This window comes from Rhinolophus ferrumequinum, chromosome 17 (genome assembly GCF_004115265.2).
Source record: "Rhinolophus ferrumequinum isolate MPI-CBG mRhiFer1 chromosome 17, mRhiFer1_v1.p, whole genome shotgun sequence".
Lineage (NCBI taxonomy): Eukaryota > Metazoa > Chordata > Mammalia > Chiroptera > Rhinolophidae > Rhinolophus > Rhinolophus ferrumequinum.
In genome coordinates, this window is record NC_046300.1 from 27,925,704 (window position 1) to 28,502,419 (window position 576,716).

At 36.8% G+C, this 576,716-nt stretch overlaps 1 protein-coding gene, 2 non-coding genes and 1 pseudogene across 3 annotated transcripts; 2 read left to right on the plus strand and 2 right to left on the minus strand.

Annotated features, from left to right (window-relative positions):
• Positions 1-45,215: 45,215 nt before the first annotated feature.
• LOC117037341 (U6 spliceosomal RNA) lies at positions 45,216-45,322 on the minus strand. Its single transcript, XR_004425491.1, has one exon. It is a non-coding gene; the product is annotated as a U6 spliceosomal RNA (small nuclear RNA).
• Positions 45,323-62,707: 17,385 nt separating this feature from the next.
• Positions 62,708-374,890, minus strand: KCNH8 (potassium voltage-gated channel subfamily H member 8). The gene is made up of 16 exons (XM_033131443.1): positions 374,574-374,890; positions 270,703-270,936; positions 248,456-248,587; positions 207,043-207,170; positions 201,751-201,991; positions 181,008-181,165; positions 175,745-175,952; positions 140,823-141,020; positions 128,610-128,809; positions 127,489-127,738; positions 121,798-122,012; positions 99,728-99,766; positions 94,817-95,172; positions 92,706-92,812; positions 89,900-89,976; positions 62,708-65,014 (listed from the first exon to the last, which is right to left on the minus strand). The coding sequence occupies exons 1-16, from the start codon at positions 374,647-374,649 to the stop codon at positions 64,307-64,309; spliced, it is 3,327 nt and encodes a 1,108-aa protein (XP_032987334.1). The 5' UTR covers positions 374,650-374,890; the 3' UTR covers positions 62,708-64,306.
• Positions 374,891-498,470: 123,580 nt separating this feature from the next.
• On the plus strand, positions 498,471-498,577 carry LOC117037358 (U6 spliceosomal RNA). Its single transcript, XR_004425506.1, has one exon. It is a non-coding gene; the product is annotated as a U6 spliceosomal RNA (small nuclear RNA).
• Positions 498,578-508,118: 9,541 nt separating this feature from the next.
• LOC117036689 (60S ribosomal protein L36a-like) lies at positions 508,119-508,489 on the plus strand (annotated as a pseudogene).
• The last annotated feature ends 68,227 nt before the right edge of the window (positions 508,490-576,716 follow it).

The following is a 576,716-nucleotide window of genomic DNA, read 5'->3' on the forward strand; positions in this document are numbered from 1 at the left end:
ACCCCTTGCCTTTAGGTGACCTAGAGTATTTGCCAAAAATCACTATTCCTTCTCTAAGTGTGTGGTGCTCAAACTTTGGTATTCAGCAGAATCTCCTGGTGAGCTGGACCTAGTGGTTCAAATTCGCTTTATCAGTTGGCTACTTAGTTTGTTTTATGCCCTCTTCTTTTGGCCTTCTCTTATATTTCCCAGATGCTCCAGTTTTACTAAACTTGTGCTTCCCTGAAGGAATCACTTTTTTCCACCCTTTTGGGTCTTGTCCCTGTTGCTATTTCTCTGCCTTGATGTCCCTTTCTCTTCCTTCCTAACTACTGTGTTTCCCCGAAAATAAGACCTAGCTGGACCATCAACAATAATGCATCTTTTGGAGCAATAATTAATATAAGACCTGGTCTTATATTATAAAATAAGACCGGGTCTTTTTGCTCCAAAAGATTCATTAGAGCTGACGGTCCTGCTAGGTCTTATTTTTGGGGAAATATGGTAGCTAGCTTTTACCCATCCTTCCACACTCATCTTGACTATCATCTCTTTCAGAAGTCTTCCTGGACTGGGGTAGTTGTCTCACCTTCATTTCACAGAGTCCCTTACTTTGAGTAAAAAATAAATTTATTATACAAGGAGAGGAAAATATATTGTATTTGAGGTCAAAATTGAATATGTTAAGTCAGTGAATTCTTGACTGTCATTTGGAAAAACAAAGATGACGAGGGTAAGATTACTACATGCTTACAGTTTTGTGGCCATGCGCGTCAGATGAGTGAAGGGCAGCTCAACCTGACGAAGCAGAGAATCTGGTGAGGACTGAAAGCCTCTGGTGAGCCTAGAGGCTCTGGTCCCTCCTCATTTTAATGATGTTATACGGAGAAAACCCAAATGTAAACAGCTCTAATAAGAGGCTGAAAAAACAATGATCTAATTGGCTCTATCTAATTAAAGGGAGTAGTTTTAAAGGACCCTGTGATATGTACAAAGCATGAGTCAAAGAGAGATGTTCATGGGTGTTAAGTAAATGGTTGAATGGAGCATGTGATCTGGGAACTTTTAGCAATACTGCAGATCTGTTGTCTTTTCTGCTGCTGATGTTATAACCAGGGTAAATAAATTAAATGTTTTTGAATTTGCATTGCCTATGTTTTTCTAATGGGTGCCATGCTAGATGGGAGAAAGCCCAAGGACAGGAAAAGAATGGAGTCCACTGTCTTAATTATATTTTTTACCCCTTGCTGCAGCTGACGAGGGGTTAGTCTCTCTCAAGGAGTTAGGACAAGCAGAAGGGCTAGTCACTATTTTTGCTTTTTAAAAGTGCTTTTCATCCTCTATTATACTTGTTGATTTATTTCTTTTGTCTCCTACCCTGGATATAATTCCTTCATGTATGTACATGGCCTTAACTTGATCTTGCTCACTTGCTCCAAAAACTAGCACATAGAGGCACTTAGAAATGTACATTGGTCAGTGGGTTCCTACTTCTACAGTGTTCATTAAAAGTTTTGCCATTTTGAAATATCTTGAGCAAAGTTAGAAGAACACTAGGATAATTCATAAACCTAAGCTTAGTTCCTTTGTCACTACTTCTTAAAACTTTATTTTTAACCTCTGGAGACCAACTTCTACATGTCTTTATGATGTATGCCTTGCTATTACTCAGGGACTTCCTGATTTTGGGGAGAAAACTATTCTTAGGCTGCTGTTCAGTGCCTGAGAGAGGTCCCTCATGTTTTTCAAAAGACAAGTGTAGGTGAATTTCCACCCTGGAGAGGAAGTGGATGGTGGTGTAATAAGCAAGCTGCCATTTCCTTCTTTGAACATATTTGGCGCTGTGAGGGGTATGGGGAATCATAACAGTGAGGTGCTTCTCAAAAGACTTAGAAATAAGGGGAATAACATGTAGACCCTGGAGAGTGAGATAGTAACTTTGGATTGTAGCACAATTGATTCAGAAGTACATGACGTCAATTTAATAAGATTGAATGGCCCCTAGGGTACAAGCCTTGACTGAAGATATTTGCATACGAGTATATAGGGAAAAAAGATAATAAAGAGAAGTGGCTGGTCACTTTGGTTAATGGAGGAAAGAAAGGTCAAAGAAATAGGGACTCTATAAATAAATGCAAACAATCTCTAGGGACTAATATATGTGTGTGTGTGTGTGTGTGTGTGTGTGTGTGTGTTATATAATATCTTGTCAACTAACATGAGCTCTTGATACCAAATGCCTGTTCTTCCTGTTGTTAAAATGGATATTTTGGGCTATGATTTGTTGTCTGGTAATAGCCAAAGCAAAAATCATACAATGTATCTCTACTTTAGTCCCAAGCTCGCCATTCAATCTTTTCTATAACTTGCCTTTGCACGAAGCTCTGCATATTGGAAGAGAATGTGCTTATCACAATAGGATGGATAGTCTAAGCTGAGTAAAAATAGCCCAACTTATTGTAAATATAATAATTGGTATTCTGTTTGTTCTTCATTTTCTTTGGTTAATGCAAGCTAGGCTCTCCTGGTGGTCCCTCTACTTTGATATTTATCTTCCTTCACATTCTGGTTTGTGTACAATGTGCCAAGAAAATGTTTAACATGTTAATTCATGAAAATGAACTAAAACACTGCTGCAAAAACAAGCATGATTGCCGTATATCTAGTCCAGATTTTTACAGTAGATCATCCTGTGGTTTGTGTATCTTCTCATGGATCTCCATATTTTAAAAGATAAAGGATAGGCTTTAGTTGTGCCTCCCAGTTTATAAAGCTCTTATGCATTTATTATTTCATCTGCTCCTCACCCCAGCCCAGTAATGTAGCTGGAACTAATTCTATTTTTACATAAGATTCTAGGGTGGTGATGTTTGTTCAAGGTCATAGGTCTGCGTACTGGTATAAGTAGAACTTGAAAGCAAATTTCTATATCAAAGACCAATAAAATGTCCACATGTGAAATGGCATTTCAGATTGGGGAAGGCATAAAAATTTCTTCACAAGTCTTAATAAGGAATCCCACTGAATACTCTCTGTGGCCATTCTTCTAACCTTTGAAGAATCATTCCCCCATTACAGTACACTCTGTTCCTGGCTTTATTTTGTTTATTTGGTTCCCTTTCCAGTTACTTCTTTATATACTTGTGTAGCAAGAAGAAATCACTATTAAAAGTTAAATATTTTTAGAAGAGAAGATCCTGCCAGAGGAAACCTTAGGTTTTTGCTGGTCTTCTGTGTTGTCAAGAGAATAGACAGATTGCTTATCATGTTTAACACATGATCAGTTGAGGACTCACCCAACATAAGGTGGATTTGACACTGAATTTAAAAATAATAGCTAGAGAGGACTCATTACACTGATAAATGGTCAGAAAAATTGTTAGACTTTAGGGACATTTCAAGAGAGTAGAGAGAGAGAACTAGGAGAGAAGTATTAAGAAATTGGCTAGAGTCTGGGACATAAACTGGAGCACAGAAGAGGGTGAATGATATGTAGTGACAGAGGCAACAAAAGACCTTCAGAAAGATTAGTCTCATAATCAATTTTAACATTTTTTTGTGGGGTTTTATTGTGATGCTTAAACATTCCCATTTTTCCCTCCTGCTCTCCAAACCTTCAGTAAAGTCAGCTTTGTACACAAATGCTTTTTGTGTCGTGTTTTATCTTTATAGAAATCAAGAGAAGAGTCCTGGCAAGAACATGATCCAAATGAGACTGTTTTAACAAAACTATATCACTTGGCATATATTTAAAAAAATGACTCCATTCTGCCGACTTCTATTATTTGAAATATAAATCTACTTAGGAAATATAATCACTACCAACAACTTAGGCTTAGGAAAGCTGCTTATCTTAAAAGAAAATAGATTTCCTTTTTCCACCTCTCATGTTCTATGAACCCTAAAATACATGTATACCACTATTCCAAGTGTATGTTCCTAGAAATTCGATCAGATTTGATAATTCTCTGGCCACCTTAACTGCTTAAACCTTTCCTTATCTTTCTCCCAGTTTGTTTACTCACTTTGATTTCCTACATCTTGTTCTCTAAACTTTTCTTATTAATCAACAAATAGGTATTGAGAGGCTATTAAATGCACTGGAGGTGATAATAAAGAAGTATAAAATTTTTGATGTAGGTCCAGAAGTTTGAGTAGAACGAGCAATAAAAAGAAAGAAGATAGGAAGGGATAAGATAGGATGTGAAATGAAGGGAATAATTGAAAGTGGTGCCTACCATAACCTAACAATAAGACCTAACAGGATGTTTGTTGAGTGAATAAATTAATACATGAATAAGTAGTCAAGTGAATGGATAGATAAATGAATGAATGGATATATGGATGAATGGATGGATGGAATAAATTGACTTGAGAAAGATGGGTTTGGAAAGATGAATACCACAAAATTATATATTGACTATATGGACTGGGTCCTTTTATGGAGAATATGCTAAAAATTTTGGCAGTGGTTCCAATCATCTTAAAAGGGAACAAATGACAGATCCTGCTCATGCTCTTCCCTATTGTCTAAGTATAAACAAGTCAGAAGATACCTGGGGACTAGAAGGTGGAATAAACAGACTCTTCAGTGGTGTTACCTAGCAGGAAAGGATATAGAGATAAACAAATGAAATTAGTTTTCAATTTGATATAAACAACTTAGGTTTTTAATTAAATTCTAAATATCACATATACTCTGATATTAGGAAAAAAATTGCTGAATAGAAAGAATGTTTACACAAAAGCTCTGATGATACCAAATGAGAGAATGGGGTGAAGATAAATAAACAGCTTAGCATGGAACAAGTTTATGGTTTTGGAGCCCAAAACACAGCACAATGCCAGGCTGTGTCTTGCCTCTGCAGCACCAGCACTTTGCATCTCCATCAGTAACAGAAGATTATCCCCTAGGGTGCTCTGCAATCTGGTGGGCCAGAGAAGTATGCAGAGTTTTTTTTCTTTTCTTTTCTTTTCTTTTTCTTTTCTTTTCTTTTCTTTTCTTTTCTTTTCTTTTCTTTTCTTTTCTTTTCTTTTCTTTTCTTTTCTTTTCTCTTTCCTTTTCTTTCCTTTTCTTTCCTTTTTCTTTTTCTTGTTTCTAAAGATTGCTGCACCAGTTTTAGAATGAATATTGCCTGTAACCATACCGATGCAGATTGTTGAAATATGGTTCTTTTTTATGTTGTTGTCTGACTTTGGACAACCACTGCTAATATGAATATTGATTAAATACCATATGTTGTAATGGAAAGAGATTTTTGTGACCTTTGGCAAGTTACCGAGCCTCAGTTTTCTTACCTGTAGAATGAAGGTGATGAGGCAAACTCATAATGTTCTTCTAAGAATTTTATCAGGTAACCTTTGTGGAAAATTTTCTAGACTTATTGTGACCCCTTCCATGAAATTCTGCGGTCCTATACAATTATACATACATTAAATCCTATGTCTTAGAAGCTCAGCTTATTAAATAGAAGTGCCTACTATTTCACTGTATAGATGGAGACAGCAAATCATTTGCCAGAAAATTTTCTTTGTTTTGTGAAGGATGAAGCATTCCCTTTTAGATATGTAATTATAAAGTTAGTAGGTCCCATTTGTAATAGGTCTAAGGCCGGAGGAGGTCACAGTGCTAAGATTATGGAGTGCCTGTTAGCCAAAGTTTCAAGGCCAAGACCATCCCTTTTATGAGAACCTATCTAATGGATTTAGAGGATCTTTACTGAAGACCTTTGATAGAACAAAGTACACAACGGGAAGAGGGTATCAGTAATGGAGACCTAATTTCAGTGCTAAGACTTTTGAGAGGTTGAGATTGGCATAGGTGTGGACAGATGTTAAACTGAAGGTAGAGATGGCTTAGAGTTTGGGACAGATGATCCTTCCTCACAGCAGATGAGGGTGTGACAACCAGGGTGTGTCTGTGCTTTCCAAAGTCTTTTGGAAAATTTAGAGGTGGAGCAGACATTCAAAATAAGCAAAATGATTCTGATAATATGGAACATAAAGCCCAGATGTTTCCCTTGGATATTAAAAAGAGAAAACTTGCCAAAAAAAAAAAAAAAAGAAAAGAAAAAGGAAAAGAAAAAAAAATCAAGCCCGAATCTGATCGGGTCTTTTGATTTATAGGAAAAATAGAAATTAATATAAATTTACAGGAAATATAGAGCCATAGAAACATGTTAAATGACAACACGAAGTTGTGATGTAAAATGCAGATAGGGAGGAACTCTGCAAGATGAACTACCTGGTTTCTGTAATAAGTAAATTGAAAAGAGAGTGAAAAAGAGAGATTCAAAGAGACTAAAGGAACATAGCAACCTGTTGTTGACCTAATGTAATATATGAACCTTTAGGTCCTAATTTGAAGACAAACTAAAAATGGAGAGAGAGTGAGAGAGAGAGAAATCTAAATAGTGATTGGATAGTCAATGATATTAAGAAATTAATATTAATTTTTTCTTAACATACTATTGCAATTTTTGGAAGGAGTCCTTATCATTTCATCCATAAATACTTGAAACTTAACATATTTAAATATTTGTGAGTGAAATGATGAGAGATCAAGTGAGATTGTGCCTCATTGGCACCACAAGCTAGTGGATTAGGTCCTGCGTATGACACTGAGAGAGCGCTAGAGAGAACTGTAGTTCCTTCCTCCAGATGGACCGAAGCAGATCCTCCTTGGTTCCTTTCCTCAAAACCTCTTTCTTTAGCAATATCAAAGAGTTTATTTGCAATGCATGGTTTTGTGTTTCATCCAGAATTAGTTAGGGTTAGAAGAAACAAATACCGTTGTTTACCATTATGTAGCAGGCGGGATATATTAGTTGCTAATGACATACTTGTCATTATGAGTATTTATTTGTACCACAGGAAGCTTTGCAGTGGCTTTTTGCATTCTTTACAGTGTTTCTGCCAAAGCATGAGATGGGCTGGTGGAATGCAGCTGGGATAATTTAGGATTTGGTAAAAGATCCATTCCTAATAGTAGTGGTTCATGGGTTCTCATTTTCTGGTGAGCCTAGCCTGGTAAAGATTGTATCAGGCTCCCTATTTCAGCTCTAAAGCATAGAAGAAATGTTAAACTCTCAGTCTCTCCCAGATAATGCACTCTAAATGAGACTTTGGCCTTTGGCCTAATGGAAAAAGCAGTCCATCTCAGATTCACTGAATTCATCCATTCATCTACTTATTTGTTGAATCCGTCCAACCACCCATCCATCCATATTTATTATGTATTTGCTTCTTACCTATATATCTTCTATGTAATTTCTTTGAGCATTTTATATAACAAATAGATTTTTATATGATATTTGTCACAATTATCAATCACCAATATCAACATTATGGAGGGGAATCTTCATATTTCAGTGGGAAAGTTAGGTCAGGAGGAGTCAGAATAATCTTAAATATTAGCTTACTATATAGCCTCAGAAAATTATAATTTTTCTGTGCTTAAGAGCCCGCATCTATAAATTGTCAATAAAATATCTTTCTCTGAGTAGAAAATATTGTCCCAGAAAAGAATCACTAGTGATTTATATTTCAAAGACTATTTAAAGAGATGGGATATCAATATCATATGTTGAAAGAAAAGAATGCAATACTCTTTTAGCATAATCTCAAGTTTTTACTATACAGGTAAAAATTGCTGAATGCAAATACATAAGCATTGTTATGTTTCTTTAATACCCAGCTTTCTATAACTAAAATACGTTCATTTATGGTTGGGAAAAATATGCTAGGAAAGAAATCTGTAAAGATAAAATGAAGTAACAAGTGTGAAAGCCTAAAGAGCTAATACATGATGTAATTGTTTGCAAGTGCTATTTTGTTTAGCAAGTTGCTGAAGATCAGAGAAGGATAATCCAGTGAGTAGATAAAATAGATAAAGAATGATATCCTAGTGTAGTCTTTCTAATTATGTTAAATTCAGCAATCATCTGTTAAATGTTTTCTATTCACAAGACACTAGGCTAAATGCAATAAATGCTATTTAAATGAAAAGTTAAATCAAAGGAATGAATCTGGTAGTTATTTAACCTGGATTGAACAGGGATTGATTGAGACAGATACTTTGATAAGAAAAATCCAAATGTGGAATGTTAGCCCCTAACGAGATTTAGAGGACATTTAATCTAGCCCCCACAATTAACATAAAGGAAAGTGAAAGCAGAGTATATACACGCTTCCTTAAACTCCTACAGATAATATCAGAGTTAGGACTAAAACACAGGTTTTAAAGACAGAATTGTGTTCAATGGCATTTTACAGAACTCTACATGCATTTAAGAGTGAGAGGTATAATTAAAAATAATTATTTTTTTCCCCTAACAATAAATGCTGAGACAAGTGATCTATGGCTGGTAATGAGGCTCCCTGCTACAATCAGAAAAACAGGTCCCTTCTGTCCTTCTGCCCCACCATCTGTAGGGACAGCTCTTGTTGGTATTCTAGACTACAGAACAAAGCAGAAGAGGTAACACACTTTAGTCTGCATTTCATTGGCCAACAACGAGTCAAAATGGCCCCCTTTATCCACAAGAGAGTCTGGCAAGGTGAGCTGCTTGCCTTCCATCTACTGTCGTTGTGAGTCGAATCGGAACAGGGTATGGAAGTGATGCTGAGTGAGCCAACCTGAAGTATCAGCTTTTATGATTCTGAAAGCAGATCTCTTCCTTACTCTCTTATCCCTGCTACTGAGGACGGGTTAACAAACAACAAACAAACAAACAAACAAAAAAACTGTAGTCTAAAAACTATTTAGAACTGGAGAGAAGAAGGGCTTGGTCATTTTCTTCAAATACTCAAAGTTGTGCCACATGAAAGATCGATCGAACTGTAAACCTTCAGGAGAGCTCTAGAATCAGCAAGTGGAACGCTGGGAAACAGATACCAATTCAGATTAATTAGGAACTTTCTTCTCCTCAGGGGTATGCAATGGTAGTATGGGCCTAACAGGTAAAGCAGTGTGTGTTCCTCACTGCTTAGGGAATTGAGGGATAGGCAAGCGGACCACTAGGCATTTACACAAATATCTGAATTTTCAGTATAAATGACTTCCTGCAGACTTTTCCTCAGACGGCATGAGATGGTCTTCAATCATTGTACTACAGAGAGATAATTAAAAAAAATAAAATAAAATAAAGCATCTCAGGATGCATTTCAAATGTAGATAGCAATCATAATATTTATTGAGGGCTTTCTATGTGCCAGATATTTCACTAAGCCATTTTACGTGCTTTATATCACTTATATCTGGAAACAACACTATGAGCAAGGTACTATCTCCTGTTCACAGATGAAGAAAATAAAGCACAGAGAGGAGAAACACTAGTTACACAGCTAAGCGATGAACATAAATCCAAAGATTTGGATGCCTAAGCTTTCTTTATAACCACTATACTCTTCATAAGTAAATGAATTTCACTGTTCACCACCCCCACTGCTAACCCCCTAGTCTCCGCCACCATCATCTCTTGCCCGGAGTGTCTCAGTAGCCTCCTACATCTTTCTGTCTCCAACCCTACCCCCTACAATCAATTCTCAATCCAGTAGCCAGAGTGATGCTAATAAAGTTTAAATCAGACTATGTCATTCCTCAACTTGAAAACCTTTGAATCACTTCAGAATGAAAAACAAGGTCTTTACAGTGTCCTAAAAGGGCCTATCCCATCACTTCCCCTTTACACTCTGACCTTTGCCGCAATTCCTCTCCCCCTTGATTCATTCTGTTCTGGTCACACTGGCCTCTGGGCCGTGCCTCAGACAGGCCAGGCACTCTCCCCTTTGTGCTTTCTTTTCTAGCTGGATGCTCTTCCCTAGATGCCTGATAATATGCTTCGCTCCTTCACCCCCTTCATGCCTTTGTTCTCATACCACTGTTTCAACCAGGTCTCCCTTGACCATCCTATTTAAATTTCAATTTCTCTCCTCTACTCCTAGCTCTCTGTGTGACTCTATCAGGTTTATTTTTCTCCGTAGCACTTAGTGTGGTTTACTGTGTCTCCTCTGACTGGAATGTCACATCCATGATAGCAGCAAGCTTTGTTCACCCCTGAATCCCCAGTTCCCCGGCAAGAGAGCAGTGGGCGGGAGGAAGATAATTATTGCTGGGTTGCTGGTGCCCACCCAATGGGATGGCCACCAGCTAGCTGTGTATCCTAGAGTCACTGCTTCTCTGAAGGCAGACCTCTAATATCGAACTCTCTCCTTTTAACTTCTAGTAGCTCTGCCTTCCCTTTTGTACCTGTGGATTTAGGGTACCTGTCCACACTTTTGTAATGACTCCCTACTAAAATCATCCTAATTTGAGTATGCCATCTGTTTCCTGCTGAGGCTCTGACTAATACAGTGCTCAGTAAATATTTTTGAATGAATGATTAAAAGACAGATTTTTAAGGGCAAAGGGGGCTTTTGCAGGTTTATACTAAATTTTACACATATCTTCACATCATGTCTAATGAATGGGATTGTAGTAATTGTAATTCCTAAAGAGGATTCAGTGAATGTTCACATTATGCAGAATTTAGAATATTTCAGATGCATGTAATGAATTTAAATATAAAATTCTCAGCTACTTGGCATGCAAAAATAGCTTTCTCATTTTTTAATCTTCTAACCATAGTTTACATTCATAAAGATTTAATTTCTTAATAAGCTGCGCAGAGCTGAGTCTATAATAATTAATTTAAAATGAAGCAAGCAAATGCCACCTTTTCAATAGTTTTTGACACTCAATAATTAATTGAAAGTACCTTGTTAGTGGATAACAGACTTATAATTTGATTTAATTTAAATCAATATTTTTACATTATTTGTTAGCATGAGACTTGTGGTATGGTTTCATTTCAGTCTGGACAAGAACAAGAAAAGAAATAGAAATTAGCATTAATGAAGCTATGCCCTTTCATGAGATTTTAGGAGCCTGAGAAGTTCTTGCTGATTAATGCTAATGACTGGCTTATAGAAATAATTAGAAAAGGCGGAATATAGATGTTGGCTAGTCTTTCTCCTACTGAATCTTTGTTTAGGTAGTGACCACATTAAGATGGTACTTACGTAAACTGCTAAAAGTAGCTGTCCAGTTTCTTCCACTGTATCTATACCCCCTGTTCAATTGGAACATAATACAGAGATGGGTTGTCTCTTCCTAACTTGGAGTGCTGTGGAATGGTTGGTGAGGTGAACAAAGTCTTCCTTTGAAAATTTGTAGGATGGGCCAAGGCTATTAGTAAGTGATAAATCTGCCCATTTGGCTAGGGTGTAATTCGGCTCAGAGTTCCACCATTGGATAAATGGATTGTCATTACATCTTGATTTCTATTTTTCCTTATCTCTGTCTTGTCACTTAGATTTATTTGTGTGTGTGTGTGTGTGTGTGTGTGTGTGTGGGTTCTCACACTCACCTGCCTTTAACAATATATAGTAAAAAATACATTGAATCATTCTATCATGCCTTGGTTTGAAAGTCCAATGTTTTGCTTCTATCTGGCAACTTTAATTTCAAAAGTAGTTAGAATTTAGCTTCTCCAAAGGAATACATTTACAAATGGAATCAGTTAATATTTTAAAAGCTTATACATTTTATTAATTGGACTGTATTGGTTACCTATTACTAAATAACAGACAACTACAAAATCTTAGTGGCTTACAACAATCAGCGTTATTTTTTTCATGCACTTGCGGGTCAGCCGATCTAGACAGGGATTGGCTGGCACCTTTGTTGATCTGGACGGGACTCACTCATGTGTCAGTGGATGGGCTGGCTGATTGAAATGGCTTGGCTGGGTGGCTCTCCTCCCCGTGGTCTTCATGTTTGCTTGGGGTAGGCAAGTCCAGGCATGAACTTCTCCCAGAGATGGCAGAAGCACAGAGTTGCAAACAGAAACCTCAAAACCTTTTAAGGCCTAGGTTGGAACTGGCACGGTTTTATTTCCATCCCATTCTTCCATTGGCCAAAGCAAGTCATGCATTTGAATGTGAATAACTGTAAAGTCACTTGGCAGAAGATGTGGATACGGGGAGGTGGGTGTGAAGCATTGGGGCTAATGAGGCGGTTTACCACAAAGGCCGTCTGACCCAACGTCATTTAATGTAATTAATTTTCTCACTTTCCTATTTAAACCCAATGTTAGTATTTGTTTGCAAGGTACCAGAACTGGTTTCCTCTACAAGTTTCTTTAGAATTCGATTTTCCCACTGTATTCTAAAAATCTATCCACTTCATCTTGAGCAAGTTAGGGAATAGTCTTCAAGAGTATTTTTACCCCTTTGCAAAGAATACTAATCAAAAGGCTCACTGTTTTTGTTCTTGCTTTGGTAGGAGCAGTTCTTACAAAGTAGCAGTCCAGAATTTAGGCCTAAATGCATGAAAGGTATTTTCCTAGCTGACGTTATGTCAGCTCTGAAAGTAACCAGAGCCACTTTCCTGGTGAAAGCGGATACGGGGTTGCATATACCAGCGCAGGTTTCCATTTTCATGCAGTCTTTGGCCCCCAAAGCTTTGGTTATTTGTTTTATGGCAGGCAACTTTTTGACAGATATGAGGTCATACATCTGCCTGGGGCAATGTAAATAGTGTGGTAAGGGGGGCAGAAAGGTAAATATGGTGACTGCAAAGGTCAGCAAGAACTAGTTTATGATGGATCTTGATTTTGCAGCAGAACCATGTTGTCCTTGCCCTAGATTGAGGAGTGGTGAGACCTGTCTGGAGGCTGGAGGGGTGGGCTTACCAGGAATCTGTTTTTATGGATGGTAGACCTCTTGGGAAAAACTTTTTCTGAAAAGACAGAGAATGTACGCTGGCACAATCACAGCCCCCCAAGCATTGGCAGGGAGAAAGTGATTTTAAATAATAGGTTCAGATCATTCTGTTACTGCCTGCATGGGCTGGCTTGAGTTTTAGAGGGGATAGAGGGGTTACCAACAAAACAAAGTCAAGTTTCTTCAAAATTCTTCTAAGTGATATGGAAGGCCTAGGTATTCACTCTTTTAAAATCTGTAGGGAGAAACATGTGTGCCTTTTTCCTCAAGTTTCTGTCTCGGAACATAATGGGCTTGAGGGTTGAATGAATTTGTGTTCCTTATGCCCCCTCAGGGGGTGTGAACACTTCTGGTTTCTCTTACTCTTGCTAAGGGAGGTGGCGGAGCTAATCTTACTGGGCAGAACTCGTTTCACTGGCACTTAGCTACTGGTGAGCAGTGTGCTCACATGTGACATACCTTCTCCATTCTTGTACTTCCTGGCCTTTCTGTCTCTATGTGCTTAGCCTGGGAAGGGCCCACAGCCCGTATTCTAAAGAAGATCTTGTGAGTTAGACCAGACACAAAAGGTATTCCTAGAATTAGGAGTAGCAGGGATGATTAGTTAGTTCAAAGTTAACATTACTTTTCTTCACTATAGTCTTAGTTTGCAAGCAATGGAAAAGATAACTGATGACATGAAGGATGCCTGGTGGTCACATCGAGACAGCTCCCTATTGCCTCTTTGATTCTCATGGAAGCACACCAGAAGTTTTATCTCAGCAGCCCATGCAAAGCAAAGAACCCTCCAGGTCAGAGGAACACAAAGTGGGAGGAAGGTGGGCAAGTTAAATTACCTGAAATGAATGTTTTGATGTGCTATATATACATTCATATTTTCTTAGTTTATCTCGTTTCATCTTTTTAAAAAATTTTACTGGGGAATATTGGGGAACAGTGTGTTTCTCCAGGGCCCATCAGCTCCAAATCGGTATCCTTCAATCTAGTGGTGGAGGGCACAGCTCAGCTCCAAGCCGTAGCTGTTTTCAATCTTAGTTGCAGGGGGCACAGCCCACCATCCCATGCGGGAATTGAACTGGCAACCTTGTTGTTGAGAGCTCCTGCTCTAACCAACTGAGCCATCCGGATGCCCCTTATTTTATCTTTGGTGCAAGGCTTCTACACAGCAGTCCTGATCATGAATGGCTTTAGTTTATCATTCTCCAAGGTCTCTCTGTTCTGTGTGTAACTGGCTGTATAAAGCAGAACTGTTTCTGTAAGTGATATGGAGTCACGTGTGTATCACCTGTTATGCCTCTGCATGCATGTCTAAGCATATAGGCACTAAGATCTGGGTTGAGAATGGGAAGTACTCTACCTCCCATTTTCAACTCCTCAGCTTTGGTAGCCAATCTGTGATCTCCAACATCGTTATCCAAAAACCCAGCATTTTGGAAATTCCCATATAAATAAATGGGTACTTCATTTCTTATTTGTTTTCTGTGTGTTGTGGCATTCTGAACTGCTAACAAGGTATATTTAGTGGGGAGTACCAAAGGTGAGGCTGTCTGTTTTAAGGACTGCAGCAGAGAACATAGAATGCCACTGCTCTGTGGAGGGCACTTGGCAGTCAGCAGGGGAGGGCACCAGCCATATTGGAGATTTGACAGCTTCAGCAAAGCACAGCATGAGCACAGCATGACTTCAAACCACATTGATAAAAGATGTCATCAGAGGCAGCATCAGTGAAATCTCACACTCACCAGGCTTCACAGAGATTGGAAGCTTGCTGATATTGCCACATAGAGCCAGGACTGAAGCCAGAGTAAAAGAGGAAGTGGTATGGAGAGGCCTTGCTTTTCAATACCAGTGGGGCATTTCCAGAGGGTATGCAGGAATGCTTGGGAGAGCTTTTCAGGTGATCTGGAAAGCATTCAATAATAGGTGAGGGAAGACTCTGAAAACTACTGTGTTTCTATAAATATGGCTTTCTGTCACGCCCAAACTGGGAGGAGTTGGGGAAACACAGGTGCTAAGAAGTTTGAACAAGTATTTGGCATACTTTTTTTTTATTCTAGTCATGCCTAATCTGATAGGCAACTTAAGTGCTTAAAATAAACTCTTTGATTAATTTGATGATCTTAAATCTTCTATTTTATTTTGTGGTTGTTGACTATGAAGTTTAACATCTATTTTTTTTTAACATTTTGACAGCTTCTGCATCATTGATTCCTGAATCTATCAATTAAAATGATGTTGGTTTCTATGTCCTGTGTATATGTGACAGGAGAGGATAATGTATACAGGGGAAAGTGATGAAGGGACAACTGAAGGGAAGATTTAGCAATAACATAAGGATATCAAGTTTTAATCCATATTAGATTATAAATCCCAAAAAGACTAATTTTTTTGGTTAACATAGTAGTATTTTCAATTTCTAGCACAGTGTATGAATATAATAGAAACTCAACATTTCTGAAGAATAACTATTTTTTACATCTGTGTATTATTATCTATACAACCTTTAAAAGAAACAATCTACAATAAGTTGTGCTTGGAAGAAGGACTGACAGAGAGGAAGTAGAATGAGGTAAAGGCAAAGAAACATTGGTTTGAAGACAAAAGATTTTGAAGAGGGAGAGTGACATGAATCTGTCACTTTAAACTCTAAAGCCACCATCAATCAATTTAGCTGCTTTTCTTGGGTTTTGCTCTTTGTTTAGCATTGCCTCTTCAAACAGTAAGGAACTGTGCATGCATTTTCTGGGAATGTTGATTGAAGAAAAGTAATTCAGAGTATAAGACAGAAAAGACTCTTGGCTGCATATGAACAATTTGTTCCAAAAAATCCGATTTCACTTCTATTGTACTGATAACATGAAGATGTTTTTAAGATCTGCCTTACTGAGACTCTGGCCTCTTATGCAAACTCATGTCCCTTTATCACGGTAATAGCCTTGTCTCCTTTGAAGGGCCATGGGAACTGGGGTTGGGGTGGGGAGAAGTGCTAAAATGGCACCTACCCATTGTTTTTCCCATGCAGTCCCCTCAGAACAGCAGAGAATAGCCAACAGGTGCTATCAGAGTCATTGTAAGAATTCTGAATATCAAAAAAACTCCACATCTTTTCAGAATGCATAGCAGCATAAGCCCTCCAAAGGGAACAGAGCTAAAGGCAGCCTGATGTGCATTTTCAAGCTGAAAAGTGGTAGTGCTTTTTCTTCCTTAAATATAAACCTTTGCTATGAAATAAAATGCCACAATCCACTGTTGGATTTCACTATTGTAACTTGCTCAGTTCTTTTAAAGTGTAATTAAAACTGGAAATACACTTTTTTTTTTTTTAAAAGATGAAAGTAAAAGGTTGGTGAGGAGAAGAAAGAAGTTATGAATCTCCCAGTCGTTCCTATCCGACATCAATAATGATGACCATGCATTTCCAAGAAATGATAAGGCATATTTTGTCATCTTCATATGCTCAAAAGACAGCTTTTCTTTTCTTTTTTTTTTTAATATTTTTTTAAAATTTATTGGGGTGACAATTGTTAGTAAAATTACATAGATTTCAGGTGTGCAATTCTGTATCACATCATCCATAAATCACACTGTGTGTTCACCACCCAGAGTCAGCTCCCCTTCCATCACCATACATTTGATCCCCCTCACCCTCATCCCTCACCCCCCAAAGACAGCTTTTCAATCTTATTTTCTGTGATGTGTTTATTTCTTACAAATTCTCGCCATAGTGTTTTTTCCTTTGAATGTATATGTGTATTATGAAATTGCTGCAGTAAACATATGTTTATTCTTCTACTTGAATTATTTTATTGATGGTTTCCTGCTATTTTCTCAAATCTTTTTTTCTGGACCTGTTGGATGGATTGATGCTTTAATTTTTTCTCCTTTGTCCCCTATTTCCTACTTCTTTGTCTTTTCCCCCTCTCTCTCACACACCCATATATATCTTTGACCATATTTTCCAATCCTTCTCATGATTTCTCTATTTCTGCTATCATGTCTTGCATTCCTACACTTTTTTTTTCTTATTCCTGGACTGCTCCTTTTTTATAGCACTCTGTTCTTATTCCATGGGTGCAATGTATTCCATTATCTCCCTGAGAATATTGGTGTGGGTTTGTGTGAGAAGTTTTCTTCTCCCAGCAGTGTCGTTGTCTTCCAATTCATTTTTGTTTTCTATTTATTCATTTTGGTCCCTATCTTTTGGGTTAGAGAATTTGCTTAGATGGCTGACAGTCCTTGTTTGTCAACTTTTTTTAAGAGTCAGGGACAAAATAGCTGATTTAGAAGCTCTGAGAACATACATAGAGCTTGTTGACTATGAACTGCAATATAGGATGATCAGGTTGGAAGTTTGTTGGAAAGCCCATGTTAACCAATATCTTTGGTCCTTTCCCTTGAGCTGCTAAGATTCCATAGACAAAATTCTTTAGTTTCCTGCCTGAGAGCCTGGTGGGGAAAGAAGTTGATTTTTTTGTCACTCACCATGATTCTCTTGAGCTTCACCAATGTCATGATGTGTATCATCAGTAGGTAGTATAAATGAAGTCATGCTGTATGTAACCTTTTGAGATTGGCTTTTATCACTCAGCATAATTCCTTTGAGTTCCACCAAATTGGTTGCATGTATCAACAGTTCATTGATTTTTTGGGGGGGGGGGAAGGGAAACAGGACTTTACTGGGGAACAGTGTGTACTTCCAGGACTTTTTTTTTTTTCCAAGTCAAGTTGTCCTTTCAATCCTAGTTGTGGAGGGTGCCATTCAGCTTCAAGTTGTTGTCCTTTCAGTCTTATTTGTGGAGGGTGCAGCTCAGCTCCAGGTCCAGTTGCTGTTGCTAGTTGCAGGGGGCGTAGCCCACCACCCTTGCAGGACTCGAGGAATTGAATCGGCAACCTTGTGGTTCGGAGGACACGCTCCAACCAACTGAGCCATCTGGGAGCTCAGCAGCAGCTCAGTTCAAGGTGCTGTGTTCAATCTTAATTGCAGGGGCCGCTGCCCACCATCCCTTGCGGGACTCGAGGAATCGAGCTGGCAACCTTGTGGGTGAGAGTCCACTGGCCCATGTGGGAATCGAACCGGCAGCCTTCAGAGTTAGGAGCATGGAGCTCTAACCGCCTGAGCCACTGGGCCGACCCAATAGTTCATTGATTTTTATTGCTTAGTAGTATTTTGTGGTATGGATGTACTACTGCATTTTGTTTAACCATTCACCCACTGAAGAACGTTTGGGTTGTTTCTAGGTTTGAGCTAATATGAATAAAGCTGCTGTGAGCTTTAATGTATAGCTTTTTCTGTGAACGTAAATTTCATTTCCTTGGGAATGCCCAGGAATATGATTGCTGGGTAATAGTTGTGCATATTTAGCTTCAAAAAGAACTGCCAAACTATTTTCCAGTGTGGTGCCATTTTGCATTCCCACCAGTATGTATGAATGATCCAGTTTCTCCACATATCTTCCAGCACTTGACATTTGTTTATTTTTAATAAGGTTATTATTATTTTATTATTTTAATAAAGTTTTTAATAAGGTTATTTTCTTATTGTTGAGTTTTGAGAGTTTTTTTTATTCTGGATAAAAACTCTTTATCAGATACATTTTGCAAATATTTTCTCTCAGTCTGACTTGTTTTTTTATTCTCTTAACAGTATCTTTTATTGAGCAAATGTTTTGTATTTTGATGAAGTCCAGTTTATCAGTGTTTTCACTTGTTGACTGTACTTTTGTTGTCTTCTCTGTGAATAACTAGTTTGATCCAAATTTACAAAGATTTTTGTCCTGTTTTCTTCCAGAAGTTTTAGAGCTTTAGGTTTTTATTTTCTTATTTTTTACATGTATGGCTTTGACCCATTTTGAGTTAGTTTTTATATATATAGTACAAGGTACGGATCAAGATTCCTTTTTTGCATGTAGATATTGAATTGCTTCAGCACCATATGTTGAAAATGCTCTTCTTTCTTTGTAGAATTGCCTTGCATCTGTCAAAAATTAATTGGCCATATTTTTTGAGGGTTTATTTGTAGATTGTCTATTTCACTCTATTGAACTATGCATGCTTTTGCCAATGCCACAGTTTATAGTGAGACTTAAAATCAGGTAGTGTGAGTCTTCCAAATTTGTGCTTTAAAAAAAAGTTGTATACGATTCTAGTTCCTTTACCTTTCCATATACATTTAAGGACCAGCTTGTTACTAGCTACCAAAAATCCTGCTAAGATTTTAAATGGGATTATAATGAATTTATAGGCCAATTGGAGAGAATTGACATCTTTACCATACTGAGTCTTCCAATCCACAAGTAATGATTCTGTTTGGTTAGGTCTTTTATAATTTCTTTCATCAGTATTTTGTAGTTTTCAGCACACAGATCTTGTACATAGTTTGAGAGATTTACACCTAAGTATTTTATATTTTTTGGTGGTATTATAAGTGGTTGTGCCAATCATCAATTTGTTTTCTATACCCCAGGTGATACTTTTCAGCTTTTAACCCTCAGAGGCTAGGACATTGTCCAGCCTAGACTAAGCACTCGATACATATTTGTTGACTATTGACCTTAATGTAAGAAAATTTGGATTGTATTCCTGGCTCTACTCTACTCACTGCGATTTATTGGGTAAGACAGAAGGCCGCCCCCGCCCCAGCGTCATTTTACTCATCTGACAATAATGCTGGGTCTAGATGATATGTAAGCATGATCTGAGTCCTACTTTTTGCGTGAGTCTAAGACTGAACCAATTTGACATGAATTACTAAAGGATATCTTTTCTTCCTCCTATTCTGAATGAATTACCAGAGCTAAGCAGAAGAACTGGGGGGAAAATAAACTCACCAAGTTCTTCTTGACTCACTCCATTGTCCAACTGAATTGAATACTCTTAGCATTAAAAGCTTGAAACTTTAAAAATGTGCATTTATTGGGATTAATGGATGTAGGTGGAAGGAGAAGAAAGGCATGGTGGTACCTGCTTATTTCCACTTTTTATTTCATAACCCCAAGGCAAGAATTTAGGGTGGAATATTTCATAGTCTGGGCATTCTTCAAGATGAATGTGCCTTGCATTTAGTTCTCTGATGATGATTCTCCTAGGTGATCAACTTGATTATAAACGGTATTCTTTAAAATTGAATCTAATTCTTCTAAAATTGAATCTAATTCTTCTAAAAGGAATCAGGTTGGTCTTATGGAATCTTGCAAAAGACAAAGTTGTGGCAACCAAAGCAGTTTCACTTATCTTCTCCCCTCCCCTCATCCATCAGAAATATTGCCTGTTTTATTACTCACTGGTCACTCTGTCTCCGGTTGTTACAGCAGAAGAAGAGATTTAATTGCATTGGCAATTTACTCCTAAGACTAGTTCAAAGAAGTGGTGGCCTAATTATTATGGGCTTAAACATTTTATCTTACTTAGGGAGAAGAAAATTAATAATACTGGAGTTTAAACAGTTCTGTGGTCAGGTCTCGCTGACCAGTATGAAAAGTTATCTTCTTTCATTTACCCAAATTACTGCATTCTAAGTTAAAACTTTGAGTATGACTCTCACGATTTTTCAAAGTGAAGATAATTGCAATCACATTTTTTAGAAAACAGCATTTTAAAAAAAATTGTCACATTCGCCACTAAGTATTCCTTCTCGACCTTTGCAATTAGGGTTGTATATCTACCACTCAAAGGAAACTGTTCTTGCAAAAGTTATCAGTAGCTCCATTTTGGTCTTCCTTTACTCTTAGAGTTGTCTGAGTTACTTAAAGGGTTTGGCCATGATATTTCTTAGCATTTTATTCTCCCTTGGCTCACATAACTCATCTTGATGTTAGTTCTTTTACCTCTCTGGTTGCTTTTTTTCCCTTTTTCTTTGCAAGTTTTGCCAGACCTGGAGAAGCTTTGCAGTTGTGACAAGGAGGATGGAGCAGTGACCTGGAGGGACTGACAATCAGGGACCAGTTGGGGGTGGTGTGGGGACAGTCCCATGGAGCAGTTTCCAGGCTCTTGGCCTCACGTGGAAAGGTGCTGGCTCGGGTAGTAGATGGCCATCAGCTGTGACTAGTTGGCCGTCAGCTGTTACCAGTTAGCCATTAGCCACTGATATTACTGCCGTGGCTACGCTGCTTGGTTGGTTGGCAGAGAAGTGGCTGGTGGATTGCGGATCGTGTGGCTCCTGCTTCCTGTTTCTCCAACCCGGCCGCCAGTGAGAATATAGTGGTATGACACCCCTATTTATGGTTCCGTTGGTGTTCCTTTTTGGCCTCATCATATCCTGTGCTCTGGTGCGGGGTGCGGGATCAGAGACCCTGCGTGACAGTGGGCAGTGGAGCATTTATGACTGATGTTGGCAGGGACAAGTGACAAATGAAGACCACCCCAAGGCCTTGGCACTATGTAGCCCTTCTGGGACTATGGGAACAAATGCAGCAGAAGTTGGAAAGATTCTGAATTGGCTAAGGTTAATTTTTCACACCTAGAAGAATGAGAGCTCAAAATAGAAATTAAATTTAATTGTAGAAATAAAGTCATTTCTTGGCAATTTCAGTTTGTGACCTGAGATTCAGGTTTATTAACATACAGCCTCCCACTTTTTAAAAAAATTTTATTGGAGAATATTGGGGAACAGTGTGTTTCTTTAGGGCCCATCAACTCCAAGTCGTTGTCCTTCAATCTAGTTGTGGAGGGCGCAGCTCACTGGCCCATGTGGGAATTGAACCGGTAACCCTGTTGTTCAGAGCTCGTGCTCTAACCAACTGAGCCAGCCTTTTTTTAATGGCTCTAACATGTCATTTGACGCTGATAACATTACGAAGAAGACAAATCAATTATGGTTGCTCTCCATTCAGAGTTAAATGACTTTCCCAATAGCCATGAAATCCAATAGCAATAAGGTAGGATTTGGATTTCAGGCCCTCTGCCCCACGACCCCATGTTCTTTCCACTAGACTACACAAACTTAGTGGTTAACCAGCTATTTAATAATTGTAGCAAAAAAACTAATGATCCAGTATCAGTGGGACTAGTGTCAAATCAAATCCAGAAGGACAGAGGTAGTTCGCGGGAGCAATAGAAACTATATTTACATGAAATAGTTTCAAGTCAAGCCAGTTGACATAGCTGTCAATAGAGCTGATTGCTTGAGACATAAACAGTCACCCTGTTTTGTCATTTTAGTGACATCTAAGAATGATTGCTGCAGGCTTCAACATAGAAGAATAGCATTTTAGAGTTGGATTTACCCTCTTGTGCAGACCCTTTCATTTTACAGATAAGACAACAGAGGTCCAGAAAGGTTATGATTTTTGCAATGTCACGAAGCTGGTTAGTGACCAAAACGGATCCAGTACCCAGGTTTAAGAGAGTGCATTTCCCCTGACACTAGTTTATCTTTGGGAAAACTGACATGTAGGATTGTTTCTATTTTGGCTGAGCTATATAAGAGACTAAAGAAGAGCAAGACATTCAAAGCGAGTCAGACTTACTCTGTTCCATGCTTCCTGGGCTAGATGTTCTTCCCTGTGTTCTGCTGCCACTATCATTGTATTTCAGGAAGTCTATTGTAGGGCATTTGTTTTATTAAAATAATAACCTTTCCTTGGAAAATATGAATATTTTTAGCTTCTGAAAATACTGGGAGTACTTGTTTAGTGTGCAGTGAGTGGTAAATATAGCTTCAGTCTATTAGCTTCCTGTTTTGATAATTTTCAAGTAGTTCTTTTAAAAGGCTTGAAGGTCATGCCAGCCCTCTAAGGCCTCCAGGTCTTAGATCCTACTGTGGGATGGTTATCTAAATTGCTGCAGTTCCTATTTGCTTATGACCGTCTTGAATTATTTTCCTTTTCCTAGTGTGTTTCATCACTTTTTATCTCAACTTCAATTATGTTTCTTCTCACCACTGCCCCCACCCCCACACAAATTGGATAGCAAGTGTAGTTCCAAACAAGGAAACCATGTGGTCAATTAATTAGCCTAAATTCTTGAACATCTGTCAAGTCTTGCTGAGTTGGCAAATTCTTCTCCTTCCTTCCTTTCATTTTATGCTTTATCTTTTTCACTAGTCATTTGGTTAAGTCCCAGTGATGAATAATGTGGTTTTGCTGCAAGTTAGAATGCTTTTAAATTGAAATCTGAGCCTAGAGTCTCTTTCTGTGCCATACCAAAACATATTTAACCACATTTAATTTATCTTTACCTAGTAATCTGTATAATTTCCCAAGACTCAGTGTCAACTATTGAAGTTTCCTTGGGGGATTCTGGCTATTATTGCTGAAGTTCAGGCACTTAGCAACTACTGCCTTAGCCTTCTAACTGGTCTTTTTAAGTTCTTATTATATCTAAGGACTATATCTTTCCCTAACCCTCCAATGTTTTTATATTCTAGCTTCATGAAGGCACCTGGTGGCCCCCAAGTCTGTCGCAGTACCTTCCGTTACCTAATCTGTCTACATGAAATGCCCGTATCATTTCCCTCTCATCGAACATTACATGCCTATGCACATAACAAGGTTCAGCTAAAAGGTCACCTCCTCATGAAGTCTTGCTAACCCCTAGTATCTTAGATTGGGTTTCTTAGAAGCAGAGCCTGAGGCAAGGATTCAGATGCACTTGATTTATGGTGGAGATGATCTTAGAAAGAACATTCAAGGTAGTGATGGAAGCAGAACAGCAAAGGAGAAAGAACAAGATTGTTATCTTAGGAAAAGTCTTGCCTTAGTCTGATCCATTGGTGGTGGGGTGGGTGCCTCTAGAGCGTCGACCACACCACAATATTTTCCCTCCATAAGACAAGAGGCCCAGTCTTTTGTATCCCCCCATTTTGATTAGTCTTTGACTATAGGCTGTCTTGGGGGTGGGTGAACATTTCTAACCATGTGTCTCCCATCAAAAGAGGACAATTTTCTTGAGAAAGGGGCATTTATGAGCTCTTCGCAGCCAACACACTACTGAGGATCCAGTAAATATGATAGGGAGGGGCCCCAACAGCATTTAAGACATCTACTGAATTAGAATTTTTTTAACCCCTTTCCTGTGCTTGTACCTTATATGATTGTTTGTGTATCTCAGAGATCAACTATTCCATGCGTTCAGAATCTTGGGAAAATCAGAAATATGCAAAGGCACCCAAAGTAGTTTACTCTCAGGTTAATATAGCATCCAATGTTTCAACTGTAAATTTGTAGCTCACATTTAAAAAAAATGCCTTTGATTGTTTCAGTTTGTAATGTGAATGTCTTTAAAAGTGGAAGAGGAAAGCAGAAGAGTCACATTCAGAGTTAGAGAAAGACTTAACTGGCCATTGCTGGCTTTGAAGATGGAAGAGTGGCTGGAAAAGGCAAGAAAATAATTCCATCCTAAATCCTCCAAAAGAAATGCAGCCCTACTGACACCTTGATTTTAACCCAGAGAAACCCACTTTTGGACTTCTGGCCACCAGAATTGTAAAATAATAAGTGTTGTTTTAAGCCAACCAAGTTTGTAGTAAATTGTTACAACAGCCATAACACACTAATATGCAAAGTGTTTTCCAATATTTTATGACCACAGAACACCTTCTGGATCTTGTGTCCTTTGGAGGGACAAAATCTTCTGGATCTTGTGTCCTGGAGGGGGACAAAAGTTGGGGGGAATGCTGGTCTTAGCCCGTTTTCCTTCTTTAGATTAGCACTATCCAGTAGAACTTTCTGCAGTCATGGAAGTGTTTTATAGCTGTGCTGTCCAATATGGTAACCATTAGCCACAAGTAACTACTGAGCACTTGAATTGTGACTGATGCAACCGAGCAACTCAAATTTAAATTTTATTTTAATTAATTTCAATTTAAATAGCCACACGTGACGAGTGGCTACCATATTGGATGACACAGCTTTAGATCAAAGTTTTTAAAATCAGTTGTTTACAGGGGCCAGGCAGGACACGTAAATATGAGAAGCAGATTGAGCAGAAACAAGATAGCAGTGGAAGGAGGATGATGAATAGCACCGATCCTTGGGCCTCAGCATTCCAAAGATTGATAAGCAGTAGTGGAGAATGGGAGGAAGGGCGTTCTTCAGCGGGTACGCCTTTGCTACAAGGGGCAGAGCTACTCCGTTCCAGGTAGTTATTACACGAGAACAAAGAGTTAGTATTATCAGAGCTAATTTTTCAGGAGAAACTGGAAATTTGGGTTTTTATCCTAATTACTCTAATTTTTCAGTTTCAGATAAAAGCGAGCGTAGTTGTGGGACACATTAGCCTAGTTTAGAAGCCCTGAACATTGATATTGCACTCATGAAGAATGTAGATACTTATTCAGATGATTTTGGGGCAGATAATAGTCTTTTGTTCTAAGAAAGTCAGCACAGCGTGACCGTGTTCCAATAGATAGAAGTAAATTGCCTTGAAGAAATAAAGTTTTTTGTTTGTATTTTATGTTGCCGTATGAGCTAGAGGCAACTTTCTTTAAGGATAGTTATGGCTTCCAAGGAGAATATCTAGGAAGGCCACAAATCAGATAAATTCAGCTTAAAAGCTAGGCTTTAATAGTATAAATGAACCCACTGTTTGTAAAGTACTGAACATTTTCTTTTTCTTTTTCTTACACACTTATTAAAAGATCTGTATCTTTCCCTAAAGGGTGCCAGGTCACTTATTCCTACTATGGTCTTCTCAGAGAGCATGCTGTTTTGTGCATCACCGCTCTTCATTGCAATGGCTTATTTAATTGATTTATCATTGAAGCCCAGTGCCTGGTAACACAGAAACCTCACAAAGAATCTGCTCAATAAATTCCTGTGGAAGGAATAGTCTTTGTATCGTTTTTACCTCTTGCCCGCTACAGGTGTCCTTTTCCTTTCTTACTCTGCTTTTTTTTTTCCTCGATACCTGTCTGTCTTTGTCACCCTGTCTACTTCTTTCTCGCTCTTTTTGCCTTCTTGCTATCTGTCCTCCTCACTTCTTCTCTGACATCATCTCTTTATCACCTTCTGAATTGCTTCCATCTCCCTCTCTTTCACTTCTTTTTCTTTTCTCTCTCTTACTTCTTACTCTTCTCATTATTTCTAGCTCTGCCTGTCTTTGATTGTCCTCCCCGGCCTTCTATAGGACTTTCGAATCCTCAAAATGGAGAGCACAAAAGGTGTGACACATCCACCTTAATTTTCCGATTGTTTCTTTATCATGCATTTTCATGCTTTTCCCTTTTTTGAAGGTGGAGATCCAGGTTGCAGAATGAGTGGCAGGTCCTTCCAAATATGAAAATTTTTCTCAAAAGCATCAGGGTGAGGCCACTTAAACAGTCATTGACCTTCAGTAGCAGGAGCTCCCAGTGGCAGCTTTCCTCTCCTTGCTCTCTTTTTTATCTTAGAAAAGAAGCCGGTAGCATCAAATGAAATTTCCTGCTTCAATTAAGAGTGAAACAACTGCTTATTTTAGTTTCCATGGAGTCCACTCTTCTTGGGTCAGAAGAAGTGGTGAGCCTCGCATTCAGGGTCATGCATCTGCAGACCTAAGGTTGTCGGGCTGCAGAGGCCTAAATGAAGAAAGGAAACTGGCTGTACCTTGCTTGCTTTCAGCCTTACATTCAGATACTCAGCTGTGAAGAAGCAGAGCTGCCATCCTGCCTGAGGCTTTAAGTTATTTTAGACTGGGTCACACAGGCCAGTCACAGGCATGCGCGTGAAAGGCTTACAAAGGTTTCTCTTTGGGCTGTTTCAGAAACAGGTTTCTTTTAGAAGTAAATTTTCTTCATTTTCCTGTAAGCACTCATCATTTTGGCAACGAATTTGTACTTGGTGGACAGATGCATGGGTGGTAAATGGCATCAATAATTAGAAGTTCCCCGAGTCCCCTTTCTTTGGTGAAGTAGGTGGAAATCAGTTAATCATAGCAACTGAACTCTAAAGAAAGTTTGTTTCCAGGAGGTGTGACATCGAGTTCTTTTGCTTTTCCATAAATTGCAAGAAGAACCAGTTTAAGGGAACTTTTATTTAAATCGTGATTAAGTTTGGTAACAGCGTCTTTCTTTGGCCACTTCAAGTTGGCCTCAATGATTTCCTTATACCCAGCCACAAGGACTTTTTTCCTCGATTAATTAACACTTTGGACTTTACTTATAGTTGATTGAGCAAAACTGGAGATTGGGGAGGTAACACCTATGCTCTCCCTCACACTTTCTGCCTTGACCCCCCTGAACTTTTTTATTCCCTTGAATTCCCCACATTTCTTCCTGCCACTACTGTTTATTTTTCATAGAATGCTTTTTCTTACCCTCTTCAGCTACTTCAGTTCTGTTCCTCCCTCAGTTCTCCTCAGGTGTCACTCCCTCAGAGAAAACCTCACTAACTTTCTGACTTTTATAGCATTGTAATAGCCTTCCAAATACAGGATTTCAGATGATATAAACCTCTCTTTCATATATCTGTCCCGCTTGTGATTTAATATTTCTTTCTGTGATTATTTGATTGATGTCTGTCTCCCTGACTAAACTATATGCTCCACAGACACAGAAGTCGGTTTTGATTATTTTGCATCTGCAATGTTTGGCACTGAGCTTAGCACCTGGTGAGCACTCAATAAGTATTTGCTGAGTGAATCAATGAATGAATGAAAAACAGGACTATAGCCCTGCAATGTCATTACAATGAATCAATTTAGCCACAATCCTTGTATTATTATTTAGTAACTGCAGGGAACAATTTAGCAAGTAGGTACAGGCCATTAGAGCCCAAAAAGAGAGATGTCCTTGAGACAGGGATACTCCAAGGGCCATTAGAGATGATTCTGAGAGAAGGAAAAGGGAAAACAACAGGGTTAAAGGAAGAAAGATAGTGACTCTGGTGAAACAATTAAATATTACATTTTACTGATTTTAAAATTACACGTGCTTTGGCAGAAAATATGGATAGAACAGAAACTTTTAATAAAAATACTACTTGAGACCCCCACTATTAATATTTTGGTATATTTTTTCTTGGAGTCTTTTATTTCAGTACTTCAAAAAAATATTGGCTCTCCCTTTTCTTAAAAATGAATTTAATCTTTAGTGGGTGTCTGCATTATTCTTGGAATCCTCAGTGACAAGCATTTGGCAAGTACTCAATGAATGAATGGATGGATGGATGGATGCATAAAGGAATGGAGTCATGAATAAATGAACAGGCATGTGAATTAAATTCATCATAGGGAAAACCGTATTTTCAAATTCAGTGCTCAATTAGCTCAGAGACCCTAATGCAAAAAAAAAAAAAAAAAAAAAGAATAAATTATGAAGGTGGGTTATGGGTGGAGTCATCTAAATTCCAAGAAATAGCAGTGCTCATTTTACACTGAAAATGTCAATCTGAAATGCAGAATTCATGCTTTGGGGGGGGAAATAGAGTGATTTTCAAATGAGTGCAAATGGCATCTGTGTTATCTTCATACATCTCAGACTGTGGAATTACAAATGACATATGTCAGCAAATATGGCTATAATTAGGGAGTTTCCCCATTCCGTGCTATTACTGTTCATTTTACATTATAAAATGACATTATTACACATAATATAAAGGACACTTGAGTTAAGCTGGGCATCTCAGATTCTGCCCCCCCCCCAGCTCCATTTAGATATAATTGTACAACATAATGATTTGAGATACGTATACACGTATATTGTAAAATGATTACCGCAAGAAATTTAGTTGATAGATTACCTCACATATTTATATATTTTTGTGTGTCTGGTAAGAACTTTTAAGATTTGCTTTCTTAGCACTTTCAAATATACAAATATACAAATAGTATTGATAACTATTGTCACTATGCTATATATTACATCCCTAGAGCTTATTCATCTCATAACTGGAAATTTGTACCCTTTGACTACCTTCACCCATTTCTTCTCCATTCTCCTTCCCTCCCCCAACCCTGGCAACCACCAATCTACTCTGTTTCTATGAGTTTGTTCTTTTATATCCCACATATAAGTGAGATTATACAGTATTTATCTTCCTCTTTCTGACTTATTTTGCTCAGCATATGCCATCAAGCTTCATCCATCCTATTGCAAATGGCAGGATTTCCTCCTTTTTTTAATGGAGGAATACTATTTTGTTGTATATATATAGCATATCATTTTTAAAAATCTACTCATCCACTGATGGACACTTAGGTTGTTTCCGTGTCTTGGCTATTGTGAATAATGAACATGGGAGTGCAGATATCGCTTAGAGATTTTATTTCCTTCTGATATATACTTAGAAGTGGAATTGCTGGATCATACGGTAGTTCTATTTTTAATTTTTTTTGAGAAACCTCCATACTGTTTTCTATAATGGTTGTAGCAACTTACATTTCTACTCACAATACACAAGTATTTTCTTTGTACAAATCCTCATCAGCATATCTTGTCTTTTTGACAGGAACCATTGTAAAAGATGTGAGGTGATATCTCATTATGGTTTTCATTTATATTTCCCCTGATAATTAATGATGTTGAGCACCATTTCACGTACTTGTTGACCATTTCAATATCTTCTTTGGAATAATCTTTTCAGGTCCTTTGCCCATTTATAAAATTAATTTTTTCCTATTGAGTTCTATAGTTCCTTATACAATATAGATATTAACCCTTTATCAAATATGTGCTTTGTAAATATTTTCTCCCATTCCATAGGTTGCCTTTTCATTTTATTGACCATTTATTTTGCCGTGTACAGCTTTTTAGTGTGATGTAGTGCCACTTGTATATGTTTGCTTTAGTTTCTTATGCTTTTGGTGCCATATCCAAAAAACCATTGCCAAGACCAATGTCAAGGAGCTTTTTCTCTATGTTTTTACTAAGATTTATAGTTTCAGGTCTTACATTTAAATCATTAATCTATTTTTAGTTATTTTTTTGTGAGTGGCATAAGATAGGGCTACATGTCATTCTCTCACAAGTGACTATCCAGTTTTCCCGACACCATTTATTGAATAGATTATTTTTTTCTCCTTTGTGTATTCTTGGCTCCTTTGTCAAATATTAGTTTACCATATGTATGCATATATTTATGTTTTTTTGGTCTATGTGTCTCTTTTTATGACAAACCATACTCTTTTGATTACTACAGCTTTGTAATATGGTTTGACATCAGAAAGTGTGATGCCTCCAGCTTTGTTCTTTGTTAGGACTGCTTTGACTATTTGAGGTCATATTTTATTCCATATCAATTTAATTTTTTTTAAATTTGTGTGAAAAATGACATTGGAATCTTGATAGAAATTGTATGGATGGCTTTGCATAATAGGGGCATTTTAGCAATATGAACTCTTCTGATCCATGAACATGGGATATATTTCCATTTGTGTGTTCTTCATTTTATTTTTTAAATCAGTGTCTTAGAATTCTCAATGTATAGAACTTTCACCTCCTCGGCATTCCTAAGTATTTTATTGTTTTTGATGCTACTGTAATGAGATTATTTTTAAGGTAATTTGTGATTAGTGTTTAGGAACACAACTGATTTTTGTATGTTGATTTTGTATCCTGAAACTACGCTGAATTCATTTATTAGTTCTAACAGTTATTTAGTGTAGTCTTTAGGATATTCTGCATTTAATATCATGTTTTCTGTGAACAAAGAAAATTTTACTTCTTTCTTTTTAATTAGAATGACTTTTATTACTTTTTTTTGCCTGATTACTCTGGGTAGGAGTTTCAGTATTATGTTGGGTGGGAATGGTAAGAGTGGGCACCCTTACCCTTGTCTTGTTCCTGATCTCAGAGAAAAAGCTTTCAACTGTTCATGATTGAGAATGATGTTAGGTATGGACTTGTCATATATGGCTTTTATTATGTTGAGGTATATTCCTTCTATATTCAATTTATGTTGAGAGGGTTTTTATAATCATGAATGGATGTTGGAATTTTGTCAGATGCTTTTGCTGCATCTATTGAGATAATCATACAATTTTTATCTTTAATTCTATTAATGTGATGTATCACAATTACTTATTTGCATATGTTGATCCAAACTTGCATTCCAGAAATAAATCCCACTTGCTCATGTTATATGATCCTTTTAATGTGCCGCTGAATCTGGTTTGCTAGTATTTTGTTGAGAATTTTTGCATCTATATTCACCAGGGATATTGGCTTGTAGTTTTCTTTTCATGCAGTGTCCTTATCTCTTTGATATCAGGGAAATATTGGCCTCTTGAAATGAGTTTGGGAGTGTTTCCTTCTCTTCAAATTTTTGGAAGACTTTGAGAAGCATTGTCATAATTCCTTCTTTAAGCGTTTGGTAGAATTCACCAGTAAAACCTTCTGGTCCTAAGGTTTTCTTTTGTGGGAGGTTTTTTGATTACCGGTTAAATCTCCTTACTTACTCTTTGTCTGCTCAGATTTTCTATTTCAGTTCTAATTTCTGCTTTAGTCCTGGTACATTGTATGTTTCTAGGAATTTATCCATTTATTCTATGTTCAGTTTGTTGACATATAGTTGTACATAGTGGTCTCTTATTAACTTTTGTATTTCTGTGGTATCAGTTATGATGTCTCCTCTGTCATTAATAATTTATTAATTTGGATTCTATCTCTTTTCCTCTTGGTCAGCCTAGATAAGATTTTGTCAATTTTGCTTATCTTCTCAAAGAACCAACTCTTAGTTTTGTTAATATTTTTTATTATTTTCCTATTCTTTTATTTATTTTTGATCTAATCTTTAATTCCTTTTTTCTGCTAACTTTGGGCTTGGCTTGTTCTTATTTTTCTAGTTTCTTGAAGTATAAAGTTAAGTTGTATATTTAAGATCATTCTTTTACCTTGATGTATGCGTTTATCACTATAAACTTCTTTCTTAGTGTTGCTTTTGCTACATGTCATAAATTTTGGTGTGCTGTGTTTTTATTTATGTTTGTCAAGATATTTAAAAAAATATTTCTACTGATTCCTTCTTTGATCTATTGGTTGTTCAGGAATGTGTTGCTTAATTTCTTTAAATCTATGCATTTGTGAATTTTATAGCTCTCTTCTTGTTATCTTTTTTAATATTATTATGTTTTATTAGTTTCAGGTGTACAAAACAATGTAATATTTAGACATTTATACTCCTCACAAAGCGATAACCCCTCTCGCCCAATCTACTACCCCTCTGACATCATATATAGCTGCTACAATTCCACTGACTCTATTCCCTATGCACTACTCTCTTCCTGTTATTAATTTCCAATTTTATACTATTGTGATCAGAAAAGATTGTTATATAATTATAATCTTCACGAATATGCTGAGATTTGTTTTGTGGCCTTACATATGTTCTATCTTAGCAAATGTTCCATGTGTGCTTGAGAAAATAGTTATTTTTAATAAAATATGTTAATTATGCCAATATGTGCTTTAAATGTTTATTTAAATATTTCAAATATTTCTCAGTTTTAATTTCTAATACTGCAAATATTGATAGATGTAACCCACATACATAAAAAATTTTGGATTTCTTTAATAATTATAAGTGTACAGAGGTTAAGAATATGCTGGGACTGCAAAATGACAGTTCCATCAACACCTCCTTTTATAACTGACTCTATTTTCCCTGACACAACCTTTTCTTGACTTTTTTTCTGTTCTTAGTATAAGATGCTACAGTTGAGATCTTGATCACTGTTAAAGCTTCACCAAGTTTTCTCCAAATGCATGAACTTCACTGTCCTGACTAAATCCCCATTGGGAAATTACAGCTTCTGCAACTGAAATTTCTTTCAGCCTCCCTTGGATGTGAAATAGTGGCTTCAGTGGCTGTTTTCCATGTGGTGTGAAATGATCCCTACAAGGGAACTCTGCTGGGAGCCATTACCAACCTGGAAATGGAAAACAAAGCCAAAAATAGGGTTCAAAAGTGTGCTACTGAGAAAAAAAAATACATGAAAACTCAAACCTTGAATTATTAAGGGATGACTGTTTTTAGAAAGACCCAAATTTAAAATGAATGCACACTGATTTCCATTAATACATTGTTTTCTTTGGGCAGGTAAATGTTTGCTTATGCTCAACCGTTAGGTAGAGAATCTTAAGTCTAATTAGTAGCAGTCACGGTTAGTTAATGAGCCATTAGAAATGGTTTTATGCTTCTAAAATTATGATGAAAGTCAAGGGGGATATTATTTGATTTAAAATAATTAGATTGATAAGAACTTTTTTTGGAAATCTCTTTACTGAGCAAAGTGATATACATGCAAGTGTAAAGTGCAAACTCTACACGATGTCTAAGCACTGAAACGATTTTAAAATGTGGATGCTCAAAATAGCTTTTCTGGCCATTGAAATGATTTCTCAAGCATTAGAAATTTCATTGAACTACAAATTATGGCGGGAATGTGATGTCTTTTTCTTGAGAAATTAATTTGAATACTCATAAATATTATTAGTGTTAATGACTGACTGGCTGAAAGTCATAGTAGTGAACCAGTGTGGCAAAGGTCTACACTTATGGTTAACATAATATCAAATTTATTTTTAATTACATGAGGTACTGCATACTGAGACTTCCTTATAAGTTACAAGCCCCCAACTTTCAAATATTGTATAGCTACAAAATAATAACAATAGGTAGCATTGAGTGCTTGCTAAATATGCAAGGTACTACTCTAAGCATTTTACGGACACTGTTTTATTTAATTCTCTCAATGAACATTACGAAGTTTGTGCTATTATTATATCCTTTTTAGAGATAAAGAAGCAGATTATTAAAGGCCCCAGAGCACAAAGCCAATAAATTACAAAGTCATGATTAGAACTCAAGCAGTCTATCTAGAGAGTCAATACTTTAATCTTGTTTGAGTAAATGCCTATGTGTCAGAATATGAGCAGGGATCTAATATGACCCATGTTTACTGTGTGTCTTGAAACTGTCTCTTTCTTTTTTCTTCCTTTACTACAATTGAAATCTTACCCATCTTCTGATTTCAAATGTCATAGCTTCGGTTTTTAATGTTGTCTCTTTCTTCCTGTGTTTCCACAGTTGATTGTTTATATTTTTGTAATGCAAAATATAACCTAAATGTGGATTTAGGTTCGTGTGCCTCTGTTTTCCCTGTAAGCTAACCTTAAGGATTTCTTTGTCTTCACCTTTCTGCTATTAGCCTCATTTACCACCAGAACATAGAAATGATAAAGTAACAATTTTTAGCGAAGATTTCATGGTATCAATGTCTGCTTTCCACTCTATAATACAAACTTCCACTGAGGCCTGGGAGCAATCCTAGAATGAAGAAAGGAAATTCATTCATTATATTTTAATATATTATCCGGCCATACTGCATAGAGTAAATGCTCAACAGCTGCTCACTGATTGGCAGAAATTTAATGGAATTAAATTGACCCTACAGATGTTTCTTTTAAAAAATCTGAGTTATTGTTTTAAAAATTACTTTAAGTAATGGTTATTATTTTTAAATTTAATTATGCCAAATGTATAAATAGATCCTCATTATAAAAATGTAAGAAAAAGGCCAACAACTCCTTTTCACCATATCTTCATTTATCCTTATACTTATTATTTCTTTTTTTTTTGCCTTATATTGGGCAGAGACTCAGCTACCATGTTAAACAGTGCCAGTGATATCTGATATCCAGTTATGGGTGCCAACTTAATGGGAATAGTTCTAAAATGTTATCATTCAGTAAAATGCTTGAAGTTTTAATTTGATCACATTTGCTAAATGTTACAATAATTAAGTGTTGTATTTTAGTAAATGCATTTTCTGTATGTATTGAGGTGATTAGTGTTTATTTTTTGTTAATATTTTAATGCAGTGAATTATAATAGATATATTTTATAATTTTATTTCTCCACATTTCTGTCTGAAATACTACCTTGTCACAGTGAATTATTCTATTATATAATTCTAATTCAGTTGTGAAATTAAAGGGTTAGGATTTTTCATCTATTTTCATAAAGTGGGAATGAACTAGATGTCTTTTCCTCTGTTCCCCTCATTTTGTTTGTGTATAATGGATAGTCTATATATCTGGTGTTAGTATCTCCTACTGTGATGGTTATTTTTTAATTTTTTAATTTCTTAATATGTTTTTATAAATTTTTGCTCTGTATGTTCTTAAACTGTATTACCATGTGCTTATAGGTTCATAGTTCTTAATGAATTGTTATTTTTAGATACATGAAATTTCTACCTTTGCTCCTTTTGATGTTTTTTGTACTTAAATTGTTTTATCTGATATTAATACCTACATACCTGTCATACCTACTTCCCTTTTGTTGTAATTTCTTGGTATATTTTTCTATATATATGTAGAACCTTCTCTCTCTCTCTGTCTTCTGCTTGAGATTTGTTTCTTCTCAATAGCATACAACTATCCAATGCCATTACCACCAATCTCAGACCATGATCTTTCAGCAGAACTATGTTGTCTTCTTTAAATTGAGAAAAAACCGAGGTCTCTGAGCTCACTAAAATGCCTTCCCTATAGCATTTCCTTCCATGAAGTGTTAATGGTAATAATCACTTTATCAACGACATGGATATATCTCTGATAGTTATTGGGAGGAGTTAAAAAAAAATCAGTTTTCAGTGTTCAAATCACATAAAGTTATATTTAATATCAAATTTCTTCCTTACTACCTACTATTTTGTATCCATGTGTTTTTTGAGGGAAGAAGCTTAAAAGATGTTTTGGGCAACTGTGTTGATGTAAATTAAGTTACAGCTGAGTTTGCTAAGAAAAGAAGAAAAGTGATAACTCTTTGAAATACTTTTTTCCCCATTTTATAGAAAACATAAGTGAAAGGAAGAGAAAAGAACATAGAAACTATCGGGATTACTTTATTCTCCTTATCTGGGTTTGGACACTTAGAGTAGCTTAGAGACTGTGAGTAACTAGGCATACTGTCCCTCATAATTCAAGGCTTGGTTTCTATCCTATACTGAGGAATGGAACATTTGTTTTGAATTTAGTGTGTTTTGCTTCCTCACCCTTTTTGGCTTATTTTGCTGCCTACGTGGCAACGGGTGTGTGAGTGATAATAACATCTACAGTAATTCTAGGAAACTGTGCAAATTGGCTGGAGAGCAGTAGGAGCCATCACGTCTCTCCCCCTGCCCTCCTACCACCTCCCCCCACCCTCCGAGTAATTTTGTTTAATCAGGTTGCAGCACCAAAGCTGTTAGGTGTTTAGGACATGGCGTGTTGTTTGGCATAAGTGTGTGGGTGTTTTCATCACGACAAGAGGCATTCATCAAGGTTTTGAAGTGTAGGAGGGGTATTCCCACAGTCTGGAAGTGCCCACTATCAAGGATGACTCCCATTACAACAAGACTGAGGAAAGAAGAGTTTTTAATTCACAAAATTTGAGCTATGAGATATGAAACTAGTGTTTATTAATATTTATATCATTTAGGAATGTACTCTGCTGAAAGCAGAAGAAAATCCCTCAAGCAATGGCTTAAACAAATAGGGTCTATTCCACCCCCCCCAAAGAAAGTCTGGAAATCATTCAGTCGGACTCAGATGCCATTGGGGATTCATGTTTCTTCCATCTTCCCACTCAACCCTCCTTGGTGTGTGGGTTCCCTCCAATGATCTCTGGATAACTTCTGCCCTTCCAAGCATCAAGTCCATATCCTAGCCCGAAAGAAAATGGGAGCAGGAGAGAAGTGGCAGCATCTATATCAAGAAAGAGAAGAAAATCAAGAAATTTGACCACATTCCCAATTATGTCTCGTTGGTCAGAACTGGTTCACAGGATCACCCATAGTTGTAAGGATGGCTGGGAAACAAAATTTTTAGTTAGGCAAATTGACACCCTGCCAAAATCAAAGTTCTGGTTAGTAAGGGAGAAGGGAAGAATGGATATTTAGTAGATAATTAGAAAGCCTTGCAAAATCCCTTTTAAAGAATAACCTTGCGCTCTCATCTGTATATTATATTCATGTATATATATACATATGTTTATATATAAAATTGTGTGTGTGTGTGTGTGTGTGTGTATTGCATGAGCATGTTTAAGAGTATGTACTTTGGTATCTGACAGAACTGAAGTTTAATTCTTTTCTACTACGTATTAGCTGTATAACATCAGAGAAGTTATTTTACCTCTCTACAGCTCATATTCCTGAGATTATAATAGTACTTATTTCATGGAATTTTTCTGAGAATAAGAAAGATATGTAAAGCACTCAGCGCAGCACTTGGAACTAGTAAGCATTCAAAGCATTTATTATTGTTTTTATTATCTTACAGTATTATCTTACTGAACTGACAGACAGTTGAGAAGCTAGGTAGGAGCCAGGATAAGGACCTGGCACATCTCCTATGAATATTAGCCAGAGGTGCATAATTCAGCTGCAGGAATGTGAAAATGTAGCAGGTCCCTATCCAAGGGAGAGAAAAAAAATCCCATGAATGTTCCTCATCCCTGTTGATAACTATAAAGTAGGCCCATTGCAAATAATGGCAAATACAGGGAGGGCACCTGTAGGAAATGTGTGGTGAGACAGGTTGCATGGCTCAAGAGACACTTCCTTAACTGTAGGAAAATCCACCCAATCCAAGTGGAGAGGAACTAGTCTAGTCTAGGGCTCATCCTGAAACCCCACTGTTTCCCAACTTGGAACCATTTCTGTAGGATTGCAGGGTAGTTGTACCAATTAAGTACAGCCTGTGATGGAAGGAGGGACATAAACATGCCTACCTGGATGCTCACCATGTTCAAAGCCTACATCTTTGAGGGCTTATACTGCAGAACTCTTGCGGGGACTACTTGGTAAATATACCTTTATGTGGACCTCTGGTTTGAGTATTTCTATAGCAACTGTAATAAAATCACTAAGGAACCAATTTTAAAAAATTAAATTTGAATGACAAGAAATGGAATATCTAGGCCATGTTCAGTCCAGCCAAGAAGTTCACATTATGCCAAGAAGGTAATGGCCATGCTTGAGTGTTTTCTATGGCATAGGTGGTGGACACCTGAAATCACCAGGTCGGTGTCTCGTTGTCTAGGCTATATTATTTGGGAACAAGTAAGGCAGTCTCACTCCAGGAAAGTCTCTTTATAGATATTCAGCCCTAGTGTCCATGAGTAGCACTGCCTGACTGAGATTCAGAGACATGTGGAGATGGCCTTAGAAGACACATATATGGAAGGGCTTCTTCCTTCACTGCCATAGCTTTGTCACTGCTACCCCAAAGTGGTATGTCTGTCCATTCAACGCTAATGTATCTCACAGAAAACTTTGATGCTCACATCCCACATGACAGCTCTAGCACTTCAAATTTCATGACTCCTAGGCTTGTGTTACAGACAAATGCAGCAGGCCAGAGGGAGCTCTGCATCCACTCTAGACGCCTTAATCCAATTGCAACTATCAGTAAATTTTATTTCATAGCCATGACATCATCCTAGAACTGGTGGACACTGACCAAGATTCTGTGCACCATTTTCTGCTTCACATTCCTCATTCAGATGAGCTACTTCCATCCTGTTTACACAAAGCATTTGTCCCATTTCAATAATGTAATTCTACAGATCGAACTTTGATTCTCAGAAAACACAGAAAGAAGTTTTGTCTTAGACTGGGTTCCAGTGCTTAATCTCCCAGCTTCACATCCTCCTGTGTATTGGTTTGAATGGTCAGACTTCGCTGAATCCTGTTTGTTTTTTATTTTCTTTGCCTCTGAATCTTTACCCCTCTTTCATTCCTTGTACTATCCCTGACAAATGAAAGTGTCTCTAAGTTATATGATGAACATGAAATATTGAGTTTACTTAGCAGCTTGAGAAAATATAATAAAATAAATGAAATCTCTACTCAATTACATGCAGTCTATTGGTATATATAGAAAATAATTCCGGCAGATAACTGCATTATAACATTTCAGACGTCATGTAAAGTCATGTTCTGATTGCTCAGCTCTCATTTTGCTGCCACATTGTCATTTTTTATCCTCATCTTTTTTGTTTTCCTAGTTCCTTTGAACAATGACAGTTATACAGAAAGTACAGAATAAAGAAAAGCTAAAAAGGTGACTATCTGTCTGAATGTCAATGACCATTTCCCACCACCAGAGAAACAGCCACTTGGACTGCCTTTGAAATTTCATATTCAGTTGGGCCTCTGGGTGATGGAATTGAGGCTGCTAATTTTTCTGCACAATAGAGGAGAAACGTTGGAACTAAGACTGTTTTTTCTAGCATCCAATTATCTGCTAGGTCCTATTGCTGTGGAAACCCAGAAAATTACATAATACATTTCACTTAACCATGCTAGAGGTAAGAGTTCCTATGATTTCAGGCCAATGAATTAATATAGAGTAAAATTTGATGGCAGAATAGTCCATAGAGTATGATATGTTTAAACCTAGTAGAAAGATTTACAAATATAGTTTAAACCATAACTAGTATTTTTATAAATATTAGTTCAATTATTTCAATCAGGAGTGTTTTAATGATAAAGAGCCCTAGAAATTAGTGTTATCACAGAGAATAATTGGAATTGATGATGTTAGCTGAAAACCACATTCTTTAGGAAAACTGATCTTGTGTCCATTCATGTAGTCACTTATTACTCTACAACCATTTCTTGCACAACCACTAAAACCTAAGTCCTATTAAATACCAGAGTCTAATGTAATGAAACACTGGAAATGCAAGCATACAAGAAACTATCTGCATAAAAGAACCCATGCCAAAATAAAAGTATACTGTGCACGGAAGTAAAAGCTAGGTTATGTTGCTCAGTTTTGGAAACTGAAAGCTTCCAAGAGTATATTTTCTATAAGACAAATGTGATTTTAGGTTTCTAACTTGATAAAATATCACAGTGCAAGAATTAAAAGGAAAAAAAACCACACTAGAATTAATTAAAATACTTGAGAAAGTGCTGAGAAATATTTTGTATGAGTATGTGTATAAATGTACTCACAGATATATGAGTATACACGCACAAATCAATTGAGTTCTAACAATGTCAACTAGATGTCTTTCAAAGTAATCATGGAAAAGATGAGTTGGTTATTTATATATCACCTTACTAATAAATATTTAAAATTTTTTAAAACAAATATGTAAAATGGTGCAGGAAAACAAAATTTAAATAGGTAAAAATGAATATTGTTCAAAGAAGTTTATTATGTAGAATTTTTAAAAATTATAAAATATTATTGACATTTAAAACAAGATTTGAATAAAGAGAAAGAGATAGCTGACAACTGAATCTCCCCTCTTTGATCTTTTACAACATATATATTTTTAAACTGTATGCAGTTTTAAGAATTCATAAAAGTGTAGAGAAGAATGATTAACATGTATAAGTACAAAGCTAACAGTTGTATTTGAATGAAGTATAGCCATTCCTTTTAAATTCAAGAACAAAATAATGATGCCCACTTTCACCTTTCCTATTTACTAATGCAATTTACATGGAGGAACAGAAAAAAGGAATGAGAAATCTTCCAAAAATTGGAAGCAAATCATTAATTATCTTTTAATTGGTGAATGAATAAACAAATACTGGTATATCCATGCAATGGCATATTGTTCATCAATAAAGCAAAATGAGCTATCAAGTCATGAAAAGGCATCAAGGAATCTTAAACACATATTGCAGTGACAGAAACTAATCTGAAACAGCTACATACTGTATGATTCCAACTACATCACATTCTGGAAAAGGCAAAATTGTAAGGATTCAAGGACAGGGAGGGAGGGAGAGATGAGTAGGGCAAGCACGGGATTTTTAGGACAGTGAAACTCTTCTGTATGATACTGTAATAGTGGAGAAGTGAAATTAGGCATTTGTCAAAACCTGTAGAACTATATACCACAAAGAGTGAGCCCTAATGTAAACTATGGACTTCAGTTAATAATACTAATATTGGTTCATTAACTGTACCAAATGTACCACACTAATGCAAAGTGTTAACAATATGGGAAACTGTGGGAGGGTGGCATGAGAGGGAGTGTATGGGAACTCCCTATATTTTCTGATCAACTTTTCTGTAAACTAAAAACTGCTCTCAAAAATAAAGACATTAATTAAAACAAAATGCAAAAGGAATGATAAATGTAGGAAAAGAATAATTTAAATGTAATTACTTAAAATAAGTATTTCTCCATTTCTCCATTTACTTTGTGATGTTCTTCCATATGGTACTATCATTTTCCTATAGTAGTTAAAATGTTTTTTTGTCTTCAGTTGGATTTATTTATTTATTTTTTACAAATCTGTTACCTTACCTGTTCTCCATTTTCTGGCATGGAGCTGGTCAAACATTTAAATATATTATTATTATTATTAATTATTTATTATTACTATTATATTTCGTCTGGGTTTTCTAAATGTTTGAGGCACAACAGTCAATTTCCACAGTAACTCAATGCACCATATTAACTATAAGTTCTCCAAGTTTTTAAATAGTGCATTCGATGGTATTTCCATTGAAATCTCAAAAGAAGTTTTAAAAATTAAGTAAAACCTTCTAAATCATTCGAGAAATGAACAGGTAAAAAAAAAAAAACAAGTCAAGTGTATTAAAAAGCAGCCACAGGGAGATAAATACCTATCAGATATTAACACTTATAATCAACAACAATATTAAAGGCATTTTGATATAGGTAGAAAAATATAAATATAAAATAACAGGATAGCATCAAGTATGAATAAATACACCTCACGGAGAAGAGTAAATGTACTAAAATGGGTAGGGATGTAAACTGCAGACCGTGGGTGATTGTGATGTGTAACTGCAGGTTCATCCATTATAACAAATGCAGCACTCAGGTAGGGGGTGTCGGTAATCGGGGAGGCTGTGTATAATGGGGCAACAGGGCATATCAATAGTCTCTATACCTTCCTCTCAGGTTTGCTGTGATCCTAAAACTACTCTAAACTAATAGTCTTTAAAATTAAAACAACTTTAAATGGATAGTGAAAGAACAATGATTAAATATGTCGTGTTGAAGTGATTATCATTTTTAAATATTAAAAAAAAATCACTTTGTACTAATCACCGAACTGTACTCCATTTGAATAAGGGGCGTGATTGTCTATAAGCGTGGGGATTGGGAGAGTGGTGATGAGGTATGGAGTGAATGTGTTCTTTGCAGAATCATTGTGCATTCTTTGCTGGGTGAAATAAACAGAAGTCTCTTTACAGCTAGATTGAGAGTGGGAATTACAATTTGTGTGTTCCTGCTTGTGTGCGGAAGAAGAATGAAATGTCTAGAAATATCAAATTAGAGGGTTAAATATAAAACATTAAATTAGAGGAGAAGAGGCAGAAAATAGAATCATTTATTTGTCTTATCTGAAGAGGAATGATAACTTTTTAGCTGCTAAGTAACAATAACAAAAATGAACTATGTTAATATATAAAAGTTCAAAAGAGCCTTATGATGAAAAAATAGTAAAGAAACAAAGTGTCACAAATATTTACATGAGATATAATACAATTTAATATCTATAAAATATTAAGGGTGCACATAAGCCTATGAGAAAAATATCTTGACTACAAAAGATAAGCAGGCAAGTGACATGGGCCAAAATTCAAAAGAGGAAATTCAATTGGAAAACAATATGAGAAATTGTACTGTCTAGTGATAAAAATATAAAGTAGAGCAACCTTAAATAGAAAATTCTAAAAAATTGATAATACTCTGTGCTGATAAAGTTGGCATAGAATTGATATGTGCATTGAAGTTGGCATAACTTGATTTGAAGGAAAAGTAACTGGGTTGGCAATAGGTATTCTCTACATCTCAAAAATATTAATACAACTTTTCTGAGAATTTAATTATTGAAAAATACATTTGTAAGTGGACAATATATGTATCATTTTTTTTGTCCTTTTGAGAGAGTGGGTTACAACTTTATGTAAAGTCTATATTATCGTGTATAAAGCTGTCACAGAACAAATGATATGATTAAACAGAAACTATATTAAAAGAAGGTGGTCATAGTGGCACATAAAAATGGTCATGTATATTTGGCATTTTTGCATATTTATTGCTGTGTATCTTTGGCAGATTAATTTCTCTGAAAATAGGGACAAGAGTTGGCTTTCTTATTACAGGAACCCGGGTAATGATCAGAGAGATCCACAGCAAATCCCAGAATCTGAGTTCTCTTATTTATGGCTGAAATTGTCCCTGCAGTCAGTTACCTGAGATCAAATCTTAACCTGCATCTCCATCTGTGAGGATACATGCTTGTGTTGTAACACCACTCTTCTTGACTTTTCTATTGACCTACATTGAAATCCCTAGGGGATAAATCTTTCCATCAACTGACAAGGGATTCAAGTGAACTTTTAAAATCCTTGGTGGGTATTTTAACAAGATGTCTAGGTAGAGATTTAGTAGAAGAAAAGCTTTATTCTGAGTTACCAAAGGTTTAGACCACAAGTGAAAGCTAATCAAAGATTCTTCCTTTCTCATGTAGCTTTCCATAGGTGACTCTGTATACTTAGAAAAACTTGAGCAATCGCTGTGGATCTGAAGAAGCTTCTTGTCTGGAATCTATCATATATTTTTAATTCTGAAAATTTATAAAAGCTATTTCTTGGGCAATTGGGAATGATATCTCTTTCTAGTGAATTATGAAATATTCCCTATATTATTTCCCTTCATCTTAGGTTAGACTATTTGTGATCTCCTTTGTTGTTCATAACTTGGAAGATGAATATTCCCTTATGCTTGGCTCAAATATCATTTGAAAAAGATCCTTCACCTCAACAACTTCTCCGACATGACTTTCTCACATATTTGCTAGTAGCGATAGAGATACTTCTAAAATGATTAACTGGAAACTTTAGGAAATAAGGATGACCAAATTTAATGGGGTTCAGCGTAGGTGTAGTCCTAGAAGATATCTATACTCCAAGCTACATATATTTTTTTGAAAATCTATTGCCCTTCATTTTGAAATAAAATGACAGAAGATGACTTTGTAACTATAGGCTGCTTTCTCCTCTCCCTAACCCATTCTTGGTGACTTTTCTCCAATAAAAAACTTTTCAAAATACAATAATAATAATAATGATAATAGTAAATCTTCTCAAAAAATCTATACCTCTTCCCATACAGTGATGGTGATACCCATCCATTACACAGTGAAGTCTCTCATCTTCATGGACAGATTTGCTGAAACAATTTTATATGTCATTAGGCTATCACAATATCACAAGGTCAAGTATAAATCATTCTTATAGATAAATATCTGTGGTCATGTGATTGAAAATACTTGTAGAATAATTTTCTAGCTGTGGAAATCTCCATCAAATTGTATATGCAACTTTAATATTTGACAGATATTGTCCAATTACCCTTTAAGAAAGTGATAATTTAGCATACTGACAACTGATGTTTTATTAGCCATGAGAACCATTTATCCTTGTCTTTTGTCAATTCTTCCAAGGCATAACTGATTTTTTATTTTAATATTTTTAACTTTTTCATATACTAAGGAAATTAGCACTTTGTCTTTGGTTGCATATACTTCCTCCAGACTGTTCACTTCGTTTGCAGTATTTATTTTGGTACTAGGTTTTGTGTCCTGATAGGAAAGGGATTCTGTACTCAAAGATTTTCACGAGGGAGGGAGGGAGGAAGGGAGGGGTAGAGACAGAGAGAGAGAGAGAGAGAGAGAGAGAGAGAGAGAGAAAGAGAGAGAGAGAGAGAAAGAGAAAGAGAAAGAGAGAGAGAGTTTCTGGTACTTTTATATTTCATTTTTTAAACTATCTCAATCTTTGAGCTTCTGGGATTTATGTCTTAGTGCAAAGGATGAATTGGAATCCAGTTTAGTTTTTAAATGCTAGTTGTTTTAGTATCATTAATTGCCCATTGATATGAAGTATGAACTTTATCAAACTTCTACCATATTTGTGTGTAATTCTGGTTTTTCTATTCTTTATCACTGAGCTCTATATTCGGTCTCCAGCACGAAGATGCTTTAATTACTGTAATGTGCTTTCATACCTAGTAAGACTCGTTCCCATTCGTTATTGATAATATGTGTGTATGTGGAGGAAAAAGTTGGGAACTTCGTGAAAACTGAGGAGAATTTTATAGTTTACTAAACTATAAATCCTGGAACCTAGTTTTTTTCTTTTCTTTTTTTAAATTTATTGGGGTGACAATTGTTAGTAAAATTACATAGACTTCAGGTGTACAATTCTGTATCACATCATCTATAAATTACATTTTGTGTTCACCACCCAGAGTCAGTTCTCCTTCCATCACCATATATTTGATCCCCCTTACCCTCATCTCCCACCCCTCACTCCCCTTACCCTCTGGTAACCATTAAATTACGTTCCCCAGATTAATTTTCAAAACCCCGTGGCCATCTTGTGGTTACTGATTGTTTTCTAATCCCCTCACCTTCCCCTTTACCCCCCCCCGCCCATCTAGCAACCCTCAGTTTTTCCTCTTTGTCTCCAAAACTGTTTCTGATTAGTTCATTCACTTATTCTTTTCTTTAGATTCCGCATATAAGTGAGATCATATGGTACTTATCTTTCTCTGTCTGACTTATTTAAAAATATGGAATGCTTCACGAATTTGCTTGTCATCCTTGCGCAGGAGCCATGCTAATCTTCTCTGTATCGTTCCAATTTTAGTATATGTGCTGCCCAAGCGAGCACCTGGAACCTAGTTTTTATTTTTCAAAATGCTGCTGTTGGTCTTAGGCTCTCAACATCTTCTGTGATGGAATACTTCAGGCATTGTTGTGTTTCTTCATTTCTTATTACAACATTGTGTGTAGATTATGCCTTTTGGACAAATAAAATTTTGAAATATTGGGACTGTTATCAACTACTAAACTTCAGATCCTTGTTCTTGGACACAGTTTTAAAAGGCTAATGCCAAGAGAAACCATATTTTTAGCATTCATCTGAGCATGAAGACTTTTCTTACAGAGGAGGAAATACTTAGAATACGTGGCCGTGGCTTATGTCAGGATACGAGAATGGCACCAAAATTATACATTTTCCATAGTGAGTGACAGCGGTACTATGATTTCTCAGTGAACTACAAGCTAGCTGTATCCACGATAGCAAGAGTTCCAAGGAAGATTAATAATGAATGAACTTGCACAAATGACTCTCAACTACATTCATGATTCCTGTCAACTTTTGCTAAAGTCTTATCAATTTTCAAGGCCAAATTTGAAAGTGGCTTTTTCCAGAAGCATTCTCTGATTCTTTGGTCATATATCATCTGTCTCTCCTCTATTTTCCCATCATCCATGGTTTGCAGCTCCATGACCCCAATCTCTGCCTCTGCCTTCACATTGCCTTCTCATATAGAAGTATCCCTTTGCCTCTCTCCTTTAAGAACTCTTATGATAGCATTTTAGATTCGATGTGGATAGTCTAGGACAAGATCCTTAACTTAATCACATCTGCAAAGATTTTTTTTCCATTTATAGTTTCTAGGGAGTAGGACTTGATATCTGTGGGGATATTATCCAGCTTACTACAGATATGTAGCATCCAATCCAATGAAATATAACTTTTTTATTTTTTTTATGTTGAGTCTGTTTCTCTATTTGAAAGTGAAGGCTAAGGTAAAAGGCAGTGTCCATGCTGACAAGGTTTTGGTACAAATGAAGACTATGTATGACTATATATAACATATTTATTGAATATAATTTACATTTAATATAATTTATATTTAATATAATTATACCATTTTAAGTGTTCTAATGAGTTTTAATAAATTTATACACCCATATAAGCACACCTACAGTCAACATACAGAACATTTTTATCAGCCTGCAAATGTCCCTTGTGTTCTTTCCATTGAGATCTGCTTTGAGTCACTATAGATTCAATTTGTCTTTTCTAGTTTCATATAAACATAATACAGTATGCTTCTCCCATTCATCATAATGCTTTTGAGATTCATCCATGTTGTTGCATGTATTAGAGATTATTCCTTTTTATTGCTGAGTAGCATTTTGCTCATCCCCTGTCGGTAGACTTTTGGGTTGTGTCCAGTTTGAAACTATTATGAATAAAGCTGCTATGAAGATTTGTGTGTAAGTCTTTGTGTATACATATGCTTGTCTGTTTATTTTCATTTTCCTTCCTTTAGAATCTTATCTTCCTATTTGATTTTCCACAGCTTTAGTGAGCCATGTCTTGAAAAGGACAAACATGGGCGAACTTAGTATAAATGCGGCGTTAGTGTTTTTAGGACTCCCCGCCTTTTCTGTCGTATTATGGAGACACAGAGAGCGGTCACTTCAAAGAAAGAATCCAACTTCTCTTTTAGTTGGGATTTAATCCTTTCACCCAACCAAGCAGACAGTAGTTCCATTGAGAAAACAAAAGAAATTGGAAGGGATGTGAGAGCTGGGAAATAGTATAAGCAAGTAATTATCTGACTCAGTCAGAGGGTGGGCCAACTTGAATGGGGTATTGCTTGCTGAATTAGACTGCAGGGGATCAAACGTGAATCTAACTTGAGATGTAACCAACTTTCTAAACTACAGAAAGTTCAGGCTCCATTAGTTTTCTTTGTTTTTCCTTGCCGTAGAATTCTTATAAGAACGAGACAGATGGTGTTAATATGGAACCATCAATCAATCATATGGTTGATTCTTTTTTCATGCTGCAAGTGATTTGATGATGTAAGGAATATCAACAGTCAATGCGTTCGCACAGATGCTTTATCCCAGGGACTGAGAGGATATCTGAGGCTAAGCCTAGCCCCGCTTCTAATGTCTTGTTCTAACCCCAAGGAAGGTACTGAATGCATTAAAGCCTCTTTGAGAGGAGAAAGGTAGAATTGAACATTTTAGCTGCTATGGCAACAGGTGCCATTTACATCTATGGTTTTGTTCTTGGAGAAAATATAGTCAATAGCAGAAATGGGGACAGGATAGGAGGGGGAAGTGGAACATGTGGTTCCGAGACCTTCTGGCCCAACCTCTATGCAGAAGATTTAACAGCAATAAAGCCAGAATTCCCAGTGTAGGGAATTTCCATTCCCAACACTAATTACATCTGCATACTGAGGTACAGCTCTGAAAATTTAACGTATTCTAAACCACAGTGTCCTTACTCAATTTCCCCTGATAGAGGAAAGATAGAAACTTATATTAAATAGAAACACTAGGTATCTTATTATGCTCCCAATAGCAACATATTGAACTATAAGAGATAATACCACTGTCTCAACAATTTATCTATTTATCAATTTTTAAAACTGAGGCTTTGAGAAATACACTATAATTCCTTGGTAATTGTGTAATGATATAACTAGTTACATATTAATAATAATTATTATTTTCCTTATTTCCAATGGTGTTAAAATAATCAGTGCTCTCTTCTGCTGCCTTTCTCCTCACACCTCCTACCATTTTTCTGTCCCTCACTTCTTTTCTCTGTGTTCAAGTGTGGCTGAATTCTAGGTTGAAAACTTCTTTCAGGTTTTGGGGAAACTGTTTGATGCGATACACATTATTTTGTGCTCTCTTTAAATTTAAATTTTCAGTTACAATTGACATACATTATATTAGTGTATAACAAAAAAACTAAAAATGGAGCTATTGTATGACCCAGCAATTCCATTCCTGGGTATTTACCTGTAGAAATCCAAAACACTAATACGGAAAGATATACGCACCCCTGTGTTCATTGCAGCATTATTTACAATAGCCAAGATATGGAAGCAACCTAAGTGTCCATTGATAGACGAATGGATAAAGATGTGGTGCATATATACAATGGAATATTACTTAGGCATCAAAAAATGAAATCTTGCCATTTGTGACAACATAGATGCACCTAGAGGGTATTATGCTAAGTGAAAGAAGTCAGACAGAGAAAGACAAATACCATATGATTTCACTTGTATGCGTAATCTAAAAAACAAAATAAGCAACATAGAAACAAACTCATAGATACAAAGAACAAATTGATAGTCGCCAGATGGGAGAGAGTTTGGGAGGATATGTGAAAAAGGTGAAAGAGATTAAGAAGTACAAATTGCCAGTTATAAAAATAGTCATGGGGATGTAAAGTACAGCATAGGAAATAGAGTCAATAATATTGTGATAACTATGTGTGGTGTCAAATGGGTACATGCTCTTCAGATAAGAAGCCTAGAAGTGCTGGATGTTAATAATGGTCCGTTAGTCCACACTGTTGGGTCCGAACGTGGGGAGTCTGAGGAAGTGAGAGATTGAGTGTGATTTTACCTAGCAGAGTAGCTACACTGCTACAGATTTCAGGTGGCCTTGCAACTCAAAGTGAGCCCTGAGTTTTACTGGAAGATCCAGAACCTTATGAGGTGGTAAACATGGCAAATATAGGGAAGACAACTGAGAGACTGGCTTGGTGTCAAGAAGATTTCTTAAGGACACAGTTTCTATAACACAAGAAATCTGATCCCATCTCTTCATTCATTTATGCATTCATTAACTCTTTCTTCACTCATTTAAACACATATTTATTAACTTCTATGTTGTTTGCTGGCATAATGATGAGCAAAATAGACAAGGTGTCTGTTCCCAAAGAGTTTCAAGTCTGATTAAGAGAGAGAGATTAATCAAATAAGTAACACACGTTTTTAATTTAAATCCTGTGATAGAAATTCTCGTAGTTCTCTGAGTATAAATCTAAAAGTAATATTTGAAGGTTAAATTGCTACACATATCTCATTGAAATTTCCTGTTTCATATTAAAACTATAGTAAACCAAGTCCAGCCTCTTCACATAGCTTGTAAAAAATAAATAATGATTTAATGAGGAAGAGAATAAAAAGGTGACATTGCCTGCCTTTTTACAGATAACATTTTAAAAGAAGGAATCCCAGCAGTCCTTATATCCCTTAAGAAAGGACTTAAAGCTTGCAACCTTGTACTGAATATAAGAAATAAATTTGTATTAGCTGAGTGAGAAATCATTGAAAAGAAATCTGGAGCCCTTGAAGATAAAGGATAAAAGTTTGTCCTAGGCTTGTTCGTGGGATGATAAATCATCAACACACTTCTAACTAGATTCCCTGAGATTCTCAGGTACGAGTAAGCCCAGCACCTCTTATGTGTTCCAGTCTACAGGCTTCAGTAAAGTGGAAAGACATCCAAACGTTAATGCTCAAAACATAGTTTTATACAGAAACTGAAGGTCTTTTCCCACTCGTACAGAGAAAAAGCAGTAACTAATCAGAAAAACGAATAAACACAATCAAGGACAAATCATTTCTTGGAACTACATATAGGGTTATTATCACACAGCTTAAAGTGGAAGGACTGAGATCAGGGCAGGTCTGTGAGGTGTCTTTCTGATTCCATATAACGTGAAATCTCATCAAGAAGGAATGGACTCTGAAGAGGGCACACACCAAGAAACAAAGTTTGTCACATATTACCTGATACATGATCTGGAATTGAAAGTCATCAGGACTTACCTGGGGATTTTGTCAGGGGTTCCAATAGTTCTTAAAGACAGGTGAACTCATGGGATTATCTACCTAGGGGCCAGTTTAGTATCATCATTACCAACACATCTCCATCCCAATAGCCTTGAAGTGATACCTGATAGCTAATGTACTGTATAGTATTAATGTATGGTGATGGTGAAAGAAACTTTGACACTAATAAAGAAATAGTACAACAGGAAGACTCAACCCTGAAGGAATGCATATGTTTTAAGCATTATAATTACATTTTCAGTTGATGTTGGGTTTTGCCAAGGTAGAGAAAAAAACCGGTTAGCCAAGAAAAAGTCTACTTCCTTTCATTACTATAGGAAAGACTATGGAGGATATAATAGAAAAGGTAACAAGTAAGAGAGAATTGAGAGTTGTTGAATATCTACAACGTGGCAGAAACCATGCTGATGTTTCATCTCTAACATCTCATTTAATTATTAAAACACACGTTTATTCCTTTTTTATTTTTTTTTTCCAGAAACTGTTAGAAAACTGAGGGCCAGAGATATTATGCAACTTTCTCAAAAGTCACATATATAATAAATGGTAGAACAAGAATTGGAACCCAGGAATGCAAAATTTCAAAATTCATGACTTTTGCAAGCCTTTCAAGAAGACTAGAGAAAATATTTGGGAAAGAATCTAAGATTTTGGATTCTAAGAATCTAGGACTCTGGGGAAGAGATCAGAATGGACTTTTGAAAGCACAAAGCTGGAGGAAGGACCATATAATCCAGGAAGTCAAGGGACTGGTATCAAGTGCCAAATATTAGCACAGAAAGAGGTAGAACAGGGAGCCATGAGCACTGTTCAGTGTGTAAGTCTTGAAATTCATTTTATATTCCCACAAATAATCAGGGAGTGGCACTGAGAACTTGAATGATCCAAGGCCCTTGAGCCTGGATTCTGTCCTTGGATCTTCCATTTACACGTCATGTGACTCCTCTCAGATTTCCCTATGCATACACTGGAGCTAATAATACTGTAGTTATTGGGATAAGATTTAGATGGAAGTTAGGAACAATCAACATAAGATGGATAGTAGAACCATCTGTACGAGACGTGGAAAACACACAAGCCAATCAGGGAGGTAAGACGGTTGCGAATTTTGAGATTCTATAGGAAGCAGAAACCTAATCAACTGAATTGTAACTGGACAGTCTGGAAAAAGGCTGTGTGGAATGACAGGGCAAAAAAATCACGAGTGCTTTCCTGTCCTGTCCAAAGGGGAAAACAGCCTTTAGAACTGCTCAACTTTGGATGAAAGACTTTTAAAATCAATGAATTCCTTTTTACCTTATGGTTTGCTCACCAAGAAACCCAATGGCCATTCCTTTTTTTTTTTTTTTATACCTACTTTTATACTGAGAAGGGCTGGAAGGGCATACTCCTCCCACTCTTATTGTATTGGTTATCTATTGCTGTATAGCAAATTCTCAAAACTTATTGGCATAAAACAACACATATTTGTTATATTACAGGATATGTGGGTCAGGATACTGAACACAGCTTAGCTGGGTCTTCAGCTGCAGGGTCTCTTACTATGCTGTTATCAAGATGTAGGCAGAGGCTGCAAGGTTCAACTCAAAGTTCAACTGGGGCAGGATCAGTTTCCAAGCGCACTCAGTAGTTGTTGGCAAGATTCAGTTGTCTGTAGGCTGTCGGGCTGAAGGGCTCAGTTCCTTGCTCGGTATTGGCCACAGGTTGTCTTTAATTCCTTGCCTTGTGGCACTTTCTGTCGTAGTAAGTAAGTGAGAAGAACCCAGAGAGACACATTACCAGCAAAAGAGAGAGGACAGTCTTTTGTTACCTAATAACGGAAGTGATCACATCACTTTTTCTCTATTTGTTAGAAGAAAGTCACTAGGTCCAGCTCACACTCAAGGCGGGGCAGGGAGGGGGGAATCAGACAAAGGTATTAACACTAGGAGACAGGGACCGTTGGGATCCATGGCAGAAGTTTCCTATCACACGTAGCGGTCTAAAAACTGTTGTAGCAAAGATATTATTGAAAATGAATATAGCTGATTTCTTAGAGGAAAAAAAAAATCTGAAATCCCCTTCACTCTCTCAAATTTCCTCTCTGCAAATAAAAAATTTAGCTGTTTGTTTTTTAATAAATGAATCGCAGCGAGCAAATCATTCCTTCTTGTATTATTTAGGGCAATAAAAAAGCAACCACACTGTAGCTTTGTTCTTAACGTGGCCTCCAGCCATAGCCCTGTTTTTGAGCAGCCTCCTTCTGGGCAGGCCCAGGTGAATAATGTAAGCCGATGTCCCTTGACATATGGTTTTCAAAGTATATTTACACTCCATGTGGGTCAATAACCTTGATATTTGGCAGCGGCCTCTCAGCAGATGATGGAAATATTTTATCTCACATTTAAGCCAACTCTCCTGCGTTGATATTTCAACTTACAGTATAGGAATGAATTAAGGGGAAGAGGGAGAGAGGGCATCAAGGAAGGGATGGGAGGAAGGGGAGGAAAGAAGGGCAGAGACTTTTTTGTTAAGCCTCAAGCTTTATAAATAATAAGGGCATTGTTCTAAAAAAACAAAACAAAACAAAACAAAAAAACCCAAAACAAACAAGCAAAAACCAAAAAACAAGGTCTAGCAGCAAGCATAAGAATTTGGGGGCCTCAATAATAAATGTTTAACCCAGAATAGTTCAAGTGGGACAAGTGTCACGTTTAACTTGTGCCTGCTTCATGAGAGGCTGAGGAGAAAGGTGTCTGCCTGTCTTGAATGTCTGTGTGTGAATGCCTTGCCATTTTGGTTTAGTTGAAGGAATGAAACCCTTTGTGTTTGTGTATATTTCTGTTCTTTTTGCCACCAGCAGCAACTGAGCTATTGATTTGGAAAATTCAGAGAATGTAAGCCGTAAGAAATGATGCCATTTCCTTTGATTTCTACTTTTTGGAAAATAAGGATGATGTTGCTAAGTATTTAGGTGATTTATTTGCTGGATAATTGATACTCTAAGGTATACAAATCCTCTCAAAGTCCCTCAAAGAGAGCTACATTAAGGAAAGAGGTTATTAATGATTAAGAAGATTGTATGGAATGTGCTGAGTGGAGGCCCTGCCCATCTGTAGGGTCCAGTTTGGAATAAAGATATTCCACTGTATTAATATCCTGTTTATATCCTGTATATTCCACTGTATTAATATCCTGTTTATATCCCACTTTTGCGTGCGCAGTTGATGGAAGCACAGGAACAGATCTTTAAGAGTGGCTAACTCAAATCTCCCCAGGTCTGCAGACATCCTGGCTGCATGTAGTGGGGCATACTCCCCAATTCTGCTACTTTGCATCTCAATTCACTAGATATTTAAAGGCTGTCTCTTACCCCAGCCTTTCTGCTGAACATTGGAGTTAAGTGAATTGACTGGCTGAGAATCCGTCTTAACATCAGAGGGAAGAAGGGATGCAATTCACTCTGGTTGTTCTAGATGCTGTGTATCTTCAAGCTTTGTAAGTTGGGGGATGAGCTCCTTGAATTACTCTTTCTCTTGACTCGCTATCTTTTCCCATGCTTCCACGGACTATCAATTATAGTTTGGGTCACATCTTAGTAGAATTTTTTTCTGAGCCTTACTTTTCTCTTCTTTCCCCATCATTGGAAGAGCTTAAACCAGAAAAGGTTTTAGCAGCCAAGGGGTCCAATTCAATTTACCTGGTACATTGCCTCCACACTGGCTTGACCAGTCGTCATTTAGCAACTCTGACCACTGTGTTACCATTTCCTTCAAAATGCCAATTGCTCTACTATGTGCCCAACTTTCAAAACAGAGTGTATGTCCCCATCCATGGCCATTTCTTCTTGTCTTTTGGTTTTTGTACACGTGAGTTGTGCTGTAACGGGAATGTATCCCTTTGATGGTCTTTGAAGCTTCATGAAGCAAGAAGGAGGAAGAAAGGATGCTCTGACCTATCAATAGACACTAAGAGACGTTGTTTTTCTATTTTTAAGAACGTTGATGGTAACTGACAGGAAATAATAAACTAATAGCCACAAGCATATTGATGGTTCAAGAGAGTAATTCATTTAGTGGGAAGGTTAATTGATTGGATATGTGTGTGTGATAAAAACATCTCAAGGTGATATTTTAATGGATAGTCCTATCACTAGTGAGAAGGATAAGAGAGAAAAGAGGATTGAAACTTGGTGTTTTGGGTGTGCTCGGTCTGACTCTGTGCTAACCAGGGTGAGAGGCGATGTGGTTTCCGGAGGGTTTTTGAGCAGAGGAAGCAGTGACATTCCAGATGCTGAGGCATAGCTTATTCACCTTGTACCCTAGACATGCTCTTCATTTCACTGCTGTCTGTCAAAATTTGCAGTAAAAGAAGTAAAGACATGCCAGAGCTCTTCCATTCCATGGATTAAAGTGGAGCTATCGCATTTGTTAATGGTAGAAGAAAGACTTGGTTCCCATTAAAGGAATTTTAGGCAACAAAAATGTATGGACACAGTAGTCAATTCATAACATGCTTACAAGAACTACAAACCCTGTTAAGAAGTCCATATGCTAAAACATTTTTAGAAAAAATAATGAATATGTAGTGTCTGCGAAAAACACATGTTTATTATAAGCAGTTATCCTGATGATGTTTTTGAATAAAAACACTCCTTTAAAAAATACTGTCAAGGAAAACTTTACAGTTTAAGAAGTAATTTTAATACATATGATTTCATTTACTTTACATAGAATGATCGTATGTAAATAGAATTACCTTGTGTCAGTTTATTGCCTTTCCACCTGGAAAATCCACCCTCCATTGCCCTGCTTCATTGCCGTTCCAGATACTGGACTGGAACTTGTAAATATTTCCCCTTTGCCAGTAGAGGGTGCTGGAGAGACACTGCAGAAAAAAGGGTCTTCTGGTTTCGGTGTGCTGCTTCTGGGTTGGCTCCAGTCGGACACAGTGACCAGTGATGTTCACCTTTAGCTTGCCAGTTCTGGCACCAGCCTTGGCTTACCTCCGCCCCAGCAGGGGTTTTTCTGTTCGCCCTGCATGCATTTCCCTGTTCTCCTGGCTCAGTCCAGAGACTGTGGCCGTTTCTGGCCCAGGCAACCCCACAAAGCTCTCTGCTCTACGGTAGGCTATGTTTGTACCTTCTCCAACAAAGTCTGGATCCTAGCTTTGGGAACGCTTCTTCCAAATTTGTTGTTCCCTTGGGGAGTCTCCCTACACCACGGGTATTCTTCAGCATTCTCTTTCATCTCTTCCTAGGAACCGATCCTCCATAAATAATGAATACTTCTTTATATTAGGTTGGTACAAAAGTAATTATGGTTTTTGCAATTATGTGTAACCTGTAAACTGCAATTACTTTTGCACCAACCTAATATTAAGTAGTTCCTCTTTAAATTGTGGGTGGTTTCCGTCTTGTGACTGGGCCTGATACATATCTCACGCAGCAGATGCACCTGGTACCCTGCCCACATCTGCTGTGCACACGCGGTTCCGCTCCATGCCCCAGGCACCATCCTGCAAGCACCTGTGACTCTGTGCTAAGGCTTTGTGCCTGCTTTTGCATGGGATAGGTCAGGTTGACTGTGCACTTAGCATCTCTGGGCGCATCCTCGGCTGTGGACAGATGGGAGCTGGAGGATGAATATGCCAGCTGCTTTCTCCTCAGGTGGGGCAACTCATGGTCATGTGTTGCGGTGTCTCCCAGAGCTCTTTAGGGCCATCGAGCCTCACTCGCTCACAGTGATTGTCTGCTCAACAACACATCGTCTGTGGGCTTCCTTCCCCTCCTTGTCTCATTTGCCTATTTCCCCACTAGTGTTTCCTGAAGTCATCTCTAAATAAACGATGTCACTAAAATTTTTATCTCGAGATAGGCTTCTAGGGGAACTCAAGTTAATATATCCCATCTCAGAGATGAGGAAATACAGAGGCTGAGAGTTTAATTGTGTTTCCAAAGTCAAATCATCAAGTAGTGGAGTTAAAAACTCAGTTCATCTCAGCCCAAGTCTCATTATTTACATTTACTCCTGCAAACATCTCTATAAAGATAATTTTAACTACATATTAGATAAATTCAGACCTATTTGTCTAGTCTAAATACATAAACCCTAGAATATAGGTGTTCCATATATAAAAATAAAATTGGCTTGTTTAAAAGTAAATCTCTATAAAGGTTTGTCATAGAATTTACATAGGTACCATGAGAATATAGGAAGTTTCTGATAACAGAAAACTTTCTGTTATTATTTTGTGTATGACAGTTTATTGTCAGTAGGTGCTAGCTCTCCACAATCAGATTATAGGTTATTAGTTATTTTCTATGAACGTGATCAAAACATCATAAAGTTGCTCTTATGGCTCATACATGCAGCTGGTTCTGTGTTGGAATATAAAACCCTGATTTCTTTTTTTTTTTTTAATTGGGGAAGGGGAACAGGACTTTATTGGGGAACAGTGTGTACTTCCAGGACTTTTTTTCCAAGTCAAGTTGTTGTCCTTTCAGTCTTAGTTGTGGAAGGCGCAGCTCAGCTCCAGGTCCAGTTGCCGTTGCTAGTTGCAGGGGGCGCAGCCCACCATCCCTTGTGGGAGTTGAACCGGCAACCTTGTGGTTGAGAGGACACACTCCAACCAACTGAGCCCTGTGGGAGGTAGCTCAGCTCAAGGTGCCATGTTCAATCTTAGTTGCAGGGGCCGCTGCCCACCATCCCTTGCGGGACTCAAGGAGCTGAACTGGCAACCTTGTGGTTGAGAGCCCACTGGCCCATGTGGGAATCAAAACGGCAACCTTCGGAGTTAGGAGCACGGAGCTCTAACAGCCTGAGCCACTGGCCGGCCTAAAACCCTGATTTCTGAACATTAAGAACAATGTGTAACTAACACTAGGAAAAGCATCAGATTGCTTTCCCTTGGGACACATTGCTTTTCCTTGGGGGAGAAGCTTTCTCCCGGGCCAAGTTTCACTAATCTTATAATTTTGACCTCCTGTTGTAACCAATGCTGTTCTTTTCCTAAGCCAGGCCTCATAAAACTGAGATGCACCAATGATATCTTAGGAATAAAATTTTTCACAAGGATATATCAGTAGGCTAAACTGTAGATATAGAAAAGATGGCAAAATAAGGAGTCTATTCTAAGAAGAAAGTGATGTGTTCATATATTAGTATGGTTTTAGAACATAGAGGAATATTGGAAATAGAAAATGATGAGTCTCCTAGAAAAAGGTTGATATTAATACATATCTTATTAAACATCTAATATATAATAATAATAATAATAATAATAATGTATTATTATAGTAAAACTCCTTCCTGCTTAAGACCTACTTCAGCCCACGCTGGTTCCTTTGTGGTCCGGACTAGAGTAGTTGTCTCAAACTTGAGTAGGCATGGGAATCACCACAGCTAACTAGGGCCACCCCCAGAGTGTCTGGCCGTGTAGACCTGGGTTGGGGCCTGAGAACTTATTCCTAATAAGCTCCTGGTGGGGTTGATGCTGTTGGTCCGGGGAATTGTAGGTTTTTTTCAACCCTGGAGTCACCTGGGGAGTTTTAAACATTATCGATACTTGTGTCCCATTTAGACAAACTAAATCAGAATCTTTGAGATCAGGGCCAGGAGTTTGAGTTTTAAAAGCTGCACAAGTGATTTTAATGGGGGTAGCCGGAGTCAAGAACCAGTGGTTTATAAAATCTCTAACATGCACACATGAGGAGCTTGTTAAAATGCAGATGGATTCAGTAGTTCTTGGATGGGGTCCGAGATTTTGCATTTTTAACGGGCTCCCAGAGGAAGCTGCTGCTGCTGCTCCACGGACCACACTTTGAGAATCAAGAGTCAGAAATGCTGTCTCCTTTATCCTTTTTCTGTAGATGTGATTTTTGTCTAAGTGAAACCATAGATATATTATGTGAGTCAGGTCCAGGACTCAAATATCTTTGGGTACTAGAAGCCAGAGCTTGATATTTTTCTACAGGTTGCCTGATTAGAGCAGGAGGAGTAATCATGACTTATTTTGGGCAATGGTTACCATGGCAACTTTCAGACATCTGCGTTTCAACCTCGTGGCTCCTGGACATCAGTGCCAATCACTGCAAGGGACCCTAAAGATACTCGATGTTAGCCATGTAGCTGCAGACACTCAGAGGGCGGTGTTCCCTGAGAGATGCAGTGGAGTTTGAGCCCCGTCCTCAGCAGCAGTTAACACTGACCCCCATGCTGAGTTTGGGAATAATTCTTCCTCAGGACAAATAAACGCTAGTGAACAATAAACTGCCAGCTGGAGTTCAGAGGTCTCAGCATTGGTAGCAAATTTACTACTGAAAGTGAGTGCAAAATGGATAGGGTACTCTTTACCCCAGAGGGAATTCTTAATTCAGAATGGTCCCTTCAAGTAAGTGTATTCGTTTCTTACAAAAATGTAAAGCACGGACACATTTTTAAGTCTCACTTCCTCCCATTTTATTCTCTGTTGTATTTAAATATATCACATATGCGTATTTTCTTTTTATCGAGCCAACGGTAAGAACAAAAACAGACACAGCTCAAAACAGAGCCTTAGATTCATTATTAAATTCCATCCCATTCTCAGCTTCTTATCTCCATAGGGGAAAAAAACCTAAGCCAGAAGGAAATAGTCTGAGAAGGCATAGTTTTGCCCATAGGATGTGTTTTGCCCACTCAGTTGTTTTCTTCTAGAAAGTACAGTTTATCTAATTCCCTGAAACAGCTGCAGGTGTGGTGGTGTGCCTCACTGGGCTGTCTGTCTTCAGGTCTTTTGCAAGCTCTTTGTTTAGGGCTGTGTTGGATGACACAACCCAAGAAACAGATTTTCTCAGGACTCAAGCTGCAGGGAGTGACATTTTAGCTATTTCTTCTGGTGGGATCTATTGTCTCAAAGGGACACCAAGGGAAAGCTTTGAAGGCATTTGTGTGAAGTAGTAGGCATTTCCTCACCTCTGCTTTCAGTCGGAGGAGCTACGGGCAAGAGGGCAAGACCACTTGCCACAGGGAAAGTTCTGAGGCTTTCGGCTGACAGTGTTCAGGTCTGTGGCCAGGGGTGGTGGGGATGGCAAAAATATGTGTGTGACTTCTGAAGCAACACCAAATTTCCAGAGAGACTTGATGAGCAAAAAAGAGGCTTGGGGGGTAGGAGCGGGGTGGGAATATGTTTATGCAATATATTCATGCCATTGAAAAAATTTCCTGGATCTTTCTGTGATTGTAAAGAGTTTAAAATAAGGCTCTAATTACTAAAGTTCAGATAAAAAAATCAGAAGCCCTGTGAGTTGGCGATAAAATGGCTGGGAACAGAGAGAGCACATTTTACCCTGGTGCTTCCTCAATGACTTTTGTTTTTTTTGAAAGGTGACTGTTGACTTGGTTGATAATACTTTGAGGAATAGGCTGCAGGGGACATAGTATAAACACTAGATTGTGACCTATGCAGAGAAGTCGTCAAATGGGACTCATTTTCCAGAAGTTAGCCTGGGACACTTAGGGGAGGGGGAGGAAAGAGGGAGTAGAAGGGGAGAGAAGGGAGAGGGAAAGAGGGATCAGCAAAAAACGAAGGAGAAAGCAGAATGAAGGAAAAGTGGAGGGAGAGCCAGGGAGGAAGTAGGGGAAGAAGAGGTGGGGGAAGGGAGGGTGGAGGACTTAGGGAGGGAGGGAGAGAGGGAGATGGGAGGAGGAGGGGGAAATGGGAGAGTCAGGGGAGCCGAGCTGACATTTGCTTAGCATTCATTATATGTCAGGCAGTGTGCTTTCACATAAATTACTTCATTAAACCTTCACGAAATACTGCAAGTTGGATATATTTTAATTCTCAATTTTTAGATGAAGACATCGAGGCTCAGAAGTGTTAAATAATTTGTCTGAGGTCACAGAGCAAAGAGAAATGGTTGGAAGCAAACACTCATTTGTGTTCCTCCTAAACTCCTGCTCCTTTCTCAACATCATACTTCTGTGGAGCATCTGCCTTTATAGAAACTGAAAGAAGTAGGAAAAGGCCAGCCTTTTGGAACAGCCTTTAGTTGAGGCAGCACATGCCCTGAGGCTGTTTTCAGGGATGATAGTGACCTAAAAGGAGATGGAGCATTGTAGAATTCGATAGTCAAGGCAACGTCTCAAAGGATGACCTTGGACGATAAACTACACACTTCATGAGAAGAAGCAGCCTTAGCAAGAACTATTTGGAACAAGCTATTTTCATTGGTCTGATACATCATAATCTTGACATTAGCAGTTCCATTCCACACAGGGGCCATCCACAGCAATTGTCATTCTCTAAATAGTTGACTTGCTTCACCTCCAATAGGATTCCTCCCTATCTGGGAAGCACTGTCCCATTTATGAGATTTCAAAAGGCATTTTCACCTTTTTTTTTTTTTCCCTTTGAGAAAATCCAAATAAAACAAGGAAACAAAGTCCTACAACAAATCAAGAGGTATTAGTGCAGGACACATTATAGGTGCTCAACCATTAGTATTGGAAGTAATGAGTAAATGCTTCAAGTTTTCTTGGAGAAAATGACCAGTTATTTTTATGAAAAAAATCATTGATGTATTAGGAACTGTACGGAAATAGTATTACACACAATTGTCGATTTTAAGTGGTTTGATTCTAGCTGGTCCACCATCCACAGAACCAACTCCTCATTGTCTAAGGGATGATTACACTGTTTAGAGTAATGTTTCTGGAGTTTGTTTCCTGGAACATCCATAGCAGAATCCCTTGGAACCCAGCCCAAACTCTACGGGTCAGAGCCCTGAAATCTCTATTTTATTACCGTCCCTTGGAAATATATTATTCAAACTAGAGCTGGAGACGACTGCTATGGGGGTTCACCAGGCCTCTCAATTACACAATCATAGGCGCAGGGCTGTTTTTAACAGAATTTCGATGCTAGTCCACGTATGTATAAATTAGCTAGGACTCCGTCCTGTTCTATGATAGATTGCAGACCACTATATTCCAGTCTTTAGTGTATGTAAGTCACCAGGGAGTTTACTAAATAGGAGATTCCCAGGCCCCACCCCAAGGGACTAGGTTAAAGCCCGATTTTCTGCCAGAAGCACACCCCATGAGGTTCTGATACAGGCATTCTGCTAAGATCGAATACAGAGCCCTTCTGGAAAACAATATTCCTATCAAACAGTTATTCAGCCTCTCAAAGGACACTTTGATTGTGATCTTATCAACTCTTAAGGCAATAAACTCCACTTGCAAGTAGCTTTAATTGCCAGAAGCTTCTTCCTATGTTGAATTAAAATAAAGTATTTTATAAGCTGTCTGCCTGGTTCTTTTAACTAGGATTATGCAGAAGACTTTAGTCCCCAACATTATTTTTAAGAAAATATACTTGATCAAAAAATAAGTGCTTCTGTTCCGTCTGAATCCCTGCTTTGCTCCTTCAGCACAGAGTGGGTAGGTGAGGAAAATGTAGGGATCCCAAAATGCACCCCTGATTAGAAGACAAGGGCCTCTGCTATTTGCATAGCAACAATGTTTAGAAAAATCAAACATCTAGAAACACTTGGAATTCTCATTTCCTAGAATAATATCACAATACGGACAAACAAACAAAAAACCCAAAACATGTCATTCTGCGTTGCCCTGGATGTGGGAAGAGTCCTGTGTGTCAGAATGATGAAAAGGCCAATAAGAGAGAAGGTGGGGCTGACTCAGGTGAGGCAGGTGCCCTCCTGGAAGAAAGCCCTGGGAGCTCTCACTTCTCTGAGGCGCTCGCTCATTCTTGCCCAGCTGCAGACGTACCCAGGCTGGGCAGTTGGTGTGTACGCCCACAAAAGTCAGCTGTTCGGAGTAGATACAGAGAAGGTGACTGGCTGAAAAATTACGGGCATGTTTCTCGGTATTTCACTGGACTTCCCAAATCTTTAGAGCTGAACTAATTTATTCCATTTGTGGGCTTACTTAAAAGAAAACAAATATTTTATTTTTTCCTGGATTTCTAAAGAAATAATTACTTAGTAAGTTTCAAAAGGCAGCAAGAATGGATTTGGATTTGGAGGGAGGCGTACCTAGAATGGCCATGGGATATTGGGTCTGTCATTTAAAACAATGTGATTGGGCAAGTTAAACAAAAGTCTGTGTCCCAATTATTTCTGTACAAAATGGGGGATAATAATAACAAGTAACGTTAAGCCTCATTCGATAATTATATGTGGAAACATAACATGTTAATTCCTAAACCTCTGTTGGTGCACAGTCAATACTCAAGAAGCAGAGCGCCTGTCATTATTCGTAGCATCAGTAATAGTAGAGCTAGTTTGCCCGAAGGATATTCACCAGCACCAACTAGTTCTTTTTGAATGGTACCTCAAATGATGACATAGGTCAAGATGAGCAAAACAGGCAATACAAACGAATACGTGGTATCTAGAATGCTGCCTTTGCCTCCATTTTTCCATTCACTTAGGGAGAGACTAAATTTTGGAGGTGGGAGAGTAGAAGGCATTGAGTCTTGAATGACCTGCCTCATAAAAATGTACTGTTTCCATTTTATTTCTTAGAGACGATTTCTTTTCTGTCTGCCACTCTAGCCAGTTTTAGGGTATCCGATTCACACATCAGAAGTCTTGCTTTTTATTTAGGTGTTTTTAATGATACAGTCCTCAGATTGTTTATCCTTGTGGTGGGAAATAAGAACAGGGGGCTCTAGAATGCGAATTTAATAAGTTTTCTAAGAATGTCAGGGAAGATTATGCCCTAAACATTCTTAAACATAAAATAAAACTTAAGTGAAGGCATTTAAGTCCTTACTGAGCCAGCATCAATTGAACTTGCACGCTGGTTGAGATGTAGGGAGCATTATGTGTCCTAGATTGTCTCCAGCATCCTTGCTGTGTAATCTCTGTGACTTTTTTTTTTCTCTGCAAAATGAGAAGGAAAACACCTGCTCCACATAACTTACAACATTATTGAGAGCTTTAAAGGAAAAAAAAAGGGCTGATCCAATGTAAGCTGGCACCTCTCTCTCAAGTCATAGCTCAGAAGTCTTGGCTGCGTTTTGAAATTTTCACTGGTTCACAACCTCTCCTGAAAGAATAGCACAGGGGAAGGCTACACCGAAGGTTTTCTTGCTCATTTTGACACCAAACTGGCTCAATGTAGTTGTGATCTCATGTGCCACAGATCACTTTTGAGTTCTTGAATAACTAAGTGTGAGGCCAGAGGGAGGACATTTATGCTGGCACAGTGGGGGCAGCCTTGATTCTGGTGGCCGACGTGAGTCAGCAGAGAGTAAGTAGGCGGCCCTCCCTACTGCCATGCCAGAGCTTGTGTCCTTGACACTCAGTCCAAGTTTTCATTTCATTAATAAAATGTGACCTCACTGTTCTTTTGTAATCCAGAAGTGTGAGGATACATTTTTGCAAACTGCATGCAGATAAAAGGGGGATTCGTTTTGAAACTACATCCACTTCATAGTAAATAATTATTTGATCTACTATACATAACATAGTGCATTTCTTGTTAAAATGGCAAGCTTTTTTTTTCCTTTACCAAAATGAAAAGAAAACATTCAATTCTTTATAAATAGTTTAAATAGTTTAAATACATATTTCATACCAAGGATATAAAAATAGCCTCTCTCTCTCTCTCTTTTTTTTTTTGATAAATAAAGACATATTCATTTACATGGCAAATAACGTGCAATAGCTAACCACTGGCCACCAGCTCTATTTGACTGATTGTCTAGGAGATGACATGCAGTGATAATTGTCCCTTTGCCTTCACAAAAAATAAAATAGATCAGCAGGAGCTGTGCACTCACTCCCGAGGCCAACAGTGCTACGGATATTGTTCAAGAGTGACAAACAGGCACTCAGGAAAAACCTTTGCTGCACTTCACAAAAGCCACCTAGGACAAAAACGAATCCACAAATTCTTTGTCTGGGACTTCTAGCTGCTCAGACCCTCAGGGTCTTTGGACTTTTACCAAAGTCTGTCAAACAGACCAGTAAGTTAATACCTGTACAGGAGAATGTTTCTATTATGTTTCTAGGATCTAGGAAGTCTTTGCTACAGTATGGAGGTGGTTATGCCTTTCCCTGGCACCTCACGCTCTCTTGGGCAGGACTCTCAACTCTGCCCAGTCTTGACACCTGCCGGAGGCAAAAAAAGGCAAACTAAAGCTGTCATGCGGTGGTGGGTCTGAAATGAGCAGCTGCCTCACGTGCACTAATGTCATACATTTATGGCTTCATTGTCTTTCACTTCTGCTGTGCTTGTGACAACTTCCAGTGGAAAGCTCTCCAAAGGTTCAGTAGAGACTGATACCATTCCTTCCCGCTCCCAAGATCCTGGCAAGTTTTCCAGACTGAAGGAACTCACGGCTCCCTGGCTGAAGCTGCCCTCCTCGGATCTGCTTGGGAGAATCAGATGCAAAGAGGTTTCTGAGGAGGAGCAGACAGAAGATGAGAGAGTCGCCGAAATGGACTGCAGGGGCGTCAGCGTGGTGGTATCTGAATGTGGAGAGATGCACCTTAAAAATTGCAAATGACCTTCTTGGACGACCTGGTAGTGGGCAGGTGAAAAATCAAGGTTTGGAGAGGGACAGAGTTCATGGTCTGTAGGTTTTTGCTCACGAGCTCCAGTTCGTTGGGGGCTGCCCTCCACAGAGGAGGGATCCACACTCCAAATATCTGAAGTGATGTTACTGTGACAAAGTTGTGCTTGAGTATAAGCAGCTCCACCCGCTTGCGAGTGTAGGCAAGGCTGGTGCGTACTCCAGGTCATCCTGGTCTGTGAGCTGTCCCATTTGGGACACACAGAGGTGGTGTGTAGAGAGCAAAACCGTGACGGCTGCGGGGGTGACAGAATGTTTTCTAGAAGCTGCATCACATTCCTCATGTCTTTACCCAATTGGGAGACCTCCTGAGTCAGAGTTGTTACCTGTTTGGATAAAGCACAGCAAAAAGCAATAGTCAGAGGTGCATGGCAGTGATTTCAGAGCAGTGAGACAGGGAAGTGAGATTTCTTAATACGAAAGTCTGAAAGGCTGCTCTACCTCCATCTCCAGTCAAGTCCAAAGGGTGAATGGGGGTCACCTGACCTAAAGCCACCCTCATTCTGAGGGAACACAGAGAGACACAAATTGCCTGGCATTCCTTCTTACTCAGTGTTGCGGGGGTTCTGGAACAAGATTAGAAGCATGGGTCCATCATCTCTTGTGGATCTTAAATACAGACAGTATCTTTTGCTTCCTCTGAGCTAGTGGATGCACAGCAGTGCACACACCCCAGACACCATGTACCCATGTGGAGCGGGGGCATTGGACCTAAGGCGCTCAGCACACTGCCTGTCCGGAGCGAACACCAGTGAATGACAGACAGCTCTCACTTCTGTCTTTTCTGCTTGAGATCTATGCACATTAGAGGTCCAGGGATAAACTGGCCTTCAGTGATGGTGAGGATGTGAGCAAGAACTCACACCAGATTTGTGGGGGGGAGAGTTGATAGAAAAAGGGAAAGCTGCAAAATGAGATGAGAAAGAAAGAAAAGACCTCTAAGGGGGGTGAGGACAGATAAGCACTATGAGGAGCTGGGTGTGCTGGGATCCATCGAGAAGCCCAGAACTCCATGGAATTACAACCCAAAATGTGTGGTATGTGCTTTATTCTCTTTTACAGGTGAAGCATTCAGGTTTTGTTAAGATTTTTAAGGAAGGCATGACCTCTAAACACTTAAGAACCACCAAAGAGTCTTCATTATTCATTTTACACTTAAAATCAATAATAAAATTCACCAGAGGATGTGGGGACAGAGCCAGGAGTGCAGTTTCCAGGCTCTCGGCCTCACATGGAAAGGTGCTGGCTCAGGTAGTAAATGGCCATCAACTGTGATTGGATGGCCATCAGCTGTGGCTAGTTGGCCATCAGCTGTAACCAGTGAGCCATTGGCCACGAATATAACTGCCGTGGCTACGCTAGCAGAAAAATGGGGGCTAGCAAGAAGGTGGTGGTTTAACTAGCAAGAGCGGATTGCAGTTAGCACGGCGGGTTGCGGATCGTGTGATTCCTGCCTCCTGTGTCTCCAACCCAGCTGCCAGCGAGACTATAGTGGTATGACTCCCCTACCTATGGCTGTGTGGGTGTTCCTTTTTGGCCTCACCATATCCTCCATTCTTATGTGGGGAGTGGGAGCTGAGACCCCACATGACACCCTGCCTGACAGGATTTATTCCTTGAACAACTACATCACTTTTTTAATTTTTTTTTTTTTTTTATTGGGGAAGGGAACAGGACTTTATTGGGGAACAGTGTGTCAATCTTTGTTGTGGAGGGTGCCATTCAGCTTCAAGTTATTGTCCTTTCAATCTTAGTTGTGGAGGATGCCGTTCAGCTTAAAGTTGTCCTTTCAGTCTTAGTTGCGGAGGGCTCCAGGTCCACTTGCCGTAGTTGCAGGGGGCGCTGCCCACCATCCTTTGCAGTCGAGGAATTGAACTGGTAACTTTATGGATGAGAGCCCACTGGCCCATGTGGGAATCGATTCGGCAGCCTTCGGAGTTAGGAGCACGGAGCTCTAACCGCCTGAGCCACCGGGCCGGCCCTACATCATTTTTTTAACCATGGAAGACCACCAGAAGTTGAATTTGACTTAAATCCAGCTTTTCTGGAACGTTGATATTCTTTAAACATAGGGGAACCTGTATTTCAGAAAGCAGGACCTGCACATATCCTGTCCAGTCTTTGGTTAGAGCCATAACACTAACCCAGGCTCTAATAATTGGCCTTCATTGCTAGAAGAGTGCATTTTAAAAAAGGAATTCCTGTGATTTAATTTTACTATCACGAACCACAAAACTTTAATATCAGCCGCTGAACCCATGGAATCAATACCGTCAGAACACAAAACAAAATGGAAAAAGGGCAGTTCAACTTCAGTGATGCCCAAACCAAGATTGTTGTTTTGGGCAGATTTTTTCAATGTTTGATTATACATTCCTGGTTTACTCAGTAACGTAATTCAGTCCACTTCCTCTGAGTGTGTTCTGAAACTAATTCTCCCTGGCAGGCCCATCAGGAGGTAGTGCCTCTCCAATCAGGCATTTTTAAAAGGCCAGAAGGAGGTTTTTCTATGGTTCAGGCAACCAACTGGTAACACCTGCCTTGAAATCTCCAGGCCAAAACTATTTCTGCCTTGCTGCTGGCAAGGAGCTCAAAGGACTCAAATACTTGTCCAGGTTTTTTAGCAGTGCTAAAACTTCTGGCGACAAAAAGATACTTCTGAGCCTCACATTTAAGAAGTGAGAGTGAATGGGAGAGTGTGTGTTTTGAAATTTTCACTGCAGGTTGTCAATTTCATAACTAGCCAGGCCTCGATTCTAAAGTGCATGGATCAGGCTGAAATCAATATCTGGATCTGAGCACTGTGGACATTCACCTATGGCTTCTATTTCGAACTGATTGGTTCTTCTATAAAAATTTGAGAAGGGTGACACTCAACGAGATATTTGAAGGGACCTATTAACCATCCATTCCTGGGGGCTGTCTAAGCTTAATTCCTGCATCAAATTCACTGGGCTACATTAGCTCAGTTCCCAATAAAAATGCTTTCAGTCAGCCTTTTATTAAGATTGAATATAGACACAGTCTTTGAAGAACAATTTGCATTTTAGGCACATCGACAATTATGTTATTCAATAAATGTTTGAGTAAGTTTATAGTACAATGTGCTTTCAGGTACATTTTCCCTATCGGATCTGCAAAGAGCACCACGATAGGTAGAGGTGCGATATTATTGCCCCACCTGTAAAATGGGGACACTAAGACCCTGTGGGGAAGGGGCCAGGAGAGCAGTTTCCAGGCTCTCAGCTTCACGTGGAAAAGGTGCTGGCTCGGTTATTAGATGTTCATCAGCTGTAACCAGTTGACCATCAGCTGTAACCAGTTGGTCATTAGCCACTATTGTTTTGTATATAACTGCCGTGGCTACGGCCGCTAGCGAGACTGTTGTGCAGGAAGGCTCCTTATTCGGGTACTGGTGGATGTTTGCTCCTTGTATCTCAACCAGCCACCATCAAGAATATGGTGGTATGACTCCCGTATCTATGGCTCCATTGGTGTTCCATTTTGGCCTCACCATATCCTGCGTTTTTGTGCGGGGAGCGGGAGCAGAGACCCTGCTTTACAGTCTCAACCAGCTGCCATCAAGAATATAGTGGTATGAAGCCCCTAACTGTGGTTCTGTTGTTGTTCTTTTTTGGCCTCACCATATCCTGTGTTCACCTGTTGGGAGCTGAGACCCTGCATTAAAACCCAGAGGTTAGATGGCATTTTTAAGGTCCCTTATATCATGAATGACAGTCTTTGGTCTAGAATTTGAGCCTTCTAAGTTTGGTGTTCTTTCTGTCATAGTATATTATCACATAGAACAAGAGATACTGCTTAAGAGTTGAGAGATTTTTGCTAATGTGGTCAGAATTTGTGAAGAGCACAGATGATACAAGAAGTAGCCTCATGTGTAACATCTGTTTGAAATGGTCATTTAATGTTAGATAAGTAAATAGTGTCACCTCTAAAAAAAATTAGGAGACTGATTAAGCACAGTAAAACCTCTTCACAGAAAATTACATGACCGCAACAACAATAAAACAGTATCTTTTTGAGCAGGTGTTACAAACCTCTTCCCCAGCGCCACCTCATTTTTCAGTGGTTCCACTTCATGCATTTTCCCCTTGCACATCATCAGACTGAATGCAGTGAGATTCTCAGCTCCCTGTTCTTGTATGTGCTGTTCTCTCTGACTGGGGTGTCTTCTTCTTGTCCCTTTTCTGCCTAAGTTTCTTTTCTCCCTTCAAGCTTCTAATCCCTCTTCCTTGCAATGCGCTCACTAAATCTCAAATGTATAAGTAAATGCCATTCCTGCCATTCTGAAAACTTGGTTCTCATAGTGCCTTCAATTTTGATCTTATTTTTGTCTCATGATTTCACCATAAATATCCTAAGGGAAAGCTGCCTATTACAAAATTATATTGGCAAATCTGTAACTGGCCCTCTTTCTCCCAAGTAAATATATTAAGAGGAGGTATTGTACCTGTTAAAGTTTTTAAAATATAAATTTCCTAAACCAAATCCTTGGTTAGACTCTAGATTTTAAGAGCAGGTCGCATTTCTACTATTAAGAATCCCTGTTATTGTTTCCTTCATAATTGTAGAAATGGATCTCCTTCGGTCAATTCTTCTGCTAGACTTCATTTCTCTTACTGTTTTGTCAACTGTCCTACCATAAATTTGATTTCCATGGGTAGTTTTAAATCACTGGGAAATTTCCCCTATTTACTGACTTGACATTATGAGTGCCAAGCAACAAATTCAATTAAGTTATCAGTTGTTTTACCAGTTGAAATTTGGCAAACATTTTACATCCTTGGTTGTGGCCATGGATGGTTATTTAGATGTGGTCTTCTGATTATTTACAAAGATGATAGATAAAAAACCATAACTTCATACGCATTATTCTCATACTTGTGTATTAAGTTACATTTTCTTTATCCATTCTTTCCTCCTCTTCCTTTTTCTTCTCCACCTTTTCATTCTTTTGTGGATAAGAATCCATCAGCCTGGAATTTAAAACTGTTGGCCAAACCAGTTCACCATCACCATCTGCATAGCCAAGTGTTCACATCCAAGATTTCTCTATCTCTTCCAAAGTCCCAACTGTTAGAAGTGATGAAAACACCATCTGTGCTTCCAAGTGGTTCAGTTTTCTATCCAAAACTTTGGATCATCTAAAGATTTTTCTCGTCTTTGTTCTCCCAGCATCAAGCATTTAACCATACAAATCATTAGGTGTTTAGCAGGTTTTCAGGCAGCGCAATTACTCTTATTTAGCAGCACCTCCTGTCAGGAATAGAAACACCCCTGTGACAACAGGCTTGTTAACTGTCCATGGTAATTCACACACTGATCTAAGAAGGGAATCTCTAACTGCCACAATTTTTCTATTTCTGCCATATGCGGAATTCCTCAGAACTTCTGTTGGCTTTGAAATAGTCGTTGTTGCCTACATTTCCAGAGTATCTGGTTTTCTCCGCTCATGTTTAACTTGCTCCATTGATGTGATGTTACTTTTCATCCTCCTTTGAGTCATATTCCACATGGGCATTCTTGTGAGAATTAAATAATATAATGGATGTGAAAGTTCAGTCTCCATATAACTGGTATTATGTCAGAATTCCAGGTGTCTAGATTTGATGATGTAACACAGGCACTAAGCTTAGTTAAAAACTTTTGCACGGTGGGGGATACTTACCAAGGAAGCATTTAGACCAAAGCAGTTATCTATATAGTTCCTCTCCAGCCTCAGAATGGAGAGAGAAACCATTCCTGTTAAAACTTTTACATAATTGATATTGGAAGAATCAGTCTCCAAGTTTTAGCATTGCCTTGCATGGATCTTTGCAGTGGTCAATAATAAGAGTAATAACCACAGTCTTTGGAAAATGTTGATTAAGATCTTGTATTTGCAGTCCAAGGTTTGAGTAATTGCAGTCAGATGGAGTGAGAATTCTCTGACGTGTCAGCCAAAATACAATGATGTGTAGTTTGATGTTGATCAGAATTGAATAAAGACCAGTGTGGGGCTGGGGTGGTGGCAGGTATGACTGGTCTTTATTGTTCTTTATAATAGCTCAAGCCCTTGCACAAATCCTGCCATCTATAAATCTTTGTTGATACACGAATAATTTAATGTTTTAATTATTACATAATAATTTAATGTAAGTTGCTTTGTTAATTTCTTAGTATGAGTTTCTGTTATTTTTCATTTGAACTTAGATAATGTTTGTCAATCTTCCCTACAGCACTACAAGACACAAAAATAAGCATCACTATACTCTGTCAGGTAAGAATATTTCATATGATCTCAGTGTCTATGGAAGCCCCCACCACTTCAAATGAGTAAGACTTTAAAACACTATGTTCATACATTATTTGAAGAATCCATATGTGGTGCTGGTGACCTATTGTCCCAATAATATTGTGCACTGCCAGCTTTCGGTAGTGAGATTGTGTGCATTTGGTGAAAGCACAGATCTGCTGTTCTGGTGTGTCTTTGGATTGTACCTTTTTGGAACAGGAGGATGCGTGTCATAATGAAGACCAGAAGGTGTCTCTGACAATACCTTTTGTTTCATGTAGAAAATACCTTCCTTGCATATTATATTATTCATGTTTTATATTTCTCGATCTTGGCTATTGGTGTGGCATGATTCATGAACTCTGAGTATAACTGGAACGTCAGTGGATAGAGAAAAAAATGTGATTTCCATTTTTGTGCATTCAGTGAGCAGATGGGGAACGCATCTGTTGATATAATCTTCTTAGCTTGAAGAGTTCTTGACCCGTCACTCAATTTTTGCCAAACATGTACACATTTTCCTGCTAGACACAATTTTCCTAAATTCGGGGGTACTAATTACACCAATCCTCTCCCTCTGCTGTGAACACATATACATTTTTTCAAGCTCTGATTCAGGTAATTAAATGGTCTTTCATTTAATCCTTTGTTATGTTGCATATTTATGATGGGATTTAGACAACTTCAATCAAACTCCATAAGCAGGCAGAACAAAAAAGACGATCGGCATAATTTCATCTTTGTGTCTTTTGCTTCACAAGCATTTAAAAACAAGTGACAGTCTTTTTATCTGTCAGCTAAAATAATAATCATACTCGGCACTCACATAAATTTTATCCAAATGGGAATCTCAATCCCATTACTAACAAAAGTTGTAAATCTCTGTCTACAGCTGGAGAGACTAGAATGTTGAGAGGTGAAGTGGCTTATCCAAGGTCACACAGGAATAGTACCAAGGGTTTGACTTATGCAGGTGCATCTGATTCCTCTTAAATTATAATAAGAGAATAATTACAAGTCTAGCATTACCAATACAAAGTGACCAATTATAGTCATGAAAGTGATTACTTCAGTAGTTTCATTGAATTTCTGCAGGCTCAGGCCTTTGGACACAACTTCATTACTTTAGCTGTACTGTGGTAATCTATTATTTATCAACCCTTTGATTGCTTTTCTCATCTATTTTCCTGCTTCCTGTGACAAAGTCTGATTAGTATCCGAATTGCTCTCTGGCTAAGGGATCCTCACTGCTATCAGTGAACTCCAAACAAAATTTGTCTCCTCTCGAATATCAACTATATTAGGGCAGTGCTTGTGAAGATTGAATGTATATAGAAATCACCTGCGGATCTTGACATACTGTATATTCAGACTCAGTAGGTGTGGGGTGGAGCCTGGAAGTTTGCATTTCTAATAAGCTCCCAGCTGATGCCAAAGCAGCTGATGCCAAAGGTTTATGCTCTATGGATCAGTGAGTAGTTCTAATGGATCTAGTCCCTTCAATTAACTCCTCATGTACTGATCATTCAGGAGGAGTCTAACAGTCTAACCAGCTTTTAAAAATTCCTTTGGCAAGTCTATAGTTGGATTTTTTCCATCTGTTTCAATCGTCTTTAATTTCTTTCAACAGTATTTGGTAGTTTTCAGTGTACAAATCTTGTACCTCTTTGGTTAAATTTGTTTCTAAGTAAATTTTTTTGGATGTTATTGTAAACGGAATTGTTTTCTTAATATCTCTTTCTGATAGTTCATTCTTAGTGGTATAGAAACACAACTGATTTTGGTATATTGATTTTATATCCTGAAACTGTACTGAATTCGTTTACTAGTGTTAATAGTCTGGGAGGGGCGTCTTGAGAGTTTAGGGTCTTTGTGATTGTTGAAGCTGCGGTCTTTGTTCTTGGGGGCTCCCAATTTTTGAGGGTGTGCCAAGACCCATCAGGGCCCCAAAACAGAGGATCTCAACGTGCATCTAGATGCAGGTTGATTAGAAGCTGGACCCTTGGGCAGCAACTGGGAAAATATGCAGTCAGACCTGCATCAGGGAGAAACTGAGAGACGGACATTTTTGCTTGCTCCCTCTGTGCTGAGCCTGGGGGTACAGCCATTGGAGTGCGTTTGCATCCACTTGAAAAATGCTTCTTTGTTACCGTTGTGTGGGACTTGTGAACGAAAGCCCCTTTGTCTTGCAAAGTTAGGTGTTCTGGGTGCCCATCCCTCAGGTAGGAGCCTTCAAAATTGGGAGCACTATCTGTGGGGTCCTAACTGTCAAGGAGAAGCTGGAAACGCCAGGGATGGGGTTTATGGCAAGAGTGTGTTTCAGCCTTTCCTATCTGTTTCCATGTGGGTATTTTCTCTTTTGTCTGGTGTGTAGGAGTCACTCAGCTAGTTTCTATATTTTTCTCAGAAGGAATTTTTCTGTGTATAGATGTACATTCAGTGTGTGCATCTGAGGAGGGAAACTCAGGAGCTTCCTATATTACCATCTTGGAGCATTTGTTATCTATTTTATATGTTTCAATCCATTGTATAGCTTATCTTTATTGAAGCTCAAATTTTCCCATCTTTGGTCAATGGGAGACTTCATATTGGCTCCTGAGTTCTTTTGACATCATCCTACCATGTTTCCCTGAAAATAAAGACTGGGTCTTATATTAAGTTTTGCTCCAAAAGATGCATTAGGGCTTATGTTCAAGGGATGTCCTCCTGAAAAATCATGCTTATTTTCCAGTTAGGTCTTATTTTCGGGGAAATAGGGTAGTAGTGTTTGGTAGATTTCTTGCTGGCTGGTATATGAACGTGTTCCAGACTCATAATGTATATTTCATGCCCCAGAAACGGAAACAGCCATTTATCCAAAAAACTCTGGTTTCTTTTAGAGGGAAATTGTATTTCAAGACCATAATCAGGCACAGAGATATTTAGTTACTGGGCTGGCCATTGCTTTTACTCCTTTTCTGTTGAAAGAGCTTGGGGATATATGTGTGTATGACACTACATAAATTCATATTAGTATTTCTAATTCTATTTCAGACTGCAAGGTTTTTACTTAACATTTTCTGTATTACATTTGTATCTCCTTTATTCTATGTTGTGAATTCTGGTTATTGAGGTACAGAGGATGATGGAATTAGGATATCCCATAATCATGCATTTCCTTTATCCCCCATTATACATACAACAGTCTCAGTATATCCATACCAATACAACCATTACAAAGTATGATTACTGAACATTTTTTTGCCTATTCTCTCATCATTCTCTCCCCACACCCCTTTTTAATGGTTTTGCTATATTTATCTTGTCATATGGCTTTGACAAGTTTTATTCTCTCCCTTTTAACTTTCATTTAGACGTAGTGGTATAAATAAGGACATATTTAATGCTAATTAATGTGTCCTATAACAATATCAAGTCATCTTGGTTTTTTGGATCTTGTTTTCTAGTACATTTTTCAAGAAATATACATGGGAACAATGTTCTTTGAGTTCTTTCATGTTGATAACAGTTTGATACTCGATGGTTTTTTTTGCTAGATATAAAATCCTTAGTTTACGTTTTCTTTCCTTAAAAATATATTTTGTATGTTACTCCATCTCTTTCATAAAGTGGTGCTGTCTGAAAGTCTAGTGATAGTCTAGATTTTTTCCTTTGCAAGTCCTTCAAAAGAACTTTTTTGGCTACATACGAAAGACTTTTTTTTTCTTACTTTAAAGTCCAGTAATTTCACTAGAGTATTCTTAGGTTTTGTTTGGGTTCCTAAATTTGGCTTTCTTTTTCAGAGACTTGTAATTTTTTGTATGTTAGATCGTCTTTGCTTATCTCAATAAATGACACTTTTCCTCATATCTTTTTTTTTTAAAAAAACATCTCTTCAGTTAGATTACATGCTTTAAATTTTCCTTTTTAGAAACCATCTGTTTTGGCATTATTCATTATTCATTTATTTGTTCTTGTGTTGCTTCTAACTTAGTCAATTTCTACAATGAAGAGAACTAATTTTTATTAATTGGTTCTCCATTATCTCTGGTTGTTATAAATTTCAATGACCCACTTTTAACTACTGCAAAGAAATATCCAACAGCAACAACAACAGCAACAACAACAAAAGGGTGGGTTCGTATTTGAATTAATACAGAGACCCTCCTTTTACTCACCAGGCAATTGAGCAATAAACACCTACTGATCCAGGGAGGTCTAGCAGAAAGCCATCATGTGACCATGGTAACCATGGTAAAGCTTGTTTCAAGGCTCTAGAAGGAGTCCTCTTTTAACCATTGGAAGACACCTTCCCCACCTCAAGCTTCTTTTGATAATAGAATTTTAAACAAAAATACATTTCTCTAATCAGCTCTTTAATAAATGCTATGTGAACAAGAACTCCTTCATCTCTAAGACCGAGAAGATTCAGTTTAGAAAGTGAGATTGCAGAGCATCATCTGAAGTCAGCACAAGACTGTGGTCACAGTATCTTGTTACCAATGATCAGATTTGATTTAAAAAGTCAGTAAATTAAAAATTAAAATGTCTGTAAATTACCAGTTGATCCCCTTCTTATCTCTCCTTAACACTCTTTATCATTTTCTTTGCTTTAAATTGTACTCTTTTTTTCTTTTTAAGGTTTGAAAATGTTAACATGTGGAAGAATCATCAATAGGAAACATGTGGGAAAACATATATTTCCCTTTGATTAATCATATAGTATATTTTATCAGGCTTTTATGAAAAGCACTTTCTAGAACTATCCTAAAATTACCATCATTAAATTAAGGTATATACCGAGAGTGGCAAAAAAAATGTGTACACATTTTAAGAGATGTTATCTATGCTTAAGCAGTAGTTCACTATAATCAGAAATGTCTGGGGGACAGCTCAGACATGTCTGGTTAGCTCAGTTGGTTAGAGCGCAGTGCTCTTAACAACAAGGTTGACGGTTCGAGTCTCCACATGAGCCACTGTGAGCTGCGCCCTCCACAACTAGATGGAAACAACTAGTTGACTTGGAGCTGATGGGTCCTGGAAATACACACTTAAAGTAAATAAAAGTTTAAATAATAATAAAAAAAAGTCTGGATGCTGATGGTAACCACTTTGAGCACCTCTTGTAATAGCAGAAGTCAAACGTGACTTGTATTCATCTTTTGTTATCGGTATATACTGAGTATTACAATTGATACAGTTTTTTTCCTTTCTTAAAATTTGTATACATTTTTTGGCACCATATATATATATACACACACACACCAAACACTCAAGTCTTCATGTGGACTTCTTATTTCAAAAGGAAATCTTTTCAATACAGACTAAGGATGATATTCTTTGAAAGCTAATCCAGTAAAAAGAAATCCTATTGAACTGGGATTTGGGCCTTCTTTCTAGGCCTTTCTGTACCACCTGCTGTATATGTGATTATCTCTGGGCCTCAGTTTACTCATAGGAGCATCTCACATGTCAGGATTTCTAATTTCTCTTCAAACTCAAAACTGAGATTCCATTTTTTTCTTCAACTCAATATCCTAATGCCTGATGGTTAAAATAGATATAATGTGTAATGCAAGCATTTTTTATTCATTCATTAACCATAAATGTGTATCTACTATATGCCAATCACCAGGCAAAGAAAAAAGCAGATAAAGATTCTTGTTCTGATAGGACTGAGATTCTAGTGGGGGGGATAAAGACAATGAAAAATGTAGATAAATACACTATGTGGTATAATAGAGGTTTGATTGGGCTATGATGGAAAACCGATTTTGAAATACATTTTGGGGAAAGGGGCTGCTATTTTTAAAAAGCTGGTCAAGGAAGACATCACTGAGAAGTTGACATTTGAACACAGACTTGAAAAAGAGAAGGGAACAGTTCATGCAAATAACTTGGGAAAGAGCTTTCTGAGCAGAGAGTACAAACACAAGACCTTGAGATGTTTTCATAAGCTAAAACGTTAGACAATAACGATAGACAATAGACAATACCCTCTGTCCTGGAAATATCTGTAGGACCCTGGGGTCAGCTATGGTTGTCTTTGAGGAAGTGGGTCAAGTGGAGGGGGCAGAGGCAAAGGAAGTTGATCAAAATGATGAAGAATCTGGATTTCATATCACATGAGTAAAATTTCACGAAAGAGAGAACATTTATAGAAAAGGAAAATATGCCTGAGTGGGAGGAAGAGAGATATTAGCTACCTTTAAAATTTATTCTCATTAAAAAAAGAACATTTATGTAGATTTGTCTATGTAACTCGAGGAATAGAAGTAGGAAAAGTGAATAGCAAGCTTTACAAAGAGTTATATCAGCTAAATGTGGAGAAGAGGTTTCTAAAAGCTCAAGTAATTGAGAGATGAGGTAGGCCACTAGTTGTCATGGTCGGCTGTCATCAAAAGCATTTGGAGAATTTTTAAAAATATAGATGCCCAGTGTAAATTCTAGCAGTTCTGAGGTTCAGTTAGTCTATTGGCCACAATAATATATTTAAATAAAGTTATTTAAATATATATTCGTTATTTTATGTAGTAATTTATAAAAAAAATTATAGCTATGTAAAAACAATATTCCCAGAGAATTTTAAAGCATAACCAGGTTTGAAAACAACTGACATAGATTCCTCTGAGGTATGGTTAGCTTCTTACTACAGAAAATATTCATACAAAATAATTTCTTGAGAGTAACCTCAGAAAGAAAATTTCTGCATTAAGTAAAAAGTCAGAATAGATGACCTCTAAGATATCTCTCAATTTTCAGATTTCATGCCTCTACCACATTATGAAACAACAATAATATCAAGCAGAGGTTGCTTATTTATTTGTTTCAGAAGAATTCTTTTACCCATTATTTATAACAATTGATTATTTAAAATTCTATCCCATCGTGTGATCGTATCAGCACAAAAAGGAAATTGGACTAATTTTGCATTGATTTATGTATATTGTGTTTATTTCTAATTGTGTACAAGTGAATGGGAAATGCCAATCCTTGTTTCTCTAGGTGTCTTATTGTTCTTTAATAAAAAGACTGAAAAAAATCCAATCCTTCTCAAATTCATGTATATTTATTTTCTAGTCTTGAACGTTGAGTTACTTGAGATACAGGCTATTGTTATTTTGAGGAAATTCACAGAATTTTTTGGGGAATATAATGCAAGTTCTCAAGAGCCTTGTGCTCTATTTGAGGAAGGAAGAAATGTACATAAAATAAATAATATAAATAAATAAAATAATGTAAAACTATAAAAGCAAATTCAGAATCGCAAAGTTAGAAAGCAGGTTTTGTAACTCAGAGGAAGGATTTGGAAATTGGAATTTGCTATGGAAGAATCCAGAAAATTCATAGGAGATTGAAGGTGGATTGATGCTAAAAGAATTGAAGACCTTTTGGAAGATATATAGGGTTCTCATTTTTAAAAAGGGGAAATTCATGCACCAGGGAGACGATAAGAAAGGAAAAAGCCTCTGCAATCCCTTCCAACGCTAAGATCCTATAAAAATAATAGCAACGTTATCATAATTGTTGGATTGGATCATTATTGAACTTAATTTTTCTACTGAATGGAAAATGGCAGAGCTGTCTATTCTTTTGAGAATATATAATCTTACAAATTATATAGGAGATGGGGGGAATACATATTTCATATTTTTAAAATAGCTATTCTGAAACTATCAGTTAGTAGTCAGTTAATAACTGGCTACCACCAACTGGCTAATTATTAGTAATAAGCAATTAATAACTAATTGTTTAAATTTAATTTGAGTTTTTCGATATTTGGTTGTATACATAGTAACTCATTTTGCAGAATACAGAGGGTGCCAAAAAAATGTATGCACATTTTAGAAGGAAAAAAAAACTATTAAAATTGTAATACTCAATATATACTGATAACAAAAGATGAATACAGGTCATGTGTATACATATTTTTGGTACCCTCGGTACCATCTCTAGAATAGATCCACTTTCCAACCAACATTGCTCCTGGGAGGCTTACTTGTATGGACTTTATCAAAAGGCTCATTGGCGCTTTGGCTTCTTGTTGGGTTTGGCTATTGCAGAACTGCAGCAGATTGGAGACAGGTAGGAGAGAGAGGTCAGAGTATGAGGCAGCTTCCCTATAAAGTTGAGGTGGGCAAAAGGTCACAGAAGGTTCCAACAAAAGATCACAGCTTCTGTCAGGTGGTCTCCTCCACTGAGCTTTCTCTGACTGAAGATTCTATAACCACTCTCTACTCTGGCACCTTCAGATCCAAGAGTTGTAGTGAACTTCTGTTGTTATTAGCCCCAGGGTTATAGAGGAGCTGTTTCATCCTTTGTGCTTTCCCTACACTATACTAACTCCTTTGTAAATACTTCTTTTATTCAGCTCTGCTCAAATTTCCATTTGGAATGTGGCATTGCTCTCCACTGGGCCCTTCCTTACTGATATACCCATTTAGTTCCTTTATTCAAAGATGAGAAAAGGCCTATAGATAAGTAACCAAAGGCAAAAAAGACAAAAACAGCTCATCTCCAAAAGTTACGTGCATTTTAAATCTACATTTCGCAGCATAAACTTTTGAGTGGCATTTTTGTCTTTTGAGACATCCTTCTTATTCTTTAGTATGTATGTATATATATGTGTATTTTTATTATCAGTAAAACTCTCCTGAGAGTTACAAATATGACTATGCATTGAGACTTGAGAACTGGAAAATAACCAAAAAGCATCCTACAAATCATGAATTTAGTTGGATATATTCCAGTTTAGAAACCTGTGTCCACAAAATGTAGCATTAATATCAATAATTTATATGTATTAAAATGAAAAAATTTTCTAGCAGTTAAATGGATTTTGTTTTTTCTATGTCAAAAGACTTAGTTTATATTTTACTTTTGAGAATTGATGGTCAAGAACGATGTATGATTATGATGAAGAAGAAAAGTGACTGTACAGTCAGATCTTGGGATGGTCTGGCAATTCTGTCAGCATGGTTCAGTTGAACTAAATGTCAATGAAAAGATATAATAGCAGTAATTCACAGGGCCAAGGAATGAACTACCATAGTCTTATTCATGTAGGTTTTCTTACGTGAATTATTGATAGAACCCTGAATTTCCATAGCTATTTAGAAAAGTAGTGAAGCAAAGTAAAGCAACTCTTAAAGAACAACCTGCGATTACTATTCACTTTCTTTGACTCAAGCAGACTTCACTGACTTGATTTAGTGACACAAATTTAAACTTATCTGCTGACTTTGTCAAGTATAACCTAGATAACAACTGAGATCCTCTCTCTCTCTTTTCTAGCAGAAGGCATTGCATTATCTGTGTCTGTTTACTTGGACATTGTATGATACATTTAATTGGTGGATATTCTGGTATTCAACTTTGAGCAAAAGAAAGAGAAAACAAAGTTTCACTATTAACTTTTGGGTGCTGTGGTGGCTAATACTAGTGTTTTCCAGTATTGATTTTCTCATTTCTGCTGGGTACCCAGAAGATTATACTTTTCTTGCCTCTTGAAATTAATTGTGCCCATGGAATTAGTTCTGCTTAATGAAATGTGGACAGAAATGATATGTATATCCTTTGAGCCACTTGATTTTTTTTATGCTCCGCTTTCAAATGGAACATAGCCTATGAGTAACATTTCATTTCAGGTGGTGATGAGCCCTTCTGCTGACCAGTGTTAGGCATTTTTGTTTGAACAAGAAATAAATTTTAAACAATAAGATTGGGAGTTTGTTACCTCAGTATAATTTACCCTATCACATTGCCTACCTGAGAATGGTGGGACTCTTGAATGTTTCAGAAACATTTGCTAGACTTTTTTTGAGGAGGTTGAAAGATGCTGATGTTACAAAACAAAATTTGAAATTTGGCTTATAATCTTGGTGACTATATAAAATGGTCTTTTAAAGCTTTATGAAAAGACTGGGTGTAACGATATGACTAGAATAGCTATGTTTAAAGGACATGACCTATCATCCTATTAAGAAATGTAATGCAAATACAGTCATTTCTGAAAAGAAGATGCTTTTCTGTTGGCCTCAATAGCAATAAGAGCTTGGCCTCTAAGATGATAGAGGCCAAGTTGATAAGAATAGGTTTTTTTCATATCTCTTATGTTAACAGTTGTGCTAATGTGTCAAATGAAACAAAGGGCTTCAGATCACTCGGTGAGACTCTCAGTAAAATAATGGGTGTCAAGAATAGAATAGGGCTCTCCCAAATTTTGGTTCTCATCACATAAATGTGTAACTTACACCATATGGAGTTGTAAAGGGTAAGACTGAAATACTTTTCTGAATTCTGGAGATTGAGAAAATGTTTTATTTTGTTCCACAAAAAGAACCATGACATGTTTGCCAAAGAGGAATATTTTTTATTTTTTTTTTTAAATGAAATCTAATCAGGAAAAGATTATTTCCAAAGCAGTTTAAACATTGAAACAGGCCAATGACTGAAACTGGAAAGAAAGCCACCGGACTGACAAACTGAAGGCATTTAATGGATGTGACTGTTAATTTTATTTGTCAATTTGTCAACTTGACTGGGCCATAGGGTACCTGAACGTATTCTGAGTGTGTCGGGGAGGCTGTTTCTGGGTGAGATTCACATTTGAATCAGTACACTGAATAAAGCAGTCCACCTCCTAATGCGGGTAAGCCTCATCCAGTCAATTGAAGACCTGAATAGAACAAAAAGGCTAAGAGGAAATTCCTCCTGTCTGACTGTGAAGCTGGGATATGGTCTTCTCCTGCTTTCAGATTCAGACCAAAACATCAGCTTTTCTTGGATTTTGAACCTACTGACTTTTGGCCTGGAACATACATTACTGGCTCTCCTTCCCAGACTTTTGGATTTGAACCGGAACTACACCATTGGCTCTCCTGCATCTCCAGCTTGTCTACTGCAGTTCTTGCGACTCCTCAGCCTCCATAAGTGTATGAGCCAATTCCTTGTACTTGAAGTAAACTTCAAGCAGTTGCAAAAGAAAAAAAAAATCAAGAAATTTTCTGGGAATATCAAAGGAACTCGAGAGAAAGTGAATAAATCCTGGTACATAAAATGGGGCAAAACCAAGTAGTGATTCTGAAGAGCATAAAGCAAAAAAGGAAGATAAGGATTTTAGGTAACATCTGAAAGAGGCTGCTTCCTTAGCCCAGTGCTTCCCGTGTTCCATAATGTGGTAAAAAAAAAAAAAAATATTAATTGCTGTTTTGTCATTAAAGTGATCCTTTAATGCATTAAAGTGATCCTTTAATGCAAATGCATTTAGTCAATGTAGGCTAAAAATAAGTTAATTGAGTTTCTTTCATGTAGGAATTCATAGTATTAGTATGCTAATCATCAATGTGCCTCTCTAAAATTATGAATTAATTTTAAACAAAATATACCTGATGTATTTAACCACAGAGGAATTATTCTTTAAGTTTTTATTTTAAATTTCCTGGAAAAGAACAAAAATGTTTAAGCATTATATATGTTTTGCAATCCTACTTTATTAAGTAACCATCATAAATATTTTGAACATATCTCTAAAAAGAATATTTGATAAAATAAGAAGTTCACAATTAGAAAATGGAACAATCAGACATGAGTTAAATAGAAAATAACAAAGCTTTACTTAGGAACAAAGAGAGAAGTCTCAAACTACTAAAATCAGTAATGAAAGAGGATATATTACTACCAAGTTTACAGAAATGAAAAGAATTGGAAGGAAATACTATGAACACTACTGTCAACAAATTAGATAACTTAGATGAATTAGACAAATTTCTACAAAATCACAAACCACCAAAACTGACTCAAGAAGAAATAGAATATCTAAATAGACCTATAACAAGTAAAGTAATCAAGTAATTTTCCACACAGAAAAAAGCCTAGGACCAGATGGCTTTTCACTGGTAAATTATACCAAACATATAAAGGAGCATTAATTAATAACAATTCTTCACAAACTCTTTTGAAACATAGAAGAAGAGGGAACACTTTCCAACTCATTCTGAGACCAATTTACCCTGATACCAAAATCAGATGAAGATATCAAAGAAAAAATACAGACCAATAACTCGTACGAATATAGATGCAGAAATCCTCAAAATATTAGCGAATTGAATCCAGCAATATATAAAAAGGATTATACCACGACCAGTGGGGTTTATCTCAGGAATGCAAGGTTAGCTTACCATCCAAAAATCAATTAATGTAATACACCATATCAACAGACTCAAGTACAACCCCTCCCCGCAAAAAAACAACAAACTCACAACACATTATTGCAATACATGCATAAAAAAGCACTTGACAAAATATAACACCTCTTAATTATGAAAAACAGTACTACCGTACAAGGGAACTTCTTCAATAAGGGAATTTATGAAAACAAAAACAAACAAACAAACAAAAACCCAAAACACAAAAACACCACAGTTAACATATGTTCAATGGTGAAAGACTGAAAAATTCTCTCCTCTCCACCCAAAAGAAGGTACAAAAAAGCTGTCTCTTTCCATTTCTATTCAGTATTGTACTAGAAGTTCTAGCAAGGGAAGTTAGGCAAGAAAAGGTAATAAATGGCATTCAAATTAAAAAGAAAGAAATAAAACTATTTTCAGATGACGTGATCTAATATAAAACATCCTAAATAACCCACTCAAAAGTTATTAGAACTATTAAATGAGTTCAGCAAAGTTGTAGGATACCAGATGATCATGCAAAAATCAGTTGTATTTCTGTACACTAACAATAAAAATCCAAAAATAAATAACACAATTCCATTTACCATAACATCAAAAATAATAGAATACTAGGTATAAATTTAACCAACAAAGTGCAAGACTTATCCCCTAGAAACTACAAAATATTGTTGAAAGAAATTAAAGAAAGATATAAACAAATGGAAAAAAAATCCCATGTTCACTAATTAGAAGACTTAATATTGTTAAGATGACAATACCTCCTAAATTGATCTATAGAGTCAACATAGTCCCTATCAGACTTCCAACTGATTTCTTTTAGAAATTGACAAGATGATTCTAAAATTCATGGAATTTTAAGGGACCCCAAACAGTCTAAACAATCTTGAAAGAGAAGGAAAATGTTAGAGGACTTAACACCTCACCATTCAAAACTTACAATAAAGGTATTGTAATCGAGATAGCGTAGACATATACAGCAATAGAATAGAATTGAGAGTCCAGAAATAAACCCTCACCTTAATGGTCAGTTTAGTTTTGACAAGAGTGTTAAGACCATTCAATGGGGAAAGTACTGTGTTTTTACATACACCATTTTTACAAATGGTGATGTGACAGCTGAATATCCACATTAATAAAATTAAATTGGACCCTTACCTCATACCACATACAAAAATTTACTCAAAATTGATAAAGACCTAAGTGTAAGAACTCAAACTAGATAACTCTTAAAAGAAAACACCGGAAGAAATTTTCATGACCTTGGGATAGGTGATGGTTTCTTAGAAGTGACCTCAAAAATCACAAGAAACAAACAAACAAAAAGATAAACTGGATATCACCAAAGGAATATTTCAAAGGAAACCATTAAGAAAATAAAGGGTAACTTAAAGAATGTGAGAAGAAAGTTATAAATTATAACTTGTATCTAGAATATAAAAAGAACTCTCACTAATAAAAAGACAACTCAGGGGGTGGCCGGTTAGCTCAGTTGGTTAAGAGTGTGGTTGCCGGTTCGATCCCTGCATGGGCCACTGTAAGCTGTGCCCTCCTTAAAAAAAAAAACACACAATTTTTAAATGGGTAAATGGTCTTAATAGACAATTCTCCAAAGATGTGCAAATGGCCAATAAATACATGAAAAGATGCTCAATATTATTAGCTATCAAGGAAATACAAATGAAAGAGAGATACCACGTCACACACACTATATGGTTATATATGGTTATAATCAAAAAGTCAGATAACAAATAAAAATTGTTGGCAAGGAAGTGGAGAGTGTGGAACCTTCATATACTGCTCTGGCGGTGTAAATACTGCTGCTCCTTCGGGAAATAGACTGGCAATTCCTAAATTTTTAAACATAGAGTTACTATATGATCCAGCAATTCCACTTAATTAGCCAAGAGAAATTAAAACATGTTCACACAAAAATTGTATCAATGTTTTATGAATATTCATAGCATTCATAAAACAGTATCTGAAAAGCATTATTCATATTAGCCCCGAAATGGTAACAACCCAAATGACAATCAACTGATGAATGGATAAACAAAATGTAGTACATCCATACAATGGAATGTTATTTGGCGATGAAAAGGAATCAAGTACTAGTATGCTACAACAGGAATGAAAGTTGAAAACATTATGCTAAGTGATAAAGTCAGTCACAAGAGACCATATTGTATAATTCCATTTATATGAAATGTTCAGAATAAGCAAATCTATAGGCACAGAATGTAGATTAATAGTTGACTAGGGCTGGGCAGGCTGGGGGTGGGGTCTCCAGGCATTAGGGGTGCTGGCTATGTGGTGCACAGTTAATTCGTGGCGTAATGAAATGTTCTAAAATTCATTATGGTGATAGATACACAACTCTATGAATATACTAAAGCCTTCAGACTGTACACTTTAAATGGATGAATTGCATAATATGTTAACTATATCTCAATAAAGTTGTTTTGAAAAGGAGTTAATAAACAGTAGGAGAAGCCAGATTTCTCCCTAAAAAATAGTCAATATAAGTTGTTTTTTCTACAAAGCTCATGTTTTATTTAGGCATGTTACACATTTAATCCTCTTTAATATATTTAAGACTCAATGTGGATTAAATGACCTAATATTAACTGGCTCTTTTATGTATATACAAAATACAGTGCTAAAAAGTGACAATCAGAGCATTTGGGCCAAAATGCACCCTGGTAAACAAGGCTGACATAACAAGCTACCTGCATTCTTTCATTTTGAAAATGAAGATTTGGCTATGATTATCTTTGGTAAGCTTGGCAGGTTCTTTTCTGCCTAGTTTTATCATCATCTCGCCATTTACATGTTTAGTGTAATATCGGATAATGGTTAAGCATTGTTAAACTAGCATACTGGGTGTCTTTGCCCTAATATCTATAAATTTTACAGAATAAGTATTTATATTAATACAGTGACACTGTGACATCAAACTACTTAGCTAAAATAAGATGTATTGAAATAGCAACAATTTGCCCTGTCTCTATTCTAATTTTATATTGCGTATCTTCATAGTAAAAGGAAAGTCTCAAGTGAAAGCAGTCATTTTCATGATCAAATATGTTTCCCTTAAACCCATTCATTTTCATTTTATTCCATAAGCATTGACTAATTCTCTCTCCTATTACTCCACACTGGGTACTGTTAGGTAACAGAGGGTGGGGAGAGGGGTGGGGGGGTGGGGGTGGGTGTAACTTGAGAGTCACCTTTTGTTGGTGGAAGCATAACCTTGAATGAGGAAGAAATGAGCATTTGACCACGTATTAAGGGAAAGCATCATGCTTGGTGCTTTACATATGGTATTAAGTTCTTACGACAATCCTGTATTACAGATTTTATGTTTACCGTTTAGTAGAGAAATCTGAATATAAAGAAGGTAAACACATTGCTGATGTCACAGAGTTAAGTTTATGAATAGGGCTCTAAATATCCGTCTCTCCAAAGCTTATTCTCTTTCTCTCTACTAGTGTGTTTTATGCCTTATGCCTGCTATGGCAGAGTACACAGCTTTGCCACAGTCTTTCTGGGTCAGCCAGATTACAGAAATAAGAAAACACTCTAACCCTTACCTACAAACCTTTTCAGAAATGGAGCATTTGACCTACACAGCCCATGGCCCCTCTAGTGATGTTTTGTTGTTATTTTTAAACAATTCCCTTAGAATTGTACTATTTTTTCTCTCTGCTGTAAAGCAATGGCTATGTTTTCAAAAGTGGTCTAATATTAGTAGCTGCCCTACATCTTTTAAACTCTCTTCACTGTACTGAGAATGTAGGTTATTACCAATATTATTTCTTTTCTGATTTTTGTCCTGTATTTAACCAACTGATTATGAAATCTACACATCAGTGAACTGTTTCTTTACATCTTAAATGATTGAGCAAATATCAGAATGGGGATTCTGTAATGCTCTCAGCTTTACACAATGTTCAACATGACTCACATACATTGGGGATTGACCTTTTGGTTGCAGAGTTGTTATCGTGTAGTACATCCCACATTTATTACCAATTCTTCTCTTGCTTACTCCTAACCAAAAAATAGAGCAATGAAAGGATCACACGTGACAGTAGAAAGTAAGTGAAATGGAAAAATTAGGCTTGGACTTTAAAAGACAGATTTTTTTATTTTTCCCTACATAAATAACATTACTTTGTAGAAGATATGAGGGAAAAACAAGTAGAAGGTTAGACGGAGAATAATTTTACAATTTGAAGCCAATTTGTATTTTCCTTCTGCCTGTCTTAGTGGGTTTTAATGCACTACCCAAAGGTCAAGACTGTGTATAAATTAAATTATGTGTAAAAGGATAAGATCTTTTTTTTTAACTTAAGGTTCAACCATGAAGAAATCAGATATTTTTCTATAAAGAAAAAGGGAAAGATAATTGGACCATTGGTACATCATCTTGCTCTTTTAATTTCAATACATGACAAGATAAAAAGATTATGCCATCTCTTTGGAAAAGCAATCAGGAATACAGAATCACACTGGGGAAATACTTTGTTTTTCAAGTGATTATCTATTTTAACACATCTACCTCTGGCTCCCATTGTCAAAGGAAAATCATATAGCACGTAGATTTACAGATGTAACTTGGAAAACTTATCTACATTCTAAAAGGTGAAGATATAAACACATACCCCCCCCGCCCCCCAGATTAATAACTAACTTCAGTGCTTGAGCTAAGATATTGGTAGTCAGTTCTTCAAACCATTAAATAATCTTATTAAATGTGAGGGAAAATAATTCAAATGGTCTTAATGTTTGATTTTAGCCGAGAACAATATCTGAAAAGAAATTGTTCAGTAGAAGGTTAATGTACAGTTCTTCAATAGGGTGTTTGTTTTGTTTTGTGGTTTTTTGGGGGTGGTGGTGGTGGTGTATTTTTAACAGGAGGTTATTTGGGTGATCCAGTGTATGGCCTTATGGTTTAAAAACTTTCAGTCCAGTTAGTTTTTCCATTTCTGTTTTGTTAGTCTGCCCTATGGCCCCCTTCTTGTTAGCAACAATCTTACTTCCAGAGAGTATAGGTTCAGAAGGAGAGGTGGCAGTAAAACATAAATCTCCATTATGCTGAAGAAATACAAGTTTAAAAAAAAAAAACTCTCAACTGTCGCTACCCAGTCTTCCATTACTACAGATAATTAGAAACTGATTATGATTATATGAATTTTGTTTTTCTCAAATCTTATCAATATCATCAATTGGTTGCATTTTCTGTCAAGATCTCATCAGATAATCTAAAACTTGAGTCCTAGAAGGGAGTCTGTGTCCTTGCCCGAGGCCCGAGGCCCACCCTGAAGGTCATCCAAGACAGGTCCAGGTCTTCCTGCACATTCCTGTCTGAGGAGTCTTTCTAGTCTCTTCTGCAGTTAGGCCTGCATGAAGGGTTAGGGAGTTAATCCCCGAGGAACCACCCTCAACCCCACTTTTCCTTGCCGCATCTTGGAACACTTTTGAGTTGCCCTTCTTGGTCTCTCAGCGGACCCCAGGAGGACTGAGCCCAGTGGCCCACTGAGTTAATTATCTCACTAACAGACCCTTATCTCATTAACACACCTTTTTGTTTTCCTTTCTTTTCTGTTTTACTTCTCTACTCCTTCATCTGGCTTCCTGGATTACCTCCCAAATAAACTATTTGCATCCAAATTATTGTGTCCAAATCAGTTTTTTTTTTTAAATTTCATTTTATTTTGGGGTGGACATAAATTAAAACAGTCATTTAGAAATTATCTTCTCTATTTATACAAAATGGCCAGAAAGTAGATAAGTGGTTGCCTAGGGCTGAATGTGGGAATAGGGATTAATGGTAAATGCGTAAGAGAGATCTGGTTGAGGGGGTAAACATATTCTAAAACTAATTTATGGTGTTAGTGAACCATTCAATAAAGTTACTAAAAGTCATTGAATTGTACACTTGAAATGGGTAAATTTTATGTTATGTAGAATATACCTTAATAAGGTTGTATAAAAAATTGCTTGATTTTAAATGGATAGATGGTAAGGTTCAGAGATAAAGTGCTTAGAGTTGCACAGCAAACGTGTGTCAGAAAAAGGAGCAGAGTTTCAGGCCATTTGATGCTCTGATTTTTAGTTTGATTCATTTGTGGACTAATGATCTTGCTTTAACTCATTAAAAATTAAAGTACATGAAAAAGCTGGAAAAGCACCAATTAAAACAAAGATCAATACACTTAATACACTAATTATAATAATTATGACATATGTTCTTACTTTATGCTAAATGATTTACCTAGATTATCTCAATTTCATGGTCTACACCAGGGGTGTCCAAACTTTTTTCAATGTTTTTCACCAAGGGCCATATGCGATAAAATACACAAACAGCCGGGCCACTCACTCGAGGTGAAGTACGTATTGCCTCACGTGGTTTATTTAAGTAAACTAAATATATTTTTGGAATTTGCTGTGGGCCAATTAACAATGGATCATGGGCCGCAGTTGGCCCGCGGGCTGCAGTTTTGACACCCCTGGTCTACACAGTAGGCATAATTACTACACCCTTCTCACACATGGGGAAATAGGGCTTGAGAGAGGATAAGTGAATTATCAAAGGTCACGCAACTCATATAAGGTTCAGTGGGAGTTCATCCATGGTGGTCTGACATCAGAAACCATACTTATTATACTGCTTCTGCTGGTAACTAGGATTTATACTCCTCTTACCACTGCAGCATGATCAAAGAAAAAGAGAGCTCTATTACCTCACTGTTGAGTTTCTTTATCTGCTGCTTGGTCTCCTCTGCTTTGATGAAGAGAACAGCAGCTCCAATCTCTGGGTCTGAAAGTGACACACACATACACAGAGAATGAGTTTTTTTGAAGAATAAACCTCATATTTGAGAACTGGGGCAACAGAATAGGGAAGGAAGCCCAAGTTACTGCCTGTAACCTTTCCTGATGTCTGTGCACTGTAGGGTCTGTCTCTCTGGGACTGGACATGTGTCTAGTACTCCTCTGGATGGCACATGACATACTCTGTGGAGCCAGGCCCACATCATGGTGGTGATGTGACCAGAATAACTAGATGTGTCCATGGCAAATCTCCCCTTCCTCTGAACACAGTCACCACCGTGTTCCAAGATGGCACCTTTTCTCTTCTTTGATGAGTCTCTAAAATATATATCCAGCCAGTGCTCAAGCCATAGAAAAAGGATGTTCTTTTCCTGTTTACTTTCTGAATATTGATTTTTGTGCCCATGAGAACATTTTTCTCCCACCTCTATTTCAGGTGCTACTCTCCACTGCAGGTTTTCTGTCTCCTCCTGTGTCATTCTAAAAGGTAATTTCTCCCATTTCCTGGTTCTCTCATCTCCAGTTTTTCTCTACCTACTCTTCCAAATGCATTTGTTTCTTTCAGGGACAAAAGTACAGATGAATCACTGCTAGCTGGAGTGGAAAGGATATATATATACTATCTTGAAATTTATGTATATATATATTTTATATAATTTATATATGTTTATATAATTTATATGTCTAAATTTATATATAAATTTCATTTATATATATAAATTTTATGTACTTTATATTTATATAATTTATGTATGTATAAATTTATGTATATATATAAATTTCAAGATAGGATCATCCTAATATCCTAATTCTGACCAATTATGGGAAGGAAACTTATTTGTGGAAGAAAAATTTACTCAAAATAATCAGAAGTGTCAAAGTAGTAAGACTTCATTTCACAGAGATATTTTGCAAAGCTAACCCATTCGTTCAATGAATGATTAGTGATCATATACAATAGGGTAGGCCTCCTTTAGGGGAGAGAGCAGTGAATACAGAAAATATAATTGACCTTCATAGAGCTTAGAGTCTAGCAGGGAAAGGAAACATTTGAAAAGTAATTATGCAATGTTTGGATTTCATACTACCATGTTTCCCCGAAAATAAGACCGGGTCTTATATTAATTTTTGCTCCAAAAGATGCATTAGGGCTTATGTTCAGGTGATACCATCCTGAAAAATCATGCGAGGGCTTATTTTCCAAATAGGTCTTATTTTCGGGTAAACAAAGTAAGGGCAATAGGAAACCCTTAAGGGTTTTAAGCATAGGAGTAGAGTAATAAGAATAAATTGATATAATTAAAAAAAGTTCACTGTTTATGGAGAGCAGTGTGAGATCAGAGAAGAGACTTTGGTGGCAATGCAGGCAAGAGGTGGCAAGAAAAAGAGTGGTGGCTGTAAGGACAGAAAATTTTAGAACTGAGAGATATTTAGGAGAATCAAGAAATGTGAATGGATGAGTGTAGGGGTAGATGTTGGGAAAAGGGAGAAGAGGAAGCTAAAAGGGTGATGGGACCAGAAATAGGTGGATGAGAATGATGAAGTTCTGGGCGTTGTCTCCAGGACCAGGTGAACCAACACACAAGACTTTTAACTGGGACCCACCACCAGCTTTCATAGCAAATACACTAGTTTGACTAGAACAATAATTTCTGTGCCCCTGGCCCTAAGCAGAGTAACATCAGCACGTGTTGATTGAATGGATGAACAAGATTGTTGACTGACATCTGATTCCTCTCCCATCCTTCCCTCCCACTGTGTGCCCATCAAGGAGTCTTACAAGAACCCTCCCATTTCCTTAGAAGATGATGAGTCCTGGGAAGGATTGTTGATTGAGATGGAATAATTGTATTCTACTAAATGAAGACATAACCCCAGAATTATACACTCAGAAGTCCTTTTTAAGCTTGGCTTCATCCATGGAGACAGTTGCTAATCAGGAAATCTTGATACAAGAATCTCAGAGCTGGGTGGGAAGGGAAGGAGAGACTTGGCGAGGGATTGCTAGCCTTGCATCTGATACTTTGCTGGTAATTGTTTTGGATAGTTTATGCCTATTTAATATCTGTTCATTATTTTATTAACTACAGCTATGTCTTCTTTATAATTTATTTGTCATTTCTGGCCTTCATCATGTTGACAGATTCCTTTATGGGCAATGAACTCAAGATCAAAGAGAGAGAGAGGGGCCTGAACTAGGTTTGGGGCTACCCTTACATGAATTCACCATCGCTAGAGGGTAGTGCTTCATAGAGTTCTCCATCATTTCTAACATTTCTACATACTTCTGAAGTTGTTTATCCTCTGACTAAATGCAAGTACATAACCTATCACCAAATAAATTGGTTAAATATAACCAATGCTCCTACAGTGCCTAACCAACACAGCATTTTTTTCTGGATAGTATTGTTTTTGTGGATTAGTTTGTATTTATAGTAGGAAAACATGATCATCCATGAATGAACAGCAGAAATTTGAGTGTCCTAATGCACCATTTACCTAGGATGGTGAATGACAGGGCATCTAGCTTAGACTATGATATTTTAATAACTTGCAGATGGCAAAGACTCAAGTCAAATTATTCCATGGCATTGGTAAAGCTCTATCACATGGAGAATATTCCAAGAATGGGAAGCTGAAAAAGTGCCTATGCCAAACGTTACAAGTTAAAAAAGAAATACTGTCTTTTGAGAGGAGGCTAAATATAGAGCTTACCTCTGAGAGGAGGAGAAATTCTGGGCTCCGGCCTGATTCGTTCAGAGCCAAACTCAAAAGTTTGGCTTTCTTCACTGCTATTTCCATCTTCAATTCCATCAACAATCCTGTTTATAATAAAGGAAGTTGGTTAGTTGTGAATTTATATTCATGGGTTCCAGTATTTCTGTAAGACTTAAAAATAGTGTGTTAAATTTCTAAATTCTAGATGCTCTAGAGCTATGCTATTCAGTATGGTAGCCATTCACTTTATAAGGCTGTCACACGCCTGAAATGTGGCTAGTTCAAATAGAGATGTGTTGTAAGTATAAAACACACATTGGATTTTTAAGATTTTAGTAAAAAAAAAAAAGGAAATTATTTCATTAGTAATTTTTTATACTGTTTACATTTGAAATGATAATATACTTGGGGCTTGTTGAGTTCAATAAAATATATTATTAAAATCAATTTCACTTTTAAAAAACGTGGCTACTAGAACATTTAAAATGACGTATGTGGTTCACACTTTTAGTTCATAATATATTCCTATTGGACAGAAATATGGTAGAATTTAGAATCTTATTTATTCTTAGATTCAAAACCTTAATCTACATAAGTCCTCTTATCCAAATTTATATTAAGTCACTATCCACAATGAAAATGTTTTAACCTAATGATTACAGCATCACAGAAAATAACTTTCATGGTATTTTCGCTCTGTTCTTGGACAAACTCTGAAGTGTGAGTTAAAGAGTTATATTTAAATTAGTATTAGGACTTTAGCTAGTCTTCTTTCTTTGGTAAATAGTATCTAACCCACTTATTATTAAAAAAAAATACAAGTCTATTGAAGAAAATTTAAACATAAAGGTAACAAAAATCAGAAAATAAAAATCACCTGTAATCTACCACCACTGTTAGCATTTTGAAGTATGTCCTCAAACTCTTTTTCGTATGTAAAAGAAAATATATTCTTTTTACATTGTAGAATCAATTGTATATAAACATTTCCTTTTGAGCTCTAATACATTTCCCTTATTTAAAATTTATTATTTTTCATTTTATTAGAAATTTAGGAAAAAGGAGAGTTAAGCAATGTTTTTAAATTGCTATCTCCAACTAAATTCCTGAACATTTAATGTTCACCTACTTTTCACTAAATCTGTTTTATTTTTTGTTAATATTTACTCTAAACGGATAACTTGTGTTCTTCAAATGAATAATTACATATGTTGTGTATCAGAGAGATCACTTACCTTACAATTTAAATCCAGATTTCAGAACTTAATCTCTGAGATTTTGGACAAAATACTTAATCTCAACGTTTCCCTTTTTACGTCTTTATAGAAGATATAATAGGAACTACTTTATAGGATTCCTGAGAAGACTAATGCAATAGTGAATGTGAATTTACCTAGCAGAATTCATGGAACATAGAAAGCCCTCAAGATTTTTTGTCTTGCTTCGATTTATTATTCAGTAGTTACGTGTTTTTTGTATTGCTTTTACGTATTATAGATTACTCCTTTCACATATTCTGAGTCAGAATTCTTCATCCTCTCAATCACCTTTAGTTGATGCTAAAGTAAAATTTTTTTTTTTTTAAACTAAAAATAGAGCCATGCCGTGTTATCTAGAACTGAGGAGGCCAGAAATAAAACTAAGCTTCAGCCATCCACAGTGATGCAGCAAATAGTATGGAAAAATAAAAATCCACACTTCATTTCCTTTATAATTTCAACTCATTGCTTCATAAAACTTTTGGTAAGATATAGGCATTGAAAGGATAACATCTATGAAGTTTGTTCCATCTCTTTTAAATTTATAAAATTACAATGTAGAAATATACATTTATAGCAATAGAGCTAAATGGATGAAGGGAGTTGAGAAGGAATCCTGACCATGTAATGGACCCTTTTGAGAATATGACTAAAATTATTTTCCTACTGCACGCACTTCCACATAGAAGTAAAAATTACACATAAAATGCAGGCAAGCTGAAGAATCCAGGCTAGGAACCTGTGTAGTAGAAAGGCCCAGAAGGCTGACTGATGTACTGGGCAGGTACTTGTCTGAATAAAAAGCATCCATTTTTACCTGGGAAAGAATGATATGATGTGAATTCTTACCTTGGACTGAGGTCAGGGGATGTAGCACTATTCAAAGTTGAAAGCTGTAATTTCAAGTTCTTTTCTTTCCTTTTACCATGGTTAGGGGGGTCAGTTTCCAGTTTTGTTTTGGGAGAATTTGAACTGGAGACTTTGATAGGTGAGTGAAATGGCACTGTTCCTGAGGCCAGCTGCTTCAGGCTTAAGCCCAGATAGCTTTTATTGCTTCCAGGCTTCTTGCTGCGCGAAGAGGACCCCCTTGTGTAGATGGGAGACAGGGAGGCTGTCTCTTCTTCCTCCCCCTCTTCTTCCTCTTCCTCGTCTTCCACAATGGATGGGAGTCTCTTGTTGATGCTACCATTTCCCTTGGGCTCTGACTAAATCAATGGATAATATAGATTAGTTCAGATTGTAAAGACCTCTTGAGAGGTATATCATTCATGCTCAAGGTCCTATCTGAACAAAGTCAAATCCCTTAGAGACTTATTTCTCATCAAAATTAAAGAATTTCAAGATTTTGTTATTAGTTATTCAGGTGTTAAAAGTCTCCCCATTTCTGATCTTTCCCAGGTTTACCCTCTCTGCTTTCCTGGTGTTAGCCCACCAACTCTTCTCTTGGAGGAGAACTATGTAGAAGGTATATTTTTTTACCAAATTTGCTTCTAGATTTTAATCAGCCTGCTACTTGTAATAGTATAAATGGCATGCTCTTAAGAAGGAAGACATTTTCAATGCTATTGGAAGGTCTTGGGCCTTGTTACTTTAAATTTATAGGGTCTTCAGTAGAACTTGATGTGGAGAGCAACCAGAAAAATTATACTGTCCTTGAGAATAAAAAATCTTTCCTATTTTGAATCACATAGATGGAGGAAGATCAGTGTCCTCAGCTACTCTGTTTTGTTTTCCCTTTTTTCCCCACAAGGCGGTTGGTAGGAAATGGAGCAAACTATTTGATCTGCTCCCCTTGAAAAGTCTTGAGAGGGCCTTCCTCTGGCTCAGGTGGTTGGAGCTCCGAGCTCCTAACTCTGAGGTCACCAGTTCAATTCACACATGGGCCAGTGAGCTGCGCCCTCTACAGCTAAGATTGTGAACAACAGCTCTCCCTGGAGTTGAGCTGCTGTGTGCTGCCAGAGGTTGGCCTGGCTGCCTTGAGCGGCCCACTGGCGACTGGGCCACTGACTGCCTTAGTTGGGGGGAGCTCAAGGCTCATAATACCAGCATGGGCCAGGGAACTGTGTCCTACACAGCTAGACTGAGAAACAATGGCTTGAACCGGAGGGCGAGGGGAGGCAAAAGGGGTGGGGGGAAGAAAAGCCTTGTTGAAAGGAAGAAAGTCTTGCGAAGCTCTATCCTAGGACCACTGGACCCTTAACTGGTGTTATTCAACCTTATAGGCTAAGAAGAAGCAGGGAGGACGGGAAAGGACATGAGGCAATGATGGAGGGGCAGGGCAGAGAGGGCAGCAAAGGCTAAGCTACTGTAGTGGGAAGCCCTCAACAGAGTCGCTGTAGGAGTATGTGTTTCTTGCTTTGCCCCAGACATGGCTTCCCTTCTCCAAAAGGTTCAATTCATTTTTCTGTGCCTTAGTTTCTTTTGAAGATAAAATCACTTATACCTGCCCATCAATAACTTTTAATAAAAATGAGATAACAAACTGAGAAGGCCTAAGAGTACTATTTAAGTCTCATGAGCTCCATTATTATTACCTCATCTTAATAAACAGTTGATTCACTGGTGTGTATGGATTTTACTATCGTATAATGATCAAGGTAGCAAAACAAATGGAATTGCACCTGTGTAACTTAAAGACGATAGCCCATTCAGTTTAGGTCCCAACTGCTAAGTGAAATGGTCAGTTTACTCATGATTTTTTTTTTTTTTTTTGTATTTTAACCTTAGTGGCTCAAAATTTCTTGAGGATATGGCATTATTAGACTCATCTTTCCAACTAGATATGATTATTTTAAATAATGGTGAAGCCATAAGTTCTGTATTAGAATAGTAATGGTATTGCTTTTATTTGTTTTTTGTTTTTCACAGCATTTAAAAATGCTGGATTTTTAACAAAAGACCCACGTGGATTGCCGGAGAACATTTGTATACTACCATGTTTCCCCAAAAATAAGACCTAGCTGGACAATCAGTTCTAATGTGTCTTTTTAGAGCAAAAATTAATATAAAAGACCCTGTATATTATATATTATATTATATTACATTATATTATTATATTATATTATATTATATTATATTATATTATATTATATTATATTATATTATATTATATTATATTACATTACATTACATTATATCATATTACATTACATTAAAGACCCGATCTTATATTATAGTAAAATAAGACCAGGTCTTATATTAATTTTTGCTCCAAAAGACGCATTAGAGCTGATTGTCCGGCTAGGTCTTATTTTCGGGGAAAAATGGTAGTATTGCATAATAGAAAAATTAGCTTACTCAGCAATAGACACAACAGGACAAACTTATCAAAGAAATGAAAAACAATGAGTGAATTCTCTATTTGCACTTCTGTTTACATTTGTATTGGCAATTTAATCATTCCTTTGTTTCAAGGAGGTTCCATTTGTTCTACTAGAATCCTCTGACTATAACGTTTGTTCTACAAGTTTGTTTAAATGTCGTACTTCCATTTTGTCATGGTGACTTGGTGCCTTGGAAAAGTTGCTTAGATACTGACTCTTATGATCAAGGCAGCCACCATTACTTATACTAATTATTAATTATCCCATCTATCATCATTGCAGACAGGACCCAAATTTATTAGTTTATTGAACACCTGGCCCCACATGCAACCTCTATGAAGGAGTACCAATTACTTTCCTCAAGCCATCTATATAGAAATACCCACTTTGCTTGTGTGGCCGGATTCACTGTGTCTACAATGTCATAAAGTTCAACCATAGATCTCTTCCTTCTCTTCTGACCCACCCCTTCATTTTCTCTTGAAAAATGCTTCCAGGAGGGCAAGAAGGTTTTTATTCTCATAGTCAAAGGAATCTCTAATTTAGCTCATGATATTTTTCTGGGATAGTCATTTTAAACAAACAAACAAAAAAAGGCTAGATTCAATTGAACCTATCTTATCTAAAGAGGAAGCAGGATAAAGTCCAGTGGTTGAATGCATGGATTTTTGGTCGCACAGTCCTAGAAGTCCTGTGAGTTACTACCTATAAACTTGGCCAAGTAATATAATTATTTAAAGCCTTGGTTTCCTCACCTGTAAATTGGGAATGAGATGAGAAAAATATTAGATATTAAATAGTGAAAGTTAAATACTTAGCAATGTGCATTGAATGTGCCTAATAAATGCTTGTCCTTGCAATGATGATGATAATCATGAAGAAAATAGAAACAACATTTACATCAGGAAAGGTTCTTCAGATAATACTGGTTTTCTCTTTTTACATTAATCTTCTCTTCTTTCTTAGCTAACAAAACTCTTAGCAATGCAGCTGGCCCAAAGATCATGTTTTTCAGTTTCCCTTGCCATTTGGTTTAGCCATAAGGATAAGTTCTAGGATGATAGCAGGTAAGTGGACAGGTTATAAGGAACTTTTAGGAAGGCTCCTAGAAAGAAGAGAGTCTCTCTTCTGCTCTTTCACATTTCTTTAGTTTCTAGTCTGGAATATTGATGAAATAAATGGATCTCCAGTGGCCATCTTAGAAAAGGAGAAAATCTTGAAGAAGGAAGACATACATTGAGGATCATGAAGCAGAAATAAGAAAGTTTGGGACCCTATTGACAAACTACTGTATTGTCCACCTCCTGCTTTTTCCATGAGAAGAAATAAACACATAGTGTCTTGAAACCCCTGTTAGTATGGTGGCTTTGATATTACAAATGAACGTCAGCCTAAATTATACAGAGCTTCTTTTTTTTTTTTTTTTTTTTGCTAAAGATGTTATGTTTTGGGGAAGGATGTTCATTTTTAGAGTGCTATGAAGGGGTGAGAAATTCAAATTGGAAAATCCAAAAGGCTAAATTTCACTGCATGAGAAATAGAATATAAGAAAGGTCTGAGGGAAAATGAGTATAGTAGTGAGAAAAGGCTGCCTATTGAATAGAAGAGTTGAAACATAATGACCATTTTGCTAGTTCCTCAGGAGGGATTTTGCAGAGATGAGAGAAAAAATACTAATGCCTGAGAGAAACTTGGTTGGATGCATTGAGATGTTTTAAGAGCTTTTAAGGAGTTTCTCAATAGTATTAAAAGTAAATCTTGTTCGTTCATCTTCAGTAAATTATCAATATCTTTGTAATGTATTATGTAATTGGATTTGTGTGCCTCTGTATATATGTGTGTGTATCGGTGTATTCATGTGTGTGAAAATTGGGTTCTGCTTCAAGGCGAGTACAGAATAAGAAAAGGAGCTGTTGATAGGGTTCTTATCACAGGATTGTTTATAATTAAAGATTGGATAATACATCTGACAAATCACTGTTTCTTGGGAAAGTTTTCTGTGAAATTAAAGGGTTCTTAAAAGTTGGGACTGTTGTAAGAGCTCAAGTGAAAGTACTTCCAAAATATCTCTGAACCATATTTTTTATATTATGGATAATCATGTTATGCCATCAATTGAATGCTTAGAAGAAACCGTTTTGACTACTAATTTTAAATACAATGAAAGTACTTCTAAGATCATTACCTCATGACTTTGCTACTTTGGGTAGGTTTTGGTAACAAACTACTTTTCAATAATAACAATAAAACCCTTAAATAGAGGTATAAGTTTCAAGACTTCTCTACTCCCAAACACAAGAAAGTCAGTCACCACGTTTCTCATTGGGAGATGTGTTAGGGAACATCAAACATAAATACATAAAACCCTCAAAGAGAAGACAGATTTATTGAATATCCTGCAGATTTTAGATATTTTGCTCTTTGGCAAAAGCCATACCTGTGAGACCGTAGATTTGTTCGATAATCTTGATATCACCTGAAGAACAAACAAACAAATAGAAGTTGTAACAATCATTTAAATCTTCCCAAGTGGTTTATGACTGAGTGAAATGTAGGAGGCAAGGGACAGAAAGTTCAGAGTGTGTGTGTGTGTGTGTGTGTGTGTGTAGCGGGTGACTGATTGACCTGCGTAGACTAGAGAAGAGAAAATACCTCCTGAAAGATGCTGTTAACACCTCCACATCCCACCCTCTAGGAGCTCTACTGACCAGTGTGTACAATAGAAAAAGGGAGCAGCAAAGTTAATGTGTATTATAGGACACCACACCTAGGAAATAATGATCAAAATAGTGGTCTTATTGGCTATATTTTCCATCTTGATGCTTCATTCACTCTTCTTTGTTTTCCATCTCCCTTATTCCAATTTACTCCCCTTTCGCCATTCTCTCATGTTTCATGATTTTTTTCTCTGGCTCTGTGGAATCAGCAACCTGTAGAATCTTTTCTTATTTAAGCTTATGTCTTACTATTTACCTCTCCTTCTTACTTGAATACAGGTGGGGGTTGATGTCTCCTTTATGTCCCATTTGTTTTACTCACTATGATGTTCCTTGTGAACTAGGATTAAGTTCACTCAGCATCCTAATCCCTTATTTAATTGAATTTAAGATCCCATTCATTGTAAAAAAAAAAAAAAGAAAAAAGAAAATGCTGCCTATCAAATTGTGACATGCCATCCATTGTAAAACAGATCCCAATTTCAGAGATGCTAAAATGTGAAAACACATGTGTAATACAGAATCACTTAAGCTTGGATCTCAGAACACATCACGTATAAAATCAAAGTATGGTACTGTGGAGGAGTGTATTAAAAAAACATGCACCTTCCATGATGTAGAAAAAAGCTCTGGAAGTTGTGACATATTTTGGAAACATGCTTCAGGTCTCATCGAAATTGCTTTTGCTCAAACGTACTTTTTTTCATTTTAAAGTGCTAATAGATGCTATATTTTAAAATCATTTTATTCACATAAAAAAACAAAACAAAACCCAAAATCTTGCACTCAAAAATGATCTGCCTAGTAAGAGACATATTTGGTAATTCTGTCGCCCTCTCACTGTTGCTTTGTTTTGTTTTGTTTTTTTCCTACATGATTGGGGAAATAAATTTGTTATTATTTATACAAATGTCAGTATCATTATTGCTGTGCAAATATATGTTTCATCAATGTTGAATTTCGTGAAAGCAGTCAACCCATTCTACATCTGGTTAGGTGCCTAAATATGCATTAATCAGAAGCATTGTAGACATATAAGTTTTGTACTAATACCCTAGATGGTGACAAATAAAAGCGGAATAATTTAAAATGTGAAAAATAAAACAAAATTGTGGTGCTGTTGCTACTGTGGTAGACATTAAAAGTGTTTTAGTTCCAGCTTGGATGAGAGAAAGAACATCCCGGTGGGATTCAGGAAGCCTGAACGGCCGCGTCAGAGATGCCCTCTGAAGTGTAAGGCACTGGTTTTAGCAGCTTGGGATTTGGGCGTGACTCCCAGCTCCCTGGTTTACTACTGGTATTGAGTTCTGTCAAATTATAAATCCCAAGGTTGTTTTTTCTATATCAGTGCACACAGATTACCTGGGATCTCATTACAGTGAGGGTTCTGCTTTAGGAGGTCTGGGGTGGGGCCTGAGATTCTGCATTTTTAAGGAGCACCTGGTGGGTAATGCTGATGCTGCTGGCTCAAAGGGCAAACTTTGGGTAGCAAGATCTCATAGCTAGCATCACTGTTATTATCTTGTCACCTATGAATTTATTTAGTATTCACTATGACATAAGCACCCTGACAAATGCTTCCCAACCATTATGTCCACTAGTTTTCATTGCAATCCTAGGATGTAAGTATACATTGTATAGCCAGCACAACTGTGATAGGCTCTCTGAATAAATCATGTCATTTAGGTATCGTATTAATCACATGTGTTTAAGAAGAGTAGTAGGATGTGTTCGTTCTGTTGATTAATCCTTCATGCTGATCGAAATGCTGTGAAGTGCAGAGAATATAATTTCATGGAAAAGCAGAACTTTAAAGCTAGAAGTGACCCTAAGGAGTATCTACTACAATGGTTTGCACACCTGGCAGATAATAGAATGTTTTGAGAAGCATTCCTAAAAAAAATCTGATTCGGGTCCACCAACTCCAGCCAGTCTCCTTCAGTGGGTAGTGAGTGGAGACCAGGTCTTTAAGTCAGGTTTGAACCACTGAATTAGCCCAATTCCCTAACTAGATATGTGGAAATTACAGCCCAGGAAAGTGAGATAGCTTGCTTGATTCATGCATCCAGTTAGTGGCAGAACCTCTACCAAAAGCCATGCATCCTGACTGTCAGTGTACATTATACAGAATCACAAGTTTTCTCAGGTACCTCCTCTGGCACTTAATACTATTACTTGGGCTAAAAGACTAAATACCTGATGTATTGTGAAATTTAATCTGGCACAGGGGTTGATGATTGCTACAAAGCAGACCCAAAATAACTCATGATACTAAGTTACTCAAGCACCTCTTTAACCTTTTCTGAGTCATAGGCCTTTTAGGAAATCTGATGAATTCTAGGCATTCTCTCCCCTGAAAAAAAAATGAATGGATACAACCTTTGGATGGAAAATGTTTATCAATCCCATGTTCTTGTTCCAGCAACTAGGATAAGACTTAAAGTTTTTGAAAGTTTTGAGGAAGGCAGTCTTATCCAATTTTGCATCCCTCCCACATAAATGTTTTATATCTTTTAAGACAATAGGAAGAGTTTCTGGTAATCTCTGATGGGGAAAGTTAAAAAAAAAAAAAGACTGAAGTTATAGAGGCTGAGAAGATAAAAGGGAAGTAAATCAGACATAAGAGAAGGAATGAGAGTCGTTGTAATTAAGTCTTAAGAGAGATAAAGCAGATTGAGGACCAGCCCACTTAGACCTCAGAATTATACTCTTCAGTTTGTCAGAACAGAAGAAGGCAAGTGTGGGCAAGAAGAACTAAGAATATTTCTTGGCACAAAGTTATCATGAATAGAGGTAAGGCTTTATAATCTTTAGACTGGGAAAGAAACACATTCTCAGCTGCGGTGAGCTGGTTTAAAAAGTTTCTACGTTGCTTTTCTTCTTTATTTTCCCTGTCCTAACAACCTAAATTACTCGATTACTCTGTGAATCCAGTGGGAACTGAGAGGGAGGACTGTTAAATTGGAAAAATACTACTCATTGGCATGAAGGACCAGAAGAGGAAAACTGTCTCTTTGTACTTATACACTCTGCTACAAGTAAGCAAAACAAATTCAGAATTAAAAAAAAATGTGTAAAGAAGGCCTCAAAATTCTGTTATTGAGCTTGAATTACAAATGGAAATCAAACATACTAAAATTAATAGTAATTTCAGATGTGAAAAATGCCACCATAAAATAAATCGATTCTGTAATGTTTATTTTACTGAATGAAGACATTTCTGTAGAGCTTTCATAGGCTCCTGCCTTACTTTGCCCATCCAGTTAATTTTTTCCTTAAGGAGTTAAATTCTTGAATAGTAATTTTCCTGCTATTAGGATTTGCATGAATTCTTTTGGTTGGCAAGGGAGCTTTTGATTTCTTTCATCTATTTCTTCTGCCCATTAAAATACTTCTGAATTCTGACGCGGTACTATGACAATAAGGTTTAGGGCCCAGCCTCTCATGGAATGCGAATGCCTCACCTCTAGAAGGAACTTGACTGGTTTTTCATTAGTAGTGAGGCATTATCAATAAACTTGCCTCACTTGCAAGTTCACTTCAAAAGGCTGAGCCACCAAGAGGTTGACTATGAAGCCGGAAGGAAGAAAATGTGCATGAAACTCGCCACATAGACCTAGGAATCCTAAACTGTAACCCACTGGGCCAGTGGCCCGGGGAAGGGAGGAGATCTATTTCCATTGTTTACCTGGTCTGCAGGTCAGAATTATAAACCCCCATGTGAGTCTGTAAATGCCCTTTCAAATTCAGAATCTCATAAGACTCTCTAAAGTGCTCTAGTAAGAATGTTCTGTACAGCTGCTTGCTCAGTTGTGAAATGAGATGGGAATTACAAGGCTCTTCTGTCTGGCTGATTCATGACACCCTCTGCTTTGTTAATAACGCCACATCGATTAAGTCACAAGGCAGACTGAAGGAAGGAACACGTGTCCTCATTCAGAAAAAGGGATTACCACATATTTTATCTTGTTCGCTGGACAGCAGCATAACCAGTACTGATGGCTGTTTGGGATACAGAGAATATGAAGGACACTCTCAGATAACCCGTAACTCACATAGTTAAAATGTCCACTCTTACAAAACCATGCATAAAATGTCATGAATACCGGCAAGTGGCAAATCAGTCAGTCTCATTTTCATTTCTGATCTGCTCTTGTAGACTCAAGTGAAGGTGCTAATCAGTAGTGAATGACACCAATGGCAGGGGCAGATGGGAGGAGTAACTGGAAACCTCTGGAGAAAGTATAGGCTTTGAACACGGGAGCATTGCTTTTCAACTATTAGACAAGTTTGAGACTTCACCACCTTCTAATCTACAGAAGAGATTTTTGAGGCTGGCCTGACTCCCTAAGTGGGTAGTACGGTTCCTATTGTTTCCTCTGCTTGTTATATAACTTAGAAAAGGAAATGAGGTTTTAAAGAAAAAAACTGATGATTTTGACATTTTCCAGTTTCACACTGAGCTTGAGGTTATGACAAACTATTAAGACCTGGAGGAGAATTCTCTTCCCCTAAATAAATACCATCACTTCTGATGCAGAAAGCCCCAGTCAAATAATTGAGTCCTGAATTTATGCTGTTAGAGCTGGAGAGTTCGCTACTGCACCTAGAGTGTAGGAAGCACCACAAAAACTCTTTATCCATGTATATTATGATAAAAGCTCTGTGGGCCAATGGATACACCCCATTTAAGAGGTAGTGTATAGCACAGTGTTTAAGAGCTGGGATTTTCCTAGTCTCATCACTTATTAGCTCTATAACCGTGGGAAGCATATTAATGGGGGTAGGATAGGTAATGCTGAGGTAACAAATAATGTGCTAAATTTTCTTGGCTTCACACAAAGAATTTTATTTATCTTTCATGTACAGCAGTTCTCCTCTAAGTGGTGATTCAGGGACATAGGCTTCTTCTATTTTGTGGTTCTGCCATCATGTCATCCCAGAATTGTCCTGTTGGGAGCATGGGACAGAGAGTATGGGGCATGTGACCACCTTAGCCGAGAAGTGACATGTCACTTTTACTGGCATTCCATTGCGTGGACCCAGTGTCACGGTCACTGCCAATGGAAATTCTGAGTTTCATTTCTTTCTCTCAAAAATGATGATGATATCTAGAGTTATTTTGAGGATTAAATTAGATATATATGTGTAAACTAAACAAATCTTGGAGGCCCAGTTGGTCACATCTGGCATTGTGTCACATGAAGAGAAATGCAGTATAGCAACCAAAAGTAATTAAAAACAGAATTCTTATCTTTTTATGTGTATCTTTCAAGACCCTTAAAATGATGTATTTGGTAACTCACAGTAAGACTGTTTAAAAAATTACCCCTCCTGTTTTTATCCCATTACCAATAACAAAGGTACCTCTCTCAGTTCTCTCATTGAAACCCCCTAGGCCTTCTGTTCACGCTTCTCTTCACTGCTTCCTTCTGGCCATAATTCTCAACATCCCTACCAGAGGTGACCACCAGGTGGTGCCATGCCTTCTGGGCCTCTGGTTTCTCCAGGGAGAGGAAGCAGTTGGAACCTGGTGGGCAGTGTGCGTCTCACCATCTAATTATCCAAAAGGAATTCTCAAATAGAGTTGATGGTGAAAAGAGTCTTCACATTGCTGCCTTTGTGAAGTACTTGGTCCAGTGCTGGCATAAAGAGTAAATTAATGTTAATAACATAATAAATTATGTTATTATTGATATCTTGATTATGAAGAAGTTTTCTTTGAATTGGGTTAGTGGTAAAGAGTGCATTATTAGCTAGGTCATGGATATCTAAACATTCACATAAATGGGTTTGTACAACTTGAAATGAAAGTATATGTAGGACTCATTAACAAGGAGGCCACAAACTTCTTACACACGAGTTTCCACCAAACTGTTCTTCTAAGCAGAAGTGCCACAAAAATACACTTTTCTTTCCACAACAACAGGTGGAATACTTCATGTAAAGTCATAGTTTGACATTCTCTTCTTTTCTCTCAACTCCTTTATCTGCTTTAGTTAAATAAAACAAAACATTACGAATTGTCCATCAGTATGAATACAGTCAACTAGACGTTGGCAACATATACAAATGAACTCAAGCACAATTTTAACTTCCTATTCTGAATTTAAATGCATGAATTACAAGGCTCGGGCATGAACAGAAAATTGAAAGGAGTCACCTCATACTTATTTAAACACTTGAAAAAGGCAGGATGGTTTTGAGGGAGACAGAGTTATTTAACTAGTATGTGGTTCATATCATTCTAGAGAGAAAAAGGAGGAAAATACCCACTATTACGCAAAGCAAATGAACTAGAATTCTCTCGGCAATGATAAACAGGTTTGAAGATTTCAGACCCAAGGAGTTATGTACCAAATCAATGATTTGGGAGTTCAGCAGGGTAATCATGCTAAAAGAACACATTAGTTTGAACTCATTACATTGAGCTGGGATCCCATGACTCCCCATGACCTGCTTCTGATTAGGGTACAATGGCTCCTGGTTAGTCTGTAAAATCAGCTACTCTGTAATCATAAGGAAACACAATAGCTGGTTTCATAAGATTTTCAGCATACATGCTGAGTACTTCGGTTCCAAACCAGGTTGGTGAAGAAAGATGCTCAATTTGGTATGAGAAATTTGTGCACTATAATCCCCGATGGCACTTTTAAAGTTAATGCAAAATGCCTAATTTGGGAACTAGAAAGCCCATTGTCAATTATACACTATAACAAAAAAGTTGAGCAACTCTATGTTGAAGTCAGTGTTTGCACCAGCAAACTGAAATGAGCTACTTTGTTTATTTGAACCATAGTGCCTCAGTTAAGCTCACTGAGCCACAGAAAATAAGAGGCCTGATATGTGACCCCAGTAGTTGGGCCATATAGGCAGCTTCTACCAAATGCATGCATTTTTTAATTAAAGAGATCTTTGAAACTTTAGCGTGAAGAACATAGTTCATCATAATGTTCATACTTTAACCAAATATTCAAAAATTTTTAAGTGAGGAAGACAGTCTCAAAGTTTGTACTGTGAGACCAAGCTTCTTAAATTGCAGTTTTGTTGTATTCAATAGTGATATGGGTAGCACCGCAAGGAAGATATTATTGAATAACTAGATAGTGACTAAAAACAAGTCTTCATAAGAATTCAGAATGGGATTGTAACCCACTGAAATTTAGGAAGAAATGTGTCTGATTTGGCATTTTTGTACCCCCCGCCCCCATGGTACTCTAGAAGTTCACAGAACAAAAACTGTCATAGGTAAAATGTCTGATATGTCTCGTTTCCTTCTCTGGATCTGTTTCCTAATAATGTTCTCACCTAAAGCTTCTCTGGGGGGAAACATATTCTCTAGTTATTTATACAGTGTGTGTATTTTCTATGTATTTTCTTACTTAAATTTGTATTTTGATCTTGCGCTTTCATCATAGAATAGAATTTTCCTTAACCTCTGAAAAAACAGTAAGGAATTTAGGCTCCCCAAATTTGGGGAGAAGTGAGTCAATGACCTCTTTCCTGAAATTGTACCATGTGGATACGCTTTTACAGTTATTACATGGCAACCTAGTCACACGGTGGTCGTTTCCAAGTTTTGGGAACATCACAGTGGTATTCATTGAGGAACTCCTCTTTGTTAAAATGTGAATAGTGAATAAGGCATAATACACTTAGAATTGGCATTACTACTTGTAGTAGGCTCATTCTGATTACAGAACTATCAACTTAGTTAATGATAGATTTTAGTTATGCATGTGAAATGTATATGCATAATTCTCTTGAGAACAAACTTTTCTCTCCAAGTTATTTCCATGATCACAAAATATGCACAAGTGACTCTACTAGAAGGATGGTGCTTTCATAACTATTAACACAAATTTATGCAAACCAATTTGGCCTTTCAATTTCCGATTTACTGGATCAAATTTTGCTTGGTAAGTTGTTTCTTTGGGAGCTGTGGGCAATTGGCAATGTTGGATTCTGGCAAGCTGTATTCATTTGCCACTTCTCACCTTTTCCTTGAAATAATAAGTAATGTCATGCATGCCAATTCTGTGTTTTCTAAAGAACATATTGTCATTTAAGGACAAAACAAAAACATAGTAAAATGAAACACAGAGCAAAAACAATGTAATTTGGCTGAACCCCTTTCTCATATTTGAAAGGTTTCTTAAAATGTAATTAAAAAAATAGTGGAAAGACAATGCTAAAAGGGCCTATGTCTCAGATTGGTTAGTTCACCAATTACTATGTTCCCCCGAAAATAAGACCTAGCTGGACAATCAGCTCTAATGTGTCTTTTGGAGCAAAACTAATATAAGATGGGTGGGAGGGGTGGGGGGGGGGGGGGGGAGGGTGAGGGGATTGGAGGGCAATCGGTGACCATAGGATGGCCACGGGCTTGAAAATTAATCTGGGGAACGTAATTTGGTGGTTACCAGAAGGTAAAGGGGTTGGGGGGTGGAGGATGAGGGTGAGGGGGATCAAATGTATGGTGATGGAAGGGGAGCTGACTCTGGGTGGTGAACACACAGTGTGATTTATGGATGATGTGATACAGAATTGCACACCTGAAATCTATGTAATTTTATTAACAATTGTCACCCCAATAAATTAAAAAAAAAACAAAAAAAAACACAAAAACTAATATAAGACCCAGTCTTATTTTACTATAAGACCTGGTATAATAATAATATAATATGATATAATATAATATCGGGTCTTATATTAATTTTTGCTACAAAAGACGCATTAGAGCTGATTGTCCAGCTAGGTCTTATTTTCAGGGAAACATGATGTGTTCTCTCAGACAGAGCTTGCTGAGATATCTCAGGCCGCTTGCACGTAGGCTGAACCATATAACTCATTCTGGCTGATGGGATGTAAGCAGAGAGATCTATGCCATTTCTAGGTATGGCTCCTGAGAGAGGCAAGGAGACCCTCCACATTCTTTCGCTTAGCTGGCTAGCTGCCCAGGTATAAAGTATCTAGAGGAGGCTTTTGAATTCCAGGAGAAACTGATGCCTAAGGGAGGATTGGACCACCAAAGAGAGAAAGTCTGGATCCCTGAATCACCTAGTGAAAAGCTAGCATCTGTCCACCATCTGTACATGGCAATATGAATGAGACAGAGCTTGTAAGTCTTTTATCTACTTACTGTATTAGGTCACTGAGACTTGGGGTCATGTGTTACAGCACTTAGCCTGACTCAAAGTTTCTTAGCAATCTCCTAGGCTAGAGATAAGGAACTGGAGATAAGGAATTGGAGGCCTGTCAAAGGAGAACAACTTGTACCAAGTCATACAACTTGCATGTGTCATGAGTTTAATATCTAGCATTCATTGCTCTTTTTGACAGAATCCTGTTTTTGTTTTGCCATATATGATGCTAACATTTTGTACCATCAAGATGGAAGGGTGACTAATAGCTTCAAAAAATATGTAAACTGTATAACTAGAATATAAATATGCTTTGTTCGCACCAGTCAGACTTGAGACTGTTTATGAATGCTGGCAAAATGCAGTGACGCAGATCGGTCACCATATGCTCTGCTTTTAAAGACCTTAAGCTTCAGGGTGGAAAATATAAGTGGGATTACCACATCATGGAAAGCTTAGCATCTTGCAGATGTCCATCTCAGAATTTTCCTTAATCATTTTCCTCAATGACATAGGAACCAAATCCTTTAAATCCTAGTTCATTTGACAGAAATGCAGCTCCCTGGGTCCCTCCACCCTTACAGAGTTTTCACTACCACACACCAGCCTTCCAGTTCATCGTTTCAAGGTAGTACTTCAGTTATCATCGTAACGTGGCCTCTTCTTGCTTCATATTCCGGACTGCTTGGCTACTGTTTCCTCCCGTCAGAGCTGCGGCTGTTTTTTGTGTCCTAGAATGCTGGGTTTCAGTGCTGAGCAAATAGACGCCTTGGATCCGATGAAAGGAAAGGCCTGCCGATGTGCCTGCCGAGCACAGTCTGCACTGCAGTGTAAGCAGACTGTCTCTGCCATATGTCACCCTCTCTGCTGTCTACACCCTTTTGGGGAACTTCACGGGAAAAGCACTATTGAAGATGTTTATCCTGGGATTTTGTAATATGTTTTCAATTTAATTTCCACCAACCTAGCTCATTTACAACAGCTTTAATCATGCCACCCACTGACTCTATACTGTTACCATTGAGTCTAGGTTTGGGATTACAGGGCTAACTGAGGAAACATCTCACATGCCCAAGGATGACCTGTGAAATACCGAGAGTGCCCCCAAAATGTATACCCATGACTTGTATTCATCTTTTGTTATCGGTATATATTGAATACTAGAATTTTAATACAGTTTTGTCCTTTCTTAAAATGTGTATACTTTTTTTTGGCATCCTTTGTATTATTAGACTAGCAGAGCCCAAATAGTGAAATATTTACTGCAGTAAAACATTCAGGATTATTCTAACAAGTCCCAGGGGACCAAATTCTGGAATAACCAAAAAAATAAAATTATGTTTAAAAAATTTTTAACTTAGCCACAGGTAAAGTATTTGGAGATGGATTGAGCAATGTGAACAAAACTCCAAGTTAAAAATGTTGCTTCTTTCACCTATATTTTCAATCTCTCTGTATAACTATGTATGTGTATGAGTGTGTGTACATACAGGAAATACCGAGAATGTATTTTTTGGAAAATGTGATATATTCACATTCCAAAGAGACTTTTATTTATTTCAATTAATAAGAAGGCCTCCAATTTCTTACAAAAATGAAACTGGGACTGGAAAGAGATTGAAATACTGTTTTGTACATTTGAAATGATGATGGAGTGGAGATTTCACAAATTTATACTTGAACACGGAGCAAGGGGCAGATGAGAAGCAATGATGTGTATAGCAGGCTGAAAAGCACATACTTGAATGGGAAGAAATTCTCCCAGAGTTAGTTTGTGACCACAAGGTTATTTAATCAATGGACGGATTTATGAGCAAATGAAAGCACTCATACTAGGGGAGAGGACAAGTTGAATAGCCAAACTACAATAAATGCCATCTTGTCATCTTGTTAATGAGACGTCTTTCCTGTAATATTTGGGAAACCTGGGTTTTTGATGACACATGACAAGTCATAGCTTTAATGTTCAGAAGATGAAAGTGAATGGTAGTCTGAAGATTCAGGCTAGCTTCTGCTGTAAATCAAATGCCTGAAGGAGCTCAGCCCCTATTAGGGGAATTATGTTTTGATTTGTGGCAGAGTACATTAGTGGACATATGTACTATGCTGGAATTCAGAATACCAGAGTCTGACTTGATTTTATACTGTTTTGATTCTTTTACTAATTCTGCAATCTTAGCAGTGGACTACTTGGACACCCAGGACACTGAGTTCCTTCATTCATAAAGTAAAAACATAATCCAAACATTCAGGGATGATGCAAAGATTAAATTTTAAATTAAATGAGGTAATGTAAGCAAATTTCCCTGCTCATAATACATCCTTAATAAACATTAGCATCCTTTCCTTGTAAGTAGATGTGCTACTAAATATTCAGTTGACAAGAGAAATTAAAACATGAGATACATTTTGATTTTTTGACTGAATCTTATTTGAAACACATGCTTGTTGTGATTGATAGAAGATGTTATCCAAAAGTGAAAGTCCACTTTGACTGTGCAAAGGGACTATTCCATCTCATTTAAGCATATAATTCACTTACATTAAATAATTAGCCCAAGACGGGATTTTCAGTTCTGTGAGTGAGTAAATTTTCATTTTCCCCTCCCCTTAAGCCATTTATAATCAAAAGAAAAACTGATGTTTTAGTGGATGGTACATAAAGTCCCTTCCAGTTGTAAGATTCTATTCTGTGGATATGGAAATATGTATTTACAAGTGAATGAATTAAATTCCAATAATTATTCATCGAGCACTTACTTTCTCCACTCATTTCACTAGAAAAAGGATTACAAAGATGGATAAAACATGGTTATTATTCTCAAGAAACTCATATGTATACAACTGAGTTTTCCCCTTATAACTTCGTTGAATTCTTATGGTTCATTTTTAAAAACTTTTTCATTAATGTATAATATGCAAGGGAAAAAGTGCACAAATCGAAAGTGTACAGCTTGATGAACTACCAAATAGTTCTGTGGTTCATTTTTTACTTAGATATTTGTCAGGTGAAGCTTACTTTCCCATGGAAACATGTTTACTGTGAATGCTTCGTTATCTTATAACATAGCTGGCTTTAGTGCTCATGGGATTAGGGAACAGAGTGAGAATTTATAACTTTATATTGACGGATTTGATAAACTTACACTAAATTTCAACTGGGTTTTGGAGTGAGGTGGTTTGGGATTGAAATTGTGCTCCCTGACTTCCCTTGCTTTCTTGCTGAGGGACTCCAGACCAGTGTTTCACCTTCCTTATTCTTGACGAGTCATTTTATCGAGTACATGAATTTATCACCAAGTTGTTGTGAGATTAAAATAAATTAATGTTTATAAAGTGTTTAGGCCACAGTTTGGCTCATAGAAGCTACTACACCATCAGCACCATCAATATCATCTTCATTTTATATAGAGCCTTTGTCATGAGGGTAGGGATCTGTCACCCAAGTCTGCAGGAGAACTTAGAGCAAACTCCGCACTTCTAAGGCTTAAATGACCATCAAGAATGGAGGACCCTGGGTCCCCCCGCCAAGTAACAGTGGGGCAGGATTGAGGATTCCTGGTAGATGTAGCAGCCAAGTAATTTTTCATTCTCAGGGAATGCACAGAAGTTGAGCTCTGCCTGTTGTGTTTGTGTGTGTTTGTGTGTGTGTGTGTGTGTGCATGTGTGTGCGCATGTGTGCATGCATATGCTAATTTGACACTTCTTATTTAAAGCTCAACATCTGCTGTTCCTGCAGGATGGAAGCAACCAGGGAAAGAGGGAAAGAAAGACATTTTTGTCTTGTTTAGGGGATGGTGGATGGCCCTTTATCCTCTGACTTTCTCAACTCAAGTGACTTCCCTCTCCCCCCAACGAGTTTAAAGATTTAACTGCTCACTGTTCAACTTGCAAACACAAGTTGAAATAGATGTCATCAAAAAGTGGCTGATCTCTTTGAAGGGCATGCTTTATGCTATTTGATGGACAAAAGGCTACACAGGAGAGAATCTAGAGGCGATGAAACATGGGCCCATTTGGGGTGGGTTAATGCTCTTTGTGTGTTCTCTATTTTATGTGCTTTTATTTTTAATATATATTTAAATGGGATTTCGTTCCTAAGAAAGTATTGCTGAGATATGATTATATATCCAACATAATGCAATTATCTGCAGTTCATACAACCACTAGCTTTGCTACATTTGTCCAGCAACTACCTCTGACCACCCACCCATTTTCTGAATCCTGTCTCTTATCTTATCTCAACTCTTTAGTTCACTGGGTAGCCATGGAAATCACCACGTTACTCTGTCCTTCCTTGAGCCCCTCTCCCCTACACACACACAGATTGATAAAACCTCAGTGAGCACTTGACTTAAGCTGAATACTCAGTCTTTCTACAATAATCTAGTCTCAGCTTAATCTGCTGCCCCCTTGAATCGGGAAGCTGCTATTTGTGGCCATTTCTTGCCACTTGGACAAGGAAAGAAAGATGGAAAGTCTACTGACAGAGAGAAGAATGGAGAGAAAAGGAAAAGTAAGAAATGCAGAGAAAATGGAGTAGGAAATGGGGCTTGAGAATCTGATTATAAGAATTCCTGGGATGCAGGTGTGCCTGTGAGTGTGTATGCATTGTGTATGTGCGTGGCTATTCTATTTATTCCCATAAGATACTTGGAATCCTCATAAGAAATCTCCTCTGCTTCTAATGCTCTATTTGAGTTGGGTTTCTATTGCCTACAGTAAATGTCCTTATTCCTAATTGCTCCCAGACTTACCAGGATTATCATGCTGGCCTTTTTGCCAATGCCCTACACTAGCTCTGTCCTAAAATAAGAATTTAGAAAAGAATCAGTGTATAGTTTGAGAAGAGGTAAGTGTAATCTCTTTCTTTTGTTTTACAACTTTTGAGCAAATCAAGTCTTCATCTCTCTCAGGCAGGAGAAACAGAACTTCAGGGTTAGAAGGGAAGATAACTTAGAATCCAGTGGAGTCCAGTCCTCTCCGAGATCTTCAAGGGGGAAGTAGATGGCAGTGAGACTGATGATAACGGAAGGAATGAAGCAGTAAGTGTAGGCAATTACTAAGAAGAAGGCACTGAAGCTCATTGTGCTGTAGTCAGAGTAATTGGACGTGTCAAGAAGTGCATGAAGTTCAACAGCAATCTCCGTTCACTCAAAGCCATGAGCACAAATGTGATACTAGGCTCTGGAGACACTGACTGAAGCACTGTCTCTTCCTTCAAGGTATCATGTTGGCCACACCTTCTGAATCCATTGAAAGGTAACAGTATGAGAAAAGTTTCAGAACCTAAAAAATGCCAGTGCAAGTAAAATGTTCAGGCTTTACTGAGGGAGAATATTTAAAAATATGCTGTGCACCTGAAATTAATATAAGGTAATATCAAATGTCAACTATAATTTAAAAAAAAATACTCACGAGATATAAAGTACAGAATGGGGAACATAGGCAATAATATTATTATGACTGTGTACAGTGTCAGATGGGTAATACACTTATTGGGCGTATTACTTTGTGAGGGATATAAATGTCTAATCACTATGTTGTTTTTGTGCACCTGAAACTAATAAAAAAATACACAAATGCCTAGAATGGGAAGGAAAGCTGACATGATAAGATGACATGCGAGTGTCTTAATAGGCAATTTTCTAAGAACAATGATCTCAGAAAGGTATAGAATTAATTCTGTTCTCTTATTACACAAGCTAGTTCTGGCAGATGCACACCTAACAGGCAGAGAGCCTCCTCTTGAAAAAACATCTGAGCCGTCAGAGATGATTTTTAAAATTATTACTACTCGGTAAATTATTTTCAAGAAAAATGGTTCCCAGAAGCCCAATCTTAGTTCAGACTGAAATGGGAACTAAATTTAAACCAAGTCCCTCCTTTGGAAATAAATCCTTTATCAGCACCATCTTGAATTCAATTGTAATATAGTAACATAGGCGGCAAGAGATGTTGGCAAATCACAGACTTCACTTGAAAGATCTATTCAGGCTTGTTTCTTTCTAAAGGAGGAAGCATGTAGTTGAAACTCATGGATATAGAACAGCTTAGTTCACAAGAAATTCTCTACTTGCCAAGGGGTGCAAGTGGACACAGCTCAATAGTGCACAAGAACTAGATGTATTTTCCAATGATATTTGCATTTGAGATAGGGGCTGCCCTTTGGAAATATAAAACTGGAAATAAATATTTATCTTTGCATATTAAAGACATGGGGTCCAGACCTAAATGCAAATACGTATAAATTCACATTCGGATACCACTGAGGCTAACGCTGATTAGAGAACATAAGAAATACTTGACCAGATTCTATCACATGTATTACAGACTCTATACCTCACAGATTACCACTAAAGGCACAATTTTATGAAGTATTTTATAACCATATAAAGTAACTACTAGACCCTCGAGTTTTTCACATGTAAATTCATTTCACCTCAGAAATTTTTAGCCTCATGTCCTGGATAATAAAAGTGAAGTGAATAACAGTTCAGAATGACTTAATGCTTAACAGTATTGATTCTCTATTTTCTGGGGGTGTTAGTGTTGGAATAGTTCTTCTATTTCTACAGAAATGTGTGTGTTAGCTTGGGTTTGAAGGTAGATCCTTTTTCATCTTAACACATCCTACTATACCAAACCACCTGGAGTAATTACACTACCTATATTGAAAAGTTGTTTTTTTTCTTCCTATTATTCAGCTTAAATTCCTTTTATGGCTTTTGACAACCTCTTGTCTGAACTTTGGGAAAGTGAAAAAGAGCCGTTTTTCAATTTAGCTGTTCTTTCACATTCTACTACTGACACACTCTTTGACTTTGGTACTTCTAAGAAATACAATACTAAATTCCCTTAAATTTTCATTTTATTCTCCGTTTACTGGCTATACAGGCTGCTGTCCTCAGCACTTTATTCATTTGCTCAAAATTTCACATAGGTACCATGTCCAAGTCAACTTTTTGATATTTATTCATTCAAGCACTGTGTGTATATATATATAGTAAATAATTGATTCTGCACTAGGAGCTGACTGAGGCACTGGTAGGAGAAAATGACCATGAACAAGAAAATGTACATATTAAAATAACTTCAGAGTTTGCTAATGCTATGAAAAAGGATAAATAAGGTGACATGACAGAGGATAACTAGGAGAGGTAAACTCCAGAACAGGTGGTCAAGTGAGGACAGAGGAATAGCGTTGCAGGAAGAAAGAATCCCAGTGCAAAGGCCCCGAAGTCTGAGAGGCAGGCAGGAGGCTGGCCCAGCAAGGAAGAGAAAGCAGGCCAGTTTGCTGCAGGGCAATGCTGCACATACGATGGCATAAGATGAGTTTGAAAGGCAGGCAGGGGTTGGAATGCACAGGATCTGGAAAGTGATGGTAAGAAGTCTGGATTTTAGCAGTCCGTGGGGATCTATTGAAATATTTTAAGCAACAGAATGACATCGAAAGATTGTTCCTGTAGCTTTGAGGAAAGAGGGCGATAAGGGAATAAGAATAGACGATAGTTTAGTGGTCTCCAGAGGGTGGGGGTGGGGAGGAGAGGTGGGGAAATAAAAGAGAATAGAGGCAGGGAGACCCATTTTATCACTTCTCATTTGTCATGGTCAGAGAGAGATGTTTCAGCACCAACCCCCCGCCCCCCACCACCACACACACCCTCCCAAGGGCTGATTATGGCAAGTTGACTCTTCTGTTAGTATAGAACTTTTACATCCAATTATGTTTATTTATATATGTGTTAACTAATGCATATGACCACTCTGGAGCTTCGGCAATTAATTTGTGTTTATATGTATTTGTTTCACTTGCGTGTCAAGACTCTGAAGTAGTCAACTTTTTAACTACACTATTCAAGCACGGTGCTTGGTATAGAGAGAGCGTGTGTGTTGGTGGTGGTGGTGGGATTGGAATATTTTGATGAATATTGAGGTATTTAGCAGCCACAAGTCAGCATCGTAAACCACTCAAGTGCCATCACAAATGTCAAAAGTGAAGAAAAGCTGCTGAAAATGAGTTGTCCTCAAGGGACCCCTTGACTCTGCTTCCGGGACTTTTTCTGAATTTCGCTGTAACCTCTTATGCTATTGGAGATGGGAGTTCAAAGACCTTCACCTAGAGGCCACCTACCCTCAGTCCACAGAAGAAATACCCCTTCCCTTACTAAAGCCATAGGGAGAGACTGAAGGAGGAGACTTCATTTTTTAATGCTAATCAGATTGTATGACAGTAATGGAAAATTGAGGGGGAATGAGGTAGTCAACATACTTAAACTGTAATAGATTTCATCATGTATTATAGAAACCCCTCAGTAAGGTAAAGCTGGAAAAGTTACCATCTTTTTTCAACAACCATTGCCATTCGTTGCTCCACAGCCGTGGAGTATCTGCCATGTGTAAACCACATAAGATGTTTATACGTAGCCATATCAATATCTGATCTTCAGTGTATTAGCATTATTAACTTTTGAAAGCAGATATTCTAGATACTCTTCAATTATTTCATTTGCTTATCACAAATTCAAAATTTTTATGTCAAGGTAAACTAAATTTCACAACCATCAACAGATGAGTTTGTCCTAAAATCAATTTTTATAGGGTTTACCGTGAGAAGCAGTGAAGCACATTTCTCCCAATTTGCATAGAGAGAAATAGCTAAATTAATCTATGTCACTTTTGGGCCACTGGGGAGATATAAATAGGGGCAAATATAGAAAATACACTGGGTGCATAAAATGCACAATTAGCATGAGGTCAAAACAGTGCTAAGTAGTCTTTTCACAAACTTAGAAAATATTTTATGCATTTTAATTAATTTTCCTATGAGAATTGGAGGGCCTGTCATTCTAAAGTTATGTAATTGATTATAGTTCTACGAGTCATATTTCACTGCTACATGCATATTTTACTTTTGACTGTTTCTTAAAATGCTTTTCTAGTTTTTATTTCAAAATGGGTTGAATATTACTCTTCTCTTTACTCAGATGTTCTGGTAATTCTCTACGTTACCTGACAGTTTATAAGCTACTTGGGGTCAAACGTGACATCTAGAAGGCAAAATTAGAAAGACACAGGACAACCAAACAGAGATAGTCAAGCTGATATGTATTAGAAATAATGAGGAATTTGAGGATGAAGGGAGAACATAGAAGAGGGGAGGAGAGAGGTGCGAGGAATAATAAGGAGTTGGACAATGTGGCAGAGTGGTCTCCTGATTTTTAAGAACAAGGATATATAGACAAGTTACATTTATATTGTTTGCATTTCTATTATGCAAATGTTAGTCCTTCTAGAATGTACTGAGCAACCTTCCACAAAGGCTTGAACCCACCCAAAATCCTGTGTGATTGGATATTTTTGTTTGTGTGTGCATGGAACTTAAGGGAAAGAGCTGGGTTCTACATTGGTCTGACACCAGAGCAGAGTTGTAGAGCATAGAGGAGGAATCCATAACTACAGGTTATCATCAGAATATAAGCTCCCCTGAAAGTCACAGTATGTTAGAAACAGGGCAAGAATTTCTCCCCAGGGCATGGAATTATGGGGGAGGGTGGTCCAAATTTATCCAACCTTTAGAAGGCATAGCATCCCAGTATCTTAGAAATATATGTGCACAGAGGTTTCAAGTGATGAAGGATTAGGAAATACGAAACAATACAGGTTTCAGAGACAAGCTCCAGTTCTATTTGCCCTTAAAAATGTAGCTCCTAGGGAGCCCTCTGTAAAGAAGCAATACTTTTGGTTCCAGCCATAATGAAATAACTGATATTGAACGAACATTCCAGTAAGAAAAGAATTACAGAGCTGGGCGAAATACATAAAATAACTGCAAGCACTGGAGAGCAAGCCACTCAGTAAGATTTGGAGGGCTGTGACCCCTGAGAAGGGGAAAGACACCAAGGTAAGCACCACATTTATTCAGCTGTTTTCCTGAGGGAATTGGCTCTTTCAGTGTGAGGCGAAATAGTGTAGACTAGAAAGGAGCAAACTTACTGGTGGAGGAGACAAAAGACGAAGTTCAGGTGTACCAAACCACCTGGGGTTTGAGGAATAAAATCCCGGAGAGGAGGTAATTGCATGAATGTGGCCCTTGAGGCACTGTCCAGCTCTGAACTTGAGCATACACAGGGCGATGCTCTAAGAAACTCAGAAGAAAACAGCAACTGGGAGGCTAAATGGGGAGCAGAGGTTTCAGCGATGCCGAAAGGAGATGGGGGCTGGAGTTCACGCCCTGCCAAATCTGGGGGCCTTGAGAAACATCCAAGGCTTTTAGCTGAGATGGTGGAAAAACTGTTTTAGGAGAGAGGGCCACACCTCCAGCATAAGGGCAAAACTGAAATAGATCAGCCTAACAAACCTACTGTGTTTCCCCGAAAATAAGACCTAGCCAGAAAATCAACTCTAGTGCGTTTTTTGGAGCAAAAATTAATATAAGACTAGGTCTTATTTTACTGTAATATTAGACTGGGTCTTATATAATATAATAATATAATATAATATAATATAATATAATATAATATAATATAATATAATATAATATAATACCGGGTCTAATCTAATCTAATCTACTATAATACCTGGTCTCATATAATATAATATGGTATAATATAAGACCAGGTCTTATATTAATTATTGCTCCAAAAGACGCATTAGAGCTGATTGTCCGGCTAGGTCTTATTCTCGAGGAAAGAGGGTAAGAGGAGAAATGGACAGAAGGAAAGTGACTTTCTGGTACTCTATCTGTCTGCCAAAACAAAACTTTATCCTATTTGCAGGAAAATGACATAAACAGTCTTTCATGAGCAACATCAGCATTTAAACAAAATTATGACATTGCCCCAAAAAAGGGACCAACTGACCAAAAAAACCCCAAAAATCAAACAAACAAACAAAAAAACCCCAGGAAGAATAATAGGTAATGAAAATAGTCCTATAAGCAATTCAGACACTGAAGTTTTGAAATCACTATGATTACTGTTTTAGCAAATAAAAAAGAAAAGAATAAAAAATTTCATCAAACATAAGGATCCTTCAAAAGTAATCAAATAAAAAGGAAGTAGGGGCCGAGATCTAGTATTTTCCATTTGTCTGTGCCAACGAATGTTGACTATTTCTCTCTTCTCTCATTTTTTCTTCCTCTGTTGGTTGCTTCTACCCCCTAGCTCACCTCCACTCTTCAAAAATAGTTGTCATATTAGGCTGTCATGGAAAGCACAAAAGGTGCCTGTAGTTTTAAATTTTGAGCTATTGAACGGGAAGGCATGAAAAGTATCTTCATGAGAAGAGACAACATAACTAATAGAAAGTGTACAGATTTAAAACTGACAGATACCTGTGCTCACACACTGTCCCTGCCACCTACAGATTTCTGTGATCACAGACAAGTTATTAAGCATTCTGCATCTGTTTTCTGTTCCATAAAAACTGATTGACACTTAACCTTAAAAACGAATTTTAAGCACTAAACGAGATGCTTTATACAAGCACAGTGCTTAGCACAAATAGATTCCCAATAAATATTGATGCCACCTTTGCTGTTTCTTATCATCAGCAGAGGAAGCACACATTCAAAACCAGTAATCTTGAACTTCGGAATGGGATACCGTCTGTGTATTGACTGGCATTTGATATCCTCAACCAAGAAGAAGTAATACACAATTTGGATTCTTTCTCTATCATTCAAAGTGGAAAATTCCAGGGGTGCCAAAAACATGCATACACGCGACTTGCATTCATCTTTTGTTATCAGTGTATATCGAGTATTACAATTTTAACACAGTTTTTTTCCTTTCTTAAAACGTGTGTACATTTTTTTGGCACCCTCTGTATTAGTGCCTAACAAAATATCTGCACATTATGGGTTAGTCAAAACAATAGCTTCTTAAACCCTTAGGAAAGAAATTGGGTAAATATCTGGGCCAAAGCTCAAGACAGCAAATCCAGGCTTTTGTTGTCACAGAATGCTATGCATGCTCTGGCTTGCCTTTCAACAATCATTCCTATTAAATCATTTGTCCCTCTGACACATCTGATGAAGTCATGTTCACGAGCAGCTTAATCACAGGACGCAGTGTAGTACATATTTTGACTAGAAAGCTGTTTGTATAAACTGAAACTTGTAACAAATATATAATTTCATAAAATGCTCATTATGCTTTCAGTGTGGCAATCTTCGGCTTGAATCTTTTTATGCATATTTAGTCATTTTATGATAGACTTTTGGGTACTGGTTAACAAAAGATTATTCTTAAGCAAAATTCATATTCTTGAGCAAGTGGAGTAGTGAACAATTACAAACACAGCAAACTCTGAACCTTATACTCTATCTGGAAATCTTTAAATACTGGAGAAATCATACATTTTTAGCTAAATATTATATCACTGAAATTGATCCTAGTTATAAGCACATGAATATAAGCAAGAAAAACACTGGGTTACAGTATTCATAAAGAATACTTTCCCAGAATGTTGATAACAAACTTCAACGTTGACTTCTATTATAGCGATTATTTTACTGCTCAACTAGTGGCTGAATAGTCATACCTTATACATTCAGAGACTTTTTAGAGTGAGGTCATGACATGTGCCTTTATCTCCAGGCCCCGTGTTATTAGGTCTCAGGCTTAATTAGAAGTGAGACTTACATCACTCTCATGACCTTCCCGAAGATTGTATGTGAGGTCATGCTGAATGTCTTCCACAAACTTGTGAGCATATTCTGGGTAAAGGTCTAGCACTTCAAAGAGTCCTTTGAGGATGATACACTGAAGATCACAGTAGGTTAAAGCCTTCACATCTGCATTGGTCTTGATCACTTGGTCCTTAATTGATAGATTTGCTCCAATTAAATCCCCTTTCCCTTGAAACAGAGAAAAAAGAGACATGCCACTTTAAAGAAAAACAAGCTTTGGACCAGTAACTTCATTTGACTTACAGTCTTCATTTCTCAAAGATTACACTGAAAAGACAAGAGGAACCTTTATCTGGTGCAGGATTTCTCAACCTCAGCCTGATAATTTTTTGTTGGGGGGAGAGGGGCTATTCTGTAAATAGTAGAATGTTTAGCAGCAGCTCACACTCTCTGTCCCCAGTGGGGAGAACCAAAATATCTTCAGACATTACCAAATGTCCCCTGGTGGGTGAAACTGCTCTCAGTCGAGAATACTGGTCTAGGTAGAAGATAAAGGCTAGGAGACCTAGAGTTAGGAAGCATAAACCATGGATAGGCTCCAGACGGGTCCCACACAGGATTCGGTAAATGAATTTAGCCAAACCATTTGATATTTGTGTCACAGTCATTTTAACAGTTGAAGGGCAGCAATAATGGCTCAGATTTGTCTGCGTGCAGAAAGGCTCTGTGAGTCTAAGGTGAGACCATCAAGAAGTGTATTTATAATTTGGATTCCAGCACTTTGGACAGTGATATAAGCATTGCCATTAGCTTTCTATCATACTCAGGTCACTTATTTTATTTCTAAACAGGTGATATGGGAGGAGGAGCCTTCCATCTCTCTTCTCAGAGTTGGGAGGCAGGATAACTATTGGACATTATGGACAATGAAATCTGCTACATAAAAAAGTAAAAGCACAAGTCACACTTCTAGTGCTCTGTGACAGTGTAAAAACCCCATTTTCTTAATTGAAAAAGAAGCTCTTCATTAGTGCCACTGGGGGGTGAGAGGATCTAATGATACTTTATCCAACTTATCTGTGCCCCATACCCCATATATGACATCTGATATTTTGCCTGCACTCAGTCTTAGGCTGGAATTCACCTGTCTGGGAACTAGTTTGTTTCCTTGAGTTTTTTGATTAGATAATATTAGGCAATTTATTTGAATCTTTAAAATGTTTAAATTGATTTGAATCAGTTTAACTTAGCAGGAAGGTGAGCATAACTGTAAGTGCTAACAAAAAGCTGATTACAGCTTCAGATTTATTTTAGACCGCCATTAATTCATTCAGCATCCATGCAAGAAATACGACAGAAAATCCATTCAATTCTCAGACAAACGTAGGTTAAAAGCTGAGGTGATATGACCAGGCATACAGAGGACGTGGTATTAGATTCATGGCCATAGCTTAGGAGTTTCTGTGTCTTTGTTCTCAAATAGTATCATACGTGGGCTTTAACTTTTTTTTTTTCTTTTATGGCCACTTTGCTCCATTTCATATGGAACCAACAACCAACAATTGACCAACCAAAAAACTCACCAAGCAAATAATATCTTTGGAATGTTATAGTACAAATTGCCCATGTCAGTCCCCTATTCAATTAAATTTTTAAACTGATAAGCTTTTATTTTTTGTTGTGTTCAGCATTTCTGGAAGCAAAGTCCCTGGAATGTAGCAGCCTTCAATAAAAGATTTATTGAATTTGATAGTACAAGGAAACATGCTAAATTAACCATGTATACCTAAGATATTAATAAATTTTTATGGCAGATAATAAATTGAGTTTTAAAATTATTGAATTATATCTAGGTATTATCTTCAAATTAATATTGGATTTAAACCTATTAGGCAGAAGGAAAAAAGACTAAAATCTATATTTATAGACACTAAGGGAAGAAATAGCCACATGATGCTGAAGAATTCCAGTTTGGTTCATTGTTGTCACCCATACCGCTACACTTGGAAATTTTGTTTCTTGCACATTTTATTAGAAATCTAAATTGTTGCTCACAAACTCAAAGTTGGGTACTGAGGCAAAATGTAAATTGAATTCAGCAAACTTTCAAATTCTGTGTATACGAGGAAAACGTATCATGATGCACTCACTGTCTCGCCACGAAGAGCATTCACACTTCCAAGCAACTGGCATTTGGAATAATTTTAGGGTCACCATACTTTCATATGTTAGGTGACCATAATATAATTCTTTCAGCCTCAATGACCCCAGCTATATAAACAGCACCAACATCCTGCCAAACTTTGCACCCTAGGGAAAACTTCCTGTTTATTTCTTCATTCAGTGAATGTTTATGGAGTACTGACATGAATGCAGGGCCTCGGCTTGAGCCCTGGCAAGCAGGCACTGGTAAATAATAACATGCTTCTCACCCTCACTAATTTTAATGCCTTGTGGATTCCTTACTCTTAGATCTAAGTCCTTTCTTAATTGCTCTGAATTTCAGTATCCTTATTTCTAAAAGAAGAGAAATATCTACGGTCCCTTACAGTCTACATTTTTCTGAATTCTATTATTGATGTTTGCTAATCAGTTATTCTCCCATTGGGGGGAAATGTTGATGAGATGCATCTGCAAACCATCCGGGTTAGAGCTACTATAGCTTATGTTTAATTATAATTAGGCAGATAATGCCATCTGTGAAGAGCACAATCATAGGTGCTTTGTCGTTTTCTTTCAAAATTAAACAACAGTGAAGAAATTGGTGAGAAAACATAGTTAACAGGACATGAAATGAAGGTGCACAAGGCAAACAAATTCTGTCCCCATAACAAATCGCCTCCTCTGAGCCAACCGTCTCCCAGGCTTTAGATTAAGAAATGCCTTCATGTATTGATTGGACAATGGAGTTGTTTGAATAAGTTATAATTTGACAGCTGTTTGGTGATACTCCTTCCCTATAACATTATATATTAATTCATTTTGTTGGCAGAATGAGCATGTATTAAATACCTACAGATCAAATATGAAGCCATGTGCCTAAGTTTATCAAAACTGATTTATTTGAATTGGCACCTATAAGACAATATTACCCATAAGAAAGTGAAATAGTTAATCGCCACTGAAATAATGTTAACCATAGAGGGAAAATATTAATAATTTATTATCTCTGTTTTGGTTTAGTCCCAATACTACATACTCATGTTTAGAATGGCCATGTGGTAATTTGCACTTCAATCACTTTTGATAGATACATGGTAGAAGCAAAGATGTGAAAATGTTAATCATGGAAATCACAGTTTATGGAGGAAATTGGGGCCAGAGCAAAAGGCAATGGATTAAATCTTTTAGCTGTAAGTAGAATTTTTTTGAAATAAGGAAATCCAGTTGAATTATGTATTTTGAATGATGGTTATTACAAGAAGTCATCAAATTTGTACCCATTGTACCTTAACGTTATGGATGATGCCTTCATATTCCATTCTGAGAATTCTTGCTAGTTACCCAATTAAAAAATCCACCGCAATTTTGGAAAAAAACTCACATATATGTTTAAAAATGGTGCATTATTTTTGCTGACATGTATATCAAATCATAGGTTCTGGAAAAATATATATACATATGTCTTTTAAAAAGCAGGCTGTGTCAATAGGCAGGCTATAAAACTTCCAGTGCTACTGAGGAAATACATGCAAAAGTATTTTATGGGTACAGTTAAGTGTCTGAAGCAAATTTAGAAATAATTGTCACTTTTAATTTAGAATCACAGAATGATAGAATGACTGGCCTTTAACTTCACAAAGTTGAGAAGTGGGCAGAATGAGTGTTAAATTTTCTCTTAAAAAAATACACCCATATCGAGTTTCACTCTAACACTGATAATGAGATGGCCAAGCTGATAATAAACTCTTTGAGTTGCTATTGTGTGTGTGTGTGTGTGTGTGTGTATGTGTGTGTGTGTGTGTATATATATATATATATATATTTTTTTTTTAATTAAGGAGTAAAACGTAAGGGGGTGAATCAATAATTGAGCCAAAATTTTGAAAGGCAAGCCCTACCTTTTCTCTGGTAAGTGGTAAACTGAAGTCAACATGAAGCAATAAGAAGCATGTGAGTATTTCACCATTCACTAGCCTCTATCACCTCACCTTTAATTGGGGAAAATCACACCAACCTCACAGGGTTGCAAGATTTAAATTGGATAATGGACATAAAACACCCGGCTCATCTTAAGGATTCAATGAGTATTAGTTTTCTTCTCTCTTCCAAATTATAACCTGTCTTGAAGCTTCCTGTCTAGAATCCAGAGATTGCAGGCTAACAATGATTATACGGAATAACATAATGATTTTTATGAGAGTTTATTCTTAATGCATAATCATTTCTACACTATTTTTAGTACAGACAAAACTTAATTTTCATGTTTTTCTGAGAATTGATTTTTCACAAAAAATACAGAAATGGCTTCTTAAAATTGACCAGCTATTTTGCCAAGAGTCAGTATACATCATGATTAATAATCTGGCCTTAGGAATCAGAAAGAATTGTATTCATTTTCTTACCACAGTGCTCCCCCCTTATTTGAGGTTTTGATTTCTGCAGTTTCAGTTACCTGCAGTCAAGTGTAGTCCGAAAAAAATAAATGGAAAATTCCAGAAATAAACAATTCATCAGCTTTAAATTGTGCACCAGTCTGAATAGCATGATGACAGCTTATCCCATCCCACCTCGGATGTGAATTATCCTTCTGTCCAGCGTGTCCACCCTGTGTGTGCTCCCTGCCTGTTAGTCATTTAGTAGCCATCTAGGTAATCAGATCAATTGTCACAGGATCACAATGCTTGTGTTCAGGCCACCCTTATTTCTCTTACTAATGTCCCCAAAGTACAAGAATAGTGATGCTGACAATTCGGATATGCCAAAGAGAAGCCATAAAGTGCTTCCCTTGAGTGAAAAAGTAAAAGTTCTCGACTTAATAATGAAAGAAAGAAATTATATGCTGAAGTTGCTAAGAATGAATCTCCTGTCCGTGAAATTATAAAAAAGGTAAAAGAAATCCATGCTAGTTTTTCTGTCGCACCTCAAAGTACAAAAGTTAAGCCACAGTGCATGATAAGTGTTTAGTTAAGATGGAAAAGGCATTAAATTTATGAGTGGAAGACATGAATAGAAATATATACAGAGGGTGCCCAAAAAGTGTATACATATTTTAAGAAAGGAAAAAACTGTATTAAAATTGTAATACTCAATATACACTGATAACAAAAGAATGCAAGTCATGTGTATGCACTTTTTTGGCACCCCCGGTATATATGGATTGATACTATATGCAGTATCAGGCATCCACTGGGGGTCTTGGAACGTATCCCCATCAGATAAGGGGAGACTACTATATGTGATTTGGGGCAAGTTAACTAAGATACAATTTATTCATTTGTAAAATGGGAATAATAGTTAAACGGCTGGATTTTTAACAAGAATCAAACAATATGTTGGATATAACACTTAGCACACTGTAAATTCAATATGAAGCACAACAATTAATAATAAAATAGTTGGCAAATTAAACCCATATGAAGAAAATTCTGAGTCCATATCTGCATCCATAATTATCCTAATCTATGGCAGTTTTTTCCCCCATTTTATCTCCTTAACTCATGCTCCAGAGGAAAATTTCACGGAGCTTTCATCTCCGACCTACCAAGAATAGCCAGCACCATGCTGTCTTTCAGAACCTCCATGGAGCCCGAGCAGACAAAGTAGATGGCCTGCAAAGCATCTCCTTGACGCAGCAGATACTCCCCGGGAGCACAGAAAGAGGTTTTGATGTGTAGAGACAGAGACCTGAGGCAGCCCCGGCTGGCACACTCAAAAAGGGACAACTGTAAGATTTCCTTGTTCAAGTGCATAGTGATGTCAGAACGCAGCTCATCTGGAAAGTCTTTCAGAAGCTGTCAAAGAAGATGAAAGAGGAAATCAAGTTGGGGTACGTCTAGTTTAATTTATTTACTTTGCAATACAACAGGGATGTTCTTCCCACTGTTTGACCAACCTGAGTACAGAAGAGGAAATATCTGTAAGAGATTGGAGAGATATGTCAATGACTGTGACCCCAGTTACGTGTTACTGAATAATTAGCCGAAAAGAAGTCTAGAGAAATAGAATCAATTAATAAGACTCTAGAATGAAAACGTACAGCTCATTGTGACTTGCTTCTCACAGACTCCTACTCAAGACAGAAGATATGGAATGTGGACCTTTCAGTGTTTCCTCTGGTGTCATGATTATATGAAGAGAGAAACCAAATAATCACTTAAGAAGTGTTGATTACTGGTTTGGTTGAAGATTTGGTGGAATGATTGCTTGATTTATATGATATCCTTTTTATAGTGGTGGTCTGGGGTGTTTCTGGAAGTCCAGAAATACCTTTGCTGAAAAACTTTTTTTTTTTTTTTTTTTTACTTTGTTGGTTTTAAAGGCAAACATTAATTTGATTAATCTAATATTCAAAAATTATGGTTTGACCATTCAATTGTCATAAGAATTGGTTCCTTTCAAAGAAGGTTCAGAAGAATGAAAATAAGTCTAATTGATTAACCAAAATAATGAGTTATGTAAATCATCGATCAATCCAAGTGGCATCGTGACAACATAAGCCAAAGCAGAAGAAAGATTGGGTTTCTCAAAGGATTAAACAACAAAGAGATAAATAAGTCGGTAGGTGTGTTCTTCGCTTCTGAGACCTACATGAGGGAACCTCGCTTTTTACCTTAGAATATGTGCTTTCTGCCTAAAGCCGTCAACATGAGAAATGAACATTACCTCATTTGAATCTATTCCATTGTTGACTGACCAGGTTGTTTGGAAATATTCGAGCATCCTCTGCTTGAGCTGCTGGGGCAAGTGATGGACACGTATGAAGTCTTTCAGATCCTTAGTTCTAGTGTGATAGAGGGACCATCTGGAGTACATCCTCTGTATGATTGCTGTCACATTTCCAAACACCAAGGCATGCATCAAGGCTGAGAAGAAAAACACAACATAGAATGGGAGAGAAATATGGTGGAGGAGTTCACCCCTTCAGTTTAGATTTATGGTTGATATATCCTAAGTCAGAGCAGAGTACGCTTATGTGGCCACGTTGATACAGCTATTTTGGTACAAGCATTTTGGTGTAGCCATTTTGTCACAGGTGCATCCTGATGCAGTCATTTTGATTCCCTATGGTTTGATCAGAGTAAAAATGTCTTTTAAAAGTACTTACTAACATGCAAAATAGGCCTCTTTGACCCAGACTTAATCTGCTAGCTGCCATTCTGGCTATGACAAACTTTTATTTTATACTTTATTTACATCTGTATTATTTTAATAGTTCTGTGCAGTTTAAGAGCTAGGATGAAATTGTTTTAATTAATAAAATTAGCCATAAAGTTAAAATTGAATAGTTACTTTTGCTGTAATAAAAACACATTAGAAAAATAAGTCTATTATAACCAGTTAGCCTTTATGGGAATATGAGTCTCTTCCCCAAAGCCATCATTTAAAATTGGTTTTAGGCTATTAAATATGACTTTTCTATTACTAAAGGTACCAAGAAAGTTGTTGGAAATGTAACTGAGGCTTTCCCAAGCAACTGAAGCTGAGCTGAATAGGGCTCCAATTCTCTACCGCACCCCAACTACACAGTCACTTTAATTTTAAGGGAGATACCAGAAAATCTGAGACCATTTGAGAAACAAATGAAGTCACAGAGGAAAACCAGGTATTCTGCTTAGAGTCCTCACTGACATCTTGAGAAGAGCCAGGTTGTATATACGCGTATAGATGTGACTCCTGTTTAGATGAGGCTTCTCAGGTCAGAGAGCATTTAACCCCCATTTCCTTGCGGACTCTTCCCCTGCCTGAAACCAATACCAGAATGTAATGAGATAGACTTTGTTCATCAGAATTTGAGGCTGGATGGGGTTGTGGATTGTGTTTTCTACCAGAAACACATAGAGTGACCAGATGGGCTTCATTTTCCAGGAGTTGCCTGCGGTAGGCAGTGGTTGGTATCACGAAGTCAGAAAAGGCATGACAGGATTTGCACTAAATTGTTAGCTGAATATAGAATGGCTTCTGCGGATACCAGCAGAAAGCCCAAGAAGGACTTGGACCCACCTGGGGCTGTGAAACTGGGGAGATGATGTACTTATATTTATGGGCAGACCAGTTCTCAGGGACATTCAGATTTCAGCCCCTATCCCGATCCTGGGATGGGATTGGCAATGAGGTAAGAAGCTCAGGGACTGGGTGAAATAATCAGTTTTAGTATTTTTTTGGTAAACAAACAAAACAAAACAAAAAACCTGAAAATTTAGTAGTTTGTCAAATTAAAGGATCTATCAATTTGTCCCTGTATCCAAATCTCAGCATCCAAGGAGCTATGTTAAAAGTTTCTTAGCATCAAAATGGATACAGTGGTACAAATGTTTCAACGTGTTATTGCATGTATACTACCAAATATTGTAGGATAACCCCCATTCAAATTCCTTGTTTCTAAATATTTATTAGAAATTAGTAACCATTGGCATACCAATTTCAATCTCATCTAACACTAGAATTAAAATTCTTTATCAGGTTATTATATGTCATCATTTTCTATGGAAAATATGATCACTATGCTTATAGTCACCCCATAGTAACAAGGAAAGATTCAATAGTTCAGAAAAGTTACTAGAATAGGGTTAAAGGTAGGGTCTATGTAAAGGAGGCAATATAATACTACAGAGAAAATATAGACTTCGGAATCAGACACGTCCAGATTTGAGTCCTGACTTTGACACTTTCTAATTGTTGTGAACTTGGCAAGATACATAATTTCCATACAGGGACTATATGTGAATGGACATAATAATATCTTACCCATAGGGTTATTTGAGTTTTAAAGGGTGAAAATTGTGACAAGGATTAAAAACGTACAAATTGCCAGTTACAAAAATAGTCACGGGAATGTAAAGTACAGCGAATGTAGTCATTAATGTTGTAATAACTACCGTACTTCTCCGAAAATAAGACCTAGCTGGACCATCAGCTCTAATGCGTCTTTTGGAGCAAAAATTAATATAAGACCCAGTCTTATTTTACTATAATATAAGACCGGGTCTTACATAATATAATATAAGACCGGGTCTTATATAGTCTAATCTAATCTAAGACTGGGTCTTTATATTAATTTTTGCTCCAAAAGATGCATTAGAGCTGATGGTCTGGCTAGGTCTTGTTTTCGGGGAAACACAGTATGTATCGTGTCAGATGGGTACTACACTTATCAGAGTGATCACTGGGTAAGGTATATAAATGTCTAATCATTATGTTGTACATCTGAAATTGATGCAATATTATATGTTAACTGCAATTGAAAAAAATAAATTTAAAAGAAGTTAATACACATATTTAAAGTGCCTAATATTTGTGTGGAAAACAGTGAGGGCTCAATTTATCTTAATTTTTCCCATGAGAGTGATGGGTTATCATGAATCTTTAACATGCTCAATGGAGTAAAATTAGGGGAAAAGAACTCAGATTTAAGATTCTCCATCAACTTCTGAAATAATTAAGAGTGGTTCTGGGGGAAATAACTTCTTGATAAGAGGAATTCAAGAAATATTTAATAAGTGCCTGCTAAATGCAAGCGTATGTAAGTATATAGTCTTCCCAAATTTTCAAAAATGAAATGTCTTCCAAGCAGAGCAAAAATGTTCCAAGAAAAATTATATTGCTTAACAATTTACTGTTGGATGGTTCTTGGTGAATTCTAAATAGAGGTTCATTCTTCTGTATGTATTTAGAAGCATAACAGTTCTGCTGTTTAAATACTATTTTATTTGGAAGAAGAGACCTCTGTTTATGATAAACACTCTGTGAAGAAAAGAGCTAATTCTGTTCCAAGTAAAAGAACTCAAACACCAATTTCAGGCTACGTTAATATACTTATGGGCTCCATGTCTGAAAGCCCTACCATCTGTAAAAATATGTAATTGTCTTTTACGGAGATTAACCTGAATACCGAGAACAATTTTATTTCATTTATTTTAACACTGCTTTCCTTAATTATGTGTATGATTTTAACTTTGCTTAATTATAATGTGTGCAAAGCATATAATGTAAGAGAAGTAATATATATGTTCAGATCATTTAGCATCTTAATTGTACACTATCAATAAAATGAATTACTGGATTAATTATAGAATTCATAAGTGTTGTTGGAAAGTACTAGTCTATGTCAGAGGCACCATAATTTTAAAATCTCCTTTCAGCATAGAAAGATACTTCTAATTTCAGTAGTTAAAAACTGAAACCCTAGCTCTCATAGTTTCTCAGTTTCCAAAGTTATCATTGCCTTTTTGTCACTGGTTATAATTTTCACATTGGCACAGAGTATGTATAAGTGTCAGTCCAAATCTTTCCATCTGCTATGAAAGTTTGACTCGAGAACTTCCATATCCAGGTCCGTTTGGAAATTATTTTCCTTTTACTCCTGGCATATTTACTCCTGGCATGTATATAATTCTTAAAGTAGCATGGTAGGCCTACTGCTGAGTCTGTGGGAGGCTCTTTTTCTCTGTGTGTAGAAGTTTCATATAAAATACATTTTGTAAAATCTCATCTTAATATCAGGTCTTTGAAGAAACCTCAACAATTGGGATCTCAGAAGAAAGTAAATAGACTCAAATGAAAATGCACTCCGATAGGATTGCCTGGCTTCTCCTTCTCCTTTCCCTTTCCTGCTTTCCTTTCCCCCTTTTCTTTCTTCTCTTCCCTTCTTCTCCCCCACACCCTCTTTCCCCACCTCTCTGGATTTGGGGCACTATTGCTCTCCTGAGGTATAGCATCATAGCTGATTTCTTTTTTCCCTCTTTACAAAGTCTTGATTGAGGCAGAGAAAGGTAACTTTGCACTGGGAAAAGCCTGGCAGACAAGTGGTCCAAGCCAACATCACCAGTAATGAAACAAGCAGGTATTATCTTGTGTTTCTGATGTTATGCATTGAAAAAGACATAACATCAGTTTTGTGGTATCCTGGCAGAAATGCACAACCTGGATTTAATTATGAGAAAACATCAGACAGACTCAAATTGAAGGACCTTCAACAAAATAACTTGTTTGCAATCTTCAAAAGTGTCCAGGTCATGGAAGTCAAGGAAACTCTAAGGACCTGATTTTCCAGATTAAAGAAACTAAATAGACAAGACAATTAAACGCAGTGCAGAAACCTGAATTGGATTGGGGTAAGAGGATAGTTATAAAGGACATGATTAAAACATACTACATGTACTATAGGTTAGATCAGGAGGTGGCAAACTATGTATGGCCCTTGTTGCTGATTTCTTTAGCTAAATACTTTGCAGTGTCTTCAGAGTCTACATAGGGACTCTACAGAGTCTACACGCTCTTTTCTTCTGTTATAAAAGGAGACCAGAGCTCAGGTTGTGTGTAATCTTAGCTGCCCTCCTTTTCTCTCCCACCTACTCATTGCCCTGGAATTTTCCACTCTTTTCTGCAAGTATACTGGGTTACGGATGGCAGATGGCAGAGAAAACAGAGAGTGAGAACAATTTGCTAAATGATGAATTCAAATGGCAGTGTAAAGATATCTTAAAAACAGCCTGAATTTGTGAACATCATGGCCCATATAGGTCCAATAAAATTATGTCAAGATAGCGTATATAGGATGAGAGGATCTAAGGAAAACCTTGACTGTTAACAGTTTCACTCTACCTTTTTCATGGCAACAATGCCTCATTTAAACTGGACTTGTCCTCAGTGATGAGTCCTCTTCACTAGGAAGCTTTATATAGCCTCGGAGGCTGAGGTGATGGTCCCATCAATTGGGGCTAACTGATTAGGGGACTATTAAGCAGCTATCACTAAGTATGATAGAAGAACTTTTAAAGACTTGGGAAAACGTTCTCAATATATTTTGTTTTATGGAAAAAATGATGTGTAGTTGATATAAATATTGCAGAAAATAGCTGTATATATGTATAAAAAGACTAAAAAGACTGTCTTTCAGTGATGGGATTATACGTAATTTTATTTTTTGTGTGTATTTTCAGGTCTTTAGAAAGTGTGCATTATAAAAGGAAAAATTAAAAGGGAAAAAGAACATTGTCTGCCTAAGTGTCTATTTCCATTACTAAACTGTGAACTTCTAGAAGGGAAGTATCAAGTCTTAGGCATCGTTGTTGTCCCAGCATCTAACCCAGTGCCTAACATAATTTAAGTATGCCATAAATATTTATGAACTGGAAATGAACTTCCGGTAATTTGATAATTTCTCTAAGAAGTTTTATAATCATAAGCAATAGCTTAGAAAAAATATTTTTCATCGAAGGCCTACATTTCTTTTTATTTTAATTAAAGTTTATTGGGGTGATCATGGTTAGTAAAGTTACATGGGTTTCAAATGTACAATTCTGTAATACATTGTATATCACATTGTGTGTTCACCACCCAGAGTCAGTTCTCCTTCCATCACCACATATATGATCCCATTTACTCTCATTTGCCACCTCCCTCCCCCCTTACTCTCTGGTAACCACTACACGATTGTCTATGTCTATCAGTTTTTATTTCTTTGTTTGTCTTGTTCCTTTGTTGTTTTCAGTTTTACATACCACATATCAGTGAAATCGGCTTTTTCTGTCTGACTTATTTCGCTTAGCATAATAATCTCAAGATCTATCCATGTTGTCTCAAATGGCACTACTTCATCTTTTCTTATGGTGGAATAGTATTCCATTGTGTATATAAACTGCATCTTCTTTATCCAATCATCTATTGAAGGACACTTTGGTTGCTTCCATGTCTTGGCCACCATAAATAAAGATACAATGAACATCGGAGCACATATATCTTTACAGTAAATGTTTTCAGATTTTTTGGGTAGATACCCAGTAGAGGGATTGCTGGGTCATATGGTAATTCTATTCTTAATTTTTTGAGGAACCTCCACACTGCCTTCCATAGCGGCTACACCAGTCTGCATTCCCACCAACAGTGTATGAGGGTTCCTTTTTCTCCACAGCCTCTCCAACACTTGTTACTATTTGTCTTGTTGATGATAGCCATTCTAACAGATATGAGGTGATATCTCATTGTGAATTTGATTTGTATTTCCCTAATTACTAGTGAATTTGAGCATCTTTTCATATGTCTATTGGCCATCTGTATATCCTCTTTGGAGAAATGTCTGTTCAGGTCCTCCACCCATTTTTTAATTGGATTGCTTGGTTTTTTGTTTTTGAGTTGTATGAGTTCCTTATATATTTTGGATATTAGCCCCTTATCGGAGGCGTTGTTTGCAAAAGTCTTCTCCCATTCAGTTGGTTGCGTCTTTATTTTGTAGCTTAGAAAATTTATGATGAACAGTTCAAACCCATCCCTTCATCCTCTTCCCAACCCCAAAGACAATCATTTAAAATTATTTATTTTAGGTCTTATTATGATTATAACCAATATTTTAGATGACATAGTTTTACTTCTATTGCTTGACTTGTCATGTTTGGACAACATCTAAAAACAACCTGACAGGAAGGGTAAAAATTCAGTTTACTGCTACCCCCCTTCTCCTTTCACACTTGATAGTTATATTCTTAGCTCATCTGTTATAATTTTACAAGGTAAAATTAATATCAAGGATACACATTGATAAAATTGGAAAAATACTAAAAGAATAGCTCACTGAGATTTCTCAAAGTAAACAGACCCATGGAATCACCCTTCCACCTCCCACCTCCCTTGTGTCCCCTTCACGTCCACTAACCAGCATCCTCATGAAAGGTAACCACAGTTATGAATTATATTGCAATCAATAAGCTTTGTCTCCTTTTGAACTTTCTCTAAGCAAAATCATACAATATACTTTTTTTGTGTCTGGCTTCTCTGTTCAGCATGGAGTTTGTAAGATTCATCCCTGTGGTTGCAAGACATAATAGTTCATTTTTTCTCATTACTGTATAGTACTCTATTGAATAATTATTCCACAATTTACTTATTTGTTCTCCTATTAATGGGCATTTCCAGTTTGAGATTTGTACAATAATGCTTCTATGGGCATCTATGTATATGTCTTTTGATGTATTTGTGTACGCATTTCCTTTGGATATACACCCAGAAGTGGAATTATTGAGTCAGAGTACAGGTGTGTTCAGATTTGGTAGATACTGACAAAACAGTTGTGCCAATCGATAATCCCATCAACACTATAAGAGAAGTCACGATGTTCCATATCCTCTCAAACACTTAGGGGTGTCAGTGTTTTCAAGTAGACCATTCTGGTGAATGTAAATGCTATCTAATTTTGATCTTAATTTGCATGTGCCTTATGAATACTGTAAAGCATCCTTTTATATGGTTACTGTCTATTTGGGTATGGAAGTCTATGTTTAAAGTTCTTTTTAAAAAAGTTTTTAATGCATTTTAGGGTTGTCTGATCTTTTTTTATTGATTTGTAAAAGTTCTTTATATACACAGGGTGCCAAAAAATGTATATACATTTTAAGAAAGGAAAATCGTATTTAAATTGTAATACTCAATATATACTGATAACAAAAGATGAATACAAGTCACGTTTGACTTCTGCAATTACAAGAGGTGCTCAAAGTGGTTGCCATCAGCGTCCAGACACTTCTGATTATGGTGAACTATTGCCTGAGCAACGTTGACCAAAGTGTCCACTTGTGTACATTTTTTTGGCACCCCTCCCTGCCTGCATAATAGATAAGAAATAAGAGTCCTTTGTCAGATGTTTGCAAATCTCTTCTCCTACCCAGTGGCTTGTCTCTTAACACTCTTAATAATGTCTTGATAAACGGAAGTTCAATTTATCAATCTTTCTTTTATGATCAGGGCTTTCTGTATCATGTTTAAGAAAACATTCTCAAATCCAAGGTCATTAAAAATATTCTCTTATATTACCTTTTAGAAGCTTTATTGTTTTCTCTTTCACATTTAGATCAAAATCCATCTGGAACTCATTTTAATGTACAGTTTTAAGAATCTAATGTACATTTGACCCAGTAACATTTATTGAGAGTATCATTTCCCTTTACACTGCAGTTTCACCTATGTCATAAATAAAGTGATCATCTGTGTGTGGCCTGTTTCTGCACTATCTTGTCTTTGGCCTATTTGTCTGTTTGAGACAACACCTTACTTTGTTAATTACTGTAACTTTATAATACGTCTTGATATCTGTGACACAAATCTTCCAATTTTGTTCTTCTTTATGATTGCTTTGACTAGTTTTGGCTCTGCATTTCTACTAATTTTTAGGAACAGCCTGTGCAAACACACACCCACACGTGTGCGCACACGTACACACACACAAACACACATCTACTGGGATTTTAATTGGCACTGCATTGACTCTTTAGATTAATTCGGGTACAACTGGTATCTTTATAATATCGAGACTTAAAACCATCAACATTGTTTTTGGTTACAAAAACACTTTTAGTGTACAAAACACTACAACTAGTGTTTTGTAGTTTTTCTATGTATTAATATTACACATTTTAAAATATGTGCTTCTACATATTTGATGTTTTTATAATATTTCTTAATATTTTATTTTCTAATTGTTTGTTACTATTAGCATCTAGAAATACAACTGATTTTTACATATTGACCTTGTATCCATCAGTCTTACTAAATCCACTTGTTAATTCTAATAGCTATGTGCGCTTTTAGGATTACTTCTTTGTTTTGGGTGTTCTCAAAGTCACATAGATTTGTCTATGTATGGGTTTTTTTCTCATTATTTTTGCTTAATCTCTGTTCGATAGTTTAAAATATTCTTCCTCTAAATCAGTGGTTTGCACACTTTATAATCACAGATGTTTATATGGAAGTTTCCCCTTGCGTCTTCCTCCTCACACAGCCTATCCGTGCCTCTGCCCCAGACAGTCACCTGGGGTTTTGGCCATCACCTGCAATATTTAATATTGCTACTGTTTTGTACCATGTTTCCCCAAAAATAAGACCTAACCGGAAAATAAGCCCTAGCATGATTTTTCAGGATGACATCCCCTGAACATAAACCCTAATGCGTGTTTTGGAGCAAAAATTAATGTAAGACCCCGTCTTATTTTCGGGGAAACACGGTGGTAAATATTGCATCCCTGTCATTAGCAATTCTATCAGCCTTGTGTGGGAATTCCTAATAAGATTTCAGTCCATGGTATAAATGCTTAATTAAAAAAAATAAACTATTGTGCAGATTTATAGAAATTAAGTGAATAAAATAAATTTACAGTATAGAATGAAATGGATATCTTTCAATAAGTTTACTAGTTTTTACTGAATCCTGGCATTTAAACTCACTGCACCTCTGCTGCCTTATATCTAAATTGGTGTGTTAATAACCTCTACCGCATAGTGTTTGACAATTAAATGAACGAAGTATTTAATATTGTGAGCTCCTATGACTAGTTCTCAAAGTTAAGCAAGTAATTAGTTAATTAGGCAATATTAAAGTGAAGGTATCATTTCTCCGACCCTAGGTAATTGCCACAATAATACAGAGTTACTTCCCACAAACAGAAATTTGGGAAGCTTTAATTAATAAATTCAAGTTTCTGAGATGCCGTTTGGCATTCAGAACCAACAGTTTCCTAAGTGCTGCTCAAGTCACTTAAATGCTTCACTGCTACTTCAAATGAGCACTGGTTTGGTACCAGGATAATTTGCTCAATATACATTTAACAAGTGACAAAGTGACATTATCTAATTATCCCCCATATCTTTTGGCCTCGTGACCAGCATAGCTTCTACTTACAGTGAACAGCAGGGAATAATTTATCCCTTAACAATTTCTGATTCAAGACCACTCACAGTATAGTAGGTGGATCATTAGAGAATAAGCTCAATTATCTAACAGATTCTTCTAATGTCAAATTAGTAGGTTAAGCCTTGAGCATTTCCCAAGATTTGCATTAGGAGTAGAAGACACATGGGCAAATATTAAATAAGTAGAGACTGTGTTTATTTGAAAAATGCTTGTCATTTCTCTAGGCCATCAAGGAGAGCGACAATTATATAAGTCATAATACTGGCTATAAAACAGCCACCCCAGGGTCTGGCACATTGCAGTGCTTTAGAAAATGAGAGTTCCTGTTCTCTACTCCCTAGGCTGTTACTGCTTTACATCAGCAAAGAGCCTGTTACAATGGCTGCAGTCCCAGCATGCTACTTCAGCAACTCTGCCACAAGCACTGCCTTTCCAAGAAATTCCGCCAGTCCTTCGCCCTCCTTCCTCACTGCTTCTGAACTTCCTCACTGATTTGGCACTTAGCATGTACTGCCTGGTCTCGTTAAAACTCTTTTCACATATTTCAGCCTCTGTCTTCCAAACTGGATCCCAAGGTCCTTGAGGGACGGTTCGGCTTTATGCTTTTCACCATAGCCTGGCTGACTCATCGCTCAAAGCCCCACATCCTCATTTCACATCTCTTGTGCAAGGCACCTGGTAGGAACCAACCCCTATTACAAAGTTCAAAACGCTAAGTGCTATTTGGGATTAAAGCCATTAAAAGAATACCATATAGTAACAGGCTTTGGAGGGAATAGTGTGCTGTGGCAAATACTAATAAAACTCTGGTCTAAGAAGAATGCTTACTTGATCCAGGCAGACATCCGTATCTCCTACATACTACTCTATGACAGCAGTCTCATATGTCAGTAAGTTTCCATTTATGTATTTAAAGATAGAAGTAAATATTTATACAGGCAAGGTTCATACCTTGCGTCTTTTACTTACAGGGTATAAAGCGTTGGGAAAGTTACTTTATTTCTCCAAGCTTTAGATGTCATCTAAAAAGTGTGGATAATAGTATTATAGTATCAATCCTGTGTCAGTTAGGGGTTTCAGAAAAGAGAATTACACTAAATATTTCAACAGGTGGTATTGACTATAGAGAGTTGGTTTCCCTGGTGTTAGAGGGCTGAATGAGCAAAAAGAGAGTATAGAGGTAACAGGGCTATAATAAATGCAGAAAGGAGCTTCCAACCTTGGAGGTGGATAAACAAAGGGAAGAGGTGGGGTTATCAGAAGGCAGAAGCCCAGAGAAAAAGCTGAGAGGAGCCACTGGGGGCCAGGGTTCGGACCTTGGATGTGGGGCTTGCGGGGATGTCTGAGAAGGCCCAGGGACCCCAGGAGTGCCTGAAGAGGTTGAAGGCTGCAACCATTTCCTGCTGTTTGAGGTGTCCTGCCACTGAAGATACATGACGCATCAAAATCAGGCAGTTCCTTCTCCCTTCCTCTTGCTTTTCAGTCTCCCTCTGGAACCCCATTGGCAGAAGTAACCGAAGCCAGGGGCAAAGAAGAATGTTTGCAGAGTCCAAACCCCAGCATACAAAGCAGAATACAGAAGGTACTTTTGGAGCTCAGAGGCAATGGTATAATAACTTGTCCATTTGATAAATGGCATAATAATAGTGCTGAACCCTTAGATTTGCCCTAAGAATTACTTAGAGTATTGTTATTGAAGCATTTAGCACAATGGAGCATAAAAACATTTCATAAACGTTAACTGTTTATTCATATTGTATTGGCGCTTTTCATTTTCGTTTTTATTTTTAACTAAGTGATCGATCAAATATCCTTAACTTACTATATTATTATTGATAAAATTTGACAAGACTGACCTGTTTGGTACTAGAAAATGTAGTTTCAAACATATACCCACAATTCAGACTCCTGTAATTCACTAACATTAGGGGCAGACAGCCTGTTGAGAAAACAAAGTGCCTGCCCTTTCACAATCAACCGTCAGGTTACTTGTTCACCTGTCCTGAAAATGGAATCCTTTGACCTCACAAACAGGCATTGCTAATCTACATGTACTTTACAGTGTTTGTCACCGAGCTCCTAAATAGTGCTTTTCGACTCCTCCAGTGGAAACCACTATATCTCTATTGTGCTTTAGGACAGAGCAACAGTTTGGCAGACACTTGTTCCTTCTGTTGGTGTAAAAGGAGAATTTCCCTTACCACCAATCAGCATGGTGCAGATGGAGAAGATCTTTTCTGCGTCTGTGTTAGCAGAGACATTCCCAAACCCAACGCTGGTGAGGCTGCTGAGGGTGAAGTACAGCGCTGCAATATAGGCACTTCGGATGGACGGGCCCCCCAAGGTATTGTTGCCATAGTATGGAGACTCCAGTCTTTTTCCCAGCTCATGGAGCCAACCTGCCGTGGAAGAAAGAAGGAGAATTTAAGCCCCAAAAGTAAACTCCCAGTATTAGCACATGGGGGTAATGATAAATGAACATTTAAGGGATGTACATATTTGCTCAGAAGAAAGAAGGAAGTTAAAGGCAAGGACTGAGTCCCCAAATGTCACTTTTATACAACTATTATATATAATATACACAGCTGAGAAATCCGCATTCAAGAGTGAATCAGTGGGCAAAGCTAAACAAACAGGTGACTTTCATGCAAGAAAGTACCTGTGGAGACTGAAATTAGCATTGCTACTCTTAGGAACTGTGTTGTATATTTCACTAGTGGTAAAGCTCATTTCTTAATTGGAATTTTAGGAAACAAAAGGGATCAAGTACATATTTTTAAACCCTACATAATGATAAATAGCAACAACCATAAGAACCTAGGCTTCAGACAGGTGAGGCGGGCTTTATTTCTATCCCGTGCAACCTTTCCTCATTCTGTTCACTTGGGCTGATTTCTGGTTGTCTTACAAGTCTTAGTTCATGTTACCTCCCAAAGGAAGACTTCTCTGCAACCTCATTCTGACATTTGGGGGTGGAGAGGGAAAATTGCACATCTAAGAGGTACCTGTAATGGAAATGGATGCCCTCCCCTTACAACAATTTTATGACACTGATGTATATACTATGTGTCAAAACTTGTCATATTAAATGATTTAAATGTGTGCAGTTTATCGCACATCAATTATATTGTCATAAATCTATAAAACAGTTATATTAATAAAGATGGAAAATAGTAAGTATAATAATAATAATAATAGAATGGAAACATAACACAAATACCACTTTAAAATCCTTTATTGGATTTTAAGATTTTAAGATCACCTTTTAAGATTTTATATTTCAAAGTACTCTCACCCTTCCTCTCTCTCTCTATGTGGGTGTGTTACAAAACACTGACAGTTCAGCTCAACCTATCGGGTTCATAAGACTCGTTCAGACGTGTTATTCACTGACCACTAATTTCTTATAAAAACTTCGTTTAATAGCTGCCCAAGAAGAGATGAAAAGTCATTACACTTTTTAAGTAGTAATAATGCTGTCATTACTAACTGAAGTTATAGATTATAGAACTGTGCTAGGTAATTAAAATGCAAATTTGGAACCAGTAGGACTTCCTGGAGACCAAGGAGAAATGCTTAGTGGCAAGTACTGTGCCTTACTCTTCCTGTGTCCCTAGAGAAGTGTTTCTCAACCTTTAGTTTAGCTTGCCTCTGAGATGTCTAGAGGGCTTGTTAAACAGAGCAGGCAAGGTCCTATCCCTGGAATTCCTGGTCCAGTGCACAGGGAGGCGGGAAGAGGGGCTGAGAATGTGCCTTTGGAATTGTTTCCCACGTCTAGGAGACCACATGTGGAAAAGCCACGGCTCTAGAACAATGGTTTTCAATGCTGGTTGCAGCTAGAAAAGCTTTTTAAAAATTCACTGCTCAAGTGCCACCTCCATGAACGGAATCAAAATTTCTGGTGCCAAGCCCAGCGATGTGTATTTTTTTAAAGTTTCCCATAAGAATCTAACATGAAGATAGACTTTAGAACCACTGTTCCGGAACTTAGCAAAGCACCTGACAATAGCAGTGTTTAGTAAATGTTATTTTAAAAGGTGAATGAATTAATGAATGTATAAATGGTTGCTGCCCTCCAGGATAGTATGAGATAATAGGAGAACATTGATGCCATATAGCAACACATGTGCATTTGTAAGTTTCTACTAGATTCATGTACGAAGTAGAATGACTAGTTTTGGATAATAGAGAATAATTATAAAGCGTAAGTTACATGTTAGGAAAGATGCTGCTATGATGCTAGCTATGGCCATTTATGCTGCCTGTAAATGTTTCGGGAAGGAATAAGCGCTCTATTCTCGCACAGACTTAAATCTGGGCTCTGCCATTTATAGGCTGTAGGGACGTCTAACTTCTTTTGGCTTCATTTGTCTCATTTGTAGAAACAGGGTAACTGTTTCATTTGTAAGGTTGTGGTGGGATTAAATGAGATGCCACATGAAGAAAATGCCAACCACTGTTACTGAGGTTCAGTGCATAATCTCTCTTTTCGCTCTCTTTCTTCTGTTACTTAAATTGGAATAGAGAAAGCACAAAATTCAGAAAGGTAAGAGAAAATATAAGACCAGCAGTGAATTATAATGGAAAAAAGAGATAGTGATTAAATATATTTGGTGGTATCTATGGGTGGCATGTGATACAATTTAGCATTTCCTAAGTAACAGAAACGAGAGGGAGAAAATCCAAGTGACAGTAGTTCTTAAAATTTGGGGAGTTATACATCCATTTGTGAATCTGAAGAAAAAAACATACTTTTCTCAGAACAAAGTACATGTGGAAACACAGGCATGATTCTGTATATATTTTCAGGTGGTTCATGGTCTCCTGCAGCCCTTTCCATGAATGCCTGGTCCAAAGACCCAGAGTAGGAAGCTCTGCCCCCAGAAATTTAAGTGAGGGGATGGAGGAAGTGATTAAAGCATGATCTGGTAACTTAGTTTAATCCTGTATGGAAAAAGATTTAGAAATAAATACAACTTATCCAAGATTAAAGAGATATCACAAAAGCAAATCAAAGGTGCATGTTAAAAATGTAACTGGTGTAATTATACGCACTGTAGGAAAAGAGTCAAGACAGGTAAAATCAAGAAGCAGAGATAACTAAACATATTGTTATGCTCAGGATGGAGATTTCTGCAGACCAGCACTCTGACAGGCATTTGACCTAAGCATTGTCAAGTATGAACAACCATGGGATTCCTAACAGCTGGCCGGCTGTTTCTCATGTGTCTTGTAAGTTGTGCTTTGAAAGGGATGTCTCATGTCAGCTCAACAAAGAAGTGATTAAGGGGCCTTGGTCCTTTGTTCCACATTGGTCACTTCTGCTAATTATTGGGAAGTGTGAGCAGCTGACAAGTGTCATTTTGCCCAGAGAGTAAATATTGCACGACCTACTTTTGTTTTAGTTGATGCATAGAGGGAAAAGAAAAACATGATGAAGCCACAGCATCCTCTTACCTGAATTGGCTATACAATTAGACCACGAATTAACAACTGGACCTATCTATTGATCTTGAATTTGAAGCATTCTTACTTATGGAACCCAAAGTTTTGTCATTAAAAAAAAAAAAGAAGAAGAAAGGAAAAGAAAAGAAACCAAACCAGTACATTTGGTTAAACTCAACTGGAACAAAAGTGGAACATTTAAGAATTTTCTGAACCACATAAGTTTTCATATAACCTGATTTCCTTAATAACATAGGATAAAAGTATGTGTTAGGACATACAGATGAGACAGTATTCGATTATATCCTCACTCAAAGCCTGTTCATTTCCATTTTGTGTGAAACTGTCTCAGAAGTGATTCAGGGAGCAAACACAGACAAACAGCATCCCACTTTTGTTATCTCTTTTCTGTCTAGCCAACTGTTCTATTTTTAGAAACATCTAGTTTTTAAGAACGGTTGCTACTAAACTCTGTTAAAGCTGATGGAACAGAAGCAATAATGATGATGGAAAACCTGGTTATGTGGAAAGGAGGTAACACCCACAAATCTGGGGATTGACTTGTGGACTAAATAAAACTTTTTCACTGAACAGCTCGTCCAAAATGAAAGCACATGCTCCACTATAACAAGACAACATGTCACTGTGCTGTACAAAAGAAGCAATTTAACCAATTTGGAAGCCAGTCTTTTTCATGCCGGAGGAACTCATCTCTAAGGGAAGGGATGTCGTAGAACAGTCTGTCTGCATCTGCTCAATTTTTTTCTAAAGAACATTATGAAGAAGAAAGCATACACAACATAAAGTAGAATCTAAATATACTGAATATACTGCCATCTGATAAAAACAAGATGTAAAATAATCCTGTCATTACTAAAATAGATTAGATGAATAAAATAGAGTATATTTGTGAAATAAATGTCAATTTCAAAGATAGAATGACTCTAAATGATCAGGCCTAGAAGAGCCTATAATTTAGCATGATAATTCAATCCATTGCACACTTATCTTGGGCTCAGTATTTTGCTTAATTACATAGTTTGAACAGGAGCTTCTTCTTATTTTACTCGTTAGATTTCCTATAATAAAATATTTTCTTTTACTGTGCATATGTGTGTATGCACAGTTTCTACAGATGCGACCTGCTTTATACAACAGATACATTTGTTTTTATTAGCATTTGGTGGATTAACGGATATTTTAGGTTTAATGAGAGGAATAGAAACAGGTTATTTAAGCAAAGTCCATGGTGAATCTCTTTGATTGTATAACATACTTCAGTAGTATGAAAAATCATACAGTAAAATGTAAGCTTATTAAATCAGATTTATATGTGTATGTAAAGCTGTGGTGGTATGAATAGAAAAAAGAGGGAGGATTAGCACATGCATAATCACACCTCTAATTCAAAATGGTGTTTAATTCGGTATGAATGAACCATGTTGTAATAGGGTCTTGCTAGAAGCAAGAATGGAGCCTACGTTACGCTTCTCTTGTGATTGGGTTGCACACAGCTTAACATTTTACTGCATGCTTCCTGTGTTCCTGACATTCTGCTAGGGCGGCACACCTTCCATCTCATTTACCTGCACTAACTCTACGGAACAGCTACAATTATCACCCATATTTTAATTCACTATTTCATTGATCATTACAACAATTTAGACATTATTATCTGCATTTTAAAGATGAGAAAACTAAGGCTCAGAGAGATTAAATAACTTGTTCAAAATGAAAGTGTCAGGATTTTAACCTAGAACTGTGTGCTGTTAGAGCCCAAGTTCTTGACCACTATACCATAATACTTCACATGCTAGATTTATAGACCCAGGAGGACGGGTGTTGCAGTATATCTGCACGCCTATATAAGCGAGGTGCCATCTTTTTATTACGGTATACCCACATAGTGGAGAAAGAAGCAGTCTTAGTTAAGGCTCCCCAGAAACAGACCCTGAGACAAGGCTTTCAGTGTATGTAATTTATTTAAGTATTGGTTCTAGTAAATATCTTTAGGAGACAGTGGAGACAGGGACACAGGGAAGAGGAAGGAACCAATGAAATATGCCTAATCCAGCAAGTTACCACTATAGCAATTTGAGTTTACTACCATTGGGGACCTCTGGAACCAGTGGAGAACACACACCCGTGTTAGAGCAGGGGAATACATGCAACAACTCTCTGTCATCAATGATTGACTACCGCTCCTAGGGAGCATTAATTTCCCACCAGTGCCATTCCTGCCAGCAGAGGAGCCTGCCACAGTTTGGGACAATCCCTCAGTCATAAATGCACATCTTAAGGATGGGAATCACACAGATTGTGGGAACATGGTAGAGCACCAATAACATTTGCAATAGCAGCCCAAACTTAGGAAACACCAAGTATTTTGCTAGGCTTTCATATAACATTATTTTCATGCAATTCTCACAATAACTCTGTTTTTTTTTTTTTTTTTTTTTTTTTTTTTAAGTGATGGAGTCCCAACAGAGAAGTTGAGTGACTTTCTCACTTCTATTAGTCTATTAGGAAGTATTAGAACTGAGAGGTAGATCCATAACTTTCTAAATTAAACATCCATAATCTTCTATTGCACTGCTTACAAAGAGGAAATCTTTTAAAATTACCATTGTAATTGTGCTTGTTGAAACCATTATTCAATAAGTTTGCTTTTCCAGTGCCCACTTTTGCTTAGAGTGGGGGAATCACAAATCATATCGGAGAAAATAGAAGAATTATCCAAACATAATCCACATAGACATGGGAAAACGTGGTATTTAGAATGTGAATATTACTTCAACAGTGATTAAGAGGTTTCTAATGTAAATGCCAAGCATAGGAAATACTACAATTAACATTTGTTTCCTCTCCTTCCATAATTCTGAAGGCCTACTTAATCCTCTTGGACTTCATTAGGGTGAGATATGGAAAAGCTCTGTGATTCTTGTGAGTCACAAGGCAGGAGGTGGCTGGCTGGAAGAGGCCCAGCAGTGGGAGATAAAGATTGCTGTGGGCACAATGTCAGAAATTCTCTGGTACCCTCAGCCTTTGTAGCAAGGAGCTGAAGCATGAACTGCTCAGTGGCAGAACTGATTGAGAGATATCAGATAAGTGTCAGAAGTCTGAGTGTGTTCATGTGTTTAAGTGTATGACAGCGGGTGGGGATGGTGAGGCAATTAAGACCGAAAGCATGTGTGAGATATTGTAGTTACTGTTACCCTCAAAAAGAGTTGTTAACCCTGAACACAATATCAAAGAAAAGCTTGAGATTTCATTTCCATTGTCTTAAAATATTTAAACTCCACAGCATTGATAAGAAACATACTTATCTCCGTTCCTTAAGGTTCACCTAGTGCCTGCCACTATAATTTTTTGTTTTGTATTGATTTTGGTTTAAAAAAACACTTTATTTTGGGATAATTTTAGATTAATACAGAAGTTGCAAAGAGTGCAAAGAATCCCTGTATATTCTTCAACCAGCTACCTCCTAATTTTAATATCTTAATATCTTTGTTGACACTGAAATTAACATTGAAACACGAGTAACTAAACAATGGACTTTCTATATTTTAATCTATGAAATAGAGTTAAGGAGAAGTTCAGAGACTTCGATTCCAAAACTTGCTCTCAATCTTCCACCTCATCCCCCTTTTTACAGGATGTGACCAAGGATAAGACCAGAAGAGCACAAGGCGATAGTAGTATTTGATACTGATTTATTGATCCTACTAAGGAAAAGGCATTACCGTGTTTTCCTGAAAATAAGACTTAGCTGGACCATCAGCTCTAATGCGTCTTTTGGAGCAAAAATTAATATAAGATCTGGTCTCATATTATATAAGACCCAGTATTATATTACATTATGTTATGTTATATTATATTATATTATGAAGATCCGGCCTTATATTATAGTAAAATAAGACTGGATGTTATATTAATTTTTGCTCTAAAAGACGCATTAGAGCTGATTATCCAGCTAGGTCTTATTTTCGGGGAAACACGGTAGTAAATTTGAGGTCCCAATCTGAACAGGAACTTCATTACTTATAGTCTCCACTAATCTCATACTTTGATTGTGATAAACTAAGAGGTTTCTTACACTTCTGAAATGCTATAACCTAGAGTCATAACTTTCACTTTTGAGGTAAAAGTCTGAAGCAAAAAGAATTAATCATAAAATAGTAGAAACTGGACTTTGAATCAGGAAATGGGAGTTCTAATCTTGGTCTTGCCACTAATTAAGTAGATACATGATCCTTTATACACCAATTAGTCTTTCTGATCTTACATTTTTCACAATTGAAAATGAAATGATTGGACTGAGTAATCTCTAGCTTCTCAAATCTTAGATTTTTATGAAATAAGATTCTATAATGTTCAGAAATGGTTGGCTTTTTGAAAGCAAAAAGCATGGCTTATTCACAAAATAACCCATGATTTTGTGAATTTATCTTTTACTTGTTTTTAATTATTTGAGTGATGATCCATCAGCAAATATTGATGGGATAAGGAAGAAAGGTTTTCACATTTGGATGTATGTATCACTTCTGCTCTTTTTCCACTGCTGAAGAATTTTTCAAAACAAGAAATATTATATGCTATTAGTACTGTAAAAAAAAAAAAATGTACCATTTGTGCTAAAACCAGTCCAAAGTTTGGCAGTTCTCTAAACTCTATTTAATTTTCAAGTTTGTATAATAGAAACTTCCTGAATATTGATTACAAAGGTATAGCACTTTACTTAAGCAATGATTAATCGAAAGATTATACACTATTATAAACTGTCCAAATAGGTCATCGTCACGTGCACCAAAAAAAACAAAAATCAAAACAAAAATACACTAGAAAGGGTAAGAAATGTGAAACAATCCAAACCCACAGTTGAGCAGCTACTGTAGAATGTTCTGATTGATCCTAAGAAAAGGCAGAACAGGCCATCTGTTTCCAGCCAACTAGGGGATTTCCAAATACCTCTCAAATCTTAGCTAAAAATAGAGGAAATTCTAACAAAGATTAGTCGTGGCTAAGTTGTCAAAACATAAACTATGAACTATGTATTTGCATTGAACCTTCATATAGTTCACAGCGTTTTCAGATCTGTGCCTCAACATAGCCTTTTTTTTCCTGAGTTATTGCTCTGGTGTTTCTCATGGCTTAGTGAGTTTGTGGGATACACATTCATGCATGAGCTCAGAGTATCGTTTACAAAGACAACTTGTCACTGAGGAAGAAATTTCTAATCCAAAGCACTCATTGCTTGGATCTACAGTAGGGCAAAAATGTGTTTCTGAAAGATAACTTGGGATAAAAATTATTGGTTCCAGTCAAATAATTTTATTTTATTGGTATGCTACAGTTTATTTTCATTATCTACTCCTGATTTCCTTCTTGTTCCCTTTTGTTCTCAAAAAGGTTGGAGGGTGGTACAAACCTAGGCAAGAAAAATGAATTGACATGTCCCAGGTTTGGAAACCACGTCTCAGCTGTTTTTAGTACTTGCCTGGCAGTCATTTAAGTGAAAAAGATAGGGCTGTGACAACCATAAAAAGGAATCTCAAGTTTCTCTTGTTTTCAGCACTTCAAAATAAAATTCTAATTACATTTCTTCCAAATACGTTAAAGGGGATACATTTTCTAACATCTCAGTTATAAAAGTAACTCTAAAATAAATTAGCCCTCATAATATGCTGGAATGTTGTATTCAAATACTCCATTAAAGAGTCCTCTGGAATTTATTTACCTTTACTTGGTATTGAAACTACTGTAAAGGCTTTTTCTTCAAGTTTCTCGGAAATGACCAAGTCTCAAACTGAAACACCAGCTTTGAAGTGTAAGCCTTTGCTCTCCTTTAGAAGAGCTGATTCTGACTCATATGTCTACAAATGCATTTAAAAACATATAACTAACTTTGTTTGATGGCTTGATAGGGCGTGAAATACAGTAAGTAGTGGAAGTTTGCATGAACATTCCAAAATATGTTTTTAGCCAGTGGCTGGCTGAGTGATTGGACTTAAAAGTAAACAAAGGGCAGTGGTGTTGTGACATTGAACCCCACTAAAGAGTGGCATGGAGATTTTTTGAAATGAGAAGTAGATAGAGTTTAGAGAGACAACAAATAGAAGAACAAGAAACAAAGGAAGAATGCACAAGAGAAACAGGATCGCAGAGAGAAGTGTGTCAGCCCAGGTAGTGTAGTAAACCTTGATAACCCAGAAGGCAAGCCATAGAACATACGGAAGCGCTACTTTATAGTGTAATGTTAGTTAAGTTACTTATCCTCTTTGTGCCATAGTCTCTTCCTTTCTAAAGTGGAGAATATTACAGTAACTCACCTCATGGGTTGTTGTGAGGTTAAGTGACACAATTCACATAAAGTGCTTTAGCAGAATGCAGTATTAAATATAGCAAATACTAGATTAAAAATCTATTATTATTATTGTTGCTGCTGTTGTTTGAAAGGAATGAAGGCTTTTTGTTTTACTGGAAATAATTGTGTATTTTTAAAATCCTTCATTCCTGAAAATCTGTATAAAATGTTAACCCAAATCTCATTTCCATCAATAGAATAATGAACACAGTAGAAATAATACACAATCGCATCATTTTTGGAAATCCAAGATCTTGCATCATTCCTACTTACAAATGCCACTTTCCATTATGAGGTATTAAAGACATGAAATGGGTAGGATATAAGCTCAGAATATTTTCTGTCATCAGTTTGCTTTGCCATTAGTTGACTCTATGGTAAGAATGTGTGTTGTAATATTCTCGTTTGTGCATTTGTGGTTAGACCCCATAAACTGATCACCCAATGTGCTGAATACTTTATGTATTATTTAATTTAATCCTATATGTATTGTGTATCTTAATTTCTTATAACTCTAAGAGCTAAGTATTATCATCTAAAGTGTTGATATTAAAATATTAATATTTAGAAAGGTTAAAGCAAAACATGACCAAGAGTAGACACCTGTTAAGGACCAGCTTTTGAATCTGAGTTTGTCTGAGTTGAAAGTCTACACTGTTTAATATGCTGTGCTGCCCTCTCAGCCTTCTTGTCAGTCAGTGTTTTGATGTTAAGTCACTCCTGATTGACTTCATTTCTTTCACAGAAATGGCTGCCCCATGGATTTGTCTCTGTAATTACTCTTCCCTTCCACCTGCAAATAGAAATTTCTCATATTGTCTTTGCTTATAGTCCCCATCATCTAGGGCATATGGTCTGGTGACCTGGCGTTATTTTTATTTTGAGCATGGAAACTTTTGTGATGTTCTTCACCACCACGTCACCACTCCCACCTGAAGCCCTAGCTATTATCCTAATGGTATTTGTGGGAATCGATGTGTTAATGGTCTGTGTGTGCAAAGATTAGGGTAACATAAGAGCTTTTTGGAACCACAGACTAAACTCTCAGAAACTTCCCAACACTTCACTTTCCAAAAATAGCATTCTTTGGTTACCATCTTGTGGACTTTACAAGAGATTTTATATAGGTCAGGCCTACGCTGTGGAGAAATTAAAGACCACACACTTTTGTTTTTCTTACAAGAACCCACTTTTCCATGTAATTTCTTGGACCTTATTAAAAATATTGATAAACTAAGCACTTTGAATCATGCTTTAACCATTCCATTTATTGACATTTGACTTTTAATTTCACCTACAGACACCAACTCCCTGCTCACAAATCCATTATTAGACAACCATAATGCCCTTTTAATGGGTTTGAAACAATGGAAAGGGCAAAAATGGTTTAGTCTCCAGCCCGGCACACAAAAGCTGGTTTAACTCACTTTGCAATCAATGTATATAGTTTATTTACGCATTTGCCTAACTCTTGCCCCAACAGTTGGGAAAAAGATTCTGTTTATGCTTTTATCAGATGGCATCCTCTGAAAACCCTTCAGTCCAGATTCTGGGAAATATGTTTCAAATTTCATGGGGGCAATTTTGATAGTTGTCATTCAGGGAGAAAGCTGTCCAATGGTGGGCACCTAGAGGGGTCAAGAGGCACCAATAATGGGAACAGGGAAGTCCAAGAACACTAGAGCATCTTGGGAATAAATGGCTGAAAACAGCAGTAGCATGATCAGGCAGGGTGGAGGGGGTAGTGGCAGAGTCTCTCAGGAAGCACCTAAGCCCCCAGGACCCTGGTGAGCCCTGACCTTGGTGGAGGGCAGGGTTTGGTTCCCAGTTCCAACTGCTGAGGGTTCAGGAACACATGATTTGCCTCTTGTGACAGCCCTGGCTCTCTCTCTAAGTCTGGTGTTGAGCCCAGTCTGCCTTTCCTGGATCTCTACCCTTTTGCCCTATTTCTACTCTCTTCTTCCATGATATGACAGCATTTCCAATGTTTATGAATACAGTCGTTAATGCCTCAGCTCCAACTCCATGCATTCTTTGAGATTATCGTTTTCAAGGTCATATGATACCACTTCCTATGCCTGATTTCCCCTTTCTGAACATCCTTGGCAAAGTCTATCTTTGATGTTCTGACTCAGAATTGAACAGTCATTTTTTTTTTTTTTGTCAGCAATTGCTCCTTAATGACAAGACTTGTTTCCTGAATGCTCTATTCTCATATCCAGTTTCCAGTCAAGTGTACAATCAGATCAGTTCCCTTTGCTTTACTTTCTACCACCCCTGAAGAAAAGATTTCTTGAGCTAAGAAATCTTGAGCTATTATCTTCATTACTTCCACCTGTCCAATAGTGTAACCATGCATAATGTTTGAGATGCTGTGTGGTATATAAAGATAAGGGAGATTGGGCTTCATTACCTTGAAGTCTATTGGGGAAACTTGAATACAGTACAAGGTTGACCAAACTAAGTGTTCCTTTCTGGAGCAATCAGAAAGCATTGAAAGGAGGAAAGGAGTATTCAAATTGCACTGTGCAGAGTGAGCAGGATTTGAAATAGCAGAGATGGCAGAAAAATACATTTTAGGAAGCTGAACGCAGAGGAATAAAAGCACTAGGCCAGGAACATATAACGCATGTATCGAGGAAAGGACTTCATGAAATTCAGCTGAAGTGAAGGGCATAGGACAGGAAGTCATGTGTAAAGTATCTTTAACCTACAAGTTTTCAAACTTAAAAATATTTTCCTTTTCTTCCAAGGATTTAAAAATCAACAACCATAAGTTGGGTGTAAAATGCTACATCAAGGACTGATGTTTAATACAATGACTAACTTCTGGCAAGAACTTTAGAATAAATTAACAAGAAAAATTGTCAAACTGTTCTCTTCCTGTGTGTGTGTGTGTGTGTGTGTTTGTGTGTGTAACAAAAAAAGCACAAATAAAATGGCGGTGGATTTAGTATAATTCTTCCTAGAGTCAGGGGATTTCCTTCAACCTCATTTTGAAAATAATCATAATGCAAAAAGTGATGGGCATTTTAAAATTCTAGAAGTAATTTTTAAATAAACAATAAGCCAACAGGTACTGAGGCTTGAGAAACTCCTGGGATTCCTCTTAGGGTCATTCAGTCAGACTACAAAGCCTGCCTAATTAATGGAGAAGCATGAGAGACACTTTGAGTCTTCAGAGAGGTTCAGACTGAAGATTTCAGGTTGCTGGCATTCAACTCTTGTGCTGGTGTTTAGATAATCATTTGTAATCTTTATGAATGATTATCACTATGATGCAACACTTATGAATATTTTTAAGAATCTTTGGATTCTTGCAAAGTTCTCTCACTTGCAGCAATTTCATTTAGAGGGTATTTTTATCCCCTCTCACTTTTCAGTAATCTATGTATTCAATTTTTCATTTCCATTGCTTAAACTGATCAATCCCTTAGCACTCTATTCTTTTATCCCCCCACTGGAGGTCTTACCATCCTTTAATCTCATCTAATTATCTGCCTGTAGCTCCCAGTAGGCTGGAGCCTTCATGAGAGTAGAGATTATGGTCTCTCTTATACACTTGATTCCCAAGCCTAGCTCAGGGTGGCTCTGCATACACATTCAGTACGTATTTGTTAAGTAGTAAAGCATATCTTTCTAAATCAAAAAGACCATGGTTCAGATACCCTTGCCAAGTATGTAAAACAGGCTTTGAGTTTGCAGAATGTCTGGGACTGCAATCCCATCACTACTTAACAATTTGACTGCAGGTAAGCTAGCCCTCTAAGTTCCAATTTCTTCAACTAAAAAATGGAACAACAAATTCCTCTTTATGGTGTCTAGGGTAGGATTACTGCTTAAAATGTTGGTTCTTTTTCACCTTTTCTGTAATCTTTTATCACTTTTCCACTAATAACTATGTTATTCAAAAATAAATTAGCTTTCTAAATTAGAAGATGAGTTGACAATTAGTCTTCCTCATATATCAGGTGTATAACTAAAAATGGACATATATCAGTGGGGAAATTTGGGTTTCAGAATAAAGTGATCCATTGATGTAGACAGAGTATGAAATATATCGTATACCTCAAAACTATCGCTATGACAGCAAAATCCTATAAATTTTACAGCACTGAGGTATCTAAAAATTTGAAGGAGGACATTTTGACCCACTGTTTTGATTGCAATGCCATTTGACCCCTATCTCTATCTAGATGCCATCATTTGTTTTATCTAATGTTCTTTGCTCTTTGTTCAAAGAAATGTATTTTAATTATTTTGTCCAATCAATAAACATGATTAGTAGAAATGAGACAAATACTGTTGATAATGTTTAAAACAGAGCATGTTAAAATTATTTAGTTTTCAAAATAAAACAACCTAATTGAAAATAAACATTCTTTAGGAACAATGAAAACAGAAAACGTTGATTGGGGGGAAATTAGACACAAAAATAATCAATAAAAAGTAAAACTCACAATATCTCAAATTGCACAAAGTAAAATTTGTTACTGGCTAAAAGTGATGGAAGAATAAAATCTTTAAAAAATTAATTCTCTAAATCTTTAACTGAGAAAATTGAACTTGGTAGAAATGTCACAAAAGAAAGCTCATCCTATCTGATGTGGGATTTTTAAAAAAGTGTTTGATGAATTACATCTTTGGTGCAACAGTTATGTAGAAAAGAACTTGTCTTGATAAAAATAATTCCAATAAAAATTTAAAAAGGAAATGGAAAAGAATTGTTTAACCCTACTACATAGGTATTTGTTCTAAAAATTAAATTAGTATAATGAAGTTCGAGCAAGCACTCTCTAGACGAGAACTTAGGAATTTTGCTATCATTCTCAGGAAGATGTCTGCATAACTAAACATACAATGAAAATGTCCTTAGGGGTCACGATAGTGAGGACTCCATGTATCCAGGGTTAATTAAAATGTGAGGTTCAAAATGGTAGGATCAAAACATGTACTCATCAAAACAAATTCAGTATATGGTCAAATAAAGATTTTTAAAAGTAGATTGATAACGCTGAATGTAATTATTGACTCACAAAATAGAAAATTTTACTAAAATAATCCATTAAGCTTACTACTCAAAGATAGAATCTTTCTCTTCTAAAGAATAAAAAGTGTTTGATTCACTAGTTTAAAAGATGCCAAATTCTGTAACTTGGCAGGGGCAATGAATGGCTGCTTCTCTCTCCTCTCCCCTACCCACACTCAACATGGCCTTGGCATTTGTAAGCAATGATTACCACACCATGACTTACTTACACCATGACTTACTTACACCATGACTTACGACCACCAAGCATGTGGTCGACAGAGAAATCACCGACTTACATGTGCTCAGTTGTCAACAAAATAATTCAGGATTATTCATTTAAAAAACCCAACTCTTCAGAATCCTATTACACCACGGTATTATTTTTTTGGATTATGGAAAACATATTTACATTGCTCTGAACAAACATTTTGTTTTATATGTATGAAACATATAAAGCGCTGTTATGAAGACTAGAATCATATACCCTCATTTGTGACATGCTCATAATATAAATCATGTGCTAATCCACTCTCTCTAAAATCATTTCATAGGTTATTCCTGAGTGGGTCAGTCAGAGTCACAGCATATTCCAAAATATATGGAATATATAAATATAAATGGAATATATTCTATTTCAGCCACGGAAACGCTTTGCAACCTATAAACTTAAGCCAGTGTATTTTAAAAATTAATGGAATTAGCTAGCACTAAAACATGATTTTATGAGATGATAAAATTAGAAACACTGCCTTCCTTCTGAGCGTCACAGTCAAAAAAGCCAACCTTGATAGAATTCCATTTCAGCCCAGAAAGATTGCTAAAAATAAGCCTGTAATCCCTGACCATCAGCCCCAGGTTTTCAGTAAAGACTGTAGACAGTTTGGGCATTGGCGTCAATACTGTCAATAAAGTACATACAGACTCTTGGGAACAAAATCCCTTGCTATAATAATGATTTTAATAGAATACTGCATGTTGGCAATAACTGTAATGATAGCTGAAACAGTAGCAGTGGCAGCAGTAGCAGTTGACATGTACTGAGCATTTATATCATTTAATTCTCAGAATTACCTGATGAAATAGCTAATCCTCTCTCTATTTTGCAGATGAGGAGAGAGTGGCTTAGCCAGGTAAGTAACACACTTAAACTGATACGGGTAGGAAACAGAGGAGCCAGACTTTGAAGTCTGAACCTAGAACTCACGTTTTTGAAAATTGTCCTATAGCATCTTATCCTATGAGACCAAATATATTAATACATTCACAGGAAGCTGTCAAGCCCAAGGTTAATTTTCAGTATCTTCATAAGAGAAAATGGATATAGATTTCAAAAGCTACATAATGATAGAGGTACATTAACTTTTATTTGTCTTTGAGATTCCAATAGAATGAATTGTCTGGTATCCAATTTCTGCCAGTCTATTTAATTTTCATGTAGAGGACAGGGGCACAGAAAAATCTGCTAGGATACAGATCCACCGGTTTTAAAAAGAGGGCCTTCATAAATCATCTTTATCTTGAATGGGGTTCTGGGCTCTGAGGAATTAACTGGGTTTTGTCTTTGTCTTTGCTGACTAATCTCAATGAAAAGAAAACAAAAACCAAAAGACTCTTACATCCAAGTAAAGGACATGCCAGCAAGGAGATTTTGGCAGTAGCCTCCACTAAGTCTTAGACTATGAAACCCATTTTAATTACTTTTTCTGTTTGTAGCTAGTTGGAGAAACCCTAAATATAAAACAAACACCCACACATCCACACATGACAAAAAAGGAGTGAAGAAGTATTGAAATTTTTAAACCAGATGTCTAATTAGTTTAGATAAAATGTTTAATTATCTTGTATTTCCTATTATAATCTATGAATTCGTTCATGCTTGTTAAAAGTCTCAAATGGGGAAAGTATTCTAGTGGAAATTCTTTATAAATTCAGTACTCCGTTATGAAAATATTCACACAATCGGGATAATAAACAGAGGGAAACTTTTCATTAGTGCAAATCTACAGAGTATGAGACCAATTTCCTACAAACAGCATGGATATACCTTTTCATGAGAATGCACAGCTGGACTAAATAGTGTGGTGAATATCACTAAGAGAAGTGTTTTCTGTATTTCTCCTTTTTGAGTTTATAATAAAATTACTATAATATTATAATATAATACTATATTAATCAGGTCACATCTTCTCTGGTTGTCTTGGGGATTATGTCTGCACATCTCAGCCATGACTCCAGCCAATTATTTTGGTTTTATCCTCCTTTTTATCACTCTGTGTCTGGGATGGTAAATCGGTGACTTGTGGGCTTTATGAGACCCACAGATACTTTGTTTGGTTTTTACACTATGCTTTTCAAGTTCTGAATTATTTGCCAATCTTGAAATATCAGAATATTTCCCAAAGAAATCTTGATTTACCAAAAAATCCTGATTCCCAAGTTCTATAGAAAAATCAGATGTGTTCTCATTTCATCTATATTGGTGACAGAGTTTGGTCGGGGTTGATTTCCTGATGTGAATTGCATTCTCCACTTTTTTCAGAACTTACTTTCATTAACCTTTACTTTAATAGTTGGCCTGCTTCACACGTTTTCTTGGCCCCTTTCTCCTCTGGGCTTTTTATTTTGTGACTCCAGCTGTTCAAGAATTTTCTACTCTAAACAAATTCTTCTCATCCACTCACTCAAGTACATTGTGAGATTTCCTACTTCATGCATTTATTCACACTGTGCTTCTCACCTAAATGTTCTCTCATGAATCCTCCTCCGAAATAGTTCTCATTTTTTGAAGCCCAGTTCAAATGCCATCTTCACAGAGATTTGGTGGGAATCACTTCTACTTCTTTCTAAACTATTAAGGAAGTTTGTGCCTGTACAAACTAATACCAAACGAATATTTAGAAAAAATAATTGCGTATTTTTGTGTCCACGTCTTGACTTTCTAACAACAGAGTATACTTCTAGAAGGAAGGCTCTAATTTATAATTCTTTGTATTACTCTCAGCTCATACCATTGCCCTTCTTAGGATCTCAATAAATATATATTTTATAGTGAATACTGGAAACCTAGTAGGGTTTAAATGCAACAATCTCAAAGGCTCAGCTCTTTTTCTGTTCTATTTTTTCTGTATCTATAGTCTCTTAGGAAAATAATCTGCAGTTCATTAAACTGTCACCTATTTTAAAAGTATTACTGTGATTAATATAGTAACTAGAAAGAATAATTGTATATTAAGCACATTTGATGATGTCGTCTTAAGACAGCAGCATAACTTATTTTCCTGGTAACAGAACAATTCTGTTTGAGAATTGATGATTTAAAGTCTTAAGTTTAAATGATTTCCCCCCAAAAAGGCATTCCAAGAGCAAATAAGGTCTTAAATAATTAACCCTTTTTCAACTGTTTTTTTGAGTTAAATTACAGCCACTCTTATATTTTAAAACACAACATACAACAAAATCACTCTGGAATTTAGGTTACATTATTTTGGGCAGAAATTAATAGTGTGATTCTGGCAAAATTATGAACTTGGCTAATATGCAAGCCTTTCTGATATAAACACCTGGAAATATATATATATATATATTCTTCGAAAAGACAAGTGAAGTCTCCATATGTAAAAATGAGGAGTAACAAGTTTGTTAGCTGACACTGTGGTGGTGCTGGTGCTGACAGGGAGACAGGGATGGGCTTCTAGTCAGAGTAATGTCTGTGGCTTGGGTTTCATGCCCATACCATGTTTCCCCGAAAATAAGACCTTCCCGGACCATCAGCTCTAAATCGTCTTTTGGAGCAAAAATTATATAAGATGCAGTCTTATGTAATATAATATAAGACCGGGTCTTATATTAAACTAAAATAAGACCCGGTCTTATATTAATTTTTGCTCCAAAAGACGCATTAGAGCTGATGGTCCGGCTAGGTCTTATTTTCAGGGAAACAGGGTACATGCACAGGAGAGGACACTTAAATCCTACAAACACTGGAAATGAAACCCTGCATCCAACTGGGATACTCAAAGTGTGACACATGTAGGGAGAAGGGCAGAAATAATTTACCACAAAGCTTAAGGGATGACAAGGAAACTTGAGTTTGAATAAAGTAGTCTCTTGAGAGAAGTTTCTGAAATTCAAGCTCTGCCTTGCATACATTGGTGTCTGAATGTACTCTATCCACGAGTCATAGGAACCTGGACACTAAGAACTTTTTACAAATTTGACCTCAGGCAAGGGATAATCCTACTGTCCTTGGCAACAGGCAAAAAACAAAACAAAAACAACAAAAAAAAACCCCTCAAAATTCTGGACAGTCACATCAGTCTGCACAGGATTTCTACAGGAAGAAGCCCTATTGAAGATAAGCTCACAATAAAAATTTAAAAAAATTACAAAATACATGAGAAAATGGCTTACCTTTCGCAAGAATTAGAGGAACAAAAAATTACCACATGATGAACTTGAATTAATAAAATAAAAATGGGGACATACAATGAGATAGTATATTTGAATATTTAAATTCAATTTAGAAGCTTGATCTAATGGACAAAAAAATAAGGAACTGGAACTATTAAAAAAACCCTCAAAGACTATGGGAAATGAGCAGAGATCTGAAAAAGCATAAAATAAATTTTTATGTATATTTGATAAAAAATAGTTAATAAGGATCTATAATATGTGTATAATTAATTCAGAAGTTTGATTTAACGGACATATGTAAAACCTGGAACTAAAAATTTTATGCAAAAAATTATATGCACATTCTATTCAAACACACAAAGAATGTATTCAAATTGAGCCTCAACCAACACTGAAAAATCAGTAATATAATTTTATAGAACTAAATTCTGAGACAACCCATGAACATAATTAGAAATCAATAACAAAGAGTTAACTTTAAAAGTCCCATAATCTGAATAACAATTTTTCAAGATTTCAACACTTAAAAAATATATATATATACATGTATATATATATATTATTTAGCAAAGAAGAGAAGTTGCAAATTAATGAGCTAAGTGTCTAACTCATCAAAGAGGAAACTAGAGTAGCCTCCTTCAAATATGAAAGTATGTTCTACTTTACTCAAGGAAATAGAAATTAAAAAAAAAAATTAGACAGTATTTCATACTCGCCAATAACCCCCCTCCCACTCAATTTTCACACGTTTAGAAACATGGGTGAGAATTGTTGGTGAAGACCTGGGGAAAGAACACAGAACACTGCCAAATAATAAATTGATATAACTGCTTTAGAGAAGAATTTGGCAATATATATTAACTTTGCAGGTGCAGAAGACCTTTGAGCAAGTACAGTTCTATGTATCTTACCCAGAGAAATTCTTGCGCATGTTCACAACAAAGCTTGGATTTGATTTCTCATTACTCACTAACTGTAGTAATGAGAGATGCAAAGCAACCAAGTAGGGAAATGGATAAATCAACCCAAAGGATGACAAACTGACTTATAATACAATAGAATTTTATTAAACAGTTTAAAATAAATATATAGGATTTACATCTATTATCGTCGATAAATGTTGAAAAGAAAAACTCAGTGAGAATGTAGAAAGCTACAAAGGAAGAATGAAATCTTAGCTTCAGTATGTACGATCTGTGTGACCTAAGACAAGTTATTTATGTGCCTCAGTTTTCTCATCGTAGAGATGATAATAGTATTGGGCTCATAGAATTATGGCAGGATTAAATGAACTAATCCATGTAATGTGCCTAGAACAGTGCCTGGCACTGAGAAAGCCTTGTGTAGGTCTGTTATTATTATTACAAAAAATAGCATCTAACAAAAATCTTATGCACCAACTTTAGAAAAGTAAGGAGGAAACGGGGAGGGAGCAAGTGGGAATTAAATTGTAGTAGGGCTTTGGCTTTCTCTGTAATAGTGTATTGATTTGAAACATAGAAATTAAGCAAATATGGCAAAATGCTACAAAAGGTACAGTTTCCAGGAGGTATCAGTTATATTCATTCTAAACATTTTTATATATAAAAAATGTCCTAATTTAAAAAGAAGTCTGCAGGAAATAAACTATTCAAGTTTTACTTTCCTTTTTGTAAAATGGGATTGAATGTATCTGCTTCATGAGATTGCAATAAAGATCAGAGATAAGGCACACAAATATATTAAGCACTGCCTCACACATGTAGTTTGTGCTTAACAAATGTAAGCTAAATATTAATTTGATATAAATCAGTTATTTAAAAAATGTAAAGCAGAAAATAAATTTACAAGTAATTCCACTACTCATTGAATTTATTTCCAGTCCTCTGTGTGTGTGTGTGTGTGTGTGTTTCCCTTTTTGTCCTAAATAAGAATCATATAATATATAGCATTCTGTTATCCTGAGTTCTTCATTTGAAATAACCTGAACTTTTCCCATGTCATTAAATATTCTTTAAAATAATGATGCTTAATGACCTATTACTTCTTACATTTCTGTTTTCTTGAGATTCTTTTTTCCTGTCCTTTTCTCTATGTTCCATGGTTTGGGTGATTTATAAGGTATATGTACTATTTTCAATTCTATTTGAAAATGTAAAATTTCAAACGCCCATTTAATCTAGTTTTCTGCTTATTTGTCAATATTGACAGTTTCCTCTAACATTTTAGTATCTTCTTTCCCTACCTGCATCTTTACGGTGGAAAATTTTGTATACTTCAAAGGTTCTGATATTTTTGGATGTGATAAAAAAGCTACTAGGCATAGTGGAGCTATTATTCTGCTTTAAAGCAATGCCTATGCAGTAGAGGGAAAATTGTTCCATTTTCTTAGGTACCTTCCCACTCAGAATCAGAGAGCATACTGTGAGTTTGGGATAAGGGGCTTCCATCAGTATGGGTCTCTCAAAACACTCAAGTTGTCTGTTGATTATATTTGAAAATCCAATCCCATTTACTTGTGTTTTAGTGGAAAATCCTTTCTTGTAATAATAGGTCAGTGATTGATCCTAATTTTCAGTGATGGTTAAGATGTCACATTATGTCTTTATCTTGGCCTTCATATAAACATCAGTGAAGGGAATGGGAGAGGCTGCATCAAGCATTGCTATTCTGAAGAACTCTTATATTGTTCCAGTATTCTTAAATTTAGTGAGGGAGGGGAATAAGTAAAAAAATGTAGCTGAAGAAAAATACTGACGTCCTGATTCTTTTCCATTGAACTCATACTTGATTTTCTATTACTTCTTTAAATATTATTTTATTCTTCAGTACTGGAAATTAAATGATACTGTATTCGGACTTGAGGAAATGAATGTGTAGATTAAAAAGTAATTTAAAAAAAGACACATATCAGGTCAACCCTACTCCAGCTTTGAAATAAGGACCAGAAGTCACAAAAAGCAGTTCACATATTTTTGGAAGTAGAACTATGTATTTCTATCTTCAGAAATACCTTAGAGTAAAATAACTCTATTAAAAGTCTTCTCTCTTCTTCACAGTTTCCCTCTTCACATAAAAATAAGAGAAGTTGATGTTCTGAAGATTCTGGAGATCATTTGTTCTTACCACCTTATTTTTCACAGAGGAAATAATGAGATTTGGAGCCAGGATTAGATTTTTAAATTCATGATTCCCAGTCCACTGTTCTTCCTAGTACATCATGATGCCCCATCAAAGAGAAGCAATTAAGTAAAACTCGAAGTTTAGAATATATTCTCTCTAGGGTTATTTCGTACACTAACATCTATGAATCAGGGTAGATTTGACTTAAAAGAGTAACTCAACTGGAACCACCTCAATTGCATAATGTCATTGAGTAAAAAGGTTGAAAAAAAAGAAATGCTGGAGTTAAAGGCTACTTGTGAAAAGGCTCACCAACTAGGCTAATTAGAACACTGTAAATGACAGAATTCTTTTTTTTTTTTAATAGGGGAATATTGAGGAACAGTGTGTTTCTCTAGGGTCTATCAGCTCCAAGTCGTTATCCTTCAGTCTAGTTGTGGAGGGCGCAGCTCACTGGCCCATGTGGGAATCAAACCGGCAACCCTGTTGTTCAGAGCTCGCATTCTAAGCAACTAAGCCATCCAGCCGCCCTGACAGAATTCTTAAGATGCTAGGAAGTCAGTTTTGCTTCTGGCAGTCCTTTAGAAAGTAAACCAGAAATGAAATTTTGAACATTTTAATCACAAGTTATTTATATACCCAATCTAGAGAGTGGTATTGCTTTTTCTCAATTTAAGAAATCATTACATTTCTTAAAAGTTGCATGTAAAGTGAAATTGTTTATTGAGTTTTCTGCATCATAACATTGGAAGTACGTGGCTGTGGTTAAAATCCTCCAATGGTTAAAAACTTTTGGAAGAAGTGGATTAAACAAGAGGGATATCATGTACGTATATTACTGTATGAAAAATAATTGCATTCTGATGGTACAAAACATGGAAAGATAAAAAAATGTTTTACTAACGAGTTAGGGCAATTCTGACTCAGTTTTCACTTATGATGAAAGACATGTAAACACACTAAGGTATTATTTCTTTAGCACACCTACATTTCAGGTGCAAGGCAGTTTTTTTAAAGGAATTATTAACTGAATCCTCTTCAATTAGAAAACAATCAAAGAGTTCATCTAGCTCCAGGGTGTTTTTGTTTGTTCCGTTTACCAGGAAACCATGAAAGAACATCATGGCATATACAAACTATCTAAAATTTCATGCAAACTATTTGCATATGGGTATATGAATTTATCATTGGAGATCTACAGCTTCCATCCTTTTCCAAGAGGGCTTATGACTCAAGAAGGATTGAGACTCAGTGAGAATCAGTCACATGCCTCATTTTCAAAGAGATAATTTGGATAGATATGGTTTGACCAAATTTCCTATGTCATAGCAGGGGCTGTGGTTAGAACAGACTTTCAAGCTAAAAACTGTTCTATTCTACCATGTTCTTTTATGAACTGTATTTTTGAGGTCCATAATTTAAAGTTTGTATGACTCTGTGGAGTACCAAGCATCAAAAATAACGTTAGTAGTTTATAAAATACCTTTTCAGTAAAATCTTCTAGTGAAATTTGAGTAAATATTTAATAAAATAAATAATTTTCTCAAACCAGGAGCCAAAAAGTATAGACATTAGATAAGTCAGGGAGAAATTTATTAATACTTCAGATTATATGATTTTCTTTCAAAGAAACTTGAATAAATTAATTAAAACTTATTAGATATATATTAGAGGTACCTATAAAATATTATTTTCAAGTCATTAGATTTTATTTTACCAATAAATGGAATAAAATTAATGGAAAATGGATCCCATTCATATACACACAATATAGAGTAGTTAGAAACAAACTTAATAAGAAATATGTACAAACTGTATGAAGGAAACTACGTAATTTCTCTTAATTATATTTTTCAAAATTTAAATAAATGGAGATTAAATACCATAGGCTTGGATGACCAAAATATCTTACTGTTATAAAAGTATTAATTTCCCCAAATTAATTTCTGAAATTAACTCCAATTAAAATGCCATTTAATATTTTTAGAGGTGAGGTTTTTTTTCTAACATTGATGTAAGTACGTGGTTACATCACAAGTAGAACTCTGTTCTACTTGTACCAAAATTTAAACAGTACAATAATTAAAATTCTGCAATATTGGTATAAAATTAGACTGTCAGTGAAGAAAAATGAAACCTAGCAATGCTCATAAGTATATGTAATAATTAAGATTAAAATGCCATATTTAATTAGTGGTAATAAATGGATTATTTAATAAATGATAGTGGGAAAATGAGCAGGTACATACATACATACAAACATACATACATACATGTATAAGTACAGGAAGTTGGATCCAAGCCTCAGTCAGCTATATCAGAGTTCTCCTGACCACCAAAAGTAAACCTTTTTTTCTCTTCTTTGGATCCTTACATTCTTTGGGTCCACCCTAAAATTAGTGTTTCCTATGTGAGATATGTCTGCAACTTTGAACTCATTTAAGAACAGAAGCATTTGGCATGCCCTGGACCAGAAACACAGTCTCCCTGATCTTAACAACCACACAAGTCAGGAAAATCAAATAGGGTAGAAAGAAAGAGGTCAGAGGTAGGCAAAATTTCCAATAACTGAAGTCATAGGATCTTCTGGGAGGAGCACAGGGAGCCAATGAATGGTCAGCAAAGCATCCCCTCAAAACAAAGGCTCCTTGCAGAAAATAGTCAAAGGAGTTCTCTCTTCCAAAGTCTAGGTCCCGAATCTGGCTCAAGATATTTAAGAGACAAGAGTATTCTTCTAGGGCTGAAAGGCCAAAATGAGACAGAGGATCAGCTCCTTGGAGGGTTTTAAATCTAGTGAGTGGTAATCAGTGTCAACCCAATTTTATCTCCAGCTAGAAGATGGTAGCAAGTCTGAGACAATCACTGAGATAGAAACACAAAAAAATAATCAGGATAGGGAGTGAAGGTGAGCCTTCTCTTGTATCCTTGTAAGACTGAAACCATTGCTTATAATTCTCTTCTATAATGCTGCCACATAGTAAGAAATTAAAAATATATTAATAATTGACTAATTCACTGCAAACATCACACAAATTCCAAGACACTGAGAAACATGGCCTCTAAAATCTACATATTTAAATAGTGAGTTTATATGATCTTGTGATTTATAATATATATTTGGTCTTTATACTCATTTCTGGCATAGAGCTTCTAAAACCCTTGGGGTTTCCCAAGAGATGAGGGTGATAAAGGTATCTTTTGTGACAGTAATGAGGTGATTTTTGGAAAACCCAGAAGGATGGGGTCTGGTTGCCAGGAAACCCAACCTCGTGATTAGAAGGTTGGACTTTCAGTCTCACCCCTTGACCCCTGTAGAGAGGACAGGGACAGACGGTTGACTCAGTTGCCAAAGGCCAATGATTTAATCAATCATGCCTCTATAATGACGTCTTTATAAAAGTCCCAAAGGACTGGGTTCTGAGAGCTTCTCCATTGGTGAATACATGCAAATTTGGGGAGAATGGCATGCCTGGAGAAGGTGTGGAGGCTCAGTGTTTGTTCCCACATACCTTGTCCTATGCATCTCTTCCATCTGGCTGTTCCTGAGTTGCATCCTTTTATAATAAATTGGAAATCTAGTGAGGAAATGGGTTTCCTGAGTTCTGTGAGCCATTCTAACAAACAAATGAAACCTAAGGAGCGGGTCATGGGAACCTCTGATTTATAGGTGGTAGATCAGAAGCACTGGTAAGAAACTAAGCTTGTGACTGGCTTCTGAAGTTGGAAAGGGGAGCAGTTTTGTAGGACTGAACCATTAACCTGTGGAATCTGACACTATCTCTGAGTAGGTAGGTGTCAGAATTGGGGTGAATTGTAGGAGACCCAGTTGGTGTCCAAGGAATTGCTTGTTGCTATGGAGACCTCCCCCGCCAACAGTGGAATGGGTCTAGAACCTAATTTAGTATAGGAGGAATTTCATGAAAGATAGTAAAAGGATGACAATATCTTATATACTAGACACTTTGACAAATTCCAGATAAAAGTTATGCACTGACCATTGTCATCTCTAGGAAATAACAGCCTCAGTCATAAAGGATTGTCTGCTCAACATTTTTTAGCCTCAGGCATATGACATTGTGGTTCTGGTTTTTACTTTCATCATCAAAATTTATTTGTGTGATTTGCTTGTTTTATTAAAAAAAATGAGTGTGACTGGAGAAAGAGCTATACTTTGCTAACAGTAATATAAATTGTTTCTGATGATGTTATTTAAAGCACTGTGTTGTATTACATCAGCATTTAGGTTAATTCCTTCTCAATGGACCTCCTTGGGCCATTAGGAATATACCATGTCTAAATAAATTTGTAGATGTGATGGAGATTAAAAAAGGATAGGAAAGTGAAAATGGATGGATACGGAAGGACCGAATAGTTGCTGGTTCGAAACTTTTTATAATGAGGAGTATTCAATTCCCCAAATGTCCTAAGACTTTTTAAAACCTTCCTACTCAAAGTGTGGTGTGGGACCAGCATCACCAACTTCTGGGGCTTGTTAAAAATGTGGGGTCTGGGGCTCCATCTCAGACTTACTAAATTAGAATCGGTATTTTAAGGCGATCCTCAGGTGATTGCAGCGCATGTTCAAGTTCAAGACCCTGTTTAAAAAAAAAAGTCCAGGAGTTCCTCACTAGGATCCATTTCAATGATTGAAAATCTTCATTTTAGACTTTTTCTCCCCTTTATTTCATGTCTTTCCAAGAATGAAAAGCTACAGATAAGGGTTACTTAAAAAATTTTTAATAATCTTTTATACAGAATCTGAAAAATTAGAGTGGTAATCAATTCTATCTTCTCGAGGAAAATTGGACACAGTTATTGAAATAATCAGCTTGCATTATCATGAGCCTGGTCGTATTTTTTTCCTTACTTGAGGCTGTAAATGCTAAGCAGTTAATAACTAAGAGCCTTTCAAATCAACGAGCTTTTATGATGTTTTATCCAACAAGGATCAGGAGATTTAGGATTAAAATTGTCAATGAAAATTTGAAATGATGTCTGACTTACTCCTTTTTTCCTATTCTAGATTTTTGGGCTTGCTTTTCTTTCGTTTTTTCTTTTTTGTTTTTCTTGTTAGTGATACAGATACACTTTTAGGCATCTACAGTGTCCGAGCATACTCCAGCCAAAGGATTAAAAGATAAAAAAGCTTTTATAAATTACTTTTAGAAATTATACTTTTATAAATTACTTTTATAAGTTATAAAGCTATTATAAATTACTCTCATCTCTATCTAATCTTTGAAGCAGACCATTTAGTTTTAAAGTTTAGCATGTTATGGCCTTAGAAATAGAGATAGCTTTGAGAAAGAATATAAGATAGCATTTTAGCTACAAAAGGGAGCTACTGACCAAGATGCAGTCAGTCTAGCTGAGGAAGCACACAGCTTGGTAAGCGGAACTCCACTATTATGTTCACGTAAGGAGCATAGACTGTTACAGTGAGAAAGGTGCATAGAGAATTACCATATCCCCACCTTTCGGCTAACTCCATTTGACATGATGATGTTTGAGAAGGACATGAGGTTTCGTAGAAGTAGTTTAATAAATATTTTTATAAATTCTACTGTTTTTATAATGTACACATAAAGATGTTATTGTAGATACTTTTTTGTTATGTTTTTTTGGTTGTTTAAAATCCTGTGTGCAGAAAGGATTCTCCATTGTGTACATATAGTAGTGGAGAGACACAGGGCCCCACTTCTCACCATGGAAGTATAAGATGGGCAGGGTCTCTCCTTGCTCCAGGAGTCAGCGTCTGAGAATGTGATTTAAGCTTGGCCAATCAGATTCTCCCTTCAGGGCCTGTGAATTAGAGATGAACAGAAGGTCTAGGCCTCAGAGAATCTACAAAGACAGAAACATGTCCAGACCATCCTTGCAAAATGTCAGCATCTGGGCTTCTTGCACTGAGGTATCTGGAGCTGCCTTGGCTCATGTTATTTTTCCGGTCTTGTTCTCTATCCTTCTAATTCTGAGTCTGCATGTTCTGCTAATAAATTCCTTTTCTGTTTTTGCTTACAATCGAGAATCATGACTGATTGAAATACCACCTCATCACTAGACTTGGATAGTATTGCTATTTCAATTCTGCACAGATCATCAATGTAAATTTGAGGAAGTGGCTGCAGTTCGAGTTATCACTCAATTAGTGATTAAGAGTAGAGGTGGTGGTGGGACTGGTAATGGTAGTTGTCAGCTGCAGAAATGTACCATGTACCAGAAACTATGGTACGTATATCAACTTGAGTACCTCTCATTCTTAAAAATGCTATGAGGGTCAGTACTATCACATCCGTTTTGCAGATGAGGAAACTGATACTGTTGTATAAAAAGTCACATGCTGAATTTACCTTGGCTACAATCACGTGCCTAATAAATCCCCAAAGCAAGATTCAAACCCAAATGTTTCTAGCTTAAATCTAGCTTATAGTCTATTCAGGATCCTAATGCAGCTCTTTAAGGACCAATTCAGTATCACTAATTGAACTTTATGAATGTCTTTCATTGAACTTTATGTGATAATAATTATATGTATGCCTACATTAATTGAGATGTAAGAAACTTTTCACACATCTTTAAGTGGTTAAGTCTTCTTATTGAAAATAAAGGCCCTCTAAAGACATTATTTTCAAACATTTCTTTGCAGCCAAAATAAAAATTAAAACTTCAAAAGCACACTTAACTCAGTTGTGATATGTCTCTTTAATACCATATTAAATTGTGCCCTTGAAGCACTATGTCTAAATTCCATAAAAGTTTTATATATCCCAACAAGCTTGTAGGGTGAATGTTAGACCTATCTTCTTTTTTAAAAAAATTAAATTTATTGGGATGACAATGGTTGGTAAAGTTACATAGGTTTCAAGTGCACAATTCTGTAATACATCATCTACCGTGTTTTCCCGAAAATAAGACCTAGCCAAACAGTCAGCTCTAATGTGTCTTTTTGAGCAAAAATTAATATAAAACTTGGTCTTATATTACAGTATATTATATTATATTATATTATATTATATTATACTATATTATATTACACCCGGTCTTATCTTAAAATGAGACCGGGTCTTATATTAATTTTTGCTCCAAAAGATGCATTAGAGCTGATGGTCTGGCTAGGTCTTATTTTCGGGGAAACACGATATCACATTGTGTGCTCACCACCCAGAGTCAGTTCTCCTTCCATCACCATATATTTGACCCCCTTTACCCTCTGCTACCATCTTCCCTCCCCCCTTACCCTCTGGTAACCACTAAACTGTTGCCTGTGTCTATGAGTTTTTGTTTCTTTATTTGTTTATCTTGTTCTTTTGTTGCTTTCAGTTTTATATCCCACATATGAGTGAAGTCATGTGGTTCTCGACTTTTTCTCTCTGACTTACTTCGCTTAGCATAATAATCTCAAGATCCATCTATGTTGTCACAAATGACAGTATTTCATTTTTCTTATGGCAGAGTACTATTCCATTGTGTACATTTTGTTTATCCTATCATCTGTCAAAGGACATTTTGGTTGTTTCCATGTCTTGGCCACCATAAATAATGCTGCAATGAACATTATTCATACATCTTTACGGATAAATGTTTTCAGGATTTTGGGGGTACATACATCTTTACGGATAAATGTTTTCAGGATTTGGGGGTAGATATCCAGGAGAGGGATTGCTGGGTCATATGGTAATTCTATTCTTGAATTTTTGAGGAACCTCCACACTGTCTTTAGCGATTACACCAATCTACATTCCCACCAACAGACATATCTTCTATATTAGCCCTTGAATGGGAAATCTCCTATATGCGTGCGATTATGAGGCTATGAGAAAATTGCTAGTTTTTCAGAGGCTGACTCAAATTAAAACGTTTGGGAATATATATTATGTTGAAGATATGCAAAAGCATATAATTTGTTGTCCAGCACTACAACTAAACCTTGAAGGCAACACTTTTAAAGCCAATTTTTAAATAACCTCCCCATAGAAAATGGTACGTATCACTAGTCATGGTACTTTCTTTTTTTAGAAGTAATTGTTATAATAAAATAGTAATGAGGGAAGGTGGTCAAATATATGGTGATGGAAAGAGAATTGACTTTGGGTAGTGACACACAATGCAATATATAGATGATGTATATAGAGTTGTAGACTTGAAACCTATATAATTTTACTAACCAGTATCACACCAATAAATTTAACCAAAATAAATAAAATTTAAAAAATAAAATGGTAATGATGATGATAATAGCTGGTTATAGTATTTGTTGAGCAGTTACTAGGTGACAGGCACAGAGCTAAATGCTTCACACAGTTTGCCTAATTTAATATTGGTGACTCCAGTGCAGTAGGCAGTAATATTACTGACACATTATAGGTGAAAATGAAGCAGAACAAAACATCTCCCCCTATTTCCTAGTGTTCTATAGGCAAAGGATCACTGCTCAAGAAAGAAATGTATGCCACACTGTAGCCTTCGGATGAAGTCCAAACTCTAAAGTTGATGAGGGTTGCTAGATGGGCTGGAGGGGTGGGGGGTGGGGGGGAGGGTGAGGGGATTGGAGGGCAATCGGTGACCATAGGATGGCCACGGGCTTGAAAATTAATCTGGGGAACGTAATTTGGTGGTTACCAGAGGGTAAGGAAGTTGGGGGGTGGGGGATGAGGGTGAGGGGGATCAAATGTATGGTGATGGAAGGGGAGCTGACTCTGGGTGGTGAACACACGGTGTGATTTATGGATGATGTGATACAGAATTGCACACCTGAAATCTATGTAATTTTACTAACAATTGTCACCCAATAAATTAAAAATAAATTAATAAAAAAAAAGTGAAGAAAAAAAAAAGATACTTAAGAATGAAACATAAAAAAAATAAATAAATAAATAAAAAATAAAGTTGATGTGAATGGTCTTTAAAGACCTGGTCCCTGACTGTCTACTCTTTAGCCTTACCACCTTACTGTCACTCCCTCCCCCAATACCACTGTATGCTTGTTCTAGTGAATTACTGCATATAGCCATGTCCCTGCTGTCACACATGCCCATTCCTTAGCATCTGTAGAAACAAGAACTATTTGTTCTTTAAAACTCAGCTCATCTAGGAAAATCCTTTGCTGATATTCTGGTTATAGTTGGGCGCCACTCCTCTATACATGTCACACTGTCATATATCCATTAAATTATTTATCTTTTTTCCTACTGGACTTTAAATTCCATAACACTAATTATGTTACTTGTTTTGGTATCTCCAGCACCTAATATAGGACCCAGCATGCGCTCAAAAAATATTTTTTAAATGAATGACCAAATCTTAAGTGACCACCCTATTTGTTCTTCTCTCAGTCTTCTTGCCAGAAAGAATTTACTAAGCAGCCATTCCCTATACTTTTATAATAGTCAAAGTTATTAGAAGGAATTCTACTAATCTAGGTTCTTGTCCCATGATTGTCATTTAGTAATTGAATAACCTTGAAGATTGATTAACTCAACATTTTTTTAAAAACGTATTTGCCATGTGCCAGAAGGGATGCAGCAGGAGACAGAGTAGACGAGAATCCCTTCCACCACAGAGCTTGTATAACCAACAGCTGGGTTTTTCACCATAAAACCAAAGAGTTGGACTAAGGTCCCAGGTCTATGAGTAAAATTCCATGAAACGATAAGTCATACCTCAAGTTCCTTAAAATATATGGTATGGAAAAACGTAAATATATGAAGTAAAATATAACACTAAGCAAATTAGTTCATTACCAGCCTCTGACATAATCTACAAGTATTATTCTTCCTTCTAAAAATAGATATAGAAAAGAGACACTATAATATTTTTTAAAGATTAACTTTGATTTGGTCTGATGCAAAGTACTGGAACTCTCTTAAGCTGTTACTAGTAAGGCTGCCCAGGACAAAAAGAGGGGAAAACAAAACATTTCAAGACAATTAAAAATTGTTAGAAAAGAAGTTCCATTTTATCCCTTGGGAAGATGAATCTGTTCAATACATCTAATGTTAGTCACAACATAAAGAACAATGTATTCTCTCATCAAACTTTATTTCTGTGATGAATTTTTTGACTCATGGTAATTCGACCAACAAAAAGGTAAAACATATCAGTGGACAAATTACATAGTAAAAACTAAATTAGCCTAGATTCTCAGCTGCCTCATTATAAAATTAGGTAGGGAAGGTCATAATTACTTAATTTGTGTCCAAACCTCAGCTGGAGAATGTTTTAAATGAACAAATAATGCAAGTAATTTGAGGGGAAGGCAAAGTCCTTCTAGCCAACCCTGTAAACTCAATATTGATAGATATAATTAGCATGCTACCTTCCTGATCATATCCTGAGAGGTGTTTGGACAGGAAATCTAATTTTCTTAGGATAAATGTTCAGTTATTTTTATAACTGAGTAAAACATATTAATTCCTTGACATGCTGTGATCACAGGATGTATTTTATGACACATCCCTTTTGACAGTGGATGGTTTCCCTGATGGCTTTTGTGGGCACCCAGCTATGATAAAAACTTGACAGAGCTACTAAGCACACACTACTGGGTGTGTTCTTCTATTAAAGTCATAAATCATGGAACCTGAAATAGACTTTCAAGTTAGAGAGTGAATTTTCTCATGCTGTAGATGAGGAAATTGATGCCCAGACTGATGAACAAAATTACTACAAATCTCACAGTTGGTGGAGCCGTGATGATAGGAAATATCCATTGCCTCCAACCCAATGTTCTCATCATTGTATTCTGTCAGTGCTCTCTTTGTAGGTTGACTTCCAGCTTACAAACTCCCATTCATAACAGAGACATAATAGCAGGACTAAGAGTAGGAGCAGAAGGGGGCAATACAGAGCAGTTCAGGTGGTTGGCTTCTTTTTTCTTGGACATTAAAAACCTATGCATGTTTGGTGGAAGAAAAACAACATCTAGTTTGTACATCTGCAGCAGGACTGGCATCTCGGAAATGAAACAAAAAGCTTTCCTCATGTAACTAAATTTGAGAGCGTGAATAAGCTGATTTTCCCCATCTGGAGACTCTCAGACTAGACAAGCCTTACAAATTAATATGAGTGTATAGGTCTGGGGCCCAAAGGCAATTAGGTCAGGTCCAAAAAGGAATCAGGTGACTGACCACAAGTCAGAATTTTAATATGGATTCAAAACAAATGGCAGAGGTCTAATGCTGTAATTCATTGAATACCATTAAGACAACACCAGAGTATGTGATGGAGAAGATTTTAGGACAAAGGTATAGAAAGGGAAACAGTACTGAAGGATGGAAAATATTTTAATCTAAGTCCAGTCCGGACTTTGGTCCACCTTTTAATCAACTTTTCTCTTGCCCCTCATCTCCCTCTCCCTCTCCCCCGCCCTCTCCTTCTCCCTCTGCCTCTCTCTCTCCCTCTTCCTCATCTCGTATTCTCTTTATGTAGGATATTTTTGCTTCTACTCTGTCATTTTATTTCCACCTTTACTTCTTTTCTGAGGTTTGAGGTCCACAGCAAGGCATAGGAAAAGTGCTTTGATAAAGAAGATAAGAGGACAATTCTGAGATGAAAATGATCAGAACACATCAGTTACTTTGTGTAGCTCAGGGACAAAATTAAGATGTGTAGGAGCGTTTTTAAACCTAGACAGGAGCTTCCCTCCCTTGAGACTGCTTTCTCTAGGTCTCCATCTCATTCTCCAAAGATGCCGTTTGAAGGCTTTGTATACATCCTGTGGTGAGAGGGGGCATTTATGAGAGCCAGCCCAGGGATGTGACAAATGCATTCTGCCACTAAGTGCTGGTATGAAAAGTCAGAACATTTTTCTCTCGGGAATCTCTTGTGGCTTTATCCCTTTGCAGAGGTCTGGGTTTCTTGCAAAAGTTCAACAATGATTTTAGGAGGAGAAGGTAAGTGAAAAATTTTCTGGCAAACCAAGAAAACAGATTCTTTTGATTAAATATTAGATTAAGGAAAAAAAATCCTACATCAGGTGTTATGACAATTCTCTAAAGAAAACGATTGTGAGAAGAATGCAGGTATTTTAGAATACATGGTTATAGCCTTCAGTTTTCATTTTTGATAAAATTCTGGTGGTTGACATAAGTTAAAAAATGTGTTCATGTGCCAAAGTTTCAGATTCATTTATGCAGAATTATGTAACACTTGGAAAATCTCCCTTAAACTACGATGTATTATGGGAACACAAAATTTTATAAATTATATTTGTAAATATCCAGTATTTACAAATTATATTTATCGAGAATAAATATCACAAATTTTCAAAGTAAACTAAATGTGGAAAATTTGTCATTATGATAGTTTTCTCTTTTTTTTAAAGAAAAAAAAATTGTACGGATATTTTTTCTATGAACTTGCCACCTGAAATACAAGTGATAATTTTCTTGATTTAAAATATTGTGATGATTAGCCATAGGCCAGTTGTCCAGTGATTTACATTTACTAGTCCTGCATTGGATATGTCAAGATCAAATCACACTTATTTAAACACTTCTACAGCCTTGCTGGTCATTTTAAAGAGTAAACCCATTGAAATCTTAATCCATTACTCTTTGAAAAAATATCAGGCTATTCCAGGAAACTTTCTCAAAAGAAATCACTTGTAGCATGGACCTCCCCCGGCCCCTACCACCACAGACATAAAAAAAGATGTGAGAAATTGACGGAGGACATGTATTTATAGACTCATCTTTCACCTCCTCCAAATTCTAGACAATCTTCCTTTTCCCTTAAAAATGGAAAATGTGACAAATGTAAGCCCTTACCAACTTCCCACTTCAGAAGGCTGTTGTCTTCCCTCTCCATTTTTCCAATGACATACCAGATACACGCCATCCAGTGTGCAAGGAGTGCAAACATGGACATGAGTAGAGTCAGGACGATTGTGCTATGCTGGGAATAACGGTCCAGCTTCTGCAGGAGACGCAAAAGACGCAGCAGCCGCACAGTCTTCAGCAGATGCACGAGAGACACCTGTGGTGGGAGACAGAGCAGTACAACTTGGCTCAGGGGGTCACTTCAATGCCACGGTGGTTGCTTTAACTTACAACCATTCTGGAAAGTTCTTGAAATTAAGTATAATCATGATTCCAGTGCTGTGATCATTTGTATGACCATTTCTATGCCATGCGTTGTCATAGATCAGGAGGTAATAGGATAAAAAGGATAAAGCAATTTAATTTCTTTAAGTAAATACTTATCTTCCTTAAATAAGATTTATCTCATTTTCTCTACCTGTCTGAATATAATTTTCTATGTTTGGATACACAACGATTGAATATAAATGTCTCCACCCCTTACACAGATTTTGTTTCAATCCCACTTTCCCCTTTCTGTGTAAGGGAATTCTTTATAACAATAATTCATATAGACTGAAGCAAAGTGGTGAAAAAAACAAACACGATGTTTTAAAATATTTAGAACTATAAAACTTGAGTAAGTTCTGCTTATGAGTACCAATAGCACCTCCTACTGCAGGTAGGACGCTAGCTTCCTTCTGACATTATTCATAAAGAAAACATTTGCCCAACACATGCACATTCTGAGTTTTCTCTCAAGTAAATGGACTTAGGGAAACAAAATCAAATGGAACAACAAATTTTTAAAAATCTACTGGGTCCTGCCTTTGCAAGCACTAAAGCAACAGACTTGTAGCACAGGTTTTTTCCTCAAGTTTTGGGCCCAACTGAAAAATGTGCACCATTGGTGTCCACCAGAATTCTCAATGTCACTATTAAAAACATATGTGATGCACTAATGTACACTCTTTTCACACCTTCCTAGAGCCTCAAAGAGCCTTCTAAAATAGAAAAGGAAAATAAAACATTAACTAATATGCAAACAGTTTGAGAAATTCTTTGAGAAATTTAAGTGTGTGAGTGGATAAATCACTAAGATACAAACACTTCAAAATTAGTGTAATAATAGACATTCAACAAGTGTTTTCAATGGTAATCTTGTGAATTATTCCATACTGAAATACAGTAATATAAGGTGAACTGAAGAACTTGCTAGAAGGCTCTGCTCTTTATTTCTTTTTGTCATTTTTCTGTGTCAGTTTACTTTCTTTTCCTTCAAGCCAAGTTCTCAACTATCACTTCTCCAGTTGATTACAGAGATGATTATATGCTACAACTTTGAATTCTTTACTTCGTTGCTTAGAGGAATTACTAGGAGTGGAAATTACTTTATAGGTAGATACATTTGATAGACAGATGATAATATTGTAAGTAAAATGAAACCTGGAAGAGAAGTCCCTAATGGAGGAAGCTATTTGCTATGGACTGAGTTGTGTTTCTCCAAATTTTATACATTGGAGCCTTAACCCTCAGTGTGATGATATTGGAGATGGGACATTTGGCAGGCAGTTTGGTTTAAATGAGGTCATGAGGATGGGGTCCGCATGATGAGAATAGTGTCCTTATAGGAAGAGACCAGAGAGCACTCTCTCATATGCTTTCACCTCTCCTCTCCTCTCCTCTCCTCTCCTCTCCTCTCCTCTCCTCTCCTCTCCTCTCCTCTCCTCTCCCCTCTTCCCGCCTCCCCTCCCCCACTCACATCCCCTCCCTCTTCCCCTCCCTTCTTCCTTCCTCCCCTCCCCCTTCCTCCCCTCCCCCCCCACCACATGAGGACATAGCAAGAAAGCAGCTGTCTACAAACCAGAAGGAGAGTCCTCACCAAGAACCAAATTGTCTGGGACCCTGATCTTGGACTTCCTAGCCTTCAGAACAATGAAAAATAAATTTCTGTTGTTTAAGCCACCCAGTTTATGATGTTTTGTTTTAGCAGCCTGGGCAGACTAAAACACCATCCAAACACATAATATCGATGTAGGCAATCTCCCATTTTTTTTTTTCCTCTCATCAAAAAGGGGATATTTGAGGAAGAATGTGGCACTTCCCTTACATGAAGACAATAGTCATTTTTAAAGACAAGGGATATGAGCCTGTGTGTCCAGGATGAGGCAGCCCTGATGATTTTGCTGGCACCTTTTAAAAAATATATACACTTATTTCCATCAGAGTCAACAACTTTCTGCTATAAATGTAAGTTTCTTCTCTTGATGAATGACAGAAGAAAGGGACATATTTGACTTAGATAGGATTACATCATTGAAAAAAAGAAAGTATTTTTTTACTTCTGGGATGCTGTACTGAATTTTACCTGATAAGAATTATAAGCTACTGCCACGGGTTTGAAAATTAATCTGGGGAACGTAATTTGGTGGTTACCAGAGGGTAAGGGGGTTGGGGGGTGGGGGATGAGTGTGAGGGGGATCAAATGTATGGTGATGGAAGGGGAGCTGACTCTGGGTGGTGAACACACAGTGTGATTTATAGATGATGTGATACAGAATTGCACACCTGAAATCTATGTAATTTTACTAACAATTGTCACCCCAATAAATTAAAAAAAAAAAAAAGAATTATAAGCTACTTGTAGACAGGTGCATGATAATGATGCATTCATCAAAAGACTCTATGAAATGGCAGTTCCTCCTATTACAAGTGGACATGGTCACCTCCTGGCTATCAGCTAGGGAGGAGAGAGAGAGAGTGAGAGAGAGATTGAGAGATTGAGAGAGAGACCTAACTAACATGCACTGAGGGCTTTTTCCAGGTATTAGATACTTAGCAAGGTATTTTAGAGAAATGTTGCCTTTTTAGGCTGCTCAGAAACCCGGTGGGAATTTCAGTGCTTATTTTAGACCCGTTTGGATAACTTCCCCAAAGAAGTCACTCAGAGGATGTGATAAAGGAGGATTTGAACTTTTGCCTTTTTTCACTCTATCACACTTACTATGTCTCATTCATAATTTTCTCTCTCATAGTGCCTTTCATAAGGACTTACACATAGTAGGTTTTAATAAATACATGCGTGAGCTATATAAAAAGCATTTGCCATCAGCAATTGTAGACAGAACTAAAGCTAAAGCGTGCAATACATTTTTGATGGTTGTAATGTATTTTTCAATGTCATCTGTGGAGATGCTCTAACTGAACACATTTTGGATCTGGAAGACGACACCTTTGTTCATTTATTTGTTTCTTCCTTTTTGTGAATCTGTGCAGTGTAACAATAGCATAACTTATAATTATTCCTCATAACTTAAGTTTCCTGAGAAGTAAATATAATACATTGAACAAGCTTTTCTGTTCAAATAGAATATTTTATCCTGACTAATTTATTTGGGGGAATAACAAATTTATGTATTAATTAGGTAATGATCATATGCTTGTTTTTATGAAAAATAAAAATATTATCACTGATAAGAGAGAAAGGTTCCTTCCTTCCAATTTTTCCTTCTCTTTGACATGGACGTTAATTTACAACTTGCATTCTTTACAAAGCATTTGTGCCAGATTTCACAAGTCAGAATGAAGAAAGGGAGCAGGAGTGCAGTGAAAGAGTACACGTACTTAAAATTCATCAAAATATGATCATTAAAATAAAAAAAAATCCTTTGTCTTAATTTCAGGTAATGAGGATGTTAATGATATATAAAAATGCTATATATTTTTAATTGTATGTATTTTATAATATAATTATATGATATATATTTAGAATTATCCTATTCAGTGTCTAAAGAAAAATGGAATACAAAAAATATTATTAATATTTACTAGCAAAGAAGCAAGATAATTTAGAGCAGTCTATTAAACACCATTTATTTAACAATTCCTCAGGAGAATTTGGAAAAATTTTCTTGGCATTTTGTGACTTACATACTTCTTTGGATTTTTTTTTTTTTTTTGCTGTCTTGTAAAAGCCCGTTTTAAGTCATTACACTTTCATTATGTACACTTATCTAGTCAAATTCAATCTTAAAAAGCACTTTAAGAAGCCTGAAGAACAATTCGACATAGCCCTGATTGATATCATATACTAAAATTTCCCCCAGAGTTTTCCTTTCAGTTGGGTTATAAACCTCTTAAAGATACTGACACCCTCAACCTCCCAAATTAAAATGAAAAAAGGAAAAGCAAAAACCCCTATTGTACAGGCAATTAACAAATGCACAAATATGTACTAACCAGTCTGGATTACAGTTCCATCTTCATTCTGTCGATGTTGACTATATTTGAAATATTGATCACTTTGTTTAATATTAAAAACTATGCTTTTAAATTCTTGATAGAGAATGTGATTTCTACAAGAGGTTGTCAACTGCGTAAGAAACATGTTTAATTGCCACTAATGTTTAGTAAATTTTTTTCCTGTTAAAATTGGTCACTCTAATAGCAAATTGCATTACTGGTCCCAAAATGCTGTTATACGTTCCTTAAACTCTCTCTGTTTATAAGGGAGCACTTAATGCTTTTAAGAATATCAATCATTAAAGAGTAAAAGTTTCTATTACTATAAGTGGTCATACTTTCATTCCTATGAAGAGACTTGAAGATAAATTCTTTAGATGAAGGAATAGAATAATAATTCAAGAGAATGCTCAAGTTTATGTTGGTCATTGGGTCATTTAAGTTTCTTCACCATCCAACATTTTTATAAGGATTCATAAGAAGTCATTAAATTCTTTTATTTTAATTTCAGCATTTTTCTCTATCTTGATTCGTCTTCTCTTTGTTTTACCAATGAATAATGAAATATTCAAGAGGTAGACAGTAAAGGTCATAGAGGTAGAAGAAATCTTCAAACTCTCCACCAAATTCTCGAGGCCTAAGAAATATAGAGTTATGCTTCTAATTCTATAGATGGTTTCCTTATCAAAGGATTTGATTAGTGTGTCAGTATTGGATTAGTGTGTCAATAAATTTAGGCCTCTTGTATATCCTCATTCTAGGTATTTAAATAACTAGACTCAGGTAATGCAAATTTCAAAAGGAAGTAACTTCCTCAAGTGGAGAATCTGGCATGTATGTCATTGAGCACCTTGGTATCCTTATTAAAAAGGACATAACATCCTGGATGCCAAATGACAACAAACATTTAAAACCTGAACTTGTGAAAAATAAACACAGGGTAAAACCACCCTTTAAGGTCATGTGGAAGGGAACGCTTTTCTTTACTCACCACTGTGACGTTGAAAGCATACAGGAGATCAAAAGGCAGGGCAGCAATTAAATCAATGATGAACCAGGTTGTGACATAGTGGATGCAAATTGATCTTGCTTCAAAGATAACTTGGCCAGACTTGCTGACATAGGTTGTTCGGAAATTTAAAATAATATCTGCTTGGGAAAAAAGACAGAGAAAGAGAAGGAAGAAAGAGAGAGAGAGAGAAGGAAAGACGAAAAAAAAGGAAGGGTGGAAGGAAGAAAGGAAAGAAGACACACAGGGAAGAAGGGAAGGAGGAAGAAAATTGTATAAAATTAGACAAATGATAACCTCTTAACATATTTCAGATTTGGTAATATCCAAAATACTCTTCTTGACAGATTCAGTTCAACTCAACAAACAGGTATTGAAGAAGGGTGAAGAAAGTGATATTTTCGGAGCACTTAATACAATGAAGACACTGGGTCACATGTTAACATAATTAAAATAAATAATAGCAATAAAAGCAATAATCCTCACTTGCTAAATGCTCATTATGTACCAGATGCTGTCCTAAGAACTTAGCTTAGGTTATTTTACTTACTTCTCAGGACATCTTCTGTAGTAGACAGATGTTAAATATGCAGAAACTAAGTCTCAGTGAGGAGAAGAAACTCATCTATGATTATATTGCTAACAGTGGCAGAGATGATTCTGAACACAGACATAACTTGTAGATTGTATTTTTTATACAATATCATACTACTTTATTCCATGTACAGAAGTTTTACTAATCGATGTGCATATGGAATTTGTCCCTGTCCGTAAGGTGTTTGTATTAACAAAGTACCAGGAGTTTCTTGTTTGGATTGTGGCTTAAATTCTCCATTGCATTTTGATGGAAGATGTAATTGCTTTCAACCTTTCCCTACATCATCCCTTTATTATATTGTATATTTATATTTATTTTCTCTTTATATTTTATCATCTATTTATTGAACTTTTTGTGATGTGTGAAGCCCTCGAGAGCACTGGTCACGGGACAAAGTCAGAGCCATGGGGATCATCTTAAGCTCACTCCTGCTCCCTGTGAATAAATATCTCTGAGTCTGCCTTTTTAGTTCCAGGGTTAAACAACATGAAAGCATTGGGAAAAGTTACCTTGTCCTTAATTTGTTTTAGAGTTGAGTACAACCAGTCTATAGGGAATTTCAGGATTGGTGCATACACCTAAGGGTAATAATGGTTGAGCATGTTATGGACTGGTGAATCCGAAAGAAACATTTCTCCACAGAATTTTGTCCTTGGGGAGTGCCATGATTCAATGACTCAGGGTCAACGGAGGGAATGTGGGAAGCGAATCCCCCCCCCTCCCCCCGCAAAGAGAATAGGAATTCAAGGAGTTAGGAAGCAAATGCTAAGCTCCGAGTTACATAACAATTAGATGAATTGGAATCCCCTTTACAGCTAATTTAAACCATTGAAAATAAGTGGAATGGTGTTATATGAGTCTAGACATTTGTTGAATAATACTGAATGTCAACTGTAATTGAAAAAAAAAATTTTAAAAATGTGATATTATCATGATGATTACTGATGAAACATACAATAATGTGCCTTTTATATTTGTCTATCATTTTTACTTTTCACTTCTTACTCACATTCGTGGAAGGCAGAGTCTAAGATGACCCCTTAAGACTCTCACTCTCATATGATCTCTTCTCCGTGAATGAGGGTGAATGGAAACCTGTGAGCATGACCCTGTTGCAGTATATGGCTAAGGGTGGCCTGACCTGATCAGGCATACCCATGATAAGCAGGGGTTTTTTAGCTGATTGAAAGGGGTCAGAAGCCAGAGAGACATGCTCTTACTTGGCCTGGAAGAAAGCAAATGCCATATTGTGGAAAGTACCCCTGGCAGAGAACAGCAGGCAGTCTCTACTTGCTGAGAACAGCCTCTCGCTGACATCAAGCAAGAAACGGGGCTCTCAGTCCTACCACCATAAGGAAATTAATTCTATCAACAGTGACATGAGATTGGAAAAGGGTTCTGAGCTCTAGAGAGAACACAGCTTAGCTAACACTTTGATTTCAGCCTGGTGAGGCCACGAGCAGCGACTTCAGCTAAGCCATACTTGGACTTCTGCCCTATAGAAACTATGAGATAATAGTTGGGTGTTGTTTTAAGATGTTAAATTTATGGTAATTTTGCTCTGCAGCAATAAAAAACTAATACAACATCTATTATGTCATTTGGTTCTCCTCATAGCCTTGTGAGGTGAGATTATATAGGGATTATAACAAAACAGATTACTATTATACTATTATAGATAACACAATGTTCTTCGCACACAGTACTGTTCTAGGCCCTTTATAATCATAAATCTCATTGACTCCTTAACAGCAATGCTAGGAGATAGGCACTTTTATTACCCTTTTTACAGATGAGGAAGCTGAGGCACACAAGATGTCAAGTGACTTGCCCAGGGCGACACAGATAATGACACAGGATTAAATCCCTTAGCTAGTTAGTGAAAGACCGAGACTCAATTCCAAGTCTCCTAAATTCTAATTCAGCACTTTGGGCTTTCGTGCCTTAAGAGGGACCAGTCACATTACAGATCTAGACGTAAATTCACATTGTCTCAAAAAGAAAACAATCATTGCTTTAGTATATTGTGACTAATGTTTTCAAATGGCATTGTCATTTTTTTGTCAAACAATAAAATTATCAAAATAATTCCATTGTTAATATTGAGAATACAAAACGATGAAGCTAGAGGATAAGCCACTCACAAAGGTATGAAAATAATCCCAAGGCAATTTCCACTGCAGACAAGATGCTACCATGGCAAGGTACCAGGGCATCATTGAAGCGTGGCCACCATGAGGGATACAGTGGAATGCCATGGGGTTGTTATGGTAGCCTGTGAACTTTTCATTCTTTCCCTTTAACTTTCTAGACTCATGTATTCCTGCATTAGCAAAGCAGCCCACCTAACAAGTCAGGCCACCAGCTGTCGAAATAAAGCAGAGATTTATTTCAACTTCATAGTTTCCAAAAGAAAGCTCATGATAGGCATTTAGGTTTCCATCTCATAAGTGAGAAATACAAAGAGTTGTTTACCAGGCTTTAGTTTCTGCCACACAAGTTAAGTCTATAAATTCATTATAAAACTGAAGGGATAAATTCCTTGCCTATTTACTAAATGATCACTAGGTCTAACATACATTTCACAGAAAACCCACGGCCACCATCAACAGACCTGGGGCACTGCCCTGAATGGAGGAATGAATGAAATGATTGGCCTTTGGTTGATTGATGCAGCAAAAGTTTTAAACCCAAGTGATTGACTAAAGAATAAAACAGAGGTGCAGACTTCTGAATGGAAAAGATATTTTCTTGAATGAGTCATTACAAAATATCAGTTTAGAAAGCTTTTAAAAATTAATTTGTTACTCAATTGAGTTAATTGGATGAAAAGAAGACATGCTAATTTTAGGTTTCAAAAAAAGTAATTACAAGACTTATAGACAAATTGTGATAAAAGTAAAAGAATAAAAGCTAATTTTTAAAATCTATGGATACAAATTCATTTTTTAAATACATGAATATCTTAGGTTTATTTCAGGCGAAAAACCTAGATATATTTTATATTCTAAGATTCCAGGACTATGATACTATTGTGCAGACTATAGTTTTATCCAATGATTAGCATTATGTTTGGACACTGATTTCACAAAAATCTAGTTTTGTCATATATCGTGTTTCCCCGAAAATAAGACCTACCCAGACAATCAGCTCCAATGCGTCTTTTGGAGCAAAAATTAATTTAAGACCCGGTCTTATTTTACTATAAGACAGGGTATAATATAATATAAGACCCCTGTCTCATATTGATTTTTGCTCCAAAAAATGAATTAGAGCTGATTGTCCAGCTAGGTCTTATTTTCGGGGAAGCAGGGTACGAAGCATAGACATAGTTCTGGTGTATTGTGATTTATAAAACTTTTTCATGTTCATTAGTTTATGTGGTTCCCGTGCCAATTCTCTTTCAGTTGTATTGTACTACTGTCATTGTCATTTTACCAATGCCCTCAGAGATTTAAAGAAATCTCCTTAAATTTATGAAGGAGACTTTAAAATTTTAAAGTCATGAGGACAGTAAGCGACAGAAACAGGGCATCTTTTGATACCTGATTCTATTTTCTTTTCATTACCTTAAAGATTTATTGCGCTTCCAAATACATTTTGTAGGGAATAGCAATATGTTTGTGCAGGAGAATGCAGTTCTGAGTGTGCTGTTAAATCAGATTCAGCATTAGCACCACCCAGGTAAAAAAAAAAAAAAACACACATTAAATCAGTGTTTCAGATTTGAATGTGGGGAAACAAGGATGTGGTAGTGGTCTTCCAGAACCAGGAGAACTCAGTGTTTGTAAATATTCCCTTAAATGAAAGGGCAGAGAAGGCTAGTACAAGTTCTTTTTTAAGACCGAAGGGAGCATAGGATCAAATGATTGTGATGAGGAAGAAAAGAGCCTTCCAGATCTGGGGTTCCTCGTGAGTGAATCACGGGGGCAAAGTGGAGCTTCCTAAACATTGGTTACAGCTGCTTCTTCCTGTAGTTGTCTCATTTCCCATAAGGTTTTGTATTTTTGGCAGATTAGATCAGCAACTGATTAAAATGTTATGGTCAGAACATGGTGTCCTCCAGGCAATCCATAATTTGCCCGAAAGGCAGAAGTGTGGTTTTGATTTTGAGACATCTCAAAAGCGTAAGTATGTTTTTCAACTTTATGTTGAAAAATACATGAAAGTGTACTCTTTAATATCCAAATTTTTGTGTGCAATTTTTCTTATTAATTATTCTCATTTTGCACAATTGTCCATAAATATACACGCATATACACATATAGAGAATGTGAATCAGGAAGAATATTCTGAAAACCATAACAAATTAATTCATAAGACTTTAACATCTAGAAACCTTAATGTCTCATGTGTTTGTATATGCATAAACAATCCTTTGTGGCACATAGTGCTAATATCATATGTAACGAGTAAACAAGCAGGGCATTAGAGTACTACTATACATACTCCATGTGATTTATAGAATTTCCAAAAAAATTAAAATATACCTCACCACATTTAGACAATAAAATTGAATTTTCTGATGATTCAGATGACACTTACTTGTTTTGACGGATAATCAATTTACCTTGTTGTATTTCAGTTTTATATAAGCTTGATTAAAATAAAGAAAAATAATAGACAACTATGTACACATTATGTTTTTATATTGTTAAAGACCTCCAAAAAAGGATGTTTCATTTCTCTCCCACACTAAATAGCAATGTATGTAGACTACAAATCAGGAAGGTTAAACCCATTTTTTCTAGTTGGATTTCCGTGACAGCTATGGGATTAGAAAGTTCCCCCGCCCCCCCCAAAAAAAAGGTTAAATTAGATATGGCATAAATTAGTAGATTTCTTTATTAGCACGCATGCCAGATGGGAAATACTTTTAAAATCATATGGCTTACTCATTAAAAAATAAATTAAGATATTACGGTGTGCATGAGAACATATGTACCACATACAAATAAATTAATTTCTTCATTTAGCCATTTCTATAAAAATAATCAATGTAGTACACCGTGGGTAGAGAGATATTTAATTAAACCTGCTGCCAGACTAATATTCTAACAACATTCTGTCTTCTTTTCATTGCCTGTGAGGCTCTCCTTTGAACACAGTATGATGTCACAGCAATTTGCGCTACAAGGTGTGGGAATAATAATTGAGAGCTGATTTATGCAGAGGCTTAAGGGACTAATAATCCTAAAAATGATTGTAATCGATTGCCAATATTAGTGGATGAGATTTTCATACCACTGACCCCTTACTCATCTTGTCAGCATTTTCCCCTCTTGCTTAACTTAAAGTGAAAGATTTATGAAAAAGAAAGGACAGCAGACAGTAAGAAACAGCATTTAAGAGCAACTGCTTTTAGAAAAGGTGAGGCCGAAAGAAGGCAACCAGATGGACCGAGGGGTGGTTGAGGCTGGTCCTGGCTTCTGTTTTGTACCAGGGTGGCCAGTGTTACCGTGATGGACTCTTGCTTTGCATTTGACGCTCAACATCACATGGACCAATAAAAAAGGGAAGAGACCTAAAGGTCCTCTATCCTAATTCTTGTCAAATGAAGGAATTCCCTCTATGTCATCCTTCATAAGGATGTGGTCCTTTGAATGCTTCCAGCAATGGTGAGTTCCTTGCTTTTTAAGAGCACTGTCTTAGTTAGAAATGTCTATCACTGTAGTTCTTACTTTCCTCCAGATTCCTTCCTCCTTGTAACTTGCTCTCCTTGGTTCTCATTTTGTCCTTGGCAACAATACACAATACATTGTCTTCTCCCTTCAAAAATCCCTTTCTATAAATACATGAGAACAGTCATCAAGTTGCCTCAGGGACCCAGGAACACACCTCCAATAGATCTCTATTAAAACCACGACTTATTATCCATACTAATTATTTTATTATTGACTTTGTACATTGCTCTCATTTTATTGTATAAGTTTACCACATCAAAAGATTTCCATTAAACATGCACATTGGTATGTAAAAAAACTACCCATTTTGGCTCCCTGTAAATTAGTCACTTTTTCAGTGATAGGCAACTCTAAATTTGATATTGAACTTTAGAATTAGTGGATCATTTTTAATAAAAATAATTTAATGATTAAACATAAACCTACTGGGAAATCATGATTTAAACCAAGAAATCTTTTGGCACAGTTATTCTGTTGATAGTTACAGTTATCAGGTGGTAAAATTTCTAAATTTAACTATAATAAAAACTATAAGGACTATCATATCTGTAATATCCAGACATGAAATTTAAAAAAAACTTAGAGTCTATTAATTTCACATGAAGTAAAATATTGATTATCCACATAACAAAACAGAATTGATGAGACTCAGATAAATAAAAAATGTTAATTAATGTTTGTCCCAATGTAAAATCCAACATATATATCCTCAAAGAAAAAAAATTTAGATGAAATGTTTTGTAGTTACATATCAGTTTATATTTTAACTAGGACTTCATGTTCCTAGGAAAATAATATCCTTAGGATCTGTTGCAGTTAGCCCTCGCCCATCCTGACTGACAGGTATTCCTAGAAGGCTATAGAGCAGAGTGGCTAACAGTGAGAATCTGGAGTCAGATTTCCTAGGATGTAAACCACTGAGCAGGTATTAGTTGTCACTGCTGTTATTTCTACTAGTAGTACTACTACTACTATTTTATGGGCTTCAAAATTGAGAAAGAGAGACAATGAAAGAGTTATCTAAGGGTGCATAACATATCAATGCTATTAGTTGTATTGTTACTTTAAAGACCTGATACACATAATATAGTAAAATGATCATAATAATGAAAACGATAGCAGGTAATATTTATTAAATTTTTGCTATGCAATAGGGATTGGGTGCTTTACACATATTAGCTATTTTGATCCTCTCTTGGTCACAATGAAGTATGTTTTATGTCCATTTAGTAATAAGTTACAGATTTAGAATGAACTTGCCTGAGGTTATCCAACTAGAAAGTGGTAGAGCTGGAATTTATACTTAGAGTTTATCTGTATGCTACCAACCAAACATTTTTTTATCATGATTCTTCCCCTTCTTCCATCCTAGGAAGGGGATTCTTATGGTGATATCAATAAATCACTTCTTGAAATTTAGGTAATTTTTAGTCAGAAAAAGACAATAGTTAGCAATTTGACTATAGGTTTCTATATACAAAATTGTTCAATGTATTTCAAAAGAACGTTATATTTTAAAATTCACATATATATTATAAAATGAACTGCTCTTAAGTAGACAGCTTGATGAAATTTCTCAAAGCTGACCATCTTTGTCATCACCAAGCGATAGATATATAACTAGAACCAGAACATGAGAAGCCTCTTTTATGATCTTACCCAGTCATTAACCTCCAAAATGTCACTGTTGTCCTGATTACCATAGATTAATTTTGTTTAATCAGTTAGAAATTTTATATAAATGGAATCATATAGTATATTACTCTTGTGTATGGATTCTTTCACTAGACATTACATATGTGATTTTCATTAATTTGGTACCATGATACTGTGTTTACTATTTTTAATTGCTGTATAGTATTTCATTGTATAAGCATACAGACATTCATTTCTTCATTTTATTATTGATGAAAATTTGGGTTGTTTACAATTTGGGCTATTGTATTTAATGTTCTTAGATGATTTTGAGAATGGTGTATTGCAGGAGTCGGGATTTGTATTTTCCCAGGTGAATATCCAATTGATCCAGTATCATTTTTAGAAATCATGATCATTTCCCCAAAGCACTTCAGTAATACTTCTGTCATAAATCAGGTGATCATATATATATATATGTATGTAGATCTGTTTCTGATCTCTATATTTTGTTCCAATGGCCTATCTGTTAGATACCAACTTTTATAGTACAGTCAGAAACAGATGTATCAAGCTCTATTTAAGAACTAGACTAGCTTTTAAAATATAACTAATGTGTTTGACCTTTCGTGCAAAGTTTATTAGTCACAAATCTGAAATGCTATGTTTTTAAAAACCTAAATGGAATAAAATAATCAGCATTTGAAATAATGGAGCCATGCTTAAGAAAAAAAATAGATTCTCCCTTAAGCACATTATGATTTTATACTTATTTTTTATGAGTGCCATAAGTAGAAATTGTACCTATATTTGTGTTATGTCAGAATTACATTTCTACTTGTGGTTTTTGTAATTTGGTCTATTTTTAGTCATATTGAACAGTAAAATCACAAAAAGATCAATATTACCAAGCCACACCCATCTGATTTCAGTATCGTATGAGTTAGGACCAGACATAATATCAAAGTTGGGGCACAAAGTAGTTCTTTGCTCTAGTTGTGTTACTGAAGACAATGCAGTCAAAAGGAAAGTTGGTAAGAAAAATTGTGTCTATTTTTCATCACTTCTCCCTCAGGGTTGTTGAGGGGGAGGGGAGGGAGAGAGAGAGAGAGAGAGAGAGAGAGAGAGAGAGAGAGAGAGAGAGAGAGAGAGAGAGAGAGAGAGAGGAGAGAATGAATGAAAGAGAGAGAGAGAGAGACAGAGAGAGACTCCCAATGACAAGTCAAGTCAATATCACCAGGCGTTGTAGAACCAAGAATTCATCATTGTAGATGGACCAAAGCCAAGATGGGAAATCGCAAGGCAAGTAGAATTAAAAGTCCAAATAATCACATGTGGAACTCAGTGAGAGAGCAGTACTAGAGTGGGACAGGAGGAATTCCAGAACCAGTGAACTTCAAGATGCACTTGGGTTATAGTCAGAGCCAGGGTGGAAGATGTACTCTAGGCGGTTAAATCTGTCTTTTGCAAATGTACAATATCGAAGAGATTATCAATTAAAGATAGAGCCTTAAAAAAAAAAACAAAGTTTCCAATTATTTTTATTTGTTCATATTTCATTTTGAAAGTTTTTAAAAGTTCCTACCAAGTTTATCCTTTAAACGTGTTGTATGATATTTCTGAAAGGAAAGGGGAAAAAACTGCTCCTGTATCTGTTTATATAAATAAAATACAGTGCCCAGAGTTTCTCAGTGACATTCCAGAGAACATAACTCTCAAAACTTATCAACCCTGTGTTTTTCTACTTATTTTAATTACTTATTTCTACGTATTCTCTATGTAGAGGGTAGTGATTGTTGAAATACAGATGAATAACTAGTATTTTACAAAAACACATCTACTTGTTCAAAATAGTCTACTCAGGAAAGGTCTTGTCTTCAAATGAACCTTTTGTTGCATAGAGAGTTTTACTGCTGTTTTTCTAGCAATATGGATAAAACTACATTGTCTTCTGCAGGGCTAGAGTCAGAAAGTGCTACAAAACTCAGGTTACTTAGGATTGAACACTGCCACAAACTGTAAGACTAAGGATTTATTTGAAGATGTTATTTTCTGAGACATCACTCAAACAACTAAGCAACACACACGTTTCATTTGTCTGTCACTAGTATGTTAGTTGACTTGCGGTAGTTTTGTTGAATTGTATTACCCAGGCTGATGCTGTTTGCTTAAATAGCATTTGAATGTCCATCAGTGCTGATGCTATTCTGAATATATTTAAATACAAGCAGGAATGTCTTCTTTGCTTCAATTTCTTTATAAACTGGGATGAATATTACCATCAAATGTAGTCCTTTATTACAATATACTATGTAAGTTCAGCCTGGGAGATATTATAAGACAGGAAAACTAGGAAGTAGGTCTTTGCAACTTCAGTCTCCTCAAAGAATTGTTGTAAGCTTCAAATGAGATAATGTAAATAATTGTACTTTAAGTATTCTAATATTTTTTATAGAAATGAAGTACAGTCATTTTTCAAATCAGACTTAACATCTGTTTTATTCAGGCCAATATCTGACTCAGCCCAAGTGAATTATAATCTTCTTTACTATCATAATCAATTCCGAGTTACACTCACTTTCAAACATTCAACATAAACTTAATGAACAGCTACTATATACCAAACACCAGGAATCTTCCTGCTCAGATGTGCTTCTAAGAGTATGATCTTTATCCAATGGCCCTGTTTATATTAGGTCTCTTCACATATTCCACTCCAGCAATGAATTTCATTTTGCCTGTAAGGCTAGGCTGAGGTAGAATTATGAATGGGTGAATAACCACAAGCATAGTTTATTTTTTGTTGCTCCCTTGATAATCTCATTCTCTTTCTAGACGTTCAGCCCTTGTGGTCTCTTATCCCACTTTCCTATCAATGTTTCTTCTCTGATACACCTTCACATTCCATGACTGGTGTGGACCAGCTCTAAATCTATTTCAAAATACACCACAGATGTCCTTCTTGCACTCATGGAATCATACTACATCTCTTGAAGCAAGGCTGCCAGTGCTCTTTTACTACCTGGAAAGACTTTTTCAAGCTTAGACAACTTTCCCCAATCGTGTATAAGCTTCTCAGACACAGGGAGATGCCGTCAATTTCGTCAGCATGCTTTTCATTATCCAAAGCATGATATCAGGTTTGTATCAGGCCTGCCTTTAAATAATCCGTATTAGTTAATTGATAAGAAAGGTTTTTAACTTCCTGGTGGTCACTATGTCTAGCTAAGTTGAGGCTACAGCATCTCCTTACATCTCTGTATGTCCTTAGGTGTCCCTTCTAGGATTGTCATTCTAACCCCTAACTTTTAGAGTTGCTGGGCTCATTCCATACTCGTCTTAATACACCATTTGGGAGGGGTTGCCAAGCTCTTTGTGTGTTTGCAAGGGGCTGGGCAAGTCGCCACAACCTGAGGGATTTCCCAAGATACTTAATGGTACTTGATTTGTTAAAGATTAATAACTCTAAAGTGGGCTACTCTGTTTAAAAGTAAAGAAAGTCACCTGTGAGATCACATGAATAAACCATGCAGGCTTGCCTTTGGAAATAAGGCTGCTGTTCAACTCAATGAGCTGCGTTTCTTATTTTGTTTTATCTGAACCATGATAGTAGTTAAACATTAGTTTACTGCCTACTATGGGTCAGATACTGTATTAGTGGGAGGAACCAGAGAAATAAATATATTTCTCCAGTCCATGTCCTATGGAATCTCATGGTTTGTTTATGGTATGTGTCTGTGGGGAGAGAAATATGCAATTATGATATAGGGTTGAAGAGTTAGTGAGGGAACTCACTTAAATAGTACATGAGTGATCTTACCCAGACTCATGGTGACGGGGTAAGAAGAGTTAAAAAGAAAACTTTGTAGAAGAGGTCAAAGATGATACTTCAGGATAAGGAGAATTTGATTGGGTTAACCTGTTGAGGAGATGTTTTGCTATTTTTTTCTGAGAGTAGAAAACAAAAAGGATATGAAAACACAAAGGATATAAGGAATAATAATACAGTTGAAGAACTGCAAGTGGTTCTGTATAGTTGCAGCCATAGAAGAAGCAAGTGGTGACAAATAAAAGGTCAGAGATAAAGAGTCCAGATCGTGAAGAGTTTTCTTTGTAATGTTGAGGAACTGCCATGTGCAATCATTTGGGTGACATTATATTGGTCCCCAACAAAGATTTAATAAACTGAATAATACATAATTCATTATGCCTAGGCCCAAGTGACCATAATGTTCTCTGTTATCTAAAGTATTTAAACAACTTTTCAATATAGTCAATATATATTTGGTTTTTAAAAATTATTTATGTATTTATTTATCTTTAAACTATTGGGGTAATAAGAGAGGAGATCATTCTAATGGCAAATGTTAAATGCATGGATTGAAATAGGAAATATAAACCACATAAATAATGCCATTTTTACTTACAGAATATGATTTTTTTATGTACTGCAAGAAAATATACTTGAAAAAGTGGAAAGAGGAGAGAATGACATAGCAGAGTTCATGTTCGGTGAGAGGAAAATGGAAAAAAAAAAACCCTCATTACTGTGCAATAAGTTTCTAAATCAAGAACTCACAATTTTCTTCTGGGTTTCTAAATTTGGTAATATTCCATTCTTAATTTCCTTGCCTAGTTCAAAACAAGTACTATTGTTTCATATTTTATGAGAACGTGCTCCTTTCCATAGTCTATTTATTGCAATATGTGAGTCTCAGGGCTGCATTATTCTCGAATGTGTGCTAAGACCTTTTTCCTCCAAATTTGCCAGCTCACAAACATTTCATATTTAAACATAATGAATTCAGGTACATTGTGAAATAAGTTTTGTGTTTGTCAGGCAAATACAACTCGATTTTCCATGTATATCTAATCTCCTAAGGAAAAAAAAAGGAATAAATAAAAATAATACAATATTGATAACATTGTTTTATCTGAATTACTCCATTGAATAAAAGGACTGTAGAGCATTAAAAAAAAGTCAGAAAGCAACATGCACCTAGAAGTTGTCACAGTAACTATTACTGTAAAAAATATTAGCACAAACAAACTGCATTTAAACTAGAACTTTTTTGACCAAAATGCTCAGGATAATTTGCTTAAAAATAACACTTTGAAAATGTTTTAAGCTGTATATATTAATATTGTTTGGCTCAATAATTGCACTCCTCAAAATAATTCTAAACGTAGGAATAGGGCCTTTTGCATTTGATGTTCTCTTTGGAATGTTCTTCATCAAGACATACAGTTGATTGTTTCCTTGCTTCCCTTCTCTCTTTATTTAAATGTCATGTTCTTATTTCTCTTCCCTGATTGCTTCATTTGAAATTGCAGCCAATTTCTTCCCACTTCTCTGCTTTACTTTTCTCCATGCAACTCCACACTAACATGCTATATATTTTACTTATTTGTTTCCTGTTTGTCTCCTATTGGAATATAAGTCCTATGGGGGCAAGTTTCTCTATTTGTTTCACTGATGTATTTCTAACAACTAAAACAGGATGGCAAACAATGGACATTGAATGTATATTTGTTCTGTTAATGAATAAATACATTCTTCCACAGTGATGTACTTTATGATTTTTTAAGTGGCAAAAAAAATCGCCCTAAATGTGTAACCAATAAGACATTAAACAGAATAGCTCATTTACATGATGGTATATTGTGCAAATATTAAATGTTTATAAATATTTTTAAAATACTTATATTAAAATGTAAAAAAATAAAAAAAGGCAAATAAATTTGCATAGACTATGATCACAACCACATGAAAAGAAACAGAGGAATCAACAACTAGAAAGATTTCACTTGGAAGAAGTGGTTGTGTTGGAATGGGTGGGACTGAAGGCCACTTGTTTTTCTCCACTGTTTCTATTTTCGTTTCTATAATTAGCATGGAATAGCCACAGAGGAGAAATTAAACAAAACAAAAGAAAATGCTTTGAGAATATTATTTGTTGGTGTGTTAGAACATTGCCATTGAGCATGATTTTCTTGGGACTCTTTCCAAAAATCTACATGTCTCTCTAATAAGAAATGATGGTGAATAAAGTACTTTTTACAATCAAACATAAACCCATTACTCTAGCGTAAGGACAATATTAATTGCTGTTTTTGAACCAATGAAAAATAGAAACACTCTGCTTCGCAGTTTCACATGGTTAAGGAAAATACAGCGGTCACATATCCTGGGTATCTGCTCAATAGCTGACTTATCATAGCACTTCATCTTCCCATGAGGAATTCTGAAAAGCCTAAAGAAGCAATAATTAAACTGATACTCTACTTGCAAAATAAATGCAATTCCAGTCTTTGCTTAAGTGCTTGAGTAGGTACTTTTTAGCCACCTTATTTGGGAGCTCTTAATAGCAATAATGAAAATATTACTTACTTTGCAATGCACTTCCGTCACCCCCAAGGAATTCTGATATACAAAATTTCTTTTGAGATAAGACCCTGGGTATGTGACACTTCTCTGGAACTCTGCAGTGGCAAGGTAGTTTTCTGTTTAATTATTGTTATGCTCAGGCTTGGACTTATTCAGCAGAAAATAGCTGGTCAGTAGCCAAGTGGACACTGATTCATTTCTAGTCAATTGTTAATTCTCAATACAACACATTCCATTTATTTGATACTCCAAATGTATTATCTGGGCATATAGACACTGGGAATACTCTCAGAGTTAGGCAAAAAATGGCCACATGGGACAGAGGTCTAATTTGAGGCATGGCTATGCATGCCTTCCTGAGTTATTACTCTTAGTAAGTGATCTTATTATTCAATCCAAGATCAGTATTGAATAGTAGGGGTACAGGTATGCAGATATGGGATTGCATGTCTGTGTGGATTTAAATTGCTATCCAATGTTTGAAAGGCAGAGAAAGACTAGGAGGGAGAATGTGATTATGTGAGAGGTAGGAAAAAAGGATGAGACTGATGGAGAAAGAGAGGAAAGGAGAGAGGGAGGGACTGAAATACTAAGATAAAAACAAATGCTAAGCAAAGCTTCCAAATGCGTAGTCTGGGAATACCAGTGTGCCCACATCATTCAGCAGTAAAATTTATTTTAATTCCTTGATCACCATGAAATTTCAACTTTATTTATTGTTAGAAGTCTTTCTGTCCAGTATCCAAGTCTGTATGCTTAATTTTAGTCATTTAACTAAGGAGGGTAATGACATATCTTTGCATTTTTCAGAAAAACGACTGTATTTTGAGTTGAGGTTTGCTTGTACAATAAAATAGCAATAAAATGTCAATATTTTTTCAGGTTCCACTGAGATTTATATATTTTACCCTAACATTAAAAAGAAAAAACAAAACAAAACAAAATACCCAAGAATGCTGAAAGAAAGTACTTCTTTTGAGCCTTGAATTTCTACTGGAGAGTAAACAAACTAGAGTTGAATGGCTAAGAACATTACTCTTCAGTTGCACGGTGAAGGCATATTTATAAAGAAGAGGGGACTTGGGGCGATGCTTTACAAAGCAAAATGTATTTAGAAATTCTATTAGAAATTGAACACAGATTCAGGAAAATTATGAAGTTGTTGAATAGAGGCAAGTCTCAGTTACTCTAAAGCTGGTGATTAAGCCTTTAGCCAATAACTTCCTTCTGGACTGTGTTATTGAAAGCCCAGGTGATGAGGTCTTTTAGACCTCTTCAGAGCTTGGAAGGAAAGAGAAGGAGATGAAATGCAGATCAGCTTACTTCCTTGTTCCTAAAGGTTGTGATGGAAGGAAGATTCGATGGGAGAAGGCACTGGAATAATTGCCTATAATATTGTTTGGGATCGTTCAATGCATACCAGATCCCAGAGCGCTGCAGATGCAGGATGCAGGGCTTAGGTAGAGGTAAGATGATGGTATTTAAGAGACCTTCTCTCGGCTTTTCTAAAAGAACACTAAGCCCAGTCTGTAGAAGTAGCTGTAAAAGTCTTAGGTTCTTTAAGTGGTGAATGAGTCCCCAGACACTTGTGTTCCTGAAAGCAAGGGATGTGGAATGTTCTAGTCGACACTATTTCCACAATTAGTTGGATTTTCAGTATGTATTAAAGAGGGCTGATTTTCTGAAAATAGTGGATATTAAAACAGACTGAAGAGATATGGGCTTGGTAGCATTATTGACAAGACTCATTACTACTGATTAAACAGTGAGTGAGCTTATTTCTTGATAAAATTACCTCACTAAATCCTTATAATAATGCTACTATTTTTCCCATTTTACAAATGAGTTTAGGGTTATAGTCCTAGCTTAGTCAGTAATTAGCTAGATCTTGGATAAATTGCTTCTTGTTTTTTTCCCTTTTCCCTCTTAAGTATAAACAGATATATCTGCCTTAATTATGTCATAAATGATATGAAGAAATAAAGATTCTGAAATAGCAAAATTCAGTGACATGTAAGTGAATAAAAGCACTGGTTAATAAAGCATTACAGACAAAAAACTAAAATAAAATAATCGGAAATGATGAAAATTTAGTTACATGCTCATAAGAAATATTGCACTTATGGCTATTCAGTTCATTAGTTGGGGTAAAATCCTTGTAAATATATAAATTGTGATCTAAAAGCACTACATAAACATCAAATTATGGTAATGCTGATGTATCAATTCAAGTCAAACTCACGTATTTCTAGAACATTTCCTACTGTGACACTGTTCTCACTGAGAACCAGGGAACTTGAGTGACCTAAATCAACACAGAGCATAACCTTAAAAATATAACATTGGGAAAAAAATGCCTTTCAAGTGTTTGCAGGTAGTTTGGGATTGTCATAACAATTGAGGAGCATTGCTGGTGGGTAGTGGGTAAGAATGCTGGATGTTCAGTCCTGGACAGAATGGCCCATACAATAGAATGGTCCATACAATGTATAATTGCCCTTTACCCCACACAACTCTCCACTGTCCTTTTATGGCTAAAGTGAAAGTAGTAAATAGGAAGTACAATTGCATACCGAGTTTCCTTTGACCACCTGCATTCTGAGGAGTTCTTAGACCAAATCAATCAGAGTTATAGGTTCATGGCATCGCCTCCAGTCTAAGCCTTTGTGGTTATAACAGCAGAAAAGAAGAATGTGCAAACCACTTCCTGAATAGCCTCAGAGTGGCATGGCAGGACAGAAGAAAGAGCATCCTGTTTCTTTAGAAAGGATACATCTTAGAACGTCGGAAATGACCCAGTGCAAGGGGTCGCAGATGCTAGGGTAGTAGTTTTTTTTTTTTTTTTAATTTTCTTTTCTTTATTAGTTTCAGGTGTACAAAGCAACGTACTAGTTAGACATTTACACCCTTCACAAAGTGATAAACCCCTCCCCTCCCGTCCACTACCCCTCTGACATCGTATATAGCTCTTATAATGGTGGTAATTTTTAAAGAAACATTTTTAGAATGATATAGCTATCAGTAACAGGATATCCAACTAAAAGTGGCTCCAATAATAGGAACATTATTACATCACCCCGTAAGGACTCTAGAGGTGCACTATGTTAACTTTCTGCTCTGCCATCTACATCTTTTCTATGACTCTCTTAATGGTTAAGGATGTCTGCAGTAGTTACACACAACATATCCTCCCATCCACATGTCCCCGGGGAAAAGAAGGAATAGGGACACAAATATATTTTCCTCACATGTGTCTCTTCTTTTTTCAGGGGAAAAATGATTTCCAAGAAACCTTCAGAAACTATTTCTTTAGATCTTACTAGACAGAACTGGGCATACACTTACCCCTACACTTGAAACTGGCTAAGGGGAGGAGAATTACCAGTGGCTTAGAATATTCATGATTCATTTCCTGGGTTTGGGCATACTACTTACTGCCAGCACAAAATTGGGTTCTTTGGGTTTTTAGCAAGGAAGTGGGGGAAGTGATTGTTGGACCTATGGGTATGCTACAGTTTTTAGCACTGAGATTTCAGAGATTTAAACTATTTATTTCTGCATTCATGCAAGAAAAAAAGGAAGTTGGCACTTATTTCTCTCATTTTTCTCCCTCATTGCTTTAAATAAAGCAAAGCAAGTTGAGTGTAACTTTTCAGAAAATGGAATCGTATTGATTATATACTCTTAGGAAACCGGATCCAATAACCAGGAGACCTCAGTTAGTTATGGGGCCTAGGGCCTATCACGAAGCCTCAGTTTCCCACCTACAAATATGAAAGATTGGATTCAGTAAATCACCAGCAGGTCACTTCTCATTTTAACTTTTCATAAGGCTTTGAATCCTCAGTTGTAAACGCTGGTTTTCAAACTAAAAGTAATTTTATAATCACTTTGTAACTGAAAGCCAAATCTTGTGCCCTATTGATCCTAAAGAACTAATGTGGTTTACAGTTTATTTTAAGAGGTGTGAGTAGTCAGGAGAAAGTCAAGCTCATCATTCATATTTCTATTTTAACTAGCATAATTACTCTCAGGTACTTTCCTTATGGAGACTCTATCAGGGAAGAATGTTTTTAAGTAAGTCTTCCCAAAAGAATGTTACTAAGTGGTCTGGGGAGGAATGAGTTCTGAGGTCAAAAATAACTTATGAAGGTGCTGGATTAATCACATTTGAACAAATTTCTTTATCACTGAATGGCTCAGAGGAATTATAATACTAACGTTCATTGTGAATCTCCAATACAGATATTACAAGTGCTGTGATACCATGGCAGTCCATCTGATAACCAACATGGCTACTAAGTGACTAGTGGGTAGGCAGTGTACACAGCCTGGATATGCTGGACAAAGGGATGATCCACATCCCAGCCAGAACGAAGAGGAATGGCGCAAGATTTCATCATGCTACTCAGAACGGCACACAATTTAAAACTTATAAATTGTTTATTTCTGGAATTTTTCATTTAATATTTTCGGACTATGGTTGACCACAGGTATCTGAAACCATGGGAAGTGAAATCATGGATAAAGGGAGACAACTGTATTGTTCACCTAGAGAAACACCTTGCTACCTGGAACACAGGAGAAATCGCAGAAAGAAAGAACACAAAAGGTTTGGGAGAATCATCAGGCGGCAAGCCAGACTCTATTGGTTTAAAAGAGGAAAGCAGCCTAAAAATATATATATATATTTATCACAGGTGGCAGTTCTGAGGGTAAACACATCATCATAATCTGCCAATGAATGTGCAGTACCAGAAGTGGCTTCTAAACCCTTGGAATTTCAAATATCTAAAAACGAGAAAGAGTAGAAAAGAAAGTCCAAGATACAATCTTTTCCCTACGACCAAGTTTAAAATAATCATATCTATTCTTATTATATGAAATACTTGTTAAGCAGATATTCAAGCTTAGACATGTTGCATGACTTCTCAAGTTCTTGAGAACTTTGGCCAGGGAGTCCTTTTGGAGTGCTATTTTACATGTGTGTCATGGGTGGGTGGAAGAAGACATCAAAGGTTAGCAAAGTAAAAGGGTATAAAACCACAATGGATTGTTATATGGACACACTCAATTTGTCTACAATTTTCATTTTAAATTCTTTTACAAACTGGAATGTTGCTATTTGCCATTTAACGATGATTTAATATCCCTTTATGGTTATACCTTTCCAATGGATAGTTCAAGTTAAAAAAAAAAAATTTCCTTGAATTTGTGTCCTTACCAAGCTACCCAACTAAGCAACATTGCCATCTAGTGGCCTAAACATACTACAGCCACCACTTTTGGGGTGGGGGCAGGAATACTAACATAGCTCTGAGGAGTGTGTATCCAGTAGGTACAATGTTAATAGTGATGCCAAAGCCACACCCAGATCATACAAACTCATCCGGAGCCAACATGTGCTCATTCAGTTAGAGGACCCACTCTGACCCCAAAGCTTTACCAGCTCCCACAGAGAAAAAAGTACCACCACCACTGAAAAAAAGATTTGCCCTGCCTCACTTACTTATTTGCTTTTCTTTGAACTTTTGAGATCCATTTCTCATTCCTTTATTCAACAACTCCTTGAAAACATTGTCCAAACATTTTCTCACCTTTACCATAAGGATGTTGCCCTATATCACCGTGGCCAGGTAAAGAAGTAGGTATCAGCTTGCGAATGATGGTCACAAATTCCACACGGGTGAATGAAAGGTACAAGGAACTCCACAGGGAGTCTACGCTTTAATGGAGATCTAGAACGTGCCTTAGAATGAGCAAGCAAGAGCTTGGCTTTGGTCTAAACAAGATGTAAATTTAAGGGACAGGAATATAGGAAAAAGCTTACAAGAGGAGAGCAGATGCAGCTTCACCTGAGGTTCCTAATATTCTAGAGATAAATACTCTCAGCAAACATCCCTGGGGGCTTTTTAGTTAAAATCAGATACTGCTTCTCCTGATTTTACTGGAGGGCTTATGTAATCTTTTGCATCTGCAACCAGGTCTCTTATGGCAACCACCATCAACATGTCGAAAAGCCATGGAAGGGGATGGAAAACCACGCCCAGGACTGGACCATTATCAAAACACCACTGATAGATTCTTGTCAAGCCCCATCTCTGACCCTGCACAGTTAAGATCATGATGGATGTGAGGGTAAAAACACAATAGCCCTTAAGTCTTTTTTCAACCCGTTTTTGACAAAACAAGGATGGAGACACAAAACATGGGTTTAGATTGGTTTGACATAAAGGAACAGGGAGAAAATGGGAAGAGGCAATTTCCCGACATCCAAATATGTGCTTCTCCAAAATTTGCATCAGAGGCTGAGTCATGCCCATGCAAATGGATCTTAGTTGAAATTTGTGTCAGAAAAATCTGGAACACAACTTACTTCCCCTATGCAAATCACCCAGGAAAGCAGCCGTTGGTTCTTACCTATAATAAAAAGAATCTCCACGGCAATGTCACTGACTGTCGTGCTCCGAGTGGTGGACAGGTCATCATTGCCAATAAAGCAAACGTTGTAAGGTACGGTCACGGCAACATAAAACGTCGCCAAAAGAATAAGCCAGTCCCAGCCAGCTTTAAAAGTGCTAAAATGCAAAAGTATGAATTTGGACTTTTTTGCATCAGAGACTTTATACTCCGGAAATGCTGGTTTATCTACAAAAACATTCTGTGGATAAAGACAAAAAGAAGAGAAGGGAGACACAACGTTAGAAACAGGGATCACAGGGCCTTAAACACGCTTCTGTGAGGAGGATCATTCCTACAGACAATGTCAGTCTATTTTACAAGTGACTTTCAGAAGCTGGCGATACAGAAAGCAGAGATGTATATACTAACATGGAGCAGAGATCTTTCTTATAAGTAACAGAAATAAGCAATTTAGTCATGAATGTTAAGTGAGTAATCCAGATTTGTTCATTAAAAATAAAAAGATTATTACCTAAAATGTCACGTAAAAACCATCCATAGTTGCAAGTACAGCCCGACACACATTCTAAACATGATATATTTATATTCCTATTGTCATGGGACCTTCCATATCTTTATAGTTTTGAGATGACAGTCATTATCTAAAGAATATATTTGACCTGAAATTCTTCTAATAACAGCAAAGCTGCCATTTTTTTCCCCTAGAAAGAATAGAGATATATGATTAACATTCTATTGTAAAGAGCTGCTTACATTTCTTTCGAAATATGAACAGGTTGTGCTACCTGCTTATATTTTTGCATTGCTGTTTTTGGTAAAGTTTCAAGTTGGGAACCCAAATCTCATAACCTTGATTGACATGGATTCCTTCTGACACGAGCTAGCTCTTGTTAAAATGGCAAAATGAGAAACAGTCGCTTGAGTTACAATTCAAGTCATGGGAGGAGAAAGGCCGTGTTCACTGTGTAGCTGATGAAACGCAGAAGAATGGCTGGAGTTTTTATAACTGCAAAAGCACTTCACTTTGAAAGCACTCCAAATTGATGAACAATTCTCCTTATTGCTATGAGACAAAGGGAGGCCCCACAATAGTGTGTGTGGAAATTTGACGAGTCTATGGCCAAATACTTGCAGACCTTGCTTTGACCTCAATTAATGAGAAATACAAGATAGGTAATGGAAACTTAAATTTGAAAGTAAGTTGAATGAACAAAACAGTTAAAAGTTGTGGAATACATGCTCCTTGCAGGTCACAGTGTGATTTCTTATTTCAGCCATTGAGGGAAGTACGAATTAATGTGGTATGTTCAGGGATTCCTGAAGCACTTGTGGATTCAAGAAAGGTTCCAAGCAATCTGAAATACTTAGCTCTTTAGTGGTGACTGTCTGTAACCAAATATTCCTGCTACCTTAATATTAAGGTCCCCCTTTTCTTGCATCTTTTCTTGGTAGGCATTCCCAACACACTTCTACTTCCTGTTAATATTTTCACTCAACCCACTCAGGAACCTCGTAAGGCCAGGATTTCATGGTGAGCAACTGCTTCACTACTTCTAGATTGTTCTTTGATGCCTATCTGCCACTACATCCACATTCCACTTAATTCTCCAATACTTGACCTGCCTCCTTCATCTCATTCTAGGAACAAATTCCAAAGATGGATTTTGGCATAGAACTGAGAAAAGGAGAGTGAAGTACAACTGTTGAACTTCTCATCAAAGCTTAGGTTGGCGCATTAGAGTTAGAGTCCATAAGTATTAATCCCCTCAAGGTTGATATGCACTTGTATTTATAATAGGACATGGTGGATTCTCATATATATATATATATATATATATATATATATATATATATATATATATTTCAAATATTTACTACAATAAGACATTATCAGAAGGCCTGGGGGAATATCTCAATTTCCATCCGAATAAGTCTCTTCCTATCATGTTACAGAAAAGAAAATTTTACCTTGTTTGAGAGAGAAGCTAGCTCTAAGAGAAGGGGTTTGGAAAAGTGAAAAAGTAAGGAATTTTCTTTGGACTATGTTTTTTATATGAAGCACTAGTGGTGCTGATGCAAAAGGTCAACAATATATTAGTTATATCTACAAATCATAAAATAAATCACACTGTTTCATTTTCTAAGCTACATAAAATATATTATTTAAAATTATTTTAAAAGATACTGAGAATCCATCCATCTCAGATTAGACTTAAATTCTGAAAGGTTTTTAACTCAAATCCTGCATATACTTTGACACAATCACCTGAGTGAAAAAAATAGATGCTCCTCTCTTTCCACCACTGTATTTATAAAGTTTTATCAAAAACATTTCAAATGGAAGACAATTTCTTATAACTGGAAAGTGTGCTTTCAGCAAAAGGGGGAAAAAGACATTATTTATAACCTTCAAACATATGGAGTCTGCCCAAAGAATAATACAAACAGCTATTCTCAATTTTTATTTATAAATTATTTATTAATTTTGATGCATGTTCTTCAGTAACAATGGTGTTTTAACTATTTAACCTCTACCCTAGGAATTATTGAGACACAATGGTTAAGACTAAAGCCTAATTAAGGTAACTTTCCTAAACTATTTTTGCAACATTTCTTTGAAACAATTTCTTTGAATGAACAAAGGAATAGAAAAATGTTTCTACTGTCACTACACAGAGTAATCCCAACAGCATAATGTGCCTTTGATGACCACTCGTACCCTGCTGGTGGTAGTCAGGTACTTTAAAGCACTCTCCTTCTAAGCGCCCAAGCCTCTCCTGTGATCTTTACATTTCTTTGTGTTGGAGACACTTGATCTCCCAATGTCATTGAACAGACAGAGTAGCAAATCAAGGAGAGCAGAAATTAAACACCTTTTCCAAGATGTACTTGGCAAAGGAAGAGCCATGACTATAAGGTATTGCATGCTGATTGGGAAGAAACCTTGCTAATAGCCTGCTTAGTTGCTTTGTCTATGGTTGAATCGTATATTCCTAGCCCACAGGACTAGATCAGAGAGGCAGCAAGGTAGAGGTGGAAGCACAGTGGCTTTGAGTCAGAGGATTCACTGCTGGGTCCCACATCTGCTGCTTTTACTTCTGAGATCTCGAATAAGTTGTTGTTTTGCATCACTAATATCACGTCTAGTACAAACTCGCTGCAAGAATCAAATAATATGATGTATGTAAATGGAATCTGTAAACAGCAAAGGGCTACAAAAATATTAAGAAGTCTTTTGTGTGTGTGTAAATGTTAATAGAGGCAGAACTCCCTAAAGATTGATTGTTTAGCCAGTAAACTCTCCAGATTATTTTTTCCTCTTCTTCCTTCTCTCTTCCTGTTGTCTTTAAGCCACTCTACCCTGTTCTCCTTTAATGAAGGGCCAGTTCTGACTCCACACTTCACTACCAGAAGTAAGAATTACCTGAACTGTTAGAGTCACTGAGTGGATTAGACATCCTTAATTACTATCTGTTATTTTAATGCTCCACCCTGATGTTTGTACTTCTTAAAGAAATGGCAATTTAGCTAATTATCTAAGCAGTGGGAATTATGATTTTTTTAAAAATCAGATTGTAAGTACTGTTGTGTACTTTGTTGACTCTAAAGGGAAAAACAGCATGTTCAGCAAATGCATTTTAAAGCTCAATAATGCTTGCTATGTCCAAGTGAGTCTCAACCAAAGGCTAGAAGAGAGTGTCAGCTTTCAGCATGGTAGACTCTCTGGCTAATATTGGTTTAGGTGCTTTACTTGTTGACTTGCATAGAATCAAGCCCAGATGTGGTTACCTTTGTTTCTACCTAGAATGTTTACTGTCACTAAGGCTGACGAGGTAACTGCAGGGAGATGTAAATAGGAACTAGTAGAAGGCTCCATAGATCAAGTGATGCTCCCTGTTTTAAGTTTATCCCTGGATTCTCAGGAAATCCATGTGACACTAGGCCCACGTATCCCTAGGAAATCTTTATATTAAGTCAGGACAAAATAGCAGTGTGTGACTCTTAACAGCAGTGCCTGGTAGACCAGCCCCAGCATGGGTGATGGCCCTGCTGTACAAATGGATCAAAACAGCTCGTTCTGGCTTCCAGAGAGAAATCACACTGAAGCAGAACCAGATTTGCAGCACTTTCATGTCAGATCTCACTCCACACCTGGGCTCCTGCATGTTCGTTTGTTCACTACAATCAGATACGCGGATACTTCGTATGTCTGATACGTGACTTTTATCAAAGCATTTGTATATCAGATTAGGGAGTCTCGAGCTTTCTATGTAAAAAGTAAGATGGCAAAGAATCCTCTGTGTCCCTAACTCCCAGAACTGCTGGATCTTAGATCGATTCCAAAATAGCTCTGGTTGTTTGCTGTGACTTTTTCTAATGTCACTGCCAAATTAGACCCTGAGTATTTATAACTGCCACCCATACTCACCCCTACCCTCCCCCGCCCCAAAGCGGTATGTGCTAAAGATTCCACAATGCCAATGAATGGCATTTCATCATTTGACAAATTGTCTTTGAATATCTACAACTAAACAGACACGGTTCTGGGTTTCTCAGTGAAGTCTCTTAGTGCTAAGAACGGATTATGAAATTAAGTGTGAAATCTGGGAGGATGTGTCATGTAAACTTCTGCAAAGAATCACCTTTTATAGGCACAGTTATTTGCTGTGGCTTTTTGAGAGATAAGCACCAGGTTTCAGAGAGTAGCTCTCCTGTCATTTACTAAGAATGCAGCTTTTTACAAAACTGTGTAATGTATGGCATGTAATTTCAAATCCAGTGTTCCACTGTGTGAAATTTCCAACTGCATGTTTGAATAAAATGTAAATTTTTAAGTGGAGTAATGACTTTGATTTGTTCATGGTCCCCCCTGGATAAAAGCATTAAATGAAATTAGATAAAGTGCAAAGTAGATGGTACTAAAATTAAATTTGAGACGTTTTAACCAATACATTATGATTGCGTTATATGACTTGCTGCATCATCTTTTTCATGTAAATATAGCCGGTCTATCCCCAATCTGAGTATCCCGAGTACCATATTGCACTGGCGGCAATAATATTCTAATCTCTATGCTGTGATAACACTATGATTAAGCACTTTTATTACAGAAATGCCTCATGACTACTGACCTTTTCCAGTTTGTTCTTCATAGGAAAGCACAAGCCAAAGTGGAAAAAAAAAATCTAGGAAAGCCAATAAAAGAGTCAATGGAGCCCTTCTTTAGCGAATCACACATTGCCACCAGGGAAAATGCTAGCATTCAGAGTGTACACACATACCACCTACATTATTTATTTTCAATTTGTTCTTTTCTCTTCTTTGCAGGTGCCCAGAGATGTGATAAAGGACCGCTCGACTCCGTCTCCGGGCTGAGTCAAAGTGAGTACCTGCTCTTGATCTTCCTCTGGCTTTGTCTAGAGGAAAATAAAATTCATTAAGCAGCAATAAATACATCATGTCATCCCAAGAGAGTCAAGTTTTGACAGTTCCTTTTCAAGAGCACATAGTACATGTTTTTCAATACCTAAAATTATCTGCCGGCGTCTACTGACATTTAATTTAATTTCAATCCTTTACAATTTATACCTGTTTATCATTATATTAACTGCATTAGATTTTTAAAGTAAAATATACATGAGCATAGAGAAACTTTAATACAGTTTAGAAAAGGATGAAATAAAAAAAAATCTTAATATTTTCCTGCTAGTCCACACTCATATACATAATTCTACTCCCCATGTTTTTTTTCTTAATTTTTTTTCAGAAAAAATATCTAATATACATCCTATATTCACATTTATGTTAATTTTTCTTTGCATGTTTGAATGTGTACAATAAAAAGTGTTTACATATTACTTTTTTCAGAACAAAATAACTTGTAAATCATTCCAGATATGCACATTGTAGTTCTTTTCACATTCTTTTCAATAGCTACGGGCATACCATGTTAAGGATATAACTTGCCTTCTTTATTTTACTATTTCCCTATCAGAAACATTTAGATTTATCCAGAATTTTAAAAAATTGTGTATTTAATCATGCAGTGAAAATTCTTAAACATATAGAGCTTTGCGTTGGTGTGTCAGCATATTCAGCAAATAAATCACTAGGTGTGGATATGTACATTTAAAATTTTTGTATACATATTCCAAATTTCATTCTAGCAATTTACATTCCCAGCAGTAGTGAAAGGATGTGGCTGCTTTACATGCACACATCAAAATTGTGAAATATTAAATGAGTGCTGACTAACACTTGGATAGTTTTAAAATGTTATTGTTTGAATTATACAGTTTAAAAATATTAATGTGGATGAGCATTCGTTTATAAACTTATTGCCTATTTACGTTTAGTTTTATAAAGCCTATTCATATTTTTGCCAATTTTGAAGTTGTTGGTACTTTTCTACTTATGCGTAACAGCTCTTTGCATACTAATCTCCGTTTTCTCGTCATGTATGCTACCAACAGTGTTTCCATTTTGTTACTTGACTTTAGATTTTAGTTACAAAGTGTAAACATTTGTATGTTGTCATACTTATCAATCTATCCATTTGTGGTGTCTGGACATTATGTCCTGCACAACAAAACAGTCTTCATTCAAAAATTATTTTTTAATTCTATGCATGCTTTCTTCCAACATCTTTATGTCTTTACTTTTTATTTTTAACGTTTAAATCTTTAATCCAATTGGACTCTCAGCAAAATTAAGTGGGGATTTGCTATTTTATTTTCTTTCAAAAGGGCTGTTTTCCAAGAGAAGTAAATACATCAATGATGTGATATTAAGAACCACTTAGTTTGTATTTGGTCAGTTGGTCAACATACACTTTCATTCTAAATAAATTGAATCTATAATACAATGATTGCAAAATATAAAAATGAAAAACTATTCCTTATCTAAGCTTCATCATCAAATCTTTACGGTACTATGAAGGCTCTTTGATTCCTCTACTTCATAAAAAGGATTTCATTTGGTTGTTACTTTGGGGAAACTCTTATAACTATCATTGATGGCTACTACGTGCCCTGCTCTGTGCTAGATCCTCAGTATTTATTTCAACTAATCCTCATGAACACTGAGATAAATACTATTATCCTCCATTTACTGATGAGGAAATTGAAAGGTCTAATATCGTGACATATGATGTCAACTAGTGAGGAGTAGAGCTAGTACATAGAGCCAGATAGGTCTAACCTCCCTACTCCTTCCTCACGCAGCACCAAGTCCCTTAATGACTTCAACCAATGTGCAGGAATGTAGCTTGGTATTCAGTGTCTCATAGACTAATGTTTATCATTGTCCCTGCCTGTCTGAGCTTGGACTCCAAGTCTTTTAAAGAATTTAACCACCCCCCGATTCCCACTCCACCTTCGGTGCTTTTAATAACCAGAAGATAGGATGTTTTATTCATTGCAAAAGTCTAATCTGATGTTACATGTTTTTTTTCATTGTTCACATTTGCTTCATACTTTGAAAGAAAGTTTAAAATAAAATATATTACTATAGGCTGGAATTACTAAAAACAGTTTAGAAAAAAATGTAAACATCAGAAGGGGCACTTTTCTGGAAACTCATGGCTGAACAAAACACATTTCATTGTATTGCTAAAAGTTAAGATCACGTCTGTATATGTTCAATTTTTGGTCTGCATAGAACTCATAAGTTGCGTCTAAAAATGTAATTGTTAAGCCATCAGAGAGGAATTTTAGATATATTTAAATTTTAAAACAGCCAGAGTTTTAAGACAGTGTCTATAGGAATGTGGTAGGAGAGGCTAGCAGGCTGCTTCAGCAATATCAGTCAGTATCAAAATGCCAGGTGGAATTACAATCATAACGATAAAATAGACCAGATTAGAAATTTCTGACATTCAATGAGCCAATTCCCTTCTCAGTGGAGCAATCTGATTAATAGCTGAGATTTTCCAAATCAAACAGCAATTTATAGTCTTAAAAAAAGAGACCAAATAGAAATGTGAAAGAACTGTATCTATCTTGATCTTGGCTCTAAAGGAAGCAAAAAAGTTTTCCTTGAAAAGTTTTAGTCACAGTTTAACTCTCATGCAAGATTGCGATTGAAAATCATTCCACTTAGGTGATCTAAAATCTCCCAAGCAGAGGAATGAATTTAAAATTGTTTGGGTTGGTGACTCCCAAATGGAAGGAAAAAAAAAAATCACAAATAGAATAGGGAGCAATTCATTTTAAAAATTATATATGTACAAAATATTTATGACAGCAATATTTTTTATTTGCACATATACATAAACATATAAATATATACACATATGTAATATACATGTATGTTCGTGTGTATAACTAGAAACCAGCCAAATGTCCATAAACAAAAGAATGCCTAAATTGTGGTATGTCATGACGTAGGATATTAAGATTGCCATTAAACTGGGCTTATGTGGGAATAAATGGAAAATGAAGAAATATTAACATAGGAAAATCTCAAAAACATAATATTGAGTACAAAAGCAAGAGATAGAAGAACACAGACAACACAGGTAACATTTTTATAATATTCACACATATGCAAAACTAAATAATGTATTGTTTAGGGGAATCTAGGCACTGTAAAAGTAATCACACAACTACAGCTAGCTACAAAGAGATTAGAAATGTAGTCTCTAGCGGGGCAACTATGTGCCTTAGTAAATGGCATTAGTAAAATTCTATTTCTTAAACTGGATTTGGGGGTGTGTGGGGATTTGTAATAATACTTTCCTATTACATATATGATTTATATGATATTTGTTAGTGTCAGAAATATTTCACAACAGCAAAAGGACAACACTAGAGTGGTATTGGACCATTTCACAGAGGAACCTGATCAAACTCTTTGGAGTCGGGGAGGGAATATGGGTGGGACATCAATTAAGTAAGATGAATGACTCAGGGTTCAAATCTGAAGATGAAATAGTTGTTAATAAGATGAGGGGTAGCAGAGGTAAAAACATTCCTGACAGAGCAAATACAAGGTGGTGAGGGCCTTGGGCAGAAAGGCGCTCAGCATCTTTAAGAACAAAGAAGTTCAGGGTTAAGGACATAGAGAATGAGAGGACCGAAGTCAAAACACAAAAATCAAACAAAAAACGGTAACTAGAAGGTAGGAAGAAGCCAGACAGCTAGTGCCCTTGAATTTTTAGAAGTAAGAATTTTGAGTTTTACTCTATTGAAATAGTAAAAGTATTAATTAGGGAATAGCCTAGCTGATCTAACAAAGACCCCAAAATATATGTATGTAGTGGTTGGAATAAGAAACACACTTTGAGTATCTTTTTCTGTCTCACTTTTCCTTTCCTGTAACAGAACAGATTAGCAATCTGAAGTGGTGGAGTAACTCTCATTGACTTTGGACATAGAGGCCTCCATCTTTGAGTCCAAGGCAACTCCCCTATGTGAAGGAGGAAGAGGAAGTTGAAGGCAAGAAGCTTCCTATGAGGGAACCAGAAATTGCATACATCACTTTTACTTACACCATAGCAACACTCAGCTACAAAGGAGACTGGGAAATATAGTCTTTAGTTGGGCAGCCATATCCACTGTTAAATTTTAGTTGTAAGTTAGAGAGGGTTCTATGCTTAATGAATGAGTTCTGGAGGATAATTAACAGTCTCTGCACATACATGAAGCCAGGTTTTAAGCTTTCAAATGAATGAAAAAAATTTGACTTTTCAAAATAACACCACTGACGTGCAGCGTGGGAAATGATTAGAAGAATCAGTAGAGGTTGTTAGGAAATCATTCAGGAGGCCATTTTAGTAGATCAGCTGAAACACGGCAGTAGCTTAACTAGAGTGGTAGCAGTAGTGGTGGAGCAAAGATGATACGTGCAAAATGCATTTTGGAATAAAGTTGCGTGGCTTTGTCACTTAACTGATTATGAAATTACCCTCTCTTATAATAGGAGGGAAGGAGGAGATTGATTATACGACGTAGGTGAACATATAGGTGTGATGGCAGAAAGATGAGCTGGCTCTTGTCTGAGAGATTTCCTTCCTTCCTATCTCTCTCTCCTCTACTCCTCTCTCTCTCTCTCTTTTTTCTTTTTCATTGACTTGGAGGTACGTCAAATGCTAAGGAGGAGGGGTAATTCATAGGAGCTGGTGGTTTGAAAACAATAAAGAATGCTTGAAATATATGTTGTAGAGGATGGGCTGTCAAGCTCTGTAGGGAACGTAATAGATTTGTTGGGGGAATTTGACTGCCCTGTTTGAAGCTGCTGATAATACATTTAGAGGGGTTCCCATCTGCCCTAGTGTAGGTTTCATTCTAGCACTTCTTAACCATTTGCGTACAGGACAGAAAAAATGGATTGCTGGTTCTTTTCAATTTACAGCTTTGCCAGATGCATACAGAGAAAATAAAGAGGTGCAAGAGTTTAGGGAATATGCAAAAGAGACTTTAACATCATGACCCATGAAAACTCAGGTAGAAGGAAAATGAAAACAGTAGTGAACTAACAGATAGGAAGAAGGTGGAGATTTCAATGAAATGGTGGTTACCATTAGGTCAAAAAAGGTAAATGAGTAACATATAAGGAGAGATGGGACTATGTCAGTAAGCAGGATGATTAAATAAGCAATTTCAGTTTTTGAATAATACTGAGTGAAGATAATTTCCAGGAAAATATTAAAAGTTATATTTATACTCTGGCGAGTTAGGACTTTTCAACAAATCATCAAGTATTAGCAATATTCCCTTAGCCCCCATCATGTTCTAGGCATGAGAACTTTGTCTTAGCTCTTATTTAATCCTTACTTTGTTAGGCATTAGTTTTTTCCATTTATTGAAAAGCAAGTAAAGGTCATAGAAATTGTGTAATTTACCAAAATTCAAAGCAGAAGGGCTGATATTTGAATTCTTAATGATTTTACTTGAAATCTCATGCTCTTTTCTACTCACCACAGCAGAATACAGACTAAGCAGTCACCTCTTATTAGGTATTTTTAGTTATCTGTATTATCCTGTTGAGTCAAAATGGATCTGTCTCCTGGATAGGAATTATTTTCTCTGCTGTCTTTTCTTCTCCCATTTTCACTCCATTCTTTGCATCAAAAGAGACATAGACTGGAAAATGCTCTCTCTCTAGTTTTTATTTTAGGTTCCATTTCCTTTCTACTCCCCTTCATATCCCCTCTTTCATATTGTAAAATACTTTTGTAATATAACATTTTCATAGTAGAGTGTGTGTTCCTATTTAAATATTAATTCAGACATCTGGTTCAAGATGACTTAAAAAAAACCTTATTAAAAATTATAAGACAATATAAAATTCATGAATTTTTATGCTATGAATTATACAGTCTTGAAAGCAAAAAATGGTTAGAAACCCAAGTGAAATTTAAATCACCAAATCACAGTGGAATAATTTAACCTGTCACAGAAATTGGTAGGTTGTGGTGGCAATAAATAAATAAAATTATAGAGAATTTTAATACGATTTATTATCTAGTAACGGACACATATCTATGATTCTGTCCAACATAGATACCCATTCTTTTCACATGCTCATGAAAAATTTAAAATAGTTGATTTAGTTCTGCAAAGACAATTTAAAAAAAAACGTAAAAAGTAGAAATCATATGGGTGAAAAACATCTTCCATCTACTTCAAAGTCTTGCTATTTGAATTGTTTCAAATTTCTATATAACTCTTGATTTTAAAGGAAATTAATAAATGAATTTATAGACTTTTGGAAATAAATGAATATTATTTTCAAAAAGAGATAACGTTACCGAGAATCTTTCATATCCTAATCCAATGGATGTGATCAAAGATAAATCAGAAGAAAATTAATGAAGTGCATGTTTTATGAAAGCTACCATATGTAAATATCTAATACATGAAACAAAATATATATTTAAAATGTAAAATATGTAGCACTTTTCAAGTCACAAAAGAATATGATCATCTATAAAGAGAAAGCCAACTAAGAGTAAACTAGAAGGATATAGAAATCAGAGTAGAACTAAATAGAAAGCAAAGGTTAAAAAATATGATCAATAGAACAAAGGAAGAGAAATTGATTAAACAACTGGCAGTTATATTCAAGGAAAAAAGATCACACAAACAACATTAAGAATTTTTAAAAGTACCATGAATTTAGAAGACCTTAAAATTATGAATTACTCTGTGCAAAATTATATCAGCACAGTCTTCTAGATTAAATGGATATGTTGGGGGAGGGGTGGCCAATTACCCAAAGAGTCCCGAAAGTAGTAATAACCTTGAGTAGGTCAAAAACTGTGGAACAAAGTTGAAAAAAGACCATTTCACCCACACTGATTATCACTCAACACTAAAACCTATTTTGGATGGTTTTAAAGGTCAATGTTATCAAGCCTTAAAGAACAAATAATTCTTTCAAAGCTTCAGAGAACAAAAAAGCCTGAAAATATCTGAATTAAGTCTAAAAGTCTACAAAACTCTGATACCAAAACTAGATGAGTATAATACAAAACTATAACTACTTTAAATATAGATCCAAAGATCCTAAATAAAACATTAGTAAACTGAATATAAAGGCATAGTAAAAGAAAATGTACCATGCTTATGTGGGACTTATGCTAAGAGTGGTTCCATCTCAGGGAATCTTTATATAATTCAGTAGAGTTATGAAGAAGGAATTATCATCTCAATATTCTTTTCTTTTTAACTTCATGATAAGCAAGCAATAGGAGAAATTCTGTAACTTAATAGAAAATATCTATCAGTAACTAACGGAAAACTTATTTAATGGGTGACATTAAAAGCTTCACACAATTTGTAATTTGTAAAAAGACCCAAATTTTCAAAAACAAAACAAAACAAAAACAAAAGAAAATAAAGGAAATGTAAATTTGTTATGAAAATTTTAAAAAATACAGAAAAATTAAAACACAGAGAATGCCTGGTTGTTTTCAATATCAGGAGTTTTATGCATTTCCTTCCAAATTTGTACTGCACTTATTTTTCATAAACTCAGTTGCAATCATAGTACATAAATATTTGTTCCTTGAATATTAAAAATAATACATGTACAGTTTACAAAATTGAGAAATGTAAAACAGCATAAAGCAGGAAACGAATGTCGATCATAATACCATCTGCCAGAAATAATTTAAAATTTGGTGAATTAATTTTTTATTTTGTTCTTGGCTTTTTTATTTTTACATCACTGACCTGTATTACATAGACTAATCTTAAGTATAACACAGGAATAATCACAGTACCTAGATGTAAAGAGGGTTAAAGGGGAAATATCTGCCAATGGACATGGGACTAGACTCAGCTTTATCCAATTAAGAAAAAAAGTCTATGGCTCAGTTCATTCAATATGAATTTACATGTATATATGTAAATCACACACACGCACACACACACACACACACACACACACACACACATATATAAAATCATTTTTAAAAGGTTTGCTATGCAAATGGTCATTTAACCACTAATTAAACCTTGCTATTGCAACAGCAAATGAAAAGACTAAATGATTCTACCTCCCAGCAAAGTTGTAATGCATGTTGTGCTATACTGCCGAGGTTCCCCCTTAGAATTAAATGGCATAAGTGTGCAGTTGCTGTGAGTGTGTCTGCCCAGAGCCCTCACCTCTTAGCCCTCAGTCCACTCTAGAATTGTCCTCAGCAGAATAAAATGATCTTGACCAGGGTAACATCCTTTTTCAAGAACAGTCTGCATTCAATGTCTGGTCAACATGGGAGTGTAATGGAAGCTTCCACCTGTCCAACTCCAAAGGCCACCCAGTTTTAGTCGGTGGTGTACTTGGGAGTCGGCAACATATCTTCTTGTAACTGCATTGCAGCCACCTTCTCCCTCTGCTTAGCCCATCCTTATCTTCCTTTTGTTCTTAAGCATTGTTCCTAAGAGGACTCCCTAATCAACTTCCTGCAATCTCCATCTCAGAGCTGCTTTCCAGAGATCTCGTACATCAACAGTGTTGCAGTTTAACCATGGTTCACGGGGTCAGAATCAACCCAATTAGCTGGTTTTTAAATAGTGTTCTGCCAGGGTAAGAGTTACCGTCTAAACAGTGGGGTAAAGGATATGCCCCAGAAACAAACATTTACTGATACATAGAAATGATTAGAAGTGATAGAAGAATAATGTAATGAATTGCTAGGGCCTGGTTTACTCCATGAACAGAAAAATCCTGGATTAATATATAACTTGTCCCAATTGGTTAATGAAAGACACAAATTGGTTAATGAAAGACACAAATTGGTTAATGAAAGACACAAATTTATAGTTTCCACATTCTTACATTTATAATTTTGAATCATTTCTATTGGCTGGAATACATCTTTGAGTAATTTTTTTTAAGAGACATCTATGAGTTGTATATTTTATGATTTTTCATATAATGAATTATACAATCCTCTATTGTGAATTTTGTTACTCTGAGCAGGTAACAAAAGCCTGCCAGTCTCTGGGTCTATTGGAGAGGAGGAATACCAAGACAGGAGAGTGGGAGCAGTCCAACCCAAGTGTAGGCAATAAGGAGAAGTGTTCTCTATAGAAAATGTAAAAACAACAATAAATTCAATGATACACATTTGGTCAGTTTTGCCACCGGGTGCTGGAAATTTAAATAATTTTAATGACAAAACGCTCTCCTCCTGCCAAAATCTTTTGTTGGTCTTGGTTCAAAACAATTGCTGTTGTTATTGTAGAATTTTAATAATTGATGTTAGTCTCGAAATTAATACATTTATAGGAAAAATTACAAGCTGGGAGAAATTATTTCCAAATCACTGATAAAAGACTCATTTATCTAGAATAAAGAGCTCTCAGAACTCAACATTAATAAAACTAAACAATCCAATTGGAAAATGAGCAAAACACATGAAGAGACATTTTGCTAAAGAGAATATAAGAATGGCAAATAACCACATGAAAAGATATTCAACATCACTAGTGATCAGGGAAATGGAAGTCAAGACAACAAAAAGATATCACTACACACCTACTAGAACAGCTGAAATGAAAAATAGTGACAATACCAAGTGCTGGTGAGGATGTGGAGAAACTGGGTATTTCACATATTGTTGATGAAATGTAATATGATACAGTCACACTGGAAAATATTTGGCAGTTTCTTGAAAAACAAAAACAATAAATACATATTTAACCATACAAACCAGCAATTATAATCCTAGACGATGGTCCCAGAGAAATGAAAACTCACATAAAACCTGTGCACAATTTTTCATAGCAGCTTTGTAATATCCAAGAACTGAAAACATTTTGAAAATAACCAAAATGTCTCTCAATCAGTGAATGGTTAAATAAATTGTGGTATATCCATACTATAAATACCACTCAGGAATAAAAAGGAACAAACTATTGATATGTGCAGCAACTTAAAAAAAGCTCATGTCAGAAGGTTATGTACTACATAATTCTATTTATATGACACTCTCTAATTGTTGGAGATGAAGGACAGATGATTTGTAGTCAGGGGTTAAGGATGGTGGGGGGGCAGGTATGACTATATAAGGGTAGTAAAGGGGAAACATTTGTAATGCTAAAATAGTTATATATCTTGATGATGGTTGTAGTCACACAATCTACCCATGTGATGAAATGGCATAGAACTATATACCCATATTATACTAATGTCAGTTTCCTGGTTTGATATTATATATAATAATGGAAGCTGTAACTATTGAGAACAAGTGGGACCTTCCTCTCTACTATCCTTGAAAATTCCCTTAAATCTATACTATTTCAAAGTTGTCAAAAAAATAATTTTCAGGTTGTATCTAGGTATTGGTCTGTTTTTACTGATTTTTGAGTGCAGCATTTGAGGTCTTTTAATTGCTTTCCACACTTGAGAATCTAAGATTAATGAAAGCTTGGAGCTGGTTTTTTATGCTCAGCGATGCTGGCCCACTCCAAAAGTTTGTGTCACTCTGCAAAAGGAGTCCTTCCTGAAAACATGTTTCTTCCATCTTTTATAAAATCGTTACACTGCCTTTTCACAAAAATGGCGCTGAAAGCGAAGAAGGAAGCCCCTGCCCCTCCCAGAGCCAAGCCAAAGCAAAGGTTTTGAAGGCAAAGAAAGTAGTGCTGAAAGGTGTCCACAGCCACAAAAAAAGAAGATCCGCATGTCACCCACCTTCCGAAGGCCCAAGACAATGCGCCTCTGAAGGCAGCCCAGGTGTCCTTGGAGGAGCGCCCCCAGGAGAAACAAGCTTGACCACCATGCCATCATCCAGTTACCCTAACTACCGAGTCAGCCATGAGGAAGAGAGAAGACAATATACACTTGTGTTCATTGTGGATGGATGTCAAGGCCAACAAGCACCAGGTTAAACAGGCTGTGAAGAAGCACTGTGACATTGACGTGGCCAAGGTGAAGACCGTCATCCGCCCTGATGGAGAGAAGAAGGCATATATGTTCGACTGGCTCCTGACTATGACTTTTTGGATGTTTTCAACAAAATTGGGATCATCTAAACTGAGTCCAGCTGGCTAATTCTAAATCTAAAATTGTTTCACGGTATTAAAAAAACAAACAAAAAACGTTGTTACACTGAACTGATGTTGTTAGACTATGACATTTTACTGTCATGTGCCAAAAAATTTATCATGGAAGTATACAAATTACACATCTACAAAGTAAATGTGTGCGTTTTTGTATGTCACTCTTACACATTTCATGAGATATACATGACTTACTGTTATATTGCTAATATTTAAAATAGAGCCTGATATTTAAATTTTTTTAGTGAACAAATGAACAAAATAAGAAAATAATCCCCCAGTAGATATTTTGTATGGCATTATGTATTTGAATGTTTATTGATTACTGGGAATTTGGCTACATGTATCAGTTAATTATTGTCACCATCATTATTTTCATCTCATCTTTTTAAGTTTTCTTTCAGAGAAATCCTCAAAAGGCTGCTGTGCATAAGACTTGATTCTATATTTTACAGTCATCTGTGGTTTATATCACTTCTGATGTAATTATTTTCAGTTTATTTATTTGTTTACACCATGAAGTAAACATTTTATTGAGTGTAACACATACACAGATAAAAGTGTAGTGTACAGGTTGATTTCTGGTTGGTACTGATCTTCAATATCTAAATCAGGAAAGGATTTTAGATAGATAGATAGATAGATAGATAGATAGATAGATAGATACAAATAAATAAATAAATCTGATATGTCTCTCTCGCCAGTTCTGTTTCTCTGTAGAACTCTGTGTCTGGTACAGTCATCACCCAGCTTCAACAAGTATGAATACATGTACAGTCTTGTTTGGTTCCACTTCACTCCTTCAGTTTTTTTGGGGTTTTTTTTTTTGAGGCAAATTCAATGCATTCTATCTATCTATATATATACATTATAGATACATATATGATAAAAAGTTTTTAAAACAGTCACAACAAATGTCACATAAATATATAACCGAGTATTTTTTAATGTTATCAAATATCCAGTCATTGAGGAACTGTGGTTTTTAATTGGGATCCTTAGATTCCCAGGGCCTAGAGAAAGTGTCATAAGGATGGAAATGTGTGAGTAAGGGACAGGAAAAAGTTATCAGGTAATGTACTAGGTCAAGAAGCCCCATGTCCATGTATCTATCTTATAAAATGAGCTTCAAAATGACATTTTCAAAGAAAGAACTCTGTCATTCAAAGAAAATGGAAATTACTAAATAGGTAATTTTGAGTCAAAGTAAGAGAGTAGTATTAGTTCTACTTTTTCCAAACTAGGAGAAAAGGGACATTTAGTAGAGAAGTGTATTGGATGATGCAGTAGGTGTTTAAGCTTTACACAATTTCTGGTTTGGACGATATATTACTTTACGGTTTAAAAAGCTTGCGCCTCATAACTTAGTACAGAGACAGAGGAAAGTCAGTTACTAACTGTTGCTGTTGTTACCTAATCATATTCTTCATTCATTTCATTAGACATGCTCTTTAGTTCCAAGTGAAGAGTTTAAGTCACTGATTGGGGGAAGTTTGGGAGGAGACTTTAGGCAAGAACTGGCTAAAAAGACTAAGGGAGAGCTCTTTTAACATTCAGTGGCAGGACTTCAATTTCTTTTGAATAGCCTTCTTACTGAGTTAGAAGAAATCAGAATAATGCCACAGGATTATTACAAGCGCAGGTAGCTATCCCCTGAGAGTGAGAAGCAAAAATATCTAAAATGATTTTTTGAAAGTCTGAGAAGTCCAAGGAGCAAAACAGCAGGAAATGAAGTGAGAGATTAAGATAAAGATTAAGAGTACACAAATTTAAAAAGTAGTATTTACGTTCTAGGTGTGAAGACCAAGTTAGTTTAAATAGCCATAAGAAGCGATCAAATCCCTGTGCATAATAATATATCAAATTACAAAATGACTCTTCAGTATATTTTACTTTGATATATGTTTGAACAAATTTATATTTATGCACTTTTATACATTGATAATCTTTCAGCTAAATAATGGATGTGTGGGGTTTTATTGTAATATCCTATTTACTTTTTTGTTTGGGTTAAAATTCTCATAATAAAAAAAATTAATACATAAAGACATCAAAGTTTGTGGTTATAAATCTATGTATGTAGCAAACCACTAGCTATTTGAATCTTAGAAATTACCACTCCCTACATCTGAAATTTAAATCTAAAGATTTTCAAATCAGAAAAAAATAAAAATCCACCAGTTAACAGAGAAGGAGAGGCAAATGGAAAAGTAAACATTTCCATTTCTATTTTTTAAAATCTGTGCTTCTAACAATACCGGTGGAAACAACTTTTCAGAAAATATAAGAGAAATGACAGTGCTTTGATGAGTTAGTCTTTGAATCTTGAATTCATGAAAGTGTGTTTCAGTGATAAATTCAAATAACTGGACCAACGCTGTGGTACTTATCTTTTAATGAACACCAGTAATTTCACTGAGAGAGTTGTATGTGTACAAATCAGAAATAACACACCAATCTGCTACAGGATCATGCATTTCTGCTTTTTACTGCATTTCTTTCAGTTAATTTGAATGTTGCCGGTTAAGTAGACAACAGACTGGGAGAAAACTTTTCATTCAGCTTGTTGGGGATCAAGCTAAATAATTTAATTTTAAAAGAAATATTGGGGTAATCTAGAAAGGGAAGATGTGATCTGATTTTTGCTTTTGGATTTAGAGGGAAGTATATACTGAAGGAGGATTTTAGAGGCAGAAAAATCAAACAAATGGTGTTTAGTCATAAAAACTAATGAATTGTTAAGAATTGTCCTCTAGTTATTTATTCTTTTAGGATATGGTTCTGACAATATTTATCAGGGACATAAATTAAAAAAGTTTCTGGTAACACAGAAAAGAAAAAAATCTGCGTATTCTGAATATAATGTGTATAATACGGTAGAAACAAAATTCACTTATTCACAATTTATTTATTTTTTAATGCTTAGTCACATATCGGTTAGGAGTTCTTTCAATGAAAATTTTAACCACACAAAATAATGCATGAATCAAACAAGATAATGTGTTTTCTTCAATTTTGTCCTCTCAAAAATTGCAATCACTCAATTGTTCCTAATCATTGCTAGCAGTTTCTCTCTCTCTCTCTCTCTCTCTCTCTCTCTCTCTCTATATATATATATATATATATATATATATATATATATATCTACAGAGAGATATATATCTATATAGATATATATGTGTATATTTATCATATACATATATACATATATATATATAGAGAGAGAAAATACATTTATATATATATTTATATCCCTCGCCCCCGCAAGATTTATCAAGACATTGAGTAAGGGAGTTTCTGAAATCTTGCATGGATGATGTGGCCTTAAAATCAAGTTTTCAGTGCTTCTTTGGTGTTCTGTGGAAGAACTCAAGTCAATATTTTCTTATTGAAAAGTTGCCAGTGGTTTAGATCTAGTTATAATGGAGTGGGTAGTTGGGGGGAATACATGATTTAAAATACCCTTAAAATCATAATGGAGCATAAAACTGATAGAAAATAAATTTAGGGACATAAAACAGATTAAAACACAAGTTGTAAATATGAAGCACCGGAACCTGAGACAATCCTTTGAGAAGAGAAAGGATTTCATGTGGATCTAAGAGCAGGCAATGAAGGTGGATTACTAGGCAAGAGGAAAGTGTGAGCCTAGGCTTAGGGGTAGCAATCGCATGGCAAATTCAGGAAAGAATAAGTCAATCAGTATGAGACAATAATAGTTGTCAAAATACTGTCTAAATCTTGAAGCATTTTTTAGAAACTATCACAAAGCATTTTTTTTTTTTTAAGAAACTATCACTTAGGACAAATGTGGCCAATTATTGTAAGCAGTGTTTAGAAGTTTTCAAAAAATTTTCTCTTCCAGAAAATGGTAACAGAGAGAAAAACTGGGAGAGGTAGAAACAAGAATAAATAGAGGAATTGACATTTATTGAGCATCTATTAAGTTTCAGTTAATCACTGAGGATGAATTAGACGAATATAATATAAACCTCATAAAGTAAGTTTTATCTGCTCTACTTTAGTAGATGAAAAAACTGAGGTAAGAGAACAGATGTACCTTGCTTGGTGTCCTATAACTAGGAATAAGTGGACGTGGCAACTATTTGCAGGTCCGTATGTACTTTCTACTAAATATATTGAATTAAAGAGAATAATGACAATCTCTCACCACTTATAAACTGAGAAACAATTGATCCCACTGATCCTGACAGGAGAAACATGAAAAAGCACTCAGGAGGAGGAGAAAGTGGAGAGTGGGGTGAAACTGAATGGTTGCCCAAAGTGTGGCAGACTGCAATATGGCCACTACTTAAATCCTCACATTCTTATTCAGACGTGCCTTTCTTCCTATCGAAATACAGAGTTGATTTCCTTTCCCTTTGAATTTGGGCTAGTCCTGTGACTTTGACGAAAAGAATATGGCAGAAGAGATAGTGTGTGACCTCTGGACTTATGTGGCTTCCATATTTTCCATTTTTGGATCCAGCCTCTGTGCAAAGTTGTAAAGGCTCAATTATTGAATAATGAGAGAGAGAGAGAGAGAGAGAATGAATAAAGGGAGAGGGAGAAGGAGAGAGAGAGAGAGAGAGAGAGAGAAACCTCGCTAACTCCCAGTCATTCCATCATCCTTAGTTAAGGCACCAGATACGTGAAGTCCTTTTGGATGTTCCAGCCCCAGCTGAGTTCCAAGCTGATAGCAGCTACATGAATGACTCCAACCAACACCATTTAGAACAGAAGAACCACGTAGCCTACCCAAAAAATCATGAGAAATAATAAACTATTGTTGTGTTCAAGTTGGGGAAAATTTGTCCTGCAGCAAAGGTTCACTGATACATCTAGTTTTGGGGTCCTGGAGTGGAGAAAACAAATCATCAGGAAAAGATAGAGTAATAAAGTAGCATCACCTTAGTCTCTATCTTCATGCAGATCCGTGAGCTTATATCTGACATGAAAGGATACCTCTATTAAAATACAAATACTCCCTGGCAGGGAAACTTAGATGCTTAGCAACAATTCATGGACAGCCAATAAAGCACCGACATATGGCACAGGATGGAGGGAAAGAATTTATTTAAACCTGACCCAGAAAGGGGAGTAAAAAAGGTACCAGAAAGACTGTATGATTGTCCGTATCTAGTCAATACCACTGCCATCACTTCCACAGTCAACACCAATCATAACCATTTTTCCTGCTTATGATTGACTTACAAGTACCTACTTTGTGAAAATGTAACCCTAGGTAACATTTAATTTATTTTTCTCTAATTCTCATAATGACACTCTGAGGTAGGCATCGGCCTATTTTAAAGGTAATGATCCTAATGCTCAGTAGGTTTAAATAACTTGTCTCAATCCTTGTAGCATATAAGAGGCTGAACGACAATTAGTACCTACTTCTGCCCATTTCCAAACTCTTTGCCCTTTGCCTTTATCATTTAGTTTCTCATCATTTATGGGCACGTTTTCTTAAGGACTGCCAACCCGAAATTAAAACAAAAAGTTTTGGTACCTGATTTTGAAAAATAAGTTCTATAAGAAATTGGTCCATATTTTAGAATTAAAGAATACATTAAAAATTACTTAAGATGAGAAACAAGTTTATAGAAATCAATTAAAAGTTAAAAAAAAGGTAATTTAAAAAGATTTGCCTTAATAATTTGTAGCAGTAACAATTTTATCACAATGACTGTATGTGCTGAAATGATTCAATATTTTTCTCACTGGCATTTCCCAATGTCCTACAATAAAATTCCTTAGTACTTTTTTTGTTCTGGGTTCTTCTGAGGTTTATAGAAGGTAAAGCAACAAAGTTTTAGCCATCCTTTGAGTCAGTGAAGGAATAGCATAGGATATCTGTGAAGAATTCAGGCCAGCAAGAAATAGCCAGGAATGAACGTATAGGGATAAAGGAGAAAAACGAAGAACAGAAGATGCTGAAAACATATGCCAACTCTTTGTCTACAAAATCAACAAATAGATTCAACCTATTCATCTTATTTTAAAGCCTCTATTTATCTTGTGCCAGCTACTGAGCTAGGGGGGCAAAGATAAATAATTCACATTTCTTGACCTTAAGGAAAAGCACGCAGTCTGATTTATCCAGACAGAAAGGTGTGCTGGGAGGATTGAAGGTGATAAGCTTGATCATGGAGGTCCCAAGATAAGGTCCAATTCACTTTGCATTCTGAGAGGTAATGCCATCATTGCTACTTTGCATGCAGTCTCTGGTTGAAGAATAGAGCACTCTTACTACAATCATAGCATGATATTGACAACATTGATAAGCAAGAGCTGGAGGAACAGAGAAAGAGCACTTCATGGAAGACTGCTTTATTTCTAAATAATGGGCTTCCTTAGAAAGATTTGCATAATAATATACCACTCACAAATACTAAGTAACACAAATGAATTCCCTTCAACACCAAAATTTAACTATTAAAGAACACTTATAGTACTGTTAATATAATCTCTCTCTAGTCCTTAATGCTATAGGTTATAGGGCAATAACTTTGGTATTTATACCAGTGCCTCTCAACCAGGGGAGATTTCAACAATGTTGTTTTGTGTGATTTTTTTAAAGATTTTATTGGGGAAGCAGAACAGGACTTTATTGGGGAACAGTGTGTACTTCCAGGACTTTTTCCAAGTCAAGTTGTTGTCCTTTCAGTCTTAGTTGTGGAGGGTCAGCTCAGCTCCAGGTCTAGTTGCTGTTGTTAGTTGCAGGGGACAGAGCCCACCATCCCTTGAGGGAATCGAGGAATCGAACCAGCAACCTTGTGGTTGAGAGCCCACTGGCCCATGTGGGAATCGAACCAGCAGCCTTCGGCATTAGAAGCACAGAGCTCCAACCACCGGAGCCACCGGGCTGGCCCCTCAACAATGTTTTGAGACAGTTTGGGTTGTCAAAACTGGGGGGGGGCGGTGAATGCTACTGGCATGTAGAGGGTAGAGTGAGACCAGGTATGCTGCTAAAATCCTACAATAGAGAGGACATCCACTCACAACACAGAATTATCAGACCCCAAAATGTCAATATGCCAAATTTGATAAAACGATCCATAAGGTAATTTTACATGAACTTAAACTTTCTCATATAATTCCATTGTAAAATGATGCAAGCCAATAATGCACAAAAGATGAGCTACTAAAGAAATTTTCAGGTGTATTCTTTTTTTCAAAATAAGGAAATAGAGTGGCACAGATGTAAAACTATTTTAAATCAATGAATGACTTAATTCCTTTTAAATTTTTGGATCTGGAATTAATACTCAGGGTGACATTAAATATTCAATTTGGGACAGTCAACTCTCCACTTGAATGTTTCTCCAGTCATGCCCATCCACTCACCAAATAATAATCTAAAGGTGTGACAACTTTAGAGAGTTTTTGTTGTGAAGAAATTCTCACATACATAACAGCAAACTATAAGATATTCTCATGATTTTTTTCTTAGTAGAAAAATGATGGCGTCTCCCTCACTTGAGTCCAAATTGTGACTCTGTAATAATCTCAGTAAAATCTAAGAAAAAAGGTCCTGGATCTCTAGCCTTGATTCTATGATTTACTAATTAAATTAAGATCATAAAGATAGTTCATGTAGGTCAGGTGACATATTTTAAATGTACAAAAAACTATTTTTGAGGCATACTAAAGCATTCCAGATGGGCAAACTACCTATGGAGTGTTATCACATATTTGTTTTTAGTCAGCAAAATAGATCCCCAAATGATTTCTGTAGTTCAACATTTTATGGCCCTGCCTCTATTTACCATGTGTTATGTATAGCCTGGAAGTGCCTAGATGCCTATAAGCTTTATGAGGCAGGATCTGGCAAAAAATGCCTTGAGTTCATTAAAAGAAACTCTTAGATAAGATAGAAGCTGACCAGGGTATATAGAGCTATCACAAAGAGTGCAAACCAGATTTCTATTTCTCATTTTCTTGGTTGTATCCACCAGTTTGTTGGACTTCTACAATACTCTGCTCATTGACTTTAGGGTCTCCTTGAACCTCCTTGCATAGACCTGACTCTCCCTATCTTGTTTCTTAAATCAGAAATTGAACCAACATTTTCTTTACCACTTGTGGTACTGACACCGCACTCCCAAGTTTTAACACTGCACAATTCTGTTATAATTCTAGAACATGACCACTTCCTGGACCATATGAAGGAGGTCTTTTCTTTCCTCCCTCTTCTCCAGACCAGAAACATGGTCCTGTTGATCTGATTCCTAACCTAACCTATATTTCTCAAAGTTACAGAAGTTCCTGTAGCCTGATAGTTAAAGTATTATATAAGATATAAAGTACAACAAGAACAATCTTATTCGATCTTAGCTAACACAAGTACTGAATATAAAGACCAAAATAAGACCCATGTCAATGAAACTTTCCAGGGCATTGTGTCTAGCAATTAGAAGAGCCATAACTCGGAGCCAGGTAAACAGGTCCCCTATTCTAATGCTATTTCCATTATAAAATGTTCTAGTATTGGAAGAAGTTGAAGGAAGAATCAGTTGTTAATCATCTAGATCAGGAACCTGCAAACCTTGGCCCACCAACCAGTCATCTGTTTTTGTAAATAAAGTTTTATTAGAACACAGCAACACTCATTTGTTTACATATTGTCTATGGCTGCTTTTCTGTTACAATGGAAGAAGTGAGTAGTTTTGATAGACACTATATGGCTCACAAAGTCCAAAATATTTCTATCAGATCTTTTACAGGAAAAATTTGCTGCTCCCTGATTGAAACCAAATGAGAAACAGCAAATGAGAATGAAAATTTGAACTAACCATTTCCCTAAATATATTCCTATTTGAGAACTAACTTGCTAGAGAAGAAGAAAGTATAATGACCCTGCTTTATCAAAACGTAAAAAAAATAAACTTCGCATAATTGATCCCAGGTTTATGTGTATAAGTAGTTTAAAGGAAAAAAAAAAGCACATCATCAAGTACATCTGAAGTTCCAATATTTCCCAGTTCTATTCATTTCACCACTATGTAATATCAAACATTTCATAAAATGTAGGGTTTATAAGAATCAAATCATTTAAGGACTGGCATTGAAATGCAAATTCCCACTAAATTCAGCATGGATTTTAAGTCTATTTTTGTCTTTCTCCTCCCCAAGTAGGACCATATGTTAACCAGGGACATTTGAGAACTTCATATGACCATCTACAATCTTAATGCATGAAGCTCCTTAAGAAATTCTTAGCTACACAAATATATTTACCAGGTTTTTCCAATGGAATCTATGGGAGTGTGAGAAAAAACAGAGTGTACACTTCAATTTCATAAATTTAGGGTAGAACAGGATTATTCTGGCTGTAATACGGCTTGTGGCAAGCCACTGAGTGTTCTCTTCCTCTGGTCAGATGGAAGATTTGGAAAATAGGGTCTTCAGTTCACAATCTATAAACATGCTGTGTGACCTAGCATACTATAAGCCTCGCTGTCAGGGAATTACAGGTCCTTGCAATGAAAGAAGCCTAAGGAATTATCTAGTCTAATTGTTTTATACTGTAGCTAGAGAAATTGCAATGAGGAGAGGCAAAATGCCTGCTTGCGAGTGGCGGAGATGGGACTTGAATGTGTAAATCCTGGGATCTTTTTACTATATCACAGAGTTAGCAAGCTCTCATGGCCAAGATAAAATTATGAAATAGAGAAAAGCTGTCTTCAGACAGCCGTAAACAATCTCGCACCCCTTCTGATTGTATGCCTGGAAGGGAGGACTCACCTACCACTGAATGAAGAATAAAGACCAAACTCCATAGCATGACTTACACTTGAAGACCTTAACTACCTATGTGTTCTCCATTAAAGGCAAGCACTCATATTCCTGGACTTCTAGAATAGCTCACAGGCCAACATACCCTCATGAAGTCTAAGTAGCCAAGGGCTGTTCTGGAGAGAAAGTGTCTTTAGGAAAACCCGGACACTAGAACTCATCCAATTCCAAAAGAACAGGTATTTAGAACAAGAGGAAAGAGGCCCCATCCTGACTACACAATGTGCTACATACTACTTATTTCAGGCCAGGATCTTATGTCTTCTCATAGGAAGGTGGGGATGAAAGGGGCCTTATGGAACATATCACCCAGTTATCCCACAATTTCGATTCTATGGCCCATAAAAGCAGTGAAGGAGCAAACTCCTTGAGTTACTTTAAACATTGCATAAAACCTAGGAGAAATAATTTTCATCATTATAATACCCATAGAACCAATTTTATACCATACTCTCCTATTCTAGACTTTATATAGAATAATATTTACTAATATCCCATGACTAGAAGCTCTGATTAACTATTGATGACATCAGGAAGATTTCTGTAATGTGATTAGTGGTGAGGAAACATGTCATATAGTCACTGTTCCCATTCTTCTAATAAGATAAATGCCAAGGAAAAGTGATGTAATCTAATATATTCAGACCATGTATGAGAAAATTTAAGCCCAAATCTGAGAGAGCATTAAAGAATTACCCACGATCATACAACTTGCCAACTTTCCTTTTTCTAAGTTAGTGTTCCTTCCACTAGAGTATGCCATTTCATAATATCTTCTACAGCTAAAGGTCAAATGAAAGGCAAACTGCAGAGAGGTTAATCATTTGGGCTATGGAACCAGACTGAATATGTTCAAAACATTACACTACCAGTTTCTAGTTGTGTAAACTTAGGCAAGTTACTTAACCTCATTGGGCTTTAACGTCTTCACCTCTAAAAACAGAGATGGTAATACTACCTACTCATTGGCATTTTGTGATAATTAAATGAAATAAAACCCATAAAGTGCTTTGAATAGTCCCTGGCATATTGTAACCACTCAATCAATGTTAACTGTCATTAACATTATTATTATTATCATTACTATTATTATTATTATTATTATTATATGCACCAAAGATGATAAGTATTGTGAAATATCAAAGGAAGGAGAGAACACTTATAAAGCGATGAAGGGTAGCATGTAAATTGTAGACCTGCATTGACCAGTGAGAAGTGGGTCCTTGTGAGAGGTAAAATGAGGAGGAGATGGCATTCTGAGTGGAAAGAGCCCAAGTCCAAGTATAATCCTGTGAAAGAGCAAAAGTCACAGTAGACCAACCAATTTGACTGAAGGGAAGAGGAAAATTGTAACAAGGTCTTAACTGCCAGGAGCTTTTCAAAAATGCAGAGCATGGGTAAATCTGCCAGGTTGAGTTTGTCCTAAAATGCAATTAAAAAAAAAAACTATTTTATTCAGCTTAGAGATATAGGTCCTTTATTGTGAAACAATGATAAATGTCCTGTTTTATTTAAGCCATTCAGTAAAAGCAATTTTTATATGAAGGCATCTTCATATGATTTTTATTACGTATTCATAAAATTACTCTATTAAGAAACAGATTGTACCAACTGACCCCTTTGAACTCAAGAACAGCACTCTATCTTGCCCATATGGATGTGTTGATCTAAGGATTATTGTTTTCATTTCAAAAGCTTCTTACCCTACTGATGGCTCTCGTGTCCTCTAGACCTGTTAACCCTTTTCTCATAGTTTCTCCTCGGAGACTCCATAAAAGCAGTGCTGTTATGATTTCTAAGTTATGAAAATCCATAAATAACACAAAAAGAAAATTGCATTCTTTATATTGACATTTCATGATATTTTATGTCCATCCGTGGATAGGATTTGGCAACATTTTTTAGAAGGTAAGAATTCTGCACCAAGTTGGATGCTTATTTCTGTGAGATGCCTTCTATTAAGGAACGCATTATTCTTTAATAAATCTTCTAACGAATCAAAATGGTACAGTTAAGTAGTTTTACAATAGTCATTTATGCAGAGTAACACTGGAATTTTACTTTGGTAACAAACACAAAGAAAATTCTCTCATCCCATGATGCCTTGGTAATGAGAATGCTGATTGCTCATAAATACCTATGCATTCCAAAATATGTTGTTGTTTTTTAAAGACATGCTTACTATATTGCAGGCACCATGCTAGGAGCTAGAAAACAAACACATAGCCCTGTCTTGTATGTATTTTAATATTTCTGGGGTACAGTGTCCCCATTCTTTTTTCCCAGGAGGTTGTTGGATATGAAGATCCAAAAAGCTACTTAAAGCAATAAGCAAACCCCAAGAGAACACAGAGATGGTAGATGAGGGGAGACACTTAACCCACCGATAAATTGAGCCCCATGCCAAAGCAAATTGCCGTAATCCATCTCTATCTATTATAGCTGTCAATGCTGGATTTCCACACAATAGCTGGATCAATTATTATGTTCAGTGGTTCCAATAATGCCATAGCTGCTCATTACAAAAATCTGATGGTTGACTTATGTTCTACTATACTATCCAAGTATTTTTCTTCTGAGACTCATTTCCTTTGAGAAGACTTCCCTTCAATTCCCCCATCATCTTCCATTCCTAGTCAGAAATAATCACATCACTTTCTTAAAACACTTTTCTACAGTTCTGCTTTACTATATAAAGCAATGTATTTTAGTTATTTGACTGTGTTACCCCAGCAGACAGTGATTTATACAAAGGCAAGGATTTCTCTTTTTCCCCCTGTGTTCCTGGATGTTTGACGACTCTTTGCTGAGTAGAGGAGTGCAGTAATGAATCTTAAGGTAGCATTTTGGATAAATCTTAGGCTTTTAAACAGTACACCTATGGGATTATGCTTTCTGACTTTATGAAGCATCATTACACCTCCAAATAATTTTTTCACTAGCAGTCAAGTTTGATATTCATTTCAGAGGGCTCTTCCTTTTCCTTCAGTAATTTACATGAAAATGGAAGTTCACTAGTATTTTGAGGGAGCATTCTTCTCTGAGCTACAGGGAAACCCCAGTGTCTTTTATACCACAGCAGATGGTGCAGTTGGGTCCTCTGAGAGAGAAAACATTAGCAGATTGAAAAGTGTTGGAAACCACTGAACTCAGATTATAATCAGAAGACAACCAAGCATGCTAAATCTAAGAGATACTGGAAAATACGCATTTGGTGACGATAAGATGGTCACATTTTGATTCCAATTGAACCCTAGGGAATTATGATTTGGTGTTATTTCCAGTTTTGACACCGTTGCTCACACTACTGATTTTTGCTTCCTAGCACAGTGGAATTTACATTAAGGCAGCTTGCCTTGCTCCCTTGAAAACTGATTTAATCCTTTGTTTTCATTGTAACAGAAGGCAGATTTGCTGTGTGTGTGTGTGTGTGTGTGTGTGTGTGTGTGAGAGAGAGAGAGAGAGAGAGAGAGAGAGAGAGAGAGAGAGAGAGAGGTTGGATTGAGTCCCCCAGGAAGCTGATTTAGGCAGAGAATTTCACACAGACGGATCTTTAGGGCAGCATCTGTTGGGGAAGGGAATATAACAGGATTGGGCAGAGGGAAAAGTAGGGTTGTGCTATAGTCTTAACAAAGGCCTCACCCAATTTCTGCTGAGTTTTTTGAGTTTTGTTCAAAATTATCCCAGGTTACAGAAAAGGATTGGGCCTTCATATCCACTCTTCCCCAACCACTGAGCAGTCATTGGATGAAGGTTGCCTGGGAAGAGATGTCACCTTGGATAGGTCCTCTGTTCAGCACAGGTAATAATCTATGTAGGACGCTAACAGCTCAAGGCTGTCAGCCAGCGACAACTTCTGGAAGCTGGAAGCGCTTCAGTCCTGACTGTAGTATCACAGCATAGTGAGTGTCCATGACAATTTAATAGCATAAAAAATATATGTATGATTTTAAATATTTTCTCCCCACATCCTGTGTTGGATTGGTGGCAGGAGGAAAGATTACTGAGCACCAGAAAATCAATAACTTGAATTTTTTATTTTTTCTCCTCTATAAAACAGAATTGTTAGTGCTGTTATTTTACATAAAGATACTTAGCTATTTTGTTTCTTTCTGTTTGATTTGATTTGATTTTCCTCAGCTACAACTATCCTTTGAAGAAAAAGATGTCTTTCCCTGCTTATTTATGAATTTAAAACTCTCATATTTTTCATAAGAAGAGGAGGTACAAATTTATTATACATAGTGTCATTTCTTCTGAAATAACTTTTCTGTCTCAGTGATCAAAGAATTAAAACTAAAACTAATCATTTATGCTTTTCCCAAAATAATTCTTAGAAGTAGAGCCTCTCCTTTGGAAATAGTGTGACTAATTTCTCCCCGAAGTTGGAAGAGATTTGAAAAAGAAGGAGAGTGGGTGATTTTAGCAGTTAGCATGGTACTTTGAGGTTTGCTGATAACTTGCCCTTGCTAGATACCCGTGAGACATGATGCTTATCACCCAAAGTCAGGACCACATCTCCCTGCTGAAATGGAAATAGAAAGCTTCATGACTCACAGTCACGCAAAAAAGTTGAGTGGCATGTGAGGCTGAAATCCAAAGTGTTTGAAATCTTGACCTACTTGTGGAAACAAAGTACTTGTGGTAACACTCATGGAATCTCCTTATGTGTCGGCTTGTTATGGACTGAATGTTTGTGTCTCCCCAAATTCTTATGATTTAAGAATTTAAATCAAGCTCTAACTCCCAACGTGATGGTATTAGGAGGTGGGGTCTTTGGAAGGTAATGAGTTTAGATGCTCTGAAGGTGAAGTCTCCATGATGGGAGCAATGCCCTTATAAGAAAAGGAAAAGACCAGACCTCTCCCATCTCGCTGCCTCCCATTTGAGGTCAAAGAGAGAGGCAGCCATATGCAAGCCAGGAAGAGGGCTCTCACCAGAACCTGGTCATTCTGGCACCTTGATCTCAGATTTTCCAGTGTCCAAAACTGTGAGAAATGAATTTCTATTGTTTACTCCACCCAGTCTATGGTATTTTGTTATAGCAGCCCAAGCAGATTGAAACAGGGTTTACTGAAAGTTTTGAAAAATATTTGGATTCTTTGAGCATTTGTATACTTCTGCTGCAGTGAAATTAAATTAAATGCAACATTCAAGACTTCACCTAAATATAAGCATTGTGATGGAATCTGCTAAAGTTTTACTTTGTTGAATTGACTGACCTTGAAATAGCCTTCTCTCCAAAAGCCACTGATTAGACTCCCATTAGGCAATGGGACTAGTCAGGACTTTAGGGGAGAAGCTGTCCATTCAAGGCTGTTATGCACAGGTGAGTTTGAGGCCATATAAATTCTAATTAGCATTTGAAAAAGAATTGAAGCAAAATTCCCTGTTTTATCTCATAGGAAGTCTATAAGCTTTACAAGATCAGTCTTCTAATATTGCAGAAGCAATATTTTTTACAGACTCAGAAAACAGAAAGTGGAGCTTTTCTTGATAATTGAATGGCATAGATGATCTAAAATATTTAATCCTCAAAATGACATCACCTCCCTGATAGCAAACTGAATTAAATGAGCCACATACATATTCACATCCGACATATTGCTTCACATCATTGGTAAGGAAGATGGGACAACAATTCTGACTCTGGGACTCCTGCTCCAGTGCTCTCTCCACTAAATCGGCCTCTGTGCCAGCCCTGATATTGCTCATTGTTTAGAAAGAAGTGTTTCCTTTCGACTTTGGAGTCAGACCTGGGAAGGAATCCTAGACAGTCACTAGCTATAGGATCTTAGAGTAGGCTTAAATGGGAGATTTCTGGTGAAATCATCCACCATTAGGCCTTTTGGCATACAGGAAAGAGTTGGCCTTAGGCTCTTTCTGTGCAGAGAACTCCTGGTTCTATTAAGACAACTGAAGCTTTCCCTTCATTTAGTCTCCTTCACATAAGAACGACTTTTAAATGTTATTCGTCCCTTTTGAGTCACATATTGTTTATCCTGATATGAAGAGCCATCTCATCAACCTGAGTTCCCGACAGAAAGTAAAGTGTCATTTTATTTTGTTTTGTTTTATGTTTTTCCTAAGATTTTAGGAAATTTCTTATCACTCATTAAAAAATTAGGGAAGGTTTGGATAAGTGCTGACGGAACTGAAGGCTGATTAATAATTTCTGAATGGATCTGGTGCAATTAATTAGACATGCATATTCTTATTTAAAAATAAATCAGTTATACATGCATGTGGCATAAATAGTCCAAAGGTTCTTAGAAAACCAGAAGTTCCCATATTCTCTCATCCCATCTTTTTCTGCACCAGAAACAAAACATTTAAAGTCTTTCGGCCATTTTTTTTTTTTAAGTAATCACTTTCTTGAAAATAACATATCTATGCTACTCTGAATTTAGCTTACTTTTATATCCCATCCCCCAACCATATACATTACACATTTCCAGTATGGTTACATTATTACTTTGGTAAGATCAGTATCTGTGTTAATAATATTGTGACAGCTGAGACATTTGGTGTAATACATATATATGGCCAAAAAAAGTATACATATTTTAAGAAAGGAAAAACCTGTATTAATATATACCAATAACAAAAGATGAACATAAGTCATGTTTGACTTCTGCAATTACAGTGCGCTCAAAGTGGTGACCATCAGTGTCCAGACACTTCGGATTACAGAGAACAGATTTGTTTGCTTTGTTTTCCATATATTTATCACCAATTAAAATCCAAATTCTTCACCAATTGTGTGAATTTTCCCTTAATAGGTTTTGATGTATCTAGTGGAATATCAACCAATCTTGAAAACTTCTCCCAGAGCCTCTGCCTGCTCTTAATCTGGGCAGGTTGGCACAGCTGTCATCCTGAGCTCACTCTTGATCGTCATCTTAAACATACCACACACTCTCTTGAATTATATTTTCATTTCCTAAATCTCATGTCTTAATTTTTCTTAGTTTACTGCCTCATCTTGGTGCACCACGACTCTAGTAGATTCCTAAGAAAAGGTGCATGGGAGGGAAGTACATTTTTAGAGAGATTTCATGTCTGAAAATATATTTTTTACCCTTGAATTTATTGGCAATAGGTGCTAGGTTGGAAGTGACATTTATTTGGAATTTAAAAAAATTATTGTGGTAAGACCACTTAAGATGAGAGCTACCTTAACAGAATATTAACTGTACAATACAGTATTATCTACAGGCACAATTGCACAGCAGATCTTTCAACTCTTTTCATCTTGCATAACGGAAATTTTATATCCATTGATTAGCAACTCCCTATTTCCTTTCCTCCAGCCCCGGGCAACCGGGGTTTTATTCTTTGCTTCTACAAGTTTGACTATTTTAGATACCTCATATAAGTGGAATCATACAGTATTTGTCTTTCTGTGACTATTTTATTTTACTTAGCTTAATGTCCTCAAGGTTCACTGTTGTTGCATATTACAGGTTTTCCTTCTTTGTTAAGGTTGAATAATATTCCATTGTATATATGTACCACATTTTTAAAATCCATTCATTTATCAATGGACATTTACGTTGTTTTTACATCTTGGCTATTATGAATAGTGTTACAGTGAACTTGGGAGTTCTAGTATATCGCTCAGATTCTGAATTCAGTTCTTTTGGATAAATATCCAGAGGTGGAAATGTTGGATCATATGATGGTTTTATTTTTAATTTTTTGAGGAACCTCCATACTGTTTTCCATATAGGTCGCACTATTTTGTATTCCCCACAGAGTACAAAGGTTCCAATTTTTGAGGCAATGCTATAGTATTTTCTAGCTTCCAGCATTCTTCTTGAGAAGTCCAAAGTCATTCTGGTTTCTGATCCTTTGTATGTTACCTTTTTTTTCCTTTATGGAAGCCAAAAGAATCATCTTTTTGTTTGCAATGTCATGAAATTTCACAGCATGGAAACTCAGGACCTTTAGTTCTAGGAACTTGTATTAGTTGATTGATGGCTTCTTCTCTTCCAACCACCACTTTCACTTTTGTTCTCTCTCTCTCTCTCTCTCTCTCTCTCTCTCTCTCTCTCTCTCTCTCATTTTGGTACACTTTTTAATTCAGTTGCTTAACCTCCTAGATCTATGCTGTTCAATATGACAGCTGCTAGACTCATGTGGATTCTCACATTTGCATTTAAATTAATTGACATTAAATCGATTTTTAAAATTCAGTACCTTGGTCCCACTAGTCACATTTCAAGTGTTCAGTGACCACATGTAGCTAGTGGATATCATTATTAGTGCAAATACAGAACATTTCCATCATCACACAGAATTCTAGGACCATGCCGTCCTAGATGGTCCTCTCATTTTCATATCATTTGATACTATTTTCCACATCTTGGTTAGTTTGCTCTAATTTTTGGAAGACTCCTCAACTTAATCTTCCAATCTTTATACTGATATTTAAAAAATACCATCATTATTTTTCATTTCCAAAGGTGTTTTTTTTTGTAGTTTAAATGTTTCTTTTTTTTAGCCACAGCATCCTATATTTATTTATCTTATGTATTTAATATCTATTCTTATCTCTCTAGAGATATTAAGTATTAAGTTTTGTTATTTCCAAAGAGTTTCTTCTTACTCAAGGTGTGTTTTCTTTTTCTCTTTATATCAATCTCTTTTATATTAGAAGCTTTCAGTAGAAGTATGGGCAGATTTTGATATCTGCTCATATTTAAGAGTGGAACAGGATAAATCTGAATAGAAAGTCTAAGCACATTAGTAGGATGAATTAAATTTGCTCTGTGTTGTAGGGTGAAATGTATGGGCCATTTCCATGAGTAATATTAACAGATTCAGGACTTTCCTCCTATACTGTCCAGAGTATTTGGAGAAGATTCTTCTGAAACCTTACCAGGAGAATATAGACTTGACTGCTAACATTCTAGGAACCAAGTTCAAGAAGAGGACTGGGGTCTCAGGACTTGGGATATAAACATGTTTCTTTCCTCTTTTTTAGTACTGTGCTTAGTATCGCCAAATGTGCCTGGTTTTCTTCAGTCCAGAGATCCTCTATGTCACCCTCACAAAAGGTAAGTCTCAAGTTTTCTACAAGGGTGGGGGTGTTTTAGACCGTGTGCTGTGCCCTCCCCAGCTGTGGGGAGTGTCCTTAGTTGAAGAGCGTCACCGTGCCCATGGTCATGTGTTATTTGTGGGGGCAGCTTGCCTACAGTGATTGGTTAGTGAGTGTCCAGGCCTCTCACTCAACTCAGGACAATTCTAGAAGATTATCTCAGATGAGAGGCCTTTGTATGTCTATATCAGAACCCAGAGTGTTTTGCTTAACCCTGCTTTCTTCCTTTCCCATACAGATGTTGATCTCACTAATACTTGCTTCCCAGGGAACTTGAAAGTTTAGGAAGGACCGTTGTCTGGTTGCACATATTAAGGGAGGAAATCTGTGTGGATCTAGCTGTTTCTTAAAAATACTTTCAAATTATCTTCCTGTTTTTAGCTTTACCGTCATTGTCACTTGCAGAGGTACTATTCTAGGGGCATCTGTTCTTGAGCTTTTGGAAGGTTTTATTGTGGAAATCTCATTGCTTAGCTTTTTCCACTACTGGTTAGTATTTAGGTGTCTGAGATCCATTAAGTTGGTTCGTACTCATCAATTTTGTTGCTAATATATTTTTGAACTGTGGGTTTTGTGTATTGAAAAAAATCTCTTTACTGTTGTTTTAACAATATTTTGGAAATGAATGCATGGACTCTTTCAGTTTCTTGATGTACACTTCACTCCGCATTTAGAACTTCTGACATTTTTATTTACAGTCCATATAGCATAGGAAACAGAAATATTCACCATTAAAGCTTTCTGGTTGCACTAATCCAGGAAAGAAGAGTAAGAAAGGAATTACATATCTTGAAATTTGATATAGTCTTAAGGAAGTAAGTGATGGGAAACTATCTGTATGGAAGGAGTTATTACTGGCTTTGCAATTATAAAATGATATAAATGATAGTGTAGAATAAAAAATATACAAAATCTCAAAGATCATGATGGCTTATGACTAGAATGATGGTCATAATTATTTTTAAAGCCATTTTGATGGGGTAGAATACATAAAATGCAGGCATTTAAAAGCTATCCTTTCGTTAAATTCAGTAATGATGAGATAAAATATGTGTTAGTATGTACTGTTCTAGATGGGAAGGAGTAGATAAATTTCCAGAGGGCTTAAAGGAAAATGTGAAATATAATTAAAGGGCTGGGATAAGGAGAACCTAACTAGTAAGCAGAAGAACACACAGTTCATTCAGAAGAGAAAGATTAGATGTGTTTCTAATGACCCTAAAGCATATAAAGTAATACTTATTCATTTTCACATTTTAAGCTCTTTTTCTAAGAAAATTTAATGGGATAATTGGTGGGAAAAGTATTTTATTGGTAGTGAGCCATTCAGTGTTAGTTTTCTTCCTTCTTAAAGGATCCAAGCATGATAAAATGGTCTTTAATTTCAAGAAGCAATGAAGTTTTACATAAGAATTCCTAGAAGTGAGGTTTATGATATGAGTAGAATAAATTTATTGCTTAAAAATTGAAGTTTACGTAGAAAAACGAATGGATGGAAATGGATCAATGGATGTGTGATAAATGGTTTTACTTGCAGAATGATCCCAGAAATGATATATTTCTTTTTCTTCATTTCCCCCCTATATTTTCCTATTTTTCTCATAATTTTTATAAAATGATCAGTTAACATTTTTACAATGGATACAAACTGACACCATTTGTATTTTAATGACAACATGATATTGTAGATATATTTCTTTATCCTGTGATGAAGAGGCCTGATAATGTAAAGCTTATAGGAGATCAAACTGAAGCTTAACAAGGTTTGTCTTCAAGTCCTGGCCTTGTCACTTACTAGATTTGTGGCCTTGGGCATGTTAATTAAGTTTAGAAAACACTTATGATAATACTGCCTACACCACAGGGATGTTGAGAGGATTAATTTAATGAATACTTTTTGTTTAGAATTTTTGCATCCACAGGCATACCTTGGAGATATTGCAGGTTCGGTTGGAGGTCACCACAATAAAGCGAATACTCATATGGCAATAAAGCAAGTCACACAGATTTTTGGTTTCCCCATGCATATAAAAGTTATGTTTACACTATACTGTAATCTATTAAGTGTGCAATAGCGTTATGGTTTAAAAATGTACAGACTTTAATTAAAAAATACTCTAGTGCTAAAAAATGCTAACCATCACCTAAGCTTTCAGCAAATCATAATCTGTTTGGTGGTGAAGTGTTTGCCTCAGTGTCGATGGCTGCTGACTGATCAGGGTGGTGGTTGCTGAAGGCTGGAGTGGCTGTGACAATTTCTTAAAATAAGACAACATCGAAGTTTGCTACTTCAATTAATTCTTCCTTTTACAGACAATTTCTCCGAACCATGCGATGCCCTGTGATAGCATTTTACCCATAGTGGAACTTCTTTAAGGTTGGAGTTAGTCCTCTCAAACCTTGCTGCTGATTAATCAACTACGTTTTATGTAATTGTCTAAATCTTTTGTTGTCCTTTCAATAATTTTCACAGTATCTTTGCTAGCAGTAGATTCTCTCTCCAGAAACCAGTTAAAAACTAGGCCTTCTCTTAATAGCTGGCATCTAAGCTCCCGGCACCCAATAGTCTGCTTTTTCACACTGGCAAAGCCCCCATAAAAAGAAAAGCAAAAAGGGAAAACTCTCCCCGCAACCATCCAATGAAGCACAAACCTATGGTGTCCTGCCAATCCTAAGCGGGCCTCTCTACAAGATGCTGACGCCAGAGACACAGTTACTTGCAGATATTTCTGTCCATGGTTTGCAGCCTGTCCCATGTGATGCTCCCATCATTCACAACAGTAGCACGGCAGCGATAATCCCTGAATTGGGAACAATCCCTAATACCAACATGTAGGTGAATTCTGACCGACACAGAGAGACACAGAGAATTTCACTAAGAATGTAGATCCAACCAAGGGGGTCAAATTATATGGCTTTTTAAACTGTTAGCCTGAACTTGCTAATCTTCTTAACACATATTTGGCTGGTGCTTCAATCAGTTGGTAATTCAATTACAAAAAGTTGTTAAATGTGAATTTCACCCAAAAAAGTGAAAAATATGTCTCCATTCTCAGAGTAATAAAACTAGACATACTTTTTTAAAATAAAAATAAGACTAATAAGGAATTCGTTTAATGAAGTTTTATCCAATGATCATAAGCTACTGACTAATAGAACAAATTCAGTCCACGGGTACATTTTGATTGGCTGCAGAATATTTACATTTCTTGTTTAAAATGGAATGACTCAGTGAAACATTCCATGTGTATTATGCCTCAAGTCCTCACAGCATTTCACGCATCACATTATCCCATAGTCCTAAAGGCAACTTAGTTTATGAACCCTGGCTTATGCTATTTATGTTTAGAAGATTCTAGGAGAAAATGATATTGGTGAATATGTAAAAAAAAACCAAACAAACAAAAACAAGAGTGTGTATGTGTTTTAAAATATAGGTAATACAATAAAATACAGATGTGATTAAAATACTTCAATCACTATCTCAGGCATCTTCAATCACTTCTTCAAGCATCTATCTAGGCTCTTCATTTCCTGTTTCATCACATATTTAACAAAGGGTTGATAAAGATCTCCTTGAAGCAGAAATCTGTCCCCTCAGATAAAGTATCAATTTTTATAGTAGTTCTTTCTTCAGGATACTGTTCCTTATTAGGATTTTTATATGTGTTTCTTTTATTATGAAAACAGAAGAAAATCAGGCAGACTACTTCAGCAGGTGAAAGGAACATTATTACTATGTTCCACATTGAAAATTAAAATATTCAAAGTACATAAAAATCATCTTAGACTTAATTAATATCTTCTCAGTGGCTTAATGTCTGTCCTTTTGGGGAATCTTTTTATTTTATTTTAACAAATAACTTCAATTATCTTAAAAAATATGACCAAATTGAAATTCTTAGAAACTGAAAGACAAACCCCAGAGTCAACAAGAACAAAAAAATTAACCAATAGCAGAGATTCTATCTGGAGTGAAAGCGCCATTCAATACCAGCCGTAAGAACACATTTTGAGAGGGAGCCAACTTTGGTAAATACGTGTCAAATTGCCTTCGACTTAAATCAAGCAGAACACAACCAAACAATGTATTCATCAGGATGTGTGCCCGGGACCTGCAGCTTTGATTATGATCTCATCATTATAAAAACGCAAGAAGGTCATCGTGTCCTACGTCTGAATAGTCAAATTTCCTAAACTGGACACCATGTATGCATTCATTTAGTCATCCATTCATCAATCAAATATTTATTATTTATTAAGTATTAAGACACTTACTCTATATGTATTGGGTTTATGATTCTGAGCAAGAGAGGCAAAGCCTGTTTGTTGATGAAGGTTACATTTTCATGAAGCGGAGAACAGTTATAAGCTAACTTTAGAAAAAAGTTGTTTCAGGTAAGCATCGACGCTATGAAGACAATGAACAAAGTGATGTGATAGAGTGGACGCAGGTGGGCAACTTCAGACTAGATGGTCAGCGAAGGCCTTTCTAAGGAGTATGTATGGTACAGGCTTCTCAAACTCCGATGAGTCTGTGAATCACCTGCAGATCTTGTTAAAATGCGGATTCTGATTCAGAGTTCTTATGTAGGACCTGAGATTCTGCATTTCTAACGAGCTCCCAGGTGAGGCCAATGTGTCAGCTCCCCCTTGGACTACAATTTCAGTAGTAAGGACTTTAAATAGAAATGAGAATGGTAAAAAGAATTGGGTCAGGAGCTATCAGTTTCAATGACAATCATGTGTAGAAGCTTGGCAAAGAATCTGAGACAAGCCCAGCCTTCTTTCCACCTCATTTCCAATTTTCTTTCATTTGTTGTCATAGGGCATGGTGCTCCAGGGAATGGTGCAAAGATATGAGCTCTGAGACCAGACAGTCCTGTGTTTCAGTCTTTACAGCACTGAGGCTTTTGGCAGTCCAAGACCTCTAAATCTCACTCTTCTATGTTGTAGATCCTTGCGTAATCATCTGGCTGGCTTATGGAAACTAATCAATAGATAATTAGACACTCTAGATTGGCTGACACAACCTTACTTCCAAACCCTTTCTCTTTGGCTATTTCTACTATAAGGGTACAAAAGCTTAAGACATAGACCCAAAGCCCTTGGCTTAATAGCCATTTTTGCAGCTAAAGATGACCATGGCTGCAGGACAGAGTCATGGTCAATGACGTATTGATGGAACTCCCCGGCAGAAGAGAGAGGCAAAAGGAAGGACATTCCTTTCTGCATCCAAAGGTGAAGCCTTGTAGGGAGAAGCCCTGGCCCTTTCCTTCGCTCTTCTTTCCATCTGCACAACAGAAATGAGTTCCAAAGTTTCAACAGCAATCTGATAGCCCCAAGATGAAAAATATGAGGATGGCAAATAGCACGTGGAGGACAGCAGCGCAGAAAGCCCAAAGGGAAAGAGTCTGAGGCCCGTGATTGTTGCGGCTGCAATCATGGACTGCTCAGCTCCAGACTCTTCAAAACGTGAGGAAAATAAACCCCTATTGTTTAAGCTGATGTGAGTTAGGTGTTCCGGTTCTTGTAGGTAAATGCAATTCTTATCTAATTATTTAGTACAGCTATTATTTCTCCTGAAAATATTTGGTAATAGGGCAAAGCAGGTCCAATATAAAACATGTATCAGTGTACTTAATAATAGCAACCTGCTGCTGCCTGCCAAAAGTTAGATGGCAGAATCTAACCTGCCAAAATTTAGATGCATTTGAATCCTGATTAGTATTACCACCGAAGGGAATCCTTCATACATCAACCTCTAAATTCTCAAGACAAATGTGAAGTGCCCACTTTTTAGAAATTGTAATTGAAATCGCCCAGTTCTGGGATAACTGATGATGCTGTTGCTGCATAATGAATACACCAGTGACAACCATCATTTCAAACGAAATCTGGGGCACCTTTTAAGAAATAAACAGAACCACTGCACTGGTCCCTGTGCCTGAAAAAACAAGGCACATATTGTTAGAGCCAAGTGGTTTAAATGGAAAACAAAATTAGCAGGATGTATGAACAGATACAAAAAAAAAAAGATTGGAAAATTGAGACACGCAACTGTGTACAGAGGAAAGGAACTTTTAAAGGAAACTAAACACTGTCACATAGGTACAGGCCCTTTCATAAAATTAATTAATCAGCAGGTTTGTAGTCGGTGTCTGCTACGTGCAGGCACTGTAAGAAACTGAATGACAAATGAAGTAGAGTGCCAGCTTCCAGGTTCTGAAGGGTTTGGGAAAGACAAGATAAGCCAGCAGTAAGACATGGAATGGCCTAAGGGAAGGACGTGCACTATGAACTACTGGTGGTTCAGGTGAAATGACAGTAAAGAAAAGAGGTGACATATTCATGCTGAATAGCAGTGTCAGAGATGACCCGGGGGGACAGAAGAAAAGAGTGTGAGTTTCATGAGCTGAGTGTGAACAGACCAGCTTAGCTCCTCCAGAGATTTCAATTAGGTTTGAAGGTGGAATGGTAGTTAGAAAGTGGATTGTGGGATGCATTATAAGCTGATTCTTAAGTAATTGGAACTTCAGACCTGCTGACATGAGCTAAGAGCACATCTCTTTAGAGTTTAAAAAAGTAAGTGCTGCCTCTTCGTGGGTGCTTCCTCCGTGCATGAGCGACCGTGGTGTCCCTCTCAGTGTCCAAGTCTCTTTTTATAAGGCCAGCAGTAGATTGGATTAGGCCCATGCTGATGGCCTCATTTTACCTTAATTAGCTCTTTAAAGGTCCTATATCCAAATATAGTCGCATTCTTCCTGCTTTGGGCTAGGGCTTCAGCATATGAATTTGGAGGGGACACAATTCACTCAATAACAGCCCCCAAAACCGAAACCTGGGGTTCATCAAGTCCTCCTTTTTCTTCCTCTCCCATTATCAAGGTTTACTTGTTCTATCTCTGAGCAATATCTCCATACCGTCTAAACTCCTTAGAAAGATGTAATAAAGTCTTGAAGATTTAAGCCCTGTCTGCCTGTCTAGCGTTGAAGTTCAACTCCCTGACGTAAATAATCGACTTCTGAACAAAAGTCAACTATTCGTTATTCTAGCTCCTGAAATTAACATCCCTTCCTTTCAGATTGTCACACCTGACTTGTCTTTCAAGATTTGCTTCACTGTTATTGTCCCTGCGAAAGTCTCCTTGACTCTGCTCCAATTCTTGCTGGCCCCATCCTCCTTTTTCCCCTTGTCTGGGAAGAATTTGCCATTTTTGCCGCTCTATCATTGAATATATGTTGCAAGTACTGGAACTGTGTCTTTCATAAAACCATGAGCAAAATAAAAATCTCGATAAATAGAATGTACACATCAGAGTTTGGCTGTATGAAAGTCCTAGTTCTACCATTTTTTACTATGCCATTCATCTTTGTAAAGTTACTTAAATTCATCAGCAAATAGGAATAGGAATAATACCTATTTCATACAGTTACAATGAGAAGTAAGTGAAGTAATCAATTAGACTGAAGCAGAGACTCAATAACAGGTAGCTCTTTTTATAAAACATATGGAATATACAAATGACCATAACTATCTTTTATTGAGCGTAGTCTGTGTGCTCTGTGCTATGTGATTTGCATGTATTACCTCTTATAAACCTTGATAAAGTTAATTCATATATCAGGACCCACAAAATGAAGCTCCCCCACCCCCACCTCAGTGGCCCGGCACATGTTACAAGTCTAAGTCAACCCGGACTTACGGGAAACACCTCTCAAGGAATCTTAATGTACACCAATCCAATCCTCCAACTAAGCTTTAACTAGTTTATCTTACCCTGAAAAATAGGACTTTCTAGACTTATAAGGAAATCCTCAGCCTCCTAGCCAATGAGGCCTTGTTTCTGGGTCGTTTCTTCTATTAATGATTCCCTGTACCATTCACCATTGCCCTAAATCCCCTGGGAACAGTGCTCCGTCGCTTGCGAGGTTCTGTCCTCCCCCCAATCCATGAATTGTTTTCCCTTGCATAAAGAACATCAAACTCATTACCAAATTGTATTATTTTTGTCATTTGACAACAGATGTAGACATGTATGATTACCCCATTTTACAGATGAGGAAACAGTCTCTGAGAGGGTAAGCAACTTGTCTAAGGCCTAATAGTCCACATATGATGGAACCAGGATTTGAGCTGAAGTTTGGATGATCCAAAGCATACTGTCTCCATTTTGACATCTCTAGATGTAATTCAATAATGAAGGCAGAGTAGGTGCTCCACAAATATTTGTTGAATTACTCAATCCATTATTAATCCACTTTTAAATTAAAATATTTCATAGTGATAGGAAAAGCAGTAAACAGGGTCTCATATCAAATAACTCAGTAATGCTAGACATAGATATAGAAGTTAGTGGCTTACAGACTATTTTTAGAATAGAAGTAAAATATATGTCAAAAAAGGAGGGTATTTTAAAAGGTGGTAAAAAAAACACCACACCAGATTTTTTGTTGACCTCTCTCTCTCTCTCTCTCTCTCTCTCTCTCTCTCTCTCTCTCTCTCTCTCTCTCACACACACACACACACACACACACACACACACACCAGATCCCCAGCTGAAAGCCTTTGAGTGTACAAATAGTACTTTGCATTTTATGCTACTCTTTCATCAATGCTGTTCAGTGATGGAAGCATAGTACCCTAGTTCTACCTTGTTAGCCTTTTCTTTAAAAGGTTTTCCCTCATTTCAAATAAAACCCAAAACAATGTAAATATCAATGATTGAAGTACTCTTAAAAAATGGAAGTATACAATTTATATCTCTTAAATGAAGTCCATCATGTGAGCTTCGGTAGAAAATTAATTTTAATTAACACAAACCTTATTTCTACAACTTAGGTGAGCTTCAGTGGTATCATTGGTCTGAGATGCAATATCGGGTCAAGTCAGGCTGCTTGCTCACTCGGTTTCCTACTTCTATGATGCAGTATTGCTCCAGTTACATAGTGACATTTGAATAATTTTTCACTTTTCTTGAAGTTCTAAAAATATTATACACTAAGGTGTGCTTTTCCTGCAAGACATGCCATCAACTGGTGAATTTTAAGGTGTTTTTCTCTAGTAAATGCAGTTAAAAAAAGGAGAGAAATATATACTTCATTATATTTTATAACCATGCTGGCTTATCATAGTTATTTTACCTCTATAAAAATATCACATAATTTTGTGGGACACATATAACAAGGTAGCAACAGAAAAAATATGTTCTTGAGTGTTCAGTATATATTTAGTTTTATATTTCTAACTACATATATATGTGAATGTATAATACATAATACACACATATATATTTAATATAGGAATAATTTTATTCAAATAATTCTTACTGTGGCATAATAAGAAATATATATTTGGTCTTTGTCCCCACCCCCAGGCCCCCCACAACACTATAACCCTTGAAAAGTGTGGAGCAAAGAGTTCTTTTAAATGTTAATAAAAAACTGGTGGCTGGGGGGTCCCTAAATAGCTTAAGAATGGAAGCTAGTTGCCAGAAAGACTAAGGCAAGATTAGAAGGTTGGGACTCTCAGCCCCACCCCCTAACCTTCCTGGGAGAGGAGAGGGGCTGGACATTGAGTTAATCACAAATTGCCAATGATCTCATCAATTGTGCCTATGTAATGAAACCTCTAGAAAAACTCCTAAACAGCAGGGTTTGGAAAGCTTCTGAGTTGGTGAACACATTGAGGTGCTGGAATGTGGCACACCCAGAGCAAAAGCCTAGCAGCTCCCCAAACCTTGTCCTATGTATCTCTTCCATTTGTCTATTCCTGAGTTGTATCCTTTGTGATAATGTAAGTAAAGTGTGTCCCTGAGTGTTGTGAGTCATTCCAGCAAATTATCACATCTGACAAGGGGGACAGGGAGAGTATGAACCCCTGGCTTTGTAGCCAAGTTGGACAGAAGTGTGTGGGTACACTGGACACCCAATGTTTGTGATGGCATCTGAAGTGAACCCTTAAACCTGTGGAGACAGACACTAACTCTGGGTTGTTAGTGTCAGAACAACACTTCATTAAATTAGAGGACACCCAGTTGGTGTGCAGCGAGTTTTGGAACTGGTTGTCGGTATGGAAAAAATCCACACATTTGGTATCAGAAGTGTTGTGAGTAAATACAGTTCCTAATGACCTTTTGTATTCCTATAACACAAAAAACAAAACAAACAAACAAACAAAAAACTGAAAATAAAAACTGCACACACTGATTTTCACATTTTCTTTTCTCTCATCGGGTAGGTATTCCACTTGCTCTAATATCCAAGTAACTTTAATTGTAAGACTGCCCTTCCCTGTGTATGTAAAATATTTAGCCATGAAAATAAACAGGAAAACAGTCCTGTATTTGCAAACGTTTCAAATAATAGAAGTAGGGGGGGGGGCGCCAAACCATGAGAGTTCTCCATTTGTTTTGTCATTTCAAGAGACAATATATTTGCAACACTCACACATTTTTATAAAGAGCTGGAGTAAAAGAACCCATTCTTAAAAACACATAGTTGTTGAAATGTCAAATAGCTGGTTCTAATAAGGAACTTAGGACACAGGACATTCCTACAATGACAATTGCTTTTTCTCTGGTCACCAAAATATCTCATTCTACTTCTGCTTAAGCAAAATAATAGCACCATTTGTTCAGTGCTAATTTTTGTCAGCTTACATAAAATGCAGGGAGTTTCTTAATAAGCTATAAACAGAAAATATAAGGTTAGAAACATAGTCTTCGAATCCTTGAAAGGTCATTGAAATGCTTGTTTTCTTAAAACAAATGATTGCCCTGTTGTATTCTATAAGATACAGACCACATTTCGTTTCAACATTCCACGCTAACAACCACTAAACTTGAATTCTTAATTTCATATATAAAATGAAATTTTGCACTTCGAAGTTCTCAGTTACTGCACTTGAGATGAAGCTGAGAGATGTATTTTTAATCACATCATTTTAACTTCACTCATCACTATCAATTTATTTTTGTCCCTAATAAAGCAAGATGGTATGAATGTTTATATTCTGATAAGTTGTTTTCCTATTCTCATTCTATTTGCATAGGAATATGAACTTCTGGTTCTTGTCGATTGAATCTCTTTTACAAAGACCAGAATGTAAATTCATGTGAGTCTCTGTGATTTTGAAATAGGTACCAAATTCTGCCTGCTTACAGTTATGAATATTTATCAGTCACTGTTGTTAAAAAAGATAATTTTTTTTGTCTCAGAATTTTTGAGTAAACAATTTCAAAATGTTACCCCATCTGTCAACGTTTTCTGAAAACAGTACAAACCTTCTTTTTTGTCTTCTGGAGTAATCTTCACTTTTGTATCTGTTATATCTTTGAATGATGCCAGAAAAAGTACCACATCTCCCTTCTCGTTCTTTATAGGAACAATATCCAGTAGGCACCAAAATGGAGACCCTGCAACAGTAATAAAAACACAGATCAACCATAGCCATGTGTTTTTTCCTGTGAAAAATCTCAATAATTAGTGGTACAGTTAATAAAGTCCTTACTGTTTTCTTCCATTCCACAAATCCCCCCAAAATCTTAAACATGTCATGTCAGTTTTCAGATTCCATAAATGTCTAGCCCATATATATATATCTCTTCATTCCCAAATGAAATGCTGTCTCAGAAAATAAGGCTGTATTTTAAACAAAATCACTTGTCTGTGCTGAGACATTCTGCTCCCATCTTTCAAATTGTATTCCTTCTTTGAACTTGTTGACCATGAAGAATTCCTCTTCATGAAGCATCTTTGCCACTTCCCAACCCCAGCACACACTGGTTCATAAATAAAGACCTTTGTAGGAATTTGCCTTTGTAAAAACCTTGGTAGGAATTTGCCAGAGGTCTGTTTAATCAATTTAAAAATCAATGACTGTTCACCAGAATGATTAAAATTAAAAAATGATGGAAAACACCGATTTTTGGGTAGTCACTTAACCTGTCCTCCGTTTGCTGTCTGGTAGCAAATTAGTACACATACTTTAAAAACGTTTGGCAGTATTAAGATATATTCTCACAACACAACATTATACAGCCATGTGAACGAGCAATGTACAATAATTGACAATGAAGTGGATGAATATCCCTAATAAAATGTTGAGCAAAAGTAGCCAGACACAAATGAATGCAGTATGAATACATTTACATTAAGCACAAAGACAGGCAAAACTAATCTACTGTGTTAGAAGTCAGGTAAGTGGTTACCTTTGGGAGACTGATTAGAAGGGTATATGGGTCAGGGAGTTCAGGGATGCCGGTCAACGTTTGCTTCATGATGTTCATGTTGTTTACGTAGAAGTGTTCAGTTTTGGAAAACTCATCAAACTCTATACTTTTGCTATGTGTATTTTTCATTATGTATGTTTTATTTCAAGAATATACTTTAAAAAGTGATAAAGTTCAATTCTAATTTTTGAGCAAAATAACTACAAGAAATATCATTAATACACTCAAGAACAAGCCTAAGGCTTATGTTTTGAAATGTTTTTATATATTTTTAAAACATATATGTTAAAAGTATATAACAATCCCTGCACTGGATTTCCTACTATAAAACACTCCTGGGCAGAAATATTTGAAAATTATGGAAAAGTTATTGCTTGAAAAGTAAACAATTAATCTATTCACACACAATGTTCCTTCATTTTTCTTTTGATGGGGAAAAAAAAATTTCAATACTATGAATTTCCATCTTACTTGGGAATTGAGCTCAAAGTTGGGTATAAAACAAAAATAATAGGTTCAGGGATATCCTTGATATTTTGACTCGTTTCATAAACACTGTATTAGATCTCACAGTTTCCCACACAGCTGATGGGTCCATCCAGCCTTGGAGTCTATCATTTTTTTCTTCAGTTGAGCACCGGATGAAGCAGTTGATTTGTATTTAGGGGGCCACCTGACAGAAAAATCGTATTTTATTATAGCTATTGGTATTGTATTTTTTGAAAAGTGTGGTTGAATTCACACGCAATAATTGATGTGCATCCACTCTACAAAGTATGCATGAAATATGTGCCTGTGCCACACATCCTTCTAATAGTTTCAAAGTCATAACTTCTTTTTTTTCTTTTGATTCAGACCTATGGTATCCTATCATTCACCTTCCTTAATATCTATGCCACAGCAATTCCATTTCAGGACTGGGTCACCAGACTCCAGGAGACCTGGGCTCCAACCACAGCTCCAACATTAACCAGCCATGTGACCATAGAGAAGTCAATTAACTTTTCTGCAACTTGGTTCCCTTGATCATAATACAGTTACATCTTTCAGTCTAGGGTGGATAGAGTCCCCCCAAAATGTGAGACAATCAATCAATTCTGTTGTCTATGACCAAGGGAGAAACCTCATAAATAAGCCATATTCTGGGCCAAATGCTGTTGTCCCCATCATCCCAGAATTGCTCTTACTTCAAATTTTTTTCTATGGCTACTACTTCAAGTTGAAAGCCTTTTCTTTCTTTTTTTCCCTTTTTACTAATTCTGTAGCTATGGTGGGAATGAAAAGAACCATCAGGCCGACCTATCAATCAGACCCTAGAGACAGTAATAACGGATGTGGAATAATGGTATGAATATGATATTTCGGTTCACAGTTTAAAGCATCTCTCTGTCAATTACCTTGTAAGAGCATCATCCAAATCAGAACAGAGGCTATTAATTTTCCTGAAAATCCATTTTATCTATGCACTCAAACCAGCATCATTATTGTCTCCACAGAGCCTTTGCACAGGTGCACCAATGTATTTTAGAGAAAGGCAAAAGCACAAAATGAGGTGAAAGCCAGGAAATAGCTACCAACACTCCAATATTCTCTAATCAGCCCCTGAGGCACACCTGTCATTTCACATCATGTTCCGGGACAGCTGAAAGATCACTTCGAGGTTCGTCTTTAAAGATACAGTGAGATGCGATCTTTGACATTCCACAAATTCAGTGAAATGTCATTAGTAGGGGTCCCTCTGAATTCAAGTTTTACAATGATTTGGCATTAACTAGGCTGATGTCTACCTTCCCATAGCATATACATTTTTTTTTTTAAAGTGTATTAGGGAAACAGTGTAAGAGACACGCAAGCCTATTTTCTTCCTCCCTCCCGCCCTTCCTTCCTTTTATCCTTCCTTCTTCCCTCCTTACCTTTTCCTTTGTTCTTTCAACTGCTCCTTCAGATATATCTAAACCAACTTCCTTACAAATATGGCTTTGGGTACCTCTGAAGTTAGAAAGCAAGGCATATAACACTTGCTTCTTCATCCAGAAACTGGATAGATGCCCAAGTCTACCAATCAGGTTCAAAACAAGACCTTTTACACAATTTGCTCATGTATTTTTTCCTTCTCTGTTCTCCTAAATCTCTTCACCAGTCCCTCTGCCCTGGCTCTGTGACAAAATCATCAACTTTATATGACTAAGACCCTTAAAAGACCCCCAGGGTCTGCCTCTTCCTCTTTTATCCATGAGCACAATGATGGTTACACAATGCCTTTCAGTTAGCAGCGATTTAGGCCTGGTACGGGAAGTCTCTCTGAGGGCTAAGGTTGGAGGAAGCAAACCCCTCAGCCTCAAATACAGAGATGTGAAGGATCCTTAAAAGCAAGGTTAGAAGGCAGAAATCTTGTGTCATTTTTAACTCCTTTTGTATGTAGCAGCCAATAATTACCATGTGGGTTGGTGAGTACTGAAACAGATGAGGCTTTTCCAGGGTTTAAGTTAATAACACCTTTAATTTCCATAAATACAATTCGTGGGGAGACAACAGGGTTTATACCCTACATGGTAAAATGTATTTTCAGAATTGCCTAAGTAATTACACAGAGCTTAAATCTGGTGGAATGTCCCATGTCTCCATTTTGGTGCTTTCTTTTTCATCACCGGGCAACAAGGTTACAGGAGAATTTGACTTGCTAATATTAATAATTGTAAAATAGATTTATATGCATACATATACCCCCCAAAATGATTATATCTGGCAATAAGTAAATACTGTGATAAGGTTTCCAGCATAAGTTCATGGTTTAATAACTTAATACAAGGAGGTACAGATATAAAGAATACTGGGTTGTGAGTTGTCCCCTTCTCTTTAATGACCAGGCTGTTTTGATGAGTTACAAGTTGCATTTCTCAATGTAACATAGTAGCACAATGTGGGAGATAAACACTTTGCATGTCCTCATGTTTCTTGTATCAAGCAGGATTTTGACTGGCTTTTTAATGATCAATACTTGTGACTTTTTGTTTTTGAAATTATGACAATAATATAATACCCTGAATGTTCCCAGCAGCAGTATCATGTGACCTAAACATTTTCAGATGCTCCTCACGTTTCACATTGAATCTGATGAGTCTTGTTCTCTACACCTGTTATCTCAGTGGTATTTACTTTATGATGTGGCGACAATTTGGCAGGTTTTTAGAAATTAGTCTAGAGGATGTACAAGTATATAGGGGTTGGGGTGGGAAAATGGGTGCAGGGAAGTCAACGAGGCCACTGAGAATGGTAGCCAAGTGATGGGACACTGCATCTGTAGCAGAAACGGTTGGGCAGCCAGGGGAGAGCTACAGCGTCACCACCAGAGCTCTTAGATGGCCCTCCTGTGTATCACATTTGCCATTGCCTTGTTCTGGCCTTAATCATCTCTTACCCACTCTGCAAAAGTAAACAAACAAACAAGTATTGGTCCTGCCACTAGTCTTCCTCCCATGTTGCTTGCAATAGCTGTAAAAATACAGGGTTCTGATGAAAAACTCCCAGTGCCTTTTCACTCTTTGCTTCAAGCATTAGGAGGACATTCCAAACTCGTATGAATATGGGAGGTCTATTTTCAAGAGACTAGAAAGGAAAACGGGAGTGGGATGGGTCGTGTGAAGAGGTGAACTAAAGGAAATGTCATATTGAAAAGGAGGGGGGAGTCCCCCGGAATCGCCAGAGCTGTGTGGAGACAAGTACCTATACCAAGGCTTGGAAGCACTGATTCTTCGGTGAAACCGCAAGAATTCTTTGGCTTCTTTGGCTTCACCTTATCGGCAGAGAACACCTCTTCCAAGGACCATCCAGCTATAGCGCAGCTCATACATGTTTTAAGTCTTTGCTCAGTCCCCACGAATTCGCCTTGAGAGGACACCCTTCCTCCAAACATCCCAGGATTCTAGTGGATCAAAGGTAAGGGCACAGGGGCCCTGACACCTTTTGTAGCAGTGAAGGGTGAAGTGGGGTTGGTGGGAGATGAAGTGAACCAGCTGGAGACCTCCCTGAACTGGGCAGTGGCTAAGCACACCTTTCGTTTCAATTTTTAATGAAGAGCTCATAAAACAATGTGTTTTCCTTTTTTTATTTTTCCTGGCAGAATGCACACACGATATTAATAATAGTGGATTGTGGGATTATAGTGTATTTTTTTCTTTTCTTCTCAGGAGCCTTCCTTATTTTCAGTTTTTCTAGAATAAGCGTGAGGGAATATATGGTGGGATTCTGGCAAGTATAGAGGTTTAGGGTAAGAAATGTAAGGAGTTCGAAATTGGGCAATAAGAGTAATGAGGTCATATTTCTGGGGAAATCAGTTTTTACATATTCTCCATTATTGAAGTTCTAATAGATATTCCATTTCAAACTTTGAGTAAAGTTTTATGTTAAGTTAGGCAATCTGCAAAAAGAGATAGAGAAAAGAAAGAAAAATGGAAGGAAGGAAGGAAAGAAGGAAGGAAGGAAGGAAGGAAGGAAAAATCAAGTGATCCTTAATTGATATGAAGGTGCCAAGTGTTTTTTATTTCCTCTATCCATTTTACTCCAAATTCCCTATGTTCTTAAATAAAATACTGTATTCCTCTCTCAGGAGCATGTGTAGCCACTTCTCAGAAATCTCTCATAATTATGCACAAGAGGAGCTTGGGAATTTGCGATCCAAAGAATATTCCCAAGATATGCTTAGTCAATAGTTCCAACATCCTTGCTCAACAAATCATTTAGTGGATTATTGACCAGTAGAGCTATTACTTGCTTAAGGAAAAGCAAACTGCTTCTGATGATAAATACAGATAATTCTTACCCACAGTTGAAAGGATTTCCCACATATGGTTTAAACACAAATTAAGCCGGGATAGGTTTTGAGGAAGAGCCAGGACACTTGGGTACAGTCTGATGAGAAACAGAAATGAAGGAGGCCTGACTATATAATGAACACAGAAAGGACCTAGTAATAGCTGCCATTTATAAAGCTTCTATTATGTACCAGCCACTGTCACATGTTTTATATGGATTAAACCTAAACTTCTCACGGATCAATATGACCAGTGTTTTACAAAAATGAACCATATTTTACAAATATGAAAATTGAGATGGGTAGTATTTTCTTCAGGGTCACATAGCTAATCTAATGAGAATTTAACCTAAGTCTGAGTTTGATTTTCTAATTTTGCTTTATCATGTATTCTAGGAATAATCCTATTCTATGAGCAACAGGTTAGGACTTGAGTTTCTTTTCCATGTCACGTCCCTTCCTACCCATGCTGTAGGGCATAATGAGGCACACAGTTCTTAAAACTTCATATTATAAAAGAACAAAATAAAGTTTTGGATAATCAACAAATTTCACTCTCAAACCCGTAACAAGAGTAGGGCCTCTATTTGAAAGAAAATTCAGCTACTTTTGTTTCAGATGGGTATACATCCTTCATTAAGGCACATACGACACTCATTCTTAATTTTCTTGAGTATCCAGTGAGACAGTGAGTTCAGAAAACCGCCAGTGGTGCTGATTCTTAGTTGTTAATGTCAGTGCTTGTGTGGTACTGGCTGTTGAGTAGTCTGTGACTCCTGGTGACCCTGTGAATGAGTGATGCCCACAAAGTCCTGTCCTCCACAGCCCTGCCCAGCTTCTGTAGACTCACACATTTGGCTTCTTCTATGGAGTCAGTCCGTCTCATATCTGCTCTTCCTCTTTTTCTACCGCCTTCTGTTTTCCCCAGCATGACTGTCTTTTCCAAAGACCCCAGCCTTCCTATGATGTGCCTGAAGTAGGACAGCTTCAGTTTCGTCATTACTGCCTCCAGTGACGAGTCAGGTTTAATTTGCTCGAAGACACACTGTTAATGAACGCCCCACCATGGTGACCTCATTCACAAAGCTTTTGCCTGATCCCTCCTCCCAGTATATTTCTGCTTCTTGCTTTCCTAGGAAGCTTCAGAAAAGGTGATCCCCAACTCTAGGTAGGACACATGGCAACCTTCTCTGGACTCATCTTTTCTAAGACTGGAAATAAAGAAAACTGAGCCCCAATCAACTCTGAACTGTGGCTCTATTTTCAATGATCCTCTGGGTGAAAGAATTCCAGATGTGAGGGACATTTGTTACTGAGCAGAAAACTGTCCTCTCCAACAGGCTTGGCTTCAGGATTGTTACTTGTAAGCCACTTCTTTCTGAGAACAAGACACGGAAACAAACTTACTCCCTTGATACGTTAAGAGAAGCAATTTAAGATTTCCTTCAATTTGCAGTTGTTCAGTGAAAAAGAACTTGCTTTAAATGAGAATTTGAGGATCAAGTTAACCCTCTGTAATTGCACAAGGTTTTAGTCGGAGGAAACTACAGTCTTTGCAGGGCAATAGGAATAATTGTGGGTGCCAATCAATATATGCCTGTATGAACTCAGTCAGCATCGTTAAGGGGGTCTAGGACACTGGTATTAGTGTGGAACCCAAAAGAAAATATTTGGAGATTACATTGCAAACAATTGGACACAAAGTTATTCATTCAACAAATATATATATACTTTGTGCCTACTATGGCTAAGAACTGTTTAAGCGCTTGGGTATATAAGTAAACTAAACAAAATGAGATTTTTGTCCTCTAAGTTCTGACAATTAAGTTTGTGAACTCATCCTAGAAAGAGTGCTACGTACCTCATTACTGAATATCACTATGGTCACCTTCGAAGTACTTCCCTTGGGAAGCTACGCACCAATGCCAGCACCTAGTCCACCCTTCAAAGCAATTTTGGAACTCTTTTTCTGGAATGGCCATCAGGGCTGTCATCATATTACCCTTGATGTCCTGAATGTCATCAAAATGTTTTCCTTTTAATATTTCCTTTATCTTTGGGTAAAGAAAGAAGTCATTGGGGGCCAGATCAGGTGTGTAGGGAGGGTGTTCCAATACAGTTATTTGTTTACTGACTAAAAACTCCCTCACAGACAGTGCCGTGTGAGCTGGTGCATTGTCGTGATGCAAGAGCCATGAATTGTTGACAAGAAGTTCAGGTCATCTAACTTTTTCATGCAACCTTTTCAGCACTTCCAAATAGTAAACTTGGTTACCTATTTGTCCAGTTGGTGCCAATTCATAATGAATGATCCCTCTGATATCAAAAAAGGTGAGCAACATCGTTGCAACAAGTTTGTGAACTTCATTGGCATACCTCATGTGCCCTGAGAGAACTTATATTCTACTTTGGAAAGAAAAACATCAATTATAAATAATTGTATAGTTTATTAGGAGGTTTTAAATGCTATAGCAGAAAGAAACAGTAGAGCAGGGTAAGGTGATACAGCATGTATGGAAAGCTGGTATAGGACTGTAGGATGACATGTCAAAGAATTATTCATGAAAGTGCTACTTAATATTGCTTTTAAATATTAATGAACTACTTGTATATTATTGCTGGTCCTCTTAGGAGCAAATGATGAGGACACCATGATGCAGGTCTGAGGTCAAGCAAATAAAAGAGGGAAGAAAGGAAAATTGAAGGACAGTGTCCTAGACTGCAGTGTTGTTCTAAGGAAAGGTCACCAAGGCCATCAGGGAGTCATGTAGCCAAGTCAACCCTCAGAGCAGTTCCGCATCTCCCAGGAACAGAATTGCCTTAGCATCCCTGCTTCATGCAGTCATTGGCTGAGAGTAGCCCAGGGAAAGTTTGGCCTCTGTGCAAACACAGTGATGTGTTTCCGAGCTCAGCAGCTGAAGCTGTCAGCCAATTAATCTCCTGTAATCAGAGCTATGAGAGGCACATTCTCATGGTTGCCACATTAGTATAGTAGACATCTCATATTTTTGGCAGAATAGCATCCATGCCCCTTCCTCTTGTGTCTGCAGCTCCATGTTCCATTGCGAACCCAAACTCCTCTGTGCATGGGGTCTTGATAGAACTATAAAACCTGGTGCTCTGACTAGCCCTCACTGGAGGGATGAGCTAACGGTCCACAGTGGACCAATCCGTCTTGTTCTTCTGATACTTTTAATCTTGAAAAGAGGGACCCAAGGTCAAAAATGGAAGAAGCAAATTCATTCAATAATGAGGGCCAGAAACATCTTTCCAGTTTTTCCTGCTGCTTAGACTTTACAGAACACTATGGCTTTCTGCCTTTTTCAAGAGCTGGTTGCTCATTACTTTCTTTGGTTCTATAATTGACAACACATGTTTTCAAAACATTATTATTTTTACCTAAGGTAACCAGAATCAATTTATGTTGCTTACGAAGAAACCTAATTACAAAATGACATATTTAGGAAAGGATAGTCAAGATGTAATGGAAGGAATACAGGGCTTAGATGACATTGCTTGTGGTCGAGTCCTGGATTCTCCACTGACTTGCTGAGTATACTCAGATATAAGTTTTTCATTTGTCTGCACCACATCTGTATACTGGGTATATGGCTACTTTCTCATGGTTAAGAGCTTTAAAGAGGTCAACATATGTAAAAGTATTTTATACATTTTGACTAGTTATACAAAGTAAGTGCTTTGCCTGTGTGTGGAAAGCTTTGACCTTTTTAATCACAAAAATAATCAGGCAAAGTATAGCTCAACATTAATATTTGTTGAAGCTAGATAATGGTATGGGGGAGATATTTGTTATAAGATTCCCTGTCTTTTGTGTACATATGAAACATTTCATGTTTTTTGTTTGTTTGTTTTTTTAAGGAAACATCCTTAAAATGTTTCCTTAAAAAAATGTCTGGAAAATGGAGAATAATTCAGCATTTACTTGAAAATCTAATATTAAGTTGTAATATGCCAAGTCATTTCAAATTGCTGGAGTTAGAAAAGATCTTAGAAAGTATGAGATGGAATGCTTTATTGTAAAGATGAAAATTCTGAGTTCCGAGTAGTTAAATAAACTGTCCAAGGTCAAATGTTCATTGTTAGAAGAGTTGGGACTAGATCTCAAGTCATATGACTCTCAGTTCCTTGGGCTTTGTGCTTAAACATAGGGCATTTCTCCAAACATTAAACAAACACACAAAAAATCACCAAATGGAAAAATTATCACATAAGTAAATAATCTAGTTTTGACATATTTAAAGGAAAAAGCGTACTATTTGTATATATTATTAATGTTACTCATTAAATAAGCCAGGACATGTAACAAATCCAGCACTGATCAAATCTTTTTTAAGCGATTAGGTTCAAAATTAGAATTTGTGTTTAAAAGGTTGGGCGAGTACGGCAAAAGGGTATAAAACATGGCTTATGGGAAAAGGCAGAAATCCTGAGATGAGAATTTGGAAACAAGGAAATAGAAATTGAAAAGACGTGGTTAAGGATCTCAGGACAATTCTCCAGTGTATAAATAGAAGATTGCAGTTTTAGGTGTCAAGTGAGCACTTTCCAAGAACATGCAGACAACAAACACACTGAACATTGCTTCCATTGTGTGAGCTCCACTCAGCAAAGACTCATGAATGCTGTGCCAGATCGCCATGAGTCATAGCTTGGCAGGCCTGGGAGACAAAACAGCTCGAGGCTTCCTCAACTTACTGCTTCTCTCCTGAAATGCAGCTGATACCTCACCAGAAACTTGAGGCCAAACCCCAGTGCCTGGGTAAGCATTACTGTACCCACCATGCTCAGGTGAGGTATTGGCAATGATATACCTTCATCAAGACAGACATTGTTAGGGAAAAATCAATCTGCATGTAGCATTTCTCACTAGCTTCCATATGATTATAGGCATAATCCTCCAACAACAAAAAAGTACATTTTGAGCCCATACATATAATTAAAACACGACAAATCAAGATTCTCCTAAACCATGTGGGCTCTGATTTATCATTCAACCTAGCAGATTTGGTACATTCATCTTCAGAGGTCAGCAAACTAGTTCTGTAAAGAGACAGATATTAAATAGTTTTAGATTTATAGCGTATATAGTCTCTGTCTCAGCTACCATATTTTGCTGTATATAACGCACATTTTTTTGTCCAAATTTGTGAGGGAAAAATAAGGATGCGCATTATACATGGGTAGTACTAATTTCGTATCTATATAAATGATTTTAATTCTTTTATTTATGCTTATGAGTTAAAAGTGTAACTCTAGAAATCAATAATGATATCATAATCAAAATAATACCCTGGAATACGATAATCAGTTTTGTTGAACTTACGACAAACTTGCAATGACGAAGAGTTCTTGGACTTCTATGATGCATGTAAATATCGTAAATTTATTACCAGTACATAAAATTTCTTGTACCTTGTATCTGTTCTTGTGTTTTGTAACTATTTGTTACATAAAATTTCTTGTATCATAATATGTTAAAAAATAAATGCCAGGGCCGGCCCAGTGGCTCAGGCAGTTGGAGCTCCATGCTCCTAACTCCGAAGGTTGCCGTTTTTGATTCCCACATGGGCCAGTGGGCTCTCAACCACAAGGTTGCCGGTTCAACTCCTCAAGTCCCGCAAGGGATGGTGGGCTCCGCCCCCTGCAACTAGCAACGGCAACTGGACCTGGAGCTGAGCTGCACCCTCCACAACTAAGACTGAAAGGACAACAACTTGAAGCTGAACGGCACCCTCTACAACTAAGATTGAAAGGACAACACTTGACTTGGAAAAAAGTCCTGGACGTACACACTGTTCCCCAGTAAAGTTCTGTTCTCCTTCCCTAATAAAATCTTTAAAAAAAAAAAAAAATCTTAAAAAAAATACTGAAAAAAAAATGCTAAAATTCCTTTATAATACAAAAACAAGTACCTAAATGTAAGCAAATAAAAACTTGAATTATAAAATTAAATTGAAAGATTTTTTTTTTCCCCCTGAAAGTTTGGGCCCAAAATGTGGGTGCACATTAGACATGGGAGAGCATTATGCACGGCAAAATACAGTTCTTAACTCTGTTATAGTTCTAAAATAGTAACAGATAATACATAAACAAATGAGCATGGCTGTTTCCAAAACACACACACACACACACACACACACACACACACACACACACACTAGGTCTGCCAATTAAGTTAGTGAACTTGTCCCAACAATGTTGCTAACTCTTTTTGATATCAGAGGGAGTATTCATTATAAATTTTACCGACTGGATAAAGAGTTAACCAAGTTTACCATTTGGAGGTGCTGAAAAGGTTGCATGAAAAAGTTAGACGAAAACAACCTGAACTTCTCATCAACAATTCATGTAAAATAGGCTGAAGTAGGGGGTGTGCTGAAATGGGAATGAGGGGAGAAGGGAAGGCGGAAAGGGAAAGGATGATTTGAAAGAGAGACTATAGAGTGGAGCCGGCTCATGAGTGGCCTCACATGTCAGACTAAAAGAAGGCAATGAGGAACCACTGAAGGCTTTGTCATAGAAGAGTGGAATGATCAGATTTGCACTGTAGGATGATGGCTTTGGAGGCAGTGAGGAGAGAAGATTAGAGGGGGCATAAATGGAGACTGGGCCACCAGTTAAGTGCAATTGTTGCACCTCAGACCCCGCATGAGGAGAGTCTGAACAAAGGCAATGTCAGGAAGAATGGCTTTCTGTATCAGGGCAAAGGGTCCAGATGGGGGCCTTAGCGATCTGAATTTCTGGTACAAGTTATGGTGTAAATTGGATAGGGGTCATGGAGTAAAAGTTCATCATTGAGCAATAAAGTACAGCTCTATTTTCAATTGTAACCAGCCAATATTATATAATTATTCATGTTGAATATACTTTAAACATGTCTGGAATGACATACGTTTTTGTTAATTTTGTAATTCTCATACAATTCAAACAGCACAGAGCCTCTTGGTTAAGACATCACAGAATCTTTATAGGATCTTTCTGAAGATGGTCCCATGCTCATGGCTTTCTAGTAAGGTGAGGAGGAACTAAAACCAGCCCACTGGCCAGGGCTCAGCGTCACCCCAGGGCCAGGTGTTAGATTCAGGTCCCTAACTGTGAGGTTCTGAGGGTCTGGCACTCTGGGAAATGCGAGTAGTCAGTTTCTTCTTGTTGGGGGAACAAATCAGGGGAGAAAGGTATATTTGCTGAATTGCTACAAGGTTCAGAACTGGCTTTACCACCATGCAACCTGTGCAGTCCAGAGGCCCCATACTCAGAAGGGCCCCAGGCTTTGGGTTCATGATCAGCTGTTGCTGTCTTGAAATTTTTAGTAAATTTTTTTTTTTTAAACAAAGAAGTCTGCATTTTCACTTTAGAATAGGCTCTATGTAACTTGCCTTGATAGTGTATGCCGAGCAATGGTTATCGTATTTGGTCCTTCATCAGACATCTATGAGGGTGGCATTGCTATCTCTGTTTTAGAGAAGATCAAAGTGAGGCTCAGACAAGCCAAGTTGCTTCACTAGGGTACATACTTAGGGAGTGGTAGAGGGCAAAGATTCCATGCCAAGTTAGAAAAGAAATAGCTCCCTTTATACTAGCTATTCAGAGCTAGTCCTCGGCCCTGGCGCAGTAAATGCAACGGGAGGACCTTTGCGAGGGTTTGATCCTCCAAGTTCAGTATCATTTCTTCCCACCATAGAGAAAGCACCTTTAAAATAATAAGCCTCACTTGTGTCAAAAAGAACTTGTTTCACTCCAAACATTCTCAAACATTGTTGGTGGTTATATTTCATTTCTAGCTCACAAAGATGGAGTAATGAATAGCCACAGGTACAAAATTGAGTAACTCAATGGGTTCTTTCCTTGTTAGTTTGCCAGTTATTCCCCGACGGGCAGGTATAGCAGCCGGGCAAGTCCACCCATTCACTCGCCTAGACCAGGGGCAGGTGAGGGAACACCACGGGCTTGCGGCGTAGGATACAGAGGTTGGCCACGTCCACGAGCATGGCCTAGTGTTTCAGAGTATGGGGGTCAGGAGTTGGACTCTCAAGACTTGGATCCCAGCCCTGCCACTTGATTTCTCTGTGAGTCAGTTTCTATAACTGTGAAATGGGGTATGAATAGGATCTGCCTCAAGGGGTCGATGAGAGGACTAAATGAAGTCAGGCACAGGCAAAGAGCAGAGCACAGAGCTTGAGCAGCAGTGAACACTCAGTAAATGTCAGCGGTCACTATTTTATGCAGTCGTGTGTGTTAGGTCAGGAAGGCTGGCCTTGAAGAAGTGAAGGTATGCAGGAAATCTAGTCAGGCAGGAACAGCGACTGCTCAATCTCGGCGGGACAGGCAGAGCTAAACAATTCCCCAGGAACGTACTGAGGCCTGATCTACACGCCTGTCTCACTTTGTTCTGATCATTCTGGCTGGAGAGCCTAGGTGAACACTTCAATAAATGGTCTGACATAAAACTCCTGCTCGTTGATTAAACAATGCAACCTTAACCGTGGGCACAGAAAAGAACAAGCTTTTTGTTAGAGCAGCTTGTTCAGACATAGGAGACTAGACCGGGAAAGCTGCCTACCTTTCCAAGTACAAAGCTTGAATACATGCAAGCGATAAGATCAACTGCAAGAGTCTCCTTCAGCATGTTCTTTCTGAGTCCTTTGCCTTCCTGCAACAATCACTTTGAAGCTGTTTACTGTATTTGCATTTCGGAGCTTCATCTCTTGAATGCAAAAGTCAGGGGACTGAAATATAGTATATTCTATTAAGACTGACAAGACATATGGAGAATCATCATAAAATCATAAAATGCTTTTTATTTTGGGGCATGCAAAGTCTCAAGTAAGGCCTCAAAGAAATCAGGCTGAGAACAGCAACGATCATCTGACCCAGAAGTCGCTAATACACTTACTTGTAGGAAGCATGGTCCCTATTTGGTGGCCCTTCAGACATTATGAAAACTGCAAAATTTTGCAAGCGTCAGAATTAAATGTTTTCTTGTCTCTTGCTACATACAGACATACATACTCAACAAATGTGTTTCTTCAAATCTACATGTGGAGTTTGTGAAATGTGGCTGCACATGTTTTTTTGGCTTTCTTCCTATCAAGAGTGGGGGTCTAGATCCCCTTCTCATAAATCTGAGCAGACTTGTGGCTGCTCCCTTCACAATCCCAATACGATATGGAAGAAGTTGTGCTAGGTGACTTCCTAAACTAGATCACAAAAGATCTTGCATCCTCTGCCTGGTTCATGGAACACTAGACTACCCAGAGGCCTCCATGCTGAAGAGGTTGTGTGTAGGCACTTCATTCGACTGTCCCAACTGATCCCAGACTTTCAAGATGCCAGACATGTGAGTGAAGCCATCTAAGATCCTCCAAGACGGTGCATCTTCCATCTGAACCCCACCTACCAACCAACCTCTGCTGACTCCAAAAGGAAGAAGAATCATTCGGCCAAGCCCAGCCTGGATTCCTGACCCACAGTATTGTAAGATATAATAGTTGCTATTTTAAGCCACTAAGGTCTGAGATAGTTGGTACACAGCATTAGATAACTATAAACGGTGTTGTGCTTCCTTGGCTCTATAAGCCTGTGAGTAAGAATATGGTTGTATCCATTTCACCGAAAAAAAGTTTCCAAGGTCCCCACCTTCATTAGCTTTTCAGGAAACTGATGCGCCATTGGGTTCTTCATAAAATCTAGAAAAAATTGTCTCCACAATTTGGTCTGCTTGGCTCCCAATAATGCAACACTGGAAGTTCCGCATTGTCTTCCAGGCCCATGTCAATGCTTTCAGTTGCTGCCGAAGGGACCATCCCATTCAAAATGAACGCCCATGGTGGGTGCTGTGGCTTTGAGAGCCTGAATAGCCCGAGGGGATCTCTATGAAAAATATTGCACTTGGCCTTTCCACTGCCTTTCTCTTGGACTGTGGTCTGCATCCTTGGGAGGGCGAGTTGGGGAAATAATCTTTCTTTGTTCAGAATTTCCTTTCCTTCTTCTCTGGGTCTCACTCAACCTTAAGATAAGGTTTCTTTCATTTTCTCCTAAGGCTGGTTTCTCTACCGTGTTTCCCCGAAAATAAGACCTAGCCGGACAATCAGCTCTAATGCATCTTTTGGAGCAAAAATTAATATAAGACACAGTCTTGTTTTACTATAAGACTGGGTCTTTATAATATAATATAATATAATATAATATAATATAATATAATATAATATAATATAATATAGGGTCTTATATTAATTTTTGCTCCAAAAGACGCCTTAGAGCTGATTGTCCTGCTAGGTCTTATTTTCAGGGAAACACGGTAGCTCTTGTTGAAATAGGTTCCTGGCTGGCTGGCTTGCCTCCTTGTTTTGTAGACGTGGTGAAAATCTAAGGCCACTACAAATGATACCCATGCTGGCAACCCACTCATTAAGACACTACACTTTGCATTAAAAAGAATCTCCTTGTGGTTCATTTATTTCCTAAATGTGCATGACACCCCTTACTCTGAAATTTGGGTCTTACCTAAAACCCTTCTATATGCAATGCTACAATCCCAATTCTTAACAGTCAAATAAGGAAGTAACTATGCTGCACATTTTAAATGTTAATTTTGAGAATAATTTGACATTCTACAACCCCAAGGCGTTGTCTTTTTTCCATATTGAGTTCCAGTTCTAAAATACCTACAGGGCATAATCAAATATTCTAAAAATCTTCTGCAGAGTCAGATTGAATAACAGCATAATAGAACTCACTAAAAATATCTTAAATATAAACTTATCGGTAGCAGGAAAATAATGTTTCTTACTATAATTGTCTGCCATGAGCAGCTCATTGTAAAAAAAAAAAGAGGATGATCATGAGGAAATCTGCTTCTTTTTGTCTTTTATCATGAGCTGACCTCATAACACCGAGTATGAACATGCCTAATTCAGTTATGTGTACGTCGGAGTGAAGACAGTGCTGTTCAGTTAGTGATATGCACACGCCTGGTAGTGCACATACATAGCTTAGATTTTAATATCTGTGTATTAGTTTTAATGTGTATTGAAACAGAAATATGCAGCGGGCACACCAAATGCAGCTAGACGTTTTGAGGGAAATAGATACCACCAGATGTCTCCCCTTTCTCTCGCGTTCTCTCCCCTTCTCTCATCTCTTCTTTTCTTTCCCAATCTCTCCTTCTCTTTTTCCACCCATCATCCCAATGCAAGTGAAGCCTCCTCAGCTTCCTGAATCCAGCTTTGTTCCCAATTCCCCACGCCACTTTTTATTTATTGAACAATTAAGTTTTTCAGCTTCTGATTTGCATTTGAATATACATCTAGCAGCTGAGTAAACAGAGGATCTCCCTTAGGAGGCATTCTCCCTAAACAAACAAACAGTAAAGTGTAAATAGTTTTTGTTGTCACATATATAACATATATGTAAGATCCATATTACAAAAAGTTGAGAATCTAACCACATTTAAAAAGAAAGAACACCAACAGATTCAGCATTGATTCTTCTAGGCATTTTTCCGTGCCACGGAAAAAGTAAATAAAGAAATGTGGAAATAAAGCTATGCAAAGTGCCTTAGAGGGTAAAGAAATAAACAAGTGGTGATTGCTGGGGCAATGACAAATGAGGACGGTCTATCACATAACACATTGACCTGTGTGCAAACCATTTTTCTGCATCACAGTTCCCTGATCTGCAAATGCAAGACAATTCATACTTACTTTAAAGCGCTATTTGGGAAAATTAAATAAAATAACATATTGCTGCTTGCCACAACATAATCAATTAGACTTATTGTTTTTTAGATTTCATGGTGTATTTTTTTAATTTTAGAAAGTTAAATAACAATGTTTTCATTGCATATTTATTTATGATTACCTTCTGTTTGAGGCTCGTGATCCTGGGTTTCCATTTACAGTAGTGATTTAGTTTTCTTTTGTTTGCATTTTGAGTATTATTTATGTTTTTTTAAAAAAGGTGACTCAACGTAAAGAAAAACATTAAGTAAAGCAATAGTTCAGTAGGTACATGGAAATAAATGGCAAATCTTGAAGGTAACATGGAAATGAATGAGTTTGTGAGCTTAAGAGTTATTCACAATCCTATCAGACTCAAGATTGCCTTTGTAACAATAATAATCAGAGAAGTCATCTCTGATAAAATAATACGCATCCCAACACGAAGTGCTCAGAGATGACTGACTACATTAGGAGATATAATAAGGCAGGTGGATAATTGAACCAATATGCAGAGTAACTAAGTGTAATGACTCAGAACCGTTGCAGATATGCTCCCTCCCTGACAGGTACTGTGAGTCGGTGACAAGATTTTCTGAAATGGTAAAATTCTGAACAAGATAAAGTTCAATCTTACCTTACTACACTATGGTTTTATGCCAGGAAATTCAGTGGGAAATTAAAGCTTTCCCCAACATACTATGTGTTAGGTTCTAAGTTCAGGTTATTAGAAACCAATGTTTTACTTCTGGGGAAGTCTGGTTGGGCATTAGAAAGTCATGCCGTGTACAATACCATAACAATAGGTACTATGTCGTATAGCTTATCTCTTCAACGTATCCATCTCGCATAACTAGACACGTTATACCCATGGAACAACAATTCTCCATTTCCTCTTCCCCTCAACTTCTGGCAACCAACGTTCTATTCTCTGATTCGGTGAGTTTTACTATGTACTTTAGATACCTCATGAGTGGAATCATACAGTATTTGTCCTTCTGTGACTGGCTTATTTCATTTAGCATAATGTTAAGAGGATAGCTCTCATGTTAAGTGTTCATACCACAAACAAACAAACAAACAAACAATACAAGAAAATTTTGGGAGGTGATGGATATGTTTAGTATTTTGATTGTGGTAATCGTATAAGTATATGTATATGTCCAAATTCCTTAAAATATACATAATTAAATGTGTGTAATTTTCTGTATATCAATTACACCCCAATAAAGCTAAAAAAAAAATGTCATGCCAGACACTGAACAATTCTTCAATTGCAAGACCATTCCATACATTACAATATGAGGACGGACAAGTAAGTTTGCGAACTTTGTTGCAACGATGTTGCTAACCTTTTTTTGATATCAGAAGGATTATTCATTATGAATTGGCACCAACTGAACAAACAGTTAACCAGGTTTACTATTTGGAAGTGCTGAAACGTCTGCCTGAAAAAGTTAGACAACCTGAACTTTTCACCAACAATTCATGGCTGTTGCATCACGACAATGCACCAGCTCACACAGCATTGCCGTGAGGGAGTTTTTAGCCAGTAAACAAGTAACTGTATTGAAACACACTCCCTACTCACTTGATCTGGCCTGCAATGACTTCTTTCTTTACCCAGAGATAAAGGAAATAGTGAAAGGAAGACATTTTGATGACATTCGGGACATCAAGGATAATATGACCACAGCTCTCATGGGCAGTCCAGAAAGAGAGTTCCATAATTGCTTTGAAGGGTGGACTAGGCACTGGCATATGTCAGTGCATAGCTTCCCAAGGCAAGTGCTTCAAAGGTGACCATAGTGATATTCAGCAATGATGTATGTATGGTAGCACTTTTTCTAGGATGAGTCGCAAACTTAATTGTCCGACCTTGTGTGTTTGTGTGTCTGTGAGTGTGTGTGTGTGTGTGTGTGTGTGTGTGTAATATTTAAAAAACAATGAGAGGATAAACATAAAATTAATAAAATGGTCACCCTTAGTTAGAGTAACCATACTTTTGTTTGTCCAGAACAGCCTTGGTTAGTGCCTTTTGCATATCAACAGAAGTAGAGGGGAATGTTTCTTGAAAAGCATCTTCATGGTACTCACATCTGATATATAGGTAGACCCTGGACTATCTAGAGGTAGGGAAATGAATAAGAAATGTTAGCTCCTGAACATAAAAATGTGAAATATTATTATCTCCATTTAGACAACCAAATGTTTGTATAATATGTTTATCTATGAAACTGTCTTCCTAATTATTGTTTAATTAAAAAAACCCCTTATTCTTTCTTGGTGTCTTTAATGATTTCCACTCAAAGGGTCCAAAGATGCAGACTTATAAAAATGGGCTTGGGAAATTCTTTTGGGTGTTGACTCCCATTTGGTGCTCCATATTTTCTATTTACCTGGCTTCCAACATCTCTATCCTTTGGACTTCCCACCTAGATTCTCCTCTTTGGCCTGTACCTTTCTCAGTGGTGCCATATTTGGATATTTTGAGTAGGTTTAAAAAGGTAGACACTCAATTGGATTTGGAGTGACTTATACAAGTAACCTTGCATTGGTCAAGTCTGCCTTCAGCGGATATTTCAGACAAAGGATATCCCTTTCTCTTTGTTTTCACCAGATGGTGGTTTTATCATTCCCTACCATTCTGCATTCTCAGTGACATCCTCCATTTCCTTTTATCTCAGGCCCTTGTTCCAATTATTATAATTAGATAGAGCTAGAATCCTTTTATTTTGTAATATTTGCTATGTAGGCCTCATCTATTGACTCTGGGAAAAACACAATGGTCTAAACTCTGTTCCTAGTGCCAAAGAATTGGGATATTCTGTCCCTCTCAGAGGGCATTCTCCAGTACTTCATGACTACTGTGTATCCAAAATTCACATGCTCAAGGAAAGTCGTCCAAGGACAAATAGCTTATAAACGGGATGAAGTTCCCATGTTCAGGCTCCCATTTCTCTTCCTGACCAAGACCCCAACGCAAGGTATTGAGAGCAAAATACAGAGGCCAACATGCTGTGAATCACTTACAATGCACAGGACAGCCTCCCACAACGCAGAATTTACCTGTCCAAATATCAATAGTAGTACCAAGATTGAGAAACTCTGAGTTAGAGTACCATTCAAATGTTGTAACAAAAAAGATCCAAAATATTATGATTCAAACAAGACAGAAATGTATTTATCTTTGTCTGGGGTGGGGAAGGTGGATATGTAACAATACACAGGTTCCTTTTGTACCGTTGCTCTGTATTCCTCTATGGTGTCATTCTTGTCAAATGGTTGAAGTTGGCCCATACATTCTGACCCATAGGTATTAGTTTGTGAGGGCTGCGATAGCAAAACATCACAGACTGGGTGGCCTAGACAACAGAAATTTATTTTCTCACAGTTCTGGAGGCAGGAAGTCTGAGATCAAGGTGTCAGCAGCGTGGGTTTCTCCTGAGGCCTCTCTCCTTGGTTCGCTGACAGCTGCCTTCTCACTGTGCCTTCACATGACCTAAGTCTGCATATCCCCGGTATCTCTTCCTTTTCTTAGAAGGACAGTAGTCATGACCCACCCTTATGACCTCATTTGACCTTCATTATCTCTTTAACATGCCCATCTCCAAATATAGTCACATTGGGTGTTAGGGCTTCAATATATGAATTCTGAGAAGACACAATTCAGGCCACAGCACCAGGGGAAAGGAGAAAAGAAATTAGAGGGCAAACAACTTCATTTTTTAGGGATTTTACCTAGAAGTTGTATACATCATTCCTTCTTATGTATCATTGGTCCCAGACTTAGTCACATACCCAACCTAACTGCAAAGAAGGCTTGGAAAGGTACTCTCTAGCTTGGCAACAATGTTCCCAGCAAAAACTCAGGAGTGTATGCTACTTTAAGGAAACCTATTAAAGAAAGAGCTAAAAACTGGAAATTAATAATTTACTATAATTTTTGATTTAGCACTTCTTTTGATTGAGCACTTGCCTCTTGGATTCACCCCACCTATCAGGGCCCACAGGATAATGATATGTATTCCCACCTAAGACCCAAGCTCTGGAGATGGCATTACCATCCCTAGATCTTTTTTCATTTAGAGGAGAGTCACAAAACTGTAGCCCCAAGGAAATACTTAGTATTTTTCCAATGGCAGTTTTGAGGCAAATTCACTCCCACTCTGAGACACCGTGTATCTTTTATGTTGTCCTTAGAATTTGAAAGAGTAGTGAGAAAGACTCTGTGGTCAGGAAACTAGAAGAAAAAAACGCTTATGCTGATGTCCTTTAAATTAACTTCCTTTTCTGCCAGCAAACACTTGAGGTTCTGTCCTTAGTGACAGAACCCCAAGTGTTTCCTGGCAGAACTTAATGAGGTTGAGATGTGGTTCTTAAAGGCATACAATTTGGAAACAAATCTCTGGGTAAAAGATCATCTGTTACTATATTACCAATGATCACATCTAATATATATTTTAGAAGGACCATATGTAATAGTAATACACTTTATTTTAACATATATTAACTTAGTTCACATATTGACAATGAAGTTATAATTCGAATGCTAAATTTTCAGGCAGTTGATGCTGCCTATGGGCTAAAACAAGGCCATCATCCAAGTCATCTGTGGAACTTCTATAACAGATCGTATTTATGTGAAATACCATTAAGCCCTAATGGGAGTTACAGAGCAATTACTGAGTTGAAAGAAGGCGACCTTTCACTACCGTCCAATGAGCACCAATCAAAGAAAGCCAACTCACCATTCTTCTTGTAGAACATAATTTCTCCTTTGAATTCTGTTTTTTCCTCCAGTGACTTGTCTATTTGAAGCATCAGTTGCTCATTGGTTTCAACGCCAAATAAGAATTTGCAGCTGCAACTCTTCTGCATGACTTCGGTTCGGGCAAATCCAGCAAGGTCACAAAAGCCATCAGAACAGTAGACTATGGGGAACCCCTTAGCCACCTGGGCATTGGCAAGGATGAAGTTGCTATCTGTAAAGCAATGAGAAGACACTTAGCAACTAAACAAGCAGAAGAAACTTCTGTCTGTAACTCAGTTTCAGTAACAAATTATGAGCATGTGCTTAGCTAACAGAACCTAAAATGCACGTCCTATGTACTGAGGAGGAAGAGACACCCCAAAACATAAAATGTTGTTGACTGGCAGGAGCTCTGACTTTGGCTTGCATTTTGAGACACTGGTGGGGGGAGCACAGAACTCATGGCCCGCTTTGAGGCTCTTACCATCTAGTTGGCAGTAAGGTATGGTGCTTGGGAGCATGGCTTCTGGTTCTTATCCTGAATCTGCTCCTTGATGTATAGATGAACTTGAACAAGTTATGTACACACTCTAAACCTTAGTTTCCTTAATTTTGACTTCCTGAGAGCAGACCCTGAGACAAGGATTGGAGTAGAAATAGTTTGGCAGGTGATTCCGAACAGTGAGTAAGTGGGGAATTGAGAAAGAGAAGGAAGTAAAGGTTATAAAGGGTGAGATTAAAAAGGGGTGTACAGTTATAGGCTACTGAGGCTCAACCCCACAGGGGCCCTAGAACTGACTGTGTTGGACAAAACTCAAAATTTTCCCATTGGGGGGAGAGAACGATGAAGTATTTATCCAATAACATCAATACGTCACTGGTTAAGGGTCACTTCCAGGGTGTCAATATGTTGGCACTTCCGCCCTATCCTCTTGGGCTAAGCACTGTTTCCAGAGGTCACTCGAGCAGCAAGATGCTGGAAACCTTTGGTGCATATGGAAACAGTGTGCTCATGATCTCAAGCGTGAGTCAAGGGGATACTGGAAGGGCAGTGACAGATAAGCTACAAGGGTAATATAATGTGATTAACTTTATAGGTGTGTTGTAGGGATTAATGAGATAATATATACAAGTGTCGTTTTTAGCAAAGTGTCTGGGACATGTAAATTCTCAATAAAAGTTACTATTAAAAGTATTATTCACATCTTTATGGCTATTACATTAACAAATGAGAATCAGAGGACAATAAAAAAATGGCAGACTATTGTTTAGTGCTTCGAGAGAACTCCTGGAGGAGAGCCTGGGAGGCCATATTCAGGGAAGTTTCCTGCAGGACAAATTCTTTGAGATTAACTTTCCAGGGTGAATATGATTTTTATAGTCCAAAAGATGTATGTTTGAGATGAGGTATAAGATAAAGCATTTATAAAACCTATTGGTGGGTGACTTTTAGGGTCAGAGTGAATTACAGCCTATTATTAAATCATTCATTCATTCACTCATGGAAAAAATGTTGAAATGTTGAATACCAGACAGTAAGAGACTGGGATTTTAAAGATAATAGAAATAAAAATGGAAAGAATTATGGCATAAGTTATTAAATGAAAAAAAAATCAAGATTCAATACAGTATGTTATTATATGAACTATCTGTCTGAAAACATATAAATACATATAAACATGTATATGTGTCCCGAAATATAAAATGTTTATCTATACCTAAAATTAAATGGAATAACTGGTAACTGTAGATGTCTCTAGAGAGAGCAACTTTGGGCAAAGGTAGTATAAACTTTTATTTTTTACCACGTACCCTGTTGTACCCTTTGGATTTTATACCATATGCTTTATGTGTTGCCTATTCAAAAATTAGTATGTTTAAAAGAGGTTTGCAGCAAACAGCCTATCTTATATGTCATGAGAAAAGAGGATTCCAGCTACTTCCTGATGGCCAGCAGGACAGGCCCTGAAACTTCAATCCCATGGACTTCCCCATCTCCTTTTAAACATCCATCGTGTGTTTCCATAGTCTATCATCAGATGGACAAACCTCATCCTCTCTACCGAGTTTTGCTCACATCAACCCCTAAGCCCAGAGTACAAGTTCTAACGTTAACATCTGCATCCCGCCTGGGACCGGCTGTCTCTTCTACCCCTCCGAGTCACCCTCACCCCGTGGAGAGAAACCAGAGCCAAAACAGTCACCTTGAGAAGCCTTCAATGGCAGTTGTTCAGAAGTCATGATGGTGAATTACATGATTCTAATATTTAATTCTCTCACTTTGCAGAAGCATTTATTAACTGTGTACAATATATGTTGGACTTTGTTCTAGGTGTGGAGGTAAAAAGTTTCTTAGATGCAGCCCCTTGCTTTTAAAGATGTCATGAATATGTGGGAGTTCCCAAGTAGGTCCAGATGGGGGCGCCCTCCTATCGAGAGATGCTTTCTTAGCTTCACCAACTCCGCACAGCTTTGGGTTAGTCACTAACCATAGTGTCTCTTCCTCTCTCCATTCAAAATAGCTAAGACTCTGGCTAAGAGACTGCTTAAAACATGTAAGTGTATCGCATTGGCAAAGTACCCAAACGTACTGAAAGAGCTTTTAATGCGCTTTCAGAAGCCATTTTTCAGTCGACCGCTGACGGGTTTATTGACTTTCTACTATATGCCAGGTGACATGGTTCTGCCATATGGCAGGTCCTAGGGTGAGGTGACAGGAGGTGTTAAAAGATGAATAAGGTATAGCCTCTAGCTCTAGGACATAATAATTTAATTAAAAAATGCGTGAATATCAATAACACTAAAACACAGCTTATAATAAGTACAGAATTAATGGTACACAGATAATAAGTACTACCAGAGGTGAGAGATTAAAAATCCTAGGCTTTGGAAATGGTTAGGTAGGAATAGGACAAAAATTTGTGGAGATGGTTTATCAAAAGTCCTGGAAGGTTGGAGCAGATGCCTGGATGAAGTCGACTCCGAGGACGAATGGAGAAACAGGAATTGGAGACAGGATAAATAACATTACATTTTGTCCTAATGTTCAGTTTTCCCATTACTAAAATAGCTACAATAGTTACCTTTTGTCAGAATTTATCTCGTATAGCTTTTCTCATATATCTACTTGCTTCAACTCTTCTAGGGACTTACACTTTAGTTGTGTCTTGCACATGGTATATATTTAAATTAAAAAAAAATACAATATGAAGATACATCATCTATAAATTTCATATTAATGTATTTACTTTTATTAATATATTACAGTGGGTTTTTTTAACCAACTTGTGCTTTCTTTTATTTTGCTTTTCCGATTTTTAAAAATTAGGAACCATACCATGTTTTAAAAAGATTTTATAACAATATGTAAAAACAACAGATACCCATGGTTCATTCATCCAGCAAAAACCCCTGTGTGTACCATACAGATTACATTTGCTTCCTTCCCAAAAGAACCCATAACTTAAATTTTCGTAATAATCATTCCTATTGATATATTTTTTTCCACTTACATATACATCATCATGCAACATATTGCCTATTTTTTTTTATTACTATGGCATATATTATGGTATATCATTCTGCATGTTTCTTTGTAACTTGATTCTTTTATTCATTTTCTTAGCATCTTTATAATTGTTCATGGACATAAGAAAAGACCAGTCTTTCAGAGCTACAATAAGCTTCTGAAAAAAGCTTTTAAAGGATTCACCAAAATGCTTGATTTCTCTCTTTCATTTAAGGATTCTAATGTATTTGGGGTAGTTATTTCTTCCTGCAAATATATTGCAAAAACAAAGCAAAAAAAAAAAAAAGTCATGTATTTGGCCTTTTCTGTTTATATTTAGCAATTGTCCTCGATATGTAATTCAATTCCAAAGAGAATTCAGTGACAGTCAGCACCTCATAAAGCTTAGTGTACTAGCTATACAAATAGTCCTCCTGTTGGGGAAATAGCTTCTCTTACCCAGTGATCTACTTGCAAACATATGCTTTCCTGACTACCATCCTTGAATCTCCAAAGAAGAAACATGACATTTACTTTAGAATTAGGTAAAACAAAGCCTCTGCCATAATGATTATGAACTCATCATGGGTGTACCACTATCCATACATATGCTAAGGGCATTTAACCTTTTAAGGAATCAATTATGCATATGTAATATGCATCTAAATGCCACACAGCTAGCTATTCTCTGCTTGTTTTTAGGCCATCCTTTTGTGTAAATTCAGTTCTGATGTGCCAATAAACAGTAGGATCTAAATGTGTTTACATTTTAGGCAGTTTATTTCTCTAAATGCTTCCTTAGCAAAAAGCTTTCACGGATTATCAAAGGGAACCTCAGAGTTGGTAAAGACCCAGGTCACTAGGCCTGATCTCCGCATATAGAACACCAGTTTCCCACTCAAATGGACATGTTCTATTCATTGTTGACTTCCCAGGCACAAAGGGAATGAGGGTAGGAATGCAAAGGCAGAGAAGGAAAAAAAAAACAGAAGCAAACATGGATCCACTGCAACCTCCTTTCATCCTAGTACTTGTCCCACTTTTCAGATGAGAACACTGAGACCTGGAGAACTGTTGTTTCCTATCCAAGGTCTGAAGCTAGAAATTAAAACCAGGTCTACGTGACAGACTATGTTTACTATATCATGCAATCTTTATGTAAAGAAGTGACTTGTTCTCTACTTGCATCAGAAATGGGTTAATTCTAGAAAATTATTTTACCTCTTTCAACCTACAAAGAGCCCAAAGCCACAGACCTTTCTCTATAGAGTTCATTTATTAAAAGTTCATTGATGACATCTTGTAAACCAGTCTAAGTCTCTCAGCAACCTCTATGCCACTTCCTCATTTCCCACAGAAAGTCAGTTATTTTAAAAATATGACAGCGAGGGGTGGTAGATTGGGGGAGTGGGGTTGTCACTTTGTGAGGGATGTAAATGTCTAACTATTACGTTGTTTTGTACACCTGAAACTAAGAATAATTTAAAAAAATATATATGACAGCAACTTTTTCAGTTCCACAATATTTTGGACAGACTCATTCCAGAGGCTTGCAAAAGGCAAAGAAATGTAGTTACCATTCAAACCATCTGACCTCTGATTTCCTCATGCCCTTTTAATGTACATCACAGTACTTGTAAAATGATCCCACGGAAACACCTTTCTACTGGCCGAAACCAATAAATGTGTTTTCCAAGGGGCCTCGAGGCATTGATGTAAACTTGATATTGTTTTGAAACCTCACATTTAACTTAAAGATCCATCAGAATTGTGCATTCTACTGCGTTGTACAGTCATGTTTGTTTGAGTATTTTTTATTTTGTTTTAATATGGGCCCACAACATGTTTAATTCAATTAAAACTTCAGGAAGACATAACATTTGTTTTCTATGACACTGTGAGTACCGTTTAGTCCACCTCTTCATAACCTAGGTTTGTGAATCACGACCCGAGCGAGAATAATGCATGCTCACAGGATTAGGGAGATCCAAATCACTGGGTCTCTGCAGCCTGATCCTGACCCTCAAGTAGTTTAAGACAACCACTCAGCACCCAGACCCCTCGAGCCATTCAAACCAAAGGAATCACTAATGGACATTAATTTGGCATCAAAGAGAAACCTGTACCCCCTTGATTCTGCCAATAACACAGAAATTGAGACTGATGGTCCAAATCTTTATTTCTGAAAAGTGCCTCTGACATTAGTTGTCCATTAAAACTAAACCTTGTGTTGTGTTAGCAATTACTGATAGAAACATACACTGCAGACAGAGTAGATGGGCAAATTTGAGTCTTCTTGCCCTCTTTTTCTCTCAGAGGGCAAGAAACAAACATGAACTTTGTATCTTGTTTTGTGAGTTGCCCCCATGCTTTCTTAATTCATTTACAGATGGGTCCAACAGAGACAACATCCATACCCCTCGTGATATTGATCATCGTTATCTCTTGAGACTACTTTATTCAGGCAGATAGAATACTGTCTATGACTAAAATATTTAAATGATCTTTGCACTTTATATTGATTCCAGGGAGCTTAATTGTACCATTTTCAAGTACAATGGCATTTTTATTAGATTAATGGTACTGGCTGCAAGCTAAAGTTCTCAGTGTGCCTTCTACCAAAATTTAGGAGGGTTCTTGGATTTGAATACTTTCTAACCTTATTATAAAAAAAAAAAAAAAGAAAATTTTGCATAGAGAATCTCATAGTTCTTGCAATTAAAGCATCACCTGGTGGCATGCTCCAAATGGTCATATTGCTAGAGTTCATCATTCATTTAAGGCTTGATTTTTAGAAACTGTATAAATTATCACTTCAGACAAACAAAGATTAGAAAAAAAAACACAGAAACTTTGGAACAAAGCAGAGCTCAAAGCTGGAACTCTAGTGATGAAGTTGTAGTAAAACAGCAGTAAGTTGTTTATGTGCATGAGAATATTTTGCTATCTTTAGTCCAATAAACAAATAAACATGGAGAGAAAGATAAACAAAAGTGCTTTGTGGCCTTTCCATTAGGAGTGTGGTCCTGGGCCTGCAACATCAGCCTCAGCTGGGAACTTAGAAATGTGAAGTCTTAAGCCTCAGCCCAGACCCCCTGAATCAGAATCTGCATTTTAACAAGACTCATATGAGTATGCACCTTAGAGTTTGAGAAGCTCCTTTAGAATATCACTGGAAGGATCTGCAAAAATCTAGTGACAGTACATGACTGAGGGAGGGTCCCTGGGTGCTGAGGATAAGACAAGAAAAGGAGATTTATTTTCATTGTATATTCTTTTTAATTCTTTAATTTTGTACCATATCTGTGTAACACCTACTCCAAAATATCTCCTTAAAGTTCATTTAACCATTTATTTGAATGGCTAAATAAAAATAATTAAAAACAAATAATAATGTTGAAGTAAAAAAGACTAGATAAACAAATTTTCAATTTTTCCATAAAGATACAAATTCATTAAGACATATTTTAAGCTAATTTAGTACATTATCACAATTTGAGATTAACAGAATCATCAGTAAGTTTTGAAAATTCCACTTTTTCAGCTGTGTGAGTTTCAGTGTTGAGTTGGACTAATTCTTTTCACATGTATTATATCTTGGAGTTCAGTAAATGAGCTTAATTTTGATAAAAGGTAATTTTTAATTATGACAGGGCGACCGTGCTCATCAAAAAGTAAAATGAATGAGGGAGAAACTTCAGAAAATTTCAAAGGCAATAATAAAATGTGTTAGGTTTTTTTATCCACAATTAATTCTCTATGAACCCATTTGAAATAACATTAAAATGTGCCCCGACTTTTCTGGTTCTTGTCCTATAAAATTAATCTTTTAGACAAAATTGTCTTTCACATCAACTCTTGACTTTTAAAAAAAATAGTATTACTATTTATCCCCTGCCATTAAAATATACATGCCAAGGGACAGGGATTGGTTTGTTTTGTTCATTAATATAGTCACAAACTCCAGAACAGTGCATGGCACATAGTAGGTACTCAACAAATATTTGTTAAGCAAGTGAGTGAAATTAAACTTGTAACCTATTGGTTTTTATTAAAGCACACCAAATGAGGGCAATATTTTTTTCCAGCTGAATCTATTGTTTAGCAGGAATCATTTATAACTTTCACCTCTGCTTCAAAAATAAAATGAGAACCTCCCTAAACAGCCCATCTCACACCTTTAGTTTTCATCCTGACAGGCTACTTTTAGTCAAGTCCTTAGTAAGCAAAAAATAGAGAATTTTATTTTCTATTAGAAAACTGATTAAGCAAAAACAGAAAGCCAGGGCCGGCCGGGTGGCTCAGGCAGTTGGAGCTCCGTGCTCCTAACTCCTAGGGCTGCCAGTTCGATTCCCACATGGGACAGTGGGCTCTCAACCACAAGGTTGCTGGTTCAATTCCTCGAGTCCCACAAGGGATGGTGGGCAGCGCCCCTGCAACTAAGATTGAGCACGGCACCTTGAGCTGAGCTGCAGCTGAGCTCCTGGATGGCTCAGTTGGTTGGAGCGCGTCCTCTCAACCACAAGGTTGCTGGTTCGACTCCCGCAGGGGATGGTGGGCTGCGCCCCCTGCAACTAACAACGGCAACTGGACCTGGAGCTGAGCTGCGCCCTCCACAACTAAGACTGAAAGGACAACAACTTGAAGCTGAACAGCACCCTCCACAACTAAGATTAAAAGGACAACAACTTGACTTGGAAACTGGAAGTACACACTGTTCCCAAATAAAGTCCTGTTCCCCTTCCGCAATGGGGGAAAAAAAAAAAAGCACTACCCTCCTGTATGAAGGAGAGGATGTTTAAAAAAAAAAACCCAGAAAGCTAAATAGTGCCAAACAAAGCCCTTTGTCCAAAATATAAAATGAAGAAACTATGAGGCACTTAAATTCAGTAAAGAAAACTACTATGTGCATAGGAATTAAGCATTTTGAATCATTAGGGAGTCTTTGGGGGTCATTAAGGGGCTACTTTGTAATTCTCTATTCCAGGACATTACATTTTAGCCACTACCCTAGTAAAGGTAGGCTAATTTGTTCCTAACAGTGTTTAGAGAAAAGAACTACATATGATGTAAATATCTCTGCATTTGTGTATTTATTATTCCCGCATCTTCATTTTTATAATTCCTGTCCTTCCTTACTCCTCCTCCTCCAAATCATATATGAACCGTAGTTTGAGCTTCCTGGGAAGCTCAAGTTTTTTTCCTGCTACTGCAGAGAGCAGACGAGGAGAAAGTTCAGTGTTTGCTATACTTTCTTCCTTTTCAATATACAGGACTGGATAATATCAAAACCCCAACTCCCGTAACCCAGAGGAAGGAATAAGATAGCAAAAGAGGTGGCAAATGACAGGGAAGGCAGTCGTGGGTTTTAGATTTTTCTGGCACAATTGTCAGTGTAATTTTATTCTCTTACATAAACATAAATTATCAAACATGTGGCCATCGGTAGTTTTAATGTTATACTTTTGCAAAACTCTTCTTAGGAGTTTATTTAATGACAAAGTAAGATCACAGTACAATATTTTTTGTGGAAAAACATAGTGGTTTGTTTTGGCATCTTATTTGTCCTATTAAAAGGCAGATTAAATGGCACCTAGTAAATGAAAGCAGCCATACTCTATGAATACCCAGATTCCCCAGATATTTAATTTATTGTGTCCCTGGTTCTCCTCCAGCACAACCTAGAGTGGGTTTGCAATTATGTTTAATTCAGTGAGTATTTCAAACCGACTGGAACAGGCTGTTTACCTCAAACATGCATAAAAATTTGAAAAGTGATTAATTCAGCCATATTTTAGTCACTATATGTATATGGGATCTAAGTATAAAATATATATGTGTATTTTATATTAATATATGTTATATTTAGACCCCTTTTAAATTTGAATTTTTGAAGACAACATATACAAATTAGTGTGCCCAGTGCCTCAGAGTGGACTGCCGTTTCTCTATTTGTTCAAGCTTTGTTTATAGTCTGTGGAAGCTAATGCAATTCAAATGTTTTTCATAATTTGGTAGCATTATCCAGAACTTCATCTGTTCACTGCATAGTCTCCTCTGCCTCACAATAGTCATGTTAGATTTAACAGTAAAGATGAGTCGTTTTACAGGAGGTAGTTGTAAGTTAAGTAAGGAAACACAAGAGTAAACTAATTTGATAGTTATAGATATTCCGTGGCTGTAATGTTCGTGTTTTTATTCTAGTGTCTTTATCATAATGCAGAGAGAACGCAAAACTTTAATTAAGGTGATAGCTGCAAAAGGCACTTCTCTGGGAATTTGTGGGGAAGGTGGAGGCAAGAGGAGGACGACAATAATTGAGAAACAAACCAACATAGGCAAATGCTGACTCTGCATTAGGAAACTGAGATCAGTAGGAGGGAGGCAGCTAAAGAAATTAGGCAGAAATAAAGCAGCTAATAGCTGCTGTCTGTTAAACAGCTGTGATAGGCCCGGCGCTCATGTCAGCATTTTGCATTTTGAATTTTTGGTCCTCATAGCAGCATCTTAGAGTAAGTGTCATTATAGATGAAGGGACTTTGGCTTAGAAAAGTGGAATAACCTAACAATACTACACAACAAGTTAAAATATCCTTAGACCTACAATACTCATGATGTCAGTGGTTGACAGCCAGAGATGAAGGAGACTAAGATCTGAATAGGGGTTCCCTGTCACCAAGTCCAGGGTTTTTCAAAGGGCAGCCCTGGCCCAACACATTCTTCTTCGGCATCTCCTAGGTTGCTTATTAGGGTTGCAGTCTCTCAGATGTCACCTCAGGTCTATTAAATTCAAATCTCCAAGGTATGGGAACCTAGGATCTCCATTTTAAACAAAATCACTAAGTGATACATATTACACAAAATGAAACCCTCTGCCCTAATGGAAAGAGGTTCAAATTATATAACTCAGCCCCCAACTTGGGGAAGGGTATCTCCTTTGTAGATAAGTATATACTCAATTTCTATTATTTGGGAGGATTCCATTCTAAATAATAACACCTTTGATTTTATGTTTTTTTCTATCATTCTTAAAGAGACTTTCAATAATTAGCTCAGTTCATAGAACTATAAAGCTCAAAGTTTAGAGAGGATTATAAAGGTCAATATATAACCGAATGCCCAATCTATAAACCTTTAATCTCCCTCTGTGATATTTTTGTCTTGTGGTTGTATGAGTACCTTAGTGATGGACACCTCACTCTTTCATGATGAATCAGTGATATCAAGCTGCGATTGTGAAGGGTGCTAACCTAGCCCACACATGAATTTAACACCTGCTCTTGGTCTTATTATAATACCGAGAATAATCTTTGCAAAAAAAATCTTGTCATCACTCTCCTGTTTTAAATTCTTTAAAGGCTTTCCATCGCAATTGGAATGAAACTCAAATACCTTCTGCCATGGCCTGTAATACCCTGCCAAAGATTGCACTTACTCCTTACCTAGTATTTGACGTTTAACAATGTTCTTCCCAGCTCTCTCCAGCTTCAGAGCTTTTGCCCATGTGGTTCCTTCTCGCTGTGTTTTACCTTTCAAGTCTCAGCTTAAATGTCCACTTTTCAGAGAGTTCATCCGTGATCATCATATCGAAATAGGTGACCCCGTGTTATTCTGTCATTATAGCCTGTTTTTGTCCCTTTAAGACTGAATATTGCAATTTTTAATGATATTTCAACACGTTTATTTATTTATGATTTCTTAGTCACTCATACCCAAGTCCACTATACACAAAACTATAAACGCACATTAAACTGTAAACTCCATAAAGAAATGGTCCATTGTTGGTCCTGTCCCATCATGAAATACATTATGTGGGTATGTGTTTTTTCTAATTAAATATTATCTCTCTCTCTCTCTCTCTCTCTCTCTCTCTCTCTCTCTCTCTCTCTCTCTCACACACACACACACACACACACACATTTTTTTCCTAAGTGAATGGTATATTTGTTATATTAATCTGATACCATGGCAACCACCTAACCTGTAACATAGAAAACTGTCTTTTCATGAAAAACTCTTTTCTGGTGATGATTAGATTTTAGGTTGAGTGCCTTTTAGATCTAAATGATGAGAGGTATAAATATGAAGTATAACATACCGAGTAGACATTTCATGCTTTGGATGAACACTGGTCTACATACCAGATATCTTAGAATTGGGTCCTGGCTCTCAAAATAACAACAGACCCAAGTCACCTTCCCTCTCTGGGCTTTGCTTGTCTTATGTATAAAGTGAGGGAGTTAGTTATATTATCTCCAAGAGCCTTTCCAGCTCAGACACATGGTGAGTCAATGAATTATGGATACAGAGGTATGTGTAAATAGTGACAGAACTTAATGACTGTAGTGAATGATGTAAAAACACTACATACAATTTTAATCTTATGAATAAAAGGAAGAACAGAAGGAAGGAAAGAAGGAAAGGAGGAAAGTAGGCAGGGAATGGAAAGGAAGAAAGGAAGGAGGAAGACAGAAAGGACAAAAGATAGACAAAAGGAAAAAGAGCTTGAATATTAGAATCCAACAGAAGGAGAATCTTAAAACAACATGGAATTTTCTCAAACTCTAAAATTCCTCTGCAGTTTCAGGAGAGGGTTTACATGAGATATTACAGTATACACTTGGGGTCACTGCCAGATTCTGCCATTTTTACCTTTGAGAAGAGGGGAAGCTATTTAACTTTCTGAACTTTAGTGTCTTTCTGTTGTAAAACAGGGGATGATCATTTCTTCACATAAAATATCTACCTAATGCCTGGCATATAAAGACATTGCTCAGTAAATCATAACTGTATAATTTCCATAATTATTGTTTCAAAATTTCCCTCTCTGGAACTCTACATTCAGATTAGTTAAAAACGGTATAAAGGTTTTTGATCCAGGAAACTGTATTGTGTTCTAATTCTACAGATGTATCATTTATTCAACAAATATTTACTGATCGCATAATATGTGCCAAACATTGTGCTAAGTACTGAGGAAGGAAGGAGGAAAGGAAGAAAGGAAGGAAATGAGAGTCAAATGATGACAAATGCTATGAAAGCAAAATAAAGCAAGGTGAGAGAATTAGGAATGATGAGCGGGCTTTTTTTTAAAAAAAAAATAGTATAATTTATATTAGCATTATCAGGAAAATCTTCTCATACAGTAACATTTGAGGAGACACCCAAGGGAAATAAAGGGTGATCCGTGTAGGTATATAAAGGAAGTATTTCCAAGCAGAGGAAAGACACTGAGGCACTGAGGTGGGAGCATGCTGGGTATGTTTGCAGAGTAGCAAGTACAGTCAATGGGGCTGAAAGATAGTGATCGAGGGGAACTTCTGTGGAGATGAGGTTCTAGAGGTTGTGTGAGGAGACTTCCATATCATGCAAGGATAGAAGCCTTGGTAAGGGCTCTAGATTTTACTCTGAGTATAATAGGATAGCCCTGGGGGTGGGTTTGAATTAAGGGGTAACTACCCTGATTTCTATAATGTAAGTCCCACTCTGGCTATTTTGTTTAGAATGGATAGTAGGAGAGCAAGAGGCAGACTGAAAAGCCCAGGTAGAGGCTATTATAATAGTCCATTTAAAAAAGTGAGGTGATTTGGACCAGGGTGGTGTTAATGGATGTGGTGAGAAGTGGTGAGATCTGGGGCTTCTTTAGTAGGAGTAGCTGAGACGGTTTGCTGATGGATTCCACTGCAGTGGGAGAGAAAAAAGGAATTGAAGGATGATAACAATGTTTTTGTGTTAGAAACTAGAAGGGTAGAGGTGCATTTTATTAGATGGAAAGAAAAAAAATAAACACCTACAAGTGTCGTGGGTTTCAAGAGTTTGATCTTAGATATGCAAAGTTTAAGACCTGTTAAGCTTCTAAGAGGAGATGTCAAGTAGGCAGTTAAATAAATGTGTCTGAAGTTTATGGGCAATATTTATGCTGCAGATATAAATGTAGACTTAGCAGGGATTAGATCATTTAGGAAGTGAGTATTAATGGAGGAAAGGTGAGGTCTGAGTACTAAGCCCAAACGACTTCCGCATTTAGAGGTTTAAAAATATCAGGAGGAGCCATCAAATGAGACTGAGAAAGAGTGGCCAGTAAAGTAGTAAGAGAACCGAGAAGGAGATCATGAAACCAGACAATACTGATCACAAAGTTTCCAGCTCAGTAATAAGTATATTTTTCATTTTCAAAATGATTTGCAGTATCTATTTTTAAATAAATCAATAGAATCACGTTTCAAGGCAGGAGACACTGGAGAAGATGTTGGCTGTGACATAGCACGTGCTCTAGTTAAAAGAACGACAATGAGGATAGCAGCATCGCCCTGCTTTGGTCAAGTAGATATGTGGGATGGCAAGTAGGATGGTGCTTGATAAATTAATGAGGCTTCTAAGCAAAAGTCTAATTATTTTGAGTTGGAATACATTTATTTTTATTATAAACACACACTTTCATCAACAAACTAATGTAGCCATATTACAAAACAATAGGAAACCAGAGACGAAATAAATACAGAGGGTGCCAAAAACATGTACACACATTTTAAGAAAGGAACAAACTATTAAAATTGTAATACTCAATATATGCCTATAATAAAAGATGAATACAAGTCACGTTTGACTTCTGAAATTACAAAAGGTGCTCAAAGCGGTTACCATCAACGTCTAGACACTTCTGATTACGGAGAACTACTGCTTGAGCAACATTGACCAAAGTGTCCACTTGTATACATTTTTCTGGCACCCCTGGTATATTGTCCGTCATTCTACCTTTCTCAGCTACTGATTTAACTAGTTTTAAAATGGTTTCTAAAACTTTTTCCCCATTCATATTTTAAGTGATTATAAGTGATAATGTAATTGTGAAACTTTTTTTTCCACTTATCATTATGTGGCTAGGTTAATAAATTATGTCCAATGAGACATTTAGATAAGTCAGTTTGAAGGTATCCAATAAGATGTTTTCATTTCTATTATAAAAGAGATATGAGAAGGCCACTGTGCCCTTCTACCTTCTCTTCCTCCTCCTCATCCCTGCCTTGGAATTAATCGTGGTTTCCAGAGCTATGGCAATCATTTTGTGACCTTTAGGAAATATGCCTAGATTTGGCAGAACTTAAGGATGGAAAAACCCTGGGTTTTTTGTTTTTTTTAATGACATCTTGAAATAGCAAGCAATGCCAGTAAAAGCTTATAGTCAGACTTTATATTACGTGAAAAAAAATAAATCCTGTTTGTTTAAACCACTGATGTTTGGGTTTTCTGGTATGTAAAGTTGAAAGCATTCCTAACTGAAATGTACAGTATCGTGACTATTTCCACATCTGTTCCTGTTTTTATAACTATAATTTGAATGGTGATATAATGATCAATACACAAAAAGCTACTTTGCTAATCCTCTATTCTGGGAATTACACGTATATGTGTTTTCTGGGAACTTTCTAGGTCTGCTCCTCAAAAGATTTTGGTGTTAGCAAAAATTAAAGTTAGTATTTTGGATATAGCTTCTGGAATAAAAAAGACTATAAGATACTTTCCTCCCATCTACTGCTATATACTTATTGATACCAAATGACCTTGAGACTGGTACCAAATTATGTATTTTCCAATAATAAAATTCTGTGGAGGGAACAAAACCTATCTCACCATGTAAATGTATTGTACGAAGTAGCATCATCTGAAATACTGAAATACTTTTTTTTTTTTTTTTTTTTTTTTTTTTTTTGCTGTTTTCTGTTAACTATAATTTTAGAGACAGAGAGGTTAGGTAATTGGTTCTTTTGCCCTTGTAAAGGTTCTTCTGGCATGGTTATGCATCACAATTGGAAAGCAAGATATATTTGTTCAGCATGAGGTTCTTAAATCACAAAAGAAAGCTATTATTCTATACAAATAAGAAATTCTCAGAAAAGGGTGCAAGTGTCTTCAAAGACAAAGATGTGGAATAGTCTGTTCTTCCTGGTTTTTTCCTTTTTCAGTTTGTTTTACGAATGTCTAGTCTACTATTTTCTCAATCTAGGCACTGAGAAATGATACCATTTCATATGTTTGTAGCATTGCCACGTAGAAGAGAGGGTGGTCTTACTCTAGGTTTGTCCAGAAAGCAGAAGCAAGGCCTATGGAGGGACATCAGAAGGAAAAAGATTTCATCTCAGCACGAATATCATTGTATAAGCTAAGGCTGCCCAAAAAGGCAGAAGCTACCTCAGATGTGATACGCTTCCTGTTACCAAGAGTACTCAAAGTGAGATGGATGATCGACACAGATGCAATAGAAAGAGGACTCAGATAAGCAGTAGACATCACTTCTAAAGGATTAAATGACTTCTAAATCCATTTGAAAAAAAGCTAAGAACCAATCTTGTCATGATTTGTCAAAGGGTTTCTTCTAACCAAGCCCTGAATTCTGGAGATCTTTATTTCTAAATGCAGAAATAAAAATACTCCAAATCCAACTGCTAAATTTCTCAATAAATTTTATAGGGTATATATAAATTATAAATTATTATAAATATATATGTGTATATTTACCCCTTAGCCAATAGTCACAAAATGGAAAAATCACATTTTCCTAAGCAATAGAGATACTGGATTTAAATTGTTTTGAAACAAAAGGTTCATAAACACACACACACACACACACACACACACACACACACACACATACACACACACACCACACACACCCTGGATCTACATTATCCCTTGATCTGTTCTGGGTCCCACAATGTTCCATGTACTTTGATCTATCAGAGCTGATATATTAACTGCACAGATTTCTCAGTCTTGCTATTTGCATTTGCTCCAAGCTCAGTCTATAAAGTACAGGCTCTTCATTGCCTGTATTTTTTTTAATTAATTAATTTTTTTTTGCCTGTATTTTTTTGACCCTAGTTATTTACTAATCTTTGCTTCTGCACAGATTTATGTAAATCACTAAACTCGAGGAATGCCCTGCTATCCAGTGCGTGTGCCGACTAGGGTTGCCCTCTAACACTCAGGTGTGTGACCCTTATGCTAATATAAAGGGCAGGATTTTATAAGCCATCATGGCTTTTGGAGAGAACAATCAGGATTGTCACATACAATTGAGCAGGTCATGTCCTAAGTAGATGTGCCTGGCTAAAGGTTATGTGGAGACTAAAATCCAGCCTGGACTCAGCTTACCAAGCCATAGCCCTGATATTGGGCTGTGTGCACTGGAGGACAGGTGCCTTTGTCTAATTCCCACAAAGGCAATGGCCTGACTGAGTAATATCTAAAGACTGATCCATTACTCAACAACAACAATTACAATATCTACAGATGCTTCCTATTACCTCCCATAAAATTGTTATTCCCAGGCAATTTATAAATGATAATATGAGAAACAAAGAAAATGACAAAAGCCTATACTGCTCTTTGTTTCATTTATATGTATTGTTTAGCTTGACTAGGAAAGATAAATTTACATCCTATAATCTCATACCATTCTATTTTACAGATAAAAAAATACTGAAATATAAATAAAGTGACTTCCAAAGGAATCGCAACTAGTCAAAGCAGAATAATAAAGTCAAGTTCAACTGGGCTTTAGAACTGATTTTTTTAAAAAATTGTGTTAAAATGTTTTTAACATAATATATGTATGGCACTTAGGATATTGAGGGCCTGTTGTAACACAGAAAGGTATGAATAATTTCTATATTTAAAAATTTACCTCTTTATCGTTTTTCTTCTTTTCTGTTTTAGATCACCAGTTAGTCAGGTTCTTTATGAACACCTATTAATAGAGACTGTGCCATTCTAAGGCTGTACTTTGGGTGTGTTCAAAGATAAACCAAGGCATATTAAACATTCTAAGAGTTTATTTGAGCAAAGTCAATTTCAATCGGGCAGTGCCAAACTGGAAGTGGTTGGAAGGGCTCGGGCTCAGCCAACAGGAGCTAGGGGAAAGATTTGTATAGAGAAGGTACAGAAGCAAAAAAAAAAAAAAAAAAAGAAAGAAAGAGAAGCAAGAAATTATTTGATTGGCTATAGCTTAAAGCCTGGCTGGAGACTCTCTTTACCTAGAACTGCCCTCCAGCGCTGTGTATTTGATTCACAAAGGATCCCAGCTACCTGGGTGATAGGGGTTGATGACCAACCTTACACCTCAGGATGCTTGCTAATAAGTCCACTTGAGGAGGTCTCTTTTTCTAATTGATCTGCCTGACAAGTGTGCCTTTTTCTAATTTTCACAAAAGCACGCTATAGGCTCCTGTAGATCATTTCTAAATTCTATGTGAGCCTGGAGAATGGAATCAAGAGATGAACGAGTATGGGAGGAGAATGGTGAGCTCGGCTTTCATAACATGTACAAATGGCAACTCTCCACTGTTAGATGTGTCCCTTGCTTTTCTCATAGCTCAAATCTTTCTACATAAAACATCCCTCTGCTGAAATTGTTCAGAGATGTTCAGCTTCAGATTCTGAGAAAGGATATGGTTAGGAAAATCAACCAGGAGTCAGATTATCTTCTTGGCAACCAAACAGAGGTGACGTATTCCAGTTACATCAGGACATTTGCAATCTATTGATTGAAGTTAATAAAACTGTAAGGTGTGTTTTGCTTGCTTATCAGGCAGGAGGTTTCTGTTTGACCATGTATTTTTCTTTAAAAAACAAAACAAAACAAAAAACTCTGCAGCACTAATTCTTCTCAACGATCCTCTTGCTAAAAGTAAATTCCAACTAAGATACAGAAGCAAACATCTCCAATGGGTAATTCAGAGATTTTAAAAGCAAGTCAGCATGGTGACTTCTGGCTTGAGCTAGGTGTCATGTGTTCTCTTTTGGTGTTAGGTCTCAATTCATTGCAATTAATCTGATGTATTGATTTACTATCTCAGGCTGAGATGTATTTACCCAGCAAGGGCATGGTGGGAGATGTTTCTAGGAGAAAAGGAATGTTTGCGAATGAAGATGAGATCTTCTGATGAAATGAAAGCCGAGAGTGACTAGCATTCATAGAATCAGACCCCAAACACTCATTACTTCTAGGCTCAATCCCCCAAATTAGAGCTAATAATGATCCAGCAATGCATTGTTGGATACTTTCATTCTGTAAAAGAATACCTTGGGGTAGAAAGGAAGCCAAGCAACAGATCTGCTCCTGTAGACTGGCCCATTAAGGCAGGGTTATTTAAACTAGAGCGAAATTACAAGGAACCATTTCAACAGTAGATATCTAGGCTACCAGCCGTTCTGGAGCAAAGGTGCCATCTCTCTTTTTTGATATATAAATTTACTATTATTTTTAAAATTGTGTATTCTGGTCATACACGTAATCAAGTACTAAATAAAATGTAAAATGTACCCAAAAATATCATAATTCTGTTACATAAAGACAACAAAGTCATGTTTTTCACCTTTCTTATTTGTTTAAAAGAAGTTACAGATTGTCTACAATATACCAAGCATTATGCATCCTACGAGGAATGCACCGAAGAAGACACAATCTTTGCCCACAAATTATGTGTCATCTAATGGGAACGTGTGTAAATAAAAAGGAAAATGCAACACAGTTTGATCAGTGTTATCATAGAGGTACAAATGCATATTTTGTATTGAGGTATCATCAAATATTTTAAAATTTGATCTCTTGCTTTCAATTAATATGTTGTATCTGTGATAGTAGATATGTATTTTTAACATCATGTTATTGATTGAAAAGTAGTTCATGCTTTGAATACACTATAATTAGTTAACCTTTTTCTTATGCTTTTATGTTCAGATTACTTAAAACGTTTCACTCCTTAACTAATGTAACAAAGGACATCTTTCACATTTATCCTAAGGCAAATTCTTAGAAGTTAAAAGTTTTATTTCAAAGGGTAAGAACATTTCTACAACTCTTGGCACAAACTGCAAACTTGCTTTCCAAAGAACAAAACTGTTGTTCCAAATTACATGCCCACCAGGAATTCAGCCTTTTAAAAGATACATACACAAGTACATACTCATAAATATTCACATTGTCATTGATTTCTCCAAAGTTTTCTCAGTGCAAGTCCAAACAATCTCTTTGTTTTTGAGCACAAGTGAATAAATGTTTGCATTACATAAAGATTCAGATATGATCATTGGATCTGTCTGATTGTAAGAAATACCGATTTCAAAATTAAAACATTTTTGAATGCAAAAGCAAGCACAATTTTTGGTATCATGTAACCCATGCCATATTATGCATTTTTTCTCTAAGCTTTTATCACAAAAAAGCTTGGCATGGTAGCTGACTTGTCTTCTCTCATCATCCTGTGTGGTATTTGTGCTGTCTGTTCCAAGTAACATGAAATGGTCCACAGTTTATTTAGTCTTTCTTAAACTTCTATGTTTACCCTTTGCTACTATAAAATTGAGATAACCACCAATCATAAGTAAAAATTAGTCACATATATAAAATTTATTGAAACTCGCAAATTATTGAAACACATTCTTTTTGGTCAACATCTTCAACTATTTTGTGTGTGTGTGTGGTGTGTGTGTGTGTGTGTGTGTGTGTGTGTGTGTGTGTTTGTGTGTTTCATGTATGACTCAATGGCTGCCTCAACTACTTTTCTACCTTTGAACACCTAATAAATAGACAGAAGTAAGAGTCAAATATGGGCAACACTTAGAAAGAGAATCCATTATCCCCCTGGATGAGTAATTCTACACTAGTTTACAAGTAGAAATGGTAAATGTTTTAGACTTTGTTTCATAAAAAGATACCAAATTTGGAGTTGAAAGACCTGGCTTGGCTTTGTCACTTACTAGCTATATGACTTCTCGTCGTTACTTTACCCTTGAATCTTGGTGCTCTTACCCATGAAATGGTATTGTAGGAGTAATATCAGTTACATCCAGTCAAGTGCATGGCACATAGTAGGTGTCTAGAATATCAGTCTTTTTCACAGCTAGGCTAATTCCTTTAGCTTCTCTCATAGGCCTTATTAGCCAAACCATTAAGTGTGCGACTTTATTCGTAATTTCCAGTTAATGTTCTGCTTTTTATATATTTTGGGAAATAACCTGATGAATACAAATGAATACAAATTAGCTAAATATATTGGTGATGTAGCACATGAATAAACTTCCATTTTATTTGTCAATAGGGATGAATTTTTCTAATGAGTCATAAAGATAGCAATGGTGAGTAGAACATTTATCATACTTTCCTACAATATAATTTCAAGTCTGTTTTATGGTTTCGCTGTATTGCTCCTAAAATTTCACATCTGTGCCACTATCATCCAAAGGGTCCCGGATGATTATTATTTTCATTTTAAAACTCTCATATAATGCAAAATTATCTAGAAATTCTAATATTACTCAATAAAAGCCTAACATGATCTAATGGAAAAAGTAGAGACTAAATGGTAAGAATGTAGATTTTAGAGTCGGAATCACCAAATGTTTTTCTGCAAAAGGCCAGAGAGTAAATATTTTAGGCTTTGAGGGCCGCCTATCTCAGAACAAATACTCAACTCGGTCCTAGCATGAAAGAGGCCATAGAAAATACGTAAACAAGTATTGTCATGAAATAATCTCCTTATTCTTTTCAATCATTTCAACCACATGTTGTTCAAAAACAGTAGGAGAGCCAGATAGGCCTTGCAGGCAGCAGTTTCCAGACCCCTGCTGCAGAATCATACTGCCTGGACTTAAATTCTGGCTTATCCATTTGTCACGTGTCATCCTGAGCAAATCAGTCTCCTCTCTCCACACAGGGTTCTAAGTTGGAACAATCACTTACACCTCCTTCACATGATTTTTATGTGGTCTGAATAGTATTAGGCATAGAGGGCTGCCCCAAATGGTAGTTCCCTTCCCATCTAGCCTCTTCATTTTCATAGGCATCATGTATAATGGAAACACAAGATCCTGGAATCCAAGCAGACTCACCCTAACACTGACCATTAATTTTGAACCTTGTTACAGCTCACTGAGATGTAACACTGAGCCTGCAAGCTTCCCTACACTCCAGGAAGGTTGTGAGAACCTGGTGCACAGCACATACCAAACGCTTCACTGAGTCTCTGGCATAAACAGCATGTTGAAAAGTTTTCGTTATTGTTATTTTATGCTAAATCCTTTTTCCTCATCTTCATAGGACGTAGGTACTTGATGTCTTATATCTCAGTACCCCTTATAACCTGTGTGCGCCTCTGTGTATCTCTTGTGAAGCTCTGTCCTGGGAATAAAGCACTCCTATTTGAATATAACTCATGGTGATTGTTGGAAATTCTTGAGTTCTCATGTATAGGCTCGTTCCCAATCTAGACAGTGAGGCACCTCTAGGAGCAAAAGTTCTCAATAAGGGAAAAGTGTAACATATTTTTATTTTCCTCCCCTTCCTCCCCACTTCTCTGTGGTATCACAAGAGAATAAAACACTGGCTCATTAGCGGTACAGATCACTAATACTCTGGAGAATAGCAACCTTGCCTGGGTAGGAAGAAATGAGTGGAAGAAGGGATCAAGGACAAGAGAGGCTAAAGAAGGAAGCACAGAGGGAGGGAGGGAGGTGTTTTAAAAATTAGTGGGGAAACCAGACTGAGGCACGCAAAGAGTGATGCTGGCTCTTTGGGCAACAATGATACTCCCCGTATTATGCCTGACTATAAGTTCCACGCAGTGATTGAGGGAGTCACTGGATCCAGAAAAAAGGAGCCCAGTGAAGAGTGCAGGTGAAGACTTGGGAGTATGGCTCCAAAACTAGAACCTAAGTTTCGTGGTCTCGTGGAAAGGTCAGGGATGAAAGAATATGATATTGTGGATCTCCAAACTGTACACAAGCTAGAGCTCATGTCTGCTGGTGTGTTTCTTGTTACTGAAAATCTTTTGGGAACAGTTTAAGATGAGTACTGTTCTTGCAGAACACCTCAGAGCTCCAGGGGCCACTATTCAGTCTGTATAGTCCAGTGGTCTCTTGTGAGTGGCACCTGCTAGAGCCCTGCAGGGCACAGCCTGCATACCCTGAACATTAGCAAGCTAACAGCTGCCTTTTCTGCTGAGTGAATTCTCCTGTGTGTGTGTGTGTGTGTGTGTGTGTGTGTGTGAGAGAGAGAGAGAGAGAGAGAGAGAGAGAGAGAGAGAGAGAGAGAGAGAGAGAGAGAGAGAGAGAAACTGAGAGAGAGGCTGAAGAAGAAACCTGAATGATAAATAAAGCATGATGCCTTCAAAGTGTAACCAGTCTTTTGGTGCCAAAGTCTTATCAAGCCAAGGACTATATAAACCATACTTTCTTTTTGGCCTTGTTCTCTACAAAATACTAAGTATGCCCCTGTAACTTTTGAAGCACAAAAGTTTCTGGGTATTCCAACTACAACTGATCAAAACTACCTTTTGCAGGACCCAGCGTGAAAAATTTTACAGTTATACCAAATATACACAAACATTTCATAACATATTGTAGAATCCTGCCAACACAGCTGATAATTGAAGCAATGCTCAAGAAAATCTGTATTCCCAACATGAAGGCTATAAGTTATTTCAAGTTATACATTACAAGATAAGCATTTGATATTTATAATATTGGAACAGCAAAGACTGGAGGAAGCTCCATATGGTCAAGAAGAATTTCAAATCAAAAGGATTAATTCGAAATATATATTGGCAGTTTTTGACAATGTGGTTTATTCATGATATCTCTTTTTACAGGCATCAAATTCATAATAAACACCTGTAAATATACAAACAGTAAGACTCACTTAAAATCACTGGCATGTATGTACACCTGACCTAACACATCAGCCAAAATATTTTATAGGAGAAAATAACATTCATCATTATTTTAAATATGAACATACAATTTTTGAGCTAACTTTAGTTCCCTGTCATGGACATAAATATTGTCCAAATCAGTCATCTATGAATGTGGGAGCACAAGAAACAAAAGGACCCCCAGAATAGATGGAAAAGCTTGTTCTAGAGGATAAGGGTTAAAAAGACCTGTCAAGTCCACACCAATAAAACACACCACTTTGCATAAGCCATGCAGTGATCCAATGAGTTTGTAAGGAGGAAAATAATGAGTTTTATACATGAAGGGAAAGTCATTACAGTGAATATACACACCGCATTCAGGAATCAGGAAGAAAGCTATCATTCTTAGAAGCCCTTAGGAGAAAAACAGATATTGAAAAACAATGACAACTAGACACCTCTACTACATATTCAAGAAGCAGTAACTGCTGAAGACTTTGACCTTGAATAGCCTAATATAGCATAATGTGATAAAAAACAAAAAAGTTTCTTAGGCTGGGAGTCAGCAGATAGGTGTTTGGCCACATTATGCTAATGCTATTTTATATGACCTCAGTCTTCTTATCTGTAAAACAATGGATTAGATTTTTACGGACCCTCCCTGCTCTAACACTCTGTAACTCTATTATGTCTCTTCAAATCTTCCTTATATTAGCATTTGATTTCAGGTACTAGGAATAAAGTCCAAACCCCTCAGGTTAGCTTTCAATTCTCCATAATCTGACTAGATAGCCTTTGTCTCCACCTTTATCTCGGTCTATTCCTGAAACCACATCAATGTCTCATTCAGATCCTCTTTTTCTCTTGCTGTTCATCATGGTTACCTCTGTTTTTCTTGTCTTTTCATCAGCCGAACTCTCTTTTACTCTATTCTATCATTTTTCTAAAACTATCTGTGTTAGAGTTCTGTTATCTGCAATTGCTTTAAGCTATAAGCCCCTCGATGTCAGGGGCTGGGCCTTACCTACGGCTGCATACATTACTACAGTACCCAGCGACACCTCGCCCAAAATATATCCGTGAGAATGACTGGTAATTCTAATTCCAGGAAAACAACAAAAGGTCTGCTTTTACTTTAATCAATGATATGTTTCGTTAAAAACATCAGAACATAGCGAGCCCTAACAAAAGGCAATTCCTCTCAGCCTTGTGGGAAAGAATGCTTTGGAAAAGAAGGAAGAATTAGATCCTTTCAGATCATTATAAAACAGTTTATTTATCTTTAAACATAGATTATCTAGAATTCATAATTTTCAAAGCAAGCATTGTTCAGGTAAACAAAATAAACATTATTAGACTAAGTTTTCACAGATTCCACAGCAGAATTTAATGAATTATGTTGTCGAGTGCTTAAAAAACCTAATAGCTGCAAGAAGGTTAAATATTTTCTAAGTTGAAACATATAATGTACTCACCAAAGAAATATGTCAGACTTTGCCTTTATTCCATGTCCAAGAAAAACTGGTCTTCTGTTTGAGTTAGGCTACTCTTTCCAATGTAAAAAAACTTTACTATGAAATCACTAAGCGAATAACGCTCTCCATGCCAATTAATCGTAACAGAAATTTCGGCACTGTATTTAAAGATATGCACATACTCTGACAGGGAAGCACAAATCAATAAAAGATGTGGCACTGTAAGTCTTAATCTGCCTTTATTAATCCCTCTGTGCATTAACAAAAGTGATTTACATGATTTCAAATAACTTTCTATACATTTTCTCCAGCCCTGACTTTCTATACCTTTTTGTTTCAGAAAAGATATTAAAGATTAAAATATTTGAGATGATATTAGAAAGTGAACTAGCAGTACAACCTTTAAAAAGGCAGAAATTATTCTTTAAAATTTCACAAATAGAAAAAAATGGCAAGTAAACGGTAAAACCCTTGTAGAAGTGAGCCAGAAGTTTGAGGTTTCATGATCCCAAGTAGTCACGTAAGACAAGGACGCAAAGATGAGTTATAAAAATGGTTCACTCATGAGTTATAAAAATGGTTCAGTCCAGTTTTGTGAGTTAATAATGAATGTCTGAGACAAACCCTTGCTATTAGCAGTAAACTTTGAGACCTCAAATGAAAAGTAGTACAGTGGAGTCTAATCCCAACTGAAGATATTTAATTTATAAAAACTTAATATAAAAGCTCAGCATGAACATATAGATAAGTAAATAAATAAGCAAATAAATTAAAAGAGGAAGAAGAAGTTAACAATTAAATAGTATAGTAAACTTGACTTCATTTGGGATGATTTCAAGATAAGTTTTTTGTTTGTTTGTTTTAGTATAATGTGGTCCCAAAATATAAGGCAGCTAATCGGAGGTTCAGTTCGAGTCAGTTACCTGTTCAAGGCCAGGGAAAATCTGACCTTGTGAGTAAAAGACAAAATGTTAATCTGCAATAGGCTTACTTCACAGGGGACAGTGGTGGGTAATTGTGACCATGTGCAAATTTAATCTTATGTAGAGATCTTAGCACAGAAGTGCTGAATAATGTGTGACTGTTCTAATGCTCTCTGTGTGGAACTGTTGATCTCAAGCTAGAATTATACTCTCCAGTAACTCTTGCCACATGTCAAGCAATAACTCAGTGGAATCTTCAGAACTCAGCAGTATCTTCCTCTTCCATAATACCTATTACACCTACAGTAATTACTAAGTATTGTAATTCTTCTTCTTTTTCTTTATGGGTCTGACCCATTTAATACATAAAGACCACAGAATATTTGTGCCAGAGCTGGAAATAGAGTTGGAGATGTGGTCCAATGCAGAGGGAACTGAGACCCAAAGAAGTTCAGGGACTTGGTCAGGGTCGCTACTTGTCTCGCATGGGGAAGTGCACACTGGAGTCACTTGGGAAACCTCTGAGGACAGGAAATACAGGTCCATCTTCATTACAAAAGCCTAATGTAGAGGCTTTCTTTTATTTTCCATAGAGCTTTATCCTAAAAAATACCGTGGGACTAATTTAATGCTAGTGATCTTGCTGCAGATCTATCTGTAGTCAAAGCAAAAGTTTCAGAGGTTTCAAAGGCTGTACGACTGGCTTACACTTTTGCTAGAAAGTTCTTCTGAACCACTTTTATCAAAGCTGAATATCACTATTTTTTTTTTTTTTGGAGTGTAATTTATTTCAAGGGTGAGCTGGTATTATTTGTCACAGGACATGCAGTTTTACAAGGCATTACTGATGTTTTCTGAAATCTTTACTGCCGTCATGTTAATGATTGGAAATGCCAAACAAAATTATCCTCTCTACACAAATGCACATGCTTTGACCTATTCTAATTAGTCAGTTCTAGTTCAAGTAGAAAATGATTAAACATTTCACTATCATCTTTTCTCTCAGAAAATTTGAGGATATTTTGGCTGTAGAAAACATTTATTTTAACTGAAGTATCTATTGTATATGGAATAAAGGCATTCAGCAAATGTGGCATTGAGCAAATCATAATATCTGCAAATAATTAGAAAAAATGTTTTCTAATGTAATTTTCTATGTAGATGAACACAACCCCACTTGGAAGGCAGATAAATAAGAACTTTGAGTAATTCATAGACGCTTTGAGGTTATGAAAATCTACTCAAGTTGCCTGATTTCACTTGTCCTATAAATATGGGATGCTAAGGCTATTTTTTCTCACACTTTGAGACTCGATAAGGACTAGTTATTTAATATCTACATATTTTCAGAAGTTGCAGAAGGCAGTGACATTATTAATATTAACTGGAAAAAATGACATTAAACTTCATTTAAAATTTTTATGCATTAGACCCCAGAGGACTTGTCAAAAATATAACAAATTAAAGAGAATTGATAAGGCAGAGGCAGAGAAGACCTGGGTTTTAGAAATCCTAAACCTTTTTAAAAATAGGAGATATTTTGTAAGGAAAAAAATATAAGTACATTAGCAGTAAAAATGAAGATTCAGTTGGGATGAGAATAATCACAAAATGACAAATTCTAAAAAGCTGACCAACACAAACATTATAAAATCCAGAAAAATAACAATGGCTTTATTAATCAACTGCCTGACATACCCTTTCTGATACTATTTACAGACCAGTTGTTGGCTTTGTCTGTTCCAGTCCTTCTTTCTCCTCCCTCGTTCACAAATTTCTGGTGCAGGGCATCATAGCAACTGCTTGCTCATCCTGAGACAAGATCTCAGGCCCTCACTGCTGTGTCTACACAACTGGTGAGTCACAGAGTGGTTGGCCCCAGTATTTCAGCAAGTCATTCATTCCTTCCCCAGGACGACTAGCAATAGCTACCCTTGGAAATTCCTGAAAAGTACATAAATACGAGTATATTGTTCAACCTAAACTAAATAAGTGCATTTTCCATTCAACTTCCACTATAGCTGGATCCCAAAATTGCCTGCAGCCAAATGAAGAAAAAAGTGTGGCAGAGGGGAAATGTGAATGGAAAGAGCCAGTACAATGAAACTATTGTGGTTAAAATATATTACTTTTGAAAATGTTAATACACAGAAATGATTAATGGGATGTGTTGAAGCCCTGACACTTAAGCTTTATTAGGTCCCGGATAAATCCTCATTTTCAGAAAGAATCCATCCCCATCAAAAAGAACTACCTCTGGAGTCAAACACACCCAGCATTTTCTTCTAGATGGATGCATGTCAATAGCATTGACAGGAAGAGGGAGAGAAAAAGAGACATTGTTCAGAAAGCATTTGCCAGGTGGCTAAACAAGGACGAAGATGGGTTTGTTATTGTGGATTGAGGGATCAAATGTGTTGCCTCAGTCAACTTCTACCTCCTGATACCCCTGCTGTTTTATGGACAGTCATGGATAATGTTGCCATCCGTGAATGCATGTGGAGGAGAAAAAAAAATCAACGGCACGCTCCCCACGTCTGTGTGGCCAGCCTTTCTCCTCTGATGTCTCATCCATTTTTGATGCCTGGTTGAGATGGTTTACCTCCTGAGCCTCGTGATGTCACAGACATCCTTCCATACTCTCCTACAAACCACCAGTCTTCCCTCTGACAGGAAAATGGCTCCAAATGGTATTTCGGCATTTATTTTTGAAGCCATTCACGAGTTCCGGAAGAAACTGAACGAGGCGAGGCTGGGCGGTGATGCAGCCTGCATGGCCTCTGTGTGTACTCTGTGTCTATACTTCAGGTGGGGTTTAAGAAGCAGTTCCTAGGCATTTGCCGTGTGCCAGCATCTATGCAGGCACCAGAACGAAAACCAACCATGGGTAAGACAGGCTTGCCCTCATTAAACTCCATGTTCTATGAGGACAGAGGCTTGTAAAAAAATAGACAATATTTATGAGGACAAAGGATCAGAACAAGTAGATAATTTTAATACAAAATGATGAATTTGAAGACCAAGACATGCGCAGTGGTTGGCTAACTCTGGCTCTGCTGGGAATGGCTCCTGACATTGGCCAGGGGCCTGTGAGAGGCCTTGATATAATTATTAAGGAAATTGGATGTGACATGTGTGGGCCATTTAAACCTCATCCACTCCAGTGAAGCCAGAGAAATGTCTCCCAGAGCACTCTGTGGTCACTTTAGGAGCTGTTTGCTTTTTGATGCTAGTAGGAAAATCACAGCAAGTCATGACGCCTGAGTTCTCCACCTGACTATCAGTTTCTTCCAGGAGCCTCAGTGATTGCTTCTCCATGTGCTAAATGACGGTGGAAACAAGTCAAGTGGGGCCTCTAACCATCTCATCAGGAGCTCTTCGGTTTCATCCCGTGTATGGAAAATGTCTTGAGCTCGCAGGAGGGAGGGTTGGCAAGCCCTGCTGGGATTTGCAGTTATCCTGAATGTGTCATTTGGCTAAAGGTCCCAGGGGTAGGATCCTATAGGAAAGCCATGCCACAGTGCTCAAGAAGATAGGTTAAGACATGTTACACTCTCCTCCCACTTGCCTCAGTCCAATGTATGAAAGGTAAGCATCTCTACAACTAACCCACAAAGAGAAATGGGAGAGCAACACACACTGTTTGACCCGCCATTGTGCTCAAATATGCTTCTTGTAGGTGTCTTTATTCTCGAACATACCAGAGAATAAAACAGACGAAGAGCTCCTCACTGGGCTTAAATTCTAGTGTCAGGGTGGGGCGAAGACAAACAAAAACAGCAAAACTAGTAAATAAGTAAATAAAATGATTCAAATAATCAAGAGCTGTATGTTAGAAGGTGGTAAATACTATGGAAAAAAAGAAAAACAATGGACAAGGGGACTTGAGGGGCATGGGAGGAGTGGAGGTGTGATTTTAAATAGGAGGATCAAGGGAGGGAGACATGTTTCAAGACAGACTTGAAAAGGGGACAGTGTGTGAGCCATGTGGACAGTTGGGGTATGGGGATGTTCCAGGCAGAGGGAATGGACAATACAAAGGCCTAAGGCAGCAGCACATCCAAAGATTCAAGGAACAGGAAAGAGGAAAATCCCACAGTGAGCAAGGAGAAGCATAGTAGTGCTATGGGGTGGACTGTGTCCTCCTAAATTCATATGCTGAAATCCTAACTCCCAGTACTTCACTATGTGCCTTTATTTGAAAATAGAGCCGTTGCAGACGTAATTAATTAAGATGAGGTCATACTAGAGTAAGGTGGGCTCCTAGTATGGTAGCACCAGTGTCTTTATGAAAAAGGAGAAATTTGGACACACAGATGAGGAGACCCCAGGTACAGATTTATTGATGCTGCGACAAGCAAAGAAACTACCAGAAGTTAGAAGACAGGCCAGGAACAGATACTTCCCTAAAGCCTTCAAAGGGAGCACAGCCCTTACTGACACCTCAATCTCAGACTCCTAGCCTCCCAAACTGTGAGACAGAACATTTCTGTTGTTCAAGTCACTCAGTTTGTGGTACTGTGTTATGGCAGCCCTAGCAAACTAATGTAATAGGCAGTTAGGACCGAAACAGAGGTAAAGATCAGATGATGATAAAGGATCTTAATGAAAGCACTTTGGATGAAGGTCCTGACAGCATTTTGAGCAGAGGAGTGATAGGATCTGACCAAAGGCTGAGTTCTGGACTACCTGACTTTATGACATCTCAGAAAAGGAGGGTGGTGGCTAAAGGGCTGAGAAAGAGCAACAGGTGACGTGGAAGGAAAACCAGGAGAATGTGCATTAAGGAAAGCTCATGGTATTTTTCAAACTGAAATCATGGTCAGATGTTATTGTCAAAGCAGACCACTGTCAGTGGATCAGGGATAATCACTGAAAAGAGAAGAGAAACAAGTCCATCTTCAAAAGCATTCATAAGCCAGTTGACGCTTACAAAAAGTCTCTTAAGTCCCTGAGGCTCATTTGGCTAGTGGAGTTTTAAATGTTCTTAAAATTAAGAAGATAAATGATAAAAATCCTGGTCTCAGCGTAGAGGTCTTCTATTTGCACAGAATAGAATTACTTTGATTTACTAAACAGAGATTGTTAAGGTGATTGAGAATGCCAAAGTTCTCAGAATCTTGTTTAGATTCATTCAGAAAACAGCGTAATTTACTCAACTCCAGTGACTCCTAATATATGTGACAGAGGTTCTTAAGAGGGAGTCCTTATCACCACTTTGTGGCAGCCCCTCCTTTCCTAACTCCCTATGTGTGTGGCCTTGTCCAAAGGGGAAATCCCTGGCTAACGCTGACTGAAGAAGGTGACTGTATGTCAACGTAGAAATCCCATACTGACAGATACAGAGAACAATTTACATAATCCCAACTCCTGACATTTAAAAGCCCCCACAACGCAAATGGGCTAGATTGGCCTAGCCTGATACCTGCGACAAGCACAGACTCTGGAGCTAACCTGCCTGGATTAGAGTCCTGGCTGGGCAGCTTACTACCTACAAAATCTTAAGCAGCTTGCTTAGTTGCCTTGTACCTCGAGGTACGTATCTGTAAGATGGGAATAATAATAGAACTGACTTCATAGCATTGAAATAAGGATGAACTGAATTAATATTTGTAAAAGACCTAGAACATACCTGGCATTCAGCAAAAATTATGCAAGTATTTGTTAAATATATAAACAAATAAGTATGTATTTTTCCTGGAAAAAAATAATTTTGATAAACAAATTAAAAAAAAATAAAAATGGCTATATAGGAAGAGACTTAATCTAGTAAAGACAAACTTTTCAAGCTCTTAAAATGTTTGCCTCCAAAAAGCACTGTGTGTGTTAATTAACTATTCACACATATGCATGCATGTTCACCTGCTCACACAAAACGGTCACCAACTTTAAACGTTTAGACTTGATAGAATTTTTATAAACTATAGAAATGTAAGGTGAAATTCCTTAAGCCATATAGCTAAACTAAAAAGAACACTTTATCAGCAAAGGCAGGTGATATCCCCTTAACCTGAAGTAGTGGCGGTGATAATTGTACCTAAGCAAAAATATTAGCCTCCTACAAGGAACTATGCTAAGATCTTACATGAATCCCTTATTTAATCTTCACAGTAACCTCATGAGGTGGGTCTGTGATCAGTCTCTATTTAAAGATGAATACATGGCCTCAGAGATGTTAAATATCTTATTTACCCTCATATAGCTACAATGTGGTAGAAAACCTAGGAAAACCTACCTCTTCACCACTCTGCTTTACTTGCATCAAAGCTATGCCTTCAGACTGCTCAACCTGCCCTTCAGTCCCTGGCCGCTTCCTCACCCTTCCCAGAGGCCTCAGTGCCCTGCACCTGGCTAGCTGCCCTGCCGCTGCAGTCCTAGGGGCCAAATGGAAAAATCAATCCTGTTGATAACTGTTTCCTTGAGAACAGCACTCAGACTGCTGGGGAAACTGCAGAGAACACAAAAGGGGTTCCTGATGTATTTATGAGTGGGCAGCACTTTGTATTTCCTTGAGGGATGTACATTTCTGTTCCACCCGGGAAAGAAAAATTACACAAAAGGGGCTAAGAGCACATAAATGAAGATGGTAGGCGAGCTGTAACACGCTTTACTGATATGGAAAATTTTTACATGACTTAAAATTTTGAAATTGCCACTGACACCTGCTCATTTTCCTGAAGTGAAAATCCACTGTGGTCAGAGGAGAGGGGATCATAGCACTCGCAATGTACTAAATAGAGGGCTCAAGAACTACCGATAGCTATTGATCACAATTGGGAAATTTCTATTGAGAATAAATATAGTACTACTTGGACTTCATCCAATGTTACCTGCATAGAATAAACACACTTCATCCCTGAAGTAGATGGAGGCCCGCCTCCCTCAGCTGATGCTAGAAGCTCTTTCTATTTTTATTTTTTTATCCCTCCATCCCCTGCCTACAATGGAGAAAATCTGCTCCAAGAGCCAGCAAGCTAAGGGAAAGGGCAAAATTTGATGGGAAAGTGATAATTCAGGTTGTTTGTGAATGACAGGTAGATCCAGAAGGTTCACTGAACACAGACAAACTTTATTAGCAAAGCTGCTGATTCCAATTACCAAAGGGACTAGGTTTCTGAACCCATAAACAGTTCACTGCAAGCTTGCCCATTATTCTAAATTCCTATTAATTTCTCAATTCCCAGTTGGATTCTGCTGCCTTCAAAAGTGCATTTTTATTTGCAGTTTGCTGACACTCTATAGGGATGGCTTATAATTTCATCTAACTGGGACAACTAAAATTGTGACTAGATTAGCTACAGCTGTACTTCATCCAGCTGCAAAGAAAATGTGGCAATGCTGGAGAGAATGGAATCATCTTTGAAATGGAATAGATTACCTCTCTGAAGAAAGGACAGCCCGCTAATAAGAACACAAGTCCTTTATTTATCAATTTGTACTTTGTTTTGAGGAAGGGAGAAATTGTGTAATTATCAGGTAAATGGAAAATCAGGCGTCACTTGGTCGACTAGGGAGAATTGACCAGCCTGAGAAATCCGCAAAGGGCTCTGTATGTGGTGGTCAAAGAACAAACCATAGAACCAAAATATATGTTGGCATCATGGAAAAGAGACAATTAAACCCAAGACTTGTTGACTTATCTGCTGAATCTTTCAGTATGTGTTAGAGCAGGGGTGTCAAAACTGCAGCCCATGGGCCAACTGCGGTCTGCAACCATTGTTAATTGGCCTGCAGCAAATTCCAAAAATATATTTAGTTTACTTAAATAAACCAGGTGAGGCAATACGTACTTCACCTCGAGTGAGTGGCCTGGCTATTTGTATATTTTACCGCATATGGCCCTTGGTAAAAAACGTTGAAAAAAGTTTTGACACCCCTGTGTTAGAGCATCTGAAAATGGAATGCAGTGGTGCAAGATGTTTTCATGCAGTGTTGGACCAATTATCTTTCAAGATTGACATATACAACCTCTGCTAAGTCTCGATCCTCCTAGCTCCCCTAGGTCCCTTAGCAGGCTTTCAACTGCCTCTCCCAACCACCCCATTAAGTGTTAGTGTGTGGTGGCAGGAGTTATAAATAAGCCTGCTGCTATGGCCCCCAATAAAAACTATTATTTACGTAAAAGGCATTCAAGTGTCAAGCTGTCATCCTAGTTTCTAAACCTTAGTGAATGCCAGTGCACAATTCCCAGGGCATGGAGAACTAGTCTACCCCAAATAAATATGACTGGGGAAGAGAAGCATGATTTAGCTAAACATACAGACTCACTTCAGGGAACTAGGAGGATAGAGCTCCAATTAGGATGTTGATCCACACTCTTTGGGGAATAGAGAGGAAGAGATAAAGGCCCAGGGCAATAAATAACAGCAGGGGGTGTGTAAGCCTCCCTGGAACAGATACTGGGCATGTGGACCTCTGGTAACAGTGGGCACAGGCCTTGGATATTGTTGAGCCAGTAATTACAAACTTCACTCTGAACCACTGACAGACTATCCTCAAGGCCAAGATGGCTTAGCATAGAAGACAAATTGGGTTAGGGAGAACGCATTGGAGGTGGGAGATTCCTTATCCATGAGAAAGTACTGGTGAAGAGCACAGGATTTGGAGTCAGATAGACCTAGTACAATCACCAGCTTCATTAGCTTCTACCTCTGTGGACTTGGCACATGTCTGAGGTCAGGTTCCTTCAATGCAGAGCCTGAGATAGGATGAGGATATACCCAATTTATTGAAGGAGTGCTCTCAGGAAAAGCCTATGAGGGAATGAAGGGTGAAGGACTGAAAAGGGCAGAGCTGAGAAAGAACAGGGTTTCTGGTAAAGTTTCACTTTGACCTAATCCACAGGGCAGCTCTGGAATGTAAATTGTATCACAGCATTGTCCCTGCCTGAAGCCAAAGGAGCTGGCTTTTGTGGGTTAGTCATTGGCTCTGGCCCACAGTCGGAAGGGGAGGGTTGGGAGGGAGTTAATCTCCTCTGCAAGACAGTTCCCATTGGCTGAGGGAGATTCTGTGAGAAAGAGGGTACCTTTCTGTGATTTAGCTGCCGGTGCTTATAGCAGCTATGGCATGGGCCTATACCCTGTTTCCCCGAAAACAAGACCTAGCCGGACCATCAGCTCTAATGCATCTCTTGGGGCAAAAATTAATACAAGACCCGGTCTTATATAATGTCATATAAGACCGGGTCTTATATTATAGTAAAATAAGGACGGGTCTTGTATTAATTTTTGCTCCAAAAGACGCATTAGAGCTGATGGTCCGGCTAGGTCTTATTTTTGGGGAAACATGGTAGTAGTCTGGATCCAGTATGGATATAGAAATCATAGTAAGTTAAAAAGGAAATTTTTTTTAATAAAAATAATGATTATGAGAAAAGAACAGCTGTATAGTGCCCTACGGCTGGCTGAGGGAGAGAATACATGGAAGGACAAAATTGAAGTAAGCCGGGGGAAGCCCGCCAGACAGCAGAGAAGTAGTATGCTGGTTTAGCCAGGCTGGCAATGGTCTGGGTTGCTGGGCAAGCAATAGGTCACCACCCTCTGGGGTGCTGAGCACAAGCAGGCGGCAGGTGATCAGCAACTGACGCTGTGGGTGTTATGTGGTGGAGGTCTGGGTGCTGCGAGGAGGGAAGGAGGGCGACAGCCGTGCTGGGGCTCAGGTTTTTGTGTCAAGAGGCCTGTGGAGAGGTTATGGCTAGGCTAAGGCTGCAGGCTTGCAGAGAAGCTATGTTTGGGGCTCCATGCTGCGGCAGGCTTCATCGGATGTCCTCGCACTCACACAGCCAACCTCCAACACCACTCTAATTTAGGCAGAAGAGACTCTTCCTTCCGCAGTGTCCCTCTAGCGCCCTCTACTGGAATTCTGTTAACAGCATATACTGAATAGCGCTTTAGGAATTGAGGCAACAAATTGACAATGACATAGTACCCCCAGGCCAGAAAAGGGGATGAGGCACCAAATGCACCTACAAATACCCACTCCTTTTCTAGAAAATAGGGGTAACACCTACTATATAAAGTTGTGCATATTAAATGAGATTTGGACAGTACCAAGCACAGTGCCTGGCATATGGTATCAACAAATAGTAGCAATTGCTATTATTATTATTTTTTATCATTGCCCTGTGATGTCAAGCTTTGGAAAGCATTCGTCGAAATGACAGATTGCTCCTCTCCACTTCTTTTTAGATGGGCCAAGCCTCAAGGTTACCTCCAGCACTGCTAAAAAGAGGGCTAACTAGAGACCAGTCTGCTCAAAGCTGTAGATAGCATTTTCTTCTTAGATTTCCTAACCGGTCATTTAATCCCAGTAGATGAGGAAAGTAAAAATTCCTAGATGAGAACAGTAAAACTGGGCTAGACTTTTAGCAGATGAGCAGAACAGACTGGTAAAACTAAGCCATCTTTCTAGAAGGTACCTCACTAACCAGTACCTTGTTACAGTCTAACAAACCTCCGGCAGTCTCTAGAGGGAATCACTGGCTATATAAATAAAGGTTTACCCTTACTTCTACATCCTTCAACACTTTTAATCAGTGGCTTCTATTAAGATGACATTATCAAATTTTCAGATTATTCAGATTGAAGTTGTGTGTGCAAGAGAGAATGATAGCCTGGATTACAATGGGAGCAATGCAGTTGGTAAGAGTTTGTTGAATTCTGGAAGTAATTTTAAAGTAGAGCCAATAGGGTAGCTGATGCATTAGGTGTACAACAAAAGAGAATAAGATACATTTAGGTTTCTGGCCTGAGTCACTGGAAAAGTAAAGTTTCACGAGATGAAAAAGACTGGGAGGTAGAAGAGAGCTTTATGGTGGGAAGGTATAATCTAGACTTTGTTTTTAGTATTAACCTGGGATGCCTACTGGATATCCAAAGGGAGACATCCAGCAGGCAGTTGTTCAAGGCTCTAGAGTTCAGAGGAGAAGGCTGGTCTAGAGATACAAATTGGAAAGTTCTCATTTTATAGATGTACTTAAAGCCTTGGGACCAATAGGATCACAGAAGGAGTGCTTGTGGATGGAAAGGAGGACAGCTTCGTAAAGGGAGCCCTGGAACACTCTGGTATTTAGAGCAACAGATATGATTATGAGGTTCTATTGGGTTCAATAGAGAAAAAGACACTCTTTAATTTGAAATGAAATAGAATGTTTCTGAAGGTAATGAGTTCCTGTTCCAGGCTCACAAACAGCATATACTGACATCAGTCGGAGATACTGCAGGGATTCCTACGTTGGGTGGGAAGAAGAACACATGACCTCTAGGCTCAAACCCATCGATATGGAAGGATAATTCACTACTAGGAATAGAGAGATCTTTCATTAAAGGCCTTAAGCACTCATGAAACCTCCGTAGTCTTCAGTTTCCTCATTGACAACAAAGGAGTTGGGTGAGATATTCTTTAAATTTCTCTTCTGAGACCTAAAAGTTCATAATTACCAGGTGTCCATTTTTGTGCTATTTCATCAAGATGTTATAAAACCTAGGTATAAATAAATTCAAAATGCTTTAACAAATCCAAAGAGTTGCAGATTTGCTCAAAGTTAATTAATTAGATTCTTGGGATTTAACAAAGGCAAAGCTTCTCCAGGTAGTTCCTGACTTATCTTCTCCAGAGCTCCTGTTCCGCTTCCACTCCAAAGAGGTGCAACTGTGCTTCTGTGATAAGCCATGGCAGAGGAAGAAAATTTAGCTCCATTCAAACAATATGAGCCTTGGCCATAAGAAAAGTACAGTGTTGGATACCTTGGAACATTTGAACAGACCTTCTATGTACTCATAGCCTAGTCAGCAGGTAGCCAGACAAACAATGCTAGTGAAGGGGACAAGAAAAGTACCACCCAGAAATGCATAGTGCTAGTGCAGAAAGGCCAAAGAGGAGATTGTGGGAAAGTTTGGCATAGATAGAAAAAGCTAGTTTTCATGTTGGGGCTTAAAGATGAGTAGGGTTTCCAGGCATGATGAAGAATAGGAGTTTGGGAATCAAACAGACCCGTGTTCCAAACTTCACTATATTACCAATTAGCTGTGTGCCCTATGTAAGATTTTTCACTCATAAACTCAGGCTAATACCTTCCTCTTAGGGTAGTTGTAATGAAAAGAGTAATAATTATATGTAAGATTCTTAATACAATACCTGACACCTGAGAAGGAAACAATAAGCCACAGTCATTAATATTTGGGTAAAAGAGGTGGTATGGAATCTCCAGAAAAGACACAACATGAATAAAGTTCATAAATTTAGTATTCCTTGATCTCCTTGATCTACTTACAATTTGTCTTTCAAATCTTATGCTGGCTACGTTCCATCATAACTCTTCTTGTTATCACATGGACCTACTTACCACCCCAAGTATAATTTATATTGTTACTCAGCATTTTCCCAAATTCATTCACATAGCACCCAAACGAAGTGTTATCTACATAACACTAGCACTATTATTTGCCTCTATTTTTCCTTAAGTTTCCCCCTTAAATACATGTATTTGGTTAAAACATTTTATGCCACAATTTTAAATGGAAATCCAGCATTATTCTCCATCAGATAAAGAGAACTAAAAAATAAATGCAATGTGAGGCACTTTTTTTGGGTCGAATTAGAGTTGTCTGCCATCTCCTTTGAGCCTGGGACCCTACTGGCTACGTGTTAAAAAGAACACGGGGAGGGAAAGAGGGATTGGTTAACTAGTAAATATGGAAAGAGATTAAAGACACTTTAGCATGAAACTGAGGTATTTTCTTTGTTCAGAATAAAAGTATTGAAAGGCAATGGAAAACAGACAACATCATCACTGTATGGTTCAATAGTACTTAATGTTCTATCTGCACATTGTGCATATCAGCAGTGGTACAGAGCTTTTAGGAAACATGGCCTTGGTCCACACCATCCTGCCTTCTCTGCCTATCACAATCCTTCAAATCTTTCAATGTTCCCTCAAGCCCCACCTCCTCCATGGAGCCTCCCCTGATTAGTCTAATCATCAGTAAGCTCCCTGACTTTAAATCAAAGCACTTGGTATATAACAAACAAACACACATTTGGAAATACATCATGCACTTCCTCCATGACAGCTGTTCTGTGATTGTCATGCTGGCATTTTGCTCTTGCATTTTTATCACTGTATGTGTTTTTCTTATCCTCTGCCCAATATAAGTCATTATGGGTGGGGACTCTGTCTTTTCTGCTCATATTATTTTGCTCATGCGTACCTTGAAAATGGTAGGCAGGTAGTAAATATATGCAGAATAAGTGACTAAAACATGTGGTCAATGAGAACATCACACATTATGGCCATTATGGAGAAATGAGATCATCTAGATAAGGGCTGAGAATAGTGATATTAACTAGGTATTATTGAAATAAAAATATTTGAATATTGGGTAGTTTTCCTGAGATAATTTTGGTTTCATATTGCTGTGAAATAGGTATCTCTCAGCACTGACACCAGAGACCACGTCTTCAGGGTCCCATAGAGATGGCTCTCTCCAGGTGGTGCTTTCTGAGGAAACTACTGTTATATTCTTGCCAACGTCCCTTATTTTTATCTCTTAATTGACTCACTAGGATATGAATAACTCCTATTTGGACATACGTGAATGCCCAGTTTTTCTTATCACTTAAAAAAAATTTTTTTTTTTACTGATGGGTATATGAAACTTAAGTTGTTACAACACTAAAACAACCATTTCACAATGTATCTGAACCCAACACAGTGAAATTTCAGAAATATAAAGGCAATCTTGAAGAAAGCAATGTTGAAAAAATTAGTATTATACAAAAGGGGGTAAAACATTAAAATGAATTCTCGTGCATCTCACACTTGCAATGAGATTGGAATGTCAAACAGAAGGCTTTATTCAACCGGGCAGCCGGGCTCGTGCATTATTTTCCACTAAGCCCTGTGTAATAATCAGGATGTTCATCATCACAGAGCTAGGCATACAGTCTGAAAGGGCATAATTTCATTTTAGGCATTTGGGTAATGTCACTTTCGAGAAAATCAGATCATGGGAAAAGAAAGCAAATAGAAGTAGAAAAGGAATCATAGCTGAGAGCCTAGTACTGATGTCCATCCTTTGCCTTTCTCTCTCCATTTTTAAATGTGATGGCAAGTCTGTTCACTCGTGGAATGTGAGAGGATTTCTTAGAACCAAATGGGAAATTCTAAATAGGCCTTTGATTAGAATCGACAGAGATCTCGGAGATTGCCTAGTTCAAACTCCATGTTGTACAAACAAGACCAGAAAAGAGTGTACGTTGTTTAAGATCACTCAGTTATTTTTGGCAAAGGGAGGTCTGCAACACAGGTCTCTTGAACCAATTCTCTATCTTCTGCCTATCCAATCCCTTCCCAAGAATTTTCTCGTTGGGGCTCAGAGCCTGAGAGGCTTTGCTTCCATTTCAGCCCAGGCTGTAGTAATAGTGAGAAAACAGGAGTATATGTAATACAGTTGGCAGATAACTCATCGATACCTGCAATTCTTCCACTAATGGTTCTGCCAGGTCTTGAGCAAGCATATGGCTCATATTAGTTATATCCGAAGCAGACCTGTGATTTCTCTCCTTGGCTATCGGAATGAATAGGCAGTACTTCTCAAACGTTTCATGCTAGAATTGATAATGCATCTTGCTATAAGCAAAGCTGCTTTTTGTTTGAAATCCAGTAGACAAAGCTGAGAGCTTTGTCTGAGCGCATATAAGAAAGCACAATCATGAGCTAACTTCTGCAAGGGAGTTTAAACTCTGGGATAATTTGAGACAGTGCACATGACTGGTTTGAATGCTTTACAGTGTAATAGCCAATCTCTGGGTAAGTGTTAAATAACCTTCCAAACTTCCATAGATTAAATTAGCTTTGCTTGCAAGGACCTACTTTATTTTAAAACGGTTCAAGTCTTTTCTTAAATTTATCAGCATTACTTTCTAGATGAATGTACTTCCTTGACATTGTGCTCAAGAAATATAAATTATTCTCCTAAATGAAAAGAAAAAGTATGTTTTAGTGATTTATTTTCATTAGTGAATGAACTTTTAAGTACAAAACAGATTAGTGGTTTGCTGGTGGTGACAATTACAATGAATCTTTTAAAGTAAAAAGGAATATTACTTTAAATACCAAAAAAAAAAAAAACTATTGCCAAAAAAGCTAAGGGAAGGAGTTGATAAAGTATATATATAAAGTTCTTTGTCTCACAAGCCACTTCCCTTAAGTCTCAAAAGACTGAGTAAAATTAGTTATATCCAAAGCAGACCTGTGCTTCCGCTTCCTGAATAAGTGTGGAAAAACACCCCTCGGGTCCAAATTGGTGAAGATCTGATGTTTTCCTGATGCTTTAATCCTGTGCTCCTCCAAATGGTAAATTCAATTCCTCTTTTCCCACCTCCCACTCATAAAGAGGATTCTAGTACAAATTGGGAAAAACAAGTTTTTCTTTGGGACTATGATCAACATCAACAAAAATAGGAAGACCACCTATGCCATGAAGCCTCCTTAGACTACATTGGAGCCCATCGTGTTCTGCCATCCTAAACACCATCTACATGGGCACAGTGCTCTAAAGTGCTCGCATGTAATTGTTCTCTTACTGATTTATACAGGGTTTCTTTTCTCCAACAGTTTTGCCAACTTCTGAGAATAAGGGTTATAATTTACACTTATCATCTGTGCCTTGTGATACCCAGCAGTGTATCAATGCAGCCAAGCATGCCAGTCATACTAACTTGATTGAGAATCACACATCACTCTTTTCAGTCTTCCAAGTCCTTGAAAACACATGTTCAGATAGAGTTAGGATGTTAACTGAACTACAAAGAGTGAATTTATTCTTTGGTAGTAGCACCCAGACAACTTCTGAACTGATCATTCACAGTATTTTATTATATACTGAAGATGCACAGTGGGAATAAAAACAATGACATTTGAGATGTTAAATGTGTAATCTCTGAGAGTAAATACAAAGGGAAACAGTCTCCTTATGAATAAAAACATAATGTAAAAATTTTCAATCTGGCAAACTTTTGTGTAGCTCCTTTCTGGAAGCATTGATAAGATGAGTAAATGAGTTAATGATTAATTTTCTTAATCAGTGATTGAACCGTGGGAAATTAATGTCCGTAGCAGTTAGCATTTTACTTTCAATGTGTGGAATAAGCAGATAAACTGCCAAAGCCTATCTATCCCTGCACTTTATTAAATTCGGCTGTACCTAGTTTCTTTTTTTAAAAAAAACACACCTTAGAATTGCTAATTTATATTAAGTGCCCTGAATACCTTGAACTCCATGTAGAAAAAATAGTCCTTAAATCCTTACCAAGTTAAAATTTTATACAAGAAAACCTACCCCCCCACCTTTGGTACCCAGAAAACATTGTGTTGGTGACAAGTATCATAGCTATTTTTTGCATCTCTGGGGAGAAAAAATCCATTAGCTACATGACATCGCTGTTCACAGCCTTCTAGACACAACTTGGCATATTTCAGGATGTACAAATGATCATTTATAAATTAAATGAGTCCAATTCCACATTGGACTTATCACTGGCAGACTTCAGCTCTCTATTTGTGCATATTGGTATGGAAAGGGACATAATAAAAATATATCCTTGAAATGTCTATTTCTGAGAGTCTAAAAAGACTTCATAGATAGTAACAGATCATTCTGTATTACCAAAAGGTTATTAAGGGAGAGGCACTAATTATTTTCATTTTCTTAGCTATGATATTTGAAATAATACTATAGTCAAAGATCATTATAATAATCTAGAAGCACAGAAGAGACCTGCTTCTATATCCTATATCCTTTATTCAGTATAATTCAATACAATTTACTTACTTATTCTTTCATTCATCCCACAAACATTTTTTGAGCACCTACTATGTGTCAGCCATCAGGTCTACAGAGCAGAAGAACACTGTCTCCACTTAGTCTTGTATTTTCCTCTTAAACTAACTGCTATGCCCAAAGTACATTTTTCATGTACTTTTTCATTTATTATCTGAATGTGCCTCTCTATAACATTGTTACTAAGACAGTTTCTTTCTGGAAAAGCTTGTTTTGGCAGACATGATATCATACTTTCCTAGTTCTTCTCTTAACCCTGACCATGTTTTCTCATTTCTCTCTAATTTTTTGTGTTTCCAAAGGTTCGATTGTTGGCCCACTTGTTTGCTTCTCTATTCACTTCCAACTCCATTTTAGCTAACAACACTCAAATCGCTCCTTCAAGGGCAAACTTCTTCAGTTTCAGGCTTGTATATTTAACTGTCTGCCGGGACCATCACCCAGATATACCGTCTTTCCCTGAAAATAAGACCAGGTCCTATACCATATTTCCCCGAAAATAAGTCTGGGTCTTATATTAATTTTTGCTCTGAAAGATGCATTAGGGCGTATTTTCAGGGTATGTCTTATTTTTTCATGTTCAACAATCTACATTTATTAAAATACAGTCATGTCATCTTCTTCTGGAACATCGTCGTAACGTACTAAGTGTGTCCGTCTGGTTGACGACCTTAACTGGGGCTTATTTTCGGGGTAGGTCTTATTTTTTTTGGAAACACGGTAAGTAAGGTGCTGTGAATCTCCACCTCCCAAACCAAACCCATGCTTTCTCCCAGCACCTCACTTCTCTTTTCCTTCCAATGTTTTCCATCCCAACATCTCCCAAGTTATCTGTTCTGATTCTACCACTTGTCTTTCCACTGAAATTTATCTTCTGGGTGATTCATCTAAAACTGAGGGTGATTTTGTCCCCCAGGGGACATTGAAAATGTTTGAAGACATTTTTGGTTGTCACAAGTGGGTAATGGTACTGGTAAACTAGAGAGTGTAGGCCATTTTTTTGCTCGAAATTCTAAAACACACAAGACAGTCTCCCACTACCCTACAGTGCCCTAAATATTATCTGCCCCAAATATTAATAGTGCTGAGGTTGAGAAACCTGATCTAAACTGAAAACTGACCATGCCACTAGCCCCGCCCCCACCACCACGTAAAATCATTTCAATGGTGTCTCAAGACTCAAGCTTCTTGAAAACCCATGAAAGTCTCTGCATGAGAGATCCCAGTCTTCCACTCCAGTTCATCTCCTGCCCATGATCCCTTTCTCCTTAACGCTTTTGCAGTACCAATTTACTTCGAATACTCTACCACACATTTTATCACCTTTGTGCCTCTGTTCATATTTGTCCTGCTTCCTGAAATACCCTTCCTTCCCTTCTTTTATAGGTTAATTTTTATTCATCCTTTAAGACCTTTCTCGGAAGTCTTCCCTGATGCCATTTCCCCTCTCCACCACTCTCAGTCAGATTAGATGCCCCTTTTCTGTACTCCCACAATATACTGAGCACATCTTGGTCCGAGCCTCAGTGGGGTAGTTTTCAAGTTATCTATGTGCCCACGAGGTCAGACAATTAAGTTTGCAAACTCATTCTAGAAAAAGTGCTACATACCTCATTGCTAATATCATTATGGTCACCTTCAAAGTACTCCCCTTTTGTGGAAGCTATGCACTGACACCAGTGCCTAGTTTACCCTTCAAAGCAATTTTGGCACTCTTTTTCTGGAATGGTCATCGGAGCTATTGTCATATTATCCTTGATGTCCTGAATGTCATCAAAATGTCTTTCTTTCAATATGTCCTTTATCTTCTGGTAAAGAAAGAAGTCATTAGGGGCAAGATCAGGTGAGTAGGGAGGGTGTTTCAACACAGTTATTTGTTTACTGGCTAAAAACTCCCTCACAGACAGTGCCGTGTGAACTGGTGCATTGTTATGATGCAAGAGCCATAAATTGTTGGCAAAAAGTTCAGGTCGTCCTACTTTTTCACGCAGCCTTTTCAGCACTTCAAATAGTAAGCTTGGTTAACTGTTTGTCCAGTTGGTACAATTCATAATGAAAAATCCATGTGATATCAAAAAAGGTTAGCAACATCATTGCAACAAGTTCACGAACTTAATTGCCCGATCTCCTATGACCTCTTTGTTCATGTGCAGGGATAATGTTTTATCAGTTTTCTCTGTACCCCTGTGTCTGGCTTATAAGCAATTATAGATATTTGTTGAAATGAACTAGAAAAGTTAAGAGGAGATTGCATTTATATCAGGATGAGACTTTTACTAGCATGAAGAGTAACTCAAATACACATATACCATTTTTCTAAGCTCTCAGAAAAGAACTCATCTACTCAAAAGTAGTACCATATAAGCAGAAATTCCCCTAGCTATACTGGAATATAATTATTAGCATTTAATCCCTGCATTAGACTATAAGCAACTTAATATCAAAGCCGGGTCTTCATATCCCATGCAAATGAAATATGTCAAAATATGCACTCATTAACTTCATTAACTACGAGTTGGATGTATGAATGACTGAGTGGATAAATAGATCGGTGGACAAGTGGGTGAGTGGATGGGTAGATGAATGGCTTCATGGATTGGTGGGTGGATGAGTGGATAAATATTTTCAACACTGTATTCTCTTAATCTCTCTTTTGGTCTCGTTTTGTGACCATCAACTAACTCACTTTAATAGGGCCAGGAAATATTCCTTGTACCTCATTATTTGGTCTCCTTGTATATATTTGTATACATGTCCTCCATTTTGACAAGACTCAGAAAGACCAAGTACAAAGACTTCTGGGACCATTTGAATAAATAGCTGAATTTTTTTGAAATTAATTGACAAGCATCTTCGTTTCTTTTTAATGAGTGAGGCTAAAATCTCTTCCAATCCCTTATTTACAATGGGGTGTAATTCTTCTCCCAATACAAATTTTTCTTCCCACTAGTTTTAAATTATTTTGGCCAAAATATGAATTTTAAAAGGAAAGAAAACCTGACAATCATTTGTGTAATAATAATTTGGTTTTCTTAAATCCTCTTCAGAACTTTGTCTCTATTTGTGAAAGAAGATGACATAGTTTTAATACCATCATTTGCAATTTCAAGTTAATGGGTAGTAGAGAATTTGGAGGGCTTGTATCCAGCCACCTCTAAAACTTGTCCATTATAGAGCCATGGTTAGCTAAGGTAATTCCATTTCCACGAATACAAATGATTATGACAAAGAAGACAGACAGAGACAAAGAATAGCACTGTCAGTTCACAGTAAAATCAAATTCCTGGAGTGCCCTTCCCTTCCTTCTTTTATTTGGTTAATTTTCATATATTCTTTAAGCATAAGCAGGGAGACCATATAATTTATCATGCAAGTCAGGATATATTTAACAGTAAACACAAGGAATAAAAGTAATTAAATTATATACTTTTAAAAATATTTAATTAGTAACTGACAATTTGGTTTTACCATATTGGTGAATGAATAAAAAGTTCTATTCAGCAACTATTTTCCAAACAAAATTCTGTCTAAAAAATAAAAATAGCACATATCTTGTGTAGTAAAACAATATTAAAAATACTTCTTCAGCTTTTCTGAACATTAAACATAAGCAATGTTCACTTCTAGATTCTGATAATTGTACTGATTTTCTCAGAGACTGTCCTAGATTTTTAGGAAATATACACTGAAATAATTAGGATAGTTTTTCAAAAAGGACCAGAAAGCCCTATAAAAATTTACCAGGAAAAATAAGTTTAGAAACAACAATTATGCACATATTTAGGTTCTTTAAACAGGTTCTTATCTGTATTTCTTTCTAGTACAAGGTCTCTAGTTGTATTTTGAAAATGCATTTTTTCAATATCATGCCACTATTTTTATTTTATTTTTGTAAAAGTACCTGTAAACTTCTTCAAAGATGCACTTTATGGACAATACATAAGAAATTGTGGACATCTCAATTGACCCTTTATTTGTATGCCATAAAATTTTGAACGGAAAAATATCTTCTCTCTAAGTGCTAAGGTACCTGACAAGCAAAACGCATATTATGGTACATGGAGTATAACCTCAATTTTAATATTTTTATATTGAAACATATTCTTATAGATATTTTTGTTTTTATTTGCCAAATATTTCTATAAGATATGATACATGAATAGGTCATTTCTATTATGATTCTTCTGAATGATTAGCCAAATTTAAATACTTTCAAATATGTAAATATATCCAATCAAAGAGAGGAGTGTCTATAAAATATTCTTTCCACCGTTCAAGATATTGCAAAGTGTAATCATAAAATTCAAATATTAAGTCTTTTACACTCATTGAGCTCTCATTTAATTTGTTTAGTTTCTGATTTTGTAAGGATCCATTTCAGTGTTTCTATTGATAGCACTGTTTGCAATAATTATAGTTTACTCTATAGTCAAAATATAAATATTTTTGCCACTCCTTTCTTTGAGTACTATAATTCTAAATTTCTAACGATTTTGAACAAAATGCAAACAGAATTTGAAGTGAACACTGGTGCTTCTTCAGTGAATTTGCATCTTCTGTTCATCACATGGTTAGTGACATGTCTACAGTCCCATAATTAGTGGTAAATAGCAACAAAATTTTTGCTCAAGTTATATGGTTCTCATCAATTCTTTTAAAACACTGTAAATTCAGTACCTAACATTTTATTAACCATTCTTTTTTACTCTACTATTTTTACCAAAAGGATTTATTCCAAAATGAAAAAGGTTTTACAACCAATGCAGTATAATTGCAGACTTAAACCATACAATGAAAGACAAAAACACTATAGACTGCTCTCTATAGAACAGGACTGCTCATCATCTATTTTCCATACACGTTTCCCATACTACAAGCAAAATTTCCCACATTTCCTACTAACCTCAAGCACTGGTGTCCTGGAAGCTTTATGCATTTGGCACAGAAGGAGTTAGCTGTTTCTAGTACCTGAGGTCTGATAACTTTTTGTTTTACCAGTAAGCACAGTGCATACAGTCTTGGGGGGGAAGTTAGAGCTGGAAAGGGCTGGGAACAGAGAGACACGCTGGCTGGTCATTGTCTTTCAGGTTTAAGCACGTGTTAAAGTGAGAAGTCTCTTCATTGCATATGGGTCTCACAAAGTACTAGACCAGACTATGGCAGAAGCCATAATGTATCAAACCCAACCCACCTCATTTTAATCAAATGAATAATAACAACATGTCCTTAAAAATGGAAAAATTTGGATAGATGCTAAACCAGAATGAATGACAGGAAAACAGGCATAAGCCAGAACTAGCCTAAGCAAACCAGAACATAGAGTCACCCTCCTCATGAGGCCTGTTTTCACTTCCAGTCCTAACTTAATAAGGACTCCCCCCTGCCACCCCCGCCACCTGTTCTAACTCACTAATATTGTGCAGGAGATATATTAATAAAGTTGATATTGTCAGTTTTTATCTTTAAAACTAGTGATGAATCTGTCAAACCCAATAAATCAACCTCTCATTTTGTTTTAGTGTTATTTTATTTACAGAATGAAAAGGAGTTTAATAAATTGGTTTTAGAATGACAAGGAATTTAATGAGGAATATAAATTGGTTTGGGTCTAAAATGTGAAAGCACTCAATGGTTTGGGTCTAAAATGTGTTTGGGTCTAAAATGTGAAAGCACTCAACTTGTTATCCCTTGGGTAACAATATAAGTGAAGTATTTAATTTGAAAATAGAATGTAACTTAGTGAAGGGAAAACATGTTTTGATGTGGGAGAATTGAGATATTGTGTACTCCTTCTGTCTTGGACTGAAGACCCAATGGATAATATTAGTGTGGATAGTTCTTCAAAGCCCCAAGAAATTGTTGAATTAAGGTGAGTGGCACAGGATTACTGATATAAAAATTCAAATTATTAACAGGGTTATTGCCTTAGCATCCACTAAGGACATAATTAAGGGAATTATACTATGAAGCAGTTGGTGGAGTGTTGTATTAAAAAATCTTATAAAGTTTATGGTCAATTATCACCTCTCTGTCACTTAGTTACAATCCTTTAACATTGCTAAGCCACAATTGTCTTATCTATAAAAAACAGACATGCTACATCCTTGGGAAGAGAATGTTGTTAGATTAAATAACATAATGGTACATAATTGGCCCTTAAAAAATATTTGTTGAATTTCGAAGGTTCAAAATTAATTAGATGGAAAGAAAGAATTGGAGAGGAACAAAATAAACACACATGATAAAATTTTGTCAGTAGCTTATACAAGTATCAAATATAATTTTTAAGAGAATAATTGGTAATTATATGTTTGCTTACATAGTTGAAAATATCCTAGTCATTTATTATGCCTAACCTGAGGGTACAGAGTTAATTAAACAGGCCAACTTTAAGGGGTAGAATGTCACTGATGAAGGCTCACTATACAAGAAATGGTTTGGGGGAACTTCATGTCTCAAATTTTTATTTTATTTTTTTCAGTTTATAGTCCCAGACTACTGTTACTATAAATTGACATTAGTACATACTCTCGGACTAAACCAAACCTATAACAAAAATTTGTTAATAAAGATAACGCTGAACTAATATTACTTTAAAATTATAAAGAACATAGATAGGTAAAATTGAAAACCATAATTAGCTAACGATCACACTGATTATACCCTAATAATAAAGCATACTTTCAGGGGAAAAAAATGAAATCCCAACTATCTAATGTAATAAAAACTCTGCAACTTTCCTTGAGTGCCATATTGTTTAGGTTTTCAGTAGATTCTAGTGATGTGCCATTTTATTAAAAGCATAAAATTTTAGTAAACTATTCATTTAATAGATTATTATCTATTATTCCTTAACATCTTTAAAAATATATATCTAAAAATAAAAATCTACAATATTTTTTGTGCTTGCTATTTGATCTGAATATATTTTTGAACTACATTTAGCAACTTCTCAAGATCATCTTTTATATCAAGATGATCCTTAGGGCTTTATCTTAATTTCTACTTTTATTTTTTTTTCTTTACTCTTATTTTCTCACCCATTTTTTGGTTTGTTTTAATTCTTATATGGAAAATCATTTTATTTTCAATCAGTTATTTAATATCACTGAAAGCTACTTCATATTAGTTTCTGGAATGATGTAGGGGATAAATTGATTAATTAGTTTTTTTTTTTAAACTAGGCCTACTAATTCATTGAACAAGATATACATTCTTCAGTTTCACAATAAAAATGTATACCAAAGTATTCATGTCACATGAAAGTTTATAGCAAAACAGTTTAAACAGAGATCTTACTCTGAACACCTTCATTATTCACTGCAGCACTGGATCATGAAATCAGCTGAATAAAAGTTCACCAGGACAGACAGGACTACTCACTTTTAAATTGAAATAGTATTATTGTATTACACACCACTTTGCTTTATTACCAAATCTGTCGTTTGTTAATTATACTCTTGGTCATTTACATATTTTACTGAATATAGTTCTTGTTTATGAAGATAAGTGGTAGTTCCTTATCATTAGAAACTGTAGGTATCTATTGCTGAGGAATTTTTAAAAATATATATCTTCATGTACATTTTTACATTTTATAAGTATATAAATATATAATATATACAAATGAATTGTTCCCAGCAACTAATGTCGTGAGCACATTTCTGCTGCATGAATTGCATGAATAATAATTTTTATCCAGCAGCTCTAAGAACTTTGAATATTACAAGCTGAGAATACATATTTACGCATTTGAGGGAGTGTTCTTTTGTTAGATGATTGAAAAGTTTGCCTCTTAGGATGTGGTGTCCTTTGTTTCTCATCATGACTTATGTAACATTAGTAAATTTCTCCTATGACAAAGGTTTGTTTGTGCTCTGACGTTTGTGGAACTTATTGTTCTAAAAGCACCCTGTCAGATATAAAGAAAGGGGTAGAATTAAGCTCAGTGTACCATGTAACATGATTTATTTCAACTCATTGATGACATTGACTATCAGACTTCATATATTAGTGGGATGATACTATACAATGAATGCAAGAACATGCAATGTGGAAAAAGTTAAATATTTGAGGGAGTAAAAACAGCTTTCAAAATGTCAAGCTATCCCTTCCTACTGCATATTTCCTATGTCATCATTTTCTTCCATAAACATGAGGCTGATAATAGGCAGATGTTGGTCAGCCAGCCAGTCTTCATTATGTGTTCACCTGCCACCAGCCAGTGCTTTGAGCTTCTGGTTACTTTGTGGCTCTTCTTGGTAGTGGCCTTGCTTGGAACCTCTCTCTCCCCATCTCTTTTCCACCCATATTTTCTGAGATGCGTCTCATTTCTGCAGATCCCTATTCTGAGATAGCTAATTCATCTCAAAAGCTATGGCATACTTAATGGGCTTCTACTTTCAAAGAGATACCCTAAAAATCAAATGTGGTGTATTTCCCTGTTAAGAAAACATTGAAAACATCAGTGGGTATTGGGAACTGGCCCTGATTGGTATTGTTGTTTGGGAAAGTCTGTGTTCTCGGTGTTGAGGGATTACTATCATACTAATTGTGCTCATGCAAAATATATCCTTATTTCTGTAATATTAAAATGAAGCATAACTTAGAATCACAATAGTTTATAAATCGTGTTCTCTTTTATTATAGAAATTGAAATCTCCACACTTTCTCTATTGGCCGTAGGAAAAAATCTAAATCTTTTTTTATGGCAGGGTGGAGCCCCGTTACTTCTCCAGTTTTGTTTTGTGACATAACCAAGCCTTACTCCACTGCAGGTCTCTTACACTGCCATGTTGGTCCTGGCATCCACAAATTAGCTCTACTTGTTTAGAGCACTCTTACACCTTTACCTCTCAATGCTTCCTGTTCAGAGCTGACTTAAGAATCACCTCCTTGGAGAAACAAACCATTTTCTGTCATTAGCTTTGTCTCCCCTTATATTCTGTGTCTATACAGGCTTCTATGATAAAGCTCAGCAATGGACTGCCCCATTCATTTACTTATACATTTTCTTGTACTAGATGTTAAGCGCTCTAAACATTGGAATGGTTACTTGTTCATTCTGAATCCCTAAGATTGGCACATAGTGAATACTCAATTTTTTTTTTGGTTGGAAAAGAATAATAAACTTTTCCATATTTGGAATCATGGCAGTAATCCTTGATCCAGCCTTCTGAATACCCTGCTGCACAGTTCTTAAACACTGCCTTTGACCCATAAAACCCTATTCAAAAGCCTTCAGTAACTCCCCTTTATCAAGTGATTAAGCATCACATTTCTGACATAACTGTACAAATGTTTAAAAATTATTTCTTTCCTCAAATAATTTAAAATTCAGGTGGGAAAATAAGCCAATAGTGGGTAAAATAGAAATAATATCAACAATAATGATAAAGTTTAATACTACATATACGTAGAACCAAATATATTTATAAGCACTTGAAATATACTAACTCATGTAAACCTCACAAGAATCCAATCAGATAGGAACTCTCATTATGCTGTCAGAGGTAAAGAAATCAAATCATTAAAAAGTTATATAACTTTTCCAAGGTTCTGAGGGAGGAATGGGCAGGGTTGAGATTTGAAGTCAGGCAGCCTGGCTCCAAAACAAGCAGCCTGGCTACTGCACCATCTTGCCTCTAGGAACACAGTACATGCCCCAGAAACAATTGCAAGATTGACTGCCAAATGGCTGGATAGATACATGCTATACCTTTAGAGGAAGGAACAAGGACCCCATGACAGATCAACTTGGGAAAACTTTATGGGAGAGGTAAAAATTGATTGAAATTGACCTTTCAGGATTTATTAAATTTTGTAAATCAGAGTGGAAGAAAGCCTAATAGTAAAGAAAACAAAATCAGATAAAACAAAAATAAATAAGTACAAGACACGTTGTTTTGAGATATCAGAAGATATTGTAGGGCAAGATGTGGCTGGGGAATTAAATTCTAAAGTTAGAAGTTTAAAACATTTCTAATTGATTATAGAAGTCATTGGGAGAAATGGCCAAAAAGAAATTAGTATTGTTTCAGAATGATAATCTGTCAGTAACTTATAAAGTAAAATAAGGGAAAAAGATACTAGAAGCAGGAAGCTTAGTAACATATTATTTTATAAGTTTGAACAGAAGTGATAGGATACCTGTTTTACTTATAACGCTGTTTTACGTTACTTTCCTGTAAAAATATAGTTAAGTTTGAGGTTGGAAAATCTGAGTTTAAGTAGTACATCTACCATTCTTTAGCTATGTTCCAGTCACTAGAAGCTAAAGTGTAATATTTCCTATTTGGTAAACTAAGATTGTTAAAGGATAATTTGTTAAAATATAAAACCTCTCATACAAATTTATAGTGTGCAGGTGTCAAAGGTTATATTTAACTTATTAATTAGTGACATACCCAGTTAGTTGTTACAACTAGTTAAAGAACCGTATACATAGGTTACGGTATGAAATGCTGAAATGATCTTACAGAAAAACTAAATGGTGGTTTCTTCCACAGTGGGGAAAGGAAATCAGTTTAACCTCACAAGACAAAATATATTTGTACATCTATAGAGACGAATAATTTGCACTGATATTAGTTATCTACAATTCAGAGTTGTAGTTAGCTCAAATACGAGGAAAGGTACAAAGACTGCCATATAATCAGATCACTAGGAAGAGTGTGTTGCTAAAGAATGCTTAGTTTTCCACTGAAGGCATTCAGTAATTTTTTTCTCCATTTCAAAGTATTTCATTGGGCAAAAGTGTCCATTTCACAACATTGATCGGAGGATATCAGTGATACCTGACCAGACAGGGATTCAAAATTCCTAATACATGTAATTAGGTAGTACTTTCCCTCTCCTCATCTCTTGAACAGCACCTAATACTTTTTTCAGTATACCTGGGAACTAGAATATTCAGGAAAAACATAGAGCTGTCTTTCATGAGGATTAGACATATGCAAGTATTCTTGGCTACTTCTGGGTGGTAGAAGAAGATAATAGCTAAACAAAGGGCAGACTAGGGAGAATCTTAGGAAGAATCTGGTACAAGAAATGTTAGTATGGCTCCATAGCCCAGACCTGGCAAAAGGGTCTTTAGTTTTGAATCAGAGTACTTTCTCACAAGAAAAGTAAATTAACTTGAGTATTCTTAATTAAAAATAAAAAGAAAACAAAGAATACCCAGGGATTTGATAGAAAGGTACCAGTCTTGGAGAATCTGCAAGAAGGCTAGAGTAAGATGCTAACTGAAAAATATAAAATAAATTACAAAACAAAACAACAAAAACCAGGACACAGAGAAGATCTGAGCTGGAGGACTAAGAAGCAGGCAAGTCAAATGATAAGATTGTGATGCTTCTGCAAGTTATGACTACTGCTAGAAGCTACTGCCATCAATGCTAACCCTTGCTAAAGTCATGGCTCCTAACTGACGCGTATTTCCTGGGTCATGTGCTCCAGAATCAAATTCTCAGGCTGCAACATCTGACTGGCCAAGCATGGGTCACATGCTATGCCCTGGGTCCTGGGGAATCATCAGGTAGATGGAGTATCTTCCCCTTTCACTTCTGTAGTGAGACACAAAACACTGCAGCACACCAATCTAAAAACAGTGGTAAATTCTGCCAAAATAGGTAATAGATGGTCTGAGTCAAACAACAGAGCAAGTGTCTAGGACTGTCTGGGTGTTGAGACCAAAGAGACGTTCTCTGTTGGGTATGGAGAAGAGATGGGATGTGAAACCATCTGATCCATCTACTCTGTCAAGCATGGATGTACCTTGAGGAAGAAGAGGACTATGGGAATAAAGGGGGAAAACCTCTACAATGCCAAAGCTAAGGAGCTCTGCTCTGGGATGCCTTCTAAAAAGGTGGATTAGGATGGGGAAAGGAAGCATTTCACAACCAGAAAGAAGAATAAACACACTGGAGTCTTGGAACTGCGGGAGGCTGGGCAGTAACCTGTGAGTGGGGACAAGGATAGGTGATGACTGTAGGGAAAAGGCATGGGGATACTCCCCAGGAGCTTCAAGCTGGCAAAAGAGGATTTAAGTGTTCTTATGGTCATAGCTGGTGAGGCTCAGGGAAACATTTGCTTATTGGAGTTACTGGTATTTTCCACTAAAGCATGTCATATCTTATTAATCACTTTCACTATCACTTTCAGTTATGACAACCATCCTCATAATGCTTTTAACCTAAAAGGGCCTTCTACTCCTTTTCATCTAACTTTTAAAAATAAGTGGACATTCCCAGCTTTTAACAAAGCATCCCCTGAGCTAAACCAATCCATATTGTTTTCTCCATTATCTAAATTGTCAAAGCTCTTACCACACAGTTTAGTATTTAAAATCAAACACTCTCTATGATCTTCCTTAATTGTTTCTGATCCATAAGATTTGTCTCTCCAATCAATTTGGGGGCCCTATGAAGAAACTGCACTCTGAGACTTTGAAAGTCCCTAACTCTATAATAAGTGCTTAATGAGAACTTCTGTTTTTAGGGGTTTAATCTTGATGGAGTAGAAAGAAAACAGAAGTGAGATACTATGTGTTAAGCTTGTCACACATCGGTTATGGGATAGTTTATTCAATTACTGATCCTTACTTCCTCGTCAATAAAAAAGGAACAATAAAGATGATGAAGATAAAAATACCATCACAACACTTTCTTCAAACAGTTCTCATGAACTAATAAAAATATGTAAAATGCTTTCAAATATTAAACCACTGCATTATACAAATACTATTTTTGAATGCATACCTAATATCAGCATCAAACAAAAGCAGTTTCCCTAGGTGAATTTCAAATGCCATAGCAGGTTGTAGACAGAAGACATTTTTGGAAATGGAATCCATCCTAGCATGCTTCAAAATAGGACATACAGGTAGTTATTATTTTGCTTAAAATTTACTCTAGTGTCTATTTCTGTCCCACTCTGGGCCATGTAAGCCCGGTTCTGCACCTTCTCCAAATTGCTCCATAGTTGCTGAGCACCACCTCCCTTCACAATAACAGCACCTTATATTTATACAGCACTTTACAGTTTACAGAACACCTTCACACGTACTGTCTCATTTGACCTTTGCAAACACATACAAAATACCTACAAAAAGGAAGTGTTAATATTAAGTTCCCCCAAATGTTCTCAGCTTTAAAGTTAAAACAAAATTTCTTCAGTGAAACAGCTCTTTCTCTGAGGAGTCTCCTTTTGCAATAATAGCATAATCATCTTCAATTTAATTCTCAGTACTTAAGAAAACAATCTGGAAGCTTTTAGGGCTAATTTTACAACTTTTTTTTTTTTTTAAATCTCTACCCCAAATTTAAATTGAATCAGTTCTGTACTTACTTTTACCTTCTATGGCACCTTATATTTATACAGCACTTTACAACATTTTCATACCTGCCATTATTGTTTGAATTTACACTCACACATCGGTCAAGACATGAGGTCAAAATTATGGATTATTTATTCATCTTTGTATCTCTTGGAGCTAACACAGTGCCTGGCACCTATAAGATACTGAAGAAATGTTTGTGAAATTAAATGTGAAGGAACAGGATGAAGAAAACATGGAGGAAAGAGAGAGAATGATGTGACTCAAAAGCAAGGAAAGATTAGTGTCCATGGAGATACAGAAGATTGTTCTTATTTTTCTCTGTGCAGAAACTTCACTAAATTACATTAATATTCAATTCTCACACATATGCTTTGTGTTGAGCACTAAATTATAGGTTCTGCAAAGAGAGGACTTATTAAATATTGGAATTAGAAGATGTTCTCTTTACTATTTTTAAAAATTGCATATGTTTAAGAATCTAAAACTTTCAGTCAAATAGGTAATGAAAATAATCCTTGCAGAAGAAAGTTTCAGTGTCTCTCCAAATGACTCTTTCTAAAATGTGATGTGGAAATTTTAAATCTTTATGACAGTCCGTGGCAATCCTGCACTTACAACAGTAAAAAAAAAAAAAAAAAAAGAAGAATAATGCTTCTAATGAGATTTAATTTGCTTAAAATTCCCGCAGGTTCACAGACCATTTCTAAATATGCCTCCTACAAGTATTTCAAACTGAAAATAAGGTAAGTAGTCCTCTCTTTTATTGGAAAAAGACTGAGTGAAAATAAATAGAATGGAACAAATTCAACCATAGACCCAGCAAACTCCATAAAAAGCTGAAAAAGAATAATTTGGAAAAAATACAATCAATTGCTCAAGGCGAATCCATCATTTGTTTAACTAGAGATATTTTATGTCAATAATAAAATAAATGTGGTCTTCTTAAATCAATATGGAGGAGAGCTAACTGAACAAATGTCTTCACTCCTCAAATCCCTTTTAAAAGGACAAATGAAAAATAAAAGTAAACAAAAAAGAGCACTGAGAATTTGGGACAATTATTAATTTCCTGGAAGATATAAAGCAGATGAGAACAAACTGACGTCAAAATCCAACCAGTTATGATTATCTCAACCAGAGAGGACCTTAAGGACCCTAACATAAAGGCAGTGTTTGAAAAAGAATTGACTCGTAGACAGTCAAGAGAAAAGTTACAGTGGGTAGTAAGTTACCAGAGAGTAACTTACTCTTAAAGTTGGTAACTATTATTTTTGCTACGTGAAAAAACCAAAAACAAAAATGAGTATATTCTATCAAAATGGGAATTCTGATATGAGTGACCCCCTCCAGCGGGCACAGATACTAGAAATACGAGACAAAATCCTAGGAAAACATTTCCTAGGACATTCAAGGAAAGCTTAAGCTAGCAGAAGGTCACTACCTTGCGCATTTTCTCCTCTGAAAAAGAACCCGAGGCAAAACTCTTGTTTTTAAAACTTGTATTTACTGCCAAAAAGCAGTTATCATCCAGTCTGTAGAAATACAATGCAACTACTGAGACTATACAATCTGAGACCTGTGGAGGAAAACAAATAACTTGAAAAGATACATCCCAAAGGGAAATTTGAATAAACCAACTTAAGAACAGCAGAAAGATTAAAAAGGAGTAGAACTAATGCCCTCAGAATTAACATCCAAGAGAATAGTGAGCATAAACAAACAATTTTTTTTAATTACACAACACACATAAATAGCTTATTATAAAAATGCTTAAATACCAAAATTAAAACTAAAACTAAATCTATAGAGGGCTAAATAGCATAGTCGACCCTGATAAAATTGGGGACACGGAAAACTGAGAATGAGAACTTCTCTGCTGGACAAAAGTTTCACAATAGAGGACAAAGAGTTGAACAGTGTAAGAGAAAAGTTACAAGACATGGTGACGAGCTACAGAAAGTCTAACATTCATCTTATAGGAGTTTTACAGAGAAGTAACAGGGAAGAACATAAAATCAAAGAAAAAGAAAAAACACAGAGAAAATTTCCCCATGCCTTAGAAAAACTCCATAAAACAAAATTAATGTTTAAAAATAAAAAGACTAAACCTGTCCATTAAAGAAATAAAAGGATAAGAAAGAACTATGATAATGAGCAATTAACGTGTGAAAGAGGTTCAACTTCATTACTAATCAGACGAATCAAAATCATAACATACCACTTTTTGTTCATGATATTAAACATTGACAAGGATGATAAAATACAATAGCAGTAAGCTTATGGGGAAATAAATAGACATTCTCACACAATTTCAGTGAGACAATAATTATATTAGTAGGAAAATTGTAGAGGGGTGTTAAAATATTAATTGTGAATATATTCTGATTCAGCAATTACACTTTTAGGACTCTATCTTATAGAAAAGCACAAGTATAGCAGAACATATAAACCTCGTTTTATTACAGTATTTTTGAACAGTTAAAATTAAAACTACCTGAATGTCAACAAAAAAGCAAAATGTGATGAAAAATATATTTTATAGAATATATTATGATATAGCAATACTACGGAATAAACTATGGTACTTTCGTTACCTAAATTATCCATGCTATAGGATATTATGCAAGTGTTTAAAATGAACCAGATATATATAATACTAGCATAAAAAGATTTATAAAATATATGAAGTGGGAAAATTTTTGCAAAATATCAAAATATGAACCCATTTATATTATGTAAATGCATAACAAAGGTGTGTAAGAATGCATACTGAAAGCTTTCACAGAGGGGAACATGATTACCAGGCAAGTGTGTGTGTGTGTGTGTGTGTGTGTGTGTAGAAGTCAGAGGAGGACTCCATGTTTTAGTCTATACATGCATGTATGTACGATCTAAATTGTATGCTCATGTTTTAATTTTGTAATTTAAAAATATTTACTTTTAAATGGACAGTTTATTACTGTTTTTTTAAAAGATAAATGTTTCTTTGAAAGTTTTAAGGTATGATCATGGCTACTCCTCAAAATAATCTAATCAACAGGTTGATGAAAATTAAGGACAATTAAAGTATTGATAACCACTTAATAATGAATATCAAAAGCATGACCCTTCTCATGAGTGGTTTGCAGGTGCTATTTGTATGTCCTCATCATTCCATTCTAATTTCTTCTAGGTTCTGGCACTACAGCCAGTTAGAAATTCCATGGTTCCTTTCACAATATATAATGGATGGTAGACTTTAGGACAGAACACACGCAGAAATACTCATTGGAAACCTCCTCTTTAAACCCTCCATTTAAAATCTCTCAAACACAAGCCTCATAAAGGTAGAGTGGCTTCTATAAGTTTTTTTCTTAGACCTTCTGTAGGTGAAAATAGAAGAAAGCATTTACTAGTTTCTGGAATCAATGAAAAACCTGTGAACACCAGTTTTAAATGTTTACTTCATTACAGGATTTCACAGAAATATTGATTCTAATGCCCAAACTTAAGCTTTCTATTCCAGGCAATCAAAGGTGTTTTCCCTCTCTTAATTGGGGCATCTCTGCTGTCTCTAGATCAATTTTGCCAAAAACCAATTAACTAAATAATCAGCAACATTTATCAAATATATCAAGTCATGTAAGTAATATGTTAATGATTTTAAAATTATGACCAATAACTGTATATTCTTTGTATGAATCTGTTTTGAGTACATCAGTCTTAATTTTGTATTTTATCAATTAAAATATAAAATTTCAGCACTTCATATGTGATGGAATTGTTTTTCACCTTTTTTTTTTTAGTTCTTTCACATTCTTTGCAATTTTATAGTTTTATATTTTTGGGCTTTAAGTAAGTTTACCATTATGTCACCAAATGTCATAATTTTGTAATTGCTAGCAAAATCATTAACATTTTAAATCAATGTATTTGCTTTGGAACATTTACAGGTAAAGTTTTGTTTATGGTCATTGTAAATCAGATTTGGGATGGTAATCTTACTCCAAGTTTTGGTGGCTGAATATGAATTACAAATTTCTAAATATTAAATATATTCATAATAAGATTAAGTCAATCTTTGACCTTTTAAAAAATTACCTTTCAACCAAATAATTCTTTAAAATATTGCTATGAAGACAAAAGAGCCAATAAGCTGAAATTTGTAGAAATATTTAAAAACGATTAGTGTACTCCTGCAATATGAATTGCTATAAAATTTATAAATTTATAAATAATTAAATAACAAGCTAAATAAATGTTACTTGAGAATTAAAAAGATCTTTTAAAAGATATAAATCAAAGTGACTTTAAAAAGAATTTAAAAGTGATTACTATACACTAAATAATTCCTACAGGAAACATTTGTTAGAGTCATCAAGAATGGTAAATAAAACAATATATTTATAAATGCATTCATAGAAATAATCAACTCAGCAATTGAATATTCATTGACTATATTGAAGAAGAAATGGTACTTTTGATAAATTCTGCAAAGCGTTCATCCAGCAAATAGATTTCTGGGGAACTAAGAAGCTTTTAAACATTCTGGTCTGTCAAAGAATGACCTACCATTGCATTTTAACATTGAAATCTCTTCATCCAAAAACCTTTGATTTGGCTGATATTCTAAAAATCCTGAGCTTGCAAAATGAGCATGAAAAAGTATGTTATATACAGTATCTAGGAATATGTTAGCAATTTATTTAGTTACTCATATATGTGCAGGGGTTATGACTGAGTAAAAAAGAAAAGCTACTCATGGTCTGTATAAATAACTTGTGAAATGCAGGCCAACTTTCTTCAAGAATGAGCTTCTTATTAAGAAAAACCAAACAAATTTGAAAATCCTAGAATTTTTCATTTTAACATAAAGTATTAGTGATGACCTAATTTTAAATTATACTTACGTAAAGGAAGAATCGTGTTGTCAAGCAAATAATGACTTTCTAAATTTATTAGTTGTAATTTATTGCACAATTTTGTTAAGATAGTGTATAATTATAGATTGATTTTTCTTAGGCTTTCGAGAATTCATCAAATGCTCTAGAGTAGGAGTTAACAAATTAAGGGCTTTGGGCTAAATTCAACACACCACTATTCTTATAAAGTTTTACTGGAACACAGCCACACTCATTCATTCACATGTGTCTATGGCTACTTTCATGCTACAACTGTCAAGTTGCACAGTTGTGATGGAGATCTTATGGCCCACAAAACCTAAAATATTTAATATCTGGCCCTTTACAAAAAGATTGCTGATTCCTTCTCTAGAATATATTTGTATACACTACAAGAAGGAGTCAAAGATCATAGTTGGACAAATGTTAATAAACATTACAGCTTAAAACATTGGCTAAAGCCCACTGAAAAATAAACACAAGTATAGAAACAAAAAATGTACAACAGTATTTGGTCATAAAGTGGGAATCCAGATAATAGACAATATGATTGTAATTTTATTAAATAATTCATAAAAAATACATATTTAAAAACCTATTGAAAGCTCATGGACCCCAAGAATATATCTGATGACCCTAGTATATTCGTGGCAGTTATAAAACACAACAATAAATGATATAAGTATATATATATATATAATAGCTAACTTTATAGCAGTTCCTAATTTATGGAATCATCAGTTTATTCAGCCAGAAGATGTATGAGGGCTGAGAAAAGTTTATTCTCAAGGATCATTTTGATTGTTTTACATGTGTAATTAAAAAAATACTTTTTTATAAAAGGAAAATACTCATATCTACAGTTCACCTTATACAGTTCAGTTTATCTCTTAAGCACTTGTTAACAATTGGGTTCTAAATTTTGCTATAGTTCCCATGTACCATGAAAAGCTATATGTCCCAAATATGTTGGGAACTCCATGTGAGTTTGTTAAAGGCAATTCTGAGAAATGATCACTTCATGATAAAGGATTTCACTTTCGAAGGCAATATTGACTTGATTAGATGAGCAATTGGGTGATAAACTGGGGAGATGTAACAAGGTATAGTAATCTTTACTTAGCCAATCATGTTTTTTCCAGCTGTTTTAACATAAGGCTTTATTGTTGTTCTTTTATTTCTCATGCTTATTTATATTTATAGATAGACGATCGATAGATTTATATTAGTATGTGTGGTAATTTATTACTGTAAAACACATGCTTTGGAAAATCCACACCAATTTTAGTTGAGTTTCTTCAGGTTATTCCCTATAGATTAGGCAGGCATGTCCAAACTTTTTTCAACATTTTTCACCAAGGGCCATATTCGGTAAAATACACAAACAGCCGGGCCACTCATTCGAGCTGAAGTACGTATTGCCTCACCTGGTTTATTTAAGTAAACTAAATATATTTTTGGAATTTGCTGCGGGCCAGTAAAAAATGGATCGCGGGCCGCAGTTAGCCCGCGGGCCGCAGTTTGGACACCCCCGGATTAGAGGTTAGCCAAATTTGGCCTGTAATCCCTATTTGGTTGGGGAAAAATAAAAATACAAAAAAGACTACTTCATGAAACATGAAAATAATATGAGATTCAAATTTCAGTGTCTATAGCTAAAGTTTTATTGAAACATAATCGTGCCCATTTGTTCATATATTGTTTATGGATGCTTTCATGTTACAGTAGCAGAGTTGAGTGGAAGACCATAAGGCCCGTAAACCCTAAAATATTTATTATCTGCACATTACAGAAAACTATTTGACAACCCTGCTTAAGATTATGCAGAAATATGGAAGAAGCAGAAAATATAATTGGATTTCTCCAATGAAATACCATGTATTGTCTCCTTCCCTCTTAGAACCTCCCATGGAAAAAGCCAGTTTTACCTCTTATAAATTCATTTCAACGTGTCTTGGCTCCATATAAATTTGATACTAATAAACATTCATTGACTTCTTTGAACTTTGTGATATCTACATAGTTCCCTTTATAATAATAGGTTAAGTAAAATCTTTAACATATTTATTTTATATCTGTATGGGAGTTAGGATTTTTCCTTTTTTTGAAAATTTATCCTTCAACAGAACAAAAGAACACATCAAAGAATATACATTATGCTCCCTGCCCAACCTCTTAAATCATGTGAGGATAGAACGCATAAAAGTGATCTGTTTATGCTCTGCCCTTTCAGTATATGAATAAAAGACAAGGCCCAGGAAAAGTGCCCTTAAGCAACACAATAATTTGTAAAATGCCAGGTGTTTATACAAGGTTTTCTTTTGGAGAGACTTTTGAAAATGAAACAAAAGGCATATTCAAGTGTAAAGGGCATTCATTTCAAGCCAGTAACTTTTTTTAAGAGGAGCACTCTGTGTAGAATAAAAATGGGAGAATGCACCCGGTGGCCTGTATCAATGCAGCAGTGTCTCCTAGAGAGTCTGAGAAGGTGACTCAGAAGAGTTACCCAGCCCAGCAAGCTTTAATGCTGATTAGTCTAGTTCCTTTAGAAGCATTTGACTTCTAGAATTGTTATTTACTGTTGTTGTTTCTAAAGCACATTTAGGAACAATTTTTATTGTTTTCTCACTATATCCCTATTTTCAGTGAGATACTAATCTTGCCAACTGGAGTTTGCCCAACTGGCAAAATATTAACTTATCTTTTTGAAGCCGAGAAAATGAATGCGAGTGAGTGTGTGTATGTACACTGTGTGCAAGGGTGTAACATTGGCTAGGAATGCAAGTCATGAGAAAACTTCAAAGAATGTTTTGAATAATGGTTATATTTTGGAATAAATGCAGAGAGTAAATATGAGATACTTACTTTGACAGAAACACTGGTAATTATAATGCATGAGTTCTAATAAGTTTCAATCAATGTCTTTTCATAAGATTCAAATCTCCTTTACAGAGAAAAATGTCAAATAAAATATAGGAGCACAAATGTGTTAACTACTTAAAGTATGAGCCACAGTGATAATGATCTTTTAACTTGTCTGCTCAGCAGTACTTTCTACCCAAATTAAGATCCTGTGAGAAACATGATACACATGAAAATAAATCCCCACTTAAAATATTTGCAAATCTTATATCTTTTCCAGACTATAACTCTTAGAAACTCAATAAACAAAAGTAATAATAATCCAATTCAAAATACACCAAAAGACTTGAATAGACATTTCACCAAAGAAGACATCAAATAGCTAGTGAATAAATGAAAAGATGTTCAAAATCATTAGTCATTGGGAAAATGCAAATATATAAATGCTAAAATACCATTACATACCCACTCGAATGGCTATACTCAAAACACAGCAAATAAGTTTTGGTGAGAATGTGGAGAAACTAGAACCCTCACATACTGTGTTTCCCCAAAAATAAGACCTAGCCTGACAATCAGCTCTAATGCCTCTTTTGGAGCAAAAATTAATATAAGACCCGGTCTTATTTTACTATAATATAATTTTACTATAATATAAGACCGGGTCTTATATAGTATAATATAAGACCGGGTATAATATAATATAATATAATACCAGGTCTTATATTAATTTTTGCTCCAAAAGATGCATTAGAGCTGATTGTCTGGCTAGGACTTATTTTCGGGGAAACACGGTATTATTGGTAGAAATGTACAGTGGTGTAATCACTCTAGAAATAATTTGGCAGCATTTTAAGAAGTTAAACATAAACATTCAATGACCCAACAATTCCACTCCTATGAATCTACCCAAGAGAAATGAAAACACATGTGTACAAAAGACTTCTACATGAATGTTCGTAGCAGCATTATTCATAGGCAAAAACTAGAAACAATTCAGAAGACCATCAATTGGTGAATGGATAAACCAAACATAGTGTATCCGTGCAATGGACAACTATTCAGCATATAAAGGAACAAAATATTTATATATGATACAACATGGATGAACCTCAAAAACATATTAAATGAAAGAAGCCAGATGCAAAAGAACTATGTATTATATGATTCCATTTCTATGAAATATGCAGAAAAGGCAAATTTATACAGACGGAAAGCAAATCACTTGTTGCTTGGGACTCATAACAGGGATTGACTACAAACAGACTAGTAGGAATTTTGTGGATGATGGAAACACTTTAAAACTGGACTGTACTGATGGTGTCATAACTCTGTACATTAACTAAAAATCATTGAATTGTACACACACAAAAAAATCATGGGATATAAATTAGACCTCAATAGAATGGCAAAAAAATCTATCAAAATATTTTAAATTTCATGGATATCTTATAGCACAAGTTTTAGTAACTTTTAGATTAAATTGACCAAAACTAAATCATAAATGACAAAGCCTCACCCATTTCAGTTAAGTATTTTGACTATAAGGCAAATGCTCATCTAGGTGCCAGGGATTTGCATTAAAAAAGAATTCCAGAGTATTGTCCATCTCTAGACTTGCATGTCTCCCATTAGTTCTACAATAATCTAGTGTCAGCATTCCCTATGTAACTTCAAAATTCATTCCCTTGTAAAATGTGTTTGAATAGCACTACATACTACATTTATCTTAAAGAGTCACAGTGCTTCCTAGCGTAGTAAAGGTTCTGAGAAGTCCTGCATTAGCAACAACACAATTTGACTTTAACATCATTTTAAAATAAAATAAATTATAGAGAAAGGCATGTCCTTGTATTCCTGAATCAGTTTTACTAAATAATAAATTTTTCATTCTTATTTTAAATTATATTAAATTAAAATACATGTATGTGTGTGTGTGTGTGTGTGTAATTTGTGTATTCAGAAGGAATCGGTCCCTAATTTTTCTATTACTATCCTTGTCCAGTTTTCTACCAAGATTTTTAAGGTAAGGAGCTTTTACTCATTCATTTTTTGCTGAAACAGTTTCCTCAGATTAGCGAATATCTGTTCCTTAAATATAGGTGCTCTAAACTTTCTGTGGTCTGTGCAAGACTACGGGCAATGAGGGAAGACTATGAACATTTTTGAAGTTAATCCATCTTTCACAGGCTATTCAGTGATTAAATTTTTCTATTGAGTTAATTTTTGAAATTTATAATTTATAAATATTCTATTTTATGTAAGTTTTTATATTGGCTTAAAGATGCTCATGGAAATCACACAGATTTAAAAAAAAAAATTATGTGCCCCTTTTTATCCAAATTTCTGTCTTTTCTCTTTTTGTCAGATCAATCTTGACAGATATTCATATATCATTAACTTCCTCAGAAAACCAAATTTAGCTTTTGCTGATTATCTCTTTTTTTGCCTTATATCGAAATGTTCTGATCTATCTTTGTTCATCCTCCTTTCTTCTTCTTCCCTTCTTTGATTCTATTCTGTGTTTCTTTTTCTAACTTATAGAGTTGAATGAAATACAGAACAAAGCAGGAGAATGGCAAGCAATATAAATGGGAGTGGACAGAGCAAAGACCAGCATACAACCCTTATAAAAATTTTCCTTTTGAAAAAGTCTATCTTTTTTTTAATTAGTTTCAGGTGTACAAAACAATGTAATAGTTAGACATTTCACCCCTCACAAAGTGATAAGCCCCCTCCCCCAGCTTATTGCCCCTCTGACATCATATATATCTATTACAGTTCCATTGACTCTATTCTCTGTGTTGTCCTCCATATCCCGTGACTATATAATATTAAGTTATATCTGATATACAATGTTATTCAGCTTCAGGTATACAGTGCAGTGGTCAGGCATTTACACTGTTCATGAAGTGGTCTCCCTAATAAGACGTGCCCATCTGATACCCTACAAAATCTTTACAATATTATTGATTATATTCCTCAAAATGTCTTTCATATTTGCATGGCAATATTATAGTTACCAATTTGTGCTTTTTAATCCCCTCATCTTCTAACTCATCCCCACCCTCTCCCATCTAGCAACCATTAGTTTTTCCTCTATATCTCTAAGTCGATTTCTGTTTACTTTGCTCATTTATTCAGTTCACATATAAGTGAGATCATATGGTATTTGTCTTTCTCCGAATGACTTATTTCACTTAGCATAATGTTCTCTAGGTCCATTATTATCGTTGCAAATGGTAAGATTTCATTCTTCTTTTCCAATATTCCATTGTATAAATATACCACAGTTTTCTTAACCCAGTCATCTGCTGATAGGCATTTCAGTTGTTTCCAAGTGAATAGCTCTGCAATAAACATAGGGGTGCATATATCTTTTTGAAATAGCGTTTTGGATTTCTCTGGATAGATACCTAAGGGTGAAATTGCTGGGTAATAAGGTAATTCTATTTCCAATTGAAAGTGTATCTTTTAAAAATAATTTTCTGAATATTAATTGGGGGTAAACTCTCTGTCTTAGTATGACTAAGAATGATTTTCTCAAAAATAGATTTCAACAAATAAAGATATATCATGTTATTGAAAAAATACATCATAAAGATGTTAATCCTCCCTAAGTTAGTTTGTATTTGTTATAATATTCTGCCCCCCCAAACTGCATATTTTTTATATTACCATGTTATATTCATGTCTCTATTGAACTAAAATAATTTAAGGCCTTTTTTATTCCATTTACCCTAACCAACATCTTTTTTCTGTGATCACTTTGTGAAATTGTATAATAGCAATCACTTATCAGCATAAGTATTAAATAGAATATATATTTTAAACTTGGTGCAACAATCTAAAAATAAGTTCTCACAGAATATTTTACAGAGTACATCTTTATAGCTTGTCAAATAGTCTTTGGGGGATAAATTTAAAAAACTAACAAAACAAAAACAATACAAACAACATGGTACTGACATTCTTTATAAGTATAGTTCTTTATAGTTGTTTCAAGCCACAATAATAATTTTGAATATTTGAAGTCTAGTTGAGAAGACATGGGAACCTTCCCAAAATGAAACTACTTTTACAAGAGACAAACTTAGTGAAACTGATAATTGCTTATTCTTGAAATGGCACTGGAAATTACTAAATTCAAAAAGTGCAATACTCCTAAGCCAAAATTAATCTTCCATTTTGATAACCTCCTGCTTGCCCAGTGATGAATATCAGGCAGTTCGACAGTGGCTTTCATAATTTTTTCATTGAGAACCATGAGTCTGTGAATACTTTGAAAAATATACTTCAAAATACCTTTTGCTCTGATTGGAAAAGCCTGCCTTGGCCCTTTGGGCAAATGTAGGTCATACCAGATCACCATTATGAAGTTCTCAAAGTGGGTAGAGATAGAGAGTAGAAGTAGTTTATTTTATTGTCTTATATTCTAGTTTGTCCTAACATATGTTCTCCAATTTTATCCGTAGAAAAAATTGATTCAGATTCACAGTGATAATTTTGACTTTTAAATGTTTTGAGTGTTCAAATTTGTACCAACTACATGAAAATTTCTTGGTGCAAAGGCTGTGTGTTTTGCCTATATACTCTCTTTCTGGTCATGTTTCAAAGCATCAATCTCATATCAAACCCAGCTCTCCTGGTTTTTATTAAACATTTTTAATAGGATGCCCATCTCAAGAAGTCTCTCTTCCTCTTACTCCTCAACTCGACTACACAACTATTAGCAATGCCATTTACATCATATCCATCATTCCGATCTTCTCTACAACGATTAGAGTTGAGAATACATGGAGTCTAATGTGTGTGGATTCAGACTTCTCCTCTATCTAGACTTTTGGTCTCTTTCAACAGTGATGTCCATTTCCCCCATTGTTTTGCCTAAATAACAATATCCTATTATTATATTTCCGTGCAATTAACAAAGAGAATGGATTTATTTTTGCTGCTGCTATTATTTAGCTCTCTTAAATTCACTGCAAATGTTGAACTTATTCAGATATTTACCTTTAGGTCTTTCTTTATGAAATTTGCCCATACACACCCATTAAATCTTCCAAAGTCCCTGAGATAAAGAAGAATGCTTCTACTTTTAAATAAAATGTATCTCAGAAAATAAATATTTTGATTGTCTCTGTTAACTTTCATCTTGGAGAGTAATAACTACAGTAAAAATAGGCAACAAAACTGAGTTCAAAAGTTGTTTTTATACTGGATAATTGAAGTAGGTAAATTACTGAGAAAGTGAATATATTACTATAAGTTCTTCCTCTGAATTTCATTAATCAGCAATGCTATATAGAAAATAGAGTATCACAATAACTATATTCTTTATTTTGAAACTAAGGTCCATGACATTAAAGTCTCTTTTGAATGACTAATAAAGATTAAATTATTACCCATCATAGTTTTAAGGTTAGGTGAAATATTTTGACCCTGTTGCTCAAAAGTGGGTAATTCATATATGGCATCTAAAACCACAGACAAGTATATCTGGCAAATCTGCAAAGAAACAAATACTAAATATTTCCCCACTCCAAGCAAAACCAGAACAACAATTTCTACAAGTCAATTCTCTATAAAAACTCAATGTTTGGGGCAAAGAATTTCTCAGCCACCTAGAAAGTATTTATTATATTAAAAACATTCTTTCTCAACAATGTCTCTCATATTCATCCCCGTCTTCCTAATTCAAATTTTCTCCTTTGGTTCAGGTCCCTTGATACCCTTAACACAATTCCTGTTTTTCCTTTGCCTCTAGTATTTCATTTCTTCTAATCCATCTAAACTCCGTTGCTAGAGGGAGTTTCTTAAAGTAAGGTTCTGACTTTACCAGCTCAGTATTTTGCAATAGCTCCCTATTGTCTATTTATTGAAGTTCAACCATATTACTTAGCTTCCAAGTCATGAACAATTACGTCCAAATTACCATTCCAGCCTTCCTAGAATTTGCTGCCCTACCATTTACTTTCAAGAATGCCCTCTTCCAGTAAAATCTGCTGAAGAACCACACTCTCCTTTTCTACCTAAGAGATTCTGCTCAGAATACAAGTCTTAGTCTAAATGCTCCCTTCTAAATTCTCCTTAAGAAACAGCCCTCCCCTCATTTATCAATTCATTGTCCTTATTGCTAGTTTTTATATACCTTTTCCATTCTACACTGTATTCTAGTGTAGAATGTGTTCATGTGTTCAGGCCAATTTTACCTCTCTCACTATAGTGTTAGTGTCTTGAGACAGGAAAGATGCATGCGTCTATTTCAGCCAAGCCCTCAACAATGTGTAACACAATAATTTGCATAGATAGTTGCTGAACTGATGTTTGCAACACTGAGTTAGAGTCTAAAGACTAGAAGATTGGCAGAACACCACCTTTTATTACCTATTCCTAGTTATTTTTTCTAAATGGACCAAACAATTAAAATGACCAAGCATTTCTGTTCTCAACATATAGCAATGAAAAATCTCTAAGTACAAAATATAATACAAACCAGTGAATTTATTTCCATGGGGGCTCAATTCTACATCTTATTAACAATCAAATACAGGTTTTCCTGGAAAAGGCCACCCAATTACTGTGCTATTCAATGTTACTAGAAGGCATATATTAATTTTGATATATGAACAAAGAATTGAATTGGTGATATACTAAGCAAATGTTCCACTGACTTTCATATTAAGAAGAAGAAAAAAAGCAAAGCAAAGCAGCACATTTCATATGTAATAACATGTTCAAATTCAGGAGCTATAAGTGTGGCAAAAACTGAATTAGCTATGTCTGAAGATGGATGACTTCCCATTAACTGCATTTTAAAATAATGTTAAGATTATATTAATTATGAAGGCTTTTCGATTTAATTGTCTATAAATAGAAGAGGTTAAGTCAATTTTATGTACTTCAAAGAATTTTTAAGCAGGCTGCTACACTAACATATGAATAATTAGGAAATTCATTACTTTTAACAATGACTTTCTTCTGTGCACCAATATGTCCTTCCTTACTCTCTTCTGTCTTTCACTTTCACTCTCTCACTTGCTCTCTCTCTCTCTCTCTCTGTATGTATATACAAATTACACACATGTATTTAAATATATATGCACTGAAATACTCAAATTTAATACACATGTATATAAAAGATAATAATAATTATACTTAGAGATATTTTCCTATAACTAACAATAAGTAGAAGCACAGAATGGGTTTGGCTATCCATCAAGTATTATGAATTAAAAGATAGAACATAACAGAGACAATTCACATCTTATACTAACCAAAACATGTCATAGATATATCCTTATGCAATCAATCTTCATAACTTGTGGATTCCTTAATTGTGAATTTGCCTACTTACTAAAATTTATTTGTAACCACTAAATCAATACTTGTGGTGCTTTCACAATCATTCAGACATGCACAGAGCATTGAAAAATTTGAGTCGCCTGACATTTCCCCACCTGAGATTGATCAAGGTGACTCGACCTCCTTGTTTCAGCTCTCATACTGTAAACAAGCATCCTTTTCTAGGTTTCTTTAGTGCTTTGTTTTTCACATTTTTGTCCTTTCAATTAGTGATTTTGCTGTTTAAATGGCCACCCAAGCATAGTGCTGTCTAGGTCTCCTAAGCACAGGAAAGCAGTGATGTACTTACAGACAAAATATGTGTGTGTGTAAGTTAAGCTTCGTTTAGGGATGAATTATAGTGCTGTTGATCATGAGTTCAATGTGAATGAATCAACAGTACATATTAAATAAGGTGTCTTTAAATGTAAACACTTGTAAAATAAAATTACGTATTGATCAGCTGACAAAAATATGACTAGAGGCTCACCGGAATCTAACCCTGTATGCACCTAGGAGCACTGGTTCAGTATTTGCTAATTCAGTGTTCAAATTTATAGAATATAACTACAGCAAATAATGATCAACTGTACCCTGTTTCCCTGTATTATATTATATTATATTATGTTATGTTATGTTATGTTATGTTATGTTATGTTATATTATGTTATATTATATTATGACCCGGTCTAATATTACAGTAAAATAAGACTGGGTCTTATATTAATTTTTGCTCCCAAAGATGCATGAGAGCTGATCGTCCAGCTAGGCCTTATTTTCAGGGAAACACGGTATATCATGCACACACACACACACAATCACACACTCACACACCAATACACATAGTATAGTGTGAAATAAAGTTATGAAACTAAATAAGTAAATGATAGGTAATGTTGAAAAATGATTTTTTTTTAAAACTATGTAACACTTTCTGCTCAAAACAGTATATTCTGGTCAAACTAAGTATGTATTATATTTCAGTAAAAGAAAAAATATTTCTGCATTAACTTCTCTGATAACTTTTAAAATAGAAACCAGTCCTAAAAGAAATTTAGGAAAGTTCTGGTCAAGATGGTGGAATAGGTAAATGCTGTTCTTACCTTCTCTCATGACCACCTCTGAATTACAACTAAACTACAAAACAACTATCATTGAGAATCACTTGAAGTCTAGCTGAACCGAAGACCTACAACTAAAGACATACAGGAGAAGCCACCTCAAGACCGGTAGGGGGAGCAGAGACATGGTCCCACACCTGCATGTGACCATTAAAAATGGGAAGGGATACCTCTACTGCGGAGTTCCCCCCTCCACCCCAGAAGGAGCAGGGGGTCCTGAGTGCAACATAAGCTCCCCAGCCCAGTGTTCCAGTTACAGGGAGAGAAGTTCCCATAATTTCTGGCTGTGAAAACCAGTGGAGATTATGGCTGAGTGCAACGGAGGGCAGCGGAAGTCCCAGGTACTCCTCTTTAAGGGCCCATGCATAGACTTACTCACCGACCGAGTCACTGGCTCAGAGCTCCCATGCTGAGGCAGCAGCTGGAAAGAAGACAGGGACATACGGTGGAGGGTAGTGGGGGAAACTAAGCTGTCTGGCTGCAGGACCAGTGCTGGAGGGGCAGCTTTCTACTGGACAGAGGAGCTGGCGGAGGCCATCCTTTTGTGTTGAGCCCTCCCCCTTCCTGGCATGCAGACACAGGTGGCCATCATATCTGTGTCTCCATCAAGCTGACTAATACCATTTATTGGCCATGGCTTGGTGATTTCTGAGACCCCACCCTATCCAACCTTCAAGCACTCCAAGCTGCTTTCAGTGGCTATTTTGTATAAACCACCTGCCTTGGATCATGCTGCAGACTTTCCTAGGGTCTCTCAAAGGTTCACAGAACCCAGACAAGCATCATCTGGCTTGAGCATGTCCTGTACCTCTGGTTGAATAGCCCTAAGCCGGCACTAGTGGCAGCCGGTCTTGTTTCACGGCTTGGCCTCTTGAGGCATTTCCAAGCATGGTGTGGGCAGTAGCCATCTGTGGATTTCTTTTTGGCTCTGCCCGCTGGCCCCAGGTGTGGCACGGGTGGCAGCTGAACTTGACTTGCAGTGGGTCTTCTCCCAAGTGGCCAGGGGCTGGCATGCCCAATGGCCAGCTTTGAAATGAGTTGGAGGATCACCAAGCCACCTCCAAGGATGACACACCTAAGGGACAAACTGTGCAGGCACCAGAGCCCTGCTGAGGCAAATCCTGCTCTGTAGGGTCAGCCCCTGTACCACAACTCCTCCACTGTAGTCACAGCCAGTCTTCACAACCAATGAAACTGAGGGTGAATACCTCCCATTGATATGCAAACAGCAACCAAGGTTCAACTATAAGAGGAGGGCACACACAACCCACACGAGGGTCACAACTGGAATGCCTGGCTCAGGTGACCAGGAAGAGTGTGCCACTGAGCCCCACAGCACACCTACTACATAAGGCCACTCACTCACTGGGAGACATAGCAGCCCTACCGGATACATAGAACCAAACACAGGGAGGCAGCCAAAATGGGTAGACAAAGAAATATGTCACAAATGAAGTAGAGAACATAGCTCCAGAAAAAGAACTAAATAAAATAGATACAAGCAATCTACCAGATGCAGAGTGCAAAATACTGGTTATAAGGATGCTCAATGATCTCAGGTAGAACTTCAACAAAGATACAGGAAACATAAAAATTGAGATAGAAAACATAAAAAAGAACCAGTTAGAAATAAAGGAAATAATAATGAAAATGAAGGTTATATTACAGGGAATCAACAGTGGATTAGATGAAGCAGTGGATCAAATCAGCAATTTACAAGATAAGATAGCAGAAAACACCCAATCAGAACAGCAAAAAGAAAAAAAATCCAAAAAAGAAAAAAAACCTTTTTTTTCTTTTTTGGACAGTTTAAGGGGCCTCTGTGACAACATCAAACATACCAATATTCGTATTATAGAGGTACCAGAAGGAAAAGAGAGAGAGCAAGGAATTGAAAACCTAATTGAAGAAATAACGATGGAAAACTTCCCTAACTTGGTGAAGGAAATAGATAGATATACAAGCTGGGGAACTGCAGAAAGTCCCAAACAAGATGAACCCAAAGAGGCCAACACCAAAACACATCACAATTAAAATGCCAAAGGTTAAAGACAAAAAGAATCTTAAAAGCAGCAAGAGAAAGGCAAATATCATATGATTTCACTTATAAATGGAATCTAAAGAACAAAATAAACAAACAAATGAGACAGAAACAAACTCATAGATACAGAGAACATGTTGATGGTTGCCAGATGGGAGGGGGGTTGGAGGTAAGGGTGAAAAAGAGGGAAGGGATTAAGAAGTACAAGTTGGTTGTTACACAGTAGTCATGGGATCTAGGGTATAGCACAAGGAATATAGCCAATAATATTGTAATAACTATGTATGGTGTCACATGGGTACTAGATCTATTGGGGTGATAGATGGGAGGGTGTTGGGGGCAAGAGGAAAATGGTGAAGGATTTAAGAAATACAAATTGGTAGTTAAAAAATAGTCATGGGGATGTAAAATAAAGCATAGGGAATATAATCAATAATATGGTAATAACTGCGTATAGTGCCAAGTCAGTACTGGTCGGGGGACAGGGGGTCACTTCATAAATCACATAAATGTCTAACCACTATACTGTACACCTGAGATGAATATAAAATAATATTGAATGTCAACTGTAATTGAACAATTAAAAAAGAGGGGAAAGATAAAGAGGATTAAGAGGGTCGAAGCTCCAGGTATAAAACAAATAAGGTTTGGGGATGTAATATACCCCATAGGAAATATAATCAGTAATATTGTGATAGTGTGGTGTGGTGTCAGATGGTTGCTGGACTTAATCATGGTGATCACTTCTTTAGCATAGGGAATCTAATCAATAATATGGTAATAATTATGTATAGTGCCTGGTGGGCACTGTTGAATAACTATGATGTGCACCTGAAACTAATCTAATATTGTGTTAGTTATATTTTAACAAAAATCTTTAGAAAAGGAAATACAAATTAGTAGTTACAAAATAGTCACGGCCATGTAAAGTACAGCATAGAGAATAGAGTCAATAAATTTGTAATAACTGTGTTTGATTCCGGGTGGGTACTAGACTAATTGAGGGAATCACTGCATAAATTACCTAAATGTCTAACCACTATGCTGTACACCTGAAACTAATGTAAAATAATACTCAATGTCAATTATGACTGGAAAAAAGATCTTTTTTAAAAATCTTCCGTCACTTTAGTCCTCAAAACATTCTCAGTCAAGTCCAAAGTCCAAACTCCATTAAAGTTAAAGCTTCTCCTGTAAAAATAAATAAATAAATAAATAAATAAATAAATAAATAAGAAAAAAAGAAATTTAGAAAAGAAAGAAATCATTTGGTTGCCACATTAAAAGTATGCTAAATGCTCTAATAAACACAATCTCAGCATTTTCAGTTCTTTCCAGCACTCTCCATCTCAACAATGTTCTTTGTTAAACTAGAGAAGTCTGTTATGTGAGAATATTCTTATCCCACTCTTGCAGAGCCCCATACTGTTTAGCTGGATAGTTCTAGCAGAGTAAGTACTCAATGTAGACAATGGCCTCCATCCTAAATAACTTCTTGAGCTTATGTTCTTAAGTTTTCTTAAAATAAATGAAATTAATTTCAACTATATGCAAAACTTTCTCTCTTAATCAATGGGATCATGGAAAAAATGCAGTTCTTAAAATTTATCATAATTTAATAAATTATCAAAATTAAGTCCTTTAATGAAGTCATAAATTAGATTTATCATAACTAAACCTTCAAAGTATTACAAGATTAATTTTGTCATTATTAATATTATTATTTGTGCCAGGCTAGAAATAGTATAAAACAATTTATAGAGAAATAGTCTTCATTCCCAGAAAATGGTTAGACTTTAAAGTTATTAGTAGTCATCATTAACTGTAGTTCTTTTGTAGGTATCTATCTCTCAATACACATGTATGTACTTCTACATACAGGGCAGATCTCTGTAAGCAGGCATCACCATTTCTATAGAGGTGATGGAATGTGGTAATCAAGCAGAGAGAGTTTATGATTAGTCAAGGCAGTGTTCAAATTCTTGGCCCGATTATTTACCAAGTCACTTAACTTCTTTAAACCTTAATTCTATCCATAGCAAAAAATCTCTTAATTCCATTTTTTTTTTTAAAGGGGAAAGTGAGAAGCTTTTTGAAAACTTAGCACAAACTCTTTTACCTGCAAACCTCATTTGAACTGCTGTGTAGCTATTTATATTCTGAATGTTTCCCATATTGTGTGAATAACAGTATGCTTGTCTGCAAAAATATTGTTTAATTATAGAGCGTCATCCCAGACTTCAATAGGGCATTAGGTAATAGCTAGCATATGTATCGTATTATCTTAACTAATGTCTGAAAAAGTCTTAATTCCAAAACATGGATAGCCCCAAGGGTTTGGATAAGGGGTCGTGGAGTAGTAGTGCCAACTTGAAATTGCTGGGAACAATACCTCACAATATATGTAAAGTACACATGTGACTACATAGTATCAGACCACATCACTCAAACCCATATCACCTTTGGCCCAACGAAAGGAAGAAAAAGGCAGAAAACATAGAAATTGATAGTGTTCATTACAGTTATCCCAAGTTGGCCTTCTACTCACTCCTATCTTAGTGAGTTCCCTGCCTGCCCCGGTCCAGATCGTCTCCTCTCCCGTTCCCTGGCCTACTGCCTGCTCCATCATGTCTGTTCAATTCCCTTTCTCAAATACAGTTTATCTTTTCCCTCAAGTCCTAGTGTTTCCTCAAGCATTAAGATCGTTTTGGACCTCATCAGTGCGACCCCAGGCCTCCCACATCTGTAACACCCCACAGATGTAGAAGAGAAGCCCAGGTCCACTCCTCCCCAAAACACACTCACGCGCAGGCACACAGAAGCACACGATCCACCAAGGGACCCACCGAGTAGATTCCTTTCCTTTGAGATCTACAGAGAATAATAAAATATGAAGAGATGGTTTCCATTCACGTCCATCTACAAAGTTTTCACCCAATATGTTCAAAGTGATAATATCACTCCATTTCTTAAAACCTTATACTCACTCACTACTTCAATTTGAACATAATCCAAACTCCTTTCTACTATGGCCTATATGGTCCTACATGATCTGGCCTCTTTTTGTCACTCAGAACTTATTTCATATCACACTCCTCCACCAGCCCTGCCTTACCTACAACCTTGTGACTTCTGCTTTGGATGTTCTCTCTCCACCAGCAATATTTCTATTGCTCGTGTCCTCTTTAAGCTTAAAGATTACTTTTAAAGAGCCTTTTTATGATCATCCTATCTAAAGAAATAATCTCTTTAACCCCAGTTACTCTTCTTCTCCCTTTTCTCTTATATTTTCTTCGTATCATGTATCTATCTCTAAACTAATGTTTATTTGTGTGTTTAGGATGCCTTCCCACCCTCACCATTAGAATGTAAGCTTCAGGAAGGAAGGGGCTTTTCCGAATTGTTCACAGCTATATATATCCCTAGTACTTAGAATAGTGCCTGGCATATAGTAAGTGCTCAATAACCATTTATTGAATGAATCATTGCTCTGACTTGGCAACAAGTTAACAAGTATCTGAATTTACCACTATAAGCTTTTTTAGAGCTTGTAGTGTCTCACCATAAGAAGATAAGTTACACATATTACAAAGTAGTACAGAATAATGTAGAATAAAGTGCTATGTGGATTGGGGAAAAGGAGGAAAAGTCTTGTGAGCTAAAGTGGTCAGGGAAGCTATCTTTCAAGAATAGAACAGTGCTCTCTCCACATTCCTATTTCTGCTCCAAAGGAATGCATTAGAATGTTGCTGGATGAACTTCTATAAGCTTATGGAAAGAAAAAAACTTTATGGCCAGAATGTGACTATCCACAAAGACAACAAATTCATGCCATATGGATCACAGATATTTAACTTAGCAGCCTTGCTTTTTTTTTATCAGTTTACTGAAACCTTAACCAAATCCCCCCAAAATTGATTCAATGAGGTACTTGTAACTTGCCAAGATTAAAAGAAAAAAGTGATTATTCTTTCCCTGTCTCATGTCTACCTTCAGCAATGGATGTTTAAAGTCACTTTTGCTACAGAGAGCAAACAAAAGATTCCAACCTAAGAGGACAGAGGTGCCCAATGGAATATGCATAACATTCAGTATAAAAGCTTTATAGTCAACCAATAATCAAAGATGTTAGTATATCATTTAAAAAAAAATCATAGGGTGTTATTGTAGGACAATTTCTACCAAGGTACTGCCTATTATGGGAAACCTGGAAGACTCAGAATCATATTTTAAACATCAATAGATCTTATCTTTTTTATTCTGTCCCCGTTACATTTTCATTTTTCTACCTTTGCCTAAGCTCAATTTTACAATGTCTACAAAACGGTCATTTCAAAGAAAATATTTTGTTAAATAAAAAGTTAGCATTATAGTAGGTGTTGTCAAAGCAAATCTCACAACTTGTAAGGTATTTATTATATTTAAGGTTAATCCCCACGGACTAAATGTCTATGTAGAAAAGAGATTTTAGAGTGTAAAAGTCAAGTAGTCTTTCTAATTTCCCTTACTCACCTGTGGAGTAAACACAACACTAGATAAGAAGCATGGGTTCTAACCAGCTGTGTGGCCCTGATGAGTCCTGCTGCCTTTCCTCATTTCCCTTACGTTCAAATAAGAAGCTGAAACAAGATAATTCTTCAGAGCTCTTTCAGAGCTTTACCAAAGAAAGCCTTCTAAATCTACTTGAGAGTGAAACCAGAGGGAAATATTAAGGGCAAGAGGTGAACAAATACTTCACCCCAAACTCAGCAGCACACGTTTGCTGAGAAAATTCTAATAAGAAGAAACAAGTCCAAAGGACGTAGTCACATCATAATTTAAATTTGTAGCATTATGTCTAAACAAGGTAATGTAGCTAAATTGATCCTAAACTCCCACACAGCTGCTGAAAAGTTATTAGTGGAAGAAAATGTCTAATGTGAGGTCTGAGTACTGTATAAGGACGTGTACTTGAGTTCAAGTGTACATATAAATAACGCATAGATATATTTTTCCCCTCTGAAATGTTATAGAGCATTAGGAGAACCAGTTTACATTCAGCCTTTACATTTAATTGGATAAATATATAAGCAACAGAAAAATCAAGGTGACAAATTATTTTAGAATTAATGGAAAGGTAATATTACAGTATTTTCAGAAGACATGTACTAGAAAGTATGTAAATTAGTCTTTACGATCTCATAGAGTTTGTATAAAATATTACATAAAATAGCATCTCAACTATTTAGAGTCACGTAAAGTATAACATATTCATTGCCATTTTATGGATGAATATGAAATAGAAGAAGGAGTACAGAAAAAAAATGTGACTGATAAAATAACAAATCAGTTATTTTGCATGTTTCAAATTAACCACATCTAGAGTACATACATTTTTGGCTAATTGTGAATAGGATATTTCTAGATTACTACATTTAGACTAACCTAATCCTTTATTGAAAGTTTGGACTGAAAAAATATTTATCCTAATGTGATAATGTCCTTTAGAGCTCATGGAACTTCATCTAGGGTGATAAAGACAGATTCACTATTTTAAAAAAGAAGAATATACCATTTTCTGACTAAGTGGTCAAAGACTCTATGAAATAAAGCATAAATGATTAGTGTCTAATTCAAAGGGTACATTGGCACATTTCTTTCTGTTGCAATACTTTTCACTAATAGGAAAAAAAACAATTATGGACAGACTCAAAAATTCATTTTCTTAAAGAAAACAGGTACAAACTTTTACTATACAGAAATCAAAGTATTCTGAATTGTATCCATTTCTCCACTATAAAATTCTCTAGACTTTACTGTTGGAAATAACACTCATATCCATTTCTTATGCTAGACATCCCCTCATGGAGAATAGTGAATATATTTTTATTAATTACATTCTAAACTATGTGATAGTTGCCAGGTAAATTGAATAAGAAACATGCTTTAAGACAACTGGGAAAATAAACTCACAAAAACAGGCAAATTCAGTGTTAATTTAGTTCTTGAGAATGTAAAAAAAAAAAATCAATATTCCTTAAAAATTTGAAGAAAGTCCAAATTAGAGCTTTTAAGGTAAATCTTTGGCCATTAACTAGCTTGCTTGACCTCATCCAAGATATTTTTCCATTCCCCTAGAGGTCTAGGAACTTGCCAAAAGAACTGTGTAAACTTAATTCTTAATGTCTGTAGAATCCTTTGGAGGCATTTTTAATACTATTTTTGAGGAAACCACTATACTGTTACTTTCTAAGTCCTAGAGCTACGTCCAGACGTAAAGATGTCAAAACGCTACTGAACAAAGGCAAGAAACCAATTTCATGTAGATATGGAGCGTAGAGGGGAGCTGCAGAAAGAGTAAGAAGGAAACATTAAAGCCATAGGGTATCTGCCCTTATGCTTTTTCTTTCGTAATTATCTTAACTTTTTTTTAGCCACAGAAGAAAGAGAATGAGATGTTGTGGAGGTGGTAGCAGGGATATGGAGGGGCCGTCGTTCCTGTGGTGTCACTGTAGTGACAGAAGGGAACAAAGTAATGTGCGTGTAACACATAGGTACTGGATACTAGAACAGATCAGAGATCAAGAAGATCACCTGTGGAAACTTTGGGATGCCAAATCTGACAAACAGTGTCGCCAAGAATTTGTGCTCACTTAGGAAGTCCTGTGCAAGCAAGAAGAATTATTTTCTTTGGGGATGAATATGAATGTATGGAACATGCAGTGATCAAGAGAATTGTAGTCATAGATATAATTCCTTTGTTCTTAGGTGAATTTATTTACATATTGGTCTAAATGTTCTGTCATTTTCTCATAAATCATGCATTGAGACTAGCTTACATTAATGATTTAGTGTGTTCTTCTGCCATGATATGTATATATATATATGTATGTGTATATATATATATATATATATATACACATATATATATATATATATCCATATATAGTTTGTGACTTTATCCCCTGCTCTGATCCCTTTTCTCTAAATCCTTTATCTCTATACAACATTCACAAATTGATCAAAGAACTGAAAAATGAGAAGCTATGTGGGGTTGTAGACAAAGTATATCTACCTCACAATTTTAATTAAAAAGAAAAATAAAACAGTACACGTGATTGCACTATTTCCTGCTTTCTCCATTTGGGGAAGGACAAGCTCTCACACATTGTCTGGCACATAGTATATACTCAGTATATACGTATTTATAGAATAAAAGATTGGGGAAAACCTGGCAGCTGTCCAGGCATCTATTACTCAACGCAACACTGTACACATTGATGGTCCACTTCTCGCGGCGGCGGGGGGGATAGATTCAAGTTCCTATATCACAGATCTAAGCCCTGATTGTCCACCCCAGCTGCACGTAAGAAACACACAATGGCATTGTATCTTTTTTAATCAGACACCTGGTTCCCACCTAAGGGATTCTGATTCAGCAGTTCTGGGACAGAGCCTGGTCATCTGCAGTTTTCAGCTGCTTAAAAGGCAATTCTGTTTTGCAGCCAGGGTTGAGACACACCTAGAAGGAAATGAATCTCCTGGGTCTGTGAATATATATACATATATATATATCTGTTGTCTTTACTCCTTCAGTTAACCTCAAACAACCTTTTTTTTCCCCCCTTTTCAGTATATAACAATACATCCAAGGAGGTAAGTAACTAAACGAATAGCAGGGGATGGATTTGGAGGAATTAAGAAACAAACAAACAAAAATCTAGTTTACAATCAAGAAGATTTGGGGTGGGGTAAGCTGAAAGTTATTTTCTACCACAGTTACATGGTGGTGCAGACCTGAAATAGGACAGACCAGAGTTTGAATCTAGACCCTGCTACTTTTTCAGCTGTGACACTGAACAAATTGCTTAACTTCGCTATATTTCAGTTTCTTCATTGTAAAATGGAAATATGGTTAATACCACATAAGGTTGTTGTCTAAATTAAATGAGTTTATGTATAAAACATGCTTAGCTGAGAGACTGGTACTTAATAACAGACCAATAAATGGGAGGTGTGATGATAACGATGATGACGGTGATAATGATTCCTGAATATATGTGATCTAGTAATTTTGAAACCCTAGGTAGTTGAATTGAAAATCACCTTCTAGCACACCTGAAATCTATGTAATTTTACTAACAATTGTCACCCCAATAAATTAAAAATAAATTAATTAAAAAAAAAAAAAGAAAATCACCTTCTATAATTCTTGTTTCACACTTACCAGGTGAAAAACTTTTAGAAAACTCTGTCAAGTTCCTGTACACATTCAAAATGAAGTTCCTTCACAACTGAGTGAGCAGAGAAAACTCACTCAGCTAACAACACTAACACACCAAACACAGTAAAATTACCTGTGAGTTATTATTCTGGATTTCAAAACACATCTCAGCTTCGCTGTTGACATAGGCAACCCAGAGCCATGTCTCACTCTCAGTTAATGGCATATTTCTTATTTTATCTGTAAACTCAGCAATGGAAGCAATTAGCACATTTCCTTGCTCACTTCAAAAAAAAAAATCACAGACACTAATTTAAAAGTATACATGAAATCATTGAAGTGAAGTTAGTAATCAGAGGAGCAGACCTGTCGTTCATGGCATCTTACTCCTGATGGGCTCATTTATTTATAGATTCAGGCTACTAACTATCTACTTGAATACTGAAGAACGGCCATGTAGCTCTATTATTTGCATCAACCCTTAACAAATGACAACTTGAAAAACATATTGCAACCAGGGATCATTCATTTTCCTCCTGAACCTTAGACTTTACCCCTTTAGTCAGTGGAAAATAAGCCGATATACAGAAATGAATGACTAGGAGAGAAAAATATGACCTGTATCCTTCAAGGGACCTAATTTAACCTAGAAAATGCTAAGCCAGTGAGAGTTTCTCAGAAAGTAAAAGACAAGTTTTCTTAAAACTTAGGCTTATTTCTATAAGGAGTTGTTCCAAAGAAGAAATTATTCAGATGGTTCACAAAAATTCATATAATTTATAAAAATGAATAACTACGGACATTAGAACAAGTAAAAATAAGAAAGAAACTATGTGGCTAAAAATACTACGTTCACTTAAAATATATTCCACAAGGACTCGTATATTTGCTAAAGGAAAGTTGGACATCCAACTTTGAGCATCTTTAAGTCTGTGCAAGAAAGAAATACTATCAGTTTCACAACATTCCCAAAATCTCTTCTCCATCTAACTCTCTGATATTGGAAACTGTTCTGAATTCCGTAAGCACGAGACACTATTATGTAAGATATTACACTTTAGGAGCAATTAAAATTTAATTAAAGTAATACTAATTCTAAGTAGGGGTGTGTGTGTGTATGAGTGTGTGAGTGTGTGTGTGTGTGTGTGTGTGTGTGTGTGTGTTGGGGCTAGAGCTTGAGCAACTATTAAAGAAGGATAACAAAGAAATAGGACGTTGAGAATATAGCAGATTAATTTTACCTAGAACAAGAATGTCTTTTCACAATATCTATGTCTGTGAAATGAAAATGATGCCATTTCTTTAACTATGTCACAAAAATTATAGAAATATTAACATAAAGTGATAGAAGGAATGAATATGGAATATATAGCTGTGAAAAATGGATATGAATCTTCTCTGTGGATCTCACATGGAAATTATCTAATTCCCTCCCAAACTTGTCAGATACTTGTGAAAAATAAGTGAGATCGTATTTATGTTTTTGTAATAAAACATTTATGTATGTGTTCATCGACATAGCATAAAACATAGAAGTTATGTTGAGTGAGGTTCTTTGACGAGAAAACAAAAGATACCTACAAATAATCTTTCAGTCATCAGAAGATTACTTATGGATTGCTGATAGGCTCCATTCCATAAAATTCCCTTTAGCTGAAGCTATCCATTCACTGAAGAACAATTATGTGCTAGGTATCTTTGTTATATAACAGGATAATAAAATATATTTACTTGCTTCCGACTTCGGTTGCTATCCTAAAATATTAGGTGTTAATGTCCACATTCCAAAAGGAAGTGAGAGACCATACACAGGGTTTTTAAATGAGGTAAACAAAAACCAGTTTGCACACTCCTAACCCTTCCTTCATCTACATGAAGGGGATATAAGGGTTGGGTTGGAAGATTAAGGACAATGGGGGGAAATGTGTTCAAGAAATAGAAGGGGCTTGGCTTTCACTTCAAGCGCAGGAAATGGGCCTTTGATAACATAGAGTATCCTCTGGAAATCTGTGGAAACCAATTTAAGAAGTGAGCGGTGATGGCTGGGCAGCTGCTCTGCTGGTATAGTGAAGGGAGACTGCTATATTGAACGTGGCCTACAAAGCACATGAGGTGTTCCCTATGGATTCCATGTAATCCAAACCTATAAGAGAAAAGGAGTAGGTTGTCCATGATCCTGTACAAGAGGGACCCCTCTATGGTGAAGTGATCCCCTTAGAAGAAGTTGGAGATGTACCCCTGGATGTCTTGGGGATGAGGAAAGAGTCATAAGCTAGGGATAAATGTGATCACTCAAGTTAAAGATAAAACAGGTAACACATCTCCTAGGATGCTGTATGGGGATGTGTATGGATGCATGTGTGTGTGAGTGTCTGTGTGTGTGTGTGTGTGCATGCATATAGGAACAAGTCTTAAAAACCCCCAAATTGCCCAATAAGAAGATCAGTTTCACCATAATCCCAAAGCATATATCATATTCCAAACATTTAACAAACAGATTGCACAACCACCAACCAATCGGAACAGTGCAGTGACCCATCCGAATCATTTCTACCGGTTTGACTAGAGCAGCACTTACCGAACTAACATCAGTTTTGTTCCAAATGCCACTGGCAATTTACAATAATATTTGTCAACTGAGAACTTTTCTGTCCCATCTCTCTCTCTCTCTCCCCTCCAAGTTCAACCCTGGAAGAGTCTCAGACAGACTAATGAATGGTGGAGGAGTAGAATCTCTAGGTAGGGAGCTTTCCCACCACAGGCTACCAGGCCAAACTGGACCTCTGCTGTGGGGTGCAAGAAGCTACCATTTTAAAAGAAGATAGGTATTGTGATTATTACATTGCACTGGGTCTTTATTAACTAAAACTATAGTAACTGCAAAATCATTTCATTACCTAACATTGACCAAAAATATCACAGAACTTGACCTAGATCTCATTGCTGTAGAAGGAAAGAACTGGCCACATAACAATGGTTTTGAACAGGCAGTGGTGTTGGGGTGGGGAAGAGGCTAATTCAGTGGAACAGTTAGAATTATAAATGTTTAGGTGACAGTTCTGATGTTTTCAAAGTTTCCGTTCAGCCACAGAACTCATTCTTCAAAGGAGAGTTGATGCAAAGCTCAATGTGTAAAATAGATGATCTCAGAGTTGTCCTATTTGGGGGATGGATGGGGAGGGCGACCAGGAAGGACAGGTATATGACAGGCCCCTAAAGGTGCTGAAGAAGACTTTAAAAGCCAATGCTGAGACAATCCCTTCAACAGATAAGTCTTTAAATTCATAATTATATTTTTAATGTTTTTTAATTAATTTGAGAGATGAGAATTTAGCATCTGCACAAGCTTTTTTGAGGAAACTTCTTAATGAGGCACCTCCTTTAATTTAGTGAAAGCTGTTACTCTTCATCCTTCAGATTTAAAAATCACTGTTATGTGACTGGGATTACACTCAAATACCTGAGGCAGCGCAGACCATCTTTCTGAGGTTTACAGCTGCTAGGTCTGTGGGCTCTTTGGAGATATTTCAGCATTTCTACAAAGCATTCGTTCAAAAAAATCATCTTCGTCTTTTGGAGTTGCAAGTCCTAATAGCCAATTCCATACAATGTACAGAGGAGAAAATTGGAGCTCAAAAATGAATGGATGGAATACATTATTCAGCAATGAAAAGTAATTAACTATTATATTTATAGATATATGTATCAACTTGGATGGATCTCAAAGAAATCATGCTGAGTGAAAAAAAATCAACCCCAAAAGTACTTACTATATTATACTACACATATAATACTCTTGAAATGACAAAATTATAGAGATGGAGAGCAGATTAGTGGTTGCTAGCTGGCAGGGAGGAAGGTGGCTGTGACTATAAAAAGGTTGCACAAGGGATCCTTGTGATGAAATTGTTTTGTATCTTGACTTTGGTTGTTGTTCCACAAATCCACACATGTGACAATATTGCATTGAACTAAACACACACACACACACACACACACACACACACACACGAGTACATGTAAAATTGATGAAATTTGAATAAGGTGGATGAATTTTATCAAAGTCAATTTTCCGGTGATACGTACTACATTAAAACAAGATGCTACCATTGGGGAAAACTGGATGAAGGGTGTTTGGAATCTCTCTGTATTATTTCTGATAACTGTATGGAAATCTATAATTATCTTTTAAAAAGTTGGAAAAAAAAGAATAGAATTGCTTTCCAATAAATTAGAACAGAAAAATATTAGAATCCTAGTACAATAACTAGATTGCCATTCACTTTTGTATCTCTCATGTTTTAAATATTTTTAATTTAATAAAAGGATATTAACTTCTTAAAAGCCCTAAAAAACAATAATTCAGAAATATCTTATTTCAAGGGGGAGAAAGAAATCATATCCTAGGTCTGAGATTTAAAAAAAAAAACGACAACATTGCATAATCTTCCCTGTTGAAGAAGGAGTAATGAAAAATCATCCAGATTTTTAAGTTTACAAAAGAATCATTTTGAATAAGCTACAATACACGTACACTAGCAGAAGGAACATTGCTTCAATGCCTGTGAGGTTTCTATCATGCAAATATTTGCACTTCTCCTATACAATATTTTCTAAAAGTAATATGATGTAAGTTAAAAACACAGGAGTCGCAATTAGGATAATTGGCCCCAGTTCAGTCTGTGCCACTCATCTGCTCAGTAATTATAAACCAATTAATACTCAATTTCTCCATGGGTAGAATGGTAGTTTTTGCCATGACTATATCATTTTGTTGTGAGTAACAAATCAAAGAGACCCTGTAACAGAGAAAATTAGGAAATCGTATACAAACATATCACAATATCTAATAAATGGAAGAGGTTGGATACAATCTCTCTGGTCGTTTACAGCTGACATTCCAGCACCACAGCTGAGCTGCAAAAAGCAGAGCTTCAACCCTCACACACTAATCATTAGTGGTCTTGTCACCTGGTGTCAAATAGCACACATTGATGACTTTGTTACACAAGCACCGTGGGAAGACCATTGAAGTCCTAAATCCATAAAACTTGCTTTAAGGATTCTAGATACTCCTGTTGCTTTTTAGTTCAGTGTAGTTTAAGGTTTTATCCCATCCCCATAACTTCTGAAGAAATCTATTGGCTTTCTTGTTATTCCCAAACTTACTGGTGGGTCCATTGTTGGATAATTTAACCAAATTTGATTCTATGTTACTAGAAAAAGTCCTTCATTTCATGAAAACTTTTAATGAGGCTGGCAGTGTTTTATACTCAGCAAGTTTATTCATTCAACACATATTTAAAATTCTAACTATTTACTAGGACGTGTGCTAGGGGCAAGGCATACACTGGTGAACAGGATAGAGGTAATCGTCATCCTCGTTTAGTTTACATTCTTATAGAAGTAAGATGACTGTGTAAAACATTATGCAAAAGTCTGTATTTTTTTATGTAGTTTCCCACTAGATTGAAATATTAAGAAACTCTCTTCTTTGTAACAGTTTTATAGGTTTCACATGCATCATAGATTTTCTATTCTAAAATACTCATTTTACATTTTAATAGCATGTGAGGAAATAAATAAGCCATTTCAAGATATTAGATTGCCATTTTACGAAGAAAATAAACATGGCTAATCTTTTAAGAACTTTTATTTTTTGAAACACGTCCCCCCCAAAAATAATATTAAGAAGGCAAATGGGATAAATTTTGTTATTGATTCCAGTTCTCCTTTGACATATAATTTTCTGTGCCCACTCATTGAGGGGCATCCTACATTCATCCATTTGATTTAGTTTAACCAATGATATGTGAGCAAATATGACACAAGCAAAGCCTTGAAAATTGTTTGTGTTGTTGGGCTGGATTTGTTGTATGTCTGACATCACCACAGGATCATGTTCAGGCCAGCAGATGACAGGAGACGTATGGGGCAGAAATGCCCCCAGTGAAGCTTACCCAGAAGAGGCTAGATAGGAGCAGAGACTGTAGATCTGCATACACATGAGTGAGGCCAACCCAGACCTCAGAGCAACCCAGCTAAGCCCAATCTGGGTCAAATGATGCCCCAGTCAACCCACCCTCACATGAGCTACAATAATTAGTAGATAGCTAATATAGCAAACAAGTTGATACTATTAACCAAAAAAAACAAAAACAAAAACAAAAACAAAAACAAACACCTATAATATGATTTTACTGTTAAAATAGTAATTTTATATTATTAATTTCAATATGTTCATTGCTAATTTTACTTGTTTCTCAAGTCTCATACACTCAATAATGTGGATCAGTACAACTAATAATATACCAGAAAAGGCTGCTCATCAAGAGATAAAAGACAGACTAGATTAAGTACAGAGTATGTGTCATTCCTAGTGTTGTAGCTATAACTTGACCCATCTCCCTACCACCTAGGAAATCATTTTTAACAGTTTTATTAAAGTGAAATCCACATACAATAAACTGTATATATTTAGATTGTGCAATTTGGTAAGTTTAACAGATGTGTATACCCAAACACAATCTCTACACTTAAGACAGTGACCATATCCATCAACCCCAAAAGTTTCCTCATGCTCTTTTGTAATTCCACTCCTCTCTACCCCACTCCCACTCCTAAGCTACCACTGCTAAGCCAGAAGCATTTTTAAGTTCAAGTTAGTGTGACACTGTTCTATAGATAGCTCTGAATCTGTCTTAATATTATCAAACTTCTCAATTTGTAGCAAAGCTTCAGGTGATCTCCATCACCAGTGGGTCATGATCCCTCAGGTAAGAAGAACCATTTTTGGTATTTATTCTAACAAAGGAGGTAAATTCCTGGATAATCCACTATATATTGTTTATAAAACCTTGCTACTTTGCAGCTGTCTAAATTGAGTTTTCCAAATGGTGTGTTCAAAAATGCATGAAAATGGTACGTAAATGTCTCAGAGTGAAGTAAACCATGACCATTAAGATCTTAGATATACAAATCTAATGCTTTACAATGTAGCTCCATTTTTTTGGTCTTTTTATTAAACACGGGCTGCTAAAGTCAAAACTATATGTATAAATTCCAGCTTCACTATTTATAAAGTATGTGACTTTTGACAATTTATTCAGCCTCTCTGGGCTTCAAGTTCTCTATCCATAAAGTAGGGGTAAAAATATCTAATTTTTAGTATTGCAGAGATTAAATAAACTAATATAGGTGAAACTATCAAACAGTACCAGGTTCATGGTTGGCTCATTAAATGTCAATTCTCTTTCCACTCCTTTTAAAGTAAAATCAGAGTAAAGTTGAAGGAAGAACATGGGTTTTGCAATTAAAGAATGAGAGTAAAAGCCCAGCCTTCTCATGTACTAGTTTTTGGAAAAAATACTGAGCCTCTCTCTCTAGGGTCCTTTGCCTCCTTTTCTCTAAAGTGAGGATAATAAAAATATTTAGGAACAATCACAGGCCAGTAGAGACCCAGGTCACTTCCATTTCAAGGTTTCTGGCATATCATAATCAAACATATATATATATACAAAGAGGGTGCCCCCCAAAAAGTATGCACATGGCTTGTATTCATCTTTTGTTATCGGTATATATTGAGTATTAGAATTTTAATACAGTTTTTTTCCTTTTTTAAAATGTGCATACATTTTTTGGCACCCTTTGTGTGTGTATAATTGAATGTTTAGTTAATATTTTATATTTATATTAACAGTGAAAATTGTGGGATAAATTTTTCCCTGAGTCCTTAGACTTCTTGCGTAATTTACTTTTGATATTGTCATCTGACTGATGATGACAGTAAAAAAAGAAACCATGTACTGCCGTGTCAAATATTTTTCTGTATTTAACATCACATACCGTGTAGTATAACTACTATACTTAAGTCTCATACATATAAATATTTGGTAATTTTGACCACTGTAGCATATAATGATTGATAGAATATTATCATTTTTTAAACACAAAGATGAATTGATAGAATATTACCATTTCTACGCACAAAAATGAATTATGCATACACCACAACCAAGTTCAAGCACATTTCTACTTCATACATTTTTAAATTTAATAAATATTATCCTTACTACGACATTGTGTTCTACAAAACTTTACATTTGTCTTAACACAAACAAAATAACTTTATCATTAATGATCTTTTTAACTGAATTTACAATAACATTTACAATAATATATAATATACCTTCTATGGAATAAACTTTGAAAAGCTTTATTTATATTCATGAATTAAATGCAAAAATTCAAACATTATTTAAATTAACTGATTTTTCATTGGAAACTCTGGTGATATTAGTACCTGCTAAGTTCTTCTGCTGTTGAAACAATACATTAATCACTGTTACTTCATTTTTTCCTACATGCACAAGAAAGTTTAAAATGAATGAATTTCTTAGTAAAATAGAACAAACTACAGATACATGCAAGACAATGAATTAATTGCAAAAGCATTATGCTAAATGAAAGAAGCCAGATTAAAAAGAAAATCTACATACTGTACGATTTCATTAATATTACATTCTAGAACAGGCAAAATCATAGGGTAGAAAAGAGATTAATTGTTGATAGGGACGATAAGTGGGGACAGGGTACTGACCTTTGAGGGTGAAGATACTGTTCTAAATCTTTATTGTGGTGGTGGTAATATGACTTTATTCACTTTGCAAAATTCATTAAAGTTTGCTTAAACGGGGTGATTTTATTGTATATCGATTATGCCATCATAAACCTTACCAAAAAATAAAAATGAATAAATCAAATTCATTTAGAAGAGCTGTTCTTTGATCTAAATGAAAAGCCACGCTGCACAAAGCAGTATGTCCAAGGCACTTTCTGCAAAATGAATCATCATTTTCAGTCATAGTCTTCATAAATCAGCTACTAATTTTTTAAGAACATGCCGATGCTTGTTCAGCGGATTTGTGTCTTCTGATTTTAATGTGGTCAGTAATATTGCCCAGTGGACAGCCATGATAGATATAAAGGTCAACATTTTCTTCCATTTATACATTTATCATCAACTTTCTTAAGAAATTGGAATTCAATACTTCATTAAACACATTTTTCACATTTATGAAGTCATTGACATTAAAAAAAATGTTCACTGTAAAAAGTTTTAATACTACCAAAAATACAGATACATTCTATATATATTTTATATATACCTAAGATATAATTTCCCATGTTTCTTACTGACTCCACTAACTTGTGGCTTGGTAACTTCATGCATCTCACAGGACATGGTGCTACTTGTTGGTGTACAATGTGTATATAGTCCTAGGGAAGGATAAATACATATATGTTATTAAATATTTTGTATCTGGAAAGGGTTGCCGTAAAATATATGTACTATTGCTGGCCATCTTTCAAATTTAAGCACACATTAAAGTCAGAATTATATTCACTCCACATTGTGTTCTAAAAAAACACAATCTGAGTTCTAAAAAAACATCTGAGACGTTTTTAGACGAGAACATAGCCAAGCTATAAGAACTAAATGGAGATGTACCAACCCATCCTGGCTTGTTTTAATGTAATGATTAATAACAATAATTAATTAAAATATGAAAAATCTAGTACAAATGCTAAACCAGATGGGATTATATTATAATGGGCATAAATATGGTTGTGTGTTTCCACCACCAAAATTCAATAGTACACACATACAAAAAAAGAAAATAAATGCCAATATCACACACATACACAACCAGTGTAAACATTTTAAATAAAACATTAACCGGTAAAGTAAGTCCTCACTTAACATTGTCAGCAGGTTCTTGGAAACTGCAACTTTAAGCAAACCGATGTATAACAAAAACCTATTTTACCATAGGCTAATTGATGTAAACAAGAATTAAGTTCTTATGGCATATTTCTGGTCACAATCACATCACCAAACTTCAAAATAAAGACCCAAAACACTTCTAATGTTAAACATTAAAATAAGTGTGAGCTCTACGTACACATAAGAAAGATGAATTAAAACAAAGATGATTATATTCCAAACTGCCTATTCTAGTTCAGGGTCACAGGTGGCCCAGAGCACAAGACTGGGAACCCACATTGGACAGACAGGATGTCCTTCCACCGCAGGGCCACTCACACACACACACACACACACACACACACACACACACACACTGTCACTCAGAGAGGGACTATTTAGAAAAGTCAATTCACCTAATGTGCACATCTTTGGGATGGGGGAAGAAACTGGAGTACCCAAAGGAAACCCACGCGGACATGGGGAAAAGATGCAAACTCCAGACAGTGGCCCTGGCCGGGAATCTCTTTTTATTTTTCTTCTCTCATCAATGCAGCAATGTTGAATGAAATGACGTTATTCAAGAACATGCTGTAAAATCCAGCAAACATGGCCAAACAACTTTTATTGAAAGAATGCAAAGAAAGTTCAATATTATGATTCTGTCAATAAAATTTCTTATATTAATTAATTCAATAAGAGACAGAATTGCTGGGATAAATGATGAAAAGGTAATTGATAAAACTGCTTAATAAAATAGGAATACATGTAAAAATCTCTGCATAAAGTGGAAATATATAATAAACTATCTTTCACCCTAAAAGCCAGAAAAATACTTATTAGAAAAACACTAAAGTAATTCCCATTAAAGTCAGGAACAAGAGGGATTTTATTTAACATCACCAATTTTTATATTATTTATGATACTAGCCAAAGCAATTAGACAATAGAAAAATCTGAAGGGATAAAAAGTAAAAGTTGCAAAACTTGGAAATAAGAAAGCAATTTTTTTAGTATTTGAGAACAATATTACTTCTTACCTGAAAACCCCAAAAAACCAACTACAAAATTATTACAAAAAATAGTAGAGACTCAAGTAGCCTGGGTAAAAAAAAAAAAAATAACACATAGGAATCAATGTTTTTAAATAAACAAACATGATTGCATTAGAAAAACAAAACAGTGGAAGAAGAGATTTCATATATATTTTATATAACAGTACAAAGATGAAATCACTGGGAATAAAATAAATAAGTGTGCAAGAGCTTTATTGAGAAACTCCTGAAAATATGTAAATGATAAAAATATATAGCAAGTTTTGGATATACATTTTCAACATCATAAAAATGTCATTTTCCCTACAGCAGATTTTATTAAAAATGCATCCGGATTTTTTTTCAGCTGGTAATATGATTCTTAACTTTATGTGGACTTCCAAATAAGTATGATTAGCTAAGTTAAATTATGGGGGAAAACAGAATGGACTGAGAGTTATAACACGTAATAAAACTATAATTAAAGCTGTGTACTAACATATAAAAAAAGATAAATGTAATAGAATTGAAAGTCAAAAATAGAAAGAATTACATATAGAAATAGAGAATATGATAAACTAGACATTTCAAATCAGCATGGACTAGATAAATTATTGAATACTGTTATTAGGAAAATAGATAAGAATCTAGGAAGAATAAGTTTTGATCCCTACATCATATTCAATAGATCAAATTACAGAACTTATTAATGGAGGGGGAAAAACTAAATATACACAATGAAACTATGGTAGAACATATAGAATGTATTTTTTAAATAATTCCAGAATACAAAACACCTCTCTAAGTATGGAACCAAACAGAAATCATAAAAGGAAAATTGATCAATTCATCTATATAAAAATCAACCAACCAACCAAAATTGGAAGAAAACGTACACAATTCTCATGACCAATGCAGTGTCCATTTTGTTACCATGTAGACAGCTTATAAAAATCAAAAACAGAATGCCAACCATCCAATTAATGAAGGGCAATCAATATGAACAAATAATGCACAGAAAAGGAATTCAAATATGTGTAGACCTTAAAAATATTAAACAATGCTCAACAAATGTACATTAAAAATGATAATAGGAAGCTACTTTTTATCTATTAGTTCAAAAGCAATTCAAGTGATAGAATATAAAATGAGTATATTAAAAAACTATGCAAATAGTTATTATTACTATCTTTCAAATAATTTTATAACTTTTGGTTTGTTCAAACCAAAAATACACTTCATGCTAGAGAGGACTGTACAGATGATAGACAGGAACTCTTGGTGATTATTAACTCTATATCCTAAATGCTGAATCTACACATTTGTTGAGAAAGAGTGCAGTCTCATTTTCAGGCAACTGAAATGTAACCTACCCAAAGGTGTACCAAATTAATACAATAAAAGGTTTAGCCCCAAGACATGCACTCTTTTCCATCATTCATGGAATCCCAGTAGAAACATTTATTTAGGTGTTAACGCCAAAAGCATGCCCAATTTTATTCGGTGCCATTGAAGGAATAGCTAGGACACCATATTTTAGGACAAGTCCAGTTCTTGTCCAACTGGTTATTTGCTATGGCAGTAACATCTGAACTTATGTGGATCCTTTTTTTTTTTTTCAGAAAATAAAATAAAACATGGAAAGACTAAGTGCTCTGATCTCAGTTTTCTCTAACTCAATAACTACTCATAGAATAAGAAACTCAGTTGGACTAATAAGAACCATAAGGAAGTCTGTCCAAAAGACTATTAATAGAACAAAAGAAAACATGAAGAAAAGAGAAACAAAAAACTTCAGATTAGATTTGAGAGTTGGAGACCTAGATACTCTTATTTCTTCTGTAAGTTCATTGTCGGGAAAAAGTAAATGATTTCTGTTAAAAGATGTCAAAAGCTCCTGCCACTGGAGAATATATTTCTCCAAATAAAAGCAGACTCAAAATAGAAGAATTTCTTCTGTCAGACACTAACAAGGTAAAAATACAAAATGATGTCATTATAATAGATATGAGAATTAGACCATTTTCCATGGAGAGATTAGCCTGACAATTAAAAAAAATATATCACAAGGAAGTTCTAAAGTCAGCAAATTCTAAGCACCAAAACTCAAAGAAAATGGATTTATTTTTTTTAAATGGACAGATATTCTTTGATGAGCAAAACTGCTTTGCACAATGAATGCATTTAATAATTCCAGATATGAGTCTTAAATACCAATTTAAAAACATTATTTAAGTAACAAGTACTTAAAGCATAAGATATCAAAAGAAAAATACAGCCTATAAACTAGAAATGGCTAAAATCTTTAAAGCAGAAATTCTTTTTTTGTAAGAGATGGAAACTAGAAATGATACCACAGATTGTCCCAGTTTGTTTATACTTAATGTAAAAAAAATCACAGTTTAGAGGTAGTGTGATATAGTAGAAAAATCTACTTTATAGGTTATAGTAAGCTAGTATAATAATGAACAAAAATTCTGAGCTTGAGTTCTGTCATCTGTAATAAAAAGGGGGGCTGCCATCCTCCTTGAGGGGTTGTTGGATTGTGATAGGAAAAGATGAAGCACCAGCATGGTACACAGTGTGTGTATAGATATGCCCCAAACGGTAGACATTATTATTATTAGAATTTTATTAAAGAGATTAGTACTTGAACTGTGTGAAAAAGAGGGGCTGGAATCCAGTCTAGAATTATGTTTCAAAACTAAATTTAATTATACAATATTGAATATGAAGAATACCAGCTATCACTGAAAGGAAATAAAGACAATTACCGGTAATATACAGCCCTGGCCTTCAAGGAATTTAAAAGTCTTTTACTCAAAGAAACATTTCTTGAGCAGACTTTGTTCCAAGCATAAGTCTAAGCAAAGGAGATACAAAATAAGTGAAGACAGGGCTTCAAAGCGTTGATAGTTGAGTGTTGAAATATGAAAGCATATAATTAGAACACATGTAGGAGCTGACTAGAGGGATGGGCAAAGAAATGTGGAAACATAGAAGAAATGTCACCTAACTCTACTTGGAGCCTCACAGAAAAAGTTCAAATAGAAGGCAACTTTTAGGATGACTTTTAAAGAAAATAAAGGCTCCTGCTCTTCAAGTCACATGCAGAGAGGTCCAGAGGCATGAATGAGTAGGGGTTTGGGAATGAGAGTGTCTGCAGCCTAGGAGGCAGTGGTTGGAGAAGATTTTGCCAAATCATCTTGGGGTCAGACAACACTAAGGACTTTGGACATTCTCCAAGAGACAGCAGGGAGCCAATGGACAGCTTTAAGTAGGAGGGTCACATGACTAAATGGTCATACTGCTTTTAATGGAAATCACTCTGGGGATAATGTAGACTGAAGGGGCAGTGTGTGAGCAGGACAAGGGCTTACAGCCACAGAAGTCTAGTTCAAGTAAGGCTGCGATTGTGCAGATGAGAAACAGAGGATCCAAACTAAAGCAGAGGCAATGACGGAGGAGCCAAGGAGCCACGTTAGGGCATTTCTAAAGTAAAATCTCAAAGACTCGATAACCAATTGGATGTGTGGGCAGTCAAGGCCGACTCAGATTTTGAGCTTGGAGAAATGGGTGGGCGGTGGTGCCAGTAATGTGGCCAGAAACATAGGAAGACAGATAGGTCTCATAGGCTAGAAGATTATTAGTTTATTTGGGGACATGTGATTTCGGAGGATTTAAGGGAGATAGATAGTCACATTAACAGTTATAAAGGAAAGCAAAATATATCTTCCAGGGAATTTATAAGCCAAGAAATATATTTGTTTAAATTACAGAGAAAGCTCTTAAATGCTCCCGTTGCTAAATATGAGCTATGCCATAGGTAAAGTTGAAGTCTCATCGTTTTTGTTTGTAGCCTCTGCTAAACCAAAACGGATTTTAAAACTTAGTATTTAGACTATATCAGCAAATATACATTGCTGGGTTGAACCCTACTAACTCTGCAGCAGTTGCAATTCTGTATCTTTTACTGTTGGCATTTCTCCAATTGACTTCACTGGGACTGGATTCTAGCACCCTCTCAATTCTTCTTCTTCTCCACAGGCGTAATTCCATAGTACAACCCTAGAGGAGAAGAGGACTCAGCTATGTGGTCAGAAATCAGTCATTCACTTTCCTAAGACAAAGTTAGCTCCCTGGACAAAGCAGGCATTCATAAGAAAATGAACACATCAATTCCACTGCATTCCACGGGACCCCTGTCCAAGCACTATTAGAAGAGATACTAAGAAGAAACATTTTAGATTTCAAGGTTGACACTTTTCCTGTATTATGCATTAAACTGTGCAATATGGGTAGGTTGGGGCTTTTATACCAGGCATAGGTGGCACCATACTTCTCTTACCAAGATACGGATCTATCTCCTCCAATGCCTTATTATGATAAAGCACTCTGGCTTTAAAGACGTTCCATGTCTGGACTAATAGACTTTGCATTGTCCTTCTGCCTCTACTTTGCCCCTTTCACATCCTCTAAAATACTTGTTATTCTTTCTAAAAAGGCTCCTCTTTTTAGCCTCAATGACAAGTGCTACACAAATTGGCAAAGTAAATAGAATATATTGTTTTCACCCTTATTATATATGAGCCAATCACTCCCACCCAGAAGTCATTTATTATATGAAACCCTCCCAGATCACTTCCTCAAAGAAATTATTCCTCCCTCATCCAAATGTGCACAGTCCTTTGCCTACACCTCCTGAATATTCTTATCTATTTCCAAACTATATTATAATAATTTGTGCACACATTTATTGTCCTCTTTGAGAGAAGGACAAGCTTGATTTATCCCAAAGATCCTAGTATAATGGCTTTGTATATATAGTCAATGTTGATTAAATATCATTGAAGAAATGATTAATGGACTGACTGAATGAATAAAGTAAAGATTTCTCCAGAGGGACTGTGCCCTCGCAGAAGTGTATTAGGTCTCGCATATCCCAGAAACTGGTAACTCAGGACCCTCTATATGTTTCTCATGCCAGAAGAGGGCTCATGCAATGGCCTTTAGCTTACAGGTGATGTCAAATGCCAGAGCCTAGAAAAAAATAAATTGTGAGCATAACTTCCATTCTTATCATATCAACTATCCATTTTCCTCTATATAATAATATCAAAACAAAATTATCTAATATTTTTGAAGAATATATAATAACTTATATATCTCATTCATCAAAAGAAACACATTTCTGGTAAAGACATAAATCCAATTGTTGAAGGGAAGTTATGAAAACCCCTGCGATAAGTCACGTGCAGAATAAAGAATGCATCTACAAAGCCATCCTTCCTCTCTACTCTGTCCTCCCTCTCCCTCTCACTTTCTTCCTTTCTAATTTTTAGTAAATCTGGAATAAAGCTTAAATAAGGAACATTATTTACTTTAAAACAGCCAACATCAATTCATCAGTGCATAGTGTGGAGTTTCTTAAATCTGAAACATGGTTAGAGGCATGAGAAAGAGATGGAAAATACTGTTTCAAAAAAGTCTACATAGTTGGCCTGGAAATGCCCTGGTTAAGAAGATTAATAACGTGGAAACAGTCCAGTCACTTCAGGCTGCAACGACCTGAGTTGGGTATCATTCTTTGCTGATGCCACATTCTTGGGCTGGTCCCCCATCCAGTACAAGCTGAAATACTTGTACACAGACTAACAGACTTCATGTCACTTTCCTTATCCGGAAAGAGAGAGCACCCTGTCAAGAGGCTGGGAGTATATTCTGAAAAATATTCCCATGTCTCTCACATTACGTCTAGATCAGAGCATAAAGAATCTGACAGCACAGCTCACTATCCATGCCCTAGGCTAGGTTTACTGACATACCATCACTAAATGTGAAGGAAAACCCTCCCTCCTGTGAGTTGGGCCTTGTAGTCACAAAGATTTCAGACGTAAATTTAGAAGAGTTTACGTGCATACAGAATTACAGAGTGTGTGTTCAGTCAAGTTGTTTCATGGATGAACAAGTGTGAGAACATCAGGCTTTGTATGACAGTACAACAACAGTGACTGCAGTAGATACCATTCTAAGATGGCACCCAAGATTCCCAACTCCTGTGTCCACACCCTATTTAATCCCTTTCCCTTGAGTGTGGAGGACATGTGATTTTGGATGAGACTTTACAGATGGAATACAGATTCATAATCAGTTGACTCTGAGTTAGTCAAAAGGGAGATTATCCTGGGTGGGACTGACTTAGGTGAGTTCTTAAAAAGACACTTTTGTTTTTCTCGAGAAAGTCAGCTGTTCTGTTGTGTGAAGGCCTATAGAAGAGGCCATGTGACAAGAACCAGAGGGCAGCCTCCAGTTGCTGAGAAAAGTCCCTGACTGACAGCTAGCAAGAAAATAGGGACCTCAATCATAAAACCACAAAGACCTAAATTGTGCCAACAACTGCGTGAGCTTGGCAGCAGGACTGGAGCCTCAGTGAGACAACAGTCCCAGCTGACAACTCGTTTGCTGCCTTCTGAATCCTGAGCAGAGGACCCAGCTCATCCTTGCCTGGATGTCTAGCCCACAGAAAATGTGATGTAATAACCACTAAGTTTGTGGTAATTTATTATACAGAGATAGAAAACTAACACAGGAACTATCTTCCTAAACATAAAGAATAGGAATAAAAGAGACTATAGAAGGATGTAAAATACAAAAATACAAAGAGCCTTTATATAAACTTCCATGTGTGGGGAGATATCTGTGGCGTGCCAGACATTTCCTTGAATGTTTTCACATAATAGCCTTTTATAGACAGACCCATACATAATGGAGCACATTTTTGTTTTATTGGCTAAATGCCTTTGATGTTATTCTCTAAACTACAACTCAGCAAAGACTTAAGAAGATCTCCACTGTCTCACCTTATTCTTCCCTCTTCCTATGGCATTTGGTACATTACCCTTCTCTCTCTGTTTCTAATATTGACAGATCTATATATCATGATGAAACCATAAAGAGGAAAAAGAAAAACTACTGAGAATTGCCTCTGTAAAGGAAGTATTTAGATTTTAACAAATTTCCTTGGACCATCTGAAGAGGCAATACAGGAGTATATAAAATATACACAAATATGAATGAGTTCTGGAGCACCATTATTCTGAATGGTGTGACTAGAATCTCCTTGTTAGAGTCTACTGAGCTACAAACTTCCTTTAAATCTTAAATTTTGTCTCACCAACCCCAAAGGGGAAGTATTCTGGCCAAATTTTGATATGACTAGAAAATGTAGGCTAATGCACCATTATGTTTGAAAATGGACATTTCCCCCTGAAAGTTTTATATTCTCAAAAAAATGTGTTTTTCTCAAATGCTACTCTGTGGCAAATATTTGTACTGAAAAACTGTTTTATAAAATACGTACTTACGTGTTCTCTTATCAGACTTTCCCTTTGTTCAGATTAATATTCATGTACTTAAAGCAAAAGTCTACTAATAAAAGACTTTTTATAAATACATTAAACATGTTTTAAAAATGGAACTTTGTAGGGATGAACTGTATGCAGGTCATAATAGTAAGATTGTGTGTGTGTGTGTGTGTGTGTGTGTGTGAGTATTTCAAGTGAGAAGTGTGGCTACCTGTAATGAGTCAAATAAATTCACTGGAGTTACTTTTTCTCCCTAAATAGGGTACACATATTCAATAATTGCAAGGTTTTTAGTTAGTTTAAGTCTCATTTACACTTCAATTGGACACGAACAAGGAGAACATATTTCAAGAGCAAATATATTTTAGAGAAGTTTTTATATAAAAATTTTTATATTTTCCAAGTTTTTAAAAAATTGTATATGAGAAAAGATAGTTTCAATTAGCTGTCCACAATTTTCTTTCAATCCTGACAAAGAGCTCACTTCTTAACTATTAAAAGAAAACATATCTTATTATATAAAGCAATAAAGTGTCACTAGGTGATAAAATATATTATTAACTTGTTTTATGTTGCCCTGATAATACCTCAACTGATACATTACTTAAATTATGTTATAGGCTTATATTGTCATTTACTTATTTTCCTGGCAAAATTTTTAGACGATGTTTTCAGTTATTTTCCATTGTAATATTAAATCAATAAAGCTAACAATAATGCTACATTGTGGTTAAGTTAGCAAAGTGGTTTGCCAGGGTTATTGTTTGCTCTCTTATTTTTTCATCAGAATTGTCCAAAATAAAATAAAATAAGAAAATAACATGACTGTAAAATACACCTAACAAATATTGCAGAAAATGTACCACATAATGTACCACATTATATTTTGAGTACACTAACATTATTCACTTTCCAATATAGTTTTTTTTAGGGAGGTGGGGGTGACAACTTTGCAAATTTAAAACTTGCAAATAGTTTTACCTTGCACAAGAAAATAAATGGCTACTATAAAAAAATCAAGGAAAAGAATGATAATCATAGGAAAAGAGCTTCAAGGATAGTAATTAAACTTATTAAAATTGTGTCAACACAGAAAATATAGCATAGTCAGATAAACTAAATATTTAACACAGGAAATGGTATGCCCATGATTCTAGATACAGCAAAATTTGTGGCTAAAAATTTGCTTCAAGTATTTGTTTTTTTTAAGTTTCAGGTTATTTAAATCCTCACACAATTCAAACAAAAAGCAAATGAGAAAATGCAATCCTCCTTCATTGACTGGTGTTTGTTGGGATAAAGGGTATTCATTAAATGGTGTAAACAAAACCTTTTATGTTACTCATCACTTTGAAATTTGCTTCACTGATTTTCAGATTGATATCATACAAAGATATCACACAAAGTCTTTCCCTGCAGGAATTCCCCAGACCCTGTGGAGCACAGACCAAGTGTGCTCTCCAACAGTTTTAGTTTTTTATTATGATTATTATTATTCTAAATGCTAATGTGTGATTGTGGTCTTCCCAAAGAAAGATTTACATTTTCTAACCTTCTATTTTATTGACATTAATGTGTAGTTAAAATAGAAAAACAGTTACTCACTTGTATACATCGCTCTCTACATGCCCTCTGCTTATCAAATGTTATAGTGAGAGAGGTATCTTCACACTAATGATCCAAAGCCCCTCTCATTAACAATTGATATCTACATATAACCCGGCAGTAATTCCCAGGACTATGCCAGGATAATTCACTAAACATTGCACTCCATTCAACTTTAAATGACAATAAGGTAAGCAGTTACCAATCACCTCATTTTCAATAGATACATTTGTGATCAACGTTGGAAGCTTTTGGGATTTAAATTTGTAACTTCAGAACCAAACATCCACATGATACTGATCAGTTCCTACGGTAGTAAATACTAGTATCCACAATCACGCATGGTTAACAACGGCAGTGGTGAGTTTGTGTGGTGGCTGGGGGGCGGAAGAATTGGCAATGGCAGGGATTTAAAGTTTTATTACAACATTTCTCTTATTATTATCTAAGGAAGACAGATACATAATAGCATTGCACTTTACTTATACTGCCTGACACACCTAGAATATGAAAGGGGACAGAGTGGCTAAGGCTAAAGATAAAAACCACTGGAACAATATCCAAACCACAAGTAGACTGGATGTCAAAACTGAAAAATGAACAGCACCAAGTAAATGCTTCATTTCTCTCTCATGTAAACTTTCCCAGCAATTCCTGAAGTGCAAAAGTCCAGGACTTTAATTCTCAGCATCATAAGAGTGTGTATCTAGACTACTGGAGTGGAAATAAGATTAAATATGCTCTCCTATATCAGCTCCAAGAAATACTGCCATAGTAAAAAAAAAAAAAATGACACTAGATGAAAAAGGCTTTAGAAAAAAAATGAGTTTCTATGAGTCTTGTGTAATAGACAGAAAAAAAGAAAAGATGGCACACAGTAGAGACATAAGCTAGGAGGAAGGTGTGGATATGCATAATGAAACAAACAGAGCATTTGCTGGAGGTGAGAGCACAGACTCCTAATTACAGGGAGAAAGCGTACTGGAAAGACCAACTAGCTCAGGAAGGAAGCTTGAGAAGCCTAGAAAGGAAAGGGGATCTGACCGTGGTCCTGAAAGGGAACACTTGGGATGATTACGCACAGGCTCCTCGCATCTACGCACCATAACCTTCGTTTTTAAAACTGTAGCTTAAACAAGCTAAACGTCCACTAATAAGTCGTCCCCCCGCAAAAAAAAAAAAAGGTGGAAACTTTCTCTGGTGATTAAATCAGGCTTTCTAATGCACAGTATTTCCTTGCCCAACAATATCTCCTCGAGTGTTAGGATAATTTCAGGATTGAGAGGTATGCTATTCTAGTTTAAAAGCAGGAATCACGATTCTGACACACTCACAACGCTTAGACTTCTACAGAAAGCGTACATTTGGCAATCCTGATTCTAGTTTGCGTTTCTTCAACTCAGATGGGAAATCATGCCTACCCGAAAGACATCACAGAATGAAGCTCTACGGACGAAAATCATTCCAAACTCTCGCTATCACCTAGGGAGACTTGAAACTGTAGAACGGTACGATGGCATTTTCCCAAGTGGACAATTCCCATTCTCATCTCATAAACTTAAGGAAAACCAGTTCCTTAAAGAGGTACCAAAATACAATGCCCACAGTGAACACGGCGTTAGTCTTTCTTCAGACTCTTTTCCCAGCCCTGACAAGCCCGAGAAGTCATCCGGGCCAACTACACAAAAGTGTTCACACGGCGCCGAACCATGGGAGGAAAAAAAAAAAAATTCTCCGCACAAAAGACATCTTGGCAAGAACAGAAGAGAATTCATTTCGCTGGTGCAAAAATGAAGGTGGGACGAAAGTAATTTATACGAGAAAAATCATCCTCAATAAATACCGTACAACTCGTCGAAGTGCTAGACTTACGTGTTCCGTCAAAACGGGTGGCGATGGTGTCGAGGAAGGTGTTCTGGGGCGCCAGCAATCCTTTCATAACCGGCATTTTTCCAGCGTGGTATGAAATTCTCCATCAAAGTTTGTCCAGAAGGATGGTTCGAGAGGAAAGTGCCAAGAAGGGAGAAGGGGAGCGTGATGACGGCGGGGAGGGGGGCCTGGCGTGGCGGTAGGGCCGATCAAGGGAAGGGGGAGGATGGAAGGAGAGAGGGAGCGAGTTCCAGCTACGGCTGCTCTGGCAGGAACAGCCCCGAGAGCGCTCTCGGAGCCCGCCCCGCACCTCCAGGTTCAGCCCAGCGCAGGCTCCCTCCCTTTCCCCCTCCACCTCTGCCGGTCGCCGACCTTCCCCCCCCCCCCCGAGGGCCTGCTCCCCCCCTTATACACAGACACTGTCCCTCCGCGGGCGGTAGTGCCCTCTAGGCCGCCGCGTGTGCCTCGCCCCCCACCCCGCCCGCCGGAAGAGCCCGCGGTGGCCCGAGTCGCAGCGCCCTGAGCTAAGGCGCTGGGGTCGGGGAGGGCAGCGCTCGACGCTCAGTGGCGCTGAGCCTCCCGGTCTCCAAGGGGCGCGGGGAAACGCAAGCGAGCACAACTCCCACCCCCCAGAAGCCAGTGAACAAAGACCCCTTTGTTCCTGCTTTGTCCCTCTCCCGGGGAGACCGGAGTCCCGTGGGAGTGGTATTGGAGAAGGGGAGGAGACAGGTCGGAGCAGGTACCAGGCCTCCGCCTAGAACTTGGGAGGGGTGAACCTCTTCCCCCCCATTGGCGTCCAACCCAGAGGAGGCAACCAGGAGTCCCAGGGGGAGGTGGCCCCCTTCCGGCGCACCTGCCATTGGGAGTTCCCGCGACCTGAGCAGGGCTGCCTGGAGTTGAATGCGTGGCCCCCTCCCCGGTGACCGGGTCTTTTAACCTGGGAACTGGTACAAAGCGCCGGGGTTTTTCCACCTATCCTTCCTGGGCTCCAAAAAGGAGTGTTTCAGCCCCTCTCCCCAAATAGTCATTGGTCTAAGCCATTCTAAACTAAACTAAAATAAGAATAGCTTTTTTTTATGTGGACAATGGATGGTTTCCCACTCTCCGGTAAAATGTGGATAAAACATTTCTAGAAAACTTTGCTGTTTTTATTGAGGGGCAAAATATAATGGTAGGAAAAACAGTAAAGTCGCCTTGTAAAAATAGCTTCTACACAAATTAGCCTAGTCCGCTCCCTCTCCCCCTGCCAACTGCGAGTCTCCCTCCAAGACTGGCACCTCCAGGCAGAAAACCTGGCCGAGTTCCAGGAACGGCGAGTGTCTTGGAAAGCGAAAGTGGTCCCTCCTGGCCTCTCTCGCCCTTGCTCACGCGGGGACTCCCTCTCTATCACGTTGAGCCAGGGAAAGCCAAGCCCAAACCTGGGGTACAGCCCAGGTGGGAGTGGAGAAAGCCACCCGGAGCGGGAATTCAACAGAGAACCCTGAAAGGGAAGGCGATGTGGTAGGAAAGTTGAGAGCCAGGTGTAGAAAAACAAACGTGAGCCCAGATGCTGCTGCACCCGGAAGGAAAGGAGGGGGGAAGCGAACAGGTGTGTACGCCGTGGCTAGGGGCAGCTTGCATCCCCGCCGCCAGGGAGCTCGGGCGTGGCTGGAGACGGTAGCGCCTGCCCCCCACTACTGCTGGGGGGAAGAGGGCTCCTTGTTTGAACTCTCCCAGCTCATGAAGCGTAGGGGTGGGCCAGGGCTTCGGGAGGGCAGGGGTGTAGGGAGGGAGGGAAGTATCCCCCTGTCCCCGCCCCAGGTCCCCCTTTCTCGTGATGCACTTCCTGCGACCGAGGATTCCCTTTGTGTTGAAATTGAAGCGGATCCGGCCACTACGCGGGGCTAGCGGGGCGGGGCTCGCCGGGCTTGGAGGGGATTCCTTAGTGGGCTGCCCTAGGCCTGGCGCTTGGCGTGGCGTCTCCTGCCCAGCTGGACTCCGCGCCTGGTTCGCAGGCCGCTCCTGTCCTCCACCCCATTCTGGCCATCCGGAACCAGCTGAGCTTTGCAGAAACCGAAATCACGGAGGTGGTGTCCCCCACGCGGCGCGCTGAGCCAACTGCGGTTGGCTCTGTTGGCTCCCTCTTGGGAAGAGCCGGGAGAGAAAGACAAGGGAGTCCCTGGTTCTGTTCGTGTGGCGCATCCAGTCCCAGAAAAGCAAGACTGCTGCTGTCAGTTGTTGAAGTTATAATATTTCTGTGAGATTAATAAAAACATGCTTTTATTGCTGCTACTATTATTTAGCTCTGTTAAATTAACTGCAGATGCTGAACTTATTCAAAGATAAGATTTATTTTTAAGTCTTTCTTATGAAATTTGCTCATGAAGCCATTAAGCCAGAAAAATGCCTCTCTTGAAGTGGCTTGAAGTTCATCATTGTGGGGACAGAGCCAGGAGTGCAGTTTCCAGGCTCTAGGCCTCATATGGAAAGGTGCTGGCTCAGGTAGTAAATGGCCATCAACTGTGATTGGATGGCCATCAGTTGTGACTAGTTGGCCATCAGCTGTAACCAGTGAGCCATTGGCCACGAATATAACTGCCGTGGCTACACTAGCAGCAATGGGGGCTAGCAAGAAGATGGTGGCTGAGCTAGCAAGAGTGGATTGCAATTAGCAAGTCGTTCGATTGGCAGAGAAGCGGGAGGCAGGTTGCAGATTCTGTGGCTCCTGCTTCCTGTGTCTCCAACCCAGCAGCCAGTGAGACTATAGTGGTATGTCTCCCCTATCTATGGCTCCATGGGTGTTCCTTTTAGGCCTAGACACATCCTGCGTTCTTATGTGGGGAGTGGGAGCAGAGACCCTGTAGGCCGCCCCAAACGACAATCATGAAATATATTAGTGAAAACTATGATTCAGGTTTTATAACATTTGCACTTTAGGGCTGTGTGTGTGTGTGTGTGTGTGTGTGTGTGTGTGTGTATAGAAACGTTTTCCTCGTGGGCTTGATCTATGTTGCCAAATGCATGAAATCACTTTCAAGAAATAAGCAACAAGAGGCTTAAGAATGACAACACCAAAGAAAGCTTAGGTGTTTTTTGTTTTTTGGTTTTTTTTTAAAGATTTTTTATTGGGATAGGGGAACAGGACTTTATTGGGGAACAGGCCAGACTTTGAGATTATTTAGTGTGTACTTCCAGGCCTGTTTTCCAAGTCAAGTTGTTGTCCTTTCAATCTTAGTTGTGGAGGGTGCCGTTCAGCTTCAAGTTGTTGTCCTTTCAGTCTTAGCTGTGGAGGGCGCAGCTCAGCTCCAGGTCCAGTTGCCGTTGCTAGTTGCAGGGGGCACAGCCCACCATCCCTTGCAGGAGTTGAACCGGCAACCTTGTGGTTGAGAGGATACACTCCAACCAACTGGGCCATCCGGGAGCTCAGAGGCAGCTCAGCTCAAGGTGCCCTGTTCAATCTTAGTTGCAGGGGGCGGAGCCCACCATCCCTTGCGGGACTTGAGGAATTGAAGTGGCAACCTTGTGGTTGAGAGCCTACTGGCCCATGTGGGAATCGAACCGGCAGCCTTCGGAGTTAGGAGCATGGAGCTCTAACCGCCTGAACCACCAGGCTGGCCCCAAAGCTTAGGTTTTATGGCAAAAAAAGAGCCCTGCATTTATCACTCACTATCTTAGTGTCCCTTCCAGCACCTACTGTGTATCAGGCAGGGTCTGTTTTATGCATGACAAAAATCTGCACTAAATTCATATTTAATGCTGGAATTTTACTGGATCCTATTGGTTTGTAGTAGGTGGATCTCACCACCTCTTTTATGTTTTTCTCTCCAAGGACTCAATGAAGACTGTCATCACCACTCTGGTCTTGGGGACCGGGCACTCTCTAAGCACTGGCTCAATCAAGAACTCAATGCTCCTCCTAAGTATTTGTGGTATGGTTTAGGCCAGACTTTGAGATTAAAACGTGATGTTAGTGAGAATTTTAGCATACTAAGTCCCCTTACGCATACTTTGGCACCTTGAAATCATAGAGGAACAAGAAAGAGGTACAATGAGAGTTGGGAATTTATCATTTGTCCCAAATTTCATTTCCTTTCCTTAAAGGAACTGTCCTCACTGTCCCTACCGATTAGCAAAAAGAACCCCAACTCTTTTCATGGAAGACCCAGTTGATCTATACAGATGTGAACTTTCTCTATGACCACAATAAGACAACACTTCATGTTGGAGAGGCTGTGGAGAAAAAGGAACCCTCATATATTGTTGGTAGGAATGCAGATTGGTGCAGTCGCTATGGAAGGGAGTGTGGAGGTTCCTCAAAAAATTAAGAATATAATTACCACATGACCCAGCAATCCCTCTCCTGGGTATCTACCCAAAAAATCTGAAAACATTTACTACAAAGATATATGTGGTCTGATGTTCATTGCACCTTTATTTACTGTGGCCAAGACATAGAAGCAACCAACGTGTCCTTCAATAGATAACTGGATAAAGAAGATGTGGTATATACACACAACGGAATACTATTCTGCCATAAGAAAAGATGACATAGTACCATTTGCAACAACATGGATGGATCTTGAGATTATTATGCTGAGCAAAATAAGTCAGACAGAAAAAGTTGAGAACCATCTGATTTCACTGATATGTGGGATATAAAACTGAAAAAAACAAAAGAACAAGACACACTAATGAAAAAAGAAAAACTCATAGACACAGACAATAGTTTAGTGGTTACCAGAGGGTAAGGTGGGAGGGGCGTGGTAGATGAGGGTAAAGGGGATCAAATATATTGTGATGGAGAGAACTGACTCTGGGTGGTGAACACACAATGGGATTTATAGATGATGTATTACAGAATTGTACACCTGAAATCTATGTAACTTTACTAACAATTGTCATCTTAATAAACTAATTTTTTAAAAAAGATAACACTGCAAGAATACAGGATAACCACACAATACTGTAAAATCAAGGGCCATTTGAAGAAATTCATGTTCTCAGAAAAGGATATCATTTATTTGTCTCTACAATGACACAAGGAAAGAAAAGACACAAAATCCCCATACTCACACCAAGGTACTCTATCATATGTACTATAGAAGGCTCATCTAGATAAAACCAATCTAGGCAAATTTCACTGATTTATAGTGTAACAAACCACCCTAAAACCCATTAACTTTAAACAACAATAATATTTTCTTCTGTTCATATATCTGCCATTTGCACAGGGCTCAATGAATAGCACATTTGTGAGTCATTTCCAATGTGGTTCATTGACATGGGTGGCAATTTAGTGCTGGCTGTCAGCTAGAAGCTCAGCAGGTGCTGGGGCATTGGGGCTTCAGTTCTTCTTCTTGTGGATCTCTCCATGGATACTTGAGTTTCCTTACAGCATGGTGGCTGGGTTTCAAGAATGAGTGTCCCAAGAGACAGGAATTAGGGACTACCAGTTTCTTAAGGTCTGGTCTAAAAACTACCAGAACTAAAGCAGCCACAGAGCCTATATTCATGGGGAGGGAACATAAAAGTCCATGTGTTAAATCTCCACATCAATTTGTTAGTATTTCAAGTTTCAAAGGAAGTGGCCTTATAATAATATGCCAAAATTTGATTAAAAGATCTATTTTTACCTATTCTACATGTTTCTATCAGAGTTTAGGATTTATAGGTGTAAGATCTGGTCTCAAGTTGATAAATCTTTATAGGGAAAATATAAGACAAATGAAGAAATATACATTCAAATCACTTGAGAACAAAAGCCACATATAATTGGCAATCGTTAACTGTTTTCTTTAATGTTGACTGTCTTCTGTTGGGGAAGGTCATTGACAGGACTTGACCACCGGTTGACGGGAGTGTGGCTCTGGGCAATTGGCGGTTTCTCACCCCCTCTCCTGTGCTTGGAATGTACACTCGGCCCACTGTTCACATAGCCGGCACCGTTTTCAAGGATGCTGTCTTGGGAGAGCAATGTATTGATGAGACTCTCTGGACCTGGCGGTATTCCTAACTGAACTCCATTATGGCCTCTGTATAAACTTTTAAGATTCCGGTAGCAAGTGGGGCGATCTATTCATCTTGTGGATCCTGGAGACAAGTCTCACATGTAAGTTCCCTTTATTTTATAAACTACCTCCTACTGATCTGGACTGATATGCCTCTTTCTTTGGTCTCTCCTCGCCCTCCGTGTATAACAGCCAGTTTCAGATTTTACCTAGGAAGCTAGATTTGACAGCTGACCATAACTTTTAATAGGAAAAGAAACTTTACATATCTCTGTTGCCTTACTCCAATATCTACTTTTCTCTTCTCACCATTTTTCATCCATGATTCACCACTAGCTCAAGCTATAATCTGGGAGACAATCTAGATTATCCTTTCTATACACTCAAATAATCTATCATTCGTTTCTGTCACCTCTAGCTCCATAAAATCATGGAATCTGTCTTTTTTACCTTTTCTGCTGTCACCCTCTTAGTTGAAGTCCTTGTTATTTCTCACCAGGACAATTTCCGCAACTACTAAACTACTTTCACTGGATCCTTTATACCGTAGCCAGCATGTTTTCCTGTAATAGAAATTAATCATACAATTTTCTGTTTAAAATCTCTGTATCTTAGAGGCCAAAGCAAAATTTCATCACCTACGTAGGGGTCATTCAAGAGCGGGCCTCTAGATAGCCCTCCAGCCCCATCTACCATACTTGTACCCATAGCGGTCTGACTCCCACATCTTCTTGTACTTACTTGATCCATGCTGATTCATTTTTTGTAGTTCCCAGAATGTGTGATTCTCTTTTAGGCCTCCATCCCTTTTAACATGCTGTTACCTCTATCTCAGATGACCACCTTATACTTCTAACTTTCCTCACCATTTGAACTCATGATCCAAGGATGACCTTCCATGTCATTTTCACGGAAACCTTTCTTTGAGTTCCCTAATCCAATTTTAAGTACTCCTTTTTTATATTCCTATAGTAAATCACCTTTGTCTCTATCATAACCCTTGCCCTAAAGGTATGGGCATGTGCCTGTTATAAACACAGAGTGACATAAACAAAGGCCCATAATATGGATGACAAACAGGTTTCACCTCACATATCAATTCTGAAAAATTGATAGTATTACCTGACTTTCTATATTGCAAGTAATTTTTAGACTCAGTGAGAGATAGTTCAAATTCAATTAGAGGTGTCACCACGAGTGTGAGAAAGAAGGCAGTGACCACATACTGGCTAAAAACATCAAGGATTAAGGTCACTGCAATATATCTGGAGCCGTGAATAGGATAGCAGATTCTGAAGAGCACATTTGTCCATCTCATCATTATAGAGGAAAGTGCAGAAAATACTTATTGGCTCTGTAATGTAGTACTATGTCTGTTATTCTGCTCATTTGTTAGTTAGTATAGGTTAGATTATGTTGATAACACTAACATTTCACCTCAAATTTAAGTGACATACCCACAAAAATTTAATTATTGCACATAGAGAAATAGAGGGGTATCTTCTCTACACAGTTACTCAGGTACCACAGAATGACAGATGTTCAGCTATCTTGTAGTTGCACATCCAGAAACTGAGGTCTGCATCATTTCCATTGAATGGAAAAGTCACCTGGAAGGGTGTACATCTGCTATTCTATGGTTCAGCTTAGAAATGATACATGTTACTTCTTCTTGGAGCTCAATGACCAGAATTATTTATATGGTCTTACTTACCTGTAAGAGGCATTTGGGAAGCACTCTGCCAACCTTCATCTATAAAAAGGAAATAATAATATTACGACCTCAGACTTTTTGTGATAGTGAAATTAGTTAATAATGTGAAACACATAGAATGGTGTCTGAATTACAGTAAAAGCTCGATAAATATAGGACATTATTATTTTAGGTTGTCCTATACATAAGCTCACCTTAGGAATTTAGGTCACTACAAAGGACCTGGGGCAATAGTTGGGTGGTAGGTTCCTACAGGTTCATGGATTCATCTGCTAGCATCCTCAACTCGTGGTAAATTTTCACAGTAGTCAAGTCACGTGGCCAAGAGTACAAACCATATCTTTTTGCCATTCAGTAAATGTAAGCCTCTTTGTGAGGGTGGAAAGTGAAAAGTGGAGCAAATGGTCGCTTTATTTATTCATTAAATTTCACCATCTTTCCCTTGACTTGAAGATATTTTGTCACAGGAAACAATGTTATGTCCTTCAGTGCCTATCCCAACTTTTCAACACTCTGCTCAGGCCTCTTATACAAATGCTGCCACCTCGATTACATCCGACCTGAATGGTTAACACCCTCGAATTCCTGTTCTTTCATCTGCCAGTGAATTTATCACCCCCTCCATCCTACCATCTTTCTTTTTCTCCTAGAAGATTAGGTGTTCTCTTCAAAAGTACCACAGATCATCTGTACTTTTTCGTAGTCTACTTTTGGAACTGTGTCCCATTTTTCAAGCCTTTTTCTCATATCTTTATTTCTCTCTCTCAATTGGTTCCTTCTCTTAACCTATAAATACTCCAGATTCTCTGATCATAAGAAACACTTGTCCTATTTATCTAATCTTTCACATGCAAATTTCACATTTTCTTTGCATGCAAATTTCCTGAAAATTTGTCTGTAATCACCGAGGCCACTTTCTTACCTTCCCATTACCCACTATAATCTAGATTCCTCTTCAACCATTCTACCAAGATGTCTCTCAATGAAGTCATTAATTACCTGGTTGTCCAATGGATGTTTTCAATCCATATTGTGATATATCCCTGGTTTTTTTCCCCTGCATTTGACTGTCAATTAATTCCTTCTTAAAACTCTCTACTCCATAAGTTTCCAAGACAGTAAACTTTCTTGTCTGAGACAAAAAGACCCTTACCTGTTGAATGTTCAGTTTTTTACAAAAAATTCTCTTCCTTAAGCTATTCTTCATATTCTAGTGTTCTTTAAGATTCTATAAACTGGACCACTGAACTTCTGCATCTCAGTTATTGTTATATCTTAAATATCTTCTCCATAAGAACGCTTTCCATATCTTTATCTGAAGGCCTCTCCTCTAAATTTCTAGCTGACATTATCCAACCGTGGGCTTTATATTACTTTTTGAATATTTCTCCCACATAAATTCTTATACTTACCATCATGTAATCTATATGAAACCCAGAGAATTATCCTTTTTATATCTTATTAGGTACAAAAGTAATTTCAGTTTTTGCAATTATTTTAAAACTTTTAAACTGCAATTACTTTTGCTCCAACCTAATATTTCTAATATCCATCAAATTCTTAAGCCCTTATTTTATCTTCTAACTATATTCTGAAGATTCCCTAATTTCTCTATCTCCATCCAATAGGTATCCCAGTTCAGAACTTTACCATATCTTGTTTGAACCCCTGTAATGCCTCCTAAGTGGTTTTCTGTCCTAAAGTTGTCTACCTAAAGCCATTCTCTACACTCCAGCTGGCAAGATCTTATTAAAAGGTAAATCTGATTATGTCACTCTTCAGGATGCCTGTGGGATAAAATCAGAGGCCTAAATTCTGAGCTCAGCTTCTCTCTAGGGACACATTTCTTATCAGCCTCAAATTTTATGCTCAAGAATAATAAAATTTCTAGAAGTTCCCAAAATATACAGTGTCCTTCTAGAGACAATGATTTTGACCATATTACCCTCACTTCCAGTAAATGGCTTCCCAGACTTCCTTAGTGTGACTAACACACACATACCCACTTTCCATTCCAGCCTAATTTGGATGCCCCTTAAAATGGAGATCCTTTACTTTCATAATAGGTGTTGCATATCAGTTCTTGTATATCATCTGACCAAGTTTTACCTGCATGGTTTAGGTGAGTTACTTATCCTTTCTGAGTCTTGTGGGAATTATAATAACATACATTTCCCAGGACACTTGTAGAGGATAAACAAGACAACACAAAGTGATTAGGACAGTATCTACTCTTCGTTCACCATTGAATTCCCATGACTAACATGGTCTCTGGCACATTATAGACAAATATTTGTTGAAAGAATAAATGTTAGTTATCATAATTACTATCTCAATTATTTTACCAATATATTATTTTATATTTACTACTTTATCTCTCTGTCTCTTGCACCACACACTGAGCTTCTTAAATGTTTATTATCAGAAGATTATCTTATCCAATCTTTTATTTAAGGTTATATGGCACATAAGATAGATATTAAAATGTTTGATGAATGAAGAATGAAGGGATGAAATTATTCTATAGTCTGTTTTCCTTTGAAGCAAGTATCAATCCTGACTTCATGGCTCTTTCGTTACAACTCCCTTTGCTATTTAATCTCTTCTCCTTGCACTGAGTGATTGATATCCTGAATGTAGGGGAGTGCATGTGGATGTGGGTGTTCACATTAATTGATTTATAAATCACACAAATTTGAACTTAAAAGAATATACTGAGTGCTTTCTCTACTATTGCTGGATTGATTGTTTACATGCAAAAAATGAGGGGAGAAGTTGGAATGTTATCCAAACTTCTCTCTTCAAATTATTGAACAGGTACTTTACAATAGTGTACATTCTACACATCATAAAAATTTCAAGCTGTAGAATAAATCCTAAATCTATAACCACTCACTATGGGTCCCAGAGACCCTGCCCTGCACTGGGGCTTCCAACTCCCTATAACATACATATTTTTAACAAGAGGTTTCCATTTATTGGATGCCTGTTAAGATAAATAGATTACAGATAAAAACACATGGGTCAATATTTGTGAAAAGTGAGGTGATGCAATTTTTGCTTAATAAAATTAACTTATTCATAAAGTAATCTCTCCCTCTTTCTTAAACTGTTTGAAGGACTTTTATAATGAAAACATACACAGAATGTTAATTCAAATAAAGTAATATGAATGGTGGGATTACAAGAACTTTTTTGCTTCTTTATAGTCTGACATGTTCTCCAGATTTTCCATAATAAATACGTATTACTTTATAATGAAATCCAAAATACACTGGAAAAAAAAAACACAAGACAAATCAGAAATTATAGAAAGGAAGAGATAATTTATTGTACAGGGAATGTGGTTTACTTATCTGAGCATTAAATTCAGCTCTGACTTAAATAGAGGCTAAAACATGGCTTGGTGAGTACAAGCATCTCAGCTATTTGGGTGAGATCAAAATCTTTCCTGGTACTAAATTCCAAGAGGAAACTGTCACTTGGTTTTATTGAAATGCCAAAATATTGGGCACCAAAAACTTAATTTCCACTCCAAGATCATTCTTATCTAATTTTGAGACTTTAAATGAGTCATTTAATATCTCTGGGATTCACACAGGAAGAGAAAGAAGGAAGAGCAGTTTCAGATCTCCAAGGTCCCTTCCAGTTTTAATATAATATGATCCGTGTTCAGGTAGAAAAATCTCCAAATAATATTGGAAGCCATGTCTTTACTCTTGAAAACTGAATTCCAGCTACAATCTTTGCTGCCCCTAAGAAATTAAAAGGAAAACTGTATCCCTTTGCTCACATACAGATAGAGACAATTCAGAGAATTGCCTTGTGCATTCAAGATAAAAAGAATGACTCTTACACCCTCTTTCTCTTCTCTAGATTCTATTCTGGTTTCTGTTTTTAGACTTTCACACAAGAAAAAAAGTATATACATATAAAGTCAGTCTTTTGCAAGCCTCCTGCTGCTACTTTGTATGTATTTAAACCCAATGTTTTAGCAGAAGATGAGAATAGATGCTCAGTACCGATGCAAATGACAATGCCGTCATCACTCAGCTAATGGAAAACAGAAATAAAAGGGTGGAAAGGGGGACAGGGGGTTGAGCAGCTCTAAGTGTTGATGAAGTAGATGTTTAAAAATTATACGTTTTTGGTGGTCAGACATGATGCTGTTCGTTTTTTTTTTATCTCATGGTGTTAGCTCAATGAGCTCTTTCTTTTCTGAATTGTAGTAGCACTATCCAAATTCTTTATTTGGTAATGTATCATGAAATATCAAGACATATGTGTATCTTCTTTTCATGTCTTGACTTCTTTCTATAAAATTTAGTTTCATTACTTTTCAATGTTTCTGACTCATTCGAGATCCGAGAGGTCTTTGGGGCCAGGATTGTATTTTAGACGCTTTGTATTTTTCATGGCACCTAACTTAAATTTGTGCTCTTTGTAGGTTTTCAATGTAGACTGACATTCCCTGAGCACAGTGGGTTATTTCCACAGCATAGATTGATTTAAGGAACTTAACTATGGTCTCCATGGTGCCAGCTTCTTCATTCTACCACTTCATTCAAAATTCTTGAACTGCAGATACATGTCAATGGCATTTCTTATTACTTCCTTAACACAGTATCTACTTTCCCTTCCTGTTTTCTATTATTTAGCTATCATCTCCTCCCAGATTCTGCTCAAACTTCACCTTTTCTAAAAGAATTCTAATATATATATTATATATCTACATATAAATATATATATATATATATATAATAAAATAAAAATAAAATAATTTTAATATTAATTCTTTCCTACCTTGGACATCAAGACTCAGTTTTTCCTTTGCTGCTACCCAGTTTTCAAATGTTTTTTTCTTATGTAATTCCATTCTATAAACTTTGCTCCTAGGTAGATTGTAAGGAGTCGTTGAGTCATTTCTTTCTTATTGTGGAGTACGCAATGACTGGCACATTACTGGCCACAATGACTGGCTCAATAAATGCTAGTTTCTTCCTTTTGTATCAGCTTCAAAATCCAGGCAGTCAAAACGCTTTTTAAAATTACATTGCTGGAGCTATTTTTGGTGGTGAGCTTGGCACTTAGGAACCATTGCCATGCTACTGTGTTCATTAATTCAAAGTGGAGTGCAGTCAAGTGACAAAAAATTAAATACATTTTTAAATCACAGGATGAGAAAACTAGAGAAGACCGTAGAGACCATGCAATCACTCTAGCAGAGGTAGAGTGGTACCCTAAGACTGACTCTCCCAAGGTCAAACAGTCAGTTCATGAGAGGACACTAAACCTAAATTATCTCAGCAGAGTACCCTCGTGACTTTGTACCTCTGCTCTTTCCTGGATCAATATTTTTTCAAACTATAGAAGCGGTGAACTTCTTGATGCTCAATCCCTAATGTGGCCATGGAAAATTAACTTCCTTTTTCTCTTTTGAGTTTTCACTCTTCTGATAAAATATTCATGGCAGTTTATCTTTGTAGATCACCTTTTAAGTTTCTCAAGCTAAAGTATGTGTGCCTCTGATGATTCATGGTATGTGGTAAAGTTATTTCTTAAGTCAAGGGATAAACAAAGCACATCTTCCAGAAACTTTATTTTCATATTAAAGTGCAGCTATATGTTTCCTTTTTAATAAAGGGATTTTTAAAATTTCAAAGTTGTGGCTGCAACTTGAGGCTATTTTTCCTGGAATATGCATGTAGGCTGCCTTGAAGTTAGCAGAATTCAAAAAGTTGAAGTAGAGAATGTAATAATATCTAGTGAATTGTGAAACATCTGCAATGTCAGTTTATAAAATGGTCTGTAATAATTGTGTAGCTTGTGGTTCAGCCTTGACTTTCTGTCAGTCTTATTCTTTGGGTTCCTTACCATTCAAGAAAGTACTAACCAGAATATATAGTTGTTGCTAGTACACATAGGATATACAAGTATATTAAAGATGATAAATAGTTATTGAAACTATGTGTAGAGGTAGAACATATGGCAGGCTGTGCCTCAGAAAATATGAAGACCCTGATATGCCATAGTAGGTATCATAGGGATTTGTACAGCTCTTTGAGAATATTTTAAATTCCAAGAAATAATCGAACAATTTCAGGTTATTTCCAGGAATAATTTTCCTTTAAATTGCTAATATGAAAGAAAGTAGATGGATAGTCCAATAAAGCCTGTTATGCCTGTGGGTCATAATAGGAACAAGAATTAAAAACTCAGTAACTTTTACATGCACATTAATAATCATTTTATTACACAATTATCTGACCTTATGTGCTACCTTATTTTATTTTTTCTAAGAGAACCACACATAAAAATTCCTTGTTGTAACATTAAAACAATGTAATATTTAAGTTTTACTTAAAAGAAAAAAAACAAAAAATGCAGTTTCTGAATAATGAAATTATTAGAATTTTAAGTTTTCACACTTGTGGTTTTTATTTTTTTACCCAAAAACCTGAACACTTTCACAGTGTAAGGCAAAGATTATGAAGAGATTGTTTTCTAAGAACAAAATTATTAATATTTTAAAGAATATAATTTGCAGTTTTCTTTTCATTTTTTTCTTTTAGTTGATAATTTCATGTGTCAGTAACAATCTCTAACAGGAGGTGAGAGATTAGATCTGGAGAAAGAAAGAATAAAATCCACTGGAAATGCTAAGATACATTTAAATGGGGTGAAGCGTCAATGGCTTTTTAAAATTTTTGTTAAAATGCATACAGATCAATATCATAGTTGTGCTTAGTGCACAGAATGATTCAAAATAAAAACCATTCACAAATGATTCAGGTACCATAGAGATTGTGATTATCTGGATGAAGAATGAGTGAGTGAATGAATGAATGGAGTCAAATACTTTTTGAACAAGTGACAGGTGCTTAGCCCACTCAACATGCTATTTCTGTCCAGTGTGATGCAGAAGTATGGACTTATTTGAATTCTGAAAATGAAGAGTATTTTTCTTGAACAAAAATCCCACACTATAGCTCTTTTATATTAAGTTCAAATTTCAACAAACACTTCCCTAGATAGCATTTTATATGCTTACTCATGCTTCACTGCCAAAGGCAATGAAACAGGAACATCTAACAATTTTAATTGCTGTTAAAATCTTTTTTAAGTACATGTGGAAGAATTTTGGGGAAAGTAGCTAAAATTATCTCTGTTTTCTATTTTTTTCTTAGGGATTAGATCCTTTGAACAGGTCACTTTATTTTTAAAATAATGTTTAGTATATGATTATACTCAGAGACTGAACAGTACCTAACCATATTGATCACATTCAGGAAAAAGTAAAAATTCGATTACAAACTAGATAGTCAGAAGTTAATAATTAAAATTTTTATTTATTTATAAAGTTTTAAGTTTTATTTTTTGCTTCCTGAGACATAATGTAAACAAATCAAAATTTGGGTGGCTTTCTTTGGATTATAATTTTACAATACTCAAAGGCACAGTGTGATTTACCAACTGGGCTCTTTCTACATAATTATATTAATGTGGAGAATGGTTCCATTCTCATAAAAAACTGTTAATAATAACATGAACACAGGTTTTAAAGAGTCACAGAGAAAAAAAAAGGCACCCTGAACATGGTGGTATAGCAGAAAAACCAATGAACTTGGAATCAGAAGACTCAAGTCCTGATCTTGAACACTTAAGACACATAAAGTGTATTATAAATACTCAGAATCTTTTTGTCAACTAAAATTGAAACTTACTGACTAGATTCAATATCACTCACTTTTCTATGGAAATCTCCCTAAAGCCCTAGAGGACCTATTACAGTTTTATAGACATCTAATATTTCACAGAGAGGATTCTGTGAGCTGTTTGTGGGATGATTTTAGGTTGTACCAAAATTACAATTTTTTAAAATAATTATCTATCATGAAAATACATATTAGAAAAATATTTTCCCATTTCTGTAGTGATTAAAATGTTGTTTAATATTTATGTTCTTTAAATTATTTATGTTTTAAAATAAATTACATAAAATATTAAATATATAATACTATAGATGGTAATAGTCATATATACATGGAGAGAGAGAGAGAGAGAGAGAGAGAGAGAGAGAGAGAGAGAGAGAGAGAGAGAGAGAGAGAGAGAAGCCCGATTACTGGAAAATAAATTATATCTAGGTTATGCAAATCTCAGTTTGGGAAATGCTGGATGGCATGTATTTGAGGTTCTTTCCAGTTTTAAAATACAAGCCTTTAATAAAAATGAAACAGTAGTTTTTTACTAACTAGCAAAAAAGAGACTACACAGCAAATATCCTAAATATTAATTTTGGGAACTTAAGTTAGTTTTTTTTCCCTTCAAAATGTAGTTGTTTATATCTTGGGGAACTCCTTCACATTTGCTATTCAAGGGCTTTTAAATGGAAGCTATTATATGGATATAGACCATCATCCAGGACCCCTTCAAAGAGATTACTGAATCAATTTTATACCGTATTCATGCAAAGACAGACATATAAACCAAAAAACAAAAACAAAAACATAGACTACAGAAAAATATCCATTTATATAGAGTTAATTGAATTTCAATAATGGTACTTAAGTATTTCAAGGGGAAAGTAACGTCTTTTTAACTAATAATTCTGAAACAACTTGGTATCCATTTGGGGGAACAAAAATGAGTCTTGACTATTATCTCACACCATACACAAAAATTAATGCAAAATGCACCTTAGACCTAAACATTAAAGCTAAATCTACAAAAATATCTGGAAGACAACAAAGAGAAAATCTTCATTAACTGGGGTAAAAAGAGATCTCTTACGTTACAGAAACACCAACGATATAAGAAAAATTATAAATTGGACTATTGAAAATAAAAAAGAAATTGCTCATTGAAAGACATTAATATGAAAAGGAAAAAGAAAGCCACTGATTAGGGAAAAAATCACAGTACATATATCTGATAGAATGAAGTATCCAACAAACAAAAATACCCTTATGACTCAATAATAAGAAGACAAACAACCCAATTAAAAAATATTGGCAAAATATTTATCAGGGATATACAAATTTAAAAAATCATAAGACACCACTTTACACCCACCAGAATAACTTTTAAAAAAGACGATATCACATGTCAAGGAAATCGGGCAAATCTCATACATATATGTGAAGGTGTATAAGCACTTTGGAAATCAGTTTTGCATTAAAGTTCAAGTTAAGCATGTACTTATTATATGATACATCAGTTCCATCCCCAGGTATTAATCCAAAAGAAATAAAATATGTGTACACATAAAATCTTGTACAGGAATGCTCATAGCAGCTGTAATGATAAGAGGCCCAAACTGGAAGCAACCCAAAGTTTACTAGCAGGTGAATGAATACAAAAAATGTTCATACAATCTAATACTACTCAGTAATAAAGAAGAATGAACTACTTATACATGTGACAACATGGATGAATCTCAGAAATGTTGCGCAGAGTGAAGAAAAAGCCAGAAACAGAAGAGTATATAGTGTATTATTCCATGCTTAAGAAATTCTAAATTAGGCAAAATTAATCTATAGTGACAGAAAGCAGATTAGTGGTTGTCCAAGGCCAGAGAGAGGAGATTGGCTGCAAAAGGGAGAAATTTCTGAAGTAATAGAAATGTTGCATATCTTAGTGGGATGTTAGTTACACACACACACACACACACACACACACAGACAAACATACACGTGTTAAAGCTCATTGACTTAACACACACATGTGTTAAAACTCATTGACACTTAAAATGACTGCATTTTAATATCAACTTTGATGAAATTGATTTGAACAAGCTATAAAATTAGAATAATCTTTGCTTATGAGGGAGGACTGGCTTGAAATGGGCACAAGGAAACTTCCTGAAATTATCAAAATATTCTATATTTTGATTCAGGTGGTGGTTACTCTGTTGTACAAATTTGTCAGAACTTACCAAACTGTAACTTAAAATCCATTCATTTTATTTTATGCAAATTATTCTTCAATTAAATAAAAACAGTTGCTTCCAACAAGAATATGCATATAGTAAAAGCAAGAAGAGAGTAATTTTACTTCTTTCAATAGCAAAGATATGTAACATAGATGTATGTGTATATATGTGTGTATATGTATCAGTGCTGATAAAAGTTTGAAAGATGGACATATTATAATATCAATGGTGAGAGTACAGATTAGTACATTTCCAAAAATAAATTTGCCAATATTCATCAGCTTCTGAATATGTGTACCCTTTGATTAAGTAATTCTACTCCATGGAATCTATATTCTACTCTGTGGAGTGAAACTTTCAAAAGTCCAAAGGTATTATTTGCAAAGATACTGATTTCCTATAACTTTAATTTAGAAAATTAGAATGAAACCTGAATGTCTAGCAAATAGGATATAAATATATAAATTATAGTACATTCATGTGGTTGAATGAATAACATTAAAATGTTTACAAATGATTTTGACAAGTGTGAAAAATTACCATATTAAATATCTATCAAAATGAATATGTATCAAATAATATTAGCTTATGTCTATAATGTAAACTCTGAATGTAATAAATAAATAAATAAATAAATGTAAATCCTAACTGTTGTTACTGGGGAGCAGGATTATGATTGTTTTTTTTTCATAGTTTTCTATTTTAATTGCAAGTTTTTTTGGTGAGAAAACTGGGATTTAAATTATGTCATAATTTTAAGCACTAACCTTGTTAATATTTGCAAATACAATGTTTATAATATCAATAATACTAAAATTTATAAGGTAAACGTATTTAAAAATATTTTCTGTATAGTTGTAAATTATGCTTAATGTTTTTGACATGCAAATGAAACATACACATATTTCTCTGAATATAAGGTATTGCATTATTTTTATCAGTTTGGAATATAATCTTTGAGCCATTTCTTCTTCCGTGCTATGACTTCTAAAAAACATTATTTTTCGGGGGGGGGGCAATAAAAATTTGTATAAAATGGATTTACATTTTTCAATATAGTACCCAATACTCATAATTAATATTCATAATAGGTAGTGACAGAGACATTTAATACTCTCCAATACCCCTATGCTAGCTCACAATTCCCAGTTCCCTTTCAGTTGGCATAACTATTTGATGAATTTTGGCTAATGGTGTTCTCTGCAGACCTTTCTTCCCCTTCTGCAGTAAACTCGCAGCCTCATCATAAGATTGAAACCAGAAGGTGTTCTGCATGGACAGCTGCTAACCAGTGGAGCCACCAACGAACAACAGAACATGCACTTGTAGAAAATGAATCTTAGTTTTGTTAAGTCACTGAGATTTCAGGATTTGTTTCTTGCTTCAGCTTCAACTAACTTTACTAATTAATACAAATATTGGTATTAGAAGTGAGGGCTGCCATTAAAAACAACAAGAAAAGGAAAAGACCACTCTAAAATACGTGTCATTAGTTTAATAGTTAGGCAATAGGAAGTGAAAATAAGTATACAGAGACTGAAAAGATGGCAATCCATACTTCCTGTAGCAAAACACTTGTTAAAACTTGGTAGTATGAGGTGGTGCTATTGGTGACATTTGGCAAGTTATTTCAAGGAAAAAAACTGAGATTGAAAAAAAAAATGGCTGGAATGTAAGTGGAAATGCTAAGGAATAGAGAGAGCCCAGAAATTCAAGGCCGTGTAAGGTTGGAAAAGTGATTCTAGACACCAATCCATTTAAAGAGGCTCTTTCAGTAACCAAAATGGGCAGTTCATTAAAATGATTCATGGCAAAAATCAGTTTAAAGGTACATAACTTCCATACCTACCGGTATTGTTCTGAGTCTTAAAGTCTTGACTTTATTAAGTCAAGCAAGAGAAGGTAGTTAGGGGAAAGAAGGCAAAGAAATGTAGCAAATCTGAGAGCCGCGGTTTTGACACATTTGTTGTGACTGCAGGCAAATAAAGGGGAAGTGTATTGAATATTTTGTGTTTTACTTTTAAGAAATCAAGAGTTTGATCCAAAAATATTTGTGATTATTTAAAACATCATACTTCTTAGGCCCCCAAACTTCCATAGACAGGAAGCAGAGTAGAAAAGGAAAGCCCTGAGAAACAACGGTCTTCCTGAGAGTTGAATCAGGGCCTAATAAATTAGTATCCAGGTCAGGGAGTCCAGAAGGCTTTTAATTTCAACCAACACAGGCTATGTGTCTCCTATTCTTTCCCTTTCTGGTAGGAGATTTTACTGAAGTTATCCTTCCCCTGTTCCACCATTGCGTATTAGGTGAGGGAGGAGCAAATAGCTTGTCTTTTTTTTTTTTTTTTAAAGATTTTATTGGGGGAAAGGAACAGGACTTTATTGGGGAACAGTGTGTACTTCCAGGGTTTTTTCCAAATCAAGTTGTCCTTTCAATCGTAGTTGTGGAGGGCGCAGTTCAGCTCAAGGTCCAGTTGCCCATTATTAATTTCAGGGGGATGCAGCCCACCATCCCTTGCGGGAGTCCAGGAGTCAAACAAGCAACCTCATAGTTGAGAGCCCACTGGCCCATGTGGGAATCCAACTGGCAGCCTTCGGCGTTAGGAGCATGGAGCTCCAACCTCCTGAGCCATTGGCCGACCCCCAATAGCTTGCTTTTTGTTTGATAAATGTTGGGACTAAGAGGAGTCACAACCAAATCTGAGGAATAAACTGGAGTAAAGTTTGGACTTTGAACTGGATGACTGTAACACTGAGTTGTCTCCTTTGAGAACGGTTGTGTGTGTTCTATGAGTGGAAAGAAATTAACGAAGGTTTGTTTATTGACCAGAAGGGCAAATGGTGGTGGAGACACTGATTGATCATAGAATAAATATAATAGAATAAATCATAGAATATATCATAGAATAGATCGAAGAATAGAATAGATCAGAGAATAAATATGGTCTCCCTCACGTTTCCCAGTTCTCTTATAGTTATGCAGGGCCATGTAATAAGCTGATAGCCAAGAAGCTAAAAATAGAAATCAGGTGTGTACTTTAATGTGAAAATTTGGGGTTTATTTATTTTTTGTTGCAGCGTAAGCTAGCTTTTTCTGACAAATAAATATGTTCATAAAATTAATTTGGAAAAAAACAAAAGTTGGAAGAAGAAAGAATACTTGTAATACGTTTACAAAGCTTTTATTTTTGGTAGCAGTTGATGTATTATTTTTGTTTTTAGAAATTCAGAAAATATTGTCCATAAAAAAGGAAAAAATAAAATTACTTATATTCCTACTTCCCAGATATAATCACTGCTACCATTGACATATGTCATATGTGAAATGTTCAATAATAGAGCCATAAGTTTTGTATTTTGCTACCTGCATTTGATATATACATTTTATGATAATCTTCCCAAGACAAACACTTCTCTTTTATTCTTGATATGAAAGTATCACAATTGGTTTTATTTTTAGGCATTTTTAATTGCAAATCTCGTTACATAAAATTGAATTGCTTTCTTATTGTATTGCAGACTGTATATTTTGTATACATTTGGGATATTAGTTGTTCTGTTGTTATGTATGTTGCCTCTATTTTATCCCAATATATCACTTAACCCCAAACTTTGTATATAAAGTCTTTTACACACATATATTTAAAAAATAATAGTAGAATATTTTGTTTTCTTAAATTCTTTTCTTTTTTATTTAAATAAAATTGCCTGTCTAGTTACAATAAAAATTTAGATTTATTTCCCCAAATATTAATATGGAATTATTTGTGTGTTATTTCATTTATATTTCTTAAATTTTGGATCATGTAAGGCCCTAAATTGCTATTCGTTTGTTTCAACATCATTTAGAGAACTTATTTTCCCCCCTCACCAGTTAGCAATACCACTTTTAATCTATATTATATGCCTACCTAAATGTGTGATTTTGCATCTTTTATTCTGTTCCATTAATTTTAGTTTTCTATACCAGTGACAACCTATACTGTTATCATTAATGTATTCTTACAGAACAGTTTATATCTTTTAAGGAAAGTTTCTCTTTCTTGCTTAAAAAAATGGCTACTTTTCACATTTTTCCTTCTAGAAGAATTGAATAATTTACTGGTTGAGAGCTACAGAAAATTATGTTTGGATTTCACAGAATTTATAAATTACTTTCCTGGAAATTGACCTTTTTGCAGTATTAATTCTTCATAACCAAAGATTGAGTATTCATCTCTTTTTATTCAAATCTTATTTTATTCAAATATTTTTAAAAATTCTTAAATATTAGAAATAACTTAAGAACCATCAAATTCTCATGTTTAAAGAGTTAAAAATATAAAGAAATATATAAACAGTAAGAAATTTAGAAGAACTCTATAGTAATGAAATGGAAATAGGTAAACATTCTTATTCAAAAAAGGCATACAGCATATTGAAAGGAAACTACAATAGTATGGAGGAGTTTATTATTAGATATGTGATAACATATTTCACATATTTTAAGACGCATATCTTTCCATGTGTCTACTCTGAATATATCTGAAATTGTCATGTGACATACAAGCTATGGCATCTTACAATGGATTTCAGCTAGGCAATAATCATAACATAGCTTCCGCCAGTACACAAGTTGGGTGAGGTAGGGTCTCAGGGAGTCATTAGAGTGGGAAGAGTTGTGACCACCAGGTTAGTGTAGACTCTTGTTTGGTGCCAGTGCTGAGCCTGGAGGTACTCAGCAAAAGTCTCAACCATGCCAAAACTAGTCGTTGCCTTCCTCAGGCCTGTCAGACTCTAATAGTTTTCCAAGAAAGAGTGCAATGGGGGTGGGGCTGGCTGCTTGTCAAGAAAGCCTACAGTATTGGGGGAGTTGGTTGGGTAGGATCCCAGTGAATCAGCATTGTGGAGCCAGTGATCAGACCAATCAGATTCAGATTTGGCCATGATGGGGAGGGCTCAACACAGGAAAGACGGCACTTACCAGACCAATCAGATTCAGATTTGGCCATGGTGGGGAGGGCTCAACACAGGAAAGACGGCACTTACCAGACCAATCAGATTCAGATTTGGCTGTGAGGGGGAGGGCTCAGCACAGGAAAGATGGTGCCTGCTGGCTTCATAACAGAAGGACCCCTCACAGGGAAAATGGTGACTATCCTCATCCTGCAGCCACACACCTCAGTCTGCCCCTCCTGCCCGACTGCCTCTGACACCTTCTGAGTCACTGTTCCTCCACCAGAGCCCAGAGTGAGTACCTGCAAGCAAGTGAGCTTGTGCGTGGGTTGTTTCAGAGGGTGTCTGGGTTTCCCTTGGCCTTCTGCCTTCTCGTGTGGTCAGAATATCCACTGTTTTTTACAACTAGATGTTTTTGGGCTTCTCTACCTGGCACCTGTAATCTGGGATAAGGAGCGTAGTGTGGGGCTGGGGTCCCTAACTCCTCCAGGGGAACCTCCGCTATAGAGATATCCCTCCTCTTCTCAACCACCACACAGAGGTCGGGGCCGTTCCCTGTATCCACCCCTCCGACCAGTCTCATCGTGGCTTCTTTTTATATTTTTAGAATAGGACTTCTGTTAACCTAGACTTCATATGGTTCTCCAGGTTATTTATTCTGTAATTTGGTTGTAATTTTTATGTGTTAATGGAAGGATACAGGCACAGTGTTTGTCTACTCCGCCATCTTGGATCCTCCCTCTATTTGTTAAAATTATTTATTCTCCTTTATTTTTGAAAGATTTTTTCATTGGATTTAGTATTCTCAGTTGACAGGTTCGTTTTTTCCTTTGAGCAATTTAAAGATGTCACTCCACTGTCTCTGTCTTGTATAGATTATGACAAGATGTGGGCTATAATTTTGTTGTTGTTCTGTATATGATGTTTTTTTTTTAAGATTTTAAGATTTTTTTTTTAAATCTTGGTTTTCAACAGTTTGATATGATGAGGTATGGGTGTTATTATTTTTTTCTGTGTTAATTGGGTCTATGTCTTGTTCTTTTCCATTAATATTAAATAATTTTGAGCTGTTATCCCTTTAAATGTTTCTTCTGCTTCTTTTCTTTCCCTTCTCCTTCTGGAATTGCAATTATTTGTGTTTTATATATATATGTGTGTGTGTGTGTGTGTGTGTGTGTGTGTGTATATATATTTGATATTGTCTCACAAATCTTTACTTGTTTGTTCTATTTTATTCACTCCTTTTTTTTTTTTCTTTCACCTTATTTGGGGTAGTTTCTATCGAGCTATCTTCAAGTTAACTGACTCATTCTTCATCTGTGTTGAATCTATTCATGATCTCATTGAAGGCATGCTTCATCTCTCTTACCACTCTCTTACCACAATATATATATACAGTGTATTTCTCTGTTGCTTTTTTGTTGCATAATTTCTGGTTGAACATTGACATGCTGTACAGAATACTAGAGATTAATTCAAATTGTGTTTACAGAGGGAGAATGGCGTGCCTTGTGTTTTGATAGACCTTTAGTGTAGGAAGTTGATTTGGATTTGCATTTTGTTGTTGCTGAATTCCTTAAAATTCTTTTAGCACTATCTTGTGCTTAGGCTGAGGTCTGGTATATTATAAGTTTTATCTCTATGTCTGCTTTACCTTCACTATTAGGTCTTCTCTTTGAATCCACTCCCAAGAGAGACTCTCTCTCCATATTTTTGCCTCTCTCCCACAATTAGAGCATTGTTACTGATTACTCAACTCTGGTGTTGACAGGTAGGGGTCATGTCTGCATTGTTTGTGTTTAATTTCAATCTCAGGCAGGTGCTGAGATCCTGGATATAAGGACCAGACCTTTTCAGAAATCCTACACCTTTCCTACTGGCAAAAAAATCTCTAATGGTCTCAGTTTAGGATCTTTTCTTGTCCCTACCCCAGGGTAGGGTTATTGTTCCCTTCCTCTAGTTGCAATGAGATTTCATCTGTGGTCTAGGGGCAGCAGAGTTTGATACCCCTCTCCCAGCATCTTAACATTTTTGTTCAATATGGGAGATAGTGGAGAAACATCAGGGCAGGTCTTTCTGGCTTTCTCATTGTGGCTGTTATGCCCCCACTCCAGACCCATACCACCAGGGAGGCTTTCTCAGGTTTTCCTCTTTGCTTCTAAACTTGTTTATCATGAGGAAATCTGTTCACAGGAGCCTTTTAATATGTGGTAATACTTTTGAGTCTGTTGTTCCCAGAGGTGCCATAATTTACTGCTGATCCACAAATGTCCTTTAGTAATTTGATAAATATTTTGCTTGAATTTTTCTTATTGGGTTATATGGGGTTCTGAATCAGAAAAGTAATTATTCATGTCCCCTCTCTCCTAGGAGCCGTGTTTTTTCTTTAGACTTCAGGTTAGTTAGTTACCCTGCAACCTCAGCTATACACTGGGCTTGAGAAAAATAGTGAATTTGCAGATTATGTGTTTTTTATTTTTTATTTTTTTGTTGTAAGGGTGAAAGTGATACTTTCCAGTTTTCTCCATTCTGAGCAGAAACTAGAGTTCAATCATTATACATTATTATTATTTTTTTAAACAGTAATTTGTCCTTAAGAGTAATCAAGAAACAAGAAAAATGGTCATTTTAATTTACCTACATGTCTAACATTGTTTGTGTTCTTCATTCCTTTTGTATCTCTGAATTTTTACCTTACATAATTTTCCTTCTTTCACATTCTTTGTAATATAGTTCTTCTAATGACGTATTCCTTCAGCTATTGTTTATCTGAAAAATGTATTTTATCTTCAGTTTGAAGGATACATTTGCTGACTATAGAATTCTAGGTTTTCTTTTCTTTTTTTTCCACCCAGCATTTTAATGATGCCAGATCATTGTCTTCTAGTTTGCAATGATTTTCATAGAACTCAGCAGTAATACTTACATTGTTCATTCATATAATGTGTTTTTCCCTCTCTGGGTCATCTCTAGATGTTTCAGTGACATTTAGAATAGGATTGCCTAAAGTATTCCAGGTGTAATTGTGTGTTCTAGAGATATAATTTCAATATCATCAGCAGAGTGAAAGCTTCTAAAATGATGCCAAGGTAAAAAGAAACTGCGTCATTATAAGAAAAAGAAGGAAGGTTGGTTAAGGTAACGATTTTGTTCTTGTTTGCCTACAGCTTTCCCAGTTTTAGCACTAAAAGCCCTGCATTTTGGAAAACCTCTCAATCTCTTGAAAACTGGGCAGTTTGCCCAGAAATATCCCTGTTTTAAAACTAAAATTCCTACATCTTGGGAAACTTCTCAGTCCCACACAAACCAGGATGGTTTGTCACCCTATATCAGCATATCTCTTTATCCTTTTTTCTCTATCCTATTTATTAATAGCTTAGTTCATTTCCTTGCCACTTTAAATTTGGATTGTTATAATGATACTAACTAGTTTTCTTGCTTTCATCATTGGTTCCATGCATTGTTGATTTTAGCAATCATTTTTAATTTCGTGACTTGAATATCTAGAGCATGCATAGCTTCAAAATTGTATTTCCTGAAGCTAATTCTGTATCTGATTTGCCTTGAAACCAAAGTTTCTCTCTGCTAGACCTTTGGATTCTATCTGTTTGTTCTAATAGTTGAAGAGATCATCCCTGGGCAGTGGGAAATGATCTATTTTGAATATATACAATGCTGTATGTTTTCTAAATCCACTGTGTATCAATTGCCAGTGCCAAACCAGATCTAGAGCAGCTTAGGATTTTCTCTAGTGACATGACAATGCCTGATGATTTCCAACACTCACTATGTGGGATAAGTATCTACTGTGGTGTTTTCTAATCCAGGAAGAATTAGAGTCATCCCTAGTTTCTCATGTTGCTACATCAGGAACAAAAGTGAATTATTCCAAGAAAATGGTGTTCCTTAAAAGCACATATTGAAAATAGGGTTTGGATGCAAACAAAGTAAAACTAATCAAGATTGTAGAATGGATTTTGAATTAAATTTGAACTTATGGCTATTGAAAAATTAGGACAGTTTCTATTTTCTAGGCATTCTTGGTTAGCAATAAAGCAGTTATTCTTTTCTTCCACTGATTTCTTAAAAGGAAAATATGTGCATTTATCATCTACAGCACTATTCTGGGAAGTTAAGAATTTTTCTAGAGAAATTGTGGACATCTTAACTACCTTCAAGACATCTTGAATGAAATGAAACCAGGGTGAAATGTTTATACCAGCTCATCAGTAGCATATGGAGGGAAATTTTTCATTCTTCCTTATATTGTCTATTTCCAATTAATATCATCACTGCCAAAAACTCTCATAAAATTATCCAATCCCTTAACCACTCGAGGCATATATTTGGTATAGACTTTGGCAAATGAATTACTGGGTGACTAGGAAGCCATACTTTTTTTTGTTGAACTCCTTGTCTTACAAGGCATTTAGTGAGGAAGTTTGGAAACTGTATTTTTCTTTTACAAACACAATCTGGCACAGAAATACAATGTATAAAAGAAAAAGCAATCCTCTGGATGAAGCATAGGAATGTTACTATTCACCATTTCCCCCCTCAGTATTTGCAGTATTATGAATAAACAGAGTTATTAGAATTTACAATAATATTGTGCCAATTTTGTACAAAACTGTAATGTAACATGTTCATCAACTGTACAGAAAATTGCTCCCCAAATTACATCCCTGTGAAGAACTTGGCGGATATGTACCATTTCCCTATCAGTTTGAAATTGGATACTTCGCACACTATAACATTTCAAGAGAGCTCAAAAGGAACCTTTCCAAAAAACTAGAATTTTAAAATCACTGTATGAAAATCACCCTTGACTAATGCATAAAATACCCATTTGAAGTGGTAAACGGTTAACTCTTTAAAATTTATAAACAACATAATAGTGATAATCACAAAAACAACCTTGCATTTTTGGACTATGTTAGAGATGTTTAACTTATAGAAATATCAACTCATTTTGGCTTCAGATACTTGTTTGGTATATTTTGACCATGTTTTAATTTAAAGCTATGGAAACCCTTTTCAAAATCAAATTTTGTGGGTATTCAATGTGTAAAATATTTTGAGGTTGAGCTCTCTGTTTGAAGCAAGGATAGGACCTTGGGACCCTTTCTGCTTGCCTTCCCAATAGCTTGCCTGCTTCCCAGCCCTCTTTTGTATCTGCTCCATAAGGCCCAGACCTCCATCCTGCCAGAGCGGAAGCCAGTCGTCTAGAGGCTGTAAAGCAGACTGCTTAAGGATGTAAGCTCTGGCATCGATCAGTCAAACCTAGATTGACTCACACCTCTGCCATTTATAAATTTGTCAGCCTAATCTCTCTGAGTTCCAATTTCCTCAACTGAAAAATGATAACAGTTGCAGTACATAGTCTCTAAAGTGGGCTGCCGTTATTTCCTTTTCTCCCTATAAGCCCATGCTGCTCCATCCATCAAGAGGTAGATAGATTCAGTTTCCCATCCTGTGGAATGTAGATCAGTCTTGTGAACTCCCTTTACCAGTCGATTGTAGAGGAAATGATTCTGGACCAATACCAGTAATAAACCTTAAGAAGTCTGTAAGCTTCTGTTCAGGAAAGCCAGCTGCCATGCTATAAAGACACTCAGATGAGACTATTAAATGGGGGAAGACTCATGCAGGTGCAGAGAGGCCACAAGGAGGGGAGCACCCAGATATCTGAATGGAGTCTTCATGGGCGCTCCAGTCCAGCCAAAACACCAGTTGAAGTCAGATAAGTGAATGATCCCCGTGAAGCAGGAAAACCATCTAGCTGAGACATCCCTGAATTCCTGAGCCATTGACTATTGGAATGACTTGTTATGTAGCAATAGAAAACTGAAACAAAAATAGAATCTAATGTGGTGGTTGTTAGGATTAAATGAGATTGCAATAGTAAAACAATTAGCACCCTATGAGGGAACATTGCAATTAAATTCAACAGTAAGCGATTGGACTGTACCACTGAGTCAGAATTCCAGAGACCTCTCGCTCTGCAGAGCTTACACTCTAGAAGGAGTGTACAGAAATAATAAATAAGTAAATAATATAGTTTGTTAAAATGTGATAAGTCCTATGGGGGAAATGGGAAAAAAAATAGAGCAGAATAAGTTAGTAATGTGTGATTGGTAGAGGGGGTTGGGGGAGTTGAAACAGTTTACAATTTTAGTTAAGATGGTCAGGGTAGGCTTTATTAAGAAGATTAAATGTAAGGAAAAGAATGTAAGGGGGAGGGGGAACTATCTGTGCACATATCAGAAAAGATCGCTCCAGAGAAAGGACACAGCCAGCTGAAAGGACACTGTAAGGAAGGAATATGTCTAGACTCATCAAGGTTCAGCAAAGAGATCACAGTGGCTGGAACACAGTGTACAAAGGGGAACATGTAGAAGACAATGTCAGAGGAGGAGGGCTGTAAAGTATTGTGAGGTCCTTGGTGGTCCTCGAACATCGAGAAAGATGTTCCATGCAATGAAAGTGATGTTCTTTTCTTTCAAAAACTATGAAATGGAAATTCAGCAACAGTTGAAATACCTGGTATTATTTCCTTCCTGGCACGTATCACTACTTACAAAAAATGATCTTGTTTTTGTTTATTTGTTTACTTGTGTATTCTGTTAGTCCTACTGAAATGTAAGATGTATGACAATACGGACCTCCACTTTTTATTTCATAATTGTATCTGCAAAACCTAAAAGAGTTCCTACCACAGAGCAGATGCTCAAAAAATATTATTGATTAAAGGAATTCATGGATGAAATAATTTGTTAATGACAAACATCTCCTCAGTCCTTCATAGTTTACAAAATGTTTTTCTGTAAGTTACTGCATTTTAACCTTACTACACTGTCAGGTAAATCATATCAGTCCATATTATTAATATAACATCATTCCAATTGGAGGTGCAGGAAGTTTAAAGATCTTGGCATGGGGTCTCCCTAAGGTCTAGATTCAGGTGGGTAGAGCTAATTCTAGGGGATCTTCAAAGTTTTTGTGTACTGTCTTATTCAAAAACAAAAACAAAGCAAAATGGTGTCACATTGCACATTTTCACTTGATATCTAAAGAAATTTCATCATACATTTAAATAAGTATGAAGGAGGTAATTTCTAGCTTAATGAAATTTTGCCACCTCTCTTTCAAATCTAACAAATCCAATCTAAGAGCCATTTGTTACTCATTATTGTCCTTAAAATACATATAAAGATCTTTTCTTTAACAGTAGAAAATCTTTATTTCTTTTTCATATTAAATTAATATTTCCTTGAATTCATATTTCCATTACACTTTCATCATAGGATTTTATTTTACAAATATATTTTTATATTTGAAAGACTTAAATTGATCACTCTATCAAAATTCCCTGCAACAAAGTGGTGCATATAAATTGAAATTTAAATATTTTACTTCGTATTCCAATAAGGCTCCAGACTGAGTCATCTTTATACTTATTATTAATACATAGCTATAAAAGTGACATATATTACAAACCTTAATAAATAATAAACATAAAAAGTAAATTTTTATTGCATTTCTGAAGGAGAGGGATAGGAATTTTCTTCATTAGTGCAGGGTGAATTTTACTTATTTTTTAAAAACATAGGGTTTAGCATCAGTTTTTCCTATTTATTTTCTAATGTAAATACTGAGAAAACATGTTTGTATAAGTAAGTAGATGGAAATGAGAAAAGTTATGTATGTTACTAGCAATAATCCTTCAATCCTGACAGCTTTTCCAAATTATATAACAAAAATTATGTAGTGATTGTCAAAAGTTAGTTTTAATAACTTACAATCTGATAACTCACTTAGATGCGTTGTGAAAAGCAGAGAATTAGAAAGCACCTGACCTGAAAGAGGGTTTGCTACCTTAATTATTCCCTTCTTGGCATCTGTGCCAACATTTAGAAATGATTCCTTGCTTTGTGCACCAGAGGGTTTTCCAACTTGAGCACAGCAGCAGAGTAATACAGGCATGAGTAGAAGATCTGCTGAAGGTTATTTGTTACAAGGGAGATGAGAGAGGAGAACTTGTTAAATATTTTCAAGCAGGTTAATTTTAAATGAGAACATATATGGAAATTGAGGATTTGGAAATTGGCTCTCTTAAAACATGCCTATGTATCCTTTGGGACCTCGGTGATTTGCAGACCCCATTGTGAAGACTGCTGCCAAAGAGGGAAGGTTGAAAAATGCCCCATTTAAGAAGGGGCAAAGGGGCAGCCCGTTAGCTCAAACTCAGTTGGTTAGAGCGCGGTGCTCTTAACAACAAAGTTGCCGGTTTCATCCCTACATGGGTGAGCTGTGCCTTCCACAACAAGATCGAAACAACTACTTGACTTAGAGCTGATGGGTCCTGGAAAAGCACACTTAAAATAAATAAAAGTTAAAAAAATAAAATAAAAAAGAAGGGCCAAATGAATGTATTAACCAGGAAAATCCCCTAAAAGCATGATCTCAAAGAAACCATTAGGTGGGAGAATGAGGCACAGAGACTGAGGAACTTCTTAGGACAAGGGCACAAAGTGGCTGAAGCAGACAGTGTAGGACCAATGTTCTATATAACCCTGGATGACTAGGGATGGGAATGAGGGAGACAATGGCAGGGATAAGGTAAAGTGGGGGTCTTTAAAGAGCTATCACCTCCATCCAGATCGTGGGGAATTTTTATGTGAAACTTCTCTTAGAATCCTATGGAGAAAATGTAATAGAAAAAAAGAAGACAATTGTAAACAGGAGCCATAGAAAAGAAATTGTATACCTGTATGTACTAGTTTAAATACTTTGTTTGTTATCTATTGTGGTCAAGTAAAACATGCTCCACTATCCAATAACGCAGCTACTCGCCACATGTGGCTATTGAGCACTTGATTTGTGGTTGATTGGAATTAAGATGTGCTGTGTGTGAGATACACACCAGATTTTCACTTTTCTTAATATGGGTATTAGAAGATTTTAAATTATGTACATGACTCCTATTTTCCCTTGGATAGTGCTGGGCTAGAAGCATCTCCTTTATCTAAGGAATTTTTTTTTTTTTTTTGAATCAAAACAATTTTTGGATAATTTTAAAGTCATTTTAAATCATATTCTGAAAAAAATTAAAAAGCATGAGAAAACAATAAGGCCACTTTATAAAATTTTAATAATGTAGACCAACGCTCAAAATATATTAACTAAATGAAGCACTACTAAAACAGCATTAGAATTTCGAGTATAATTTGAGATTATAATTTCAAATTTGAAAAAATAAGCTTACATGTGGATAAATGACTTGAAAATTCTTCACAAAAATATCAATAATAGAGTTTTCTTTCATGGTGAGGTTAGGTGTGATTGTGGCTTTTTGTTACAGGTTTTATTTCCTAATTATCCAAGACAGACGCAAGATTTTTATTCTTAATTTTTAAAACAGCATAATGGAAAAATGTTCTTTTATTAATCAATAACAAGATATTTAATAAAAATTGTATGTAGAAAAAATGAACAGAAGCAATGAGAGATGTTTATTTCTTCTGTTTGTAGTAGGACATGGAGCATAACTAAATTATGTGATAGATGATAAATATTTTAGGAATACCTTATAGTTTCTTTCTGCCATTGTCCATTATCCATTAGGACTTCTTGTTTGCTTTCATTATCAATAAACTTCAAAACAATGTGTGTCAATGACAAGAAGACATTAAATTTTCTTGAAAACACCAGGAGAAGAACCATGAAAAGAATTTGCTCAATTTTTCAAAAACACTGTCTGCAAAGAAAACCTGTGTACCTGGCCACCACAGAAAAGCCCAAGTGTATGAAAAGCATGTCATGGAGCTGATCTCAATACAAAAACAAAACCAGGAATGGATTTGCAGAGCTTTCTGATACGGCTCCAAATATCCAGCTGTGGTTTATCAACACAGAGTGGAAAGAGAGCTGAATTCTCCCAGAATTTGCGTCATTAGTATTTACTATGAAAAGGTGTTTTTAGTTTGCTACAGCAATAATTTTCTGATTATACTCAGCAAGCTAAAAGGGAAGTCTGCAGTCCACGAAAGAATCTAATTCATAATCAAAGAGCCATTCCACTGAGACAATGTGAATCTGTTTGCATATATATTTCAAACACCCATATCTGGTTTATAAGCTTGTAACCACATGGTTCCTTTAAAGGGTGAAGATATCCAACCCAATCTATGAGAGCACTGATGTCTGAAGTCTTCAGATGGGCAACGGCAAAAGACTTTTTAATTAAGAAGCAGCAAAGTAGTCTAAACTCAGCAAGAGGGCAATGGTTCAGCATTCATACTGATCACTGATTTGCTTTTTAATCTTCTCCAGCTCATCAACTTCTTTCTTTTCTTAATAACTACTTTATTGGTTTGTGTTTCTCCTGAGGCTCAGGACTAAAAGAAGAGCTGTCTATAAAAATTTCAGGACTGTATCATTCATGCTGTCTTTCTCCAGTGACTCATTTCAACATGCATGACTTATTGGGCCAACATTGTCAGCAAAAAAAGACACCTCTATTCCACCTTTTTATTGCAGCTGATACAAGTTAAGTTAAAATACATGTGGGTGGAAAATTGCCATTTTAGAAAATGTGATACATGCTATAATGGAGAGTTGTACAGGTGTCCAAAGCACTCTAAAAGCACAGAGGACAGAGGAATTCAGAACAACTGTGTTCTGCTTAGTGAATAGGGTTATGGGTTTGGGGAAGGCTTCACAAAGGGGTGTGATATTTGGGCCCACTCTTGCCAGGCAGAGTTAAAAGGCAGTGGGGTAGAGGTTTAAACTAGTGTTTCCCAAACTTTGATGCAGATCACTGGTCCCTGACCCTAGAATTTCTGATTGGGGAATTTGGAAGTGGGGCCTGAGAATTTTAACTTCTAACGAGTTCCCAGGCCGTGCTGACTCTGCTGGTCTGAGACCATGTTTTAGATTTACTTTTCTAAGCCAAGGGAAGAAGAGAAAGGTCATCAATTTGATGATAGTGCCCCCCTTCCCCACCGTCACCATTCTGTAACATACAATCAAACACTGACCAGGGAAAAGGAGAGCTTGGTGTCATGTCTAAAGGTAACTCGGTCCTTACAAGGCGTCCTTTTGAGATTTCGGGTTTGTCCTCATAAATCTCATGACAAGCAGCTCACTCAGTAACCGGCAGGTTCTTAGTTCCCAGTAGGCCTGGTGGACTACATTTGGAAAGCGGGAGTAGGGAAGAGATGAAATGCAGCCACTGACAGTGCTCTCTACACCCCTGGTGAAGTGCAAACTCTGTTGTGACCTGGAATGGCCTTGAAGTTGATTAGTAGTTAGAAAATCATCATCTTCTTTCAGAGTTTAGACTACATTAGTTATGAAAATTTGATAATTAATCTTTGTTCCAGGACAGGATGTGATTTCAGTGTGTGTGTGAGGGTGTGTGTATGATCAGTTGCTCATGGATGACTTGAAAAAAATAAAGACACATAGCTCACAGTGGCTGGGAGACCTTGAATATGACTGAATATGGCAGGGCTATGCCCTGCCTGAATTGTGCTGACAGACTTAGAATACCAAAGTTAGCCTGAACTGTTATTTAAGCGTTTCCAGGGAAGAATTCTAGATTGAATAAAGAAATTGAATTCTAGATTGAATTGAGGGAATCAACCACAGGGGGGAGGGAGAAGAAGGCTGGGGTAGCTCTACCAACCAATAGGCATGAGGTATCTCAAAGATGGATCAAGAAGTTCGTGAGGGTAGGTGACATCACTTTCTGAAAAGAAAGCAAACCCAGAACGAAGGAAACAAGATTGGGACTTGGGGCACATCGACAAACATATTCTCTGTGAAGGGTTTTAATGCTTGGATACTTTTCCCTTTGACTATGGGAAATGTAACATTTAGCTCATAGTTTTACATCCTTTCACTCACGTTTAACTTGCTTTAGATTCTCCATGCCTTCAATATAGTCTGACGTGCCCTAAAACTGAGTGGAGGTCTTCTCCAAGGAAATAGGGTATGGACCAATGAGGAGAAAGGAGTCTTGTCTTCTCCCCCCACCCCCACCGCCCAAAAACCTCCCTACACAGAGATCTTCAGACATAGCTGTAAGAAAGCCTAAAATACACCGATCCGGTGCTATGACCAACTGCAAAGTCAGCAGTGACTCCAAGCTGCATGGTCTGGAGCCTGGAGGAGCACTCCACACAGAAAGAATGGGGCTAGGTGGATAACTAGGGAGTGGGTATGAAATGATTTCTCATGCACATTTATTTCTACTATATATGACAAGGTAGTGACTAAAGGAAAGTGAAAAGCTGACACTTTAGGAAATTTTACCAAAATATTTCTGCACCCCTGCCTAAGGCCTTAGAGGAGACTCCTGGGAGTGAGGGACTCTGAAGTTTAAGATTTGTTTGCATCACAGTAAATCGCCGGTCACATTTCTCCACCACTAGTCCTTCACTCTCCCGAGTACTATTTTTCTGTCTCAGGTAAACAATTCCCCACCTGGATGGACTGTAAGGTCCTCATGGGCTGGGGCTTTTTAATTGAAGTATAACATGGCTATATAAAGATTCACATTTCAAAATTGTACAGTTTGATATATTTTCACAAACAGTACATCCATAACCGACACCCCAGAAGACCCTCCTTCCTTTCAGTCTCTACACCATCCCCCCCAACCCCCCAAGGAATCACTATCTTGGTTTCTATCTAGTAGAGTAGTTTTGCCTATAGGTTCACTTAATATAGAGGGAATCTACAGTATATATATATGAGGTCTGAAAATTAAGTTCACGAACTCATCCTAGAAAAAGTGCTACGTACCTCATTGCTGAATATCACTAAGGTCACCTTTGAAGTACTCCTTGTGCACTGATGCCAGAGCCTAATCCACCCTTCAAAGCAATTTTGGAACTCTTTCTGGAATGGCCATCAGAGCTGTCATCATATTACCCTTGATGTCCTGAATGTCATCAAAATGTCTTTCTTTCAGTATGTCCTTTATCTTTGGGTAAAGAAAGAAGTCATTGGGGGCCAGATCAGGTGAGTAGGGAGGGTGTTCCAATACAGTTATTCGTTTACTGGCTAAAAACTCCCTCACAGACAGTGCTGTGTGAGCTGGTGCATTGTCGTGATTCAAGAGCCATGAATTGTTGGTGAAAAGTTCAGGTCGTCTAACTTTTTCACGCAGCCTTTTCAGCACTTCCAAATAGTAAACTTGGTTAACCGTCTGTCCAGTTGATTCAAATTCATAATGAATAATTCCTCTGATATCAAAAAAAGATTAGCAATAGCGTTGAAACAAAGTTTGTGAACTTAAGTGTTTGACCTTGTACTATGTGCCTGGTTTCTTTCTTTCACTATTATATTGGGTTTCTGAGATTCATCCATGTAGTGTTTATTTGTAGATCACTTATATTTGATGGTGATAGAATTACTTTGTGTGATTACCACAACTTAGTCATCCATCTAACTTTTGATGACCATTTGGTAGTTTTGTATTTTAGACTATTAAAAATATTGCTATGAACATTCTAGTAAATGTCTCTTATTAAACTTATGGAGGGCAGTTGGTGACCACAGGATGGCCACGGGTTTGAAAATTAATCTGGGGAACGTAATTTGGTGGTTACCAGAAGGTAAGGGGGTTGGGGGGTGGGGGATGAGGGTGAGGGGGACCGAATGTATGGTGATGGAAGGGGAGCTGACTCTGGGTGGTGAACACACAGTGTGATTTATGGATGATGTGATACAGAATTGCACACCTGAAATCTATGTAATTTTACTAACAATTGTCACCCCAATAAATTAAAAAAATAAATTAAACAAAATAAATAAAAAAAAGAATAAAAAAAAGAATAAAAAAAAACTTATGCATGCATCTATTGGTATATACGATAAGCCTTATTTGATTCTGATTTTAAAATAAATATTTTTAATATTTAACTGTTGAGTATGATGCTTATTTCAGGGTTTTCTTCTTGGCTAAGTCTATATAATAATTGTATCCAAATTAGATTCATCTCCATTTTGTTTTTTTTAGAAAATCCAAACTAAAAGTAGTTTACTTGTCAGGGTCTTTACTTGTCAGGTATTTAAGATAGTACAGAAGTAAGCAATCCAAGGATGAATATAACAGTTATATAAAATTACCACGAATATAGCTCTTTAATCTTTCTGCTCTATCATTATTCGTGCAAATTGTCCTTTGAGGTCATTTCATGACCCCAAATCGGTGCTGGTTCTTCAATCATCATAGAAACTACTCAGAGAACAAGAAGGAGCTGGAAAAGAAAAAAGGAATTAGAATCAATTCTTGTTAATAGGTCTTCTCAGAGGTCTCATATAAAACTTGCCCTTATATTTCATGGACAACCATTTACAAGTGAAGTTTTCTACTCTTTATTATGTTATTTTTGTTGCAAATCACTTTGATATCTTCCACCAAATTAAGATTATGTAACTAAGAAAAAATGGGGTAATGGACAGTAAAAAATCACAGTCACACTGCCTTTATCAGGTTAAGAATTTCCAACGTATTTGTTTGCTAATAATTTTTTTAAAAAATCATGAATATAAATTGACTTTTATGCATCTATTTAGATGATCACATTTTCTTCATTTTTTGCTTTTTATTTATTTATTTTTCCTGTGGGTTACAGATTTCTGCTCTCATGTAATCTAAAGATTATTTTCTCTGTAAAGTGTTAACATTTCCATTAGGGAAGCCAATGTGATAAAACATAAGTTTTTCTTCAGGGTCTTTGCATCCACACTTAGGAATACCCTTAGGAAAAACAGATTAACATAAATAAAAATTAGCTGGAGTTGATCTATACCATACATTCTTCCAAAGGTTGTTTAATCCATCTGTTACCTTTTCTGGTTATTCCAACTCATTCAGGTTTAGGAAGTTTTGTTTAAGTAAGAGGTTGGCCAAACATGGTTTTTGATGCAATTGCTTGTACCTCTCCAGAAGGGACACGGAACCATAATACTTTAGGCAGGGTACAACATTTCTGCGGAAGTTGCCACAACCTCTGCCATAGCCCATGGGACAGAGAAGTTGGCAGTCAGCTTTTCATATTTTCTTCTTTAATCTGTTAATACTGTGAATTATACCAATTGATTTTCTAATTTAAATGTACTTTACACACCCTGGATAAACTCAACTTGGTCGTGCAATAGCTTTGCTCTATATTTTTAGAATTGACTTGCATGGGATATTTTCATACATAATAATGTGCAAGATCATTTTTTTAAGTTTTTCATATGTCCCTGCTGATTTGGGTATCAAAGTTACACTATCTCATAAAATTAATTATAGGGAGTTAGCTATTGTGTAAGCTTCAAGTTATCTGTACCTTGAAGGTTTGGTAGAGTTTTCTAGTAAAACTAGTTTTATCCTGAGATTTCTTTTGTGAGAAGAATTTTTCTATTTGTTTCTGAGCCCTTTAATTTTTAAAATAATTTTAAATCATTTTGTTTTTCTGAAATGTTATAAGTGGTTTGCTTACAAGGAATATGAAATACAGTGTACATCTCAAAACTCATCTGTTATAGCTATGAGAATTAGTTGGTCTTTTCTTCCTAGTGGAAAAAAGAAAACAAGGGAAAAAAGTCCTTAAACTTTTCGATAGGACCAGCTCCTACTTAGTCCCAGGATCAAGGAGAACAGAGCTTGAAAGTATACAATAAGCTCTACCCTAACCAGCGGATAGAAATTGAAATAAGTCCATCCCCAAGCCCCATCTCTAGAGTGCCTAGATTCACGGGCTCGATGAACTGTAGACTACTCCTTCCCTCATGGGTGACCTAGCTCAATGACTGACTTCTGCCCTTGTCTCTGTCTGTACTTGATTCCCACTCCTGGGGATCAAGCACTGAGCTCTCATCCACTTTGTACATGATGTTTTCTCTTCTTAGAATATGTTCTATCCACTTAACTCTTCCATCTCCAACCACCTGGACTTTTATTCTTTTGTGTTCTTTACTATAAAACCCAGATAATGTATCTTTTCCACTGGAAAGTCTTCCAGGATATGAACAAAGTTGGACTCTCTTTCGTGTTATCACCATACCTACTACTTATTCCCATCAATCTACCTATTACACTTAGTATTTTTTAAACTTTTTAAAGGTACATCAGAAACATATATATATATATATATATATATATATATATATATATATATATGTCATTAGTATGCAGATCTGTAAATTTTTACGAATGGTGCATATATTGCATTTTACATTTCTGTATCTTGGTCTTTCCTATCAGACTAGAGCTAATCAGTGTCTCTGTTTCTAGGACCTATCATAGTATCTGGAACAAATATTTATTAATGAACAAATGACACTTTTTTATTTGTCTACCAGTTGTTGACTATCCAGCAATTTATTAATTCCTTTTAACAGTGTGAAGTTGCTATTGTTATCACCATTTTTCTAAGAAAGCAATTTATGTTTCTTGCTCAGAGTAGTTTAACTTGGTGATTGAATTATTGGCCCCGATACTTCATCCCTTTTCAATATACTTTTGTAGTTTTCCGATTAACATGGGTGGAGTCTTCTTGCCTAATTCTGGACTCTGGGCTCGGCCATGAAACTTGCTTTGGCCAGTTAGAGATTAGCAGATGTGATGCAAGCAATGTCTTGAAATGGGCTTCTCACAGTTAGTCAAGCACTCCTGTCCTTCTGTCATTGTCATGAAAAAGCTTTCCCTGTGTGGCTGCTGCCTCCTCAGACTGAGTTCTGGAATGAGACACATAGAGTAGAACTGAGCCAACCAAACTGAGCCTGAGTTAGCTCACCTGCCGACAAGAGTAATGGAAGAATGATAGACTTTTCCTCAGCAAGGATGCCCTAACCAACCCAAAGTTTGAGATAGTCTCATGCCACTGTAACTGTAGTTTATTGTTATACAGAACTAGCTCACTAATTTAGCCAGTGTTAAAGACAGATTTTACTGACTCTGTGTTGAATGATGTAATTTTCAAGCATGGTGCAATTCTCTGCCTATGATACATTTCCTAAACTTTAATCCATGATGTAGGACTCCTGTCCTTATATTTTCTCTGTTTCTGCTTCAATACAAAACTTAAATATATATATATATATATATATATATATATATATATATATATATATATATATGCATATATATACTAACAAATGTATTTACTCTCCGTTGGATCCTAAATGTGGTCATTCATCTTCTCCTTGGTGTTGACTTCTTAAGGTGTCTATCCATTAAACAGAGGCCTAGCTTCCTTGTTAGTGATTACAAGAGTTAAATATATTCTGCTATGTCAAATGATGCAATTTCCATTGATAGCCACTGTCATCGGAAGCAAGCCCTCTAGGGACATTAAATATCAGTAGTTTAAGCTCTTTCCTTTTCCAGTTTACTCCTCTCTTCTCTTGAGTCACTTGCCAAGGACCCACTGTGTCTTGAGAGATGTTTAAACTGGACAGGTTATGACAGCCATAGCAGCTCCTAATAGAAATTAAATGATGGGATTTCCATGTAGCTCACTATAGAATCAAGAAATTGGAATTAGTCATCAAGAGTGGTCACAGGGTTCTGGGATAGCTGGTTTTACTCTCTCCGAAGCTACTTGGCTGGTCTTCTGGATTCATTCCTGATGAAAAAGGAAATTATTATCTCCACAGATGGATATTCACATCTGCACACGTTTATCGGGCGTCAGTAACTGATTCTGCAATGAATACCTAATGTATATAGTAGCTCAGAAATGCTCTGTTTCATAATTCTTACTTACTCTGCAATAATTTCTACCATCAATGACACACATACTGCCCTCTTTCTAAAATGTTAGGTATAGAGTGTTGAGTTAGTCATATTCTCTATACCAGTGGTTTGCAAACTTGAGCAACATCATAATTACCTGGAAGAGTTGTTAAAATTCAGATTCCTGAACACCACCTACAAAGTTTCTGATTCACCAGCTCTGGGATAGGCGGGCCCTGAGAATTTGCGTTTGTAACGTATTCCAGGTGATGCTGACGCTGCCGGTCCAAGCACCACACTCTGAGAATCATTGCCCAAGTTTATAATGCGCTAAAATCATTGGTCTATACAAAGTCTCTCCACTGTTTTATTTATTTCCCTTTGTCCCCATTATCTACGCCATCTCTCTCATGTAGGCAGTTGTCTTAGGTTGGGTTGAAACTGACTCTGAGTTGGGGATTGGCATGAAGAAGGTTTTTGGTTAGACATGTCAGGAGATACCCAAGTTAGGAGGTGGGGGAAGGCAAGATTGTGCAAAAAGGTAAGTTGACTCACAATCGGTTCCCCCTGAGGCTTCTGCTAATCCTATGAGAGTCCTCTGGCGCTGAGATAGACCGGTGGAGTTTTCCTCAGCGGAAATAAGAAGCCTGGCCTTTGTACTCTCACACCAGTCACTGGGAGGGGGCATTACCTCGGTTGAGACAGTTCTCTGCTGCCATGGCAGTGCCCAGGCGGATTGCAGGTGGGAGATGTCAGCAGCAGAAATTCCCACCAGCTGGAGAATGAAAGATTGTTGCTCCAAGACAATGATTTCTGTACATGCTGACCTTCAGGGTTATTTATGATGTATTGTTCAGTGAGAAAAATAAGTTTTGGAGACATATATGTAACATCAGAAAACAAACATCCCTGTTAGTTTTATAAACTCTTGTATATTTGAGTCTGGAACAGAATGTGGAAAGATAAATATTCAGCTCCTGACACTAATTACTTCTGGGGGATGGAAGTGTGAAAGGAAAGGGGATTGAAAGAGATTAACTATTTATATACGCATATCTCTGTAGTGTTTTAAAAGATTTTGCGAACTTGTCAATTATATATTGTTATTAAATTTAATTAGAAGACAGGTACAATAGAATGTGGCTTATTCATATTACAAAAGAATATCTGCTGTTACAGGCATCCTCCTCAGGGTTCATTTACAATGTAAATTTCTTCAGTGTATTTAAAACACAAATCAATGAAAAACAAAAAAATGATTTACAGGTTTTCAAAAGAGCACATGTAACGAATGTTACCTGTAAAACAAACATTTTTTATTTGAAAGCCAATTACATATTCTGCAGTGGAACCTTAAATTTGTCTTCAGAGAGGTTTCCTTACTCTCCCCCATTTCCTGTTTTGTTCCGGGAGGAACCACTTAGTTTGGTGGAACCAGTTTACACTTCTGCCAACCGTTGCTCAACATGCTCTCCAATACTAGGTCAGCCCTTTCCATTTTAGACACTTACTGGGTTATAGGGGGATCTCATTGAAGTTTTATTTTGCATTTTCTTCCTGGCTGGTGAGGTTGAGGATCTTCCCATGTACTTATAGGTCATTTGGCTACCTTCTTGTATTAAATGCCTTCTCAGATCTTTTGCCATTTAAAAAATAGATTTGCCTATCTTACTGATTTCTAGCATTTCTTTATATATTTTTGACAAACCCTATCGTTATCCAATATAAATATTGTGAAACTCTTCTCCAAGTTTGTGGCTTGCATTTTTCACTGTCAATATGTTTTTTACATGAACAGAAATTCTTAACTTTCATAAAGTCTAATTTATGATCTTTTCTAGTTAAGGATTTTGGTGTTGAAATCTGCCTATTCTAAGGCTACGGAGATTTTTCTGCTATATTTACCTCCAGAAGCTTTGTTGATTTATAGTTCGCATTTAAGTCTCTGATCTGTGTCAAATTAATTTTTGCTTATGATGTGAGGTTAGGTGTAATGCATTGTGTCATTTTAAGGATTCAATGTATGTGTGTGTAAGTGTGTGTGTTGTGTGTGTGTGTGTGTGTGTGTGTGTGTGTATTACTTAGAATAGTGCCTGACAGATAGTTACTGCTATATAAATGTTCACTATTATTATTGTCATTATTATTATTTTAACTTATTTATTAATTCCCTAATGATATTTTCATCTTTATTTTCTTAGCTCTATAATAATTTTTTTTGAAACAAGTTTATTAAATGTTTGTCACAGACCCCTAACCTCCATATTTATGCCATTACATAATTTCAAATTATTTTTCTTTATTATTATTTTTTAAATTTATTGGGGTGACAATTGTTAGTAAAATTACATAGATTTCAGGTGTGCAATTCTGTATCACATCATCTATAAATTACATTGTGTGTTCACCATCCAGAGTCAGTTCTCCTTCCATCACCATATATTTGATCCCCCTTACCCTCATCTCCCACCCTCTATAATAATTTTTAAATTTTATATTGTTTCATTATCTGAGTGCTTGTTTTACTTCATTTTTGCTCCTTGCAAATTCTGCTATAATGTAAAGCACTTTCAGAGACTATTTTTTTGTCTTTTTAATTTGCTTCCTTTGTTTCCAGACTGGATTCTTTATTAAACTTTTAGAAGATTTTCTCCTTCCTGTTTTTCTTCTCTTTTCTTCTTTCTTCCTCTCTCCTCTCCCCACCCGCTCCCTTCCTTCCTCCTTCCCTGCCTCCCTTTTTTCCTTCCTTCCTCTCTCTCTTTCTCTCCCTTTCTGTCTCTCTTTCTATTTGTCACACCATGTCCTCTCACCTTTCTCATGACATTGTGGTAATATTTGCCTAGACATTCTATTTCATTCACTGTAGTATGAGTAGGTTGTATTTCCCTGAGGAAATAGAAAACATTGCTCTTTCTTCTGCATTGTGTTACATATCTTATATTTGGGTTCACTCCTCACAGATAGCAGTGTTGGCTCTTTTTGCAGGACATACATTTGGATTTGGGATCATTTTCTCTATTCAGGATGGAGACCGGGAAAAGAGTGATTTCTAACTGTTTTTGCTGGCTGTGCTGAGTCTATAGCGAAAGGCAGGAAGTTCTACACTTAGAGACTTGTCCTTACCCCTCTTTAACCTGCCTGCTCATATGCTCAGTTGATTTCTGTCCTAATTGATAGAAATAATTCTTAGGATTTATTTCACTCGTGTTCTTTTTTTCCTTATTGGTCTGGAAGCTGTGGAAGCCCTAGGAGTTATACCAAGCCAAACAAGAAACTTCTATTTAATTCCTAGATCACAACTTTTTATACCTAATGAAATGAATTTTCTTATTTAGTTGCCACTGTTAAATTCTGTTTCTGTTTTTATTCTTATATTTTTGTTCATACCACTACAGAGTTTGAGAGATCTCTCTTCTCCTTCTTTTCCAAGGAATTAAACATAACTCCATTTGTGTCATCAACACTGACTGTTCGGCCCTTCCTGGATGTTTCATTGATCAAGTGCATGAGTCATTTGCAAGGCTTTTCTTTTTTTAAAAAAACTATCATTTTACATTTGTATTTTATTTTTGATTATATCTTTAAAATGGATAATTATCCCCTGCCAACAAATTAATGTTTGAAAATAACATTTGCAAACTACTTTATAAATAATTTTGAAAGGGTTTTCATAATTTAAAAATTTTGTGTTGAAATTACTTTCCAAATTTCAAAACAGAAAATATTAATAACATGCTTGAAAAAATACACTCATATTTTTCCTTAAAAATATATGTGAGCTGCCTTCAGTTGCAAATGAAAGAATACAATAAGTTTGTTTAATTAGTTCAGGTATTACATTATAGTAGAAAAAATTAAAGGAGCTAAAATTTTGTAGTTGGTAAGTGAGGGTTCAAGTTTGAACTTTGTCACTTACTAAATATGAGCTTTTCAACATGCATTTCTCTGAGTGTCAAGTTCTGCATTTGGAAAACAAGGATGATAAAAACCACCAGAATTAGCTCATGAATTGTTATGAGGATCAAGCTGTATGATGTATAAAAATTCTTGTAAAAGGAAATTGGTATGTTAATTAAAGTTGTTTGTTTCCTCAACACTAAACTAGAAACTCCAGACACTTCTAAAAAACTTGGACAGTTGGGTCTTTGAACAGCCTGAGCAGCAAAGAGGCCACCACTTGGGCTAATGACACTTCATCTCAGGCTCAGGTTTTGGGTCACTCAGTTACCATGTGGAGGTACAGAGGTTGTCACTCTGTTCTTCCCTCTCCATTTTCCTAACTTTAGATTTCTAAACAATCAAAAAAGAAAAGAAAAATGAGTAAAGGAGCAAATCACTTTGATAGATTAACCAAATAAAAGGTATGGGGTGCATATTATCCTATTGAAAGTCAGTTATTGTCACAAAATGGCTCATTATGTAACAAGACTAGTCATAATTATTTTCTTTCAAAGGAGAAATGATTGATACTAGACAGACATACTAACTAAACTAGACTCATCAAATAAAATAGAGCTGTTTTCTTCCTCAATTATCTCTGTATCTGAGTGGTGGTATTCATTGATGTTATTTTCCCATCATTACTCACTAATTTGTTATTGTTGTTAAGGCAACTGACCTAGACAAGCTAAGAATATCCTGGTATCATCCAAGGTCTGAGATTACCTGTCTTGGACCCATACTATTGTTTCTCAACTGCAAGTCACTGCAATCAAGATGGAAAGTTATTACCTTTTGCCAGCACAGTCCTGGCATGGCATCAAACCTGCCTTCGGTCTCCTTATTCCTATTTCCTCTTTTCCTACGAATTCATCCCAGAAAGCTTGGGTTCTAGTGGGAGGAGAGAGTGGTTTAGACACCAAGCAGAGCATCCAGATTGTGTGTGGTTTCAAATCCAACCTTTTAATCATCTCTGTGATCTCAGGTGGGTCACTTAATCTCTTCTGGCCTCAGTTCTCTCATCTCCAAAATAGATATTTATAGGACTTCCTTCTTAAAATTGCTGAGAATGTTATTAAAATAAATTTATGTAGATATTATTAAGACTGTGTCTGGCACATAGTAAGTGCTCATTATTATTAGGCTGTTTTAGAATTTAAATTCAAGTGACTCCCAAAGCTCATAGTATTTTTGCTTTGCAAAATGTTTGCAATTTCAGCTGGCCAACTTCCCTGACTTATAATAAGACAGTACTTTTCCCACAACGGACAGGACTATTTATTTTTCCTTTGGCCTCAGTGCCTTTTTTAGATGAATTCATGTTCAAATCTAAAGCAAAACCAAATACATTTAGTGATGGTGGATGCTTCCTTACTAAAAATAAAGACTTACCTCACTCTTAGAGTCAAGCTAGAGTTTCCTGTGGAGGCCAGATGCTGAAAGCCTGCTGAGAGAACAGCATGTGATGAAATCAACAGAAAAGACCAAAATGATCATATCCTGGAAATGCATTTTGTCAACACAAAGCCCATCCACTCTCCTCTCCGACAGACTCTGGCTGTGACCACTTAAATCTCAGAACATTGTGGTATGACAGCACTGATGGGACACTCTGGACTCCATTGTGTGGGGTCAGAGGAAGGGAGGTAGCAGGCCTGAAGAGAATTTGATTATCTTCTCCTCTCCTTTTTTTACACATTTGTTTTAATTTTATGAAATTTGTCTGGATCTGGAGCAAGGGGCATGCAAATAACACAGGCATGCATTGTGGCATATTCTAGAACAGTGGTTGTCAAAGTGTGGTCCCTGGATCAGCAGCAGATCAGCCTCATCTGGAAATTTGTTTGAAATGCAAATGCTTGGCTCCTGCTGACTCAGGAACTCTGGTTGTGGAGCTTAGAGATCTGTGTTCTAACAACTTCAGGTGATTCTAACGCGTGCTCAATTTGACAATCAGGAAGGAGAAAGTGGGGGACATAATCTCCTGTGCTGGCTCTGCCATTTGTTTACTGTGTGGTCTTGAGATAAACCTTATAACCTCTCACACCCTGAGTACTCCTTAAGTACTAAGGAGTACCCTGAGTACTCCTTAACAAAAGATAAAAGGAGATAATGGGTTCCTGACGAGTAGCTAATACCTGAGACTACTTCATAAACTGTAGTGTGATACAGACATGTATCCTTTATTTGAGCTGATCGATATGGGCATAAGATAAGTGTGTTGGAAGAGGACTAAAGCTGAATGATTTCTTTCATTAAAAAAATAAAGATAAAATAACAATGAAGTTGTTCTTAGAGTTCGGGGCTCCCTGTCATGGGCAGACCAGACTAGACTAGTCAAAACAACCTAGAGAGTCAATGCCCAGGTAAGTGGGAGAAAATCCTGAGGTGGGGGTTTCACTTGGAAGGAAGAGAACAATGGTGAACCCCCTCCCTTGCATTTAATTGTTTATTTAGCCCACATTAGAGGACCTCTCTCTTTGTGGAAGGGTAAGAGTGAGAGATGGCTTGATTTGCCTCAGAGTGTGGTCGCAGTCAAGAAAAGTTAGCTTAAGGAAAACACCTTCATAAAATCACAACTGGCAAAAGAGTAGCCTGATTGTTTAGACCCCAGGAAAACATATTCTTCGTGAGCTTAAGGGAATGCATTAGCATTTTCCTGAATCCAGATTGAAAAGACTCAAGCTAATTCTCTAGTCATTCAAAAAGGAAGCAATTTCCCAGTGACAATAAGGGCTATTAAATGTACCAGTTGAAATGAGAATAATGTGTGGCTCACTGAGCCAAATTCCAAATCAGGATTCTTTTTTAGTATCAATCAAATTGGTGATGCTGTCTGTTCTCAGACATTTCTTATAAGTTACTTATGTGTGTCATTGAATTTTACAGAAATATTTAAAATATAATTCTGCACATAAAATGTCTTTGCTCTAAAATGATATTTTCAAAGTCATAAGTGACAATGAACACATTAATCTAAAGCTATTTTTTTAACATCGCATATACTTTATAAGAATGCTGTTTGTAAGAATTGCTGGGGATGTTCTTTTCCTTCCAAAGGTCTTTCTTCCTGTCAGTTACCACCTACATATAGAAGACATTTTATCTCAATGGAAAATTGAGTTTCAAATGCCCAATATTAAGCTATAGTTTATTTATTGATTAAATTACACATGCCCTTTGTGGGTTCAAGGAGGAACAATATCTGACTGTGAAACTGTTTTGTGTTTTCTATTTTACGGCAGAACTTCTTTCAAATGATGGTGGCATCTGGTCCTGGCATATTCTACCAAGTCAACACTGACATAGGAAGCACCCAATGAATGAGGTCTCTCGGGCATGCTTGGACATTGTAACTTGGAAAATAAGGCTGCAGAGGAGCTGGCTTTGCCACAGCCATTTATCAGCCCCTTCTCCAACTCTGAATCAGGAATAACTATAGAAAGATCCATAGCTTTAGACACTAGGCTTAACATACCGTAGTGCCATTAAAGTCTGATGTTAGATGTTTTTGATTTAATTTTCAGGATTATGATGGTGGTATACCCGTTCACTTGGGTAACACAACTTCCCTTTAACACAAAATAGGGTAAATATTCTAGCAAGATCAAATGACTATCTATACGGCCCTATCCCCTTCTTGATTTTTAAAATAGACTATTTTAAGAGCAGTTTTAGATTCAGAGCAAAATTGTGCAGAATGTGGAGAGAGTTTCCATATGCCCCCCTGCCCCTCGACATGCACAGCACGCCCGCCCCAACCCCGCCACCACCATCAATATTCTGCACCAGACTGGTACATTTGTTACAAGTGATGACCCTGTCCTATACCGACACACACCATTATCACCAAAGTCCATAGTTTATAGGATTCAGTCTTGGTGTTGTCCATTCTATGAGTTTGGACAAACGTATGGTAACATGTATCCACCGTTGTAGCATCACGCAGAACAATTTCACTGCCCTAAAATACCCTCTGTGCTCCACCTATTTGTCCTTCCCTCCCTCCTTCCTAACACCTGGCAACCATTGATCTTTTTACGATCTTTGTGGTTTTGCCTTTTCAAGAATGTCATGTAGCTGGAATCATATTAGTATGTAGATTTTTCAGATTGGCTTCTTTCACTTAGTAATACGCATTTAATGTTCCTCCATGTCTTCTTGTGGCTTGATAACTCATTTGTTTTTAGCACTGAGGAATATTGCGTTTGTCTAGATATACTGAAGTTTATTAATCCATTCGCCTACTGAAGGACATTTGGTTGCTTCCAAGTTTTAGTCATTGTGAATAAAGCTTCCATAAACATTCTTGTGCAGATTTTTGTATAGATATATGTTTTCAGCTCACATGGGTAAATAAATGCCTAGGAGTGAGATTGTTGTATCCTATGGTAAGAATATGTTTCATTTTGTGAGAAACAGCATGTACAATTCTGCATTCATACCAGTAATGAATAAGAGTCCCTGTGGCGCAACATCTTTGTCAGCTTTAAGGTGTCACTGTTTTGGATTAGGCCATCCTAATAGATGTGTAGTGGTATCTTATTGTTTTAAATTGCAAATCCCTAATGATACATGATATCGAGCATCATTTTATATGTTTTTTGGTGATGTTTGTATCTTTTTCGGTGAGGTGTCTGTTCAAGTATTTTGTCCATTCTTTAATTGGGTTGTTTATTTTCTTATTGCTGAGTTTTAAAAGTTTTTGTATATTTTGGATAAAGATTAGTTATCAGATATGTTGTCTGCAAATATTTTCGCCCAGTCAGTGGCTTGTCTTCTCCATCTCTTGATGGTGTCCTTTGCAAAATGGAAGTTTTCAATTTTAATGATGTCTAGCTTATCGATTACTTCTTTTATGGAACATGCGTCTGGTGTTGTATCTAATAAGTCATCACCATGCCCAACACGTACCCACTGTTGTAGATCACCTAGATTTTCTCCTTTTTATCTTCTAAGAGGTTTATAATTTTGGACTGTACATGTAGATCTATGAACCATTTTGTCTTAATTTTTGTGAAGAGTATAAGGTTTGCATCTAGATTATTTTTATTTTACATGTGAAGGTCCAGTTGTTTTAGCACCATTTCTTGAAAAGACTTCTCCACTGTACTGTCTTTACTTCTTTGTCAAAGAGCACTTGACTAGATTAATGTGGATCTATTTCTGGATTTATCTATTTGTGTCTTTTTCCACTACTGCACTATCTTGATTACTATAGCTTTAGGGTAAATCTTGAAGTTGGGTAGTGTCAGTGCTCCAATTTTGTCCTTTTTCTTCAATATTGTATTGGGAATCCTAGGTCTTTTGCCTCTCCATATGAAATTTAGAATCAGCTTGTAGATATCTGCAAATAATCTGCTGAGATTGTGATTGGAATTGTGTTGAATCTGTGGACCCCATTGAGAAGAATGAACGGCTTCAAAATCCTCATGAACATGGAATACCCCCCTAATTTTTTTTATTTATTTAATCCAAGTTTTATAGTTTTTCTCACAAAGATTTTGTGCATATTTTGTTAGATTTACATATAAGTATTTCAGTTGGTGGGATGCTAATATAAGTTGTAGTGTGTTTTTAATTTCATATTCGACTTGTTAATTGCTGGTATATAGGAAAGTGGTTGACTTTTGTACATTAACCTTGTATCCTGCAACCTTCCTATAATTGCTTATATTAGTTACAGGAGATTTTTGTTGATTCTTCTCAATTTTCTACATAGATGATCATGTAATCTGCAGACAAAGACAGTTTTATTTTTTTAATCCAAATCTCTAAGCCTTTTACTTCATTTTATTGTCTTATAACTTCAGCTAGGAATTCCAGGACTATATTGAAAAGGAGTGGGGAGAGGGAACATCCTTGCCTTGTGCCTGATCTTAACACAAAAGCTTTAAATTTTTCATCATTTAGTGTGATGTTAGTTGTAGATTTTTTAGATGATGTTTATCAGATTGAAGGAGTTCCACTCTATTCTTATTTTGCTTCGTTTTTATAATGAATGGGTATTGAATTTTGTCAAATGCTTTCTGCATCTATTGATATGATCATGCAATTTTTCTTCTTGAGTTTGTTGATGTGATGGATTATACTAATTTTCATTACATTAATTGATTTTAGTGAAACTGGCTTGCATACCTGAGATAAATTTCACTTGCTCATGATGTATAATTCTTTTTATACATTTCAGTATTTGATTTGCTAATACTTTGTTGAGAATTTTTGTGTCTATGTTCATGACAGATATGGATTGGTCTGTAGTTTTCTTTTTTTGTAATTTATTTGTCTAGTTTTAGTATTAGGGTAATGCTGGCCATACAGAATACATTGGGAAGTATTCCCTCTGCTTCTCTTTTCTAGAAGAGATTGTAGACAATTAGTATAATTTCTCCCTTAAATGTTTGGTAGAATTCTCCAGTGAACCCATATGGACTTGGCACTTTTTATATTGGAAGGTTATTAATTATTGATTCAATTTCCTTCATAGATATAGGCCTATCCAGATTGTCTATTCTTTTCTTGATTTTTTAATGGGACATTTAATAATTACTTATTCTCAGAATTCCAACAAATGTATATTAAGCTCTTCATTTCATGAAAGCATTTATATTTTCTTGATTATGTAACCAAATTTTCTATCAAATTAGTTTATGTCCCTTGCTTTACCAGCTTATTTTCATTCTATACTACTGCCCTAAATTTTTGTATTCAAAAGTTTTTTTCAGGCTTTTCTCATCTTTCAGTCCTTAACATGAACTGTTCTCCTTAAGACGAGAACTGTCATTTATTAATCCAACCCCCAGAGCAAATTCTTTATTCACAATGGAACTGTTCACGGAGCAAGTAGTGAGTCACTCTGAGAAACATGGAATACATCCAGCTTATGAATGAAATTCCCTATATTTGAATTAGATTTTACCTCTGCATTATTATGGATTCCATCCTGGACTTTATGGAGAAATATAAAATGTTATGCCCTAACCACAACCATTTAGGAAAAAATATCCAATTTCACATCAAATGTCTCAAATATATAACTCTACATTTTAAAACTAATAATTGGCTGTACCCAATATTTTAAATGTCTGAATAGACATACAACACTATTCTAGAGGTACTTATTACATCAAAATTATAGAAGGAAGCCACAATTTATAATTACATTATACCAACTTATTTAATATTATAAAATTATGTAATATGTATATATAAATATATCATATTATAAAAAATCCCATCCTCCAAAAAAGGGCTTTGCTCTTCCTATCAATGGATTGCTTATTTGCATGGGGCACAACCAAATACATGATGTCCAAAGAATGCAATTAAATTGTATTAATAGTATATGAATTTAATGTTTATTTTGAAAAGCATATAAGGCAGATTGCATTTTCCAATGATGACATAGTCTCTCCCATCCTACACCTTCCAGGGAGAAGTAGACTTATGTTTTCTCCCCTTGAATCTGGGCAAACTTGTAACTATAGTATAAGTAATGCTATGCAAAATCTGAGGCTAATGAAAGTTGACACAGCTTTAACTTGATTCTCTTTTGGAACATTTGGTCTTGGAATTCAGCCATCATGCTGTGCAGCAGCCCAGGCTACATGAAGATCCTATATGTCCTGGTGTTTTGGCTGACATCCCCAGCTAAGGGATCAGCCAACAGCCAAAGCCAACTTCCACACATGTGGACAAGTGAGCCGATGACTGTAGCCCCCAGACATCAAGTCGTCCCTCAAAACCTTCCACAATGACATTCCAGACATCATGGAGTGAGACAAGCTGTGCTCCCACGGCCTTTTTGAATTTCCAACCCTATCTCCCATGGGATGCCACAAATGTTTGTATGTCTAGGCTCTGGACAACTGTTTAATGCGGGTGGGGGCAGATACCTTTCATTTGCCTCGTCATCCCCAGGTCTACTTTCTACATGTCTCCAGCATGCTCCCTTTCCTGTGGAAGCTGCCCTGCACAGTCTACATCAACAGGCTCCTTTGCGCTCTAGTGTCCAGTTATGTCAGCCAACTGGGGGCACCAGATGGAATTCAGAAGGAGGGAGAATAGAGAGGTCAGAGAAATCATTCCTCTGGCTTCTTCTTGGAGAAGTTGCCTCTGGCTGTGGTCTTCAACTCCTGACACTGCTGCTTTCAAGGTGGCCCACTTTACATGATACTGTCTCTCCTAGGTTTCAAATAAATATGCATTAAATATTTAGTACTTCTTTCTTTTCTCATTCCTTGCAGTGTAGCAATGGGGTCATACCATTTTATTATTTTTGTGTGTGCTGGCTCAGCATGCATTTTGTGGACCTTTAACTGGCTCAGTTAAACAAAATAAAACTTCCCAGTTCACTGCTCTACTTAGATAAGGCCCACATCCTGACTTTACCTGGCCACTCCAATTTTTGCTGTTACTTGCCAAACAAATGGGACAGGCAATGCTAAGACTCACAAGTTTCCCCTACGCAGTCTCCCGAGACCACCTTTCACCTAACCAACCCCCCATGAGCAAGTGAACCCTGCTTGGCTAACATTCTGGACTACAATAAATACTCTGGCCCATAGTTCCCTTCTTTTGGTTCCCCACTTTCTGGTTGTGCTCTTGCACCACCCAACTTCCCATTGGCTGTGCGAGGCCTGCTGTGGTTTCCTTTCTGGGACCTGTAAGTAACAAATTCTATTTTCCTTTGGCATTCTGTCTCTTAAGTGTCATCACTGTTCTGCACCAGAAGCCACCACACCTTAATAAACCCTGCCACGGGGTAATGTACAAGTGGTAACTGCTGGTCCCACAGCTTCTGTTTCCCCTGCTTCCTGCACATGACTTTGTAATTAGTTCTTTTGTAAAAATTTGTCAAAAATTATTGTACCATGAGTGTGCTATGTATTTCCTGTTGGGACTGACTGACACAACTAAAGGTTGGTTTAGCTGGATCTTGAATTTTAGTCTCTACCTAAAGGCAGATGTTCCTCACCTGAACTTCTTCCATGGAACTTAAAATTCTGTAATTGTTATTTAAATTCCTTCTTTTCTTCTTGATTTATCTTTGTATCTCCCTTCCTTCAAATGTGTTGCTCATAGTAGACTCTCAATAAATACTGTTGAATATATCGATAATTACTGGTCACAAAGCACTCATAAAAATGAAAGTAAAGTTAAACGCATTTTGCTGGGGATGTTCACTCATTATGTATCATAACAGGAATGGGCTTAAGGGAAAGATGTGTTCAAAATGAGATGACGTAAAAAGCATAGCTCACAGACTGGGAAAAACTAACGTACAGGAATAGCCCTTAATGAGAGTGACCCAACGATGCCTAGTACCATGTGTAAGACGTGGTTTGCATTGAGGTCAGTTCAGGTGGCCCCTCTTACTAGACAAGCAGTAGTAAAAATATATATTAACCATGGATTCCTGGCTACAGTCCCATTCCCAAACCAGGTTGGTGATAGGTCGAGAGGGTCAGATATCCTGATGGTCTCAGGACTATCTTGGATAACTTACATATTCCACACAATTATTACCAACAGTGTCCCTTTTCAGTCTTAAATCTGTACCAATTTAGATGACAAATATAGAGTCACTTTAGCTATAAAGCTTTATCTGTGGGCTAGAGAGTGGAGAGAGTTCCTAGTGTTTGGCAAATAGGACAGGCCTACTCCAGTGGACCTGATGGAACCAGAAAGACCAGAGTAGAGGCTCAAAGCGGAATTTATTCTTTGGATTGGGTCATCATGGTAGAGGTTTGGGCAGCAAGGAGTGCCAGGGTACCATACTGTTACCTTTGGATCAAGGGCGGCGTGTCTTGAAAGGAGGACTGGGAGAGGATAGTCCCAAGTGCTGGGCATTTTTATGAAGTCTCCACTGTACTAATCTCCTATGAGGCCCCCCACCATGTACAGTTATCACCCAAACATTGTGAAGATAGAGAGCATCTTTGTGGAGAAGTTTATCACAACAATTTACACTTGGGCTTCTTCTCCTGACTCTGGTACCTGGCGATCCCTATCTATTTTCATCCATAGAACAGAAATTCTTCTTGCTTTATCACATTGCTCACTTTTTGAGATTGTAGTCAAAGCTTGATTTAAAATACATTTATGTTGCAATTGCCAAAGACCTGGAATTGGATATTCTTGTTAAGGGAGGTTATTTAGATCCTGGAAAGTAGGCCTTTCTACCAAATACCTCCCCATAACAGGGCTGAGGCAGCTGATACTGTCTTGTCCCTGCCTCATGAATTACACCTTGACCAAAGCTTGGTTCATTGGTGCATCCAGCTTTGAGGATCAAGGAATTAAAAACTAAATGGGAGTAGATAGAACGTGATAGGGCTACCTTTGGTTACTATTCTTATTCTGATGAGTTTTTTGTACAATCAAGAGCAAATATAAATAATTCTGTAAACTGGTGTATCCCTTTATATGTAATCACATAGGCAAAAGCTTTTTCAAATTTTAGGGAAACTTTCTATAAAGCAAACACATAACTGAGGAGGTCACTAATATAGACAATCATTTACCCTCAGTGGAATAAGTTTTATCACTATTTGCCAAGTCTTCTGGCTTAGGCTCTCGGAGAATAGTTAGGTGAAGCTTAATTTTAAAACTAAGAAAATATCCAGGCATTTATTAATGACTGTAACCAGTGAGTACACTGGACATAAATGCAAGAGAACTGAATCCAAATACTGGCTGTAGAATTTACCACATGCTCTTGGACATACCCTTAACTTTGCCTCAACTCAAAAGTTGTTCTGACCACAGGATGGCCATGGGGTTTGAAAATTAATCTGGGGAACGTAATTTAGCGGTTACCAGAGGGTAAAGGGGTTGGGGGTGGGAGATGAGGGTAAGGGGGATCAAATATACGGTGATGGAAGGAGAACTGACTCTGGGTGGTGAACACACAATGTAATTTATAGATGATGTGATATAGAATTGCACACCTGAAATCTATGTAATTTTAATAACAATTGTCACCCCAATAAATTTAAATAAAAAAAAAAAGTTGTTCTGAGAGATGAATGCTGTAATGGATAATGTACATGACAGCATACAACAAAGAGCTGGAAATGTTGCAGATCTTTAAATGTTACTTCTGTCTGCATATAATCTTTTTCTGTGGTTTTAAGCCATCTGCCACATGATAGGTGAGGAGTTCCTTGCTTTATAACATGTAACATGTACCCTTATTATGGTCCTTATACAGTAACTGACACATAGATACTCATATTTTTGCTGAAGGAAGGAGGGAAGGAAGAATGAAGGAAGGAAGGCAGACAGGCACAGCCATGAAATCATTAAAAAAGTCTGTAATTATTCATAAAGTTGCGTAAAGGACAGCAAAATGAGTTACAAATATGTTGCATATGGATTAAGACTTGGTTATATCTCTTTAGAGTTTGATGATGATTTTTCAGGACCAATTTTCTTTATTTCAAACATTTCTTTATTTCTTTATGTACAAAACAATCACCTTGATTGTACCTCCCACAATGCAAGGTTTTAGAGAAAGCTTTTCGTTTTTATCTCGAAGAGGTAAAGCACTATTGTCCTACTGAGCTGATGTCATGTCATAATTATTGCTTTGTTAATGAATAGCTGGAGCAAGATAAGTTGGAACATCAGCAGCCATCTCACTTGAGAGTTATGATTAAAACTGTAGGAGGCCAACAGAAAATGAAAGACGTTAACATTTTTAAGCCCCAATCTAGGAATAGGTTGTAGCCCAATCGTTTTAACAGTTTGCATTGCTCAAGGAGTCTACATCTCACATACTCGTATGTTGGGGTTGGTTTCCAAGCCAACCCCCAAAAGCCTGTTTAATGCTACTACACCTCAAGCAGTCTTTGTGTATGTGGGGCAATGTGGCCGCGGTTTTTCTATGGGATAGCAGGAACACGTCTGTCTTTCTAGACTCTGTGAGATAAAGAGTTCCTTTCTCCATTCTAATCCCTTCAACTTCCATCCAACAGTGAGGAGGATGTGCTAACTGGAGGATTTTGATGTGGAATGTTTGTCTTGGACAGAATTTAACAGGAATAAAGATTAGAGGAGATATGTCTGAGATGAGGAATAGATTTTAAGTGACTCTAAAGGACCATATAAAATAATATTGAGACTATTAACTTTTTTTAATTTTTAATTTTTTTTTCATTGGGGAATATTGGGGAACAGTGTGTTTCTCCAGGGCCCCTCATCTCCCTCATTGTCCTTCAGTCTAGTTGTGGAGGGTGCAGCTCACTGGCCCATGTGGGAATCGAACCGGCAACCTTGTTCAGAGCTTGCACTCTTACCAACTGAGCCATCCAGCCGCCTGAAACTATTAATTTTTATTCATCCCTCAAATCCTCTTATGTTTTAGGAAAAAATTAAGGTTTTAAAGAAACACACACACACACCACACACACACACACACACACACACACACACACACACCCGCCCCAAGGTCTAGCATGTATTTTATCTATAGTCATATAATTATATATAGTTATAAATTAATCATATAATTGAAGAGATACAAGAAATCAGTTATTTTAGTGTATAACTACAAATAAACTACTACCAGTGTTTTTTCTGATGGGTCTCCAAAGAAGCTTTCTGCAATGATTCCAACTGTGCAAGGAGCAGAAAGTGAGGTTTTTCCTAACCTCACAAGGAAAAAGTCTCCGTAGGACAACGCCTATTGAACTACTGAGCAGTGAACAATTCTCTCACCATCGTGTTAGCCCTTTGCTCTACAGATCATGGCCTCTAATTCTTAAATCAGAGAGGTAGACTCATTATAAGCCCTGCGTTCACATCTTCAACATTCTACTTCTAAAGGGTAACTATTCTCAGACTGTGGTCTTAGGTTGGGGGCTCATGTGGCAAGGCTGCCATCTAGTGTGCTATAGACTTCATTACATCTTTAAACCAGTACAAAAATGAGAACAGAAATGTATTATGCTCGTATATGTGGCCTAATACTCCGCTACTATGAGTTCTAACAAGGAGGTTTTCTGGTGTTTTTAGGATGCAAACAGGTCAAAGCTCACTAACAGATTTGTATTCTTAATCATATATTCCTATGACTCAAACCATCTCCAAAACGACGCTCTGACTTTCAGAGTACATCGCCGTAACATAGGAAAATACAAGGGGCCATCTTTGGGCTCTGATTTGTGGGAGAAATCAGGATTGCTGACATTAGATCATGTGTACAAAAATTAGAATCAGCAGAAATTTTCTTGCTTTCCTGCTAATTTTCAAACAAATTTAAACAGTTTATATACATAATGTGGTGCCCTTGATTCCCTTATAGTTTAATAAGGTGTCAATGAATTCATGCCAATGGCTTTTATAGAGAGAGCTTTGGCTAAGGGGTAGTATAGGATGGTGGGAAAGAGCATATGTTTTATAACCCAGACTGCCTGGGTTTGAATCTGAGCTCTCCTACTTAGTAGCAGAGTGGACTGTGGGAGTGTTGCCTTGTGTCGACATGCTTCAGTGTCCCTTCTGTAGATAGGACTAGCAATAGCAGTTACTCACAGGGATGCCACGAGAGTCATTACATACAAAGAAATATAGCCTATCATTTTTTAAAAAAATTATAGTGTATCCTTTAATTAATAACCGAGGACAGCCACCGTTTGAGTTTTAGAGTCTGCACCATCTTATTTAGAATCACACATTTCACAGTTAATAAGGAAGGAAGCCTAAAACCTACCCTCGTGTTTATTTTTTTTCTCTAGATGTCAGGCAGAGAAGGCAGATTTGTTTTCTGTGCTGAAAAATTTCATTTTAAGGTTTAATGCAATGAAATAGTCAAAAAAGGTATGGGGGCAGAAATTTGGAAACATGAATGTTATCAGAGTTTTTCAAACAGTAGGAGAAAAGCCAATAAGTTTGCAATGAAAAGGCGTCTGCTCTTACAGTTTAGCCCTCTTTCCACCCTTTACTGAATTATATTCAGTGAATCAAAATGAAGTGAAATGTCATATTTCAACTGCCTGAATGACTAAAAAAAAGAAACCGAAGGCCATTGCATGATACATAACGAAGTCATAGAACTTCGAGATAAGACATAAGAAACCTCCAAAAACAACAAAGTTAGTGGTGAATGCTAACTACAGAAGCTCTTCTCAATACCCAAGACAGACGTCAGCAGACAAAAATGGAAGGTCACTAAAATGACGTTTTTATTGGCAACTGGCTCTTTGAGTAAGCACTGATTATGCAAATCATTTAAAGCACATGTAGTAGTAGGTTGGAGAAACCACTCCAGCTTTGCAAACACTGTTTACTCATATAATTTTCTGGCCCCTGGTCTTCTTAGCAGGTGTAGGAGCTGATATTTACTGGGGATGAGAGGAGAGTCCGGGTGCAGGTAAATTACTCTTGCATCTTGGAGGATTGAGCCCTAAATGAAAACAAGAAGCCCACAAACGACCAAAAGAAATGATTCCTAAGGATGCAATTGTTTCCTAACATGGACACAGTAGGAAGCTCAGAGAGCATAAACATTATAGAGAAGAGTTGACAATCCAAGTGACTATCTACCCACTTTTGATCTTGTGAGAGCTAATCCTTCAAACAATCATCCAGCTATCTACCCAGACCACCACCCGCTGTAGCAGGCAACTTTGGAGCTCTATACAATATTCCCTTGGCCCATGTCTGATTTCAGCAGCAGCTGTGCTGGACAGTTCCTGGGCACACAGACAACGGCTACCTAGATCTGCCACTGTTCTTACTGAAGGCTTTCTCTAAAACCAGGGAGCTTGCTCAGGAAGTATGGGAGAAACTAACCCAGGGGAGAACTTATACAATGGGAGATTGGAATCAGTAGAAAAATGCTCCAGGCACCCATTCTTGTTGGGCAGTTCTGAGGTGGCCTAAGCTAGGTTTCTCAAAAAATCTTCAGCAGGATTGAGTCCCCGTTGCCCACAGCAATAACCAGCTCAAATAAAGGAAACCTTTTAAAGCTCTTTCCTTCTCTCATTCTCCTTGGCTTCCTGGGGTAATCTCCTTCTCCCCAAGAAAAATTGGCTTGCTCTCAAGTTCTTGTCTTAGGCTCTGCTTACAAAGGAACCCAAACAGACCCCATTCTCTGATTTGGATAGGCCCCTTTCAGCTTACTGCTCATGGGCCAGGAGAAGCATTCAAGAATCACTTTTAACTCACCCTGATTTCTCTGCAGTGAATCTTAAGCCATCTGGCATCCCTGGGGAGAAAACAAAAGTCTATGTCCACTAGCATTGACCATATTCTCTCTTTTTAAAGGTTTTTATTAAAAATGTAGCTACCATACTACAATATTATATTAGCTTCAGGTGTACACCATAGTTATTCAACATGTATATACCCAAAGAAATGATCACCATGATAAGTCTAGCAACCATCTGACACCATACTATGCTATCACAATATTATCGACTATGTTCCTTATGCTGTGATAAGTCATGTCCCCATGACTTAGTTGTTTTATACCTAGAAATTTGGGCCTCTTATTCCCCTTCTCCTTCCTGCCTTTTGAATTTTTCAATTATAATTGACATTCAATATTCTTTTATATTAATTTCAGGTGTACAGCATAGTAGTTAGACATTTATATAGTTTAAGAAGTGATCCCCCCGATTAGTATGGCACCCACCTAGCACTATATATAGTTATTACCATATCACTGACTATATTCCCTATGCTTTACTTTACATCCCCATGACTAGTGTAACAACCAATTTGTACTTCTTCATCTCTTCCCCCTTTTTGTCACCCACAGCCCAACCCCACTTCCATCTGGCAACCATCAAAATGTTTTCTGTATCATTTAGATTCCACATATAAGCAAAATTTCATCACATCTATCTTTCACTGTCTGACATACTCCATTCAGCACAATACCCCCAGGTCCTTCCATGCTGGTGCAGATGGCAAGAACCCATTCCCTTCCCTGGTTGAGCAACATTCCACCATACATATGTACCACCTCCTCTTTGTCCATTCTTCCATTGACAGACACCCAGGCTGCCTCCACATCTTGGCCATTGTAAACAATGCTGCAATGAACATATGGAAGCACATGTACCCTTGAAGTAGCATTTGGGTTTCTTCAGATAAATACTAGAAAGTGGAATTACTGGGGTCTTTCTTTGTGTCTTGTTGTAGCCTTTGTTTTAAAGTCTATTTTGTCTGCTATGAGTATTGCTACCCCAGCCATTTTTTTTTTAAATCTATTTTGTCTGGTATGAGTATTGCTACCCCAGCCTTTCTTTCTCTCTCTCTCTCTCTCTCTCTCTCTCTCTCTCTCTCCTCTCTCTCTCTCTCTCTCTCTCTTTCTTTCTGTCTCTCTCTCTCTCTCTCTCTTTTTTTCTTTCTTTGTTTCTTTTTTTTTCCCCCCTCATTTCAATTTTCATGGAATACCTTTTTCCATTCTTTTATTTTCCATCTAGGTGTTTCTTTCAGTTTGAAATGAGTCTCTTGTAGGCAGCATACGTAAAGGTTTTGTTTTCTTATCCATTCAGCCCTCCTATATTTTTTGATTGGAGGATTTAATCCATTTACTTTGAAAGTAATTAGTGATAGATATGTAGCTATTGCCATTTTACTATTCATTATTTAGATCTTTCCCACCCCCTTCTTAAAGAAGTCCCTCTAATATTCCTTGTAGTACTGGTTTGGTGGTGATGAATACGTTTAGCTTTTTCTTGTCTGGGAGCTCTTTGTTTGTCCTTCGATATTAAATGATAGCCTTACTGGGTAAAATAGTCTTGTTGTAGGTCCTTGCTTTTCATTATGTTGAATATTGTATGCCAATCCCTCTAACCTGCAAAGTTTCTGGTGAGAAATTAGCATGTCATCTTATGGAAGCTCTCTTATACGTTACTAGTTGCCTTTCTCTTGCTGCTTTCAGGATTCTCTCTTTGTCTTTAACCTTTGCCATTTTAATTATAATGTGTTTAGGTGTGGGCCTGTTTGGGTTCATCCTGTTTGGGACCCTCTGTGCTTCCTGGGCTTGTATGTCTATTTCCTTCACCAGGTTAGGAAAGTTTTCAGTCATTGTTTCTTCAAATAGGTTCTCAGTCTCTTGCTTTCTCTCTTCTCCTTCTGGTACCCCAATGAAGCAAATGTTGTTATGCTTGATGTTGTCCCAGAGGTCTCTGACACTATCCTATTTTTTTTTTCTGTTCTGATTGCTACTTTGTCTTCCACATCGCTGAATCAATCCTCTGTTTCATCTAGTCTGCTGGTGATTCCTTCTAGTGAATTCTTCTCTTCAGTTATTGTCTTTTTCACTTATGACTGGTCCTTTTTAATGGTTTTTGTCCTTTTTTTAATGCTTGCTATCTCTTTGTTGAAGTTGCCACTAAGTTCCTTGAGCATCCTTATAACTGCTCTTTCTGATGGGTGGGTTGCCTCCATTTCACTTAGTTCTCTTTCTGGAATTTTCTCCTGTTCTTTCATTTGGGATGCATGTCTTTGTTTCCTAATTTTGGCTGCCTCTCTGTTTGTTTCCATGTATTAGGTATATCTGCTATGTCTCTCAGTCTTGGTCCGTAGGCCTTATGTAGTAAGTGCCCTATGGTGTCCTGGCACAATCTCCCTGGTCACCTGCTCTGGGTGATCCAGGAGGGTCCCTTGTATGGGTTGTGTGTTCCCTCCTGTTATAGTTGAGCCTGATTGCTATTGGCGTATCAGTGGCTGGGATTGACCGTTAGGCTGATTGGCTGTGGGGTTTGACCACATCCACAGCGCATGTGCTGCTGTGCAGGGGACTTACCCCACTGAGTGGGATTTACCCCAGCAGACTCTGATGCCTGTTGAGACCACCCTTTGTGTTGTCGCTTGTGGGGCTAATGGGGCCATGATCTTCTGCAGTCTGAAGCCAATCACCAACTGTGTTGGTTGTGGGCCTCTTGGGAGGGGCTTCAGTGCAGGTCCAAGTCACCACTACCTATAACCAGCCGGAGACTACCTGGTAGGAGCTCACAAAGCAATGCACAGTCGTTCACTGCCTATGCTAAACCTGGAGGCATGTGGGAGAGGCCACGCTGCAAACCGAGTTCGTCTGCCACCAGCATCGGGCCTGGGGTAGCTCTGCAAAAAGCCAGGACACCCTGAGACCTGCTGCCACCTGTTGGCTCCCTTAAGGGTAAGCCACTGATAGAGCTTCATGTGGTACACAAGTTGGGTGAGGCAGTGTCTCAGGGAGCCACTAGAGTGGGAAGAGTTGTGGTTAACGGTTTCATGTAAATTCTGGTTTGGTGCCAGCGCTGAGCCTGGAACTACACAGCAAAAGTCTCAGAGCACACCAAGGCCAGTTGCCACCTGCCTGGAGCCTGTGGACTCCAATAGTTTTCCAAAATAGTGTGCAATGGGGGTGGGGCTGGCTGCCTCTGGTGTTGGGGGCAGGGTCCCAATGAGTCAGAAGGTGAAGCAAGCTAAGCTCACCAGACCAATCAGATTAAGATTTGATGGTGTGGGGGCGGGCTTAACACATCAAATATGGCACCGGCCTGCGGCTGCACAGGAGTAGAACTCCTCACAGGGGAAATGGCTACTGTTTTCCAACTGTTGCCAAAAAGCCAAGCACGTCAGTCTACCTCCCGTATATCTCGGGTGCCCCCCGACTCATCATCCCTCTCCTGGAACCCAAGGTGAGTGCCTGTGAGCTAGTAAGTCTGTGCGCAGGCCGTTTAAGAGGCCGTTTGGGTTTCCCTTAGCCTTCCATCCCACCTGGATGGTCGGAATCCTCACTGTTTTTCACAGCCAGTTGTTTTGGGGGCTTCTCCTCCTGGCACCAGTACTTCGGGCTGGGGATGTTGGTGTGGGGCTGGGAATCTCACTCCTCCAGGGGGAACCTCCACAGCTGAGACATCCCTCCTGATTCTCATCTACCACACGCAGGTGTGGAGCTCATTCTGCGTTTCCGCCCCTCCTACCAGTCTCAGTGTGGCTTCTTATTTATATACTTTGTTCAGCTAGACTTCAGATGGTTCTCCAGTTGATTGTCGTATAATTCAGTTATACTTTTAATGTGTTCATGGAAGGAAGCAGGCACAGTGTTTATCTACTCTGCCATCTTGGATCTCTCCGCATTGACCATACTCTCTTGCAAACTGAACATACATCTTTAAGGATGGGAAACAAAGGCTAGAGTGGTTTTACTAAAGCCACAGTTCTCTTCCCTGCAGAGCACTTCTCAGCAATCAGAAAGGTTTCAGGGCTGCCTGCCTACAACAGAGCCTTGCTGTACATCTCCATGTGCCTGCATCTCAGAGTTGTTACTCTGAATTACTTCTGAATTATATCTAGAGTGGGGGAGTGCGTGGAATAGCAGGGTATATATGCCCCTTTGTACATCTAGTTCACAATTTTTGCAGCCAAACCAAACATTAACTTGAGCAACCAGGAGCGTATATTTTGCTCTTTAAGATACTCTGAAGCCTGTTTAGGGAGGTTAAAAGTTTGGTAATAGTCATAAAAAGTATTCCTTGTGCATTCTGACAGGCCTAATAATAAAAGGGACAAAGCAAGTGCTTAGAGTCACCTAGGTGTGAATTTGAAAACTGGCTTAGCCATCAATATGTAGTTGATACTCTGAAGATCCACCTACAACTCCCTTCAAGAGTGATGAATGATTTCTACCAATGGTGGGAGTTGGGCATCTGAAAGTTTCTAGTTGTCAGCTATCTGCAAAAATTATTCCTAGTTTTGCCCAGGTCACAACTCTTCCCGAGGCAGCTGACCTATATCATCCAATGGCTACCCGACAGGCATCTATGAAGACATGGCCATATTAGCTCAAGTCAGAACAACTGTGCAGGGCCCAGCTGCGGAGCTCCTCTTGGAATTGGCTGAGGCCTTTGTTGAATCCTCAATACAACTTACCTCCTCCCTTGTCCCAATCTTCCATCCTTCCCTTCCCTTCTCTAGGTATTGATCCTGAGAATGCCCTAATAAATTGTTTGCATGCTAACTCCATCTCAGAGTGTGCATCCTGGGACACTCACAGTATGAGGTCCTTGGAAAACTAACAATGCCGCCCGAGTTTTAAAAATAGTCTTTTAATGTTGGCCAGCATTTACTCTGTGGGCGTGAGACTCTTGTTTTAGCTTTTCTCTTTTTCAACCTTAGAGGAATAATTACATTTCCCAAGCACTGTTAAGGAATCTAATGTGAATTCTTGTATTGGCTATCAAGAAATTTTTCAAGTACTTAGATAATGTTTTAGTTCTGGAAAGAGATTGATTCTATAGGAAAATGTCGAGGTATGCCACCTGTTAATTTATTCTGAGCTTGTATATATGATCCTGAAAAAGTCATTTAAATGTTATAAGCTTTGAACACTTTAGCCACAGAATACAGATAATTGTGTCTTCCTCACAGAATTATTGAGAGGATTCAATTAATTAATAATACAATGTCCTTGGCACAAAGTAGCTATTCTGTGCAAATTGACTTTCTTTTCCACCTTCAGTAATCTGAGCCATAAACACTTTTTTCATTACGGTAAGAAGTTACAAATTATTATAACATAAAAATTGCGGCGCTGTAGGCAAGATCTGGTTATCCTATGGACCTTAATTAGCCAAAGTCATCTATCTGTTGGGAAAATAGTGTCTCCCCCAAGGAGCGAGTCACAAACATCTCCAAATAGTGTTTGGTGATTTTCCTCATGTGAATGGCTATTGTCCATGCTGTCTTGGCTCTTTCTCAGCCAAGACTTTCTTTTTTGGGGGGTTATCAAGGGAGGCCATTTCCATCACAGCTGTTTGACCAGGATTTCATAATGACTTCTGATCCTGCTGATAATCAAAGCAACTTTCTAGTAGGCAATATTTCTCCACATCACAAAGGATGGTGAAGGATCAGGAAGACTGATGATAGGAGAGAAGGCACAGAAATTAAAAAGACATTCTTAAATTATTAATTCCGTGGAGATATGGCCTGTCATTTTTATTAATCCTAGCGTTGTCTAATCTCCAGGCTCCATAATGGTTGCTTATTGTCCTGAATCTCTCTAACCTAAAAGAAAAAATAATTTAGCATAATTCACACAATTATTACGTGAATTATGCAGTGAGGAATTACAAACCAAAAGAAGGTTCAGGACTTCTAGTTTCCAGTGGCTTATCTACATACATCTTTGGCTGCCAGAGATCTAGATGTCTCATTAAAATCTCCAGGGCCATTTTAATGGGGTCTGGAACATAGGAAAAAAATTTATCTTTTGATACAATAAAAATGTGCTATGAATTTTTAAAAATATTCTCATAAATTCAGTAAGGTATTTAAATAGTTGTTAATATTGGGAAGAAAAAAAGAAATAATGAGCTGATCACTCAATCTGTAGAGAATGAAAGAATAGAGCAAAGTTTAAGGTGAAGGTCAGATGGGTATTCAGATGGAAGCCCTGATCCTTTTCTCCACCTTCAAATTTCATTGCCTTTCTCAGTCTTTTCTCCTCATTTCCTGTCCCATTCTCTTCCAAATTTGTAAATCTTAATCATTTTTCTCTGTATTCCTCATCAAACCATCACACTGTTAGGTTTCTAAAAAAACTAAAACTGACTTGAAATATAGTTATTTTCATTAATAGTGCCGGACAATATTTTGAAGTGTGAAGAACTTTCGATGAATGCTGCTGTAGTTTTTCATCTTTTACATTTATTTCCTCTTCTTTCCGAGACTTATCACCCTCCTGACTCACACAAATGTTGTTTCCCACTGTAGTGACCAATGTGGGGTGGCATGCATCATTTAGGCTTATTAAATTTACCGGCCTTGTCTTCCATGTCTCCATACCTGGCTTTTCATTAATTCTCAGGCTGGAAACAATGTAAATAAATCTATAGTAAACTATCAATACTTCCAGTTATAAAGTATTTCAACCTGATTTAAATTTTCTCTAACTTATGCTTCCTCCCTTTTGTCTGTCCCTTTGTTCCAATCCTTTGCCAAAGTTTGTTAATTCTATAGCTTTATCCCACTCAAATAGTCTCCAGTCTACTGCCTCTTCCTGACCAATTTCCTCACTATTGGACTAACTTCCTAAAGCATCTCCTTGTTTTCAGTCTCCATTACACCCCTTGATACCAGTAAAGTACAGAAATTTTATCCAACACAGATTTATTCCCTTCCCATTCGTTTATGCTGTTATTGTCATATATCAATCTCTTTATATGTTGTAAGCCCAACAATACAGTTTTATAATTATTTTATGCAATTCTCTTTTAAATCAGTTCAGACAAGAAAAGAGAAACAATATATATTAATACATATTTATTTATAAGTAAGTACAGTTTATTTTTACTTTTTAAAAATTTTCTTAATTTATATGTACTGGTCCTCTTTGTTTCCTGGTGTGGATTCAAGTTACCATACAGTGTCACTTCTCTTCAATCTGAAGTGCTTCCTTTAGTATTTCTTGTCATGAAACTCTGCTGGCAATGAATTCTTTCAATCTTTGAATTTGGAGAAATTTTAATTTTGCCTTCATTTTTCTTTTTAATTTAATTTTTTTTAAATTTATTGGGGTGACAATTGTTAGTAAAATTACATAGATTTCAGGGGTGCAATTCTGTATCACATCATCTATAAATTACATTATGTGTTCACCATCCAGAGTCAGTTCTCCTTCCATCACCACATGCCTTCGTTTTTTAATTACAGTTTTGTTTGATATAGAATTACTGGTTGACAGTTCTATTCTTTCAGCATTTTGTATATGTCACCCCACTGCCTTCTTGCCCTATTTTTTTCTGTCATCTTCTAATTTTAATGTGGTTTCCTTGTTCATGATGAGTTGGTTGTGTGTGTGTGTGTGTGTGTGTGTGTGTGTGTGTGTGTGAGAGAGAGAGAGAGAGAAAGAGAGAGAGAGAGAGAGAGAGAGAGAGAGAGAGAGAGAGAGAGAGCGAGCTGATTTTCTTCATCTGCTAAATCCAACATCTGGGCCCCCTCAGAGAGTGTCTATCAAAACAGAGATGATTTCTTCCTCTATATTGGCCACATATTCTTATTTCTTTGCATGCCTTGCATTTTTTTTTGTGGAAAATTGTATATTTTGGATAATATATTGTATGTTTTAAATTTTGATTTCCACCTCTCTCAGGAGTTGTGAATGATACTTTTTTCCCCTACTTATTTACTTGTTTAGCATTTTTCATAAACAAAGATTGGTTAAAGGAATGATGGCAAATTTCAATCTGAACATGCTTTATCCAATCCATTTTCTGATTTCAGAGGGACCCAACTTTCTAAATGCTTAGAAATATTCCACAAATATTTGTGAGGGCCCTACAAATACGTCTAACTCTGCTAAACTGTGGGAATATAACAGTGAATATAAAAATCATCATTTAAACCTCCATGAAGCCTGAAATCTCCTAGACAGGGCAACAAAAAAAGCGGGGATGGGGGTTGCACAATAGTCTATTTTCAGGGCGTGGGTGGATATAAAGAAGGGATGATGTTTAGGTTTTATTTTGTATTTTTTAAAACATGGATATATTGGCCATTTCAAAATTATTTTTCCCTAAATAAAGCTGGAAACACCTAGTGAGATTCTGAAATATCCCAGGCAATGATTGGAGTTGCAAAACAGAGTCATGGCATTTTAGGATATTTTTGGTTTTCATTTATTTGCATGTTTATTTGAGTCAGTGACTAACATGGTGGATTATTACTACACCTTCATTCCTTATCCTGCAATGATGAAAAAAGATAGCAAAGAAGGGAAAGGAATCATCCCTGTTTCTTTTGTGTCCACAGAGAACCCTCCCTGTCCTCAATACATTACCCACTTCAGTGCTTATGTACCTGTGAAAGGATTCTGATCAAAAGACTGATTTCATTTATTTGTAATCAAGCAAGTTATTTTACTACAATAGCTAGAAACTAAATAGTTCTTTGATTATTGGTATTCATTTGGGTCTAGAAAATAACTAGAAACTTAGAAGTCTCTAATCCATGAGGATGGAAAAGCACTGATATATGCAAAGCAATAGCTCTGACCTATGCATGGTGGAATTTTCAAAATTATAATGAATGGGCTTGATTGAGGCATCAAATATGGTTTTTATAATGCAATTTTATTTCTGTATGCTTGCTTTCAGGACACACATTACAAATCACTATACAAATCATTGCAGTCTACCCAGCAAATACAATTCATAGCTATAAATATGGTATTGCATATATCAAAAGAACTACAGTGTCAAGGAGCCAAAAAATGACTTTGAACAGAAATGTCACAAAATATGGCATATTTGAGACACATTGAGTTGATCTGATTGTTTTATTACAGAGGCCATGAGGTATTTCAGATCAGAAAGAAAGATTTAGATTTTGAAATGATGAATTATATATTCACCAAAAAATACAGATAGTTATATTGCTTCCCACTTTATAAGCAAAACAAGAAAAAGATAGTCATAGAAATGAACCAAAAGGGAGGTCTCTTGCTTTCAAAGATTTATTTCTCCATTTACTCTGATTCGTCAATTTTCCCCTAAAAATATGCAAGAAAGCTTAGCTACAGGAGAGGCAGTCTTGCTCAAGAAATGATTCTCTAGCTTTTCTGTGGAGGAACGCTTCAGCTGGTAGAATATCACAGTTATGCTCCTAAGTAAAATTATTTGGCTACGAAGCATAATGAATGGTAATTTTCAAAAGGAATATGATTTTCAAAACAAACTTCACAATACCATATTCAAGAGATTGTTTGTACTTCAATTAATGGAAGCAGTTTTCCCAGCTGAGCCTGTGAGTCCCCAAGGACAATGTTGTTTTATCTCAGGACTCAGAGAAAAGTCGAGATTAGGTGGTCTGCTTGTATCAGTCCAGTGCAGGACGGGGAGAAGCCTGAGCCTGAAAGTAGGCCCAGCTCTTACTAGAGCAGAAGAGAGACTGGCAGTTTCAGATGAGGGAGTGTGTTTGTGTGCTGTTTAGGGGAAGGAGGTGTTAAGAGAATTTCTAGCTGACTCTGGAATTATACGTGCAGTCTTCAGTACTGCAATCTTCAGTCATACTTGTTGTAGAAACAACAACCTGGGAACCTACATTCATTTTCTGTTGCTGTGTGACCAAGTATCACAAATGTAGCAATGTAAAACAACAGGCATTCATTATCTCACAGTTTCTGTGGGTCAAGAGTCCAGGCACAGTTTAAATGGGTCCTTTGCTCAGGATATCATGAGGTTTCAGTGAAGATGCTGACAGAACGGCATGCCTTCCTAGAGCTGGGGTTCCTCTTCAAAGGTCATGTGATTATGGACAGAGGTTAGTTACTTGCATTTGAAGGGCTGAGGTCCCCATTTTCTAGAGGTCACCCAGCATTCTCTGCCACTTGGCCCTCTCTTCAACATGACAGTTTGCTTCTTCAAGGCCAACAGGGACCATCTCTGCTGCTGCTTTTCTCTTGCTTCTAGACCAGGGGTGTCCAAACTGCGGCCCGCGGGCCAACTGCGGCCCGCAATCCATTTTTTATTGGCCCACGGCAAATTCCAAAAATATATTTCGTTTACTTAAATAAACCAGGTGAGGCAATACGTACTTCACCTCGAGTGAGTGGCCCGGCTGTTAGTGCATTTTACCGCATATGGCCCTTGGTGAAAAACGTTGAAAAAAGTTTGGACACCCCTGCTCTAGATCCTCTTTTAAAGTGTCCAGATTAGGCCAGTCTCCCCCAGGATAATCTCACTTTTGATTTTTCTCATCATTAAACGTCTTGGACCTTAATGCAAAATCCCTTATCTTTTGGCATACAGTCATACAGACTTTGATGACAGGAGATACGTTCTGAGAAATGCATCGTTAGGCGATTTCGTCGTTGTGACATCACAGAGTGCACTTTACATGAATGTAGATGACATAGCCTAGTACACACCTAGGCTATGTGTTATAACCTATTGTTCCTAGGCTATACGCCAATGCAGCATCTCGCTGTACAAAACAACAAGAGATTACATCAAGCACAAGTGAGAATGATGCAATCAAGAGATGCAGTAAACACAGCATACAGTTTTACAGCAATTTTTAAAAAAATAATTAGAAAGAGTACACGCTAACTATAAAAAGTATAATATAGCAAATACATACACTGGTAACATAGTCATTTGTTATCATTATCAAGTATTATATACTGTACATAATTGTATGTGCTGTGCTTTTATACAACTGGCAGTGCAGTAGGATTTTTTACACCAGTATCACCACAAGCACATGAATAACGCATTGCACTACGACGTCACTAGGCAATAGGAATATTTTAGCTCCATTATAACCTTATGTGATCACCATGGTATATGCAGTCTCTCGTTAACCAAAATGTCATTATGAAGCACATGACTATATAATGCAAATTAATCATGGAGTGACATCCATCATATTCACTGGCCCCACCCACATTCAAGGGGAGGGGATTGTATAGGGTGGATACATTTGGGGCTCTCTTATAATTCTGCCTAGACACAGGACTCAAGATGAGGCAGCAGGGTAAATCACCAAAGCTGAGGAGGAATAAAGAAGGTAAACACTAAAATCTAGCAGGAAGATTCATCATTGGACACTAGGGCTTGACTAGAACAGAAGACTGAAACAGTAACTCAGAAAGACCAAGACTACGAATAGAGCAGTTTCGGCTTGGAAATACAGAATAGAATAGCCATTAAGATTATTAGGAATAGCTGTAATTTATAGAGGAATGGGGTCTGTTGTTCTATGCTGCCTTGAAATGCGAGTGCTGTGGGGTTAACACCAGAGTATCATGGACATATGAAACTAAAAAGGGGGAGGATCCAATTTTAAGCCTTGTTAGGTGTTAAGGGTGATATTTTAACTATACTAAATAAAATGTGCCTGAATCAGAATAGGGAATTTGGAAATGTCTGAATCCTGCCTGCCAATCACTTTAAATCCCTTTGACTTCCAAAGGGAACTGTGTTCAAAAGATACCATAGTGAAATGTGGAATCAAACTAGACCTTTGTTGATATTTGAGAGAATATTCAATACCTTATTGAAAGCTATCTCATAAAAGCTGGACCAGAGAATGGAGCTAAAGTTTGAGGCCTAAGTAGAAACTTCTAATCTCCTGTCTATCTCTTCTCCACACTCAGCTTCTCAGGGTAGGGTCAGAAGGTCAAGATGAATGGTGGAAGCTGGGTTTATACCATTAAGTTACAGCAGCCTTGTTCAATGAATATCCTACAGGAGAGGTTAGGAAGTTGGATGATAGTTCCCTCTGGGGAGGGACTAAACATGTTAAAATTGATTTTTTTCCCCTGGAAGCTAGCATAAGGATGATAGACATGCTTTTGCGTGGCAAAGAACAGATCAGGTCACTTTAGTAGCAATGGAGTTGGACAACAAGCTGTTTATGCTGGTTAGGCTTTCTTCGCCCTTGGCCTGGTGAGCCCTAGGTAAAGGAGCAATAGACTCTGTACGCTCCACTAGTTAAGTGGAAAGTTGTTTTCATTGTCCTATCTGGTCTGGTTGTCACCGGCTCATGCTACACTGGAACGTGGTTCTGAGCTCAATTCTCTTGTATCTGGTTTTGATTCCCTAATATTAGACTCTCTGTAATGTGTTAGGCACTAAACTAAAATCATAACATTGTGATACATACAAATTATGTTGTCATATTCTGAGTGCTGTATTACTTAGTTTAATTACAATGTTGTTTTTGCTTTTATCGGTGCTTTAAAAATGTTCTTTCAGTTATTTAAATATATATACAATATTTTTCAGAGTGTACAATGTATATGCTTACTGTAAAATCTTCAGGAAATGTTATAGTGTGAAGAGGTAAATAACTAAAATATACATACTTAATACCTTTAACCCCTTTCCACTTTTTATTAAAAACCCATTAGTCAGTGACTCAAAAATGACCTTGACTTGAACTTGCCAAATTGGCATGCTTTCCGGGGGAGAGTGGATGTGCCTATGGCTGGTGGGACAGAGCTTTGGTTCATGATAGTCATTGGCGTGAGCCACTAATAACTAATACATATAAAAAGTTGTGCACATCTCTGCTTATTTCCTTTGGGACACATTTCAGCAATTAGAATCCTAGGTCAACTGGTAAGAAACTATTGAAGCCTCTTGTAATGTTGCTGTAATGGTCAGTTTTATGTGTCAACTTAGCTAGCTTATCGTCTCCAGTCATTCAATCAAACACTAATTCAGGTGTTGCTGTGAAAGTATTTTGCAGATGTGATTAACATCTGCAATTAGTTGATATTAAGTAAAGGAAATTATACTCAATAATCTGGGTGGGCCTGATTTAATTAGTTGAAAGGCTTTGAGAGCAGAATTGAGACTTCCCTAAAGAAGAAACAATTCCTCCTGTGGACTGCATGGACGGCAGCCTCCGCTTCCGCCCGAGAGATACTAGTCTTTCTTTCCCCTATGGATTTCAGATTTGTCTAGCCAGTCCCCATGGCCACTGAAGTCAATTCCTTTCCATACGTATATATACATATATGTATATGAAGTATGTGTATATATGCCACACATATATGTAGTACACATGTACATGTGCCTTATATACACGTATACATATCCATCACACATGTATATACAAACATAAGTCATGTGTGTATATGTCACGTACACGCATACATACAGAGGGTGCCAAAAAAACGTGTACACATTTTAAAAAAGGAAAAATGGTATTAAAATTGTAATACTCAATATATACTGATAACAAAAGATGAATACAAGTCACGTTTGACTTCTGCATTGACAAGAGGTGCTCAAAGTGGTTACCGTCGGTGTAATTTTAATGCAGTTTTTTCCTTTCTAAGATGTGTATACATTTTTTGGCACCCTCTGTATATGTCAGGTAGATAAATACTGGTTCTGTTTCTCTGGTGGAACTCTGATTTAATGGCCACATCCTGTTCCAGAATGATCATCTCCATAGTTCAGAGGAATGTCCTGCTCTGCACATCCAAACCGACGTGTAATATTATCATTCTGTAGAGATGAGGACACGATGACCAGTTTTGGTTGGGGACCCTGATCATAACGGTGTCAGTGAGCAGGATGTACTGAGAGGGAGGATGAAGAGATCGTGGGGCCTGGTGAGGCGTTTCCTGTCACAGCTCCTAATAGTGAAATCCCAAATACTCAAAGCAGATCCAGTCGATAACATGTATCCACTAGTATTCTCACATATTCTTTCACTCTTGCTTTGTAATTGTCTGTATAAATTAAAACTAAATCCATAAATGGTTTACTCAATTGCTTGGCCAACTATCAGGGTTATTGAGACTTCAGACTCTTGGTAAATTCATTGAGCGATTTATCAGTCCTGGAATGGAAACATGGTGTTTCGGAATTCGAACCGCCTTTTATCAGACTTTCTTTGAGTTACAATTAGCCACACTTTATAAAATAATCATCGATCTCTTCCATCAAAAGAAGAAGCTGAGGACAAATGGGGAGAGTGGATTAGGCATGGATTTGTGTGGCAGGAAACTCATCCATAGACTTAGGAAGATATGATAGATACTGTGTGTATAACCATTACTGAAGAAACATCTCTCGTGGAGGCAGGACAAAGAAAGAGCAACTTTAGTTTTAGCTTTCAGTTCTCCTTTTCAATCTCCACTGTTGGGGCAAATTCATCTGCTGCCTCTGGATCAAATCTCAGACAGGCCCTTGACTTCTTGTCCCTCTCCAGTAAAACTAACAATTCTCCAGTCAGTTGAAATTACAAGCACACCCTCAGTTTAGTAATTTAAAAGTCCAGTCTCACATATAATTAAAAATATCTCCTCTTCGTGTTGTTCCAACCTCCTGCGGTTAGTAAGGCTGGAGTCAGGAACGAGGGCGGATTTGGCATCTTTTCCACATTGTATTCATTCTCCATCATCTGGCAAACCTTGCTTCAGAGTTGGTGTGAGAGGGAGAGACGCACTGAGGGGAAAAGTTCCCACTTTACGGGTAGGCTTCTGTGGACCTAACTTCATTGCTCTTGAGATTTGTCAAGCATTTAAAATGGAACTTTCTGGAGACAATTAAACTGGGTTGTTGGAGATATCTCATGCCCCTCATTCTGGGAGAAATTTTTCCAGCTGTCATCAACTTGGTGAGAAAAAATGTATCGCTATCATGGTTGGTATCGTACTCCCTCCCAGCCCCTACAAATCCAGCAACCCCTCCAGCCTTTTCTATTTACCTCCTAGAGGCTGCCCTCTTGGACGTAGCTGAAGAAGACCCATGCAGAGCCCCTTGTACATGAGCCATACTTAATGTACTGGTGGGGGAGACATACACAGTTTTCCCTGACAAACTCCAGCAGTGCAGGCTAATTCCCACACAGAGCCCACTTCCCATCGCCCTGCCATCAGATCAGCTAGCCAGCCAGTCTCGCTTGCTGTGTAGATTTCTCAGGTGAGAGAGAAATACGAGTCCACTCATGTTTACAAACTATAAGGAACATATCTAACTGGTTAGAGTTCTTTTCCCTAATTATGATGGGAGGTGTCTGCATTCTCCAGCCTTCCCCAATCACCACCCATGAGCACATATTTTAGACCCCCCCCCCCCCGCAAAAGCTCTCCACTTAACTTCCCTTATCTCTAAATTTCTACTCCTTTATGTACTTGTTTTGTGGAAGAAGCTTTAGCCATTTCCTCAAAAAAATTTGCATCATTGTTGTCATGCACTTCATTTTAGGATGCAGTACCCATTGAATTAGGGCAGAGGTTCGCAAACAGTGGTTCCAGATCAGTGTTATCGGCATTCCTGTGGAATGTATTAAAAGTGCCAGTTCTCAGAGCTCTAGATCTACTGGATCAGAAACTCTAGGGTGGAGCTTAGAAGTCTGTGTTTTAACAAACCCTCCAGGTGATCCTGATGTACGCTCATGTTTGAGAACCAGTGTTTTAAGGCCTCTGCCAAAATGCCACTTTACTCTCCTCTCACATGTACTTGGCTGAACTTGTCAACCCACTTAATCTGTTTCTCATAATAACTCATATGTTTACAGATTCAAGAAATAACTATAAAGATGATAAATCATAATTGCATTTTACTACAATTAGAGCCTGCTGATTATCTGACACTCATCAGACCTAAATCACCATGGCTTGGTTTGGCCAGGAAGGGCAGCTGGAAGAATGGGTCATTATCCTCCCTCTCCCATTTCCCTAGCTCCAGCGTGCTTACTAATCTGTAAAATAAATTAGTGTTTTGTAAAATATTGTGTTAATTTTTTTAGCTTTGATCAGACTTCTTTGTGTTCTTTTTGTTATTGAGAGATATCATCCCTTTATTTTACTTGCAACCTTTTATAATAATCTTTTAGATCTCTTTGTTGGTACAAATCAGGATTCTTCAGCAGATTTCAGTACTGTTGATATTCTGAGCCAAATGATTCTTTGTTGTAGAAAGTTGTCCTAGACTCCAGTAGCATCCTCTAAGTTGTGACAAATTTCTCCAAACATTGCCAAATGTGTCTTGGGCGTCTAACTCAACTCTAGTTGAGAAGCACTGAATTAAGGATACCCATTAAGCCCCCCAATATATTAAGCAGATTCCACACATTTTGAAGACCAAGAGGAAACATTTGGTCAGGGCTTCTAATTACCGTAGAGATAATTTTGAAATAGTCTACATAGTATTATTTTGCAACTTGTATTTAAAATGCATCTTTAGATTGCTGAGCAAATATTCTTGAGTTCATCTGATTCATATCATCAATTAAGCCCTTAGAATCATTCTGAGAACTCACTGTCTGAGAATTCTCATTTATAAACACCACAAGCTCCAAGAAACACAATTACTATACATTTACTCAGGGAAGGGAGTGGTGGCAGTATCGTAGATGGTTGATTTAAATTGTCTTCTTTTTTTCTTCTTTCATTAAGTGGTAATTCAACTCTTCATCTTTCGTGATTTTCTTTACTCACTTCAGGCAATTATTGCTGGCGATTATGATGTTAATGAGTTATGCAGAGCAGACTGAAAAAATGAAATATATTTTTAGGAAGTTAAGTAAATGGAAGCCACAACTTGAATGCATGCAAAAAGCAGGCATCTTTCTTATTGTGCCCTGATTGATTTTATAAGTCAGGTGTTCATATGAATAGATAACCTTTACTTAGCGCAGGGAGTATTTTGACAAGAAATTTACTCTGATGAGCCATAAAGGAAGTCTTTTGTGAGACTGCCTGTTCTGCATTGTGTCTGATATATATTTTTTTCTGTGGCTTGAGTTAATTTTAAGGCCTCCAAATCTAAGCGCAAGATGCTGATAGGCCTGAAAACCAGAAACTCTCTTCTTAGCTCCTTTGTAGTTGAATTCTAATCGTCTTGACATATTGTGGTATTGTTCACCAGGGTGACATAAAATAAATCAAATGCACACACAAATGACAATGGAAAAGCAAACTCAGAAGACAACACATGTCAATAGAATATTTTCTTTTACTCTTTTCTTCTTATTCTTGAGTGACACAGCAGCTGAAATAACCCTCCTCTTTGAAAGCCTTTGATTCAATCAACTACGTTTCCCCATCAGATGAGTTGAAATATTAGCATTTCACTGTCAAAAACAACTTTGTTTCTAAACTAATACTCAGTATTTACATACTAATAGGATAGATCCTAATGTGCCAAGACTCTCATCTTTTTCTGCCTTCAGTTTTACAAACTATTTTTTTTCTGCATCAACTTTCAAACAGAGGTGCTGTAGAAAATATTATACATGAATGATTCCAGACTTTTTGATGAAGAGGCTGGAGATGGGAGCAGAGATTCAATGTAGATTAGCAACTCTCCTTTTTTTTCCAACGTAAGAACATTAAACAAATAATATTTATCATTAGAAAAAACACTTAAAATCAGGAAGGACAAATACTTCAAAGTAAGAAACTGTCTTTAAGCAGATAATGCATTTGGCAAATATAAAAATAAACTTACATATTATACAGATTATAGATATCAATTTTGTCCAATAGAATTTTCTGAGATGATGGATATGTGCTATATACATGCTGTTCAATATGGAGTCACATGTAGAAATTGAAGAATTGAAATGTATCTGCATATAAAGGACTGAATTTTTAATTGTACTTAACTTCAATTAATGAAATTGTGAATCTAGATAGGCACATGTGGCTAGTGATTACTGTTTTGAACAGAGAAAATATATGTGATTAACATATTTGTATATGTGTTCTTACCTTTCTCATTTTACAAAGAACCTGAATTTTAAACTGCTTTATTGGTACCATACCATACAGTTCACTCATTTAAGTGTGTTATTCAATGACTTATGACACTCATGGTTGTGCTTTCATCACCACAATCAACTTTAAAATATTTTCATCACCCTTTAAAGAAACCCCACACACCTTAGGTATCATCTGTCATCCTTAATCGTGCCCCACCCTATCCCTTCCAGCCCTAGAAAACCACTAATCTACTATCTGTCTCTATAGATTTGCCTATTCTGGATACCTCATGTAAATTGAGTCACACAGTGTGGCTGGTTTCTTTCACTTGGCACAAAGTATTCAAGATTCACTCATTTGCAGCATGTATCAGCATTTCATTTCTTTTTATTGTCAAATAATTCTCCCTTGTATGGATGTACTAATTTTGTTGAGCCATCCATCACACGATGGAATTTTGGGTTGTTTCCACCTTTTGGCTCTTGTAAATAATGCTGCTATAAAGATGTATGTGCAAGTTTTTGTGAGAACCTATGTTTTTATTTCTCTTTGGTGTATACTAGAAGTGGAGTTGCTGGATCATATGGTAATTCTGTGTTTAACCATTTCAGGTACTGCCAGACTGATTTCCAAAGTCTGCACTATTTTACATTCATTACATTATCATGTGTGAGAGTGCCAATTTCTCCACATCCTTACCCACAAGTGTTATTATCTGCCTTTTTTATTATAGCCATTGTAGTGTGTCGGAAGTGGTATCTTGTTGTTATTAGTAGATATAAGAATTACAAAAAGTTTTCTTCTATTTTGTAGGTTCTCTTTTTTTCTTTATTGATGGTATCTTTTAAAGCACAGAAATTTTTCTTTTGATGATGTATATTTTATGAATTTTGTCTTTTTTGCTTGTACATTTTCTATTATACCTAAGAAACAACCGTGTTTCCCTGAAAATGAGATCTTGTCTTATGTTAATTCTTGTTCCAAAAGACGCATTAGGGCTTATGTTCAGGGGATGTCATCCTGAAAAATCATGCTAGGCCTTATTTTCCAGTTATGTTTTATTTTCGGGGAAACATGGTATTGCCTAATTCAGGTCATGAAGATTTATGCTTATATTTTCTTCTAAGAGTTTTATACTTTTAGCTCTTACATTTAGGTCTTTGATCCATTTTGAGTTAAATGTTTAGATGATGTGAGTTAGGGTCCAACTTCAATTTTTGCATGTGGATATCCTATTGTCCCAGCATCATTTGTTGAAAAGAATATTTTTACCACATTGAATTTGTTTGCCACAGTCTTGATTACTATAGCTCTGTAGTAAATTTCAAAATCAGGTAGTATGAGTCCTCCAAACTTATTCTTTTGCAAGATTGTTTTGGCTATTCTAGGTTCTTTGAATTGCCATATGAATTTTAGCAACAGCTTGTCAATTTCTACAAAGAAGTTAGCTGGCATTTTGAGGTGACTGTGTCGAATCTGTAGATCAATTTGGGGAACATTGTCATCTTAATAATATTGTCTTTTGATCCTTGATTGTGGGATGTCTTTACAATTATTTAGGTTTTCTTTAATTTCTTTCAATAGTGTTTTATAGTTTTCAGAGTATAAGTCTTGCACTTCTGTTGTTAAATTTATTCCTAATTATTTTATTCTTTTTGTGCTATTTTAAATTGAATTGTTTTCTTAATTTCATTTTTGTGCTTTCTTGTTGCTATTGTATAGAAATACAATTGACTTTTTTTAAAATTTCAGGTGTACAAAACAATGCAATAATTACACATTTCACCCCTCACAAAGTGATAACCCCCTTTTCCCAATCTGTTGTCCCTCTGACATCGTATATATGTGTTACAATTCTATTGACTCTATTCCCTATGCTATACTCCATATCCCGTAGCTTTATATATTAAATTATAGTTGACATACAATATTATTCAACTGCTATGCTGCAAATGCTATGCTGCAATCTAATATTATTCAACTGCTATGCTGTAACTCATTTATTAGTCCTAATTTCTTTTTTTTTTTAGTGAATTGCTTAGAATTTTCTACATACACAATCATGTCATCAGCAAATAGAGATGGTAATACTTATTTTTCAATCTGGGATATATTTTATTTCATTTTTCTTGCCTAATTACACTGGCTAGAACTTCTAGCACATTGTTGAATAGAAGTGGTTCAACAATTGTTGGCTAGAAGTGGTTCCTGATCTTAGAGGGCAGAGCATTTAGTATTTCAGTATTAAGCATTCAGTATTAAGTATGATGTAAACTGAGTGTTTCATAGGTATCCTTTAACAGGTTGAGGAAGTTCCTCTCTATTCCTAGTTTGTTGTGTGTTTTTATCATGAAGGAGTGATGAATTTTATCAAATGCTTTTCCTGTATCTATTGAGATGATCATGTGGTTTTGTCTTTTATTCTATTGATGTAATGTAATAAATATATTGCATTAATATATACATATTTTTAATAAATTTTATTGGGAATTATTGGGGAATGGTGTGTTTCTCCAAGGCCCATCAGCTCCAAGTCTTTGTCCTTCAATCTATTTGTGGAGGGCAGCTCACTGCCCATGTGGGAATGGAGCCAGCAACCCTGTTGGTTCAGAGCTCGCACTGTAACCAACTGAGCCATCCAGCCGCCGCTACATTAATATTTTTGATGTTAAAATAACTTGTGTCCCTTGGATAAATCCCACTTTGTCATGGTATATAATCTGTTTTATATATTTATGAGTTTGACTTATTAGTATTTTGTTGAGAATTTTTGTATCTGTATTTACAAGAGATACTGGTCTTCAGTTTTCTTGAGATGTCTTTCTCTGGTTTTAGTATCTGGGATCTGTTCTCTCTTCTTTTAGTTTTTGGATGAATTTGTGAATAATTCGTATTAATTCTTCATTAAGTGTTTGGTGGAATTCACCAGTGAAGCCATCTAACTATCTTGGGGTTTTCTTATAGCAAGTTTTTTTTTTATTACTAATTCAGTCTTTTTCTTGTTATAGATCAATTCAGATTTTCTAGTTCTTCTTCAGTTAGTTTCTGTTTTGTTTCTTTCTAGAAAAATTTCCATTCCATCTAAGCTTTCTAATTTGCTAGCATATAGTTGTGTATAGTATTCTTCCATAATCCTTCTTATTTTTCTAAGGTTGGTGTAATAGCCCCTCTTTTATGTCTGATTTTAGTAATTTGACTCTTCTTTTTTTCTTGGTCATCTAGCTAAAGTTTGTCAATTTTGCTGACCTTTGCAAATGAAGAAATTTTGGCTTTGTTGACTTTGTCTATTGTCACCCAATCCTCTATTTCATTAATTCTCACCTTAATCCATCATATCACCTTTCTTCTGCTTGCTATAGAATTAGTTTTCTCTTTTCCCATGCCTGAAGGCAGAAAGTTGGGTTGTTGATATGAGGTTTTTCTTTTTTGTTTTTTTAATGTAGGGGTTTATAGCTTGAAGATTTCCTCTAAGCACTACATTAGCTGCATTCCATAAATTTTGGTATGTTGTCTTCTTTTTATTTATTCATCATAAAATGTTTTCTGTTTGACCTTGTGATTTCTTCTTTGACCCATTGAATATTTAGTAGTGTCTTGTTTAATTTTCATATGTTTGTGAAATCCCCAAATTTATTTCTGTTATTAATTTCCAATTTCATTACATTGTAATAAGAGGACATATTTTATATGATTTAAATCCTTTTAAATTTACTGAGGCTTGTTTCATGGCCTAGTGTATGTCTATCCTAGAGAATATTTCATGTGTGCTTAAGAAGAGTATATACTCTGCTTGTTATTAGGTGGAGTGTTCTCTAGATAACTATGAAGTCTAGTTTCTATATAGTGTTTTTCAAAACTTCTATGTCCTTATTCATCTTAGTGCAAAGTAAGGTATGTGTGATGGTTAATTTTATTTGTCAACTTGAGTGGGTCACAGGTTGCCCAGGTATTCAGTTAAAGATTATTTCTGGGTGTGTCTTTGTGGGTGGACAAGATTAGCAGTTGAATCAGTAGACCGAGTAAAGCAGATCATCCTCCCAAATACAAGTAGGTATCAATCAATCCATTGAGGGACTAATTAGTACAAAACTGCAGAGGAAGGGAGAATTTACCTTCTCTGTTAGATTGCGTGAGCTGGAACATTGGTCTTCTCCCATCCTTGTACTGGGACATACACCATCGGCTCTCCTGATCCTAAGGCCTTTGGATTCAGACTGGAACTTGCACCATCAGCTCTTTTGTGTCTCTAGGTTGCAGGTGGCAGACTGTGGGACTTCTCATTTTCATAACCATGTATGCCAATTCCTTATAGTAAATCTGTATTGGTCCTATTACTCTGGATAACACTAATACTGTATGCCAGTTGAGGAAGTGGTCAGCTGCAAATAACAAAAAACATAACTCTTGTTACTTAAGCATATAAGATTTACTTTGATCAAATAATAAAAAGTACAGAGATAGTAAATCCAAGTCTCTTCCAATTGCTTAGCAATAATCTCAAAACATTTTCTGTTTTTGTGTCCCAACATCCTTTTGTATTCATGTTTGCCAGCCACAATTTCATCTCACTGCCATTGCAGGAAGAAAGGTCAAACAGAAAGCAATAATACCTATACTAAGAAATCTAAACATTCCCAGAAAGCCTAGGCCATTTTCATTGACCATCTCTAGCTGCAGTAGACTATTTTTAGCTGGGTACATTGCTACCCTGGATAAGGAAGGAGGGATTGAAGAATTAATATTAGGTCAACAATTATCATCATCTTTCACATGAGGTGAGCATAAGCAAAACTCAAATTATCTCACAGCAGGGTTGGCACATCCCTTTGAGGTTACTTTGTAGAATCAATTTCTGAAGAATGGGCCCTAGAGATAGTTATGCTACTATTGTAATGGCTTCATACAATTAGAGGCCCTCCCACATTGTGTGTGTGTAGTGGGGTTTGGGGAGAGATAGTAGCTAACATCTAAAAATAAGATGGATTAAAAATCTAGGATAACATTGTAAAGAAGCGGAGGAACTAGAACAAGAAAGACAAGCAGAAGCTGTAGAACTCACTCAACAATCTAAGTGATGGAACAATAAGTACTTTTCACTCAACTGCATAGCAGGATAATTTAATCACAGCAAAGGGAAGAACTTACAGGTGGGCCGCCTGAACATAATTTCCCATCTGTGGTCTAAGTGTGAGGTTGAATGACTTCATAGACTAAAAAATAATGTTCCAATTTAAGGACTTACATCTTCACTGCAGGGAGACTGTCTTAGTCATTGCACTCTATCTGTGAATATATTTTGTGTGTGTGCACATTGTGTGCGCATGTGAGTGCATTATGTGAAGGTGTACATGTGCTCTCACATAAATGACATTTTCCAGAATCAACTTTCACACTAATTTTCAATTTCTAAGGGATTTCTTGCAGAAGTGTTAAGAAACCATTTCTTTGCCCTCACCTGCACAATTTGCTTGTTATAAATGATGAAATCCCCAGGAAAATATAAAATTGATATGTTTTTGTTCTTTTCTTACTTTCTGAACGTGTTCAGTGACACTCTTAATCTCTCTAGAGACATCAAAAATGGCTATGGATAGAACGATTATTCTTCCAAAATTCATGATTTGTATTTTCTCTTTATGTGTCTGTATCTCTTACTACATGCACAACACACACATGATAATGTGGAAAACATAAACATATCTTTTTTATAATTTCGGATTAAAAGTCTTCTGGAAATTCGTTGGAGTGGCCATAAGAAATGCATGCTTATGTATTATTAAGCTCTGCTATAAAAAAATGGAATTTATAGTAACATGATGTTTATTGCCTGTGCTCCTGAGATGCAGAGATATGCGCCTCTTTTGCCAGGCATTTTAAAGCAGAGCTGTTCTACTTCATGCTGATGGCACTGCAGCATCAGACAGCACCAATGACATTGCTCAGGGTCTTCCAAACGAATTTCTAGATTTCATTATCAAAAAAATTATCTGCCCATTTGTACTGCCTGTCTTAGTCCAAACTGACAGCATGAACTGGAGTGATTCCAAATCTGTTTTTGTAGGGATATCTCACAGATTACAATGGGAGTCATAGAAGTGTATTACTGAGTTCCATTACATTACCTCATTGTCTTTCCAAAAAAACAAAAAAATCCTAGGACGAGGGTTTGTTATTGTTGTTTTGTTTGTTTTTCAGGAGGTCTAGCAGATTTGTATTTACAATTTCCTACTGGAAAGTTTGAGCATGGTTGCATCAAGTTTTCTTAGAACACTGGGCATGGGGACAAAAATCCTAGGTTTCCGATATATCAGCTCTGTTAACTGTGATCTCATAGATGGACTCAAATTTCCACAGGAATGAGTAGAGTTTGCCTGCCTATCTCCCCATCACGTATTCAAGGTTGCTATAGGTTTGGTGTAGGTTGGTTGGATTGGGCCAGGTATTTTAGCCTATACTTTTGGCAGAGTTAACCTAATCAAACATGCTTTTTCCTAGGAGCCCCATAAAGTAGGGCTTTGTATTACATTGGTCACATGAAAGTATCATTTTATAACTCAAATGTGATTGAATATAGACAGTTTCACTTGGCTCAACCTAATATTTGGTCCCATCTAGAAAAATAACTAAATGAAATATGACTGCCTCCCTTCCTTGCAAGTTTACGCAGAGTTCTGTCCTGTGAATTGTCCCAGAGAAAGCACTCTAAATCACTTTCTAATTCTAGTTACCGGAGACACAGTGCTGTACAAGGAGTTGGGCAATTAGGGCTGAAACTGTGACTCTTCCATTTCCATAGCTTTAAGTTACTTTTTAATAGTGGCTCCCATGTTGTTCACAGTGGTTATCATGGATTTCCTTGATGTTTTTAAATATGTTTTTGAATACTGTTGGGACAAGTGAGCATGTATTCATCTTACAGCTAGGAAAGCTGAGGCCAAATGTGAGTAGAAGGACTTTCCTTCTGTTCTCGTTCAGGCAGAGAAGATATCAACGATCTCCTGTCAACCTCAAGTCCTTTTTTGCATGCTCACCTGCTGCCTCCACACAGCAATAGGGCTATTGGTTCTGTAATAATCAACATTAACCACAACACTTTCGTCCCCATATTCAGTTAAGATCACTTCTCTTCTCTCAAAAGGGAATAATAATAGCATCTACTTCATAGGATTGTTGTGAGGATTAAGATAGTCAATAGATGTGAAGCCGTTAGCATAGATAGCACTTATATTGAAAGAGTGCTATGCATGTTAGCTCTTATCATTAGACTTTTTATTCAAAAGCCTCCTGCTCTGGGAAGTTGAAACTTGATGGAAAACACACACTGAATTTTATTACAATGAGTTTTTATATGCACGAAATCAACAACATGAAAAACACAACCAAAGATCGATTATGAGTAGGTATATTGCATTCTGCTCTAATAGGGGTCTTCTGTTTCAGTATTCAGGCAGTTCATCCATATATCTCTTTGTTTATAGTCTTATGTTGGGCTGAGGAATAATTTTAGAGAGTCATAAAAAAGCCAAGGTGTTTGTCATAGCACCTGGAAGCAAGCATACTGTGGGCAGGTGCTGAGAAACCATTCTCCATCCCTGGTGCCAAAACACCTCAGCCCTTTCCCTGCCACGGCCCTGGTCTTGGACATCAGCGAGGCAGCCTCTGCCAACCCAGCAGGCCGTTTGATGGCTCGGTGTTCTAGGAACTGAGATTATGAGATGAATGCTCTGGCTGCATCTCACAACTGGCACTTTCTACAAGGCCTGTGGGAGTGGAGCTGCTGATCTCGGGGCTCATTGCATGATGGCCAGGTATGAAATGCTCAAAAAGGTTCAATGGGAGCAAACTGACAGCTTCTGGATTACTACCAGTGGATTGCTTCTTACAAAGACCCCAAACAGTACATGAGTAAGACTGTATTATCCATCTGGTAACAGGTTTAAGTCTTTGACTCGAATATCAATTCGTCTCTCACTTACCATCCATATAACAATTAGAGCTGCTGAGCTGTATATATGTTACCAGCCAGTCTTGATTCTCTGGTTACCAACCATTTGCTTCTGGGTTATTAAAAATATGTGGATCTAACTTTTAAGTTGGGATAGGTCAGGTGAGAAGATCTTTCTGTTGGGGCCCTAGGAAGCAGGGAAATCAAGCAGATCCTGGAATGTCAAACCCAGGCAGGGAAAGAACCTGCTTTATCAACATTCTGCACAGCTGTTTGTAAAAATGATGTTTATAGACAAGTGCTCATGGAAATGGGGAGCCTAGGTGGGGAAGAGATGAATTTTGAGGACAAAACAAAGGAAGGAGTGTATTATATTTATGTTGGGATGGTGAAGGGGTGGCCTAGATAGAGAGAGAAGTGAGGGCAGAAGCCGATGGAATTTGCGAGGATGAGCTGATGAGTGAGGTTCACAGGGAGTGAGTGTAGGCGATCCAGGATCTATACCCACAGACACTAGGAAAGTAGCGTGTTTTATTTATAAGGCAAAGGATCAGTGCCTTTTCTTGGTTCCTTAAAAGAATGGATCAGGTCAGATGACAAAATATAAAACTTAAAAGTTGCACAAGAAAAGTTCTTCAGTAAGAAAATGAATGGGTCTATATTTTTTTTAAAAAATGACAGACATTTTCTCCAAGTTTCTTTTCATAAATTAAAACTGAAGTTAAAAAATATCCATGAAAAACAACGGCAACGATGTTGAAATCAGCATAAGTGGAAATACATCCTCTACTAAATAAATATCAATAAATTTGCTTTCTTTTTTGATGCAAGAAGCAAGATTTGCCCAAGACTAGAATTCCTGTTGATGCCACATAAAAGGTTACTAGATTCTTAAGCTGGGAAAACTCAGTGTTAAATTAAGTTAAATAACTTTCTTAGTTGCAAGTTTTCTCAGAGTCTTTAAAAAAGTGAATGAGTTTGCCACTTTCTAATAGGTGCCCATAGAACACATTACCCAAACTTACTTGAAGGTAGAATTCCTTTATAAGACCCATCTGTAAGGACGAATGTGTTCCCAATACATTTTGAGAAATGTCACCCAAGATGTCTTTTCAATTCTCTTTTATGAGCCTCAGGGTATCTTAAGAGACCTCATTAAATGGTAGGTATTATTATGTGTGAAGTACTTTACACATATTATTTTAAATTCTTATAACTGTCATGTATGCAAGACATTACTATTGCATGTTACAATTAAAGAAAGAGACTCAGAGAGGTTAATGGGTCTACCCAAAGTCACAAAGCTAGTAAATGATGGAGCTGGGTTTTAAACACAGATCTGTCTTGATATACAACCATTTTTTCTGTGTAAATACAATTTTCCTGTATAAATATGGTTGAATGTCAGACTTCCTCACTCTATTTGCTAAAGAAGGTAGTATGCTTCTATCCCTTAGAATTAATTATAATAAGGAATACCTTTTTTGATAAACTTAATGCTTCATGTAAATGGCTATTGTAGAAGATGGACTGATTAGGAAAACAAAGGAATGAAATCATTCCATACGAAGACGAACGTAACCAAATTTTGTTGCTGAGTAAGACTTGAAAATTATTTTCAAGGCTGCATTAATGCATCATCTGCTGGCTTTCCCCTGGTCCGTGCTGTTACTTTGCCAGATTCAGATTTGATTTAATAAGCAACAACTTAAGAAAAACCATTTATGAAATATCCTTGCAATGCTCAGAAACATGTTCAATTTGAAAGCATCTTGGAGACTTTATTGAACCAGAAGGACCATATCCTACAGAGCTCTATTTTGCCTTGAAATAAAAGTCTCTACTTTTCTTGCCTTTGCATTCTTATTTATAAAGCTGGCCTATAAGTTGAAATCTGTTTTCCTATAGGAACAATCCTTGCTACTCCATCTTTGCTTCAACTACGTTAAATGCTTGACAAAGCACAACTGCCAAGTTCAATGGCCTTTGCTTCCCCAGCCACACCTCTCTTCATAATAAGGATCTTCATATTCCAAATGGATGATTTCTAAAGAGAACTATTCCAGGAATAAGCCGACTTTCCTAACTCTAGTGCTATCAAGTTGAAAAAAACCCAAAACTCTTCTTTCATTTCAACTGCACTGTGAAATTGTTTTCACTTTATTTCATGAATTCAGAATGCCTGGTTATTATAAACTGTTCAATTTTTTTTTCTTGTGTGACACAAACTGTCTTCTAACATAAAATTCACTTTTTATCTTGACTCTTTATTTTTACCCTAAATATGGAATCCTGAAGCTGTTAGATTTGTGTGTCTGGAGGCCAGTTTCCGATTTCTCAGGCAGCTCAGGGCCTAAGAACACAGGTTGAGAAATTCATCAAAGATTTGGGGGTATTCAAATAGTGGTGCCTTTCTGTGAAGATTCTGTCACATTTACTACAATGGCTTTTTAAATAGAGCAGTTTTCTGTGAGAGGAGGTGGGAGAGATTGAGGAGAAAAGATCATAACCTGGGGATTTGAATAGGGTTGCTAGGTAAAAGACGGAACATTGAGTTAACTTGGAAATTCAGATAAACAATGAAGAAATGTTCAGTATAAATATGTCTCAAATATTGCACAGGACATACTTGTACTAAAGATTTCTTCATTGCTATCAGAAATTCAAAGTTAACTGTTAACTGGATGCTCTGTATTTTTATTTGCTAGATCTACTACCGTAGATACAAGAGAAGTTCTACACAAAAGACTTCAAGGAGGTGGTCATGAATAAAAGAGATACATATGGAGCTGAGTACATCTTTGAAGGAGTTGGAACAGAGGGTCTCAAGAGATGAGGATGACAATGTGTGTGGGCATAAAAAAGGGGGAAATAAAATATGCTTCTTAATTTCAGGGGTTATACTTCATGGGACTATTTAAGAAATAAAATGAAAATAACCTAATTGTTTTTTATAAACAAATGCAATTAGATAAAACATCAACTGTTAATGTGTTATCACATTGTCGTCGAGGACATCCAGAATTTATAAATCTGGGCCTTTGTACCTTCTGAATTCAAACTAGTTCATTTAAAATCATTTATATTTTTGCATGAAATCATGACCGCAGAACTGTATCTTGTAAAGTTTAATTTATAAAAAATAAAATTAGGGCCGGCCCGGTGACTCAGGCGGTTAGAGCTCCGTGCTCTTAACTCTGAAGTCTGCAAGTTCGATTCCCACATGGGCCTGTGGGCTCTCAACCACAAGGTTGCCAGTTCAATTCCTCGAGTCCAGCAAGGGATGGTGGGCTCCGCCCCCTGCAACTAAGATTGAACATGGCACCTTGAGCTGAGCTGCCGCTGAGCTCCTAGATGGCTCAGTTGGTTGGAGCGCATCCTCTCAACCACAAGGTTGCCGGTTCGACTCGCGCAAGGGATGGTGGGCTGTGCCCCCTGCAACTAGCAACGGCAACTGTACCTGGAGCTGAGCTGCGCCCGACACAACTAAGACTGAAAAGGACAACAACTTGAAGCTGATCAGCACCCTCCACAACTAAGATTGAAAGGACAACAACTTGACTTGGAAAAAAAAAAGTCCTGGAAGTACACACTGTTTCCCAATATAAAAAAGTCCTGTTACCCTTCCCCAATTAAAAAAAAAAATAAAATAAAAAATAAATAAATAAATAAAATTAGATTTCTGTGGAAAACAGTTTATGTTCCAGGATACGTTTGTGTTCCAAGATAATGTTTGCCCTGTATATTCCTCTCACCTGTATTCTAAGCACATAACTACTTCTTTTGCAAATAGACCTCTGAGCTGTTTTGGCCTGGCAGAAACCTTCATTTCCCTGAAACTATTCTCCCTGACTTGGAAAAGCCTGAAAAGATAGCTTCTGAGGGCAACTAGAGAGAGCAAGTAAGTGGCTATTAGAGCAAGAATATGAGGAGGGAACTAGTTCCTAGAACAGAAAAAAAACCCGAGAGAGAGAGAGAGAGAGAGAGAGAGAGAGAGAGAGAGAGATGGAGACAGAGAATTGGATGGTGGGGCTGCCATATTTCTTGGTGGTGGCACTCCATCTGTATACCGATGAGGGAATGAGTTCTTCAAGTATGGCTGGGAAAGCTCATCCCTGGTGTGAACTCAGTTATTCCCAGGCTTCCAAAATACGCCATGTTGCTTGACCACAGACAGAGCACAGTCAGACTCAGAAGGGAACCTGAGAACTAGGCTCATAATGCCTCAGAGGTAACCATGATAGACTGATGACTAACTTCTAGTGGCTTCCTCATTTCTAGAAGTTATCTAAGACTCCAAAACATTTGTATAACACCGGTCAGGGGAGGGCGGGAAGGGGCGTGTTGTATTATAACTGTGATTAAATGTACCAGCAGCACAGAAGGACAAATCAGAACTAAGTTGAGTCAAAGAAAATAAAGTAAAATTTCCTGCACACCTGTGGTCTATGATTCATACCCACCTTACATCTTTGCTTCCTCTGCATTCCACATTTATCAATTACTAGGAGAAAACCTTTTAATTTTTTTCTCATAATTATGCCTAAGGTTTCATGATGTAGAATACCAATTTCATGAATTTGTTCCTAAGATAGTGCGAGTTCAAAAGGAATTCCCAAATTGCTTGATTTTAATTCAACTAGGGCAGACTCTAACTAATTGTGTCGCCTCTAAGATTTTGAAATAATTGAATCTCTGTTTCCGACTTTTGATCCAAGTCCTAGAGAGTGGTTTTCAATATAATAATATTTTGCTAGCATTACTTTAGCAGTCAAACAAGAATATAATCCAAAAAGCCCCCTGTATTCACAGAAACAATGCTCTTATGACGAATCCACAGAAAGAAGTTGTAATTAATGCAGAAAATAATGCGAACAATCTATTAACATAATCTGAATGAAATCCTTGCAGTGTTAAATGCAGACACTAAGTGCTCATATAATACTTTATTAATTAACAAAGTATTTATCCACAGGGAAATGTGGATAAGAGACCATACACTTTGTCAGACTCCAGGAAAATGTATTAGTGCTTCATAAGAAATGCATACAATTCAAACAATCGCATGATTATCTTTTTAAAGCAATTACATTTAATCTCAGAAGAAAGAATAAATACATTAATTCTTCCATGTTTCCTGATAAGCCACCAAGATATATAAGCGATCATTTTCTTTTCCTACAGCTCTGGAGGCTGGTGGCAATCCAGTGTGTGCTGCTCAGACAACTTATACAGTTAAATACCACTTAGCACATGAAAACACGAGAATAACTGACTTTGGGGTGAACAGAATTCTCTTCGCTGGGAAACAGTGGTTTGTACTTGACTTTGCACATTCCTTTCAGTTTTGGAGACTTGGACAATGAGAAGATGTGTCATTCATACATAATAATTTGTATTCCAAGTCTTGTTTCTTATTTTGGTATCCTGAGCAGCACCAAGTATGATCATTGAGAATGTCTTTTACCTTTCAAATTCCAAACACAATGAAGTCAAATTATTAGGTTGGTGCAAAAGTTATTGTGGTTTGTGGGATTATTTTTAACCTGTTAAACCGCAACTACTTTTGCACCAACCTAATAGTTTGCTCCATGATTTTTCCCTTTGGCCTTACCAAGTTTTTCTTGCCTTCCAGCACTGGAAACTGATAAGCAGAAAGCACATCCCACATTGACATTAGCTGTTTGTGACAACTATGTGATGATGTATCCACAGGCCATGCAGCCACCAACTAATCACAGAGAATTTTGGCTAACACGACTCTTGTTCATCACCTCCTAAGCAATGACCGGGCTTTCAGAGCTCCAGTTTCCAGCCCCATACCATTCCTTTGTCCATCAAACTCAAAAGGCCTGCTCCAACTTCTCTTACAGTTGCTCTATACATGCTGTCTCTCTTGGCTGCTGTCTCTTCTCAAATAGCCCTTCTCAGTTTACCCCTGGACCCAAGACCCGGATACTATGTGTCCCCAGATGTAGTCACCTTTCACTAGGGTTGAAGCAAATAGAACTGGGAACTGGTAAAAGACTACAGAGAGATTGTGTGGTCCATAGATTTCTTGAATAAGCGGGTGTTTTGAGAGGATAAGATTTAGAATCAGGGTTCTAAATCCTAGATTCCACATGGCGTGAAGAGAAAATAATTCAAACCTCCAAGGCTTCTGTTTTATAATCTGTATGTAACATGGCAATATTAGTTAGTTTCCTGTTGTTTCCCATGGGCTATGCTGATGGACAATTATTACTATATATGTGAAAATGTTTTGGAAAAGTACAAAAGGATAAATACATTGCATCATTGTTTATGTGAGTGAGACACTGTTTAAGAAAACCCTTTGATATATTTTTCCTAAAACATACCCATCACAGTGTCCCACGTTGAAAATACTGTGAAAGTTATATGGTCAAATACATTTGGTAAAAACTGCCTGTAATAGCTCCTTCTGGGAGATAGACAATGCTTGCGGGCGTATTAAAGGGTCTGAAAAGTCTCACCAAAAAGACACTTGTTAAATTTTGTTTAACTCCATATTTACCTTACTTCTCTGACCACTGAATTTTGAAAAACATTTTTGAAAGTATTCTTTAAAAAATGTATTAGCTATTAAAACTCCATGGGGGGGTATATAAAAATACAAATAAAACAACAACAAATATTTCATGGAACTAGTTTTCTATAGAACATAATTTTAGAAGCCAGGTCTAAACTATTTTAAATGTGACCCAAAACTGAATGTAAAGGCATCATAGCTTTCAAAAGAGAAGTTGCTTGTTTTTGTATTTTATAATAAGGTTGAAATTATTTTATTATGAAATAGAAATGTACCTGATCTCTTCCATCTAGTTTTTGCAGGATTTCCATCAACTCCTATAACCTTATGCCCATAATACTTGTATTGAGGTTTCTGGGGAAAAGGAAATGAGAGTCAGTGCTTCTTATATTCTTTGTTCCTGCTGGGGCCTTCATTCCTGACAACTTCTGACAAAAGCCCCAATACCAGAAAGAAAGAGCTGAGGGGAAAAGTGAACAAATCCTTTTAACCAATCCTTTGTCTTCAGAAGCTAAATAACTCGTCTTAGTCTGTTTGGGCTTCTATGATAGAATATCATAGCCTGAGTGGCTAATTAACAACATTTATTTCTCACAGTTCTGGAGGCTGGAAATCCAAGATTAAAGTGCTGGCAGATTCAGTGCCTGGTGAGGGTTTGCTTCCTCATTCATCGCTGGCCATCTTCTTGCTGTGTCTCCCTCCAGGAGGGAGCTTTCTGGGTCTCTTTTGTAAGGGCACCGATCCCATTCATGAGGGTTTCACTCTCATGACCTAATCACCTACCTCTCAGAGGCCCCACCACTTAATATCTTCATACTGGGGGTTAGGATTTCAACATATGAATTTGGGGATGACACACACATTCAATCTATAGCAAAACTATACCCGACTCAATCTCAGTTCTTCTCAGCTACTTCATCCTCTTATCTAAGTGCAAAATGGAAGATCGCTATCATTCTCAAGACGGAGCAACCAGTGTAGAGTGATGGGCCAGGTTTTGAATTAGCCTTATGTGTATCTCTCCACTTTTACTCTCTCCCCTTCCTCTCCATTTTCTGCAGTCATTTTTCTCATTGTATTTCTTCTTTTACTTTCCTTAACTACTGCGTTTCTTTGATTTTCAGATATCATTCATTGTAAGATATACCATGGATTTAATAAAGCGTTGGGGGAGGGGAAGAAGATACAGTGATTTTGCATGCCAATTCTAGAGTGCATACTGATTTTATAAATGTATTTGTTAACAAACTATTATAAAATACTTATTATACACCAAACACAATTCTAAGCACTTCTCATGATTAACTCCTTTAATCCTCATAATAACTACCATATAGACATCGTTATTATCCCTATTTTATAAACGAGGAGACGGAAGCACAGAGATAAGGAACTTGCCCAATATCACAGGGATAGTAAGTGACAACGGCCATATTCATATCCAGAAATTTTTACCGCCACCGTATTCTGCCTCAGAAAAATTCTGAGCCTCAAGTATTAGGAGATTATAGTTGAGAAATTTTCATCCTTGTCCTTTATTTCTCAATGAAGATTAAGAAAGACATAATAACTTAGTCCACTACCAATTATTTTGTCTTTTAACTTATAGATATTCATCAAGCTCCTACTATGTGAATTCTGGTGTAGAAGGTTCTCCTTGGAGGGGAGGAGAGGTTCTACCTCAAGGTGGACACAGTTGTGCTGGGCATAAAGATGTATGCACGTAAACTGAAGAATGAGAGAGAAGACTGTCTTTTGGACTGTGACCACAGATGCTGACAGATTCTATTCTCAGAGTTCCAATGTCTTGCCTAAGGTGACACAGTAGTAAGCAGTGAAGTTAGGACTCCAGCTCTGGCATCTGATCTCAGACTGCATACTCCAATCCATGACCATGTCTTCTCAGCTGCTGGTTTACAAAACTCTGAAAACTGTGCAGGATTGCTGTGGTCCTGTGGCATGAGTTCTGTGAGGCTGGCCTGATGGAGGTAAGTGAATTTTTATTTTAGTTATTTTGTTTTGAAACAATGTTCATAATGTCACGGCTTGATGGGAAGTAATACTAATGTCCAAGTTCAAGAAGCCAAAGATGGCATCCAAGAATCATCAGAATCTCAGAGCCAACAAATTGAGAACAGGTAAGGTTTCTGTTCATTGACTGAATTCACCCCTTTTTTGGATCGCCTTTGTGTAAGTCTACTGGTTGCCTGAAACTCCCCCAGTTCTTCAATTTGTTTTATTCAGTTTCTTTATTTCTCATTTCTGACTTGACAATTTATTATTTTTAAAAACAATATAATTTTGATAATCTAGGTTAGTTTTTTTTCAGTTCAGAGTATATGAAGATTTTTACTGAAAAAAAAAAGTCTGCCTTATAGAGTCTTCATTACGACCTGTTTTTTCAATCGCCTTATTCTTAAAATGAATTTCCAAAACACCGTTGCGGTTCTCTATTCAGGTAGAGAAACTCTATTAGTAGTTGTTTGACCTAGCAAGTAGCAATGGTATCATTTGTAAGACGAAATAGCAAGTACGTGATCATAATCGATTAGCAGAAATATGAAGCCAGTGACACTGAACTTTATTGACAAGCTAGAGAAAGTTTTATGCTCTGTCTTTGAAAAAACTGTACGGTGTATTTTTCTGCATGGACAACAGGTGGCCCAGCTAACAAGAGTTCAGTGGGGCTTTGAGCAATGTGTCACATGTGGTTAAAACTTTTTTCTTGTTTATTCTGGAAACTGGCTTTACTCGGGAGAGTCCTTGAGATTCATATAGTCAAAATTGTATGTGCCAACACCTTACACTGATGGCTGAGGTGACCAAGTATTATCACCAGTCCTTTTATGCTGGGAGATTTTATCTGGGAGAATCAACTCTCTAACTAGATAACATATTATGCAGAATTGATTTATTGGAAAATTTTATCCTTAGGTTAGAAATGAAGCAGAGAGATTCTGGCACATTTTGAGGATAAAGTAGTTTCATAGGATGAGAAAAGGCCTGTAAAAAATGGCTTTAAGTAACTGAAATCAGAATTATGATAATTCTAATACTGGTTTCCAGGTTCTTTTGGAGTGACTAAAAGTCACTATAAATTGTACTCATCAGAAGGCACTACTTTACGTCAGTGATGTTAGAGAATTAATCTGCCTGGAAGACCTCAAATTCAGCATGACCATTGACTCATGTCCTCAGGGAGGCCTTTCGAGATATGTCTGGATAGATTGCCCTGTTTTATGCTCTCAGTGAGCCCTGTGTGTCTTAGCAGCACTTACCACAATTATAGAAATGGTTTAAAACTGGCAACATCAGGATCTCTGTTTCCATGTTGTATGGAGGTATGTTTTTTTTTCTCTACCATTCAAGTAGTCCGTTTGACTTCCTTGTTCCAGGGGGAAATCTAATGACCTGTCCTGTATCTCTCAGCATCCCCAGGAAAGTACTTGCATTTTTTCCATATCTGTCACTTTCTGGTTGGAAAACTGCTCCCAGCTCAGTTTCCATCAGCTTTCACCATCTCATTACCACTCTTGCCAACAGATCCAGCTTCCTTGCCTTCATTCTCTTAGTAGGGTGAACAACGATTTTGGTGTGCCTGGGGTGTGGGGCTTTGTGGGCTGAAGCTGGAGAAGTTCACCTGATTCTCTAGGATACCAGTATACAACTTCGTTATGTATGCCCCAGTTTCTGTGGGATGGAGGATAACAAAGATGAAATTAAAGCTCACAAGAGAAAACAACATAAATGTAGAGATCAGACATCAATGCAGCTGAGGGCCTGGTCCTCTTTCTCCGTATCCTTGGTTTGCAGCAATTCAACAAACTCTTACAGTTCTAAAATTACAATCTATCTTACAGGGACGGAAAGTATGAAGGACTGAATGTTTGCATCCCTTCAAAATTTATATGTTGAAGGCCTAACCCCCAAGGTGAGGGTATTAGGAAGTGGAGCCTTTGGGAAGTGATTAGGTCATGAGGGTGGGGCCCTCAGGAATGGGATTAGTAACCTTAGAAAAGGGACCCCAGAGAGCTCTCTGCTCCTCTCTTTATTTTGTGAGGATACAATGGGAAACATGCTGTCTGCAGCCTACAAAAGGACCTTCACCAGAACCTGACCACTCTGGCATCCTGACCTCAGACTTCCAGCCTCCAGAACTGTGAGAAATGCATTTCTGTTTTTAATAAGTCACCCGCTCTAGGATATTCTGTTATAGTAGCCTGAAATGACTGACAGAAAGGTTACAGGTAAAATATTCAGACCGGTGTCACCATGAGAGAGCATTGGTTTGCATTTCAGAAAGAAGGCTCTGACAGCATTCTAGTTAAACAATGGAGCAGATCTGGAGCTGAGTGGAAATTGTCTTTCTGTGGTTACAACTATTCTTTTTGCCAATTAGGCATTCGATAAATTCCTGTTGGATCAAATCCTAAATACTCTAAAAATATAGAGTGTATACTGTAAAAGATTTTATTATGAATAAACACTCTCCCCTTTTACTGACAATGGACTTGAGGGTATAGTAGTAATATTTTGGTTTGGGTTAATCCCAAAGCAAATCCTAAAACAAGGATCTGAGTGCAAGTAGTTTCTCTAGGAGGTAATTCCAAAAGACGCCAGTAGGAAATTTGGGAAATGAGTCAGGGATGGGAAGAAAATAGAAAATGATGTGTTATTAAGTCAGCTCCCACTGTGGCCAACTGGAGCTTCATCCCACGTGGGGCCCTGGATGCCATCATAGGACACACGTCCCTCAGAGTCACCCCGTTTGAATGTTCATAGGTTCGGGCTGTTCTCAAAAGGGATTTCATTCTGTGTTTTTGGCCTGTCATACTTTTGGATATGTATCTAGCCTTTAGACAAAGGTTTTCAGGTGCTAGCAGTTGGAAGTTGGTCCTACGTGCACAAAGCACCTATGGGTGCAGATATGGATGGGGCCCTGACAGCATCTGCTACAAGTTGTTAAGTTCCTAGGATTTGGGGGAATCAGGATTTGCACATAAGTCCATACTGAGGTTCAGGAGGAAGAACTTAAAATAGCAGTAGGGCCTCAACTAAGATTATCTCTGTGTCACATGGAAGGTGAATGTGCTTCCCTTAATAGAGATCAAAATATTCCCCATTTTGAACACCAGTGATCGTTCATAATGAGTATTCCAACTTGTTTTCTTTAACAACCCTCAGATATGAACAGGAAGCATCATGAATTGTATTTGCACATAATTACAGATGTAAAGGCCATTTAAGAAGGGTCAGCAAGGAGGTTTTCATGGCTTTAGACTTAAAGCCACAGTCGTCTGAATGGGTCAGAGACTTGCCACTAGGGATGGTGCCAAGAAAGACACCAGCAGTTACTTGACATCATTGGAGATTAAATCTAGTTCTTCCTTCTCTGCTCTAGTGATGGCACAGTTCAGAGATCCAAGAAGCTGAGAGATGGTTCAATGTGAGGCAGGACTCAGCTTGGTAAGAAAAAGGGAGGCTTGGAATATTGTGTTAAAAGAGAAGGCTGCAGCAGTGTCAGTGATGCACCCCATACCTGTCCAGGAGACCCCACCATGTGCACATATAAGTAGATACAAAGCAGCTCTGGTTTTCAGGGCGCCACCTGTGTGTGTCTGTGTTCTCTCTGCTCATCCGGACATGACACTTAGAAAAAAAGAGATGGGAAGTGGAAGTGATTGGAAAGAGCCCTTTGGGTTATGCCAGTCCTTACCATGTGCTCCAGGAAACTCCATTATCCTGAAAGGTAGTGGTCAGGCTTCCAAAGGAAAGTCTGTAGGGAGTGTGATACAGAAGGCTTTGCATAAATTAAATGAAACACAACCATTCCTAGACCTGAGAGATCACATTGTTTTCCTCTCCAATCTCCAGTTAGATTATTTATTTGAAATGGTATCAAACATGCCTGTCCCTAGGCTAGGAGTAAAATAGCAATTTTGAGGCTGAACATAAGGAGAAGAGAACAAAAAGATGAAAGCAATCAAAATAAAATGGGGCATGTTTTGGAAAAAAACCCAAAACATGGCAAAGATAATTCCATTCTTTGCTGATACATAAAGAGCCAAAAATTAAATAAGTAAATGTGAAGGCCACGTTCAAGGAAAGCACTGTGGTTGGGTATAGAAAAATGGATATGATAGCAGAGATAGACATGATCAAACCCTACGGTTTTCAACCACTTTTTAAGCAGCAGAATGTTTTTATTCAAATGTAATCATAATGGAGTTCAATTGATAAAGCAGATAAAAATGCAGCTGCTCCAGTAGGGTAAGGGGAGGCCGAGGGCACAGTACCTCTGTTCTCTTTTTTCTCCTGCAGCTGCTCCTATAGCCCTGCCAGGGAATCCTTGCACTCTGCAAAAATGGAATTTGAAAAGCAAACATTGGAATGTTGCAGCTTCTATCCACTTCATAGTTTCACAGATATTAAATATTATCAGCTCCCTTTCAACCGATAGACATACACAAAGTTGCAGATTTTTTCCATTTTTTATGTTCATGACTTCGCAGGCTGTAAAGAGAGTTGAAAGATATCACAGCCAACAAAATATAGGATTTGTACCAGCCCATCTCACACTTCCTGGTGTCCCTGCTGGTGCTGGCAGGAGACAACTGTACAAGGACAACGTGCAATATTCACACCAGTAACAAAATTCTTGTCTGACCTCACGAACTGATTTATCTGAACTTCTCATCTCGTCTCAGATCCTCGACTCAGGGACTGTTGGTAATTTGCATTGCTTCTACTGAGCGAGTCTGATACGTTTAATATTTCTCTTGAAGAGGTCAGAGACCTTAGGTGAACTCTGTATCTAGTTAGCTGAAATGATTAATTCATACATCCAAAAGCTAAAGGGTGCTTTCTGTGAATTGTCTGCATCATTCTTTGAAATGCAGCAGGATAGTTTAATGGCTTAAATGCACTAGTGATGAAGAGATGAGGAGGGCTCAGTGCTTCTTGGTCCCATGAGGAACTGTAGGCAGAGAATCAAAAAAAGGCTATTTAGCCCCTGCTGAAGTCGTAGCCAGAATGGAGAGGTCCACGGCCCTGTAATTTCAATCATCATCAGTCTCCAGTGAAGAAGAAAAAGTGGGTCTATATCACTTCTGAGTGAATGATCTGAGGGATGAGAAAGCAGCCTATAATATACTTTGTGCTTAAAGAGAAACATCAGTGGGAGCAGGGTTGGGAGCAATACAGAAACTCAAACTCCTAAGCTTTTCCTGCCTGCAGCCTACTTTCTTGTCTGCAAAATGGGAACAAAATAACTACAATAGTAGGTTATATTATTATTCAAAATATTTTCACCTTTTCGCCACCTTCATAAGAGTAATAAAGTTTTCTGCCCCACCGATGATGGATTTAGCTATGCAGCTTGACTGGCCTCATGTGGGCAGAATGTACTTCACCACAATTTGGCTTTGAGCTTGGCCATATAATTTGCATAGGCCAATGGGATATCAGTAGATGTGATGTAGTAACAGTTTGAAGTATGTTTGCCATGAGAAAAACATGCTTTAATTACCCTACTGCCTAAGGAGAAGGAAAGGCTCATGGAGCCAGCCTGGACTTGACCTGCAGATTGAAACAAAGCCTAGCCTATACAACCAAGCCCCAGCTGACCAACAGATATGTGAGCAAGAATAAATGTTATCTGAAGTCACTAAGTTTTAGGATGCTTTGTTACACAGCAATGGCTAACTAATACACTTAGGTTATTATAAGGTTTAAATGAGGTAACATATGCAATACACCTAATATAAGGCCCATTGACCAATAAGCACTCAAGAAAGAATTTCTCCTATCATAAAAAATGTCCATATTAGTATTTGGGTTAATATTTTTTTCCTCCAAATGTTGCTGATAAATAGATGGGCATTGCATAGTCTTCTGGCTGGAGTCCTAAACTGGTAGGGACATTTATGACAGCACCAGTTTTCGTCACATTTCCAGGCAAGTGCCCCTTTGTCTAGTTCCCCTACCCTTCTAGTTGTTTCACAACCAGTGCAGAACACTGAAAAGTTGACAAAATTAGACAGCACATTGAAACCTTGTGTTTTTTTTTAAAAGACTTCTTTTTGTTACAACCAACAATAATGGTGGGCTTCCCACAAGCCTTTTTGGGTGTGCAACACTAAGCATATGAAAGCTTCTGGTCTGAAGCTGGCTCTGCCGCTGGTTTTCCGTTGCCTGAGGAACTTAACCTCCCTGTGTCGCACTTCCCTGATTTACATAATGGGGATGATTATAATTGCCAACCTCACAGGATTGTTGTGCGAATTAACTAATGTTTGTAAAGTGCTTAGAGGTCCATAGATGAAAGGTGCCATATAAGCCTATTATTATGTCATCAAAAATGAAATTCCAATAAGATTACGCTTTCATTTAAATTTCCATTAATTTTGTCATCATTCTAGATTAATTCTCACTGGTTTTCTAGAGCAAAAATAAATAAAATAAATAAATAAATAGGAGCAAAGGGTGATATGTTAAAATATGGAAAGGAAATTAGCTAGAAAAAGCTAACACTTAAAAATGATTTTAAAATTATTATCCTTTAATGAGCCCTGATCATGTAATCAATATTATGTAAAATCTAGATATGGTCTCTGAGTTTACAAACTAAATTATGAACCTGACTAATTAAATAGCTAACATTTTCGATTTCAAGTGTGTAAAAATGAGTGCTATATAAAGACCTATAACTCAACTCTTTTTTAAATTGGACCTCTTGTTATAGGAAATAGCCTCAAAAGATTTAAAAAGATTATAAATGTATAAAAAGTATATTTATGAAATCATCATGCAGTCTGCTTAATTCTATGTTGGGTCTGTGTGAACTAGCATTGATATTCAGACTTACTAAAGTGACCTGTAGGTAATTAATACCATAATGTTTGCATATAAACCCTTTCATCAAACCAGGAAATGTTAGATCTGAATGTCTGGTTTAATGTCCTTCCTTTATAGAAAAGATAACAAAGATTCTGAGTGTTTAAATAATTTACTCCAAATCACATAGTTAGAGGTTGGCAGATCTGGCCCTCCAAAGTCTCCATCCAATGGCCTTTCCAATATAGCTACTTATACCTACAAATAGGAAGAGTAGTTACTTATCCTTGTTATAATATGCATTATTTCTTCCATGATTTGGCATCAAAGGTACATCAGATGAACATTTCCAAGCCTCATTGTTCATTGAAATAAATTTCTTATATTAATACCAGTAAAATGTCTGCATTCATTGTGTCACAATGCTGATTTGAGAAAACAAGACTTTATTCTGGGTATCTGCAATGCATAGAAATGAGTCCTTTTTCTAGGACTGTTAACAAGAGATGGCAGATGGGGCATTGAAATATGTTTTCTTTTTTGGAAATTTAGGGGGTAAATTACATGTCATCCAGTTCTCCTACTCTAAACATCTTATGCACCTGAGAGGCCAGGTTCATTAGAAGTAGAGCATGGTACTAGATCCTATTCTTGTAGCAAAGGGAGTTCATTGGATTCCATTGAATTTTAATGCAGTAGAAAGAGATGGATGCTGTTGTTTCGTTTTCCATTAGATTGATGCTATATACAGACAATAAAGGAAAAGCCTATTCAGAGGCCTAATGCGCACTTATTTCTTAGGTTGTATCATGCTGCTGATGTCTGAAGATGCAAATTTTCTTGTTTAAATTGGGAGTGAGAGTAGTGGTACCGAGTCCAACTAAACTTCACTGGGTTATGGATGGGGGAAATTATGTTTCATTTGATGACTGCAGTGATGCCAAAAGAAACCTGAAAGACAAATGCCTGCCTTAAATATTGAGACAGAGATAGATGGACTAAAAGAAGCACTATAGGAAAACTGCAGCAAAGCCTTTACTTGTTGGGAATCTTATTCCTTCTCGAGATTTGATTCGTCTTTCCACTCCAGTGCCAATTTTACCCATGGATTCATTTTCTGTCTCTAAGAAATTGAAAATGTTGGTTGCTTAATATTAAGGTGCATAATCATGTGAACTTATTAATTAATTCATGCATTCATTCATTCAGTTCTTTTAAGAACCTCCTACTTTGCGGGAGGCATAGTGACAAACACTATTGCTAATTTTTATATCATATATCCTATGTCACATACTGTTTTGTATGATATGTGTGTGTGTGTTCGTTTAATCCTCACTACAATCCTATGATTATTATCCTATGATATGTAATTATTATCCCCATTTTACAGATGAGGAAAGTAAGACAAAGAGGCTGAGCAACCTGTCAAAGTCATTGTATTAGTCATGTTTCTTTTCTCTCTGTTTTTTTCATGTTCTGTAATATTTCGACATCTTAAAAATCTTGCTGGCTATGGAAAGACTGCCTCATCTAGGGCTAGCCAATTCTCAGAGATTTGGGCCTATGGCTTAACCAGGAGCCCGACTTTTATATGCAAACCAACCAATCGCAAGTGTTTCTTCCCAACCATCCCCTGTGTCTATCTCTCACACACGAAGCCAGCATTTCCCATGCCATGAATCATCACAGGACCAAGTTACCAGGCAGCCAGAGACCATCCCTATAGCCCCAAACCTACTGGAATTATTCAGATCAGCTAATCCCAAACGGTTTATTCTGCCCTATTTTGCCTTTCCCACAGAAACACAAATAAAAGCTCTGATCTAGTTTTTCCTTTCACTCCTCTTCTGCCTCCTGACTGAATTTGGTACTTTCTCCAAATTCAGTGTGCCATCCTCTTGTTTCTTTCAATGGCATCCAAATCATCAGTCTGTCACCTTTATAAATTAAGAGCCAGGTAAAATTCAATCATGAAGTTAGTAAGCAGGAGGGGGAACGTGGCACTCGTTAGACTGCACTAGTCTGTGCTCTTAATATATGTGCTACACTGATGTAAGTGAGATACTCCCTTTAAAGGGCTCCCTTTGTGGAGAAAGAGTCAAAAGAAACAACAATAAAAGTAATATGCAAATGCCATCATGAAAATATGTCATTCTTATGGCGAGCTCACTCAATAACGTTGTCAATGTGGAAATGATGAATATCTTGGTTTAATTAGTATTTGGCTAGAGTTTGTGTAAACTTGCTGCTTGGTTCAATTCAACATATTTTTAAGCGCCTACTGTGTGCAGGCACTTTCTCAGTTACTGAAGATACAGAAAGAACCAGGGATAGAACACATTTGAGTAGCAGAGTGGAGGATATGGGCACTTAAACAAATAACCATAATACGATGCAGTAGGTACAAAAACAGAAGAGTGGCTGTGGGAACTCACGGGAGGGGTAATTAACTCTGTTCCTAAGGGGAAGTTGGGGCAGGTGAGCAGTAAAATTACTGGGAAAAGTTAGAAATTTGGAAAGTGTGGTGGGAGGTGACACAAGGCAAGGGGTTGGGCAGAGTGTGGAGTCTCATTTAATTGGGAGGAATAGAATCAGAAAGGATCTTAAGACATGTCATTATGCAAGTCTGATGAATTGGTCCATGTCTTTGAAGCTCCGGTTGTGTTGAACATCAAAAATGAGACTGGTTTCAATTCAGAATGAAAAGCCAGGATCACAGCCCATACTATATGGCAGTGAGGAGCAGGTCAGAGGAGTAAAAAGAGTTCCAATTTTCCAAACTCAATAGATCAGAGTTCAAATCCCAGCTTTTTTAACTCATGAGCTATGTGATTTAGGGCAATTTATTTAACCTCTCTGAAATTCAGGTGAAATAATTTTACCTAACCAGGATGGGCAAAATGCCTAGTACATAGTTAAGGAAGAAAAGAAAGTTTTCTTCTATGTTCTGGGCCCCTCTAGTCCAAGGGGGTTCTGCACATCTGCATATCTAGTAAAAGATATGCAGATGTGTAAAACCCCCAGGAAGATTATATGAATTTTAAGAATACTGAAAAGGCTATAGTAGCAAGACTCCACAACAGTTTTTGTTAACACCCTTCACAGAATGAGAGTGATAAAAAAGCTGAACCAATTTTCTGTCTTCCTCATTCCCTTGACTAACCTTTTAGCATCATTCCTTTCTTGAATGTGTCTTAAGCATGAGGAAGTTTGTGAATTCTTGAACTAGAAGAAGTTGGGGTACATTGGGGGAACATTACTCATACAAAACAAGGATTATAAATGAAAAGCAGAATTATGTATCAAACTGTCAGTAATTTACTTTCATTTCCTAGTTAGTACTTTTGATTTGCTCTTCATTAGTAAATGATCAGGCCCCCACAGGTCTTCTATGACTTCCTTCTTGGTTGCTGCATCTGATTTCCCTAGAGGATGCAAGTTCACCCTTTAATGAATGTTTACTATGTGGCATGCTGTTTGGGACACTCAATATACACATACGAGGTGTAGCCAAACAACATGATGAATGTTTAAATAAAAAAAATTATTACAGGAAAGACACATTGCCATTAATCCCCCTCAAAATACCCCCCTCACTTTGAACACACTTATCCCATCATTCTTGCCAATTTCTGAAGTTCTGGAAGTCCTCTTTTGTGAGTGTATTTAGTAGAGCTGTCGTGGCTGCCTCGATATCCTGAAGCATTTTGACTGGGGAAGAGCCAGAAGTCGCACGGTGTCAGATCCAGTGAATAAGGTGGATGATGACACACATAATGTTTTTATCTGACAGAAATTGCCATACACCAGAAGCGATGTGTGACACAGGTGTTGTCACGATGGAAAATGATTTATGGCACACTTTAAAACACACCTTCTCTCAACCATAGCTCGCACCCGACTGATTGCATCGAACAAATTGAAACTTGTCACACACTGTTACTAAGGTTCGATGCTCCGCTTCCTGTGTTGGTGATTCCTGCTTTTCTGTTGGATGGCACTTGACAGCAGCAGTCACTGTATTTTGTAATCACAGAGGAAGGGCTCCGTGTGACACATCACTTCTGGTACAGCAATTTCTGTCAAGTAATAACATACGGTGAGTCCTCATCCACCTGAGTCACTGGATCTGGCACTGTGTGACTTCTGGCTCTTCCCCAAAGTCAAAATGATCATGAAAGGTAAGCGTTTTGAATCAATTCCAGGACATCGAGGCAGCCATGACAGTGCAACTAAAGATACTCACTCAAGAGGGCTTCCAGAACTGCTTCAGATGTGGCCAGAACGATGGGCTAAGTATGTTTGAAGCGAGTGGGAATATTTTCAGGGGGATTAATGGCAATGTGTCTTTCACTGTAATACACTTTTTTTTTTTTTTTTAAATTTTAAACATTCACCATACATTTTTGATCACACCTTGTATATATCTCAATGGCCTTGGTTCTAGGCTTGCCAACCACTGTATTTGAACTCAGCTTCTCTGGGCTTCCATCTTGTCAATATTAAGAAATAGATTGATCACTGGGTAATCTTTACCTCCCATGTGACACATTCTTATATCATTGATCATTTGATCCCATTTTATGTATCTATAGAAGCTGATTCACTGTGGATAAGGACAATGAATTTAATAGAATGTTCCTTAATGCCACCCTAACAAGTGTTCCACAGGGAAAAATCTGAATTATATCCCGACTCCCTTATATGCTAGTGTGGTGACATAAAGATAAATAACTTAATTTCTCCAGACCTCAGTCTCCTCAACTGTAATAATACCAACCTCGTAGATTTGTTGTAGTAATTAAATGAGGTAACGTTTAACCCAGTGCCCAGTAGGTAGTAAGTACTCAAAACATGTAGTTCTTATTTTTATGGAGAAGGACAGCTCAATGAAGTTAAGTTGTTCTGTGCTGTCCAATTCAGCAAGCACCAACCTGTGGTTATTTATAAATTCATTAAAATTAACTTAAAAAAAAATCAGTTCCTCAGTTGCTCCAGACACAGTTTAAGTGCTCAATAGCCACAGTGGCCAGTGGCTACTCGTATTGGGTTGTGCAGACATAGAACATTTTCACAATCCCAGGAAGTTCTGTTAGAGTGTGCCACTAATGACATTGCCATCAAACTCGAGAAACATCGTAAAAGAAAAATGTGAAATACTCCACGTACTTTATAAAAAAACAAAACAACCCTCATTTGTGTGTTGGGGGTGAGGTGGGGGGGGGGCTTTAAACTCAAAAAGAAACATCCCAAATCCCCACCTACAGTGTGTGGAAAGCTTTTAAAACAATTAGCGCAGACGCTGCTCCTTTCCACATTGTTTTGTGGTTGTGTCTCTCTGCTCCCTCCTCCATTTTCAGTATCTTTCTGATGGAGTTCCATTCCATATGTAATGTTTCTACAGGTGCAGAATTGTTTCTTTCAATCCTGAAAGCGACTGCACATGTGCAGCGATAGCTCTGAAGGCCAGCACACCGTTCCGGCGGATCCAGGCCTCTCTCGCAGTCTGTAGGTCAACAGCGTTCTTCTTTGCCTGCTAATGCTTTATTGTCTCTTAGTATACATCGGAATAATAATGGTAATTTATGCAGATATTTTGTATGCATAGCAAATAATGAGAAACACCTGCAGAAATTTCCCTCCTTCTCTGAGTTCAGCAACTAATTATATTTTTAAATAATGGCTACCATTGAACACAATTATCCAAATCACTTTAAGTAATGGAATCTTTTTAAGGTGTTTTTGAAAATTTTAGCACAGTTTTTAAACACTCATTTTTATCTAGAAGATGGGAGGGAGTAAAAGGCTAGTGGACGGCTTACTCATCCAACAAAAAACGGTTTCTGCTAAGAATGGATCAGCCCTGATTTTCCTCGGAGTGCTGGTCTGGCTCCCAAGGCTATTGACCAGCTGATGAAAACCAGGTTTTCCACAGAGTTCACCTTGCTGAGTTTGGCGGCTTGCTTTTCCTTCCCTTCTCTCTTTCTTAATACAATATAAAATAATTAGGTTACCTCTAAAATTTCTCTTTTAAAAAGCACAAATTGCCATATGATTTCCCCTCCTGACAACCTAATACTAGTTTGGGTGTGAAAAGCACTGACTGGGAAATCAGCAGACCAGTTGGTTCTGTCCTTCTGAGTCTCAATTTCCTCTTTCATACAATTGGAAGGTTGAGGCAGAGAATGTCCAAAAGACTTTCTAATTCTAAAGAACCATAAGCCCATGATAGCTACGGGGCTCTGAGCCCTAGCCATCAGAAATCAAGTTCACTAAAGGGGATCTGAAAAATAGAAGTAGTTGGCCAGGAGCTAGACCACTAAGAAACACACATTTCCTCCCTGTCCCTAAACCCTAGGTTGTGGTCTTAATTAGAATAGGTTTCTCTCTCTCTCTCTCTCTCTCTCTCTCTCTCTCTCTCTCTCTCTCTCTCAATATGGTGGTTTGGAGGTTGAACATAGAGAATAATTTGGGAAATTTGTGTCTTCTTGAGCACTTGCTGTCATTGCTATCATGTGTGAGTGTGATCAATTCCACCTCCTAACATGTTAAAACCTTTTTTTAATCTATGTGCCTATAAGGATTTATTGATCTTTAGGAGGAAAAAAACCAACTCTTACATAAATAATATCATTTTCTTGAGATTTAGGCTTATTGAGGCAACTGAAATTTAGAGTGCTTCTTTAAAAAAAAAAAACTTAGGTTACAGGAATTCCTGACCGCAAGGAGTTTACAATCTTGAGATGGAGGTAAATGAAATACCAGTTGAATTCAAAATAAAATAATAAAAATAATGCATGATGAGACCTTAGATGACAGAGTTATTCATTTGGATATGAGAATCTCTTGGAGGAGGTCGTATTTGACCAGGTCCCTGGGGGACAAAGGAGGCGGGCAAGTGAGTCCCAGATGCTGGTCTGTGGACTCGCGCTACCCTAGATGGAAATTCAACGGATCTAATTGATGAAAGTATATAAAAAAAAAAAATAAGAAAAGTGGAGTGATTGTTTTCTAAAGCTAAATACAGCCAATGTAAAAGGATATCCTTTTTTGTTTTCTGAGATTTTATGTTTTGTTTGTTGTTAAAGTAACTTTTCTTTTATAAATATTAGAATATATGGTTATTTATTTATTTATTTATTTATTTATTTATTTTAGAAAAACCTTCTTTGGCAAAATAAAATGCTGGAAAATATATTTCAGTCCCAAATCGTGAATATTTTGTTTGACATTTTACTGAATCTGTAAATCTAAAGTCATGGTGCCTCTAGGTTACAGTTCCCTCTACTTCCTTCTTTATTTTGCAATTTCCAAGGGCCTCTGTGTTCTTCTTAAGAGAAGGAAGGTGAAGAGCCAAATGGATTTTTATTTTGTATTTTTCATGTGGTAATTAATTACACTGCTAATCTGAGAGAGAGAGAGAGAGAGAGAGAGCAGGGAGAGATTGTTTGAGGGTACGTATCCTATATAAACAAGTTGATCATGGTTTTAAAAAACAATCCAGAAGATTCTAATAATTGTGCATTTGTAGGGGAAGCTTGTCACAATCATTATTTCATTTAATTTAGTATTTTTGTAATGAACAAAAAGGCAGAAAGAAAAGTTAGTGTTTGATCACTAACTCCCTGGTGAGAGTCACACTAGACCTGGGAGAGTGTGACAAAGAGAGATGAAGAGGACACCTCCCAACCCCAGTGAGGATGGAAAGGGATAGCAAAGGAACACCATGAATATAAAAAGAAAAACAAAAGTTCACTATGTGAAGTCATTCTTTTCTGTTTTGGAATTCAGACTAAAAAGTTAAGTTGATGCTAGTTCTTTTTCCTGAATCTATAACCTTCCTGTTATGTGAGCTTTTTACGTGACTCACATTGCAGGTGGAGAGTGAAAATTTAACTGCCTGTGTTCTTCTCTATAAAATGGAGGCTGGTTTGGAAAGTATGCAGAAGTGGCCTGTGGTCCGCTTGCTGCCTTGGCAATGAAGTGAAGAGACTTGTAACTTGGTGCCTGAGCCTGGGGTGGGTAAGGGAGGGGAGGGAAGGAGGGATTGGAAACCGAAGAGGAAGCAACATGTTGTGAGTCACAGCGTGGTCTCTATCATCTCAGGTCTTGGCAACCAGCTCTCAGTGGACCACCCTCCCCAGGACACACAGGACATGTCCATTTCCATCCTGACCTCAGCGCCCATGTTAAGTTTCTAAATAAATAGACCCTATGGTGGATGAGAAGGACTGTGGCTTGAAAATGGCTTGACATATACAAATGCTTTCCTTCTTTAAAATGGACCCTTAGAGTAGAACTGAAAGATGGTATTTTTATCACTCAGGATTTTGAAGTATACTAAAACACATCACATCCATCTTGCATGGACGGCCTCAGACTTTGCAAGACACTTATGGTCATATGACCACAGAGCAGCTTCTTGTCTCTGGGGCTAACAACACTTTACGTCTACATTAAACATGATCTTAAGACAAAAAAATCTACTTAAGGGCTATCGCTTAGCTGTCGCTGTTCTGAATATAGCTTAACACCAAAAGAAAGCATTTGTGAGCTGTTTACACTTGCCGCGTCAGAAGAATGCTCTTTATCACAGTAATTTGGAGAGTGTAAGCTGGTAGCCCCTGGGGAAATTTGACTCAAAATAAATCTTGGAGAGCATATCTATCTCAAAGGTGCTTGGAAAGACCATCTTTAAGCAACTGGTTAGGTGTAAGATTTTTTTCCCCTCTCCAATGAACTTTGAGGATAAAAGTCCTGAAAGAACAAGCAGTCTAGATTTAACTCTACACTTGTAATGTTCTCTCCGGAGAGCATACTGTGAACAGTGAAGTCCATTTCCGAAGCCTTCAATGAAAGCATGAACTGCCTTTTCCCCCAACATCCACATCAGCATCTTCAAAATTGTCCTAAAATGTAGACACTATATCCCAAAGGAGAGTGTTTTTTGTTTTTTGTTTTTCTTTCTAATCTTGCCAGTAATATACGCAAGGCTGCTTGGCTGTTCTTTCTTAATAAATTCTAAAACTTGTACCTGGCTGAAAATAGGTAAGAAAGATGTGAGAGACCTGGGAAGGTCTCCAAGTACAATCTGAAAGTAGCTTAATACTGTATGTTTCATAGCAACCCGTTTTAATATCACAAGATTTTTTACTTCCCCACATTCTCAAGGCGCAGTATTCAAGCAATGCCACAAGGGGGAACCATTGTTTAAATATTGGAAGGTTTGGGTCTTTTGAGGAATTCATCCAGCTCAACTCTGTCTTTAACATAAGGGTTGAACAAAAAAGTAAAGGGATAGGTGCCGACATCGATACAGTTCAATTTTTGATAGCTAAAGTATTTCAGCTTTTAAACATTCAAATAATTAAATGTGTTCTAAAGGCTATAGCCTGGCTAACAGAAACCAAAAATCAGAGTCAAGCACCTAACAGAAATGCATGTAATAAAGAAACCCCTGACGGACGGGTCTTTATGTTTCCATTGATCTTAGCTTACCTAAAACAAGGCGAAGTTTTTTTTGATGCAAACAGAAAATATTGAAATACAAGAAACAAAGACAAATCCAATCCCTTAGCTCAGTGTTGTCTATCAAATAGCAAATGATAACAGTGATTGGTAACTGGAGAAGGGGAACATATGTTGTAAAAAATTGTTGCTTATAGCCCTTTAAACCAGTACAGTTGTGATATCCAGATTAATGCGATAAAAAACATATAGAATGGACTCTTAGAGATCGCATGTTACCAGGCTGGCACAGGTCCAGTTGCTGCACCAACAGAACTACAAAACAAACTGGAAAATATTTGATACCAGTAGGGCTTTTATAGGAAACCAGATGACGTCTGAGATTATTAATCTTGACAGTTTCCTGATTTATTAGGACGTTGTCATCCTCTTCTTTTGTATAATTTGGCAAATGATCACAGTATTAGACTTAGTGGAGGCAGAGCTAAGGGTTCCCCTTCTCCTCTAACAGTAGCACCTACTACTCTAACAGTATAAAGCAATAGGCTTGGGTTTAAGTGAGAAAAGGATTTAATGATTTTTCAGGTACATACTATCATTTCAGGAGCTCTAAGTTGGTGTTTTCTTATGATTGTCAACCTAGATATAGCTATGTAACCAAACTGCGTTAATTATCTCAGGGAAATAAACCTTCTGTTTATTCAATAAATCCAAAGCAAGGGTGACTAAATTTAATACCAAGGTCTCTAGCAGTCAGGAATTGTTACTGTTTACCATGGAGGCAAGGAAAAAACAAAGAAAACAATTAGGAAATAATAGTAATTTTAAAAGCCATTCCTCTAAATCTTTATACTCTGCCAGACAAAAATGTATGGAATTTCTCATTCTCAATTGTTCATGCAAAATCACTAAAACAGTCTTGGGTGACCTTATAGTATACTCAAAATTGGAAAGACTTTGACATATTTTATTAGTGCTCTCTTTCACTATCATATTTTTTACATTCTATTTTTTTGTAATCTCTTGCATTTAAAATAATTGCAACAGGAATTAGGTCTTAATAAAAATGTATCACAACTAAAGATATATCCAACTAAACGATGTTACCCCAAGGCAGTTTTATCAAAATACAAAATCCGAAACTTAAAATGCTATAATTGAACACTTTTTTTATTAAGAAGAGCCATGTCTGCACCTATGTTTCAAGACTGACATATTGTACAATAAACAGCAATCAGCCTAAAGATGCTATATTAAACAAACCAAGTTTTGTTTTGCTAAACTAAGCAAAATTAGTTGAATGCCCTAAGTAATAGTTGCTGGTATTTTTTTTCTAAATTATTTCTCCACTTGTTTTTGTGTCTATGCATAAATTAAAAATCTGCTGAAATTTATTATTCATCTGAGATGTAATTAATATGCAAAATTATGCAAATTAAGATGCAATTAGGCTTCAATTCTCTAGTGGAATTTTCCATTATAATTTAATACAAAGTAATAGAGTAATTGGTGTCACGTGTAATTACGGTTACTCACGTGTACTTGCAGACGTGCAAATGATGTGGTATATGTTAGTTATCCTATGCAAATGGCTCATGCAATCTCTTAATACTGGAAATGAAGTAAACAAAGATGGTCTTAAAAAAAGGGTGAGAGGGATCCCTCTTTCTTCTTGTATATTGCCATTTTGAAGAACTATGTGAGTAATTGTAACTAATTTCCTTGGATTATTTCTAAGAATTATACAGTGCATTGTTTTTTACGTTAGAGAAATTATTTCTAGTAAAAATAAATCTTAAACAGAGACCTAACAGTAATTCAGATGCCACATGGATGCATACAGGACAAGAGCGAGAAAACCAAAGGGCTGTATAACCGGACAGAGGCTGTTTTTGCATCAGGCTCAAAAGGTCCTGTCTCTAAATGAAATAACATAGCCAGCTTTGCCAAAGAAATCATTGTTAACAGTGTTTTGTTATTTCCTGATTACAAAGTTGACCAATTTGCCTTGTAATCTCTTTAGAATCCAAACAGTTTGATTTTTCCAAACCAAAATTTTTTGCCTACTTTTCAGAATTCTACTAGAAAATATGTCCTTTCTTTTTGAATGTATACATCACTGAACAAATTAAACTATATCACTCTCTCTGTCACTAACTCTGCCATTTGGTCCAAGGGACTCACCGCTAAACTATCATGTGTCTAGTGTCTCCCTGGGGAAATGAAAAGAAAGTCTCCCGTGAGTTTGTCCTGAGCCTGGAGCTGGAGCTTATAATTCTCCATGAGAAATGATTACCGCTTGTTTTAAAACACCCATGCTGTGTTGAATCCTGCACAGAAAACATTATGATCTCAACACTTTCCTTCTCATAACTGAAGCACACACTTTAAGACGAGTATTTTATATTCTCAGCTCCAATTAACCTGAAGTGTTTCTCTTCCCTATGTCTGCCCTGCACCCCCACCTCCTTCACCTGAGTGTATCCTTCTATCCTTTTGTAACAAATAGAATTTCCCCCCCCCATGAAGGGGATGTGTGATATAGTTTATTGCAATTAAAACAAGAGTGGACACTGACAGAAAGGAAAGGGCATGTAGTGGGTAAACAGTTTCACTCCTTCCCCACTACATTCTCACTTCTTATCACTTTTCCTCCACCTCCTCAGGCTGGTTATTTGAAAGAACAGGCACAAATAAGAGAAAATAAAATCTACCATTAGTCTCTCATGTTGCATCCCTTCACAGCCCCACCCATTCATCCATATGTGGTGTTTCCATTCATTCCAATAATAATACCAATTACTATGCAGGCAGGGCCATTCTTATTCACATTTGCAGCTCACTGTGGACATTTATGCTACACTCTGAGCAACACTCATATCTTCAACAACATCGATTATACAGCTGTTGTACAATCATTGTGAATGAAAAATACAATGCCTTGCTCAGCTTGCAGAATCATTTGTAATTGTGGACGGTGGGATAGGAGAGGGGTGGCTCTTGCACTGCCTGATTTCTCTCTGGCACTGGCCTCATTCTCTAAGTTCTGACACATCCAGGGACTTAGGGTGGGGAAGAGGCTGAACAGATATAATTAAGAGCCAAAAAAACTGAGGCAACATTTTTTTTCTCTCAGAGGAGGGACTTTTGGATTCTGGTGAAATGGACAAATGGAGTCCTAAGACCTCAACATCACAAACAATGACTTTCTCTGGACTCACTGTGGCCAAACATCCTAGGACAGACTGTACGACTTTGACTCAAGCTGTCTGAGACCACCTAACCAGAATGTCCAACCTGGGCGTATGTTGCCTCTGCTATTTTCTCTTTCCCCATCAAGATTTTCCATCTGTTCTCACCTTCTACCAGTTATATTTGTGGCCAAAACCAATATTGCAGGTCTCTTAGTTTTACTTTTCTGAGGGACTTTTCTGGTTCAATCTACTCTTCCCAAAGAGACCCAATCCATGAATTCTTTGTGCTCTTTCTTCCCTTAACTTTGACTCTACCAAACCCCCAGACTCTGATGGACTGAATGGACATAAACATGACGTTCTACAGGTAATCACCGCTCACCCATGTACTGTCACATGCAATCAATTCAACTCAGATTATAACTGTTTTTTACAGATAAAAAGATTAATGTCTTATGGAAGACCATATAGGTAATTCATGATGAAACTCGAGACTTCAGTAAAAATGCTAGCTTTTTCTCTCTATGTAGATTTTATTTATCTTTATCAAATATTTTATATCAATTTTTATATTTTGCTTTATCTTCTAAGAACTTTGCAAACACTATGGGATAAAATTTAATACCCTCCTTTTTTATTTTAATATATAGGAAGATATCTTACAATCAATGGCATTTTTTGACAGTTACCCTCAGCCAAACAACAGCTGTTATGTAGCTTCCAGCATTTGTGTATGCACAGACTTTTTGTTGTTGTTGTTGTTAATCCTGGTAAATGACTGAACAACTGAAATGTTTTGAGTATTTAGTCAATAATCTTCAACTTAAGGACCATTTAAGAAATGAATACAAGTCTTCCTGTTCTCTGAAATTTGTCCATTTGACCTCTTCTAGTAAGATGGAGAAAGTGTTAGCACGAAAATTCTCACTATGAGTGTCAGCAACTTGGAAGGGATTCCTGGAGACAATGGTGGAGCACTCTTTTAAGAAATGCTATATCACCTATGCTTTTAATAGCCCCCAAGGATGATACTATGCAGAATTGATACTAATTCATATTTTTCAGAATCATAATGTAGAGAGGTTTTAAAAATATCAAACTGAATTATTTCACTTGTATTGCCTTTACATATGTGCTCAAGAGTGGTAAATGATAAAAATCTATGTTGGAACTACACTGAAAGAACTCTTTCAATAATTATAAAACAACGATTCTAAGTGATAGGAAAGCATTGTGTCCTAGTTTAATTATCAGCCATCTTTTCTTTCTTAGGAACACATAAAATATTACATTCAGTAGTGTCTTAAGAAACAAGAAAGTATATTAGTATCTCATTTGATCCTCATAGACATCCCATGAGATTGCTGCTGTTAGTCTCATTTTATAGACTAAGGACTGAGGTACAGAAGTAACGTGTACAAGGGTACATATCTTCTGAGTGGTGGAGTGTGGATTTGAACCCAGATAATTTGACTCGAGTTCATGCTTAACCTGGGCTTAATCTGGCCTATAGACTGTATTTGCTATGTTCAAACATTGATTTTTTAAAAAGTTATTAGTCTTTTGGTTTTGTTGTTGTTACAGACATTTAAAACTGGGAAATTGTGCATGAGAATTTGAATTTCCAGCTTTTCAGGAAAATTAGATCTAGCAATATTGAGTATCTTTTATCTCACCTGATAACAATTGGCTTGAGGTATTTGCTGCTTCCCTTTAGTGAGGCGTATGCTCTCTGGTCGCCACCATCCCTGCTCGTTCATTTCCCTCACTGCCTTCTTCCCTGTAGGGATTTGACGTTGTGGTGTCAGCTGTGCTGCTGTCTTCACACTGGGCACATCCCCTAAGAACTTTCTCACAAACCGCTGCTTCCACCCCAATCTCTTTCTTCCCCTGCTCATATTCTACACAGCATAAGTAGAGTCAGGGCAAAACAGGTTGAAACACCTCTGGCCCAAAGTTGTGAAACACAAAACTTTGTTTGGTTACAGTATTAGACATGGTGTGATCAAAGAAGCCAACACACTAGGAAGTGGTGTCCAATAATGGGCTGCTCAAAGGGTTTTTACCATGTGAAATTCTGGTTGCTGGTGAGACAGGTTATGTAGGGCCATTGCTTTTGCATCTAGTTCTGGGCCCGACATCAGCAAGTATGACAGTGATAAAAGGAAAGATGATTGTGAAATGGGGGTGGGCAAAGGCAGGCTGGAATCCACAAGTGCAAGGTGGAAACCACAGGGGTATTGCACCACCTCCAAACCTCCAACTTTCCTAATGTGAGTGATCTGCAGGAGAAGCCAGCCCATTATCATGAAGGTAGACAAAATCCCGGTCCAAGAAGCCAGAGTAGGAGGCCAGGGGGAGGTGGAAGAGCATAGGCTGCCACACACCAACCAGGTGAGTCAGTGCACCTGTGACAGTGTGCGTGAGGTGCAACTACTCCTGACCCTACACCAACCTTTCAACATAAACGCTGCTGCTTCCCTTATGCCCTCCCAGCCCCATGCACAGTTTTCTGGTAGCCAACTGTAGCCCGGAGCCTTCAAAGGAAGGAGACTCTGGGATACATAGTTCCAGCTTAGCTAAGTTAACACAGCACAAAATCACAATAGCCAAAAGTCAAGAAATCTAAACTCTCGCAAAGCTCTTGCCTAAATAGCTTCAGTTTGTTATTTTTGAATGACTGAAGGGTAAGAAATGTGCCTGGAATCTATGGCACTTCGATCATGATATGTCCATAACCACGGTGCCTCCTTATTGTCTGCTCTTCTTCCATAAAGCTTAAAAGACTCATTTTACAAATCCAGCTTCCATCGGGGCTATCACAAACAAGTCTCTCTTCTTCCGGCATCAATTCCACTTTAATTGGGTTTCAGTGCTCTGCTGCACTGACTCGTGTGAATTCTAGGCCCATCCTCTTGGAGTAAGGCGGCTTCCATCCATACACAGCAACTCGGATATTACCATTGCCATGGCCTGTTCTGTTCTCAGGGCCCACTCTACTTTCAAGACTCTGGTTGAATGAATTGCAGAATCCTGTGTTGTACACAGCACAGGTCTTACAAAATCGTGCCCATTGACGCCTGACCAACATACACCGACTCTGACATCACTGCTCAGCACAATGGCTTATCGGGCAGGCAGAAAGCAGAAGCACCTCCGTCAGGGGTAACCTTACCTGTCAGGGCCCACACTGCCTTAGGACTGGGCTCCCATTTTTATAGCTGCCTGGATTCTTCTCACATGCACAACTACCGTGTCTCAAGCATGTTTACAAAGTCCAGGTTAGACGACATTTCCACCCTCACCTTCACACTGTGCTCAACCCCTGCCTAGGTCAATAGCCAAGACCCACCTCTATTTACCTTTATGATAAAATTCACTTTAGGGACCCTGAGTGTCTTCTGCTGCTGACCAAATGTACTTGGGGCCCTCTTGGTGCATCAAGATGCAAGCTTGATGCATAAGCAAAGGGAAGGATATTTTCATCTTTTCCCCTCTAGGGTCTCATTAATCCCTTAAGTAAACTTGGCCAGTCTACCATATTAAGAGTTATGGAGTATGGAGGAGTTTCAAGCTTTAGTAATTGTCCTATAATACTCAGTCTTAACCCATGTTCCACTGACTGTGGTAGGAGAAAACAGAAGTGAGAGATGGGCAGAATGGAATCAAAAAGGCAGAAAAATGAAGCCAAGGATGCATGATCAGGTTGGCCACTACTATGTGACTGTTGCTCATCCCATGGGACTTTCTGAGAAACCTTATGAAATGTATCTCAGGCCTATCCACCTGTGACATGGCAAGGGCAATTATTTATCTATTAATCCCTTAAATCATTCACACTTCTAAGTAGGATGATGTTGGTTTCCCATGCTACAGCATCAGAGAATCCTAGGGCCTGAGGTGAGTAATACATGACATAGCTCAAAAGTAGAGTTGTGTCTGCATAAAGCTAATCCACGCCCATATGGGACTAGTTATTGCAGCAATAGCTGGAAAAAGAAGTCTGGCATAGTGGAATTGAGCATGACACAAGAGGGATCCAGTGCAGTCCCCTGAAATACTTAGATTTACTCATATCTTCCATTGAGGCTGTGTCCACTGACCTGGCTATAGGGGACTACTGTCTTCCTAAAATTCAAGGAGACTTATTCATTTTTATTGGAAAGTAGAGTGTAAAGACGTCAAAATTTCATAGAGAAAATATGAGGCTTTTCTTTGAGATCTTCCCACTGGATTAGATATTAATAACATAAAGCACCAATATCTGGTCATTCTTTCCTACCTGGACATATACAAGTCAATGTTTCCCAGTATTCTTGCAGTAAGGCAGAGCTATGTGACTAAATCTGGCCAATGAAACATAAGCTGAACTGACATATGTTCCTCCCAAATGGAGGCAGAAAAAGACCATACACAATTTTCCAGTCTCTCTCATTTCTTTTTGAGTGGGAATCCTGAAGGCTGTGTGTGTTGAGATGACAGAAAAACAGCAGCTGAATCATTGAGTCGTCACATGAAGGACAGCTGACCTGGAGAAGTATCTAGCATGTAACAGACTTTGCAAGCACAATTAGTAAACTTTATGTGTTTAGCTGCTGAGTTTGGGGCACTGCCTATTATAATATCATAACATAGTCTGTCTCAAATACCCTTAAACCCCTGTGAATCCCTTGTGTCATTGTAATCAAAAGTCAGGAGAATGTGTTTTACTTCAATATTATAAATAATTTATAATATGCTATAAGTTTAATCAAAACTTAGCAGCAATTAAATTCCTAAGTGAGGGAATGTACTAAAATTCAGCGTGGATAGAAAACATTCTAACATCTGTCAAGTTGGGACTTATCATTGGAATTGGGAAGTTTTTGTTGAGATTCCAGTACTTGCCACAATATGATGTCTCTTGGTGAGTTTTCTGAAGACCTTAAAGTGTTCATAGGCATAGGAACAGAATCTCCAAATTTCCTTTCACTTTGTGTTCCATACTAAATACATCTGTATCATAGCCCAATATAGTCTTACTCATTACTTAATCAAATTAGACAATTTTCCTAGGGATAAACTTTTGAATTGCTCAAGCTTCTTAAAGCCCACATTTGCAATGATGCTACCATACTTCATTGTTATGTTCCAGCATTGTAGTCGTTAAATAGGTGATGTTTACTGAACTAAGTCAAATTGAACTGACATGAATTAAAAGAGTAGGAGGAAAATCGTATGATCATTGTGCTGGGGACTTTATATCTATTATGAGATGGCTAGTATTACCTCCTTTTTGCAGATGAGGAAATTAAAGTTTAGAGAGATTAGGTAGGTTGCCAAATGTCATACAAGCAGTAGTTGATGTTGACGCCATGAATTCTAAGATCTGAGATAAATTCTACGCTCTTTCCACAATATCATAGTGCTACCTTGAGTTGAAACAAATAGAAATTGGATCAAAGTGAATTGAATTGAAATGTATTGAACTGAACTGGAAAATCCATCTCAATGCAGAGATGTGGGACCTGAGACTCTGTAGTACTCTTGTTAATTATGATATATCATTATAGCCAACACAATCACCATATGCCTATTTCCTAAGGGTGATTCTTTAAAATATTGAACTCTTAATATGTTTTTAATCTACTTTTATTAATAAAAGTTTTAGCTAATAAAAAAAGTTTTGAACCAAACTCTTGGGTGATTTATATCACCTTAATAACACCTATCTCTTTCTTTGTGAGAATGGCTTCTTTGGTGTCAGAGTACAGGAGAGAAGCCTCATTAGCAATGGTTCATAATACTTCTGGTCTCATTTGACCTGTCCACATGGGGCAGAGCTGTCTGGAATGATAATCACAGTAGGGATTCCTTAGTATGTGAGCTGTCAAGAGAAGCTAGGAGGCAGGTTCTATAACTGGTTTTTAAGTCACCTCACACTTTGAGCCAACAGACTTAAAGAAAAAGTAGCACCTTGAGCTCATGTCATGGAGGAATGCTACTTACAGACTGTTTTTGAAATAAATCAGATTCAACTGCCTTATTTCTCCGAGGAGGAAGCAATGCTAATATCTGGACCTGATTTACCGTCTATAGTTTATACAGAGTATTTGCACTCCTGTTATCTCATCTATTATGCCATTTGAGGCCTCAGCCCTATGAGGTTAAATAAATTGTCTAAGGTCATATGGTTAATTAGTGACAGATGAAAACGAGGTGTTAGAAACATGAGGTTTATTAAATGTGTATTTTTCATTGAGCTATTTGCTTAACAAATATATATTGTGCAATACTCAATAGACATTGTGCTTAGAACTTTGAGTTGGCATGGCAAAAAGAGGGTGTGAAATATTCAGTAAATGCTGAATTGCCCTCAACTTGTAGACAGTCTAATAGCAAAGAAAAACAGTAGCCAACACAAAGTAAGAAGTGACAAGAGCCTCTAAGTGGTTCTAACGATTTTCTAGGGGAGTTCATGTAGGAGTGATTACATTTACCTCAGTGAAGAGAAAGATTCGCAAGGACTTCTAAAAGTGGGGACATTTGAATAGATTTTTAGATAGGTAGGATTTGAGTTATAGACCTGGATCATATAAAGCAGAAGAAATTGTTCTAGACAGGGACAGAAGACAGACAAGATATAAGACATGGGGAAACCATGAGGATTCTTTCTTTCCTTAATTCTCAGTCACATTATCTTTTTATATGTTAATGTCTAGAATACCATGAGTTATCTTAGAATCATTTAAAAAAACTTGCCATCTTTTAAGCTATGGAGTAAGGTATTTATTAAATGAATGATGTACTCTTCAGTCAATGGTGTCTCATAGTCAAGGACATATGGTAATTCATTTTGAGAAAATTGAGGGTGAATGAAGACAAGTAGCAAAAGCTTAGATTCAAAATTTAAGTTGTGGAGAAATCATGGAAGACCTTGTATAACAGATTAAAATTGTTGATACTTTTTTTATATGGGCAATCAGGAGCCCATATAAAGTTTTTGTTTTGTTTTGTTTTTGAGTAAAAAGTAGTAGGATGAGAATAGTGGTTAGGAACTGAAATTGTAGGATGAGAGTAGAAGGCAGAAGGGATGTAGAATATTGACAATGATTAAAATAGTTAAGAAGAGAAAAATTCTGAACCATTGAATTAAATAATGAATAACAAATCACCCCCAAATTTAGAGTTTTTAAACAACAACAGCCATTTATTTATTCTATGATTATACAGATTGGCAATTTGGGCTGGGTCTTTCTGGGCAGTTCTGATCTCAGCTGGTACTCACATACCTGCATTCAATGATCAGATCTGGTTGGTCTAGCATGGTTTCAGTTGAGATGGCATATCCCTACTCAATGTGGTTTTTCATCATCCAGCAGGCTAGCTCAGGTTTGTACACATGAAGGGTAGGAAGAGTTCCTGCAGAGAAAGTAGAGGTGTCAAGGCCACTTGAAGCCTTGGCTTGCAACTGTCACTTACACTGAATTCCCTTAGTCAAAGGTCAGAACAGGTACAAAGGGAGGGAAAGCAGAGTTCAGCTTTTGATTAAAGTAGTTGCAAAGTCACATTACAAAGGGGCATGAATAAAGGGAGAGAGGAAAATAATTATGGCCATTTTTTTTCTGGCAATCTGCCACACTTCCCAATTTATTTTCTTTATTGTTATTTTTATCATATTATTTTTATCACTATATGAAAGATATTGCAGAATAGGCTATTTCCCTGGGACATATCCTATTGTAATTTCTATCTAATTGTTACCATTCTTGCTCAAAAGCAGCACAGTGATATTATTTTTTTCTTTAGTTTAAAAATCACCAATTCTATTCTGATGATTCAGTGCTATTCTATCAATCTTGAAATATTTGCAGTGTCTTATACTATATTTAATAATATTAATTAATGTAATTTTATGACTAAATCTGCCCTCCTTTATTTCTTCTATGTTCAAATCACATTACAATAAACACATTATAGTAGGCTTAGTAAGTGAAGGATATAAACCAGTGGAGGCCTATGAAAGATATTCCAACATGTTGTTAAAAAAAATTTGGTGCTTAAAACATTGAACTTGCTTTCGATCCAGAATTTCACTTACCTGCACGTTTGGGAATTTTTTCTCCAATTGTCCTCATTCCATTGGTAGGTCTGTTTTTAAAGATCTTGAGAAGTCAAGGGGAACCTTTCTATACAGTTTATGGATGAAGAGGATCAGAATAAAAGATAATTGGGTATCTTGGGAGTATTTCCCTTCAATGTCATCACCAAAGAAATACATTTTCCTTCTATATCTATTTCATATATCTATGCCTCTGGTTTTCATCCAGTAGCTTCCTTAAAATTTAAAAATTTACAAAACACAGTGATAGATAGAAATATATGGGATCCCATTTCATTAGAATAGATAGAAATATATGGGATCCCATTTCATTAGAATAAATGTTCTCACCAGATCATGTAATCTCAGTTTCTAAATACTTATTGAATTTGTTTCTCCTCTTCATGGCTACTGCCATTTCTCCAGTTCAAATCGTCATCACTTCTCTTCTGGACAAATGAAGTAACCTCTTAACTGGCATCACTGGTTCCAGTTTTCCTGTTTTGCAAGGCAGCCTTTCACTCCTCTGTGTATCTCCAATAAAGTATTAATCTGATTGTATGTTCTTTAAAGAAAAAGGATTCAAATAAATTGGAAAATGCTATAGAGCATATCTTCTATGCTTGTAGAGTCATAATATGTGTCCTCACATTAAAAGATTTGAGAAGTTGTGAGTAAGATGAAGACAGCGATGTGCTTTTTTCTTCTGCATTGCCAATGATCACTACCCTGTTTAGTCCGAAGCACCCAGTGCCTTAGAGAAAATTAGGATAATTATAGCAGGAATTTGAAGAGACAGAATCAATCGTCAACATTCAACTTCCAAAAGAGGACTTGTGAAGACTAAGGCTAGAGAAATTCTTGAAATCCCAGCTTTATTGGGAGAGAATGAATTTGTAAATTCCAAAAGATCTTTCTGCATAGGTCATATAGTGGTTAACATATTTGCCTTCCAAATGCGTTTTATATATTAAGATCCATGCTTAGTGGAATCACAGATCACTAAGTTTTACCAAAAAGAAAAAAATAATGTTCAGAGGTTAACTGGAAAGCAACGACATATGAGGAATGCCTACCAGACATAGAAAGGAGCATGATGCTTTTCATGAAGGGAAAAGGAGACATTTGGAAGGGATAGGTAGAGAATAAAGAAGTCGTCTGGATCCTTTAGTGACCCCGTACCCCCGTTTCACTTGTCGTAGCAAAGGGATGCCGAGAGGTGAGATGAAAACCCCTGGCAGGTTAAAAAGGAAGTTTAAATGCTAGGGTGCATGCACTCTCCTTATAAGTTGTAACTCTGAAAAAGCACTGACTTGCAAGACCCCCTTTTGTGCCACTATAAGCTGGCTATAGTGAAATAGAAAAGACTGTACACATATTTAGGCAGAAAATCAGGGAATTTTGCCAGTGGAATCTTCCTTGACAGATGTGTGATGTGGAAGAAATTCAAATTTTCTCTTATGCTCCTATCGAGGCAATTAAAAAAATAGTTGAAAAATAAGACAGTGGGTGTGCTATGAGTCACCACAGTAAATGGGAAGGTGATCCCATATGGAAAACAGTAAAGCAGAGTGATGTTGTAGTTGAAAAGCAGAGGATTTAGCATGTCAGTGGGGCCCAAGGAGAAGCATAACATTGGAAGTGAGAATGAGGGTAGGGTTCTCACGCCTCTGATTTTACTAAGAGATCAGGCAATGAGTTACCCCTGTTACAGTCACTTGAGAACCAGGCACAGTTAGAAAAAAATTCACTGCCCAAAGTTAGGTGAGACAAGATAGGTCTATATCAGAGGTCAACTAGTGAAAGTCCAGGAGGCATTTACCCCAATTCCAGACACCATTTTGAAAAGGAAATCATGAGAGGCCATGCAGAGGAAAAAAATTGGAAGAGAGTTTAAACTTTAAATTTAGTGAACATTTATCTAAGTGAGAAGATTTTAAGCTGGAAAAGATTGGGTTACCTGTAACTGGAAAGTTTGCATTGTTTTTTACCCATCATTAGAAATGGGAATTAAAAAGGAATTTAGTTACATTGAAATGTCACAGAATTTTATGCACACGAGTTGTAGGTATACATTGTCCACTCTATTACATAGTTAAATCTGATTTCTCTTTTAGTCCAGAATCTCCCAAATTTATTTCACAAAAATATATTTAAAAAAATTAACACATTATATCATCTCTCAGAATGAGTATTCCACGGAATATCCTCTGGGAAATAAAGTCCAATACTCTTAGAGTTATCTCTTAAAAACATTTTTTTCTTTTAAATTCATCCTGTTATTTTTAAGTAAGCTTTTTGAAATTCTTACATGTTTGAGGCATTATGCTAGTTTGCTGGACTAGAATGTTGACTCAACCGTAAGTTCTGACCTCAAGGAAGCTAGAGATTTGCAGAGGAATGTGTATTTATTTTGGCAACATATATACTAACATTAGAACAGTGCAGAGATGACTACTATGGATCCTGTACAAGGATTGCCTCAAAATTTATGAGGCATTCCATTTTTCTCTTTAAGAATTCACACTTCCTCTTTAAGAGAATGATCAAGGCAAAAATATTCTCTCTTACCATTTCTATTCTACATTATAGTAGAAGTTTAAGAAAGTGCAATAAGGCAAAAAAAACAACACGAAGATTAGAAAGGAAAATTAAAATTATTAATATTGGCAGATGACACGATTGTTTACTTAGTGAATCCTAAAGAATACACAAAACATCTACTAGACCTAATAGTAAATTTAACAAGACCACAGTATGCAAAGTTAATATACTAGAAGCAAAGATTTGGAAAATAGTAAATTTTTAAAGTTCCACTTAAAACAGCATCAAAACCTAAAATAATAATAAATTTAGCAATACATAAAAAGCTATACTAAGAGGTTATACATATATACAATGGAATATTACTCAGCCATAAAAAGAATGAAATCTTGCCATCTGCAAAAACATGGATGGACCTAAAGTGTATTGTGATGAGTGGAGTAAGTTAGACAGAAAAAAACAAATGCCATATGATTTCACTTGTAAGTGAAATCTAAAGAACAAAATAAACAAACCAAACAGATACAAACTCATTAATACAGAGAACATTTTGATGGTTTCCAGATAGGGGTGGGTAAAAAAGGAAACGGGATTAAGAAGTACAAATTGTTAGTTACAAAATACTCATGGGGTGTAAAGTAAAGCATAGGGAATATAATCAATAATATGGTAATAACTATGTATAGTGCCAGGTGGGTACTGGACTAGTCAGGGGTAGCACTTAAATTATATAAATGTCTAACTGCTATTCTGTATACCTGAAGTTAATATAAAATAATATTGAATGTCAACTATAATTGAAAAATTCAGAAAGAAGGAAAAAAGGTGAAGGGAATAAGAGGTTCAAATTTCCAGGTATAAAACAAATACCGTATACAGCATAGGGAATATAGTCAATAATATTGTGATGGCGTGGTATGCTGTCGGATGGTTGCTGGACTTATCATGGTGATCACTTCTTCAGGTATGTGAACGTTGAACAACTATGGTGTATACCTGAAACTAATATAATTTTATATGTTAGCTATATGTTAATAAAAATATTTAAAAATACTATACTGAATCCACAAAAGATTAATGAAAAAAATTAAAAACATTAATAAATGGGGAAATATGTCATGTTAATTGATTGGAAGGCCTGATATTGTCAAGATGTCAATTCTCCCTAAGCTGTTGTACAGATTCAACACAAGCCAAATCATAATCCCAGCGAGTTTTTAAAATTTATTTTAGAAATTGAGAAGTTATTCTAAATTTTATATGGCAGGGCAAATAACCTAGAGTAGTTTAACAGTCTTAAAAAAAGAAAATTACATGATATAGGAAGGCCTATATTCTCTGACTTCAAGTCTTACTATGAAGCTACATTAATCAAGACAGTGTGGTATTTTTGAAAGGATAGTTAAATAAAACAGAAGAGAAAATCCAGAAATAAACCCACACTTAAACAATCAACTGAGTTTTGAGAGTAGCACTGAAGGACTTCAATAAGTGGTGCTTAAACAACAAGATATCCACATGGGAAAAAGAACTTTGACCTGTTTTCATGCCATATTTCAACTTAATATAGATCACAGACCTGATTTTAAAAATATAGATAAGGGGGAATAAGAGGTTCAAATTTCCAGGTACAAAACAAATAAGTCTTGGGGATGTAGTATATGTGTACAGCATAGGAAATATAGTCCATAATATTGTGATAGTGTGGTTTGGTGTCAGGTGGTTGCTGGACTTATCATGGTGGTCACTTCTTTAGCATATAGGGAATATAATCAGTAACATAGTAATAACTATATATAGTGCCAGGTAGGAACTGCTGAATAACTATGATGTATACCTGAAACTATTATTGTATGTTAGCTGTACTTCAATAAAAAAACCTTTAAAAAAATAAAAAGACCAATAACACTAAATGTTGTCAAAAATATAGAGCAAGCAGGGACAACAGAGTGTAATATAACACAATCAATTTGGAAAACTGTTAGTTTTTTTTTTTTAAGTTTAGCATGTATTCTCCCTATGATCTAACAATTTCACTCCTAGAAATTTGCCCAAGAGAAATGAGACTATATTTACACACAAGAATTTATGGGAAATGTTCATAGCAGATTTATTCATAATAGTTCAGGGCTAGAAACAACCCAAATGCCTATCAACCAAAGAACAGATAAATAATTTTGATATATTCATACAATGAAATAATATTAAGCAATAAAAAGGAAACAAACAAACAAACACTATTGACTCATAAAATAACCTGGGTCAATCTTTCACACAATAAATTAGCAAATGAAGCCAGACACACAAAAATATGCACACTGTATGATTTCTTATATATGAATTTCTAGAAGAGCAAACACTAACCTATTGGGACAGGGGATTTACCTGGAAGAGACAAGAGAGAACTTTCTATAATGATGGAAGCTTTTATGTCTTAATAGCAGCATGAGTCATATAGATGCAGGCATTTAGCAAAATTCATTGAATTGTACATTTCAGATCTGTATATTGTATGTGAATTTTACTTTCAAAAAACAAGCATTTACCACTATTTAGTAGAAATTATTTTGGCAATGGTATAGACAACTAATTCTGAAATAACTGTTCTGTGATTGCACAAATAAGTGAATATATCGATGCTAATGGGGAGCAGAACTTTCTCTCTTGGAATTATAAATATGGAATGGGACAGCTCGAATAAACCAGGGGTGTTGGACTGGAATTGGAATTATCAGGTAAATTCATTGTTTTTAATATATAAGTACAAAAATACGTGTGTGTGTTTTTGTTGCTGTTCCTAGCTCTGAACACTGAAACAGGTCAAAAGCAGTGAAATATTAGTAGCAATGAGCACAGCTAATACTTAGATATTGGCTCCTAAATACCATTATCCACTAAAAATTAGCAGGGTTCCTTGGAGACAAGATTAATCCCAGAGCTAAAGCTAAAAAAATACAAAATAAGTAGTTGAAGAAAGTAGCTAAGTACTCAAGTAATATTGGAGACATGTCTAAAGGACACAGAAGCCATATTGAAAGGTCTACCAGTGTCCAAAATCTGGAACAATTTAAGCCTCAATACAAATGACGCGAGAAATGGATTATAATCCCTTGAATAAAACAGAAATCCGGAGGTCCAAATTGATATATAAATAAATCCATAAATCCATGAGTAAATAAATACCTCAGGCGGTAGTGTGGTGGGAGGAAATGACAAAGAGGTGAAGCCACTTGTCAGGTTGTGGGGGGGCCACGTCTGCTTTTTCATAGCTGTCTGCTCCTACTCAATGTTCTTCCCTTGGAATAGCCTTCCTTTTTCTCACGAGCTTGGTGTCCTCCTTCCCTTGCTCCTTCTCAAGGTTCAACTTATGTGTCACTTCCTTTGGGAAGATTTCTTGCATTCTTAGAAGCTTCTTAGTGAAGTTATTATTGATCATTTTTTATGTCTCTTGTTTTTCATAGTGCTTTTCTCTCTCAGTATGGGCAGCAGAAATCCTTTTTCTAGTTCTTAGAGCTCTCTTTTCTCTTAGGTTTATGTTGTCTTCGCTATTTCCTATCTCCCTCCCCTCCCCCACCCTCACTGGTGGGTGACTCAGGTTTTAACTCAGTTTGGTTTTGTTTTTTTTGATGCTTTGCTATGAAAGATGCTGTAACATTACTTGCATTGTATTAGATTGTATCCCGTCAATTGGTTGTAAGCTATGAAAATGAAAGTAATAGGGGTCAATTTGGTGAAAAAAATTAGTTTATCTTGATGCCAGCTGTGAAAAACTCGTAAGTCTGGCCGGGAGCCAATCACAGAGGCCCTGTAAGGTACATCCTTCCACCTGCTTGCAGGGAAAACCTTATTTAAAGGAAAAAATGCATATGACTGCAGCTCTCCTTCTGTCCTGTGATTCAGAGATGGGTTTTGTTTTGCGCCCTGGCTGGACAGTTCTGAATTGGGTTCCCTAACAACAGATGGCTCTGTCAGTCAGTTGGACCAAATGAGTCACAGTGATCTGCCACAATGATGGACATCAAACAGCCATGAAGGTATCAGGATGCCCACTCTCCCAGGATCAGAAAGACTGATGTCCAGGCCTCTCTGCCCTTCTCCTGGGATCCTGCTAGGAATAAATTTATAGAAGCCATACCGCAACCACCCCCCACCACGCCCCCGCTATCATATTTTTAAAGATTAGATACAAAAATAAATGCCAGATCAAGAAGAAGCAGCCCCCTTCAGGCGGATAGGAATTCTCCAATGTGGGTTAGACCTTAGGGAACAGGCCAGTAAAAACAGTGGATCTGACACATTGCAGGTGCTAATCACTCTGCTGCTCGTTTAATACAAGCCATTTGATAATTTTGCCTTGCTGGATACAGACATTGTAGCCCTAACTACTTGAAGCAGTTAGGCCTGATCATATTGTTGTAATGATAACTGAGTTGCAAGCTGAGGCTAGATGAGCACCTGATTAAGACAAAACTTCGGGAGTATATAGTTCCTAAAAGCATGCACAGTCCCAGGGAAATAATGACAGCCTCTGAGGGGCTTTGGGAAAACTACCATTCCTCGTGATTTCCTTTGTATTTTTAGAAGCTTCTTCAGACTTGTTTGACAATATTTTTCTATAAACATAAGAATTACTGTATATTATAAACATTTAAGTATAACTGATGTTGATACGGTCATTTCAGATTTACACAATGGGATTAGATCTTCAATCTCAGCATATTCTCACAATAGGGTCATATATATGACACCTATAAAGATGACATATAATAATAATCCCCATTTTAGAGATGAAGGAACAGAGGCTTGGGGAGGTGAGAATGTTTTCTACTTATAAAAGTAAGAGAACTATAATTATAGGTTGAAAACTAAGGAGTTATTAACAGGAGACGGAGTGGGCAGTACGCATCTTGGGTATCTGGAGAAAACACAAAATGATGGAGGGATAAGACATAATTGGTTATTATCTAGCTAGATGTTCTCAGTAGAAGATGATACTAAAAGGGGAAGCTGAGATAAGTTAACTCCAGCCCTTATTACCTATAGAACTTGGACTTCAGATGTTCAAGTATGTTGCTGGGCTCTGTCTAGGGAATGGAGACATCCCTCCCCAAACTCACCCAGGTAGCTCGCAGATTTGTGGGACGTGGGGCAAAGGGGGGTTGATAAGACTGTAGATGTCCCAAGGCATTCTGTCATATTAATGACAACAGTTTCCAACTCATATCCATGTAGGGTGCTATTCTGTTCTTTCCTCTATGACTTGTCTCCTACCTCCTCAGTCCACGTTCAGGCATTGGTGACTCCTCAGTCAGTACTGATTATTTCAAAGGAGGAGGATGCAGTAAATGTGGAGGGAAAAAAAGAAAAGAAGAGTTTTAACTTTCAAAAGTCTTGTTTTAGTCTCAAGATAAAAAGATTTAGCATAAAAGATCAATCAGATTCAGTTTTTCCTACCATTGAGGGGAGATGAAGATTTCATGAAATGGGAGAATGGTAAAGAGAAAACGTGGGGAGTACAAAACAAAGTTGGATAATGATGGATTCCAGCAAACAGGCTCTAAGTCCCTCACTAGGATGTCTCCACACTTGATCCCCCATATATGTTTAATCCCAGAGGACAGTGTAGAATACCCACAGAGTTTGGGATTTGCTTGAAAATGAGAAAATACAAAATTTTTATAAGTAGCTCTTAGGATCGAGCCAAGCCTTAAGTTTCCCTTAAGTTTCCAGAAAGTGAAGGAGCAGAAAAAAATATCATGAGACAGTGAATCAGGGAATATTTTACTCAGGTTAGCCTATTATCATGCAGGCCACTAAAGAGGATTTGCGTGCTGGTTTAGACAGAGGGTGAGTCAAAGTTCAGACATGGTAGGTAGGGAAAGGAGAGAAAAAAATTACGTTTAGTTAAGAGGCATTTTGTTCTGATTGATCAGTGAGGACAAAACAGTTCAGCTAATCATTTATGAGGAAAAGAATATGAATTTGAAAGGTCTGTGTTGCCCTTGTCACAGGTAGACAAGGAGGAATCCATGAGTCTTCTCTACATCATGTATGAAGAGATGGTTCTTTGCAATAAGCTGTTTCCTAGAACACAAAAGAGTAGGGGATGATTTTAACCTTTGCTGTTTTCTGGGATCACAGGGTTCGAGTAAAGTTTAACATTTTAAATAGACACACAGTAAACCAGGAAAATGGATCCAGTATGGACAACTCTAAGACTTAAACTTGGACTTTAAAATTGATGAAGAGGGCAGAGGAACTGCCACTACAGCAACATCCAGGAACAAAATCAAAATTCTTAGAAGAGCAAAATATTTACCTCATATTTCTTCTTATCAACATTCGCTACAAAAAGGCAAACGATACCCAAGTAAAGAGTGTGAGCCAAAGATTGTTTAACCATCAACATTTTATTTATAAAATAAAGTTTATTCTGTAAACAGTTTTGACCATGCAAGAGCTCAGAGAACATCGTGTTATTAAGTCTTTTGAAAGAATTACTAGACAATGAATTTTTGGTTAACTAAGAAGAGGGGATTGGAGGGCAGTCGGTGACCACAGGATGGCCACGGGGTTTGAAAATTAATCTGGGGAACGTAATTTGGTGGTTACCAGAGCGTAAGGGGGTTGGGGGATGGGAGATGAGGGTGAGGGGGATCAAATGTATGGTGATGGAAGGGGAGCTGACTCTGGGTGGTGAATACACAGTGTGATTTATGGATGATGTGATACAGAATTGCACACCTGAAATCTATGTAATTTTACTAACAATTGTCACCCCAATAAATTAAAAATAAATTAATAATAAAAAAAAGAAGTAACTAGGTAAATAGTGGCAAAATTACTGGAAACAAGTATTGAATATATTTACCTGTAGAATTTAGACAAAAACAAATACAGAGATTGAGATGTCAGAATGAAATACATGTTATATGCCTTTACTATGTAGAAATTATGTAACAAAAAATTGGATATGCAAGGGAGAAAAGAGATAAAAAAATTAAATAAACTCATTGTCTCATTTAATTTCTTAAAAGTAAACACTGTTAGAAACTAGAGTCATGTGAGAGAGAAGAGGGAAGAGATTGAAAAGGAAGAGGAAATAACTTATTTTTTAATCATTATTCATGGTAGGAAACTTAGAGATGTAGTTAAAAGAAGTGCTTTACTAAGGGTCTAATATAAATTATGATAAAGGTTACAACTAAAGAAAAATTACATAATTTGAATAACAGAAAAATTACAGATTAAAAGCAAAGAAAATAAAATTTATAATAAAAGATTATTTTTAAAACTACAAAGAAAATGCAATACAAATAGCATAGTGGAACAAAGACAACATAATTTTTATGTCAATAACTCACCTATTAAAGGCTTAACTTAGCTTTTTAAAATAAGAGAACTTTTAAGATGGATTATACAACCCAATTCTATGCTCTATGGCACACGCTATTCTAAAACAAAATACTAAAGTAAGGCTAAAAATAAAAGAATTAAGGGTAGACCAGAAAATACAAACAAAAATAAATCAGAGACTCCAGCCAAACAGTATTAAAAAAGAAAACCTAATAGTGCTGAAGTATGTAACTCACAATGGGCATATTACAGTTATGAATATCTGTGCACCAAACATTCATAAAACATAAATTACAGGTGATAGAAGCAGAACTAGACATAAAAACACTAGTGGGAGACATTAATTTAACTCTCTTGGTCCATGTCAGATCAAGTGAATAAAAATAATTAAGTATATAGAATATTGAAATAACATAAATAATAAGGTAGAGCTAATTGATAAAGTAATTCTGTACCTTATTAATTTTGAAGAAGCCTTGGAATATTTGGAAAATTGGCCATATATTGGACCACCACAAAGTTCTTAATCGATTCTGAATTAAAAATAACTAGGAATCTTAGATACAACCTTCTCTAATCGCTATGCTATAAAATGACAACAAAAAGGCTCTTTTACTTGGAATTCATAACATTTTCTTAAAGTCTAGGTTCAAGAGGAAATAAAAAATGAAATTGCATTGTATGTAGAAAAATGTAAAAAAAAGCCACTTCAGATTCTATGAGATGCAGTTAAAACAGCATTTAGAAAAAAATTCATAATCTTAAAATACTTATATCAGTAAAAAAAAAATGGAGTCATGAATAGATACCTAACTCAAACATGTAGAAAATGGAAAATGAAATAAGCTGAAGGAAAGCAGAAGTGGGATAGACTGAATATTGGCCCCACTTTTAGAGCTCTCCCTGCATATATCTTCTGCCTCTTGACTTTGTACTCTGTGCCATGTGAATTTCTTTGGAATAAGGGATGTCAGTAGCTACGATGCAAGTAGAGGCTTGCAATGCGCTTGTGCAGTAGAGCAAGCACTCTTGTGTTTCTACTATTGCCATGAGAATAACATGCGTCAACTAGCTTGCTGAGTCTAAGAGGAGGATGAGAGACACGTAGAAGAGAGCTACACAAGCACGCATGCACAGCATGGAACAGCATAGGTTCAGTCATCAAAGCCTGGGGAGGAACTGCCCCAGCCAACGCTGAAATTCAAGAATCAAAGAGTGCCATGGAGATTTGGGGGTTGTTTGCTATATGGCATTACTATGATAACATAAATTAATTAATTAAAAATAGAATAATGGTACATTTTATTTATAAGTTTTTAATTTAAAAATTTGTTTTGCCTTTATGTTTTCTATGTTTCAAAATTAATAAACTGTTAATCTCATCAAGAAGAAGAGACGGAGAGAGAGAGAACTCTCAATAGCAAAAGTAAGAAATGTTAAAGGGGAAGGGGAATAGTCTCAGGAACAGAGGAAATTGAAAGCTCAGTAAAATCATTTTGCTCTAATATCTGAATAAATTTGAAAACCAGTAGGAAATGTTTTATTTTCAATAATACAAAATATTCCAAAACTTATCTCAGATGAAATAGAAAATTTAAACAGACTGATTCCATAAGAGAGTTAGCCACTTTCAGAAAACACCAGGCCCAGATATATCTATTTAATATCATTTATCACTTTGATACATTTAAGGAGAAAAGTAATGATCATATCTAAGCCTTTGAAAAGGCATTTGATAAAGGTCAATATTCATTTTGTATAGTAAAACAAGAAACCAGATAAGAATTGATGCAAGTTTCTTTAAAGGATAATCACATCTATATGCCTATTTTTGTTTATATCTATCTCAGCCCCAAAGCCACATTTTACTTACTATGGAAATAAATTTCCTTTCTTATGCACAAAAAACCACCAGACAGAATATATAAAAGAAGAAAAGAATTTTTTTTACCAAAGAAATATTAGTAGAAAAAATAAATAACTAAAAATAAATCTAATAGGAAATGTACAGTGTATTTATGAAGAACATATTTAAAACTCCTGAAGGATATAAAAAAAAAGGACTGAAAAAATGGAAAGACAGACTATGTTCTCAGTAGGACACTCTAATTCACAAATATATCCGGACTTCCCGTGTTAATTAACTTTTATGATGCCAATAAAAATACCATTAAAAAATAAAGCTAGAGCTTTTGTTGCCGATAGCGCTCTCGCAAACGTGGGGAACGTTCCTAAAACCCGCTGGACTTTCTGGAAGAATTGTGGCAAGCACCAGCTCCACAAAGTGACACAGTACAAGAAGGGCATGGGTGCTCTGTCTGTGCAGGGAAAGGGGCGCTATGACAGAAGGCAGAGTGTTATGATGGACAGACTAAGCCTATTTTCTGCAAAAAGGCTAAAACTACAAAGAAGATTGTCCTGAGTCTTGAATGTGTTAGGCCCAAGAGCAGATCTATTAAGAGATGCGAGCATTTTGAACTGGGAGGAGATAAGAAGAGAAAGGGCCAAGGGATCCAGTTCTAAGCTTAATATTTTTATCACAAAGACAATAAAATCTTGAGCATAAAAAAATAAAATAAAATAATAAAGTAAAAGAAAGCTAGAAAAGCTGATACCAGTTAATATGGAGGAAAACAAAAGATAACCAAGGAAAATTTTAATGAAAAGGGCTTTGAGAGTGAACTAAGCCCTTCATATATGAAAAAAAAAATCATTAAAATGTTCTGATACTTATGAATAATAGGGAAACAAACCAGTTGGATAGAATTTCAGAAATAGATCTAAGTGCATATACAAATATATTATATAATAAAGACGGTGTCTTAAATCTATGAGAAATAGGTCAAAAGTTCCTTAAAGGAGGATCCATATGGCACGTCATATACCATACAAAATTTGAAAAGGATCAAAGATTTGGAGGTTACAATATGCAATAGTAAAAATAGTAGAAGAAAACATGGATTAATTCCATTATTAGCTTCAAGAGAGGAAGAACTTTCTTTAACTCAAAATCCAGAAATCATAAAAGGTTGATAAATTGAATTGCATTTAAAGAAAAAGACCTATGCATGAAAAATGAAATCACCATTAGCAACAATAAAGGACAAACAACAAAGTTGGGCTTATATACATATATATTTGATCTTATAGAAAAAGGACTAATTAATATCCCTAATTTATAATGCACTGCAATTTGAATGCATATCAATAACCTTATAAAAATGAGCAAATCATATAAACAGATATTTCATGGGAAAGTACTGTGTTTCCCCGAAAATACGACGTAGCCAGACCATCAGCTCTAATGCATCTTTTGGATCAAAAATTAATATAAGGCCCGGTCTTATTTTACTGTAATATAAGACCGGGTCTTTATACTATCATATCATATATCATATCATATCATATCATATCATATCATATCATATCATATCATGTCATACCAGGTCTTATAATACAAGACCGGGTATAATATAATGTAATATAATACCAGATCTTATATTAATTTTTGTTCCAAAAGATACATTAGAGGTAAGATTGTCCAGCTAGGTCGTATTTTCAAGGAAACATGGTAAATATAAATGGCTTTAAAACACATGAGAAGATGCTCAATCTCACTTATAATGTGAAAAATGTACATTAAAATTACACTAGAATATCATTTTTAACCATTAAATTTACAAAAATTCAAAAGTTTGACAGCACCTTTCATTTGCGAATGTGGTGGGACCAAATATGGTGGGAATGTATACTCAAACCAGTATGATTTCTAAGGGTATTTGGCAATATTTGTCAAAATTATGAATACATCTACCTTTGACCCAGCAATCCCATTTCTACTCTTATTTCACAGATATACTTGTATATGTACAAAATAATATATGCAAATTGTTATTTATGCAAAATAATGCATGTAGCAGTTTTTACAATAGAAAATATTTAGAAATCACTTGGATATCCACCAGTATTAGACTAGTTAAATAATTATATATATGTATATATGAATATATATTTTTATTTATAGTATATATTTATATAATATATAAAAAATATAATGCATCTGTATAAAGGAATGGGGAAACATACTATTATATGTATATATACATATATGTGTGTACATACATGTATATGTAAGGTCACTCAAATGCTAAGGGTGTGTATGTGTATCTATATATTTTTATATTTATTTTTAAGTAAATGTGGTTTTCAAATGAGTGACTTTAAAAAGAAAAACAATGTATGTATATCATGCAACACTTTGTGTATAATGAGGAGCATAAGAATACCTGTGTTTGTGTGTATTCTGCTTGTATGTAAATATAATAACATTGGCAGAAACACAAAAACTAGTAATTGAAGTTATCTGGCAGGATATGGGAATTGGACACAAAAAGGCAGAGGTGGGAAGCAAGGCTCGTCATTGCATATCAGTTTATATATTTTTTCACTTTGAACCACATGAATGTAGTATTTACTTAGGAAAAAAAATCCTCAGTGAAAGAATAAATATAACAACTAGAAAAACATTGAAGAAGAGGGAGGAAATATCTCAAATAAATACCTCAACTACAACAAGTACACTAAGGACATGTGTGAAACAGGAAAGGATAGAATCAGTCCCATAAGCTTTGACATACTGGGCAGTCTGGGGATTAAAATCTGGTGTCCCACTGGCTGAATTTAGCACACATGTGGTTTTTCTGTTCAGTACACTACTGTTTTAAAGAGTGAAACTTAGTATCTATGTGAGCCTGCACTTCCAGTTTGCTATGGTCACCAGCCATCTATTATTTTATACTAGATGCTGAAAAGCATTTGAGTTGTAATTTCTGCTGGTCACTTGTGACCAGATATTTTCATCATTGGCTGTATAAACCATTAGCTTCTCCCAGTCAATCTCTAAGAGCCTTTCACTGTAGGAGCGCTGTAGCTTCTAGAACTCAAAGTTTTAGATGATCCTCTAGCCAAGGTGAGAGATCATCCTTTTGAAATCACTTCCTCAGGACTTAGGGGACCTGGGAAGGTTGTGAAGGAAAATCTGTGTTTTTTGACCTGTTTGTGAAAAGCTTTTCATAAAAGAACCAAATGTTCCCCTTAACATTTACTTAAAAAATTAGAAAATGCGTTAGTAACAGCCTTATCTCCCAGATTTGCACAGGAAAGGACAACATGACCTTTTAAATATTCTTTTTTAGTTAATTCTTAGGATCAAGATTGAGAAAAGCAATTGAGAATAAATATTGGAAAAAATATGACTGTTAAACAGCCAAACCTGGAACAGTGAGCCCCACAAAAGAGAAAGTAATTGATAGATGAATAATACAATGTGTAAAGATGTATTAGTGTTTTCATTATTTTGTACTATTTCTATTCAGTTGGAGCTGATTTCCATAGTAATATAGTTAGCTAAAAATCTGCCGTTGTATATAAGTCTCCACAGAAAAAGCAAATATGAAAATGGCAATTTTTAAAACAATATTCTGTTTTTTGTTTAATAAAACTAATGTTTTCAAATCTGCTTTTATTAAAACACAATAAATACCATCAATTTTTGACATGAAATCTCATTATATACTGTAAATATTTATCACTTTCTAGGGGGAAGATTATGCAGTAGATGACTTCTCATTGATTCACTCATAAAGCTGAGTTAGAAGTGAAGCTTCTTTTTATTTTCATAAAAATAAAAGAGACTCACAATTTGACATCCATTCCATTTGGACCAGCTAATCAGACAAAGCACAGATGGTGCACTTTTCAAGAGCTTTTTATTTTTTCAGCATAAGAAAAATTTAAAAAGTAATGTTAATATAAAAACCTTCAAGGTAAAATAGACTGAAAGTACAATGTTATTGCAGAGATCAGTCCCTTTCTTGTTCTGGGAAGTTTTTCTTCCTAAATCTAAAATTTTGGTGTCAAGTACCAAAATTTCTACCTATCTAAAGATAGGTAGAAATGTGTAATTTATGCTGTTGTATGTTTATAGATCTGAAGAGAAAATATTTAGAGTCAAATGATGGCTTAAAGTAGAACACAAGCCACATATATGGGCTCAATGTAAACAAGCCCAGGGCTCCTTGGGAACTGCCATGACTTGGTCATCAGTCAGATTTCTACAAACATAGACTCTTGGTCGTTGGTCATTGATGTGTACAAACTTAGATCTGTGAGGTCTGACGTAGTTCAGACCACTGAATCTAACCCATGATCCCATAATATGAAGTAAAACTTTTGGGATGAGGAAGATAGAAGACATGTCTTTCAGGAATTGGTGTTGGGAGTTAAGTACAAGCAAAGGACAGTGGCCAAGGACCCTTGAGTGAGTTCTCATCTAGGCACACAAATAATTTGTAACTCTGCTGCTCAGGCTGGGATATTCACCCCTTTGTCTGGGTCTCAGTTTTGTTAAACTGTAAAATGAAAGAGTTAAATTACATTTGTGATTCAACCGTTTTGTAAGATTGAACATTTTGATGAAATTTGCAAGTAAACCAAGAGAGAAAACATGGTCCAGAAAACAATTGATAGTTAGTTGTTTACGTAATGATGATAATGATGATGGTGATGATGATGAAAATGGTAATTAATATCTATTGAGCTATTTAATACCCGCCTAACAAATTTACATTACTTATACTATCCTTCCAAACATCTAAGATGTATTGTGTAAAACAATTAAGGTAGTGTTTAAATGAGAAATTTCTAATCTTTATATTTATCTAAAATTGGTGGATCAAGAAATAGAGATAGAAGAATTATTGAAGTTATGATATTAATAGAAAAATTAAACTGAATTTATGAGAAATGTTATCAGGGGAATGGGGAGTATAAGGTCAGGAGATTGTTGTGTTTTCTCATAAACGCTTTTATACTACTTGATTTATTACTAAAGTGTGTGTTAACTTCATAAAACAATAGTAGAAAAGATGAACAGAATAAACACAAAAAGACTGAAACTTAAGCCATTCAACAAAAGAAAGGGGGGAAAAAGTGTTATAAATAGAAAATATTAAGTATTGTGACAGGAACAATGCCAATATCACAATAAATGTGAATATGATAAATTTCTCTATTAAGGTACAGATTCTGTGGTTACAAAGAATCCAGCTATTATAATTTGTAAATGACACACGGAAGTAAGCTCTTGATCTTTTTAGAAACACTCAGCTTTTTTGGACATCTTTCCTCTTTGGAGACTTCTCATTGTAAGTCTCTTATCCACTGGGCCAGTATTCCCAGAATCCCCTGAAATTATGGCAGAGATGTGTGACAAGATATGTTAGTCAATGAATCTGCAAGACTAACAGGGAAGTGGAAAAGTGGCCCTCGATCTTTGGGCAAATGTAATTGGATTTTCATAGGAATTAGGTACAGTCTGGCATCCAGCTTCCAATGGGGTATGTGGGATTTGGGTATCTGTGCTGAATACAAGCAGCACTGTTTAGCCAATGCATTGTGGTTTAGTTTTTCCTGCTAAGCAAATCTTGAACCTGAGTATCTGATTGTTCTACATGCTCTGTGAGCTATCTAATACCTCTAAATAAATTTCTATTCTGTTTTAACTAACTAATTTCCAACTAGTGTTATTTTCATCTAAAAACCTTGAGATACATCTGAAAGTAAATGATTTGGAAACAGCATGTAACAAGATGCTAAACTGGTTTTGGGTAAATCACTGAGACCATGAGTATTACATCCCAAGGTGAGGTGCTGAGTCAGGATGAAATATTCACAGAGGTAACCAAAATCCAATTATATAACCCTTCCATCCCCTGCCCACAAGAAAGGTTTTGTGCACCTGAAACTAATAATAGTAATTTTAAAAAATGTTTAAAAAAAATCTTCATATTGCCAAAAAAAAAAAGAAAGGTATAAAAAGATTAGATTTAGAGATGAGATAAGTAGAGGATTTTTTGAGAGACCGATCCCACAAATGAAAAAGTTTTCAACAAGACCATTTGGAGAATTTACTATGTGAACCCCAAGAATTTAGGGGGCAAAATATGTCTGATTCCATCCTGGGAAATATAAAAGGCAAGAGATGGATTTGTTAGATGCTCTGAAGATGGAGTAAAGGATCAGGGTTTGTAGTATGAAACTTATCAGAGAAAAGGATGTAGAAGTGTGTCCTGTGGTTCCAACTATAGGACATATGAAAGAGAGAGCTGGCATGGAACTACCATAGGTCTTATCCAAAAGGACCCTGGAGGGATGACAGACCATACACAGAGAAACTATGGCTATCACTGAATGCCTATAGTTCCAACAAACAGGAAGTACCCAGCTAGAATACAGATGGATTTGTCCACATCAAAGAAAGTGTACCTACATTTAAGGTTTCTCCATACCTTTTTGTGGCCTGGCAGCTTATTTATTTTTATGGTAAATTCTATCCCATATGACATAGCTTATCCAGTCTTCTATTAAAGGACTTTGTTGCTTCCAGTTTGGGCAATTATGAATAAAGCTGCTATAAATATTTGTGTGCAGATTTTTGTGTGAAAATGTTTTCAACTCATTGGGAAAATGCCCAAGAAAGAAATCACTGGATTATATGGTCGGCCTATGTTTAGCTTTGTAAGAAGCTGCCAAACTGTCTTTGAAAGTGGTTGTGTCATTTTGGATTCCCATGAGAGTTCCTGTTGCTCCACATCTTTGCGACCATTTGGTGTTGTCAGTGTTTGCATTTTAGCCATTCTAAAAGCTGTGTAATGGTATCTTTTTGTTGTTTAATTTGCAATTGCCTAATGACATATGATGTTTTATATCTTTTCATAAGTTTATTTGACATCTGCATATCGGTTTTTGGTGAGATGTGTATTCAGTTCTTTGCCCATGTTTTAATTGGGTTGTTTATATTATTGGTGACTTTTAAGAGATCTTCGTACATTTTGGATACAAAATCCTTATCAGATGTTGGTTTTACAAGTATTTTCTCCCAGTCTGCAGCTTGTCTTTTTTATTCGCTTAACAGTGTCTTTCATAGAGCAGAAAATATTTTCATTTAACTTAAGCCTGACTTCAATTTTTTTATTTCATAGATTGTGTTTTTGGTGTTGTATCTAAAATTCATCTTCATACTCAAGGCAGATTTTCTCCTATGTTATCTTCTAGAAGTTTTATAGTTTTGCGTTTTGTATTTAAGTCTATGATCCATTTTGTGCTCATTTTGGAAAGGTGTAAAATCTGTGTCATTTTTTCTCACATGGACATTCATTTGTTTCAGTATTATTTGTTAAAAAGTTTATCATTTTTCCATTGAATTGCTTTTATTCCTTGCCAAAGACCAGTATGGCTATGTTTGTGTGAATCTATTTCTGGGCTCTCTATTGTATTACATTGATCTACTTGTCTATTATTTTGCCAGTACCACACTGTCTTAATTACTCTAGCTTTATAGTAAGTCTTGAAGTCAGGTGTTACCAGTCTGCTGACTTTTTTGTTCTTCTTCCATATTATGTTGGCAATCTTGGATCTTTTGCCTTCTAATATAAACTTTAGAATAAGTTTGTCAATATCCACAAAATGACTTGCTGGGATTTTGTTTGGATTGTATTGATTCTTTAGATCATATTGGAAATAATTGACATCTAACAATATTGAATTTTCCTTTGCCTGCTGGATCTGTCAATCACTGATAGAGGAGTGTTCAAGTCTCCAACTATAATAGTAGATTTGTCTGTTTCTCCCTGAAGTCTATCAGTTTTTGCCTCATATATTTTGATACACAGTCTACAATTCTTGTAGAATTGACCCTTTTATCATTATATAATGATACTTTATCCTTGAAAAATTTCCTGCTTCTGAAGTCCGCTTCATCTGCTACAATATACACACTTCATCTTCCTTTGATCAATATTAGCATGGTATATTGTTCTTCATCCTTTTATTGTTTTATTTTTTCACAGCACAGTGAATTTTAATGTCACTCCTTTGGAGAAGGGAGGTCACACAACCCACTTTTGGAGACACCCCAAAGGTTTCTTGCTGGCTTAGGATACTGAGAGGCACATGAAGTTGGTGGCTCAAACCCCTCTGGGCTGGGGCGGGACAGAAGGTAGACAGGAAGGTGGTCTGGGGCAGATGGACAGAGCATGGGTGTGGGCTCAAGTTATTGTGGACAGAGCTAGTTGGTCCTGCGTAGATGCTGTGTCATTGGAGGGCAGCCTGAGAGCTCAGGCTGTGTAGATGTTGTGGTGGTGGACTTCATCTGCCCAGTGTTCCATCTCACGTCCCTGGAAATAGAGCTGGGTCAGCTGTTAAGGAAGAGGCAAGTTCAGCATTGAATGAGAAAACACCACTAAAATTCAGCCAGAACTGTATTTCGGCAGCTGAAGGAGGATTCAGGATGCCATGTTGCCATTTTATGTGAACTTTAGTTGATTATAATAGATTATAATTCTATTAGCATGGCATCCAAGAAAAATCTCTACCCTCTGTGTCACCATGACAGTAGCAAAAGGGCCGAATAAGGACAAAAATGCCCCCACCCGTCAGGAAGAAATGGTCAGCAAGGACCCGCCTAGGAGTGCCTTCGATGCCACCTTTAAATCCTGAATATTCCACCATTTCATCTTTAGTGTAGTAAATTGCCAAACTCCACTTCTCTTCTGGGTAGCTGCTCTTCTCTGAGCCTGCCCGCTCTTTCCATCTTGAGAGCAGAGTATCCTTTTCTAAGAAATCTACTTGCTTGGCTTACTCAGTGTGTCCTTGAATTCTTTCCTAGGACAAACACTAAGAATCCCTTTTTCAGCAACTGATCTTGTTCAGCCTTTTTGTTGTGAGGTATTGAGTGATGACTTCTAAACTCTTTACATGTTAGACCAAGATGGTTTTATTAATGAATTCTACTAAACTTAACACAACAGATTCCAATGGTATAAAACTTATTGAGATCAAAGAACAGCAATGATTTCAACATAATGTGCAAATCAATTATAACCCTTACATAAATACCAAAGTTAGCACAAATTTTGAAAATTGTGAGTCCATTTCTCTTGAACATAAAGGCAAATGTCCTAAATAAAATATTTAAAAGTGATCAGACATATTTTTTTTTTGTAACTACTTTTCCTTTAAAATATATTTTTGGACGAACAGTTTAGCTTTTCTAATAGATTTGTTACCACAAATGAGAAGCTTTTAATTTTAAATTCTCTGAATTATCTATTGAGCCCAGTGCTAGGCACAAAGCAGATATGGTATACATGTTTTCAATGAATGGATGACTAGTACACACAACGCTCTATAAGAACAAATGTAAGAAGAACTTAATGAAAAGGGCAAGGTCACCACCCTTCAGAAGCTCACAGTCTCTTGGGGAGTCAGCCACAAACACAAGTCTAGCCCAAATCGTATTGTGATAATTGCTACTATTGAGAAACAATCACACTTCTATAAGCGCGTGTGGGAAAGAGAGATTAATTCTCAAAGGCAGTGTTTATTTAGATCATGGTTTAAGAAATAGAGGGAAATGAAGCTTTCTGACTAAACTTAATTTCACAATTACCAAGAATCATGGAATTAGATTTGCACAGTGGTCTATCAGAGGCTTAGTTATTGCCAATTAGGTCATAGAATTGTTTTAGAATGTTTATTCTCGATTCCAAAAATTTGATTGTGGAACCTGAGTTTTCCCAAACTTTATCACACTAAAGGTAATATTGTGTCACTTTCATGACAAATATACAATATCCTTGGTATCTTGTCTCAATGTGCAAAACTCAAAGTCTCATCTTAATGTTTCTGGAAATCCTCAGGAAAATTTCATATGAACACTTGAATAGTCTTTTCTGGATCTTCTGCCTTACCCTATCTCTCTTCATGCAGTCCACAGCGTTAGAAGCCTCTTATGGTTTTCCCTCACCTTGTTACTGCTGCTAGTGCCACCTTGACATTTAGTGGTACTGCCTCCCACTTCTTTCCTACAGCAAAGTTGTTTTATTCATACAAGAGGAAAAAGGTGTCAGTTCTCCACACTGTGTGGCCCTTTGTGAAATGGGCACTGGTGGCTGTGCTTTCATGCTCCACTATGAATCAGTCTCTCCCTCTCTCTCTTTCTCTCTGTCTCTCTGTCTCTCTCTCTCTCTCTCTCTCTCTCTCTCTCTCTCTCTCTCACACACACACACACACACACACACACACACACTCTAATTTTGACTTTACAGAAAGCTATGTAGTTTGGAAAGGTGACCACCATCAAAAAATACTCTATTTTCTTTTCCCATTCTTCATGAACTTTCCTCATTATCCTCTCTTTCAGGCAAAACCACTCTTCTTTCCCAAACCCGGCAAAAAAATTCTTCTCCAAGTCCTGGAAGCTCACCTCATCAATCCGGTGATCAGATATCTCTGATCACTTCTGCCAGTGTTGGATATGAATTGCCATTCACAGACTCAGGAAGACAAGAAAAATCATATCTCTTCCTTTTTTATAAATCAACTTATTTTGATTTTCAAGTCCTTCCTCCTGGGTTATTCTGTGGGGCTTCTTGTTATGATGATTGGGACATGGGACTCTATCTGAAGGCTTCCCAGAATCCTACTGTCTAGACATACCATTCTTCTCTGGAGACTTACTGCTTCCTCAGGCTGTGCCAACGAGAACCACACAGCTAGCTCCCTCTGCTTGCATGATCTTCAGATCTGTCTCTCCTTTCTTTCCACCCCAACATTAATTCAGAGGAATCTTCTTCTGGTTGGGGGAGGGGTGTCTATCTCCAGCTCCTATATTTTTTTCCCCAAGCTACTCTGCTTCTCCCTGCATTTTCCTTTTTTTCCTTTCTTTCACCTCTCCAAAATGCATGTCCTACAGAATTCCTCCAAAGGCAATGCTGAACAGAGGAGTCTGTGCTTTGAAGGAGAAGAAGGGAAAGAGGCACAATATGGGGATAATCTAATCACAAAATTTACCTCAAATATTATCCAACTGCATCAGCTTCAACTTCAGTGTAGATTCTCCACTACATTATAGAATTGTAAAGACTTTTAGAGATGGCCTACTTCTATCCCTGATAAAGAGAAAGAGGCTCAGGAAAAAGCTGATTTAAAGATAATTCTGATTATTTATTACTGTGTAACAAACCATCCCAAAACTTATTGGCTTAAAACGGCAATATTTATTATTACTATCATTATTATCTCTAATAGTCGTAGAGTTGACTGAGCTCACTTGAAGTTCTCACTTGAAGTCTCTACATGTTTGAATCAGACAGTGGTGACTGGGGCGCCTGAAGGGTTTTTCATTCGCACGTCTGAAGGTTGATGCTGCCTGGTGGCTCAGTCAGGTTGGGGCTGGACAGTGGGTCTCCTCCAGCTTCTTTCACTATCTTTGTGGAATCTTTTGACATGGTCTCTCCAACATAACTTTTTATGTTGTGGCTCAGGATTCCAAAGGCACATGTTGAGAGAGAAAGAGAGAGACAGAAACAGACAGAGAGAAAGAGAGAGAGAGGGAGAGAGAGAGAGAGAGAGAGAGAGAGAGAGAGAGAGAGAGACAGAGAGAGACAGAGAGAGACAGAGAGAGACAGAGAGAGAGAGAGCCAGATGAAGCTGTATCTCCTTTCATGAGCTAGTCTCTGAAGGTAAGTCACTAAGGTGAAGACGTGCCCTTATTCAATGGTGAAGAACTAGACTACATTTTGATGGAAATGCCAAGTAATTTGCAGACATGGTTTATTTTTTAAATTTATTTTTAAACATTTTATTGTGGTAAAATACATATAACATAAAATTTAATATCTTAAGTACACTAGTGGTATTAAGTACAATCACATTCTCGTGCATCCATCCGTCTCCAGAACACTTTCCATTTTGCAAAACAGAAACTCTGTATCCACTGAACAAAAACTTCCCATTCCCCTCCTCCTGGCAGCTTCTGGTGACTGTCATTCTTCTTTCTGACGCTATGAGTTTGACTACTTGCGGTACCTCATATGGTATAAGTGGGATGATGTACTATTTGGCTTATTTCCCTGAGCATAACATGTAGACATATATTAAAAACTTACAGTTTTATATCTTCTTGCAGGATTTTGATCAACTCCATTTCTTTAACATCTCGTGTTATATCTAGCCTTCCCTCTCAGCCTATAATTTATTCCTTTAATATGTGTGATGGTTAATTTTATGTGTTAACTTGACTAGGTTCTGAGGTGCCCAAATATTTGTCTGAGTATTATTTCTGGGTGTGTCTGTGAGGGTGTCTTTGGGATAGATTAGCGTTTGAATCATATTGAGTGAGGAAGTCATCCTCCCCAGTGTGGGAAGATATCATCCAATCCACTGAGGGCCTGAATAGAACAAAAAGGCAGAGGGAGGGAAATTTTGCTTTCTAAGCCTGAATGCTTGAGCTGGGACATCGGTCTTTTCCTACCTTTGAACTGGGACTAACATCAGCAGTTCTCCCAGTTGTCTGGCCTCAACCTCTGACTGCAATTACACCACTAACTTTCATGAGTCTCCAGCTTCAGGTGGCAGATTGTGGGACTTCTCAGACTCCATAATCACATGAACCAATGAACCAATTCCTTATTCTGTCTCTCTCTACCTCAACTGCTCTCTCTCTCTCTCTCTCTCTCTCTATATATATATATATATAGATAGATAGATAGATAGATAGATAGATAGATAGATAGATATAGATGTAGATATAGATATATTTCACTCATAGTCAAATTCCTTGTTGGCTTCTTTGTCACTTAACATATGAAGTTCAGCAACTCCTCTCTCACTTTCTGGCTTTTACCACTCTTATGCCTTTTGCCATTTTCTTCCAGCTCTAGCTAGACCTAAACATTAGAGTTAAAATGATTTCCTAGACTCTTAGACTATTTCATTCATTCATTTTTAGACTAAATTTAAAGATATATTGTCACATTGCACATTATTATAAAAGCTGAGTTTTGTAGTTGGAATAAGGCACAGTAATTATGTGGGAATACTGAAGGTGTGACGTCGGAGGTCGACCTTTCTGATAAATTCTAAGCTCCATCTTATTTGTATGAGAAAGTGTTGACTCACAAAGGGGTATTGCATACCAAAGAGAATCTGGGAAGGAGATAGGTAGGAATCAACTGCAGATTCTCTGGAAAACGAAAAGTGAAGAGGTTAGACCATGTTGGCAAATACCCAGAGAATGTGTCACTGTGCTTTTTTTTCCTTACTCATGTTAGACATGGCTAATCAATTGTAGCACTGAAGCTGGAAGTGGCCTCAACACAGTGACCTAGGAGCTCCTACAAATAAAACTATCCAGATTGACATACAATATAAAAATCTTTTGCCCTCTTGGGTCCATCATCGAGAGAGAAAGAGGTAAAATCAACCTAATGTTAAGGAGACTGTGGGGGTGGAGTTTGCTTCCCAAACTTATTGATGATAGATGGCATATTTATAGTAATGTGAATATGGTGGTTTTCTGACTGGCATAGGACAGTCCTGCCGGAAGTTCCATCCAAGCAGATATAGTCAATAATCACTTGTGTATTTTGTGGGATGTAGCACCTTCAAATTATTGTGTTCTCAGCCTCTAAGAGATTAATCACCTTGGGGACATAGCTTACTATTGTTCATAGCTTTCTATTGCTCATAGCTTTGGAAACATAGCTTTTCATTGTTCATTGGTTTACTCAAGCCTAAACAACTTGTCATCATAAATGACACAGAAATCTTCTAGTAGGAAATAAATTGATGTAATTATAGTAAATATGATTCTGTCCTCAAGACACTTCCTTTTCAGACTCCATTTACTTCTTAGATTTCTTTTACTTCTCCCACATCCATACCTCTGTGTAGAATTTAGCACACTGAAGAGGTACAAACACCAATGATGACGATGTGACAATAATTTTTAATTTCATATCCTTCAGCATGTTGCAGGAAAATCAAGAGAAATTCAGAAACATTTTACAAAGCATAATGCATATGTCATTCTAGATACATATTTAGTGTCCTGATGCTGTAGACAACTGCTTAGTTGTTCATTTTATTTAAAAAAACAAAACAAAAATCTGAGCCTCTGAAGAGCTAAAACTGAACCACATTTGATTTTAAAGTTTAGAAAATAGAAAGGAATATTTTGGCAAGCCTGCAATTGCCTTAGAAAACTCGTGAGGAGTGGTTTGATAAGAAACAAAACATAAAGACTCCATTTTGTATGCTATTAATTGGAGGCCAATGCCACACTCAAAAATGACCATTCTGTTTCAGCTCCACTTGGAGAGGACAGAGTGGAAGGGAAGAAATGCCTGGGCAACTTTTTGGGCTAATCCCTGTGGAAGGCCTCAGAAACACATGCTATCTGGGCTTGCACATTTATCAAATGATTTATACAATTTTTTTTTTGTAGCCTATACAGACATGACACAATTACTAGATTTATTAATTCCTTGTTGCAGGGACTAAAGATTTCCCAATGCGATGAACTAATGTATATTGCATTAGCCCTAACATCTGGGGCTCTACACCCACCAACATCAAGAGATTAACTGAAAACAACAATACAACTTTTCCCTTTGTCTCAGTGCAGGTCTCCTCCCTCCCTCCCTTTCCACATCAGGCTCTTTCCCTTGCTCTCTTAAGCACTCAACAGGCTTTTCTGAGCGAGGAAAGCAAGAAAGTGTTTGATTTACAACCTCATTTTGTCTCCGCTTGTATTTCACCTTCCATCTCCACATTTTTTATTGAAACCAAGATGAATGGGGGGAGACGTATGGACTATCTATTTTCCTCTCAATCTTTCAAGTCTTTGGAGAAGCACCAATCACCATTCAAGTTGTCAAGAATTCTATCAAGATCTAGGAGCAGGGCTCAAAGGAGCACAATAGCATATGGTTCTTACGTTAGACCTGGGGTCTTGGGGCCACTTCATCTTTTGGTGGGGCTAAGAGAACAGTCAGAGAATGTGATGGTCATATGCCTACTGGGATCATTGTCCTCTTATCACACCTGCTCAAATAAATGCCTTCTGCCATCACGGTTTTTGTCAGAGTTCCCTCTGTTGGCAGTATTGCTCTGTTGTTATCTCCCACTTCCTTTTGTTCTTGCTGTTCAATCTTTGTGCCCTAGGATCTTGCCCCTAAAGCAAATGCCTAAGGCAGGTGTTTCAATGTCTCAGGTAGGGCTCTCATTCTCAGTTATTTGTAAGGTTGCTTATGGAAACAGCTCAAGTTTTTGAAAAGCAGAAAAAACAAGTACTGTGATATAGGTGGCAATTGACATATAGCCTCAGCGTCAGAGAGATAATATCCAAGTCATCATAAACTGGTTTCTCATGTCCTGACTAAAAGGGGCAGCGACTGTTCTAGCCAATTCGTTACCATATAAGAATATGTTCCCTAATTTGCCAGATCTTTTTTTTTTCCCAATAGATGCCAGAAATACAGATTTACACGTAAACATTTTCTGTTTATGAACATTGGCAATAATTCATCTTTTTTTTTTTTAAAGTGTAGTGCAAGCCAAAAAATACCCATCTGTAGGTGTGATTAGATCCATGGGCTGACAGAGTGACACCTTTGGTTTATGACTCTATTTCCCAATTGATATATCAGGAAATGCCTGGAAAATTTGTCCAGAAGTTTAGACTGTTTAGCTTTTCCTCTTCAGTGGACTGTGCCTTAATCTACTTTTGCCTAAATACCCTTTACCCTCTCACATGGTCATATCATCTATTCAGTGTCAGTTTACTAAATGCTTAATTGAGTATCTCTGATAAGTGAGATATCATAAGAGATACTATGTATGAGAAATGCAAAGCTATTACTGAAAATGGATTAGACTGCTGCAAAATTGATCCAAATTAGTGGTGGCTTAAACAAGGCAAGTATTTATTTCTCACATGAAGCTCAAGAGTAAGTAGTTCAGAGGTGGTATGTCGTTTCCACAATGTCAGGGACCCAGAATCCTTCTATACTGTGGCTCTGTTACCCCTGAGGTATTGACCTTGACTTCATGGTCCAAGGTGGTTCATTATCTACTCTAGTCAAATAACACCAGGTTGTGCTACAGTAACAAACTTGCTTCAAATCTGAGTAGCCTTATATGGGTCTAATTACCCCTCTTCTTGTTGCTATATATCTGGAACTAGTTGCCTCCAAGTGGCAAAATAAGAAAAATGGAGAGGACACATTGAGTAACAACTGGTTCTTTCTGGAAGTAACACAACTCTTGCTTTGATCATATTCTGTTGGTTGGAAATAATCACATGACCCCAATTTATTGGCACTGGAGGATGGTTAATGTAGAGAACAACATGGGCAATTGGTGATTACAAATATTCTTTGCTACACCACAATATGCATACGCCATCAATCAGGAATACAAATTGGCAAAGGGAAGAAAATGCCCAGAAAGCACATGCATAGCTAACACTTATATTTCATTATATAAAACATTATCTTATGTTTACTTCTAACTACAAAGGTAGCTGGCTGAGAAATATAGTTTTAATTCTGAGTGACCATGCACTTAGCTATAACTTAAGGTTATATTATGATAGAAAAAGGAGAAAACAGATGGGGAGGCAACTAGAATATTTTGCTATAATGAACTGGATATGGTCTTTGCCCCAAAGGAGCTTACTCTTTAGTGGAAAAGATGGATGTGTACATAAGTGATTACATTGAGGTTAATTGTGCTTTTCTTTGGAAGAAAAAAAATATTATGGGAAGCATAAACAAAGTTAAGAGAGAGGTAATCCATTAATGATAACTTAAAGAATCAAACAAATATAATGAGTTAAAGAAAAATATATTCTTTGGAATACCCTGGAGTCCTGGGGAAAGACCACCAGTCCAATAAGGGAAGCCCACAAAGCTGAGGAGACGGAATTATATTTCCCATAGTCTGTCCACAGTGAGGAAGTGTCACATATTGGTAGGAAAACCTATTTCTTGTTTTCTCCCACATACTCCAGGTTGAAATTTATCATTCCAATGTATTGTTAATAGCATCCTCTTTCAATTTCAAAATATCCTGATTTGGACAATGATAAATTATTTGGTTACTCTAGCTGGGTTTTGGGAAGGTAGGAGAGAGTGTGGATTGGGGAGCTACAAACTGGTAGAAGGCTGCGTGGTGCCCACTGTGATCTCTTCCCAAGACTTTTGAGAGTTCATTAAAGTTACTAACTTCATGAAATCATAAGTATGACTGGGTTTCTTATGGAAAAGAGTGAATGGGATAAAGACAGTATACTAGCCAGAATGGAATCATTCCAAGATGGCAGTGAACAGAGGATTTAAACTGCAGGCCTACATGAGGCAATAATTTTGGAAGTACTAGATCTCACAGTTGTGAAAATGCAGGCTCAAGTCATGTTTAACTGGATGGTCAAAAGATAAGGACATTCCAAACGTCACTGGTGTTATACCTTACACTTTGTAGTAGTACCATCAGAGCTGAGTCCTGAAGGATACTTTATTGAATTGGAATTTCATTTGAAGTTTACATTTAAATGGACTGTCCAAGTCTCCTCTCATACCCTATAATAAATCAGTAACTCCCCTACAACTTTTCTTTTTATACTCATGATCATTTTAAGGGCAAACCCTAGAGACTTCTCAACTTCTTCCTTCCACAAATAGATTGCACAAGCCACCCAACACCGATGCTCACTTCTAGTAAGTTTCTTCTCCTCTCCTCACTCATATCATAGGTGAGTTGGAGAAATGGAATGAAAATGAGGAAGCACAGTTTAGGGCATGTTTGCCCATATGCCATTCAGTGAAACAAACAATGAAATGGCACACACGAGACTTGAGTTGAGTTTTAATTTGGAATTATCCACAGACTTCAGGAAAGTCATGTCACTACCTTGAATTTGAATTTATGTATTCATAAAATGATGTATAGGGGTTATATCAGTTTCTGACTAAATGCGTTTCACAAAATGCTTTTCCCATGAAATGCTGTTCTTCAAACAGAAAAAAGTTTCCATCAGAGTGTATTGTGAATCCACATAGAAATTCCTTGAGAGAGTTCCTGACCGAAGAATTCCTGTTCAATTGTGTCAAATTTACCATATCCCCAAAAAAGGATGCCTCTATTGGTATTTCACATTGACAGGACCAAGCTGGCTCCATAGTTTGGATGCTTATATGGATCAAACATACTCTCTCTTCACCCACTTCTACCCATCTATATCCATGCCGGTTTACTTCCCACTCTTTCTTCTCCTGGTTATACCTAGGATAAGTTATGTCCAAGAGTAATTACCCAAGTGGTCCTGGGGCAGCTTCATCCAAGTTCTTGAGGTTTCCCCCTTCTCAAGATGACCTGTACTCTGTGTCTTCCTCAACATAACATTTAGAGTGTGCTGCTGAATTTTCAACTTTATTTTCTGAATTATATCTTCTCATATTGAAATAGGATTTGTATATTATTGATTTTGTCTTTTACAATTGTTTTGAAGGGGTTCAATGTATTCTGAGCATGTTTTTTTTTTTTTTTCACCAATATTTTTCCTTTTAGTGTTTACTTCCAACTCTTTTTTCTTTCAATATTTTTTTCTCTAAGATTCAATGGGCCTTCTGTTTGGTTCTGTTACCCAACTGCAGTTGTCATTTTTATGTCTTACTGCTTTATTTAAGCTGTTTTTTTTTGGGGTGGTGGTGGTGGTGGTGGTGATGGATAGGGAACTTCATAGATTATCACATTAGTTTCCCCTTCCAAAAAGTGCCTCAAAGTCATTTTTTAAACAGACTAGGTAATGAATTCTTGAAAATTTATCAGGTCTTTATTTATAAAACATTTATTATAGCTGAAAGTTTTGTTTTTGTTTACCAACTCCATTAATAGCTAAACTAATTATTGACTAAGGGCATGTTAAACAGTCTTAATCACCTTGTTTACCCAGGGAGTCTTCCTGGGTACCATCTTAGTTATATAGACAAAGATTTTCTAGAAAGAAATTTTACGTAATCTTCTGGTTTGTGAGGATACCCCATATGACTATTTAGATCTTTCCCTCAAGTTGGTCTAAGAGAAAACTTTGGAGAAAGGAAAATCTGTTTTAGAAAAAGCATGACTTGTTTTACTGCAAACAAGTTATTCAATCTTTGATCTTCATTTCCTTAATTGTTTAATGGGCATGATAATATCTATTATATTAAATGCATTATTGAGTTAAAACAATATACAAATGCTGATTTTCAATCACTTTTGACCTACAAAAATAGCAATTTCATATTTGCAACCCTGCACATAATAAAATGAGTCAGCGTAAGTCATCAATAAAAGTCAATTCTCTTAGACTACCTTTTATCATACTGTTTCCCCAGTGGCCCAATAATGTGCTGCTCTTCTTCTCCGGTTAGGTTCTCATATTCTCTCTATTCTATCAAAGCTCATAATAAAATGCTGAAAATTAAAAAAAACATTAAAATCCAAAAGTCACAATTTATCTACCACATTTGTGTAAATATTTTTTTCTCATAAAAATTACTGCATTTTCTGTAGAAAATCAAGACAACAAAAAAAATTCTAAAACTCACTAAAAATTCATCATCCATCATCCCCTCCTCCCAGTTAATTGCTAACAATTCCAGGTATATAGAAAAATACAGATATAGCATGCAAATATATGGGGAGAAGAGAGTTTTCATTTTAGTTTTTCAAAATGTTTATTTTATAGCTATTATATTGCATCATTTCTAAATGTAAAATATTAACATTTTCAATACTATCAATTATTATTTTACATGTCTTAACATTTTTAGTAATTGCATGATATTCCATTTGAAGGGGATACTAAAATATATTTAAACAACCCCGTGGATATTTATAGGTGATTTTGGTCTCAGAATATATCATGATGAAAATTCTAAAATAAATGTCTACACCAATCCAAAGTTGTTTGTTGAGAATAAACTACTTGAGATAGAAATTGTTGGTCAAATTTACTGAAATTTTAATAATTTTGATCATTTAAATGGCCCTACAGAAAAGTTGTTCCTATTTACACACCCAATGACAGTTCATACAATTATTTATTTCCTTAGACTAACAGTTCTCAAATTGTTTGTTCTTGGACCTCTTTACCCTCTGAAAAATTATTGAGATCCCCAAAGAGCTTTGGTTTATGTGGGTATTATGTATATATTTATATTTACCATTAAGAAATTAAAACAGAAAATACCGTAGCTGTTTATATAGCAATTGATTTTAAAATAACAATAATAAACTTGTTACTTATTAATAGAAGTAACATATTATGAAAAATAATTGTATTTTTCAAACTATAAAATCTCTTTACTATCTGGGTGCTGAGAAGGCTGTTGGATTCTCATATTTGTTTCTACTACCTTTCCATCAATCTCTCTTTGTTTGAAATACATATGAAGAAAGTCCTCATAGCTGAAAAAGGCAAAAGTTATTTTAATGGCCTTTTCCTTTTCTTATAATTGTAGATTTTTTTCTTTGATACTGTTGATACGTGAAATTCAACAGTGGTAGTTTCTTAAAGGTTAGTTGCAATATGGGATCAGAGTCAATGTTTTGTATTCTGTTGGGTTATGATCCAATTGTCTATCTTGCACTTAAATGGATCTTTTACTGATTCATGATAATGTAAAATCATGTGTGGGTCATCATTGAAGAATATTGTTTTTCAGAGTTATGCAGATCCTCCAATCTTTGACACATTTCATTATATAATAGCAACAGATCATTTATTAATCTCACTGTTGGTTTCATCAGAAAAGTTCTTAAGCATTGGAGCCCTGTCAAGGCACTGTTGCTGGAAAGATTTGATTTTATTATTGACCATAAATATGGTCAGTTGTTTTCCTTGAAGCCATAGGTTCCCTTTATTTATTGTCAAGCCAATATCTGCCAAATATATAGCTATAAGTACCCATAGTTTGCTCATCATTTTTTCAGGTAAAAATGGGGGTCCTTGAATGAAAGGGGCTAGTTCAGCCCCTTTCACATCAGCTCACATCTCAAACAATCACACAACTGCTTTTCCTTAAGACAACTGATGTACTTTGGTATGCAGCAGAAGTGTTTTAAATGTTCTTCCCATTTCATCACACAGAATATTAAAAAGACTCCTACTCGAGCGTTGAGATTTAATGAAATTAATATTTTTACTACTTCACCAAGGACTTGCTTAAATGAAACTGGCATTTTTTTTCTTTTGCCTGCAAGTGAATATTGGTGAAGAATACAATTACTATCAGTACCATTTGTTTCCATGGCCTTACATTGTTCTAAGGCATGTTTGTGTTTGCACAATCAATGCAAGTATCAGCTCAATGATAAGGGAAATTGTATCATAGTACTACTGAGGCAGGATAGATAGACTAGGAAATTAACAACCACCTTCAGGGTACTTCACTGGTTACACAGTTATTCACAACCTGCCGCTGGAGAAAAAAGAAGAACCAGTTCCGTCCAGCAAGGCTAAACCTTATGACTGGGGACGTGACATTTAGCTAATTTTAATGTCATTATAATGTCATTTGCATTGTGGTTACTACGACTCCCATCATGCATCTGATGCCATGACAGATCTGGAGGAACCAAATAAGGAAGAAAAAGCAGGAAACAGAGTGTCCCACCCAGGAGGAAGAGATGAATGAACGGAGTCGGAGTCGATGGGATGTCACCAATTCCTGACCAGGGAGGTATAAACACCTCTGATCGTGACTTCCTCATCAAGCCTTGTTCTCTGAGTTTGCCCACACTTTCAAGTGTGGACTTTTGTTTCAACAAATCTCGTTTGCTTTTCTGAATCTGTCTCACTCTTGAATTCTTTTTTGCATGGAGACAAGAACCCAGTCACCACCGTTCCACGTCGACTCCTCTCTTGGATATCCCTGTGAGCCTCCATGTAACATCTTTATGAAAATGGTTTTGGCCTCATGGCCCCCTGAAAAGGAGAGTGACTCTTAGTATTTCATTATTGTGATTATTATAAATATTCTTTTTATCCCCCCTTCAATGAATGGGGGCAAGAATGGATTCAAAGAGTTGTTTTACAACCTCCACCTTCCCCAGCAATATTTACTATTTAATTCCATTTACTAATACTCGAGAAACAAAAACAAACTTCTTAAATGAGTTTGCAAAGACACCACGAACACACAGGTTCTCTGATTCAAAGAGAAGCAGGAGAGAAAGTAAACATACATTTCCTTTTAAAAAATATATTATTTATGTGTTTAAAGTACAAATTAGTTTGGTAGAGAACATCTTATGTCTGTTTTATTTCCATATCCTTCAGACTGACAATGGGATGCCTATCAATTAATTCATTTAGAAAGCCATCCACCACAAGAAATAAATTATTTGTCTTCTGGAGCTTGTCACAAGGGGATTTTTTTAAAAAACCATTAAACAGAAAGACAACTGTTCATCTGAGAAAGATGAAAGGCCGGTTCCTCCTCCTCAGCTGATAATTTCTTAGTAAAAATGATATCTACTATGTTCGGTGTTTTACATATTATAAAGCATGTTCGTGTACAAGTTAGTTAGCTTCTTTGAACCTCACTATTCTCGTGTGTAAAATTGGGTTAATAGCAACACTTTGTGAGTATTTAATAAGACAATGCATATGATTTGTTTAGCACACTGCCTGGCACCTAGCAAGCTTTCAGCAACTGGTGGTGATAATAGTAGCAGTAGAATCAGTAATAAAAGTAGCAATGCAGGAGTTGTCATTTTAGGAATTAGTAACTGAGGTCTGGTATAGTGAAGGGACTCTTTCATGGTGGCTCAGAGAGGCAGAGATGGAGCTGGTCATTAGACACAATCTATTTTTCACCCTATGCCCAAAATTCTTCCCTCTGGGCCATGGCTGTACTTCTGGGGCTCTCAGAAAGTGTTCTCAGCTCTCCTGTTGGCTTGATCTCCTACCAACTGAAGGTAGGCTTCTCTCAAACAACGTGTATTCCATATATCTCCAGACAGGTCCCCTCCTCCTCACACATTGGTTCAGTATTTCAGGAATCCTGACAGAAATACATTTACACATAAATAAGGGTTAGGGAAGTGTTTACACTGTGAACTTTGGAGTAAGCAAACCTGAGTCCGAATCTAGCTTTCCGCTTCCTATATGCATGATATTGGACAAATAAAATCATCTCTTCCTTATCTCTATAAAATTGAGGTGCTACTATCTGCTTCATGGAATTGTGGTCCAGATTATTCAATGAGATAGCTCCTGGAAACAGCTTAGCACGGGCACACAGAGAGAGGCGCACAGTGAATGATAAATAAATGGCTGTTTGATGATTAAGTCTTACAGAAACATTTGCTCTTCTGGGTCCTGATTTTTAGTCTCCTAGACTAAATAGCTTCACTGTTTTCCTCCCTGTTCAGTTCCCAGATGCATCACAGAATTATAAGAATATTAAAAACTAAGGGCTATACCTACACAGAATTTTCCATAACCCTCTTTCTGCTTTGAGCTCCTAAAGCTATTTCATAGAAAAGTGACCTTATTTTTAAATAGAGGGGGCAATTGAAAATCAGTGAACGGACTTACCCCCTAATGATTTTTTTTCTCAGACATAATTATAATAATTAGCATTATAAAGTGCTAATTATCTTTGGACACAGAGGACCTGCTCACCAGAGATAGAGGTCCGCATTAAGTAAAGTGGATTTCACTTTCTTCGGTTACAAGATTTCTCTATTTTCCTCTTTGTAATGATGCAAAAGATATTTAGTCCACCAAGCCTCATTTAAAAACTTTTTTTCCAGTTAAGGAAACTATCTGCTGGCCACTACAGTCAGACTGCATATTGAGCTTACGGATATAAAAGGAATTGTTCCAACTCATCACGTTATTCGATGATTATTCTGTAGTTCCAGGCTAGTACCTAGAACCTGGGCAGAATCCAAAACTGTAAAAATCATGAGTTTCTTGTTTAGATGGCAAATACTTTCTATTAGCAAGTAGACAACCATCGTATTCTGAGTTGTGGAAAGTATGGTGCGGTGATTGCTGAATGTGTTAGGTGTATAGAAGAGACACTCCGTGTGTGGTGCATAGAATTGCAGCCTGCAGGAGACTTAAGGAATTTTCCATTCCAACCATTTGTACAGGGAAGAAAATAAGTCACAGAACTATTTGAAAAGAAAACGAGAACTGAAATCTGGATGGAGCTGCTGATGCTTTCGGTAGCATTTTTATCACACTGCTTCACGCTTTAGGTAAGAGGGTTGCTTATTAAGCAAAGTCAGAGCCATGTACTCAAGTGTAGGAAAAATTTACACCAAGGAATGAGGCCCTGATGTAAGGCTATGAGGAGCAAAACTCTGGGCTCATCTTTATCATCTGTTGTCAGCTACGGAATAATTGTCAGTGTTGTCTAGTACTCCCCTAATTTACACAGAGATATTGGATACCGAAGCAGAGTATTAGTAATGCAGAGTTATAAAGCACCATGGACATTTTCTGAGAGCTCCAGACAACTACACACTTACCCCATCTCCATCCCGACCCCTGCCTCCTAACATAGGTACCTGGTTCGAGCTTCAGCCTGGAGATACCCTGTGATCCCCAAATGCGTTCCGTCTCATCCCCAAACAGCTCTATTCAACTGCAAGCTGTCACCTGGATTAGGTCAAAATCTATTTCCTCAACATGCCTATTCACCGCATCTATTCTGAACACTGAAGCACAAATAAATCTCACTTAAAAAAAAACAAACTTTCAGTTATTTTAAAATATGAACATTGTCCTCTTGTTTTCTCTAAGTCAGTGTTTCTCAAACTCAGCTGTATCAAAATCCCCTGAAAGGTTTGTTACAACACCTATTGATTCACCCCAGGGCTTCTGATTCATTAGTTCTGAAGTAGTACCTGAGAATTGCATTTTTTTAAAAGTAAATTTTTGGGGTAACATTGGATAATAAAAAGAGAATTGCATTTTTAACAAGTTCAGGTGATACCAATATTGCCGATCTGAGGACCACACGTTGAGACCTGGAGCTCTAAGCTAATTGAGCCTCTTTGCTATACCTTTTGAGGGAGGCTTTCTTAATCTGATACCATTCCGTTTGCCCTTTTATGAATGCTTTAGAAATGTGGCTATCGTTTTAGTACTTTTCATACTTGTTCAAAGTTTCCTTAGTGGGCATATACGACTTTTCTACTTGAGGGGGAAAAATGCATTTTTCTTTAAAATAAAGTTAAGTAAAAGTGTAATTATCAATATAAAGCAAGATGACTGAAAGGACTGTCTCATTATTATATTTTCATAGCCTGTTTACAGATTATTGGCACTAGAATGCATTTGCTAAGTAAATTATTTCTATTTCCATCAGTAAACACTATGGTGATGGGGGAAAAATAAGCCTTTTTGGTATTAACTTTATTTGCACATTCTGGAGTTTATGGTAATATGAGAAGAACTAAATTTGTAAGCAGAAGAACTGATTTTGAAATTGAGAGATCTGGGTTTCATTGCCACTGTAATGTATTTTGACTGTGTATCTTTAAACAACTTTTCAATTTCTCATTTTTAAACAATCAAATAGTAAAGACTGCCCTTTATATTGTTACAGAAAGGAGGGAAAACACAACAACACTTGTATATCTATAAAGGCTTTGCAAATTTTATTATCTCTAATGTTTATTCATATGATTGCTGCTTTCATTTTTTAAAATTTTGAATTCCACTTTGTGAGAAGAAAAATCACATAAGAATTCATTTGCTTGTAAGTGTCTTCAGGCATGAGCCCTCCACTGACTCAGTGCATTGCTCACCTTATGGCACCTAAGTAAAGTGAGCCCCAGTTAAATCAAGTTAATGACGATACACTGTCTCCAGGGAATGCCAAGTCTAGAGGCCATGAGCACATGCAGTCTGTGTCTCTTAAGACAACTGTGGTAGTGGGACTTCAAGTGCCCCTTGGAGGCCACAGACAGAGCCTGTAATATTACCCAAGTTTTAAATGGGTACTCTTTGTTAAGAAAGAATGACAATAATCTGATACAATTCCCTCTCTGTGACTGGGGGAAAGAAAACCCAACTTTCTAGGAATGTGACTTCCTGGTGAAGCTTCAATTCAATAAATTACAGGATAAGTTTTGATGGACAAGTTTTGGGCAGCTGGGCTGAGCTTGCCTTTACTACCATATAAACTTCTACCAACTACTAAAGAAAAAACATCGGGAGAAAATCAGTTGAGTCAACTGCATATTCCTTCCCGAGTGTGGTACACACGTATCTAACGTAACTCTCTAGGTAATCAGTCTGGGAAAGGTCTACCACTTACTGTTGAACAATTCCTTTTTCTTCTATATAATCTTTTTTTTTTTTTTTTTTTTTTTAATTTTGGCATTACTGTTTTAGGTAAAGATACACTCACTAATTTACCACTCCGCAAGAGTTTCTAATCAGAGAAAACCACGTGGATCTATTTGAATTGCTCCCATGCTTGACTGAACCCAAAATAATTTGCTGTGCGTATGTACACAAGTGAGAAAGTTGAGGAGGTACCTGTCGTGTGGGGTGGCCTGCGGGGTCTCTGGTCCTGCTCCCCACATAAGAACCACAGGACATGGTGAGGTCAAACAGGAACACCCATGGATCCATAGATAGGGGAGTCATACCATTATAGTCTCGCTGGGGCTCTGTCCCCACAGTGCCATTTGTACATCTCTTTATGCTGGTGTTATGTATGTGCATGTGTGTGTATGCTGTTTCTATGCATTTTGAAAAGCTGTCTGTCTTAACCTTTATTTTGCCTTAGATTTTTATTTCTGCATTATGACTCTATTTTTAAGTCTAGTTTGAGTTCAAGAAAACTCTAAGCTCATGAAAAGTTTAAAAAGTCATGGAAAAAAGTGATGCAAAAAGAAAAATGCATTTTCCAAATACAACTCCTTTGCAGTCCCTCTCTACCACACACCATTTTCTATTAAGTTTTTTCTTCTTCCTATGCTGCATGCCACAAACTTTCAATTCATTATGTTTTTAGGTACTAGCTATATTTATTAACCTTCACATTATTCTTTGTTACTTATATAAGCTTGCTGTCATTGTTCAATCGACAAGTTTCTCAACTGATTTTTTTCAATTGGTATATTTGGTATATTTTAATATGTACGATTATATATATATATATATATATATACACACACACACACAATTCAATTGACATATTTTGGGTATAATGGGTTGGGCTGGAACATGCCATCATTTTTCTATTTAAAATTTTTTAAAAAAATTTTCATTTAACAACTTTTCCCTTAGGAATAGAGTTTTCAGGAACATATGAAAGCCATTAAGCAAGGTACATGTGTATACTATTTTAAAATGCACAGCAAAAAGAAGTGACAATTTTCCCAGTCAAAAGGATAGAACTTTGGACCTCAGTTGCCTGATTTCCTTGGATGAATCAATTCTTTATCCCTTGATATTTTTTTTGGATTCCCCTCTCTCCTTCCAGTCTCCAGGTCAAATATTTACACCTGAATTATGCTCAGCCCTTTAAAAGGTAGACTGGCTGGATCAGCTACTGTCTCAGACAGTCTTTAAATGCATTTCTTGCATGGCTTTAGACAGTTATTTTTCCTGTGTTCAATTTCGTTCATCTTCTTACTTCACTTTTCAAGTGCTACTATTTCCTTTTTAAATGTGGCATTGAGAAATGCAAACATTATTGGAAGAGAGAGTCTTACTAGCATAATTGTGCATTATCTTCTTTTTATATTGCAGATGGAAAACATTAAATCTAGGGGGAATAGAAATTTGCCCAATCAGATATTGACAGTACAATTTCCTTTAAAAATACTTACCTGTGGAGAATAAAAATACTGATCTTTTTTTAAAGGTGGCAACTTTCTATCATTTTTAAAAAGATCCAAATGACATAGGGAACTAAAATTCTGTCTGCTGCAAACCAGACTTCCTTGCTGATACTATTCCTTTCCTTTTGCAATTTGGTATTTCAGTTAGGTACCCAGGTGGGGTGCGACGAGGGAGCCCTCCTTCATTGGCATATCATAATTTGGGGATTCCAGGAGTACTTGGAAAAGATACAGTGCTCTGTCCCATGGCTTAAATTAAGTTTTATTCACAATAATTACTTACCAAAAACATTTTAATAGCTTTATTAAAGGATAATTGGCAAAGAGTAAAATGCACGTATTTAAAGTGTACTTTGATAACTTTGATCTATTTATAAACCCATGAAACCATCACCAAAATCAAGATAGCGAACATATCCTCTCTAATAGTTTCTTCACTCCAAAGCCTAGAATCAGACAACAATTTACCTGCTTTCCGTTCCTACAAATTAGTTTATATTTTCTAGTGTTTTATATAGGTGGAATTAAACAGTATTTACTCTTCATTGTCTGGCATTTTCCACTTTGCATAATTATTTTTATACATAGGTTGGTGCAAAGTAATTGCAATTTAAAAGGTTAAAAATAATTGCAAAAACCACAATTACATTTGCACTAACCATGTAGATTCATCTGTTTTGTTGCGTGTATCAGTAGTGTGTTCCTGGTGGCAACTGGTTAGCTCAGTTGGTTAGAGCACCAGTGCTGTTAACAACAAGGTTGCTGGTTCCATCCCTGCATGGGCCTTTGTGAGCTGCCCCCTCCACAACTAGATTGAAACAACTACTTGACTTGGAGCTGATGGATCCTGGAAAAAACACACTTCAAAAAAAAAAAAAAAATAGTGCATTCCTTTTTATTGCTGGTTAGTCTTTGTGTGGACATATGCTTAGGAGTGGAATTGCTGAACTGTATGGAGATGTCTGTTTATTTTAAAAGAAATTGCCAAACTATCTTTTAAAGTAGTTGGGAAAACCAAATAAAAACCTGGACTAAACACTTTAAATAATGCTTTGTTAATACAGTAGACAAGATGGGCAGGTAACTGGGTCCCTGTTATTCCATTTTGGCCAGACACAGAAAACCAATTACTTTTAATTAACACCAAAAATTCAAGGAGGACATGAGATTTCAATATTTTTTGCAATGGAGGGCATGAGACTTTAATTGAAGAGGTAACATGAAGAAGTGTTAGCCAAACTGGAATTTTATTCCACTGCCATGTTCTCAATGATTCATATGGAAATCTGAAATTTCATGTAACTGAACATTCTGAAGTTTGATAAATAATAATTTTCATCATAATGATAATTCTGATGAATGATATTCTTAAAAAACATAAACTTTGCCTATTAAAAAGGAAAACTTTTCTTTTGTGTAACAATTTACGATGTAAAGATATTTTAATTGACTAATATTTTAATTTCCTGAGTCTTTCTTCCAAACTGGAATCCTTGTAGAAGTCTGAAAAATACTGACATTCAACATTCCCCCTTCTCTCTAAAATTATGGTTATTTCAGAATAAAAATGTTTCTGAGACATGAAAATAAGTATGATAATTTTGAGAGCTTAGAAATTAAAAGGAAATGAAATCCGGAGAGGTGGATTCACTAAGGCTTTAGGAAGAAGTGGCTAGCATAAAAGACCTCGGACAAGAAACGATTAGATCCTGGCAGGAGAAAGGGCTCCTAGCTCACTTACGTCACAGTGGAAGTTCATACACGTGTGGAATGTAAGTACTAAGGATCTTCATAAAGACGAATATTGTGCTGTATTACCGTTTCTCAGCTCTTTATGACATTGACTCCTCACTGTCCTCCCTGACCCTTCCCGTTGCCACCCAAAATCTCACAACCAAATACTTATTTAATGTCAGGGTATCCACATTCTTTCAGACAAGAGTTTTCTTTGTCTGACTATTCTTAGAATTATTTATCGAGCCACGCCTCCCCCCTCTCCCCCCGCCTCCGCCAACACACACACCATTCATCTTCAATTTTGTCTCTATAAAGGTTATTGCTAATTCAGAATGCAAATTCCAAAGATGAAATCAGGTCCATTGATCCCCAACAGCTGTCTTAAAAAATCCTTAAAATCACTGTTGTTCAAGGCTTGACATATTGTCTTCATTAGTCCAGACGTGTGTCCATCATAAATCCTATCAAAGAGCTGACTGCTGTCTCCACACTGTTTTGAAAGTCTAATTTGAATGTTAACTAGCCCAGCAGTAATACAATTTGGATTGTTAACAGCAACCTCCAGACTCAGAGACAGTTCAAATGACCATTATCTGGAAAAAAACGAGACAGAGTGAAAAGCAGTTTCTTATTATGATGCTTAATTTACAAATTAAAAGTCCTCAAACCCTCATTTCAGAGCTGGCCCTATTTGGGACAATAGTGATGGATGATAAACATTGTTCTAAATAATAAAATTGTTTTAAAATGTAGGGTGGCAAAAGAATTATACTTAAATTGACAACTTTTTTAATTTCTTCAAACTTTCACGACTATGATGTGATCAAAATTGTTGATGACATTATTAGCCTGTAAATAGACATGTGAAATAATACATGTACTTAACTTTTCTTTCTTTAAATATCACTCCTTAGAATTTATGTCAATTATATCTTGCTAGACTGTCAGAAAACATTTGCCTGTAAACATGTAAAGAAGTAGATGTATTCAAGATTAGTATTAATAACTCATTATATATATATTTGATTATAGTATATATGATTATATATGTGATTATAAAGAATTGCATATATAATTTATTATATATGAACTAAGCATATAAAATATCAAAGATTATAAATGATGATTCTTGCCTTGCTGGTCTATAGAGGCTCAGAATTATCATCTGATGGGAGGTCACTTGTTAGACCAATGTTTTGCAAATTGTGGGGATTGATACAGTAATTTTTGGTGGCAGACAGGATCGAAGGAGGTACTCCACCCCTGATCCTGATATTAAGCACCTTGCATAACTGCTTCCATGTGAGTGTGTACGGGATCTGGCATGTGCTTCTAAACAATAGAATGTGGTAATGGTAACTCCACTATTTGCTGGTCTTATAATCTTGGACGACTAAACCTCTCTGAGCATAATTTTCTTCACCTATATAATAGAGATCTGAATCCTTGTTTCACTGAGTTGTGTGTTAGTCAGGGTTCTCCAGAGAAACAGAACAAGGAGGATATATATACAGGATATATATATATATATTATATATGTATATATATAATATATATATACATATTATATACATGTTATATATATATATACATATATATATATATATATATATATATATACACATATACATATATATACATACACACCAGGGGTGCCAAAAAGTGTATACATATTTTAAGGGATGTTAACACTTTGGTCAATGTTGCTCAAGCAGTAGTTCACCGTAATCAGCAGTGTCTGCATGCTGATGGTAACCACTTTGAGCACCTCTTGCAATTGCAAAAGTCAAAGGTGACTTGCATTCATCTTTTGTGATCAGTATATAAGTATATTAATGCAGTTTTTTCCTTTCTTAAAATGTGTATACATTTTTTACACCGTGTGTGTGTGTGTGTGTGTGTGTGTGTGTATGTGATTTATTTTAAAGAATTAGCTCACCTGATTATGGAAAGGGTCACATGGCAAGAAACTAAAGGCAACCTCTAGCCAATAGCCCATAAGAAACTGGGTCCTTAGTTCAGCAGCCTGCAGGAACTGAAGGCTGCCAAAACCAAACGAGCAAGGAAATGAATCCTTTCCCTGTTGAATCTCAGATGAGATCACAGCCCAAGCAGCCTTGTAGAGGATATAGCTAAGCCTTACATGGATCCTTGCACCACAGAAACTATGAAAAAATAAAAGCATGGTTTTTAAGCTGCTAAATACATGGCAATATTGTTATATAGCAACAGATAATTAATACAATGTGTTATGAATAAATTTGTTAAGTGGCAATCTGCAATTTAAAAAAATGAAATAGATTAGATGAATAGAATAGAATGAAGTAAGTGTAAGCATATTTCATTAAAGTTTTATTTTAATAATAATTTATATATGTACCGTCTACATGTATGTGTCTATACTGGTTCATAGTATAAGTGCATTTCATAATGTGAGTTGTAATAAAAAAATTGATTAAAAGACCTCTAGAAAAGATCCCTTGAAGTTTTAAACATGTATGTTCTCATGTATCTATGAACACATCACAGGGCCCATGAATCCTGCTGAAGCAGAAGTATAGGAGCAGCCAGTGAGAAGGTAAGACTATGTAGGACTATGAACATCTCTTATCACACTTACGGGATTTTATATTTTGGTGGATTGTTAGGAAGGGTATATCTGGTGTAAATTACAGAATTACGTAGTGTTCAGTAGTCAATTTATAAACATATAGAGACAGAACTAGATATCTTTAAGTTCTTCTAATTTAGACCTTTTTTTTCCCCAAGTAGAGTACTCATTTCACAGGTAGTACTGTATGATTTTCATTTGCATACAACAATTACAATTTTTTTAATATTATGCATTTATCTTAATAAGTATTGACAACATGGAGATGTTACTACTTAGGTTGAGACTAAGGTTAAGGGGCCTCCATACCATCTTGGCCTTCTTCTGAGCAGCGCATGACATACTCTTTTAATGGTCTGTGAATAAGGCAAACCAGGAACTTGATTTGCAAATGTCTGAAGTCTCCAAGTTAGGAAATCGTTTTTGAAGGCCAAACTTTGGTTTAACAAAGAAGTGGGAGCTCAGAGAGCTTAAGACTTGCCTTGTTCAGTGTTACACATTAGATCAAGTACTGAAGAAAAGGAATGAGCTATTGCCTAAGTTTACATAAACTGTAGACTCTCTTGAATTAAAATAATTTATACTGTAGGGAATGTGCATGTGCTCGTGAAGTGAGTAAATGTAGGAGTGGGGATGTGTGGTTCGCGTAGGTGTGTTTTCTGGTTGTTCCTGTGTCAAACGTCGTGTGAGACATAGCCAACCAGACAGCTAAGGCATATTTCTTGTCCTCTCAGAGTTTACAGATTAATAGATGATTGTAGTTAGTCATGTACTCAAACAATTAATGAATTGATGAAATTATTGATTATTAAAAACCTTAAGGGTCTTGTGGAAGACGCAAAAGAACGTTGGCTTTCATGTCAGAAAATGAGGGTTCAGATTCTAACTCCACTATTTGCTGGTCTTATGATCTCGGACAACTGAACCTCTGTTAGCATCGTTTTCCTCACCTGCATAATGGAGATCTGAGTCCTTTCTTCACCGAATTGTGTATTAGTCAGGGTTCTCCAGAGAAACAGAACAAAGAGGATATATATATATATGATTTATTTTAAGGAATTGGCTTACCTGATTATGGAGACTGGCAAGTACAAAATCTGCAGCTTGGGTCAGCATGCTGGAGACCTAAGGAAGAGCCGACGCTGCAGTTCAAGTCCAAAGGCTGTCTGCTGCACAATTTCATCTTGCTCAGGGGGAGGTCAGTCTTTTGTTCAATGTAGGGCGTCAACTGATTGGATGAGGCTCATCCATATTATAAAGAGGAAAATGCTTTACTCAAAGTCCACTGATTTACATGTTAATCTGTCCAAGAACACCCTCACAGAAACATCCAGAATAATATTGGTTCAAATATCTGAGCACCATGGCCCCTCCGAGTTGACACATTAAAATTAACCATCATAAGTCAACCCCCTGTCAATTTCTCATCTATGTGCATCTTTCTTAAACCATACTTAATCTCCAAATAAAGACAATAACAAAGTTGTACTTTGGCCTAACATGGTACAAATATCTGGTCTGCAAGTGAAAACAAAGAAATCCTTTCATCGGAAGAGGATGCAAAATCCTCGGGTGGTGTTTATTCCTCTCCTTGATGTCCTATAAATTAAATGTATTGATGTAAAATTAATGACACTTAAATACTGTGACATAAGGTCAATATATCTTATGTTACATAAAAGGATAACAGAGAGAAGAAAACAAAGGTATGATTTATATCTTTATATTATATATATAGATATTACATATATAAATTGTTAGGATTAAATGAAATAAAATATGTATAGCACCTAGAAATTCCTAGCACATGGCATGTTGTTACTGAATGCTGTTTCTCCACACTGTACTCTAATTTAGGGTCAATCTGGCTATCAACAGTGTCATACATTAACCATAATAAGAATTAGCCTCTGTTCAAGTGTGGGCATAAGAATTTGTATGTGGTATATGCTTATGCATTTTGGTAAATAATGGATTACATGTGCAGTAATTAGGTGCTTGTTTCTTTAAAATATCATTTTACTGAAGTTCTTGCATTTTAGACCATGTAAGCACAACTGTGGAATTCTTGCCAGAGGAAATCAGTGCTTTGATATTTATTAGAATGCGAAACTAATTTCTTAATATTCTACATGTAGATAATAAAATAGGCCCAAAAGATTGCATGGGGATTAGGCAGTTGTATTCCTGTCTGAATTATTTGCCCTAAAACAGTGATGATGATTGTGTATATATATGCACATACACATATATACACTATGTACATAAATACCTGATTTTTAAATCTCCTGCAACAGATACCCGAAACTTTATGTAATTCTTTCAGATGTTCAATCTAGCTATATATCCACAATTTAATTGAAAATCCTGCCAACATTATGTATGTTACTCCCTGCTCTATCCTAGCTAATCTGAAAAATAAAGAAAAATATTGGACTTTGAGCATTTAATCCAGGTACAAGATAAAGAGCTCTACCTCCACATACCTTGCATTTATATTCTCTTTTCCACTTGTAAAATGTCTTTTTCTCCATAAGGCAAGAAATACGTGTCTGTGCAAAAAATTATATTTCTTCTTTCATAACACCTTTCTTAATTCTACTGTATGAGTGGAATATGTAGCAAATATTGTCTCTATTAATTGAAGTCCTTCACTTTTGGAATGATTCTTTTTAAAGCTCTCCAAACTTCTCATGCTCTTTAAAAAAAAATCTCCTCATATAGAAATGCTTAATTCATTATTCAATACCAGAAAAATTAAAAAGTATTTATTCAAACTGATTTATCTTGTCTTTCCTATTCCAGTACAACTCTCCCTCCTCCTTATAATCTCAAACAAATATGATGAGGGGAGAAAAGTGTCTCTCACATACCTGCACAAAAGTCTCTGGAAACTTGCATACCAAGGAAGCTAGTCCACAATGAATCCTTTCTCCTAACCAAAGTTATAATAATCAGAATGGTTTATGATTAAGAGTTTAAATTCTGCTTTCTTATTTTTAGTAATTATGCTAAGATCATGGAGATAAATAAATTTTAGCAGTGGGTAGGGAAAGAAAATCTTTTCAAATTTACCCAATCAAGTTATTCTGAATACAGTCTTTCCATGCCTTGCAAAATCAGCTATATCTGGTTGTTTTCACAATTTCCTGATTGAATCTGTCAATAGATTTTCTACTGCTCATTCTGTTATTTATCCAAAGCATTAATGAACTTCTCTACCTCCTGTGGATCCATAAATATTTCTGTTTTATTATCAAAAACAACCCTTAATTGGACTAAAAATAGAATTGTAGATCTATCTATTCTCCCTAAGTAGTGAGTTAACTTTCCTGGCTCCAAAGTCACCATTTATTTATTCATCATTCACCGATATATATTGCATGCCTACCACATGCTAGGCACCATTCTTGGGGCTCAGGATTAAGTGGTGATAAAGGCCAGCAGGGCCACTGTTCTCATGGATCTCAGGTTCAGGAAGAGAGATAGTTAATACACATGTCACCAAATGAAGTGGAAACTTCTTATGATAAAAAGTGCTACAGGAATACAGAACAGGGAGACATGGAGCATGGTGACAAGCTGGAGTAGAAGAGAAATGTTTGCCAAGGAGGAGTGACCAAGGGAGTCTTCTGTGAAGAGCTAACATCTGAGCTGATGCCAGAATAATGAGAAGGCACCAACCAAAAGGGAGAGATTTTTTTCAGACAGTGGGAACAGCAGATGCAAAGGGTCAGCGTCAGAAATTTGGTGTGTTTGAGGTCAATAGAAAAAGATGTGATTGGAACTAAATAAACAAGTAACTACAACTAAGTTGAGACTAGTAATTTTTCAACTACCGATATTTATAATAATAATGGTCATAATGTATTGGACACTCAGTCTGAGGCAAGCACCTACTACATTTATTCATTATCTCAGTTAATTTAAAAAATAAAAACCAGCATAAGAAAGCTAACTTCCGTTATTTCCATTTTGCAATGAACTGAATTGAGGTTCAGAGAAATGAGTGAGTTACTGAAGGATATTAAACAGTAAGTGGCCTAATCCAAACTGAACCAAGCCCAATTCCTTAACCAATAAGTTCAATGGCCAAACTGACATCTTTTCTACTAATAATTTGAACTATTTTTATCTTGTTTTATGCATTACTTTTGCAACTGAAGTTTAGCCACCTTTGTTTCAGGACAACTATATTCAGTATCTGCAGTATCTGTATAACACCTCACTCGGGCAGAGGCAGCAATATGCTGGTGACTGTTTAGCGGCTAACCCTCATCTTCCTCCAAGAAAAACTCTGATTTGTGGCTTTTGTTGATTTCCATGGTGTAAACTCTCCCACATTGGCCTATTTCAAATTAAGAATAAGTCATCTGCTAACTGTGCAGACTGAGAAGAAATGGACGCAGTCACTTCCTCTGAGCCAGTAGAAACAGGCATTAATATACCATTGTTAGGAGATACCCAATAAATATTCACCTGAAAGGAAACCTACCCACAGGAAAAGAGTTTGGGATCCCTTTGATGAAAGCCAGAATCTCAAAGGCTAAAAGAAAATGTGTTTTATTACTCTCCATCCCCTAAATTTCTTAGATGGGAGAAAAGTAGGAGGCAGTGCATAAAAAAAAAATGGATGTCTTTTCCCCTGATTTGTTCCAGTGAGATTTGTATCACTGCTACTTGCAACATTCTGCCATTGAGTTTGCTCATTGTTGAGAGAATTGTCTCCTAGAATGTAGCGCACACAAATGGTTATTTGAAAATGAAGAGGCACAGCACCTTAGGTACCTATATAAGTTCAGGATGGTTTTGCTAATTGAGAATTTAGGAGACCGAGCCCCCCAGATGCAGTACCTGAGGAATTGTTTTACAACATGGAAGCCATTAGACAATATGGACCTTTTTATGAATGAGCAGGAATCTTTGCAGTGGGGTTGGAGAAACTGCCTTTCCAAGTGGAATTCCAACGTGGAATCACCAAATAATAATTCATGACAGAGATACAACATATGCTCTCATGATAGAGTGGGAGTTACAGGACACAGGGAGCAAGTAAGCAACAGAAACTCCGTGAGTTACGGCACCTCATTGCCATTATAAAACATCTTTATTGGGAGGGAAAACGCAATATTTTGGTAGAAGGAGATGAAGTAGGTATTCTGGATGGCTCACTTATGGTAGAATGTGCAATTTTACAGCTGGGATATGCCTGTCTGCTTTGTGTCTTCCCTGACTCACAGCCTATCCTGAGCAGGCATTGAGTATACACAGTTTTATCTGTAAAACAATCAAGGTGCTTAGCTAGAACTTGGGGAATGGAGAATTTTATGAAAGGGAAGCCTATGTTTTCTACACAAAGTTTTTAAGTGCCATCTTCTCCCTCCCTTTTTAAAAGTTAATTTGATTTGTGCAGCTTTTGTGCAGGCTATTGCCTGGGTTTTTTTTTTGGGGGGGGTGGGGGGCAGGGCAGCAATTAGATTAATTCATCTGTATAAAATACATTATTATTTTTTAAGTAGTTAGAGTTTGGGAGTTGCTGCCATTTTCTTAGGAAGGTCTTAATTCTAAGAATACATCATTGGAGTCAGGTACTGAATGAAGCCCTTGGATCCTTGAGGCTTACAGCAACCCTTCGATTTGTTTTTCATCTATAGTGGCAGAGAGGGTGGCTTATAAAGTCACCTGAGAGACGCACATTCAATCCAAACTTTTGGAGCTAAAATGAAATTGACCACGCAAATACTTCTGTAAGGTTAATGTGTGAGAAGAGATTTTTTTCTAGGAGCAAAGGAAGATTACTCATTCTATTTCCAAAAAGAGCTTTCAATCTAGTGTTTCTCATGAAAGAACAAGTTAGGAGATTTGAATCCTTTAACTGCTTGGCAAATCAGAATATCAAAATAACATGAGGAGGTTTTATAGCCAAAGATAGGAGTCTCAGAGAGTGGAGATTAGACGAGGGCCCTCAGCAGAAAATGTACAGTATTTAAAAGTCTCTACTTTATATCTTATCATTTTCATCAAAGTGAATATAATTCCCACATTCAAACATTTAAGAGTGAATTTATATATTCCTTCTTTCTTACATGACCTGCTAGTTTTGTTGAAATGCTCCTTTAAAATATTTTGAATCTCAATTATATGTTGAGGGGGGTTTTTGAAAGATGAGAGGAGGTCATCAATTTCATGATTTCAGTGATATGGCTCTGGAATGTCATTATTTTCCTCTTATAAATCTGATCAGTGAAAAAATACCATAATGGTCACGGCAATTCCCTGTAAAGTGGTCTCCTAACATCTGTGTTTAGAAAAAAGTGTTTCAAGAGTACTTTGAGTTGATACACATTGCTGGTAAGTCTTCTTTATTTGTTATTGTCTTTTAAAAAGCATGAAAATGTCTTTTCTATTTGGAGTTGTTTTCAGGAAATATGGACTCCTCTCTCTCTCTCTCTCTCTCTCTCTCTCACTACCTCCTGGCTACACTCACTTTCTATGCTATTTGTGTATCTACATTATTCATGCTTACAAGCCCAGCTGTAAAATAAAAATAGAGTGAATGAATGAGTTTTAAGGATCAACATAAAAATACGGCCTGAACTCCAGCCAAACCTTGAATCTAACTTATTTTACATGGCTCACCACTTTTTTATTTTATACAAAATCCTATTAGCCAAACTATTCTCCTTTGAAAACCCAGGGATCTGAAATTAAGCTTTATGCCTAGGACCCTTCTTAATTAAAATAATAAAATCTATAACATTCCATGTCTTCTGTATATCACTACAATTCCTATAAGACCTAGAAAGTTTTCATATCAATCAAAAAGGAAGAAAAGTACTTCTTTTTTCCCCTATATTTCTGAAATTTAGATCTCTTTGCTCTGATTTACTCACCAGTCTGATAACGTCATGTGGTTTTCTTTGAGGCTATTTAAACAATGAATACAGAATGGCCCCAACTTCACTGTGCTAATATTCTGGGAGGCACAGCCCTCAGAGGCCATCTTAGGCTGGTGGCTGCTGCTTCTGGTGCTGGCAAATCGAAAAGCAAAATACCATGGACGCAGGGAAAAAGCATGGTCAACTTTACATCAGACTTTGTTGCTCCTGCTGGAACACATTGTTTTCCACACATAATAGTGACTGATCTGGGTGATCTTTTTCACTTAGGGGAAAAAACATTTTTAAACTCATTTTATCAGCTCTAGAGTTTCATGTGTGTAAAACAGAGAAGTATATATGTGACAAGGCTCAAAGCTGGGACTTAGAGATCTCCAAGCCTGGAATGAAAAGCATATAGTTTGCTGGCGATTTGAGCTTTTTGTAAATGCTCCTCTCAAGCTGATTCACATGGCTGAGTAGAAAAATGTGTATTCCTCATTGAACTCCAGCCGGCAGCTTCCTCGCTTTCTGCCGTCAATTGTAGTGAAATCATTGTCAATTAATCAACTGGAAGAGCAAACACCTGCCCAATTTATTATTATTTTTTTACAAGTAATTAGGGGGTCCAATAAAGCAGCAGGAGTAGATACATTTTCAGGTAAAAGCATATGTCAAAACCTGCATGTTTCTAAGCAATCCCATGAGAGAGAGAGAGAGAGAGAGAGAGAGCAACAGAGAGAGAGAGAGAGAATATATCTCTTTTGACAACAAACAACCACAAAAAATTCTGAAATGTGGAACAAAGAGGCTTGTCAAGCAACGATCTTTATTGCTTGCATCCCCAGCACCTGCAAGCATGTTTAAGAGCATCGTGTGTGAGAAATATATGTAGGTCACTGTTGTTGTGTCGGTGGCACAGGTACCGTTGGCCTGGGTGCAGACAGTGAGCCTATATCTATCAGTTTTATGTGTATTTGGTCAGCCAGACAACAGAGACAGATGATAAACTTTGTCTCTTATCCAGAGAGAGAGAGAGAGAGAGAGAGAGAGAGAGAGAGAGAGAGAGAGAGAGAAGCTGCCGGTGGCAGAAGCCCATACACACTTGCACAAAACAGGTGGTGTTCTAGTTAGGATGCCATATTTGCTATTTAGGGTTCCTGTGATCTCTGGAAGGATGGGTAAGCTATAGGGTGCGGAGGACGCATCTATACAAAGAATCCATAGCACTCCAAGCCTACAGGCTCCATGCGACCTGGCACTCTGCATACTGAGATGGGTTATCTCAGCAAGCCTGTCAGAGAGGCTCTCTGAAATTTGGGTTACCACATTTAGCTGTGGGATTACAGCACATAATACCACAGATAGGAGATAATGCCTCAGGCGTGCGGCTGTGGCAAAGTAAGCCTCGCAAGACTAATTATGGTAGATTTGGGGGTTGGGGGAGATGGAGGTGAAACAAGACGTGGAATGGGTAATACAACGTGGCTTGTGGCTTGCTAGTGGCTGTCATGGCATATCTACTCCCACAGCCTGGTGCCCCACCTACACTGACAAACCCAAACAAAGCTAAAAATGTGCTGTGCCTCTATCCTTTTTCTTTCTGAGGCAGACAGCAATAAATCAGAATTAATTTTCCTCAGTAGGAGTCCAACTGCACATAAAAAGGGTAGAATTTATTTTTACTTTTCCACCTTTCTTTTAACTGTCTTTTTGGAGGCCGAAGAGATAGGTTAACATTTTTCTCTCCTGTGGCACTGTGTGAATGTTTTTCTTAATGATTCAGTGCTCCTTACTTCCGGTGGCCAAAAGTTCTCAAGGTATTTATGAAACAAGTTGTCCCCTCTTGGCATCTCATCAAAACTTTGTTTCCTTACATTTTTGTTAGTGAGCTTTATTTCTCACTGATTTCTGTTGAATAATTTCCCCAACACTTGGACAAGTCCTAAACAAATCTGGTAGAATTCTGAATACAGTTGAGCTGTGAGGATAATTATTACTAGTCGAGCTAGCTCAGATTTTGAACCTGTTCACATTTCCCATATCCCAATGTTTTATTCTGATTTGCAAAGACTATTTAAATACTATATCAGCTCACAAGAGTCATTTCACTTGTCTCCATTTTCTCATAAGAAAAAATTACTGACCATAATCTATACCCCACTCCCATTACTAGATTGTTATTAAGCTCAAATACAAAAAGGTGTTTTTCACATAACTGGAGTATTTTCAATGTACTATCGTATTGCAATCTCACCCTTCCTCCCAGGCGCAACTCTTCTTGATCTTGGAAAAATGAGCCATGGGATTTGGAGTATCTAAGAAACATAAATTGTCCAGAAAGTCTTAAAACATATTGTGAAAACTACAAGGTATGTTAGTTATCAGAACTATTCCCTAATAATTTTAGGATCTCCGTCTTTTGGGCACATGTTAGGATGATATTTCCAACCCCCTTGTGTTTGGATGGAGTTATACGACTAGTTCTGCACTATTAATTGTGATTAGAAGTGTTATAAATCACCTCTGATCCAGGGTATTTAATGGTTGATGTGTGTATGGGACCTTCCAGAGCTTTCTCTTCGCCTGCAAGCATGGCAACTATCTCACCTTGTATTAGGTTGGTGCAAAAGTAATTGCAGTTTTTGCAATTATTTTTAACCTTTTAAACCGCAATTACTTTTGCACCAAACTTAATATGTTACCTCTTTCTTCAGGTTTGGTCCTGCTATGGACTAATACTCTCGCTGATCCCTAGGGACGTGCTGGACATGGAGCATGAGCAAGAAATAAACCTGTATTGAAATAGACGCTTGAGATTTGGGGAGCTCTTTGTTACCTTCACACAAGCTAGTCTATCCTGGCTGTTAAACTAATTTACTGGGATAGCAATACATGTGATGCACAAAAAGAGGTGCAAGACCAAACAAGTGTGGGAAAAGCTAGTTCGAGCAAAATTAAATAGGCTACTTAGGTTGTTTCAGATTCATTAATGGTTTAGGAATCTTCACTAGTCTATCGTAAATAAATTAAAACATCCGCAATTGAGTACTCTCTATTTGAGGGTCGTCCAAAGGACTTAGGTACCTAGGAATGAATGCCAACTCTCCACCACGTCACCAGTCTTTGTACTCATGTAAGGGCATCCAGATAGTCCTTTCTCCCTGATAACACCGGCTCCTGACATGATGCTGGTTTCCATGCTGTGCTAGGCTCTCTGTAATCCATTTGTTTGAGGGAGTCTATAAATTCATTCTCTTCTTGAATGTTCTAGTTTCAAAGGCAAGTGGATAATATTTTGCACATGGAAGAAAGAGTGGTACTATTCTCTGGAAGGTGATATATTTTTTCAAAAGGTAGACTGACATTTTTCTGGCTCACTAATTTTTTTTCTTTTTCTGATTAAAAACATACACTTCACTTATAAGAAAAAAATATATCACCATACATGCTACAAATAGAAGCCAACATACCAAAGAAAGTAGCTGCTGCTAAAAAGCTGGCTAATTGAAACATAATTCATTAGTTTCAAACAGAACTTGGTCTACATACACACACACACACACACACACACACACACACACACTCTTACGCATACACACAGAATTTTGGCCTCACAACCCTTTCCAAGTTTGCAATTATGCTTCATCTGGCAGAATTTTTGCTATATTTGAGAAACTAGAAAAATCTATTGTGTTGAAAACTAAAGGTGGCCACTCAGACAAAAAGTCAGTAACTATGTTTTTTTTCCATGACTAGTTTTTGATGTGGGATGACTGCATCGATGCCACCTAACAAAGAATTGTCTGTCAATGGTCTGCTGTATTGCAAGAGGGTTATTAGAACTTAATTCTCAAAATGTTACTCTGATGCAAATCTGAGGCCGTTCTATTTCGAGAGATTCTAGTTTTTTGTTTTTTTTCTCAAAAGAACCCACCATTTGTGGAGCTAATTTGGTCTGAAAAGTCAGACCAAATTAGGTGAAGAATCCATATTTCTAAGCCTTAGGCTGCAGGTGGCTGAGATAAAAGTAAATTCCAAATTGTTAGAACAAAAGGAGGCAGAGGAGGAGAGAAAAAAAGTAAAAGGAGGTAAAAATTAAATGAAAAGGAAGAAAAAAAGGAAGGAAGGTGGGAAAGGAAAGAAGGAATGAAGGAAGGGAGGGAGGGAGGAAGGAGGGAGGAAGAGAGAGTGGAAGGGAAAGAAAGGAAGGAAGGAAAGAAGGAAGGAAGGAAGGGAGGAAGGAAAGAAGGGAGGGAGGAGAATTATGCTCGTGCACTCCTTTACTTTCTGGATTGACACACAAGCAGCCCAGATCTTATCAGATAATACACACATTTAGAAATCCGTCTGCACGTGTCTATGTTCCTACAGCCCATTCTGCCTAGCTAAAACAACATCTTTTTTTTCCCCAAAAAATCTGTTTCCTTCTTACATAGTCCAAATGTTAGAATGTGGTTTGAATTCTTTTTTGAACATTAATTTAAACAGTATGGGAATAGATCAGCCCTTATAAGTCTAAATAAAACTTTCTTCGACATATATAATATGGTGTGCTTATTTGGAGGCTAATGGAGTTGGAAAGAAAAAGTGGGAAAGAGTTAAATACAGAAAGAGTAAGCTTCACGGAAACTTTTTTATAAAAATTTAATTGCTGCTTTTTTTCCCCCTCCAACCTATTTAGCAGAAATTTACAGCAAAATTTTAAACTGGTTTTCAAAGAAGCATTCCAAATGTTCAGATATTTGACCTTATCAGAAAATACAAATAACATAGTGCCACTTAGTGGAAAGGGGGGAAAATCACTGTGGATGAGAAAGTCAACAGGCATCCAAATCGTCTGGAATTACAGATACAAGTCATGTTTGACATTCAGATGCTATGCCTTTTGATGGCTTTCAATCACATTAAACTTCTACTGACACAATAATAAGTAAATTGTGTCAGACACAATCACAACAAACATTTCTAAAAAGAGCATGGAGAAATCCATTCAACATTGATAGTATAGAAACATTATAAACTCTATTTGTTCAAGGAGAGAAATTTTAGTGACTTCTTAAGGTAAGGTAGTCTCATAAACTGATAGAACCATATAATTTTTTTGTAGCTATATGAATTATAACCAGACTCTTCTCATACTGGCTCTACAGAGCAACCTGCTTCTCTGTAGTAGGGAAGAAGTCACATTCTTAGAAAAGCGGGTGGATCATTGACTTCTATAGATTTTACGGATCTTGAGAAAGCCAATGCTGGGGCAGAACCACATTTTCCGAGCCTTCTTGTAAGTCAGGGCCCAGGGCCACCAATTTAGTTTGCAACCTGAGTGTTCTGTTTCCAAGAAGTGATCTAACAATTAAGATCACTCTCTAAAGTGAAGCTTTTGGTAACTATTGTTGCATTGTCCTTGGGGGTGGATTTTAAAATACCTTTAGGTATCTCTCTGTGCACCTATTGAACGTTGTAATCGTCTATCGAGCTATGAAGTAGCATTTCTTTATTCTAATATTTTGCAAAATTCACAGCATGCATTGACAAAAACACTGACTCTATTTATGTATATATAACTTGACACACCCAGTAAAGAGCATCAAGGCGCTCTTTCCCTCTCCCACTCCCTCCTGTTGTCTTGTTGGAGTTAGAGCTTATTTATCCAGCTCTGAAGTGCTCTGAAAGTCTGCTTCCTCCCACCACCTCCCAGATTCCCAATACGCTAATAAAAATGCTACCTTTGGATATTAGATTTTATTTTGATAACCCCCCCCCAATACACACACACACACACACACACACACACGCACGCACTTTAAGCCTCACCTAAGTTACTCGGAGCTGAATATATTCAAAAGCCTATGTCTTCCATTGGGCCAAGTTGTGATCTTTTCCAGATAGGTGGTGTCGAATGCAAATGGCGGCACTGATGGTTTTACAAGAAGTATTTGAAGCATCCCAGACAGCATTTGGAGAGTCAGCAAGGAATTAAAGATGAACAGCACTCAAAGCTCTTAATCAGAAGCTCTTTCTACAAGAAAAAAGGAGAAATTAAAAAAATGTTCCTACATTACCTACACTGTTGTTAATGTAACTTTCTATTTACATAATATGCAAAAAGGGCTGTCTGCAAACTGCAGTAATCTATATGGAATGAGGACAAAAGATACTGATTTCTCTAAAATGTTCTTGTTAAGGAATAATCAAGAAGTTAGAACCTCTAATCTTGCAGTCAAAGCAGAAGTTTGGGGGATTTTTTTCTTTTTACTTTTTTCTTTTTGCTCATGTATATATATTCACATGCACAGACGAGTACAGACAGATTTACAGATATCAAATATATCGTCTTTAACATTCAGGAACTAAATTAAACTTCAAAGAAAAAGTTAAAGTTCTCAGTAAAGAAAACATTTATTCACTTTTGATATAGCCTTAAGCACTTCCAGCAAGTTTGCTCTGAGATCTCTAAGGAAAAGTTAAAGTGTTGTGTGTGTGTGTGTGTGTGTGTGTGTGTGTGTGTTCCTGCAGGTGTAAGAGGGAGAGAAACAGAGAGAAGGGAGAGAAAGGGAGGGGAGGAGGAGGAGAGGAAGCGATGAAGAGAGAAAGGAAAAGAAGATAGACTAGAGTTCAAGTTAATGGAATGGAAAGGAATGGAATGGGATGGAATGGAGGCCTAGAGGGAATGATCGCGAAGAAGAGAGAGGAGGAGAAAAGGAAGGAAAAAGGAAGGAGGGAGGGAAGAAAACAATTCTAGATGCTCTTTATACTCTGGATTTCTGAACTTCTAGTCTTTTAATCAGCGTGAGGTGTATTTTGCCATGAGTTAAAACAATCAACCTAATGAAGTTTCTGGAGAAGGAAATTCCAAGAGCTAGACTATCTAAGAAAATGTCCAACTGCTTGTTGATTCTGTCTTCCATTTCCAGATACTGATAAGGAAAAGTCTGGTCGACATCAACTGCTAGAGGACAACATGTAGAGAAAACTATCTCTAGGGCAATGCAACACCAAACTACAAGGGATGATTAGATGAAAACTCAACACTTGAAATTGCATTTGCAAACAGCCAGCTAGTACATAATACCATTGGGAGCATTTTGTAAATTGCTACATTCTTTACCAGCATGAATTTCCCAGAGCAGGGAGAATGGGATTCAATGAGTTGACAGTCTTGAAAGGCCATGGAATGTCTTATTGACCTCCATGTCCTTAGAGTCCAACAGTATGCTAAATTCAGGTAAAAAATGTAAATCATCAGAAAGTTTCATACTGAAAAATACATGCTTTAGGACGAGATTTGCTATTAGATCTTCACTTGAAGTTCTTCATATGTACCCACTAATCCACCTGTTGATCAATTTCACTCTGAACTATAATGGTAACTTTAAAAACTCACATTAGCCTGACATTAAAGCTTTCCCAGTGTGAATCCAGATCTAGTTTGGACTAGCTCTGTGTTCTTGTTCAAGTATCAAATTACTCTGCACCTCTATTTCTTCCTCTCTAAAATAAGAATTAACTTATAAATAATGTACATGCCTCACGGAGCCTTCATGGGGGTCAAATGAGATCATCTTTGTGAAAAATCTTTGTCAGTTGTGACTAGCACTTCCATAGGGCCATTTTGAGGTTTATTTTTGTATGATGCTGATAACTGATATTATCTCTAAAATTTTCCATTTCAAAACTGTACCATTCTTAGTGGTCTAGAGTGCTTGGTCTCTCAGTCAAGTTTTTATAAAAGCGCTAGAGAAAATCCAGACCTCCTTCTAGAATAACAGGGGACTTTACTTGTAGAATCCCTGTGGTAACCTGTGTGGAAATGAAGTGCCCTTCTCAATTTTCACAATAAAATGTCCAATCTACCATCAACCAGTCAGCTTTCCTAAAGCTTGGTGTTTCTCTCAGTTAAGTATTACAGGGCTTTAAAATGATCTCTTTTTCACTGCAGGTGCTGTTCTTAGCACTTCATATGCATATTTTGTTTACTCTTGCTGAAAATCCAATAGGAGAGGTTGTATATTATCACACCCACTTTACAGATGAGGAAACTGAGGCTTAATATCATATTTGTCCAAGATCACACAATTAGTGACAAGGAAGACAATAATTAGGAGTAAGTCAGATTCTAAAGCCCATGCTTTTATCCACTTACCATGATACTTAACTCATCTTCACTTTTCTTCTTCCATATCCTATCAAAAACTGTGCCAAAAAAATACAAACAAGTTTGGAAAATAGAGTATAAGAGAAAAATAATATATTGTGTGAATAAAGCAACTTAAATAATATGTACTTAATATAATATTTAAAAAATGAAAGCTGTATGTGTATATATATGTAAGAGGCCAGGAAAACAGAGAGAAAAAAAATCGGAAGATGGTCTGAAGATTTGGATACATATGAAACTTAAATGGTGATATGAGTAGATATCAGTCGGAATGAAGTTTAAAATTTTATTGTCTTATTTTTTAAAATAAGCATGCGCTATTTTTCTTTAAAAAGAAGATAATTAAAAGTGTGTGTTACACAACACTTTTGGACATTTTTCTAAACTCTGTTCTTGGATAAATTTAAACCAAAGGACAGCTATATATTTGAACATCAGAGTATTTGCTCTTTCTTCCTCCACACTGATTGAATGTTAAGTCCTCAGTTTCTATAAAAGTCATCACAAGAAAGAGCCATATGGGAAGATTCTTTGCTCTCCCTTATCAGGACATTATTTATCATGTTAGTCTCTAACTTGTTTTAGGTCCCATACATTTATTAGAACTTATTAGGTCCCATACATTTATTATTAAAACTATGTTTCTCCTAAACAATTAATATGCCATCTTCGCTCTAATAATATAAGACATAGGCCCATCATAAGGTGTGCACAGATGCTGGAAATCTCATCCAGATTAGCTCCTTCAGTCGAACTTTATTGATCTTTATGTTCAGTTTAATCATTACTCTCATCTCCCCTCAGGCCTGGTTTCCTTTTTTGTATTTTTTAAAGCTTTTCTTACTCTTACACATATATATTCTTTGTTGCAACTTTCTTCAAATCATGTTTGAAAAGAGACACTGTCGAAAGTACATAGAAGTAAAATTTAAAAGTTAGTTATGTATTTAGGACGTGGGGGCAATGAAATTTTCTAAAGGGAAAAAAAGATTTCCAATGTAAGTTTAATTTATAGAAAAAGATAACTCAACCAACAAATGTCCTCTTACCTTTTGAATAATAACAAAGTGAAAAATACAAATAATTGGGAAAATATTTCCAACCATGACAAACTTGGTAGGTTAAATAGTAGAAAAATCATAGAAGCTATGTATTCACATGATTTGCAGTCACCTAGTTCAGTTGGATGGTTTAGTTACTCAATTGCAGTTTTGAAATTCACGAGCTATAGAAACGATTACCAGAAGGCCTGGCCATGGGTCAGAATTAATGACTAGTTTTGCGGAGAGGTTTAAAGCAGGAATGCTAGAATTAAATAGATGAAATATTGCAGCCATTTGACAGAGAGGGATTGAACAAGCCTTCTCAAGATGTGTTTGGAGGAAATGATAGCATTGAAAAATTCCAGAGAAAAGTGGGCTTTGAAAAAGATGGAAATGTGACCTGTCCTATGACGAGAGGCAAAGAAGGTAACACAAGCATCAGGGACAAAAACAAAACAAAACTCGGGCATGTATCAGCAAGTGACCCTAGTGGTCTGTGCCCTATGCTCTGTGTCGGGACACTGAAATGTACCAGACTTGAGTTGTTTTAAAGGGCACATAAACAAGTTGGATAGATGAATGCAGACATCCATGTTTGGTGCCAAAGCTTTGGGGGGAGATCAAAGAAGGGTTTTTGAGATATGCAGGTGACTGGGTCAAGATATGTAAAGTGACCAGATTCTGAGAAATCATCTGAACTTTCTTGTCTGGGTTGAGGAAGCATGGAAGATGTTTTTCCTCCAATATGAGACAGCAAGGGGAAGAGTCATAATGACGTGGAGGCCATCATGTCATCTGAATATGAGGATCTTGAGAGTGTAACATTGAAAATGATACTGCCTCAGGGTCTTAGTGGGTCAGGAGGCTTTCTTCAGTCCCTTCCTTTGTCGATTAATCCACACACCGCAAATCTGCCATTCTATAAGGGGATGACCCAATAACTATGTGGTGTTGTATTAGATGTTCTTGGCGTCCTGTGCTACATCCCCTCAGCATAACTGCTAATCCATGCATCTATGGTGGGTAGTTATGCTGATGACAGCCCACCTCAATCTGCCAACGCAGCATCTCTTTGCTTTTCTGTTCTAAGGCTTTACCTGAAGCCAAAGAAGGATTCTCAGAAGGCATGCAGACGCTGCCTGGCAGTGAGGGGAGTTAGGGACGTCTCTTAACCAATGAGGGGTGGGTGTTGGTGGACATTTGCCCAGGCCACTGGTCCTTAGAGGGACAATTCTGATGAACTTGCTCTACAGTTTCTCACAGTTCCCCAGCTGGATTGACTCCCAATTGCCCACAGCGGCAACCAGCTCAATAGTGTACAGTTTAACTTTTGCTAGTTTCCCATCTTACTCTCCCTGTTTCCTCATCCCTGCTGCCTGGGATCACCTCCCACATAAATGACCTATATCCAACTCTTTGTTTTGCCTTTGCTTTCGAAGGAAACCAAACAAAGACCGAGCTTAAGTTGGCTCTTTAGATTCTCTTCTCCTACGTCCTACTGCCCCAACTTTGGATCTAATTTCTTAGTGGTGAATCCTGTTTTAGTTATGAAAAACTCAAAAAGCTACCTCCAGTTGTTAAAGAAGCTCCCGGGCAAGAATTTTGCCCTACAGGAAGGTAAATTTAACTCTGACCAGCAATAATCTCCCTCCTCTCAACCAAAGTAGCAACTAAAATGCTTTCAATTATTGGCTATTGCCTTTAAGCTCTTTATTGCTGCTAATCAATGACAAAAGTTAACAATTGCTTTATTCAGAGATGTTAATGCTTCAAGTTGGAGGTGACAACGTATAACTCTCAGAATGTCATCAGGATGCAGATATTTTTCTTTATATTGGGAGACATTGTTTTGGGATATATAAATAACTACATTGCAAAGGAAGGCCTTTTATAGAGATGGTATATTGTAAAATAAAGCCTGACCTACTGTACAGACACCGAGGGAAAACACTTTTTTACGTTTACTAATTGGGTTCTTGTTTACATGTCTGTTCTCAACCCCAATAATGTACTTATTTGAACCAAGTTGCCCTTCTTTCATTAGACTCACAAATAACTATCAATTATCAATAAGATGTTTGAATGTCTAAGGTAAAATAAAATCAGTATGATAGTTAATGAGTTGGGATTTTTTTTTTTCATGTAGTGATCAATATTCTCTCCTAACATAGCTTCTAAAGCATTGACCCACATTGTCTTTAGGCATAGTTGCTACTGCAAACACACACAAAAAAGAAATTGACATTATTAAGCTCATGAGTTTCTAAAAAGATCCTGTAATTCCAAAATAAACAGGTAATAGTTTTGAGAAAATCAGCACTTTTGAGTATCAAGCGCCTGTATCTCTCGAGAATCAGATTCCAAGACCCTGACCCAAAGTACTGTAGAGTTGCCAAAGGACGTCTGTCGGTCAGAAGACATTACTGCCTCCAACCTAAATACAGGCAGGCCAGGGGAGGAAGAAAAGTCAGAAATGAAGCAAAGTGGATTAACTGCGTGGAGGTTCTCTATACACGGGGCACTGTATTCGTTTTCATTCTCAGTCTCAGATGATGATGTGCGGGCTGGCCATCCTGAGAACTAGATGCAGTTGTACGTATCAGTAGATGCCAGGAAGGATAGATATTGAACATGGGGTAAGAATCCTCTCCCGAGGCCAGGATACCTCTTGAACCCCTGGAACTTAGATACCAAATGAGAAGGATGAGAATGGGAGGAGAACATTTTACAGTTGAGTGGCTTTAACACTGAATTGACTGATTCATTATTTTTCAATTTGGGGGGATTTCATTTGAAAGTTTGTATTTCTAGCTTGTCTTACAAAAATCAGAAGATCTGGCAACCCCAGGGGTTCTTGCTGGCCCAGAATTTTTCCACTGGAACTGAATATTATCTGCACCCCCTTAAGCTTAGTTCTCCAGTTTGTCTCAATCCCTACCACTCCTTAGTGTCTTACACCTGGGCCACTTCACTCATTTGAATTACTAGTTTGGGGCCTGTAGATATTTAAGTGCTTATCTTTAAGTTTAGAGGGTAAACCAAGGGAAAGCAATTGCTCAGAAGATATATGTTTATCTGTGGAATAGGAATTATATTTATTAGCTTAATTTTGTGAATGAAGTTACTACTTCATGCCCATCAAATTCAGAAGCTGTTTTACCTAAGAAGTCATTGCCTGCTTTTCTCACAAGGAAATTGCCACCTAGACCCCTTGAAACAGGAGGAATAGGATCCTAAGTACCCTACTGGATATAAGTGGATGTAGTAGTAATTATGAGTATATATGATTACATATATGTAATACATATTATTATGTAATATATATAATGTATATATGTAATATATGCATTATATATAATGTGTTTATAATAATTATAAACATATGTAATATATGTTTATATGTGTTTATATGTCTATATATGTGTATATATGTGTATGTCTGTGTGTGTACATAAATTAGCTCCCCTAGCATCCAGCAAGTTTGTCAGTTTCTTTCTGTAGTAAAGCTTAGTTAGAGAAGATCTGACTCTCAAGTTACAATTATGAAAACAAAACTGGTTTCTTCTTAATTTTGTAGATACCAGGTTTGCATACAGCATTAGCCATTTTCCTGTACATTTCCATTAGTAATGTCTTTGCTGATTAGTTTTTTTCTAAATTAGCATGTTTATCCATTAGCATATCAATATTGCTGCCAACCATCCTGTTAATTTTTAGTTTTCTTGTTGCAACAAAAAAATTTTTTTTGCCAATAAAAGCAGGCATTTCTTAAAGCCTTAATTAACTCCAGCACAATTCCTTTTTGCTTCTTTAATAATAGTGTGTAATATTTACTAAGATTATAGATTTCGCCTTATTCAAAACCACTACTCACTTGAATAAGCAAAATCTTCACATTTTCGGGTTAGCATTAACACAGTCTCCTCTTGTCAAGAGAGTTTCTCTGATTTCTTGAATGCTTCGGAAATACTCAAAAATTTAAAGACAAGCATCAATGAAACTTCAAGGACACGGATTCCATGATTGTGAGAATTATTCTAAGTGATTATTGAAATAAGATGGATTTTCAGTAACCATGTAAAAGGAAAAGGATGACGGTCCAAACGCGAATTATCTTGGCAAAGTCTCTTTATCCATACTATCTCACCACAAATAAGCAGAATTCTGGCTGACTCATAGCTTTCACGTATACAATTATATAAAGTCACCTACATAGAATAAGGAGCACTATGTTTAACAAAGTACCCAGGAAGCAAGTTAAAATATACAGTCTGTTAGAGACTCCTGTCTACAGTATTATTCAAGGTAGGTTCTTTTGACTACAATAATTAAATATCTGCAATAATTTTTTTTCTGCTGAGTCTGAGGAGACATTAAAGTTATGCTTACCCAATTCCAAGCACTGTCTTATTAAAGTAAGTGCTAGTAATTATAAATCTTTAGGTTTAAGTGTAGGGGTTTTTTTTCTACACATTTCTGGTGATTAAGAAGGAAAAATGATGAAGTTGATGATGTTGATGACTATATCTCAGATCCTGTTTGCGGGGGTGTAAATTGTCACTATTTTTCTGGAGGGCAATTTGGCAATATTTCTCAAATGAGAATTCCCTTTGACCTAAAAGTTCCACTTGTGAGAATTATCCCTAAGGAAATAATTGGAGAAGAAGGCAAGATGAATGTGCAAAGATGTTTCTAATAATGAGGAAATGAAAAGCAGTCTTAATACCCATCGATAGAACATTGATTAAATAAATTATGAAAATTCAATTAATGGAATACTAGGAAGCCATAAAAACGGATTGAATAAATCTCTCTATATATTTAAATGAAACATGTTATTATTTAATGTTATAAATTTAAATACAGTTGTAGAATAATGTGCATGATATGATATAGTAAGCTATATTTATATATGTAAATACAAGAGACTGGAAAGATGTAAATTAAGTCATTAAAATTGTCAATCTCTGGTAGTCCAATTATGAAGGCATTTTCACTTATGTACTTTATCTGTTGTATTGTTTAAAGCTTTCACAAGTAGCAAGTTTTAGTCAAGAATTGTCCATATTATTTATTTATTTTGGTGGTTTGTTGCAAGGCTCAAGTGCTCACTTTTCTCTTTTCACGTGAATCTCCCTTTTGAGGGAAGTCCCTGCTGTGTGCCACTTGGCTGAGGACCGTGCCCATCCCCTCCAAGTGGGTCCAAGAGGCCAGATCTTCCCTCGTTTCACCCAGAGCTATAAGGAACACACGTGACTCTCTTTCTCCCAGAACTATGATGCCGAAGAGAGTGACTCAAAGACACGGGAAGAATTAGCTGTAAGAGTCATTGTAGGGCAGAGGTGGCATGAACCCCAGCTATTCTCATGGGGTGACCCTGCTCCCCAGCTTTTGGAACATTCTTGGTTCTTGTCTGTTTGTCAAACCTCATCCTCCAGCCAACTGCCAATTCTGTGAGCCCTAGCTACGCTTCAAATTAATCTCCCTTTGCCTTTTGATGAGTATAGTCCATTTCTGACTGATATGCATGTTTTACTTTATGAATAAGAAAAAAAATGATTTTTCTATTTATTAAATGAAAGAAATAGCATACACTACTGAGAAATAAAAAACAAAATACTGAATAAAACAGCAAGAGGGAGAGAAAGAAGAAAACACACGATACCAATAACAAACCCCTTATAATTCTAAATAGGCAAAATGGTAAATTATATGGACAAAAAAACAAGAGTGAGAATAAAAGTCAAAATGTGTGGCTAACCATGAGCACCTGATTAGTATACTTAATATATGTCAGGAAGTTCACCTCTATGTTTTGTTTTTCATAAAATAAAACAAGAGCTTTAATATTAGGGGGTTAATTCTTATTATTCACTATAGATTTATTGAACTATGAGTCCCTTGAGGAGGCCAGGTTAATTCATTTCATATGAAACAGGTATCTTCTATACTGGAAAATATCGTATTTTATTTATTTTTGAATTGCTAAACTATCCAGCCTGGTAGCTTTCCCTTACTGCAATTAGACAGATCCATGGAGTCACAAATAGTAATAGAATCATAAACAAATAATATTGAAATAGTTTATATTATGACTTTCTCTAACCTGAAGACATAAATGTTCCCTTTTTGAATACCTGAATAATTCAAGTAAAAGTATTCTTTAAACTTTTCCAGTATTCATATCTAAGAACATAAAATATTTTCACAATACAAGTACATTTACCAAGAGCAAATGTTTAAACAAAAGAACCAGAGTTCTTAATGAAACACCCTCAGGAAAATGTTTAAACTTTGCCCTTAAGTTTACTTTGTTCTCTAATAGGCTTCTATTTCGAGTAGAGAGTAGGAAGGGTAAGTTCAATGTGTTAATAAGAAAAAAGTAATAATATTTAATTAATTCTGGCTGAACACACATGGTTTAATATACTTGGCAATATCATTCCATCACATGATATGATAATTTAATGGAACTTTTTTATTTAAATTGCTGGCAAGTTTATGAAATTATAAAGCAAATAGGCCATGCACTTGGGTGTAATTGACTGTATAAATGTGTTTTATACTATACTGTTGGCAAATTAGCCAATCCCTGTCACAGAATCAATTATTATCTAGCTGAATTCCACAAACACAATAGCAGAAATATTGCATTTATACAAAAATCACCATGATTGTTAATCTTACATTGTGCATCTTAAAGCAAGGCAATAAACATTTATATACTGGATAATCGTCTTAAGATAATGCCACTGCCAAATGGTGCACATTTAAAGATTCCTTGTTGTTGGAGACAGTCGTTTGAGTTTTATTTGTGCTTGCCTCTTCGGATCAATGAAGAGGATAATGGAAGCTTCAGTAGTTCAAGTCAAGGAGGGGTTCAGGCATTTGACCTCCGTTTAAGAGATGGCACGCACACTGCCCAAAGCTAGCATGACACAGTACATGCATACCAGGCTCTGGAGGCTTTAGAAATAATGATAATGTCATGTATTTAAATAGAGCTATCGCTTTCCAAGTTCTCTCATGCACGCTCTACCCTGTTACCTTTCTGAGTGAAGAAACAATGTGTTGGGTGACTCAAAGAAGAACTCTGCTTCGTCAGTTTCTAGTCTAGCTTAACATAATCAGCAACTTTATTTGAAACAGAAGGAGCAAAGGGCAGGCTCCCACATGTTTTCTTTCCTCTTCAGTTGCCCCTACAGGATTCCCAGCATAGGCTGCTGTAAACTGCTTGTTGGAAAAACTCTTGAGGCAGGCTTCTTGGATTCGGAAATTGTTGCATATAGAGCGGGCTCTTGAGATAACATTTCAAAACTGAATCTGATGAGACAAAGTGTACTGTCTCCTGGCCGTTTGCATTTAAGCTTCATAAGAAGTCTGTGAGGCTTAACTTCATTTGTCTGATGAGAACACTGAGGTTTAACTAGTCAGAGAAATTTATCCAAGATTACACAAATAGCAAGTGGCAGAGTTGGGACGTCCATCTCACATAGGCCGATTCAAAATTTTTGTTCTAAGACAATAATTCAAATAGCAACAACCTCTTCATGTAAATGCGATAATAAACCAAGTCTGAAGAAATAATGCTAAAATGGATTTAACAGGGTACCCAAGTGCTCACTTTTCTCTTTTCACGTGAATCTCCCTTTTGAGGGAAGTCCCTGCTGAGGGATATAAGGGATAAGTATATCCCTTATAAGAATATTTTTCTCCTTAAAGAAAGTATATTCTTTTTTTCCTTTTATCATTCAGCAGTGAGTAGATTTCTTTAAATATCCAAATGAAGCATGTTATCTCCTCTTTGTCTTTTTCAGATTCACTTGAATATATGTATAATATGCCACTTGTCTTAACAGAGGTTTTTTGGCCTTCTTTTAAGCATTTGGACATTTCTTCCTTCTGGAATGTTTTTCTTCTCCCAAAGATTTTCTTTCTGTTGTTTTTTTAAAGGCCTTGATTTGAATCAGTTTCTCCCTCACTCCATTTTCTTCCTCTTCTTTATCCTTTGAATTTTTTCTGAGCCTTACTCCCACTACTGTTTTAGTAGCCAAGCCCCACTGCTTGGAGAACTACGTCTGCCTGCAATTTGCTTTACAGTCACTGAGGTGGAGGAATGGCAAAAGGGAGAAGAGAACCTTGCATTGAAATATCGGGTTCTCATTTCTATTTGGCTGTGTGTGTGTGTGTGTGTGTGTGTGTGTGTGTGTGTGTGTGTTTGTGATGTTAACATTTGACAATAGTGAAAAGCATCAAACAAATCAGCTTTGCCTCAAGCTACAACTATATTTACTGTAAGTGAATGCATTTTTAAAACCTTAATAGCTTTTACCATGCGATTCACCCATCTTTACGCTATTCAAAGAGCCAGTAAGCTCATAAAAATCTGCAGAAGTCTTTCCTTCCAAGATCTTTTATGAAATAAATATTTGTTGAATGGCAAAATTTGGTCCATGATCACTTTCCATTCCTTGCTTCAGGAAGAAATGGGAAGTACTAGGCTATGGCTGTGACTTTTATAATAAAACAAAGGTGGCTCTCAAAAAACTTCAAAACAGTCACAGATGATGAAACAGACTTCCTAACGTACTCATTTGTTTAAAATTTTATATCAAACATAGATCAACTGTAAATTTAATTTCTACATCCTCTGGATATCCTTTTTAGAGACACGGAATGAAAGTGAATTTTTTTTCCATTTCCTTTGCCCTCAATCTGCAAAATATTAAAATATCATGAAAAGAAAAGCAACAAATTTTACCACCTCATCAATAAATATTACAGATTTGGAAAAAAGAGCAGCAATCATTTTTCCTTGAAATATCAGGAAGAGCTGTGGTGATGTGGATGGAAACTTGCTTCAATCATAGAACTTGCATGTTTTTTTCTTGGCAACATCATTAAGACATTAATTCAACAAATACTTGTTGATTTATTTAGGATCTTCAATATGTGAAACATTCAGATCTCACAGCAATGTTCTTAACTGAATGACTGAACAGATGAGTGACAGAATGTCCAACCCCCAATCTATCTGTGTGTATGTGTGTGTGTGTGTGTGTGTGTGTGTGTGGGTGGGTGGGTGCGTGTGCATATACATACATACATTTATCTTCAACTACCTGCTAGAAGTCTTCAGCTGTGTATCTTAAAGTCATTCCAATTACAACTCCAAAAGTACAAAAAAAAAAAAATCCACATAGTCTCCTTAAAACTGGCTCTTCTTTTAGTATCTTCTACCTATTTGGGGAAACATTGCTACCCAAACTACAAATCTGCCTAGTTTCGAGACCCAGTCTAAAAATGTAAAAGTCATCTTGAACTACTTTATGTAAATCAAAGAACCCACTAATCAATGAGTCCTCAAGACCGACCCATACTGCCTCAGAAATAATCTCTTTCTTCTCAATTTCACTCTCTGAAGTTCTGGAATTTATTATTTCTCATACTTAGCTATACAAGTAGTCCCCTAACACAATAAAGCAAGTCTGACACTTTCCCAATTCTCTATATGGTTACTAACTTTTTTACTGAAAAACTAATCTTATATGTCATTCTCCTGCTTCGAAACCCTCTGATGTCCCTATCTCTGACAGGATAAACTCCAAGCTACTTAGAATGATGACACAGTCCCTCCTGATCTTGCCCCCTGTAGCTCTCCATTCTTGTCTCCCAGCCCACCTCCACACTGAAGTTGCTCCCACCACAGTTGATGTGATGTTGTGCTTAGAAATAAGACTCTCACATAGTTTCATGACTCTGAGTACAATTATTATCATTATTATTTTTACAAATTAATCCCCATGGGCCTCAAATTACCTATGTATTAAATATGGCTAATAATACTAAATACTTCATATGGATAATATGAGGATTGAAATAAGCTAATACAAGTCCTTGAAAAAAGGCTCTGGCACATGGTAACTTTGCAACAAATATTAGTTATTACTGTAGTTATTATCACCCAAGCATCTCTTTTAGTCTAGGAAGCTTTTATTCCCTTCATCCTCCTGGAGAAATGTGATTTTTAAAGACCATCTTCTTTGGGAAAGGCATCTGTGATTTGGCAGAGAGAGTTACTCCCTCTCTATACATCTACAGTACTTTGTTCATTTTATCTATTAAAGACTTGCTTGATTTAAAATCAAATATTGGTTTGAGTGTTTGCTTCCTCCATTAAACTTTCATATTATTAAACATAAATACAGAATCATATTCCTTTTTGGATCCCGCAGAAAGCTAACCAAGTGCCAGCCATTTAGTAGGGGCACAATAACTGTTGATTAGACAAAAGATATATGTTACATGATATTGGAAAACCAAGAGACTAGTGTGTGATTTATCTGAAAACTTAAGTGAGCTTTAGAGATTTTTTGAAATCCTAATAATTCATTTCCACCCCTAGTAGATCTTGTCCTAGGCTGCTCAACAGTAGAAGGGCCTGTTCTTGAGCATCTCTCTCAAGTGAGATGGGAGATTGGTCCATTCTGTTCTTTCCTATATCATACAATTGAATGAAATGGAATGAGTGGAACAGAAATATTCTATCTTACCGTATTTACATATATTTTCTGAGTTTGAGGTATAGTATATCTGTGCTAGTAAAATTCAGAAAACATTTCATTTATTTACATGTGATTCATGCCAGAGATCTGCCAGAACAGTGTAGATATGAATCAAAAAATGTTGTGATTCATTATTCCCCATATAAAATTAATTATCTATGCCCATGAGATTCTCCCAAAGGGACAGCATGATATTTAAAACAGGAGAATTTATAGCTTTCACACATATTTGCATCTTTTAAAAAGTTGATGATATTTTACAAAGAATTGTGTGGAATATATGGGTGCCCTCAGGCTTAGAGAGTCCCAATGAATCTTGCCAAATATTACACACTGTAAGGACTCCAACTTGATTGGCAATTCTAAGCTTCATCAATGGGTGTGGAATATTAACTTCTTGAGGTGATTGCCCTTACAAATACAAATAGCGGCTCTCACATCCTAGGTTTTCTCCAGGACATTTTCTCAAGTGTGTTTTGGTGATTCTCAAGTGTCAGAGGCAATGAGAACTAATTTAGAATGATGGATGGTTTGGCACCCATCGAATGAGAATAATTCACTCCTTCTCTCCTTGGCAGTCAAAACTCAATTTGGTTTCCTGCTTTCCGTAACCCATGAAACTAAAATTTTCTAAGTTTTAGTAGAGGCTGTTGAATAGTGCCCTTCAGAAACCTCAGCTGGCTTTCCAAAACAGGAACCAGAGGAGGCATATGATAGGTTACAAAGACTAATAATTTAGACAAATTTTTCCACAGTCGAATACTAAGATGAAAATGGGTGATTTAAGCAGGCTCATTCAAGGCAGATTTAACAGTTTCACCCACGTCAAAAAAAGGGTTCAATTCCAGCTGTTTGGGGATATTTTAATTAGTTCAAAGCTTAACTGCCAGTCCCTGCCCCCTCTTGCTTTTAAGCCAAAAGACCCCAAATTTGAAGGTCTTGCCAAGTTATTATCAGTTTATTTCAACAAGTTCCTATCTCTTACTGCTTCTCAAACTTGAATATGCACGTGAATCGCCTATGGATCTTTGTTAAAAGGCAGATTCTGATTCCATAGGTCTGAGGTGAGGCCTACATTCCCCACAGACCTCCATGGATGACTAGACAGACCATCTTGGGATACCAGACGTCAGCTCCCTTTGGCTCACGGAGAGGCCGACTCTGTCGTGCAACTCATGCTCCAGAGCTCTGCCTTTGATCAGTCTGGAGATGATCCCCAAGTGAGTTCAAGTCCTTGCGTGATTCTTTCCCCTGCTTCTTTCACTCCCCTTCTCTGAGGACATTTCCCCAATAAATCACTTAGCCCAATAGCCCTCCTCCTTGCAGTCTCTGAATCTAGGGAACTGATCTGAGATAAGGTATGCCACTTTCCTCTACCAAAGTCAAGAACTGTCATTTCGTTCACAGAAATGTTGTTGGGTTCTGAAAGAAAAGAACAGAACAGAAAATAAGATAAATGAAACCTAAAACAACAAACCACCTAAATGACAGAAAATGACCCAGTGATACGGTGGTAATATTTATTTCTTGAGTTATTCTCACTCTATTTGTGGTTGAGAATGGAATAATTTGCTCACACTTAGTAGAAGGAACTATCGGTGTGGAATTTTTGCTTGAATAGGATGAGATGAGATAGCTCCCTCTGCTAGGAATATTTGCTAGGACAGCTAATGCTATCAATTCTTCAGCCAGAGTCACAGTCACTTCTGCTCACCTTCTGAAACCCAAAAGTGGTTGGGTGAAAAGCAAACTCTCACCTGGGCAGGGCTTACCTTTGATTGTTCAGGTTCATCAAGATTAGCTGTGTTCGTAGTGCAAAGATGAGGCAGTCATCTAAGGATGATGTCTCCTTAATTTACCTTGTCTTTAAATAAGTGGGGGAGTGATAAATTAAGGGTTCAAGGAGGTACATAAATAAATTGGCATAATTAGGGGTCAAAATTAGGTGTCCATTGCTGTTCCAGGCACATTTACATAATCGCCAGTGCTGCAAGGAAAATAATTGTTTGCCAGGATTGCTTCTGTAAAGGCTTACTTAGTATAGTTTGTCTAAGTGGTTGTTTAGAAAATATTCGAAACTCTGATTGTGGAATCACTGTGCACAGACTTAAATTTTCATTTATTCTTCAAAAGAAAAGCAAAGGGCAAATAGCTCATATTTGAAAACTTTATCCCTAAGCAGAATCGAGAAAAATTGAAGTTTTTACACATACACACATACATACACACACACACACACGCACATGAAGAATTATATACATATATTTAGGTAAAGCTTACCCTAAATTTCAGCTTTAAAAATTTAGAACTCTCTTTTGAGCATGAAAGTTTACTCCTTATTAATGAGTAACTGTCCAAGGTCAACGGAAATACAGCCATTGTAAGAAATTAGTATGCGTCCGTCTGAGAAAGGAAGATAGGGCAGAGATGCTCTTGTTGCTTAGATCCCTTTATTAATCTCCTGTCTTAAGCTCTGGACTTTCTGTAATACTCTTTTTCCAAATATCCTTCAAGTTTTTGCTTAGATGTCACCTTTTGCAGAGGTTCCTAGTTTGGCTACCCATTTTTTAAATTGTTATTTTCCCCACCCCACGCACGTCTTGCCCTGCTCTGCTTTTGTTTTTGTTTCCACGGTACGCATCACTTTTACCAGTCTATATAATTTAGTGTTTAATTATGCTTATAACTGATTGTTCATCTCTTCACTCTAGAAAGTAATTTCTATGGGGTAGAGATCTTTGCCTTAATAACAAACTATGGTGGGGGGAAAAAAAAGAAAGAAACAGTTCAAAAGTATTAATTGGTTCACATAAAAGTCCAGGAATAGTCAGCTGCAGGCATGACTGTATCCAAGGGTTCACATACTAGCCTAAGAATACAGTGTTTGTTTCTTCAATTTTATGCTTTACCTTTCCTCGTCATCCTAAGACACATTTTTCGGTGCGGTGGAAAGATGAACTCCAGCAACTCCAGGTTACTTTCTACTAACCGAGAAGTATCCAAGTAAAGACGATGTCACCCTTTCAGTAGTTCCAACATAAGACTGAAGACTAGCTTTCAATGTCTATTCCTGAACCAATCACTGTGACCATGGGTGCAATAGCCCTCTGGCTAGGCCTAAGTCCCATGCCCATGCCTGGGGTTGGGAGTAGGATAAATTCCACCTGAACCATATGGTCTGAGATTGAGAGTAGTGTGGTTTCTCAAGTGAAAACCAAGGTGATACAAAGCTCTTTATTTGTTAATTATGCGTCTCTGTTGAAAACCTCAGCCATTTGCGATTTAAATATTTAAGGATATTTTTATTCTGAATTTTGACGCTTGTCCCTTAGGAATGATTTATGGAACTCTGAATGCCCTGATAACAAATTATTGTAGCAATGAAGAATTCACATGATCCTTTACAACAGAAGAGCTGAGTTCCAGTCCATTTTTTAGACTGCAGACTGATGTCAATGTGCTTCAAATTATTCTAAAAAATTTGCTGCTAACTCACTCTTGAATCCATAGCTGCTATGTCTGATACTTAACTCCATCATAGGAATGTTCTTTGTTACAAAAATTATTCCTAATATTAAGCAAAATGGGCATAGCTTTATTTTCCCCCCTAGAGGCCCTGTTCTACTTCTAGTAGTAAGTAATGCCTCTTCTGCCTGTAACATTACTTAACTTTTAGGTAGACAGTTATATTTCCCCTCAGGCTGCTTCAACTAGAGTGAACATCCCCATGCTCTTAACCTTCTCTCACAGGTCTTGTTTTCCAAACCTTTTATCATTTTGTTGATCTCTTCTCAACTACCTACAGCCTATCTTCCTTAAAAATGCAATGTCTGATATCTTTACGTGAAGTAGAAACATTTCCTCACAGAGCAGAATTGATTCTTCTGTTTCGGGATTTTTTTTTTTTTTTTTACGGGGGGCTATTGTATAAAGCCGCTTGCTTTTTCTCACCCACAAGTGGGTTATATTATTGCTTAACTGGTATTCCCCAGTTTTACAGCCATTTGGAAATTTACCAATGTCATCATCAGACCCCTGAACAGATGTACAAAATATAATGAAGCAATTATTTAAAAGAACATAAAAGTAATTGTTAAAAAAAAGAAAAAAAGAAAAACAGCTCTCCAAGTTGATCCAGCTGTTAACTCTGACCTGCTTTTAGCAGGAAGTTTACATGAAAAGAAGAGAGTATAATCTGCAGGTGTGGACACCCCCGTTGACATAGAATTTAAGTTAAAAAGGATTTAACTTAAGATATTTGTTGTGCTATTTGGCTTTGTTCATTAAAAAAATTTCTTCCATTATCCATAAGCAGGCCTTTCAGAAAATGCAAACATGTATGCTTTCCACAATTACAATAGAAACTGAAGTATCATAAAATTACACAAGGGAAAAAAATCCCAATTGACACCAAATCGTGATTCAGAGGAATCTACCTGTCATTTTATAATTAATGTGCTGATCATATTTTCATCATTATAGATACACCACAATGTTATATAGTTCCCTTGTGAAAAGATGTCATCTAAGGCATAGCACAATCCAGAATATATATATATATAATATATATTATATATATATTATATATATATATATAATAATATATAATGGTATATAATACCATTATACTTTCTTGATAGTCTATGGCAATGTATTGTCTGCTTACACACACACATTGTGTAACATACTGTTCGCCATCTAACCATGCTTCTTTAATGAAACTTCAAACCTTTGTGCAATATCAATCTGCCAAAGAAAGTAGTCCCTTTGCAGGTGACATAAGCAAACTCAGCTGCTTCCCTTTTAAACTTCCAGTTTCTTCTTCCACAATCAATCTAGTTGCTACGATTATCTGTGTGACAGATGTTAAATGGAGAGATGTTTAGTTTTCCCAAGGTGTTATTATATACTTATTTTATGTTCATTTGTTTTCACTCATCTAAGTGCTTCATTGAAATGAAATTTCCTCGATGACTGTCTTGGGTTGAGAGAACTCCACATCTCATTCCTAAATAAGCCTTCTCTGACCTTAAAAAGCATTTTACTGTCCTATAAAAATAAATCCTTTTTGCTTTGAGTCTTCTCTTCTAGCTAATGATTAGATCCACATTTCCCAAGGAGTTATACAAATACAAGTCCATGAGAGTCCTCAGATCAAATACAGTTGGGAAACTGTGTACTCTATCCCCCTCTGGGAGAATGCTCTAATGAACATATGAATAGTAAAGGCTTTGAAAAGTTCCAGAGTAAAGAAACCTGTTTAAGGCAGTGTTCCCCAACATTTTGGGACTTGACACATTTTTACTCCTACAAAGCTCTTATTCGAAGTCCTGGGAAACCAGTTGGAACACTATGAAATATCCGTTAACCACAATATTTCATCAATGATACTTTGTTCATTTTTGGACACAGACTTCTATATCCAAGGAAGTTGATCAATGGTGTTTCCTTAATTTAGACTTCTGTAAAATGTGAACCTGAGCTTGGGACATGGGAAGAGCCAGTGCCCATGCTAATTTCTGGAAGGAGAAAAGAAAGGAATAAAGAATTACTAAGCACCTATTATATTCTAGGCACTCTTATTCTTATATGCTATATGCATATACATTCATTTAACAAATATTTATGGAGTACTTATTATTCTGAGAGCTGGGCATCCATCCAGAGCAAGGAAAATCCCTCATTCTGATGGTGTTCAGATTATCACATTGAATCTTCAAGAGGTAAGGACTTTTATCTTAATTTTATGGAAGAAAAAACGGAAGCTTGGAGATGTTATAGGAGTTGCCTGAGATCACAGAGATGGTAAGTCAGCATAGAGAGGTGTCTACGAACTCATAGCAGATGTCCTTGTGAGGCTGACATCCCAGCCCAGACCCCTGTGTACCGGAGAGTACCAGTCTGTCTGCAGAGACCCACAGGAGATGAGATCAGGGGATGCTAACAGGGAGACAGCTCATCAAAGGCACTGTCCTCCAGGTATTTGATTACCTGTTCCACACCCTCTCTACCAACTGCCTATAATAATAAGAGGAGTCAAACCTGGAGGCATATTTATGTAGGTAAATAACACTCTTCTCCTGTCCAAGACAGTTTTGCATCAGCATTCTTAGCAAGTGCTTTCATCTTTGGTTTCCAACCTAACTTTATGGGGAAACTTAATCTATATATTTACAAGTCCTCTCTAACAGTGAGCCTCAAACCCATCTTTAACTTCATAAAACCTCTTATTCTGCCTCTAACAACCGAGAATATGCTGTATCCAGAAATTCTCCTTGAGTCTTTGACCTGTGGCTTGCGTGGGGATACAGACTGGGCTTTGAAGACTAGGTTTGAATCCCTGCTTTTCTACTTGCTTTGAGGATATGAAAAATTCAAAGCAATGTTTTCCTCTCTTCCCAGCTTTCACTACACTAAATTCTGCTTCCTTGTATCAGTGATGCCCTTTCAAAACTCACTCTCAGAAAAGGATTTGAAAGATATTCAGGCAATGTAGACCTCTTGCTACCTTGCCTCTCTTGGAGTCAAGTTTCCTACGGTTCTGTTGAGCCAACTGTCTTGGGGCTCCTGTAGAGTGAGTGCTCTCCATGGGGAATCTCCTCCCCACTCCTGGCTTTCACTCCTGCCTGGATGCTGTTGACGCTCCAGTCTCCAGGCCAGTGTTTTCTTGTGAACTCCAGACCCTTCCTTCCAACAGACTACCTGGCATTACCATCTATGCATCTTGTGCGAACCTCAAATCCACCTTGTCCAAACCTGCTCCCCAACAGTGTTCCCTCTGTGAGGCCCACTCTGTGACGAGGCCACTTTGTAGTTCTTGCTGTTGGCAGGAGGGGAACTTCTTATTTAGGTGTCTATGGCTCTGCCTGTCCTGACCATAATGAATCAATCAGGGCACCTCTAAATCATCAGTATGTTTACTGTTTTGTCGTCTGTCTCCCCTTCTAAACTGTGAGCATCTTGAGGACAGCAACCACATCTTATCTGCCTTTACATTCCCAGTGCTTAGCAAGTGTCACACACATTGAGTGTCAAGGGAGTGAAAGTTGCCTGAATGAATGTATAAATAAATAAAGTGGTAAAAAAGGTTATAAAAGTAATAAAGCTAAAAGTGATCGATAATTACTATGAGTGTCATCTATTTGCTAAGGATACTTATATTTTAAGAGACTTATAAAGCCAAATTACGATAGTAAAACACTCGTAGCATTTTCTTTATTTAATCAGTTGTTCGGCAATGGTTCCTTAGACTTTTACACTTAACACACAATACAGCGCGATGTGGTGAATGGCTACTAAAGATGGTTGTAAGCTTATAGCTATGAGGTTTAGGACTCTTTCTAATTTTTTTGATAGTTACAATTTTTGATATCTTGGGTTAACAGGCAAAAATACAGATTTTTAGGTTTGTGTATTTATATATTTTTGTTACATAGTCACAGTATTCTTTGGCACAGTATGACATGAGGGATGAGGGAACACTAAGACGCTGGTGAGAAAATTTCTCCAAGATCAGCAATGGCCTGGCATGCTTCTTCGTGTTGGGAATTGCTTGACCCCACTCTTGGTATGTTTCCTTCAGCGTACTGGCTTCCTTTGCCTTTGAAGAATACAGAGTCTATGGCTGTTCATCAAGTTTCCACAAATTAATTCTGAAATGATAGGAAAAGGTCTTAGAATTTGAGATTCATTTTACTTGTCATTCAAGGCAGAAGTTTATCTGTATATTAAACACGTTAATATCCACAAAGAACCTTTTTTTTCCCTTGTATTAGAACAATGATACAGTAGCCAAATTTCTCAAGTTTTCCCATATATAAATGAAAGAGTTATAGCCTTTTAGTCTTTAAGATGTTATCTATGTTCTTATAATTCATCCAATACATAAACAGGGAGATTCCACAACTTTCCCTGTGATGCTGTCGACACTTGCCTTTCTGACAATAAAAAAACGAACTAAGTATGCTATTTTGCATTTTAAACATAAGAGCATCATGTTTAAATGACAGCCTATCCACTGCACAAAGTAGAGAACATCCCACAAGTTAAAAATGGGGGCAGGAATCTTCCACTCTAAAGGAAAAGTATATTACTTCTGATAGCAGGAAGTACATTGTGGTAAATAGGCTTTGGATTCATAAATAATGATAGTAAACAAACACTGGCATCTCCTATAAGCTAACTTCTCTAAGTGTGTTACATAAATTAACACATTTCATCTTCATAACCACCTTCTGAAGTAAGTTCTATTTTTATCCCATTTACAGTTGAAGAAATTGACCAGTAGACACGTACCCAGGACCAAGAGCACACAAATGACATGGCCAGAATTTAGGCCCTGGCAGTCACATTCCAGAGTCTGTGCTCTTAACCACCTGGTCATATTGACCTGACTCCCAGCCGTGCAGGGAGGAGAGTGACAGTCTCATTCTGCATTGTGGGGCTGTGGGCTGGGCCCGTCCCAAGGTAGTGACACGTGAATAGGGTTTGACAAGATGAGGAGACGTCCACTAAGTGTCCCTTCACGGGGAGGGGGCAGTGTGTGCAGCTTCTCAGAGGGACACACAGCCAGTGTTTGGGAATGACGAGGACCCTGTTTCTGGATCCTAAAGGCAGGTACACTGAGGGTAAGGGTGTCCGGGAGAAGGTCAGGGGGCTCCCGTGACACAGGTCCTGGGCCCTACAACCCCTGGGATGGGCGTGGCCACTGGGTTCTGTGGGTTGTGTGCCCTCATGCGTCATTTCAGAGATGGTCTGTGACTTTTGTCAGATTTTCCAAGGGGTCTGAGGCAAGTAAAATGCAGAAGTTAGAACCCCCTGCCCATGTCAGCAGAGGCACTGGGGGGTCAGGTGGTTAGCTGGGGTCTCTGTATTTCTCTCTCGGTCTGTGCTGTGAGAGTACAGCTCGTATCCTATTCTTACCCTACTTGGGGCTGACCAGCCACAGGACAGAGAAGGAAGCCACGTGCCGGGCCAGCAGTGTCAAGAGTCAGAGTGGTGGTGTGACCCAGAGATCCAGACCCAGCCACGTGCCCTCAGTAGGCGGTTTCATACTAACAGGAATGCTCTTTCTCAACCTCAGCAGAAACGAGCCTTTGGAGCGTCTTGAGCAGCAGCTCCTTTAAATGGGGTCATGTTCAGACTGGCTGGTGCCCGGGGCACGGAAACTGCATTTATGTCCCAGTGCCTTCTGTGGACAGGTGTCCTCTCCCTTAGTATTATCCAGGGTAGAGCAGGTCACCCCCAGGTGACATCATTCAACTGTGACCTGCCCCCCTCCCAGGATGTGAGGGGCGGGGCCTGGGTCTGGGAAAGAGTCAGGGGGCCATACTCAGAGCAGTTCTACTCACAACTCGAGCCAACAAACCTCTCTAAACCTTAGTTTACTAATCTGTAAAAACAATAGTACTTGCCATCCAGGGTTATCGTAAGAATTAAATGAATGTCGGAGTGTCAGGAATAGAATAAGCTCTCCCTAAATGTAGTTATTATCAATCAGGACATCAGGACATATTTCATATCTGACCTGTTATTAGGTTGTATCAGTCAGTGTCCCAGAAAGAAATAAATAGCAGGCTCACTTGTGTAATTCAGGTGAGTTTAATGAAGAGACCATGAAGGAAAACCAACAGGGGAAAAGAAAGCATCTAAGTCTAGTTATGGGAAGACTCTAGGCCACGCCTAGACCCAAAGGGAACGGTACAGGGAGCAGTTTCTAGAACCATCTGTTCCAGAGGGCTGCCTGATAAGCATTGTGATCTTCAGTGGAAGAATCATCACTGTGAACACGTGGCCTGGCAGAGAAGGAACCAGAATACCTAGACTCCCATCTCCTCTCATTTTCCTGTCTCCTGCCAGCATCTCCTGGTAGCCAAACCAAAAAGAAAGTCAGATCTCCAGGGAATCTGCTTGCTGGTCTCTACAGCTTTCTAGTACATGGTTTATGGATTCTACCACTGCCTCCATCACACAAATGTCAGCTTGTT

Coding starts and splice junctions, on each gene's coding strand:
- KCNH8 (XM_033131443.1), bottom strand. CDS start 374,649: ATGCCGGTTATGAAAGGATTGCTGGCGCCCCAGAACACCTTCCTCGAC. Junction 270,937..374,573: donor CACCCGTTTTGACGGAACAC/GTAAGTCTAGCA, acceptor ATTGCTTTACAG/ATAGCAACTTCATCCTTGCC. Junction 99,767..121,797: donor GGGAAGGTCATGAGAGTGAT/GTAAGTCTCACT, acceptor TTTGTTCTTCAG/GTGATATCAAGATTATCGAA.